This window comes from Nycticebus coucang, chromosome 12 (assembly GCF_027406575.1).
Source record: "Nycticebus coucang isolate mNycCou1 chromosome 12, mNycCou1.pri, whole genome shotgun sequence".
NCBI lineage: Eukaryota > Metazoa > Chordata > Mammalia > Primates > Lorisidae > Nycticebus > Nycticebus coucang.
This window is the reverse complement of record NC_069791.1, coordinates 89290353-89867068: the sequence shown is the minus strand read 5'-3', so window position 1 is coordinate 89867068 and position 576716 is coordinate 89290353. Positions and strand designations below refer to the sequence as shown.

Here is a 576716-nt window from a genome sequence, read left to right as displayed (position 1 = left end):
ATTTAAATTTTTTAATGGGGAGGAAATTCACATAACATAAGGTTAACTATTTTAAAGTGAACAAAGTCAGTGATATTTAGTACATTCACCGTGTACATTCACAATGTGCGATATTCATCTCTATCTAGTTGGCAAAATATTTTCACCATCCAGAAATAAATCCCTGATCCATGAAGGAAGTCACAGTCCACTTTTCCCTGTTCCATGACACTTACATGATTTCTTTTACTGTGGATTTACCTATCTTGATATTTCATAAAATACAGTCATATAATGACCATCTGTGTTTACTTCTTTTACTTAGCATAATGTTTTTGAGGTTTATCCATGTTGTGGCATGCATCAGTATTTACTTCATTCCTTTTTATTTCGATATTTCCTCTGTGTGTATACTTATATATTTATGTATATATATGTATACATACATAGCAATTCCTTTATCTTTTCTTTTTTTTTTTTTTTTTTTTTTTTTTTGTAGAGACAGAGTCTTACTTCATGGCCCTCGGTAGAGTGCCGTGGCGTCACACAGCTCACAGCAACCTCCAACTCCTGGGCTTAAGCGATTCTCTTGCCTCAGCCTCCCAAGTAGCTGGGACTACAGGCGCCCGCCACAACGCCCAGCTATTTTTTGGTTGCAGTATCAGCCGGGGCTGGGTTTGAACCCGCCACCCTCGGTATATGGGGCCGGCGCCTTAGGACTGAGCCACAGGCGCCGCCCTCCTTTATCTTTTCAATCATTGGTAGTGCTGCTATGAATATTTATATAGAAGTATTTGTTTGAATACCTATTTTCAATTCTTTTGAGTATATAGCTAGAAAAAGAACTGCTAGTTCATATAAGTCTATGTTTAATGTTTTGAAGAACTATCAAACAGTGGTCCACAGTGGCTGTATTATGTTAAACTCCTACAAGAAATTAGAATGCCCACGGTTATAAGTGCTCCACGTTTTTGCCAATGTTTGTTGTTTTCCTTTTTTCTTTTGTTTTAACCATTCTCATTGGTATTAAGTGATATTTCATTGTGGTTTTTATTTGCATTTCCTGATGACTGGTCAGGTTAAGACCATTTCATGGGCTTGTTGGCCTTTTGCTTATCTTATTTAGGGAAATGTCTATTCAAAACCTTTTGTGCCTGTTTTTTAAGTGAGTTGTTAGGATTTTTCTATAGCCTGGATACTTACTAGATATGTAATTTGCAAATATTCTCTCCCATTCTATGGGCAGTCTTTTCACTCTTTTGATAGTGTCTTTTGAAGCACAAAACTTTTAATTTTGGTGAAATCTAATTTGTCTGTTTTCTTTTGTTGCTTGTGCATATATGAGAAACTATCATCAAAGTCGCGGTCATCAAGATTTATCCCTTTTTATCTTCTAAAAGTTCAATAGCTTTAGCTGCTCTTGTTTTTAGATCATTAATCCATTTTAAGTTAATTCTTGTATATGGTGTGAGGTAGGGGTCTGACTTCACTTTCTCACATGTAGATGTCCTGTGTGTGGGCACTAATCTTTAAGAGACTGCTCTGTCCTCCAGTGAATGGTCTTTGACACCATTAATGAAAATCAAAGGACATGTATAGGTTTCTTTCTTTATACTCCATTTTATTATACTAGCCTAATGTCTATCTTTTTGCCAGTATAACATTATTTTGCTTACTATGCCTATGAAGTAAGTTTGGAAATTTGAAAGGATAAGTCATCCAACTTTGTTCTTTTTCAAGGTTGTTTTGGCTGTTAAGGGGCCCTTAAAGTTCCATATGAGTTTTAATATCATCTTTTCAATTTCTGCATAAATACCATTACAATTTTGTTAGGGATTGTATTGAATCTGTTGATTGTCTTAGGTAGTATTGCCATATTAAGTATTCCAATTTATGAATTTTCTATTTATTTAGGTCTTCTTTAAATTCTTTCAGGAAGATTTTATAGTTTTCAGTGTACAAATCTTCCACCTCCTTAGTTAACTTTATTCTTATTTATTTTATTGTTTTGAATATTATTGCAAATGGAATTTTTAATTTTCTTTTTGGATTATTCATTTTTGATGTATGGAAATTCACTGATTTTTGCATGCTAATTGTGTACCCCACCTCTTTACTGAATTTATTAGCTGCAGTAGTGTGTGGCAGGGGTGGAAATAGATTCTTTGGGATTTTCTATATGTGGGATCATATCATCTTTAAATAGTTTTACCACTTCCTTTCCAATTTGAGTACCTTGTATTTCTTTTTCTTGTCTCATTTCTCTGCAGAAAACTTCTAGTATAATGGTGAATAGCAGGGCTGAAAACTAGCGACCTGTTTCTGATTCTAGGGAGAAAACTTTCAATCTTTCATCATTGAATATGATATTGACTTTGGGGGAATTCCTCATAATGGCCCTTTATCATTTTAAACAAGCTTTCTTTCATTCCTAATTTTCTGAGTGTTTTATCATGAATCACTTTTGTCAAGGACTTTATTTGCCTCAAAGGAAATGATCATGCAGCTTTTTTCCCCTTTATTTATTAATATGGTATACATAATTTTTGTATATTAAACCATCTTTGTATTTCTAGGACAAAATACCACTTTCTCATGGTATATAATCCTTTTAATATTCTACTGGATTTAGTTTACTAGTATTTCATTGAAAAGATTTTAACATCTATATTCATAAGGAATCTTACAAATACCTTTTTGTAATGTCTTTCCTTATGATGTTTTGCATGGCTTTGGTATCAGGGTAATGCTGATCTAATAGAGCGAGTTAGAAAGTTTTCTTTCATAGTTTTGGAAGTTGAAGAAGTAGTCTTTGTTATTTCTTATTTAAATATTTGTTATAGCTCACCAGTAAAGCCATCTGGTTTTGTACTTTTCTTTGTAAGGATGTTTTGATTACTAGTTCAATTACATGTTATAAATCTGTTCAGATAGAGTGCTTCATTTCTTAATGCTTATTTTGGTGCTTTCTTTATAGTGCTCATACTGGTTTGGGAAACCAAGAATTAGAGAGGAAAAAGAAGATATCAAGAACAATAGCAGCATTCAAAGCAACTATTTTGAGGAAGAACCTACTAGTTTGGTGGCAGGTATCCAGATCAAACACTTGCACAAGGTATTGTTTCAAAGGTCTCTTTCCTGCAGGAAAGCCATATAATATAATGACTATTCCAAGAAAACAAATGTGATGCCTAATCAATATAGTTCTACTTTAAGAGACAGAGCTTGGGGTGGCGCCTGTAGCTCAGTAGGTAGGGTGTCAGCCACATACACCCAGGCTGGAGGGTTCGAACCTGGTCAGGGCCAGCTAAACAACAATGACAACTGCAACCACAACAACAAAAATAGCGGGGCATTGTGGCGGGTACCTGTAGTCCCAGCTACTTGGGAGGCTGAGGCAAGAGAATCAGGTGAGCCCAGGAGTTTGAGGTTGCTGCGAGCTGTGACACCACGTCATTCTACCAAGAGTGACATAGTGAGACTCTGTCTCAAAAAAAAAAAAGAGAGAGAGAGAGAGATAGAACTTCTCTGTCAGTATATATAATTTTTATGTATACATACACATATATATCTTTATAAATATTGTCTTATTAATATTTGTTCCATATACTATGCATTACTTTGAATTTCCTCTGGCTGGACAGCAATGATATTTGACTTAGTAATAATAATGTGTGAAGAAAATAAACTGGATAAAATTGTAGCATTTGGCTGTGGATGAGAAGCATAACACTACTGGTCTGAAGATGAACTTTTTCAGCTTTTCTATATCTACAGAAGTTATTATTTCATCTTCATTTCTGAAAACTATTTTTGCTGGTGTGCAATTTTAGGTTACAGATATTGCATTATACACATGCATTGTTTCTGATTAAAAATCTGGTGTAATTCTTATCCTTTTTTCTTATATATCTTTTTTTCTGACATCTTTTAAGACTTTTTTATCATTGGTTATATGAAATTTGATTATAATTTTCCTTAAGGGTTTTCTTTTTGTTTTTGTTTTGTTTTGTTTTGTTTTGTTTTTGTCCTTTGAGTCTGTTGAAGCTATACTTTTATCATTTTCATCAAATTTGGAAAATACTTATCCATAATTTGTTCAATTATTTTTTGTGTCTCACACCACTTCAAGGACTCCAGCTGCATCTTTATCATTCCATTAGAAGTTGTATTACAGCTGATGTTGCTTTGGTTTTTTTTGGTCACTTTCTGGATTTTGTTTTCTCTTGTTTCTGTTGTTTATGTATGCAAATTAACTACATTTTATTTAGCAATGTATAATCTGTCGTCAATCTTGTGCACAGTATTTTCATTTTAGAAATTAAAGTTTTATCTCAAAGTTTTTTAAAATATCTCTTAACTTTTTTGAAAATATGGCAAATACTTATAAGAATCAGTTTAATGTGTTTGTTCATTCTAGCATGTGCTTCAGTTGTAGGTTGATTTCAGTAGATTGATCTCCTTATTATGGGTCACATTTTCATGTTTCTTTGTCTTGCGAAGTTTTTTAAAATATCTCTTAACTTTTTTGAAAATATGGCAAATACTTATAAGAATCAGTTTAATGTGTTTGTTCATTCTAGCATTGGCTTCAGTTGTAGGTTGATTTCAGTAGATTGATTTCCTTATTATGGGTCACATTTTCATGTTTCTTTGTCTTGTGCCTAGTAATTTTATTAGATGTCAAGTCCTGACACTTTACTCTTTTTGGTAATGGACATTTTGTATTCCATTAAATATTTTTAATCTTTGTTTTTAGAAGCAGCTAGATTACTTAGGAATAGCTTGATTCTTCATATCTGTTTTGCTTAACCTACAGTTAATTATTCTCCATTATTGAGGCAAGACCCATTCTTTTATTTTTTTTTTTGAAGCCTGAGACATTCTACTTTTTATTTTTTTTTTTTAATTTTTTTATTAAATCATAACTGTATACAATGATATGATTATGGGGCATCATACACTCACTTCATAAACCATTTGACACATTTTTATCCCAGTGGTTAACATAGCCTTTCCGGCGTTATCTCAGTTACTGTGCCAAAACATTTATATTCTACATTTACCAAGTTTCGCAAATACCCCTGTAATATGCACCACAGGTGTGATCCCACCGATTCCCCTCCCTCTACCCACCCCCCCTTTCCCACTTCCCCCTATTGTTAAGTTGTAGCTGGGTTATAGCTTTCATGTGAGAGTCCCAAATTAGTTTCATAGTAGGGCTGTGTACATTGGGTATTTTTTCTTCCATTCTTGGGATACTTTACTAAGAAGAATATGTTCCAGCTCCATCCATGTAAACATGAAAGAGGTAAAGTCTCCATCTTTCTTTAAGGCTGCATAGTATTCCATGGTATACATATACCACAATTTATTAATCCATTCGTGGATCGATGTGCACTTCGGCTTTTTCCATGACTTAGCAATTATGAATTGGGCTGCAATAAACATTCTGGTACAAATATCTTTGTTATGTTGTGATTTTTGGTCTTCTGGGTATATGCCCAGTAGAGGAATTACAGGATTGAATGGCAGATCTATTTTTAGATCTCTGAGTGTTCTCCATATATCTTTCCAAAAGGAATGTATTAATTTGCATTCCCACCAGCAGTGCAGAAGTGTTCCCTTTTCTCCGCATCCACGCCAACATCTCTGGTCTTGAGATTTTGTGATATAGGCTAGTCTCATTGGAGTTAGATGATATCTCAAAGTAGTTTTGATTTGCATTTCTCTGATGATTAAAGATGATGAGCATTTTTTCATATGTCTGAAGGCCGTGCGCCTGTCTTCTTCAGAGAAGTTTCTCTTCAAATCCCTTGCCCAGCCTGCGATGGGATCCCTTGTTTTTTTCTTGCTGATGCGTTTGAGTTCTCTGTGGATTCTGGTTATTAAACCTTTGTCAGAGTTATACCCTGCAAATATCTTCTCCCATTCTGAGGGCTGTCTGCTTGCTCTGCTTACTGTGTTCTTAGCTGTGCAGAAGCTTTTTAGTTTGATCAAGTCCCAGTAGTGTATTTTTGAAGCTGCTTCAATTGCCCAGGGGGTTCTCCTCATGAAATACTCACCCAGACCAATTTCTTCAAGGGTTTTCCCTGCATTCTCCTCTAGTATTTTTATAGTTTCATGTCTTAAGTTTAAATCTTTAATCCAATGAGAGTCTATCTTAGTTAATGGTGAAAGGTGTGGGTCCAATTTCAGTCTTCTGCAGGTTGCCAGCCAGTTCACCCAGCACCATTTGTTAAATAGGGAATCTTTTCCCCACTGAATGTTTTTAATTGGCTTGTCAAAAATCAAATAGCGGTAAGTAGCTGGATTCATCTCTTGGTTCTCTATTCTATTCCAGATATCTACTTCTCTGTTTTTGTGCCAATACCATGCTGTTTTGATCACTATCGATTTGTAGTAAAGTCTGAGGTCTGGTAGTGTGATTCCTCCTGTTTTGTTTTTATTTCTGAGTAATGTCTTGGCTATTTGAGGTTTTTTCTGATTCCATATAAAACGAAGTAATGTTTTTTCAAGATCTTTAAAATATGACAGTGGAGCTTTAATAGGGAGTGCGTTGAAATTATATATTGCTTTGGGTAGTATGGACATTTTGATAATGTTGATTCTTCCTAGCCATGAGCATGGTATGTTTTTCCATTTGTTAACATTTTCAGCTATTTCTTTTCTTAGAGTTTCATAGTTCTCTTTATAGAGATCTTTCACGTCTTTTGTTAGGTAAATTCCCAAATATTTCATCTTCTTTGGCACTACTGTGAATGGGATAGAGTCCTTAACTGCTTTTTCAATTTGACTGTTGTTGGTGTATATAAAGGCTACCGATTTATGAATGTTGATTTTGTAACCTGAGACGCTGCTGTATTCCTTGATCACTTCTAGGAGTTTTGTAGTAGAGTCCCTAGTGTTTTCCAGATACACAATCATATCATCTGTGAAGAGCTAGAGTTTGATCTCTTCTGACCCTATATGGATACCCTTGATCGCCTTTTCTTCCCTAATTGCGGTGGCTAAAACTTCCATTACAATGTTGAAAAGCAATGGAGACAATGGGCAGCCTTGTCTGGTTCCTGATCTGAGTGGAAATGATTCCAATTTAACTCCATTCAATATGATATTGGCTGTGGGTTTGCTGTAGATAGCCTCTATCAGTTTAAGAAAAGTCCCTTCTAGACCAATTTTCTTGAGTGTTTTGATCATGAAGGGATGCTGGATATTATCAAAAGCTTTTTCTGCATCAATTGAAAGAATCATATGGTCTTTGTTTTTTAATTTGTTTATGTGCTGAATTACATTTATAGATTTACGTATATTGAACCAGCCTTGAGACCCTGGGATAAAACCAACTTGGTCATGATGTATAATTTGTTTGATGTGTTGCTGGATTCTGTTTGTTAGGATCTTGTTGAATATTTTTGCATCTATATTCATTAGTGATATTGGTCTATAATTTTCTTTTCTTGTTGGGTCTTTTCCTGGTTTGGGGATCAGGGTGATATTTGCTTCATAGAACGTGTTGGGTAGTCTTCCTTCTTTTTCTACATTTTGGAACAGGTTGAGTAATATAGGTACTAATTCCTCTTTAAAGGTTTGGTAGAATTCTGACGTGAAACCATCTGGTCCCGGGCTTTTCTTTTTAGGGAGGTTTTGTATAGTTGATGCTATTTCTGAACTTGATATGGGTCTGTTCAACATTTCCACTTGATTCTGGTTAAGTCTTGGAAGGTGGCGTGCTTCCAAGTATCGGTCTATTTCCTTCAGATTTTCATATTTCTGAGAATAAAGTTTCTTGTAATATTCATTAAGGATTTTTTGGATTTCTGATGAGTCTGTGGTTATTTTGTCTTTGTTGTTTCTGATTGATGATATTAGAGATTTTACTCTTTTTTTCCTGATTAGGTTGGCCAGAGGTTTATCTATTTTATTGACCTTTTCAAAAAACCAGCTTTTTGATTTATTGATCTGTTGTATTATTCTTTTGTTTTCAATTTCATTTAATTCTGCTCTAATTTTGGTTATTTCTTTTCTTCTACTGGGTTTGGGGTTGGAATGTTCTTCCTTTTCCAGTTGCGTGAGATGTCCCATTAAGTTGTTAACTTCCTCTCTTTCCGTTCTCTTGAGGAAGGCTTGCAGTGCTATAAATTTCCCTCTTAGAACTGCCTTTGCAGTGTCCCAGAGGTTCTGATAGCTTGTGTCTTCATTGTCATTTTGTTCCAAAAAATTGGTGATTTCTTTCTTAATCTCATCTCTGACCCAGCTATCATTCAGCATAAGGTTATTTAACTTCCATGTTTTTGTATGGGTATGCAGATTCCTGTTGTTACTCAATTCAAGTTTTATTCCATGATGGTCCGAGAAGATGCATGGAATAATTTCTATTCCTTTAAATTTACTGAGGTTAGACTTGTGACCTAAAATGTGATCAATTTTGGAGTAAGTTCCGTGGGCTGATGAGAAGTATGTGTATTCAGTTTTGTTGGGATGAAATGTTCTGTAGATGTCTGCTAAATCTAAATATTGGATGGTTAGGTTTAAATCTAAGATTTCTTTGCTCAGCTTCTTTCTGGAGGATCGATCCAACACTGCCAAGGGAGTGTTGAAATCTCCAACGATTATGGAGCTGGAGGAAATCAAGTTACTCATGTCTGTTAGAGTTTCTCTTATAAATTGAGGTGCATTCTGGTTGGGTGCATAGATATTAATAATTGAGATTTCGTCATATTGAGTATTATCCTTAACAAATATGAAGTGACCATTCTTGTCCTTCCTTACTTTTGATGGTTTAAAGCCTACTGTATCTGCAAATAAAATTGCAACACCTGCTTTTTTCTGATTACCATTTGCCTGAAATATGGATGACCATCCTTTCACCCTGAGTCTGTATTTGTCTTTTAAGTTGAGATGTGACTCTTGTATGCAACAAATATCTGGCTTGAGTTTTTGTATCCAGTCAGCTAACCTATGCCTCTTTAGAGGACAGTTTAAGCCATTCACATTGATGGAGAGTAAGGATAAGTCTGGTGGAATTTTGGGTATCGAGTTTTTCAAAGGTCCAGTGGACATTTTTAATCCTTTCGCCAGTGTGGAAGTTGGAGTTTGATCCGAAGTTTCTGAGTGAGTTTACTTTTGTGGTATAGGATTGGGTTGGTCATTGTGGAGGATAGGTCTGAGAACATCCTGAAGAGCTGGTTTACTTATGGCAAATTTTTTCAACATATGAATGTCATTGAAGTATTTAATTTCTCCATCATAGATGAAACTCAGTTTAGCTGGATACAAGATCCTGGGTTGAAAGTTTTTTTGCTTTAGGAGATTAAAAGTTGATGACCAGCCTCTTCTTGCTTGAAAAGTTTCAGCAGAGAGATCTGCAGTTATTCTAATATTCTTACCTTTGTACGTTATAGTTTTCTTTCGCCGGGCTGCTTTGAGAATCTTCTCTTTCATGTTAACTTTAGTGAAGCTAATTATGATATGTCTGGGAGATGGCTTATTGGGGTTGAATCGTGCTGGGGTTCTGAAGCTGTCTGCTATCTGAATTTCAGATTCTCTAGGCATGTCTGGAAAATTTTCTTTCATAATTTCATGTAGAAGGGCCTCTGTGCCCTTGGCTGCCACGTCATCAGTCTCCGAAATTCCTATAACCCTTATGTTATTTTTTTCGAATTATCTGAGAGCTCTCTGAGTGAGTGATCCGTTTTTGCTCTCCATTTCTCTTCCTCTTTGAGAGATTGGGAGCGTTCGAAGACTTTATCTTCAATGTCAGAAATCCTTTCTTCTGCTTGCTCCATTCTGTTACTGAGGGATTCTACTGTATTTTTCATATCTTTGAGGGCTGTAAGTTCTTGTTTCAGTGTGTCTAAGTCTTTGGTGGTTTTGTCTTTAAATTCGTTAAATTCTTGAGACAGTTTTTGAATTTCTCCTCGAATTCCTAATTCCATTTTATTAATCTTGTCTGCAAACCAAATTCTGAATTCGACTTCTGACATCTCAGCCAGTTGTTTATGAATGGGATCTTCAATCACATCTGCCGTATCTTTTCTTGGGGGGGTTGATCTATTCTGGTTATTCATGTTACCAGAGTTTTTCCGCTGATTCCGCCCCATGGTTTACTCCCTTTGGTTTTTCCCCTGGGGTTTTATCGAGGGCCCGTACAGTGTTGTGGCCTGAGAAACTGGGGCCCTGTCTGGTGTGGTGGAGCAAAGTGGTTCTGTCTTGTTTTCAGCTGGTTTCTGTTCGATCCTATTGCAACTTCTACTCTGGCTTGAAGTCTCAGCTGTGTGGAAAAATCAGCAATTAAGTCACCCCGCCTGCCCACCTCTGGCCCCAGTTGGAAAAGGAGAATCAAACCTTCCTACAATCGCACACCCAGGGCACCACCTGAAAAGTCCTCAGTCTATTAGCCCAGTTCAAAAGGTCCGAATCAACTGTCTCAATCGGCACTTGTCTCAGGTGGAAGGGTTCAAGAGGTCTCTGGGAACTGGATCACAGGGGCCTGGTGACTCCTCTGAGACAGCTCACCCCAGTGCAGCGTGGAGTCAGGAGGAGCCACCCCGCAAACAGAGCAGTCTGGGAAGGTTGACGTCTCCTTCCCCACTTTGCCCCTCCGTCGGACCCAGTCACTGGTATCTCTGCAGATGGCTAACCCAGTTGCCTGCAGTGAACAGACACTCCAGGGGTTTGCACCTGCCTGAATCGCGAGGAAGTCTGCCAGGCCCCCGCAGACTGCCGCTATCTAGCAGGAGGAGATGGGGCCTGACATCTTTGAGTGTTTGATGCAGGTGATGGGAAGGAGGTGTTCACTCAGGCTTAGCCCCGTCCCTGATGGATGCTGCTAACAGAACAGAACAGAACAGACAACTTTGTGAGGTTCTGTCTCTGTTCCTGTCGTCGCCTACAGGAGACGGGCTGTTTTGAGTTCAAACGTCTTTGCTGCTGGAGAATTGCGTCTGAACACCTCTCTGGGTCGGCCCCGCCCTGGAGGCTTCTGGGTTTGTGAGCCGTGTCACCGGTGACCTCCTCTGGTTGCCCAGGGAGACAGGGGGTGTGGCCTCAGAATATCCAGAAGTGAGCGTTCTGCCGTTAAAGAAAAAACGGCTGTTGATCTACCTCCAGGGAACTGCTGCTCTGGCGTGGGCACTCAGGCGACCCTTTTCTCCTCTGTCCCGCGCCCCAGAGTCAGCACTGAGCGGCCGCAGTTTGTGCTGGGTCCACACCCCTTAAGAGATCCCCCAAGAATCAGAACTCTTGGGGGATGGGCCCCCAGACCCGGATTGGGAGTGGGGCGGGGGGAAGCTAGAGTTTCATTCAGTTTCACGCAATACTACGGTCCAGGGAGGGCTCCTGCACTGCACCGCAGGGAAGTGCCGCCAAGGCTTGATTTCCCCTCAGCGGAGTGCCCTCTCCTCGCTCACGTGTCCCAGAGTCAGCGCTGACCTGACGCAGCTCAGGCACTGTGCACTCCCCTCGAGAAATCACCCAAGGAGCCGAACTCCTGGGGGATAGGCCCTCAGACCCCGAGTGAGAGTAGGGGTTCTCAGCTCTCAGCGGGGAGGCCAGAGTCTGATTCAGTCTTGGGCCCCCTATGCCCGGGGAGGGTTGGTGCACTGCACCGCAGGGAAGTGCCGCGAGGCGTGACTCCCCCTCAGCCCGGTGCCCTCTCCTCACTCGGCGCGCCTCAGAGTCAATGCTGACCAGTCGCAACTCGGGGACTGTCCACTCCCCTTGAGAAATCACCCAAGGATCCGAAGTCGTGGGGGACAGGCCTCCAGACCTCAGTGGGCGGGAGGGGAGCGCCGGGGATTCAGGGTTGCCGGCAAAGGATTCCCAAAGTTTTATTCAGCCCTATGTCCGGCAGGAGAACGCCACGGCACCCCAGTAGGGGAGGTAGGTCCAGTTTTTAGAAGGTCTCTCCCGTGGAGTGTAGTGGGAGGGGCTTTAATTTCTGCCCGCTTGTTCAATTGTGGGGCTCCAGAGCCGGTCTCATGGGGGAGGGGGACTCCCGTCCGCTTGGTGGTGGATTTTGTACCTTTTGTTTGCGTCCTTGTGATCACAACTTGCCTCAGCGGTGTTGATGTGCGTTCTTCAGCCTTCTCTCTTGGTGAGGCTCAAGTCCACCAGGATACTTACTAAATTCCTGTCCCTTAACTCTCCTTCTGGACGGGAGCCTTTGTTGAAAGCTGGCTTCAGTCCGCCATCTTGTCTCCCCCTCCGACATTCTACTTTTTAAAGCTTCCCATGAGATTCTAGTGAAGCCCACTGATAATACCTAAAAAGGATATTAAAACTTCCAGCCAAGACCCATTCTTTTAATCTACCCCATGCTCTCTTTTTTTTTTCCTTTTTTTTAATTATTAAATCATATCTGTGTACATTAATGCAATCATGGGGTACAACGTGCTGTTTTATATACAATTTGAAATATTTTTATCTAACTGGTTAACATAGCCTTCACAGTATTTTCTTAGTTATTGTGTTAAGACATTTATATTCTACATTTAGTAAATTTCACACATACGCTTGTAAGATGCACTGTAGGTGTGGTCCCACCAATTACCCTCCTCTCCCCTCCCTCAATGCTCTCTTAACATTGAAGATTTTTAGTCTGATGAGTGGGAACAAGCATGGTCCCTGGCCCTATGTGAGTACCAGAGACTGTAACCCTAATCCTTAAGTGCTTCTTTCTCCAACCTTAAGTAGTTTCCTCACAAACATATATTGATCAATTTTTATTTGACTATTTTAGAGGTATCCATTCTAGATCTCCAGAGTTCTCTCTGTATATAGCTATCTCCTCTTCAATATTCTGTCCTGTGAATTCTGTTTCCTTTGGCCTCACTGGACTCTCAGCTCCAACATCATTTTCTGAAGAAACTATCTTTGCCTCTTTATATATTCTTGATACTCTTGTCTAACATCAATTAACTGTATATGTATGTATGGATTTATTTCTGCCTTCTCTATTCTATTCCATTGGACTAAAGGTCTGCTTTTATGCTAGGAACACACTGTTTTTGGTGTGTTTTCTTTTGGTTTTAAGACTATTTTTTCTATTTCCGTAAAAAAATATCATTGGGATTTTGAAAGAGATTGCATTGAATGTGTAAAATGCTTTGGGTAGTATAACTATTTTAATAATATTCATCCTTCCAACCAGTGAACTCTGGATGTTTTCCCATGTATTTGTATTATTTGCTTTAATTTATTTCATCAGTGTTTTCTCACTGATATATGACTTTCACTTTCTTAGATTTATTCTTAAGTATTTAATGCTTTTTGGTGCTATTATAAATAGAACTGTTTTCTTTTTACATATATATTTTTTTAATTGTTGAGGATTCATTGACAGTAAAAGAAACCAGGTTATACTGATTGCATTTGTTAGGTAAAGTCCCTCTTACAATCGTGTCTTGCCCCCAAAAGGTATGGCACACACCAAGGCCCCACCCCACTCCCTCCTTCCCTCTCTCTGCTCTTCCTTTCCCCACCCTCCCTTCTTCTTTCTCTCTCTGCTCTCCCCTTCTCCCACCCCCACCATGTCCTTAATTGTCCGCATATCAAAATTGAGTGCATAAGATTCATGCTTCTCCATCCTTGTGATGCTTTACTAAGAATAATGTCTTCCACTTCTATCCAGGTTAATACAAAGGATGTAAAGTCTCCATTTTTTTAATAGCCGAATAGTATTCCATGGTGTACATATACCACAGCTTGTTAATCCATTTCTGAGTTGGTGAGCATTTAGGCTGTTTCCACATTTTGGTGATTGTAAATTGAGCTGCAATAAACAGTCTAGTGCAAGTGTCCTTATGATAAAAGGATTTTTTTCCTTCTGGGTAGAAGCCCTGTAATGGGATTGCAGGATCAAATGGGAGGTCTAGCTTGAGTTCTTCAAGGTTTCTCCATACATCCTTCCAAAAAGGTTGTATTAGTTTGCACTCCACCAGCAGTGTAAAAGTGTTCCCTTCTCTCCACATCCATGCCAGCATCTGAAGTTTTAAGATTTTGTGATGTGGGCCATTCTCACTGGGGTTAGCTGGTATCTCATAATTAGGGATGATGAGCATTTTTTCATGTTTGTTAGCCATTAGTCTGTCTTCTTTAGAGAAGGTTCTATTCATGTCTCTTGCCCATTGATATATGGGATTGTTGGCTTTTTTCATGCGGATTAATTTGAGTTCTCTATAGATCCTAGTTATCAAGCTTTTGTCTGATTCAAAATATGCAAATATCCTTTGCAATTGTGTAGGTTGTCTCTTTGCTTTGGTTGTTGTCTCCTTAGTTGTACAGAAGCTTTTCAGTTTAATTAAGTCCCATTTGTTTATTTTCTTTGATGCAATTGCCCTGGCAGTCTAGTCCTCTTTACGAAGTCTTTCCCCAGGCCAATATCTTCCAGTGTTTTTCCTATGCTTTCTTTGAGGATTTTTGTTGTTTCATGCCTTAAGTTTAAGTCCTTTATCCATCTTGAATCAATTTTTGTGAGTGGAGAAAGGTGTGGGTCCAGTTTCAGTCTTTTACATGTGGATATCCAGTTCTCCCAGTATCATTTATTGAATAGGGAGTCTTTCCCCAAGTGTATTTTCTTGTTTCATTTATTGAAGATTTGGTGGTTGTAAGATGTTAGTTTCATTTCCTGGTTTTCTATTCAATTCCAAATGTCTATGTCTCTATTTTTGTACCAGTATCATGCTGTCTTGACCAGTATGGCTTTGTAGTACAGCCTAAAACCTGATATGGTTATGCCCTCGGCTTTATTTTTATTACTAAGAACTGCCTTAGCTATAAGGGGGATTTTCTGGTTCCATACAAAACACAGAATCATTTTTTCCAAATCTTGAAAGTACAATGTTGGTATTTTAATAAGAATGGAATTAAATAGGTAGATTGCTTTGGGAAGTATAGACATTTTAACAGTGTTGATTCTTCCCAGCCATGAGCATTGTATGTTCTTCCATTTGTTAATATCCTCTGCTATTTCCTTTCTTAGGATTTCATAATTTTCTTTTTAGAGGTCCTTCACCTCCTTTTTTATGTATATTCCTCAGTATTTCATTTTCTTTGAAGCTATGGTGAAAGGAGTTGTGTCCTTAATTAGCCTCTCATCTTGACTGTTATTGGCGTATGCAAAGACAACTGATTTGTGGACATTGATTTTTATATCCTGAGACATTACTGTATTTTTTGATGACTTCCGGGAGTCTTGTGGTTGAGTCTTTGGGGTTCTCTAAGTATGAGATCATGTCATCAGCAAGGAGGGAGAGTTTGACCTCTCTGCTCCCATTTGGATTCCCTTTATTTCCTTGTCTTCCCTAATTATATTGGCTAGAACTTCTGGCACTATGTTGAAAAGTAATGGTGAGAGAGGACAACCTTGTCTGATTTCAGTTCTAAGAGGAAAAGCTTTCAGTTTCACTCCATTCAATAAAATATTAGCTTTGGGATTGTCATAGATAGTTTCAATCAGTTTCAGAAATGTGCCACATATGCCTATACTCTTCAGTGTTCTAATTAGAAAAGGATGCTGGAGTTTATCAAATGCTTTTTCTGCATCTATAGAGAGGATCATATGGTCTTTATTTTTGCTTCTGTTAATATGGTGGATAACGTTTATGGACTTGTGTATATTAAACCAGTCTTGCATCCCTGGGATGAAACCTACTTGATCATGATGTATGACTTTTTTGATGATAAGCTGTTATCTATTGGCTAGGATTTTGTTGAGAATTTTTGCATCTATCTTCATGAGTGAAATTGGTCTGAAATTCTCCTTTTTGGTTGGATCTTTCCCTGGTTTTGGTATCAGGGTGATGTTTGCTTCATAGTATATGTTGGGGAAGATTCCTTCTTCCTCAATTTTTTGGAATAATTTCTGTAGTACAGGAATAAGCTCTTCCTTGAAGGTTTGATAAAATTCTGGAGTGAAGCCATCTGGACCAGGGCATTTTTTGGTTGGAAGATTTTTTTATTGTTTCTTTATTCTCAGTGATCCAACCTTAAAAACCCCCATCCTCTGGATGTGCCAGGTTGGGTAGGTCCCTTGAGGTTAGCAACTCTTTGCTAGCCTATTCAGACATAGTACTCCACCTTCATCAAGTATAGAGGAAAAACAAAAATGCTATAAATCAACCAAAACAAGCAAACAGAAAACTTTACAGGACAAAATTAGGGGAAAACCCAAATAATACAGGTAGAAACACTAGCAAAAATGAAGTTCTAATTGTTTAAAAAGGCAACAATGGGAAATTATATTCAAACTAGAAAACTGAAGAAAGAAAAGAAAACAAAAAAAAAACAAGTGATCCCATCTCAGGCTGGGCAAGGGACTTGAAGAGAAACTTCTCTGAAGAAGACAGGTGCATGGCTTACAGACATATGAAAAAATGCTCATCATCCTTAATCATCAGAGAAATGCAAATCAAAACTATTTTGAGATATCATCTAATTCCAGTAAGATTAGCCCATATCACAAAATCCCAAAACCAGAGATGTTGGTGTGGATGTGGAGAAAAGGGAACACTTCTACACTGCTGGTGGGAATGCAAATTAATACATTCCTTTTGGAAATATGTTTGGAGAATGCTTAGAGATCTAAAAATAAACCTGCCATTTAATCCTATAATTCCTGTACTAGGTATATACACAGAAGACCAAAAATCACATTATAACAAAGATATTTGTACCAGAATGTTTATTGCAGCCCAATTCATAATTGCTAAGTCATGGGAAAAGCCCAAGTACCCATCGATCCATGAATGGATTAATAAATTGTAGTATACGTACACCATGGAATATTATGCAGTCTTAAAGAAAGATGGAGACTTTACCTCTTTCATGTTTACATGGATGGAGCTGGAACATAGTCTTCTTAGTAAAGTATCTCAAGAATAGAAGAAAAAGTATCCAATGTACTCAGCCCTACTATGAAACTAAATTATGGCTTTCATATAAAAGCTATAACTCAGTTATAACCTAAAAATATGGGGAAGGGAGAGAGGGAGGGGAAGGGAGGGGGGAGGATAGGTGGAGGGAGGTGATTGGTGGGATCACACCTATGGTGCATCTTACAAGGGTACATGTGAATCTTAGTAAATGTAGAATATAAATGTCTTAACACAATAACTAAGAAAATGCCAGGAAGGCTATGTTAACCAGTGTGATGAAAATATGTCAAATGGTATATAAAACCAGTGTATGGTGCCCCATGATTACATTAATGTACACAGCTATGATTTAATAATAAAAAAAAATTTAAAAGAAAAGAAAAATCCATAGGGAAAATGTTGAAATTAAAAAACAACAACAACGACACCCCCAAGGAAAAAAAAAAAAGAAAGAAAAACCCCAAATCAAAGCAAAAAAAAAAAATATATATATATATATATATATATACTGCAGTATATATCTTGCTGAATATTGTCTGGGCAATAGGTTATCTTCTGGGGTATGAGATGTCAATCACAATGTTGATACACCTGTACAAGATTGAGACTGGAGGCCTCTGCTGATTTCTCAAACCCCACATGGTGGAGAGCCTAAAGTGGACAGCCTAAATCTCTGTTCAGCCCACATAAAAGGCACTTTAAACTGCTTAACTTAGCTAAGCAGAAGCTTTCCCAGCAAGGTGCTTCTCACTGGGATCATTCCTGAAGTGGCTATCCACTTAACCAGTGTGTCAAACCCAGTCTTACTTATGCACCTGAGGGCTAAGGCTACAAGGTGTCTCAGTCCCCGCCTTTAGGCTGCTCAGTCGCTAGATTACTAGCTCCTGCCTGATCCTTGCTCTGCCCTGAGGGCGGAGCTTCCAGGGCAGTTTTCCCACAATGGCTCTGCGCAGCCCACAGCTGAACACTATTAGCTCCATCTGCCTCCACAGCTCAGTCTGGGCCCCTAGAGAAGGCTTAAAAGTCTTCCACACTCTTGCCCAAGTTCTCCAAGGTAGTTCAACTGAGTACCAAGTCCAAAAAAACCAAAGCACCTCATAGGTAAGGCCTTTCCAGGTTGCAATCTCACTGCTGCTGTACTTACAGCTGCCGGGGGATTAAACCTAATGAACACATGCAACCACTTGCCAGTTTTCCACTGCTTTTGTCCTCCTCCTGGGATCCAGAAGTCTCTCACTGACTCCCTGTGTCCTCAAAGAGATGTTTGTGGGCATATCCCACCAGCTAGAAATGCCTGGAGTCTTGTCTCCCCAGACTCACCATGCCCAGTTGCAAGGAAACTGTTACTCAGCCGCCATCTTGCTAAAACATCCAATAGAACTGTTGTCTTATTTTCCTTTCCAGATTGTTTGTTGTTACTATATGGAAACCCAGCCAATTCTTATATGTTGTTTTTGTACTAAATGTATTAGTTCAAACATTTTTTTCTGTGGAGTCTTAGGGCTTCCTACATATAAAACCTTGTCATCTGCAAACTGACAATTTTGCTTCTTTCCTTTGCTTTGGATGCTTTTATTTATTTTTCTTGTCAAATTGATCTGGCTAGGACTTTCAGTACTATGTTCAATAGAAGTGGCAAAAGTGAACATCCTTGACTTATTCTAAATCTTAGAGGGAAAGCTTTCAGTTTTTCACTATTGAGTATAATACCAGCTATTCATTATGAATATTTATAATGTCATAATATTTATGAATATTTATGAAAATCCTATGACATTCTAGGCTTTTCATAGATGGTCTTTATTGTGTTACATTCCCTCTTAACAAATCATGATAGGGTTTTAAGTTTTGTCACGTTTTTTCTGTCTGTTGAGATGATCATGTGACTTTTGTCCTTCATTCTATTAATGTAGTATATCACAGTGATTGGCTTGCATTAACATTCAACATAACTATCTTTGCATACCAGGGATAAATTCCACTTGGTCATAGTGTATGACTCTCTTAATGTGATGTTGTATTTTATTTCCTTTTATTTTGTTCATGATTATTGAATTCATTTTCATCAGGGATATTAAAAAGTAGCTTTCTCTACTTGTGGTATCTTTATTTTTGGTGTCAGAATAATGCTGTCCTCATAAAATGAGTTGGAAGAATTTCTTCTTTTTCTATTTTTTAAAAGGCTTTGGAAAGGATTAGTATTAATTTTTCTTTTAATTTTTTGGTAGAAGCCAAACACAGTGGCTCATGCCTGTAATCCTAGCACTCTGGGAGGCCAAGGTGGCTGGATTGCTTGAGCTAAAGAGTTCAAGACCCGCCTGAGCTGGAGAGACCTCATCTCTACAAATGTAGAAAAAGTAGCTGGACATTGTGGTGGGTTCCTGAATTCTTGGATACTTGGGAGAATGAGATAAGAGGATCGCTGAGCCCAAGACTTTGAGGTTGCTTTCTGGTATGAAACCTTGGCACTCTACCCAGGGTGACAGAGTGAGCCTCTGTCTCAAAAATAAATAAATAAGAAAGCTGAGCAAAATGTCAGACTAGAGACATCTCCTTACCAACCACTCACCACGAGACAGGGAAAAGAGGACTCCAGCCATCTCTGGCTAAGGTGTCCTGCGCAGAAACTTCACTCCAGGGCATAGTGAAACAGCAGGGGACTGTAGGAGCCAACAAGAAGGTTAAGAGCAGTGGAAGACTGGCACAGAAGGCGAATGCCTAGGTGCAGGCAGAGGCCAGTCGGCTGGCTCTCAGGAGGAGAGTTAGAGACAGTGAAGGCCTGTCCTGTGGGGGATTTTTTGGACTTGAGTGCTCTCCGGAGCTGCCTTAGAAGGACTCAAGCAAGCAAGTGAAAAGATTGAACCACCAAGTGTGGTGAACATTTCATCAGCTGAGCCACTAGCAGAGCACCACCATTATGGAAGACCACCTGGGAGGAATAGCCCACCAGGTCCTATGCATGCCCAGCTCTGGAATACCTGCTGAACCTGGGGCAGCCATACTTGGGTGAATTGAATGGTTCCTGCTCCCCAAGAAAAGCCACTTTATGTCCAAGGGGCACTGTATAGAAGGTTAAGGCATGTCTCCTAAGTAGTCTGGCAAGAGCTTCAAGCTCCCAACCCTGTGGGGATTGATTGCTAGTAAAGTGACCAAGCCACAATTGAGGGGAAATAAATGAGGAAGACAGAACCAGGTCTTCTCAGCAACTGGATAGTGGTTTATGGCTCCACCTTATGCAACAGAATCAGAATGCATGTTTTATGTCTCCTAATCCCACTCATCTCCTGGTATCCAGGCAATATATTGCCTTATATACCTTTTTTCTCTTTTTTCCTGTCTTTTTAGAGCACCAACTGGTATCTAGGCAATATATTGCCTTTTTTTTTTTTCAATTTTATTCTGTAGTTTTTTATTTGTTTTGCTTTTCTGTATTTTTATTTTTTCATTTTTACTTTCTTCAATAGTATGGACTCCGTTTTTCTTATGATTTCTCTGCCCTTTTTATTCTTTCTTTCTTTTCTATTCCTCTCCTTTTTTCTCTTTGGTAGAGATTTTTCTACTTTTGTCATCTTTCCCACGTAAATTTCTCAATCAACAAGTAAGATATCCCCCCCTTTGTTTTACATCTTAATTTTATTTTTAATTTCTGAATCTATTCTTATTTTTTTTCTTTTTTCTGTTCCATTTTATTCTATTTCATTCTGTGTTCTATTTATGGGACAGAGCCTCACTCTGAGGCCTGCACTGGGGTGCCACAGCTTTGGTCTGTTTTAGGGTGTCCTTCTGGCTTTGGCTTTTGGAAAGGCAGTATTGGTTGGTCCCCATTATGGCATACTGCTGATTCTTTCTATTTGGTGGAAGTGAGGTCTTGCTTTGCTCAGGCTGGCAAGGAACTCCTGACTTCGAGGGATTCACCCAGCCCGGCCCCCCAGAGTCCTGGAATTGCACTTATGAGTCAAAGCACCCTGCTGAACACCACTATTACTCTTGTCTCTTTTTCTGTCCTTCTTCTCTCCTTTTTTTTTTATTTTGTCCTTTCATCCTGCCTCTTATTTTTTCTTTCTTTACCTTTTTCTTTTCTCTCTTCTTGCTGTTTACTCTTATCTTCCTTTTGGCCAGCCCTATACCAAAAGGACACTTCAATACCTAAGCACAGAGACAAGGTAATTTAAAGTGAAGGAGAAAGTGAGAGGAAAAAGTAGGGGAAGGAAGTGAACAAGAAGAAAACACATGTGATGAAGAACCAACAGAAAAATTCTGGCTACCTCAGAGGATACCACCTATAAAGAAATAATGGAAATTACAAAAAGGGCATTTGAAATATTGATGGCAGAAGAGGCAGAGCAAAATGGTGGACTAGAAATATCTCCTTACTAGCCACTCTCAGCAACACAGGGGAAAGAAAGCCCCATCCACCTCTGCCTTGGAGAATCTACCCAGAGAGATCACTCTGGGTGCAGAGTGAAGTGATAGTAGACTATAGGAGCCAACAAGGAGGTCTGGAGCTGAGGAAAACCAGGACAAAAGACAAGGACTTGTGAATAGGCAGAGGCTGGCCAGCCAGCCTACCCACAAAGGACTGGGAACAGGAAAGGGCTGTCTTGCAGGTTTTTGATTTTGGGCTAAACTACTCACAGGTGCTGACTTGGAAGATTTAAATGAGTGAGTGGACTCAAACAATATCCAGAAGCCAGGATTACATAGCAGGTGGGGTGGATCTCCCATTAGCTTGTCTTCTAACTAGGCACTGCCATTGTAGGAAAGCCATTTGGGAGAAATGGTCCACAGGGTTCTAGTACACAACTGGCTCTGGTGTGCCTGCTGAGCTCAGGCATCCACCCTTGGGTGAGCTGAATAGCCTCTGCATGCTGAAGAAGGCCACTTTGTTGTCAGGGGGCACTGTGTGAGGAACTGATGAGAGCTTAAGGACCCCAATCCTGTAGGGACTGAAGGCCGATGAAGCAACCGGGCCCTGATTGAGGTTAACTAAGTCAGAAAGACTCCTCAATGACTAGAGCTGCTTCTGGCCCAAATTTTCCCAGCAAAATCAGTGTGTGTTCTTGGTCCCATAACGTGACAGTGCTGCCTGGTATCCATGCTATACACACACACACACACACACATATATATAATTGTATATATATGTGTATACACACACACACATACATATATATATTCACACATATATACATACACATATATATATATTCGTTCATTTTTAAGCCCCTTCTGAACTTTTTTCCTTAGATTTTTTTCTTCTTTTTCTTTATTATTGTGGTAGTTATGTTTTTTATTTGTTTTTTTGTTTGTTTGTTTGTTTTTTGGTTGGTTGGCTGTTTTTGTTTTGTTTTGTTTTGTTTTGTTCTTTTGCAGTTTCTGGCCAGGGCTGGGTTTGAACCTACCACCTCTGGCATATGGGGCTGGCGCCCCACTCCTTTGAGCCACAGGTGCCAGCCTGTATTTTTATTTTTTCCAGTTTTACTTTCTTCAATCGCAAGGGCTCCTCCATTTTTTGTTATGGTTTTCCAGCCCTTTTTATTCTCTCTTTTTTATTTCTCTCCTCTTTTCTCTCTTTTGGTAGAGACTTTTCTACTTTTCTCATATTTCCCACATAAACTTCTTATATAATGCTAAGATACACCTTTTTTTCTTTATATTAGATAATTGTATTTTTATTATTTTTCTTTTCTTTGAGTGCTAGGGGTGGCATGGCATTGGTCTGGTTCAAGGACATCACGAGCTCATGGTCTAGGGTGTCCACCTTTGAAAAGATAGTATTTGTAGGTCCCCACAGTTGATTTTTCTTTGTATGTCTGTATTTGGTGGAGGTGGAGTGTAGCTTTTGTCCAGGCTGGTAAAGAGCTCCTGACTTCGAGGGACTCACCCAGCCTGGCTACCTAGAGTCCTAGAGTTGTGAGTGTGGCCCTAGCCCCCCCCCCAGAACACCACCATTTCTTTTGTCATTCTCATTCTCTCTTTTTGTCCTTCTCTCCTTTTCTTCAATTCTTTTCTTTAATCCTCCTTCAATTTTTTTCTTTTTCTCTTCTTTCTCCCTTCTCACTCTTTACCTTTCTCTTCCTTTTGGCCTTATACCAACAGGCCACTTCAGCAACTAAGCTCTGACATGAGCTAATTTAGAGTGAAGGAGGTAGTGAGAAGGAAAAAGTATAGAAAGAAAGTGAACAAGAAGAAATCACACATAAAGAAAAACCAACAGAAAAATTCTGGCAACATGAAAAATCAAAACAGAGCAAACCCCCCACCCCACCACCAAGGCATGATGAGGTGGCTACCACAGAGGATTCTACCTATAAAGAATTAATGGAAACATTATTCTTTTTTTTTTTTTTGAGGACTTTTTTTTTTTTTTTTTTTATTGTTGGGGATTCATTGAGGGTACAATAAGCCAGGTTACACTGATTGCAATTGTTAGGTAAAGTCCCTCTTGTAATCATGTCTTGCCCCCATAAAGTGTGACACACACCAAGGCCCCACCCACCTCCCTCCGTCCCTCTTTCTGCTTCCCCCCCATAACCTTAATTGTCATTAATTGTCCTCATATCAAAATTGAGTACATAGGATTCATGCTTCTCCATTCTTGTGATGCTTTACTAAGAATAATGTCTTCCACTTCCATCCAGGTTAATACGAAGGATGTAAAGTCTCATGTATGGAACTGGAAAAAACCCCATATAGCTAAGGCAGTTCTTTGTAACAAAAATAAAGCTGGGGGCATCAGCATACCATATTTTAGTCTGTACTACAAAGCCATAGTGCTCAAGACAGCATGGTACTGGCACAAAAACAGAGACATAAACACTTGGAATCGAATTGAAAACCAAGAAATGAAACTAACATCTTACAACCACCTAATCTTCGATAAACCAAACAAGAACATACCTTGGGGGAAAGACTCCCTATTCAATAAATGGTGTTGGGAGAACTGGATATCTACATGTAAAAGACTGAAACTGGACCCACACCTTTCCCCACTCACAAAAATTGATTCAAGATGGATAAAGGACTTAAATTTAAGGCAAAAACAATAAAAATCCTCCAAGAAAGCATAGGAAAAACACTGGAAGATATTGGCCTGGGGAAAGACTTCATGAAGAAGACTGCCATGGCAATTGCAACAACAACAAAAATAAACAAATGGGACTTCATTGAACTGAAAAGCTTCTGTACAGCTAAGAAGACAATAACCAAAGCAAAGAGACAACCTACACAATGGGAAAGGATATTTGCATATTTTCAATCAGACAAAAGCTTGATAACTAGGATCTATAGAGAACTCAAATTAATCCACATGGACACATTATTCTTAGTAAAGCATCACAAGAATGGAGAAGCATGAATCCTATGTACTCAATTTTGATATGAGGACCTAGTGTATGGTAGGGGGTGGAGGAAGGGGAGAGCAGAGAAAGAGAGGAGTGAGGGGAATGTGAGAAAAAAGAGCAGAGAGAAGGAAGGAGGAAGGGGTGGGAGAAGGAAGAGCAGAGAGAGGGAAGGAGGGGGGGGTTCAGTGTGTGACACACCTTTTGGGGGCAAGACATAATTATAAGAGGGACTTTACCTAACAAATGCAATCAGTGTTACCTAGTTTCCTGTACCCTCAATGAATCCCAAACAATTAAAAAGAAAATTTTTTAAAAACAACAAAAATAATTAATGGAAATGACAGAAAGGGAATTTAAAATATAGGTGGCAAAGGCAATAAAGAGAATTGATGAGAAAGTGGAAACAGAAACAAAAAACTGATGAAAGCTATCAAAAAAATGATGAAAGATAACAAAATATAGTGAAATTTAAGGAATTGAAGGAGTTGATGAAAAAAATGTGAAGCTGCAATAGAAAATCTCAATAAAAGATTAGACCATAGGGAAGAAAGAATCTCAGAGGACAAAGCTCTTGAGCTAACTTGGGTTTAGTTAAAGAGCAGAAAAGAAGAGACAGATTAAAGATTTAAACTTAAGACATGAAACTATAAAAATACTAGAAGAGAGTGCAGGGAAAACTCTTGAAGAAATTGGTCTGGGCAAATATTTTATTAAGAGGACCCCCTGGGCAATTGAAGCAGCCTCAAAAATACACTACTGGCACCTGATCAAACTAAAAAGCTTCTGCACAGCCAAGAACACAGTAAGTAAAGCAAGCAGACAGCCCTCAGAATGGGAGAAGATATTTGCAGGTTATGTCTCCAACAAAGGTTTGATAACCAGAATCCACAGAGAACTCAAATGTATAAGCAAGAAAACAACAAGTGATCCCATTACAGGCTGGGCAAGGGACTTAAAGAGAAACTTCTATGAAGAAGACAGGTGCACAGCCTACAGACATATGAAAAAATGCTCATCATCCTAAATCATCAGAGAAATGCAAATCAAAACTACTTTGAGATATCATCTAACTCCAGTAAGATTAGCCCATATCACAAAATCCCAAGACCAGAGATGTTGGCGTGGATGTGGAGAAAAGGGAACACTTCTACACTGCTGGTGGGAATGCAAATTAATACATCCCTTTTGGAAATATGTTTGGAGAACACTTAGAGATCTAAAAATAGACCTGCCATTCAATCCTATAATTCCTCTACTAGGTATATACCTAGAAGACCAAAAATCACATTATAACAAAGATATTTGTACCAGAATGTTTATTGCAGCCCAATTCATAGTTGCTAAGTCATGGAAAAAGCCCAAGTGCCCATCAATCCACAAATGGATTAATAAATTGTAGTATACGTACACCATGGAATATTATGCAGCCTTAAAGAAAGATGGAGACTTTACCTCTTTCATGTTTACATGGATGGAGCTGGAACATATTCTTCTTAGTAAAGTATCTCAAGAATAGAAGAAAAAGTATCCAATGTACTCAGCCCTACTATGAAACTAAATTATGGCTTTCATATGAAAGCTATAACACAGTTATAACCTAAGAATATGGGGAAGGGAGAAAAGGAGGGGAGGGGAAGGGAGGGGAGAGGGTGGGCAGAGGGAGGATGATTGGTGGGATCACACCTATGGTGCATCTTACAAGGATACATGTGAAACTTAGTAAATGTAGAATATAAATGTCTTAACACAATAACTAAGAAAGTGCCAGGAAGGCTATGTTAACCATTGTCATGAAAATATGTCAAATGGTCTATAAAACCAGTGTATGGTGCCCCATGATCACATTAATGTACACAGCTATGATTTAATAATAAAAAAAGAAAAGAAGAGAAGAGACATAAAGCACAGTGTTTGCTCAGAGAATTATGGGACTTCACAAAGCATTCAAGCATACAAATTATAGATAATCCTTGAAGGGGAAAAAGAACATGCCAAAGGAAGGGAGACCCTACTGAAGGATATTATTAATTAAAATTTCCTGAGTTTTACTAAAGATTCTGAAACACTCCCTATAGAGGGATAGCAAACCCTGGGTCATTTCAACACAAAGTATCTTCAAAACAAATTGTAATCAATCTGTCCAAGGTAAAGATGAAGGAGAAAAATCTACAAGCAGCCAGGAGTAAGCAACAATTGACCTACAGGGGCAGATCCATCAGGGTGACAGCGTACTTTTCAAATGAAACTTTCCAAGCCAGAAGAGAATGGTCATCTATCTTTAGCCTTCTTAAACAAAATAATTTTCAGCCCAGAATTCTGTATTCTGGTAAACTAAGCTTAAAATAGATTCATAATTCAAACATTTTACTGATATGCAAACATTGAGGAAATTCAACACAAGACCAGCTGTACAGAAAATACTTAGACCTATTCTACACACTAAGCATCATGATGGACCACCACCAAATTAAACACCCAGAAACTACCTAGCTTTCACAATGGTGCAAAGGATAAGACTAAGCAATGGACTTTCACAAAATAAGAAAGTGTTTCTACCACACTTATCAATTCTCTCAGTAAATATCAATAGCTTGAATTGCCCACTTAAAAGGCACAGGCTGGCTGATTGGATAAAAAAGCCATCCATCTATGTCTACAGGAAACACACCTGTAAACTTGAAGGACAAATCAAGACTCAGGGTAAATGGATGGAAAACAGTATTTCAGGCAAATGGAAATCAGAGAAAAGGAGGGGTCACAATCTTATTGTCAGATACAAGTGGATTTAAAGCAACTAAAGTTAAGGAAGACAAAGATGGTTATGACATACTGGTCAAGGGAACAGTACAACAAGAGGACATTTTTGTTCTAAATATTTGTGCACCCAACTAAAGTGCTCCCAGATTTATGAAACAGACCTTGATTGCTCTGAGCAATGTGATATCCCATAGCACCATAATAGCAAGGGATTTAAATACCCCTGTGGCAGAAATGGACAGATCCTATAATCAGAAATAAACAAAGATACAAGGGACTTAAATGTGACTCTACAACAAATAGGCTTAATACACATATATACAGAACACACCATCCCAAAGTTAGGAAATATACGTTCTTCTCATCAGCCTATGAAACATTCTCCATAAAAGATTACATCCTAGGATACCAATCAAACATCAACAAAGTTAAAAGAATTGAAATTATACTTCATATCTTCTTAGATCACAAGGCAATAAATGTGGAACTCAACTCCAACAAAAACTGTCATCCCCATGCAAAGGCATGGAAATTAAACAACCTTATGCTGGATGACAGGAGGATCAAGGAAGAGATAAAGGAGGAAATCATTAACTTCCTTGAACATAAAAACAATGACTACACAAGCTACCACAACCCATGGGGCAGTAAAAAAGCAGTCCTAAAAAGGAAATTTATTGGAATAGGTGCCCACATCTCAGAAATGGAAAGAAAGCATATCAACAACCGAATGAGTCATCTTAAAGAAATGGAAAAGGCAAGACATAATTGCAAGACGGACTTTACCTAACAAATGCAATCAGTGTAACCTGGCTTATTGTACCCTCAGTGAATTCCCAACAATAAAAAAATAAAATAAAATAAAAAATGTAAATAGGGAATAGTCATAAGAGAAAAAAAAAGAAATGGAAAAGGAAGAGTAATTGAATTTCAAACCTAGCAGAAGAAAAGAAATAATCAAAATTCAGTAAGAAATAAATTAAATTGAAAACAAAAGAATCATTCAAAAAATAATAATTAATAAAAGGAAAAACAATGAAATAAAAAGTTAGTTCTTGAAACAGATAAATAAAATCAATAAACTTTTGGCCAGATTAGTAACAGAAAAGTAAAATCTCTAATAACCTCAATGAGAAACAAGTAAGTGGCAATAACAACAGATATTACAGAGATATAAGAGATTAGCTCTGACTACTACAAGAAACTCTATGTTGCTCATGCCTATAATCCCAGCACTCTGAGAGGCCAAGGCAGGTGGATTGCCTGAGCTCATGAGTTCGAGACCAGCCTGAGCAAAAAGCAAGACCCTGTCTCTACTAAAAATAGAAAAACTGAAGCCAGAGGATCACTGGAGCCCAAGAGGTGGAGGTTGCTGTGAGCTATAATGCCAGAGCACTCTACCCAGGGCAAAAGCTTGAGACTCAAAAAAGAAAAACAAAAGAAAAGAAAAAAAAAGAAATTCTATGCCCAGAAATTTGAAAATGTGGAGGAAATAGACCAATACCTTGATTCAAACTACCTCCCTAGACTTAACTATGAAGAAATAGAGCTCTTGAACAGACCAATATCAAGCACTGAGATCAAAGGAACAATAAAAAATCTTCCAGCAGCCACCTTGGACTAGGCCTCAGAAGATGAAAGGGCAGGTTTGAGTCCCAGGTGATGTCAACCACCAGACTAGCCTCAAGACACTTAGGTGAAGGTGGTAAAGACCCTCAAGTTGCTCCTGGAATGTGGGGAGGGGCCTTCAAAGCACATGAAGCCAAAATGGAATGCTCAGGGCAAAGGAGGACAGGAGCATCCAGCCTCCTCTGTTGGCTGTAGTGACCCCTTCAGAAAGAGTCTTTCTGAGTCCGAAAGAGCCACTGGACAATAAAGGGCCATAGGAGGAAGAACAGCATAAGACCCAAGAGCCTGAGGGGCCAAGACGAGCACTGGGGTATGGTCTCTGCTGCCAAGAGGAAAGGAGGCAGAGGCCAGCTCAGGCCTTAGCACCACCCTCTTTAGGAACCTGCTCCCACTTGGGGGAGATTGCCTCACCATGACTGTAGAGACCCTGCCCCCAAGTCAGCACCACTAGGAGGGAAGAGGCTCCCAGTGTGACAGGCTGAACTTCAGTTCCCTCCCACATCTTCCCCTGCCAAGGGAAATCCAAGGTGATGGAAGAAGAGGCTTGCAAGCTGTCTCTTAAGGGCCACTAAGCAGTGACCCTGTTGGTATGACCTAAAGACCCTATATTAGAAAAGACATGCCACATATTTCAAATGAAAAACCTCAAAATTTAGTTTCTAAGGATGATTCTCTACTAAAAGGTGCTAGGGCTCCATGCAGAACTGGCTGATTCCCCATGTCTTGGCAGGAGAGGTAGGAGTGGTTAGACAACTTCTACCAGAAAGCGAGGTCACTTTTAAATATTAATGCTGTCACATTACAAGAACTTGGGACCTAGCTGGGCTCGGGTAATCCTGGCGCTCTGGGAGGCCAAGGTGGGTGGATTGCCTGAACTCAGAAGTTTGACACTGGCCTGAGCAAGAGCGAGACCTCATTTCTAAAACTAGCCAGGCATTGTGGCAGGCACCTGTAGTCTCAGCTATTTGGGAGGCTAAGGCAAGAGGATCACTTGAGCCCAAGAGTTTGAGGTTGCTGTGAGCTATGACATCATGGCCCTCTACCTAGGGCAACCAAGTGAGATTCTGTCCCCACCCCCACCCCCAAAAAATAAGAACATAGGAACTATAAGAACATAGAACTCAGCTTGAAAGGTCCTCACTGACCCTTTCAGTCTGAGCATCAAAAAGAATGATGACTGCAGTTAATTAGAATATTAAATTGCTAAAATCCTTGAGTCCATACTGATACTTAAATAATTAAAACTGGAAATTTGTCACCATTGAGGTGGCATTTAAATCAATTCCTTACTTTAAATATAGATCATTAAAGAGAAAGAATTAAGGCCAGATAATGGTGGCTCATACCTGTAATCCTAGCAATCTGGAAGGCTGGGGCAGGAGGACCCCTTGAACTCAGGAGTTCCAGACCAATCTGAGCAAAAGCAAGACCCCTGTCTGTACTAAAAATAGGTATTATTGTGGGTTCCTGTAGTCCCAGCTACTAGGGAGGTTGAGGCAGGAGGATCAATTGAACCCAAGATTGTCTCAAAAAATAAAAGAAAGAAAAAAGAGAGAAAGAATTAAGCATTTACCCTCTATATGCACTGTATTTCAGGGAAGAGAAACCCATGCTGGTCAGGGAAATGCTACAGAAAAAAAGATAGCTAATAGATATTAATGCAATAATAGAATTTAAAAGTCAACCTTTTTGTAATCATTAAATTGTTGATTTAGGCAAGGATCATCAATTGTCAAAAACTGTGTGGCAAACTACCATGGGGACTCTATCTAACAAATGCAAACATTGTAACCTAATTATTTGTACCCTCACATTGTTCCAAAATAAAAATAAAAAATAAAATATCATCTGACAAAAAAATAGCTCTGGATCAGATGATGGCTTCACACCAGAATTCTATCAAGCTTTCAAAGAAGATTTCATACCAATACCACAGAACCTATTCCAAAATGTTGAGATGAAAAGAACCTTTCCCAACACATTCTATGACGCAAACAGCACCCTAAAACCAAAACCAGGAAAGGGCACCCAACTAAAAAGGAGAACTACAAGCCAATTTCACTAATGAATATAGATGCAAATAAATTTAGCAATAGATTACAGCTACACATTAGAAAACAATACATCATGATCAAGTAGGCTTCATCTCAGGAATGCAAGGTTGGTTTCACACGTTCAAATACATAATTGTAATTCATATCAATAAAAGCAAAAACAAATACCATATGATCCTCTCAATGCAGAAAACAACACTTAACAAAATTCAAATCCTTTTCTAACAACACTTAAGAAAATAGGCATAGATGGCACATTTCTAAAACTGATTGAAGCTATCCACAACAAACCCACAGCCATATCATACTGAATAGAGTAATACTGAAAGCTTTTCCACTTAGAACTGCAACCAAACAAGGTTGTTAAGTATGGCCACTACTATTCAGCATGGTCCTGGAAGTTCTAGCCAATGCAATCAGGCAAGAAAAGGGTATAAGGGGCATCCAAAAGGGGGCAAAGGAGGTCAGACTCTCGCTTTTTGCTGCTGATATGATCTTATACTTAAAAAACCCCAGAAACTCAACCACAAGACTCCTGGAAGTGATCCAGAAATAGAGTAATATCTCAGTATATAAAATCAATGTCCACATATTATTAGTATCCTTTGTTTACACCAATAACAGCCAGGATGAGAGGCTAATTAAGGACACAATTCCTTTCACAGTACCTTCAAAGAAAATGAAATACCTAGGAATATATCTAACAAAAGAGGTGTATTCTACAAAAAGAAAAATGAAACCCTAAGAAAAGAAATAGCAGAAGACATTAACAAATGGAACGACATATCGTGCTCTTGGCTGAGAAGAATCAACATTGTTAAAATGTCTATTTTACCCAAAGCAATCTACATATTCAATGTAATGCCCTTGAAAATACCAACATCATACTTCAAAGAACTAGAAAAAAATAGTTCTTCATTTTGTATGGAATCGGAAAAAAAACCATATAGCCAAAGCAATTCTTAGTAATAGAAACAAAGCTGAAGACATTATCGTACCAGACTTCAGGTTATATGACAAGTCCACAGTTATCAAAGCAGCATCATATTGGCACAAAGGTAGATATATAGACATAAGGAACTGAATAGAAAACCAAGAGATGAAACCAGTCTCTCATCATCATCTGATCTTCAATAAACTGAAGAAAACCGTAAGCTGGGGAAAGGAATCCCTCTTCAATAAATGGTGCTGGGGCAACTGGATAACCACTTTTCACCACTTACAAAAATAAGACTCAAGATGGGGCTTGGCATCTGTGGCTCAAGCAGCTAAGGCACCAGCCACATACACTTGAGCTGGTGGATTCGAATCCAACCTGGGCCCGCCAAACAACAATGATGGCTGCAACCAGAAAATAGCCAGGCCTTGTGGCGGGCGCCTATAGTACCAACTCCTTGGGAGGCAGAGGCAGGAGAATTGCTTGAGTCCGGGAGTTGGAGGTTGCTGTGAGCTATGATGCTTGTGGTTGAGTTTCTGGGGTTTTTTAAGTATAAGATCATATCAGCAGCAAAAAGTGAGAGTCTGACCTCCTTTGCTTTTTTTGAGGCTCTGTCTCAAAAAAAAGACTCAAGATGGATAAAATATTTAAATCTAAGACATGAAATGACAAAAATCCTAGAAAAAAGTGTGGGAAAAACTATTAAGGATGTTGGACTGGGGAAAGATTTTATGAGGAAGACTTCAGTGGCAATTGCAACAACAATAAAAATAAACAAATGGGACTTAATTGAAGTGAAAAGCTTCTGCACATCTAAGGACACAACAATTAAAGCAAATAGACAACCTTCAGAATGGGAAAATATATTTGCACGTTACAAATGTTACAAAGGGTTGATAACTAGAATCTACGAAGAACTCAAATTAATCAACAACAAACATGCAAACAATCCCATCTATCACTTGGCAAGAGACATGAACCAAACCTTCTCTAAAGAAGACAGATGAATGGCTAACAAACATGAAATAGTGCTCATCATCTCTGATCATCAGAAAAATGCAAATCAAAACCACTCTGAGATATCACCTAATCGTAGTAAATTTAGCCCACAACACACAGTCCTAAAGTTGCAAATGCTGGCATAGATGTGGAGATAAGAGAACATTTTTACACTGTTAGTGTGATGGCAAATTAATACAGCTTCTTTGGAAAGAAGCATGGAGACTCTTCAAAGAACTCAAAATAGCTCTCCTATTTGATCCCAGAATTCCACTACTAGGCATCTACCCAGAAGAAAAAATCATTTTATTATAAGGACATTTGCACTAGATTGTTCATCACAGCTCAATTTATAATCACAAAAATGTGGAAACAACTTTAATGCCCATTGTATATGTATACTGTGGTATATGTATACTATGAAATACTTACTATTCAGGCATAAAAAGATGGAGACTTTGCATAGTTTGTATTAATGTGGATGGAGTTGAAACACATTCTTCTTAGTAAAGTATCACAAGAATGAAAAATACTCAGTACTAATATGAAGCCATTAGAGGATCTAATTATGCCCACAGAAGAGAAATACTGAATTCAGTTCAAGTTGGGGAGGGGACATGAGAGGGGGAAATAGGGGAGAAGGAGAAAGGATTGATGTGATCCCTCTTAATGGGCACAATGTAAGGGTATGTGGCATACCTTCTAGGGCAGGGCACAGCTACAACCAGAACTCTCCCTGACAAATGCAAACATTATAACCTAATTGTTTGTACCCACACATTAATCTGAAAATTTTTAGGAAGGTCAATAAGTAATAATAATAATAAATAAATAAATTTTTGGCAGAATTCAGCTGTGAAGCCATCTAGTCCTGGGCTTTTCCTTGTTGAGAGATTTTTAAATGAGTTAATCTCCTTACTTGTTAGTCTGTTTAGGCTTTCTGTTTCTTTCATTCAGTCTTTTTTTTTTTTTTTATTGTTGGGGATTCATTGAGGGTACAATAAGCCAGGTTACACTGATTGCATTTGTTAGGTAAAGTCCTCCTTGCAATCATGTCTTGCCTCCAGAAGGTGTGGCACACACCAAGGCCCCATCCCTTTCCCTCCCTATGTTTCTAGGAATTAATCCATTTATTCTAATGTTCAAGTTACGTCATGTAATCAATAATAATAGTCTCCTGTGATGTTGTTTATTTCTGTGGCATTAGTTGTTATATTTCCTCCATCATGCCAATTTCTGAATTTGTTTATTTGAATCTTTTTTTCTTGGTTAGTCTAGCGAAGAGTTAGTCAATTTTGTTTATTTTTACATCAACTCTTAGTTTTTTCTATTTGTCCATTTTTTTATTTTATTCTGCTCACATCTGTTCCCTTCTCCTAACTTTGAGCTCAATTTATTTATCTTTACTAGTTCCTTAAGATGTAGAATTAGGTTGTGCATTTGGAATCTTTCTACCTTTTTGATGTGGTATTTCTTGCTAGAAACATCCCTCTTATTTGCTTTTGCTGTACCAGATAGGTTTTGATATGTTCTTTTCATTTAATTTGTCTTAAGAAATTTTATAATTTCGGGCGGTGCCTGTGGCTCAGCGAGTAGGGCACCGGCCCCATATGCCGAGGGTGGCGGGTTCAAACCCAGACCCGGCCAAACTACAACAAAAAAATAGCTGGGTGCTGTGGCGGGCGCCTGTAGTCCCAGCTGTTTTGGGAGGCTGAGGCAAGAGAATCGCCTAAGCCCAGGAGTTGGAGGTTGCTGTGAGCTGTGTGATGCCATGGCACTCTACCGAGGGCCATAAAGTGAGACTCTGTCTCTACAAAAAAAAAAAAAGGAGGGCGGCGCCTGTGGCTCAGTCGGTAAGGCGCCAGCCCCATATACCGAGGGTGGCAGGTTCAAACCCGGCCCGGCCAAACTGCAACCAAAAAATAGCCGGGCATTGTGGCGGGCGCCTGTAGTCCCAGCTACTTGGGAGGCTGAGGCAAGAGAATCGCTTAAGCCCAGGAGTTGGAGGTTGCTGTGAGCTGTGTGAGGCCACGGTACTCTACTGAGGGCCATAAAGTGAGACTCTGTCTCTACAAAGGAAAAAAAAAAAAAAAGAAATTTTATAATTTCTCTATTTTTTTTTTTTTTTACCAGAGGTGGTTCAAAGTGGTTGTTTAATTTCCATGCATTCATAAGACTTATCAATTTCCTTTGATATTGAATTCTAATTCTATTCCATTGTGGTATAAAAGATAATTGGAATTATTTCAGTCTTCCTGAATTTGTTAATACTTGTTTTGTGTCTTCGCATGCCCTAGGGAATGTTCCATATGCACTTGAGAATATGCCTATTTGGTCTACAGTGTTGTTCTAGTTTGTTGTTTCTTTATTGGCTTTCCATCTTTCTGATCTATCAATTATTAAAAGTGGGGCATTAAAATCTCCTGATATTATTGTATTGCTATCTATTTCTTTCTTCAGATCAGTCACATACATAGGTTCTTTGATAGTGGGTGAATATACATAATTGTTATACGTTTGTGGTTGGCTTGAGCTTTTTATCATTGTAAAATGTCCTTCCTGGGTGGTGCCTGTGGCTCAAAGGAGTAGGGTGCCGGCCCCACATACCAGAGGTCATGGGTTCAAACCCAGCGCTGGCCAGAAACTGCAAAAAAAAAAAAAATCCTTATCTCTTATGACAGTTTTGACTTAAAGCCTATTTTGTCAAAGTATATTCACCACCGCTCTCTTTTGGTTACCATTTGCATGGAATATTTTTCTATCCCTTCACTTTCTGCCTTTGTGTATCCTGTGGTTGGGTGGTATTTTTTTTTTTTTTTATTGTTGGGGATTCATTGAGGGTACAATAAGCCAGGTTACACTGATTGCAATTATTAGGTAAAGTCCCTCTTGCAATCATGTCTTGCCCCCATAAAGTGTGACACACACCAAGGCCCCACCCACCTCCCTCCTTCCCTCTTTCTGTTTCCCCCCCCATAACCATAATTGTCATTAATTGTCCTCATATCAAAATTGAGTACATAGGATTCGTGCTTCTCCATTCTTGTGATGCTTTACTAAGAATAATGTCTTCCACGTCCATCCAGGTTAATACGAAGGATGTAAAGTCTCCATTTTTTTTAATGGCTGAAGAGTATTCCATGGTATACATATACCACAGCTTGTTAATCCATTCCTGGGTTGGTGGGCATTTAGGCTGTTTCCACATTTTGGCGATTGTAAATTGAGCTGCAATAAACAGTCTAGTACAAGTGTCCTTATGATAAAAGGATTTCTTTCCTTCTGGGTAGATGCCCAGTAATGGGATTGCAGGATCAAATGGGAGGTCTAGCTTGAGTGCTTTGAGGTTTCTCCATACTTCCTTCTCAATCAGCCTATCTTTACCTTTAATTGGTGAGTTAAATTCATTTACATTTAAAATAATTATTGGTAAGTAAGAACTTACTATTAACATCTTGTTATTCTTTCTGTTGTATAATTCTCTTATTCTAGTTTTCTTCTCTTGCTGTTTTTCTTTGTAGTTTAGTGATTTTTTAATAGTGGTGTGCTTGGATTATTTTTGTCTTTTGTGAATATTCTATGTTTTTCTGTGTGTTCACTGTGAGGCTTTCATTGAAACTTTATAGCAATCTGATTTAAGCTGATACAAATAATTTCAATTGTATACAAAAGCTCTACACTTTTACTCCCACTATGCACATTTTATGTTTGATGTAGAATTTATCTCTTTTGTTGCATGTCCATTAATAAGTTTCTGTGGTTTTAGTTATTCTTAATACATTAGTCTTTTTTTTCTTTTTTTTTTTAATTTCAACTTCCTTGTTCATTCTTCTTTGTTTGAAGTACTGTTTTTTATCTTCCTCTGGCGGGTTCTTGATGTTAGTAGAGACGGGGTCTTACTCTGGCTCACATGCTGTTACATAGAGGTCACGAACCTCTGAGCTCAGGCAATCCACCCACCTCGGCCTCCCACAGCGCTGGGACTACAGGCATGAGCCACCACGCCCGGCCAATACATTAGTCTTTTAACTTTTATGTTCAGATTAAAATTGATTTGTGTGCCATCACTACAATAATTTTGCTATTCTGTGTTTTTCTAGCTGGGAGGACCACCTAGAGGAAATCTAAAGCTGGGTGGAGCCGTTAAGTTGTGTCTGTGGTCTAATAGGGCCACTGTCTGGGTTCCACAGTCAGGTGGGGCCACTGACAGGGGCCACAAAGTTACCACAAAAATCAGTGATGTTAGTTCCTGAGAGCCCCCACTCTTTCCTTTGTTCTTAGCTATCCTGGTGGTCTAGCTAGGACTATTAACCCCCATCTCTTGATAAAGTTGAGTAAGGCAACAATTACTATTTTAAGCTTTTTATACATAGAATATAAAGAGGTTTCTGTTTTCCTCATCCAAAGTAGACAAATACACCAAATGATTGTTCTTCTGCATTTCTTTTTAACAACACACAACTTAATGCACCTAAAGATATGAATTTGATGATACATTTTTGTTTCTTTAGACAATGTAAATGTTTTATTTCATAAGTGATAGTGATATAAAGTTATTCTTTCTTATATCTCACAGGAATTTAGAAACAAAACATTAGTAGCCGATTTATCTTTGAATGTGTATGAGGGGCAAATCACTATTCTCCTGGGACATAATGGGGCAGGAAAGACAACAACTTTGTCTATTCTCACAGGTATGTATTTAGCTCTAACCAAAGCAAAGATCAGGTTCTTTCTAAGATGGGAAACCAATCACTGAGTTTTTATTGTGAATATGTTGTCATTTCAGTGATACCGAAAATTATAATTGTTATTAAAATTTCAGGTATTTACCACCAAGATTTTCTAGATGATTTAATAAATTTATTCATTTATTCAATCAAAATATTTACATTCATATATTTGTATAGGAATTGACAATGCAATAGTGATTATAAGGTCATTACACTTAATTTTATACTGTGGTGGCTATATAAGAAATTTGGAACTTACAACATAGCTTAAGAAGAGAGATGTTACATACAGAGTGCTAGTTAGCCAATAAAATTATACTAATCAAATTGGGATGAGGAAGAGGGAAGGGACATCAAATATGAAGAGAAAAGGAGTAATTAAGGGCTATGAAGGAAGAAAAAATAATATTGTAGAGATAAGCAAAGACTAAGAGGCTTGAAATCAGAGAACAACTGTATAACTACATCAAAGAAGAAATAAAAAATAATGGCAAATGATGAAACTGGATGAATAATGAAAAGAAGAAATAAAGTAATTTGGTGAAAGCTTACTGTGAAATTTATAATTTATGTTGAAAGCAATAGAAAGCTGTGGAAGTGTCTTTTATGCATTTTCCAGAAATGAAAAATGGCTAAGCAATAGCAGGGATCTGTGAAAAGTAAAGATAGTGAAACCAGTGTTGAATTTGAGGTCAGTGCAAGTCCTAGAACCTGGGACAAGGCCGAGCCTAGGAATTGAATTAATGCAGCCTCTCCTTTGAGGCAAAGAGTGATGTCAAAATTAAGGCAGGAGCAGTAAACACTACCATATTCTCAGCTATTTTTGTATTTGAACTAACTCTAAATTTCAGTTAAAATTCTTCTTAAAATAATTACTACTTTAACATGACAAGGTTATGGTTTAAATTATTATTACTTTCACAATAATATATGCATAATATATGTAGTTGACATATTTTACATAAGTTATCTTGCATCACAGTTCATGCTTTACATGTTATCACAGAACACACATTATTAACTTTCTCATCTGCCTGTCTTCATATCCTTTTCCTCATGGGGAATGCTTGAATCAACTCTCAACCTATTCATACACCAAGATCTAGCCCGAAAGCAAACCTCTGGAGCAAAATGGCAGAATAGGGAACTTTAAGCTTCAGTTTATACACAGAAAAACTGATAAATAAGCAAAACATGTTAGAACCACTTTGTCAACACTCTAGAAAGTAAACAAAGACTTACAACAAGCATGCAGTGCATAATAAATAAAACAGTAACTTAAAAATGGTAGGAGGTAAGTGTGATGTCAGCAAGATAGTAAAAAAGGAAGCTCCAGGTCCTCATTCCCCAACAGAGACCCTATTCAGCAACAATATTTGGACGAAAATATCTTCATGAGAACTTTAGAAATGCGTTGGGAAGCTGTAGCACCCAAGTAAGTCCATAGCCAGGAGTCTGTACTGAAAGGTATAAGAAGTGCATGGCATTTTTCTTACCATAGCCACTTACTCTACATGGCATAGAGCAATCAGGAGTAAATCTCCCAATTCAGACTTATTCTTTGGGACATAAAGAAAAGACAAAAATTTGTAACCAATATTCTGGCTTGTCTGAAAGCTTCCCAAGGAACTGATTTATTACTTGGAGCTCTGATAGGAGTAGTAGTGTCATTATAATGCTATATTGTCAGAGTCTGCAAAAAACAAAGGCAATCCTGTAGCCCTGTAGAACATCAGGGAGTTTGCAGTTCTGCCAGCAGATGCTGGTGTAGCAAGAGAGGATAGGCCAGAGAATACAATAAGAAATGAAGCCAAAAGCTATAAGCCTGTTAGGGACATTAAGATAGTTAAAAATAGCAATATAAATTATAATAAAAATAAACACACAACTCTAGAGAATGCATGCCCCTAGAAAATGTTTGAAATGTCTCAGAAAGTGTACCCAGGCTGTTTGGTGAAAGACTTTCCCTGTATGAAATAGTACATAAACACTGAGAAGAGGAAGCTGTCTTTGAAATACTCAAATCTTAATAAAATATCACAAGACATACAAAGAATCATGGCCCAGTCAAAGGAACAAAACAAATCCCTAGAAACTGACCAGGACAAAATTGCCTGAAAATAACTTAAAGTTCCTAGAGATGTTCAATGATTCAAAAAGAGAACACACACAATTAAGCAAAATGAATAAAATTATTCATAAACAAAATTAGAATACCAGGAAAGAGGTTGAAACTCTGAAAATGAGAAACATAATAAATAAATTTAATAATTTACTAGAGGGTTTGACAACAGATTTGATTAGGCAGAAAAAAATTAGTGATAATTTAAAATATTTGGTTCAAAAGATCAAAAATTAAAAACAATGAAGAAACAAATATAAACAGATAAGTTAAAGATATTAATGATGAAAACTGTAAAACACTAATGCAAAAATTGATAGGAGCAAAAATGAAAAATATCCCATGTTCATAGTCTGGAACAATTGACATTTTTTAAATGTTCACATGACACAAATCAATCCATAGGTTCCATGCAATCTGTATCAACATGTTAATGACATTCTTCACAGAAATAGAAAAAAAAATCCTAAAATTCGTCTGAAACATCAAGTGCACCAAATAGCCAAAGCAATCCTGAGCAAAAAGAACAAAGCTGTCACAGGATTGGTACCTATGACAAAAAAAAAAAGAAGAAGAAGAAAAAGGCTGGAGCCATCACACTATGTTTTGAAATCAGGTGTCATGCCTGACTATATTTGAAGGTATGACACCTGACTTCAAAATGTACTACCAAGATATAGTAACCAAAGCATAATTGTGCTGAACATGTAGACCAATGAAACGGAATAGGGAATCCATAAACAAATCCACATATTTATAAACAACTTGTTTTCAACCAAGTCACCAATAACATACATTGGAGAAAGGATAGTCTCTTCAATAAGTGATACTGATAAAACTGAATCTTAGTATGCAAAAGAATGAAACTAGACTCCTGTAATTCACCATATACGAAATCAAATCAAAATGAATTAAAGATTTAAATATAAGGCATGAACCTACTAAAAGAATTTATTGAGCAAATACTTCAGGATACTGATCTGGGCAAAGATATTTTTTAGCAAGACCTCAATAGCACAGGCAACTAAAACAAAAATAGCTAAAAAGAATTACATCAAATCAAAAAGCTTCTGCACAGCAAAGGAAATGATCAACAGAGTAAAGAGAAGACAGCCAAAGGAATGGAAGGAAAATTTGCAAACTTATCTATTCAACAGAGGATTAATAACCAAAATACATAAGGAATGAAAAAAACTCAATAACTAATAAATAAATAATCTAATTTTAAAAATGGGCAAATAATATAGATGTTTTTCAAAAGAAGATAACAAATTGCCAAAACATACAGGAGAAAATGCTCAACATCACTAATCATCAGAGAAATGCAAATAAAGTACACAATGAGAAATTATATTATCCTAGTTATAATGGCATTGTTAAAAAGATAAAAGATAACAGATGCTGGTGAGGATGTGGAAAAAGGAGTATGCTATTATGTTCTTGGTGGAAATGTAAATTATTAGAGCCACTACAGAAAAAAAGTATCAAGGGTCCTCAAAAAAAAAAAAAAACAGATCTACCATATTGTCTGGCCATCCCATTCTTGTATCAAAAATGAAGTCAGCATCTCAAAGAGATATCTGTATTCCCATGTTTATTGTAACACTATTCACAGTAACAAAGATATGGAATCATCCTACGTGCCTATCGACTGATGAATGAATGACCAAGATGTATGTGGACACAATGAAATATTATTCATCCATATGGAAACTAAATACTGTCATTCACAGCAACATGGTTGGACCTTATGAGACATTATGTTAAATGAAATAAGCCAGGCACAGAAAGACAAATATCACATGTTCTTATGCATATGTGGGAACTAGAAATGTAGAGAGTAGAATGATGGTTATCAGAGGCTGGGCAGGGTGGAAAAGGTTGAAGAGTTATTGGTTAATGGGTACAAAAATATAGTTAGGAGGAATAAGTACTAGTGTTTAATAGCATAGTAGGAGATTACAGTTTATAATATATTTCAAAATAGCTGGAAGATCTGGAATATTTCTTACACAAAAAAGATATATTTTTAAGTAGTAGATATTCTCATTACTCTTATTTGATCATTACACATTGTATGCTTGTATCAGAATATCACATGTACCCCATAGATGTATACTTATTATGTATCAATAAAAAAAAATGAAAAAGAAGATGATTTGAGACAACATGAACGGGAGAGTATGGAGATGTGTAGGGACATTTTTGTAAGCTACTAAAGTTGAGATGACATCATTTTAAACTAAATTGTAATAAATATAATATGTCAAATGTAATCCTTGTGGTAACCACGGACATATAAAAATACACACAGAGGATATGAAAAGGGAATCAAAATGGCTTACCAAGAAAAAAAATCAACTAACAAAAAATTAAGACAGTAAAAAAGTGACAGGGAATAAACAGTAAGTAAACAGCAAAATGATTAAAATAATTCCCTCTTTATCATTAATTACTTTAAATGTAAATAGACAAACTAGTACAAAGGCAGATACTGTAATAATGAATATTTTAAAAATTACCAAACTATTTGTTGCCTGCAAGATACGAATGGATTAAAAGTGTTTTTTTATTCACTTATTCTGTGTTGAGCCAGGAAGAAGGTCTCTGGTAACTATCTACCCAAAGTACCATCTCTATTCTCCCTGGCCCCCAGATGGCTGTAGGATGCACCATGAGACATTTAAAACAGAAGCAGTTCTTTGTACAACCCTTGGAAAAGATGCATGATCAAACTCCTTCCATTCCCAGGGAAAAGTTGAGAGTATTTTTCATTCACTCACTCTGCTTTTAGATGGAGAAAGGAGCTATGTTGACTGCCAGCCAACTATTGTCTTTTGCTCTGGGTAGCAAAAGTTTATCCATTTCCCTTTCAACATTTTTGAAATATCCCCTTCAGCTATCTACTTCCTCACCTTGAGAAGTTCCAAATTAGGTGAAACAATGGAAAGACTTTTACACAGTCCTTCAGCAATTTTCAGTCTGGTCTAAACAAACTAACACAGTTTATTTAAAGCAAGGTCTGCTATGCTTCTTCCAGAACCAGGAACCCTCACCTGCAACACAGAGTGCTGTCTTCAAGACAGAGACCAAGGCAGGGAGGGATGTGGGATGCAGGTAAGTAAAAATGCCATAAAATACATTCACCCCTGTCAGTGGAAGAGAACCAAAACTCTGTGCATTTATTTGAAGAGGTTTTATTCTGAGCTGAATATGTGCAGCCATGGCCCAGAGCGCCACACCCAAGAAGCCTTGAGTAAGTGGTCTCCTGCTGGTTGGATTACAGTTTGGTTTTATACATTTCAAGGAGGACAGGAATTCCATGTAAAGTCATAAATCAATACATTCAGGTGCGCATTTGTTTGGCCCCAAATGGCAGGACATCTCAAAGTGGGGAATTACAGGTTATAGACAGGATTAAAAATTCTTTGATTTGAAAATAGTTCAAGAAGTGGGGTTTGAGAATGTGTTACAATAAGGAAGTCTATTAATCAGAGACAAGCCACGGGACTCAACTGATCTATTAAATTGAAGACCTGCAGGTATGGTTTAAGCTTTCTCTTGCATAGCCTTAGGCCTATTATTGTACAAAGTCCATCACCAAGAAGGGAAGGGGGCATGAGGAGGCATGTCTGGTCTCCATTCTCTTGGCCAGCAATTCTGCCTTATGGTAATTCTGGGGTCCTCTTGGCCAAGAGTACATCCATTCAGTCAGCTAGAAGGCTTAAGATTTTATTTCAATTCACACACTCTTCCAGTCACATTTTCTTGATTAACTGTTTGCTTGGTTGCTATAAATCTTTGATTTTTTTCTAGAGTTCTGACACAGTTTTTGCCTTTTTGCTGTTGTTATTCTTTCTGTGGAAGAGCAGGTGCTTGGATTTCCTTGATCTGCCATAATTGCCCTTATTTAAAAATTTTTCAAATGCAAGAATTTGTATAGTGCTGTGTGAAAGAAAGAACCTAATGTAAACAAAAGTCTATATTCGCCACACCTTTTAAAGTCTCTTCTATTTTTGTAAATAGAAATAAACATTTGTTTATGACTATATGACAGTTTGGGTTCATCTGTGTTAGAATATAATTTCCTATTAAAATTTCTTTATGTTGATATGTTCTATATACTTATTTTCAGTGGCTATATGGCACTAGTTAGTATTCATTTTAATATCCATGTGGTTATACTAATCTTTTTTAATTTAAAAATATGAAAGAGGTACAAATGTTTTACATTACCAGTGTTGCTTTTGTAATGCTTCGGTCCCAGTTATAGGTGTGGATCACCCAAAGAGTGTTCATTGCATGCACTAGGCAGGTTTCTACTCTGGTCTTCCTGTCTCCTTCCCTGAAGTTGATTTCCACTGAATTTTACTTCCCTTTGTACACACATATGCTCATCAGTATGTTTCAATTTAATAAACATAGTGAAAATATGCGGTGTTTGTTTTTACATTCTTGAGACACTTAGGCAAACTGTCTCCAGTTCCATCCTGATTGTTGCAAAACATATTAATTCATCTTTTATGGCTGAGTAATACTCCTTTTATGACTGATAGTATATTTTATTAATCCACTCATTAATTGAGTTGATTCCACTTGAGTTGATTCCACATCTATGCAATTGTGAATTGTGCTGCAATAAACATTCATATGCAGGTGTCTTTATAATAAAATGACTTCTTTTCCTTTGGGTAAACACCCAGTAGAGTTTTGCTACATTAAATGGTAGGTGGACTTTTAGTTCTTTGAGGAATCTCCATACCATTTTCCAAGAGGTTGTATTAATTTGCAGTTCCACCAACAATGTATAAGCATTTCTTTCTCTCTCTCTCTGCTTTCACACCTACATCTATTGTTTTTTTTTGTTGTTGTTGTTTGTTTTTGTTTGTTTTGTTTTTGTTTTGCAGCTTTTAGCCAGAGCTGGGTTTGAACCTGCAACCTCCAGTATATGGGACCAGCGCCCTACTCCTTTGAGCCACAGGCGTCACCCACACCTACATCTATTGCATCTATTGTTTTAGGACTTTTCAATAAATAAAGCCATTCTAACTGGGATAATATGATATCTCATGGTCGTTTTAATTTGTATTTTCCTGATGATTAGTGTTGGTGAGCATTTTTTTCATATGTTGATGGCTCTGTCTTCCTTTGAAAACATTCTGTTCATGTCTTTTGCCAATTCTTAATGGTTTTTTTTTTTTCTCCTTGATGTTTGCTTGAGTTCTTTGTAAATTCTGGTGATAGCCCTTTATCACATGTACAGTTTACAAATATTTCCTCCCATTCCTTAGGTTATCTATTAGCTCTGTTGATTTTATTTTCTTATTTTCAGTTGTAAGAGAACCCCTCAACCAGGGGGTGTGCTATACATACTGGCTTTGTGCATATTAGGTGATATCCCACCAAATGCCCTCCCTCCTTCTGCCAATCATCTTCCCCCTTCCATTCCTCCCTTCCCCACTTCCCCACTCCTTTATTAAACTATATTTGTGTTTTATTGTTCACGTAAGCATATATTGTTTATATATTGGTTTCATATTAGTATTGAGTACATTGGATATTTATTTTTCCATTATTGAGACACTTTATTAAGAAGAATGTATTTTAGTTCCATCCAGGTAAACATAAAAGATATAAAGTCCCCATCTTTTTATGGCTGAATAGCATTCCACGGTATACATATACCACAGTTTGTTGATCCCTTAAATGAATTTTCCATTGCCATACATTCTATTCGATTTTTCTCTAACATGTTGCTCTCCATAATGAATTCTTCATTCATTTACTGAATTGTTTTTCTGGTGTCATTTTCTCTTGTATTTCATTGAGATTCCTTACAATCCATATTTAGATTTCTTTATCTGTCATTTTTGTATTTTCTTTTTTTATTAAGTCATATATACATAGATCATGAATACATTTATGCCTCTGTGTAATTCAATGAGTTGATTATTTGCACAAATTACAGCACTTACATCCTACTAATTAACATATCTTTCTCTCATTTACTTAATCACAGTGTTAAGACATTTGTGTTCAATACTTGATAGATTTGATTTGTACCATTGCAATATTTTGATTTTCGTTGTTGTCCACTGCTAGAGAGCTGGTGTTCCCTTCGGTGGGGGTATCCTTTCACTGTGGTAACTAATATCTCCAGAGTCTTTTGCTGATTTCTCTTATCTGGGGCAGCTGTCACTTCTTATTTTTGCCTTTTCTTTTGTTTCGATCAGGCTTACCCCCCTCACTCATAAAGGAAAATCTTGTATCATCTGTTGAATAAGAATTTTTGGTTTTGTTTGTGGATGCTTTGATTATAATCTAGATTCTGGATGGATGCCTTTAGTTATAGATATCCTTAGTGTGGTGGTTTTCACAGTTGCTATTTTTTTAGAGGCTGTAGCAGGGGTGAGCTATGTATGGGCAAATTCTTTATGTCTCTTTTAAAGGGGAGGATGGAGATCCTTTTAAACCTTTCTCTTTTTCCAGCTCTGGATTTGGTTTTTGTTTTTTGTTGTTGTTTTTTTCTGAGACAGAGCCTCAAGCTGTTGCCCTGGGTAGAGTGCTATGGCATCACAGCTCACAGTAACCTCCAACTCCTGGGCTTAAGCAATTCTCTTGCCTCAGCCTCCCAAGTAGCTGGGACTACAGGTACTCACCACAACGCCTGGCTATTTTTTGGTTGTAGTTGTCATTGTTTGGCAGGCCTGGGCTGGATTCAAACCCGCCAGTTCCAGTGTATGTGGCTGGCGCCTTAGCCGCTGGAGCTCCAACCCAGCTCTGGGGTCTTATTAACAAGTGTGAATTGTATTTTCATGCCCAGTTTAATTTCTGAGATATAGACAGCACTTATAGACAAGGATCAACCACACCCTATGTGATTGAGTCAGTATATGTTGTAAGGGGCTGAACAAATTGAACTCCCTGACAGTAGGTGATACTTGCCAGTACACCAGAACAAACAAGCTGAAATTTTATTCTGGGTACTGTGACTGGCTCTAGCCCCATGGGAATGTCCCAGGCTGTGGGTGGAGATCTGGAACTTCTGGGTGACTCCTTATTCTCTGCCATTACAGAGTCTGGTGGGGGAGTGAGGCTGGGCAGGGATGGCTTGAATGAGCTTACCCTCAAGCTTTACAAAAGCTGAGGTAACCGTTGCAGCAGGGGTCAAAGATCCACTCCCAGGATTCTGGGAAAGCCTCAGGGAGGGACTAAGCTGGCCACAACCAGTCAGAAAGCCTGCTTATAGAGGCGGGTCATCTGAAATTCACAATCAGGCTGTTTTGGACTGGATTTGCTCTTCTTCCTCCTCCTCAACTCTAGTCTCCCTCTAGAATCTGCCAGCAAGCAGGAGTTCAAACTAGCTGAGTTCCCTTAGAATGGTGCTAGAGCTTGGGAGCTTTACTGTCTAGGATCCCACCCTGGGTTGACATTGCAGCCCTCTCATAGAGGGAGGTTTGCTCTGTGAGTACACCACAGCTGAGACCCACACTACACTCTCCTCCCAGTCTTCCCACATGGACTGTGCTGAGATTAGTTCACAAATCTCCCTTCCATGTCCCTAAGCAACACAAAGGAGACCTGAGGTTATGGGATCTATCCTACAAGCCTGTCACTGAGTCTCTAAAGATCTATTCCTTAATCATTACAGGGAGAAGGGTCCTCATCCTGAGTTGCCTATAGGGTGCTCAAGCAGGTTTGATGTTCCTCTGCTATACCTTGCTCTGAGGGAGCAGCTAGGCAAGCAGCACCATGGAGGCCCAGTGAGCAGGCTGATCACTGTCCACACACCTCTTAGTCTTCCACAGGTCTTTAATATGAAAAGTTTGAGCCTCTCTCTCTGTGGAAGCCCAGCGTGGTATATGCACCAACAGAGAGAGCGGCAGCTCCTGAGAGCCCTGGCTCAAGTTTCTCTTTTAGCAGTAGCCAGTGAGGAAGGGGAAGTGGAGGAAAAGAGTCTATATGGAGAAAAGCTAATACTATAGTCATGTCTATCCCTTTCTCTGAAAGTCAGCCTGCCTAGAATGTCCAGGCTCTGAGGTCACACAAATCCCCTGGAGCCCACTAGCTCTTTGTGGCTCCTGTAGTCTTGGCCAGAGTGTGGAAATGTCTGTGTAGGAAAAAGCAGTATGAAACTGGGGGCTGAAGTCCTCTAAGGGGGAAAAAGGTGCACAGTGGGTGGAGGATCAGCACTTGCTCTTTCATCTGGAGTCTGTGGTGACAGGAAGCACCCCATTGGGGGCTGACAGGCTGGTGTTTTGTATTCAGGAAGACCTCCCAATGTTCTAGTAGCATTAGCTTTGGGGCTTGTGAGGAGTTCAGAGGCCAGAATACTGCTAGAGATGTTAGGAAAAGAGAAACAAACCACTCCACTTACCCTTTTTACTGGACACCAGTCCTCTCAGGGGTTGTCTTCTGCCTATATCTTGTTCCTCTTGGTCTGCTCCACAGTTTCTTCCTATCGAATCTCTCATAGGTTGTGGCACTTTTCTTGGAATTACACCCAATCTATGTTTGTTTTGTTTTTTCTTCTTTTTTCATGTAGAACTTTTCCTTCTTTCTGAGATGATCTGGCAGTTGATGTCTATGTCAACCATCTTGTGTCTTCCCTCTCCTTTTCTTTATCTGAAACTTCTTTCCCTCCCAGATGGTCCAGTAAGCAATGTCTCTAGTCAACCATCTTTTTACCTTATAATTATAATAGTCTTCTATATTAGTGTGCCGTGCTTAACTTAGTCATTTTCTTGTTAATCATTTTTCTTTTATCAAATTAAATAGTCTTATATGGGCATCTTTGAATACATTTTTCTACTATGAATAATATTTTTAAATATACTTTTTTGAAAACTTTTATAAGAGGGATTTTGCCTGATAAATGCTATTAGTGTAACCTGGTTCTTTGTACTCTCAGTGAATCCCCAACAATATAAATAAATAAATAACTTTTTAAGAATATTTATTTTTAAGTAGGATAAATGACCATTAGATTTAAGTGGTTTTATAGTTTCTTTTTCACATTATTTATAATATGTGAAAAAGCATATTTCCTGATAAAATCTGGACTTGTTACCACTAACAATACACAAATATTATATACTTTATATACTATTAGTGTTTGAATATCTTGAGGACAAAGAAACATACTCCAAATCTTTGTTTTTTGTAGTGCCTACACAGTAACTAATCTGGTTCACAAATACGTTAACTAGCTTATTGCAGTTGGTCTATAGCAATATGTTGGTCTGATATGTTGTTCCATAGCAAATTATTTAAATGTTTTTGTTCCCAATAGACACCATACACATTTTACAAGGTATATATAAGTGAAAAAGAAAAGAGAAAGTTTCAGATGGCACCTGTGGTTCAAAGGAGTAAAGCGCCGGCCCCATATGCCGGAGGTGACGGGTTCAAACCCAGCCCTAGCCAAAAAAATAAATAAATAAAATAAAAATAAATTTAAAAGAAAAGAGAAAGTTTAAAGATAACTAATTCCACCACCTTAATAGAACTACTGATATTTTTCTCTGTAGGAAGTAGTCTTTTGCCTTGTAGGAAGTAGTCACAAGCTGGCTATGAATTAGAGATACTAATTTGCAATATGTTATTATGTTTTCTTACCAAAGCTTAGTGTCTCTTTTATCTTTTGCTTATTCTAGGTTGTTATCCTGCTACCACAGGAAAGGCCCATATCAGTGGATATGACATTTCAAAGGACACAAGTGAGATTCGAAAAATCTTGGGCTACTGCCCACAGTATGACTTATTGTTTGACAACTTGACACTATCAGAACACCTTTTTTTCTACTCTGTGGTGAGTCATAAATATGTTTTATAAAATTATACAGTAAATTTGACCTTTTTTAATATACAGTTCTATGAATTTTAACACATTTAACCAACACCAAAATCAGCATACAGATCAGTTTCATCATTCCAAAATGCTCCTTACTGCTATTCCTTGGTTGTTATCCATCTTCTCCCTGCCCTGAAAATTACCTGTCTGTCTTTCATTTCTGTAAGTTTTGTCTATTTCAGAATGTCATATAGGAATCATATACTATGTAATGTTTTTAGATTGGTTTCTTTCACTGAGCAAATGACTTTGAAATTCATTCATGCTGCTGCATGTGTGGGTAGCTTGTCCCTTTTACTTGCTGAGTAGTATTTTATGTTTGGATGTACCACAGTACAGGAATTTAAGGACACTTGAGTTGTTTCTAGTTTCTGGTGATTATAAACAAACCTGCTCTGAACTTCTTGTGCAGTTTTTTTTTTTTATGTCAAACATAAGGTTTTATTGCTCTCAGAATAAAACTACTGGATCATGTGGTAAGTATTTATTTAATTTCATAAGAAACTGACAAACTGTTTTCTAGAGTAACTATTCCAATTAAGAATGCCAGTTAACTCTTGGTGATGATGGCGGACAGGACGGACGTGTAGCCCACCTCTCCCAAGTCATTAGGTGAGAGGAAGTGGGGTCTGGACCTTTTCCCCGCATGGATTATTGGTGTGGACAGACAGCTGGAGATGCGCAGCCAATTGGCAGATTGCTGTATATGAGGTATAATTTAAAACCACGGACTCTGTTGTAGAGATTTTCCCTGCTCGGCATGCTGGCCAGCTGGCCCCTCCCTCATGGATGATAGCAGTTTGCAATTCCTGGCAAAACCCAACTGATGAAAATTTATTCCTGAGCAGAGTTTGGCACCCGAAAGAGGAGCCACTCAGAATCACAAGGCACTAAGCAACCCAATGGAAAATTGAAAGGAAGGGATCCCGCCCGGGAAACAGACATTTTGAATTGTCTGAAATGGCAGGCACCTTCCCCCAGAACAACAGAAGTGATTAAATAGACTGGACCATTCCTGGTGGGGAATATTGGTGTGGGCTGGCAGTACAGGCTGTGCGGTGAACTGGCGGGTGGCTGGACTCAAAACTCCAGAGCCACAAAAACTGAGTATAAGGTTTCCGTGTGCTGCAGCCGCGGTGGCAGGGGGACTGGCAGCACCCGCGGGATGGGCAGCAGCCTTGGGAGCTGCCCACAGCTGCAGTAGCTGGCACAGGACCCTCCCCCACAGCCGATTCCAGTTGCCAGTTTGCAGGAGAATGCAGGAGCATAGTGGAAAGATTTGTGAAGCATGGACTCCTGCACTGAGTTGGGAGGTTGGATAGGAGTGCTGTCTGGAACAGAGCAGCTAAGGTTGCACAACAATTAGGTAAAAAAAACTTATACAGAAACTCCAAAATGGTGATCGGCCAGGTAGGGTGGTTACCGTGTTAACAGTATAAACTGTGAATCAGGTATAAGCCTAGGAACCACTCACAGCACCACCTGGTGTCCAGACAGCATATTGTATTATAAATATATTCCTACAAAAGTTGATCCCTATGTCATATATATAGATGTATATTTCTACATATATACAAGAATAATGTTATTGTGGTTGGTGCCTTTTTTTCTCATCATTTTCTTGGAGTAACTATCGTCAATTTTTATTACTTTTTTAGATTTTTTTATTTTTATTTTCTCTATTTTTAATTTTTTCTTTCTTCTTTTTTAACTTTTTTATGAACACCACTTTTTTTCTCCCTTCTATCTTCCTCTTCTTTCCTTCCTATAGTTTCTCAGAGTGATAACATCATATTTCTAGAGGGTTTTTTGTTTGTTTGTTCGTTTTGTTTGTATGTTTTTTAACCTTTTTTCTCAATTATTTTATGATTATCATTATTTTTATTGTAGTTGGGGTTTTTTTGCTTTTGTTGTTGTTGCCTGTATATCTGTATGTTTCTGATTATTTGTGCATCTGTGGGCTCATGTGTCTGGTAGTCTTTTTATCTGTTTATTTGCTCATTTGGTCTCAATGAGTTTGGTGTTTCAACCTGCAATTCTGAGCTCCCAGCACTCCCCTCCACTCTCACTCTGAGGTCTGGAGGCTGGTCCCCCAGGAGTCCAGATTCTTGGGTGATTTCTCCAGGCATGTGGACAGGGCCTGGAATGCAGGTGGTCAGTGCTGATTCTATGGCATGGGAGTGAGGACACGACAGTCGGCTGGAGAGGGAACCACACCGGAGTGGCAGTGCCTTGAGGTGCAGAGCACCAGCTGTTTTTAGCAACAATATGGTCCACCCCCAGATATTCTGAAGCCACAAGCCCTGTCTCCCTGGGCAACCAGATAAGGCTGGGCATCTTCTCAGAAGGCAACCACCATGGAACAGATCTATGACTGAAACACAGGCCTCGTGAGTAAAGGGTCTGCCTGTGGCAGGGTCGGCCTGGGTGGAGCGTGGGGACTACAAGATGCATGCGCAGAGCCGGGAAATTCCCAGGGTGGGGCTGACCCAGAGGATGACTTTACTGAGCCTAAGACACACCCAGCCCTCAGGGGATCATCAGCCTATAGACAAAGGAAGGCAAGAGGCTAGAGCCGATTGTGCTACAAATACAAACCTGCAAGACTAAATACAGGGCCTGAGGCACAGGTTCTGGGAACTCAAAACAGCTTCTCTTCTGCAGAGGAATATAGCAGGGACAGAAACAAATTCCCACAAAGTTGTTCTGTTCTGTCAGTAACATTGATCAGGGGCGGGGCTGGAACTGAGTGAACATCCCCCAGTCTCCATCAAGCGCCCAAAGTTGACAGGCTTCACCACCCCCTGCTGGACAGAGGTAGAGAGCAGTGGCCCGGCTGAGCAGATACAGATGTCCTTGCGATTCAGGCAGATGTAAAGCCCTGAAGAATCTGCTCACGGAAGGCAACTGAGTCACAGCCCTGCAGGGCTATCAGTGACTGGGTGTGACAAAGGTGCAAGGTGGGGAGGAGGCATAAACATTCCCAGACTACTCTATTTGCTGGGTGGGTCCTCCAGACTTCACAGAGCACCAGAGCAAGTCATATTTGAGTTGTCACCAAACCCCTGCGATCCAATTCCTAGAGACCTTTGAAACTTTCACACCTGAGACAGGTGCTGCCTGAGAAAATTGATTTGGGCCTTTTGAACTGAGTCAATCACCTGAGGACTATTCAAGTGGTGCCCTGGGTGGGTGGTTGTAGGAAGGTTTGATTTTCCAATTATTGCCTGTGAGGAGTGGTGTGACTTAATTGATGGTATTTCTCCACAGCTGAGACTTCAACCCAGAGTAACTGTTTCACTAGGGTCAAACAGAGACCAGCAGAAAAAAAGATAGAACCACTTGGCCCCACCACACCAAACAGGTCCCCAGTTTCTCAGGCCATAGAACTCTACGGGTCATCAAAAAAGCTCCAGGGGAAAAATCAAATGATGTAAAAGAATCATGGGGCAGAATCAGCGGAAAAACTCTGGTAACATGAATAACCACAATAGAACAACCCCCCCAAGGAAAGATATGGCCGATGTAACTGAAGATCCCATTCATAAACAGCTGGCTGAGATGTCAGAAATCAAATTCAGAATTTGGTTTGCAAACAAGATTAATAGAATGGAGGAAATTTTGGAATTAGAAATTCGAAGAGCAATTCAAAACTCAGAATTAGAAAATCAAGGAGAAATTCAAAAGTTGTCTCAAGAATTTAATGAATTTAAAGACAAAACCACCAAACATTTTGACACACTGAAGCAAGAATTTTCTTTTCCTGGTTTGGGGATCAGGGTGATGTTTACTTCATGGAATGTGTTGGGTAGTATTCCTTCTTTTTCTATATTTTGGAAAACATTCAGTAATATAGGTACTCATTCTTCTTTAAAGGCTTAGTAGAATTCTGAGGTGAAGCCATTTGGTCCCGGGCTTTTCTTTTTAGGGAGATTTTGTATGGTTGATGCTATTTCAGAACTTGATATAGGCCTATTCAACATTTCCACTTGATTCTGGCTAAGTCTTGGGAGGTGATGTGCTTCCAAGTATTGGTCAATTTCCTTCAGATTTTCATATTTCTGAGAATAAAAATTCTTGTAATATTCATTAAGGATTTTTTTAATTTATGAGGAGTCTATAGTTATTTCATCTTGTCATATCTGATTGGTGACATTAGAGATTTTACTCTTTTTTCCTGGTTTGGTTAGCCAAAGATTTATCTATTTTATTGACCTTTTCAAAAAAACACCTTTTTGATTTATTGATCTGTAGTGTAATTCTTTTGTTTTCAATTTCATTTAATTCTGCTCTAATTTTGGTTATTTCTTTTCTTCTACTGGGTTTGGGGTTGGAATGTTCTTCCTTTTCCAGTTGCTTGAGGTGTCCCATTAAGTTGTTAACTTCCTCTCTTTCCATTCTCTTGAGGAAGGCTTTCAGTACTATAAATTTCCCTCTTAGGACTGCCATTGCAGTATCCCAGAGGTTCTGATAATCCGTGTCTACATTGTCATTTTTTTCCAAAAATTTGGCAATTTCCTTCTTAATCTCATCTATGACCCAGTTATCATTCAGCATAAGGTTATTTAACTTCCATGTTTTTGTTTGAGTATGCAGATTCCTGTAGTTACTGAGTTCAACTTTTATTCCTTGGTGGTCCGAGAAGATGCAAGGAATAATTTCTATTCCTTTAAATTTACTAAGGTTAGACTTGTGACCTATGACGTGATTGATTTTAGAGTATGTACCGTGGGCTGATAAGAAGTATGTGTATTCAGTTTTGTTGGGATGAAATCTTCTGTAGATGTCTGCTAAATCCAAATGTTGGATGGTTAGGTTTAAATCTAAAATTTCTTTGCTCAGCTTCTTATTGGAGGATCTATCCAACACTGCCAAAGGAGTGTTAAAATCTCCGACTATTATGGAGCTGGAGGAAATCAACTTGTTCATGTCTGTTAGAGTTTCTCTTATAAATTGAGGTGCATTTTTGTTGGGTGCATAAATATTAATAATTGAAATCTCATAATATTGAGTATTACCCTTAACAAATATGAAGTGACCATTCTGATCCTTCCTTACTTTTGTTTGTTGAAAGCCTATTGTATCTACAAATTGAATTGCAACACCTGCTTTTTTCTGGCTACCATTTGCCTGAAATATAGATGACCATCCTTTCACCCTGAGTCTATATTTATCTTTTAAGGTAAGATGTGACTCTTGTATGCAGCAAATATCTGGCCTGAGTTTTTGTATCCAGTCAGCCAACCTATGCCTCTTTAGAGGACAGTTTAAGCCATTCACATTAATAGAGAATAGAGATAAGTCTGGTAAAATTTGGGGTATTGAGTTTTTCAAAAATCCCATGGACATTTTTAATCTTTTCGCCCCTGTGGAAGTTGAAGTTTGATCAAAAGTTTCTGAGTGAGTTTACTTTTGTGGTAGAGGATTGTGCGGGTCATTATGGAGGATAGGTCTGAGAATATCCTGGAATTGGTTTGGTTATGGCAAATTTCTTCAGCATGTGAATGTCATTAATGTATTTAATTTCTCCATCATAAATGAAACACAGTTTAGCTGGGTACAGGATCTGGGGTTGAAAGTTATTTTGTTTTAGGATATTAAAAGTCAATGACCACCCTCTTCTGGCTTGAAAAGTTTCAGCAGAGAGATCTGCAGTCATTCTAATATTCTTCCCTTTGTAAAGATTATGGTTTTCTTATGTCTGGCTTCTTTCAGAATTATCTCGGTCATATTAACTTTAGCGAAGTTAATTATGATGTGCCTGGGGGATGTCTTATTCAGGTTCAGTCATGCTGGCGTTCTGAAACTGTCTGTTATCTTAATTTCAGAATCTCTTGTCATGTCTGGAGAATTCTCTTTCATAATTTCATGCAGAAGGGCCTCTGTGCCTTGCGAAGCCACTTCATTGCTTTCGGGGATTCCAATGAGGCTAATATTAGCCTTCTTAGAATTATCCCAGAGCTCTCTGAGAGAATGATCCGTTTTTGCTCTCCATTTCTCTTCCTCTTTGAGAGTTTGGGAGCGTTCAAACACTTTGTCTTCAATGTCAGAGATTCTTTCTTCTGCTTACTCTACTCTGTTACTGAGGGATTCTACTGTATTTTTCAGATCTTTGAGAGCTGCAAATTCTTGCCTCAATGTGTCAAAATATTCGGTGATTTTGTCTTTAAATTCGTTGAATTCTTGAGACAACTTAAATTGCTCCTTGAATTTCTAATTCCAACTTTTCCTCCATTCTAGTAATCTTGTTTGCAATCCAAATTCTGAATTCGATTTCTGTCATCTTGGCCATCTGTTTATGAATGGGATCTTCAGTTACATCTGCCATATCTTTCCTTGGGGGTGTGATCTACGCTGGTTGTTCATGTTACCAGAGTTTTTTAACTGATTCTTCCCCATGATTATTTTCCACTGTTTGACTAGATGAGTGGATAAAGAAAAGTTGGGTTCAGGGCTTCAAGAGTAGTGATTAACCAGCCCTTTGCCTAAAAGCTGGGACAGGTGTCTATGCCTTTTCCCCTGAAGTTTTGCTGAGGACCCATAGAGTGCTATGGCCTGAGAAACTGGGGACCTGCTTGGCATGGTGGGGCTAAGTGGCTCTGTCTTGTTCTCAGCTGGTCTGTGTCAGACCCTAATGAATCAGTTACTCTGGGTTGAAGTCTCAGCTTTGGAGAAATACCAGCAATTAAGTCACACACACCCCCAAAAAAAGGGCAACAATTGAAAAAGGAAAATCAAACCTTCCTACAACCACACACCCAGGGTACCACTTGGATAGTCCTCAGGCGATTGGGCCAGTTCGAGGAGTCAAATCAATTTTCTCAGTTAGCACCTTTCTCATGTGGGAGAGTTTAAAAGGTCTCTGGCAACTAGATCACAAGGGTCTGCTGACAACTCAAATATGACTTGCTCCAGTACTCTGTGAGGTCAGGAGGACTCACCCAGCAAATAGATTAGTCTGGGAAGGTTGATGTCTCCTTCCCCACCTTGCACCTCTGTCACACCCAGTCACTGATAACCCCACAGGGCTGTGACCTAGTTGCCTCCAAGGAGCAGATACTCCAGCAGTTTGCACCTACCTGAATCACAGGGAGATCTATGTCTCCTCAGCCAGGCTGCTGCTCTCTGCCACTATCCAGCAGGAGGAGGTGAGGCCTGACAACCTCAGGTCCATAATGGAGGCTGGGGCTGTTCACTCAGTTCCAGCCCTGCCCCTGATTGATGCTACTGACAGAAAAGGACAACTTTGCAGAATTTGTTTCTGTCCCGGCTAAATTCCCCTGCAGAAGAGAACCTGTTTTGAGTTCACAGAACCTGCGCCTCAGGCCCTGTCTATGCTGTTCCCGGTCTCAGCTGTAGTTTGTATTCCAGCCTCTGCCTTCCCTCCTTTGTCTGGGCTAATGATCCCCTGAGGGCCAGGTGCATCCCAGGCTCAGTAAAGTGGTCCTCTGGGTCAGCCCCACCCTGGGAATCTGCTGGCTCTGCGTGTGCGTTTTCTAGTCACAGCACTCCACCCAGGCCAGTACCACCTCAGGCAAACTCTTTACTCACAGAGCCTGCTTTTCTGTCCCAGATCTGTTCTGCCAGTGGCTGCCACCCAAGAAAATACCCAGCCTCCTCTGGTTGCCCAGAGAGACAGGGGGTGTGACTCCAGAATATCCAGGGGTGAGCCCTATTGTTGCCAAAAATGGCTGCTGCTCTGTGCCTCGGGGCACCGCCATTCCTGTGTAGTTCCCTCTCAGCCAACCATCCTCCCCTCACTCCCATGCCACAGAATCAGGACTGACCAGCAGCAGTCCATGCCCTGTCCATACCTCTCGAGAAAATACCCAAGAATCTGGACTCCTAGGGGACAGGCTTCCAGACCTCAGAGTGAGAATGGAGGGGAGTGCTGGGAGCTCAGAATTGCAGGTTGAGAATATATACAGTTTTATATACTTTTATGCCTGGCAGAAGAGCACCATGGCACCCTAGTAGGGGAAGTAGGTCCAGTTTTTAGAGGGTCTCTCCCGTGGGATATAATGGAAGGACTTTTGAACTCTGCTCATTTGTTTATGGGGTACTCTGAGCCATTCTTATGGGGGAGGGGATTCCCCTCCACTTGGCGATGGATTTTGTACCTTTTGTTTGTATCCTTGGGTTCACAGCTTGCCTTAGCAGAGTTGATGTGCATTCTTCAACCTTCTCTTTTGGTGCAGCTCTAATATGCCAGGTTACTTGCTAAATTTCTGCCCTTTACCTCTCCTTCTGGACAGGAGCCTCTGTGGCAAGCCGGCTTCAGTCAGCCATCTTGCCTCCACCCCCTCTCCCTTTGAATTTTGGACTTTGCAGGCTTCCCATTCTTATTTATTCTTGCCACCATGCCACCACAGGACTTCTAAGAGCTGAAGCACAAGAGAACACTGAATAAAAGGGGATCCCCTGCCCCCCACACTCCTCAAGCCAGAACTGGAAGGATAGTCCTTAATCTCATTCTATTTAGACTACATAACTTACTTCCAGGCTTTGGATTGCTTTGAGTTCAAGCTAGGGGGGAAATGGGGAACTCACCATTGATTCAGTAATATTTTGAATTCTGGTGTTCTTCCTGATCCAACCACCAGTACGTACTTTTCATAGCTCTCCAGGATTAATAGCTAAGTCCAATGGGAGATATGTGTAAAGAGGGGTGTATGTTTATTCCATTTTACCTGGAAGCTAGGAGTTTTTCTTTTTCTCCTTCTGTTGATGAGTTTCAGATACCTTTATAAATTAAGAAAGAAAAGATTTCAGGAATTTTGCTCTACATATAAAGGGAGGCAGGGGAAAGAAAACATTATTTTCTTACTGCTGTAAGATAAAAACATATAAACTGTTTGCATATAATTGCAAGAAACTTCATATATCTAATAAGCTATATAAGAAAAATTCTAATCTAAAAACTTTTGGAGGATAAAGTTGGATGCACCATGTAAATTCTGGCTTTTCTTTCTAGATTAAAGGAATATCTCAAAAGATACATCCCATGGAAATTGAATATCTGCTGACTGTTTTTGACCTGATAGAGAAACGTGATACATTTTCACAGTCACTGAGTGCAGGAACGAAGCGCAAACTCTCCATCATTATAGCACTTCTAGGGGGCTCCAAGGTATTAAAAAAGAAAGAGAAAAATAAAGGGAGATAAAATGGAGAAAGAGGTGTATGAATACACAGAGTTAGAGATGAGGAAGGGACAAAATATGGGTCCCTAATGGTTGTCTAGAATACTGGCTGGCAAAAAATTAAGAATTGATATGAATCTAAAAGGAATATTGCCAATGATTATCAGAAGGGATTTGCATTACTGGCCCAACTATTACAATATGGTTTGGGAATTATTATTTCTAGACTTTTGTCTCTATTTTAGTCTGGATTCTGTATCTTAGCTTGAATTCATCCCCTCAAATAGTAGTTCCACAAGTAACATAGCATCAATTATCAATGGTCATATAATTATTCTTCTGGCTTTTAGGTAGTGATACTTGATGAGCCATCATCCTGTATGGACCCAGTCTCAAGGAGGGTCACCTGGGACCTCCTTCAGCGATATAAACACAATCGTACCATCTTGATGACCACCCACTACATGGATGAAGCTGACATCTTGGGTGACCGCATTGCCATCATGGTCAAGGGAAACCTGCAGTGCTGTGGCTCTTCGGTCTTCCTGAAACAAATATTCGGTCTCTCTCCCTTTGATCATCTATATACCCAAAACCTCAGTCTCCCCAAAACCCCATGCTATTAGTTAGGTCTTAACTATAATAATTCATTTTTAAGAATGCAATGTTGCTATTACCAGTATATACTTATCACGTGTTCTCCACCGCATACCTTCAGACTCAGGAAATACTTTTATTGACCTACAAAGGCCATGTTTATTTGTCCCATTGTGTACCTACCAACAGTTTTCTTTGTCCCTGGAATGCAGCTGTGCCTCCAAATAGATTATTTGATTGAGTAATTGATTGATTGATGAGGAGAGAAGCAAGATATCTCTGGTCCAAATTTGTCATTTGTCAAACCAGTGTAATGAGGTAACTCTGAAATGTGATGATTGGCAATAAGGATGTGGAGCAGAATGAGAGAATTGTATACATGGAATCAAACAGTCCTTGACTTGGATAAGTACATAGCTTAGATAGAATATAAAAATGGTATATTAAATAGTGAATTATTAAGGGCTAACATATAATAATAGTAATAGGATTTCAAAATTAGAAGATATAAATTTGAGTGATAGTAATGAAAGATAAATTGCTTTAGTCATTAATTTATTCCATATTTGAGTTTTGTTTTGTTTGTTTGTTTGTTTTGAGATAGAGTATCACTTTGTTGCCCTGGGTAGAGTGCTGTGGCATCATAGCTCACAGCAACCTCAAACTCTTGGGCTTAAGCAATTCTCTTGCCTCAGCCTCCCAAGAAGCTGGGACTACAGGCGCCTGCCACAATGCCTGGCTATTTTTTTGTTTTAATTGTCATTGTTATTTAGCAGGCCCAGGCCACTTTCAAACCCACCAGCCCCAATGGTGGCCAGCACCCTAACCACTGAGCTATGGATGCCAAGCCCATATTTCAGTTTATTGAACTCTCAATTGATTATCTCCTCTGTACTATCCACTTTCTCTATCTCATGTAAAATTCAAAACAACTTTATTTTATAGAATACAAAGCTGGGAATCAGATATACCAAAAACTTCTCTGAAGTCATATTTAAACATCCATTTTGAGTTTCTACAGTTGTTTTTTAGGGGTTCTATATCCAAAATTGGGTTTATGCTATCTGAATTGACTATGTCTGGATTAGGAGCCATATGATTTTTTTTTTTTTTTTTTTTTGTAGAGACAGAGTCTCACTTTATGGCCCTCAGTAGAGTGCCGTGGCATCACACAACTCACAGCAACCTCTAACTCCTGGGCTTAAGCGATTCTCTTGCCTCAGCCTCCCGAGTAGCTGGGACTACAGGCGCCCGCCACAATGCCCAGCTATTTTTTTGTTGCAGTTCAGCCGGGGCCGGGCTTGAACCCGCCACCCTCGGTATATGGGGCCGGCACCTTACCAACTGAGCCACAGGCGCCGCCTGCCATATGATTTAAATAGCTGTACTTTCAAAGGAATCATTTATAATAATTTTAAATAGCATATAGTAATTTAATTAATTCTTGGTAAAATAATCCAGAATATTTAACTAGATATTTTAAAAGGTAGAATACTTCAGGTCATTCAAACAGATGCCGAATTTTAAGTCTCTTTAAACTGCATTTCCTACATTTTAACCAAAAGCCTAGGATTTATGTTTACTTCTTTGATGGCATAGAAAACTCCATTTTGGTATCAGTATCCAGCTCTCACTAACTACGTTGTGTCTCTGCAAAGGGAGGCTTTTTCTAATGATCAGAGTCTTGAAAGGGTAAGACAATTGGGAAGTTTATTGTGTCATGATTCCAGAGAAATGAAAAACAATTTAGATATCAGTTTGTAAGCAAACCAAAAGCAGTTTTGGTTCCCCATAAGTAGTAAATAATGGACAGATCACTTTATTCTCTGATGTCAGGTACCTCATTTGTAAAGTAAAACAATAGTGTCTTCCTTAGTATAAGCCAGGTAAATAGACCAGCAAACACAGACCTATGCCTAAGACCTATTTTTTCACTTTTTTTAAATATTAATAAGAAACATAAGTGCAAATACAATGACTATTTGGAGTGCATATATATATATTGTTCGTTTTTCTTGAGACAGAGTCTCACTATGTCACCCTCAATAAAGTGCCTTGGCATCACAGCTCACAGCAACCTCAACCTCTTGGTCTTAAGTGATTCTTTTGCCTCAGTCTCCCAAGTAGCTGGGATTACAGGCCACAACACCCGCCAGCTATTTTTTTGTTGCAGTTATCATGGCTGTTTAGCAGGGCCGGTCCAGGTTCGAAACCGCCAGCCTTGGTGTATGTGGCCAGTGCCCTAACCACTGAGCTACAGGCACCGAGCCTGGAGTGCATATATTTAAAAGCAGTGTTTCCCTCCAATGCTGGAAAAGAATTTCTCTATACATCCAAATCTCTAAGTATAATGATTCTATGACTTCTTTAAGAACTTTAATCAAGAATCATCTCATTTAGGCTTTCCCTGGATCTCTAAAATTTAACAACCTTTCTTATCTCTCTTCTATGCTTTATTTTTTCTAACATACTGTTTTAATTTATTATTTTTTGATTATTATCTATCTCCTTTGACTAGAAAGTAAGCTGTCATGGGTGGCACCTGTGGCTCAGTGAGTAGGGCGCCAGCCCCATATACGGAGGGTGGTGGGTTCGAACCTGGCCCAGCCAAACTGCAACAACAACAACAAAAAAGAATAGCTAGGCGTTGTGGTGGGTGCCTGTAGTCCCAGCTACTCGGAAGGCTGAGGCAAGAGAATTGCCTAAGCCCAAGAGCTGGAGGTTGCTGTGAGCTGTGATGCCACAGCACTCTACCAAGGGCGACAAAGTAAAACTGTCTCTAAAAAAAGAGAGAAAGTAAGTTGTCATGACGGTATATATTTTCATCTGCTTTATTCAGAATATCTTCAGAGCATAGATTAGTCCCTAATGCATGGTGGACAACCAGTAATAATAGCTAAATGAATATGTATCAAGATTTCTGTCCCAGGCATGGTAGCTTACTCTTGTAATCCTAGCTCTATGGGAGGCTAAGACACTTGAGCCCAAGAGTTTTGAGCCAACCTGAGCAAGAACAAGACCACATCTCTACTAAAAATAGAAAAATTAGCTGGGCATCGTGGCAAGCACTTGTACTCCCAGCTACTCAAGGGGTTGATGCAGGAGGATCAATTTAGCCCAGGAGTTTGACGTTGCAGGGAGCTATGATGATGCCATTACACTTTAGTCTGGGTGACATGTTAAGACCTGTCTCAAAAAAAAAAAAAAACTTCTATTTCAAATATAAGTAGCCAGATACAGGGGCTTGTCATCATGAATCTGCTGTATCTGGTTATGTATACTAAATCATTATTGTTCATTAAGAAAATTACTGAAATTATAGAGGAAGCCTAAATGGAGCATCTTTGAAAGCTTTAGGTGTTTCTTAGGAGGCTCTTTGGTATCATAACCAAATGTTTTATCACGTACCACATCTTCTTCCTTGTGGACCTAAGTAACCTGAACCACAGAAAGCCATATTGATCTTACAAGGATATTATAAGTACTTCTTTATTTGATCATCTAAATGGTTTCTCTTAGGTGCTGGATATCACATAGTCATGGAAAGGGAACGAAATTGTGATGTTGAAAAAATATCTGCAATAATTCATTCTCATGTTCCAGATGCCACCTTGCAGAAGGATATTGAAACTAGATTATCATTTATCTTACCCAAAGAGTATACACAAAGGTATGGATTCAAGAGCTCTAGATGGATGATTTGGGGGTGAACAGAAATCATTTTTAGCCTCTCAAATTTGGCAACCTTAGTGAGAAGATTTTTCTAACAAACTATGTCTCCCGTTAAAGTTGTCATTTGCCAACTAGAATTGGGAAGCTCATACCTAAAGATTTCTTTTACTGAGCAGAGAATTGCCTTATTATTTAAGTTCATTCAAGGCTCATTTAATGTTTTTCTTTTTGTTTATTTGTCTGGAGGGAGGAGATTTTAAACTTGGTAGCTATTAATATGGGATACTAATTAAGATGTGCATAGTATACACATTTTCTGCATATTGGGTAGGATCCAGGGAAATATTAAGATGATGAAAGTAACAGCTTGAATGGCAGCTCTTGGAGCAGAAGTGACAAGGACACAGAGAAAACTGGGAGTTTGGACTTGGCAGAAACAGGGATAATTCTACCAGGGATTCTTTAGGGAGTGTGTCATTTTGTCTTTTTGCCCGAAGTTGTTACTCTCTAGATATCTCACAGATGTAAGATGTCTACCATATACAAGAAGAGATGAGAAGTGTGTGGGATATTGCTCTACATTTCCATCTGATGTAAAGTGCCTGGGTAGAATGAAGCAAATATTATACAAGGATCCAGGCCACCAGGATTCTAATAAGAGATAAGATATGAAAATAAATAGTTGTGGTTTGGAGCCCATAGCTCAGTGGTTAGGGGGCCAGCCACATGTACTGGAGCTGATGGGTTCTAACCCCGTCCAAGCCTACTAAAAACAAACAAATAGCCAGGGGCACTGTGGCAGGGGGCTGTAGTCCCAGATACTTGGGAGGCTGAGGCAAGAGAATTGCTTGAGCCCAAGAGTTTGAGGTTGTTGTGAGATGTGATGGTACTCTACCGAGGGTGACATGATGAGACTCTGTCTCAATAAATAAATAAATAAATAAACAAACAAACAGTTGTATCATAGAGGAATAAAAAGAAGAAATGCTCCATAGGAGTTATATTCATTCAGAGTAAATCTGAACCCTTTTGAGAACCATTCAACAGAATTGAGATTGCTGAAGTGAAGCTCAATCCTCATCATGAAGTAAAAGAATATGATACTAAGAGAGTAAGAGAAATGAAAGAAGCTACAACCGAAAATTCATGATATGAAGACTCATTCAGCAGTTAGAGGACATGTTTTGTTGGATACTTTGCAGAGTTTAATAATCATAAATCTGGAAGTGCAGAGTGATACTGAAAGAAACATGTAGACAGAGAACTAATCATAGCATCTGCCAGTCTCATATCATCTGTATACCAATTACATTATCAAAAGAGACTGGGAGTAATGAATGTATTGGTACTATTCAGCCTAAAGTGAGAAATGCAAGGATTTGGAAGGAAGTAATATTTTCATCATGTCGTGCTACTAATACTTGGGACATGAAAGAGAAGAAGAGGACAAAGGTCTGAAATATGAATAACTAATCACACAGATTGATGTAAACACTCTCGGTGTGGTTTATGGGCCCCATACCATGGATCTGGCACAGCATAAAATGCAAATCATGAATCTGGGAAAGATATGTTTGCTGAGAATAAAGTTTTCTTGAACAGGATAATTTTAAAGTTACTGTTTAAAGACAGAGAGAGAAAAAAACATCCAGAATAAAATATCTATAACCCATTTAGTTTATAGGATAGTTAATAGTAGGAAAAGAATAAAACACATATTTCTTGATTATTTCCAAGACTTCAATAGCTAAAATTAATCGTTCATTTGCTTTGTGTCAGACATGACCCCTAATAACATTACATATGTGTATTTACATGAGGAAGAAACTTAAAAACAGTATTGATAATCTCACGTACCCATATTCTAATCCATAGAATGTGGCTAGCAAAAGTAAATTTGAGACTTCTAAACAAGGTTGTAATCTTGTTTCCATTTTTGTCATTGCCTCCTATAATTTGAGAGCTCATTTATATTTGATGTAGAAACTGTATGTGAATAAAGTAACTCTTATGAAGCAGCTATAGTCCCTGACATATTAGAAAAATAAATTGATTATTTATCAGGAGAACAAAAAACTTATACCAAAGATCAAGTGATATTGGGAAGGTATTTACTAAGGTAAATCCCTCTTCTTTCCATTTCTTTCATGATAAGCGTTATAGTAAAGAAGAATCTACAAAACATTTTTCTCAATGATAACCATAACTTTTTATGGAGCAAAACAATATTGAAAATCTAGCAAAAACAAACAAATTCAAAAATGGTTTCCCCAAAGAAGATATACAAATGGCAAATAAACATAGATTCTCACTATCACCAGTCATTAGGGAAATGCAAGTCAAAATCACAAAAAATGGCAAGTATTGATGAGGATATGGAGAAATTGGAACCCTTGTCCATTGCTAGTGGAATATGCATCTGCTATGGAAAACAGTATGCACATTTCTTAAAAAATTAAATAGAATTACCATATGATCCAGCAATTCCACTTTCAGGTAGATACTCAAAAGAAGTGAAGGCAAGTACTTGAACGGGTTGTCTGTACACTAGTATTCACAGGAGCATTATTCACCATAGCCAAAATGTAGAAACAACTTAAATGTTGATGGATAAATGGATAAGCAGCATGTGGTATATCCATGCAAGGAATATATTCAGCCTTTAATGGAATGAAATTCTGATACAACGTACATGCTATGGATGAATAGAAATAATTACACAAAAAGGCCGAACACAAAAGGATAAATATTGCATCTATTTACATATATTGACATACATAGAATACACAAACTCATAAAGACTGAAAGCAGAGGTAATGTTGAGGTAGGAGGAAGAACTTTCAATGGGTATAGAATTTTAGTTTGGGACAGTGAAAAAATTCTAGATATGAATAGTGGTGATGGTTGTACAACATTGTGAATTGCTTAATGGTACTTGAATTGTATACCTGAAACATTTTTAAATGGTACATTTAGTTAGGTACATTTTGCCACATTAAAAAATTATTTTAAACAATAGGAAAGAATATAATGCAGAATAAAATTAATAGTAAATTGAATAGAAGTGTAAGTGCCCATATTTTTTAAAAATCTCATTTACTGGAAAATGAAATGAACTTTAAAAACAAAAATTTGTCTACATTAATGCTAGTTCTTTCTTTTCCTCTTCATCCTTTCCTTCCACTAGGTTTGAAGCTCTGTTTGATGATCTGGGAAGGAGGCAGAAAGAGTTGGGCATTGCCAACTTTGGTGCTTCAATCACTACCATGGATGAAGTCTTTTTTAAGTAATTATGACCTTAAAAATTTTTCATGTCTAAAATCCTACATCAGTTTGAGAGCAAAGCCCACTCTATTCGCAGTTAGAGTGATCAAAGTGCTATTGAATTCTGACATGTGTTACTATTTCATGCTGATATGTTTTCATATATTCAACTGAGAAATAAGTAAAGATTTTGAGTTTAGGCTCTGATGCAAAAGCTTGAGTCTTTTTTGTAGTAGAAGGTTTAGAGTTAGCCAAGGGGGGGTGAGGGGGGAAATTAACATCTATGTCACCATAGGAAAAGTTCTATTCTAATTTTGAGTAAATACTAGGAATGACTTTAAAATTTTCTTTCACCTAACCACCTAATTAAAATTTCTGTTTAATTTGTACATAGTTTGGTTTTTGCACTGTTTAAAAGTTCACAGTGCTAGTGCCCAGGGTATTTAGGCTGTCGTTCAGCAAGGTTAGTTGGTGAGCTGTCAAAAGGATTCACAAAATGTTTCTTTTGTTTGTATATTTGGTTTTTGTTTTTTGGTTTTTTGATAAGGTTATGATAGAGCTGGGTTTAGACTTTGTTCTCTCAGGCTCAGGGATTTAATATTATCAGTGTCACAAAGTTGACTTGAGGCAATTTATTCACCCAAATTAAGTTCACTAAAGACTGATGTTTATAAATTAGAAGATAACTTCATTAATTTGCAACAAGTATAATTTATGATAAGAAATGGCCTCTTAGTCATCCAATCAAATGTTCTCATCTCTCGCTCTAGACAAGCTTCGTAGGGAGCTCAATTATAATGAGAAAGTTACTTTATGAGAACTAGGAAGAAACTCTCTAAAGGCCGAGACATGTTTGTTTGGGTCACTGGTTATACTTGGGACTTCAAGCAGTGCCTGTCTCATACTAAATTAATGAATGAATATAATTGAAAGCCATTATCTCCACAGTAGAGACCCTGCTGGCAGTTGAGCATTTACAAATTAAAACCTGACATTCTTTCCCTTAGGGGTTATTGGCAATGTTTGCCTCAGAGTTTCGTTTTTCTACTTTCTCCTTAATGACTACACTTTTTTTTAATTTTGTTTGTAGATTCTACCAAATTTTAGTAAAGAAGCACTTTCTCTCTTTAATGTGACTGTTAATCTCTGTGCTAATCAATCACCTTATTTGTGTTTTAAGACACAGAGGAGACTCTTTTCCCTTAGAGGAACATCTCTAACATCTTGAATACTTAAACTACATGGTAATAAAATAGATTATACAGTATAATTAAACCAGGGGTCCTCAAACTGCAGCCCACGGGCCACATGAGGCAGTGTGATTGTATTTGTTCCCATTTTGTTTTTTTACTTCAAAATAAGATATGTGCAGTGTGCATAGGAATTTGTTCATAGTTTGTTGGCTTTTTTTAACTATAGTCCAGCCCTCCAATGGTCTGAGGGACAGTGAATTGGCCCCCCGTTTAAAAGTTTGAATTAAACTATCAAAAGCTAATAGAAAGAGAAGAGGCAGCAATGTCAAATAGACCTGGGCTCATGTGCTATGTTGATAGAAGCCATACCATACTCTGCAAAACAATTTAAAGAGGTTTATTCTGGACCAAATTTGAGGATCATGACCTGGAGCCACACCCAAGAAGCCTTGAGCAAGTGGACTTGCTGTGGTGGGGTTACAGTTTGGTTTTATACATTTCAAGGAGACAGGAATTATAGGCAAAATCATAAATCAATATATGGAAGGCATACATTGGTTTAGCCCAAAAATGTGGAACATCTCAAAGCAGGAGCTTACAGGTTACAGGTGGGTTTAAAGATTCTTTAGCTAACTGACAATTGGTTGGGATAGTTAGACTTTGTCTGATAGACTGAGAGTCAGTGGAAAAAAAGATGCTGGAGTTAAGATAAAGGGTCTATTAAAGTACAAGACACATGCCTAGACTCAAGTAGTTTGCTATGTACACTGAGGGCCTGAAGGTATATTTTCCTTAGGCCTATTAACAAGTCACAAGGGACATCTCTAAGAAGGCAAGGGGGCATGATGAGGCATGACTGATCTCCTTTCTCATGGCTAGCAACTCAGTTTTAGGGTATCTCCTTGACAGAGAGTGGCTTCTGGGGTAAGGGGAGCCTTAAGATTTTATTTTGGTTCACAGCTGATATTACATTTTAGCTGTGGCTTCAGATAAATTACATAACCTCTCTAAGTTTCAGCTAACCTCTCTAAAAAGAGCTAGTGCAAGGATGTGAGATAATTTGTTTGAAAGGCATTGTATGCTGTGTAGCTCCTTGTATGCATGCATGTGCTTAGTGAATGGTGGTTATAATTAGGATATTGATTCATGAGGTAGACTATGGAGCAGTTTAAGTGCTTACTATTTGCAAAGTACTATCCTAAGTATTGAATTTAAAGACATTTAAAGTATTAAATCCTTACAGTGAGTTATTATTATCACTACTTTTTCAGTGAGAAAACTAAACCCAGACACAATTTCCATAGCAACAAAGCTACTAAGTTGTCAGTGAAGAGAAACAGGAGAATGAAATTGGTTAGGCTGAAGTAGGAGTGGTTTAAAATTAAAGACTATATGACCCCCACCCCCATCACCTTGATTATGCATCCACCTGTGCCTAGATTTTTGAGGGTTTTTACCGTGGAAGGGGGATGGATTTTTATTGAATGCTTTTTCTCCATCTATTAAGATGATTATATAATGTTAGTTTTTGTTTCTGTTTTCTGTGAATCATCTTTACTGATTTACATATGTTGAACCATCCCTGCATCCCTGGAATAAAACCCACTTTGGTCAGAGTGAATTATCTTTTTATAGTGCTATTGAATTTTGTTTTCTCATATTTTGTTGAGGATTTTTGCATCTGTGTTCATAAGGGATATTTATCTGTAGTTTTCTGTTTTTGTGATGTCCTTTCCCGGCTTTGCAGAATGAGTTAGGAAGGATTCCTTCCTTCTTTATGTTATGGAATCATATCTGTGGAATAGGTACCAGTTCTTTATTATAAGCATGGTAGGATTCATTTGCGAATTCATCTGGTCTATGAGTTGTTTGGGGGAGAATATTTATTACTCCTTCAATCTCACAACTTGCTATTGGTCTCTTTGGGAGTTATATTTCTTCTTGATTCCAACTTGAGAGGTTGTGTTTCTCTATGAAGTTTACGTTTCCTCTATGTTTTCTAAGTTCTGTATGTAGAGGTTTTCATAGTGTTCACGGATAATATTTTGTATTTCTGTGGTCACATAATTCCTTTGAGACCCACTGCCCTCCTGTGGCCTCCACAGTAATTGGAAGTAATTGGGAAAAGTTGTCTAAGGCTATATAACAATGAAAATGAAGGGCTGATGCTCCCATCAGAGGACAAAGGCAAATGATTGCTAGAGAATCAGATGGTGCCCACTGCCTCAGCTTGGGTCTGTGATGAGGTGGAATGGCACCAACAGGGCTAGCAGCCTGGTACTTTGTTCTCAAGTAATTCCCTGTTCACTGTTTGAAGCAGCTTGGGGACTGTGAAAGTAGAGAAATCCTGAAGGAGCTCAGGTGCCTATTGTCTGACAGAGGTATGAGGGGAGGAGAATCAGAATCCATACCTACCCTTTTCATGGGGCTACAAGTTTCTCAAGATTTGACATCTACCAAAATCTTGCTCCTTGCTCTGCTCCACTTTTTTTTCCATGGAATCTCCATTAAATTCTGGTACTTTTCCCTCAGAATTACACCTGAGCTATGTTTTATTTCATCTGAAATTTTTCCTTCTTGAGATGTTCTGGTATACAATGACTCTAGTCAACCATCTTGTCCCACCCCCTCTAAAAGCCTAATGCATTTTTAATAGTGATTAGCTTATCTGGGAGAAGACACAATGTATAATATGTAATTTTGTGAAACAACTTTGAAAAGAGGCAGATACAGAGATATTAAAGGACTCAAGGAGAGATGGCAGAGGCAAGATGGCCGACTGGAGCCAGCTTTCCACAGAGGCTCCCGTCCAGAATGAGAGTTAAAGGACAGAAGTTTAGCAAGTAAGCTGATGGTTTGGAGCTGAGCCAAGAGAGAAGATTGAAGAATGCACATCAACCCTGCTGAGGTGAGCTGTGACCCCAAGGATACAAACAAAAGATACAAAATCCATCGCCAAGCAAATGGGAGTCCCCTCTCCCATGAGAATGGCTCGCAGTATACTTTATACAAACAAGCAAGCAGAGTTCAAACGTCCTCCCATTTATCCCACAGGAGAGACCCTCTAAAAATTTGACCTCCATCCCCTACTAGGGTGCCATGGCACTCTCCTGCCAGGCATAAAACTGTATATATTCTCTACCTGCAATTCTGAACTCCCAGCACTCCCCTCCACTCTCACCCTGAGGTCTGGAAGCCTATTCCCCATGGAATACAGATTCTTGGGTATTTTCTTGAGAGGTATGGACAGGACTTGGGCTGTTGCAGGTCTGTGCTGATTCTGTGACACAGGGATAAGGAGAAAACGGTGGACTGAAGGAACCATATGGGAAAGGGAGAGGTGGTGTCCCCTGGCACAGAGCAGCAGTGGCAGCAGCAGGAACAATATGGCTCACACCCTTGGGGATATTTTAGAAAGACACTCCCTATCTCTCTGGGCAACCAGAGAAATCCGGGCATCTTCTCCGATGGCAGACACTGACGGAATAGATCTGGAATGGTAACACAGGCCCTGTGAGCAAAGGGTATGCCTAAGGTGGTACCAACCTGGGCAGAGTGCAGTGGGACAGAGAATTAAAGATGTGTGCACAAAGATGGCATACTCCCAGGGTGGAGCTGAGCCAGAGGACTGATTTGTTGAGCACATACAGATGGCATAATCCCAGGGTGGGGCTGCACCAGGACTGCTTTAGTAAGCCTAAGAAATACCCGGCCCTCAGGGGATCATAGCTGAGACAAAGGCAGGCAGACAGAGGCTGAAACTGTGAGATGAGTGTGAGTTCTAAGCACACCTGCCACAACACAGACTGCAGGGGAGATAGAAATACCAGCTCCGGGCAGTGGCAGAGACAGGGGCTGAGTCACAGTTTCTGTGAACTCAAACAGTGCCTGCTCTGCAGGGGAATATACTCAGGACAGAATCACAAATTCTGCACAAATATAACTGTCAGCAACATCAATCAGGGGTGGGGCTGGAAGTGAGTGAACCGCTCCAGTTTCCATTAACCCAAAGTTGTCAGGCCTCATCTTCCCCTGCTGGATGGTGGCAGAGTGCAGGGACCTGGCCAAGGAGATATAACATCTCTCTGTGACTCAGGCAGGCTTAAAACCCTGGAGGTCTGCTCATTGATGGACCTGGGTCATAGCCCTGTGGGGTTACCAATGACTGGGTGTGACAGAGGTTCAAGGTGGGGAAGGAGGCGTCAACCTTCCCAGACTAATTCATTTGCTGGTGGGGGGGTCCTTCTGACTCCATGGAGCATGAGAACGAGTCACTCGAACTGCCAGACCCCTGCTATTTTGTTGCTAGACACTTTTTGAACTCCCTCACTTGAGACTGGGCACTAACTGGGACAAGTGATTTGGATCTCTCAGACTGGACCAATCACCCAAGGACTATCCAAAGTGATACCCTGGTAGTGTGGTTGTGGGAAGGTTTGATTTTCCTTTTCCAGTTGTTGCCCATGGGGGATGGGGTGACTTAATTGCTGGTATTTCTCCACAGCTAAAACTTCAACCCAGAGTAATTAATTCACTAGGGTAGGACAGAGACCAGCTGAAAACAAGACAGAGCCACTTATCCCCACCGCGCCAAGTAAGTCTCCAGTGTCTCAGGCCATAGCACAGAACAGGTCTTTTGCAAAGCTCTAAGGGAAAAGGTACAGACACCAGTCCCAACTCTTGGGCAAAAGACTGGTTAATCACTACTCCAGGAGCCCCCCAACCCAACTTCACCTTATCTGAACATCTAGTCAAATGATGTCAAATAATCATGGGTTGGAATCAGCAGAAAAACTCTGGTAACATTAATAACTAGAGTAGATCAACTCCCCCAAGGAACAATATGGTAGACACAACTGAAGATCCCATTCATAGACAAATGGCCGAGATGTCAAAAATTGAATTCAGAGTTTGGATTGCAAATAAGATTAATAGAATGGAGGTAAAATTGGAATTACAAATTCAAGGAGCATTTCAAAATCAACAAAGATTTTGACACATTGAGACAAGATCTGAGAAATACAGTAGAATCCCTCAGTAACAGAATGGAGTAGGCAGAAGAAAGGATTTCTGACATTGAAGACAAAGCTTTTGAATGCTCTAAAATGATCAAAGAGGAAGAAAAGTGGAGAGCATAAATGATCATTCTCTCAGAGAGCTCTAGGATTATTCAAATAAAACTAATATTTGCCTTATAGGGATTCCTGAAGGTGACAAAGTTGCTTCACAAAGCACAGAGGCCCTACTTCATGAGATTATGAAGGAGAACTTTTCAGACATACCAAGAGATTCTGAAATCCAGATAGCAGACAGTTTCAGAATCCCAGCATGACTCAACCAGAATAAGACAACCTGGAGACACATTGTAATTAACTTCACTGAAGTTAATATGAAGGAGAAAATTCTGAAAGCAGCCAGACATAAGAAAACTATCACCTACAAGGGAAGAATATTAGAATGACAGCAGAACTCTCTGCCAAAAGCTTTCAAGCCAGAAGAGGGTGGTCATCGACTTAATCTCCAAAAAAATAATTTTCAACCCAGGATCCTGTATCCAGCGAAACTGAGTTTCATTTATGATGGAGAAATTAAATGACTTTAATGACATTCACATGTTGAAGAAATTTGCCATAACTAAACCAGCTCTCCAGGATATTCTCAGACCTATCCTCCATAATGACCAGCACAATCCTCTATCACAAAAGTAAACTCACTCAGAAACTTTTGATCAAATTCCAACTTCCACAGTGGTGAAAGGATTAAAAATGTCCACTAGACTTTTAAAGAACTCAATACCCAAAATTCTACCAGGCTTATCAATATTCTCAATTAATGTGAATGGCTTAAATTGTCCTCTAAAGAGGCATAGGTTGGCTGACTGGATATAAAAACTCAGGCCAGATATCTGCTGCATACAAGAATCTCATCTTACCTTAAAAGATAAATGTAGACTCAAGGTGAGGGGATGGTCACCTATATTCCAGGCAAATAGAAATCAGAAAAAAGCAAGTGTTGCAATTTTATTTTCAGATATAATAGGCTTTCAACCAACAAAAGTAAGGAAAGATAAGGATGGTCCCTTCATATATGTTAAGGGTAACACTCAATATGATGATATTTCAATTTTTAACATTTGTGTACCCAACCAGAATGCACCTCAATTTATAAGAGAGACTCTAACAGACATGAGCAACATGATTTCCTCCAGCTCCGTAATAGTTGGAGATTTTAACACTCCTTTGGCAGTGCTGGACAGATCCTCCAATAAGAAGCTGAGCAGGCGTGTACACAGTCATAGCACAGGGGCAACGCAAGTTCCAGGCTCACAAACCGGCAAAGAGTAAGAATGCAGCGGCGGCTTCTGACCGGAACCAGGGCCCGAGGAAAGGCAGTCATGTTATCGCTCCCAAGAAGGTGCGCATCATGCAGCAGCAGAAGCTCAAAAAGAACTTGGAAATTGGGATCCAGAAGAAGATTGAACATGATGTGATGAAAGCCAGCAGCAGCCTGCCCAAGAAGCTGACCATATTGAAGGCCCCAGCCAAGAAGAAGGGGCCAGCTGCCTCCACTAAAACCTGAAGGTACCAGCCCCAGCAGAGGTCAACACTGCAGTCCCGCCTCCATGCTCCAACTTTGCAGGTAACCCTGCAGCTGTACCATGGGGAAGAGTACCCTGCCCCCAGCACTAGGCTGTACCTAGATCTTTGTAGGGGCCTGGCCCCTGACCAGGTGATCAGTAAATCCCAGGTTTCCAAGAACCTAGTGATAACCATAAACATGGTTACCACCTTCCTTAGTCCCATTGCCCCAATCCTGTCTCTTTCCTGGTTTAACCCTGAGCAATAAACCTGGTTTTATTCCTCAAAAAAAAAAAAAAAAAAAAGAAGCTGAGCAAAGAAATTTTAGATTTAAACTTAACCATTCAACATTTAGATTTAGCAGACATCTACAGAACATTTCATCCTAACAAAACATACACATTCTTCTCATCAGCCCATGAAACATACTCCAAAATCGATCACATCTTAGGTCACAAGTCTAACCTCGGCAAATTTAAAAGAATAGAAATTATTCCTTGCATCTTCTCGGACCACCATGGGATAAAAGTTGAACTCAGTAACAACAGGAATCTGCATACTCATACAAAAACGTGGAAGTTAAATAACCTTTTGCTGAATGATAGCTGGGTCATAGATGAGATTAACAAGGAAATTATAAAATTTTTGAAACAAAACAATAATGAAGACACAAATAATCAGAACCTCTGGGATACCACAGAGGCAGTCCTATCAGGGAAATTTATAGCACTGCAAGCCTTCCTCAAGAGAACGGAAAGCGAAGAAGTTGACAACTTAATTGGACATCTCAAGCAACTGGAAAAGGAAGAACATTCCAACCCCAAACCCAGTAGAAGAAAAGAAATAACCAAAATTAGAGCAGAATTAAATGAAATTGAAAACAAAAGAATTGTACTACAGATCAATCAATCAAAACGTTGGTTTTTTGAAAAGGTCAATAAAATAGGTAAACCTTTGGTGACCCTAACCAGGAAAAAAAGGGTAATATCTCTAATTTCATTAATCAGAAATAGTAATGATGAAATAACAGACACCTCAGAAATTAAAAAAATCCTTGATGAATATTATAAGAAACTTTATTCTCAGAAATATGAAAATCTGAAGGAAATTGACCAATACTTGGAAGCATGCCACCTTCCTAGACTTAGCCAGAATCAAGTGGAAATGTTGAACAGGCCTATATCAAGTTCTGAAATAGCATCAACTATACAAAATCACCCTAAAAAGAAAAGCCCAGGACCAAATGGCTTCACGTAAGAATTCTACCAAACCTTTAGAGAGGAACTAGTACCTATATTACTCAACCTTTTCCAAAATATAGAAAAAGAAGGAATACTACCCAACACATTCTATGAAGCAAACATCACCTTGATCCACAAACCAGGAAAAGACCCAACAAGAAAAGAAAATTATAGACCAATATCACTAATGAATATTGATGCAAAAATATTCAACAAGATTCTAACAGTATCCAGCAGCACATCAAACAAATTATACACCATGACCAAGAGGGTTTTATCCCAGGGTCTCAAGGCTGGTTCAATATACATAAATCTATAAATATAATTCATCACACAAGCAAATTAAAAAACAAAGACCATACAATTCTCTCAATTGATGCAGAAAAAGCTTTTGATGATATCCAGCATCCTTTCATGATCAGGACACTTAAGAAAATTGGTATAGAGCGGATATTTCTTAAACTGATAGAGGCCATCTACAGCAAACCCACAGCCAATATTGCTTTGAATGGAATTAAATTGAAATCATTTCCGCTCAGATCAGGAACCAGGCAAGGTTGCCCATTGTCTCCACTGCTTTTGTTTTTTTTAATTAACTGATAATTTACTCAATGAAAAACAGGAAATGGTGCTGATGAGACAGTCTTCCCGATTTTACATTGTTTTTATTGCATATGGGTTTGTGTTTTTTCAGTTAAAAGTGATAATGTTAGTACCCGTTGAAAGGTGTGAGGATTTGGCTGTAGTGGGGTGGTTTGGGTCTCTGGTGCCTGAGCACCATTCCTTCTATATTGGCTTGTGTCATATCTTCTGCAGGACCCTGGGCTTTCTCATTGAACCTCTGGTCTGGGAAATGTGGGAATGTGGGTGGATGTCCAGAGCTGTCTTAGCCAGCTGTTTGAGGGTAATAATGAATGAGAATATGCAGTGGAGCAGAGACCCCTCTGCCCAACGGAGCAGGCCACAGAGACGGGAAGGAGAAGCACCTAAGTTAAATGGAATCTGTGCAAAAGCTCCCGTGCTGCTGTGCAGGACACTGTATGTTGAGGACACAGAAAGAAGTTCCCACTCACTCTCATTCAAAAACAGCTTTTTGGCATGCTTTATGTCTTCTCTGCTCCTCAGGAAGGCCAGGTTTATATCTTCCACTGTGTGCATAACGCTATTGAAGGTGAGGCTGCTATTCTGGATGTCAAATGGAAAAGCATATGTCTCTAAAATAAACCACATACAGAGACCACCTGAATGGGCTTAGAATTCTTAATGGTCCCAGATGAGTTCACATAAACATAAGGAAGGTCGGGGGATCTTCCAGCATCTACAAACTCAATAATGATGATATCAGGGGCCCAGATGGCATTTAGAGGTAGGGAGATCTCTCTAATCTCATCAAACAGGCTGGAGTTCCAGGACAGAAACTCATCATTCCAAACCTCATGGTACCATATACTTGTCTTTAACATTTGATTCTCTGCATCCACGTCCAATACAGCATGGACAAATATATCCAGGTAGACAGTGGTGATCTCGGTCCAGTTGTGAACTGGTCTCACTTCCTTGTGATTTATTTTTTTTGTGTGTGTGGATTCAAAATCATATAATGATCTACGTGTTTAATTATAAAATATATGGTTATGAATAAATACATCAACAATAAACAACATATTCTGTATAAACTATAAGTTTCCTCATTATGATTGCGGTACTTTTTTTTTTAATTTTCACATATACATGTGTTCATTAGGCTTCCACTTTTTGCCTTCACAAAATTAAAAAGGCTTAAAATTTAACAACAATAATAATGTTTAAGATAGGGACCAGAAACAAAACCTCGCAAAGAATGAATGAAGACAAATACATTCAGAAAAGAAATCAGACAATTGCTGCAACAAAGTATTAAGCAATAATAATAATAGTAATGCAAAGAAAGTAACATTCACATTGCATTGTCAAATAAGAGTATGTCTATTATAGAATGCTTTGACTCTGAGGTTCAATATGGAGTCATCAATTAACTAATTATTATTATTATTTTTTCCCAAAGTATCAAAGAATAGACAACTAATATTTATAAATAAAAATAAAAGATAATTTCAAAAAAAAGATCTTGCCAAATCTTATAGACAATAGAAAAAGAAGAAATAGTTCAAAATTATTCTACTTAATCTGGATACACCTGATATTAAAATTGAAAAAAATATATTATTTTAAAGCGTAAATTACAAACATAATTCACCTATAAATGAAGATGCAGTATCCTGTATCCTAAACAACATATTAACAAGTTGAAGTAAAAATTAATGTTTAAGTAATGTACTTTAGTCAAAATCAAATCCAATGTGTGAGAATTAGTCACTATTTTCTTTCTTCTTTTTTTTCTTCTTTTTTCTCTTTTCTTTTTCTTCTTCTTATTTTTTCTTTTTTCTTTTCTTTTTTCTTTCTGTTCTTCTTTTTTCTTTTTTTCTTTTCCTTTTCTTTTTCTTTTTTTCTCTTTCTTCTTCTTTTTTCTTTTTTTTTCTTTTCCTTACCCTCACCCCGTTCTCCATTGCTTTTTAACATTGTAATGGAAGTCTTAGCCATTGCAATTAGGGAAGAAAAGCCAATCAAGGGTATCAATATAGGGTCAGAAGAGATCAAACTTTCACTCTTCACAGATGATATGATTGTATATCTGGAAAACACCAGGGATTCTACTACAAAACTCTTAAAACTGATCAAGGAATACAACAGCGTCTCAGGTTACAAAATCAACATTCATAAATCTGTAGCCTTTATATATACCAACAATAGCCAAACTGAAAAAACAGACCCTATTCCGTTCACAGTAGTGCCAAAGAAGATGAAATATTTGAGAGTTTACCTAACAAAGGATGTGAAAGATCTCTATAAAGAGAACTATGAAACTCTAAGAAAAGAAATAGCTGAAGATATTAACAAATGGAAAAATATATCATGCTCATGGCTGGGAAGAATCAACATTGTTAAAATGTCCATACTACCCAAAGCAATATACAATTTTAATGCAATCCCTATTAAAACTCCACTGTCATGCTTTAATGATCTCAAAAAAATAATACTTCATTTTATATGAAATCAGAAAAAGCCTTGAATAGCCAAGACATTACTCAGAAATAAAAACAAAGCAGGAGGAATCATGCTACCAGACCTCAGACTATACTGTAAATTGATAGTGATCAAAACAGCATGGTACTGGCACAAAAACAGAAAGGTAGATATATGTAATTGAATAGAGAACCAAGAGATGAACCCAGCTATTTACCATTATTTGATCTTTGACAAGCCAATTAAAAACATTCAGTGGGGAAAAGACTCCCTATTTAACAAATGGTGCTGGGTGAACTGGCTGGCGACCTGTAGGAGACTGAAACTAGACCCACACCTTTCACCATTAACTAAGATAGACTGTCACTGGATTAAAGACTTAAACATAAGACATGAAACTATAAAAATACTAGAAGAGAGTGCAGGGAAAACTGAAAGAAATCAGCCTGGGTGAACATTTTATGAGGAGGACCCCCCCGGGGAACTGAAGCAACTTCAAAAATACACTACTGGAACCTGATAAAACTAAAAAGCTTCGCACAGCCAAGAACACAGTAAGTAAAGCAAGCAAACAGCCCTCAGAATGGGAGAAGATATTTGCAGGTTATGTCTCCGACAAAGGTTTAATAACCAGAATCCACAGAGAACTCAAACATATTAGCAAAAAAAGAACAAGTGATCCCATCTTAGGGTGTGAAAGGGACTTGAAGAGAAACTTCTCTGAAGAAGACAGGCACACGGCCTACAGACATATGAAAAAATGCTCATCATCCTTAATCATCATAGAAATGCAAATCAAAACTACTTTGAGATATCATCTAACTCCAGTAAGATTAGCCCACATCACAAAATTCCAAAACCAGAGATGTTGGCTTGGATGTGAAGAAAAGGGAACACCTCTACATTGCTGTTGGGAATGCAAACTAATACGTTCCTTTTGGAAGGATGTTTGGAGAATACTTGGAGGTCTAAAAATAGACCTGCCATTCGATCCTACAATTCCTCTATTAGGTATATATTCAGAAGACCAATAATAACATATAACAAAGGTATATGTACCAGAATGTTTATTGCAGCCCAACTCATAATTGCTAAGTCGTGGAAGAAGCCCAAGTTCCCATCAACCCACAAATGGACCAATAAATTGTGGTATACGTACACCCTGGAATATTATGCAGCCTTAAAGAAAGATCGAGACTTTACCTCTTTTATGTTTACATGGATGGAGCTGGAACATATTCTTCTTAGCAAAGTGTCTCAAGAATGGAAGAAAAAGTATCCAATGTACTCAGTCTTACCATGAAACCAACTTATAGCTTTCTTATGAAAGCTATAACCCAATTATAGCCCAAGAAGAAGGGGAAACGGGAGAGGGAGGAGAAGGGAGGGTGAGGATGGGTGGAGGGAGAGTAATTGGTTGGACCACACCTATGGTGCATCTTACTAAGTGTAGAATATAAATGTTTTAACACAATAACTAAGAAAATGCCGTGAAGGCTGTTAGCCAGTTTGATGAAAACAGTTCAAATTGTATATAAAACCAACACATTGTACCCCATGGTTGCATTAATGTACACAGCTATAATTTAATTTTAAAAAATAATAAATAAAGAACTTGAGGCTCAGCACCCATAGCTCAGTGGTTAGGGCACTGGCCACATGCACTGGGGTTGGTGGGTTCAAACCCAGCCAGAGCCTACAATAATGACAACAATAAGAAAAAAAAAAAAACAGCCAGATGTTGTGGCAGGCACCTGTAGTCCCAGCTTCTAAGAGGCTGAGGCAAGAGAATCGCTTAAGCCCAAGAGTTTGAGGTTGCTGTGAGCTGTGATGCAACAGCACTCTACTGAAGGTGACATACCGAGACTCTGTTTCAAAAAACAAAGAAAGAAAGAGAGAGAGAGAGAGAGAGAAAAAATACAAGACTTGAGTTTTTGTACATGATTGATGTTAAACTGCTGTAAGTTCAAATTTAGAGTATAACATTAGGATGCTAAATATAGTCCCAATGGTAATCACAAAGAAAGTCGCAATAGAATATTTACAGAAGGAAATAATAAAGCAATTTAAACATTTCACTGCAAAAAATCAACTAAACATAAAAGAAAGCAGTAATGCAGTAAAATGAAGGACAGAAAAGCTATAAGGGAAATAGCAAAATGACCATTAAAAGTTCTTCATTATTACTTTAAATACAAAAGAATTAAGGTCTCAAATCAAAAGACAGAGATTGGCAGAATATATTTTTTAAAAAATACATGATCCAGCTATATGCTGTGTAGTAGAGACCCAAATAGATTGAAAGTGGAAGGGTAGAAAAAGATATTCCATGCAAATAGTAACAAAACAGAACAGGAATATCTATACTAATCACAAAAAAATAGACTTCAAATGAAAACAAGATACAAGAGACAAATAACAACATTACATATCAGAATAATATAAAATAGTGTTGGTATTTTAATGGATCTGTATATCACCTTGGTTAGTACAGACATTTTAACACTGTTGATTCTAGTAATCAATGAGCATGATGTATTTTTTCATATGTTTACATCCTCTGGTATTTCCTTCTTCATTGTTTTATAGTTCTCCCTGTAGAGGTTCATCTCCTTAGTTAAATATATTCCTAGGTATTTTATTTTCTTTGCTGCTATTGAGAAGGGTATTAAGTCTTTGGTTTGATTCTCAGCTTGACTGACTGTTGGTATATATGAATGCTATTGATTTGCATACATTGATTTTTGTAAGCAGAGACTCTGTTGATTTATTTAACACTTCCAGGAGTCTCTTGGCAGAATCTTTGGGGTTTCTAGCTTTTAAGATCATATCATCAGCAAAGGTTATAGTTCAACCTCTTCTTTCCCCTTTGGATACCCTTGATTTCCTTCTCTTATCTGATTGCTCTGACTAAGACTTTCAGCTCTGGGTTGAATAGACATGGTCACAGTGGTCAAGCCTGTCTGGTGCCATGTATAAGCCAGAATGCTTTCAGTTTTTCCCCATTCCAGGTGATATTGGCTGTGGATTTGTCATACATGGCTTTTGTATTTTGATATAAGTTCTATCTATCCTATTTCATTAGCATTCTTATCATAAAAGAATGATGAATTTTGTCAAATGCTTTTTCTGCCTATGTTGAGAGGCTCATCTCGTCTTTGTTTTTACTTCTATGTTATGTGGTGAATTAGATTTACAAATTTGTGTATGTTGAACCATCCCTGCGTCTCTGAGATAAAGTCCACTTGGCCATCGTGAATTATTGTTTTGATGTGCAGCTAAATTCGGTTTACTAGGATTTTATTGACAATTTTTGCATCTATATTTGTAAGTGACATTGGTTGTTGAATTTTTGTTGTTGTTGAGTCCTTTCCTGGCTTCAGTATCAAGGTTATATTGGCTTCAGACAATGTGTTGGAGAGGATTCCATCCTTCTCAATGTTGTGAAATAATTTCTGCAGTATAGGTACCAGTCCTTCTTTGTAGCTCTGGTAAAATTCAGGAGTGAAACTGTCTGTTCCAGGACATCTATCCTTGGAAAATTTTTTATTGCTGCTTCAATTATAGTACTTAATATTGGTCTGTTCAGGAATTCCATTTCTTCCTGATTGAGCCTAGGAAGACTATGTGTTTCTACGAATCTTTTCATTTCCTCCATGTTATGCTTATGTGCATTGAGATTTTTATAGTATTCAGAAGTGATATGAGATGATATTTCCTTTTTTTTTTAATTTCAGATTAATATGGGAGCACATATGATTAGGTTACATAGTTTGCTTTTGTAAGATTAAAGTGTGAGTTGTAGTTGTGTCCTGCACTCAGAAAGTGTATAATATATCCCTACAGTGTACCGACTGTGTAGGAATTTACCCAACCCCTCCCCCCCCACCCTCCTATTTGGATTTCACTGCATTTTTCTCTCGTGTGAGCATGCAGTTGTTAATCTGTTATGTTCATTGTAGTACTGAGTACATGTGATGCTTGTTTTTCCATTTGTGTGATACTTCACTTAGGAGAATGTTCTCCAATTCCATCCAGGTTGTTACAAAAGATGCAAAATCTCCATTTTATGGCTGTGTAATATTCCATGGGACGGGTGTGTGTGTGGTGTGTGTGTGTGTGTGTGTGTGTGTGTGTGTATCACAATGAATCCATTCATGTGTTGAATGGCACTTGGATTGTTTCCACATCTTTGTGATTGTTAATTGTGCTGCTATAAACATTTATGTGCAAATGTGATAAAATATCTTTTTTTCTTTTGGGGAAATACCTAGCAATATGTTTGCAGGATCAAATGCAGTCCCACCAACAGTGGTATTAGTGTTCCTTTCTTTCTACACCCATGCCTGTGTCTGCTGCTTTAAGCTTATGATGTAGGCTATTTTTACTGAGCTTGGGTGATATCTCAAAGTGATTTTGATTTGCATTTCTCTCATGATTCAGGACGATGAGCATTTTTTTATGTGTTTCTTGGTCATTAGTCTGTCCTCATAAGTTTCTGTTCACGTCTCTTAACTAGTTATTAATGGGGTTGTTTGATCTTTTCTTGTTGATTTGCTTGAATACTTTGTAGATTCTTGTTATTAGCCCTTTGTTGGATGTGTAGCATCCAAATAATCTTTCCCAATCTGTACGTTGTCTTTTTGTTGATTATGTCCTTAGACCTGTGCAAAAAAAATATTTGACTTGATCAGGTCCCATTTATTTATTTTTGTTGTTGCTGCAATTATCTTTGGAGTCTTTGTCATAAATTCTTTCCCTAGGCTGGTACTGCAACAAAAAAAATCTGGGCATTTTGGCGGGCGCCTGTAGTCCCAGCTGCTTGGGAGGCTGAGGCAAGAGAATCGCGTAAGCCCAAGAGTTAAGAGTTTGAGGTTGCTGTGAGCCATGTGACATCATGGCACGCTACCCGAGGGCGGTACAGTGAGACTCTGTCTCTACAAAAAAAAAAAAAGAGTTTTCCCCACATTAAGAAGTTTTTTTAGAGTTTTTATAGTTCTGTGCCTTAAGTCGAAATCTTTTACCCATCGTGAATTGATTTTTGTCAGTGGTGAGAGGTGCGGGTCCTGTTTCAGTCTTTTCCATGTGACTAACCAATTTTGCCAGGACCATTTGTTGAATAGGAATTCTTTTTCTGCCAGTGTACGCTTTTGTTTGCTTTATCAAAGACTAGATGGCAATATGAGGCCAGTTTCAGAGGTGATATTTTCTATTTCAAAAGTTTCGGTTAGACCATTGCATCAGAACAGAGAACCCATATACAAAGCCATACTCACACTGCCATCTGATATTTGAACAAAGCAGACAGAAATAAGCACTGGAGGAAGGAATTCAATAAATGGTGCTGGGAAAACTGTATAGCCAGATGTAAAAGACTGAAACAGGATCCACACCTCTCACTAGTGGATTCAACCTGGAGGGCAGGGGCAGAAGAGCCAAGCAGGGAGCACATATGTAAAGTCAGGCAGGCTGAGATGATCTCTGATAGTGAAGGGACTGGGGAGCTCTCCATGCTCCACTCAGGGCCTGACAAAGCTGACATTCAGAGCTTCTCAGGTCAGGGCCTGCTGTTTCCCGTGTGATAGCCTCTGAGCTGGGACTTGGGTCGAGCCAGAAGCAAAACCTCTGGGAAGGCCTCTGAACCAGAAGCCGGACTATGTAGATGGAAGACCAACCTGACCTGGAGTGTGGGGTCAAGCCCACACTATAGGCAAGCTATAGGCTGCTTTTGGGGCATAGGGGTCCCACAGATGCCTTGTCAGGTGTACAGAAGTCATAACTGTCCACACCCCTCCCAGACCCACTGGAAGCAGTTGCCTAAGTCCTCTCAGGCACCCTCCCATTGCAACCTGGCATGGGAGCCTCTGAGCCAGGACTGAGGTGGAGCTGGAAGCAAAGCCTCTGAGCAGAGCTCTTGACTTATTTATATTTTCCAATGTTTTTTAATGAAAAAACTATTACCAATGAATAAAATATGAAGGATATAAATTTGCAAAAATGATAATACATTCAGTAATCTTTTTTTTTTTTTGAGACAGAGTCTCACTTCGTCGATGTCAGTAGAGTGCCGTGACATCACACAACGCACAGCAACCTCCAATTCTTGGGCTTAGGTGATTCTCTTGCCTCAGCCTCCCAAGTAGCTGGGACTACAGGTGCCCACCACAACACCCGGCTATTTTTTGTTGCAGTTTGGTCAGGGCCAGGTTCGAACCCACCACCCTCAGTATATGGGGCCAGTACCCTACTCACTGAGCCACAGGCACTGCCCTATATTCCGTAATCTTTTAAAGCACAATATATTCTTTTTGTATCAAATAAACATGCCTCAGAGACATTTTAAAGTAGGTTTTTGAATTTGTATCTGATACATGGTTTTTAAAGGGTACCTAACTAATTGACGTACTCATTACTTGTGAAGTTCAGAGTTTATTAATGTTGTATTCTATACAAATATTAAAATGAAGGTATTGAAAATACTGTGCTGATTCTGTGGTTATAAAAATACCTTTTAGGCTGGGCATGGTGGCTCATGCCTGTAATCCTAGCACTCTGGAAGGCCAAAGCAGAAGGATCTCTTGGGGTCAGGAGTCCAGATCAGCATGTGCAAAGTAAGACCCCATCTCTATTGAAAATAGAAAAAATAAACCAGTTTATTTTTGGTACCTGCCTGTAATCCTAGCTATTCAGGTATGGTGGTGCATGCTCAGGAGTTCAGTATTCAGTAGGCTGAGACAGGAGGATCACTTGAGCCCAGGATTTTGAGGTTGATGTGAGATAGGCTATGGCCATGGCACTCTAGCCCAGGTGACAGAAAAAGACTCTGTCTCAAAATAAATAAATAAATAAATAAACCTCTTAAAATCATGTATTTCCTGCCAGTGTTCTATGATTTCTACTGGTATAATCTTTCCTGTCATTCAATGTAGTGTGATAACTTTTTTCTTCCATTATGCTACTTATTATTTTCTTCCTTAAATAATAATTACTTGTGTATCTCTCCTATTCTCCCCCAAGTATCCACATCCAAAGAAGCTTCAGACTTAGGCAATAATGGAAAATATAAGGGCTTCAAATAACAAAACTTACTCTTCAATGTCCCCATCATTTCATGAAATAGACAGCATTTTAACTGCCCAAGTAGAGATAATATCTTTGATTAAATATAACTTTAGTAAGTTCATCTTAATGATATACAACATGTTGTAGTTGGTTCTTTTTTTCATATTGCCTCAGAATGATGAAAACCTTAGCATCAAATGGTAGTAGTCCTCTGACCGGTTATTACGAAACACTGTTCTGCTGACTCTATACAGTGTTTCTGCCGGTCAGTGAGAAAGAGCAAAGAATCTTCCAAATTTGGAACTGTGTTTGACAGTCCTCAAATAAAATAGATTGAGAATATTGTTAAAATGAAATGCTTTGTGCTTTTTTCGTGTATGTGTGTAGAGTCAGTAAGCTTTCAGATTTCCATAGAAGTTCTCAGGCTATCCAGTCCCCTTCCTTCATGGACCAAAACCTAGGAGAAGACAAGAAGCAGAAGATTAATATGCTCATAAATTACGAGAAACCATCTTATTCCAGTTTGAAGGAACTTTCTACCATTAAATTCAATACTGGGGTAAGCATATTCACTAAGCATATAAACATTGTATGTTTCATTTGGGTAGATGTTCATGTTCAATATCTGAACATAAAAGATGTTTGGAGGTTAGCCATAGAAGACTCAGCAATATATGGACCAGTCTGTATTAGAATCCCACTAATTTTCTGGTGTAGGAAAAATGGGTTGTAGATAAAGGTCACACTACTACTGTCATCGTTGTTACTTTTTAGAGTGACTTTGAAAACCTTTTAACCCAAGAGTTATTACTATTTTATTCAAAAGGACAAAATTAAGGAAAATTTCTCATTATGAGCCAAAGTATGTGTACTAAAACCAGCCAAAAGATAATAGCTTTATAGAGGTGTTTCTCTTATATAATGGATAAAATAGAAAGATTATGGTGTAATAGTAAATAGAAGAGGCAAACAATTTTGATTTCTGATCAGAAACACTACAACACATTAGTAAAGAAAATCATTTTGTTGAAAATTTTAGTGTAGTTAGATCAGATCTTAATCCTTTCATTTAATATCTTATGCAAATAAGGGATCTTGTTTTCTTGGGTTCAATTCAAAGCATGCATTTCTATTATATGCACGTATGTTCTAACATAAAATTTTGAAGCATTTATATTAATGGATATCAACACGAATGTCCTACTTGAGACTTGGACAGTTATGGTACAAAATACTATAATGTTGTAATGTACATTACACAATGTAATCTATGTTTTTCTCTTCTTTTTAGTTTCCACTTTACTTCCAGCAATTTCGTTCCATGTTTATGAAAAGGGCATTATTTAGTTGGCGCAACTGGAAGTTGACATTGCTTCAAATAATAGTAATTTTGATTATTACTACATATGTCCGAAAAATTCTGAATGCATTAAATGATTATGAGCCTGCCAGGGAAATGGAATTGAGCCATTACGGCCAAACCATTGTGCCTTATTCAGTTTCAGGGAATTCAGATTTGGTTCTGACTCTCATAAAGAACCTTAAGATTTTTTTAAAATCTAAGAATCAAGAACTGCAGGAAATACAAGGTAAGATTGATAGAGGAGGGGAAAAGGTTTGTCTGTGTTTGTGTCACTTACAAACCAGGGACTTAACTGTAGTATTGAGCTGCCCATTTCTTACTATTACCCATTACCGGTATCATAAAGGCAGCTGAGTCAAAGGTGAAAAAGAATGTATACTTCCAGAAAACTTGATGCAAAAGTTAATAAATAATGGAGATATTTTGGCTGTAGATCTTCTTTCAGCTAAATGTATCACCTTTCAGAAATGAAAAAAGAACCAAAATACTATAATGTTGTAAAACTTACCATAGAATATTTATTCTGACCAGAATACAAATATATCTCTCTAAGTTCTCACAGAGTGGAATATTGGCTCCAAGCTCAGAAAGCTATTTTTTATTATATTGGCTACTCTAAAAACAAATAGCTAAAAACTTACTAGACTGACTCTTTGGAACTAATTTTTTAGAAGTAGTATAAATAAATACTTAATTTTTTCAATGTTTACCTTTAGTAACCACACTAAATACATTATCTACATTATTGTCTATGCGTTAATGCTAAAAACAACCCTTTATGTAGCTTTTTAGGTGTCTATTCCTGTGTAACAAATGACCCCCAATACCTAGAAGATGGAACATTTTAAATTTTTGTAAGGTAGAATTAACTCCTTCTCCCATAAAGATCAAGAAAAATGGTTACCAAACAATTTTTTTTAATTGAGCATTTTAGAACACTGGAGGTTGAGCAAAAGTACAGAACAAACTAAAAAGTTTCTAGTCAAGAAAAACTATTGACTCTCTCTATTAGAATAGAGTCCATGGCATTTAACTTGGTATTATTCCTATCAGCCTCCCTCCCAGCTCAGTGATATGTAGCCATGAAAAGCCGATAGCAGAAAAAAGTAAACTCTCTGGAGCTCAGTTTAAAGTTTCACATATATCTTTTTTCAGGGTTTCATAGTTCTCTTTGTAGAGATCTTTCATGTTCTTTGGCACTGCTGTAAAAGGAATAGAGTCCTTGACTGATTTTTAAGCTTGACTATTATTGGTATATATATAAAAGCTACTGATTTGTGAGTATTAATTTTGTATCCTGAGACACTGCTGTATCCCTTGATCACTTCAAAGAGTTTTGTAGTTGAGTCCCTGGGGGTTTCCAGGTATAAAAATCATATCATCTGCAAAGAGTGTAAGTTTGAACTCCTCTGACCCTATTTGGTTACCCTCAATTAGACAAGACATTATTCAGAAATAAAAGCAAATCAGGAGGAATCATGCTACCAGACTTCAGACTATACTATAAATCTATAGTGATCAAAACAGCATGGTACTGGCACAAAAACAGAGAGGTAGATGTATGGAACAGTATTGAGAACCAAGAGATGAACCCAACTACTTATTGTCATTTGATCTTTGATAAGTCAATTAAAACATTCAGTGGGGAAAAGACTCCCTATTTAACAAATAGTGCTGGGTGAACTAGCTGGCGACCTGTAGAATACTGAAATTGGACCTCCACCTTTCACCATTAACAAAAATTGTCTCTCACTGGATAAAAAAACTTAAACCTAAGACATCAAACTATAAAGATACTTGAAGAGGAAAAAAGATGGCGGCCGGGCACAGTGAGAGTGGTGAGAGAAGACTCCAGGCGTCTCTGGCCAGTGGGTTTTTCCCAGAGGCTTCCCTTTGGTGGCACAGGAAGCTGGTAAGAGACTTCTGGACCTCACAAGGAGGACAGAAGCAGTGGAAAACTGGCAAGTGGTAGGTGTTTTTGTTCGGTTGGAGGGTGCCTGTAGCTGTGCCCATAGCAACAGCAAAACTGCAAGCAGGAAAAGCCTTACCTATGGGTTGTTTTGGTTTTCTTGGACTTGGGCACTCGATTGAACTGCCTTGGGAGATCTTGGGTCGGTGTGTGCAGAAGACTTTGGGCATTCTCTGGGGCCCCAGTCTGAGCTGCTGAGCCAGAAAGGAGCTGATATCGTTCAGCTGAGGGCTGCCCACACAGCTGCTGTGGGAGAGCTGTCCCTGTGTGTTGCAGCACTTCAATCAGCCAGGAGACCTTGGGCGAGCATCTAGTGACTGAGCTGCCCAAAAGTGGGTACTGAGATGCTGGGGAAGTGCAGAGATCCAAGTGTGGCAGATTAACAGCCTTGGCCCTCAGGGTCTGGACTTGGCGCACTGGATAAGCAGGCAGCCACACCAGGAGAGATCCCAGGGTTAAGTGCTTTCCTTGGAAAGCTTCTGCTTGGCCAAGGTTCATAGTTTGGAGTGTCTTTAAAGTGGGCTGAGGAGACTTTTGGGCTCCCAAGCCTGCGGGGTCTGAGAGATCAGCAGAGGCCTCCACTCTCCATCTCGTACAGCTGTATCAACATTGTGATTAATATCTTATGCCTCAGAAGATCACCTGTTGCCCGCACAATATTCAACGAGATATATATACTGTTTGATTCTTTGGTTTGGGGGGTTTAGGGTTGGGGGGATTGTTTTTTGTTTCTTAATTTCAACATTTTTCCTTGACATTTTTCTTGGGGTTTTTTTCTGTTTTTCTTTTTTTTTTTTCACTATTCTAGCTTAAATACAATCTTTCATTTTTGCCTTCTTTAACAATTAGAATTTCATTTTTGCCAGTGTTTCTGCCCCTATTATTTGGTTTTCACACACACACACACCCAATATTATCCCATAAGGGTTCTTGTTTGTTTGTTTTGATTTGATTTATAGTATTTTTGGCTTTCCTCTCTACCTGGTGGGGGTGGGGGGGTACTGTGACTGATCTGGCTGGCAAAGAGCTGTTGACCTCAAGGGAATCAGCCAACCCAGAACTCTCAGAGGTTGGGGGGTCTTCAAGATTGGGTCATAGTACCCTACAATACACCTATATTATTCCTGTTTCTTTCTTTTGGTGCCTTTCTTCTTTTTGTCAATATTTCCTTTCACTCACCCCCTCTTCTTTCTCTTTGTTCTTTCTTTTTTAAATCTTTTTTTCCTTCTTGCTCTTCAATTTTCTCATCCTTCTGGTCCTGTACCAAAAGAACTCATTAACACTTTAAAGAGCAAGAAGAAATGAAAGGAGAATTAGGGTAAGAAAACAGATACAAGAAAGCACTCATGAAGAAGAATCAGCAGAAAAATCCTGGTAACATGAAATACCAGTCCTGAGTAAACCCTCCTAGGGGTTGCAAGGTAGCTACAAGAGGACTCCTCATATAAAGAAATGTTAGAAATAACAGAAGGGAAATTTAAAATACGGATGATGAAAACAATGAAGGAAATTGCTGAGAAAGTGGAAAACAATCAAAAAACAAAGAAGGAAATTGCTGAGAAAGTGTAAAATAACCAAAAGGAAATCCAAAAACAGAATCAAATAAGAGATGAACAATATGAAGAATAGAGAAAGGATATAACAGAGCTGAAGGAACCGAAGCAGTCAATTAGGGAACTTAGGATACATTAGGATACATTAGACAGTATCAACAACAGATTAGATCATGCAGAACAAAGAATCTCAGAGGTAGGGGATAAAGCTCTTGAGATAACTCAGATAGTTAAAGAGGCAGAAAAGAAGAGAGAAAAAGCATAATGTTCACTGACAGAATTATGGGACTATATGAAGCATTCAAACATACTAGCTATAGGTATCCCAGAAGGGGAAGAAGAATGCCCCAGAGGAATTGAAGCCATTCTAGAGAATATTATAAATGAAAATTTCCCAAATATCACCAAAGATTCTGACATGCTCCTTTCAGAGGGATATTGGTCCCCTGGTCACCTCAATTCAAATAGAGTTTCTCCAAGGCACACTGTGATGAATCTATCTAAAATCAAGACAAAAGTAAAGATTTTGCAAGCTGCCAGGAGTAAGCACCAACTGACCTACAGAGGCAAATCCATCAGGGTGACTGCAGACTTCTCTAATGAAACTTTTCAAGCCAGAGGACAATGGTCATCTGTCTTTAATCTACTTATACAGAACAACTTCCAGCCCAGAATTCTATATCCCGCTAAGTTAAGCTTCAAAATTGATGGAGAAATCAAATCTTTTATTGATATGCAAACATTGAGGAAATTTGCCACAACAAGACCAGCCTTACAGGAAATATTTCAACCTGTTCTATACACTTACCATCACAATGGACCTTCAGCAAAGTAAATACCCAGAAATTAAAGGACAGAACCTAGGTTCCACAATTATGCAAAAGAAAAAACTAAGCAATGGACTTTCACAAAATAAGACGAATAGAATGCTACCACACTAATCAATTATCTCAATAAATGCCAATGGCTTGAATTTCCCACTGAAGAGGCATAGATTGGCTGATTGGATTAAAAAACACTAGCCATCTATTTGCTGTCTGGAGGAAACACACCTCATGTCAAAAGACAAATTAAAACTTGGAGTTAAAGGTTAGAAGTCAATTTTTCAGGCAAACGGAATTCAGAAGAAAAGAGGGGTTACAATCTGGTTTTCAGATACATGTGGATTTCAAGCAACTAAAGTCAAAAAAGACAATGATGGTCACTTCATATTTGTCAAGGGAAAAATACAACAAGAAGACATTTCAATTCTAAATATTTACGCACCCAATTTAAATGCACCCAGATTCTTGAAGCAGACTTTGCTTAGTTTGAGCGATATGATATCCTATAACATCATAATAACAGGGGACTTCAACACCCCTCTCCCAGAGCTGGACAGATCCTCTAAACAGAAATTAAACAAAGATGTTAGAGATTTAAATGAGACCCTAGAACATCTGTGCTTGATAGACGTATATAGAATACTCCATCCCAAAGATAAAGAATATACATTCTTCTCATCGTCCCATGGAACTTTCTCCAAAATTGATCATATCCCAGGACATAAAACAAACCTCAACAGAATAAAAAAAAACTGAAATTCTACCTTGCAGCTTGTTAGGCCACAAGGCACTAAAAGTGGAACTCAACTCCAACAAAAATTTTCAACCTCACACAAAGGCATGGAAGTTAAACAACCTTATGCTGAATGACAGTTGAGTGCAGGAAGAAATAAAAAAGGAAATCATTAACTTCCTTGAATGTAACAACAATGAAGACACAAGTTACCAAAACCTATGGGATACAGCAAAAGCAGTCCTGAGAGGAAAATTTATGTCTTTAAAAGCCTATAATTGAAAAACACAAAGAGAGCACATCAACAAACTCACAAGCCATCTGATGGGATTGGAAAAAGAAGAACAATCTAAGCCTAAACCCAGCAGAAGAAAAGAAATATCCAAAATTAAATCAGAGATTAATGAAATTGAAAACTAAAGAATAATTCAGAAAATTAATGAAACAAGGAGTTGGTTTTTTGAAAAATTAAATAAAATAGATAAACTTTTGGCTAGACTAACTAGAAATAAAAAAGTAAAATCTCTAGTAACCTTAATCAAAAATGACTGAGGGATTGATCCCTATGAATCAAATAGTGACTAATTCTCACATTAATTGGATTTAATTTTGACCAAAATACATTATTTAAACATTAATTTTTAATTCAACTTGTTAATGTTATTTAGGATATTGCATCCTCATTTATATGTGACTTATGTTTGTAATTTTCCCTTTATAACAATATATTTTCTTCAATTTTTTTTTTTTTTTTAATTTGGCTGGGGCTGGGTTTGAACCCACCACCTCTGGCATATGGGACCGACGCCCTACCCGCTGAGCCACAGGCACCGCCCTCTTCAATTTTAATATCAGGTGACCAGATCAAGTAGAATAATTTTGAAGTATTTCTTCTTTTTCTATTGTCTATAAGATTTGGCATGATCTGTTTTTTGAAATTATCCATTACTTTTATCGATAAATATTAGTTGTCTATTTTTTGAGACTTAAAAAAATAAGAAGTTAACTGATGACTCCATACTGAACCACAGAATCAAAGCATTCTATAATAGACATACTCTTATTTGACAATGTGAATGTTACTTTCTTTGCATTATTATTACTATTATTGCTTAATATTTTGATGTAGCAATTGTCTAATTCCTTTTCTGAATGGATTTATGTTCATTCATTCTTTACAAGGTTTTTGTTTCTAGTCCTTATTTTAAACATTGTTATTGTTATTAAAATTTAAGCCTTTTTAATTTTGTGAAGGCAAAAAAATGGAAACCTAATAAACACATGTATATGTAAAAATAAAAAAATAAAATAAAGATACTTGAAGAGAGTGCAAAGGAAACTCTTGAAGAAATGGGCCTGGGAGAATACTTTATGAGGAGGACCCCTCAGGCAATTGAGGCAACACCAACAACACATTACCAGGATCTGATCAAATTAAAAAGCTTCTGCACAGCCAAGAACACAGTAAGTAAAGCAAGCAGACAGCCCTAAGAATGGGAGAAGAAATTTGCAGGTTATGTCTCTGACCAAGGTTTGATAACCAGAATCCACAGAGAACTCAAATGTATTAACAAAAAAAGAACAAGTGATCCCATTTCATTGTGGGCAAGAGATTTGAATAGAAACTTATCTGAAGAAGACAGGTGCATGACCTACAGACACATGAAAAATGCTCATTATCATTAATCGTCAGAGAAATGCAAATCAAAATCACTTTGAGATATCAGCTAACTCCAGTAAAAGTAGCCCACATAACAAAACCCCAAAACTATAAAGGTTGGATTTGGAGAAAAGGGAACACTTCTGCACTGCTGGTGGGAATGCAAACTAATAGTTACTTTTAGAAAGAAGTTTGGGGCGGTGCCTGTGGCTCAGTCGGTAAGGCGCCAGCCCCATATACCGAGGGTGGCGGGTTCAAACCCGTCCCTGGCCAAACTGCAACCAAAAAATAGCCAGGCGTTGTGGCGGGTGCCTGTAGTCCCAGCTACTCGGGAGGCTGAGGCAAGAGAATCGCTTAAGCCCAGGAGTTGGAGGTTGCTGTGAGCTGTGTGAGGCCACGGCACTCTACCAAGGGCCCTAAAGTGAGACTCTGTCTCTACAAAAAAAAAGAAAGAAGTTTGGAGATCACTTAGGGATCTAAAAATAGACCTGCCATTCAGTCCTTGAATTCCTCCACTAGGTATATATCCAGAAGACCAAAAATCACTTTATAACACAGATATTTGCACCAGAATGTTTATTGCAGCCAAATTCATAATTGCTAAGTCATGGAAGAAGCCCAAATGCCCATCAACCCACAAATGGATTAATAAATTGTGGTATATGTACACCATGGAATATTATGCAGCCTTAAAAAAGATGGAGACTACCTCTTTTATGTTTACAAGGACGGAGCTGGAACATATTCTTATTAGTAAAGTATCTCAAGAATGGAAGAAAAAGTATCCAATGTACTCAGCTCTACTATGAAACCAATATATAATCACCCACACTTCCATATGAAAGCTATAACCCAACTTCAGCCCAAGATGAAGGGGAAAGAGGAGGGGAAAGGGAGGGGAGGGAGAGTAATTTGTGGGACCACACCTATGATGCATTGTACAAGGGTACATGTCAAATATACTAAGTGTAGAGTATAAATGTCTTAACACAATGATTAAGAAAGTACAGTGAAGGCTATTTTAACCAGTTTGTTGTAAGTATTTCAAATTTTATATAAAATTAGCACATTGTACCCCATAAATGCATTAATGTACACAGCTATGATTTAATAAAAAATAATAATAAAATTTTAAAAAGAATGACTTACCCAAACGTTTATAAAAGGAAAATACTGAAAAAAATAAATAAATACAGTTTTACATATAAGCACTGTTACCTACCCTGTTTCCCTGAAAATAAGACATCCTCCAAAAATAAGACCTACTTACAGGAAAGATAAGACGTCCCCTGAAAATAAGACCTAGCGCATCTTTGGGAGCACACGTTAAAATAAGACACTATCTTATTTTGGGGGAAACAGGGTAGCCACTACCTGAAAAACGCCATTCCTAAGACATTATTACTACTAAATTTGAATCAGAGCTCAATTCTGAAAGGTCCTGTCTCCAAGGCATTACAAAAAATGGTAACAATCTTCTGGTAACCCCACCACAGCTAGTTTAACCTGTTACACCAATGGAGCCAAACAAGAGCCTGGCAACAAATTAAAAAGAAGTACCTGGAAAGCTAGATTACCACAGTGAACTTTGAAAAGTTCTGATATTTCTTGGGATCTGGAAGGTACAGAATGGTAGTAGGCATGACCACAAATTACCTAGGAAAGGAAAAGACTTCAGTCACTCACCTCTGGTTTATGTTGAGACCTATACAAGCAGGAAGTGAAAGTGGAAGCTGACTTGTATAAACTCCCTAAAGTTTGAAGGTGTGCCTTCATATAGATCCACGTGGCAAAGGATGGAAGACTTAACTGCCTCAAAGCATTTAAGGAAAACATTTTGCTGATTACTAAAATATATAGACCTAGGGCTGACCTCTAAAAGCCAGGCATAGAATTAAAAGCCATAATCAGATAAATCAGTGTGTGCACACTGTAGAAAGTGCATAATATACAGAATCAGTTCATGTAAATCACTAAACAAATGAGCAACAACAATTTAATAAAAGGACAAAAATAATAGTAATAACAAACTTGGAGGGCAGGGGAGTTTGAATACCAGAGTTGTTAAAATATTTATCATAAATGTTCAGATGTCAACAACAAAAAAGAGAGAAATTAAGGAGTTTTGAGATGAATTATATCTCCACCACCACCTCAAATTCATATGTTGAAGTACTAATTCCCAGTATCTCAGAATGTGACTGTATTTGAAGATAAAGTATTTTAAAAGTCAATTAAGTTAAAAATGAGGTCATTGGGTGGGCCCTAATCCAATGAGATTGATGTTCTTATAAGAAGAAATTAAGACATAGATATACATACAGACAGGGAAGACCACATGAAGATATCAGGGAATTATAAATGAAATTTACAGCTGACTTTTTACCAGAAACCATAGAGGTGAGTAGACAATGGTATAACACCAAAGAGCTAAAAGATAAATTTATCAACCAATAAGGAAAAAAAAGGCATTCCCAGATAAACAAAAACAGAATTCATCACCAGCAGACCTACCTACTCATAACAATACTAAAGGAATTTTTTGAGTCTGCAATAAAGGACACTAGTTATTAACTGATCCATGTGAAGAAGTTAGACCCCTGGCAAGGATAATCATAGAGATAAATAAAAAAGTAAGGATATACTTTAACTCTTTTCTTCTCCTAACTGAAAAAGATTACAATATAAAATAACTACAAATTTGTATTCATGGGGTGATGCCATATAGGATTATAATGTGTAACAAAACAGCATAAAAGAAGAGGGAAGGAAGGGAGCTACGTTGCAGCAAAGTTTTAGTGAACTTTTGGAAATAATTTGGTATTTATCTTAACTAAATTTTTTAAGTTAGGATTTATATTGTCCAGGATTTCCAACCATTTTTTTCCTGCATCACACATTGGAAGAATAAGAGTTGTCTAGGCCCACACATTAAATACACAGACATTAACATAAACTTATTAGCAAAAACGGCCCATGAATACTTTTTTGTAATATCCAACACCACAGATAAGCAAAGTCCTTACAAAATCAGCAAGTAGCCCATGGGCTGTACTTTGGACACCCCTACAGCAACCACTGAGAAAATAACTTTTAAAAATAAAATCAGGGGGCAGAGACAAGATGGCTGACTGAAGCCAGCTTTCCACAGAGGCTTCCATCCAGAAGGAGAGTTAAAGGACAGAAATTTAGCAAGTAACCTGGTGGATTAGAGTTGCACAAAGAGAGAAGGTTGAAGAATGCACATCAACCCCGCTGAGTCCAGCTGCAACCCCAAGGATACAAACAAAAGGTACAAAATGCATCACCAAGTGGACAGGAGTCCCCTCCCTCATGAGAATGGCTCGGAGTGCCCCACAAACAAATGACCAGAGTTCAAAGTTCCTCCCACTACATTCCACAGGAGAGACCCTCTAAAAGCTGGACCTACCTCCCCTACTAGAGTGCCATGGCATTCTCCTGCCAGACATAAAACTGTATATATTCTCTACCTGCAATTCTGAGCTCATAGCACTCCCCTCCACTCTCACTCTGAGATCTGGAGGCCTGTCCTGAGGAGTCCAGATTCTTGGGTGATTTCTTGAAGGGTGTGGACAGGGCCTAGACTGCAGCTGGTCAGTGCTGATTCTGTGGCACGGGAGTGAAGAGAGGACAGTTGGCTGAGAGGGACCCATACCAGAGCGGCAGTGCTATAAGGTGCAGAACAGCAGGCATTTTTGGCAAAAACAGGGCTTACTCCCAGATATTCCGAAGCCACACCCCCTGTCTCCCTGGGCAACCAGAGGAGGCCAGGCATCTTCTCAGGTGGCAAACACCATGGAACAGATCTGGGATGAAAATGCAGGCCCCGTGAGTAAAGGGTTTCCCTGAGGTGGTACCAGCCAGGGTGGAGCGCGAGGACTAGAAAACACATGCAAAGAGCCGAGAAATTCCCAGGGCGAGGCTGACTTAGAGGATCGCTTTACTGAGCCTAAGATGCACCTGGCCCTTGGGATCATCAGCCTATAAACAAAGGAAGGCAGGAAGCTAGAACTGACAGCTAACCAAATACAAACCTGCAAGAGCAAAGACAGGGCCTGAGGCGCAGTCTCTGGGAACTCAAAACAGCTTCTCTTCTGCAGGGAAATTTAAGGGTCAAAAACAAATTCCTGCAAAGTTGTTCTGTTCTATTCTGTTCTGTCAGTAACATCAATCAGGGGCGGGGCTGGAAATGAGTGAACATCCCCCAGCCTCCATCAAGCACCCAAGTTTGTCAGGCCTCACCTCCCCCTGCTGGATAGCGGCAGAGTGCAGTGGCCTGGCTGAGCAGACATAGATTTCCTTGTGATTCAGGCAGGTGAAAACCCCTGGAGTATCTGTTCACAACAGGCAACTGAGTCACAGACCTGCAGGGCTATCAATGACTGGGTGTGACAGAGGTGCAAGGTGGGGAAGGAGGCATCAACCTTATCAGACTAATCTATTTGCTGGGTGGGTCCTCCTGACTTCACAGAGCACCGGAGCAAGTCATATCTGAGTTGTCACCAAACCCCTGCAATCCAGTTGCCAGAGACCTTTTAAACCATCCCATCTGAGACAGGTGCTGACTGAGACAATTGATTTGAACCTGTTGAACTGACCCAATCACCCAAGGACTATACAAGTGTTGCCCTGGGTGTGTGGTTGTCGTAAGGTTTGATTTTCCTTTTCCAATTGTTGCCTGTGGGGGGCGGGGTGACTCAATTGCGGGTATTTCTCCACAGCTGAGACTCCAACCCAGAGTAACTGTTTCACTAGGGTCGAACAGAGACCAGCTGAAAACAAGACAGAACCACTTAGCCCCACCACACCAAACAGGTCCCCAGGTTCTCAGGCCATAACACTGTACAGGTCCTCGACAAAGCTCCAGAGGAAAAATCAAATGGTGTAAAATAATCAGGGGGCGGAATCAGTGGAAAAACTCTGGTAACATGAATAACCACAATAGATCAACCCCCCAAGGAAAGATATAGCAGATGTAACTGAAGATCCCATTCATAAACAGATGGCCAAGATGACAGAAATCGAATTCAGAATTTGGGCTGCAAACAAGATTAATAGAATGGAGGAAAATTAGAAATTAGAGGAGCAATTCAAAAGTTGGCTCAAGAATTTAACGACAAAACCACCAAAGATTTTGACACACTAAAGCAAGAATTTGCAGCCCTCAAAGATCTGAAAAATACAGTAGAATCCCTCAGTAACAGAGTGGAGCAAGCAGAAAACAGAATTTCTGACATTGAAGACAAAGCCTTTGAATGCTCCCAAACTCTCAAAGAGGAAGAGAAATGGAGAACAAAAACTGATCATTCTCTCAGAGAGCTCTGGGATAATTCAAAGAAGGCTAATATCCGCCTCATTGGAATCCCTGAAAGTGATGAAGTAGCCTCGCAAGGCACAGAGGCCCTTCTCCATGAAAATATGAAAGAGAATTTTCCAGACATGACTAGAGATTCTGAAATTCAGATAGCAGACAGTTTCAGAATCCCAGCACAACTCAATCCAAATAAGACATCCACAGGCATATCATAATTAACTTCACTAAAGTTAATATGAACGAGACAATTCTGAAAGCAGCCAGACTTAAGAAATCAATTACCTACAAAGGAAAGAATATTAGAATGACAGCAGAACTCTCTGCTGAAACTTTTCAAGCCAGAAGAGGGTGGTCATCGACTTTAAATCTCCTAAAGCAAAATAACTTTCAACCCCAGATCCTGTATCCAGCTAAACTGAGTTTCATTTATGATGGAGAAATTGAATACTTTAATGACATTCACATGTTGAAGAAATTTGCCATAACCAAACCAGCTCTTCAGGATATTCTCAGACCTATCCTCCATAATGACCAGCACAATCCTCTACCACAAAAGTAAACTCACTCAGAAACTTTTGATCAAACTCCAACTTCCACAGGGGGAAAGGATTAAAAATATCCACGGGATTTTTGAAAAACTCAATACCAAAAATTTTACCAGACTTATCAATATTCTCCATTAATGTGAACACCTTAAACTGTCCTCTAAAGAGGCACAGATTAGCTGACTGGATACAAAAACTCAGGCCAGATATTTGCTACATACAAGAGTCACATCTTACCTTAAAGATAAATATACACTGAGGGTGAAAGTATGGTCATCCATATATCAAGCAAATGGTAATCAGAAAAAAACAGGTGTTGCAATTCTATTTGCAGACATAATAGGCTTTTTTTGTTGTTGTTGTTGTTTTTTTTGGCCGGGGCTAGGTTTGAACCCGCCACCTCTGGCATATGGGACCAGTGCCCTACTCCTTGAGCCACAGGCGCTGCCCCACAGTAGGCTTTAAAGCAACAAAAGTAAGAAAGGATAAGAATGGTCACTTCATATTACTTAAGGGTAATACTCAATATGATGAGATTTCAATTATTAATATTTATGCACCCAACCAGAATGAACCTCAATTTATAAGAGAAACTCTAACAGACATGAGCAACTTGATTTCCTCCAGCTCCATAATAGTCAGAGATTTCAACACTCCTTTGGCAGTGTTGGATAGATCCTCCAATAAGAAGCTGAGCAAAGAAATTTTAGACTTAAACCTAACCATCCAACATTTGGATTTAGCAGACATCTACAGAACATTTCATCCCAACAAAACAGAATACACATACTTCTTATCAGCCCACAGTACATACTCCAAAATTGATCACATCTTAGGTCACAAGTCTAACCTCAGCAAATTTAAAGGAATAGAAATTATTCCTTGCATCTTCTTGGACCACCATGGAATAAAACTTGAGCTCAGTAACAATAGGAATCTGCATACTCATACAAAAACATGGAAGTTAAATAACCTTATGCTGAATGATAGCTGGGTCAGAGATGAGATTAAGAAGGAAATTACCTAATTTTTGGAACAAAACAACAATGAAGCATGAATTATCAGAACCTCTGGTATACCACAAAGGCAGTCCCAAGAGGAAAATTTATAGCACTGCAAGCCTTAAGAGAATGGAAAGAGAGGAAGTTAACAACTTAATGGGACATCTCAAGCAACTGGAAAATGAAGAACATTCCAACCCCAAACCCAGTAGAAGAAAAGAAATAACCAAAATTAGAGCAGAATTACATGAAATTGAAAACAAAAGAATTGTACTACAGATCAATCAATCAAAACGTTGGTTTTTTGAAAAGGTTAATAAAATAGATAAACCTTTGGCTAAACTAAACAGGAAAAAAAGAGTAAAATCTCTAATTTCATCAATCAGAAATGACAAAGACAAAATAACAACAGACTCCTCAGAAATTAAAAAAAAAAGATTAATTAATATTACAAGAAAATTTATTCTCAGAAATATGAAAATCTGAAGGAAATTGACCAATACTTGGAAGCACGACACCTTCCAAGACTTAGCCAGAATCAAGTGGAAATGTTGAACAGGCCAATATCAAGTTCTGAAATAGCATCAACCATACAAAAATCTCCCTAAAAAGAAAAGACTGGGACCAGAAGTCTTCACATCAGAATTCAACCAAACCTTTAAAGAGGAACTAGTACCTATGTTACTCAACCTGTTCCAAAAAGTAGAAAAAGAAGGAGGACTACCCAACACGTTCTATGAAGTAAACATCACCCTGATCCCCAAACCAGGATAAGACCCAACAAGAAAATTATAGACCAATATCACTAATAAATATAGATGAAAAAATATTCAACAAGATCCTAACAAACAGAATCCAGCAACATATCAAACAAATTATACATCATGACCAAGTCGGTTTTATCCCAGGGTATCAAGGCTGGTTCAATATACGTAAATCTATAAGTATAATTCAGCACATAAACAAATTAAAAAACAAAGACCTTATGATTCTCTCAATGGATACAGAAAAAGCTTTTGATAATATGCAGCATCACTTCATGATCAGAACACTTAAGAAAATTGATATAGAAGGGACATTTCTTAAACTGATAGAGGCCATCTACAGCAAACCCACATCCAATATCATATTGAATGGAATTAAATTGAAATCATTTTCACTCAGATCAGGATCCAGATAAGGATGCCCGTTGTCTCCACTGCTCTTTAACATTGTAATGGAAGTTTTAGCCATCGCAATTAGGGAAGAAAAGGCGATCAAGGGTATCCATATAGGGTCAGAAGAGATCAAAATTTCGCTCTTCGCAGATGATATGGTTGTATATCTGGAAAACACCAGGAATTCTACTACAAAACTCTTAGAAGTGATCAAGGAATACAACAGCGTATCAGGTTACAAAATCAACATTCATTAATCAGTAGCCTTTATATATACCAACAATGGTCAAGCTGAACATACAGTTAAGGGCTCTATTCCATTCACAGTAGTGCCAAAGAAGATGAAATATTTGGGAGTTTATCTAACAAAGGACATGAAAGATCTCTATAAAGAGAACTATGAAACTCTAAGAAAAGAAATAGCTGATAATGTTAACAAATGGAAAAACATATCATGCTCATGACTAGGAAAAATCAACATTGTTTAAATTTCCATACTACCCAAAGCAATATACAATTTTAATGCAATCCCTATTAAAACTGCACTGTCTTACTTTAAAGATCTTGAAAAACTAATACTTCGTTTTATATGGAATCAGAAAAAACCTCGAATAGCCAAGACATTACTCAGAAATAAATACAAAGCAGGAAGAATCATGCTACCAGACCTCAGACTATACTATAAATCGATAGTGATCAAAACAGCATGGTACTGGCACAAAGACAGAGAAGTAGATGTCTGGAACACAATAGAGAACCAAGAGATGAATCCAGCTACTTACCGTTATTTGATCTTTGACAAGCCAATTAAAAACTTTCAGTGGGGAAAAGATTCCCTATTTAACAAATGGTGCTGGGTGAACTGGCTGGCAACCTGTAGAAGACTGAAACTGGACTTATACCTGTCACCATTAACCAAGATAGACCCTCACTGGATTAAAGATTTAAACTTAAGACATGAAACTATAAAAATACTAGAAGGGAGTGCAGGGAAACTCCTTGAAGCAATCAGTCTGGGTGAGTATTTTATGAGGAGGACCCCTGGGCAATTGAAGCAGCTTCAAAAATACACTACGGGGACCTGATCAAACTAAAAAGCTTCTGCACAGCCAAGAACACAGTAAGTAAAGCAAGGAGACAGCCCTCAGAATGGGAGAAGATATTTGCAGATTATGTCTCCCACAAAGGTTTCATAACCAGAATCCACAGAGAACTCAAACGTATAAGCAAGAAAAGAACAAGTGATCCCATCGCAGGCTGGGCAAGGGACTTGAAGAGAAACTTCTCTGAAGAAGACAGGCGCATGGCCTATAGACATATGAAAAAATGCTCATCATCCTTAATCATCAGAGAAATGCAAATCAAAACTACTTTGAGATATGATATCATCTAATTCCAGTAAGATTAGCCCATATCACAAAATCCCAAAACCAGAGATGTTGGCATGAATGTGGAGAAAAGGGAACACTTCTACACTGCTGGTGGGAATGCAAATTAATACATTCCTTTTGGAAAGATTTTTGGAGAATACTTAGAGATCTAAAAATAGATCTGCCATTCAATCCTATAATTCCTTTACTGGGTATATACCCGGAAGACCAAAAATCACATTATAACAAAGATATTTGTACCAGAATGTTTATTGCAGCCCAATTCATAATTGCTAATTCATGGCCCAAGTGTCCATCGATCCACGAATGGATTAATAAATTGTGGTATATATACACCATGGAATATTATGCAGCCTTAAAGAAAGATGGAGACTTTTCCTCTTTCATGTTTACATGGATGGAGCTGGAACATATTCTTCTTAGTAAAGTATCTCAAGAATAGAAGAAAAAGTATGCAATGTACTCAGCCCTACTATGAAACTAATTTATGGCTTTCACATGAAAGCTATAACCCAGTTATAACCTAAGAATATGGGGAAGCGGGAAAGGGAAGTGAAAGGGGGGGCACTCAACCGGCAGAGATCTCATAGACCACCAAGGCTTGTACGAAAGGTCTTTATTGGTGAAGGGGGGGATATTGCAGGACAACACCCAGGAGGAGTGAGGAAAGAAAGAGAGAGAGGAAAGTGGGGGAGAGACAGAGCCTGAGAGAGACAGAGCGAGAGGGGAGAGAGAGAGAGAGCACACATGTGAGAGAGAGTTATATAAGTTGGGTTAGGGGAAGTCTTAGAATGGTGATGGGAGGGTAGAATAGCGAATAAGGAGTTACTGCCCTGGCCAGAAGAGGCGTTAGGGGCAGGGCATTGTTGATCTTGGTCTGTAGAAAGTAGGAGGGCCTTTTCTGGGGCAATTACCTAACAGGAGGGGAGGGTGGGGGAAGGGGGGCGGAGGGAGGGTGATTGGTGGGATTACACCTACGGTACATCTTACGAGAGTATATGTGAAACTTAGTAAATGTAGAATGTAAATGTCTTAACACGATAACTAAGAAAATGCCAGGAAGGCTATGTTAACCAGTGTGATGAAAATGTGTCAAACAGTCTATAAAACCAGTGTATGGTGCCCCATGATCGCATTAATGTACACTGCTATGATTTAATAATAAAAAAATGAAAATGTGTCAGACGGTCTATAAAACCAATGTTTGGTGCCCCATGATCACATTAATGTACACAGCTATGATTTAATAATAAAAAAAAACTAATAAATAAATAAAATAAAGTCAAACAACAACAAAAAAGGTTAATGGTACAATATGACATATGTATAACACAAAATGCAGTAGTCAAAAAACAGAAGAACACAAAGGGCATAGTACATATAGAAACAATAGCAAAACAGTAGATATAAATCCCAGCATATCAATAATTACATTAAATATAGAGTAAACAATCTGATCAAAAGAAAGGTTTTCAGACTGGATTTTTTTTTTTGGTTTTTGGCCGGGGCTGGGTTTGAACCCGCCACCTCTGGCATATGGGACCGGCGCCCTACTCCTTGAGCCACAGGCGCCACCCTTCAGACTGGATTTAAAAAACAAAATCCTACTCTGATGGAATTGACACATTCCTAGGGGAAAGAAAGCACAAATTCCCAAAACTTACAATGGTATCAAAAATAATTAAAAATCAGGAAAAAATTTAGGAAAAGAAGTGTAAAACTTGTTCACTAAAAATCACAAAATATTGTGAAGAGAAATTTTAGATACTTGGAGAGACATTCTATAAGTATGAATATCGTTAGGACAGCAATTCTTACAAAATTGATCTGTAGATTCAATACAATCCCTATCAAAATTCCAGCAGGCATTTTTGGAGAAATTGACAAACTGATCCTAAAGTTTATATGGAAATGCAAATGACCTAAGATGAACAAACTATGCTTGTGTTAGACAAGAAACGAGCAAAATTCTTAGTTTCACTGTGTTTTTCAGATTGTAGACTATGTAGCAAGATTACTGTAGGGATTAGCGATAGAATTCTTGAAGAGAAACGTAAATATTTGAAAGACGCATTGTAGGAAGTTGAAAGGGGAAATAGTAACTGGCGAGAAAGGAAAAGAACTTGATCCCTCCTCTCCATCATAAGCAGTAGGTGATATATTACATATTAACTCATTGACCTACTTCTTTCTTTATTCTAGGTAGTGTAACAGATTACATATTGGAAAGTAGAAAGTGTCATGACTTCTGCATTATTGCACTTTCCATTAAGGTTGAAAAAGACGAAACAGTAATTACTATATTGTTCAATAATGAGGCATACCATTCAGCTGCAACATCTCTGGCGGTGTTAGACAACATTCTTTTCATGTCACTTTCTGGTCCCAGTGCTTCCATTACAGTCTCCAACAAGCCTCAACCTCTCCCTGTTTATGGTTCTAACATAGTGTATGTATGATTTTCCTTTTATTAGAATTGAGCCTTAAGATAGCCCCTTGCTATTTAGCCATATATATTTGAAAATAGTTACTGAAATCGATATTTTCAACTTTTATTTCATCTTCTGTAGAACTACACATGGATTAGAAGTAGCATTAAGTTTGGCATTTACCCTGGCTTTTGTGGTTGGTGGCTTTTGTCTCCAGACAGCAATTGAAAGAATCAGTAAGGCAAAACACATCCAGTTTGTGAGTGGGGTCTATTTACTTGTTTACTGGCTCTCTGCTTTGTTGTACGATCTTACCTACTTCTTCATTTTCTGCTGCTTACTACTGGTAAGTGTTAGCTGAAATTTCACAAAGATTCATTTTCCTTATGTTGCACATGAGAAATTCCTATTCAACTAATTATTTGTTCTGTTACATTAGTGTGTCTATAAGGCACCATTTAATTGTGGTAGTTTTATACTACATTTAATTATTTTTATGGATTGACAGTTTTCAACTTCCTCATTAATCTGCAGAATATCCTGTTTATCTTGATATTTTGTTTGTTTATATATAAATATAAGAATCAGCTTATCACTTGCTCTTAGCCAAAAGGTCGAGAAGCGAGAAGAATCAGCTTATCTAATTTCAAAAAAAAATCCTGTAACGATTTTCATTTAGGTTAATAAATCTGGAAAAATTTACCTTTTTATCATGTTAAGTCATAAGCCCTATCTAACAACAGGATATGTCATTTTATTTATCCAAGTAGAGATTTAAATTTTGTTTGAAATAGGTTTTAATTTGGGACATTTCTAAACTGTATAAGCCTTGCAACAAAGGTACTTCTAGGTATCCACAATTTCTTTCTGATTGTATTTATTCTTTTAATTTCAGTCTTCCTAGTTAGAGTAGAAAGAACCAACTACAGTTTACACCTATTGGGGTCTTTCGCCTATGACTGCTCATTTTCTTTATGTACCTGCTTTAAACACTATGGTTTGAATGTAATCTATTTCCAATAAATTCATAGGCTTCTAGTAGAGACTATTCTTATTTTAACTCCTGCTTTCATTTATTAGTCATCTTGCTAAATAATTACATCATTGCTCAAAAGAGAGAATTTTGCTATCTCTGAATAAACTGTAATTACCAACCAATTACAAATTTTTGGGAAATTATCTTCTTTAATAGTTCTAGAAGCTCCCTTCTCACTAGTCTTGCCCACTCTAAATTTGTGCTTCCTGGTTTGATTCTCAAATGAAATACAGAATAATCAGACAAGGAAGGAGGAGAGTCAGGAGACAGTCTAAAAGTGGGAAGTGATGCATCAGCCATAAGGAAAATCTTTAAAGAAATAGTCTACTCCCTAGGTTACCTTTTTTCCTAGAGAATTCAAAGTTGGGCTTAATACAGACATAATTACTTTGACTTCAATCATGGGAGAAAAATTAAAAAATAAAACAGTTCAAAGAGAAAATATAGAAAAGGAAAAGAAACATTGGGACATTGCTTATAACAATGTCCTCTGCTGAGGAAAAAGTGGCTCACTTCAGGCTCATGAGCTAAGGGTTTTGTTTTGTTTTGTTTTTTTAAGGGGGATAAAATAATTTAAGTAGCAAATAATCTCATGCTGCAATTAAAGCTGTGCTTGATATTTTGAAGTGTTCTGGCTTAATTTCTTCTTGTACGGTGTCCTTTACCTTACTTTTACCTCTATACTCTGTGCCCTAGGGAGTATTCTTTTATTGTGGAGTGGATGCATTTGTTGTGGATTACCACTTTCTGGACACGATATTGATCTTTATGGTGTATGGATGGTGCACTGTTCCTTTCACCTATATTGGAAGCTTCCTGTTTTCTAGTAGTACTGCTGCCTACATCAAGCTCACTCTCTTTAACTACTTTACAACTGTCTTCAGTATTATCGTTCAATCCATAACAACATACTATGGTAAGGACCGCACCCAACTTTCCATTTCTCCAGGAAATCGATTAAATAAATGAAGATGAAAGAGCATGAGAATAAAAACATTAATTGCTAAACAATTTCCAGGACTCTGAAAACCTATGCTTTGAGCAATCAGCAAATAGTTATTAAGTGGGTATGCAAAAGATAGAGGTAAAGGGAGAGAGGAAAAGGGGAATAGTGGGTGAGGAAGAAGAAACAGATCCACACCTAGTAGGATGAGGACATATCCTAGAAAAACATTGTTAACCAAATCTCCTCTTGAACTCTATGATTGACAAATAGATGCTACAAGCTACCAAAACGAACAACTTTAGCAACTAATAACTAGTGTTTCCTCAAGAATCATCTGCTAGACTGGTAATTCTCTGAGCTTGATCTAATCATTTGGGGGAAGTTTGTCGTTTGAGGAAGATTCATCACTTATAATTGAAGCTAATCCATCATCTTTTAAATCACAGAGAAGGAGTTTCTTTTTTCCACCGGAACTTTCTTTGAACATTTATTAATGATACTTCCCAATTACAACTTTATAATGAGTGTCAGCATATTCTTTGAGGACTTTCAGTTGAAAAAACTCTGTGGCAAACAATTTCGGACCATCTACCTAAACTGCAGTAAACCATGTGAGTATCTGAGGCTCCCCAGTTCCCTAAAAACAAACTATTTCATTCCAGCCTTGCACATTTAAACTCAAATTGTGGAAGATAAATAAAACCAGTCCTCCCTCCACTTGAGGCGGTCAGCCTTGCTATTTTGCGTGTATATCTTTACCAGAATTATATTCACAGACCAGGGGGGAAAAAAAGCCTCAAAATAAAATCCAAGATAAATTTCATGTAAGTCACCACCAGATTTAAATTAGTTACTACTAGTCAGGTACCTATTGTGTACAAATAGCTTTATGTACATTATGTTGAATCCTCATAGCACCTCTATAAATTAGCTACTACTATCTTTACTTTATAAATAAGGAACCTTGAACTCCTAGCTTAAATGAAAGTTCAGGCCAAGAGTGGTGGCTTACGCCTATAATTCTAGCACTCTAGGAGGCTGAGGTGAGAGGATCACTTGAGCTCAGGAGTTTGATACCAACATGAACACAAATAAGACTTCATCTCTACTAAAAATAAGAAAAATTAGCCAAGCAATATGGTGGGTGCCTGTACAGTCCAAGCTATTTGGGAGGCAGAGGCATGAGAATTGCTTGAACCCAGGAGTTTGAGGTTGCTATGAGCTAGGCTAAGGCCATGGCAGTCTAGCCTGGGCAATAGACTGAGACGCTGTCTCAAAAAACAAAAAAGATTTAAGTCCTTTATTCATCTTGAATCAATTTTTGTGAGTAGAGAAAGGTGTGGGTCCAGTTTCAGTCTTTTACATGTGGATATCCAACTCTCCCAACACCCCATTTATTCAATAGGGAGTCTTTCCCCCAAGGTATGTTCTTGTTTGGTTTAAGATGTTAGTTTCATTTCCTGGTTTTCTATTTGATTCCAAATGTCTATGTCTCTATTGTTGTGCCAGTACCAGGGGGTCTTAACCACTCTGGCTTTGCAATACAGCCTAAAATCTGGTATGCTGATGCCCCAGCTTTATTTTTATTAGTAAGAACTGCCTTAGCCATACGGGGTTTTTTCTGGTTCCATACAAAACACAGAATCATCTTTTCCAAATCTTGAAAGTATGGTGTTGGTATTTTAATAGGAATGGCATTGAATAGGTAGATTGCTTTGGGAAGTATAGACATTTTAACAATGTTGATTCTTCCCAGCCATGAAAGAATGGCATTTTCTTCCATTTGTTAATATCCTCTGCTATTTCCTTTCTGAGGATTTAATAATTTTCTTTATAGAGGTCCTTCACCTCCTTCATTAGGTATATTCCTAGGTATTTCATTTCCTTTGAAACTATGGTGAAGGGAGTTGTGTCCTTACTTAACCTCTCATCTTGACTTTTATTGGTGTATACAAAGGCTACTGACTTGTGGACACTGATTTTATATCCTGAGACATTAGTGTATTTTTTTAATGACTTCTCAGGAATCTTGTGGTTGAGTCTTTGGGATTCTCTAAGTATAAGATCATATCATCAGCAAAGAGGGAGAGTTTGACCTCCTCTGCTCCCATTTGGATTCCCTTTATTTCCTTGTCTTGCCTAATTGTATTGGCTAGAACTTCCAATAGTAAAGGTGACAGGGGACAACCTTGTCTGATTTCAGTTCTAAGAGGAAAAGCTTTCAGTTTTACTCCATTCAGTAAAATATTAGCTGTGAGTTTGTCATAGATAGCTTCGATGAGTCTCAGAAATGTGCCACCTATGCCTATACTCTTCAGTGTTCTAATTAGAAAAAGATGCTAGATTTTATTAAATGCTTTTTTCTGCATCTATTGAGAGGATCATATGGTCTTTATTTTTGCTTCTGTTAATACGGTGAATAACGTTTATGGACTTGCATATGTTAAACCAGCCTTGCATCCCTGGGATGAAACCTACTTGATCATGACGTATGACTTTTTTTTCTTTTTGTAGAGATAGAGTCTCACTTTATGGCCCTCGGTAGAGTGCCATGGCATCACACAGCTCACAGCAACCTCCAACTCCTGGGCTTAAGCAATTCTCTTGCCTCAGCCTCTCTAGTAGCTGGGACTACAGGCGCTCGCCACAACGCCCAGCCACCCTCGGTATATGGGGCTGGTGCCTTACCGACTGAGCCACAGGCGCCACCCGACGACGTATGACTTTTTTGATGATAAGCTGTAATCTATTGGCTAGGATTTTCTTGAGAATTTTTGCATCTCTATTTATTAGTGAAATTGGTCTGAAATTCTCCTTTTTAGTTGGATCTTTTCCTGGTTTTGGTATCAGGGTGATGTTTGCTTCGTAGAACGTGTTGGGGAAGATTCCTTCCTCCTCAATTTTTTGGAATAATTTCTACAGTACAGGAATAAGCTCTTCTTACTAGAGATTTTACTTTTCTATTTCTAGTTAGTCTGGCCAAAGGTTTGTCTATTTTATTTATTTTTTCAAAAAAAAGATTAAGTTTAAAATAAAGATGAAATTACAATGAGGGAAAATAAAGGCATGCTACTAATTTTTCATACTTCAGGCTGATTTTATATTTTAGCTTTATCTAAAATTGAGAAAGAAGGAGCACATTGACTGTGTGTATACATGTGTGTGTCTAACTCTGATTTTTCTTGGAACCACATTATTTATGTAGAGAGCAAAATGTAATAATATTTTACTAAATAATGTTGAAATATAATTAGTAAGTTAAATGGATATTTTCATATAGCCCATGAATAACAAAAAAATCATGTTTTACCTTGCATATTTGAGCATAAGTTTCTCTCATTTAAAAAAACAACTGTGAGTCATTATTTATATATCATAGTCACTAATTTTAATTAATTTTATTTATCATTTTTAGTAAATTTGTTTTCTGCAATAATTACCATAGGCCAGTGTTAGAATATTTCCATTACATGCAAAAGATCTATCTGCCTGTTTACAGTTAACTTATTACCACCCCCAAGCCAGGCATCTACTAATATATCTACTGCCTCTATGGATTTTATATTTCTAGACATCTCATATAAGTAAAATCATTTTGTATATGGATTTTTTAATTTACAGTAATGTTTTTGAGATGCATCTGAATTGTAGCATATCTCAGTGTTTGGTCTTTTTGATTACTGAATTGCATCCCACTTTAGATAGATACTACATTTTATCTACCTATTCTTCATTTTATAAACACTTTTTTGAACAAAAGGTGTTAATGGCATCTTATTGGTGTCCCTTCAAGTATAAAGGTTGTGAATATTGGTGGATTTCAGTTTTTCAAATTTGTTTATTGTATGGATAGTGTTTTTTTGTCTCATATCTGAAAACTCTACTTAACCGAAAATCGTGAAGATTTTTTCTTTATGTTTAATGAAGTGTCTTCTAGTTTACTTTTTTACCTCTACATTTGCAACACTATTTGTCCTAGTACAATTTATTGAAAAGAGTATCATTGAACTACCTTTGCACATTTGTTAAAAAATGAATTGACCATAAGTATAAGAGTTTATTTCTGGAGTATAAATTCTGTTCCTTTGGTTGATATTTGTATCTTATGCCAGTACCACACTGTTTGATTACTTTAGCATTGTTGTAAGTTTTGAAATTGGAAAATATAAGTCCTCCATCTATGTCTTTTTGTAAAATTGTTTTGGCTATTCTGGATCTCTTGAATTTCCCTGTAAATTTTAGCATCAGCTTGTAATTTACTGAAAACAAAAAAGCCTATAGAATCTGGATAGGAAAAACAAAAAATAAAAAAGAATCTGGATAGAAATTGTATTAATACTATTGATCAATCTGGGAAGATAGACCATCTAGGAAATGTTATCATAAAATCCATGAATATGTAATGTCTCTCCATTTATTTAGACATTCTTTAATTTCCATCAATGATGTCTTATGGTTTCAGTATTGAAGTCTTGCATTTTTTTTGTTAAATATATTTCTAAAGTGTTTTGCTGCTATTATGAATGGAATTATTTTCTTAATTTTTTTTTCTACTGTTCCTTGCTAACATGGAAATATAAATACCTTTTTGTATATTGGTCTTATTTTCTATGAACACATTCAACTAATTTCTTAGTTCTAGCCGGTTTTTTGAACCCCTTAAGATTGTCTACATACTGGATGGACTATGCTGTTTTTGAGTACAGTTTTACTTCTTCCTTTCAAAATCAAAATTTATTTTATTTCTCTTTTATTTCATTTTGCTGGCTAGAACTTCCAGCACAATATTGAATACCAGTGGTGAGAACAGACATCCTTGCCTAATCCTAAACTTCATCTGGAATGAAAAAGGAGCCTGAATAGCCAAAGCAATCTTAAGCAAGAAGAACAACTAAGGAGGTATCACATTACCCTACTTCAAATTATACTACAAAGCCATAGTAAACCAAAGCAGCATGGTACTAGTATGAAAGTACAGACTTAGACTAATTGAACAGAATGGATAACTCAGAAATAAAACCATCTACTTACAAGCAACTGGTCTTCTACAAAGCAAACAATAACACACACTGGAGAAAGGAAGCCTTGTTCAATACGTGATCCTAGAAAAACTGGATACCCAAATACAGAAGAATGAAACAGCACCTCTATTTCTTGCCATATACAAAAGTTAATTCATGATAGATAAAATAATTATGTGACACCATAACAAATCTAGAAGAAAACATGGGGAAAACTCTTCTAGACATTGGCCTAGACAAAGAATAGATATATATAGTCCTCAAAGGCAATATTGCAACAACAAAAATAAATAAATGGGACATGATTAAATTGAAATATTTGTGCACAGAAAAGGAAATAATCAACAGAGTAAATAGCCTCCAGAGTGGAAGAAAATATTGGCAAATTATACATCTGATAAAGGGCTAATATCCCAAACCTACAAAGAAAAAACTCAAATCAGCAAGAAGAAAACAAACAACACCATTAAGAAGTGGGTAAAAGACGTAAGTGTAAGTTTTTCAAAAGATAGACAAATGGCCAAAAAACACAAAAAAGTGCTCCACTTTGCTAATTGCACACACACCAAGGAGTACTAAGCCATAAAAAGGAATGAAGTAATGTCTCCTGCAGCAATTTAGATGGAATTGGAGACCATTATCCTAAGTGAAGTATCTAAGGAATGAAAAAACAAACCCACATGTACTCAATGATAATGAAGAGCTAATCAGTGGTCACACAGGGGAACAACGAGATGCAAAGGTCTTCGAAAATCAAGAAGAGAGCCAAGGGGAGAGTAGGAGAGGTTGCCGCCACAGCACTCTATTGAGGGCACATACTGACACTCTGTCTCAAAAAAAAAAAAAAAAAAAAAAAACCTACCTGTTTTCACTGAACAATCAATGAACACTATTCAACTATCAATGAACACTATTCAAGTGATAGACACACTAAAAACCCCAATCAAAGCATCCTACAAGATATCCATGTAACAAAAACGTTATCCCCCTCTTAATATTTGGAATTTTAAAAATGAAGGAGAAACTAAGACTTCCCAGATAAACAAAAGTTGATAGTTTTATGCTAGGAGATCTATCTTACAAAAAGTTCAATGAATTTCATTTAGCTGAAATAAAATGCCCTTGGACAGTAAATTTAAACTTTATGAGGAAATAAATTGTTAAAGATAGCTACATAGCAAATATAAATGCCATTATTATTGCATTTTTTATAATTCCTTTTTTCATGATATCATTTAAAAGAAAATGCACATAATAAGTCTATGAGTTTTGAGTATACGTGCATAAAATTATAATTTGTGAAGATAACCTAAAGAATAAGATGTGAAGCTGTACTAAAGCAGAGATTTTGCATATTTCTGAAAGTAAGTTGGTATTAATTTAAACTAGTTTTTGAAAACAAATTTAAGACATCAAATGTCATTTCCATGGTAAGCATTTATAAAAATATACACTGAGAGAGAATGAGAAAGGAATTAAAATGATATGCAATAAAAAATCAGTTAACACAAAAATAGGCTGTAATGGAGAGTCTAAGGAACAAAAAATATATGACATAGAAAACAAAAGGCAAAATGGCAGAAATAAGTCTTTATCAGTAAATACTTCACATAAGATGAATTAAACTCTCCAAAAAGCATACATTGGCAGAATTTAATTTTGGAAATGATGCAAATATATACTGTTTTCAGGAGACTCACATTTAATCCAACAATACTCAAATAGTTTGAAATACGAAGAATAAAAAGACATCCATTTCAATAGTAACCAAAAGAGAGCTGGGTTTGGATATGCTATTATAATATCAGACAAAACAGATGTTAAATAAAAAATTTTTACAAAAGACAACAAAGAGACATTACATGTTGATAAAGTGTAAGAAGTTATAAATATTTAAGTCTGTTTGAACTTAATAGGAAAGCACCAAAATATATGAAGGAAAAATAGAATTGAAGGGAGAAATTAGTTCTATGACAATCGTTGGAGACCTCAATACATGGCTTTCAATAACAGAACAAGTAGATAGAAGGCCAATCAGGAAACAAAGGAAAAGAATAACACTCTAAACCAAACGGGCAAATAATTAAATAAATAAATAAACCAACTAGACCTTACAGATACTCACTCAACAGCAACAGAATGTCATATTTTGCCATGTACAATGTGCTCCCAAGTACAATGTGAACCTACATTTTTGGCCCAAACTTTAAGGAAACATTTTTTCATTTTAATTTTTAATTCCAAAATTTATTTTTGTATATTTTGGTACTTGCTTTTTGTATTATAAGGGAATTTTTTAAATATCAGTTAGGTTGATAGCTTTTGCCTAAAATGTATGAAGAGAAATATGTCACTCTTTGTTGATGCAAAATGTGAGTTCTCCATTTTACATATGGATATTGTTATTGCCTTCTAGAGTTATACTTTGAATACATAAGCATAAATAAAATATTGATAATTTAAAACATTTATGTAGTTATAGAATTAGTACTTCCCATGTGTAACATGCATCCTTATTTTCTCTCAGATATTTGGGCAAAAAGAAGTACATTATACCCCGCAAAATACAGCACATATTTTTCTCAAATATACATGGAACATTCTCCAGGATAGACAATTACATGGGCCACCAAAAAAAAAAAAAAAAAAAAAATCAACAAATTTTAAAGTATTAAATTCATACAGTCTATCTTCTCTGACAATAGAAAGAAATTAGCAAATGAAGAAAAATTTTAAATATGTAAATGTATGGACATTAACACATGCTTAAACAATCAGTGAGTCAAAGAAAGAACCAAAAGGGAATGCAGAAAATAGAGAGAAAAAAATAACAAAATTAATGGATGCAGTTAAAGAGTCCTAAAAGGGGAATTTATTGCTATAAATACATAAATTTAAAAAGAAAAAAAAATCTGAAAGAATAACCTAACTCCACACTGTAAAAAGAAAAAAATTCTCAAAGAATAACCTAACTTCACACTTGAACTAGTAAAAGGAAGGAAAAAACAAAGATTAGAGCTAAAATAAGCCAGGTAAAGAATTGAAAAAGAAAAAATTAAATTAATGAAACCAAAAGAAAAGATCGATAACATTGACAAAATCAAAAAAAAAAAAATTTGACAAAATCAGAGCTAAATTGTCTAAGAAAGGAGAAAGCATAAATTACTAACAACAGAATGAAAGTGGGAACCTTATGGAAATAAAAAGAATTATAACAGAATACTCTGAATAGGTGGGGCATGATGGCTCGTGCCTGTAATCCTAGCACTCTGGGAGGCCGAGGTGGGTGAATTGCCTGAGCACAGGAGTTTTAGACCAGCCTGAGCAAGAGTAAAAGCCCATCTCTAAAAACAGCTGGGTGCTGTGGTGGGCACCGATAGTCCCAGCTACTTGGGAGGCTGAGGCAAGAGAATTGCTTAAGCTCAGGAGTTTGAGGTTGCTGTGAGCTATGATGCCATAGATCTACCAAGGGTGACAAATGAATCTCTGCCTCAAAAAAAAAGAAAAAAACTCTGAATAATTATAAGCCAACAAATTAGACAATGACAATAAAATGAATACAGTTCTAGAAACATACAATCACCATAACTGACTGAAATGCAAATAGAATATTTTAATAGACAACTAAAAAATATTGAATCAGTAATCAAAGACTCTCAAAAAAGGAAAGGTATTAGGATCAACAGCTTCACTAGAAAATTCTACCATGTATTAAAGAATAATTAGTTCAAATTCTTTCCAATTTTTTCCATACAACAGAAAAGGAGGAAAGATATCTTAAATCAGTTGATAAGACCTTCATTACTCTGATAGCAAAGCCAGTTAAGAAAAGACTATAAAAGAAACCTCTAGACTAGTATCCATTATTAGTATAGATATGGAAATCTTTAACAAAATACTAGCAAATTGAATCCAGTGGCACATTAAAGAATTGTATTATACATCATGACAAAGTAGAATTTATCCCATGAATGCAAACGCAGTTTCACATATGAAAATAAATCATTGTCGTACACCACATTAATAGAATAAAGGCATAACACACAAATATGTTTATGGGTGCAGGAAAATTCTGTAGTAAAATCAACACTGTTTCATGCTAAAAACACTTAAGTTTGAAACAAAAGGTAAAATCAACTGAACTCAGTAGTTCATGCCTATAATCCTAGCACTTTGGGAGACCAAGCTGGAAGAATCACTTGAGACTAGGCATTTAAAACCAGCTTGAACAATACGACAAAACCCTGTCTCTTCCCCTCATATTAATTTGAAATAAAAAATAATTTTAAAAAATAGAAAAATTGGCCAGCTACTCAGGAAGTTGAAGCAAGAGGATCTCTTATGCATAGGAGTTTGAGATTACAGTGAGCTACAATGCCACTGCCCTCTAGGCCAAGCAACAGAGCAAGACCCTTGTCAAAAAAAAAAAAAAAATTGATCATTGTAATTAATTTATAAGAATTAATGTGAAATTATGGATTTGTGAAAAGCCACAGCTAATAACATACTCAATGAGTGAAAGACTGAAAGCATTCCCACTAATTTTAGGAACACAATAATAATGCCTACTTTTACCACTCCTTTATCATATTATAATGGAAGTTCTAAGCAGAGAAATTAGGCAAGAAAAAGAAATAAAAGGTATCCAATTTGGAAAGAAAGAAAAACCTCTATTTGCAAATGACATGACCTAATATATAGAAAAGTCCAAAGAATATACACAAAAAATATCTTTGAGCTAATGAAGGAATTCAGTGAAGTTGCAGGATATCAGATCAACACACAATAAACTGTTGTTATCTCTACACTAGTAATAAATGATCCAAAAAGAAAATAAAGCAATATACCAAATCATCGAAAATTAAAAATTTAGGAATAAATTTATTGAAAAAGGCAAAGATTACACTGAAACCTACAAAACATACTGAAAGAAATTAAAGAAGACAAATAAATGGAAAGGCAGCCCATGTTCATGGATTGGGAAACTTAATGTTATTAGATGCAGTGCTGCTCAAAGCAACCTACAGATTAAGTGCAATCTCTATCAAAACCAAAATGGCCTTTTTTGCAAAAATGGAAAAGCAGATCCTAAAGTACATATTAGCCAAAATAATATTTTTAAAAAAATAGAAGATTCACACTTCCTAATTTCACAACTTACTGCAAAGCTACCGTAACCAAAACAGTGTGGTAATGGCATAAGGATAAATGTATAGATTAATGGAATAGAATTGACGTTCCAGACATAAAACCATGGTCAATTAATTTTCAGCAAGAGTGCCAACACCATTCTATACAGAAAAGAATTGTCTCTTCAACAAGTAGTGCTGGAAAAACTGAATATCCACACACAAAAGAATCATCTTTGACCTTTAGCTCACACTAGACACAAAATTTAACTCAAAAGGAAACAAAGATCTAAAGATGTGAATTAAAACTATCTAAGTCTTCTAAGAAAATATAGGGATGACTCATGACCTAGGATATGGCAATGGTTTATTAAATATGACACTGAAAGCACATAAAAGAAATAGAAAAATATCCCTCACCAAAATTAAAAACTGTTATACTGTCGTAGCTCAGTGAGTAGAGCACTGGCCACATACAGCAAGGCTGGTGGGTTCAAATCGGGGCAGGGCCAGATAAAACAATGACAACTGCAACAACAAAAATAGCCAGGCATTGTGGAGGGTGCTACTTGGGAGGCTGAGGCAAGACAATCGCTTAAGTCCAAGAGTTTGAGGTTGCTATGAGCTGTAACCCATGGCACTCTACCGAGGACGACATAGTAAGACTCTGCCTCAAAAAAAAAAAAAAAAAAAATTGTTTCATCACAAAGGACACTATCAAAAAAGTGACAGAGGCTCGACACCTGTAGCTCAAAGGCTAGGGTGCCAGCCACATACACCAGTGCTGGTGGGTTTGAACCCAGCCCGGGCCTGCCAAACAACAATGACAACTACAACAAAAAAAATAGCCAGCCATTGTGGTGGGCACCTGTAGTCCCAGCTACTTGGGAGGCTGAAGCAAGAGAATCACTTAAGCCCAAGAGTTGGAGGTTGCTGTGAGCTGTGACAGCACAGCACTCTACTGAGGGCAACATAGTGAGACTCTGTCTCAAAAAATACAAAAGTGAAAGAGTTATGCATGGTAACATACAATAATCCAAATATTCAGGAAGCTGAAGCAGGAGGATCACCTGAGCCCAGGAGTTTGAGGCTACAGTGAGCTTTGATTGGTGCCACTACATTTCCACGTGGGCAACAGAGCAAGACCTTATCTGAAAAAGAAAAAAAAAATGTGAAAGGATAACCCACAGATAAGAGAAAATATTTGCAAATCATATCTTTAATAAGTGTCTAGCATCTAGAATGTACAAAGAATACTTACAACTCAACAACGAAAAGACAACCCAGTTTTAAAACAGGCTAAGAACTTCAATAAACATGTCTCCAAGGAAGACATACAAATGGTTTTTTTGAAATGCAACTCAAAATCACAAAGAGTTATCAATTAGCCTCATGTAGATAGCTATAAGCAAAATCAGAAATACCAATGGTTGATGAGGACATGGAAAAATTGGTACTTTTATACATTTGGCGAGAGGGATTTAAAATGTTGCCAATACTGTGGGAAACAGTTTGGAAGTTCCTCAAAAAGTTAAATTTAGAATTCCAAAAAATAAATAAATAAATGATTATTTCTTAAAACTAAAAAAAAAAAAGAATTCCAATATCACTCAGCATTTCCACTCCTGACTAATTTGTCTGAAAGAATTGAAAGGAAGTGTTCAAATAGATACTTGTAAACAACTTTTCATGGTAGCATTTTTCATAATAGCCAAAAAGTGGAAGCAATTTAAGTGTCCACAGATGAATGGATAAATTAGATGTATATTCATGAAGTATAATATTATTCAGCAATAAAAATAAATGAAATACTGATACATGGTACAATGTGGATAGCTTTGAAAACATCATGCCAGACACTGACGGCCACATATTGTGTGATTCCATTTATATAAAATGTCCCCAGTAGGCAAATCCATAAAAACAGAAAGTAGATTAGTGATTGCCAGGTGGAAAGAGACAATGGTGACTGCTTAATGAGTATTGGGTTTTCTTTTGAAGGGATGAAAATATTCTAGTGGGTATGTGTGCACAACATTGTGAATGTCACTAAGCGGTACACTTTTAAAAAGGCAAATTTTATGTTTTATACATTATAATGAAACATACATAAATTTCATTTCTGTATACAGGATAAATTAGTCAAAAATACAGTTCTTATAAAAAGAAAGTGAATGTATTATCTTCACATCTCAGAGATGCTTCCTTTTCTCATATACAGAATTCAGCTGTTGGTATTAGTTAATTTTCTCTGTAGCAAAATCAAAAACTATCAGCTTAGTTTCTATAGCCCATTTACATTTTAGACAATCTATTGTTTTCTTCCTTATAAGTATTACTTCTTCCTGTTTGTGGAACAAAAAATATTTTCCCTTTAAAAGTCCTTAAGGACATCTAACCCCAGTGAGAATGGCCCACATCACAAAATCTCAAAACTGCAGATGCTGGCGTGGATGTGGAGAGAAGGGAACACTTTTACACTGCTGGTGGGACTGCAAACTAGTACAACCTTTCTGGAAGGAAGTATGGAGAAACCTCAAAGCACTCAAGCTAGACCTCCCATTTGATCCTGCAATCCCATTACTGGGCATCTACCCAGAAGGAAAAAAATCCTTTTATCATAAGGACACTTGTACTAGACTGTTTATTGCAGCTCAATTTACAATCGCCAAAATGTGGAAACAGCCTAAATGCCCACCAACCCAGGAATGGATTAACAAGCTGTGGTATATGTATACCATGGAATACCATTCAGCCATTAAAAAAAATGGAGACTTTACATCCTTCGTATTAACCTGGATGGAAGTGGAAGACATTATTCTTAGTAAAGCATCACAAGAATGGAGAAGCATGAATCCTATGTACTCAATTTTGATATGAGGACAATTAATGACAATTAAGGTTATGGGGGGGAAGCAGAAAGAGGGACGGAGGGAGGGGGGTAGGGCCTTGGTGTGTGTCACACTTTATGGGGGCAAGACATGATTGCAAGAGGGACTTTACCTAACAATTGCAATCAGTGTAACCTGACTTATTGTACCCTCAATGAATCCCCAACAATTAAGAAAAAAAAAAGTCCTTAAGGATATTCTTCATGGTTTATAATAATGGCTGGATATATCATAAATACTTGTATTTTGTATGCTTTATTTAATTGCTAAGCATTGTGTTCACAGAGGCTCAGCCTTTGAAATTCATTGAATATGTAGTAAAATTATCTCCTACCAAAAATGATTATAAATTAAAGGGAAAATCACCTAAAAACTTTTATGATAACCATAAATAACCACAAATGTCAGGCAAGATCAAATAAGATATTGAGACAATTACTTATTTTCTATATTCTATCTTATAATTTGTTTTTGATTGTTTATTTCTTAATATTTGGCATCATCTTACACTTTGTATTAATTTTTAAGTAAAACTATCTCTCTTATCATTTTCAGTTATCCAGAACAATATCTATAGTTTTGGAGAACGTGGGATTGCAAAGTTTTTGATTGCATTGGCTACCATGGGTTTATTTTTTCTCCTCTTACTTTTGTGTCTGGAGTCTACATGCTGGAGCCTGAAAAATTTTGTCTTTCACAACATTATTTATAATTTCTATAAGAAATGCATAAAGTGGAAGGTGAGTGACTAACATAGTCTTTAGATACAACTCAAAAAAAGCTCAACATTAGACCAGAATGTATAAATTTACACCTAACTTGATAAAGAAAATATCATTCATTTATATCTAGACCTAGCTGGGACTCATCTGAATCATAATTTTCTTATCTTAGTCTGAGTTTCAAGGTCATAAACTTTAGAATCCTCTGACTGCAAGAAAGTAATCCATTTAAGTACAGTGGATTAACTATGATAGAAAACACCATCTTTGATAAGTATTTGTTGTAATTATGGAATTGACTTCTTTAAAACTGTATAGGATTATTGGCCCTCATGGCCTCTCCTTTCCTGCAGTGGGAGAGCAAAGAAAACTAAATACTAGAATGAGAGCCTCGTTTTCATGTTAAATGAGCTCTAAGAAAGTCCAGCTCTCAAGGCAGGTCTGCTATTCCAAGATTACAGCTCTTGTTGGAAAAGATTGGAACCCTGAAAGATGAGATGAAGATATTCAAGTTGATGACCCAAATATCGAAAATCCCTAGATTGTCCTAAACCCTCTGAGTCTCAGAGTGCCTCATTCCTCTCTGTTAAGAAATTTAGCACTCCCTCCTCAGATGGAGAAAATACAAAGGCCTCCCTTACAAAACAGCATGTGCCTATTCCCAACTGTTAATTACTCTCAGTAATTAGTAGACACAGTAAGGATCACATAAGGAAGGATATAAACTGTAAAACACCATCTTCCAACTATATCTAGTTGATATTCACAGAACATACAACTTAAAAGTAATAGTGCACATGAAACATCCACCAAAGAGAGACCATTCACAATTGTAAAAGAACTGAAATAATATACAGTATATTTTCTGGTGATAATGAAATTAAACTACAAATCAACAACAGAAACATAGCTGTAAAATCTCTAAATATTGGGATATTAACACACTTTTCTATAACCTATTTGTCAAAGAAGAAGTTGTATAGGAAATTAGAAAATATTTTGAACTGGAATGAAAATGAAAACACAACATTTCAAACTTTGTATGGTGTACCAAAGCAGTGTTTTGATGGGGAATTACAACCCTAAATGTTTATATTAGAAATTAAGAGTGAGGGCAGTACCTATGGCTCAGTAAGTAGGGCGCTGGCCCCATATACTGAGGGTGGCAGATTCAAACCCGGCCCCAGCCAACCTGCAACAAAAAATAGCCAGGCATTGTGGCGGGCGCCTGTAGTCCCAGCTACTTGGGAAGCTGAGGCAAGAGAATCACCTAAGGCCAAGAGTTGGAGGTTGCTGTGTGATGCCATGGAGAGCGACAAAGTGAGATTCTGTCTCTACAAAAAACAAAAAAGAAGAAGAAATTAAGAGTGAGGGGGAAATGGGCAGGGGCAAAACCCCACCTCATGGATACAAAGAGTGTATGGGCAAGTTTCAAGTGATGGGCATTTTAATAGCCCTGAGTTAAGCCTTGTATCAAAAACATTTGTACCTCCTTAATATTTTGAAATTTAAAATTATTATCAAGTCAATAATTGAAACTTCTACTCCAAATAAATTAGGAAAAGAAGAGCTAAATACATTCAGAGCAAGCATAAATAAATATATATATATATAAATAAGAGAAGAAATGATGGAAGATTCAAACAAAAAATCAATAGAGGAATGTTATTGTATGCAACCAAAACCTAATTGTTTGGAAAATGATTAGAATTGATAAACATCTAGCCAGGGTAAATATGAAATAAAGAGAGAAGACATGTTAATACCTAATATCAAGACAAATCAGATATTACTACAGATCTCACAGATACTAAAAGCCATTCTATGATCATAATTTGACACTTTTGATGAAATAGAACAATTCCTAGAAAGACAAAACTATGAAAACTCAAGTAGAAATAAAGACTGGAGAGACCTATTTCAATTAAAGAAATTTAATGCATAATTTAAAACCTTTCACAAAAGAAAACTGTAAGCCTGTGTAATTTCACTGGTGAATTCTGCCAAACGTTTAAAGAAAAAAAATAGCATCAGATATATGCACTCTCTTTCAGAAAGTAGGGGAGAAGGAAGAATTCCCCAACTTATTTTATAGAGCCATCATTACCTTGATATCAAAACTAGAGGGGAAAAAAAACTATGAGAAATCAATATCCGTAATGAACACAGATATAAAAGTCCTCAACAAAAGTTCCATGGATAGAATTTAAGAATATATAAAATGAATAATATACCTTGAACAAATGAGGTTTATTCCACAAATGTAAGAGTGGTTTAATCTTTGAAAATAAATCAGTGTAACTCACAATCTTATGGTCTCTTGAACATGTTTTCATAGTAACAAATCACACCAGACAATAATTAATAGTTAACAATGGGGCCTCTTTTTTCCATGAAGTGTCCATATTATTGGCAAGAACATTTTGGTTACTCATAGCTGTAAAAACTTGTTCCTGATAATAGTTTCCAAAACGAATCATATCAGTACAGGAATTTGGTAGGAAGGCTCTTAGAAATTAAGATTATACCCTCAGTTTAAACCAGATATCTAAAGACTATCCACCTCTGTGATCCTTGTCTTGAAAATATAGGCCCTAGTGTCAAACAAGGTAATCCAGGAATATGAGGATGAAGATATAGAAAATGAAAGGAAGAAAGTTCTGGAATTGTTTCAAACATTAGAGAATACCCCAGTGCTGCTTAAAGAACTTATAAAGGTAAAGTTGTTTAGTTACTAGTATTGCCCTGAGCTTTAACTCACCTTTCTTGCCAAGAATTTATTGGTGATACTCTAATACAGTGGTATTCTCTGTAAGATCTATCCACATTCTGGTTTTAAAAAAACCTGAAGGCTAAAAGAGGGAAAGGTCTGGTCCAACTGTTGACCGATAGCAATTCATAGGGGCTGAGGTTGTGATTGTGGTTGATCTATAATCAATACTTCAGTACATTGTGGGATTTTTTTTTAATTTTCTCAGGTTTATTTTAAGTGTCCAGTTGTAAAAGCTGTAAGAAACATCTCCCTTGTAGTCAATAATTCAGAGTGCTTTGGGTTACTTGGATTAAATGGAGCCGGAAAAACCACTACATTGAAAATGTTGGCTGGAGAGGAGACCACCACCTCTGGAGTTGTGTTAATTAACGGCATCAGCGTCACTGAAAATATCAGAAAGGTATTTTTCATCCTAGTCACTGAGTTGATGCTTTGAGGAAGGAGGTAACCAGGCAAGTAGATGAGGGACAAGGAAGAAAAGCTGAGGGAATTGAGGTATAAATATTCTTTTCTCAAAAATAACAGACTCCAGGAAGAGTAATACACATGATGGCATACTGTATTTGGGAAATGGCAAGCATTCTTTATGGATGAACCAAAGAATGAGTATCTGTATGTGAGTCAAACAAAAACAAGAAGAGCAGTAATTGCATTAACATGCTGTGACATAATTAGGGATTAATATAAAGCAGCCATTAGAAAAATCAGTTATAGAAGATAGTAAGAAAATGGAATTGATAGGATTTAGTTTTCATTTGGATGTAGGTTATAAAAAAAAATAAAAAGAGCCCAAGATATTGCCCACATTATCTACCTTGAGCTAGTGAATGAGTGAAAGTTCCATGGTAAGTACAGGAGATGAGTGTATTTAGAAGAGCATATTTTGAGCTTAAGGTGTCTGTTGCGTATCCAAACAGGAGAACAGCCAATAGACAGTTGGAATCCATGATAGTGAATTGATATAGAGATATAAATTTGAGATATATCAAAGTACACATAAAATTTGTGTGAAAACAGATGAAATAATGGACGAGGAGTATATATAAGAAGAAGAAAGACATGGGCTGAATCCTGAGGATTATTGACATTTCTAAGATATGGACAGGAAGAATAATGAGAGAGAGAATTTAAAAACGTTGATGAGTTATTTAAGAGGAAAATGTAGGTAAAGTTTATCAAGCCAAGTGAGCAATAATTCTCTTTTTTTTTTTTTTGTAGAGACAGAGTCTCACTGTACCGCCCTCGGGTAGAGTGCCGTGGCGTCACACGGCTCACAGCAACCTCTAACTCTTGGGCTTACGCGATTCTCTTGCCTCAGCCTCCAGAGCAGCTGGGACTACAGGCGCCCGCCACAACGCCCGGCTAGAGCAATAATTCTCAAGAAGTAATCCTAGCATTCTGGGAGGCCAAGGCGGGTGGATTGCTTGAGCTCAAGAGTTCAAGACCAGTCTGAGCAAGAGCAAGACCCCATCTCTACTAAAACTAGAAAAACTAACCAGGTGTTGTGGTGGGTGTCTGTAGTACCAGCTACTTAGGAGACTGAGGTAAGAGGATCTCTTAAGCCCAAGAGTTTGAGGTTTGCTATGAGCAATGACCCCATGGCACTCTACTCAGGGCAACAAAGTGAAACTTTCTCTCAAAAAAAAAAAAAAAAAAAGGAAATGAAATAGAGATCTCATGCATTAAAAAGCATTCACTAGATTTCACTGAAGCCTGGACTGTGGGGTGAAAAATAGATGAGGAAATAATGAGCATGCACTTCCTTTGAAGGAAGACAGGTATGAAACAAAGGAGGGATAAAATTATACCTGGAGTTTAAGTAGATGACAAGGATAGGCTTGTAATTTTCAGCAACTAGAGCATATTTGCATAGTGGAAAACGCAGTAAGCATGCAAAAAATATTAAATTATAGCAACAGGAGATATCTGAAAAAAGAATGCATTCATTCACATGGAACTTAAATAAAAACAATATTAAAAGGCATTCAAGTAAGGCATCTCATTTCTCTTCTACCTAACTTTGCCTCATTTCTTCTTATGCCCACACAAAAAGTATATTTATCACTCTATAGTTTTTTTATGCATATACAATCAAATATAAAGATCTATTTTCCATTTTATTATACAAAAGCTAGTATACTATATACAATCTTTTTTACCTTACCAAATTGCTTTATATGTGGTTATATGAATTTGCACTACCCTTAGTAATGTTTGAGAGTGTGTGTTTCTCTATACTGTTGACAAAAGACTATGCAATCTGTTGGATTTTTTGGATTTTTACTAGTCTGGTAGGTTTTTAAAATATATTTTATTTTTTATTTCACATATGTATATATTTGTGAGGTACATAATGGTGTTTTGATATATAATGTATAGTGATCAGATCAAGGTAATAAGCATATCCATCATATCAAATATTTATAACTTCTTTCTGTTGGTAACATTCGATATCCTCCTTCTAGCTATTTGAAACTACAGTAGAAGTTGACCACCCAAGAGACTCTTAACAAACTGGTCAACATACAGAGGTGGTCAGCATAAGGAGCTAGGCCTATTATACTGGTATGTTCACATGCTATATGTTTGGTCTATGAAAATTAGGTCAACTTAAGATAGTTAATGTAGAAAAATGGTCAACTATGGAGGTTCTACTGTATGTATTATTAACTATAGACATCCTAAAGTGGTATGGAATGTAGTCTTCCTATCTGGTTGTAATCTTGTAATCTTTAAATCTCCCTTCTCCCCTTCCCAGCCTCTGCTATTGTCTATTCTATGAGATCGAAATTTTTTTAGCTTCCATGTGAATGAGGACATGGAGTGTTTAACTTCGTTTGTTTTACTATAGTTTTGTTCTTCCTGTAAATGAAGTTACATAATTTTGTTAGATGATTAAAATTTATTTACATTTCCTTTCTTGTGAATAGTCTATTCCTACCCTTTATACATTTTTTAATTGTTGACATTTTTCTTTATTAATTCCTTAAAATTCTTCATATATGATTAACTTCTATAATACGAGTTACAAATATATTTTGTATTTGCCTCTTCTTTTCACTCATATTGTTTTTGCCCTGAAGATTCATTTACATAGATAAATATATCAATCTTCTCTTTTATGGCCACTTCATTCCAAGTCATAGCTACTGTGAAACTCACTAAACAGAGGTCACTGGAAACATTCCTATAGTGAAACGAAGTTAGGTTGATTTAGTTTGCTGCAGCACAGGAAGACGCATACCAGAGGGGAGTCTGGGAAAGAGAACAGGGACTTTTTATAGGATGTGGGCTTGTTCTAATCATTAGAAAGAAGTGAAGATTTGGGAAATTTGTTGATTATTGTGATTTTTAACCAGGAGGCAGACAGGTCACTGGAAAAATTCGCTGTTTTCTTGTTGCTATTGTTTGTTTGTTTTTGAGACATTGTAGTTCACAACAACCTCGAACTCCTGGGCTCAAGTGATCCTCTTCCCTCAGCCTCTAGAGTAGCAAGAACTATAGGCATATAGGCACCTGCCACAACACCTGGATAGTTTTTCTCTTTTTAGTAGAGGTGGGGTCTTGCTCTTGCTCAGGCTGGTCTCAAACTCCTGAGTTCAAGCAATCCACCAGTCTCAGCCTCCCAGAATGTTAGGATTATAGGCGTGAGCCACCAAACTTGGCCCTATCACTGAAAAAATAAAAGCAGCAGTCACTCAGGTCAGTCAGAAGAGAGGGCTGTCATTTTTTGTGATTGCAGAATGTCCTTTGTTTCAGCCATAGTCATAAAGAGGCCATATCTATCTTATTTCATTACAATCACTGAGTTGCCTTGCCTAATTATTATTGATAATCTGTGGCAATTATTTACGTTCTGCCTTGTATAATATGTTTCTGAGATAGATTCCTTGTTAGATAAATCATGTTAAGAAATTAGCTACTTATTTTCAATGGTTATAAATTTTGTCAAGTTTTTTCACTGTCTATGGAGAAGATTGTATATACATGCAGAAGCATGATAAAATGCTCAATATCACTAATCATCAGGAAAATGCAAATTAAAACTACAATAAGATGTCACCTCATTTCAAATACTGACCCATAATTTAAAAAGAAAAAAATAATCACTTCATACCTGTTAGACTGGTTATTATCAAAAAGGCAAAAGATAGGCTTGGGGCCCATCATTCAGTGAGTAGGGCGCTGGCCACATACATGGAGGCTGGCAGGTTTGAGCCTTGCCTGGGCCTGCTAATCAACAATGACAACTGCAACCAAAAAATACCAGGTGTTTTGGCGGGTGCGGGTGTCGGTAGTCCCAGCTACTCAGGAGGCTGAGGCAAGAGAATCACCTGAACCCAAGAGTTTGAGGTTGCTGTGAGCTGTGATGTCACAGCACTCTACTGAGGGCGAGGTAGTGAGACTCTGTCTCAAAAAATAATAATAATAACATAAGCTAGAAAACTTCAGGTTTTCAATTTCTTCCATGTGATGTGTTTGCTCAGTGGAATAGTTGGCGTGGGTCTAATGCTTATGATTACCCTCTTGATTCAGCTTAGGTCAAGAATTGGCTATTGTCCTCAGTCTGACTCTCTGATGACTCACATGACAGGACGGGAATTACTGAGCATGTATGCTAGGCTATGGGGGGTCCCTGAGCCAAGTATTCACGACTATGTGGAAGCTTTTTTGCATTTAGTATACCTGAAAACCCATGCTGATGAGTATGTCTACACATACGGGTAAGGCATTATGCTGCTGTAATTATTAAGCTACCTACTTATGTTTCTACTGTTTGGAATGAATGCCTGCAAACTCAACCCAAAACCCCGTCACACAGAGACAATTACTGTGAGATAAGCTAATGTCTTGTCAAGGTTCAGATATCTGGAATGGGGCAGATCCCACTTATGTGATGTTAACCTCTTGCAGAAATAGGCCATAGCATTTGCATTTCAAAAATAAAAGTACCTTCATCCCTATCTTCCTATGGCTTTTGTCTCCCCAAAACAAAAATACTTCTTGAATAATGATGCAGAAAAAAATGACCAAAAACAAAGACAATTACAGTGAAAATGAGTTGTTGTATACACTTGGACTTAAGTCTGCTACTTTGTTAGTCATATCAAGTCAGTATTCTGGTTGGATGAGCTAGTTTTGTTTCATGTATTAATGACATGTATATTCTTAGCTTTTTCTTCTGTCTCTTTTATGACCAAAAAGTGGAAAGCGTAAACGTAGACTGAATACAGCTATTGCTCTAATGGGAAACTCTTCAGTTGTCTTCTTGGATGAGCCATCAGCTGGCATGGACCCAGTCGCCCGGCACCTACTCTGGGACGCAGTTTCATGGATATGTAAAACTGGTAAAGTTATCATCATAACTTCCCACAGGTATGACCCAGTGAGAAGCTTGATTGGAAGTTATAAGGGATTACAGTGGGTATAGAATGGAATTATTTAGAGCCAGGAATAGGGGTCAGGGAATTTATCTAAGTATATGACTACAGAGGAGGAACTATAGGTAAAGGCTTAAACTTCTAAAGGAATTAGCCAACAATCCTCAGTTCTGGAATCAAAAAGTAAGAGAAGATAGGAAGTAAAGAAGCTGTTCCTTTTTTTTTTTTTTTGAGACAGTTTCACTTTGTTGCCCTTGGTAAAGTGCTATGGCATCATAGCTCACAGCAACCTCAAACTCTTGGGCTCAAGAGATTTTCTTGCCTCAGCCTCCCCAATAGCTGGGACTGCAGGTGCCCACCACAACACCCAGCTATTTTTAGAGGCAGTCTCGTTCTTGCTCAAGATGGTCTCAAACCTGTGAGCTCAGACAATCCACCCACCTCAGCCTCGCAGAGTGCTAGGATTACAGGCGAGAGCCACTACACCTAACCCAGGGAGCTGTTCCTATTGAGGATTTAGGCATCACCTACTTTGAATTTTAAAACAGCCTCTTTTCAAATATGACCTCAGTGGTAATCATCTGTAATAAAGGCTTTCAATTCCAAGCCTTATAATTCTGGCTGTGTTGGAAAGGCAGAATTTACACTCTGAAAGGAAGTCTCTCAGCTCTATCTCCTTTGTCCTTTTAGCATGGACGAATGTGAGGCCTTCTGCACTAGGCTAGCCATCATGGTGAAGGGGAAGTTCATGTGTCTAGGCAGCCCTCAGGAACTCAAGAACAAGTTCGGTAACATATACACTCTGGCTGCAAAGATTAAGATTAATACAGAGGAAAATAAAATAGAAGAATTCAAAGAATTCATCAAAGCTGCTTTCCCAGGTACTATATGTAGGCTTATTTGTGGCAACTGTGTTAAGTACTATTTGTTGTTCTGACAAATCCTCAATTTTTGTGGCAACTGTGTTAAGTACTATATGTTGTACTGCAAATCCTCAATTTTTTCAGTGAGGTACTAAGTGCTTTTTGAATAATTGAATAATTTTTCTATGAACTTATCCCTGATTATGCAAAGAAGCTTTCACAAAATAGCCTTGGCTCTTACCAATCTCTTGTGGAAGTCAACTAGCAAGATAAAATTGTTCACGTGTTCTCATCTAGAAAGAGATAAATTATGGAGGGTAAGTCTCTTTTTTATCCTTGATCATTCAGGTTTCCTTCTTTTAGAGGATGTATTCCCTGCCTTTTCCTGATTCCTGAATTAGACAATGCTTATAAAATACATATTAAAAACAGTAAACTTCCTATTCTCTTTTCAAGGAAATAATCTGGATGTGTAACAATAAAAATCAGTCATTTTGCTAAATGCCCCTCTGTGCACAATGTATGCTAGCAATAGCACAGTCATTTAAGCAAGCAATTATTTCTTTCTCTTCCCTGTACTTTATTCTAATATTAAACAGAGATACATAAAACTTTTTAACAATTTTGGCTTGATTGGTGTCCACCTTGTATGATCATCTTGTCAATAATGTGGTGGTCAGTGTCAAGGCTCAAGATGAAAACCACGGAGGCTATAGCAATGGTGAAGCAATAAGTGGTATTGGCCTATACTAAAGAAGTGACTGCAAAAATGGAAACAAGAAAACGGAGATCATAGATAGATAGAGGATAGATAGATAGATAAAAATGGGCAATGCAAGAGGAGAAACCACTATGTGGGAAAGATAATTCAGTATTATAATGGTTATAAAGTACCTATGAGATATTCAGATTAATATAGCCATTTGTTGAATATTCATTTAATAATATTTATGATATTTATGGAGCACTTACTGTATGCCTAAATTAATTATGTAAAGAATCATATATATTATGAGCAAATCTAATATCCTACTCAACCTAAAAGGGATGGTGGACACCAGAAAAACTGAGAACAGACTGGTCCTGAAGTAGGTGAATACAATAGCCTGGTTATGAAAGTATGGTCTCATACAGTATGTCTAAATATAAGGTTGCCAATTGACCACCCTTTCCTATCTTATCCTTAAGCAAATTAACTGTTTCAAATACAGTTTTCCCCATTTAAAGATTGCAGAAAAGAAAGGAAACAGCATGTGACCTATATGCAAAGATTATCCAGAAAAATAGGAAAGAAAAATATAACACATAAAAGGTAACTTCAGTTTAAGATTAGGAGCTGGAAAAAAATGTTAAATAACTACTTCTCTCACCTGTAATCCTAGCACTCTGGAAGGCCGAGGCGGGTGGCTTACTTTGAGCTCATGAGTTGGAAACTACCCTGAGCAAGAGCGAGACCCCGTCTCTGAAAAATAGCCAGGCATTGTTGTGGCTACTTGGGAAGCTGAAGCAAGAGGATAGCTTGAGCCCAAGTTTCAGGTTTCTGTACAGAATGAAACCCACTGCACTCTACCAGGGGCAAGAAAGTGAGACTCTGTCTTAAATAAGTAAATAAACAAATACTTCTCCCTAAAAACAAAGAATTTCAGTGAAAATACATTATTTTTTCAAGACCACAAAGAAAAGAGTTCCATTTTCTACAGCATGGCAAGTTGTATTCTCAGAAAGATGAGCCATTTTACAAATTCTGTAAGCTTTCATGTTTAAAAACTCTCAGAACTAGGAATAGAGGAAAAATTACTCAACATAATAAAGGGCATTTATGAAAACCCACATCTGACATAATTCACAATGGAGAAAGACTGAAAGCTTTCTCCATTAAGATCAGGGACAAGGGGAGAGCAGAGAGAGAAAGAAGGAGGGAGGTGTGGGGAAAGGAAGAACAGAGAGAGAGGAGGCGGGAGTGGGGTGGGGCCTTGGTGTGCCCCACACCTTTGGGGGGCAAGACACGATTGTAAGAGGGACTTTACCTAATAAATGCAATCAGTGTAACCTGGTTTCTTGTACCCTCAATGAATCCCCCACAATAAAAATAATAATAATAATAATTACCAAATAAAATAAAGTGAATGGGAAGCTAAAAAAAAAAAAAGATCAGGAACAAGAATACCTGCTTTCACAGATGCTATAACCTGAGACTTTGTTGAATTTATTTATGAATTTCACAAGTCTTCGATGGAGTCTTCAGGGTTTTCTAGATACAAGATCGTATCATCAGCAAGCAAGGATACTTTGATCTCTTCCCTGATCTTTTTTTCTTTCTATTTCCTGATTGCTTTTGCTAGGTTTTCAAATACATGTTAATTAGAAGAGGTGCCAATGAGCACCCTTGTTTTGCTCCAGTTCTTAGGGGGGAGGTTTTCAACTTTTCTCCATTCAGTATGATGTTGACTGCTTTGTCATACATGGCTTTTATAATTTTAAGGTATGTTCTTTCTATGCCTGGTTTGTGGAGGGTTTTTATCATGAAAAGGTGCTGGATTTTATCAAATGTTTTTTCTCCATCTATTAAGATGATCATATTTGTTTTTGTTTCTGTTTATGTGGTTAATCATGTTTATTGATTTGCATATTTTAACAATCTTTGCATCCCTGGGATGAAACCCTCTTCATCCTAATAAATTATCTTTATATTGTGCTGTTGAATTCGGTTTTCTAGTCTTTTGTTGAGGATTTTTGCATCTATGTTCATAAAAGAAATTGGTATGTAGTTTAACTTTTTGTTGTGTCTTTTTCTGGTTTTCATATTAGGGTAACACTGGCTTCATAGAATGAAATAGGCTTCATAGAATGATAAGATCGCCTCCTCTTGATATAGAATAGTTTCTATAAGGTAGGTACCGCCTCTTCTTTGTGGGGTCTGATAGAATTTGCCTATGAATACATCTGGTCCAGGGCTGTATTTTGTTGGGAGATTTTTTTTTTTTTTTTTGCTACTGCTTCAATCTCATTGCTCATTATTGATCTGTCAGTATTTCTGTTTCTTCCCGATTCAGGTTTGGGAGGTTATGTATTTACAGGGAATTGTCCTTTTCTTCTAGATTTTCTAGCTTGTTTGCATAGAGGTTTTCATAATTTTCACAGATGATATTTTGTATTTCTGCAGTATCAATAGTAACATCTCTTTTTTCATTTCTGGTTGAGCTTATTTGAGTTCTATCTCTTCTGTTTCTTGCAACTCTAGCTAGTGACCTATTCATTTTGTTTATCTTTTCAAAGAACCAACTTTTTGTTTTATTAATAATTTGGTGGGGTTTTGTTTGGTTGGTTTTGGTGTTTGTTTAGGGGGGAGGTTGTTTGTTTGTTTGTTTTGGTTTCCATTTTATTTAGCTCTTCTCTGAGCTTTATTATTTCTTTCTTTTGCTGGCTTTGGGTTTGGTTTCCCCTTCTTTTTCTAATTCCTTGACATGTGACATTAACTTATTAATTAGTGATCTTTGTCTTTTTGAGGTAGGCACTTAAGGTCCTATGGACTTTTCCCTTAGGACTGCTTTTACCATATCCCATAGGTTTTGAAAGCTATGTCTCCTTTGTCATTCAGTTCGAGCACTCTTGATTTTCATCTTACTTTCATCATTGACCCAAGGGTCCTTCAGTAGCAGGTTGTTTAATTTCCATGACTATGTGTAGATTTGAATGTTTCTCTTGAAATTTATTTGTACTTTATTCCACTGTGGTCTAAGAAGATATATGGTATGATTCTATTTTTTTTTATTTGCTAAGATTTGTTTTGTGTGTCCTAAAATATGATCAGTGTTGGAAAATGTCCTCATGCTGATGAAAAATATGTATATTCAGTGATTTGGGAGTAGAACGTTCTGAAAATGTCTTTAGGTCCATTTGTTCCAGAGTTCTATTTAAATCCATTGTTTACTTATTTATTTTCTGCTTCAATAATCTGTCTAGTTCTTTCAGTGGAGTATTGAAGTTCCCAGCCATAAAGATAGTACTGTTTAGCAAATTTGGTGAATTAGTGGAAGACAGTGTCTCAGGCTGAAAGGGGAAGTCTCCATATTTTTAATGGCTGAATAGTATTCCATGGTATACATATATCACAGCTTGTTAATCCATTCCTGAGTTGGTGGTCATTTAGGTTCTTTCCACATTTTGGTGATTAAAAATTGAACTGCAGGCTTGGCGCCTGTAGCTCAAGTGGCTAAGGCACCAGCCACATACACCTGAGCTGGTGGGTTTGAATCCAGCCTGGGGCCTGCCAAACAATAATGACAACTGTGACCAAAAAATAGCTGGGCATTGTGGCAGGCACCTGTAGTTCCCAGCTACTTGGGAGGCGGAGGCAGGAGAATCACTTGAGCCCAGGAGTTAGAGGTTGCTTCGAGCTGTGATGCCACGGCACTCTATCTGGGATGACAGCTTGAGGCTCTGTCTCAAAAAAAAAAAAAGAAATTGAACTGCAGGGGGAGGAGTAAGATGGCGGACAAGTAACAGCTTCCTTGCAACTGGGCACAGTGACACTGGAGTGAGAAGATGCTAGGCATCTCTGGCTAGTGGGATCTGTCTAGAAACATCCCTTTGGGGACACAGGGAGTCAGCAAGAGACTTCTGGACCCCATGAGAAGGACAAAAGCAGTGGAGAACTGGCAAGTGATTGCATGTATCCATTCATCTGATCCTGCCAGCAGCTGTAAGTACAGCAGCCAGTGAGATTGCAAACTGGAAAGGCCTTACTTGTGAGCTGTTTTTTGTTTGTTTGTTTGTTTGTTTTGTTTTGTTTTGTTTTTGGACTTAGCACTCAGTTCAATTACCTTGGGAGAACTTGGGCAAGAGTGCAGAGGACTTTAAGCATTGTCTAGGGCCCCAGACTGCCCTGCTGAGCCAGATGAAGCTAATAGTGTTCAGCTGTGGGCCAAGCACAGCCACTGTGGGAGAACTGCCCTGGCAAGCTCCACCCTCAGGGTTGCAGAGTGAGGATCCAGCAGGAGACCTTTGGCAAGTAAACTAGTGACTGAACAGTCTAAAAGTGGGGACTGAACCACCTTACAGCCTTGGCTCTCAGGGGCATAGAGTGAGACTGGTTTTGGCACACTGGGTAGCAGACAGCCACTTCAGGAGTGATCCCAGTGACAAGTGCTTTCCTGGGAAAGCTTCTGCTTAGCCAAGGTTAACAGTTTAAAGTGACTTTTAAGTTGTCATTTTTAAATCTCTCTATGGAGATTTAGGCTCTCCACCCTCTGGGGTTTGAGAAATCAGCACAGGCCTCCAGTCTCCAACTTGTATAGCTGTATCAGCATTATGATTAACATCCCATACCCCCAGAAGATCACCTGTTGCCCAGAAAACATTCAGCAAGATATATATACTGCTTTGTTTTCGGGGGGGGGGGTTAATTTCAACATTTTTCCCTCTAGAGTTTTCTTTTTTTTTCTTTCTTTTCTTTCTTCATTTTTCTAGTTTAAATATAATTTCCCATCGTTGCCTTCTTTAACAATTAGAACTTCATTTTTGCTAGTGTTTCTACCCCAGTTGTTTGGTTTTTTCCCCCAATTTTAACCCATAAAGTTTTCTGTTTGCTTGTTTTTGTCTGATTTATAGCATTTTTGTCTTTCCTCTCTACTTGGTGGAGGTGGGGTACTCTGTCTGAACAGGCTGGCAAAGAGCTGCTGACCTCAATGGCACCACCCAACCCAGCATCCCCAGAGATTGGGGGTTATTAAGTTTGAGTCAAAACACCTTACTGTACAGCTATATTGCTCCTGTCCCCCTCTTTCTGTGCTTCACTTCTTTTTGTCAATATTCCCTTTTACCCACCCCCTCTCCTTTCTCTTTTTTCTTTTCTTTTTTTTTTTTTTTTTTTGTTTTTTCCTTTTTTCCCTTCTTGCTCTTCAATCTTCTCATCCTTCTGGGCATGTACCAAAAGGATTCATCAAAACCCTAGTCCAGAGGCATGGTAACTAAAGAGCAAGAGGAAGTGAAAGGAAAATTAGGGCAAAGAAACAGGTAAAAGAAAACACTCATCAGGAAGAATCAGCAGAAAATCCTGGCAACATGAAAAACCAGTCCAGAGCAACCCCCATAAGGGACCATGAGGTAGCTACTGCAGAGGATTCCACCTATAAAGAAATGTTAGAAATGACAGAAATGGAATTTAGAATACAGATGATGAAACAATGAGGGAAACTTCTGATAAAGTGGAAAATAACCGAAAGGAAATCCAAACACAGAATCAAATAAGAGACGAACGATATGAAGAATATAGAAAGGATATAGCAGAGCTGAAGGAACTGAAGCAATTAGGGAACTTAAAGATGCAATAGAAAGTATCAACAACAAGCTGGGCGTTGTGGCGGGTGCCTGTAGTCCCAGCTACTTGGGAGGCCGAGGCAAGAGAATCGCTTAAGCCCAAGAGTTGGAGGTTGCTGTGAGCTGTGTGATGCCATGGCACTCTACTGAGGGCCATAAAGTGAGACTCTGTCTCTACAAAAAAAAATAAAAAGAAAAAAGAAAGTATCAACAACAGATTAGACCATGCAGAAGAAATAATTTCAGAGGTAGAGGACAAATCTGTTGTGATAACTCAGATAGTTAAAGAGGCAGGAAAGAAGAGAGAGAAAGAACATTCACTGACAGAATTATGGGACTTCATAAAGCATTCAAACATACGAGTTATAGGTATCCGAGAAGGGGAAGAAGAATGCCCCAGGGGAATGGAAGCCATATTAGAGAATATTATAAATGAAAATTTCCCAAATATCACCAAAGATTCTGACACACTCCTTTCAGAAGGATATCGGACCCCAGGTCACCTCAACTCTAACCGAGCTTATTAAGACACATTGTGATGAACCTGTCCAAAGTCAAGACAAAAGATTTTTCAAGCTGCCAGGAGTAAGTGCCAGTTGACCTACAGGGGCAAATCCATCTGGGTGACTGCAGACTTCTTTAATGAAACTTTTCAAGCCAGAAGACAATGGTCATCTACCTTTAATCTACTTACACAAAACAATTTCCAGCCCAGAATTTTATATCCTGCTAAGTTAAGCTTTAAAATTGACAAAGAAATCAAATCATTTACTGATATACGAATATTGAGGAAATTCGCCACAACAAGACCAGCTCTACAGAAAATATTTCAACCTGTGCTACACACTGACCATCACAATGGATCAAGAGCAAAGTAAGAACTCAGCGATTAAAGGACAGAACCTAACTTCCACACTGATGCAAAAGATAAAACTAAGCAATGGACTCTCACAAAATAAAATACACTACTACACTTAACAATTATCTCAATAAATGTTAATGGCTTGAATTCCCCACTGAAGAGGCATAGATTGGCTGACTGGATTAAAAAACACAAGCCATCCGTTTGCTGTCTGCAGGAAACACACCTCACATCAAAAGACAAATTAAAACTCAGAGTTAAAGGTTGGAAGTCAATTTTTTAGGCAAACGGAATTCAGAAGAAAAGTGGGGTTGCAATCTTATTTTCAGATACATATGGATTTAAAGCAACTAAAGTCAAAAAAGACAAAGATGGTCACTTTATATCAGTCAAGGGAAAAATACAACAAGAAGACATTTCAATTCTAAATATTTATGCACCCAACTTAAATGCTCCCAGATTCTTGAAACAGACCTTACTCAGTCTGAGCAATATGATATCCTATAACACATAATAACAGGGGACTTTAGCAGTCCTCTTACAGAGCTGGACAGATCCTCTAAACAGAAATTAAACTAAGAAATAAGGAACTTAAATGAGACCCTAGAACAACTGTGCTTGATAGATCCATATAGAACACTCCATCCCAAAGCTAAAGAATATACACTCTTCTCATGGGCCCATGGAACACTCTCCAAAATTGATCATATCCTAGGACACAAAACAAACCTCAAAAGAATCAACAGAACTGAAATTTTACCTTGTATCTTCTCAGACCACAAGGAACTAAAGATGGAACTCAACTCCAACAAAAACATTCAACAGAGATGAAGAGGAGGCGGAGGCAGTGACGGAAGAGGCAGAAGTGGGGGTAGGGATCCTGGAAACTTGAGCAGGGATGGTAGGTGGTTTGGACACCCTGGGCCAGTTGTTTCCAGAAAGGGTTTGACTGGAGGAACCTCTGGAGCAGCTGTTGGCTGGCTCCTCTGACTAATGGCATTTGAGATACATGGGCCAGTGGCAGTGAGGGCATCTGATCCAGAGGGAGCCACTCTAGAGGCCAGGCTACCAGCACCATGGGCCAGTGTGTTACAAGTGCAAGAATCCCTCATCAAACCTGTGGCAAGTCAGGTGGGGATATCCTCATCAATGGGACCAAGAAGGCGGAGGCTACCACTGAAGCCTGCCAGCTACCAACATCCTCGGGAGGTGCTGGGAGGGAGTCTTAAGTCCAATGCTGAGGAGTCTTTCTTACAGAGATTGGAAGAACTTAGGCGCTACAAGGATGAGTGGGAGAATACAATTTGGGGGGAAGGCATGGAGCGCTTTTGCAATGACTTGTGTGTCAACTCCACAGAATTTAGAGTGCTGCTCATAGCTTGAAAGTTCCAGGCTGCAACCATGTGCAAATTCACCAGGAAGGAGTTTTTGATGGCTGCAAAGCAATAAGTGCAGCCAGCATTGAAGGAATCTGTGCACGGTTCCCTAGCCTCTTAACAGAAGCCAAACAAGAGGATAAATTCAAGAATCTCTACCAGTTTACATTTCAGTTTGGCCTGGACTCTGAAGAAGGACAGTGGTCACTGCATCGGGAAATAGCCATTGCCCTGTGGAAAGTAGTCTTTACCCAGAACAATCCTCCAGTTTTGGACCAATGGCTAAAATTCCTAACAGAGAATCCCTCGGAAGTAAAAAATAGGAAAGTATATCTTAGTTGTTATTTGACAAATTTATGTGGGAAAGATAAGAAAAGTAGAAAGATCTTTAAAAAGAGAGAGAGAAAAGGAGAAAGGGAAAGGAAAGAAAGAATAACAGAGGTAGGAAAACTGTAGCAAAAATGAGCCCTTGTTATTGAAGAAAGTAAATATGGAAAAAATAAAAATACTATCAAATAACACAAAACAAGCAAAAATAATCTTGAGGGATAAAACTAGGGGGGAAAGAATAACAGGAGCAGGATAACTAACAAAATGGTGCCCTAGCTACTGAAGAAGGAAAAAATGAAAAATTGTAATTACAAAAAAAAAAGAAAGAAATCTAGGGGGAAATTTTTGAAAAAATAATTTTTAAAAAGGAACAAATACACACACACACACATATAGATATATATTACTTAGACAACAAGTGTTTTTCTGAGGCATGAGATGCTAATCACAACACTGATACAGCTGTATAAGATGGGGGCGAGAAGCCTCTATCTTGCCAAGGAGACCAAGTCCCATCTTCCTGATTTCTTTGCCCTCAATCTCCACAGGGTTGGGAGCCTGAAGCTCTCATCAAGCGGCTTAATAGACACACGTCAACCTTTCCAAACTGTATTCCTTGGCCACACAGTTGCTTTACCAGGAAAGCATGTGTCATTCAAGTCTCCCTATGGGCGGTTGCCCAACTTAGCAGGTGCACCAGAACAGGCCTTGCACTGGGACCTTGCGGGCTGATCCTGCAAGGCAGCTCTCCCACAATGCCTGCATCCAGACAGCAGCCAAACAACAAGCTCTCTACTGGGCCTGGTGGTCAGTCCCAGCCCCTGGGTACGCTTCAAGATCACTTGCTCATTTGTCCAAGCTCTCCCAAGGTAACTCCACCAAGGGCCCAGGTCCAAAAAAAAAAAGCCTGCAAGCAGGCCCTCTCTGTCCAAAAACTGCCAAACCTGCCAGCCTCTGCCAACATACAAGAACTTGCCCTTTATGTGATTCTCCACTGCTCCCAACATCCTCATCAGCTCTTAGAGTCTCCTGCTGCTTCCCTGTGTTCCCAATGTAATGTTTCTGAGCAGGGCCCACCAGTCAGGGATAGGTGGAGTCCCTTCTCCACAATTTCACCACTCTGTAGCTGCAAAGGAGCTGTCTCTAGTCACCATTTTTCTCTGCCCCTCTCCCTACCTTTTGAAATTTTTATAAACTAAGAAATAAGACCATATTTCACAAGGAAGTAAATCTATCGAAATATTTAGGTCACATGTACTAAAGATTACAGCCTTTGGGATTGTGTCAACATTTGTATTAACTGCGTATATTTTCACTTCCTTTGGTGTGGATAATTGGAATGGGAAATACTTGGTAATATTTTAAAACTCTATGAAATACTGGGCCCCTCTCATGTTACTCACCTGTGAAAATCTTTCCTTTTTTAGGTAGCATCTTAAACCAGGAGTATCAAGGGATTATTAGCTACTACATTCCCAGCCAGGAAATTTGCTGGGGAAAGGTGATTGCTTTAATCATACCTTTGTAACATCATATATTAATAGAGGACTTCTAGGAAGTTTTGGAATTCAAGCATGTGGAATAAGAACTGGACATTGGCAGATGGGCAGTAACGTTAAGTTACTTTCCAAAGACCTTTGTAATTTAGTTGATTGAGACTTCTGACCCTAAATTCTATTGGTATTTCATGCTCATCAAGAAAATGGGGATGGAGAACTGCCTCCTCTCCTCTATTTTTCAATCATTTTTTCCTTCTATTTTCTAACTTCTCCCTTTTGTATCTTTTTGTCACTAAGCATAAATTTGGCAGGAGTTGGGGTTAGTAGAATAAGGAAAAAATTCATCTGGAAATATACCAATGGTAGTAAATTCACCATTTTTTTTTTTCTGTTAAAGGTGTTTAATGTTTTGGAGGAAGCTAAAGTGCTGTTCAATTTAGAAGACTATTCCATCCATCAGATATCACTGGAACAAATCTTCCTGACCTTTGCTAATATAGATAAAAAGGAAAACATACAATGAGTAAATAAAGCTGTTATGTGAGATTCAACCAGTGACCCTTCTGTCCTTCTTAGATTGTTGGCTTTAAGTGGAGGCATAGAGGCATATTTCTTTCTTTTTTAAAATCCTCAAAAATTGATAATATCTAGAAACTAAAAGTGAATAGTCTCAAGAAAGAAAGCTTGGATTATGAGTAACTATTTTTTAATAGAAATACTGATCAAAATTACCCCACCTCCACCTTCCAAAAATGAACCTCATGAGTTTTAACTACCTTTAATGAATCCCTCTTATTCACAAATATTTCAGTTTTCAGACTTATTTTATAAGAGCATATAATGTTGATACTATAAAGGAAATAAATTTCTTCCTTGTCCTGTCAGGGTTGCCGGCTGGCCTTAACAAGTAAACAATGAACATAAGACAGATTAACAAAAAGAAAGCATACAAACTTTATTTAGTAATGTTTACACATACATGAGAGCCCTCACAAGCAAAATGAAGATCCATGAACCAATTAGAGCCAAATACATATATAAGGTTGGACAAAGAGTAGTAAATTTTGAAGATTTTAATTTTATTTTTAAGAGACAAGATCTCTGTCACCTATGATGGTGTGCAGAAGTGAGATCATAGATTACTGGCCTCAAACTCCTTAGCCCATCTCAGCATCTGTAGTAGCTAAGACTACAGGCATGAGCCACTGCGCCCACCTAAAGTAGTAAATTGTGAGAACATGACAAGACAAAGGAATTGGGGGGGGGGGATTATAGCAGTTAATTGTGAAAAAATGATTAGGAAACAGTTTAACAAAATTACACAAATTTTTCTCAGCTTAGATTCCCATCTCTGGTGATAAAAATGTCATTCAGCTGTTAAACTGTGAAAATATAAGTGTCAGCAACATCAATCGGGGCGGGGCTGGAACTGAGTGAACCGCCCCACCTTCCATTAAGCATGTGAGGTTGTCAGGCCTCAGCTTGATGATAGAGAGTGGCGGCCTGCCCGAGGAGACATAGATCTCCCTGTGACTCAGGAAGGCGCAAACCCCTGGAGCATCTGCTCATTAGAAGGAACTGGGTTACAGCCCTGCGGGGTTACCAGTGACTGGTGTGACAGAGGTGCAAAGTGGGGAAAATTCATTTGCTGGGTGGGTCCTTCTAACACCATGGAGCACCGGAGTGAGTCATATGGAAGTTGCCAGCAGACTCCTGCTATCTAGTTGCCAGAGACCTTTTGAACTCTCCCACCTGAGACCAGTGCTGACTGGGACAATTGATTTGCACTTCTTGAACTGGGCCAATAACCCAGGACTATCCAAAGTGGTACCCTAGGTGTGTGATTATGGGAAGGTTTGATTTTCCTTTTCTAGTTATTGCCCATGGGGGCCAGGGTGACTTAATTGCTGGTATTACTCCACAGCTGAGACTTTAATCCAGAGTAACTAATTCACTAGGGTAGGACAGAGACCAGCTGAAAACAAGACAGAGCCACTTAGCCCGCACCACACCAAGCAGGTCCCCAGTGTCTCAGGCCATAGCACTGTACAGGTCCCTTGCAAAGCTCTAGGGGAAAAGGTACAGACACCAGTCCCAGCTCTAGGGCAAAGGTCTCCCAGAGCCCCCAACCCAATTTCACCTTATCTGCTCATATAGCCAAATGGTGTAAAATAATCATGGGGCAGAATCAGCAGAAAAACTCCAGTAACATGAATAACCAGAGTAGATCAACACCCCCCACCCCCACCCCAAGAAACCATATGGTGGACACAACTGAAGATCCCATTCATAAACAGATGGCTGAGATGTCAGAAATCCAATTCAGAATTTGCATTGCAAATAAGATTAATAGAATGGAGGTAAAGTTGGAATGAGAAATTCAAGGAGCATTTCAAAAGTTCTCTCAAAATTCAATGAATTCAAAGACAAAATCACCAAAGATTTTGACACATTGAGATGAGAATTTGCAGCCCTCAAAGATCTGAGAAATACAATAGAATCCCTCAGTAGCAGAATGGAGTGGGGAAAAGAAAGGATTTCTGACACTGAAGACAAAGCTTTTGAACACTCCCAAATGCTCAATCCTCCACCACAAACTCACTCAGAAACTTTTGATCAAATTCCAACTTCCACAGTGGCAAGAGTATTAAAAATGTCCATTGGACCTTCAAAAAATTCTACTAGGCTTATCAATATTTACAATTAATGTGAATGGCTTAAATTGCCCTCAAAGAGACACAGGTTGGCTGACTGGATACAAAAACTCGGGCCAGATATCTGCTCCATACAAGAATCTCATCTTACCTTAAAAGATAAATATAGTCTCAGGGTGAAGGGATGGTCATCTATATTTATTTCAGGCAAATGGAAATCAGAAAAAAGCAGGTGTTACAATTTCATTTGCAGATACAATAGGCTTTAAATCAACAAAAGTAATAAAAGATAAGGATAGTTACTTCATATTTGTTAAAGGCAACACTCAACATAATGAGATTTCAATTGTTAACATTTATGCACCCAACCAGAATGCGCCTCAATTTATAAGAGAGACTCTAACAGACATGAGCAACTTGATTTCCTCCAGCATCATAATAGTCAGAAATTTTAACACTCCTTTCACAGTGTTGGATAGATTCTCCAGTAAGAAGCTAAGCAAAGAAATTTTAAACTTAAACTTAATGATTCAACAATTGGATTTATAGACAGCTACAGGACATTTCATCCTAACAAAAATGAATACACATTCTTCTCATCAGCCCATGGAACATCCTCCAAAATTGTCCACATTTTAGGTCACAAGTCTAACCTCAGCAAATTTAAAAGAATAGAAATTATTCTTTGCATCTTCTCAGATCACCATGGAATAAAAGTCGAACTCAGTAACAGGAATCTGCATACTCATACAAAAACATGAAGTTAAATAACCTTATGCTGAATGATAGCTGGGTCATAGATGAGATTAAGAAGGAAAGGGCCAAATTTTTGGAACAAAATGACAATGAAGACACGAATTATCAGAACCTCTCCGATACTGCAAAGATAGTCCTAAGAGGGAAATTTATAGCACTGTAAGCCTTCCTCAATAGAACAGAAAGACAAGAAGTTAAAAATTTAATGGGACATATCAAGCAACTGGAAAAGGAAGAACATTCCAACCCTAAACCCAGCAGAAGAAAAGAAATAACCAAAATTAGAGCAGAATTAAATGAAATTGAAAACAGATCAATAAATCAAAAAGTTGGTTTTTGAAAAGGTCAATAAAATAGATAAACCTTTGGCTAACCAAACCAGGAAAAAAAGAGTAAAATCTCTAATTTCATCAATCAGAAATGATAAAGACAAAATAAAAACTGACTCCTCAGAAATTAAAAAAATCCTTAATATTACAAGAAATTCTATTCTCAGAAATACAAAAATCTAAAGGAAATAGACCAATACTTCTAAGCATGCCACCTTCCTAGACTTAGCCAGAATGAAGTGAAAATGCTGAACACACCTATATCAAGTTCTTAAATAGCATCAACTATACAAAATCTCCCTAAAAAGAAAAGCCTGGGACCAGATGGCTTCACATCAGAATTCTACCAAACCTTTAAAGAGGAACTAGTACCTATATTACTCAACCTTTTCCAAAATATAGAAAAAGAAGGAATACTACCCAACACATTCTATGAAGCAAACATCACCTTGATCCACAAACCAGGAAAAGACCCAACAAGAAAAGAAAATTATAGACCAATATCACTAATGAATATTGATACAAAAATATTCAACAAGATCCTAGCAAACAGAATACAAAACACATCAAACAAATTATACACCATGACCAAGTGGGTTTTATCCTAGGGTCTCAAGGACATTTCAATATACATAAATCTATAAATATAATTCATCACATAAACAAATTAAAAAACAAAGACCATATGAGTCTCTCAATTGATGCAGAAAAAGCTTTCAATGATATCCAGCAACCTTTCATGATCAGAACACTTAAGAAAACTGGTATAGAAGGGACATTTTTTAAACTGATAGAGGTCATCTACAGCAAACCCACAGCCAATATCGTATTGAATGGAGTTAAATTGAAATAATTTCCACTCAGATCAGGAGACAGGCAAGGTTGTCCATTGTCTCCACTGCTTTTTAACCTTGTTATGGAAGTCTTAGCCATCACAATTAGGTGAGAAAAGGTGATCAAGGGTATCCATATAGGATCAGAAGAGATTAAACTTCCACTCTTCGCAGAAGATACGATTGTACATCTGGAAAACCAGGGATTCTACAACAAAACTCTTAAAAGTGATCAAGGAATACAGCAGCATCTCAGGTTACAAAATCAACACTCATAAATCTGTAGCCTTTAGACACACTCATAAATCTGTAGACAATAGTCATGCTGAAAAAACAGTCAAGAACTCTATTCCATTCACAGTAGTGCCAAAGAAGATGAAATATTTGGGAGTTTATCTAACAAAGGACGTGAAAGAGCTCTATAAAGAGAACTATGAAACTCTGAGAAAAGAAATAGCTGAAGATGTTAACAAATGGAAAAACATACCATGCTCATGGCTGGGAAGAATCAACATTGTTAAAATGTCCATACTACCCAAAGCAATATACAATTTTAATGCAATCCCTATTAAAGCTCCACTGTCATATTTTAAAGATCTTGAAAAAATAATACTTCATTTTATATGGAATCAGAAAAAACCTCGAATAGCCAAGACATTACTCAGAAATAAAAACAAAGCAGGAGGAATCATGCTACTGGACCTCAGACTATACTATAAATTGATAATAATCAAAACAGCATGGTACTGGCACAAAAACAGAGGTAGATGTATGGAACAAAATAGAGAACCAAGAGATGAACCCAGCTACTTACCGTTATTTGATCTTTGAAAAGCCAATTAAAAACATTCAGTGGGGAAAAGATTCCCTATTTAACAAATGGTGGGTGGTAGATGTATGGAACAAAATAGAGAACCAAGAGATGAACCCAGCTACTTACCGTTATTTGATCTTTGAAAAGCCAATTAAAAACATTCAGTGGGGAAAAGATTCCCTATTTAACAAATGGTGCTGGGTTAACTGGCTGACAACCCAGAAGACTGAAACTGGACCCACACCTTTCACCATTACCTAAGATAGACTCTCACTGGATTAAAGATTTAAACTTAAGATATGAAACTATAAAAATACTAGAAGAGAGCGCAGGGAAAACTCTTGAAGAAATCAGTCTGGATGAGTATTTTATAAGGAGGACCCCCCCCGGGCAATTGAAGCAGCTTCAAAAATACACTACTGGGACCTGATCAAACTAAAAAGCTTCTGCACAGTCAAGAACACAGTAAGTAAAGCAAGCAGACAGCCCTCAGAATGGGAGAAGATAATTGCAGGTTATGTCTCTGACAAAGGTTTCATAACCAGAATCCATGGAGAACTCAAACGTATAAGCAAGAAAAGAACAAGTGATCCCATCGCAGGCTGGGCAAGGGACTTGAAGAGAAACTTCTCTGAAGAAGACAGGCGCATGGCCTACAAACATATGAAAAAATACTCATCATCCTTAATCATCAGAGATATGCAAATCAAAACTAGTTTGAGATATCATCTAACTCCAGTAAGATTAGCCCATATCACAAAATCCCAAGACCAGACATGTTGGCATGGATGTGGAGAAAAGGGAACACTTCTATACTGCTGGTGGGAATGCAAATTAATAGATTCCTTTTGGAAAGATGTTTGGAGAACACTTAGAGATCTAAAAATAGATCTGCCATTCAATCCTATAATTCCTCTACTGGCTATATACCCAGAAAACCAAAAATCACATTATAACAAAGATATTTGTACCAGAATATTTATTTCAGCCCAATTCATAATTGCTAAGTCATGGAAAAAGCCCAAGTGCCCATCGATCCACAAATGGATTAATAAATTGTGGTATATGTACACCATGGAATATTATGCAGCCTTCAAGAAAGATGGAGACTTTACCTTTTTCATGTTTACATGGATGGAGCTGGAACATATTCTTCTTAGTAAAGTATCTCAAGAATGGAAGAAAAAGTATCCAATGTACTCACCCCTACTATGAAACTAATTTATGGCTTTCACATGAAAGCTACAACCCAGTTATAACCTAAGAATAGAGGGAAAGGGGAGAGGGAGAGGAAGGGAGGGGGAGGACAGGCAGCAGGAGGGTGATTGGTTTGATTACACCTGCAGTGCATCTTACAAGGGTACATGTGAAACTTAGTATATGTAAAATATAAATGTCTTAACACAATAACTAAGAAAATGCCAGAAAGGCTATGCTAACTAGTGTGATGAAAATGTGTCAAACTGTCTACAAAACCAGTGTATGGTGCCCCATTATCACATTAATGTACACAGCTATGATTTAATAATAAAAAAAATTAAATTAAAAATTAAATTAAAAAAAAGAATGGAAGAAAAAGTATCCAATGTACTCACGCTTACTATGAAACTAATTTATGGCTTGCATATGAAAACTATAACCCAGTTATAACCTAAGAATATGAGGAAGGGGGGACGTGAGGGGAGGGGGTGGAGGATGAGCGGAGGGAGTGTGATTGGTGGGATTACACCTACAGTGCATCTTACAAGGGTCCATATGAAACTTAGTAAATGTAGAATATAAATGTCTTAACACAATAACTAAGAAAATGCCAGGCAGGTTATGTTAACCAATGTGATGAAAATATATCAAATGGTCTATAAAACCAGTGTATGATGCCCCATGATCGATTAATGTACACAGCTATGATTTAATAATACAAAATAAATAAAAATTAAAAATAAAAAAGCCTTAGTGAACACATGATTAACACAGTTTTTCTTCCTTTATACCCTAAATTTACCAATGTCAAGAATTCTTTGCAGAAATAGCTCTCCCGACTTGAATCTTAAAATAGCCTTGTACTACACTCATATCTCCCCAGGTTAGTTACCAGCTGGGTAGATGGCGATGAACCATCTGTTGGTGCTCATGTGTTAGGGAGCTGTCTGAGAAAGATAAAGAGACACTTTGAGAGGGATAGGGAACAGGCCAGGCACAGTGGCTCACATCTGTAATCCTAACATGCTGGGAGGCCAAGGTAGGTGGATTGCATGAGCTCAAGAGTTTGAAACTAGCGGAGTCAGAGCAAGGCCCTGTCTCTAAAAATAGTCAGATGTTATGGCAACACCGGTAGTCCCAGATACTTGGGAGGCTGAGGCAAGAGAATCGCTTGAGCCCGAGAGTTTGAAGTGAGGTTTCTGTGACCTATGGTGCCACAGCACCCTACCAAGGGTGACAAAGTGAGACTCTGTCTCAAAAAAAAAAAAGAACAGCCTAACTTGTCTTAAAATTTTTTAGATTTTATGGGTATTATGAAGACTCACTGAACATCAAAAGAACTAGAGCACAGATATCTTCTAGACTTGGCTCCAAATGTTCATTCTGAATAAAATATTAATCCTGAAGTTCCTTTATTATTTTTGCAATTTTAGGACACAAATGATGTCACGTGGATTCTGCCCTTCATATCTGACATCAACCAAAGAAGTGCATATCAAACTTACCTAAGTACCCGGATTATCAGAAGGAATTACAATTTTCTTTTTTTTGAGACCGAGTCTCACTATGTCACCCTCAATAGAGTACTGTAGCATCACTGCTCACAGCAACCTCAAACTCCTGGGCTTAAGCGATTCTCTTGCCTCAGCCTCCCAAGTAGCTGAGACTACAGGCACCTGCCACAAGGCCTGGCTATTATTTTGTAGTAGTTGTCATTGTTGTTTTAGCAGGCCCAAGCTGGGTTCAAACTGCCAACCCCCATGTATGTGGCCAGTGGCCTAACCACTGAGTGACAAGCACCGAGCTTGCAATTTTTTTTTAGACAGAGTCTCAATTTGTCACCCTCAGTAGAGTGCCATGGCGTCACAGTTCCCAGCAACCTCAAACCCTTGGGCTCAGGGCATTCTTGTCTTAGTCTCCCAAGTAGTTGGGACTAAAGGCAAACACCACAATGCCCAGCTCTTTTTTTTATTTATTTTTTTATTTTAGAGTCACAGGTCTCACACTTGCTCAGGCTGGTCTCAGGCAATCCACCCGCCTCGGCCTCCCAGAGTGCAAGGATTACAGGCATGAGCCACCGCAACCGGCAGGAATTGCAATTTAACCAGCCAGCTTACACCCTCCACTGTATAAGGGCGTCCTTCCATAGTATAGCAAACCGAGCAGATGAGATGAAGAGGCTACGCACAATGATGTCTTTTCTCCTAAGAGGAGAAAACACACCAGCCATGGTGGTAGCTTCATAATAGTTTTCCCATCGAGCAAAAGAAAAATATAGCAGTCAAGCAGAAAAAGGGTCCAACTGAAGAGCTGTGGTTTTTGGCTCGGCACCTGTAGCTCAGGGGCTAGGGCACCAGCCACACACACCAGAGCTGACAGATTTGAATCCAGCCTGGGCCTGCCAAAAAACAATGACAACTACAACCAAAAAATATCTGGGCATTGTGGCGGGCACCTGTAGTTCCAGCTACCTGGGAGGCTAAGGTAGGAGAATTGCTTAAGCCCAAGAGTTTGAGGTTGCTGTGAGCTGTGACGCCACAGCACTCTACCCAGGGTGATATGGTGAGACTCTGTCTCAAGAAAAAAAACAAAAGAGCTGTGGTTTTCTGGACTATATTAACACAGGAGCCTTTTGTAAGTCTCACTTAATGGCAAGAAGTCTGCTATTTCTACAAGTCCCTGCTGTCTCTTGTTAAGTGAGATGTGAGATCAATAGTTGCTCTGCAATTCTTTGCCCATTTAAAAGTCTTTATTTTTTTCAAATGGTGTGTTTGTGTGTCCTACATACGAAGAAAAAAATGAAAGAGTTTCTAAAACAAAAGCTGTGTTTGTTTTAATCAGATAGGAAATGCACCAACTGAAGAGCAAATGGGGAAATAAACACTAATTGACTTCAGTTCTTGACCATGTTAAGTAAGGTGTCAAAAGTAACTGTGGACAGAGTGTGGTCCATATCTATAATCCCAGCACTTTGGGAGGCTGGGGCAGGAGGATCATTTGAGTCCAGAAGTTTGACACCAGCCTGGACAACAAAGTGAGATCCATCTCTACAAAAAATTAGCCAGGTGTGATGGCACATGACTATAGTCCTAGCAACTTGGGAGGCTGAGACAGGAGGATCACTGAAGCCCAGGAGTTTGAGGCTGCAGTCACCTATGATTATGCCTATGTGCCAGCCTGTACAAATAAAAAATAAATGAAAACTATGCTCCTTCACATATGATTGACACGATCTTAAACAGTAAACGAATCATACTTCTCTCCATCAAGGAGCTTAAAATCAAAGATAGGAAAAGTGTTGATTATGGTTGAAACCGTTTAACAGTTAGATGGGAGTTCATTATACTAACTTGTTGATGTCTGAAAAGACTAATAATTTTTTTCTTAAATCTAAGTAAGGGAGATAAAGTATAAACTCAAGGCAATACAAGGCACTACAGCTCACAGAAGGGAGAAAAAACTCCAGGCTTACGTGGCTAACGAAGATTTCATTAGAGATAATATTAATATTTGACTGGATGGGATTCTGAGAGGAATGAGAAAGGAAATGCCAACATCAAAATTATGTATTAGGTGGACTCATGATTAATGCCTCTGGCCCTAACAAGAGGGGGCAAGGTAATAAACTGGAACCACCTTCCTCTGGTCTTTTTTGCCCCCCACCATAGCCTCTTTCCCTTTTACATTCTCCCACTACAGCTCAGGGCAGGGAGTTGGGCTCCAGAGTCAAACTGGAACCCACATTAACAAAATTAACAATTAGAGCTTTCCAGCAATGCACTCATTTGGTCTTCTATCTGTACTCTGTATCTGCTTGTTTTCTCTCCCAGGGTTTTCAGTGCCTCCAGTGCAAAAAGCCATTTCAAGGACTCTATTTTCTTCTTCAATAAAATGCTAGAGTTATGGCAGAAATCTCCGCATGAGTAGCAGTCGTGTAGTTGCGTAGGCTATGGCATGTGAAAGTGGTGGATCTGTTCAGGAGATGGCACTCCTACTTTGTAGTTTAAAGCTTAATAGAAATTTTTGCAATGTTGCAGAACACTGGATAGACTCGGGATTTATGATTTATGTAACTGATGTCATGAATTACTATGTTCCAAATCCTACCACATTTCGAACCTAATTCCCCCCCTTTCTAATATTTTGGTCACAGTTATATTTTAAAGTGTGGAAGGGGATATTCTAAGCAGGGTCGTGGGGGGGAAGGATCCGTTTGCATTCAAGCGTGGCGAGTTGAATGACCCTCCCACCTGACTTGAACTCTTTGATGGTGAGGTTCCAATGAATGGACTCTCAAGGATGCCGCTAATTTGAGGGTGGTAATTAAAAAGTACTGGAGACAGAGCTCTGTATGTCATGTTAATGAATTTGAACTTAATCATGAAAAATGTGGGTAAGTCATGAAAATTTTTAAGCGGGCAGTTAACTTGATCAGAGCAGTGATTCCCAAATCTCACTTTCATGATTTTTGCTACATCTCCATATTACCAATAGTTATTTAACGTTTTTAAAGCACCTTTTATAAATGTATTTTATGAGAAACGAACTACTACCGTTGCTTGTCATAATCAAACAGATAAAATTTTAAAATAAAGTGTTTATTCAGTACCAATTTAAAACCTCATGTACAACTAGGGGTACGTCTGTCGCACAAGGGGAAACTCTACTGCAGGATAACAATTGGGGGTAGGGGACAGGAAGACAAAGAAATTGGGTTGACGCCCAGGTTCTTGACTGAGCCTTAAATGATAGAGGGTCAGAGTCAGGTGTATGCGCAGCGCAATTCAGACACAAGCCGAAGAGGACGTTAAGTTTGCCTATTACTAACAACGCTTACACCACCAGCACTTCTGAAACTTTAACGTGCTTACTAATCGCCTCAGGGTCCTATAAAAACACGCAGAAAGGCAGACAGCCAAGAACCTCCAAAAGCCACCTGATTCCTAGGAACCGGATCCAGGACCTACAGCGAAAACGTCAGCCGAAAACACTTGTGGAATCCGGAGAAAGGAACTGTTTCCTGAGCGGAAGAATCCAAAGTGGTGGGGGGAGCTATGATGGCTCTTGTGAAAGTAGTTAGAAAATGATTACAGAACAGATATTCGGGCTAATAAAATAACCTAAAAAGAATTAACCTGAATTGTCTTGTGTATATTTGCTTAGGAAATTATGCGTCTTCCTATTCTGCATCTTAGATGAATTGGACTGGTCCAACCTACCCCAGAGAGCAGTAGAGCGCGATCGGTATAGAGAGAGTCTTCCGGAAGGGGGCGTGCTCGCGGGGAAAGCTGGGAAACTCTCGTCCTCCGCCACCATCTTGCTTTCCTTTAATACGGTGGTGACCGCGGGTCGGAGCAATCTGTAACCATGAAGCTGCTAACCAGAGCCGGATCCTTTTCGGTGAGCGGAACTGCGGGCTTGGGGAAGAGCTGGGAGCAGTGTGTCATCAAGGTGATAAAAGCCGGAGGGACCTGGTTTGGCGTCCCGGGCCTCGGGCTTCGATCGCCCTTCAGCTGAACCCTGCCGGCAAAGTGAGCTGCAGACTGGGTCGGGCAGTAGAGGGTCAGCCGGTGCCGTAAGCAGGAGAGACCTAACGCCGGAAAACATAAAAGGAGGGAGGAGGAATTGAGAACAGAGTTGACACGCCTTGAAGACACTTCTGAAGGTCACTCCTGCACTTAACGTTCCGGAGTAGACTGAAATCCAGGGAGAGTGGAAGGGCGGCGTAGACCTAGCTCCCCACCTTTACCTTAGATGCGGCCTCTGCTCCTTGGTTTATCACAGAGCATCAGTGTCTCCAATGAATAAAAGTATAGGAAATGTGTTAATGCAGATATAAAGCTTATCACAGTGCCTGGAACGTCATTGTTAAATTATTACTGTTTCCTGGAAGTATAAGGTTTGCTTTTCTTGTCTTTTGTTAGAGTGTTCCTCCAAGATAGCCTGTCCTCTAAAGCTGCTTAATGCCCAAATTAAACGTAGCTTACTTTAAGAAAACTCTTTAAGCGTCAGTGTCACTATGGAGCAGTGATTATCTAGAGGAGATGTGGAGAACATTTTTAAATTTCAGCGAAGGAGGATATGCGCCCCAACCCCAGGAACCGTTAGCAATATCTTAGACCAGAGACATTTTTGGTTTTAACAGCTTTTGCAGAGGGTGTCACTGCCATTGGGGGAGGGGGTTAGGGGGATGTTGCTGAACAACCTACAGTGCACAAAAACAGCTACGTACAACAAAGAACTTTTTAGCCCAAAGTGCCTGTGGTTGAGGTAACCCTGCTGGAGGGAAATTGTCCAGACCTAGGAATGGGAATTTCCCTTTGTTTTGTTTAAGTAGCTGTAGCGTGGATTATATAAATCTAGGCTGTAATTGTGTCACCTTCACTTGCTTATACAAACCAATGATTGACAGCCCTTTGAGGGCAGCACAGACTAGCAGAAGGCCTCAAAATTTCCTCCATTCCATTTTCCAATAGAAAAAAAATAGCTCACAGATAACAATTGAAGGAGGCCAGATTAAACAAATTGCAGTAAACTTGTAAGCAATTATTTCTAATTTATTTTAAGTGTGAGTAAACATTAAAACAAAATAATTGAGTAATTGGCTCAGCACCTATAGCTCAGTGGCTAGGGCACCAGCCACATACACCTCGGCTGGGGGGTTGGAGCCCAGCCTGGGCCTGCTGAAACAACAATGACAACTACAAAAAAAAATAAAAAATAAAGAAAATAATCTGTCGTTGTGGTGAGTGCCTGCAGTCCCAGCTACTTGGGAGGCTGAGGCAAGAGAATTGCTTAAGCCCAAGAGTTTGAGGTTGCTGTGAGCTGTGATGCCCCAGCACTCTACCAAGGGTAATATAGTGAGACTCTATTTCAAAAAAAATAATTATTATTATTTAGTAATTGTATAGCAATTACTAGGATAATTGTTCGCTGACTTAAATGGGAGGGATAGATTATGATACAACCAAGTGTCAATGTTGAGACACATTTATGTGGAAAGCACCTAAGTATCAGTTGGTGGTGGAACTATGGATTATTTATATTCGAACTGCTATGCCAATTTATCATAAAATGCACTTTTTGTCTGAAATCACAAGTAGGGATAACTATACCATACCCAGCAAACTAAATTGATGATGATAAAGCAAAGCCAATTGTAATTCATAATTAACAAGTAATACTGAGAGCAAATGCTAACCAGCAGCCAACTTAGCACAGCACTGATGCTGAATGTACAACAAACAGCTTTCTGGACAGTGCAGAGCAGGGGCATTGCAGCCTCTAATGGGAGTCCTTGGGAAACTCCAGCAACTTTGGATCTGGGAGTTTTATTTCCTCCTAGATCATCTCCTCTAGTAACCTCCTGAACCTTAATCATAGTCAGAATGACTTTTATAGCTTGTATATCAGTTGCCAAAAAAGAACTGAAATGAGTGCGTTTTGGATCCATTATCTGGCATTTAAGAAGATCTTTTTACCCTACGAGTATCCCTGTACTGAGAATCTGCTATGGATGAAGCTGTTGTTAATCTCAAGATATAAAATTTTTTATTTAGTCAAAGAAGGTTAAAGACCTTGGTTGTGTGCTCTTAGTATAGCACACAAGAAGAGAGTGAGGACACAGTGGAAAATACTGGGGTATAGAAGAAGTTGGTATACTTTGTCCTTTTTAAAGGTTGTTAAAGTGATTAAGGAGATGAAATCATTTCAGTTGGGAAATAGACAAAGGGTGAGGCTCATGGGGCAAATATGGGAAGCAGTAGGACTAAAACCTACTGTAAGGCAGTCTGACACTTTCAAAAACTAAAAGCATTAGAGCTAAAAAAAGAACCACTTGAACTTTAATAAAATAGTTTTAAAAGAAATTTCAATGATTCTTTACATAGTAAACATAATGAACATAGGTACTTCAGTATTGTCTATAAATCAAATAAATTTTAAGAAAGACTTGGGTTGATTCGTAGGTTATAAATTCATTTTAAATTATACAGCTAAGTCCTCCCTGGAAGTGGTTATTTGCCTTTTTTACCCCTGAACACCTATTGCTTGTGTACACTAATATGCAATGCTTTATATAAAGCACTGTTCTTGTGAGAAGTGTATAACCTATTTTTTTGTGTGTTTAGAGATTTTATTCCCTCAAAGTTGCCCCCAAAGTTAAAGCCACAGCTGCCCCTGCAGGAGCACCTCCACATCCTCAGGACCTTGAGGTTAGTCCCACTGAATTGCTCGCTAAAACCTATACACGCCTTACTCTTCTTAGTCATATAAAGACATTAATTTTATCTCTGTTTGAAATACAGTTCACCAAATTACCGAATGGTTTAGTGATTGCTTCCTTGGAAAACTATGCTCCCGTATCAAAGATTGGTTTGTTCATTAAAGCAGGCAGTAGACATGAGGACTCTAACAATTTAGGAACTTCTCATTTGCTGCGTCTTGCATCCACCTTGGTAAGTATCTTTACTACTTCAGTGTTTGGAAATATTGTTATATGTTGGTCCTAGGAATAAGAACAATTAAAAGCGGTGGCGCCTGTGGCTCAGTGAGTAGGGCACCAGCCCCATATACCGAGGGTAGCGGGTTCAAACCCGGCCTCAGCCAAACTGCGACCAAAAAATAGCCAGGCGTTTGGTGGGCGCCTGTAGTCCCAGCTGCTCGGGAGGCTAAGACAAGAGAATCGCGTAAGCCCAAAAGGTGGAGGTTGCTGTGAGCCATGTGATGTCATGGCACTCTACCAAGGGCGGTAAAGTGAGACTCTGTCTCTACAAAAAAAAAAAAAAAGAAAAACTAAAAGCAATGTCTCTATATTCGTTTCCTTGAGCTGCCATACCAAATCACCATAATCCAGATGGCTTAAACAAAAAAAAGTTTATCCTCTCATAGTTCTAGAGGGTAGAGGTCAAAGTCAAGGTATCACAGGGCCTTGTCTCTTAAGGTCTGTAGAGAAGCAACTTCTTTGCCTATTCCTAGCTTTCGTTGGTTACCTGCAATCCTTCATGTTCCCTGGCTTGCAGCTGCATCACTCCAGTTTCTACCTTTGTTGTCACATGGCTCACCTGTCTGTGTCCAAATTTTCCTCTTATAAGGTCACCAGTCATATTGGATGTGGGGGCCAGGCAAAGACCTTATTTCCCACTAAAGTCACATTCACAGGTTCTGGCTAGGCTTAAATGGAGTTGGAGGAACACTATGATTCTGTCATGTAAAATGAGAAACCACAAGATATTTACCACAGAAAAGCATTATTATTTAAGTTAGTGACTTTCTGAATGTTGGTATTAGAGCATATGAAATCAGTTTTTAAAAACATTTAAGGAGACAGTGCCTGTGGCTCAAAGGAGTAGGGCGCAGGCCCCATATGCTGGAGGTGGCGAGTTCAAACCCAGCCCCAGCCAAAAACTGCCAGAAAAAAATTATTTTTTTTTTAAGGCTGGTAAAATGGCTCACGCCTATAATCCTAATACTCTGGGAGGCCAAGGCAGGTGGATTGCTTTAGCTCATAAGTTCGAGGCCAGCCTGAGCAAAAATGAGACACCGTCTCTACTAAAATAGGAAAACTGAGGCAAGAGGGTTACTTGAACCCAAGAGTTGGAGGTTGCTGTGAGCTATGACACCACGGCACTCTACGCAGGGCAATAGCTTGAGATTCTGTCTCAAAACAAAATTTAAGCACCAAAAATTGAAGGAAAATTGTTATTTCTTTTCATATGCAAGTCTTTCAGAATAGGCTAGAATCCAGTAAGCTTGTGTTTGACAGTGAAATTTTTACATACATGTGCTTTTTATAAAAATCTATACTTTTTTTGTTGAGCTTTGTTTTATAATTCTTAACTACAAAGGATCTGCTGTTAAGTAAAGTTCCTTTTGAATTACATAACAGGTTTTGATATAATGTGATGTTTGGCAAACTGGACATTGTAAAACTACTAAGAAAATCATTCTTTCTTTTTTAAGACTACAAAAGGAGCTTCGTCTTTCAAGATAACTCGTGGAATTGAAGCAGCTGGTGGTAAATTAAGGTTTGTTAAATAAGTAATGGGAAATAAGTCATGAAAATGCTAGAAAATATTCAATTATAAGGGAACTTTTCTCTGTTATTACGATGGATGAGGATTTCTTAGAGCACAGGCTAGGCACAGTGACTGACAGCTGTAATCCCAGCACTTTTGGGGTGGCCAAGTTAGGAGGATTACTTGATACCAAGAGTTTGAGACCAACTTGGGCAATATAGCGAGACTCGATTTCTACAAACAGTTGTTTAAAAATTAGCTAAGTGTAGTGGCTTATGCCTATTGTCTCACCTACTCAGGAGACTAAGGTAGGAAGATCGCTTGAGCCCAGTATTTGAGGTTACAGTGAGCTATGGTGACGCTACTGCACTCTAGCCTGGCAATAGAGCAAGACCTTGTCTCAAAAAAGCCCCAACCAGAGCCCTAGCAGAGAAAATAGACGAATGAATTTGACCATTTCAAAATGTAAAACATTTTTTTTTTTTTTTGTAGAGACAGAGTCTCACTGTACCGCCCTCGGGTAGAGTGCCGTGGCGTCACACGGCTCACAGCAACCTCTTAACTCTTGGGCTTACGCGATTCTCTTGCCTCAGCCTCCCGAGCAGCTGGGACTACAGGCGCCCGCCACAACGCCCGGCTATTTTTTGGTTGCAGTTTGGCCGGGGCTGGGTTTGAACCCGCCACCCTCGGCATATGGGGCTGGCGCCCTACTCACTGAGCCACAGGCGCCGCCCAAAATGTAAAACATTTTTATACTTTAAAGTAAAAATTTAAGTAACCGTCTAGGAGCAGATAATTTGCAGTGTACAGGCATCCTCAAAGATACTACATGTTCAGTTACAGACCATAGCAACGAAGTAAAATTTGCAATAAAAGGAGTCACATTAATTTTTGGGGTCCCTTCCAGTGCATGTAAAAAACACATTGTAGTCCAGGGGTCCTCAAACTACAGCCCACCCTTATGCAGCCCGCCGAGGACATTTATCCGGCCTGCCATGTTTTTGCCACTGCTGTCTGTCTGCTTAGCAGCAGACTGTTCCCGGGCCCGCAGTGCACATGTGTGGAATGTGCACCGCACTCTCCGACTCCCCTCCTTCTCTCTGTCTCTCAACTCCTCCTCTCAGTCTCGGGACTAACTGATGCACACTTGCCTCACTTGTTACGATTAGCAGTGGCAAATAGGGAACCGGACATTGACCATCTCAGCCAAAAGCAGGCCCGTAGTTCCCATTGAAATACTGATATGTTTGTTGATTTAACTTTACTTGTTCTTCATTTTAAATATTGTATTTGTTCCTGTTTTGTTTTTTTACTTCAAAATAAGATATGTGCAGTGTGCATAGAAATTTGTTCATAGTTGTTTTTTTTTAAACTACAGTCCGGCCCTCCAGCCGTCTGAGGGACAGTGAACTGGCCCTCTGTTCTAAACGTTTAAGGACCCCTGTTGTAGTCTGTTAAGTGTACAATAGCATCATGTCTTTTTTTTTTTTCTTTTTTGAGAGTCTCACTCTGTTGCCTAGACTAGGGTGCAGTGGTGTCGTCATACCTCACTGCAACCTCAGACTCCTGGATTCAAGTGATCCTCCTGGCTCAGCCTCACAAGTATCTGGGACTACAGACTCACTCTGCAAAGCCTAGCTAATTTTTCTATTTTTTTTTCTAAAGACAGGATCTTGCTATGTTGCTTCGGCTGCATACCTTAATTTAGAAATACTTTATTGCTTAAAAAAATTGTAACAGTCATCTAAGCATTCAAGTGAGTCAAAATACTTTTGTGGTTGGAGGGTCTTTCCTCAATGCTATTGATGGATCAGAGCAATGACTGCTGAAGTTTGGATTGGCCATGGCAGTTTCTCAAATAAGGCAATAATGAAATTTGCTGTGTTGATTAGCCTAGTTCACAAGATTTCTTTCTATAGGTTGAGATGCTATTTTTTAGCATATTACCTATAGTAAAACTTCTTTCAGAATTGGGAGTCAGTCCTCCCATACTTTGCCACCTCTTTTTCAACTAAGTTCTAAACATTCTAAATCCTTTCTTGTCATTTCAACAACATTCAACATTTCAACAGACTCTTGACCAGGAATAGATTCCATCTCAAGAAACCACTTCTTTGCTCATGCATAAGAAGCAGCTCCTTATCTCGTCAAGTTTTATCCTGAGAATGTAGCACTTCAGTCACATCTTCAGGCTTTACTTCTAATTCTAGTTTTCTTGCTATCTCCACCACCTCTGCCATTACATTTTCCACTGAAGGCTTTGTTTTGTTTCTGTTTTTTGTTTTTTTTGTTTTTTTTTAATAGAAACAGAGTCTTGCTCTTGCCCAGACTAGAGTGCCATGTGTCAGCCTAGCTCACTATAACCTCAAGCTCCTGACCTTAAGGGATCCTCCTGATTCAGTCTCCAGAGTAGCTAAGACTCAAGGCGTAAGCTACCACATCTGGCTGATTTTTTAAATTTTTTGTAGAGACAGTATCTCAATATTTTGCACAAGCAGAATAGATTTAGCATAATTTTAATGGCCCTAGGATTTTCAGAAGGTTAAATGAGCATTAGCTTTATTTTTTTATTTATTTATATTTTTTTGAGACAGTCTCACTTTGTCGCTCTTAGGTTTAAGCGAGTCTCTTGCACAGCCTCCCAAGTAGCTGGGACTACAGGCACCTGCCACAACACTCAGCTTTTTTGTGTTGCAGTTGCCAGTGCTATTTTAGCTGGCCGGGGCCGGGCTCGAGCCCACCACCCTTGGTATATGGGACCGGCGCCCTACCCACTGAGCCACAGGCACCACCCAGTATTAGCTTAAAGTCACCAGCTGCATTAGTCCATAACAAGAGAGTCATCATGTCCTTTTTTTTTTTTTTTTTTTTTTTTTTTATTGTTTGGGATTCATTGAGGGTACAATAAGCCAGTTACATCATGTCCTTTTAACCCAGGCTTTGACTTCTCTCTAGCTATAAAGTCTTAGATTACATCTTTCAACATAAGGCTGTTGCATTTACACTTAAAATCTATTGTTTAGTGGCGCTACCTTTATCAGTGATCATAGCTAGATCTTATGGATAACTTGCTTTATCTTCTACATCAGCACTTGCTGCTTCACCTTTCACTTTTATATTAAGGAGACAGGCACTTCTCTCCTTAAGCTTCATGAACTGGGCCAGGCAGGGTACCTCACCCTTATATCCCAGCACTCTGAGAGGCCGAGGTAGGCAGATCGCCTGAGCTCACAAGTCTGAGACCTGCCTGATCCAGAACAAGACCCTGTCTACTAAAAATATTCAGGCGTTGTGATGGGCACTTACAATCCAGCTACTCTGCAGGCTGAGACAAGAGAATCACTTGAGCCCAAGAGTCTGAGGTTGCTATGAGCTGTGACACCATGGTACTCTATAGGGGCAACAGGGTGAGACTCTGTGTCAAAAAAAAAAAAAAAACTCATGTACTAACACTTTCTAACTTCAGACTTTTCTTCTGCAGCTTCCTCACCTCTCAGCCTTCATAGATGTGAAGAGAGAGCCTTACTTGAGATTAGGCTTCAACTTAATGGAATGTGGTAGCTGGTTTGATCTTCCATCCAGACCTCTAAAATTTTCATCACATGCACAATAAGGTTATTTCATTCTCTAGCACAGCAGTTCACAACCTGTGAGTTGCAAACTGTATTAAAGGGCCACGGCATTAGGAAGGTTGAGAACCACTGTTCTAGCAGAAGGTGGAAGAGGTGGGGAAAAGTGTTTCACTTTCTTAATATTTGAGTATTCATTGGAGTGGTACTTTTAATTTCTAAAAGCTTTTTCTTCTTTTTTTTTTTTTTTTTTTGAGAAAGAGTCTCACCATGTCACCCTTGGTAGAATGCCATGGCATCACAGCTCACAGCAATCTCAAACTCTTGGGCTTAAGTGATTCTCTTGCCTCAGCCTCCCAATTAGCTAGTACTATAGGCGCCCACCACAACTCCTGGCTATTTTTTGGTTGCAGTTGTCGTCGTTTAGCTGGCCCAGACCGGGTTCGAACCCGCTAGCCTGGATGTATGTGGCTGGCGCCATAACCACTGTGCTACAGGCGCCAAGCCTCTAAAAGCTTTTTCATTGTATTCATAACTTGGGTAATTGCTTGGTATGAAGTTCTGGCTTTTAGGCTTTCCCAGCTTTCAGCATACCTTTCACACTATGTTTATAATCACTTCTAGCTTTTGATTTTAAAGTGAAAGATCTGTGACTTCTCCTTTCACTTGAATACTTAGAACCATTGTAGGGTTATTACTTAGCCTAATTTCAATATTGTTGTCTCTCAGGGAATAGGGAGGCCCAGGGAGAGGAGGAACAGCTGGGTGGTGGAGCAGTTGGAACACACACATTTATTGATTACCTTGGATGTCTTTATGTGGACATGGTTCATGGAGCCCCAAAACCGTTACAATAGTATCAAAGATATTTTTCATAGATCAATCACCACAACAGATGTAATGATCATGAAAATTTTGAAATACTGTGAGAATTATCAAAATGTTACAAAGAGGCTCGGCACCCATAACTCAGTGAGTAGGGCACCAGCCACATACCCCAAAGCTGGTGGGTTCAAGCCCGGCCCGGGCCTGCTAAACAACAATGACAACTGCAACCAAAAAATAGGCAGGCACCTGTAGTCCCAGCTACTTGGAAGGCTGAGGCAAGAGAATTGCTTAAGCCCAAGAGTTTCTGGTTGCTGTGAGCTGTGATGCCACGGCCCTGTACCAAGGGCGACATAATAAGACTCTATCTCAAAAAACAAAAAGGGTCGGCGCCTGTGGCTCAAGCAGCTAAGGCGCCAGCCATATACATCTGAGCTGACGGGTTCAAATCCAGCCCAGCTGGCCAAACAACAATGACCGCTGCAAAAAAAATAGCCGGGTATTGTGGCGGGTGCCTGTAGTCCCAGCTACTGGGGAGGCAAAGGCAGGAGAATCACTTAAGCCCAGGAGTTGGAGGTTGCTGTGAGCTGTGATGCCACGATATTCTACCCAGGGTGACAGCCTGAGGCTCTGTCTCAAAAAAAAACTTACAGAGATACAAAGTGAGCACATGCTATTGTAAAAATGACATCAATAGACTTGCTTGACACCAGATTGATAGCCACAAACCTTCAATTTGTAAAAAATATAGTATTTTTGAAGCATAATAAAGTGAAGCACAGTACAAAGAGGTAGGCCTGTATATAACATATAAAGGATTACTATTTGAAAAAAGAAAGTACTACAAATTAGGGGAAAAAACAACTGGAGAAAATGAATGGACAATAAGAACAGGCCGTTCCCAGAAGAGGAAGCCAGAAACACTAGTCTTTTCTTATAATCAATAGTGTAATACCATTTCACACCCATCAGATTTTTTTGTATATCATGTAATGGCAGTGGTAAGGATGATAAAGAATCTCTTATTCTGCTGGTAGGAGTAAAATTTGGTATAACCACTTAGAAACAGTGAATAGTAATATCGAAAAACCTAACAGTTTTTAATCCACACAAAGATATACTTTATAAAGACTGAAACTATATAAATGTCCATCGTTAGGGAAATGGGTAAATTATGGTATCTAAATCTATGTATTGACATAGCAGAACTTAACGAAATATTGTGCAAAAAAGCAAGTTTCAAGATTTCCTTAAAGTATAATACATTATAATTTTTTAAGTAAAATAATACTGTATGATACCTATAATTATGGTTGTTTCTAGAGTTGGAAAGAATAGGGAATTGGCCTGAGAAGGGTACAAAGGGATCTTCAACTTTATTTGCCATTTTTTTGACAATGGTAAAATATACTATGTAACTTAAAATTTACCATTTTTAAGTATGTAGTTAAGGGGCATTTAGCAATATCACCACTATTCCTCTCCAGAACTTTTTTACTTGCCACCTGAAATTCTCTACCCATTGAACAATGACTCCCCATTCTCCCTTTCCCCTCAGCCTCTGACAGCCTGCAAGCCTCCTTTCTGTCTTCTGTCTCTCTGAATTTGACTACTGAAGGTGCTTCATACAAGTGGAATCTTACAGTATTTGTCTTTTTGTGACAGGCTTATTTCACTTAGCATAATGTACTCACGGTGCATCTGTGTTGTAACATGATAGGATTTCATTCGTTTTTAAGGTTGAATTATTTATTTGCTACTTTAAAAAATATTTTTAAATTTTAGGGGCGGCGCCTGTGGCTCAAGGAGTGGGGCGCCGGTCCCATATGCCGGAGGTGGTGGGTTCAAACCCAGCCCTGGCCAAAAACCAAAAAAAAAAAATATTTTTAAATTTTAATTGATTAGTATGTGGGGATTTGTTATATTATTTGCACTGTTTTATACTTTTAAAATTTTCTCTCCAGGGCAGCGCCTGTGGCTCAGTGAGTAGGGCGCCGGCCCCATATGCCAACGGTGGCGGGTTTGGACCCAGCCCCAGCCAAACTGCAACAGAAAAATAGCCAGGCGTTGTGGCGGGCGCCTGTAGTCCCAGCTGCTCGGGAGGCTGAGGCAAGAGAATCGCGTAAGCCCAAGAGTTAGAGGTTGCTGTGAGCCGTGTGATGCCACGGCACTCTACCCAAGGGCGGTACAGTGAGACTCTGTTTCTACCAAAAAAAAAAAAAAAAAAATTTCTCTCCAAAGGAATTGGTTGAATTAATAAGAGCTTATTCTGATTGAGATAATTCATTATGATTTATTTCAGTGTGACTGCCACAAGGGAGAACATGGCTTACACTGTGGAATGCCTGAGGGGTGATGTGTAAGTAGGACATCTGCTTTTAAAGAACTACTATGTTACTCAGTTCTGATCTTTGTAATGTGTCCTTATGACCTCTGCCTTTTATTTTAGATTATAATACACAAACTATGCATACAAACATTGTTCTTACCCAAGGCTTAAACTTTAATATTGACAGCATTACAGTTATGTGGAATCTTGAATATTAGTTTTAAATCTTTGACACGTAATTCTTATCCTGATGTCTTTCTTCCATAGTGATATTCTAATGGAGTTCCTGCTCAATGTCACCACAGCACCAGAATTTCGTCGTTGGGAAGTAGCCGACCTTCAGTCTCAACTAAGGGTTGACAAAGCAATGGCTTTTCAGAATCCACAGGCTCGTAAGCACATTACTGAATACATTCGGTTGTTTCTAAGATACTGTGTTTTTGAGCATATGCGTTTGTAGAAGAAAAAGTTACTGTTGAAATTTTTTACTACTTAGGTTTGAAAATATCTTTTTCAAAGATTTGTTCAATTATTTAAATATTCTTTTCTTTTTAAACATTTACTTTTTGCTTATTTTTCATGTTTGATGGTAAATAAATTGGCTATAGAATCCTAGATACTTTAACTATTTCCCTCCTGTTGCTTTTTAGCAATTATTTTGCTTACAACAAATCCAACAGCAGTATATTGTTGCTGCCTCTGCTGTTGTTAATTGTTATATATTACTATTACTGTTCAGACAACTTCCCTTTATTGGGTCATTCCAAAGTAAGCAAGTGAATTTTTTTTAAATTACAGCTTTTTTATTCATATCTTACATTTATGTATTGTTTAATTAAGTACACTGCCAAAACAATTTTTTAAATAAGCACTGCTGACTCTTTGGAAGTCTTACAACTTCTGGTGGACCAGGAATAGGTGACCAGCAACATGAAACAGGCTTCCTTCAGAGTGCAGGTCTGGCAAGTATCTGAAACATAGTGAGAACTCGGTTCATGCTGATAACTTTGTGTCACAGATGAGTGTGATCTTTGTTACTCAGGAGTTCTACCAAAGAATGGCAAAATTGTAGAAAAATGTCTTACATGTCCGTAGTGGCTTCTTCCCCCACTGGGAGCAGTGAGGCTCCAGCCTTCATCTGGTCTCCCTGAACAGTTACTGTATAGTTTCCTGGCTGCTGTCTCTCCCTCAAAGTTTATACCTTCAGTCCATCTCCTCCCGCATTACCAATACAGTGATCTTTCTGATGTGAAAATCCTTTAAAAGTCTCCTTATCGTCAAAGGATAAAGTCTGAACTCTTCACCTTATTGCATATATGGCCTTTAATGATCTGATCCCAACCCACTTCTCTTGTTTCTTACTCTACTCTCTTCCCCTCCCTGCTGTGATTCCCCTTTGAATCAAACTGCTGCTGTGCTTTATGGTTTTTGTTTCATCTCTCTCCTCTGCCTGAAATGCTCTTCCCAAATCATTCATATTGCACTTTTATTACTCCATTCCAGTTCCTACTGCCTTTCTCTTGTACCCCTGCTGTACTTTTTGACATATGACTGACATTGTACCATAAAACTTTATTTCACAAGTTTTCCTCTTAATGCTTTGAGAGCAAGCATTTATTGTTTTATTGTATATTATTACTCGTCTCTGTATTTATAGCACTTAGCACAGTGCCTGCCATAAAGAGGTTGCCCAGATAATGAGCAAATCAAAGAAACATACCTCAAGCAAAGACTGAAGCTGGAAAGCAAAGCAGGGATAGCACCTGTAGGAGCACCTGAAACAAGAATAAGTTCAGTTTGGCAGCATTTTACTCTTGAAAGTAATATGGCCTAAGACTGATAGTTTCATATTGTCACTTATTCTGACCTCTCCCTTATTGCCTGGAAAGGAAACCTGAGAAATAAGCAAAATTCAGATTAAATGACTTGTCCAAAGACACATGGCAAATTGGTGGCAGAACCATAACTAGATTAGGGCTTCCCAAAACCAGTCCATTATACTTTCCAGGCGATACCAGGTAGATTAAAGTTAGAGAAAGGGTTTAGCAGATTTGTGGACTTGGGCATGTAGGAGCTACTGCCATATAATCTCATTTTTCTTAGCTCATTCTGACTAGAAGAATTTTTAAAGTTGCTATTGGTTAAGTCACAATAAATTTCAAGTCCTTTTAATTCTCGAATACCGAAAGATAACTAAATTTGTATAGGCTTATAGCTTTCTAGGTTTAAAAATGTTCTTATCTTTACTTAGTAAATTACATACCAGTAACTGTTTCTTTGCTTATCATACAGAAGTCATTGAAAATTTGCATGCTGCGGCTTACCGGAATGCCTTGGCTAATTCTTTGTATTGTCCTGACTATAGGATTGGAAAAGTGACATCAGAAGAGGTACCAATAAAATACATTTATTTAATTTTAAAACATGCTTGTTTTCACATTAAATTGAATATCTACCATAGGTTTGTTTGCTAATTTTTCTTTTTATCTTCAAATTTTTAGAAATTCAGCTTGCTTGCTTTTTTATCATTTTTTTCTTTTTATTATCCTCCAATCTAATTTCTTAGCTTATTAACAAAGACGTTTTTATGACAAAAGTGACATGATCATTACAGAAAAATCTGAAAATAAATGTTTAAATATCGTAATAAAGCCTTTAACTTTTAAAACTCTTTAATCCTTCTGAATACATAGATATGACTGAGCCTGCTTCCTTATCAGCCCCCTAGCTATTCACCTTTTCTAGCACACCAGACTCCCATGCTGGCACTATAGATTTGTCATATGTCACAGCCATATGTGTGTCTTAGAACTTTGTTTCCAAAACTGGAAGCACAGATTGTTAAATCTGCAAGTGTAGATATGTGCATATAATTTGAATTTCCTTCTCCTACCACCCTCCCCTCAAAATAAATTTATCAAAAGATTTTTAAGAGAAAAATTTGGAATTATCAACCCTTTAAAGTAAATTTCACTTAGAAATTTTATTCTCGTTTCGTTTCTGGTTACCTGCTATAGAAAATTAAGCTTATGTCCCTTGTTCTTTTCACCTATCAATCAGTAATTTAATGCCTGCCATTTGTGTAGCACTTTTTTTTTTTAGTAGAGACAGAGTCTCACTGTACCGCCCTCAGGTAGAGTGCTGTGGCGTCACATGGCTCACAGCAACCTCTAACTCTTGGGCTTACGCGATTCTCCTGCCTCAGCCTCCCAAGCAGCTGGGACTGTGGCGCCTGCCACAGTGCCCGGCTATTTTTTTGTTGCAGTTTGGCCGGGGCTGGGTTTGAACCCGCCACCCTTGGCATATGGGGCCAGCGCCCTACTCACTGAGCCACAGGTGCCGCCCTGTGTAGCACTTTTATTCAAAAATTCTAACTCATACCATCCAATTTGAATAGGAAATAATTTTCATAAGTCTAGCCTCTAGGGAGTTTTGAAATTTTTCAGAAATCAATTTCACCTTTGTAAAGATGTATAATCTTTATCAGAATCTGTTTGGGAGGCAGGATGTCTTCGAGGTAGCTGAAAGAGTGTACATAGGAGAACATTTATCTATTAGGATGTCTGTTGTAACACTTTTATAATTGTAAAAAATTAGAAACTAGTATCTGGTACTAATCAGGATTAGTTAATTTATTAAATACATATCAATATTGTCAAGTAAAGGCAATTTATAAATTAGAAAAATAAACAAAAAGGTATGTATGTATTATAAACACATATAAAGATGTTAACTAAAATAAAATAGGGCCGGACGTGGTGGCTCACACCTGTAATCCTAGCACTCTAGGAGGCCAAGGCAGGTGGAGTGCCTCAGCTCACAGGTTTGAGACCAGCCTGAGCAAGAACGTTACCCCATCTCTAAAAATGGCCAGGCATTGTAGCAGGTGCCTGTAGTCTCAGCTACTCTGGAGGCTGAAGCAAGAGGATCGCTTGATCCCAAGAGTTTGAGGTTGCTGTGAGCTACAACACCGTGGCATTCTACCAAAGGTGACAAAATGACCTTCTGACTCAAAAAAAAAAAAAACACGCATTTAAGTTTCTCTAGGCTAATAGAAATTCTAAAGAAATTGGTGCTAGAATACTTTGCACAATGGCAGCATCAGTAGAAAGACATTAATAGAGAAAGAAGAATGTGACCTTGCAAGTCACATTCAAGTTGACTCTATAAATGCAAACACCATTCATTTTAGGGCACAGTTTGATAAGTTGATGAAAAGTTTGGTTTCACTGTTTTAGTACAAGAAAGATTCTCAACTTTATCACCTTCCTTCCCAAAGGAGCCTCTCCAGCCATTTTTTTCTAAACTTCTCCAGTGAACTTTTTTTTGTGGGGGGGAGACAGAGTCTCACTTTGTCGCCCTCAGTAAAGTACTATGGCATTGTAGCTCACAGCAACCTCAAACTCTTGGGCTGTAGTCATTCTCTTGCCTCAATAGCTGGGACTATAGGTGCCCATCACAATGCCCGGTTATTTTTAGAGACTGTGTCTTGCTCTGGCTCAGACTGGTCTCAAACCTGTGAGCTCAGGCAATCTGCCTGCCATGGCCTCCCCAAGTGCTGGGATTATAGCTGTGAGCTACTGTACCTGGCTTCAAATGAACTTTTTTTTTTTTTTTTTTTTTGGTTTTTGGCCAGGGCTGGGTTTGAACTCCCCACCTCCGGCATATGGGACCGGCGCCCTACTCCTTGAGCCACAGGCGCCACCCCCCAAATGAACTTTTAATGCCACAGGTGCACTGTATGTCTGTTTACATACTGTGTGTGGTTTTTTTTTTTTTCTTTTTTTTTTGTAGAGACAGAGTCTCACTGTACCGCCCTCGGGTAGAGCGCCGTGGCATCACACGGCTCACAGCAACCTCTAACTCTTGGGCTTACGCGATTCTCTTGCCTCAGCCTCCCAAGCAGCTGGGACTACAGGCGCCCGCCACAACGCCCGGCTATTTTTTTGTTGCAGTTTAGCCGGGGCTGGGTTTGAACCCGCCACCCTCGGCATATGGGACCGGCGCCCCACTCACTGAGCCACAGGCACCGCCCCTGTGTGTGTTTCTTACCCCCAAGAATCAATTTTTGCCCATCTAGAGGTGATACCATTTCTTTTGAAAGTATGTGTTTTAGCCCTGCTTTTGTATATTAAGCCCAGGGTAATAGTATAAACCAGTGATTTCTACATCTCACTAATCCTCACATCACTGGTGGTTGATTGGATGGATAGGTAGTTGTTTGCTTTAAAGTAAAGATTCTAAGATTTCATGTTGAAATTGACTATACCAGTATGTAGGGTGAGTCCTAGGAAGTAGGGAATAGTGACAGTTTCTATGTTTTAAGCTTTCTACGTACTTCAGTGATATCTGGGTTGGAAACCCCAATATAGACAATGGTTCCATGGTAAGATAAGCTTTGTTGCTGCACAAGAGAAGTAAACTTAACAGAATTCTGTTGCCGGGCGGCGCCTGTGGCTCAGCGGGTAGGGCGCCGGTCCCATATGCCGGAGGTGGCGGGTTCAAACCCAGCCCCGGCCAAATAAAAAAAAAAAAAAAAAAAAAAAAAAAAAAAAAGAATTCTGTTGCCTATTACAGAACGTTAATAGCGCCTTACTACTTACCTGTATAAAGACAAAAGAAAATGATGTTCTCCTTAAATCACATCATAAAAATCATAAACTTAGTCCCATTTTTTTCAAGTTCAAGTCAGTGTGTTCTCTAATTTCTTTTTTAATAAGATGTGATTCACATAACTCACAATCCACCTCTTTAATTAAAGTGTACAATTCAGTGGTTTTTATTGTGTTCACAGGGTTGTACAACCATGACCACAGTCAAATTCTAGTTCTTTTAAGCAATGGTTTCTATAGTACAATTCCTGTGTAATTTTTGACACAGTCCCATAGTTCATTGTAGCAGTTTTTAAGCTGAGTATTTATTTTCTGCCAAACTGCACTTTTTATGTTTTTGTAGTTTTTTATATTTATATCATATAACCTAATATGTGTTCTTAATTTCCTCAGTTACATTACTATGTTCAGAATCATTTTACAAGTGCAAGAATGGCTTTGGTTGGACTTGGTAAGTTGGGTATTGCCTGCATGTCAGTTTGCTTCCTTAACATCAGCCCCTTAAACTGTAATTACGTAAACATAGGTTTGAACAAAATAGTTTTTTATTTATGTCAGGCAGTATATGATAGTATTTTAATTGCTAGTCATTTGGGGGGTTTTTTCGTTTGTCTGTTTTTGAGACAGTGTCTTACTATATCTCCTTCAGTAGAGTGCTGTGGCGCCACAGCTCTCAGAGCAACCTCAAAAAACTCTTGGGCTTACGCGATTCTCTTGCCTCAGCCTCCCAAGTAGCTGGGACTTCTGGTCCCCGCCACACACCTAGCTATTTTGTTGTTGTTGCAGTTGTCGTTGATGTTTAGCATCAACGTGTGCCGGGTTGAGACCTGCCTGCCTCAGTGTGTGTGGCCGTCACCCTAGCCACTGAGCTACAAGCGCCGAGCCTGTTTTGTTTTTTGAGACAGGGTCTCACTCTGTTGCCCCAGATTACCCAGATTAGAATGCCATGGCATCAGCATAGCTTACAGCAACCTCACACTCCTGGATTCTAGTGATCGTCCTGCTTCAGCTTCCTGAGTAGCTGGGACTCCAGGCACTGGTTGCAACACTTGACTAATTTTTCTGTTTTTAGTAAAGATGGGGTCCTGCTTTTGCGCAGGCTAGTCTTAAAATCTTAAATTCAAGGGATTCTCCCACCTTAGACTCCTGGATTACAGGCATAGGCCTCCACTCCTGGCCACTAGTCATTTGCTTTGATAAGCAGAATCCAGAATTTAAATTTGTAAACTGTTAATATTTGCTTTAAGTTCTTCACCATATTTACAAAACCTGTGACAAGGTGTATTCTTGATCTTAAGCAGTACAGCTTAAAAGGAAAATAGGCAAAGGGCATGAATAGACAATTCATGGGAGAAATATATGTGTGTATAAGGTTACTACAAAAGTTATGAAATACACAAAAATGTAAAATCTGTGTGGACAGAAACAAATGAAGCCCTCCCATTAACACTGATAAGCTGAGCGAGTTCAGAAAGGACAATGTCAGCTGTTTCTTGGAAGTGTCTCAAAACTTTCATAGTGACCCAAGTATATGTATTCAATTTTCTTTGTTTTTTACATTATTTTAAAAGATAGTCTGGCTCACTAATAATACAAAAATTTCAATCCATGAGATTGACAAAAATTTTGACACTGCCCCAAATTAAGAAGGGTTTAAAGAAACAGGTCCTCTCAAAATTTTTTGGTGGGAGTATAAAGTAGTACAACATTTTTAGAGGTCCATTTGGATATATCTGTTAAAATTCAAAATGTTTATACTCCCAGACCCAGCAATTTTAGTTTATAGAATTTGTTCTACAGAAACACTTTTATCAAGTTTGCAAAATAGTTTGCACAGAGAATTTTGTTTGCAGTATTTTTTGTTTGTTTTGTAAATAACAGCTTTTTGATTCAAGCAGCAGAGACAGAAAAAGAAAGAAAACAACAACAAAAAATACCAAAAAGGAAAGTAACAGCTTGAGGTATAATTTACATGCCATAAAATTCATCCATTCGAAGTATACAGTTCTGTGTTTTTTAATGTATTCAGAGAGTTGTACTGCTATTACTACTATCTAATTTCATAGCATTTTCATCATCCCCAAAGACAACCCATAGCCATTATCAATCAGTCCTCATTCTCACCGGCCCCTTGCTTCCAGCATCCACTAATGTACTTTCTGTCTGTATGGATTTGACTGTTCTGGACTTTTCATATAAATGGAGTCATGCAATATGTGGCCTTTGGAACTGGCTTCTTTTACTTAGCATAGTATTTTCAAGGTGCAAGGCCCATCCATTATCACAGCATGTATTATTATTTCATTTCCTTTTGTGGCTGAGAAATATTCTATACTACATTCTGTTTGTGTCCATTCATTGACATTTGTATAAACATTCATGTGTAAGTTTTTCTCAGAATACCAGTTTTCAGGTTTTTTGGTTTATATACCTAGGAGTAAAGGTGCTAGGACATAATGGTAACTGTCTGTTTAACCATTTGAGGAACTGCCAGACTGTTTTCCAAAGTAGTTTTGCCATTTTACATTTCCACCAGCAATGCCCAAAGGTTTCAGTTTCTTCACATCCTTACCAGCAATTATCAATCTTTCTAATTGGCATCTTGGAGGGTATAACATGGTCACTGTTTTTTTTATTTGTATTTCCCTAATGACAAAATGGCATTGAACGTGTTTTCATGTGCTTTTAGGGCATTTGTATAACTTCTTTGGAGTAATGTCTATTCAAGTCCTTAGCCCATTTTTCAATTGTTTTATTTGGTGTTGAGTTGTATGGGTTCTCTATATATTTTGGATACCAAGCTCTTCTCAGATGTACAACCTGCAAATATTTTTCTTCCATTTCATGGGTTGTCTTTGCACCCTCTTAATTGTGTCTTTTGATACACAATGCAATGTTCTTTTAATAGTCAAGTATTAAAAACATGCTAATGTCCATGAAGAAGGGATTGATTAAACAAATGAATGAGACTCAGTAGAATGGGACTCTATAACCATTAAGTATTTGATGAAAATTATAAAAGACAATTTAAGTTGGCTCCTGTGGCTCAAGGAGTAGGGCACCGGTCCCATATGCCGGAGGTGGAGGGTTCAAACCCCGCCCCGGCCAAAAACCACAAAAAAAAAAAAAAAAGACAGAAACAGTGCCTATAGAATGATACCATTTTAAAAATAAAAAGAGGTCAGGCACAGTGGCTCATGCTTTAATCATAGCACTCTGGGAGGCCAAGGTGGGAGAATTACTGGAGGTCAAGAGTTCCAAACCAGCCTGAGCAAGAGTGAGACTTTATCTCTACAAAAAAAATAGAAAAATTAGCCAGGTGAGATGATGTATGTCCCAGCTACTTGGGAGGCTAAGGCAGGAGAATCACTTGACCCCAGGAATGGGAGGTTGCAGTGGTGAGCTATGATCACATCACTGCACTCTATGCCAGGGAACTGAGTGAGACCCTGTCTCTGAAAAATAAATAAGTGAATAAAAACAAAGAAGATGAGGATAATATTAACTGCACAGAAAAAAATTCTACGTTAATAGTAAATAGTATGCAATAAATAGTAAACTGTAAGGGGATGTCTCGGGGAGAATAGCATTATGGTGGAAAGACTTGTATTCTTTACTGTTCATTTCTGTAATGTTTGAATTTTATAATCATGCATTTTTAAATCAAGGGGGAAAAGCAGATATTTTACAATGGTGTTTTAGAAATTCTGGTTCTAGCTTTTTGTTTCTTTTGAAACAGGCGTGAGTCATCCTGTTCTTAAGCAAATTGCTGAACAGTTTCTCAACATGAGGGGAGGGCTTGGTTTAACTGGTGCTAAGGCCAGATACCGCGGAGGTAAGTATTATTTTTTTCTGTTAGGTTTGATTCAACAGAAAGAAGTCCCACCACACACACCAGAATAGCATATTGGGGTATAATAGGTGGTTATTTACTACCAAACAGTCTTAGTTACAATCGGATGGCTTGGGAGTTATACAGTAAGCATACGTTTGACTTTGTGTATGTGTTAGGTAGGATGGTATGGGAAAGCAGAAGGCCACAGAAAAGCTTAGTCTTGGGCGGCACCTGTGGCTCAAGGAGTAGGGTGCTGGTCTCATATGCTGGAGGTGGCGGGTTCAAACCCACCCCCGGCCAAAAACCACAAAAAAAAAAAGAAAAAAGAAAAGCTTAGTCTTACTGAGTTAATACTGTGGCGTAGGAAATACTGAAGAATGAAACCAGGAGTAAGCCATTTTCTTCTTCAACCTGTTCCTACATAACCCCAGGTGAAATTCGAGAACAAAATGGAAACAGTCTTGTCCACACTGCTCTTGTAGCAGAAAGTGCTGCCACAGGAAGTGCAGAAGCAAATGCATTTAGTCTTCTTCAGCATGTGCTTGGTGCTGGACCACATGTCAAGAGGGGCAGCAATGCTACCAGCCTTCTATACCAGGCTGTTGCCAAGGGAGTTCACCAGCCATTTGATGTGAGTCTAAGGAGTTGATATCTCTCCTTTTGTTTTCAAAGCCTCAGTATTTGTAATAAATTCTGATAATTTGCTCTTAAACGTTATTCTGTTCTTAAAATTTAAGGCCAACACACAGAAAACTTTTGTACAATTAAAGTGATATCCAGGCTTGATTTTAGTACCTTAGTGAGTCTATCAAAAACTTAATGTCAGGGCCAGGCACGGTGGCTCACATCAGTAATACCAGCACTTGGGAGGCCAACTCAGATGGATTGCCTGAGCTAACAAGTTGGAGACCAGCCTGAGCCAGAGCGAGACCTCATCTGTAAAAAGCCAGGCGTTGTGGCAGGTGTCTGTAATCCTACTTACTTGGGAAGCTGAGGCAAGAGAATCGCTTAAGCCCAGCAAGTTGAGGTTGCTGTGAGGTATGATGCCACGGCACTGTACCAAGAATGACAAAGTAAGACTGTCTCCAAAAAAAAAAATTACTGTCTTTTCAGTTATTCTAATGTAGAAAAAAGAATCGATTGCTTAGAAATAAAAGAAATTCATACTTTAATTCCCATTGTAATACAGCTTTAGATAATAATTTCCTTGTATTCTGGGCGGCACCTGTGGCTCAGTGAATAGGGCACCAGCCTATATACCAGGTTCAAACCTGGCCCCAGCCAAACTGTAACAAAAAAATAGCTGGGCCTTGGGCGGGTGCCTGTAGTCCCAGCTACTCAGGAGGCTGAGGCAAGAGAATTGCCTAAGCCCAAGAGCTGGAGGTTGCTGTGAGCTGTAAAGCCATGGCACTCTACTGAGGGCAACAAAATGAGACTGTCTCTAAAAAATAAAAAATAAAAAAATAAATTTCCTTGTATTCTAACTAAGTCTTTTTTCCATCCCTTTCTGTTCCTGTGGCTACTTCTTCAATTTCACTGCTCTTTATGTTTCCAACCAAGTGGACAAGATATATACCAAGAAATGTTTACAGACCTGTTGCATTAACTTGAGATTAAATTTAAAAAGAAAAATAATGGCACTTAATCATAACAAAAAGTTGATATTACTTTAGAAGACACCTTTTTATGACAGTGAGGAAGGTTCTAATGCTTTCAAAATGATGATATTCAAATCAGCAAAATGTAAACTGTCAGCCAAAAAAGCATCATATAGTAAGTGAGCATTGTTTGCCCAATGTAGTATTTTACATGACCTCAACAGTATGCTTTATTTTTTTTTTAATTGAGACAGACTCTCATTATGTCACCCTTGGTAGAGTGCTGTGGCATCATAGTTCACAGCAACCTCAAACTCTTGGGCTCAAGCAATTCTCTTGCCTAAGCCTCCCTAATAGCTGGGACTACAGGCGCCCACCACAACGCCCAGCAGTTTTTGTTTGTTTGTTTGTTTGTTTAGCAGGCCTGGGCTGGCTTCAAACCCACTACCAGAGCATGTGGCTGGCACCCTAACCACTGAGGTATGGGTGTCCAGCCAACAGTATACTTTTAAAAGGCAACAAATTTACTAAATTCTAGGATGAGTGTTGTTCATAATTTCAGCTATAGGACATGGCAAATGTAGGTTTATGCTTTAGTTAAGTTTTTGGCCATTTGACACTCAACAGTGAAAATTAAAATCAACTTTATTCTGTTTTGTTTTTTTTTTAATACGTGCATATGTATTGTCTTATTTTTACATATACATGTATTTATTAGGTTTCCATTTTTTGGCCTTCACAAAATTAAAAAGGCTTAAAATTTAGTAACAGTAACAATGTTTCAGATAAGAAACAAACATTTTTTTCAGAAACAAAAACCTCCATAAAGAACGAAGGAACATAATAAATACAATCAGAAAAGGAATCAGATAATTGCTATTTACTACTTAAGAGGTAGTTCTTATTTTTTTTTTTAAACAGAGGAATCTTTTTTTAACCATGTAATTTCCCAACTACAATGCACAACACAGAAGTTTGACTTTTACAGGAATTTTATGAAGGCTTTTGGCTCTGAAACCCTTTGAATCTTCTGTACAGAATCTTAGGGTTCCCTAGATGACTGTTTTAAAGCAATTAGTCCTAATTGCTTTTCTTTCTTTCTGGATTCATTGTTAACTCTGTTTTCTTTTTTTGCATGCTTTACTTTTTTTTTGAAACAGAGTCTCAAGCTGTTGCCCTGGGTAGAGAGCTGTGGCCTCACAGCTCACAGCAACCTCAAACTCTTGGGCTTAAGCGATCCTCTTGCCTCAGCCTCCCAAGTAGTTGGGACTGCAGGCGCCTGCCACAATGCCCGGCTATTTTTTGGTTGTAGTTGTCATTGTTTGGCCAGCCTGGGCTGGAGTCAAACCTCCCAGCTCCAGAGTATGTGGCTGGCACCCTAGCCACTTGAACTATAGGCTTTACTTTTCATCATTGAATGCTGCTGATGATTTTGTGTGGCTGGAATTTAATCCTAATCCAATGAAATAATGTAATAGAAATTCCTAGTTGAGAAATTTAGAATATGAAAATGGGATAGCCTCAGAAGTAAACTTCAAGCAATTTAAATGCATTTCTTCTTAGGTTTTATATTGACTGAACCAATGGTTCTCACATTAGACTTCTGGAACACGTGGTTTTATAGCAGCCTCCCTGACTGCATTTACATGGATCTAAGTCAGTATATCTATTGAAGGAATACCAAAGTCCATATTTTTAATAACAACTTAAGTGATTTTTATGTAAATGGTCCACATAAACACTGCAACACACTGTAGTAGGCAATCAGGTTCACCATCTATATAATAATGTTTGTAAATGAATGTTTTCATTATCAAAGGTTAATCATTAAAAGAAGGTTAGAAAATACCTGGCAAAATGAAAGTGAGCAGTCATTTTAGAAAGATTGAAATGAAAAGAACAAAACTGTTATAGTTCTGAAGGAGGTAACCTTTATACAGAACTGTTTAAATGAAATATGAATTAATCTATTTCACTTACACTGACTAAGAAGGTATTAAGTTTTGGTTTAGGTAACCTTAGGAAAGTTATATCCTGTTCTCCTGGGTGGAATATCATATAATGACATTTCCCTGTATTTCAGGTTTCTGCTTTTAATGCTAGTTACTCAGATTCTGGACTTTTCGGGATTTACACTATCTCACAGGCTGCAGCTGCTGGAGATGTAAGTTGCAAACCAACCAACTCTCACAAGCAAGTTTTTTTCCCAACAATTAACATATCTTTAGTTGAAATATGGAATGTTTGAATGCCATGATTTATCAGAACTCTGTATAGTAAGTATATCACTGAAGTGTATCTGCTATGGGGAAGCTTCCAAGAAAGAAGAAAGTGCCTCCTTGGTATTTTGGTTCTATTTGGATAAATGGCATTGAGTTGGCTCTGAGACATCTAAATTGAGAACTCAGGAGAGGTCAAGACCAAGATGTATATTTGCAAGTCCTTAATAAAGAGATTGTGCTAAAGTTATAATGCGTGAAAGATTGTAGGAGAAGAAAACTGAAGCCTGAATTCTGGGAAACACCATTTAAGGAGCAAATGACTGACGCAGATGACCAGAAAACAGAAAAAGAATAGAAACTGCATGTGGGTCAGGAATACAGTCAGTGTCCAGGTTATGAATGAGATAGTAGGTTTGTTGTTCTTTTTGAGGGGAGTAGAGGGAGACAGAGTCTTACTTTGTCGCCCTCGGTAGAGTGCCGTGGTGTCTTAGCTCATAGCAATCTCAAATTCTTGGGCTCAAGTGATTCTTTTGCCTCAGCCTCCCAAGTAGTTGGAACTACAGGCACCCACCACAACACCCAGCTATTTTTAGAGACAAGGTCTCAGTGTGGCTCAGGCTGGTCTTAAACCTGTGAGTTCAGACAGTCCACATGCCTTGGCCTTCCATAGTGCTAGGATTACAGGCGTGAGTCACCATGCCTGGTAGTAGGTTTGTTTTTGTATGTAAGTTGGAACCGGTAGATTTACCTATTACCTGTAATAGCCTCCATTTGTAAGTGCATGTTGTACATTAATTGGGTATTTGTAACTCGAAGACTTATTTTTAATAGCCTCCATAGGCATAAGTTGTATATAAGTCAAATAAGTTTGTTCTTAAGTTGAATTTGTGTGTAAGTTGGAACAGGTACATTTACCTATTACCTGTAATAGCCTTCATTCATAAGTGCAAGTCACATGTTAGTTGGGGGTTTGTAACTCAGGGACTTGTTTTAAGTCTCTATTCATAGGTGTGGGTTGTATGTAAGTCAAATGTTTGTAACTTGGGGACTGCCTTTATAAGAAAATAGCAAAGGAATAAGGAGTTCCAGCAAGAATGACTGAAGGGACAGACAGTTCATAGATTTAGGATAGGTAGAGAAATAAAGCAAGAGGGCCTGAGAGATTGAAAGAAAGTGGGCGGATCAAGGAGTGAGAGATGTTGATGAAGTGGAACAATAAGGATAGCATTAGAGACTGACGTTACGGCTCTTGGAATTGAGGGTTCAGAGGTAAGGCAAGTAAGTCAAGGTCATGTCCAGGCCTAGAGTGTAGCTATGGACATGAACAGGTAAAATGAAGGGGAAACCAAGATTATAGAATTTAAATGATGGGGGAACAATAAGTAACAGACCCAGAATGGTACCAGGGTTGGGATGGAGAAAATTGTGGGTCAGGTTTATAAATGTATTTATTCAAGGCTGGGCACAGTGACTCACGCCTGTAATTCTAGCACTCTGGGAGGCCAAGGTGAGTGGATTGCTTGAGCTCAGGAGTTCATGACCAGCCTGAGCAACAGCAAGACCCCATCTATACTAAAAAATAGAAAAACTGAGCCAAGAGGATTGCTTGAGCCCAAGAGTTGGAGATTGCTGTGCTATGGTGATGTCATGGCACTCTTCCCAGGGCAACAGCTTGAGACTTTGTCTAAAAATAAAAAAATTATTTATTCAGCAAATACTTATCCAGTGCCCAATCATTGAAACTTGATTTCTTCTTGACTCTGGTATTGCAGATGTGGCCAAGCTTTGCAAATTGACAGAATATGGATTACTCCTTCCTTAGTAAATAGTAAGAGATAGCAGTATTAATTGCATGATGCTGTGCAAGTCTGGGAAAATTTTAGAGATGCTTATTCTTTATAGGTGATTAGAGATCCACGTGTTTGCTCTCCCTAAAAGAAGAACCATCCTATTCAGCCATCCTCTGCCATCTGCCACTTTACTTTTGTATAACTTACGCTTGGAAACTGTAAGTTATACAAACAGCTGCTTTGTGAAACATAGGAAGAATAAGGAACATACAGTGACCACAGAATATCAAAGCGATACTCCTGTGTCTCTGGAACTAACCATCTAGTGTTTTGCCTTAGTAAAGGAGCACTTGATTATTCAGGAGACTGGCACTGACCAAAGATGACCAACTTTTACTTATTTATCCTAGGTTATCAAGGCTGCCTATAACCAGATAAAATCAATTGCTCAAGGAAGCCTTTCCAATGCAGATGTCCAAGCTGCCAGGTAAGTTTCATTATTAATATGTATTTCATAATTTAGTTATTTGAAAGTTGTATTTTTTCTAATTATAACAATATTGTAATGTATGCTTATGAGGATTGAGAAGTACAGAAAAGTATTAAAAGGGAAAGGGGAATATAGCCATATCCTACCACCTACAGATATAATTGATAACATTTTGCTTATTTTCTTGACCATGAATTTTTAAACATAATTGTTAATAATGAATATACAGATGCTTCAATTCACAATGGGATTACATCCCAACAGACTCATCATAAGTCAAAAATATACTGAGCAGCGCCCGTACCTCAGTGGGTAGGGCGCCAGCCATGTACACTGAGGCTGGTGGGTTCGGACCCAGCCCGGGCCAGCTAAAACAACAATGACAACTGCAACAAAAAAAATAGCTGGGCATTGTGGCAGGTACCTATAGTCCCAGCTACTTAGGAGGGTAAGGCAAGAGAATCCCTTAAGCCCAAGAGTTTGAGGTTGCTGTGAGCTGTGACACCATGACACTCTACCCTGGGCGACGGCTTGAGACTGTCTCAAAAAAAAATCTAAGTAGAAAGTACATATAATATCTCAGTAAAACCACTGTAAAGGCCAGGCGTGGTGGCTCACGCCTGTAGTCCCAGCGCTGTGGGAGGCCGAGGCGGGTGGATTACCTGAGCTCAGAGGTTCAAAACCCATATGAGCAGCAGTTAGCCAGAGTAAGACCCCGTCTCTACAAACAACATCAAAAACAGCCAGCACTGCAGGAGAAAGAAGAAAATCAACAAAAAAGGAGTACTTAGAACAAAGAAGAATGAACAAGCACACTGAAATTAAAAATAAAAAAAAAATAAATTTAAAAAAAACACTGTAAAGTCAAAAAAAAAATCATAAAATGAGTCATCTTTTTTTTGTGTGTGTGGTTTTTGGCCAGGGCTGGGTTTGAACCCACCACCTCCGGCATATAGGACCGGCACCCTACTCCTTGAGCCACAGGCGCCGCCCAAAATGAGTCATCTTTGAAGTCCAGTGCTCCTTGACTCATACTGTGGGGTTGTGTCCCAATAACCCCATTTGTTAAATTGAAAGATTATAAGTCGGGAACTGACTGTATACTTTTATATATAGAAATTTGAAAATTACAAATGAAAAGACAAAAATGATCTGATTTCGTACCAATTATTCCTCTTTTTTAAACATAATGTTTCCTTTTATTCAGATTACTAAAACTTGTCTAAATAGTATTTATTGGCGTGTCAAATTTATACATTTCCTGCATTTGGAAAGTATAAACTATACAGGATATCTTTGGGCTTAAAAGAGTTTTGGTGCTTGCAGCTCATATACTAAAACTAGAACAACACAAAAAAGATTAGCATGGCCCCTATATAAGAATAATACAAATTCATGAAGAATTCTATATAAATAAGAAAAATATTGTGTATTTAATATCATAGTACTTTCTTGGTGTAGATTCCCAAATGAATCAAAAGTCACATATGAAAAGGTTATACCAGTTTACAATCACACTGCTAGTATATGAGAATGCCTATTCCACAATAACCATTCTTTTTTCCTTCCTTTAGGCCAGTGGTTCTCAACCTTCCTAATGCCTCTTATGGTTGTGGTGACTCCCAACCATAAAATTATTTTCATTGCTACTTCATAACTGTAATTTTGCTACTGTTATGAATCATAATATAAATATCTGATATACAGGATATATTTTCATTGTTACAAAGGGGTTGTGACCCACAGGTTGAGAACCGCTGCTTTAGGCTGATTTATACCCCCCAAAAAATCTTTTTACCTGATTTTCTTTTGGGGATTTTGTTTTTTTTGTTTTTTGTTTTTTTTTGTAGAGACAGAGTCTCACTTTATCGCTCTCGGTAGAGTGCCATGGCATCACACAGCTCACAGCAACCTCCAACTCCTGGGCTGAAGCGAATTCTCGGGCATTTTGTTTTGTTTTGTTTTGTTTCTTTTTGAGATAGAATCTTACTCAATTGCCCCAGGCTAGAGTGCCATGTCATCAGCCTAATTCACAGCTACTTTAAACTCCTGGGTTCAGGTGATCCTCCTGCTTCAGCCTCCCAAGTAGTAGGACTATGAGCCACCACCACAATGCCCAGATAACTTTATCTCAAAAAAAAAAAAGTCTCACTTTCTCACTCTCAGTAGAGTGCTATGATGTCATAGCTCACAGGAATCTCAAACTCTTGGGCTCAAACAATTCTCTTGCCTCAGCCTCCCAAGTAGCTGGGACTACAGGTGCCCATCACTATACCCGGCTATTTAAAAATAGATGAGGTCTCACTCTGGCTCAGGCAGTCCACCTGCCTTGGCCTCCTAGAGTGCTAGGATTACAGGCATGAGCCACTGTGCCCAGCTGACTTTTCTATTTTTAGTATAGAGGGTCTCACTCTTGCTCAGGTTGGTGTCAAACTCCTGAGCTCAAGGGATCCTCCTGCCCCGGCCTCCCAGAGTGCTAGGATTATAGGCATGAGCCACTGCACCTGGCCTTCTATTCTTTTTATAAGACAAACTAAAATACTTGCCTGCTATTTGGTGATTTTTAAATTCCCACTATCCAAGTTAGAAGTGCTAACAACAAAACCCCTAATTCATTAGTAGTTTTGGAAATTTCTCTAATTAAAAGAGACTTTGGACAAAGTCGGAAATCATCCTGCATTTTCATTCAGCACTTGAAGATATTTAGGTTTGACTCCATCTACTTAGCACAATTCAAAATGTGGATCCTGCAACTCAGATAGCCTTTGTGATCATTTGGTATTGCCCTTAGGGTAAGTAAGACAGGGTGAATTGCAACCCAGGATGGAATAAATTTTTAGTCAGTTCTGTTCCCATTAATTGTTAGTTTTGTTAGTATTGTTAATTTTGTTGTACTGAACACTATAAAATTGCATCTATTGTGTTATTGCAACACAATTTATTAAATATTGTATACATGGTACCGAGGATTGAGAGAATGCAGTTCTGCTTGCTTGTACCAGAAACAAGAAATGATGAGAAGAAATTGAAACACTAGATTTACTTAAGAAAAATCTTAAGTTTCAAATCTAATTTAGGAAAATTTATTTTCTTAATAAGTGTAACAGTTCTTATAAGGTAGGGCAATATGTAGAAAATGAAATTTTGGTTACTAATGTCAAGATGTGTTTGTTTTCTGCCATATTGATGGAGTTGATACTTTTTCTCGTAAGATTCTTAGTCTTACTATATAGTGAAAGAGGAAAAAAAATCAAAAAGCAGTCTGTTGAATGTCATTGGTGAAGAGACAAACTAGTAACCACTTGGTAAAGTTTATTGCAGGTAAAATCCATTTTTAATTAAGTTCACGATGTGGTAAAATTGCTACATTAAGTGGTAATTTTGTTTAAATGGAAATCTTGCAATGTAGAATGCCAAGAGATGATAGTTTATTTGGGGTTTAAATAACCAAAGTGATTTTATCAAACACCATGTTTATAAGGAATAACAGTTTCTTTCTGAGAGAATTATGAATTTGGTTTTGTTTTATTTCAAATTGATGTTTTTGTACCCATATTTAAGCTACTAGGGCTTAACAAGACTTGTGCTGTCCTTCCCCACCATTCCCTGCCCTCACTGAGAAAAATCCCAGCATGGAAATAGTGTTTGGGGGTTGGGGGCGGACAGTGTGTGTATGTGTGTGTTCTGCTAAGTGACAGTACCTTAAGAACCCATGTAGGTGTTTTTCGTTAATAGAAATGCCTGAAATTATCACAAAAGCATCAGAAGCCAGGAATTAATTCGCTAATCAAAACTTCACATTATAGGCTGGGCATGGTGGGTCACGCCTGTAATTCTAGAACTCTGAGAAGCTGAGGTGGGCGGATTGCCTGAGCTCAGGAATTTGACGCCAGCCTGAGCAAGAGGGAGACCTCCATTTCTTAAAAAAATAGCTGAGCATTGTGGTGGGCATCTATAGTCCCAGCTACTCGGGAGGCTGAGACAAGAGGATCACTACAGCCCAAGAATTTGAGGTTGCTGTGAGTTATGATGCCACAGCACTATACCCAGGGTGACTGAGACTCTGTCTCAAAAAACCCCCAAAACCTCTAATTAAAAATATGTTGGGCAAGGTGGATCATGCCTATAATCCTAGCACTTTGGGAGGAGTATCATTTGAGCCCAGGAGTTCAAGACCAGCCTGGATAATGTAGCAACACCCTGGCTCTATAAACAGTTTTTTTAAGATTAGGCCACATGTAGTCCTAGCTACTCTGGAGGGTAATGCAAAAAGATTGCTTGAGCCCAGGAATTCAGGCTGCAGTGAGCTAAGATCATGCCACAGCATTCCAGCCTATGCAACAGAGTGAGACCCTGTCTCTAAAAAAGCAGTCTGTTGAGGTTTTTTGTTTGTTTGTTTGTTTGTTTTTTGAGACATAGTCTCACTTTGTCACCCTCAGTAGAGTGCCATGGTATCATAGATCGCAGCAATCTCAAACTCTTTGAGCTCAAGCAAGTCTCTTGCCTCAACCTCCCAAGTAGCTGGAACTACAGGCTCCTGTCACAATACCCAGCTATTTTTTTTTTTTTTTTTTTTGAGACAGCATCTTGCTCTTGTTCAAGTTGGTCTTGAACTCGTGAGCTCAGGCAATCCATCCACCTTAGCCTCCCAGAGTGTCGGGAATACAGGCGTGAGCCACCATGCCCACCTGTTGAGGTTTTAGTATCATTTTATATTGACAATTTTCCAAATGCTAATATAAGTAATAAAATAGTCAATTAAGTGAAGAAATAGGATGGAGGACTTTAGCACTTCAAGCTTGTTAGTTCGCCTGTTCACCAAAAACATGTTGAAGAACGTACTTTAAAAATGTCTTGTTTCACTGCCCAAGATTGACTACTTTGCCCTTGGAGGAAACCAACAGGCTCTAGAAGAGGCAGCAATGGCTGACCTATAGATATCACAGAAATAAACCAACAGCAGAAGTATTCAGACATCCCTGAAATCTGCCAAAGCACAAAAGGCAAATATATGTGTATGAAATGATAGTTGAAGAAAATAAACTTAAAAATCTTAAAACAGCAAGCATCAAAAGGAGACACTTTTTCTCTAAGAGAACCCAATTCAGACAAAAAAAAAAAAAAGCAAAAGCAAAAAGGTCAAGACTTTATAACATTGTTACCTCAGCTGTTGACTATTTAGAATTGTTATGGCGAAACCATCTCCAGTCTTGACACCCAGGTTTGACATAGGAGTCTTTAAGACCCGTGGCCTGTGGCCTCTAGGAGCCAGAGTAAATTTACAATACATTTAGTTCCCAGCTTACCATGGTTCAAATTAATATCTTTTCAACTTTACAGTTGTGTGAAACTGTCATAATTATGACGTGTTGTCATGCCTCATAACAACAAAGATATATTCTGAGAAGTGCATCAGAACCCAAACCTAGATGGTATAGCCTTCTACAGTCCTAGGCTATGTGGTATAGCCTATTGCTCCTAGGCAAATCTGTATAGCATGTTACTGTTACTTTATAGCTGAAGGCAAGTATGATATATTGGTAAGTATTTATGTATCTAAACATAGAAGAAGTACAGTAAAAATAATAGTATAAAAGGTATTTCAAATGGTACACCTATATAGGGGCTTCCCATAAATGGAGCTTGCAGGATTGGAAGTTGCTCTGAGTAAGTTAGTGGTGGATGAATGTGAAGATCTGGGACATTATTGTACACTGGTGTGGATTAGAAACATTGTACATTTGAATTACACTAAATTTATTTTTAAAAAATAACAGTTGGCCTATGATGTTACATTGTCACCAGGCAATAGGAATTTTTCAGTTGCATTATAATCCTGTGGGCTCGCTGTTGTATATATCGTCCATTATTGACCAAATTGTCATTCTGTAGCACATGACTGTACTTTGAATTTTGGTCTTTTTCTAGGCCAACAATACATGTGATATTCAACATTTTATTGTAAAATAGGCTTCATGTTAGATGGTTTTGCCCAACTATAGGCTAATGTAAGTATCCTGAGTACATTTAAGGTAGACCAGGCCAAACTGATGTTCAGGGGTTAGGTATATTAAATGCATTTTTGCTTAAAGTATTTTCACTTTACCATGGGTCTATAAGGACATAACCCCACCATAAGTTGAGGAGCATCTGTATGTCAGTGAATGGCAGTTTTCTCACTGACAGCAAAGAGATCTTCCTCACTGGCCAGGTATGGTGGTGGCTTATGCCTGTAATCCTAACACTATGGAAGACTGAGGTGAGTGGATTGCTTAGCTCAGGAGTTCAAGACAAGCCTGAGCAAGAGCGAGACCCCCATCTCTACTATATATTATACATAAAAAAATAAAAAATAGAGCTCTTCCTCACTGTGTCAGGGGGCAGCAGAAAGAACATGGTATTTCTAGCCAGTGACTTGGAGAGGATCCATATTGTACAACTTGGGAAACATTAAGAAGTTCTAGCTGTCTTGCCCAAATGTACAGCAGCATACAGACCTACAGATGAGAAGCCGAACTTGATGGGCTAGGCCTTCACTGGGCACTTCTGGAACCCTGTAGAGCTTTCTTCCCTTCAGGTTGTTACATTCCAGAGCAAGGAACGGGGTTATTCTTGCGGAATTCGGGAAGGGGGAAGACATGCTATTCTCATCAGTTAAATAAAGTTTTTTTGTCATCCCACACACACAGACCGAAAAACAATTGTCTGGCTCTATAAAACTGACTCCTGTCCTTTATTGAACAGAAACAAGTTGAAAGCTGGATACCTAATGTCTGTGGAGTCTTCTGAGGGTTTCCTGGATGAAGTTGGATCCCAGGCGCTAGTTGCTGGTTCTTATGTACCACCATCCACAGTTCTTCAGGAGATTGATTCAGTGGCTTATGATGATGTCATAAATGTAAGCAAATGACAACTTAGGATTTTAGCATCAGAGAACCTTAATGATCCAATTGCAGAAAGAATCCATAAGTGTCCTGGGGCTGTGTATGTTACTCTTGTGTTTGGTTCCTGTCTACCTAGTTTAGAGGCAGGAGAGCGCCTCACCATCAGTTCTTTCTTAAAAAATCAAGAGTGTTTGGGGTTTGTATCTTCCTCATTCAAATAAATTAGCATTAGGTTAAGGCATTTTAAATTCTTTGAGGTCAAGAAGAGTTGGATATTGGCAGTTTCAAAGGATTCTAAGCTAATTATTAAAATTTGCCATTTTTCCTCTTCACCCTCAAGGTATAAACTCTGTCCTACCATATACTTCACCATCCAACACCTCAAGATTTTCTTTACTTTTTTCAGCCCAAGGCATTCTCCTACCCTTGCTGCTTTCTTTTTTTTTGTTGTTGTTGTTTATTTGTTTGTTTTTCGCATGTATATTATTGTTCCTTACAAGATTGAGTTGTTTTGAGGGCAAGGACTATGTCTTACACTTCTTGTTCCCTGCTTTGCCTACCAAGCATATAAACTACAGAATCAACTCTTAAGTCAGTGGATTTTCCCAGTCCTTTCTACATTAAAAATACCAATTCACCTTCCATCACAGAAGTCTCAACCATCTTCTCACCAGTAGGTCTTCCTGTGTACGGACAATAGGGATAGAAAAAACAAGTATTTCAAGATCACAACCCTGACTGGGTTTTCATTGGTCCCTAAATTCATTATTACAATACTATTCCAGTCACTACCTCTCTTTTTTTTTTTTTTTTTTTTTTTTGAGATAGAGCCTTAAGCTATCATCCTGGGTAGAGTGCTGTGGCATCATAGCTCACAGCAACCTCCAACTCCTGGGCTTAAGCCATTCTCTTGCCTCAGCCTCCTAAGAAGCTGGGACTACAGGCACTGGCACAATGCCCGGCTATCTTTGGGTTGCAGCTGTCATTGTTTGGCGGGCCCAGGGATGGATTCAAACCCACCAGCTCAGGTGTATGTGGCTGGCGCCTTAGCCGCTTGAGCCACAGGCACCGAGCCTACCTCTCATGTTATATACCATCATTATGGAAGTCCCATCCAGCTGCCTCCAACACCATGTGTTCTCTATTTTATAAAATGTTGGCCTGAGATAACGTGGAGGCTGCTGGTCTAACAAGACCTGACTCATGGTATTACACTAAACCTAAACAACTAGGCTTTGAACTTGATATAGTGGCACAAAGAATACTAGGCTGTAAAGTTTGGCTATTAAGTTAATAGTCAGTGTATTTTTATTGATCCAGATAGTTTGGCTTTGTAATACAGAAATGGGAAAGTACAGCCCTGCTGCCCTATTTGGCAATGTCAGTGTATTTTCTTCATTCCCCTTTTAACACTGCCGCCCACTTATCTAGAGCACTGCCCTGGCTTAGTTATATATATGGTGGAACCTTCAGAAGAGCAACAGAGTTTTCCCTCTGCATTGTCACATATTGAAGTAAAGTATCAGCCATCTCATACTTAATTTTCACAAGAGACTGTTACAGAATTGCTTGTTTAAAATGTCCTATCCGTAAACTCTTGAAATGACGAAATAAGTTCCTCAACTTGACCACATTTATTGTTATTTCTGTTAACTTTGCCTGTTTGTCTTGTTTAAAGGCTGCAAAGAAGTTTGTTTCTGGCCGGAAGTCAATGGCAGCAAGTGGAAATTTGGGACATACACCTTTTGTTGATGAGTTGTAATACTGAAGCACATATTACAGGAGAGAGCTGAAAGCCTACTATATTTACCTTTTTTTCCAATAAGGTAAAATACTTTAAAGTATAAATTATTTCCAGCTGGCCGAAAGTCAATAAAGCATTCTGCTTAAATGTTGCCTTGCATTTTCCCTAATCATTTAATCAAATATTTATTATATAATATAGATGTTATAAAAGATACAGGAATCTAATTGAGTACAAAAGCATCAGAAACTATTAAATTAAGGTCAAGTGGCTATCAGGATAAATAGTTCCAGATAATTATTGGTGGCTTTTTAAGATAAAAGCAAGTTTAAACTGGGCACAGTGGTTGATGCCTGTAATTCCAGCACTCTGGGAGGCTGAGGCAGGTGGATCACCTGAGCTCACAGGTTCCAGATCAGCCTGAGGAAAAGTGAGACCCCCATCTCTAAAAATAGACAGGCGTTGTGGCAGTTGCCTGTAGTCCAAGCTACTCCAGAGGCCAAGGCAAGAGAATGGCTTGAGCCCAAGTGTTTGAGGTTGCTGTGAGCTATAAGGCCACATCACTCTACCAAGGACAGCAAAATGAGACTCTGTCTCATTAAAAAAAAAAAAAAAAGGCAAGTTCAAAATCTGTCATTTGGGATACAATGTTAAATAGTCTGGTTTTTACCTGCTTTTGCCTTCTTTGTAATAGAATTATTTGTGGAAAACAAACTTCCTATCATATCCCATATTCCCATTCCTTCATTTTATATGTCTGATTTATCTTCATTGGCAGAATTTTATTTTTCTCTCATCTCCTGTCTCTCCCTTATCTGTTTCTATCCTGTCTTTTTCAATTAATTAACTCTCAATACAACATTCAAAGTAAAAGTAGGGCTGAAAGGGGGGAGGAAACATTTGAACAGCTAGCCACAGAATGTATCCCTTTTATTTAAGTAGGGCACTTGAAGTTGAGGAGCAGGGTAGTGTTGATTAGATCTCAAGACATAAAGAAAGTGCCTCAACATTAGAGTATAAAGGAATAAGAAAAAGAAAAAAGAGAAAAACTAAATATCTAAAGAATAAAATGTGATATTTACCTTAAGTGAAGTTCTCTGCTACGTTCAGACATTGTGATACTAGGTTCTGCTACTGCATTTCTAAAAGATGAGAAATTCTTCACAGAAAAGACAATCTTCGGTGATCTGAATGGTGTTGCTATCTTGAGAATAAGACTTGTGAGGCCTACAAGACTCCAGGGAATTCTAATCACTTTAAAGGTCTGTGAAGGCTTTACAGTGTATGTATTCCTATAAGTATAGCAAGCTTACATATAGTAATGAACAAAAATTGTGTGATTTCAAGATAAGTGCTTGTATGATCACAGATCAAACCACTGCCTAACCAATCTTTGATACTGGTTGAGCTTTGCCCTTTTCACCTTGGGCATAGTCTTCCAGCCAGAAGGCATCTGAGATAGAGGAAGCCGAGGAGGAGGAGCTTACGTTGCCACGCTTTGCCATTGTCCAGTATGGAGAAGGAGCTCTCACTTCTGTCTTTTGATCTCTGTGAATTGTCACATCAGAGTTAATGTCTTTTCCTACACTAATAGTACGGTTCTTCTTTTTATATCTGTGCCAGTCACTGGAGATGGATATTGGTCTCCCTGCAGGGAGATGCCCAGTTGACCGTGGATATCTATAATATTTAAGTCTTTTATCTAAAACTACATCTTCATTATCATCACTGCTTGTAAGAGCTTCATCTTTTTCCTTCCCAGTTTTTGTTGGTGTGCTGAAATGAAACAAAGAGTGAATGAAGGATTCTTAATGCCTGAACATTTATGATCACCAAACAAGAGGTCTACTTTGACTAATAAAATATAAGACCCAAGTTAGCTTTAGCATACCTTTTTGTGTTCTTGAAGTCTTTGTATTTTTAAAAAGTACTTTTAATTTTTTTTTCCATTTCTAAAGAGAAATCAAATTCTCCCCTAAATTATTCCACACTACTTTAAAAAGCTTTGCATAGGCTTATGCCAAATTACTGACCAGACTAAGACTACTGCCAAACTACCAAATATAGGAGGCAATAATGGGTGGGTTGATTTCACTGCAGCTAGAGTGACAGGTTCAACCTGACCACCTCCTCCTGAGAACTCTGTTCTCATGGGTCACATAATAATAACAGAGAAAATTACTAATTTTCAGAGGAGTCAAGAAAGAGGGCCTCAGGGATGTTCAACATGCTAGCCATTCATAAGTCTTTCATTCTTTTATTCTCCTAATGCTGCTACACACAGCATCATTCTTTGCCTTTCTTTTAGGTTTACAGGTGTGAATTTGAAGAGCACCTTTATACTCACATGCCTCTTGTTATTCACTATTCCAGCTCTTTTTCTTTTCTAGAAAAGCATTAGAGGCTTTTTTATTACTTCCCCAACTATTGGCTTTCTCAGTTGTAGAAAGTTAGGTGATGCTTGCCTGCCAGTAACTACAGACCTCTGAACTTTGCTAATGCCTGCAGTACCTGTGCTTGCTATTACTGTCCAGAACAAATGTGACCTGCTTGCCCTCATCCCAGCGCTATTGCCCAGTAGAACCCAAAACAGATCTTTGTGATTACAAGCCTCTAGTACATTCTCATTCCCTGACCTGTCAGAATTGTGTTACCACTAATACTCTTAGCAGTCTGCGTGTTTTATTTGCTTCCAAGAATTTGAACAGCTTTCCCTAAAGTTTGTCTCTTCTAAGCCAGGGATGATGACTCATACCTGTAATCCTAGCACTCTGCGAGGCAGAAGCAAGTAGATTGCTTGAGCTCAAGAGTTCGAGACCAGCCTGAGCAAGAGCGAGACCCCATCTCTACCAAAAACAGAAAAATGACCCGGGCATTGTGGGTGCCTGTAGTTCCATCTACTTGGGAGGCTGAAGCAAGAGGATCTCTTTAGCCTAAGAGTTTGAGGTTGCTGTGAGCTATAATGTCAGAGCACTCTACCTAGGGCTACAGAGACTCTGTCTAAAAAAAAATGAAAGGAAGAAAAGTACCTAGGGACTTGACTAAAGACTAGAATAAATAATGCTCTGTATTAAATTACTTTTCAGCTCCCACAGAATTTTAAGAACCCAGAAGAGTAGTCACTCAGAACAAGGAGGATAAACAGGCATTAACGGGGGCCAGTAACTTTTTTTTTTTTTTTTTGAGACAGTCTCACTTTGTCACCCCCAGTAGAGTGCTCTGGTGTCATAGCTCACAGCAACCTCTAATTCAGTGGTTCTCAACCTTCATAATGCAGTGGCCTTTTAATACAGTTCCTGTGGGTCGCGACCCATAGGTTGATGAGAACCTTTGCTCTAACTCTTAGACTTAAGCGATTATCTTGCCTCCGACTCCCATGTAACTGGGAATACAGGTGCCCGCCACAACACCTGGCTGTTTTTAAAGACAGGTTCTCAACTCTTAGGCTTGTCTTAAACCCGTGAGCTCAGGGCAGTCCACCCACTTCAGCTTCCCAGAGTGCCACGATTACAGGTGTGAACCACTGTGCCTGGCCTTAAAGCCTGAACTCCTAACCATTTGATTATAGAATAACTATGTTCTAAGCATTTTCATTAGGAGTTTGAGATTCAGAATATTAAAAACTAAGGATGGCAAACTGAACATTTAAAAAGCAAAAAGAAGGCTCAACACCCATACCTCAGTGTTCAGGGTGCTGGCCACATGCCTGCCACAATGCCCAGCTATTTTTTTGTTGCAGTTCGGCTGGGGCCGGGTCTGAACCCGCCACCCTTGGTATATGGGACCGGCCCCCTACCCACTAAGCCACAGATGCTGCCTTTTTTTTTTTTTTTTTTTTTAGAAAGAGTCTCTGTTGCCCTCTTGGGCTAAAGAGATCCTCTTGCCTAAGCCTCCCAAGTGGCTGGGACTATAGGCACCCGCCACAGTACTGGGCTAGTTTTTTATTTTTAGTAGAGATGGGTATCACTTTTGCTCAGGCTGGTCTTGAACTCCTGAGCTCAAGCAGTCCACCTGCCTCTGCCTCCCAGATTACTAGGCTACAAGCATGTGTCATTGCACCCAGTCCCTTGATATTTCTTTGAGTGCATCTCAGTAAGCAAAGGTGCACAGCTACAACAGTAGTGCTCAGAAATTTTGACAGAAGGGCCATACGTGGTGACTCATACCTGTAATCCCAGCACTTGGGAGGCTGAAGGGGTGGATTGCCTGAGCTCACAGGTTCAAGACCAGCCTGAGCAAGAGTGAGATCCTGTCTAAAAAACAGCCAGGCATTGGCTTGGCAGCCATAGCTCAGTGAGTAAGGCGCCAGCCACATACACTGAGGCTGGTGGGTTTGAGCCCAGCCTGGGCCAGCTAAACAGTAATGACAACTGCAACCAAAAAATAGCCAGCATTGTGGCGGGCGCCTGTAGTCCCAGCTACTCAGGAGGCTCAAGGCTAGAGAATTGCTTAAACCCAACAGTTTGTGCCGCACCTGTGGCTCAGTGGGTAGGGCGCCAGCCCCATATACCAAGGGTGGCGGGTTCAAACCCGGCCTCGGCCAGCTAAAACAGCAGTGGCGGGCGGCGCCTGTGGCTCAAGGAGTAGGGCGCCGGTCCCATATGCCGGAGGTGGTGGGTTCAAACCCAGCCCTGGCCAAAAAAGAAAAAAAAAAATAAATAAAAAAAAAAAATAAAACAGCAGTGGCTACTGTAACAAAAAATAGCCAGGCGGGCGGCGCCTGTGGCTCAGTGAGTAGGGCGCCGGCCCCATATGCCGACGGTGGCGGGGTCAAACCCAGCCCCAGCCAAATTGCAACAAAAAATAGCCGGGCATTGTGGCGGGCGCCTGTAGTCCCAGCTGCTCGGGAGGCTGAGGCAACAGAATCGCGTAAGCCCAGGAGTTGGAGGTTGCTGTGAGCCGTGTGACGCCACGGCACTCTACCCGAGGGTGGTACAGTGAGACTCTGTCTCTACAAAAAAAAAAAGAAAAAAAAAAAAAAATAGCCAGGCATTGGGGCGAGCACCTATAGTCTCAGCTACTCAGGAGGCTGAGGCAAGAGAATCGCTTAAGCCCAAGAGTTGGCGGTTACTGTGAGCTGTGACACTACAGCACTCTACGGAGAGCAACAAAGTGAGACTCCGTCTCGAAAAAAAAAAAGAAATCCTGACAGAATTATTAAGAACCATTCTTGCATCAGAGCACTGAATTTGTCACTGTAAGAAAGAGTCTCAAATTCTATATTTCCTTAGGTTCTACAGAACACTTCCACATATAACTGATCCTCAGAAGAGTCCTTGTTATTCCAGTATTATATATAAAGAAATAACCTCTCAGATAAATAGTTGGTTTGTCTGAGATCCAAAGCTGCATTTCAATTCATTTTTCTTTTTGAGACAGTGTCTTGCCGTGTTGCCCTAGCTGGAGTGTAGTGGTGTCAGCCTAGCTCACAGTGACCTCAGACTCCTGGGCTCAGCCTCACAAGTAGTTGGGACTACAGGCACCCATCACCCTACCTGGCTGACCAAGGAAGGAGGAGGATCCTTGAGCCCAGTAGTTTAAGGTTATGATGAGCTGTGATGGCACCACTGCCCTCCAACCTGTCTGAGACAGCAAGACCCTGTCTCTAAAAAAAAAAGTACATGTTTGGAGATAATACAACTTGAAAGTGATTAGTGTATGGATAGCATATAGATACCATAGGCATCAAGGAGATTAAGAGAAGAGACCTGAGGAGTAAACTTTGAGGAACCCCAAAGTGTGGTAAAAAGAGATCAAGAGGAAGTGACTAGAGGTAGCAAGAGCATCGGGGAAGTGGCACCACAGAAGTCTGGGAAGGTGGTATTTCAAGAAGACTGGGGGTGGGGAGTTGTGAAGTATCTAATGCTCTTCAGAAGCCAAGTAAAACAAGACTCAAGAGTCCCCTGGGGTCAGCAGTGTGAAGGCTTGTGAATGGCCATGGAAAAGGCTGTTGATGGAGGGGTGAAAACAAAGCCCAGATTGAGCTGGGCTGAGGAATGTCTGGGGAACGCTGAATTGAGCTAGGCTGAGGAATGTCTGGGGAACACTGACGTGACCTGAGGAAATGGAGATGCCTAATACAGCTCAATACTTTCAACAAGCTGGGAGGGAGGTGAAGGACAGGGCAGTGTCTGGATCCAGGGGACAAGGAGACAGGATGGAGTTAAGGGAGGGTTTGCTAAGATTGAGAGAGGCTTTTAAAGGTATAAATGTTACTGGGAAAGACCCAGAAAGAAAAAAGTTAAATACACAAAAAAGAGAAAACAGTATTCACAACTAACATTTTAAGGGCTTAGGAAGGGGGCAAAATGCAAGTAAGTGTGGGGATTTGTTTGTTCTAATGCCAAGTTGCGTTAGTTGCACTACCACATATTAGGTACTATAGATTGTCCTTTCCAAAAAACAATAAATTATTTTGGCAGTGTCCCCAACCCCTCCCACCATGCTCCTTACTATTGGATAATTCTCACATTAAACCGGGACCCTGCGCCACATAAACACTGGGGTTATGTATTATAACAAAGAATTCCTAAAATGAACTACTTACTGTGATACTGGGAATTTGGTCTCAGGGATTAAATCATGTATTTCTTGCCATTCTTGGGGTATGTCAATAAAATCTCGGTAAACCTTGATTTGTAGCACTGTTCCTATGGTGATTTGATGCAAAAGCTTTAAAAATTCTCGAAGAGTATATCCTAACACATTGGCATGACCAACGCTAATCAGAACATCACCTGAAGAGGGGGAAAAAAGTTGTCAGTAGAACTAAGATAATAGCTTAAAAAGGCCATATCGACCTTTGGCTTTACTGTGATGTATTTTATGGGTTCATGTTGTTGGTTAATTTTGAATCAAAACCAAGCATCAGCCCTTATTGAATAAAGATGTTTATCTCCATAACATGAGTGCCCTTTGCATAATGAAGAATCCATGCAAGATGTTTCTTAATAGCAATATGATGGTAGACATTATATCATGTTTTTGAGACATTTCCAAAATTCTTGGTGTGAGAGGCTAAAACCACTTATAATCTGAACCATCTTTTAGGTTTCTAAAAATCTATTGATTTCAAATCAAATGAGTGGCTACTACTAGGGAAGAAAACCCACTTACACTAAGTGAGAAATAAATGACCCGCTTTCTATTATACCTGGGTGGCAATTTCCAGTGCCTGCCACCATTAATAGGTCATATTAAACATAAAGCCTTTCATTTTATTAACAATTTTCTGCCCAAATCAAGTATTAGTTGAGCAAATAGTTCTATATGTAGCATTGAGCAATTAGGCATGCTTTGATTAGGCTTAAGATATGTAAGCAGTTAGTATGTGGGTTCACATAAATTTGATAGATAGGTCCTCTAGGGCAGTGGTTCTTGACCTTCCTAGTACCTCAAACCTTCAATATACTTCCTGTGGGTCTTGACCCACTGGTTGGGAACTGCTGGTCTAGGGCAATTCAGGACAAGGAGGAATGCATGATGATTAACCATGGAGCTTCTGAGGCCTCAGCAAGGGGAAGGAGGACTACTTCTTGGCAACAAATCCCCAGATTTCCAAATTGAAGGAAACTTAAAAGAGCAATTATTCACTTGCACCAACTTCCTTACATCCCTACCCCCAGCAGCCAAAGCATGGACCAGTGAACTAGACCCAGCCACCGGGCACTCCCACCTAGGTCATTGAACCTGGAGTAGGAAATGCAGAGGAGTGACAGGAGAATCACCATGGTTTCCAGGGGTAATTATACGTGACCCTTTGTTGTCTCACCATTTTCCATGCCTGGTTCTCCAGGCTTTTTGGCGATTTTGTCACACACAATACCCTAAATGCAGTGCCTTAACAGAACTGTTTTCTGTTGCTTGTAGTGAAGAATCTTGATTGCTAGAAAGGCATTCACAGGCGGCGCCTGTGGCTCAGTCAGTAGGGCGCCGGCCCCATATACCGAGGGTGGCGGGTTCAAACCCAGCCCCGGCCAAAACTGCAACCAAAAAAAATAGCCGGGCGTTGTGGCAGGCGCCTGTAGTCCCAGCTACTCGGGAGGCTGAGGCAAGAGAATCGCTTAAGCCCAGGAGTTGGAGGTTGCTGTGAGCTGTGTGAGGCCATGGCACTCTACCGAGGGCCAGAAAGTGAGACTCTGTCTCTACAAAAAAAAAAAAAAAAAAAAAGAAAGGCATTCACCTAGACTTGAGGAATACAAAGAATTTACTTTCTCAGGACAGCCTCACATTGGGCAAAATCTTAGTCTTCAGGGCTTAGTACTGATATCCTGCCAAATGGTAAAATGGGAACTTTATAGGTGACATTGGATGATATGACCTGATGACCTTCCAAAGGATGTTTATCTTTCTGTGATTGGGAAGCTAAGGACCCTCCATCATTTGAAGATAGCTAAAGCCCAGCCTCGGAGGGAAAAAGGGTCAAGAAGAAGCACCTTCTCTGATGGAACACCCACCAGGCTTAAACCAAGAATTGTACTGCTCTAAGAAGCTTCCAAGGGGCCAGGCATGGTGGCACACGCTTGTATTCCAGCACTCCGGGAGACTGAGGCAGGAGGACTGCTTGAGCTCAAGAGTTTGAGACCAGCCTGAGCAACAGCGAGACCTTGTCTCTACTAAAAATAGAAAAACTAGCCAGGTAGTGTGGTGGGCATCTGTTAGTCCCAGCTACTCAGAAGGCTGTAGCAAGAGCATTGCTCAAGCCCAAAAGTTTGAAGTTGTTGTGAGCTATGATGGCACAGCACTCTACCAAAGGTGACAAATTAAGACTGTCTCAAAAAAAAGAAATAATAAAATAAAATAAAAATAGAAAAAGTAGTGGCGGCGCCTGTGGCTCAAGGAGTAGGGCACCAGCCCCATATGCCGAGGCTGGTGCGTTCAAACCCAGCCCTGGCCAGAAAAAAAAAAAAAAAAATAGAAAAAGTAGCTGATCGGGCGGCGCCTGTGGCTCAGTTGGTGGGGCGCCGGCCACATATACCGAGGGTGACGGGTTCAAGCCCGGCCCCGGCCAAACTGCAACCAAAAAATAGCCGGGCATTGTGGCGGGTGCCTGTAATCCCAGCTACTTGAGAGGCTGAGGCAAGAGAATCGCTTAAACCCAGGAGTTGGAGGTTGCTGTGAGCTGTCTGAGGCCACAGCACTCTACTGAGGGCCATAAAGTGAGACTCTATCTCTACAAAAAAAAAAAAGAAAGAAAAAGTAGCTGATCGTTGTGGTGGGCTCCTGTAGTCTCAGTTACTCAGGAGTCTGCAGCAAGAGGATTGCTTAAGCCCGAGTTTGAGGTTGTTATGAGCTGGACACCATAGCACTCTAACCAGGGTGACAGAGTGAGACTGTCACAAAAAAAAAAAACTTCCAAGGATGTCAAGGCAAATTTTCATAGTTCCAAATCCTATCAGAAACAAAAGTTCCTAGAATTCAAGAAAATGAATACTTAAAAGGGTGGGGGAAAACCCTTCTACTTTAGTCTTAAAAAGTAGCTGGGGGTAAAAAATCAACCAAGTATCTGAAGCGAACTTCAGAATGAAACAAGGCTACCTGCAGATTGTACAGCATGAAACAGCTGCTCATCCTACGGAGGTTAATTACAACGGCAAAAAATAACCCTAGCTGGATGAGCTTACTTGCCTTCTGTTTAAAAGGAATGTTTATAGCTGAAAGCTATGGCTTGGCATTCAGCTTAATTATGTTGTAATAGGGTGACTTTTATCAAGAGGGCAGAAAATAAACAGCTTAATTCCCTGACCATTTTGGCTATAACCCAAACGTGTCAGTGTATGAATGTGATTACTCTGGCAATAGATATTAACATTGCCCTTCATAGAGAAACACCAACCTCATTACACATTTTTTTCTACTTTAACAGGCTGTAGGAATGACATTATATAAACTTTGTCTTGATCACATATATTAAATCAACTTTACAGCAGCCAAGCCACTGCTGAATAATAGATTTTATTTATTTTTCTTCCTCTCTCCCAATTAGGTTGTAAGATCCATGCTGGCAGGGCCCATATCTGTCTGGCTTGCACCCTTCTAGATAATGCTGATTAAATGCATGCAGCCTGGTAAGGACAATAGCCAGTACTTGACCGCTATTTACTGTCAAAGCCACATTCATTTCTTTTCTTTCTTTTTTTTTTTTTTTTTGGTGTGTGTGTGTGTGTGTGTGTGGTTTTTGGTTAGGGCTAGTTTTGAACCCACCACCCCTGGCATATGGGACCAGCGCCCTACCCCTTTGAGCCTCAGGCGCCGCTCATCCACATTCATTTCTTAAGACTTTTGGGCTATTAGAATCTGTTAAAGCTACCCTTGTGAAAAGGAATTTAAAGTTTAGCAAGAATAAACTAATACTAAACTAAATTAGAAAATCAAGATGAGGGGCAGCGCCTGTGGCTCAAGGACTAGGGCGCCGGTCCCATATGCTGGAGGTGGTGGGTTCAAACCCAGCCCCGGCCAAAACAAAAAAAAAGAAAATCAAGATGAAAACCTAGAAGGGAAACACCAAAGGAGAGAAATTCGAAGCACATGGATGATAAATAATGGGGCTGAGAAGCAATGGAGTCAAAGAAATAGCAAGTTTTTAATGATTATCACCTCCCAAAATCTCCGAATCACTGTCGAAAATGTCTGAATTACAGAGACCTTGAAGAGAATTGGTGGACTTGTCACAAATAGATTTGGGGCTCTGGACTTCCTTTATATTAAAATCTTTTTTCGGCTCGGCGCCTTTGGCTCAAGCAGCTAAGGCGCCAGCCACATATGCTTGAGCTGGCAGGTTCGAATCCAGCCCCAGCCTGCCAATCAACAATGATGGCTGCAACCAAAAAATAGCTGGGCGTTGTGGCAGGCACCTGTACTCCCAGCTACTTGGGAGGCAGAGGCAGGAGAATCGCTTGAGCCCAAGAGTTGGAGGTTGCTGTGAGCTGTGATACCACAGCGCTCTACCCAGGGAGACAGCTTGAGGCTCTGTCTCAAAAAAATATATATATTTTTTTTCTAGTTATTAAGACTATTGGCTAGAGAGGTATGGGCTTTCTAAGCAGAACAGGTTTCAAATTCTAGCTCTGACCACAGACTTAACTGTGACAAGTTACCTCATCTATATTTTATTATCTGTATTTCTGGAGTGTTGCAAACATTAAATTAGGTAATAGATGTGAAAACACCTTACACAATGCCTGGGACAAATACTCACTTGTTATTCATTTATTAAGCACAGACATAATAAACGTACCAATACTATAGGTAAGCCCTGGATTTTTCGTCTTTTCGTGTCAGGGTCTCCTTTCTCACCTGGGCTAAAGTACAGTGGTGTCATCATAGCTCACCATGAACTCAAACTCCCAGGCCAAAGTGATCCTCCTGCCTCAGTCTCCCAAGTAGCTGAGACTATAGGTACACTCCACCACTCCTGGCTAATTTTTTCTATTTTCGTAGAGATGGGGGTCTCACTTTTGCTCAAACTTGCTCAAACTACAGGTCTCAGAACCCATGACCTGAAGCAATCCTCCCACTTCAGCTTCCCAAAGTGCTAGGATTACAGTTGTGAGTCACCATGTCTGGGCTTAAAAGATGAATTTAAGACTGCCTCTGGTCTCAAAGAGCCCACTAACTGGGCTCCATCATGATATTCTATGTAACAGGCATAAAAGCATTCTCCTTAAGCACCCCAGAGCGTGAACCTGGATCATCCACAAACATCACTTGACCCTAGAGAAGCTGAGAAGCAGCAGCAGAAAAGCCCATGGAACCTGTCTTGACGTTCTTTTGGTCTGTGAATTCCAGAACTCTCCCTGTGGTGATTCGTTTGCCAGCACCAAGTAGTAACAAGTTGAAGAAACACTTTGAATTTTAAGGTAAGGTTAACCGTTTTATAAAAACATGATTTACCTACTCTCTTCTTTAATCCATTGCTTCCAACCCTAGCTGCAAATTAGAATCACATAAGGAGCTTTTAAAATGTAAACTGCCCTATCCCAACCCCAGAACAATTGAATCAGAACCTGTGGGAAGATGGGGCCCAGTTGTCGTAGTTTCAAAAGCTCCCCAGCAAACCCGTGCAACAGTCCACTGGGGTTCTTACCACTGAGAGGTATAGGAATAGAATCCTGCCAGAGTCCGAAGGAGAGGAGGTCAGTCCAGGGATTAAGGATAGGCTTTATTGTGCGGCGCCTGTGGCTCAGTGAGCAGGCCACCAGCCCCATGTACTGAGGGTGGCGGGTTCAAACCCAGCCCCGGCCAAACTGCAACAACAAAAAAAAAGTAGCTGGGCATTGTGGTGGGCGCCTGTAGTCCCAGCTACTCGGGAGGCTGAGGCAGGAGAATCGCCTAAGCCCAGGAGTTGGAGATTGCTGTGAGCTGTGTGACGCCACGGCACTCTACCGAGGGCAATAAAGTGAAACTCTGTCGCTACAAAAAAAAAAAAAAAAAAGGATAGGCTTTATTTTAAAGAAGCAGAATGGAGTCTGGCTAGAAGATAGCTCAGCTCACACAGTTTCAAGAGATTTTATGAGTGTAGTTGGAATGTGGGAGGGGGTCATAAGAGGTGAGGGAAGCCTATCTTTTCTGTAAAGGGAAAGATGCTGTGTCTGAGACTGATTTTAGAATTACCACCTTCCACAAAAGGTGTTAATCTTGCACAAAGGCCTTATCTCTAGTGCCACCCAGGACCAGGGTAGGAGATCCTGATGCTTCCCAGGAACACTAGCCCTAAAGCATTTTAGGAGGGTGGGTAGGGGACTGCTGTGACTATGCCATTTGGTCTCTGACCTGCTTTCTATCATGAGCTGTCCTCCCAGGATGGCTATACTCTTGTCAGAGTCATGAGGATGTATAGGAGTATGGGAAGGGGGTTGCTGTAATCAAGCAATTTGGCCTGCTTTCTTTCTCTACCTATCTCCCAAATAGCTGTACTTTTGTCAGAGTCCTGAGGATTTCTTCCCCACAATCACAATCATCTTTTATTAAGAAAAAAGAAAAAATTCCAGGTGCGGTGGCTCACGCCTGTAATCCTAATACTCTAGGAGGCCAGATTGCTTGAGCTCAGGAGTTCCACACCAGCCTAAGCAAGAATGAGACCCTGTCTCTACTAACAAAAAATAGAAAAACTGAGGCAAGGGGATCTCTTAATCATAAGGCCGAGTGCAGGGACACAGAAATAAGTGCACAAGTCCAACCCAGAAAGGAATGAGTGCATCAGTCCCTACCCGCAAACCCTTATATTCCCACCCCATCTTAACCCACATGCTGACTTCTTTTTTGAATTCAGCCCACTCACACTCAAGTAAATAAAGGCCACATTGCCTACACAGAACCTGGACTGCGTTTTCTTTTGTTCATGTCTCAGAATAACTTCTCACTTAAACCCAAGAGTTTGGGTTTGCTGTGAGCTGTGATGATGCCACGGCACTCTACACAGTAAGACAGACTGAGACTCTGTCTCAAAAAAAAAAGCAAAAAAAGACAATAGTATAGAGAATCTCTAATAATAGCCTAAGAGAAATTACCACAAATATTTCTATAGCTTTTTAAACTTTAGTTTTAAAAGCACTTTCGTAAATATTATTTCATCAAATCCTAGCAACATCTGACAAAGATAGGATTGTCCCAAATCGTAGTTGAGATGACTAAGACCTGAAAGGTTAAGTGACTTTGCCCAAGGTCATAGAACTAGAAAGTGGCAGAGTATAGGTTTGAATTCAGGGCAGCTAACATAAAATGGTTTTTGTTTCTTACCACTTCACCATCCCATTAGGCCTTACACACTAAAAACACAGCACTAGGCCCAGGCCAGGAACTGGAAGAATACATTTTGAACTGGATGGAAAATTCACTCACAAAGAAAAGCAGGGTGGTGACAGAGAAATCCCAGTCCTCAGTGTGACCGTGCGCTAGATACTAAATATGTGATTCCTTGTCTGTAAGATGGTTTAATGCAGAGGTTATGAGAGTGAAATGAGATCATGTATCTAAATGTCAGTAATAAAAGAAAAAAATCTATATGCACAGACAGCATAAGCTCTGTACTAACTATGCCTGTATTTGTATCCCATTCACAAGATGCAAGTGAACCTGGACGTGGAACTCAATCTCCATAAGCTTCAGTTTGCTCATCAGTAAAAGTGAGCTGATAATAACAATTATTACAGGATTTAAGTGAATTAAGACAACCAATAGTGACAGTTATGTAAGTGATAACAATTGGCTGGCCCACAGGTTCTCAGCCAATGTCACCATGTCCTTATGGTTACACTGAAACCTCATGACTCCAGTCTCCCTGAAGGCAGGTGAGAAGGAGGGAGGGAGATGCGTGGTTGGGAGGCCTGGGGAGACCAAATCACCTGGCTGGAGTTTCCCGTCCTGAGCTGCAGCCCCTCTCTTAATGAGGTGAGTGATCTGGAGGTAGGGCCCATGCTGAATGAGGATCAAGCCTATTCCCAGGCTGCTCACAGTGAGTTTGGTCTGCAGAGTTTTGCTCAAGTTGTGTACAGATGACTTGACCTTGCGGCTGACACGTCTGTCTGATATAAAGAGGAGAACTTGTTTCAGTCCTTCACCAAGAGAGCAGCATGGCAATATTCAATGGGGTTCTGAAGCCAATCCCTGTGACAATTATTTAACCTCCCCATTTCTCAGTTTCCTTGTCAGTAAAATGAGGATAATAAGTGTCCACATTGAAGAGCTGTTCTGGGAGTTAAGTAGAACCATTAAAGGGATATTGCACAGAGATATCATAAGTGCTTCATAAATAATAGTTGTTACTATTGATTTGTTGCTATTCACTTAACAAATATTTATTGATGCAGGCAGTGTGCTAGAGTTTATTGCAGTGAGCCAAACAGATGTGTTTCTTGCCCTCAGTGATCTTACAGCATAGTGGAGGAGACCTATGAAGTCATAATTACGTTGCTGAACTCATCCCAGAAAAAGTGCTACCGTAGGCTGGGTGCAGTTGCTCATTCCTGTCACTCTGGGAGGCTGAGCAGGTGGATTGCTTGAGTTTAGGAGTTTGAGACCAGCCTGAGCAAGAGCAACGAACACCCCATGTCTACTAAGAAAAACTAGCTGGGCATAGTGGCACACACTTACAGTCCCAGCTACTTGGGAGACTGAGGCAAGAGGATCGCTCAAGCACAAGAGTTTGAGGTTGCTGTGAGCTATGTATTGCACTTTACCAAGAGCAATACAGTGAGATTGTCTCAAAAAAAAGGAAGAAAGAAACAGAAAAAAGAAAAGAAATAAAAGAAAAACATGGGGAAAGTGCTACATACCTCATTGCTGACTATCACTATGGACAACTTCAAAGTACTCCCCTTGGGAAGCTATATGCTGATCTCAGCACTCAGTCCACCCTTCAAAGCAATTTTGGAACTCTTTTTCTGGAATGACCATCAGAGCTGTCATTGTACAAGGCCTGACAATTAAGTTCTTGAACTTGCCACTGTGCGCTTATGTTGGTAGCACAATAACCTTGGTGTCTCACAGCTGTGTTTGTGTTGATGTGTGGCAGTGTCTTGCTAAATGGCATTCATCAGTGCTGTTGTGGGTCTTTGCATGCTCATGATATCATATACTAGGAAGCTCAGTTCCAAAAGTCACCAAGGTTAAGTAAAAGAAGCCAGACTCAAAAGCCTCCTTACTGTATGAATCCATTCTCAAAACATTCTCCATATAAAAGGCAAAACTATAAAAACAGATGTGTGTGAGTGTGAGCGTGTGTGTGTGGGTGTGTGTGTGTAGAACTGAGGTGGGGGAAATGTTGGCTGTGAAGGGGCAGTGGCAAGGTAATTCAGAGAGTGGTGAAACTGTCCCTTATCTTGATTGTGGTGGTCCTTCAACGTGGGTATACGCTTGTCAGACTCGTATTGCTGTGCTTTAAAAGGGTGTGTGGGGGTCTTACTGTATGGAAATTATACCTTAATAAAAGGGCAATAGCGAGAGATCATCTCCCAGACCAACAGTGTGATGGTGCCATTTTACAGAGGAGGAAAAGTGAGGAAGGCTTTATCCCCAGGACACCACCCACCTCCCAGTTACCTTTTTTGGATTTGCGGGTGGCCCTCTTCATAGCCCCTGGAGGGCGGGAGCCTCCGGAGGGCCCCCCAGGAGCCGAGGCTCGAATTGGTCCAACTACCAACAGTTTGGAACCCTGGAGGCTCCGAAGCCAGAGGGAACAAGCAGCAATGAGGGAGTCGTGAGCTGCGCGCCTCGGGACGGGCACCAGGGGGCGCTGCGCTGCCGCTGCCCAGAGCCGGGCAACAGCGAGGTCGCCGCAGGGCCTCAGAGGATCCTGGGAACCCCGGGATGGGGTTTGCACTTCAGTGTAGTGTGTGAAAACATGGGCGAGGAACAGAACTTCCGCGGAGACGGGCACAGTGCCCGACTCACAGTGGCTTCTTCATTCATTCATTCCTTCTTGATGAATCATTGAAATGGGGAGGAGGAGAAAGAGAAAAGCCTTCTGAAAGACGTGAGGTGGTGGGTCTGCAGAGGAAAGATCACAGCCGGAAGATCATAGGAGATCGTGGAATACCTAGAAGACCGGGAGAATCCCCTGCCGTGCTCTTTAATAATGCTATTTTTAAATATTGTTACATCAATAGTTCCAGCTGCTTGGGAACTGCACTTTTTTCATGAATGTTTTGAATGAAAAAAGGCTCAAGGGTGGCCTGAAAAAAATGAGTCATTATTAGGAGAGGCACTATTAATGCTTCCTTCTTTTCTCCAAAGTAATCTTTCCTCCCACACACATTCACTCATACAACAATTATTTACAGGAAAATTCTCTGTGGTTTGTGCTGATGCCATTGACAGGGAAATAGACAAGACAAATAAGGGCTCCATTCTTTTAGAACTTATATTTAAAAAACAGATGAAGTGGATGATTTTAGGAAAATATAAATTATCAAAATTAAATTCTAGAAGAAAGAGAAAATATTGAGAGGCTAAGCACCTGGGAGGGCAGTGCTGCCTTCAAAAAGTAGAAACCAACTATAACCTCGATTTAAAATATACGAAAGCATACTATGTAGCCATAATGTGTGTACCCCCATAATATTCTGAAATACATAAACAAGTAGAAACAAAGCATTATTAGTTGTCAGGTGCTGTGCAAAGATTTCCGTGGTGAACCTGGGTAGGTCCCAGCTTATTCTTCTGTTTCTGTGGCTCTGTTCAGACAATGAAACAGAGCAGATTGCTCACTGGATAAATTCTGTGTCACAGAGGCTAATACAAAGGGCTACTCTCAACTTCAAGGAGTCTCCTGCCAGTGGTTTCTTGTGACAGATCACCTGTTCCCTCTTCCAAACAGTCCAGCAAGGATCTACCCAGATGCTAACCTAATTCTATCACAAACACATTCCTTTCTCCCATCCTCCTATCAGTAGGGGAAGGGGAATAAAGCCCATCAACATTGAAGGTTCTATGATAGAAGCATATCAGTGCCTGGCATGCGGAGAGTCCCTCCATTCCAGGCTGAAAAGCTTCTTTAAAGCAGATGCCAAGGTCATGCTGATTGGTAGAACTGCAGGATATAAACCATCATGAGTGTTGTGTTATGCTTCCCAGAACCCCTTCAGAGCTGAATGACCTACATCTCCCACCCACAACCCTTTCCCTTGCTGCTGGCTGAAAAGAGCCCCTTGCCCAAGGTCACATCTTCCCTGGGCGGCTAGCATCCAATGACTGGTCCATGCAGAGTCATTCCAGCTTCAGAGTTCCCCACAGGGGAACTGAATCCCTGTCATGGATGTACTTTGGCCTAACTTTGCCCTCTGCCCTATCCTGCTTTCTTCCCCTAATAAACTCCCTGTAGTTCAGATTCTGCTTCCTAGAAAACCCAACCCGTGACAGCTAGTGTCAATGATTTGAAAGAGCAGATGCTAAGATGGGATTCTGGAGCTAGATCACCCAATGCCCAGGTAATAACAAGAACCCCATCCCTGATAGAGGAAGAGCAAAGTAACCTTGGGCAGAGGCTGAATATTTTCAGTAGTAAATGGGATGCTATACCAGGGGAAGGAAGGAAGCAAGAGAAATCACCAGGAAGGAAGCTGGCTACAAATATATGCAGGGGCAGGGATGAATGTTTGGCACCCTTGTGATCCATTTGGTGTCTCTTATTATTTCCTTGCCCCATTTTTACAGTAAGTTGACAAATACAACTTCTTAGGCTATCTCACAGCATGGCAACCAGAGGCTCAAACTTTTCAGGGATGCAGGGCTGAGCCATTCCACTACATAAGCCACCTAGGCCATCAGAGGTGCTGGCAGAGGGTGAGAGGAATCTAGAATTTATAGGAGTAGAGAGAAAAAATGAGCATGTTGGTTATGCCTCAAGATGAGATGCTGCAGCAGCTGGCGCTGTGGTTTGTCTAACTAACCTTCCTCAGTAAGTTTCACACAGGGAAAATATGCCCCCCAGCTTCCTGAAAGTGTCACTCTCAGAACTTAAAAGGTGCAAATGATCTGCACAACACCATAGGGGCATGCTATAAACGCTGCACTGTGTTCCCTAGGTTCTTCTTTGGGACTGAAGAACTATTCCCCAGTTACTAGAGTGTTGTAGGTTGGCAGATCTCAGCCCTCTTGAGGAACTGCCTTTGGCTGAAAAGAGCTGCCTTTCCCAAGGTCATGCCTCATTCCTGAGGTAGGTAGCATCCAACTACTGGCCAGTATACGGATATAAAGACTTGGCCCCTTGGGCGGCGCCTGTGGCTCAGCGGGTAGGGCGCCGGTCCCATATGCCAGAGGTGGCAGGTTCAAACCCAGCCCCGGCCAAATTAAAAAAAAAAAAAAAGACTTGGCCCCTTTACCCTAACTTAGAGCAACCCAGAGTGGTCATGCCAGTTTCAGAGTTTCCCGTGAGGTCTGCCAAAGCCTTCTGTGACTGTACCCCAGCCTGACTTCTCCCTCTGCCCAATTCTGCTTCCTTCCCTTCCACCACAGTAGTTGATCCCGAGAGGCTCTCTAATAAATTTCCTGCACACTAATCAATAGTCTCTTGTCTTAGAGTCAGCTCAAAGGGAACTGATCTGTGATACAAACTAGATTTAAGCCCTGGCCACAAATGGCTAACCTTTGAATTTAGCTCTTTCGTCTTCTGTAACCCCAGCAACCCCAGGTACACACGTGATGAATCCACCACACTCTTCGCCCATGTGGTAAACTTAACCCCCAGGGAGGTAGTGTGTTCTTTATCCTGTCAGGCCAAAGACACTCCTTAAAAAGATGAACGATCATACAGTCCTTTCCACAGCCTTCCCTGAGGTCCGATCTGGATTTTTCTCTTCTACCACAGCCTACCATCCATCACAATAAAGCATACCATGTTCACGGTCCTTTAACAGCTGCTGTATGGCTATTTATGACTTTAGGCTGCCAGCATGGTTCCTTCCTGGGACCCTTCTATGTCCTTCTGAGTCCCCAAGGACTTTATGCCATAAGGAGCCTTGTGGCTCATCTCTGGAAAGTCCCAGCTGCTATGCTTAGGGATGGGTGAGAGGATGGGATGTTTCTATTACTGAGACAGAGTGACTCTAGGAGTTTGTTAGGTCACATGCCGGAAAGAGGCCCAGAAAAGTCACATGACTTTCCCAAGGTCAAGTCAGTAGCAGGGCAGGTACTAGAACATTATTCTGTGTTCTTTTTGCTCTAGCACACCACCTCTCCCAAATCCTGAGGATTTGCTTATACTGAAATCTATACTGAGATATACAGGAAAAGGAATTATCTGAGACTGGGAACTCTGAAACACCAAGTAAGTTGGAAGGCAAGAATAAGACGTGGAGCTAAAAACAAGGATTAATGAACCTGGTTCTTTGTAACCTCAGTGAATCCCCAACAATAAAAAAAAGGGGGGGGAGGTGGGAATCTGCAAATAGTGTATTTGGCTCCTGCCAACCTCACCCCTATCCTGGTTGGTAGGAAGGGATGGGATAGGTGATTACTATGTGTAGTGACGTGCAGCCATTAATCTAATAAAATTGTTTTAAATTCCTTTAACTCAAAACTTTAATCTCAGATCCAGAACCATCTGTGGAGGAACAGGCACAGGAAGGTCTGGGAAGAATTGTCTGGGGAAAAGGAATTTATGTGTGTATTTTTATCTTTTTTTTTTTTTTTTGTAGAGACAGAGTCTCACTTTACTGCCCTCGGTAGAGTGCCGTGGCGTCACACGGCTCACAGCAACCTCCAACTCCTGGGCTTAAGCGATTCTCTTGCCTCAGCCTCCCGAGCAGCTGGGACTACAGGCGCCTGCCACAATGCCAGGCTATATGTGTGTATTTTTAAAACACAAGAATCAAATCACCATCATTCCACTGAGGTAGAGTTAGAATAGGTGCAAACTATCCTAACATTTGACCTTAGGATTCTCATCAGTTGGCCAATAGTGAACATCAGTGGATATTATTGGGGAATTTAGCCCCGTGTAGTTAGGGTTTCTTCTATAAGTGAACAATGGAAACAGCAGACAAGAAGCCAAGAATATTACTTCATTAAATTTCTCTAGTGCTTATTTAAAAAAGAAAGTGAAGTCCTCTTGCAGTAATGTGATATGCGTTCTACCTGGATCCTTATTATCTTGTGTCAGTTTCTGTGACAGAGGAAAAAGAAATTGTATAATTAGAAAAAGAATCTGCCCCTCAAGAGATCAATGTTTGGAAAGAAAAGTCCATAGATTAGCAATCAAATCCTCCTTCCCCAATCTGTGTAATGACATTGATACTCTCTGCTCATTTCTGCAAGGCTGCTGGATTTGGTGGAATTTGAAACTTGCTGAATTTTGTGGACATGTAGGCATTCCAAAAATAGAGACAGATGTCACTTTTCTAGGTCTTTCTAGAGATGACCTATGTGGCATTTAAGGGAAAAGTGTCTAATCTCCGTTTGCTTCATGGAATACTATCTGGAAAAGAGAGAAAACGAAGAAAAATTGCAGATGGATAGGTCATCAGTATTGCTAACAAATTATGCAAATGCCTTATATATGTTGTTTCCTCTTTATCAATCCAATCTAAGATTCTCCTCACACTTCAACTCATTAAACAGAATCACTAATTATCTGGTTGCTCAGGCCAGAAACTTAGGAATCATTTCTGACTTCTCTTTCAACTACTCCCTCTATCAGCGAGTCCTTCCCTCTATCTACAAAACATCCAATCTGTCAATTTTTCTCTGTCTTCACTTCTCTCAGTCTAGCCAAAGCTACAGCTCTTTCCCCTGGACTAGTTGGCCTCTTAACTAGTGAACCTGCTTTCATTTTCACCCCTCTCCCTTACAAGCTACACTATCAATCTTTACAGATTAAGTAAGATAAGATCATGGGGCTCTCCTGCTGAAAACCCTTCAGTGCCTGCCTACTGCTGTTGAAAAAAAAGCCAAACTTTTTGTCATGTCTCCCAAAGCCCCACTCTTGGCCTCTGTCCATGTCTTCTCATACTACTCTCCTGCCCCACAGGCCACTGTATGGTTCCTTGAACAGGCCAATCTCTTCCCAACCCCTGCTCCCCAATGATCTTTGCCCCCGCTGTTTGTCTGTTAGGTCTTGCAACCAGATCTTCAAAGGGCAGGTCATTAAGATAGAGGAGGTCCCAGCAGTGTTGTATCTTTCCCACCATAACTATCACCACCCTCATCACGCCGACCCCCATTTAATTAATGGATCAGCGCTTGAAATTATCTTTAAAGTTTTTAATGTATTTCTGTCACTTCCCCACCTGAATGTATGCTTCACTGAGCAGGGACCTTGTCTCTGTGAGCTCCGGGAGTCCCAGCACCTATAGTGCCTGACGCAGAGCTATTTCCTACTGGGGCAATGCTCAAAGCTGCCGGCCACGGAACAGACAATGATAACGCAAGGTGACTGGGGCCACGCGAGCCTGGAGCCACTCAGCGGGACTTGGGGCCAGTCTCCTGCTGGAAGACAGATGGTTTCCGCTCTCCCTCATTCCTGTCTCGCTTTCGAAAGGCTAAGAGAGGGGTAGTTAAGTTTGTGTCCAAACAATCGTCAACAACCACGACAATATTATTATTACTGAGAAGAAAGTCAGAGACGGCGTAGGCTGCTGGAAGAGCCCAGGGGCTGGGGCTGGGAGCGGAGCCAGACGGTCGGATCCGGGTCCAGGACAGCGAGGCGGGCTTGGGATCCAGCCCCGAGGTCCATGCCGCGCGCGAGCAGCTGAAACAAGAAGACTAGAGCCGGGCCCAGCCAGCAGACAGCTGGGGCCGCCTCGCCTGCGCCGCGGCTTCGCTTCCGGGTGAGGGGCGGGCGGCCCGAGCAGTTCCGGGGCGAGTGGCGGTTCCGGCTGTGCGGGCCGCGCCGCGGCTGCTGGTCCGGGCGCGCGGAGGGCGCGAGCAGCGCGCGAGGGCTGAGGGGGCGCGAGGCGGCGGCGCGGGGACTCCGGGCCCCCGCGGCGGCCCATGGGGCGGGAGGCGTGAGGCCGCGGCCTGCCCGGGGCTCGGGGGGTGGGGGGAGCGGGGCAAGGAGATGGATAAACTGACCATCATCTCAGGATGTCTCTTTCTGGCCGCCGATATCTTCGCCATCGCCAGCATCGCCAACCCGGACTGGATCAACACCGGGGAGTCAGCGGGTGAGCGGTGGGCGCGCGGGGCGGGGCGGGGATTGGCTGAGGGTGAAGGGAGGGAGGTGAGCCTCTGGCGAGGAGAAACCGAGGCTGGAGGAGGGGGTCCTTCGGCGGGGGCTGGCCTGAGGAGAAAGGGGGCGGAGAGGAAACCCGGGACAGGGAGACCAGCAGCCAACGAGGAGACCGGCCCCGGGGCTGAGGGGGAAAGGGGTTGGAAGAGGAAGTGGCTGGTCGCTAGCGGGACCCCCAGGCAGAGGGGACGGGCGCCCCAGGCAGAGTGAAAAGTAGCCAAGGAGACGTGGGCTGGGCTGGTGGGTTCCAGACGGGAGACAGAGGGACAGCCCCTGACTTGAGGGACAGCGGAGGAACCAGCTACGATCTGTATTTAAAAAAAAAAAAAAAAAGTAAAGGTAGGAAACGGAAGGAAACTGAGGTTCCTGTGAGGGAATAGCAATCCGGCGGAGAGGCTGGGGCTGGGAGTGAGGCAGCCTGTAGGGCAGTGCCAGAACCACCCAGAGAGCTGGTGGGCGAGGAGAGGCTGAGAGGGGTCAGGTCCGACTCCAGACCCCCCCAACCTCAGAGTAAGCTGCGCCGGGTGAGAGGTGCCGAGCTGCTAGTGCTGACCCCCTGAGGCAGGGTTAAGAGTTGATGCTGGGAGAGCTGGTAAGTTTGGCCTAGGGGACGAGGGGGGTGGAGGTGTCAGATCCGAGCTCCCCCACCCCCCCACCTCCGCCCCTGCCCATTCCCTGCCTGCTAGGCAGTGTTTGAGACGCTGTGGCTTCGAATTTTCCCCTTGAAGTGTATGTGGTTATAATTTTGCTTTATTTTAGGCCCGGGAGCTATAATAATAATAATAATAATAAACCTCATTTTATGAAGCATCTTTCATTCCAGTGCATCGCAAAAACGCGGTAGAGATCTTAATAGTAGTTACAAAATTAAATAACACAGAGTTGCAGGCAGCCCAGCAGTGGCAGTGCCTGCTGTAACACACTGGGCGGTAGGCAGGAGAGATAAGGTGGTGCCCTCAGGACAGAAGCTGGCATCCTTCTGAAGGGTATTCCAGATTACTGTGCTTGCAAGATTTTTCTCTGCTTGAGCCACTTCTCTCCCCTCTCCCTCGTCCTCTCAGACCTGTGAGACCAAACCTTTAATTAATGTAAACAGCTGTCAGGAGAGCTGCTCTGAATTAAGAAATGGCCTTTTTTTTTTTTTTTTTTTTGACAGCTTGTTCAGTGCAGGTGAAAGGACTGGGAATGTCAAACTTCCTCAGAGAAAATTTTGTTACAAAAATGTATCACTATGCAGTCAAAACTTCTTAAGTATTTCTTATGGTTCTGTATTTATCCTGCAATATTTTTAGCTCTAAAAAAAAACGGTAGCTGAGACATTTGTTGCTTCCTTCTCCCTCCCTTCTCCTCCCCAATCTAGACCTAGTAACACAAAATCATGCTGTCAGATTTACTGGTTATTAAAATAACACTCTAAAGAATTCTGCTACTTTTCTCACCTATGGAGTTTTAGCAGAGCTCTTAATGTAAAACATGTAAGATAGTATCAGGATGGCTCAGAATTTGGTGATCCTATATATATAACTATGTAGTTATAACATCCAGTTCATGACCTGTAGTTTTATCCTATTTATATGTATAGTGATTCCCTTTATGAGACTTTATTTGGGACTTTAGGTACTTAAGGGCAAAGGTATTTCACAGTTCTAGCAGAAAGACCCTTTTTGCAAAGAAGTTTTAGGTGGAATCCTAATAGACTAAGTAAGTATACATGATAAAGATGGAATAGTGGGGAGAGGAAATTGTTATATAAGAGAAAAAAAGATTAGTAGCATAGCATTCATAAGGAGATGGAAAAGGGCAAGCTTCTCTTATTCCTGGTATTTAAAAGAATGCAAGGATAGGATGAGTGCAGCTTCTTCCAATTTGGAGGCAAAGTCATAGACTATGAGTTGCCACAGAGATGAGAAAGACAGAAGTCTAAGGTTTAAGGAGGCAAAAAAAGTTTGGGAAAAGTAAGTAGTTGCACAGGAAGTATGCCAACCAGTGGTATAATAGCTCTGAAGCCTCATTGAAGCTGGTGGTCGTGAGCATATACTGTGATAACTATATCTGCCCTGTTGACCTTCCTTAGTAGGTCAGCTACTTTGGTACTGGTGTAGCTGAAGTAGGTGAATTTTCCATATGTTTCTGAAAATCAGGAACCATCAGAAATAGTATGAATGCCAGTAGAAGGCTCTATTCAGGGTTGAGGTTTGCCCAATGCATGGCAACATAATGACAGAGCAGCCAAAGTGTTTAGGGTATTGGCTCAAGTATTGTAATGATGGCTCTCCAGATATCTGTGGGATAAAGTGAAAGTGAATCAATGAAGGAGTGAATGGATTGGTCAGTTGAATAACAGATGGAATACAGTCAGTGAAATAATAGGCCAGATAAAGCTGAAGACCAGTCAAAATGAGAGTGATTGGTACAGCAAAGTGGAATGGCAGGGGATTATGGGCCTAAGAGCCAGGGTGTAAAAGTGAGGCTGTGTAGCTGAAGAGGGATGGAAGGAATGTTGTTTTTCTTAACAGTTTCCTTTGTTGTCATAGAATAACCTTTATTTAGTTAAATGTTCTGTGCTTAAAAAGAGAAATAATAGGAGATAGTAGGAAGAGGGGGAATTTTTCAAAATCCTATCTAACTCATATTTTTTACCTTGACTATGTCAAGCAATTAAACCTCTGAAAACTTGGGATGAAAAGGATAATTTTTTCTTTTGTTCTTATCATGCTCTTGTTTTGTGGTAAGATGCATCTGAACTTTGCCTGGTCTTTGCTTCCGCTTGTATGGTCACTGTACAGTTTTACTTGCTCAGACACATGTAGTCTTGAATTTAAAAAATAAAAACAGTGTAGAATTACACCTACCAAATCAATGGAACATTTATAAGAAGTTCATCTAAGATCCAAGAGGTGACAGGACTAGTTTTATTGCAAGGTCTAAAAGTGATTTAGCCTGGCAGTTTAAAGTTAATGTGTTAGTTCCCTTTGGTATATTGCATTTGGTCTATAAAAGTTTTGATTATGATGTTTTTATTACATTTTTTTAATGGATAAAATATAGTTTGGAAGGAGAACTTGTGGAGCTGTAGGGTTCTGAAGAATATAGTTGGAAAAACACTAAAGGGAAAGTTTCAAGATTCAAATGCAAACTTTTTTTTTTTTTTCTTTGAAGCAGAATCTCACTTTGTGGCCCTTGGTTGAGTACAGTGGGGTCATCATAGTTCACTGCAATTTCCAACTCCTGGGTTCAAGCAATCCTCTTGTGTTAGCTTCCCAAGTAGCTGGAATTATAGGCACACAGTGTCTCACCCAGCTCATTTTCTAATTTTTGTAGAGATGGAGTCTCATTCTTGCTCAGGCTGGTCTGGAACTCCTGAGTTCAAGTCATCTTCCTCCCTGCACTTCCCAGAGTATTAGGATTAGCAGGGGTGGCACCTGTGGCTCAAGGAGTAGGGTGCCGGTCCCATATGCTGGAGGTGGCGGGTTCAAACCCAGCCCCAGCCCCGGCCAAAAACCACAAAAAAAAAAAAAAAAAAAGGATTAGCAGAAGTGCCAGGCTTTCAAATGCAAACTTGATCACTTACTAGCTCTGTGACTTTAGGTCAAGTTCCTTAGCCTCTCTGCACTCTTTCCTCTTATATGAAAATGAAATAGTAATAGTACCCATTCGTTGCATTTATTTATTTATTTTTTTTTTTTTTTTTGTAGAGACAGAGTCTCACTTTATGGCCCTCGGTAGAGTGCCATGGCCTCACACAGCTCACAGCAACCTCCAACTCCTGGACTTAAGCGATTCTCTTGCCTCAGCCTCCCCAGTAGCTGGGACTACAGGCGCCCGCCACAACGCCCGGCTATTTTTTGGTTGCAGTTTGGCCGGGGCCGGGTTTGAACCCGCCACCCTCAGTATATGGGGCCGGCGCCTTACCAACTGAGCCACAGGCGCCGCCCCATTCATTGCATTTAGAATATAGCAGGTACTCAGTAAAAGTAAGATGTTATTGTTATATTGTTGTGCTAGTTTTTTTGTTTTTTGTTTTTTTGTGAGACAGAGCCTCAAGCTGTCACCCTGGGTAGAGTGCCATGGCATCACAGCTCACAGAAACCTCCAACTCCTGGGCTCAAGCGATTCTCCTGCCTCTACCTCCCAAGTAGGTGGGATTACAGGTGCCTGCCACAACGCCTGGCTATTTTTTTGGTTGCAGCTATCGTGGTTGTTTGGCTGGCCCGGACTGGATTCAAACCCGCCAGCTCAGGTGTATGTGGCTGGTGCCTTAGCCACTTGAGCCACAGGCTTGGAGCCTGTTATGCTAGTTTGTAAGAACAAACGCCCATAGCTCAGTGTTTATGGCACCAGCCACATACTCCGGGGCTGGTGGGTTCAATGTGGGCCCGGGCTTGCTAAACAAACAAACAAAAAAATAGCTGGGTGTTGTGGTGGGCACCTGTAGTCCCAGCTACTAGGCTGATGCAAGAGAATCACTTGAGCCCAAGAGTTTGAGGTTGCTGTGAGCTGTGATGCCATGGCACTGTACCAAGGATGACAAAGTGAGACTCTATTAAAGAAAAAAAAAAACAAGTGTCAGCATCCCAGTTTTGAAATTAAAGCCCAGAATTTGTGAGAAATGACACAGTTGGCTTAGGACAGGTTAAATAAATGTCTTCCCCCTTGGATTTGGACTTTTTCTCATCTTCCAATATTTTATCTCCATAATCTCTGTCTTTCTCAGCCTCTACTTGAACTACCACAGAAAGAAATGAAAGAACAACAAAAAACTGGAATAGAATAACTTTCCAAAATTCCTTTGATAAACTATATCACTATTAGTCCTCTATTTGGACTGGCAGAATTTTTAGTTTGTTTTTATTATATTGATCCAAATACAGAGAAAACATATTCTTTTTATTATGTTCAGTAACTTCATGCACTTGTTCTAATGGCTAATGGAGTATGCACAACTTGTGAAGATATGATGAAACAAATAGATTTTATATGCATGCGGAAAGTACATTGGGGAAGCACTCTAATAAGGATCCTTAGCAGTTTCTGTTAGTGTAATCAATAATAGTAAATGCTATAGATGAATATAATGGCAAAATTATATAATTCTCTTATACTGAGGTCAGATTTCTGCTGGTTACTGGAACTCAACATGAATAGCAGTATCTTTCATTTTCTATAGTGCCTTATAATTTTTGAAGCACTTAGATATCCATTATTTAATCTGATTTCTTAGGCTTTTTATATTTGGCTGATATAAAATAGTCATTTCCGCATTTTTTCCCATGTGTCAATGCTTTGCATATGAGATTTGTTTCAGTGTTGCAGAGACTTCCTTTAAGAAAACTCTGCATTGATGTACTACCTATATTCAAGGCATTTTTTTTTTGCGGTTTTTGGCTGGGGCTGGGTTTGAACCCGCCACCTCCGGCATATGGGGCCAGTGCCCTACCCCTTTGAGCCACAGGCACTGCCCTCAAGGCATATTTTTAAATTTATCTTATGTGAGATTCAAATTCTTTAGTGACTAGGATTTTTGTCCAGGAAAAGGAGATTGGGGTTTCAGTCTTAAAGTCTCTATTTTTTTTTTTTTTTTTTTTTTTGAGACAGAGTCTCACTCATTTGTCCAGCGTAGAGTACTATGGCATCATAACTCACAGCAACATCAAACTCCTGGGCTCAAACAATTCTCCTGCCTCAGCCTTCTGAATAGCTGGGACTACAGCTGCCTGCCACAACCCCTGGCTAGTTTTTTTGTTGTTTGGGGTTTTTTTTCCCTCTATGTTTAGTAGACATAGGGTCTTGATCTCGCTCAAGCTCTTAAGTTCAAGCAATCCACCTGCCTTGGCCTCCCAGAGTGGTCTTAAAGTCTCTTAACCTCACTGTCATTCCTTTCTCACTCCTAAGAAACAAACTTTGTGGGGGAAAAAAAATTTAGTGTTAGTTAATTTTAACAAGATCAACAGTTAAGCAAAGCTGCTTTTTGATAAATGTAAATTATGTACAGAAGCTTTTATTGACATATCATCCCAAGGATCAAGCAAGGATTTCAGTGACCATTTAGGATTACACTATTCTAATTATCTTAATAGATTTGCCTGTATGTGTATTTTTTTGTTGTTGAGTGAAGTATCACCATCATAGCTCATTGCATCCTTAAATTCTTAGGCTCAAGCAGTGCTCCAAGCCTTAGTCTCCCAAGTAGCTAGGACTATAAGCATGTACCATCATGGCTAATTTTTCTGTTTTTTGAAGAGATGGTTCTCACTGTTGCCCAGGCTGGTTTTGAACTCCTGGCTTTGGCCTGCCAGAGTGCTAGGATTCTAGGTGTGAGACACCGCACCTGGCCAACTTGTGTTCTTTATGAAGATTTCCATATGTTTCCCAAAAGTTTCTTACAAGTGCATGAAGGAATTTCTCCCTATGTCCAGTCAAAATTTCTCTACAGTGGTTATTACATTCACATTCTAGTCTGTCCTAACTTAAGGTTAGTGAATTCTTTCTTGAAAATATTTTCATTCATGTTGTCTTTAAAATTGTTGAGATGGGTTATTTGTAGTTAGGGGTCTCAAAAACTAATACCCTCTTCTTTGCTTGTATTCTGAACTAGGTAAGGGGGGGAAATAAAGTATTTGGGGGTTAAAATATTGTTTTATTAATAAAGAGGATATTGGAGAATATCATTTATATTTGTGGACAGTTTCCTATTCCGAATTGAACAAGCTTAACTATTCATTTCCAGACATAATTGGGAGACCTGCTCCTATAAGACTTTGGCAGGATGAAACAAAGGAAATAAGTGCTCCCAAAGGCAAACACCACTTGTGCCCAATTTTTTCTCCTAAACTTCAAGTCAAATGAAGTCCCTTTTCCTAATCTGGGAAGGACTGAGTGAAGAAGCACAACTAAGCTAAGACTATTATGCTGATAGGATTCTTTCCTTTCCCAGTTGTCCCCATCCCTCATATGGAAAACTCAGGAATAGAGAGAAAACCTTACTATTTAAAATGCAGGAAATATCTGAGAGTTTGAAGGAAGAGCTTTCCTTTTCAAGTCTAAAGATTGACAGACACTTGGAAAACTGAAAGACTTGGGGTGGAGGTGTCATCTCCTAGTCTTCTGCCTACTGTTATACCACAGGAAATCCTGGTAAACCTTAGATAATGGGTTGTGGTGTTTGACATCTGTCTCATAAGGGTTTAAGAGCTACAGGCAGATCCTAGCCTACAGATTGGGATCCCTGGTTTGTAACATTAAAAATATCATTTGTATAGTCCCAGCTACTGGAGAGGCTGAGACAAGTGGATCGCTTGAGGAGTTTGAGGTTGCTGTGAGCTATGATGCCATGGCACTCTACCCAGGAGACAAAGTGAGACTCTGTCTCCAAAAAAAAATTGTCATTTGGGCGGCGCCTGTGGCTCAGCGGGTAGGGCGCCGGTCCCATATGCCGGAGGTGGCGGGTTCAAACCCAGCCCCGGCCAAAAAAAAAAAAAAAAAAATTGTCATTTATACAAGGTACCCAAGCAGACCTATTTACTAAATATTAGAAAATTATTTTTTAAATTGTTTGTTTGTTTGGTTTTTGTTGTTGTTTTTTGTAGAGACAGAGTCTCACTTTATGGCCCTCGGTAGAGTGCCGTGGCGTCACACGGCTCACAGCAACCTCCAACTCCTGGGCTTAAGCGATTCTCTTGCCTCAGCCTCCCGAGTAGCTGGGACTACCGGCGCCCGCCACAACGCCTGGCTATTTTTTTGTTGCAGTTCAGCTGGGGCCGGGTTTGAACCCGCCACCCTCGGTATATGGGGCCGGCGCCTTACCAACTGAGCCACAGGCGCCGCCCTTTAAATTCTTTTTTAATACTAGAAGATTATTAAGTAATAGCTCTTTTCTTTGAACTGTGACAACTTGAATGATCACAAAGATGCTTTGGCATGGAGGAGCCCTGTAACATGAGTTGATATACAAACCTATCTAGAATTTGTTTTTGTTTTTGTTTTTTTGGTTTTTTTTCTTTGTAGAGACAGAGTCTCACTTTATGGCCCTCGGTAGAGTGCCATGGCATCACACAGCTCACAGCAACCTCCAACTCCTGGGCTTAAGCGATTTTCTTGCCTCAGCCTTCCAAGTAGCTGGGACTACAGGCACCCGCCACAACGCCCAGCTATTTTTTGGTTGCAGTTCAGCCGGGCCGCCACCCTCGGTATATGGGGCCGGTGCCTTACCAACTGAGCCACAGGCGCCGCCCTAGAATTTGTTTTGTTAATGACTTTGGACATGCCTTATAAAGAAAGAGAGTTTGGTTACTTCAGGGCATAGATTTTGAGATTAATGTTCTCCTTTAATTAAAAAAAATCATTAATACAATTTCTTTATTGGCCTTTTGAGTTTTATTTCCAGTAAATATCTTTTAAGTAGCTTTATTAAGTTATAATTCACATGATTTATAATTATAAAGTTCATCAATGTAAAGCATATAATTCAGTTTTAGTGCCACCATCACCACAATCAGTTTTACCACTACTCCAAAAAGAAACCACATACCTTTTAGCCATCACCCCCAACCTCCTATCCCTAGGCAACCCCTAGTCTACTTTCTGTAGATTTTCCTATTCTGGACATTTTATATCATGAGAATCTATGTGGTCATTTATAACTGGCTTCTTTCATTTAATGTGTTCAAAGTTTATCCACATTATAGCATATATTTCTTTCTTTTTTAATTTATAATAAAAAGAAATTTACTTTTTTTTTTTTTTTTGTAGAGACAGAGTCTCACTGTACCCCCCTCGGGTAGAGTGCCGTGGCGTCACACGGCTCACAGCAACCTCTAACTCTTGGGCTTACGCGATTCTCTTGCCTCAGCCTCCCGAGCAGCTGGGACTACAGGCGAAGAAATTTACTTTTTTACTCCAGAAAGATCTGGAGGCTGGAAAGTCCAATGTCAAGGTGCCTACATTTGGCAAGGCCTCCTTGCTATGTTATCCCATAATGGAACGCTAAAGGGCAAGACAGAGGAGGAGGAGGAAGAAAGAGAAAGAAAAGAGGGAGAGAGTATAGCATGTATTTCTTTTCTTTCTTTTTTTTTTGTAGAGACAGAGTCTCACTGTACTGCCCTCAGGTAGAGTGCCATGGCGTCATACGGCTCACAGCAACTTCTAACTCTTGGGCTTACACGATTCTCTTGCCTCAGCCTCCTGAGCAGCTGGGACTACAGGCGCCCACCACAATGCCCGGCTATTTTATTTTTTTTTGCAGTTTGGCCAGGGCTGGGTTTGAACCCGCCACCCTCGGCATATGGGCCTGGCGCCCTACTCACTGAGCCACAGGCGCCGCCCTTTCTTTTTTTTTTTTTTTTAAGTGACAAGAGTCTTACTGTGTTGCCTAGGCTGGACTCAAACTTCTAGCTTCAGGCAATCCTCCTACCTTAGCCTCTTGAGTAGCAGGCTACACATGTACACCACCAAGACAGGCTTTGTTTTTCTTTTTATTACCAAATATTCCATTATGTGGACAGACCACATTTTATTTATCCATTCAGCAGTTGGTGGACATTTGGACCATTCAGTTTCTTCTACTTCCAAGAATAAAATTTAATAATGGTAAAGTGGTACAAAGACTTTTTAAATTTGTTTTTTTGTTGTTGTTGTTTTTGAGACAGAGTTTCACTCTGTTGCCCTCGGTAGAGTGCTGTGGCATCACAGCTCACAGCAACCTCAAACTCTTGGGCTTAAGCAATTCTCTTGCCTCAGCCTCCCAAATAGTTGGACTACAAGCACCCATCACCCCTGGCTATTTTTAGAGATGGGGTCTTGCTGTGGCTTAGGCTGGTCTCGAATTTGTAAGCTCAGGCAATCCACCGGCCTGGGCCTCAATTTGGTTTTTTGTTTGTTTGTTTTTCAGCTTATTCATTTACTAATTTATAATGAAGAGGTTCAGATATTACTTTTCCAGAGCCTAGAATTCCCAGGCTTCCTATCCAGGTGATCTTTCCGATGACAGTGTGTTTAGTAAAGGAAGCTGGCTTAGAAGGCTCTTTGGTGAACACAAAATCAGAACAGAGGCACAGAATAGTACAGGGCAAGTCTACCTAGAGGAACACTGCCTCTGCATAAGAGGGAAGCTCTTTCTTGTCATCTGATCACTCTAATTCCTCACACACTGGGCCTGTCTTTCATATACAGTGTGGCAAACATGCTGACTTTGGTTTCTCTGGACTCCCAAGTTTTAGTCCAGATTCTTCCCCCATTTCACTGACACGTATTTTTCTTTGTGGTAATTTAATTAGTCAAGTTTTTTTAATTTTATTTATTTATTATTATTTTTTTTTGAGACAAGAGTCTTCACTTTGTCACCCTTGGTAGAATGCCATGGCATTCCAGTTCACAGCAACCTCAAACTTTTGTTTTTTTTTTTTTTTTTCTCCCCCCCCCCAAACTTTTGAACTTAAGTGATCTTCTTGCCTCAGCCTCCCAGGTAGCTGGAACTATAGGCGCTCACCGCAATGAGCGCTATTTTTTTAGAGACAAGGTCTTGCTCTGGCTTAGGCTAGTCTTGAACTCCAGAGCTCAGGCAGCCCACCCACCTCGGCCTTCCAAAGTGCTAGGATTACAGGCATGAGCCACCACACCCAGCCTAATTAGTCAAGTTCTCACCATGCAAGAAACTGTACAATCACGATCTTTAAGAATTTAGAACACCAGGGGCGGCGCCTGTGGCTCAGTGAGTAGGGTGCCAGCCCCATATGCCGCCGGTGGCGGGTTCAAACCCAGCCCCGGCCAAACTGCAACAAAAAAATAGCCGAGCGTTGTGGTGGGCGCCTGTAGTCCCAGCTGCTCGGGAGGCTGAGGCAAGAGAATCGCGTAAGCCCAAGAGTTAGAGGTTGCTGTGAGCCGTGTGACGCCACGGCACTCTACCCAAGGGCGGTACAGTGAGACTGTCTCTACAAAAAAAAAAAAAAAAAAGAATTTAGAACACCAAATAAGAAAGATCAATTCGGGCTCAGCGCCCATAGCACAGTGGTTACAGTGCCAGCCACACACATCAAGGCTGGTGGGTTCAAACCTGGCCCGGGCCAGCTAAACAAAAATGACAGCTGCCGGGCGTTGTGGCAGGCAGCTGTAATCCAGCTACTTGTGAGGCTAAGGTAAGAGAATCACTTAACCAGTGGTTCTCAACCTTCCTAATGCTGGGAACCTTTAATATAGTTCCTGTGGGTCACAACCTACAGGTTGAGAACTTCTGGCTTAAGCCCAAGAGTTTGAGGTTTCTATGAGTTGTGACGTCATGATACTCTTCCCAGGGTGACATAATGAGACACTGTCTCAAAAAAAAGAAAAAAGAAAAAAAGTAAGATCAATTCTAGGAACCTATATTGGAAATGTTTCAAAGAATAAAGTTAATTAAGTTGCTGTAGGGTCAATTCTTGAAAATAAGTGCAAAGACAACAGTTGAAGAAATTTCAACTCTTCAAAGGGTAGGCCAGATTTTGTAGTACTGATTAGATGTTTCTCCTCAGACTACAGAGAGGTGGCAGGATGCTTCGAATCTCACACAAAGAAGCAGGGGGTAGTCTACCCTTCTTCTTGGCCTGAATTTTAGCTCTCAGTCTTATCTGATCCATTTGTACAGGAATATACAGCCTTCAAAGAAAAGTTAAAGTACCACCCCACCCACCATCTTAAGAAAGAACCGCTAAAGGTTGGTAATCCTTTCAGATTCCAGAAGCATGAAGATCTACTGCCTAACATGGCTGTCACCTTGGCATTTGCATCTCATTCCTTTCATTGCTGTTGTCTTTACAGGAAAATGCTTATTTGGCACAATTTGTGCAATTTAAATATGCAGTTGATGGTACTTCTTTTGGAAAAGAGCGCTTTCCCCGTAGAGTTGTTATGGTTAACAAGCCTTGGTCAAGTCTGGCAAAATGAAATGTTCTTTATTCTGAAATTCCTCAGTTGTGTCACATCCTTTATCTTGCCTTGTTAAAATGGAAGGAATTGCTCCCTATGTGTGTATCCCATTCTACCACAATCTATCCCATTATCAGAATTGGGATAGATTGTGCCTTTCTACTCGATTTGGACAATGAAATGAGTTTCATTTTTGTTCATGGCCTTCATAAATCTTTTTCACTTGCTGTTTTTCATGCCCCAGTTCCATGCTGTTGTGTTGGGATTTCCCAGTCTGACATATTTTTTTTATGTGATGTTAACAGTATTGTTTATTTCAGCATACAATTAATAAGAACTTTCAATGAAAATTCAAAAACCAGTCTTTTTACAGTAGTCATAGAACATTCTTAAAGCTTGAAATCATTTATGACAATGTGAATTTCACAGTGTAGGCCAGATTTTCCAGTATGAGATTAGATTTCCTGGACAAACAAGCATTAGTACTTCCTTGACAATCTTAGTTCCCAAAGTCATCTCTTTTTGCCTCTACCAACAGAAATAATCAGGATGAAGGGTATAAGATAGGTCTAAAGGATTTGAAGAAGAGGAATTTAGGACTAAGAATATAAGCAGGTGGCATAAATAAATAGAAATCATTAAAAGAAGGAAATTCAGAAAAAGAAATTATGGAGTGATGACTTCTGATGTATTCTTTAGACTGGCCATAATTGAATCCTTCCATATGGCTGTCAGAGTCTCTTTTAGAACTGGCATACTAATAGTCATATATGTCAGTCCTCCATTCTTCAGTTAAGTGTGACTGAAAACAATGTCATTGTAATCTCTTTTCTGGTAAATACTGGGTTTGTATTGGAATTGCAGTATGTAGTTTTGTGGAATTTGGAGTCAGACATGCCTAGATTTGATTCTCAGATTCTCTTTTTATTAGATTTATGATTTGGGGCATTTAACTTGATTTCTAAGCTACAAAATGGAGATATATTCACCTCAAAGGATAGTTGTGAGGAAAAATGGTATATAAAGGATTAGCATGTTGTCTGATTCATAGTAAATGCTTAAATGTTAGTCATAATTATTATTTATTATGTTAAAGATCAAAACATTTGAATTTTTTAGTGATCCCCTTTTCTATTACCAGCCTTATTTATTTACTTATACACTGCCTTGTTCCAAAAAGAGATTTAAGGCAACATGGTGTGTCTGTATTTGAATATTCCTGCAACCCAGCTGGGTCCAATCTGGGAAGAGAGATAGCTTAGTCAGTTGTAGTGGTAATATAAACTTAATGGGACACATGTAAGTACCAAAACCAGAGTGTATCGAGTTCATGTCTTTCTGGAACAGCCTGAAGAGATTTTCTAAGTGAAAGACAGCCTAGCATAGTGGGAAGGGCACATAGGTTTTAGTGCCAACCAACATGTAGTCAAGTCCATGTCACTATTTACTAGCGACATAATTGATCTTAAACAAGTTGCTTTGAGGGTTTGTTAATTAATAAAAATTTTATCACTCAGACCCGAGTAAGACCTCTTTTAGCACTTCAATAGTTAGGCAGTTTCAGACCCCAATTTTTTGTTCTATAGGTTAGAATATTAACCACAGTGGATTGTGAAAATCATGAAAAGTTTTTACAGGAATATACATAATAGCTGATAGTCTATAATGTTGGGGTATCAAATTAATATGTCTCACTTCAAAGTCGGAAAATAAGTTTGAAACATTAGATAGCTGTTTTTTTATAGAAACCCAACAAATAGTATAACTGAATATTTTAGTTTATAGAATCAATTTTTTTCTAGTTACCTTTAGCTTTTATAATGCAACTATGGGTTTGTTTTTCCATATCCCATTTCAATGCATACTTATGTAGTGGGCCATCTTGCTTAATCTTACAGGAGAAATTATGTAGACATGTAATGAAGTGCTGCTGTTTATGGAATTGGTGTTGTTGCAATATAAGAGCTTATTGGAATAGCCTGAATGCTCCACTATATATTTATATAATGACCTTATTTGCTATTTCTTATAAGTAAACCCAGGAGATGAGGTTATACAGTGACAACAGTGGCATTATATAAGTATAAATTTCATATTTACAGCTTTATCTGTTACATTTCATGTAAACATGACATTCATATACTTTTGCTTATCGGAATGTTTTATTTTCAAGTTCTGCACATTTTGTTCCATATGCTTTCTAATTCCTTTTTTTTTTTCTTGAGACAGAGCCTCAAGCTGTTCCTCTGGGTAGAGTGCTGTGGCATCACAGCTCACAGCAACCTCCAGCTCCTGGGCTTAAGTGATTTTCCTGCCTCCACTGCCCAAGTAGCTGGGACTACAGGCACCCACCACAATGCCCTGCTATTTTTTGGTTGCAGCCATCGTTGTTTGGCAGGCCTGGGCTGGATTTGAACCCGCCAGCTCAGGTGTATGTGGCTAACAGCTTAGCTGCTTGAGCCACAGGCACCGAGCCACTTTCTGATTCCTTACCCAACTAAGTAGCTAGCTACTAAAAAGTTTAATAGGGCTGGGCACAGTGACTCACACCTATAATGCTAGCACTCTGGGAGGCTGAGAAGGGTGGATTGCTTTAGCTCATGAGTTCAAGACCAGCCTGAGCAAAAGCAAGAACCCATCTCTACTAAAAATAGAAAACCGAGGCAAGAGGATCACTTGGGGCCTCAACCCAGGGCAACAGCTTGAGATGTTATCTAAAAAAATAATAAATAAATATAAAAAGTTTAATAGTTACACAACTGTTGGTAACAACAGATTGGAAATAGTGGTTACTTCATCCTTTATCCACTATAGTTTAATGAAAAAGGAATGTTTGGGAAAGCAATTGTAGAAACACTAAAAGGGTTAGTTAAGAGCCATGAGGATACTTAAAGATCTTTGAATATCAAAGTACCTAAAAATAAGTACCTGGATCAAAATCACTTTCTAATAATACACCTTTACTATTTAATTTATTTTTATATTCTGTATATGTCAACTTAACTGTGTATTCTCTTGTAAACTGTAAATAGCAAACGAATCCTCCCTATCAGTGATACTTACATATATTTGTATGTGCCAAGCAACATGTAGTTTGGTTATGTGAAGTTTCAGTGTATGACTCCAATTCAGTTTTAAAACAAGCTGACGTTTCTTTGAATTGCTGCTTTTTTTTTTAATTAGGAAAAAGCTATACTTTTTTTTGTATCTCGTGATAACTAGTTTTGCTATAAATAAAATGTCACATTTGGCATTTTGACACTTGCCATTGTATATATTCAGTAAAAAGGCAGCTGTTGACTTTTAATATAGATCCATTCAAGTAGGGACCATATATTACTATAGTTAGAGATAAAGCAGGAGTAAAGAAAAATGCAGTTGGGTGGGTCAAGTAAGAAAAGGGAAAAACAAAATTTCACTGGTCTCCCCATTTGCAATATATGTACATTAAGTTGTTTACCTGGAAAATTATTTGGTCTACTTTTAACTACAATATTAGAGATTCTTTTCAAAAATAGTTTAGATCAGTTCTGCTACTAGTTCACTAATTTCCAAAGGAAAAATCCCTAAGGCCTCTTAGCCTATCAAAAATGTGACCATTTCATTTATAAAATACCATTAGTTTAATAAAATAAATCTTTAATTTACTATGAATATTCCCTAAATCTTCCCAATAAGTATTTGCTGTTCCACTGGACTTGATTCTAGCCTGTCTCACAACAAATGCTATTGAAGTATGTATGGTTTGTAAGTTACCTCTACTGAATTTTCAGAGGGATATTTAAACATCAAAAGAAACATTTTATCCTTGAGGTACATATATTCTGGGAAGATAAATTAAAATTATATACATATGACCAGGTAGTCATAGAAGAGGTGGAATTTGAGCTTAATACATGATAGATTTATAATGAGGACTTAAATAATGAGGAAAACTTGGGCATACTTGTCCTTGAAAATGGAATAGCATGAGTAAAGGTACAGAGAAGGCAGGGAAATTTCCATTCTAGTTCTTATTTCTATACATTGCTGCTAAACTTACCTTTCTAAAGGACAAATATTGTTCTAAAGTAACAATAGTAAATACTCATATAACATTTACTTAGTGACATTCTTTTCTAGGCATTTTTTTTTTTTTTTTATTGTTGGGGATTCATTGAGGGTACAATAAGCCAGGTTACACTGATTGCAATTGTTAGGTAAAGTCCCTCTTGCAATCATGTCTTGCCCCCATAAAGTGTGACACACACCAAGGCCCCACCCCCCTCCCTCTGTCCCTCTTTCTGCTTCCCCCCCATAACCTTAATTGTCATTAATTGTCCTCATATCAAAATTGAGTACATAGGATTCAAGCTTCTCCATTTTTGTGATGCTTTACTAAGAATAATGTCTTCCACTTCCATCCAGGTTAATACGAAGGATGTAAAGTCTCCATTTTTTTTAATAGCTGAATAGTATTCCATGGTATACATATACCACAGCTTGTTAATCCATTCCTGGGTTGGTGGGCATTTAGGCTGTTTCCACATTTTGGCGATTGTAAATTGAGCTGCAATAAACAGTCTAGTACAAGTGTCCTTATGATAAAAGGACTTTTTTCCTTCTGGGTAGATGCCCAGTAATGGGATTGCAGGATCAAATGGGAGGTCTAGCTTGAGTGCTTTGAGGTTTCTCCATACTTCCTTCCAGAAAGGTTGTATTAGTTTGCAGTCCCACCAGCAGTGTAAAAGTGTTCCCTTCTCTCCACATCCACGCCAGCATCTGCAGTTTTGAGATGTTGTGATGTGGGCCATTCTCACTGGGGTTAGATGATATCTCAGGGTTGTTTTGATTTGCATTTCTCTACTATATAGAGATGATGAACATTTTTTCATGTGTTTGTTAGCCATTCGTCTGTCATCTTTAGAGAAGGTTCTATTCATGTCTCTTGCCCATTGATATATGGGATTGTTGGCTTTTTTCATGTGGATTAATTTGAGTTCTCTATAGATCCTAGTTATCAAGCTTTTCTCTGATTGAAAACGTGCAAATATCCTTTCCCATTGTGTAGGTTGTCTCTTTGCTTTGGTTATTGTCTCCTTAGCTGTACAGAAGCTTTTCAGTTTAATGAAGTCCCATTTGTTTATTTTTGTTGTTGTTGCAATTGCCATGGCAGTCTTCTTCATGAAGTCTTTCCCCAGGCCAATATCTTCCAGTGTTTTTCCTATGCTTTCTTGGAGGATTTTTATTGTTTCATGCCTTAAATTTAAGTCCTTTATCCATCTTGAATCAATTTTTGTGAGTGGGGAAAGGTGTGGGTCCAGTTTCAGTCTTCTACATGTGGATATCCAGTTCTCCCAACACCATTTATTGAATAGGGAGTCTTTCCCCCAGAGTATGTTCTTGTTTGGTTTATCGAAGATTAGGTGGTTGTAAGATGTTAGTTTCATTTCTTGGTTTTCAATTCGATTCCAAGTGTCTATGTCTCTGTTTTTGTGCCAGTACCATGCTGTCTTGACCACTATGGCTTTGTAGTACAGACTAAAATCTGGTATGCTGATGTCCCCAGCTTTATTTTTGTTACTAAGAACTGCCTTAGCTATACAGGGTTTTTTTCTGGTTCCATACAAAATGCAGAATCATTTTTTCCAAATCTTGAAAGTACGATGTTGGTATTTTGATAGGAATGGCATTGAATAGGTAGATTGCTTTGGGAAGTATAGACATTTTAACAATGTTGATTCTTCCCATCCATGAGCATGTTATGTTCTTCCATTTGTTAATATCCTCTGCTATTTCCTTTCTGAGGATTTCATAGTTTTCTTTATACAGGTCCTTCACCTCCTTCGTTAGGTATATTCCTAGGTATTTCATTTTCTTTGAAACTATGGTGAAGGGGGTTGTGTCCTTAATTAGCTTCTCATCTTGACTGTTATTGGTGTATACAAAGGACATTGATTTTATATCCTGAAACATTACTGTATTTTTTGATGACTTCTAGGAGTCTTGTGGTTGAGTCTTTGGGGTTCTCTAAGTATAAGATCATGTTGTCAGCAAAGAGGGAGAATTTGACCTCCTCTGCTCCCATTTGGATTCCCTTGATTTCCTTGTCTTGCCTAATTATATTGGCTAGAACTTCCAGCACTGTGTTGAATAGTAAAGGTGACAGAGGACAACCTTGTCTTGTTCCAGTTCTAAGAGGAAAAGCTTTCAGTTTTACTCCATTCAGTAAAATATTGGCTGTGGGTTTGTCATAGATAGCTTCAATCAGTTTTAGAAATGTGCCACCTATGCCTATACTCTTCAGTGTTCTAATTAGAAAAGGATGCTGGATTTTATCAAATGCTTTTTCTGCGTCTATTGAGAGGATCATGTGATCTTTATTTTTGCCTCTGTTAATATGGTGGATAACGTTTATGGACTTGCATATATTAAACCAGCCTTGCATCCCTGGGATGAAGCCTACTTGATCATGATGAATGACTTTTTTGAAGATAAGCTGTAATCTATTGGCTAGGATTTTGTTGAGAATTTTTGCATCTATATTCATGAGTGAGATTGGTCTGAAATTCTCCTTTTTGTTTGGGTCTTTTCCTGGTTTTGGTATCAGGGTGATGTTTGCTTCATAGAATGTGTTGGGGAAGATTCCTTCTTCCTCAATTTTTTGGAATAATTTCTGCAGTACAGGAATAAGCTCTTCCTTGAAGGTTTGATAGAATTCTGGAGTGAAGCCATCTGGACCAGGGCATTTTTTGGTTGGAAGATTTTTTATTGTTTCTTTGATCTCAGTGCTTGAAATTGGTCTGTTCAGGAGCTCTATTTCTTCCTGGCTGAGTCTAGGGAGAGGGTGTTTTTCTAGGTATTTGACATATGTTAATTTAATGCCTACAATATCCCATATAAGTGCTGTGGTTAGCCCCACAGAGTTAAAGAGAAGTTAAGTAACTTGCCCAAGGTCACCCAGCTGATCCTGGCTCTTAACCACTGTGTGTGCTTGTACCAGAAACCATTAGTGACTTTTCATCTTCCAGAAAAAGAGGCACTCAAAGATTTTTGCAGGGTGGCTCCAACTTACCTTTCCAACCTTATAGTCATTCTGTCTTTTTCTTTGCATGGATCTACATTCTAGCCTCTCTGTATTACTTTCTATTTCCTAAATTTGTATTCTCTCTAAGTCTTTGCTTGTTTTGTTTATTCTCAACCTGAAATGCCCTCTCACTTATCCTAGTTTCTGTTTTATCAGTACCCTATCCATCTTCTAACCATATTTTCTTTCTTGTGTGTGTGTTGAGAGAGAGAGGCATTCAGACAAAGTCTCGCTGTTACCCAAGATAGAGTGCCCTTGCATCAGCCTAGCTCACAACAACCTCAAACTCCTGAGGGTTCAAGAGATCTTCCTTTCTCAACCTACGGAGTAGCTAGGGCTGCAGGCACCAGCCACAATGCCCAGCTAATTTTTCTATTTTTAGTAAAGATGGGGTTTTGCTCTTGCTTAGGCTGGTCTCTTGCTCAGGCTGGTCTCAAACTCCTGAGCTCAAGAGATCCTCCTGCCTCGACCTCCCAGACTGCTAGGATTACAGGCATAAGCCACCATGCCCAGGCCTTCTAAGCATATTTTCCATATTTTTGCCATTTTTATGAACACCTTTTTTGATCCCTTGCCTAAAGTGATTTTTCCCCTTAGTAACACCTTGCACATTTCATAGTAGAATATCTGTATCATAGTAATTTGTGTAGTAGCATTTTCTAATATAATTTTTTTCTATAATAGATTTTTTAAGTTCCTTGAGAACAGGAGATATGATTTATTGATCTTTGCACCTTAGGTAGCATTTAGTCTAAGCTTGCACGTGGTGGGGGAAAAAAGTGATGTTATGATTGACACTGAGATTTTGAACTTGGCCAAGGGAATAGAATTTGGAATTTTGAGAGTGACGTGATTGTAAAAACAAGGAGTTTGGTTTAGTTCTGTTTGAGGTGAAAGCATGATGTTCAAGTGAAAGGGAATAGAGCTCAGGAGACAGAAATATATGCCATTCTCAGTCTTCATATCTCATTTTCACAAGTATGATACATTGTCATATATACCAAATTATTGTTCAGTAGCTCCATATCCTCTGAATTTGTCTTAATTTTTTTGAATTTGGAAAATGAGAGCCAACTACTATATAGCCATTCCCAACTTTAATATTATAAGATGAGAGTTAATTTGTAGGTTGGTCAGTTGATTCTTTGGATCATTACCAAAATTAGGTTTCTAGTCTAGCACATAAAACTATGTTGTAGCTGAAATATTTACTTCCACAACAACAAGAGAAAAGAAAGTAATATGGTTGCTTTACTAATAGCATTTTTTTTTAAAGATTTAAAGGAATGAGAAGGTAGGTTATTTCTGATCTGTTGTTTGACTTCAAAGCTTGTAGTATAAGCGGCAGAATGTGGGGTGTCCAAACTTCATGCTGATGTTGTTTTTGTTTTGAGACAGTGAGTCTCACTTTGTCACCCTGAGTGGAGTGCTGTGGCGTCACGGCTCACAGCAACCTCAAACTCTTGAGCTTTAAGCAATTTTCTTGCCTCAGCCTCCCAAGTAGCTGGGGCTACAGGTGACCGCCACAGCGCCCAGCTATTGTTTTGGTTGTAGTTGTCATTGTTGTTTGGCAGGCCCAGGCTGGGTTTGAACCTGCCTGCTCCAGTGTATGTAGCTGGCACCCAAGCTGCTGAGCTGCAGGTGCCGAGCCTGCATGCTGATTTTGTGAGGACTGTTTTTGCTTATCTGTGGTGTCACATATCACAAAAAGTATGCATGGACTTTTTATTGCTAATCAACTTTTGTTAGTTTTTGTATATTTAATGTATGACCTAAGACAACTCTTATTCTTTCAATGTGCAACCGAGAAAAAAAAAAAGATTGGACACCCCTGGCTTATATTGTTCCTCCAGTGTGATAATAGGTGCTTCACTGAGACTCTTAAATTTGTCAACAATATTTTGGGGTTTATTTGTTTGTTTTTACTTACAAATTGCTCTATCAACAAAAGAAAGGAATTTTTTTTTTTTTGGTTAGAGTCTTATTCTATCATCCTGAGTAGTGTGGTGGCCTTAAAACTCACATCAACCTCAAACCCTTGGGCTCAAGAGATCCTCTAGCCTCAGCCTCCCAAGTAGCTGGGATGCCACAATACCCAGCTAGTTTTTCTATTTTTAGTAGAGATGGAGAGTCTCACTCTTGTTCAAGCTGGTCTCAAATTCCTGAGCTCCAAGCAATCCACCTGCCTCAGCCTCCCAAAGTGCTAGGATTATAGGCGTGAGCCACCATGCTTATCTTAAGAAAGGAATTATATAGAATGTATGTTTTAAGAGATTTCCTGGAGTAAAGTAACCTGAGGTAGATTTAACTCAGTGGAAATGAGCCAGATATGTATGAGTGCATGTATGTGCCTGTGATATGTATAGTGCGTTACGGTGGGGGATGCGCCTGGGGGAGATGAGGAACTGATACTGCATTGAGGAAGCAAGGTAATACAGAAGAGGCTGGGTCCACTGTTTTTCCTTTGAGCCTCTGGGAGGGAACATTTTTTTTTTTTTTTTTTTTTTTTTTTGTAGAGACAGAGTCTCACTTTATGGCCCTCTGTAGAGTGCCGTGGCCTCACACAGCTCACAGCAACCTCCAACTCCTAGGCTTAAGCGATTCTCCTGCCTCAGCCTCCCGAGCAGCTGGGACTACAGGCGCCCGCCACAACCCCCGGCTATTTTTTGGTTGCAGTTTGGCCGGGGCTGGGTTTGAACCCGCCACCCTCGGTATATGGGGCCGGCGCCTTACGGACTGAGCCACAGGCGCCGCCCACTGGGAGGGAACATTAATGTGGGCTAAAATGATTGCTATTTGTTGAGGGGGCCCCTCTGACTGGATGGAGTGAGGAGAAAAACACATACCATTTTGGGTGTAATACAGTACAAATTGCATATTTTTAATTTGAAGACTACTTATACTGATCTGATTTCTAATTCTGGCTTTGCCGTATGTGTTTTCTTTATGCTTAAAAAATTATCTAATGCTTATTCTTTATTCTCCCCCAATTGAAAATAGTTCCTGTCCCCCCTTCATCTTCATGAATCCTATCTCTTAGTTTAAAATAAAAGTGAGTATATAAGATATGTTGAATTCTTAGGAAATTATTTTATTCAGAATGTTATAGTTTAAAGAGGATGGGGTTGAAATCAGAACTCAGTTCAAATTCTGGTTCTGCCATTTACCAGCTGTATGGCTTTGGGCCAGTTACTTGGCCTCATTGAGCTTTAGTTTTTTTTAAATCTGTAAATAGGGATAATACCTCTTGCCTTAAAGGATGGTTGTAAGAATTAAAGTTAATATACCTGAAATACCTACCACAATACAGGCACATATGGTAGCTGTTGGTATTGTTGTTAAGCAATTAAATGGATTAATCTCTTATCACATTTGATGCATAGAATATAAATATTGCAATTAATTTTTCTACCTTATAGTCAATGAAGCAATTGGCTGTTTTTAGATTAGGATATATCAGTTGTGTTATACTTGGCTATCCATACTTCTTCTTTTTAAAGAGGCAGGGTCTCACACTGTCACCTAAGCAGGAGTGCAATGACATTATCATAGCCTATTTTAGCCTCAAATTGCTGGGCTCAAGAAATCCTCCTCCCTCAGCCTCCTCCCAGCCTGACTAGCTGGGACTATAGGTGCTACCACGCTTGGCTAATTTTTTTTGTTTTTTGTAGAGACAAGGTCTTGCTGTGTTGTCTATGCTGGTCTCGAACTCCTGGACTCAAGGGATCCTCCCACCTTGGCCTCCTGAAGTGCTGGGATTACAAACATGAGCCATTATCCCTGGCCACATTATTTTTTCCATATGCACATAAGCATCCCCCTGATACTTGGATCTTCCACCTTAGTGCACTAGGAGAAAAGATCTTGTACCAGGTGGTGTATCCAAATGTTTATTTGCAAGTGCTTTTCTACATATCAAAGGTAATATGTATTTGGGGATTTTCCAGTATTGATGAAGCCCCTGTGTTAGCATTTTGTCAACCTTCTTATGCCATCTGATATTGGTGAATGGATTACAAATGTAATTTATGGTCCTAGGGTATATTTCCTCCAACTAGCTAAGTATGTAAACTGTTACCCTAACATCATTCATTGAACTTAGTAACTATTAATGGACTGAATGTTTGTGGTCTCTCCTTTCAAATTTATGTTCCAGTCCTAATCCCCCAAAGGGATGGCATAAAGTGGTAGCACCTTTGGGAGGTTATTAGAAAGAGGTCAATACCTCTTTCTGCCATGTAAGGATATAGAAAGAAATCATCAGTCTGCATCCTAGAAGAGGGCCCTCACCAGAATTCGACCATGCTCCCACTCTGATCTTGGACTTTCAGGCTCCGGAGCTATAAGAAATGAATTTTTATTGCTAATAAACCACCTGGTCATCTACGTTATTACAGCAGCCCAAATAGAATAAGATAGTAACCAAGTATAGATAAAGGGTTCTGAAAGTTAAGGATACTTGATAATCACAGGTAGCCTGTAAGATAATTTAGGATAAAGTTTATTAATTTTCTAATTATGAAACATAAAATATGAAACTCTAAGGATTGCCTAAGCTTAAGAGTTTAAAGTTGTGAACTATAATGATGCCACAGCACTTTACCCTGGGTGACCAAGTGAGACTCTCAAAAGCATGAAGTGTCCGATTTCCTTAAGTAATAAGCTTAACAGTTGATATCTCTGACATTTCACTTTGACTGTCTTTGGGGGTTTTTTGTTTATTGTGAAGGTACATCTTCCTTCATTCAAACACGTATTTTGGCTTGTGGTTATCTTGCAATTTTTTTTTTTTTTTTGGCCGGAGCTGGGTTTGAACCCGCTACCTCTGATATATCGGGCCGGCACCTTAATCCTTTGAGCCACAGGCGCTGCCCCCATGTTGCAATTTTTTTTTATAGCAACTTTTGCGAAACCATGGATTAGTCAAAAATTTGTGTTATTTTTGAATCATGGAACTAGTGCAATACTGGCAGCTCAAAATATCAACAAAGTGTTTGGGAAGGATGAACGTATCAATGGTTTGAGAAGTTCTGTTTTGGTGATTTTAATTTTGAAAATGAGCCAGAAGGGCGTCCTGAGACCCAGGTGAATAATGATGAGTTGAAAGCTATAGTGGAAGTGAATCACATTTCAGCAATAAGTTTTGATATTACTATTCCAACAGCATTAAACCATTTATAACAAATCAGCAAGGTAAAGAAGCTGGATAGAAGAGTTCTGTGTGAATTAAATGAACATTGGAATAGAAATTGTCTTGAAGCTTGCCTTTCTTTATTATCACGGCAAAAAGGTGAACAAACCATTTCTATACCATATTATTGTGTGTGATGAAAAATGGATTCTTTGTGACAATTGCAAGGATTCAGCACAATGGTTAGGTAAAGATGAAGTGCTGAAACACAGTCCAAACTGAATATTCATCAAAAAATTGCCAAATGCGTCTGTTTGATGGCCCAGCACTGGTATTGTTCACTGTAGCTTCATGAAACTTTGCTAATTGATGATAGTGGATGTCTACTGCAACCAAATGGATAACGTGATGAGGATACTTGTAATTAAGCAGCTGAGACTAGTCAATAGAGACAGGCCAATCCTCTTGCAAGACAATGCTATTGCACAAAGAATACTGCTCAAACTATCGAAGCTGGACTTGGAAACTCCCTGTCATCCATTGTATTCACCAGACCTTGTACCAACTGACTACTTCTTCCAGACTTTGGATCATTTCTTTCAAGGAAAAATACTCCATTCTCAACAAACTGGAAAATGCCTTTTGCGATTTCATCACCACTCATGTTCCACGCTTCTTCACTGTGGCATACCCAAGCTACCATTAAGGTGGCAAAACTGTCAATGCAGGGTGTCTTAAAAGTCACCATACATTGGGAAAATGGGAAATTATAGGTAAATGCACCTTTATTTACAAAATATTTGTTACAAAATATTCTCTATTTGTTGGCCACTTCTTTCTACACACATAAAGTCTTCTCTCTTACTCATGGAAAATACATCCCAACATATCTATTGTTATAATTTTTCCTATGTGTGGTGACTTGGGACACCCTATAATTTAGGTGCATGCTTTGATTAGTTGTACTGTTTCTTGTTTGAGGTATGTGTTTAATAAACTAAACCTTTGATTAAAAATCGGATATTTCAGGTTTAATGACTTAATATAAAAGCATATTAAAAGTGCTTTAGAGGCCAGGCCTCATACCTGTAATCCTAGCACCCTGTGAGGCTGAGGTGGGAGGTTCACTTGAGGCTGACCAGCCCAAACAAGAGCGAGATCCATAGCCAGACGTTGTGGTAGGAGCCTGTAGTCCCAGCTACTCAGGAGGCTGAGGCGAGAGAATCGCCTAAGCCCAAGAGCTGGATATGACGGCACTCTACAGAGGACGATAAAGTGAGACTGTCTCTAAAAAAACAAAAACAGGAGTGAAATCCTGGCTGGGTGACGTGGCTCACACCTGTAATCCTAGCACTCTGGGAGGCCCAAGGCAAGTGGATTGCTTGAGCTCATGAGTTCGAGACCAGCCTGAGTAAAAGCAAGACCCCATTTCTACTAAAAATAGAAAAACTGAGGCAAGAGGATTGCTTGAGCCCAAGAATTGGAGGTTGCTGTGAGCTATGATGTCACATACTCTACCCAGGGCAACAGCTTGAGACTCTTGTCTCAAAAAAAAAAAAAACCCCAAATAGAAAAATCAGCTGGAGTTTATGGTGATCTGGAAGTGGAAGCAGGAGGATTGCTTAAGCCCAGGAGTTTGAGGCTGTAGTGAGCTATTATAACACTACTATACTCTACACTAGGAAATAGACTGTGGTTAGGGTGCCAGCCACATACACTGAGGCTTGTGGGTTCAAACCCAGTCCGAGCCTGCTAAACAGCAATGACAACTGCAACAAAAAATTAGCCAGGCGTTGTGGTGGACACTTATAGTCCCAGCTACTTGAGGAAAGAGAATCACTTAAGCCCAAGAGTTGGAGGTTGCTGTGAGCTGTGATGCTACAGGACTCTATTGAGAGCGACATAGTGACACTCTTAACTCAGAAAAAAAAAGTGTTTAGGCTCGGTGCCTGTAGCTCAGGCGGCTAAGGCGCCAGCCACATACACCAGAGCTGGCTGATTCAAATCCAGCCTGGGCCTGCAAAACAACAACAACTACAACCAAAAAATAGCCAAGCGTTGAGGTGGGCGCTTATATTCCCAGCTACTTGGGAGGCTGAGGCAAGAGAATTGCTTAAGCCCAGGAGTTGGAGGTTGCTGTGAGCTGTGATGCTACAGCACTCTACCTAGGGCAACAGCTTGAGGCTCTGTCTCCAAAAAAATATATAAATCTTTTCAATAACCATAAACAAATATCTCAAAATTGATCATAAGTACTATGCAGTTTTCAACTGTAGATGTGTTAACCATACTGTAATATAGAGTCAAGTCCATAGATAACAGGCCAAAATTTACCTTATGTGAAGAATAGTATGATGTGGGAAGATTAGTCTTTACCTGAACTATATATAGTCAAAAAAATTAAATTAAAAATACAAACTAAAAAAAAAAACCACAAACTAAATTCTAATGTGGAATACAAATTGAAATCAGTGGGTCTAACTATATATCAAATTGATAATGTAGCTATCAAAGAAAATAAGAATTAACTCAAATAACTTTGAACTTAGAACTCTTCCTTTGCGCCCTTAATGGGATATAGCCTAAGGACAGAAAGAACTGCAAAGAAATGTTGGACTTAGTAGGTAGAAAACCCCCTACAACAGTTCTGCATAGCATATGTTGTCCCCATTTTGCTAAGGAAGAAGCAGGTTCTGTGAGGAGAATGTTTACCTGGCATTAAATGATACTGGATTCATTATCCCACACTGCTTTTTTTAATATTTCAGTTGAGTCCTGTGCTATCATTATCATCCTTGTTTGTTTAGTACCTCCCTTTTACTGACATCATCTGAAATTAGAACCACATTTTCAGTATCTTCCTAACCTCTTGAATCTTCTTTCTTTCAAAAATTTCATCCCATGCAATCATGCCAAGGTTTTTTGAAACATGCCTTCCTAAAGGGTATGTGAGTCTTTTCTTTACAAGACTGTAAGATGACCTGATGGCCTTTTTTCCTAATTCTCATTCCTTTAACTTTACCATTAAATATTTCCTGAATTTTAGCTACTGTCTAAGTCACAGTTACTTATGGATATAGTCTGTATTAATAACTAAGCCTGGAAGTTTTACATGAGAGAGCTGCATTTTTAAACACATTAATCTGTTTGTGATCTAGGCAGTCTTACAGTGATTTGGTGGTGAGACATATAGGGGGAGAATAATAAAGAATGAAATTGTTGGACCTGGATTTTTTTACATGAAATAGTAGAAACAATTTATAAACTATGATTTTTTTTTTTTTTTGAGACAGAGCCTCAAGCTGTCGCCCTGGGTAGAGTGCTGTGGCATCACAGCTCACAGCAACCTCCAACTCCTGGGCTCAAGCGAGTCTCCTGCCTCTGCTTCCCAAGTAGCTGGGACTACAGGCGCCCACCACAACACCCGGCTATTTTTTGGTTGCAGCCATTATTGTTGTTTGGTGGGCCCAGGCTGGATTTGAACCCGCCTGCTCAGGTGTATGTGGCTGACGCTTGAGCCACAGGCGCTAAGCCTAAACTATGATTTTTTTTAAATAATTCATTCATTAAAGACAGCAAATAAATATAGTGATGAAACTAGGACATAATAACTGGTTGCTAAATGAACTGTATGTCCTTTGAAAAATGGGTGATTAAAGAAGAAAATATGTAAATAACTTAGGTATGCAAGCTGCTATTTGACATTTTGCTGAGTAAAAATGATGGGAGAAATTAAACTCTTCAGGAATTTAGCTGATCTTGTTTAAAGTACTTTGTGTAGTAAACCTCCAAACATTTTTTTAAATTAACAGCATTTGAAGACTTTATTCTTCTTGAATTAGTTCAATCAAAATGGATTTCAATTTTTTTTTTTTTTAGACAGTCTCATTATGTTGCCCTCAATAGAGTGCTATGGCATCATAGCTCACAGCAACCTCCACTCTTGGGCTTAAGTGATTCTCTTGCCTCAGCCTACCAAGTAGCTGGGACTATAGGCACCTGACACAACGCCCAGATAGTTTTTGGTTGTAGTTGTCACTGTTGTTTGGCAGGCCCGGGCTGGATTTGAACCCTCTAGCTCTGGTGTATATAGCTGGCATCCTGGCTGCTAAGCTATGGGCGCTGAGCCTGTTTTCTTTTTCTTTTTCTTTTTTTTTTTTTACAGTCTCACTCTGTTGCCCTCAGTAGAGTGCAGTGGCATCACAGTTCACAGCAACCTCCAGCTCTTTGGCTTAGGCAATTATCTTGCCTCAGCCTCCCAAGTAGCTGGGACTACAGGCCCCCACCACAACACTCGGCTATTTTTTTTGCAGTTTGGCCGGGGCTGAATTCGAACCCGCCACCCTCCGTATATGGGGCTGGCTCCCTACTCACTGAGCCACAGGTGCCGCCCACCTGTTTTCTTTTTTAATTGAACTTTTACTAAGCCTTTTAGGAATCACAATGTACTCAATCATATTTCCTTTATTTTTCTTTTTCTAAAAGTTACTTTTACATGGTGGTAGAAATTACATATTTTATGTTCTCCTACATTTACACCCCACTTAGCTTTCGCTCACTCTATATACTTGAAGGAGTGCGTACCTTCAGAGCATTGTTTCCTTTACCATTTCTGTTATGTTCATATTTTAAAAGTCCTAAAAGGCAGTACATTTTTGACATTTTAAATACGTCCAATTTTGAAAGCATTCTTTATCTGGGCTGTTAGATACATGTGTGATTCATAAAATGAAATAAGGCTTCCTATAGTTATTTCTTGAGTTGGCATTTACAGTCTTCTGGCCTTGTCATGTGTCTCAGGAAAAAAATCCAGCAAACCTGACTGTCATACATATTATTGTAGATATTATGGTTTGAGGAAATTCTCTTTCCTTTTCTTCAGAACTCTTTTTCCTGTTTAAAGCTTTTAATTTAGCAGTCACTGACCTGGAACTTTTATTTATTTTATTTTTTTTTTTTTTGGCTGCAGTTGTGTTTTTTTTTTTTTTTTTTTTTTTGAGACAGAGCCTCAAGCTGTTGCCCTGGGTAGAGTACTATTGCATCACAGCTCACAGCAACCTCCAACTCCTGGGCTTAAACGATTCTCTCGCGTCAGCCTCCCAAGAAGCTGGGACTACAGGCGCCCACCACAATGCCCAAGTATTTTTTGGTTGTGGTTGTCATTGTTGTTTGGCAGGACCGGGCTGGATTCAAACCCACCAGCTCTAGTGTATGTGGCTGTTGCCTTAGCCGCTTGAGCTACAGGCACTGAGCCTGCAGTTGTAATTGTTTAGCTGGCCTGGGTCAGGTTCGAACCCGCCACCCTTGGTGTATGTGGCTGGCGCTACAACCACTGTGCTACACATGCTGAGCCTGACCTGGAACTTTAAATAAATGCTTGAATGTGCTGTTGCATTCTTCAGTGCTTTTAAGCAGTTATTTTGACCTCTTGTGAAAATTTCTAAATTTTCAGGTTTCTAAATAACTTCACACAAAAATTAATAGTAATCCGAAAGGACTGTTTTCTCAGATTCTTCCTACCCTAAATCTATGCTTCCCTACCCCACCCCCCAAATTCTGATAATTTCCTAGCAAAATTGTTTATGTAGCCCATTCTTAAGAACTCTATAAAGGATGTCACCATTTTATTATTTTAGACTTTAGATGGCATCTGCGCTATCTATTCTACCTTTACCCTGATTTAGAATCAATACAAATCCACTAAGCCCTATTGCTCTTTTGGGTCTGATTCTGCACACTTTCCTGTAGATAGATGTTCACTGGGATCCAGAGCCTATCATGGACCACTGCAAGAAAAGATTAAAACACAAAGTATTTGAAAATCAAAGGTATACAGGGTGTCCTGCATAGTTCAAGTGCAATTAAATTTTTTTATTGTTGTTGCACACGAATTTTATGGACACCCTGTTTTCCAAACATCAAATTAAACATGTCTGCATAAAGTTTAACTAGATACGACAGTAATCATTATTTTTCCACTTGAAAACTTGCTTAGAGTGTCTTTGTGCATATTTCTAGGCAGATTATACATTGGTGCTTTTCTCTATACAAATTAAATATTTGCAATAGAACTCTTTTTTTTTTAAGTATTCTTTTGAACCAAAAGATGATCACAAAAATGATTGATTTATGGTTAGTTTGTCACATTTTTTGAAGAGTATTTTTTTGCTTTCTGTAAGCCAAGATGCAATAAATAATAACCAGATTTAATGAGAGATACAATTAAACAGTTAATTGGAATTCAGTGAGAAGAATGCTAAAATTGTAGTAGGTGCTTACTAGATGTGCTTACTGTATGTGTAGTAGGTGTTAATAGATGTGCTGCTAACTCAGGCTAAAAGGTTAGAAATGGTACATGGAAGAATGATACCTAAGCATAGATGTAAACAACAAATAAGAACTGGCCAAAGAAGAAAAGGATGTAAGAATGTTCCAGGTCAAAGGAAAAGCAAGTTTAAATCCTCAGAGATTTAAAGAAAAAAAATTATATATAGGGGACCTGGAAGCTCCATGTGCCCGTAAGTAGTAGTGTTTGAAGGAAAGAATGGCATCATATGACACTGGGTGGGGAAATGTACTACATCTTGAAGAGCTTATTTTTCCAGTCTCTCTTTAAGAAAAAACATTGAGATATAATTCACATGAAATGTATAATTCACTGCATTTTAGTTTATTCAGAGTTGTGCCCCCATCAATCATGGTCAATTTTAGAACATTTTTATCACTTCATAAAGAAACCATATGCCTTTAGCTGTTAGTTCCTCAACTACCCCAGCAACTACCTACCAATTTGCTGTCTGTCTCTATGTAATTTACATATTCTGGGTATTTTATATAAACAAAATCATATAATATGTGGTCTTTTGTGACTGGCTTTTACTTAGCATAATAATTTCAAGATTCATTTATATTGTAGCAAGTGTCGGTATTTCATTTTTAGCACCAGATATTTTATTGTGTGGATATGCCACATTTTATTTATCCATTCATCAGTAAATGGACATTTGAGATGTTTCTACCTTTTGTGGCTGTTATGAATAATGCTATGAACATTCATGTACACACTTTTGTGTGGACATTTGTTTTCATCTTTCTTGCATATACAGAGTATCCATTAATTTTGTGTACTATTTACAATGTAAAACTATTTTAAACTGCACAGGAACTTTATCAACAACCCATGTACCTAACAGTGAAATTGCTGAGTCATATGGTAATTCTATGTTTAACTTTTTGAGGAACTGCCAGACTGTTTCCAAAGTGGTTGTACCATTTTACATCCCATTAACAGAATATGAGGGTTCTACTTTTTCCATATCCACACTAACACTTATTTGTGTTCTTTATTATAGCCATTTTATTTGGTATGAAGTAGTTTCTCTTTGTGGTTTTAATGTGCATTTCCTGATTACTAAGGATGTAGAGCATCTTTTCATGTGCTTATTGGCCATTTTCTGTATCTTTTGGAGAACTGTATATTCACATCTTCTACCCATTTTTAATTGGATTGTCTTCATTATCAAATTTTAAGAGTTCTTTATATGTTCTGAATACAAGTCATTGTGAGACATATGAGTAAATGAAATAAAACCCTTAACACATAGTTTAGTACATTATAAATGTTAAGAGTAGCTTTATTGTTATTTGTATGACCCAGTTATGTCACTTATTAACTGATGACCTTAGGCAAGTTTCTTTTCCTTTTTATTTATAAAAAGGATATTATAATATTGGGTAGAAATACTCAGTGAGGTATCTTCTGGGGGAAAAATGCCAAGCACTATTCCTGACACATCTAGTAAATGTTAGTTGAAGCAGAATCAATAGGGAAAATTTAGAAAACTAGGTATGGAATTTTGGCCTTTGTCATATAATTAGTAGGGTGCTTTTATTTTATTTTATTTATCTATTTATTTATTTATTTATTTTTTGTGTTTTTTTTGGCCTGGGCTGGGTTTGAACCCGCCACCTCCGGCATATGGGACCGGCGCCCTATTCCTTGAGCCACAGGCGCCACCTAAGGGTGCTTTTAAAAGTTCATGAACAGGGAGATAACATAAAATTGGTGTTTGGGGGTAGCACCTGTGGCTCAAAGGAGTAGGGCGCCGGCTCCATATGCTGGAATTGGTGGGTTCAAACCCAGCCCTGGCCAAAAACTGCAAAAAAAAAAAAAAAAAAAATGGTTTCTGGCAATATTATTAGCAGTGTGAAAGGATTTGTGATTCAGCTGTACATATCACCTCTTCAGAGAGATCTTTCATTAAACACCCAGAGAATCTAAGACAGTGCTCCCCTCCCTCATTAATGCCTTACTTTCTTTTTTTTTTTTTTTTTTTTTTTTTTTGCCTTCCTTCACTAGAACATAAGCTTCATGAGAAAAGGGTTGTTGTCTGTCTTTCTACTGAATCCTAACACCTAGAATAGGGCCTAGCACATGGGAAGACATTTAGTATATATGTTGAATGAATGAAATATGATAAGGAGGGGATTGGAAGGAGTTAAAAAATTATTAGGAAAATTTCAACATTAGGATATAAAGAGCTGGACTAGAATGATGGTAGTAGAAATGGAAAGAAGGAACAAATAAAAATTACAAAGAAAGATTTTTTTTTTTTTTTTTTGCAGTTTTAGCTGGGGCTGGGTTTGAACCCACCACCTCCGGTATATGGGGCTGGCACCCCACTCCTTTGAGCCACAAGTGCTGCCCGAAAGATAATTTTTGACAAGTTAGAGGAGATTATATGAGGCAAGCAATAGGAATTATTTCCATGATTTTCAAACTGGCTGACTGAAGCAGTGATGGTATCATTATTGCAAGTACCTGCCTTCATCTCCTTTTGTAACTTTTTATGTCTTGTCTGAGACTATTTTATTTTATTTGTTTTTATTTGTTTGTTTGTTTGTTTTGAGACAGTCTCTCTTTGTTGCTCTGGGCAGAGTGCCATGGCATTATAGCTCACAGTAACCTCAAAATCCTGGGCTCAAAAGACTCTCTTAGCTCAGCCTCCCAAGTACCTAGGATTATAGGCACCCGCCGCAACACCCAACTAGTTTTTCTGTTTTGTTTTATTTTTATTTATTTATTTATTTATTTATTTTTAGTAGAGATAGGGTCTCGCTCTTGCTTAGGCTGGTCTCCAACTCCTGAGCTCAGGCCATCCACCTGCCTGGCCTCTTAAGGTTTATTTTTTAAGCCCAACCTTCAAGAGGGAGCTGGGACAGGGGCACGGGTGGGTTATGCCCAAGACCTTAAACAATACCTCCATATACTGATGGGCAGTATGTATAGTCGAATGAATAAAAAATAGAGGCAATCAGAAGATTACATCTTTTTTTTTTTTTTTTTTTTTGAGACAGTTTTATTATGTCGCCCTCGGTAGAGTGCTCTGGCGTCACAGGTCACAGCAACCTCAAATTATTGGGCTTAAGTGATTCACTTGCCTCAGCCTCCCAAGTACCTGGGACTACAGGCACCCGCCACAAAGCCCGGCTATTTTTTGTTGCAGTTATCATTGTTGTTTAATTGGCCCAGGCTGGGTTGAACTCACGCACCAGCCTCGGTATATGTGGCTGGAGCCATAACCACTGTGCTTTGAGCACAGAAGGTTACATCTTAAATGCATTGTTTAATATTACTATAGCAGTTAAGGAAAGAATACAGGGCCTTGGAATTTACAACATTTAGGGAGGAAAGAACCAACTAAACAGAAGAGACAATCTCTGGGATAGGAGACAATCTAGGGATAGGAGAATTGTAAGAATTTCCTTTCAAGATCAATTAAGCAAAGACAGAGCTAGTTCCAGGAAGGAGAAGATAGCTACCAATGTTATATGCTTCAGAAAGTTGAAGAAAATTAGAATTAGAAAAGGGTGTGAAGAATGGGTAGACAATGAGGATAAATTTCACCCACAAAGCTAAAGAGAAAAGAGTGAATCTAAACTAGAGCCATTTGAGGGATGTGTAGCTTGCCTGGTTTTATTTTCTGTAAACACAGAAGCATATTTTGTAGAGAAAAATCCATAATCAAAGACAACTGTCAGATTTTAGTATACACAAGAATAACATGTATTTTGTTTAAAATAAATTTTGTTAGCACCACTTAGAGAAAATTTTATTCAGTAAATCTGGAGACCAAGACATTCTTAAAACAAATAACACTTCACCACCCTAGTCTCCAACCCACACCCAGGAGATTCTGACATAGTTAAACCCTATGACCATATACTAAGACTAACACTAGTTCAGGGAGTAATTGAAGTTAATAGAAATGGGCAGAAAGGGAATTAGATTAGATTTTTTAAAAAACCAAAATGTAGGGCGGCACCTGTGGCTCAGTCGGTGGGGTGCCGGCCCCATATACCGAGGGTGGCGGGTTCGCCCAGGCCCGGGCCCAGCCGAACTGCAACAAAAAAATAGCCGGGTGTTGTGGTGGGCGCCTGTAGTCCCAGCTACTCGAGAGGCTGAGGCAAGAGAATCGCTTAAGCCCAGGAGTTGGAGGTTGCTGTGAGCTGTGTGATGCCAGGGCACTCTACCGAGGGCCATAAAGTGAAACTCTGTCTCTACAAAAAAAAAAATAAAAACAAAGTGTAAGGGTTAAGCTTTGGGAAGGAGGAGTTCACTTTCATTTTATTTTATTTATTTAATATTTGAGACAGAGTCTCACTATGTCTCCCTAAACTCTTGGGGTTAAACAATTCTCTTGCCTCAGCCTCCTAAGTAGCTGGGACTACAGGCACCAGCTGCAACTCCTGGCTATTGTTGTTGTCATTGTTGTTAGCAAGCCCAGGCTGGGTTCGAACCCACCAGCCCAGGTGTATGTGGCTGGCACTCTAACCACTGAACTATGGGCGCCGAGCCTAGGAGTTCATCTTTAAAACAAACAGATAGAGATGGTACAAGAGAAATTTTGAGTGATGAACTGAGAGTTTCAGAGAGGTTTTCAGGTGGAGAGGAAGGCAAATGAGGTTGCTTCATTTGCATAACCTTGATTTTTTTTTCCCCCTTTAAGTGGGAAGAAAGGTTATCTACTCTGGCAGATAAAGAGAGAATTTGGAGAGTCTGAAAAGATTTGGAGCAGCTGCTGTGGGGGATGTAGCAGAGTCAGCAGGGGAGGAACATAAGCATCACTGAGCAGTGTTAGGGTTCTGTTATGTAGGTGGCATGAGTTTATAGTGGACCTCGTCAGCAGTATTTAATATTTTTCTAAGTGAGAAATAGTCCTGAAAACTTGTGTCTTCTGGTTGCATCATCTATAGTTTACTTAAACCTTTTCTGATGTTTTTAGCCTATGCCACTTCATAGAATAACAGACTTCATTATTTTTACTGTATAAAGTATCTAACAGTTACCTTTCTTTTTTTTGAGACAGAGTCATTTTGTCACCCCTGGTAGAGTGCTGTAGCATCGTAGCTCACAGCAACATCAGACTCTTAAGCTCAAGCGATTCTCTTGCCTCAGCCTCCCAAGTAGCTAGGATTACAAGTGCCCACCACAACACCCATCTATTTTTTTTAGAGACAGGGTCTCTCTCTAACTCAGGCTGGTCTCAAACTCGTGAGCTCAGGCAATCTGCCTGCCTCAGCCTCCCAGAGCACTGGAATTACAGGCATGAGCCACCTCACCTGGCCTAATATTTACCTTTCAACTCAAAAGATACTTTCTGTGATTTGCTATGACATATTTACATTCATTCTCTTCATACTCTGAGGGTTTACGGATTTTGATGACAAGTCAGATTGGTGTGTCTAAGGCCAGCACTTGTGAGGGTATTTTTTTTGACCTGGGCACCAGAAGTTACCACCCAGTGCTCCATTACTATAGTTGCTACCAAGTGAAGGCAATGCCTTAGGTTGGGGCAAAGCACGTAGGCATGGTGCCATTAATCCTACTCTCTTAATCTTTCAAGAAGTCTGTGAGAGGGGCGGTGCCTAGGGCTCAAAAGAGTAGGGCGCCGGCTCCATATTACCGGGGGTGGAGGGTTCAAACCCAGTCCCCGTCAAAAACTGCAAAAAAAAAAAGTCTGTGAGATAGATAATAGAATCCCTTTCTTTACAATGGGTAAACTGAGGCTCAGATGCCTGGATTGCCTAAAATTATAGAGCAAAGAAGCTAGAAGTCAAATCTACATTTATCTTATTCCACATCCTATACTCCTTTTTATGCTATGCTGCGTTGGGTAGAATACAGTCCAGGCACTTATTTTTTTTATACATAAGATAAAATAAACAATAGGGCTATTGATTAAATAATTTCTAATGGAAACAACTCAGTATAGATCAATAATTAAAGACATGCAGCATTAGAAATTTAATAAATGGACACTTTTTCATCTGTTTCTTTGATTTTCTGACTCCATGAGGCCTTTCAGGTTGCTAGCATGGCAAATAGAACTGCATATTTTTCATGAGGACAAATAGCAGTTATGAGTGGTAGGAATTTTAAAGTTTTCTGTTTTGTTTTTATTAAACTCTGAGGGTACCCAACATTTTAATCTTTTAGCCACAATAATATATTCTCATTTCTGGCATAACTATAATCTTACATATATAGGGATTCTTTTTCTTTTTCTTTTTTTTTTTGAGACAGTCTTACTACATCGCCCTGGGTAGAGTGCTGTGGTATCACAGCTCACAGCAACCTCCAGCTCTTGGGCTTAAGCTATTCTCTTGCCTCAGCTTCACAAGTAGCTGGCCTCAGGCACCTGCCACAATGCCCGGTTACTTTTTGGTTGTAGTTGTCATTGTTGTTTGGCAGGCCCGGGCTGGATTCGAACCTGCCAGCTCCAGTGCATGTGGCTGGTGCTCAGCCTCTGATGTACAGACCCTGAGCCAAGGGGATTATTTTTCTTAAATGTATATCTTCACATTGCTCACTTGGATGCTTATCTCTTCTCAGACCATTCACGTATTCTTATCTCATCTTTATATATTTTATCAATATATTTAATGAGCACCTCTCTTATTTTAGCCTTTTGGCTAGGTATCTCAGAGAAAGCCTAATATTTTCTGAAAATTGGAACTTACTACTTAAAAAAATTAAACAGAACCAACATACCTTCATGGTCACCACTATAGTATAGTTAATAATAACACCAATTCTAGAGACAAACTCTCTGGGTCCAACACCTTTGTGTACAATGTTATTCAACATCTATGTGCTTTGTTTCTTCATCTATAAAAGACAGAAATAATAATATCTGTCTTGGGAGAGGTAGAAATGAGAGGAGAAATGAACCAGTATATCTAAAGGACTTAGGATGTTAACTGGGAAATGGTAACATTGCATAAGGGTTAACTTATGTTGCTGCTGCTATTACTGTTATTACAAATTGTTCTGCCAAGAGGCTGTTCCATTTTTTCCCCACCCTTCCAAAAATTGTATAAAAGTATATTCAATTTTCCATCCCTTTTCCAGTACTGGATAGTATAAATCTTTTTAGCTTTTGCCAATTTGGTAGCTCTAAAAATGGCATTTCATCTTAATTTGCATTTCTTTATTATGAGGTACAACATATTTTATATTATTAGCCACTTAAATTTCATCTTCATTTATATACTTGAGGCTTTTTACTTTTTTCTTATTTATATTTGGTACCTATTATATTCCAGATATTAAATTGTTACATAGTTACAAATATTTTCTCCTAGTTTCACATTGTTTTTCAAATTTATTTTACAACATTGTTCATGATTTCTTTAGAGATAAAGATGTTCATAATTTTGTGGATTAATTTTTTCCCTTATGGATTCAGGCTTTTGTGTCTTGAAAGGACTTTCCTACTCCAAATTTATCGTTACCTTTTTTACATCTAGCTCTGTGAAGCATCTTGAATTTATCCTTGTCCATAATTTGAAATAAGTATCTGGTTTTATTTTTTTCCTAACTATGGCCAGTTGCCCCCTGTGTTCTTCATTATACCCCTTCTTTCCTCATATTTTAAAATACCATCTGTACCATATTCTAAATTTCTATGAATATTGGGTGGGAGAATGTTAACATTTCAATATGTTTTGCCAAATAGTTCTCATAAATACTTATAAAAAAATTTTGTTTCTACTGAAGAATGTTTTCCTGCACTCCCCAACCTGTTTTTTATTTGTTTGTCTGTTCCAGTTTGTGCCAAGTTAATAGTGAAAATACAGAAATGTTTTGGTCTACATTTCTTTGTCTGTTAAAGACTGAACTTTAAAAATAAATACATAATTTTGTTGTTCTGTTTGCCATTTAATATATGAATTGCTTGTTCAGATTCTTTGTCCAGTTTTCAATTTTGGTATTTGATTTCATAATGATTTGAAAAGATTCTTTATATGTAAAGGATATTACCGCTTCCTTCATTGGTATTGTATAGAAGTTATTGTTTACCTTTAAATTATAATTATGATTATTTTCTTTAATAGAGTTTGATTTTTGTATTTACCCAGGTACATGAAAAAGTCTTCTCAATTCCTAAGACAACACAGTCAACTAGAATATTTTCCTTATCACTTCAGGTTTCTTTTTTTAAGACAAGAGTTTTGTTTTGTCATCCTCGGTAGAGTGCTATGGCGTCATAGCTCACAGCAACCTCAAACTCTTAGACTCAAATTATTCTCATGCTTCAGCCTCCTAAGTAGCTGAGACTACAGACGCCTGCCACAATGCCCAGCTATTTTTGTGTGTGTGTGTGTGTGTGTGTGTGTGTGTGTGTGTGTGTGTGTGTGTGTGATTTTTTTTTTGGCCAGGGCTGGGTTTGAACCCGCCACCTCTGGCATATGGGACCGGCGCCCTACTCCTTGAGCCACAGGCGCCGCCCAATGCCCAGCTATTTTTTTTTTTTTTTTTGTAGAGACAGAGTCTCACTTTATGGCCCTCGGTAGAGTGCCGTGGCCTCACACAGCTCACAGCAACCTCCAACTCCTGGGCTTAAGCGATTCTCTTGCCTCAGCCTCCTGAGTAGCTGGGACTACAGGCGCCCTCCACAATGCCCGGTTATTTTTTTTTTGGTTGCAGTTTGGCCGGGGCCGGGTTTGAACCCGGCCCCTATATGGGGCTGGCGCCCTATGGACTGAGCCACAGGGGCCGCCCTGCCCAGCTATTTTTTTAGAGACAGGTCTCGCTCTTGCTCAGGCTGGTCTCGAACCTGTGAGCTCAGGCAATCCACCTGCCTCAGCCTCCCAGAGTGCTAGGATTACAGATGTGAGCCACCGCACCCAGCTATGACTTTATTTTTGTATTAATTCATCTACCATCTAATTTTATTGCATGGTATTGAGTAGGAATCTATCTTAATACTTTTATAAATGGTAAGCCAATTAAACAAAACAGTATACTGACTAATTCATTCTTTCTATTGATTTGTAATGCTACCTTACATATACTTGCCTTGTTGGAATGTTTGATTCTATATTGTTTACTGACGTAATATACTGTTTATCTATTCCCGCACTCTCTTCGTTACCACACTCTCTTCATTATTGTACCTATTATATTCTTTTTGTGGCTTGAGAGTTCACCTTGAAAAGTAAACCCACTAGTGGCAGCGCCTGTGGCTCAGTGAGTAGGGCGCCGGCCCCATATGCCGAGGGTGGCGGGTTCAAACCCAGCCCCGGCCAAACTGCAACAAAAAAAAAAAAAAAGAAAAGTAAACCCACTGAAGAATCATTTCTAAACACCAATTTGAATTTTGGAGGTTAAAATGCAAACCCCTCTTAAGAAAGAGTAAGTAAAATTGAATTTAATTGGATTCTGCTTGGGTGTCCGTGTCAACATTCTGCTTTATGGTCTTTAAATTGCATACTTTATTAGTTCCATTGAACATAGGTAATGGTTGCTCTTAAGCTATTTCATTTGCTCTTAAGCTAAAGCTGGAGCTAGAACTGTACAAAGGAATTATCAACACCACATTCTTTACTTAGTAATTTTAAATATTGAACACTAAAAGAAAATAGTTTCAATGGTTAAGAAACACTTTTCTGGTTAAATGTAATTGGATGTTACTCTTTAGGTCTGATCACTTCTGTGATTAGAAGGAAATATTGAAAGTGAACCTTATCTCTAGAGCAGAAATTCTCAACCAGGCATGATTTCGGCTGTCCCATCTCCCTGGGATTTTTGGCAAATTCTCAAGACATTTTTTTTCTTTTTTTTTTTTTTTGTTTCAAATTAATAAGAGGGTACATATGTTTAGGTTACATTGTTTTTAATTCAAAGGTAAAGTTCACGTTGTAGTTGAACCCTTCATCCAGGAGGGTATGCTAAACACCACATTATGCACATTAAGTGAGATCCAACCTATCACTCTTCTTCCTTCACACTCCTTTCTCCTCCTTCTTGCTAGACTATATTTGTGTTTTATCTTTCGTGTGAACTTGTAGTTGTTTATATATTGGTTTTATATTAGTATTGATTACACTGGAATTTTTTTTTTCTCTTCTTGAGATACTTTACTGAGAAGAATGTGTTTCAATTCCATCCAAGTAAACACAAAAGATTTAGTCTCCATCTTTTCTTATGACTGAATAGTAAATACTCCATGGTATACATATACCACAGTTTGTTAATCCATTCATGGTTGATAGGCATTTGGGTTGCTTCTACAACTTGGCAATTATGAATTGAGCTGCAGTAAACATTCTGGTGCAAGTGTCTTTGTGGTAAAATGATTTTTGTTCTCTTTTACCCCTCCCTACTGGGCCTGCAAGTTTGTATGGGGCCGCGGACGCGGGTCTCTATTCTGCAGGATGGGGTTTGTTAAAGTTGTCAAGAATAAGGCCTACTTTAAGAGATACCAAGTGAAATTTAGAAGACGACAAGAGGGTAAAACTGATTACTATGCTCGGAAACGCTTGGTGATACAGGATAAAAATAAGTACAACACACCCAAATACAGAATGATAGTTCGAGTGACTAACAGAGACATCATTTGTCAGATTGCTTATACCCGTATAGAAGGGGATATGATAGTCTGTGCAGCTTATGCATATAAACTACCAAAATACGGTGCGAAGGTTAGCCTGACAAATTATGCTGCAGCGTACTGTACTGGCCTACTGCTGGCCCGCAGGCTTCTCAATAGGTTTGGCATGGACAAGATCTATGAAGGCCAAGTGGAGGTGACTGGCGATGAATACAATGTGGAAAGCATCGATGGCCAGCCTGGTGCTTTTACATGCTATTTGGATGCAGGCCTTGCCAGGACTATCACTGGCAATAAAGTTTTTGGAGCCCTGAAGGGAGCTGTGGATGGAGGCTTGTCTATCCCGCACAGTACCAAACGATTCCCTGGTTATGATTCTGAAAGCAAGGAATTTAATGCTGAAGTACATCGGAAGCATATCATGGGACAGAATGTTGCGGATTATATGCGTTACCTAATGGAAGAAGATGAAGATGCTTTCAAAAAACAGTTCTCTCAATACATAAAGAATAACGTCACTCCAGACATGATAGAGGAGATGTATAAGAAAGCTCATGGTTATCAAGAGATAACCCAGTCTATGAGAAGAAGCCCAAGAGAGAAGTTAAAAAGAAGAGATGGAGCGGCGCCTGTGGCTCAGTCGGTAAGGCGCCAGCCCCATATACTGAGGGTGGCGGGTTCAAACCCGGCCCCAGCCAAACTGCAACCAAAAATAGCCGGGCGTTGTGGCGGGTGCCTGTAGTCCCAGCTACTCAGGAGGCTGAGGCAAGAGAATCGCTTAAGCCCAGGAGTTGGAGGTTGCTGTGAGCTGTGTGAGGCCACTGCACTCTACTGAGTGCTATAAAGTGAGACTCTGTGTCTACAAAAAAAAAAAAAAGAAGAAGAGATGGCTGTAGTCCCAGCTGCTCGGGAGGCTGAGGCAAGAGAATCGCGTAAGCCCTAGAGCTGGAGGTTGCTGTGAGCCGTGTGATGCCACGGCACTCTACCGAGGGCAGTAAAGTGAGACTCTGTCTCTACAAAAAAAAAAAAAAAGAAGAGATGGAACCGTCCCAAAATGTCCCTTGCCCAGAAGAAAGATCGGGTAGCTCAAAAGAAGGCAAGCTTCCTTAGAACTCAGGAGCGAGCAGCTGAAAGCTAAACCAGACACCAATTTTATATATTTCCTGATTTAAAAGAATAAACTTATTCATAAAGCAAAAAAAAAAAAAAAAAAAAGAATGATTTTTGTTCTTCTGAGTAGATACTTAATAATGGAATTGTGGGATCAAATGGAAAGTTGACTTTTAGTTCTTTAAGAATTCTTTTGTATTGCTTTGCAATCCCACCAGCAGTGTAAAAGTGTTCCCTTTTGTGCACATCTACTCCAGTGTCTCCAGATGGGGGACGTCGGGATGTGGGCTAATTTCTTTGGAGTTAGGTGTTACCTCAGAGTGATTTTGATTTGTATTTTTCTAATGATTAGAGACCAGCATTTTTCTCATGTGTTTGTTGGCCGTTTGTCTGTCATCTTCAGAGACATTTCTGTTCAGATGTCTTCCAGCAACACCAAAAATAAATAAATGGGATTTGATCAAGACATTTTTGATCATCACAACTGTTGCTTTCTAGTATGTAGAGATCAGGGATGCTGCTTACCATCCTACAATGCCCAGGACAGCCCCAGCAACAAAGAATTATTTGATCTGAAATTTTAGTAGTGCTGAGGTTGAGAAATCCTACTATAGAGAAAACTCAAACCAAAAACTCATTTTCTTAGTGCAAGCCAGTCTGATAAGTGCTATGTTTAATAAATACACACAAGAAAACACAGGTAATTTAATATTGGAGTGGGAGGAGACCTTTCTAAAAGTATGTATGTTACAAAACCTAGAAGTAGCTGGGCGCCTGTAGCTCAAGCAGCTAAGGCGCCAGCCACATACACCTGGAGCTGGTGGGTTCGAATCCAGCATGAACCCACCAATAAACAACAATGACAACTACAACCAAAAAAGAGCTGGGCATTGTGGCGGGCACCTGTAATCCCAGCTACTTGGGAAGCTGAGGCAAAAGAATCACTTAAGCCCAAGAGTTGGAGGTTGCTGTGAGCTATGATGCCGTAACACTCTACCCAGGGTGACAACTTGAGACTCTGTCTCAAAAAAAAAAAACCTAGAAGCTATACAGGTATGATTGTTAAATTTAATTTTTCTACATAAAAAATAAAATTTCTACACACCAAAAGAAAAATCTACTGTAAACAAAAGAGAAATGACAAACTAAGATAAAATATCTATAGCTCAAATCACAGACAAATGGCAAATTTCTTTTTTTTTTTTTTTTATCTTGGCGTCATAGCTCACAGCAACCTGTAACTCTTGGGCTCAAGAGATTCTCTTGTCTCAGTTTTTCTAATTTTAGTAGAGAAGGAGTCTTGCTTTTTGCTCAAGCTGATCTCAAACCCGTGAGCTCAAGCAATCCACCCATCTCTGTGTGAGCCATCTCGCCCAGCCAGCAAATTTCTTTACTATTTAAAGAGCAACTGTATTTCAATAAGGAAAATGCCAACAACTCAATTAAAAAAGCGAGGGTTGCTCAGTGACTTGGGACATAGGAAAAAGAAAAGCAAAGAATATGCACAAATGGTTATAGTAAAGTTTCTACAAGTGACATTTAAAGTGTTTCAGCCTTTCTGGTAAGAGAAATACAAATTAAAACTAAAATAGGGTACTGTTTTTTACAAATCTTATTGGCAGAGATCAAAAAGTTTGGTAAATGTTATACTGGAGTGGGTATGGTAAAATAGGAATTAATTGCTGGTCAAGGGTAAATTGATACAATGTCCATGAAGAATAATTTGGCAATATCTACCAAAATTTTAAATGTACACATTCTTTTTTTTGCAGTTTTTGGCCGGGGCTGGGTTTGAACCCGCCACCTCTGGCATGTGGGGCTGGTGCCTTACTCCTTTGAGCCACAGGTGCCACCCTAAATGCACACATTCTTTAACCTAGAAATTTTATTTCCAAGAATTTATTCTACAGATACAGTGTTATGTGTAAAATGAATTTTGTAGCAGATATGTAAGGCTGTCTGTTACACTATTGTTTGAAATAACAAGACTGAAAATAATAAAAGGAAACACTAGATTGTTGCTGCAATAGAAAACTATAATGAAGTCATTAAAAGTGTGAGGCAGCCCTATATGTACTAATTTTATGTACCTTAAAAATATTATATATTATTAAATATATATTATATATTATTAAATATTATAATATATTATTAATTAAAACGGCACGGTGCAGATGGTATCAGGTGTTGGCAAAAATATAGAGCAACTAGAACACTTATGTATTTCTAGCAGAAAAGTGACTTGGTATAATGCCTTTGGATAACAATTTGGTATTATTTAGTGAATTTAATAATGTACATGTACCTTATATAACCTAGCAGTTTTACTTATTAGTAAAGGAATTCTTGCTCTTTTTTCTCAGGGGATAGAAATGCTCATAGTGCCATTTAGCAGTCATGTTCAACAAGAAAAGCAAGTTGCATAAAAATACATATAATAGGGCAGTGCCTTAGCTCAAGGAGTAGGGTGCCGGCCCCATTACTGTGGGTGGTGGGTTCAAACCTGATCCCAGCCAAAAAAAAAAGAAGAAAAAATACATATAATAAAATTCCATTTTATGAAATTCAGAAACAAGTTGTTTAGGGAAAAAACAGTAAAACTGCAAGCAAGGAAATTAATAAGCACAAAATCAAGGAGAATGATTACCTCAGGGAAGAGAGAAAAGGACTAGAGAGTGTCCTTTAGTGGGATTCAAAAACTAATATTTTTCTTAAACTGTCATGTGGGTGCATAGGTGTTCATTATATCATGGACTTTTTAAATTTTATAAATGTTCTTTATATTTACTAATTATTTAAATAGTATCTTTTGGAAAGCAACGTGTAGAATATTATGTATGCTACCCTGACTGTGTGGGTCATGTTAAAAATGAAGGATGCACACACGTTTGTGTATGTGCATGTATTATTCCTCCTGTAAAAATACACAAGAAACTGATGACAGAAGTGAATAGTTGTAAGCCAGTTATTGAAAAGATATTTATAATACCTATCTCTGTGGTCTACCCTGTACCCTTCTAAAGTTTTTGAACTTTTGTAGCAAATGTATATAGTATATACCCAAATTTTAGTTTAAAAAATAATGCATAGTAAAAAGGAAAGAAAATCATTAGATGTTTGTGAGACATTGCTGGAGAAATTCCAATGTCGTTTCTAACTTCAGTGATTTTGCAGGTTTTGCCAACTTTATATGAAATGAAAAGATGACATATCAACTGGGTTCTTAATCTCTCATTGCCAATTTTTCCTTGAAGGTTAAATTCCATAAAATATGTATTCATCACAGATAAATGATCTTCTACTCTTAGTTCTTAGCCAAAGCCTAACCAACTTTACTTCTCTTTATATTGCCTACTGAGGAATATCTGAAGTTTTGTTGTTGTTGTTGTTCAAATGTTTTTAACATCTTTTTAAGAAAAAAAGGTCCTTTCTTAATTCTCTTTACATCTGTACTCTGAGTAAACAGTATTTACACTCAGAGCAATGATGTGCAATCTGAAATGTATATGTACTTTACCAGAACATTTATTTAGGCTCTGTCTGTGACAGGAAACAAAAGTTAGCAGTTGTACCTGCTACCTTGAATATTTAGAAAGAGAATATGCTAATTGAACACCTTTTTCTCAAGACTGTTCACAAATATTAGGTCCTTAAATATGAAATGTACAATTTCAAATAAAAATATTTAATTTATTATATCTCAAACAAGAAGCATTACAGTTAATCAAAATATGTGCCTAAACTGTCAACACAGTTTTGCCATCTTAACCGTAGCTTGTTCATGCCAGCAGCAAAGAAGCCTGAAGCAACCCAAATCATGATGAAATCGCGAAAAGCATATTTTACAGCTTGTTGAGAATTGAATATTTTTCCTTGCAAAAGCCTTTCCTGTCCAAAGCCTGGGAGAAGTGGTAGTCAGTTGGTGTAGGGTCTGGTGAATATGATAGATGACAGAAAGTTTCCAAGTCCAGCCTCTGTAGTTAGTTTGAGAAGCACTCTGTATGAGCATTGTGTGTGCAACATATGATTGAGTGTTGTTTCATAAGTGGATTGACCTATCTCTGTTGATCAAGCATCCTCATTATTCCTCCCATTGGGTGCAGTATACTTCCAGTGTAATCATTTGACCAGGTTTTATGAAGCTGTAGCTGATAATACCAATGCAGGATCACTGGACACCATTAGCTTTTTGTGATGAATATTCAGTTTGGGGCTATGTTTTGGCACTTCATCTTTATCCCACCATTGTGCCAAATGCTTGGCGATTGTCAAAAAGTCTCATTTTTCATCACAGATAACAATACGATGTAGAAATTGTTCACTTTTACATCGTGACAGCAAAGAAAGTCGTTTCAAGCCAATTTCTATTCTTTTTTTGGTGGGGGGACAGAGTTTCACTATGTTCTCCTCGGTAGAGTGCTATGGCGTCACAGCTCACAGCAATCTCAAATTCTTGGGCTTAAGTGATTCTCTTGCCTCAGCCTCCTAAGTAGCTGGGACTACAGGAACCCAGCACAAAGCCCAGCTATTTTGTTGTTGTTACTGTTGTTATTGTTGTTGTCATTGCTGTTTAGCAGGCCCAGGCCAGGTTTGAACCCTCCAGCCTCTGTGCATGTGGCCAGCGCCATAACCACTGTGCTATGAGTGCCGAGCCCCAATCTCTATTCTGATGCTCACTTAATTCATGCAGAACCTATCTATCCAGTTTGTTTTCCTTAATGGTTCAATATTGGTGGAATAGTGATGTTAAACCTTGCTATTAATTCACACAGAGGTTGAGATGGATTTGCTTCCACCACAGCTTTTCAGCTCATCATTATCCACATTGGTGTCAGGTTGCTCACATGGCTCATTTTCAAGATTAAAATCACCAGAATGGAACTTTTCAAATCATCAACATACTATGTATTCATTAACCACATTCTTCTCAAACACTTTGCTGATATTTTGAGCTGTCTGCACTGCATTGGTTCTACAATAGAACTCATATTTGAAAATAACATGAATTTTTTACTCATCCATGATTTCACAAAAATTGCTCTAAAAATAAATTTGGAAGATAAGCACAAGCCAAATCATGCATTTGAAAGAATGAGCATGCACTTTCACAATAAAAGTAAAACAAGAAGTGTCAAAGTGAAATGTCATATACCAACTGTCAAACATAGTAGTACTTCAGGAAATCAAACATTTCATACTTGGAAGTAATTTTTTTTTTTGGCTCGGTGCCCATAGCTCAGTGATTAGGGTGCTGGCCACATACACAGGGGCTGGCAAGTTTGAACCCTGCCCCGGCCTGCTGAACAACAATGACAACAACCAAGAAAAAACAGCCCAGAGTTGTGACAGGCACCTGTAGTCCTAGCTGCTTGGAAGGCTGAAGCAAGAGAATCGCTTAAGCCGAAGAGTTTGAGGTTGCTGTGAGCTAGGACACCATGGCACTCTACTGAGGGGGACATAGTGAGACTGTGTCCCCAAAAATAAATAAATGAATGAATAATTTTTTCCCACATTTTCTTTTTAGGGGTGTAATGTGAGTCTTATTACTTAAAGCCATTACTTAATAATTTTATTAATAAATATTTTTATTTAATGTTTAAACATGTCAAGGATATTTATCAAAGATAAATGTTGTTCAATCTACCCTCTTTCATAAAGATAGGACTTTTTCCTTTACATTTATTATATCTGGTGTAAGTGATTAAAATTTTATAAATGTAACCTGTTATTTAGCTGACTCTTGAATTCTCTTACTAAAACAGCACTCCAGCCTCCTGAAAAGTCCTACATGTCTCTCTGTTTTGAGGGAGAACAACTCTTGCCAGCCTTTGTGTAACTTCGTACACAAAGAGATGGTTTCTCGCTCTTGCACAGGCTGGTGTTGAACTCGAGCTCAGGCAATCCACCTGCTACAGCCTCCCAAAGTGCTAGGATTATAGGTGTGAGCCACCACTCCCAGCCCCAACCTTCATTGTTTTACCTGTGACTTTCTGTTGTGATACTTAACCCTCTCTATCTTAACAGATACATTAACCCTCTCTCTCCACATATGTATTTGTCTTCTCTTTATTTTTCTAAATAATCTCTTTATTCAAATACTGAATAGACTTTGCAATTGAATAATGATCTGCTCAAAAGTAATACAATTGCTATTTTCTTTCTCTCTCTCTCTCTCTTTTTTTTTTTTTTTTTGTAGAGACAGTCTCATTTTATTGCCCTTGGTAGAGTGCTGGGGCATCACAGCTCACAGCAACCTCCAACTCTTGGGCTAAGGCAGTTCTCTTGCCTCAGCCTCCCAAGAAGCTGGGACTACAGGCGACAATTACTATTTTCTAAGCATTTGGGTTAGGCACTGAGTTTTGTCTAGATAAAAAATGAAGAACTACGGTGCATCTTACAAGGGTACATGTGAAACTTAGTAAATGTAGAATATAAATGTCTTAACACAATAACTAAGAAAATGCCAGGAAGGCTATGTTAACCAGTGTGATGAAAATGTGTCAAACAGTCTAAAACCAGTGTATGGTGCCCCATGATCGCATTAATGTACATAGCTATGATTTAATAAAAAAAAAGGAAAAAAATGAAGAACTATTCTTACTATACTTCTGTACTACAAATAGTTGAGATAATATTATGTGTAGCTGTCTTCTCAGGTGTAATAAGGAAGTTTGAATACTCGTCAGTAGTCTTCTTCTATGAGCCATTGGGCATAGACAGCTTTAGAAATAATGTTTACATGTATGGAACTTAAAAACATATTGTTAAGTGACTGAAAAGTCATTATACTATATAATTCCAACTATATGCCATTCTTTTGAAGGTCAAAACCATGGTGACAGGTAAAAAGAACAGCAGGGAATAGGGAAGCAGAGAGAGAGGTAAGGAATGAGTAAATAGATCACATGGGATTTTTAGGACAGTGAAACTATTCTGTATATGTGTGTAATAGTGTTATGGTAGATACACATCTTTGTACATTTGTCAAATACCATAGAGTGTACAATACAAAAAGTGAAGCTTAATGTAAACAATGTACTTTAGCTAATAAAGTATCAATATTGGCTAATCAGTTGTAACAAATGTACCTCACTATTGAAGATGTTAATAAGAGAAACTGGTGGACAGTGCAGTGGTATATGGAAAATATTTCACTTTCTGCCTGTTTTTATGTAAAGCTAAAACTGCTCTAAAAATAAAATCTGTGCCCAACAACGAAAAATAAATAAATAAAAATAAAGTAAAAAAAAATAGAAATAATGTTTATTGTTCTGGAGTCTTCTCTAATGTCATCTGTGATTGCCTAAAGTCAGTCTGGTTTAAGGTAGAGGGGTCTGCTTTTTTGTTATTAAGTAACCACAGAAGGCAGGATAAGAAATTGATAAATTGGGCTCTGTCAAAATTTAAAACATTTATTTATGAAGCTGAGGTGGGAGGATCACTTAAGCCCTAGAATTTGAGGCTGCAGTGAACTATGGTCCTGCCACTGTACTCCAGCCTAGGTGGCAGAATAAGACCCTGACTCTTAAAAAAAAAAGGTCTTTAAAAGACTTTGTTGGCTTGGCGCCTGTAGCTCAAGCAGCTAAGGCGCCAGTCACATACACCAGAGCTGGCGGATTCAAATGCAACCTGGGCCTGCCAAACAACAATGACAACTACAATCAAAAAATAGCTGAGCATTGTGGTGGGCGCCTGTAATCCCAGCTACTTGGGAGGCTGAGGCAAGAGAATTGCTTAAGCCCAAGAGTTGGAGGTTGCTGTGAGCAGTGATGCCATGGCACTCTACCCAGGACAACAGCTTGAGTCTCTGTCTCAAAAAGAAAAAAAAAAAATCCAAAAATAAAATAAAAGCCATTGTTAAGGGGCAGGTGTGGTGACTCATGTCTGTAATTCTAGCACTTTGGGAGGCTGAGTCTGGTGGGTTGCCTGAGCTCAGGCGTTTGAGACCAGCCTGAGCAAGAATGAGACCTCCCATCTATAAAAAAAATAGATGGATGTTGTAGCAGGTACTATAGTCCGGGCTACTTAAGAGGCTGAGGCAAGAGGATTGCTTGAGCCCAGGAGTTTGAGGTTGCTGTGAGCTATGATGGCATGGCACTCTTCTGAGCGTGACAAAGTGAAACTCTATTTCTAAAAAAAAAGAAAAGCCATTGTTAAGAAAATTTAGAGACAAAACTGTGGGGGAAATCTTTGTAAAACACATGTCTCACATGATGGACTTGCATTTAACATGTACAAAGAACTCTGAAATTCAATAAGACAACTTGAATATTTTTTTTTTTTTTTTGTAGAGACAGAGTCTCACTTTATGGCCCTTGGTAGAGTGCTGTGGCCTCACACAGCTCACAGCAACCTCCAACTCCTGGGCTTAAGCGATTCTCTTGCCTCAGCCTCCCGAGCAGCTGGGACTACAGGCGCCCGCCACAACGCCCGGCTATTTTTTGGTTGCAGTTTGGCCGGGCCGGGTTTGAACCCGCCACCCTCGGCATATGGGGCTGGCGCCTTACCGACTGAGCCACAGGCGCCACCCTGAATATTTTTTTTTTTTTTTTTTTTTTTTTTGTGGTTTTTGGCCAGGGCTGGGTTTGAACCCGCCACCTCCGGCATATGGGACCAGCGCCCTCCCCCTTTGAGCCACAGGCGCTGCCCTGAATATTTTTTTTTAATTGGCAAAAGATTTAAGTAGACCAACACAGGGCAAGGTGGCTACTGCTGTAATCCCAGCACTCAGGGAGGCCGAGGCAGGCAGATTGCTTGAGCTCAGGAGTTGGAGACCAGCCTGAACAAGAATAAGACTCCATTTCTACTTTAAAACAACAACAAAAAATCTAGGCATTGTGGCAGGTGCCTATAGTCCCAACTTCCTCAAACCTAGGATTTTGACCTTGAGCTATGATAGCCATGGCATTCTACCTAAGGTGACAGAGGGAGACTCTATCTCAAAAATTAAAAAAAAAAAAAAAAAGATTTAAGTAGATCAAGGATGGTGATCTTCCTGGCTCAGGTAACTCAGGAGGCTGAGGCAAGAAGATCCTTTTGTCTCAGCCTCCCAAGTAGCTGGGACTACATACAGGTGCCTGCCACAATGCCCAGCTAAAAACAAATCCTTTTAATGAAGGAGTTTTTTTCTATGAAGTTTGCATTCGATTAGGGGGCCATACTTGGTGATAGAAAACAGACCTATCTTAGGAGCTTAGCTTGAGGAAGAGGATAATACAGCTGGGGAGCTGTATTATGGTGATGCACATATTTTATATCAAGATTGAGATGGCTGCATACAATTGTCAGAAATCATAGAACTGTACATTTTTAAATGGTGAATTTTATTATATCTAAATTATACGTCAGTAAAGCTAATTTAAATAATTATGAAGGGTTATCAGGAAACTTTTAAGAAACGCTTTGTTTATAAAATGACACAGTAGACCTAAAGAAGTGAAGTTTTTTGTTCAAAATTACATGAATAGGCCAGGCGCAGTGGCTCACGCCTGCAATCCAACACTCTGGGAGGCTAAGGCATGTGGATTGCTTGAGCTCATGAGTTCAGGACCACCCTCAGCAAGTGTGAGACCCCATCTCTAAAAATAAGCAGGAGTTGTGGTAGACCCCTATAGTCCCAGCTATTTGAGAGGCTGAGGCAAGAGGATTGCTTGAGCCCAAGAGTTTAAGGTTGCTGTGAGCTATAATGCCATAGCACTCAACCCCAGGATGACTGAGCAAGACTCTGTCTAAAAAAAAAAAAAATTACATGAATAGTGTGCCTGTGGATAGAGTGCTTATCTCCAGATTCCTTGTCCCACAAGGTCACACAATTCTTGAAATATAGGAATCGTGTCTACTGTATATTCTTCATACATCCCACAGTATTATACAGATTATAGGCTCAGTGAGTATTTGCCAAATGAATGAAAGTTTGATGTAGCTCATGGTGCTTGCCACACTTGGACAGAAAAGTCAGACATCTCATGGCATGTTGCCAGGCTTCTCAATTTCATCAGAGACCTTCTGTAATGTATGGTTGGTTGCCCAGACCACTATCTCTTTGCTTAGGAGATCACAGCTATCGCTGAGGCAGGAGAATCGCTTAAGCCCAGGAGTTGGAGGTTGCCGTGAGCTGTGTGAGGCCACAGCACTCTACCAATGGCCATAAAGTGAGACTATGTCTCTACAAAAAAAAAAAAGGAGATCACAGCTATCACAAATTAATTAATGAGGGATTGATTTTTAAATATTTCTGCAAAAGCTTTGGTGGTATTTTCTTTTTCTTTTTCTTTTTTTTTTTTTGAGACAGAGCCTCAAACTGTTGCCCTGGGTAGAGGGCTATGGCATCACAGCTCACAGCAACCTCCGACTCCTGGGCTCAAGCGAGTCTCCTGTCTCCACCTCCCAAGTGGCTGGGACTACAGGCGCCCGCCACAATGCCTGGCTATTTTTTGGTTGCAGCCGTCATTGTTGTTTGACGGGCCCGGGCTGGATTCAGCTCAGGTGTATGTGGCTGGCGCCTTAGCCGCTTGAGCCACAGGCGCCGAGCCTTTGGTGGTATTTTCTAATGCTGAAAATTGAAAGAGTTATCATCTTACATTTTTAATCGGAAGCCAAAGTTAACTACATTGAGAACACAGAGCTCCTCTTAAAGATTAAATGAAAGAACAGCTGTCAGAATCATAACTTTTGTCTTTCTCCAAAGCTCTCCACTCTTAAATACATCCTCTTTGTAATTAAGGGACCATACTAATGGCACAGAATAAACACTTGTCTCAGTGTTAAACTTATTTTCCTCATACTTGTTAGGCTCTAAACTTTTATAATTCTAATTCACTTAAAAATAATTAGATCTATATAAATTGAACACAAATTATGATTTTTTTTCACTTAAGTCCAAGTCAGTATAGACCTCAAAGGTGCTATGAGAGAATAGTAAAGAGGAAGATGGAATCTTTTAGATTATTTTTCCCTTTTCCTTCCTTTCCCTCTCTCCTTCCTTTTTCTCTCTCTCTTCCTATCTCCCTTCCCTCCCCTCTCCTCCCCTCCCCTGACCTCCCCTCTCCTCCCCGCTCTTTCCTTTCTTTTTCCCTCCTTTAAGAGATAGGGTTTCACTCTGTTGCCCAGGTTGGCCTTGAACTCCTGAGCACAAATGATTACGCATCCCTCCTCCGAAGTAGCTGGGACTGTAGACACATTACCACTATGCTAACCATGCGGCTCAATGTTTGTTTCCTTAGCTTAAAGTAAAAGTGCATCTATTGAAATAGCAATATATCATTAATAATATGTGACATTTATCAGATTCTTACTCTGTGTCAGACATTTGTCCTAAGTGCTTTATATAACATTCTCTCTCTAAATCCACATAATTCTATGAGGCCATTCTTCATTTACAGAGGAAACTGAGGTACACGGAGATTAATTAACTGGCCCATAATCTCACTGCCAGTAAGGGGAGGGCCTGGATTTGAGTGTTCATACAGAACTTCAGCTCTAAGTGCTGATACACTCCCTCTGTTAAAACAACAGATGTGTGACTGAAGAGTTTAGAATTTGATTTAGTATCAGAAAATTCCTGAACTTATGTAAATTGTTCAGGGAGTACAGTCTATTAGAGAAATGATTTAAAGTTGTTTAGTATTGGGATATGAACTCGGTGAAAAAGAACAGCTATTTTGACAGACCTGGAGATCATAAAATGGAATTTTTGCGATACCCTCAGGGAATTTATTTATTGTGACTAATTCTAAACATCTCATCTGATTCTCAGATTCCTTTCTGAGAAGGTGGTAGCATTTTCTGGACTGTGCAAATAAGAGTAAGACAAATACAAGTCCTTATTTTGATGTCTGAGAGTAGTTGAGTTTCCTTGGAGATAGGTTAAGAGCCTGAAGTTGTGGATGCAGGGAATCCTCTTGTTCTTGAAACAAAGAAATTAGAATGTTTCTTTACGGAGAATGAGCCCAAAGTGGGGTACTCCTTGAACATTTATGAGAGGAATGGCTAGTGTGGGAGGGCATTAGTTTTATGGTGAACATTTTCGTAGTGTGTAATATAAGTGCAGTTAGTACATTTTACTTAAATGTAATGTTTCAGTGATTTACAGAATCATAGGACAAATTCTAGTAGCATGTTGTATTTATCAATAAAGCAAATTTTAAAATAGAGATTCACTGCTGGTTTGTATTTAATGTTTTTATGAGATTAGACCCATGGTTGGTTTAGGGAGCAAGAGCTGAGAGAATAAGCTATAATGAGAGGGCAATGCTGGGTATGATTTAATCGTCTGTAAAATGAGATATGGCTTCTATACTGCAGTCCTGCTTACAAACAGCTGGTAATACTTTTCTTTTAAATAGGGATAGAGGCTCCACGCCTGTGGCTCAAGCAGCTAAGGCGCCAGCCACATACACCTGAGCTAGCGGGTTCAAATCCAGCCCAGGCCCGCCAAACAGCAATGATGGCTGCAACCAAAAAATAGCTGGGCATTGTGGTGGGCGCCTGAAGTCCCAGCTACTTGGGAGGTGGAGGCAGGAGAATCACTTGAGCCCAGGAGTTGGAGGTTGCTGTAAGCTGTGATGTCACGGCACTCTACCCAGGGTGACAGCTTGAGGCTCTGTCTCAAAATAAATAAATAAATAAATAAGGATAGAGGGAGCAGCCAATAGGATGTAAGAGAAAATTAAATTTAAAGGTTAATGATCCTTTTTTTCACTTGTTATACATATAATAAAATGTTTTGTGATTTCATTATATTAGTAAAGCACTCTCAGTTCCAAGGTTCCCAGCATTGCTATTCCTACAACATCCTTCCCCTGAATTTTATTTCAGCAAATGTGAACTTGCCTTGTGTGTAGTCTTTAGCCTGAATGATGTACTAAAGCAATTAAACAGGGAAGTAATTCCTGAGCACTTTTTATGACTAATAGCCTTAGCAGAAATTGAAGAATGTGAATTTCTTGAATAAACTACTGTATTAAATTAGTATGTCTTCTGTCCTGTGTACATTTTTTTTTTAATGAAAATAGTATCTAATTTCCTGTCCTGAAAACATTTAATGAAAACAGTATCTAATTTCCTGTCCTGAAAACATGTAATTGGTTTTTGTGTGTTTGTTTTTAAACATGTAATTGTTATTTAGGGCTTATCGTTCCAGTTGATTTCCAGGTATTATTTCATTGTCTTATTTAATTATTTAATTATTACGATCTAAATTATGGGTGGTATTATTTTTCTGCTTAAGCAAGCTTATAACGATTAAATGACTTGCCCAAGTTAGTGGCAAAACTGAGATTGAAATTGTGACCTACTGAGTTTAACTTCTGAAATGTCAAAGTAAGGACCCCCAAAAATGTGCTCCTCCATAAAAGCAACAAGAACACTGGCAAAAAATATCAAATCAACTTTTTCAGAATGCTGGAAATTAACTAAAGCTTGCAACAATTCAAGGAACATTTATTCAAGAAAATTGCCTGAATTTTGGTAAGAATAGCAAAGTTTATGGCAGTTTAAAATCCATCCCCCTACCCCTGGCAGCCTGGAAAGCTAGTAACCTCACAACTCTGTTAATACTGAAAAACAGCACACTAACAATCAATTGAGAGGGCTGAGGTTTGGTACTGTGGTACATCTTAAAGCTTTACGCCCAGAAAATTGTTACTATTTGAGCTGTCTGGCAGCTCTCTGAAAAAAAATTTTCATTTTCAGGGCTTATTTTGACCATATTGAGAGATTGCTCTGTTCTATCCCCAGGATATTTTTAAAAACAGCAATTGTTTAAAAACTGCAGGGAACAAAAGGCTGATTAAAAAAAAAAAACATAAAAGAAAACCTAGGGAAGGGAATATCCATAGGAGTCTTTGAAAAGCTTCAACATATTTCTTGGAATGTAGAAGACCACACATGTTCTGGGCTGTCCAGGTGCCCAGAGAAAGAACTGTGAAAATCTTTTTTTTTTTTTTTTGTCATAGCTTACAGCAACCTCAAACTCTTGGACAGAAGCAATCCTCTTGTCTCAGTTATTCATTTTTAGTAGAGATGAGATCTCACTCTTGCTTGGGTTGGTCTGAAACTCCTAAGCTCAAGCGTTCCACCCACCTCGGCCTCTTAGAGCACTACTCTACTACCTAGAGCCGGCTAACTATGAAGTTCTTAATCTTTCACTTCTAGGTGATTTTAGAGCTCTCTGCAATCAGGAAGTGGGAGCCAAGGCAGAGTTGTAAAGTGCCTGCTGGAGCATTGATGATATTTGTCAATACACACAGAAATCCCCTCAGCAAAGGCTGAGCAGCTTATTGATTCAAGACCTTTAATGAAATCATGTTCCAACCATTAGCTGACTACTAAAATAATTTAACAGAAACTTCCAAGGCCACACACAGCAAAGGATACAGACTTTACAGAACTATTTTAGGAAAGTTAATGAACAGTACCTAGGCTTAGCAAGCCTGTGGCTCAAGGGTCTAAGGTGCCAGCCACATACACCTGAACTGGCGGGTTCTAATCCAGCCCGGGCCCACCAAACAACAATGACGGCTGCAACCAAAAAATAGTCGGGCGTTGTGGCAGGCACCTGTAGTCCCAGCTACTTGGGAGGTGGAGGCAGGAGAATCGCTTGAGCCCAGGAGTTGGAGGTTGCTGTGAGCCGTGATGGCACGGTACTCTACCCAGGGTGACAGCTTGAGGTTCTGTCTCATAAATAAATAAATAATAAAAATTAAAAAAAAATAAACAGTACCTATACAAATCCTGGGAAAGAGAGGAATCTGATTTCCATAGTTAAAACAGGGAAGCATGGCTGTACACAGGAAAAATAAGAGCAGTAAATAGAAAATGTCCCTGAACAAGTCCAGACATTAGACTTAATAGAGAAAGAGCTGAAATGAGCTATTATAAATATGTTATAAAAAATAAAGGAGCCTGGCTTGGCGCCTGTAGCTCAGTGAGGGCTCTGGCCACATGCACTAAGGCTGGTAGATTCAAACCTGGCCTGGGCCTGCTAAACAACAATGACAACTACAAACAAAAAATAGCTGGGCATTGTGGTGGGCGCATGTAGTCCCAACTACTTGGGAGGCTGAGGCAAGAGAATTGCTTAAACCCAAGAGTTGGAGGTTGCTGTGAGCTGTGACACCACGGCACTGTACCAAGGGTGACATAGTGAGACTCTGTCTCAAAAAAAAAGGAGCCATGTGTGAAGAATTAAAGGGAAAACAGCTGGGCACAGTGGCTCATGAGGCAGGTGGATTGCTTGAGCTAACGAATTTGAGACCAGCCTGATCAAGTGCAAGACCCTGTCTCTAAAAAAAGAAAAAATAGGCTATGGTGGGTGCCTGTAGTCCCAGCTACTCAGGAGGCTGAAGCAGGGGAATCACTTGAGCCCAAGAGTTTGAGGTTGCTATGAGCTGTGATATCACTGCACTCTCCTGAGGGCAAGAAAGTGAGACTCTCTCTCAAAAAATAATAATAAATAAAATAAAGTCACCATTTAAAAAAAAAAAGAAAGGGCAGCGCCTATGGCTCAGTGAGTAGGGAGCCAGCCCCATATCCTGAGGGCGATGGGTTCAAACCCGGCCCCAGCCAAAATGCAACAACAAAAAAAAACAATAGGCGTTGTGGTGGACGCCTGTAGTCCCAGCTACTTGGGAGGCTGAGGCAAGAGAATCACCTAAGCCTAAGAGCTGGAGGTTTCTGTGAGCTGTGATGCAACAGCACTCTCCTGAGGGTGACAAAGTTGAGACTCTGTCTCTAAATAAATAAATAAGAAAGAAAGAAAATATATATATAAAACAGTATTTCACCACATAGAGAACATTAATAAAGAGATAGAAATTATTTTTTAAATAGAAATTCAGATGTTGAAAGTTTAATAACTGAAATGGAAAGAATCAGCAAGCTTGAAGACACATCAATTGAGGTTACCGTATCTGAGGAATAAAAACCAATAATAATGAAAAATGAAGAGAGCTAAGAGACATGTGGGACATTATCAAGTATACCACCTGATGGGAGTTCCAGAAAGAGAAGAGAGAAAGAAGCAGAAAGAATATTTCAAGAAATAATGGCCTGAAACTCCCCAAATTTGATTAAAAAAAAAAAACTTTTATTTGCACATTGAAGAATCTCAACAAACTCCAGGTAGGATAGATTCAAAGTAATAAACACCTAAACACATCATTGTCAAACAGTTGAAAGCCAGAGACAAAAAGAGATCTTAATAGCAGCAGGAAAACAACAGATACTATTAAGAACTGACTTATCATCAAAAACCATGAGGCTGAGATGACATGCTTAAAGATGCTATAAGAAAGACTGTCAACCAAGAATTCTACATCCAGCAAAACTGTCCTTCAAAAATGAAGGAGAAATTTAGGCATTCCAAAATCAACAAAAACTGAGAAAATTGAGTGGGCCTATTCTATAAGAAATACTAAAGAAGGTTGGGTCTGGTGACTCACACCTGTAATCCTAGCATTCTGTGAGGCTAAGGCAGATGGATTGCTTAAGCTTAGGAGTTCAAGACCAACCTGAGCAAGAGTGAGACCTCATCTTTACTAAAAATAGGAAAATTAGCCAGACATCAGAGCATGCACCTATAGTCCCATCTACTGAGGAGGCTGAGGCAGGAGGCTCACTTGAACCCAGGAGTTTGAGGTTGCAGTGAGCTACAATGACACCATAGCACTCTATTGTCTTCAGATAACTGTTAGAGGACATTAATAATTTGAATCCATACAAAGAAATAGCACCAATAAAGGTAACTGGATAGGTAAATATAAAAGTCAGTATAATACTTTTTATTTGTAACTCTTTTCTTATAAATAAAATCAATTAAAAAACTGCATTGATGGGTTTATAATGTATGAAGCTATAATTTGCATGAGAATCCTACAAAGGCAAGGGAGAATAGAGCTATACTGGAGCAACATTTTTAGTATACTTCTGACTTTACATTGGTGTTGATGTAAACTAGATTGCTGGATTTCTTTTGATATGAAATTCACCATATTAAACTGTACACTTTTTAAGCCCAGCACAGAAGCTTACACATGTGATTCTAGCACTTTGAGAGGCCAAGGGAAGAGCATCACTGGAAGCCAGGAATTCTAGAATAGCCTGAGCAACATAGTGAGACCCTATCTCTACAAAAAAATTAAGAAGTTAGCTGGGCATAATGGTGCACACCTGTAGTGCCAGCTACTTGGGAGGCGGAGGCAGGAGGATCCTTTGAGCCCAGGAGTTTGACGTTGCAGTGACCTATGATCACACCACTGCACTCTAGACAATAATAGAAGGGACCCTGTATCCCAAAAATAAAGAAAATAAAGTATATAATTTAGTAACTTTTAAGATGACCTAATACATGGCGGGGGATAGGGGAATGAGAGAGTGGGGAGAGGTAAGGGGATAGTGGTGTATGGCACACCTCTTAGGGGTAGGTCACAAATATAAGAGGGACTTTACCTAACAAATGCAATCAATGTAACCTAATTCTTTGTACCCTCAGTGAATCCAAACAATAAAAAATAAATAATTTCATGGCTTTTAGTATATTAACAGTATTGTGCAATTATCACCAGTATCTAATTCCAAAATATTTATGTCTCCCCACGCCCCACCCCCACCCCCGAGAAAGAACTACATACTTCTTAATTCCTCCTTCCCTGTCTCCAGCAACCACTAATCTACTTTCTACCTTTTTGGACTTGCCTATTTTGGACGTTTCATGTAAATGGAGTCATACAACATATGGTATGTGGTGTCTGACTTTCTTTCACTAAGCATTGTGTTTTTAAGGTTTATCTGTGTTGTAACATGTCTTAGCACTTTGTTTTTTTAATTGCTAAAAAATAATCTATTGTATACCTCATTTTGATTTTGTTTTTCCATTCATCAATTAATGAACATTTCGGTTATTTCTACTTTTGGTGATCATGAATAATGCTGCTATAAATATTTGTGTACAAATTTTTTTTTTTTTGTAGAGACAGAGTCTCACTTTCTGGCCCTTGGTAGAGTGCCATGGCATCACACAGCTCACAGCAACCTCCAACTCCTGGGCTTAAGCAATTCTCTTGCCTCAGCCTCCTGAGTAGCCGGGACTACAGGCTTCCGCCACAACGCCCAGCTATTTTTTGGTTGCAGTTCGGCCGAGGCCGGGTTTGAACCTGCCACCCTCGGTATATGGGGCCGGCGCCTTACCGACTGAGCCACAGGCGCCGCCCTTGTGTACAAATTTTTGTGTAAAGATGATATATTTTTTTGAACACTGATTGTGCTGCCATGTAATTCAGTTCCTACACTAATCACCTGAAGTTAGTATAGTCCTCACAAGGACACAGTCCTTCCAAAAACTGCCCCCAATTCAGCTGCTGCAACAAATTCTGAGAATCCCTACTCTATCTGACTGTAAATTCAGGGGATCCCATGACCCCCTTCGGTTCAGTACACTGTTTTGATAGGAGCTGTGGAAGCTCCTAGTACAAGCCCTCAACCCAGAATAGGGGTGTGAGTTTGTCAAGGAAGATGTTCCAGGAGTAACTTCTAAACTGCATCTGGAATTTTGAGTTGTAAGTAATAGGCAGGAAAAGAAGTTTGTAAGAGTATTTAGGCAAAGAGAACAGCATATGCGAAGGCCTGGTGTGTATGTATATGGATGTATGTGTGTATATGTGATATATAGAGAGAAAGATATATAAGATTTAAGAATTTAAGCATCATGGCTTGGCGCCTGTAGCACAGTGGTTACAGCGCCAGGCACATACACCAAAGTTGGTGGGTTCAAACCCAGCCCAGGCCAGCTAAAACAACAATAACAGCTGCAACAAAAAAATAGTTAGGCATTGTGCCGGGTGCCTGTAGTCCCAGCTACTTGGGAGGCTGAGGCAAGAGAATCGCTTAAGCCCAAAAGTTTGAGGTTGCTATGAGTTGTGACACCACGGCACTCTACCAAGGGCAATATACTGGAACTCTGTTTCAAAATAAATAAATAAATAAATAAATAAAATAATAATTTAAGCATCAAGTATGAAAAGTAATTAAAAATCATATTGAAGAAAAATTAGAAGCAGCATCATCGAGACTTTTGTAAGCCATTTTAAAGAGTTTGGACTTAGAGCAGAACATGTAGAAGCAGCAGCAGATTCAAGAAAGATTGCTACGAACAAATTTTAATGAATGGCACAGAAAAAGTGTGTATGAAAAAAAGTAGAGAAGGCAAAACTAAGGAGGCAGGAAGAAAACCAGTAGAATATGGAGGGAGTCACAAAACTAAAGGAAATGTGTTTGAAGAAGCTATATCAAATGCTGCTAAAATGTTAAGACAAAGACTAAGGAGCATCCGTTAGAGTTGGCAATATGGAGAAGTGAGTTTGGCAGCAGCTATTTCAAAGATATGGTTGGGGCAAAAGCCAAGCTGCATTAGGTTAAAGAGACTCAGAGAAGTGGAGGCAAGAAATCTTGAAAGGGCTGGGGACAGAGGGAGGTTAGGCAGAGCAAGGCAGAAACAGAAAGCTTGACACCACTGGAGGATGACTTGCCATAGTGGGATAGTTTTGTTTTATGTAGCGGAAACTTAAGCACATTAACAAACTTTGGAGATCTAGAGAGGATAGATGAAAGAAGAGAGAAAATCAGTGGGGCAATATCCTACAGAAAGTGAGAGGATCAGTAGGATGAAGAGTGAATGTATATGGATAACTTCATATAAGTTTCACAGTTGGCAGTTGAGATACAGTCTGATGGCCTCTTTTTTCTGAAAAATAGTATAGATTGGTACCTACTGAATGCAAGAAAGGTCTGATATTTAACCCCTTGACTGCAGAACACTCAGAAACAAAACATCCTTCACACCAAATGAACATCTTGTTTGAACACCTATAGGAGTTGTTTGACTCCAGAGGTTAAAGAGACTTAGAATAGCCACAGCAAAAAAATGGAGAAATGGGGCAGCACCCGTGGCTCAAAGGAATAGGGCACACCCCATATGCTGGAGGTGGCAGGTTCAAACCCAGCCCTGGCCAAAAACTGCAAAAAAAAGAATGGAGAAGTGCAGAATTGAGGACCTAATTAGTTTCTGGACAGATGTGATGGCCCTGAGGTTGAAATGTAGAACTTTATAGTGGCACCCCACTGCTCTGAAATAATATTTTCTTCATCAGCATTCATCAGCCTGGAGATAAGTGCAGAAGGGAGAAATTTTTATTCAATCAGGGCTATGGTTTTGCCAGGTAGATGCAGTGAAAAGATAAAATTTAGGTGGTAATATGATGGATCAAGGACTCAGTGCTGGATAGGGAAAAAAATGATGATAGGAAAGTGAGAGATGAGAAGGTCTGGGGTCAGTGACTTGAAATGCCAGAGAGGTGTAAAGATGGGTGAGGATAATAGGAGAAAATGCTGTTACTCAAGGGGACGTGAGACATGAGTACTTAACCTCAACTTATTTTCTTGAGGTTTTCAGACACTACCCATGTGTGATCCATTAAGGTTCTTTGTTTTACTGTTTACTCTTTTTGGTCAGTTCACTACTTACATGCACCTACATCCTAACTTAGAACCCCAAAATCATGGCAGATAAAAATCATCATTACTAGTTATGCTTCTGTAGGAAAAAAAATAAGTATGTAAAGTTTTTAAGTTACCTATATGCTATTCTTTTCTGTGCTTGTGCATCTACTCATTTAAAGCTGTGGTCCCCAACCCAGCCCATGGGCAAGTAGCAGTCTGTGGCATGTTAGGAACTGGACCACACAGCAGGAGGTGAGCAGCAGAGCAAGTGAAGCTTCATCTTTATTTTCAGCTGCTCCCCTTCATCTGTATTTTTCAGCTGCTCACCTTCATCTATATTTTCAGCCACTCCCCTTCATTTGTGTTTTCAGCCACTCCCCATCATTTGCATCACAACCTGAGTTTCACCTCCTGTCAGATCCCCGCCACCTACCCAGATCTGTGGAAAATTTGTCTTCCATGAAACCAGTGCCTGGTGCCAAAAGGGGTGGGGACCACTGATTGAAAGGATGAGCTTCCGGAGTGTGACTTAACCGGGGAAGTGTGTACGAGGGGATTCCTAATTCCCTCCTCTCCTCATCTGCCCTTCAGTTCTCCTAAATTTCTTCAGCCAGCCTATTGCTAAAACACAAAACTCTGTAATTTTAGTTCAATTGGAATACTGTCCCTTGCTTAAATACAAATGCTCTTGGGAGGGGCAATATGTTAAGCCTTTATCAGTCACTAAGATAGACGGCTGTGGTAAAGTGTTTGGTCTCTGTAACCAATGAGATAGCTTGTCAAGCACAGATTTTTATATCCCCATGAAGAAAGCAGAGCTAGAGATCTACATCAGCCACAGGGATTAGCCAGGCCAGGTCACAACACCTAAAACTGACATGAGAGCCCTGAGGGGAAGAGAACATTGTGAATTGGAGGAAAACATGAAGGGGACATAGGAGAAAGCAATAGCAAAGTTTACCTTCACCATTTTTTCCCAGGTCTAACCCTGCATGGGAAAACCTTCTCTCTGGTAGCTGTGTGCTTCTCTGCTTTACTACTCCTGTGTTAAAGATTTTCTGTGACACTGCTTTCACATGTAGTGATGATATGCCTTATAGTCATCCTCCTCGTGGCAATAGACCTGCTCAGACTGGCTGTGTTAAATTTTTTCAGCAGTGTCTGGATCTATAGGTGATTGTGTCAAAAACTTCTTTAGTTAAGTTACTCCTACTAGATGGGGTAAAACTCATTATGACTTTTACTTTTATATATTATGATGCACAGGTGAGACACTGAGAGGCCTATGGGATCTATAGTTTCTAGTTTGGTGTCCTTTTTCCTATTGTGTGTCTTTTATTTGGCTGGGTTGGTTACCTCGGAAACAGCCACAGGGTGGAGATGGATTGGCTGTTTGGGGAATGGAATTACAGGCCCCTTCAAGAGGCAAAGACCTGTTAAAAAACAAAAATCAGTGAATGGCTGAGCTTGTGTTTAATAAGTGTGCTGTAGGAAACCACACTGAGTAAGCCGACTCTGCAGGAGAACCTATTTAATGCAGTGTGATTTTAAATTTAGCTTGTTTTAAATTCTTTTAAGCTCACCAAATGCCTATTAATTTCACTGCTAGTTTGGGGTTTCCAGTGAAGTAGAAGATGCAGTTCTCGCCCTGAAAAGCTCATGTCCCATTTGGGATAAAAAGAAGCTACCTAAAAATGAAATACATGATTGTGTAATATAGGCTAAATTTGTTAAGGGGATTTAAAGGTAGTAAAAGATCTTGACTATCAATGTGAGTGATGGATTTGAATCTACAGGCAGAAGATAATTCATCAAAGTAAAATATGAAATTTAAAGATCTGTTGAAAGTTTGGCAACAAACAGTACCTGAATTTATAACATTTAATAGTAGCAGCGCAGTTATCCTTGTGCAGATTTCTCCAATTAGCTTATGGGAAATATGTGATCGTGATATAAATTTTGTTGATTTCAGTCTTACACAAAAGAATGAATTTTAACAATAGCATTGACCAATCACTATTTACACTATCTCTTGTCCAATATATTTAAGGAAAGTCTTTCCCCGAATATGTGACAAAGTATTAGCTTTAGAATCTCTTAACTGCAGAGGCTGGGCATGGTGGTTCACACCTGTAATCCTAGCACTCTGGGAGGCTGAGACACGTGGATCAGTTGAGCTCAAGAGTTCAAGACCAGCCTGAGCAAGAGTGAGACGCCATCTCTACTAAAAAAATAGATAAATTAGCTGAGCATTATAGCAGGTAACTGTAGTCCCACCCACTCGGAACTGAGGCAGGAGAATCACTTGAGCCCAGGAGTTTGAGGTTGTTGTGAGCTATGATAAGACTCTCTAACTGCTTCAACAATGTAGAGCACATGGAATACTCAATAAAATATTGTGTGTTGATTTTCTTATATATAAAGTATTCCTTCTGGTTGTCAGCAGTAGCTTTTGTTTCTTCTAGAATAGAGCTGCTTAAAATTTGGTCTTGATTTGCCTTGATTTGCTCTGATACATAATTTTATAAATACAGGAGCAGTGGCCGAGCATGGTGGCTCACTCCTGTAGTCCCAGCACTTTGGGGAGCCAAAGTGGGAGGATGGCTGAGGCCTGGAGTTTGAGACCAGCCTGGGCAACAGAGACCTTTGCCTCTATAAAAAGTAAAAAACAAATACAGGAATATAGCTCTTCTTTTAAAACTGAACATCTGTCAGGTCATTTCCAGTTGGCTTATAGAAAGTATTGCTATAATTTCCATTTTCTTGTTTTGTTTTTATGGTATGGTATGCTACACAGGAGAGTAGGGAAAAAGCAATCCAACCCATAAAGTTTAACAATCTATAGGCATAGAAGGTAAAAGTTAAATTTCATCCCTAATGTGAAAGGAGGATAAGAGAGGCAACATAATGATACTCAGAAATACACTAGAATCCCCATAGTTGACCATCTCTTTACGTTGACCACCTCTTTAAGTTGACCTAAATTTTGTAGACCAGACATGCGCCACATGTATGTATCAGCACAGTAAACCTACTTACTTATGTTGACCGCCTCTGTATGTTGAACAGTTCGTGACAGTCCCTTGGGTGGTGAACTTACAGAGATGCTACTGTATTATTATTATTATTTTTTTTTTGAGACAGTCTCACTATGTCTCCCCCCAGTAGAGTGCGGTGGTATCACAGCTCACAGCAACCTCAAACTCTGGGGCTCAAGTAATCCTCTTGCCTCAGCCTCCAAGTAGCTGGGACTACAGGCACCCACCACAGCACCTGGCTATGTTTTTGTTGTTGTCGTCATTGTTATTTAGCAGGCCTAGGCCAGGTTCAAACCCGCAAGTCCCACTGTATGTGAAAGGCGCCCTAACAAGTGAGCTATGGTCGCCAAGCCAGTGGTACTGTATTTTGAAGGAGAGATATTTTAGTTATGATTTACTGAATCTACAATTTGTAATATTTACCAACAAAAAATTCTCAAGTGTAAATCCAAGTTTACTAAATATGTAGAATAACCAATGAAACTTTCTTTGTATGTTAAGTTGTGAGGAAAGTTGCTGCTATAATAAGAATCTGTAATACTGTATTTTGTCAGAGGATCTTTCATTGCCTGTAGTTCTTTCTTACAGCAGTGACAGCTTTTATAAATATGGAATAGCGACTATAAGAGAGTAATTTGTTTAGCAGTCTTTTGCTGAACGATCTGAAGTAGTTTCCTGTTAGGAGTCCTTGGGCACTGCTGTGAATGCTTTCTTTATTTCCGAAATTACAATAAAATGTTTTATCATAATAAGACACTCCCTTCTCCACAATTTTTCTATTCAAGGACTTTTTAATGTTTTAATTTAAGAACAGTTAAGCAACTCCTTGGTGCCATTTCACCCCTAAGCTGCTACAAAACTTTAAAGGAATCAGTGTCAAAAAATTTTTACTGATTTCTGTTTGGCCTAAGAAGTCTCTCAGCTCAGAGGAAGTATAGCATGTGACTTTATTTGGAAGATTGGTCACTTTCTGTTTCCTATCTGCATTGGTCCTACCTCTGAAAACCCCATAATTACAATGCTGTTTGCTTTTATGCATGGATCACCAGATGGGCCTAATTATTAGGTAATTTGGAAGGAAAAAAATATAGCTTGTTTATTTATTTTCTTTTGCTTCTCTATTTAGTCAGAGTTAGCATTAGAGGGGGGAGTCTATTTATGGTCAGATAGAGTTAGCATTAGAGGGGGGAAAAAGATTCCAACTCAGGTTTGAGAGCAGAACTGACTTGTTGTTTCATTTCCTTTCAACATGTTGCTTCATTTCTAAAGATGTATCTTTGGCAAAAGGCAATTAAGTTTGAGGAAACCACCCACCCCCACCCTCACCCCCCACCCCCGCCAACTCTCTCCCCAACATCCCCGCCTACCCATTCCCTCCCTTGCTCAAATGAATCCATACACAGATCCTGCCCTGATGTGTCTTCTTCCACCATCAAAGCTTCCTAAAATGCCTCTGGGAATTTTGTTGACTGTTCTCATAGAAGGTGTTTGTTCATGGCAAATGCTATTATTTTGAGGTCATTTATTTTTTTATTTTTGATTTGTAGTATATTTGAAAAAATAACACAGACCCCCAAAAAATCTACTATATTTTCTTTTTTTTTTTTTTTTTTTTTGGCTGGGGCTGGGCTTGAACCCGCCACCTCCGGCATATGGGACCGGCGCCCTACCCGTTGAGCCACAGGCGCCGCCCAATCTACTATATTTTCGATGGCTCCTGAAATTTCTGTTCTTGTATTTTTGCTGTTTCCCCATTTACAGTTGCTCTTGTAAGAGAAAACAAGTAGTTTTTATCAGAAGCAACATTTTAATCATTCTTAGTGGGGAAGAAGAGAAATAATTACTCTTTTCTTTTTCTAATCTAAGTTTTCATAAGTTAATTCTCCCAAAATTTGATAAAAGAGGTATCCTTGGTTTGATAGAATACATTTATGGAAAAATAGTGCTTAACACTTCACAAAAATCACTTTTATATTATTCAAATGGGGGACACTTTAAAAATTACTTTCGTAACCCTCAATGAATCCCCAACAATAAAAAAAAAAATTACTTTCATAATTTGTTTTTGTGCTTTTCTATTGAAGCATGCCAGTAATAGTTGGGCACTGTGAACACTGTACAAAAATGGTGAGCTTACCAAATGGAGGGGGGGTCCTACTAGTTTTTTCTCCTCAGCCAAAATAAAGTAAATGTACAATGAGTCTTCAATTTGGAAGTAGAAAAGAAATCCAATTCTTTCCACTAGTGTCCAGGTTCAGCAAGGGCAGGAACCTCTTTTTTTTTTTTTTTTTAAGAAACAGAGTCTTACTTTGTCACCCTCAGTAGAGTGCTGTGGCATCACAGCTCGTAGCAACCTCCAGCTCTTGAGCTTTGGTGATTCTCTTGTCTCAGCCTCCCTAGTAGCTAGTACTATAGGCACCTGGCTATGTTGTTTTTTTTTTTTTGCAGTTTGGCCAGGGCTGGGTTCAAACCCACCATCCTCAGTATATGGGGCCGGTGCCCTACTCACTGAGCCACAGATGCTGCCCAAGAACCTCATTTTGGTCGCTATTATTGCCCTGGAGGCTAGAATGAGGCCTGACTAAAGTACTCAGAAAAACACTTGTTTAATGAATTGCCTTTTGTGGCTTTTGTGAGATTGGGTTTTTTATTAAGTTCACTTTATACGTTAAGCCAAGTATCACTAGATTATGAACTTCAGGAGAATGTTGAAGAGTAGGATTTAATCCTAGGGGAATTAAGTGCTAGAATGATCCACTAAGAGACAAATAGGATTAAGGACTAAAGGGGTGGTTATAGGGAATATTCCTGGGTTTCTCAACCCCATTAAAGTTTTCCCATCTTTTGCATCTCCCCAGGAGCACTCACTGTTGGCCTTGTGAGACAGTGTCAAACAATCCATGGACGAGACCGGACATGCATCCCTCCCCGGCTTCCCCCAGAATGGGTCACCACACTGTTTTTTATCATCATGGGAATCATTTCATTGACTGTTACATGTGGTTTGCTGGTGGCTTCCCACTGGCGAAGAGAAGCTACAAAATATGCTCGATGGATAGCATTCACTGGAAGTAAGTAACCTGCTCTTACTAAGTTTATCTAGAAGGCACACACACTAGTATTTTTATGAAGATAATCAAGAACCAGTAATAAGGACTCCATAATCATCAAAGAACACCACTGGCATATGGCTATAGACTCTACACAGTCCCATTAGTTCTTCAAAACTCTTACTACAAGACCAGGACATCCACAATTTAATTGCTTTGTATGAAATGCTATTTTAATGAATTTGATTTTTGTTCATATTTTGAAATAAGCATTCCAGGTTTGTGACTCAGACGTACCACTAGCCTGAGTCTTTCCCTCTACTTAAAGGTTTTGATATCTGCTATCAAAATAAAGAGAAATCTAGAAAAAGATGCATAAAAAATATCAATTAGATGAAGGTAGGGAAATAATTTTTAATATTGATTTTGAGTTTCTGCTGTATATTGTTGTGCAACCTTAAAAAAATCAATCAATACATTTACATATTTAATAATTATCAACACTTATTACTCTATTGAGCTATGCCCAAGGGTGTGATGTGATAAATTGATATATTACGCATTCTCTTGTACTTTGCAAAATTGTTTTAATTTCAGAACACCTTACAGAATTACCTCAAGTTAAAAGAAAAAAATGCACTAAGAAAAGATATTTCTATAATTCTGCTTTCTACTTCTTTTTCTCTAATCAGTTTTATACCCTAGGGGACATTTGATAATATCTGAAAACTTTTTTTTCTCTTTCTTCCCCCCTTTCCCTCCTCTCTCCTCCCCACGCCTTCCCTCCCGTCTGCGAGCTTGCGTGCTCTTTCTCTCTTTCTCTCTCCTTCTTTCGTTCTCTCATTCTGTCTGTCCACCCCAGTCTAGAGTACAGTAGTGTGATAATAGCTCACTGCAACCTCACACTCCTGGGCTCAAGCAATTCTGCCTCAGCCTCCTGAGTAGCTGGGACTATAGGCCCATACCATCACACCTGGCTGATTTTTCTGTTTTTTTGTAGAGACAGGATCTCGCTCTTGCTCAGGCTGGTCTTAAGCAGTCCTTCTGCCTCAGCCTCCCAGAATGCTGGGATTATAGGCATGGGCCACTGCACCCTACCTGAAAACATTTTTGATAGTCACAATTAGGGGGATGCTACTGGTTACTAGTGCATAGAGGCCAGGGCTGCTACTAAACATCCTAAAAATTCACAGTATAGCCCCTTGCAACAAAGAACCATCTGGTAAAAAGTGGCAATAGTGCACTGTTAAAAAACCTTGCTGTAAAGAAACAGTATATTAACATATACACAAAATACTATATAAGACTTAATTTTTAATTCAGTACATTAAAATGATTTCAGGTTTATATGTTTTTAAAAAATGAGTATGATAAAAAAAATGAGTATGATAACCCAGCTCACTAACCCAGTATGGGTGGAGTAAGGGATAACCCTATATATCCTAAAATTCAAACTCAGTTTATCCTTAAAGGCTGTAGGATACTAGTATTCCTTCATGAGTCTCTAGTTTCTCCCTGTCTCTCTGTGAAGCTTTTCTTTAATAATGTGTATGTTTCTGGCTCTGTTTATTTTTGCCTCTATATTACCCTTAATTTTTAAATTTAGATCAAGTTACCTTTGAGAGAAAAACAAAAAGTGTCTCCATCCTTGTTACACAGTGTGGAAAAAGTTGATGATCTTTTACTGCCAAACAGGCCTTCAGAGACAGTTCTTTTCTGGAGAGTAGGGTCCAGAAGCAATTGCAGAGACAGTGCTGCTAAATTTAAGCATATTGATGAGGAATTTAAAGAGAATCTGATTCTTAAATTCTTTCTTACAGATTCAGTCACTTTAGCCAGATAGAATTCACTCTTCAAGGAGCAAAATAATATCAAAGAAGGATTTAGTTTCTAGATTTAGTTGAAATTTGAGAACGCATATGCTCTTAATACCAAGAATCTAAAACATAACTAAGTAGAATGACTAAAAGAAAGCATTAAGATGCTCAAATGATAAGCAGGCTCTAATTTAGAACTAAAAAAATAAAAATAAAAAAAAAAAGATGCTCAAATGAACTATTGGTTCTTATGACCCAATAAAAGGAAAGAACTAGGATTATCTTTGTTTTTCATTCCTTTTCAATAGAGAATATTTTTATTATTGCCCCCAAATGTAATGTATTTTTCCTTTATTTTTAGTTAAATAATTTAACTTTTTGAAATAATATGTGCATATGATATATAAGTAAAAGCCTATAAAAGGGTAACCAAGTAAAAAGGCTCATGCATGATTGTGTCACCTGCTCAGGTTAACCTCTTTCTTGGAGGCAAACATTATTAGGAGTTTCTGGAGTTGCCTTCTAGAGGTGTTCTATGCATAGAAACATATGTATGTGTGTGTGTTCTATAAATACTTATATAAAAATATTTTTGCTATATGGTTTGTTAACTTAATATATCTTGGAGTTAATTTCATTTAAGTAAACACAGAGCTACCTTACTCTTCTTAGCTTCCTTAATATATTATTTTTGTACCGGAGCTATTCTGGTTGGGTGGCAGTTCTTAGAGGAATTGGGCTCCCCCTACTGTTTCCATTCAGGCCTTGAAAATGTACTTTATTGTATACCTGGGTTATTACAAAAGTTTTGAGATAACGCAAAAATCAAAAAACACAAAATCCGCATAGACAGAAACAAATGAGATCCTCCTAGCAACACCAGTAAGCCAAGCAGGTTGAAACTTGCACGGGTGTACCAGAAAGGACCTCATCAGCTGTTTCTTGGAAGTGAAATAATGGACCATAACACAGTTTCTCTCAAAACTTTCATAGTGACATACATACATTTTCCTATTCCAGTTATGAAAACTTTCGTAATAATGTGAAGGTAACATTTTCTGATGGCTGTGCACAGTGAGGAAGTATGTCCCAGAGGAGAGTCTTCCATGATGGGACTTGCCTATGGGAGCAGGAGAAACAAAAATGAGTCATCTTCAAGTCTGATCCTTCTTTTTTCCTGTGCCACTTTTGATTTACAACTTTGTCTGTCAATATGCCTGATACCTGACTCTCACCACCAGGAAATCTGTGCCATGGAAGATATAAAATTATGGCATTACAAACTTATGTAGAACCCAGAATTTAATCTTCCATTGTTGGTAGATATTATCAGCATTAATAATATTTTAAGATCTAAAATAATTTCATACTCCATAGTATCTTAAAGGAAAAATTCATCTACCTACATTAAATTTGCTTCCCAGAAAGTATAAAGAACTTAATTCCTTAGATTTAAAACCTAGGTTAGGCTGGGCAAGGTAACTCATGCCTGTAATCCTAGCACTCTGGGAGGCCAGGTGGGTGGATCACTTGAGCTCAAGAGTTTGAGACCAGCCTGAGCAAGAGCAAAACCTCATCTCTAAAAAATAGCCTCGTGTTGTAGTAGGCACCTATAGTCCCAGCTACTTGGGAGGCTGAAGCAAGAGGATGACTTGAGCCCAAGAGTTAGAAGTTGCTGTGAGCTCTGATGCTACAACACTCTACCAGGGGCAAGAAAGTGAGACTCAGTCTCAAAAAAACAAACAAAAGGCAGCACCTGTAGCTCAGTGGGTAGGGCGCTGGCCACATATGCCAAGGCTAGTGGGTTCAAACCCGGCCCAGGCCAGCTAAAACAACAATGACAACTGCAACAAAAAAATAGCTGTAGTCCCAGCTACTTGGGAGGCTGAGACAAGAAAATTGCTTGAGCCCAAGAGTTTGAGGTTGCTATGAGCTGTGACGCCACAGCACTCAACCCAGGGTTGAGATTATGTTGAGATTGAGATTATGTTTCCAAAAAAAAAGAAAAAACCTAAGGTAGGTTGAAGAGGACTTCATTGCTCCCTTAAAATTTGATTAAGCTTTTTCTAACCAATTTGTAAAATATGTAACTCTTAAAAATATTATATTCTAACTATACTCACTAAAAGCTTACTTCATTATGAAAGATAGGTTTTTATTTTACAGTGGAAAATAGGAAATAATAGGAGTAAAGTTGGCACATCAGTTAACAAAATGTACAAATTTAATATCTGCACATCTTTAAAGCACTCGTATTGTAAATTATTTGTTTCTTGAGATTAGTCAATATTAAGAGAAAAATTCTGGGCCAGGCGCAGTGGCTCACACCTGTAATCCTAGCCCTCTGGGAGCCAAGGTGCGTATATTGCCTGAGCTCACAGGTTCGAGACCTGTCTAAGCCTGTGCAAGACCCCCTTCTCTAAAAATAGCCAGACATTGTCTCTGGTGCCTGTAGTCCCAGCTACTGGGAACACTGAGGCAAGAGAATCACTTGAGCTAAGAGTTTGAGGTTACTGTGAGCTGTGACACCACAGCACTTTACCAAGGGGGACAAGTGACACTGTATCTCAAAAACCAAACAAACAAAGACTCTCATATTAGATTTTGTTAATCAACAACAACAACAAAAAGTAAAAATAAGGGGCCAGGCATGGTGGCTAACACCTGTAATCCTAGCATTCTGGGAGGCCAAGGCAAGTGGATCACCTGAGCTCACAGTTTCAAGACCACCTGAGCCAGTGATCCCCCTGTCTCTAAAAACAGTGGGGCGTTGTGACAGCACCTGTAGCCCCAGCTACTCGGGAGACTGAGGCAAGAAAATCTCTTGAGTGCTGTGAGCTGTGATGGCACAGCACTCTACCAGGGGTGACAAAGTGAGATTCTGTCTCAAAAAAAAAAAAGTAAAGATAAGTGTCATTTGATATATTTATCCAGGGCTCTATATCAGTATTCCTGAGCATAGGTTTAACTTGGAAGAGGTTTCTCATTCAGTGAGAAACATTTCTGCACTGTAAGGTGAGGACAGTTCATAAAGGAAAGGTTCAACTCTTCTTGTATAGTGCCTAGTTATCTGTCTTCACCTTACAGTGCAGAAATGTTTCTGCCTCCAAAGAAATTTAAAGGATTATGAACATTTGGCTAATATGCTTTCAAAAACCAAAAATATTTTCTTAAAAAAGCTACCCTATCTGTAGGTAATTTTTATTCATTAAAAAGAACATTTCTTTGGTAGCATGGGGAGCACACCGCAAAAACATTGGTCTGTGGAATTACTTTTTTTTTTTCTTTTTTTTGAGACAGAGTCTTACTCTGTCACCCTGGGTAGAATACCATGGCATCATATCTCACAGCAACCTCTAACTCCTGGGTTTGAGTACTCCTCTTGGCTCAGCTTCCTGAGTAGCTGGGACTACAGGCATATGCCACAATGCCTGGCTACTTTTTCTGTTTTTAGTAGAGACGGGATCTCACTCTTGCTCAGGCTGGTCTTGAACTCCTGAGCTCAAGCCATCCTCCTGCCTCAGACTCCTAGAGTGCTAGGATTATAGGCATGAGCCATTGCCTGTGAAATTACTTTTAACCAGACACTCGGTTATCTCTGTTTTTCTTTTTTTTTTTTTTTTGAGAGAGAGAGAGAGACAAAGCCTCAAGCTGTTGCCCTGGGTAGAGTGCTGTGGCATCACAGCTCACAGCAACCTCCAACTCCTGGGCTCAAGCGACTCTCCTGCCTCCACCTCCCAAGTAGCTGGGACTACAGGCACCTGCCACAATTTTTTGGTTGCAGCCGTCATTGTTGTTTGCGGGCCAGGCTGGAGTCGAACCCGCCAGCTCAGGTGTATGTGGCTGGCACCTTAGCCACTTGAGCCACAGGCGCCGAGCCTTCTCTTTCTTTTTAGAAACATTTGAACAAATGATATATTTCATTGCGTATATATACAAAACTCAAAGAAGGTTTCCTATTCTTCCCCACTTTAACCTCTCAGTGTATTCAGAAACCTGACAGATTTTTTTTAATATTCTCCATGATAACCACTCTGACAATTTACCAATCATCCTAAAGATTTGAGGTTCTTTCTTCTAGCTGATTTTCAATCAAAGTAAGATAAATGGTATTTATTTGTCTGTACCTTGTCTCCAATTCCTTCTAACTAATATGGAGAGGAATAAAGAAGTGGCGGAATAATAACTATAATGATAATAGTATGCAACACTTATTCACCACTTAACTGTTAACTGTCACTGTGTCAGAGACTTGATCTTACTTTACTTATCCTTCCAGTATTTCCCCATTTTCTGAAGGGAAACAGGCCTAAGATTACACAGCTAGTAAGTAGTAGAGCCAAAAGTTAGCCCCTGTCTGACTCTGGCCATTGCACTAATTACTATTCTAAATGATTAGGAATAGTATATGTGAGAACTTAGTACATTTGGAAAAGATATTTCTTAATCCTGATATTCAAAATTGGTCCTAAAATTTTTATAAAAGGCTAACTTGGCTTTTACTGTATTTAATGTTGGACGATAAGGATATTATGTGACCTATAATATAAGCAAATCTTTTGACAAGTAGTCCATATTTTAACAGGTTTGACCATGGTATCTATCCACAGCCCTTCTTATAAACTTGCATTGTGGCAAATTTTCATTGTTTTTTAATCACCAAACCATGTTACTAATGTTGTGTTTTGGTTTGTTTTACAGTGATCCTTTTCTGTATGGCTGCCCTAATATTTCCAATAGGATTTTACATCAATGAAGTCGGAGGTCAACCTTATAAATTACCCAACAACACAGTAGTTGGGTCATCATATGTACTTTTTGTCTTATCAATTTTCTTTACAATAGTAGGACTTCTATTTGCTGGCAAAGTTTGTTTACCAGGCTGACGAATATTTAAATTGCTTGACTCTCTTATTATTTTTTATTTTATTTTATTTTTTTATTTTTGGAGGGTGAGGAGGATAAAGGCAAGGTATCTGAGCAGTCTTCTCATAGGAAGATGCTTAGATGAAACTGATGCTGAAAAGGAAAAAAAAATTGCTTTGATTTGTTCTCACTATGCACTTTGGATTTTAAAAAAAAAAAAGGTGAGCCTTTTCCATAACCAAATATAGACAATATTGACTAAATCTCCTGAGCATATTCAGGCAGTCAGGTCTGCACTGTGATAGCAACCTAGTGAAGGAGAATGCTTTATACTGAAAAGCATGTGGCCCTTTGTGACTCTGTTGTTCCATTTTTAATGTCACTCTAATGATTCATTTGAGAGGAAAAATAAGTCTAAGTATTTATGAATCATGGTGGACCAGAGGGATGCAAGAGAAGTTCATGTGGGGCTGGCCTCACCTCCTAAGAAATTAAGTGTTCACAACTTCCTTGTAACGGTGTGAGCCTTTGGCACCAGAATGGATTGCCGTTGGATTATTGCACCAAGAAGCCAATAGATCAAAACTTGTTTGCTAAAATGTATGTAAAAATTCTGAAATTCCCTATTCTCTGTGTATAAAAAACAAAAAAAGAAACACTAAGAGACATGTTTGGGGTGGGTGGGTGGGGGAAATCTTCCTTATATTTATATAAATATATATAATATATATATTTTGCTGATGCAGTATACAGTGTGTATATATGTGTGTGTGTGTGTATGTGTGTGTAAATTTATATATGCACACATGCAAACAGTTCCTGGAAGAGAATTCTGAATGCTTTGCTAGCAAAACACTGTGGTGTGCAAACCTAGAACTCAATAGAAAAAAAGCCATTTATCTGAAGGCTGCATAGTGGAGAGAGTCTTCAGTTTACCTCATTCTTTGTAGCAGCCCTTGATTTTAACAGGTTTTTGTAATAGGCACAAATAATCCCATACCTTTCTAGGTGCAATTTTAAGTTAAGCTAAAAAGTCTTTGTAGGATTAATTTATTTGTATATGATAGGAGAAGGTAAGATTATGTCAAACCTTATAATTGGGGAATCTGACACTATTTAAATTATTGGCAACTATCGTCTATTGTACAAAGACTCCTTTTCTACTGGCTTGGTCTGTTACATTAATAATGCATTTTATATGTTCAAACACACAACTTTGCATAAATACAAATTCACTAGTAGGCGGCACCTGTGGCTCAGTGAGTAGGGCGCCGGCCCCATATGCCGAGGGTGGCGGGTTCAGACCCAGCCCCGGCCAAACTGCAACAGAAAAATAGCCGGGCGTTGTGGCTCGCGCCTGTAGTCCCAGCTGCTCGGGAGGCTGAGGCAAGAGAATCGCGTAAGCCCAAGAGTTAGAGGTTGCTGTGAGCCGTGTGATGCCGCGGCACTCTACCTGAGGGCAGTACAGGGAGACTCTGTCTCTACAAAAAAAAAAAAAAGAAATTCACTGGTAAATCTGGCTATTTACAACACTAATTTCACTCTGCCATAAAAATTAAATTTGTTTTTCATCCGTAAGCATTACTGACATATCTTTACCAAAAACCTGAGCAATACAATATTTTTTTTACATGCTATATGCCTCTGTTTGCTAACATTTTGGAGTTATTTTAAAGGGCTGTACTAAACCCACAGCTTTAAGTTTTTTCCTAAAATAAGCATTGCAGCTAACCCTTGAACTCACAATTTTAAAAATATGGTATTTCTCTTCTCCATATTTCCATGCCTTCGCATCAGTGCTTAATTGTTTTTCCTGGCAAACACTATAGATGATCTCCTGTTTGAAATGTGGGACAGGAGTGTGTTTCATGGCAGTGGAGCTGAGTTTTTCCTCTTTATAGTGAAATAGTGACCCAAATGTCCCTGTCAGTAGAGTTAGAGGCTTCACACAAGCAGAAATAAATGCACTGTTTTTTAAAAGCTAGATTGTAAATTGTAAAATGATTACTTCAGAGATGGGGCTACCTCTGCAAATATTCAAAGTATAAAATGGAGGAGCTTGATGTGTTTCACACTGGCTTGTTTGACATTCTTATATCTTACTGTTAATTCAGTAGTATTTTATTGTGAAAGAAAACCCAGTGTTTCAGCTCTCTCAACAGTCAGGGGAAGAGGTGGACCACCACTGTGGTACATTCCTTGAGTATTCTGTGGGAATGTCATACTTTTCCTTCCCAGGGTAAAAGAAACCAGTAGGAAATCCTAAAGGAGACTATTTTTCCCCAAGTATTATGATGCGTAGGTGATTCTAAGAATACCACTGGACATGTTCTATGGACATTTGGGATTGCGGTTCCCATTGTGATTTGATTGGTCCTCAGATGGATCACTTTGAAGGAAGGCTTTGGTTGTCACAATTATACCACTGAGATAAAGTGTTAGCAAAGTATGTTCAAATTAATTTATAATATGACCAAGAGCTTTTCTCTTCCAAAAGATGGATTGTATTGTAAATAGTTTCTCAAAATATTTTTAACTGGATCATGAGCATGGGGAGAGAAAGTTTCTCAGCTGCTAAGAATTTCCCCACTGTTTACTTCTTTCACTTACAGTGGTATTACGTTTAAGGTTACAAAACTTAAGGTTTTATTTGTATCTATTACCCAAACAATTAAATTGTCTTTAATGTCATCTTTATACTGGGGGCCAGTACATTAAAGAGCTGCACTGGGGAAAACTTCCTCCAGCCAGTCGGCACTCTAACCCAGGATTAAAACCCATCAAATAGTATGTGAAGTCAAGTCTTTGTACGCTTCCAGACCAAACATTTGAAATGGACTCATTCATATAAATTTCTATAAATCCTGTAAGTGAAAAGATAGACAACTGTCAGCAGTTGCTTTTTAAAAGGTCACTATAATAAGTACTATTATAGTACAGTATTAATTTATAGCAGGAAATCATATCTTATAAACTGTATATAAAACACTGTTATGGTGCAATCATTTGTCAAACTTCTGTCTGTTACATTGTTTTTAGAGTGTGTGCATTCTTCTCATACCTAAGAATATCACTGTAAAATCTGCTGAATACTATTTTTAAGTTTTATTTGCACAAGACTGAATTAGTTTCAAATTTTTGGAAGCTCCTATTGAACATACCTAAATATCTGTAAACATAAAAAATCTTTAATTCATTAAAAGCAAACATTTTAGTATGATTCTTTCCAAAGGTAATCCATGTTCTATGTTGTTAATGTATGTATGTAATTTTTCTGACTCTTCCAACTCTTATAAACATATTTTCTGTTTCATTTGTTTTGTTTTGAAGGATGGCTTTTTCTTTTTAATGTTCTAGATGACCAAAACACTTTATTGGTTTTTACCCTTTTGCTAAAGCTTTGATATCCCCTGTGATGTTCTCTAAATTCACTGTTTAATCTATTAGGTGAAATAATAAATAGTGTTTGATGACAAACAATCTGTTGATTTAGAGAAAAAGCCCTGAAAAAGTATTAGAAACTAACTTTGGACACACCATTAGCTATAATTTTGCATCATGAACTTCATGAGAAGAACATGTTGCATTTATTTTGTCCTTATTAAAAGACTACTAGCCACAAGTTACTCTGGTTGTAGTAACTGTTTTATCAACCCACTTGATCTTCTTTAAAAAATTAAATTTACATCCAGAATTCAAAATAGTAAACTGTCTTTAGAAAATTTTTGAAGGATAAAAATATGTGAAGGAAAAAAGTGACCTTTGTAGGTAAGATTCCCTACTTAGGACTTTTAGTTGTATCACCCCTCCAGAGATTTTGAAGTTTGTGATCAAGGTCTGTATATTATCCCAAACTTTATTAAGAATTGTTTTCTAATTGGTTATAACATTTTTCAATTAATAATTTCAAAACAAATTGTTAATACAACTGTATAAAATGAACATAATTTTCTTCACTTGTATTTTTGTTATTGAGCAAGTTTATCAAAATAAATTGTCTACTAAAGAAACTAAAAAGGCTTCTATTACTTTGAAATAAGCTTCACTTTAAAAAGTGATTTCTTATAGAGGTTTCACACATTCACACAGTGACACTTCCATGTCTCTTGGATTGGTTTTATTGTTAGCATTTGGGGGAAGGGGTAGTCCTCCCTTATCGTCTTCCATTCCCACTCCTAGCCTACCCCTAGGGAAGAGATTCCATTAAAATTCCAGGACATGGATTGGGCCATGTTTACCAATAAGAAGACTCACTCAGAAATAGGTCACATATATGTGGCTCTCTTTCTCATGTTTCCATGAGAAACCGAGCCAAAGCCCCCAAGGCCAACCATCTTTCCCTTCTTTCTTCCTTGCATGTAAACCTAAGTTCATATTTGCTTCAGTCCTCTGTTTCTACTTTACTGCAGGCCCCCAAATCTTAACTTTTAAGATGTTAAAATGTGAGCAATACAGCAGCCCTTGGCCTTTAGACTATTCCACCTGCCCCTTTACAGCTTGACTATAGCTCTTCTGGGGGTGTCAGTGTTAGTCCAGCCTAATAATAACTAATAAAAAATAGTCACCCTTTGATGCTGTTGCTTCTTTGTATGGTTTTTTGGGGAGTTGGAGAATTAAAATATGGTAGGATTTGGGTGTTCCTGGGTTCTAGGACTTAAGAGCATCTTCCTGGTCTGCCTGAGACTGAGAGTTTTCCCAGGACATGGGACTTTTAGTGCTATTACTGAGAAAGTTTCAGGCACACTAGAAGGAGTTAGTCCCCATCTAAATCTTATCCTGATTTATAACATAGGTTAGAGATATTTGAAGGGTTATTTTTTATAAATTATCACTAAATAGGTCAGTTGGAAATTGTAAATGGTAGACATATACTAAACTTCCAAGAGTGGGTGATAACATTTTTTCCTTCTCTTTGGTAATACCTTAGGAAAAGGTAAGAGAGAGACTTTAAAAAACAATAACATGGGTTCAAAACTACCTTTTTGACTTAGTCTTCTATTAGCTCTCTTTTAGCCACTATAAGAAGATTATAGGAAAAATACCAAGACTAGATGACTGTGGGTTCCTTTTTTGCAAAGTCAACTCTTCTGGGTCACAGTTACCCAGCAACAAAAATAAAGGTAGTTATTTATAAATGATATTAAAGATAGCAACCATAATGTATTATCTGGGGGGAGGGTCTTTTCCCAGGATAAGAAAACACTGTGGGATGGTATTTTGAAGCACATTCAAAGTTTTTACAAATCATTCCTGATTTCAGAGATAAACTAAGACGACCCAAGATTAAATTTCAGGAACAGATTTTCATGAGACTCACAAAATTTTAGAGCTGGGTGAAATGAAAAGAGTATTTCCTGTGTTTTCATTTTTCAGATGAATGGTCTCTGAAAGGATAATTCACTATCCCAAAGTCACACAACTAGCTCTCATCAGAACACTCAACATAGGAAGCAATGTCTTTGACAAACAGGCCTTGGACCTAGGACAGATGTTGTTGTTTTTTTTTTGTTTTGAGACAGAGCCTCAAGCTGTCGCCCTGGGTAGAGTGCCATGGCATCACAGCTCACACAACCTCCAATTCCTGGGCTTAAGTGAGTCTCCTGCCTCCGCCTCCCAAGTAGCTGGGACTACAGGTGCCCGCCACAACACCCAGCTATTTTTTTATTGCAGCCATCGTTGTTTGGCGGGCCCTGGGCTGGATTCGAACCTGCCAGCTCAGGTGTATATGATTGGCACCTTAGCCGCTGAGCCACAGGCGCTGAGCCTAGTTCGTATTTTGTAGCCATTGAACCAGTCTTCCTGTAACTGATCCCATTTACTTCATTCAAATCAATTCTGCCAAAATAGTTTTACCACAAAAGAAAGCATATAATTCCCTTATTCACATTTCTGTTATTCTCACTGCCTATGAAATGAAGGCCAAACACCTTTAGCATGGCTCTGAAAACCGTTCATGATCTAGCTTCTGACTATCTTTTCAGTCTTACTTCCCACCACTCTCTCTCTTCACCTTTTACTGGCAACCAGCCTATCCTCCATTCTCTCACCATGCCTACTCCCAGCCTTTGTTGTGTCTTTACTACCTCCTCCTGATTTTTTCCTAGTGCCTCCCATATTTGAAATGTAGCTAATCTTTTGTGCTTTATATCTCTGCTTATACCTCTGTAAGAGAACTTACTAGAGAAGAGTAGACTGCCTGGATTCAAATCTCAAATTTCATAGTTCTGTATGACCCATAGTAAATCTGTGAACCTTGTATTTTTCATCTGTAGAAGAGGGCCAATAATAGTACCTACCTTATAGGGTTATTGTTGATGTAAACGAGATAAAGTATCTAGCTCAGAGTAGCATTCAAATGTTAGTTGCTGCTATTATCATTATTAAATGCTTCTCTATAACTAGATTATAAACTTTTGAACGTAAGGAATATAGCTTTTTCGTATTGTATTCCTTAGAGACCTGGCACAATGCTTTTACACATTGAATTGAATTACCAAAATTAAATCTGGGGCTAGGTTAAAAAAGAAAATTATGAAACCATTTATCATGGAGATTTGAAAGACCCAGTCATGTATCTACCAGAATTAAGCCAGTAGAATTGTTCCTGAAGGCAGAGGCTTACCTAAATCATCCTTTATAAGTATGGTTACTTTCTTGGTAAGTATTTGACTATATAATATGCCAGTTTCATTGACCTCCTTAGGATTTCCCTGTGGACCCAAGATCCTTTACTACTGAACTCAACAGTGCTCTAACATTGATGCTTACACAAGGAGGACCAGGATGATGCAAGCACAGTGTTGATCCTGAGAGAATTCCCTGGAGGTTGCTTCAAGCTTGTGGGTTCTCTGCTATCTTGAAGCCATACATTTGGTATGTTTTGCAAAGACTTGGCCTTGCCAAGATAGTTTTAATTATTTCTACTAACAGGAATGTACTCAAGAATTTGCTGTCATTTTAGATGTGGTTATCCCTAATTAGCTGTTTTATGGCACTTTAGGATAAATATTGCCAATGTATTTGGTTGCTATCAAATCAATCCCCATTCATTATCTGTCAGGGCAAATCAGTGAAATAAATACTGTGTTCTTACTCTGGCAGTCTTTCTCATGTTGTTTAAATATTTTAATATTAGTTGTTGAAGAAAATTCAGTTATTTTCTTAAATAAAAAAATGAAAACTCTCATTGTTTTACATTGCTTTGTTCTCTATGGCAAATGCAAAATCAGCTGAAGAACTAAAGAAAATAATTTCCCTGATCCATAATAAATTATTTTAGGGTGCGGCGGTGCCTGTGGCTCAGTGAGCAGGGCACCGGCGGGTTCAAACCTAGCCCCGGCAAACTGCAACAAAAAAATAGCCGGGCGTTGTGGCGGGTGCCTGTAGTCCCAGCTACTCGGGAGGCTGAGGCAGGAGAATCGCCTAAGCCCAGGAGTTGGAGGTTGCTGTGAGCTGTGTGACACCACGGGACTCTACCAAGGGCAATAAAGTGAAACTCTGTCTCTACAAAAAAAAAAAAAAAAAAATGTGAGACTCAGTCTCTACCAAAAAAAAAAAAATTATTTTAGGGTGAAAAAAAATTCATCCACAAAGAAAGCTTTTGGCCACCTCATGCCCTACATATTTTACCAATGTAGTTAAGGAATAGTAAACAGACTCATTTGTTGCAATGCCACCCTCATACACACCACTCTAGTGCTTTACCTCATTTCTGCTTTCAAGGTCATCGATACCATTTTCTTTCCTTAAGTGCTATTATGGAGAAGGAAGTTATGACTCTAAACTGGGACAAAAGAATTTTCTTTTTACAATAACATATATCTGTAAAAATTTTAAACACAACAAAATAAGAATATAGAAAATGTAAAGTTCTCTTCTCCATAATCCACTTTCCAGATATAACCATTGTTAACAGTTTATTGTGTGACGGCTCGGTGTCTGTAGCTCAAGCGGCTAAGGTGCCAGCCACATACACCTGAGCTGGCAGGTTCAAATCCAGCCCAGGCCTACCAAACAGCAATGAAACTACAACCAAAAAGTAGCCAGATGTTGTGGTGGGCACCTGTAGTCCCAGCTACTTGGGAGGCTGAGGCAGGAGAATCACTTGAGCCTAGGAGTTGAAGGTTGCTGTGAGCTGTGATGACACAGCACTCTACCCAGGGTGACAGCTTGAGACTCTGTCTCAAAAAAATAAAAAAGAAAAGAAAACAGTTTATTGGGTTTCCTATCAGACATTTCAATGTTTTTCAGTTTTACAAAAATAAGATCATATATTTGCCACTACTTTTCAATTTAATTTGTGATGGAAATCTTTCTGTGTCAGTAAATATAGAGCTTCCTTATTTTAATGGCTGCATAGTATTCCATTTGATACCATGTCAAATATATATACTGAGGATACTAAAAAATGTATACACATTTTAAGAAAGGAAAAATTGTATTAAATTTGTAATACTAAAGTCACATTTGAGTTATGCAATTACAGGAAGTATTCAGCATGACTTGTATTCATCTTTTGTTGTTGGTCTGTATTGAAAATTATAATTTCAATAGTTTTTTTCCTTTCTTCAAATGTATATGCATTTTCTACCAGTCTCTGAGTTTATCTTCCCATTTTGATGTACATTTAGAGTGCTTCCAGATTTTTGCCATTAGAGACAAAAACTTCCCAAATATCATGATAACCTGGCATTCAAATTGAAGTATATCAACTATTAAAGCAATTTTTCTTCTTCTTTTTTTTTCTTTTCTATTTTTAGTAGAGGCAGGGGTCCCACTCTTGCTCAGGCTCTTCTTGAACTCCTGAGCTCAGGCGATCTACTTGTCTTGGTCTCTCAGAGTGCTAGGATTATAGGTGTGAGCCACCTCACCTGACCACAATTTATTTTTTCAAAAGTACTGTGGTTAAATGGCATTCAGTATGTTTAGAGAAAGAAACCAACATTAAATTCATGGCCATATGCTTTTCCGATAAATCATCTTAATCCTCTCCCTGTGAAATAAGAAGTCTATTTTATAGATCAGAAAACTAAGGATCAAAGGGATGAACAACTGACTCAAGGTCCTATAACTAGTCATTGGTGAGTCCGGGTTTCAGACCTTGGCTCCTTCACTACAGATCTAGGACTCCTTCTCCTGTCCCACCTTGCCAGTTTGGCTAGTCTAAAGGAAATAAAAATAGCTTGTCCCAGATGCATGATTCCTTGGCTCAAACATGAGCAGCTAAATCTATGGTTTGCTTCTTCTGGATGTGGAATGCAAACAACCATAAAAGGTAATCTCTAGGAACAACTTGGGACTATTACTTACTTTGTTGAAAAGAAAAAGATATATGTAAGAAAAGCCTCCTACTTAAGTTGTTTGTGTCTAATCTTCCGTCATTCCCTCCTCATTGTCAAGCTTTCTCCTTAAAATGCTAACTTTCTTGATAAGTGAAGCTAGGAGAGGGCACCTATTGATTTTATTTGGGCCCTTTTAGGATTTCAGTACCCAGGGAAATTTTCTCAAACAGGCTACACCCCACTACATTCCCACAGCACTTAGAAATAAATCAACTAAATCCCTTCTGCCATATTGGTGGGAAATTTATTTGTTATTAGGATACCCTAGATTGTGCAAAGGTCCATGGCTCAAACATTAGGAAGGCCTCTCCAGGGAATTGTCATCTGTTGAAGACATCAACTGTACCATGCTAGATAGTGCAGTAGTTTTTCTGTGTCCATCTCATGCTTAGAACATGATAAACTTTGATGAGCTAGGAACTCCTGTGCCTGTGCACTCTCCCTGAGTGCAGCAAGACCCATTTTCTCTTAGGTCTTACCATCTAAATAAAGCATTGCCACCAAACACTAAGCATCTCCATTCCCTCTGATTTTCAGATATCTGGTTTTGAGGTGTTTTTTTTTTATTTCTTTATCTCTGGAAGAATATTCTCTTTCCTTTGGCTTCCCACAGAAGCATGTTGCCTAATACTTGAGTCCCATTCTTTGGTTAAAAAGAAAAAATAGGCAGGGCATGGTGGTAGCTCATGCCTGTAATCCTCGCACTCTTGGAGGCCGGATTACTTGAGCTCCATAGACCAGCCTGAACAAGAGCAATCCCATCTCAACTAAAATTCTAAAAAACTACCCAGGTGTTGTAGTGGGTTCCTTTAGTCTCAGCAACATAGGAGGCTGAGGCAAGAGGACTACTTGAGCCCAAGAGTTTGAGGTTGCTATGAGCTATGTGACACCACAGCAGTCTATCCAGGGTGACAGAGTGAGACTCTGTCTCAAAAAAAAAAGAGCCTTTTTTTTTTTTTTGAGAGTTTCAAGCTGTCGCCCTGGGTAGAGTGCTGTGGCATTTTAGTGTTGTACCCATCGCGGCTTGTAAAAAAAACTTGGACCCCACTTCAGGTATGAATCAGATGGTGATTTATTACACCTGCGCAGGGGACCGCTACCTTCAAGAAGTAGGCGGCCCCCAAGTGAGGAGCAGGCTGATTTTTTATACTCTTTTTGTGTTGCGTGGCAAGCAAGCAAATGCAGAAGCAGAACGTGGCAGTTAGCTCAGGTTGGGGTTACAGTGTGGTGGTTGGTTCAGGAGGTTACAGCATGGCGGTTGGCACAGGGGCAGCTTGGGAAACTCAGTTTGGTAGCTTGGGAAACTCAGCTTGAGTAAGTTTTCCACCATTGTTTAGCCATTGCTAGGGGGTTAAGGGAACTCAGAGAACTTCCTTATTCTATTCTGAGACCTGTTCTTGGGCTTTGCCCTGGGTGTGAGGGTAGAGACGCTAGGGGACTAAGGCTGAGACAGACTCAGGTCTTTTGGGAGGCTGTTGGTCTATTACATTAGCTCACAGCAACCTCCAACTCAGGCTCAAGTGATCCACTTGCCCTAGTTTTTCCATGTTTAGTAGAGACGGGGGTATGACTTTTGTTCAGGCTGGTCTCGAACTTGTGAGCTCAAGCAATCCACCCACTTCAGCCTCCCAGAGGGCTAGGATTACAGCAAGGCCTTACACTGCAAGGCTCTTTTTTCTATTGGAAGAAAAAAGCTGGACACAGAAGCCAAGCTTGGCCAATTAAGTGCTTGGTTCATAAATGAGTGTGGCATATGACCAGCTTGGGACTTTTCTGGAACTGCTGAGGAAGAGGTGTTCTCCTAGCCCTAGGGTTCCTAAGTTGTAGGGGGATAAGATTGGTACTGCTGGGGGAAGGGAGGGGGGAGGTTTTGATGGAAGGAGGGTAATGGGTGGGGCCACATCTACGGTGCATCTTAATGTACACAGCTATGATTTAACAATAAAAATTAAAAAAAAAAAAAAAAAGATTGATACTGCTGGCAGCCACCCATGAAGAGACTAAGAATCAAGCTATCACAGAAGAAAGGAAGATGAGAACTGGAGACAGAGTTCTGTTAACATCATTTTAGCCTTTGGATCAAGCTATGCCTGAAGCCATAACTATCCCTGGATTCTTTTCGTTATTTGAGCAAATAAATCCCTTTTTTCGGCTTGGCACCTGTAGCACAGTGGTTATGGCGTCGGCCACAAACACCCAGGCTGGCACATTCAAACCCAGCCTGGTTCAGCTAAACAACAATGACAATTGCAACAAAAAAATAGCCAGGCATTGTGGCTGGCGCCTGTAGTCTCAGCTACTTGGGAGGCTGAGGCAAGAGAATTGCTTGAGCCCGAGTTTGAGGTTGTTGTAAGCTGTGACACCACGGCACTCTACCAAGGACAACATAGTGAGACTCTGTCTCAAAAATAAGTAAATAAATAGAGAAATCCAACAATAACAAAAAAATTCCTTTTTTCCTCAATCTAGTTTAAGTTGGGTTTCTGCCTCTTTTTATTGAAAAAATCTTGACACTCCCACTTTCCTCTTGACGTTAAACACATTCCTCACTTTCCCTGTTTTGGCATGTCACTTTAATCTTGTAGTTAACTTAGGCTTTTACAAAAGACAGAAAAAAATGTTGACTTCAGGATGCTTCTTATCAACCCAACAATAAGCAGTTGCTACTGGTTTGAAATGGAGGAAGCAAAGCAAAACACAAATTAATATCTAAAAAACATATCTCACCATACTCCAGGTTAGAGCTCCTAAATAAAAGACCAGAGGTGAGTTGTTGACCCTTATCAGTTTCCAAGAACCTAAAGTAAGAGAAATTCCTGTCATGCTCTGATGTTTTACACAGGGCCAGTCCTGATCTACATCCTGAGAGGAGCTAAGAAAGATGGTTACCCACACAGCTTTCCTCTGGACTGGCCAAAAGCCTGAAAGTCTTACTCTGCTTTATCCATCTGTCACAAATATATTTAGAATGTGTCTGTCATTTAAAGTCAAGCAGAAGAAAGAAGAAACAGAGGGTATGCAGTGTTGGATTTTATTTCTTATGCCATGTTGAAAACCTACATATCCAGGGGAAAAAGAGTTGTGAGGGTGGTAGACTACCTGTCTGGGGCTCCCATGTCCCCCAAAATGGTGTCTCAAAGCTAGCCAGCCCCTTCCACCCAGACTTTACCTGAAGGTGGGCGCAAGAGCCCTCACCTCTTGTTCACAGACTAGCCATTGGTGACTCACATCCTCTTGTGACTTACAACTCTCTGATCTTCCTCCTTTTCCACTTTGTTGGTGTTGGCCAAATGACAAATGCCTTTACATGCTGCTGGTAAAATGGATTAACATGGTGCTGCCCTCAGGCCAGGACTGTTCTACCCAGAGTAACTGGTGGTTGATAAGCAGTTCCTATTTTGAGGAGTTGAGCTATTTCTGACCTGTCCTGCTAGGGTCAACATCTGAAGTTTCTCTACTGTAGAATGACGACCAAAAGTAGCACATGTTCTAACTTATAAAACTATAGGTTCAGAAAAATAGTGAAGGTGATTTAGGCACTTTCAAGCTAGTTGACATTGGGAACACCACTTTGTCTCTCTTGTCTTCTCCAAAAGAAGGGTTGGAGAGGTCCCCAAGGACTTAGTTACATCATAATCACCTGGGGCCACTGTTAAAAATGAATGTTTCCACACTTAAGCACAGTTCTGAATTAATCTCCTGAGTGGGAATGTTTGCTCAGCAAACAACCCAGGTGATTCTAATGGGCACCTGGGTTAGGAACCACTTGTGGGAGGTGGTCTCTTCTGAGGCTAAGACCCCCTGAGCTTGCTGCACTAGACAGGTTTGGGTGGGCCGGACAGGGTGGGGTTTTAGAGGGCTGTCAGACCTCTCCTAGGGAATCTGAAGTGCAAAAGATGCTTATCACCTTCACTATACATAACAGGTTCTCTGGTATTTTTCCTCAGTTCTTGCCACCGGAAGGCTGCAGACACCAGGGCTCTACTGGTCTAAACCATGGTTCTCTGCTGATTGAGAGGTTCTGAAAATAGAAAAGACCTCTGAATACTGCTTCCAGGTTTTCGTGAGGGTGGAGAAAAGCTGAGTGACCTGGGAGAGGTGGTTATCAACAACAAAGTGGTAACTTCTTCCTGGGATGAGGAAGGTTTGCCCTTTCCCTACCCCAAGCTTCAGTGGTGCAGTCTGTTACCTTGGAGACAAACTAACACTTCCCGCAGGACAAGCTTCACTGTTGAGTTGCTTGGAGAAAACTAGAAGTGAGAACTGGGAGAAGCAAGGGTGTGGGGTGGCGAGGCCCTTTTCCCACAGATGGAGAAATAAATGAAGAAATATGAGCAAGGGTGAGTGCCACTAGGGTTCACAGGGGTGGCAAGAGAGAGGGCAGGGGAGGCCCAGACGCTAAGCTCTGAGAAGAAGCTCTGAGGGAGCCTGGAGTCTAAAGCATCTGCTCTCTACATATTACAAGCATTGTAATAGGAGCTGGGGGTACCACAGCAGACTTGGAAGTAGTGGAGCTGATGGGGAGACAGAGGGGGCAGCAACATGGGTACTAACATGCAAGGGACTGGCTTTCTCCCTGAGGGTGTGGGGACACTGAATGGGGTTCAAGAAAGACTTCTGAGTTTTCTTGTCAGACTAAAGAGGTAAAACCTGAGTAAGAGGGGGGGTGTGAAAAAGTAAGGTGGTGGGGCGGCGCCTGTGGCTCAACGTGTAGGGCGCCGGTCCCATATGCCGGAGGTGGCGGGTTCAAGCCCAGCCCCGGCCAAAAAAAAAAAAAAAAGAAAAAGAAAAAGTAAGGTGGTGTAAAGTGGGAGTTGCCAGGGAACAGAAAAGGTGAGACTTGGAGTGGAAAGAATGAGAAGGCTTGATCCACCTCGATAATTCTACGCCACTGCAGAGTCACAGCAGGATTTTCTGACCAGGTAGAAATAAGAACGAATTGTCATACCGGAAAAATTCTGGCAGCACAGATTGGAATGGAGTGGATGGGGTCAAGAATAGAGGTAATTTTGTAGTTAAAAGTATAAATCCTGGCTCGGCGCCTGTGGCTCAAGCAGCTAAGGCCCTAGCCACATACATCTGAGCTGCGGGGTTCGAATCCAGCCTGGGCCCACCAAACAACAATGACAGCTGCAACCAAAAAATAGCTGGCTGTTGTGGCGGGCGCCTGTAGTCCTAGATACTTGGGAGGCAGAGGCAGGAGAATCGCTTGAGCCCAGGAGTTGGAGGTTACTGTGAGTTGTGATGCCACGGCACTCTACCCAGGGCAACAGCTTGAGGCTCTGTCTCAAAAAAAAAAAAGTATAAACCCTGGGGATGGCCTTATTCTGGATGAATATTTAAGAGAATCCTAGATCTAACTGTTAACAAATGAGAAAATTAGCTGAAAGTTTTCTTTTATCCAGTAATTAAGGCTCCCTCTTTCCTTTTGACTAAAGGGCTGTCTGCCATGGACTGGTTTGCTGTTCTTCCCTCCTCTAACTACTAACCCCACGGTGACGTGGCCCACCTTTGCCCAAACTCTGGACCTGCCCGTAGTGCATTTATTTCAACAAATGTTTGAGTAGCTACTATGTTGTAGGCACTGTTTTATGCAAAAGTGTTCTAGCAGTGACCATTACTAAGTCCCTGCCCTCATAGATCTTCTAGTGTGTTTCTGTGTCCCCCTCAACAGTAAATAAGTAAATATATAAAACATCAGATGGTGACACGTGTTGTGGATCAAAAGGAGGCAAGGTGGAAGGGGTACTAATTGACTCATGCTATTCAAAGAAGCCCTCTCTAACAAAGTTTCATCTGAACCAAGGCTAAAGGGTAAGGACGGTGCCCTGTCCTCTCTCTCCAGGACCAGCTCTCTCTAACACTCTTTAAATGTTCCTGAAACAAATGATGGCTTCCGTGTCATATGCTGAAGTGCTTGAAGATGCAGCACACTTTTCATGGTATTGTACATTTTTATAGTATTTTGTATTTTACAAAGCACTTTTACATTCTCAATTCCATTTGATCCTCTTGACCATGAAGTTCAAGTAGGCAAAGAAGTTAGTTTTATCCCCATTCTATTCTGCAGATGATGAAACCAAAGACCCAGAGCTTTTTCTAGCATAGCACATTGTTTTGTAAGTTTTATGCAAGCCAACCCCTCCTTTATCTGCCCACACAGGTTACCCCAGAATCCAGTCCTGCAGGCCTCCGAATTCATTAAGACCTGTTAATCACTCACTGAAAAGAGAGAACCAAGGCACTACGGGGTGTCCAGTGTTCATGTGGCATTTCTACTTCAATAATCCCTGCTTTAGAGTCTCCCATGAAAGCTAACGAAGAAAAGCCAGTTTTGTTTTTTTTTAAGACATTACCACACTATACTGCTGCTTCCCAGAAGACAAAACATTCTCTGAATAAAAGATTAAAAACCTGAACAAGAAAAGCAAGTTGCTAAACCATTATTAGGCTATTTAATTTAATGATTTCACAAGCACACATACCCTAGTATTTAAGCTACAACTTTATTCAGAGTTTCTTACTTGTTATGTATTTTTGTTTTGTTTGTTTTTTAGAGTCTCACTCTCTTGCCTCAGACTAAGGAGCCAGGGTATCAGCCTAGTTTACAGCAACCTCAAACTCTTGGCTCAAGTGATCCTCCTGCCTCAGCCTCCTAAGTAGCTAGAATGACAGGCATCTGTGCCAATGCCCTGCTATGTTCTCTATTTTTTTTTTTTTTTTAAAGTAGAGACAAGGTCTTGCTCCTCCTCAGGCTGGTCTCTAACTCTTGAGCTCAAGAAATCTGCTTGCCTCAGCCTCCCAGAGTGTCCATCCTTACTTGTGTCTTATACTGGTATTTTTTTGGTTGCAAGTAACAGAAACCTAAATGAGCTAGCTTAAGCAAAAAGGTAGGGAACTATAAGGAATGGGGTATCTCATGGAACACAAAGGCAGAAAGTGAAGTCAGTTCTCACTGGGATGAATATTTAGAAATTCAAGAATCAAGGTGCTTTTTCAACCTCCTTTCTCTTCACTTCCCCTCCTCAAAATATGTGTTGAGTGCCTGCCAATCTCTGTGCTCATGTAATTTATGGTGAAATGGGAGACACACACATTTTTTAAAATCACACTATGAATGTCTCATTCCAAATTAACATAAGTGCTCTAAAGAAAGGAGCACAGTTCTGTGAAAGTCTATATAAAACAAAAAAACCTGAAATAAAATGGGATGCTGGAGATGATTTCGTGGGTGAAGTGACATTTGAGCTGAAATGTCAAGGATAAGTATGGGGGGAGAAAGAGAGACAAATGTTTCACAGCAAAGACAGCAGCACATAGAAATGCCCTGTGGTCAAGAGAATGATATAACATTTCAGGATCTGAAAAAGGGAGGCTTTGTGGAACACAGGAGGGGAGAGCAAGGGTGTCGTGGGAGCTCTAGAGAGGTAAGTGGGCAGTAGCCAGACCTTGTAGAGCCTCAGATGCCATCAGAAGGATCTTGGTCTTCACCCTAGAAATAAAGAGAAGACTGATTTTAAGCAGGAGGGAGAAGAACAGGGTGCAACATTGCATTTGTGTTTTGAAAAGATCACTCTGGCTTCATGAGAACACATTGGATAGAAAGACTGATGGGTTGTAGAGAAGCCAGTTGGAGTCTACACTGGTCATCTATGGCAGACATGACAGTGGCCTGGGCTACAGATACGTCAGCAGAGACAGATGAGTAGAGTGATTGAAGGGAAGTAAAATTAATGACATTAGGTGATGGATTAGATATGGGGAGTAAATCTGGAGTCGAAGTTTGATGACAACTGGGAGTCATCAAAGGATAGATGTTAGTTGAGGCCATGAATTAGGGGTGAGATCTGCTAGGAAGAGTGGAGAAAGTGAGAAGAATGTGTACTATTTAGCCTCACAGAATACCAACTTACAATGCTCATGAAGAGGGAGGATGAGCCTTCCAAGGAGACAGAGGAGGAGCAAGCAGAGAGAGAGGAGGAAGCTGGGAGAGAGTAGCCACCTCCTTTTTATCCTTCAAGAAAATCTAAGCTCCTGGCTTGGCACCCATAGCACAGTGGTTATGGCGCCAGCCACATGCTCCTACGCTGGCAGGTTTGAGCCCGGCCCAGGCCAGCTAAACAACTGCAACCAAAAAATAGCCAGGCAAGAGAATCACTTAAACCCAAGAGTTTGAGTTTGCTGAGAGCTATGACACCGTGGTACTCTCTCTACTGAGGGTGACAGTGAGACTCTGTCTCGAAAAAAAAAAAAAAGAAAGAAAGAAAAAAGCAAATCTAAGCTCCTATGACCCCTCCCTATCCCCCTTATTTACCTATGCAAAGTAGATTCCTTTCCTGACTGCTTTCTATCATGTGCACTTCCTTCACAGCATTTTCTACAATTTGTAATTACTTCATTTAATTTTTTTAATATCAGATTCTACCCTAAACAATGTAAGCCCTATAAGGATAATGACAATTTCTATCTTAGTGGTTCTCAATTTTACACCCCTAACCCCAGGAGATATTCAGCAATGCCTAAAGACATTTCTGCTTGTCACACTGGGGCAGGGTGGGGAGGGATGCTGCTGGCATCTAATAGGTAGAGGCCAGGGATGCTGTTTAGCATTCTGCAATGCACAAGGCAGCCCCCACAACACAGAATCATCTGGTCCAAGAGTCAAAGGTGCCCAGGTTGAGAAAGCCTATTGTCTTTTTCACATATCCTCAGCACCAAGCACAATGTCTGATATCTAGTAGGTGTCCAGTAAATATTTATTGAATGAATTAATGAAAGAAGAATTGATTTGAACATAAACACGCCCCAAAACTCTTGTCTGGATGCAGCATTTCATCTTTTTTTCTGGGATTGTCTTCCTCCTTAGAAACGTTACGTGTTTGGTGTTTTTGTAATGGCTACACAAACTAGTCATGTCTTCCATGCTCAAGATAATACATCCCTGGAAAATCGTTGGTAAGCAAATTTTTTTCAAATGAAAACAGCAGCAACATTTTGCTCTCGGGAGATAAGGGGGAAATCATCTGCCTTGAAGTGAGACTGAGTAAATGGTCATTGCATCATTTTTTAATCTACCTGAGGGTTTTAGTTATCTAATTACCAGAACAATATAATAAAATATCTCATGAATCTGAAGTCCACATTTTATAGGGTTCTGCAGGAACCCTTCTCAGTTACAGCATAGAAAAATGTTTCTGGAAGCCCTTTAGGGGAAAGAGAGGAAGAACGTGGAGCCAGTGTCCTGACTGGGGCATTGATCATACCACTTTATGTTTTGTAGCATGAGGAGAAACACTGACAGAAATCCCAAGAAGCAACTGAACCAGAAGGATATGAATGGACTTGGTCAAAATTCAGACAATGGATTACTGGTTACACATGTTAACCAAACACAGGACCTACTGGTAAAAACCATAGTGCTTTAACTGGGTAGTGATGCTTAAAAATCATAGCCAGGGAATACAGAATGTCTTCAACTCTGGGTACATTTTCCTCACATAGGACTCTAAGACTGAGAAAAAGATCAATCAAATATTCACCTGTAATCTCCTGCCTTTAGAAATGACTGAAGAATCTCTATGCCATTTATAGAAATTTTATAGCCTATTCGGCCACATCACTAAATAATCAGGAGCATGTGAAGACTCTGATTATGATATCGAAGCCTGAAGTCAAGGCATTTAATTTTAATATTCTCCTTCCTGAGATTTGTTTTTCTTTGGGATTTTCTAAAATCTAGGCCTAGAAATCCATTTTAGGATGTGCTATTGGAGCAAAAGGGTTACAACAGGAGAATTAGCCTCAGGAACAACAGTTCTCAATCTGTAGGTTTAGGCTGACTCTCAATGTGTCAGTGAGCTGCCTTCCCAAGAGAGCAAGTGGATTGTCTAGAACTCAGACTTCATCAGTTGTCAAGCACAAGGTGAGCACACAACCAGCTACCTAATCTACCCTAGAGTTTAAATATGGCACCTTTGAAATGATAATCAGTCAAAAACAATACAGTTTTGTTGTTATTATTGTTGTTGAGACAGAGTCTCACTTTGTTGCCCTCAGTGGAGTACTGTGGTGTCATAGCTCATAGCAATCTCAAACTCTTGGGCTCAAGCAATTCTCTTGCCTCAGCCTCCCTAGTAGCTGAGACTACAGGTGCCCGCCACGACACCGGCTGTTTTTTTTTGTTGTTGTTGTTGTTGTTGTTTAGCAGGCTGGGTTCAAACCCACCAGCCCCAGAGCATGTGGCCAGCGCCCTAACCATTGGGCTACAGGTGGGCCAGCAATACAGTTATAATGCTGGCAATTTAACAATCAGAAAAATACTCAGGTTTTACTTTTCTCAAGTTTTGTCACTTACAGGAAAGCAAGTTTAATTAAAGGGAAATGAGAAAAGGTCGATAGAGTCTTGAGATTCTGAAGAAATCTCTCAAGGACTTCAGATGATGATGACATGGGTCTTTATTTCATCTAATTTTATACCACAATGTGTGACTTTACAGGTGTATAAAGGACCATCTCACATTTAGCAGCCACAGCTGGGGCCCCCTTGCCTCACAAATGAAAACCCATGGGAAAGAGGGAAAGTCTCCAACCGACATGAAAATCATACCATTCTCTGTGCAAAGGGGCTACTTTAATACATAATCAGCATGGCCTGCGACACACTCTATAAGGTGTTTATTAGTGGATTTTCAAGGACCAGTAATACAAAACCCATGTCCTAAATCGTGATAGATCATTTCAAATTCAAGGAAGATGGAAGTTAGATAAATAATAAAATCTATCACGCTCTGTGTTACCAACCAGGGAGGGAGCTAGTTGAGTCCTAAAAAATGAGAAGAGTGACATCTAGTGTTCATGTGATGTGGAGTGGCATTTCCCTGAGTATGTAACAAGGGACTATGGATTTTAAGACGTGCTGTTCAAGGGCAGAACATTCATTAGCACAGAATACATAATGAGAAAGTAATCCCATCAGTCTGTTCTCTTTGAATCCTTCATGGAGAAAGTCACAGTTTGGTGCTAGTTTAGAGAGCAATCTAGTCTCATGGTTAAGAAAAGTGACTTGGGTTTTCATCCCAGCTGCACTACTTACTAGCTGGACGACTCTGAGCTAATTGCTTAAATTCTCTGTGCCTCAGTTTTCTTGTTGGCAAAATGGGGTTATAAGGATGGATCCTGTGCCTTGTAGAGCTTAATCTACAGAAAGTGATTTGAGAGTTATAAGTGCTATGTAAGTGTTTGCTGTAATTAGGAGTGTGTTTTTCACACTTACTTAAAACTTGCTAATTTTCTATTGAAATAGAGGGTGGAGAAGGCCTCAGGCACAGAACCTAAGGCATGAAATAGTATCTAGCTGGAATATAATAGTAGCATTTTACATTCATTGTATTTGTTTTATGGTGACCTTCTATTTATGACCAAACATGAGGGGGAAAGAAGGGTCATTCTTTATGTAGAAACATTCAAGACCATGTTCTATACCACAGCTTTAGGTGTGACAAGGCTAGTAAGGGGAGAACCCCAGTGCCCTGTACTCCTTTCTTCTGTCTTGCTCTTTCTCCATCCTATTTTCTTTCCTGTTCCTCCTCCATGTCCTCTGTCCTATCCAACATAGCTCATTCAGCTACAGCAGTTTTCAACCCATGTTCATCCCCTCACCTGTGAAAATGACAGACACAACCCTAAACAAAACCCACTTAGGGCTCAAGCAGGTACCCAGGAGACATCTTTGAATCCAGACTTGGGTTCATTAGATTAAACAGTGGTTGGGCCCATTTCATAGCCATGGAGTTGTCTCTCACAGTAGGATAAAGCTGATTTCCCCTTATTATTATTGAACCAAACTTGGGTCCACTAACCTGATGCAGCAAAGCCAAACACTGAGAGTGAAATTTGTGGTGAGAAGTAGAAAGGCATTTATCACAGGGCACCAGGTAAGAACAGGCAGCTAATCCTTAAGACCTAAACTCCCGGGTGGCGCCTGTGGCTCAAGGAGTAGGGCACCAGTCCCATATGCCGGAGGTGGCAGGTTCATACCCAGCCCCAGCCAAAAACCACAAAAAAAAAAAAAAAGACCTAAACTCCCCAGTGGCTCACAAGTAAGGGTTTTTAAAAGCAGGGGTACATTTCAGGAAAGTTAAAGTTATAGGCAAAACTATAAATAAATTCATGGGGCCAGATGCAGTGGCTTATGCCCATAGACCCAGCACTTTGGGAGGCCTAGGCAAGAGGATTTCTTGAGCCCAGGAGTTCAAGACCAGCCTGGGCAACTCAGCAATACCCTGTCTCTACAAAAAAAAAAAAAAAAAAAATGTTAAGTTATCTAGGCATGGTGGCACATACTTGTACTCCAAGCTATGCAGGAAGGTGAGGCAGAAGGATTACTTGAGCCCAAGAATTTGACAGAGTGGGGCCTTGTCTCTTAACAAAAAAAAAAATTTTTAATGGAGGTTATACATTTGTTTGTCAAAAAAAGGAAAAAGGGCAGGATATCTTGAAGCAGACGCTTATAGGTCATAGGTGAATTCAGAGATTCTTTGATCAGCAATTGGTTGAGGAAGGAGGGCTTTGTCTAAAAACTTGGGGTCAGCAGAAAGGAAGGTTAAGGTTTGGCCTTAACATAAGTTGGTTCAGATAAGGAAACCTGTTAATCATCATTGTGTGCCAGAGTCATGTCGCAAGAGCAAGCCATAACAAAGTTTAGTAAGTTTAGTAAGACTGATGGTCCATACGCATGACTCTCTCTAGGCCCCTCAGGAAGAAATTTAGAACAAAGAATGGTGGTCAGAGATCAGTCCCCACTTCCCTCTCATCTGAGTCCATATAACAGTAGTTGGCGGTTTCCATCTGGTAGAAATCTGGTTTTCTGAAAAATGACTCAAGAACATATGTTAAGATGTTATCTTTTAGTTTCTATGGGGAACCAAAACAGCTTGTGACTCAACTTGCTTGGGAGACTATTGTTGTTTGAGTTATTACTATCCTCTTGCTTGTTGAGTTGCTCATTTACTTTTTAAGGCTAGCTAAGTGCCTGGAATTTCCCTTGAAGGGACTCAAGATTTTTTCTTTACTTCCTGCTGACTATGGTGGCTCAGGCCTGTAAGCCTAGCACTCTGAGAGGCTGAGGCCAAGGTGGGGTGGATTACTTGAGCTCAGGAGATCCAGGCTAGCCAGAGGAAGAGCGAGACCCCATCTTTCCTAAAAATAGAAAAACTAGCCAGGTATTGTAGGAGGCACCTGTAGTCCCAGCTACTTGGGAGGCTGAGACAAGAGGCTTTCGAGCTCAAGAGCATGAGGTTGCTGTGAGCTATGATGCCACAGTACTATACCCAGGGTGACTGAGTGAGACTCTGTCTAAAAAACAAAACAAAACAACAACAACAACAACAACAAAGATTTTTCTTGTTTTTCATGCTTGGTAGGGAGACCAAAAGACCCCTACAAGGTGTCCCAGCTCTATCTCGTTATGATGCCCTTGCACACCCTAAGAGAGTCAAGGCCAACTGGGGCAACATCTGAAACCCATCTATTCCACATGAACAGCAGCTGTACTGGAAATTCTGGCAGAATTTCTGCCTGATCCAGAAATTCTTATTCTCTTCTTATGTCATGCTACCCCATATTCACTATAATCCAGCCACATCCCTTTCAATACTCCCACCCTTCCCTCTATGCCCCTGTCCACACACCTGCCTGGAACATGTTCCCTATAGAGGCACAGGGCTGGGTTCTCATCCTTCAGGTCTCAGCTCACATAGGCCTTCTCTGACTCTCCTCATCTCTCCACACTAGTAATTTATTATCACACTTCCCTGCTTTTTGTTTGTTTGTTCTTTTTTGGTTTGAGACAGATTTTGTTTTGTTTTGTTTTGTCTTTTCACCTTGTTCTATTTTCTTTTCTTTTTTTTTTTTTTTTTTGAGACAGAGTCTCACTTTGTCACCCCCAGTAGAGTGTGCCGTGGTGTCACAGCTCACAACAACCTCAAACTCTCGGGCTTAAGTGATTCTCTTGCCTCAGCCTCCCAAGTAGCTGGGACTACAGGCACCTGCCACAACACACAGCTATTTTTTTGGTTGTAGTTGTCATTGTTTGGCAGGCTCAAGCTGGATTCAAACCTGCCAGCTCCTGTGTATATGGCTGGCATCCTAGCCGCTGAGCTACAGGCACCGAGTCCTGTTCTATTTTCTTAATAGAACTGTTCCTTTCAGAAATTGTTATATATGTTGATTTCATTTCCTATTCACTATCCATCTATCCACACTAGAATATAAGCTCCAAGAAGGAAAGAACATAGAGTAGCCTAGCACCAGAAACAGTACCTAGTTAATAGCCAAGGGTTCAGAAATACCTGCTGGAAACAGAAGAAATGCCAAACTCCAGGAGAGGTGAACAAGGCAAAGCAGATTCCGAGCTTCCAATCAGGCTTCCAGAGTGCTCCACTTCTGGCTTCCAGTAAACATCGCCGGTGTTGAATACTTGCCATGAACAATGTGAGCTCTACCACTAAGCCCACATCCTGAGCTTAGAACCATGTAGGTGACACAGATGTCACTTGGTACAAGCAAAAGAATATAGTTCATTTCACAGCCAGACTCCTGTGATGGCTGGGAAATTCTTTCTCTATAATGTCCACCTAATGCTCCCAGTTCTGACCTCTAGAATGGACAGAATATATTCATTCCCTCTTCCACCAGTTAGTCAACAAACATTTGTTGAGGACCCCTTAGAGAGACTTAGCTTGACAAAAGGCAGAACTCACGTACTCAAAAAGATTCAGAGAACACTAGTATAGAAATAACAGAACACCTAAATGAGAACAAACAATTTATTCAGAGCTTGTTCTTGCAAGGGAGTCAGCCACTGTCCCTTGTGTTTGACAGAGCCACAGAGGCATGCAAGGGAGTGGGAAAGTTGTGTCATGAAAAAAATACAAAGCTTCAGGCACACCCTGGTTGGAAGTCATTGGCACATGGAGACTGCAGGCAGGTTCATTAGAAGTGGGGCATCTGATGTGATTGAATTGGGCATATTCAGCTTCCACCAGTTAGTTCTGAATTGGAAGTAGGAACAGAACATAGAGAAGCTGGCAGTCATTTATGCTGGCCATTCTGGGCCAATTGCTGCAGCAGTTGTGGGTCAGAGCTCTGTTATTATGTTGTCTGGCCATTGTATGTTTGTATATTCAGTTTTACCAGGCAGGAATGGTAAGTGATCCTTGAATTGTCTAGCCACATCTTGGGGATGAGGTGAGAGGTCAAGAATGGTGAGGGGAGACTGGCCCGGACCACAGGCCTACGCATTCACCTGTTCCCTCAGCAAGGCAAGCTGTTAGACTGCTTTAAGACAGATCAATCAGTTCTGTTTGCCTCTGGCTTTTGTCTTATAGAGGCTGCTGACGATTGAAACCCCATCTTCAGCATGGGAGGACTCTGAAGATTGGCTTTCAACTCACAGTTTAAAGTTTGAGAAACTCACCTTGGCTGACCTGATAAGTCAGGGCACAGTGGTACCGTAAGTCCCAAGCCATTCCCCTTGCTGCCCCCACCTTTAGCCTGCAGTGACACATTCAGCCCACTGGGCCTCAGCAACCCCCTCTTACATTAGGCTCTGCTTCTTCAGGGAGGAGGGCACCAATGTCGTACAGCAAATGCATTTCTCCACCCAGATCATCCACCACTTTGAATCAAAGCTTTTGGAGTAAGTATGTTTATCAAAGTCCTCCTAACATCCCTCCCCGTCAGCTCAAGAACGATCTCATTTCAGCAGCCTGAAAGTAACTCTGTTGGGACAGCAATCTCTATAAAGACCTTGGACAGGTCTCTTTCCACTTCTAACCCCAGTTTCCTCTTTTCTCAAATAAAAAGGTTAGATCAGGCTCGGTGCCTGTGGCTCAAGCAGCTAAGGCGCCAGCCACATATACCTGAGCTGGCGGGTTCGAATCCAGCCCGGCCCGCCAAACAAAAATGATGGCTGCAACCAAAAAAAAAAAAAAAAAATAGCTGGGCATTGTGGCAGGTGCCTGTAGTCCCAGCTACTTGGAAGGCAGAGAATTGCTTGAGCCCAGGAGTTGGAGGTTGCTTTGAGCTGTGACGCTACACCACTCTACCCAGAGCAACAGCTTGAGGGTCTGTCTAAAAAAAAAAAGGTTGGATCAAGGTGGAGCATGGTGTGTCATGCCTATAATCCTAGATCTGTGAGACGCGAAGGTAGGTGAATTGCTTGAGCTCACAAGTTTGAGACCAGCCTAAGCAAAAGCAAGACCTCATCTCTACTAAAAATAGAAAAACTGAGGCAAGAGGATCACTTGAGCCCAATTTGGAGGTTGCTGTGAGTGAGCTATGATGCCACGGCACTCTATCCAGGGTAATAGCTTGAGACTGTCTCAAAAAAAAAAAAAAAAAAGGTTCTATCAGATCAGTGTCTACAGCCTTTAGAAATCCGTGGCCCCTTTGGATGAATACCTAACACCCAGCTTCATCTGATGTTTGATGGTTAAGAATGACTGCTTCCAATGTCAAATTGGTAATTGGTTGGGTTCATTCCTTTGTATGTCAAAATATGCATGCACTCCTAAAACCGATTTTAGTAGCACACGTATACATGCAAATATGTACACACATACACACCAACACATCTATTGATTGATAAACAGGATAGTTCTTAAAATGTCATCCTAGCTATAATCTATGATTCATGATTACTATCATGATCTATGATTCTTGAAAAGTTGTAATAATAATACCTCGCACTTAATAATATGTCAGAAATTCCGCTAAGGGCTGGATGCATTGGTTTTTTAAATCCTTATAACAACTCAAAACATTGCATTACTCTCAAGCCCATTAACCCAAAGTCAATTGCTAAATGGCCATTCACAGAATGACTCATTTGCCAAATTTGTCAAAACCTTTTAACTATAAATTTTATAGTAATTCTTATTAGGTTGGAAAATTAAACAGGTCTTAAAGAATTCTGTAATATTTTGGTTGATTAGTTTTAATTGCAAATCCAGCATTTTAGGGAAGTCTATTTAGCTAATTGGTCATTTGGCAAATTGATTTTTCAGGGAACTGGCTTTCAGTAAATTGACTTTTGGCAAATTGACATGGACAGAGTCCTATTATTATCTTCGTGTTGGAGATGCTGAAACTGGGGTTCAGAGAGGTTACCACCCCCACCACCCAAGCCACACCACTAATAAACGACAGAGTGGATCTTGAACACAAGCATATCTCAGCATAAAATTATTCTTAGTTCTGTTTGTACTCACGTATCTTTTCTGACTCTACCCACCACCCACTGCCTCATGATTTCTTATCCACAGGCCTTCCTTCCCCTTCTTTAGGCCCCCAAATCCCACCTGTCCTCGGCGAAGGCCCTTCAATGAAATTCAAGTGACTGAGTCCTTATTTTACATACCTGGTAGGTGTTGGTCTCCAACCAGTCATTAGAATGGTTTGCAATAAGGGAAGGTCAGAAAGTTCCCCTGGCTACTTTACAGAACTTAACTTTTTGTTGTTGTTGTTAATTAATCCGGCAAGAAACTGCTGCTAAACTGCACGTTGTGTCCTTATGGTTAGTCTGCAGGAGACCAGGAAGAGTTTGATCTGAGTAGACACAGATTTGAGCAAGCACAAGGGCAGGGTTTTCTTCCACCTTCCTCAGGAGAACACGCTTCCCCATCCTCCAGACCCACCCCACATGGCAACTCACCTCTGGTTCTGCCAAATACTGGTTATTTATAATGTGCACTGCATCACCAACAGAGCAGCATCTATACATTCAACCCCTTTCAAGATTCCCTGGGTGTTTTACCTGGTGCCTTGGCAATCTAATGTCTTCAGTTTTGTCTTTGCCTTATATTCCCCAAGACCATAGACACATTAAAATAAACAAACAAAAAAACAAAAACCATTCCTACCTTCCTTCTATGTGTGGATGTTGCTCAGTGATGAAGCTGACCTTGGGTGATGAGTCTTTTTGTTTTTTGAGACAGAGCCTCAAGCTGTCACCCTGAGTAGAGAGCTGTGGCATCACAGCTCACAGCAACCTCCAAGTCCTAGGCTTAAGCAATTCTCTTGCCTCAGCCTCCCAAGTACCTGGGACTATAGGTGCCCGCCACAACGCCTGGTTATTTATTTATTTTTTTTTTTAGTTGTAGTTGTCATTGTTGTTTGGCAGGCCTGGGCTGGATTCGAACCCGCCAGCTCTGGTGTATGTGGCTGGCGCCTTAGCCACTTGAACTACAGACGCTGAGCCTTGGGTGATGAGTCTTTCTGGTGTTTTGACAGAGCTATTGAACAATATCAACAGAGAATTCAGTGGCTCACAGAAAACAGCAAGAAGGTAATAGACATCGATTTTCTTCTTTGCTCTGCTTGCAGTCCTTCTGGTACTTGGTAGAATTTTTTCAGTTACAAATCATAAGCCTTCAACTTAAATTATGCAAATCAGCTTAAGGTAAAAAAGAAATTTCTTAACCTGCATAAATGTAAAACCCAGACACAGCTGCATCCAGGTGCTCAAATAATGGCATCTCTTTGTTCCTGGGATCTGCTTTCCTCTGGGTTGGTTTTATTCTTGGATCTACATGGGAAGATGTTACCAACAGCTCTGAGTTTACGTGTCACCAGCTAGACAACTCAAGTCAAAAGGGACCTCATCTCCCATTCTCTGTACATTCTCTCACTTCCTGAGATTGACTCCCATGTAGTAATTTATATCCATCACCACAGCCAAGGGAATGAAATATACTAACTGTCTGGGCCAGGAATTACTGCTTACTCCTGGGAGAAAGCAGGGGGTGGGGGAAGTGGGCGTGATTGGCTAAGTCCCCCCCAAAACCTCACGGACTAAGAAAAGGAGACAAGTGTTTGCACATGGAAAGCCAGAGTGTCATTACCCAGAGCAGGGTGTGGAGGGATGGGGGCACGCGGATCCTGGGCAGGTGAGAACCAGACCATTGACCCTTAGACCTGTAACAAGATTTATAATGTTAAGGCTGATTATCTGGATATAACTTTTTTATTTTAAATTGATTAAATGTTTTCCTCAGACCCCAAGGGTAGAAGAATGATAAGTGTAATGATAAGATGATAAGTGTATCATCCTTCGCTTCATGTTCTTATTTGTTTTAGCTTAATTTCCTCCAACTGATACTTTTCTGGCTTCCCATTTGCGTACACTCTTAGGCACACATCCTCAACTCTTTTTTTTTTTTTTTTTTTTTAGAGACAGAGTCTCACTTTATTGCCCTCGGTAGAGTGATGTAGCATCACAGCTCACAGCAACCTCTAACTCCTGGGCTTAGGCGATTCTCTTGCCTCAGCCTCCTGAGTAGCTGGGACTACAGGCACCCGTCACAACACCCAGCTATTTTTTGTTGCAGTTTGGCCAGGGCTGAGTTCGAACCTGCCACCCTCAGTATATGGGGCTGGTGCCCTACCCACTGAGCCACAGGTACCACCCTCAACTCTTGTTTTAAACAAGGGTTCAGGCAGATGCTGAAATTTGTGCTCCCCAACTTCCACCCTCACCCAGGTCTAGTAGGTGACAACATAGTGCTAAGGCTGCCTGTCCCCTGTCCCTGCCAATTCCAGACCTCCTTCATGGGTTTGGACTAGTCAGCCAATGCATGTCTCCAGTTCTGGTGCACCCCCTCTGGTTGCCCATGGTAACAGGCTGAGAAGACCTGCGGGTGGAATCCTCACTTGCTCCAAACACATACATTCAGGGAATGTTGCTAATCACCTACCCACTTCCATCCCCGATCACGCCTGTCCTGGCTCCTTCAGCACAGTGGGCAGGGATCAACAGGCCTTTCTCTCCCCTCCCCCTTTCCGATGGCGCTATAGAGAAACCAGAAAAGGGCCCACACTGGATCCCAGGGAAATAATTACCTGTAAAGCAACTCACAAAGCTGCTGGATGCTGAGGCAGCTTGGGGTAATGGATAGACTGTGACTGGTCCCCATTCCCCTCTGCTCTGTCAGGAATGCCAAGGGCAAGCGGCCTCACTTCTCTGGGTCTGTACCTGTGGAGGACAAGCCCAAGGATTATAAACCAGTGGGACATAGGAGAATCTGGCCCACAGCCATTTATTTCTGAGCCTCATAGTTTTAAATATTTTTCAGTTTCATGGCCAAGATTTTAAAATCTTGGTTTTTTGTGTTTTGTTTTTTTTTTAATTCTTTAAAGGTGAAAATCTCTGGTATCCCTGAGCTCCGACTCCCTCTTATGTACCTGTTTCGTTATTTCTATGGAATAAATGTCTACACTTTCAATGGCTAGGTTTATGGAATCCACATTTTCACAATTACAAAAGCGCCAAACCTCTAATGGCAGCTGTTTTCAATTTTAAAAGGAAAAGAACTGGCTCTAAATTTTAACTTTCAGCCTGAGCAAGAGTGAGACCCTGGGCTTGGCGCCTGTGGCTCAAGCAGCTAAAGGCTCCAGCCACATACACCTGAGCTGATGGGTTCGAATCTAGCCCAGGCTGCCAAACAACAATGACGGCTGCAACGAAAAAAACAGCTGGGCATTGTGGTGGGCGCCTGTAGTCCCAGCTACTTGGGAGGCAGAGGCAGGAGACTTGCTTGGGCCCAGAAGTTAGAGGTTGCTGTGAGCTGTGATGCCACAGCACTCTACCCAGGGTGACAGCTTGAGGCCCTGTCCCAAAAAAATAAGTGAGACCCTGTCTCTACTAAATAATAATAATACATAGAAAAATTAGCCAGGCATAATGTTGTAATCAAAGTTCAAGAAAATTGAGGATTTGGGCTTTGGCCATTGGGCTTGGCAAGAGGGAGGTCATTAGTCACTTTGATGAATATGGCTTCAGAGGAGTGGGGACATAAGAGCCTAATTTGAGTGAGTCACAGAGAAATGGGAGTGAAGATGTGTGGCTAAAATGGAAAGTAGAAAAATAAAGCAGCAGCAGGAGACAGAGGTGGGTTCCTGAGACGTTTCTTTCTTTTTTAATAGGGGCCCTATGATAGTCCATACTTATGGTGATGGAGATTATACAACAGGCAGGGAAAAATCTGATGATCCAGGGGAAGGGAAGGTTACAGGAGATAAAAGAGGATCCAGGGGCGGCACCTGTGGCTCAAAGGAGTAGGGTGCCAGCGCCATATACCCAAGGCGGGTGGGTTCAAACCCACCCTGGCCAACAACTGCAAAAACTGCAAAAAAAAAAAAAGAGGATCCAGTGATGCAAGTGAAAGAGTCAGCCTCAGGGTGTTGCTGATTGCCTAAGATGTGTTATAACTGGGAAAAGTGAAGTGTGTGGGCATAGAGGCGGGTAGGGTGGTAGATTCTGCATGGAAAATTTTTTTTTAATTCTCCCCAGTTTCTGTTTTCTTAGTGAAATTGGAGGCAAAATCATTTGATGGGAGAGTGAGGAAAGGGAATGTTGGAGATGTGAGATGTAAAATACTCATCTCTGAGAGCAGAAGAGCGAATTGAACAGGAAAATGAGGTATCCAATAAAGTAGGATTTTAAGGTAAGAGGTGCCAGAGGGAATCAAGTTCATGTGAATGGAAGTTTCAGTTCACAATGCAGCTGTAAGAGGAGGAATGCTTATGTGCAGAATCAAACAGCATCGACATGTACACAGATGGTCCCTGACTTAGGATGGTTCAACTTAAGATTTTTCAACTGTAGGACATGTTTGTCAGGGTATCAAATGGGTTTTTGACTTAAAATATTTTCAACCTGCTGTGGGTTTATCAGGACATAACCCAGTCATAAGTGGAAGAGCATCTGTAAAGTGATAGCTGTTAAAAAAATAACCGGAAAGTCACAGAAATACCACTGCAGTTAGTGATCTTAACACATCTGCCTTTGATTGGTAGGGAGGGCAAAAAATAAGTAAGGGTATATAGGAATAAGATAAACTGATGTAATTAGCTATCAAACTTGGTATCTTCAAATAACGGGTACTTCCTTTATAGTGTCCAGATTTTCTAAAATAAATATGTCTCACTTTATAAAATTGGACAGTGGGGCGGCCCCTGTAGCTCAGTGGGTAAAGCACCAACCCCGTATACTGAGGGTGGCGGGTTCGAACCCGACCCCAGCTAAAACAGCAGTGGCATCTGCAATAAAAATAGCCAGGCATTATGGTGGGCACCTGTAGTCCCAGCTACTCGGGAGGCTGAGGCAAGAGAATTGCCTAAGCCCAAGAGCTGGAGGTTGCTGTGAGCTGTGACAGCACAGCACTCTACTGAGGGTGACAAATGAGACTCTGTCTCAAAAAAAAAAAAAAGTGAACAGTGATTATTGAGGAAAAAATTACAAAGGAACAGACTGCTTCAAAGTAGGAGCATGAGGCCAGGACACTGGGTTTCGCTTTTTCCCCTACAAATGGGGATCCCATCAGCTTCTTGTTGCAACAGGCTTAGGTGAAATACGGCGTTGTGCTGGTTGTTCCCAAATGCCCTCCTTGGTTTTAGGCATTTGGCCTCATCAAGGGGACCAGAGTTGGCATCCTCATTGATGTATCAGCAGTCAGCAGTGGCCCTCAGAAAGAGGAGTTCCAGAACGACTTCATGGTAAGTCTGTGGCACAGAAAAGCAGTGGATCCACCCCATCCTTCCTTTCCTTAGCCTGCTAACCTGCAAAACAGGGTGTTTTGTAAAGAACAGTTCACACTTAATTAGTGCTTCTGTTTAAAGAAATGTGTTGAGTTCTTAGAAAACCAACCACAGAGTCCTTTTCTGTGACAGTGTGAACTTCTAGTATTCTCACCTTAGCTGTACCTCCCAACCAGATAATTTCCCTCAAGAGCCCACCATTCCCTGGAGGGAGGCTGACTTTGGCACAGTGGAGCAGAAGCAAAGGGCTTCTGGCCTTTTCTGGATGGAACAGCTGTTCTGGTTTCTTCAGAGTTCAGGTTCCTATTGGATACTCATCAACTACAGCTCTAGAGCATTGACCAAGCTGACATCAAGCTCATTGCTCCATCCCTGACTCACTTGCCTTGGAGAGAAACCACTGCCCCTGACCTCTGTCCTCCCTCCCTGAGTGCCACAGTTAAGCACCAAGGATCTTGACTAGTCCCTCTCAGCCATAGCACATGCTGAGAAGAGCAGCCAAGATGCTCATCCCCTCACACAGGAGGCCCAGCGGGCAGGAAGCTGATGTCAGTTCAGGGCCTCTAAGCTGAGCCTCAAGCAGCCCTATTTCAGCACAGCTCATAACCCAGCCCATAACCCAGTTCTAGGGGCCAGCAAGGCTCTAGAACTGAAGCCAGGCTCCACGTGCCTCTGGCTTTGTGATGGAGCTAGTGATGTCCTTTGTCCAACAGAGCCTCATTGATGAGCAGCTGAGCCACAAGGAGAAGCTGTTTGTCCTGTCCTTTGGCATCACAACCCAGTCCCTCTGGCCGGACCCAGTGGAAGTCAACACCTCCACGTGAGTGGCTACCCAGCCTCCACTGGGGTATATCAGTGTTGTAATTAAATAATTAAGGTGAAAACCCCAAGACCTCAAGAGCAAAGTGAGTACAAAGAGACAATTTACCTAAACAGAAACACAGTGGCCAACAACTTTTGGAAAGATGTTCACCCTCCTGAGCAGTCTACAAAAGGAAAACTAAGACACACAGAAGACATCATTTTTAGCCAGCAAACTAGCAAAAATCGTTTCATTATTGTGAAAATAACACACATACTTAAAAAAAAAAAATCCCAGGGCCAGGGGCAGTGGCTCATGCCTGTAATCCTAGCACTCTGGGAGGCCAACATGGGTGGATTGCTTGAGCTCAGGAGTTTAAGAGCAGCCTGAGCAAGAGTGAGACCCCCATCACTAAAAAAAAGAAAAATAGCTGGGTGTTGTGGTAGGCACCTATAGTCCCAGCCACTTGGGAGGTTGAGGCAAGAAGATCACATGAGCCCAAGAGTTTGAGGTTGCTGTGAGCGATGATGCCATGGCACTCTACCAAGGGTGACAAAGTAAGACTCTGTCTCAAGAAAAAACAAAAAACCAACAGTATAAAAGAATAAGTAATAGGGTGGCACCTATAGCCCAGTGGGTAGGGCACTGGCCCCATATACTGAGGGTATCCGGGTTTGAACCCAGCCCCGGCCAAACTGCAATAAACAATAGCCGGGCGTTGTGGCGGGCACCTGTGGTCCCAGCTGCTCAGGAGGCTGAGGCAAGAGAATCACCTAAGCCCAGGAGTTGGAGGTTGCTGTGAACTGTGACACCACAGCACTCTACCGAGGACGATAAAGTGAGACTCTGTATCTAAAAAAAAAAAAAAGAAAGAATAAGTAGTAACAAACAAGTCTCCCTGTCACTCCAGACCTCTTTTCATCTCCAGTAGCAGTTTTTTGTATACTGCCACAGGCAGTCTTTGCACACACATTCATCCACCTGTTTACTCTCTTATTAAACAACTGGAAGTTCTTAACATGGGTCTGCACCCTGGCTTTTCACCTAACCTTAAATATCCTCCTATGGTAGTGCATATAGTGTAAAGTTGTATTTGTTTTAAGGTTTAATCATTTGTTTTATTGTTTAAGCATTTGTTTCAGTGGCTACATTGTATTCCACAGCATAAATGTCCTTTATTTGAGGGGTTCTATTATAGTGTGGGGGGGTTTTGCGGGATGGAAGAAACATGTTTAAGAATTTCTACTTCCTGGGCGGCACCTGTAGCTCAGTGAGTAGGGCGCCGGCCCCATATGCCGAGGGTGGCGGGTTCAAACCCAGCCCCGGCCAAACGGCAACAAAAAAATAGCCAGGCGTTGTGGCGGGCGCCTGTAGTCCCAGCTGCTCGGGAGGCTGAGGCAAGAGAATCGCGTAAGCCCAAGAGTTAGAGGTTGCTGTGAGCCGTGTGACGCCACGGCACTCTACCTGAGGGCAGTACAGTGAGACTCTGTCTCTACAAAAAAAAAAAAAAAAAAAAGAATTTCTACTTCCTTATGCCAGTAAGTAAAATTTCTTTCAGCAAAGGGGATACCCTTGATCACTTACCATGTGTCAGGTTCCGTGTCAGACACTTCACATGTATGATTATATTTAATATTTATAGCCACCCCATGGAATAGGCTCATTCTTTTCACTTTGCAGATGATGAAACTCCCGTTAGGGAAAATGCCCAAAGTGGCAGAGCCAGGATTGGATTCCAGATCCCAGGAAGAACCACATGCTTAGATTCCTGGGAGGGAGGCTTCAGCCCAATACTAGATGTAAAGCAGCCACTTCTAGGTAGAGAAATGCCTCGTTTCTGGCCTCTCCGGCTTTGAATCCGAGCTCTGACAGTACCTGGTGATCTTGACTAGTCCTTTCACTCTCATTTGCAGAACAAATGAGTGGTAGGATTGCTTGAGCTCAGGAGTTCGAGACCAGCCTGAGCAAGAGCAAGACTTCATTTCTACTAAAAATAGGAAAAAATAGGCAGGTATTGTGGCAGGCACCAGTACTGCCAGCTACTCAGGAGGCTGAGACAAGAGGATCACTTGAACCCAGGAATTTGAAGTTGCTGTGAGCTATAATGATGCCACAGCACTTTAGCCCAGATGACAGAGTGAGACTGTCTCAAAAAAAAAAAAAAAAGAATTCCATCCTGAAATCTATTGGCTAGAGAAGGCTGGGACTTGTTCTCTCTGTTTAGAAAGGAGATTTATGATAAGAAAAGACAGACTTAACAACACTAAGCTGCAACTTTCTTTTTGAAATAGAAAGAGCAGAACTCTTTCACTAGTGCCATGAGATCTATTAACCAAAAAACTACCAGGTTAAGTCCTTTCCCATGTTACAGTGGTATGTGTCCCCACCCACGTGGGCCATGGCCACACAGCCATGGTGCCCTCTCTGAGAGTCCTCTTAGGGTTGGGGGATTACCTCTGGCCTTATGCTGAGGCCTGGCTTCCAGGAGAGTTGGGTGTGCTGTGAGGGGAGGAAAGACCTTAGCCCCAGAACCTCACATAGCAGTTGCTTAACTCTGAGCCTCAATGTCCTCATCTACAAAGTGGAATAAAACTACCACCTCAACATGTTCTTGTTAGGCTTAAATGAGCTAATATTTGTCCTGGGCCTAGCACCCAATAAGAGCAAATTGTCATCTCCCCCTCTCCCAGACTCCAGGAACTCGAGTTCTGGGTAAAGTCATTGCAATCTGATGGAGGCAGCAATTTGTTGCAAGCCCTGAAGAAAATCTTCATTCTAAAGGAGCTGAATTCCCTGGTGGCCATAATGGGACGCTGGTAGGTCTCCTTTCCTAAGCAGGGTGTCAAAAAACCCAACCACTGTTTGAGAAATAGATGTTCCTGGAGTGTGATTCTTTCCACGTGCTTGAGAGAAGGATGGTGTTCACAGGCTGCCCACCCACAGGTAGGGCAGGGTGGCCAAGGCTGGCCAGGCCTGTGTCCCCAAGCCAGCCCTGCATCCCACATAGGTGACTGGGGACACAGGCGGTCAGTTAAGAATGGGTAGAGGGCCGGGCGCGGTGGCTCACGCCTGTAATCCCAGCACTGTGGGAGGCTGAGGAGGGAGAATCGCTTGAGCTCAGGAGTTCGAGACTCGCCTGAGCGACAGTGAGACCCCGACTCGTGAAAAAAATGGAAAAACCCAGCCGGGCGCCGCGGCGAGCGCCTGTAATCCCAGCGGCTTCCAGAGGCTGAGGCAGCGGGGTGCCCGCAGCCCGAGTCTGAGGTTGTGGTGAGCTACCACGCCCACTGCACTCTGCTCAGGGGCATAGGGTGGGACCCTGTCTCAACAAAAAACAAAAAAAAGTGAAGAAATAAAAAATAAGCAACGAAATAAAATAAAAAAGCCAAAAAATAAAAAAATAAAAAAATAAGAATGGGTAGAGGTTCCCTGGGAACTACATTTTGCTCTGGAATGTTCTCAGAATGATTTGACCTGGGGGCCCCCATTTGTCTTCTGTCTTCTCCCCAGCCCAGATCAGCCTTCTGAAATGCTGTGTGACTACATCCAGCAGGCTAGCTTGGGAAGGGAACTCATCACCCACATCATCACCTACAAATGCAGTGATCAGTTACCCCCTGTAAGTACCTGAGATCCTCCCAAGATTCCCTGGAATTGACAGCAGTGAGCTGGGACGGCCTGTAAGACTCACTGCCTGGACAGACCCTCCCCACCCCATCCCCACCCAGCCATGGACCAGCACAGGCCTTCCCTTGGGCTTAGTTCTCCCTTTGGTAAAATGGGAAGCATTGTATAGTTAGGAGGTTCAGTCAAAGAGGCAGCTTGTTAGAGTGCTGGCGTTTCCCTCGGGGGGCTGACCCTGCCACCGTGCCCACAGGCTGTCCTGAAGAACCTTGCAGATGCCATCGGGGGCTACTATCACTGCTACAGCCCAGGGGCACAGGTAAGCCCTTCTGCCAGCACACTGCCCTCCTTCTCCACCTGCTTGTCTCCAGCTATGCCAGGGCATCTGGGCCAGGCCCATATTATGTACTTGTTTCCTTCTTCCCCTACCCAATTCATATTCAATAGGTTCATTCAATGGGTAAAGTCAGGTTAAAATGAATATATGGGAAGAGCTAGGACAATCTGAAGTCACAAGAGATCCTTTGGTCAGCATTTGCAATGAATTGATGACATGCCTGGGAACCTAGAGGCCTTTTAAAGCCCGACTGGCAGAATCCTCAGTCACTGTCCTGTTGCCTTTAATAGAGGCCCCAGCCTACCTCTGCTCCCACCAAAGCCCTGAGTCTGAAACAACTGCCTCAATTCTCTCTCCTACATAGACCCCTCCTACCATAAGTGACCCACCGCAGGGCAGAACAAGCAATTGATTCTATACCAGTCCATCCCTTAGGGTCCTTGTCCCTGTGAATAACTACATCCCAAGGTGTTAACAATTAGCAAACAATTACACAATGGAGATAGCAATTAGCAAACTTAGGTGCAGATCCATTTGGCAGATTCAGAATCCAATCATCTGATCAGTTAATGGGTTGTGGCCTGCCTAACCATAAGTGAGTGTGTCTCACAAGTGTATTCAAGCATCACAAAGTCTAACATTTCCTGCTAGGAAACTAACACCCCATCAGCACCGCATTTTGACAATTCATTTGCCCAGACTCTATTTATAGGTGACTCAGACCACAGAGGCTAGAAGGTAAAGTAAATAAATGAAACCAACTGAGATAAGAAATATTTTACCTTAAAACCTGGGGTCCTCTTGGCTTATTTATTGTTTCCCACTCTAGATGGAGAGATGTCCTTCTTTAATATAAGCAAAGCAAACAGTGCAAAGATGACAAAAATTACAAGTGATTTTCTGATGGGGAGCAACAGAGAGTGGTGGAGACTGCAGCAAACTGTATCTCACACAGACCTATCTAAAAGGTGGCCTCTTCAGCCCCAGCAGACAGTTGCTCTGTAGGAACGTGCTTCTAGAATTCCAGGTCTTCTGATTTTTCAAGAAGAGGCAAATCTCTAGATTATCTGTGTGTGTGATTTCCTTACATTAAAAAAAATAATAACAAAACAGGTGGCATCTGTGGCTTAGTGGGTAGAGTGCTTGCCCCATATACTGAAGTGGTGGGTTTGAACTTGGCCCCAGCCAAACTGCAACAAAAAAATAGCTGGGCATTGTGACAGGCACCTGTAGTCCCAGCTACTCAGGAGGCTGAGGCAAGAGAATCACCTAAGCCCAGGAGTTGGAGGTTGCTGTGAGCTGTGACGCCATGGTACTCTAGCGAGGGCGATAAAGTAAGACTCTCTAAAAAAAAATAAAATAAAATAACAGAACATAAAATTAACCTCTTTAAAGAGAACGATGTAGTGGTTTTTTGAATATATTCACAGTATTGTGTAAACACTACCTCTATCTCATTCTAAAGCATTTCCCTGACCCCTAAAGAAGCCCTGTACCCACTGAGCAGTAGCTTTCCATCTCCCTCCCCCAGGTCCTGGCAATCACAATCTGCTTTCTGTTTCTATGAATTTACCTATTCTGGGCATTTCATACAAATGGAATCATACACCTTTTGTGTCGTCTTCCTTCCATTAGCATAATTTTTAACAGTCCCAAAGGCTATGCATTCATTCATTTCTAAATGCTATATAATTTCATTTTCAGGACAATTAAATATGTATTTGCATTAATGAATATATACTGTCGTGTGATGTGTACAAGCCAGAGAAACTGCGGAGGTTTGTAGACAAAGGACTTGATTCTGAAGTCAGATCAAATACACCTCTTGAAAGACACTCATGGTTTTCTAAATCTTTTATAAATTTGCTATTTGCTATTAATTAGGATATTAATGAGGTATTTTTCTTGTTTTTCTTTTTTCTTTTATTTTTTTTCTTTGTTGCCCTTGGTAGAGTGCCCATGGTGTCATAGCTCTCAGCAACCTCAAACCCTTGGGCTCAAGCGATCCTCTTGCCTCAGCCTCCTAAGTAGCTGGGACTACAGGTGCCCACCACAACGCCCGGCTATTTTTTTTTTTTTTAGAGTCGGGGTCTTGCTCTTGCTCAGGCTGGTTTCAAACGTGTAAGTTCAAGCAATCCACCTGCCTCAGCCTCCCAGAGTGCTAGGATTACAGGTGTGAGCCACCATGCCAGGCCTTTTTTCTTGTTTCTTTTTTAAATTTCAGATTAATATAAGGGCACATACTATTCAGTTACATTGTTTGCCTTTGTTAGAAAAAGTCTGAGTTATAGTTGAGTCCTTCACCCAGGAGGTGTGCTGTCTACCCCTATATTGTATTGGGTGGGAACTCACTGAGCCCTCTCTCCCTTTTTGAGTTTGTTTTCCTCTCATGTGGGCCTGTAGTTCTTCATCTGCTAGTTTCAAGTTAATATTGAGCACATAGGATGTTTGTTTTTTCATTCTTGAGATACTTTACTAAGGAGAATGTTCTTCAGCTCCGCCCAGGTTAATACAAAAGATGTAAACTCTCCATCTTTTCTTACGGATAAATAGTATTCTACGGTATACATATACCACAGTTTTTAAATCCATTCTTACTTTGATAGGCACTTGGGTTGTTTCTGTATTTTTGTGATTATGAATTGAGCTATAACAAACATTCGAGAGCAAAGGTCCTTTTGGTATAATGACTTTTTGTTTTCTTCTGGGTAGATAGTAATGGGATTGCAGGATCAAACAGAAGGTCTACTTTTATCTCTTTGGGGATTCTGCATGCTTCTTTCCAAAAAGGCTGTATTAGTTTGCAATCCCACCAACAGTGTTTAAGCGTTCCCTTCTCTCTGCAACCCCACCAGCAGCTACAGCTTTGGGACTTTGTGATGTGGGCTATTCTCATTGGGGTAAGGTGATATCTCAAAGTGGTTTTGATCAATGTTTTCAAAGGTCATCTATGCTGTAGCATATATCAAAACTTCATTCTTCTTTATGGTGGAATAATATTCTACTGTCTGTATGTACCACATTTTGTGTATTCATTTACCTATTGATGAACATTTGGGTTGTTTCCACCTTTTGGCTATTGTGAATAGTGCTGCTATCCCTGCTTTCAGTTATTTTGGGTAGGTAACTAAAGTAGAATTGCTGGCTCAGAGGGTAATTCTGTGTTTAATTTTTTGAGGATGTTCCATACACTCTCCATAGCAGCTATATCATTTTACCTTCCCACCAGGGTTCCAGTTTCCCACACCCTTGCCAGCACATTATTTTTCTATTTTTTAAAATGAGCATTATGCTTACCCATCAAGGGAGATACCATGATCATAAAATTATCATTATTATTATAGCATCCTAGTGGGTGTAAAGTATTTCTTTATACTTTTAAAGTTAGAAAACCCTTCAGTTGTTCAAAAGCAATGCAGACCAAACAAATGGAACAAAATGCGTTTGTAGGCTCTGCCTGACACACATCTGGTTTAAACAAACACTCTGCCACTCAGCTTTGGGTGTTCACTTGATGGCTTACCCTTTCCTGCTACGGCTGCTGCTGGTAGCCAGGTGATTTCTGCATGGCTGACTTCTCCCACCATCCTCAGCTCTTTGGCAGCCAGGACGTGGATGAGCTCCTGGCAGAAATCCAGAAGGCCCAGAGCCTCCTCGGCCATATCCAAGCCCTGTATCACAGCTCCAGCAACCCCTACGAGGAGCTGACCTGCATGATGAAAGAGGTAGGTAGTATGAGCTTCGAGCACCTATCCTGGCCTTCTCCCAGAGGCACTCAGCCGGCCTCACTCCCTCGCCCTTTCTCGCCCTCCCTGTGTCTCCCGGAGGCACAGGTGCCTGGGCCCTCACTTTCTGACAGTGAAGCAGAGCAAGGCCCACCCTCATTTGTACCCCATAGCTCTGTCTGGGCTGAGTTGGGTGGGTCTACCGTGGTGCCACAAGAACCCTGGTAGATTTTGCAACTGAAAAATTTCCTTCAGAGAAGGACCTTCGGGCTCTTGCCACCTCCTCCATTCTGCCACTGTCCTTGCAAAATAATGAAAACCTCAACCACACAAAATAGTCTGTCCTAAAGAAAGTCATTTCCACTCCAAGCACCTCATTTCAGGCAAACATCTCTATTTCTTTCTTTTCTTTTCTTTTCTTTTCTTTTTTGGAGACAAGGCCCAACACCATCAACCAGACTAGAATCAGTGGCATGATCAAAGCTCACTGTATTCTCAAACTCCTGGCTTCAAGTGGTCCTCCTACCTGAGCTTCCTGAGTAGCTGGGACCAAGGGCACACACCACCATGCAGCTAATTCTTAAATCTTTTGTAGAGATGGGGTCTTACTAGCCAGGCTGGTCTCAAAATTCCGGCCTCAAGTGGTCCTCCTACCTCAGCTTCCTGAGTAGCTGGGACCAAGGGCACACACCACCATGCAGCTAATTCTTAAATCTTTTGTAGAGATGGGGTCTTACTAGCCAGGCTGGTCTCAAAATTCCGGCCTCAAGTGATCCTCCCTCCTCAGTCTCCCAAAGTGCTGGGATTATTGGTGTGAGCCACCACACCTGGCTGAGTTGGTTCATTTAACACTAGCAGAATAACTCAGCCAGCATAACTCAGCTTAGCTTATATGCCTCCCTAAAAGCTAATGCTGTTTATACCACACAGAAAACTTTGCTTTATATAGAAAAAAACTGAGAGTAAACTTAAATAGCTTCATTGAATGAAGGTATGGATGTGAAGTACCAAGCATTTTGACCTGGCTGGATGTAGTGAAAGCAGCATAGCACTGAGAGAATAGGACCTTAAATTTTAATTTCAACTCTTTTGCAGATTATCTATAAATAATAATTGTTAGTAGTACTGTAATTACAGATTTCATTTACTGCATGTTCATTATAAAGAAGGCACAATATTTAATTCTTTAAATCCATTTATTTTATCTTCACAACTATCTGAGGTTAGTGTATTATTACTTTTTGCAGAGTAGAAAACTGAAGTTAAGCAGTTATATAACTTTCCCAGGATCACAGAGATAGAAATAGATTGAATTTGGATTCAACCCAGGTTTGCTGCCAAAACTTTGCCAGGAGTTTCCCAAAATGAAGTGATTGTACTACTTGTCGTTTCCCAGATGATTTTAGACGGTACATAGATTATCTTTTTTGATATTATCTATTTAAAGCTAGCTCATTGTGGTTATAATAGAGCTTTCTAAAATTAAGTACGAAAGGGAGTGAATTTTAAAAATTAAATAAAATTGGGCCAGCATGGTAGCTCATGCCTGTCATCCCAACACTTTGGGAAGCTGAAGTGGGAGGATCATTTGAGATCAGTTCAAGACCCACCTAGGCAATATAGCGAGACACCCCCACTCTGAATCTCTATAAAACAAAAATGATATATGGGCATGGTTGCCGCACCCCCGGCATCAAGCCGTGGTGAGGTGGCGCTGTCCGCATTATAAAATGCGTGAGTAGGTGGTATGTGCTCCCCGGAGCGAAACCCCCAGCACCCCTGGTTTGCGACAGCAGCGCATAAGTTGCCTAGCATGCCTTTGTTTGAACGTAATGACTCACGAGGTGCGGCATAAAAGCCTAAGAAACCTTTGCTCTGAAACCTGTTTGTCGAGTTGAATGCCTGCTTGTTTTGTGAAACTAAGAATAAACATAATGACTTACTGATCCACAATTAAACACAGCAAGAATGGCTGTGCCGAACTCAGTGGCTCCAAGAGAGCCTGCACAACAGCACGTCCCTACCATAAATGTCAGTGACTTGAGACAATGCAGGCACGGCAAACAAGATGTTTCAACATAACATACACTATCACCGCCTGCAGAAAAACGTTTTACTTCACTAATTTTAATATGTAACACAAATCAATAGAGTAGTTTAATGTTTAACAAACAATTAACTATGAATCAAAATATAGTTACTAATAAGAGTAAAAATACATAGAAAATATATATAGAAGTAGTCAAGCATTATACATAAAAGAATATGTTCAGCTGTTTTTAAAAGAGATCATAAGAAACTGAGAACAATTACAGAACTAAGAGAAGTCACAAACCTTGACATTCCTAGATAAGGGGAAGTAACCAGGTGTTACTGATAAAACCACCTCCCTAGAGCAAAAACCTTGAAAACATGTAATGCATGATAAACCACATATGCAGACACAAAGATAATTTACAAGCATAAGCAAAATAACGATTACATTGTTTGAACCTTGGAAAGAAAATGTATAAATACCAACTTCTGAACTCAATAAAATTTACAGCTGCATGCTTCACCAAGTGCTGTGTGCAGTTTGTCATTTCATCCTGCGTCGACCTTTTCAACCAACCTGTACCGTTCACCCTGAGCACCCTCGGACTGAGGCCCATCGACCGGCGGTCCGTGACACATGGTGGTGTATACCCATAGTCCCAGCTACTCGGAAAGCTGAGGTGAGAGGATCGCTTGAGCCCAGGAGTTCAAGGTTGCAGTGAGCTGTAATTATATCACTGCACTCTAGCTTGGGCAACAAAGCAAGACTCAGTCTCAAAAAAAAAAAAAAAAAAAAAAAGATTAGATTAATAACTAAAAAGCTTTAACACTATGTGATTAATTTTTTAAATATTAATAATACATTGGTACTCAGATTTAGCAAAATTCATGAAGGTGGAGCTCAAATGTCTGAAGTTTAGGACTTGCTGTTCTTAGTTTTGCTTATACACTAGCTATCTAATTTAACCTCTCAGAACCTCCGTTTTTCACTTTGCAAATGTGGGCTAGGGGCAGCTGGACCACATGAGATCTCCGTAAATGAGTTGGTATAGGAGTTATTTTTTAGTTCACTGAAGCCTAGTGTTTTAAGCCCATGGAGGGATGATCTGTCCTCTTGGTGCGTATGGTGCTGGTCTTAATGGATGGGGAAGGAGCAAGGAAGATGGGCAAGTGAAAGAAGCAAGGGAACATCTCCTCCTTCCCCTGGAAATTCCAGAAATTCCCAGAGAAGGGGATGGAGACAATGAGAGAGAAAGGCAGAACTGCCTTTAATCTACCAGGTAATGTTTTAAGACAATCCACTTGGGGAGACTGGCGGGTAGCAGAGGTTGAGGACTTTCCAGCTGTAAAATACCGTTATGTAATGAGGGTTTTCTAACTTATTGTAGATTTCTGCAGAGATTGCAAAAGGGGCACTTATGGGTCTCTTGCCTAAACCCCCAAAGCATGAAGCTCCTCTCACAATTGAATTTCCAAACTTGGACAAGACTTCTGCAGAATGGCTGAAGGTCAATGGTCTGAAAGGTAAACCCCTAAAGAGGGCAGAATCTGGGTAACGGGTGACGACTAAAAGGTTAAAGCCTTTGGTGCTCTCTGGGAAGTGCCTTAACCCCCCTTCATCCCCACTATTTATTTTTCAGCCAAGAAATTAAGCCTTTACCAGGTTCTGGCCCCTAATGCATTCTCTCCTGTGGAGGAATTTGTGCCTATTCTCCAGAAAACCGTCTCATCAACTATCCACGAGGTAATTCAAATTCAGTTCAGAGTTCTTGCCAGTCCTCTGCAGGGGAGCTTTTTTGTGGCTTTTCCTGTTTTCCTGAAAATTCTTGGCAACAAAAGTCCACAAGTGGGTCTGGAGGAGGGCGGGCCTGGGAGTTGGATGCAAGCCTTTCCCCCAGGACTCAGGCATACTCATCAAATCTACTGTCACTGCTGTTTCTCAAAGATCTGAAATGAAAACTTGGGAGATAGGGAAAAGGAAGTATATAGACACCACAGTCACCTCCTTTGTGAAGGTTTCCTTCCTCCCCACTCAGGACAGATTTGTTCCCTTATGTCCTCACTGTTCCTTATGCAGACTTACCCTTGCTCCGATAATGTGCTAATGCATGTATTGGTTACAAGTCTAAATCTCTATCAGTCACCTACAGCTTTGGTCCCTGAATAAAGAAAAAAAATAAATCTCTATCAAGTATGAAGTATCTAAAGAAAATACTGTCTTCTCCAGCTCCCTATTAACAAAAAATGATTGTTTGTTTTTTATTTTTTGTCTTTGAAATCTTTTAAAAATATGGAACACTTCACAAATTTGCATGTCATCCTTGAGCAGGAGCCATGCTAATCTTCTCCGTATTGTTCCAATTTTGGTGTATGTGCTACCAAAGCGAGCACAACCCAATAATTATTTTAAGTCAGCAGTCAATGAATGGCTCAGTGCGTGGGTAGTTGGAAGGATGGAGAGGAGGAAAAGAATGATGAACAGGTGTATGGATGAAAATGTGAATGGATGGATGGAAATGTAAGCAGATGGAAGGGTGGGAGGGAAAAAATGCAAGGATGAGTGACATAATGGAATACTGGGCATGCAGAAGGATGACAGTAAAAATTAAAGTAAGGATGGAAGAATGGAGTAGTGAAAGGATAGAGAAACGGAAGGAAGAAATAAGAAATGAAGAGAAGGTGGCGCCTGTGGCTCAGTGAGTAGGGCACCGGCCCCATATACTGAGGGTGGTGGGTTCAAACCCAGCCCCGGCTGAACTGCAATTCAAAAAATAGCCGGGCGTTGTGGCGGGCGCCTGTAGTCCCAGCTGCTCGGGAGGCTGAGGCAGGAGAATCGCGGAAGCTCAAGAGCTGGAGGTTGCTGTGAGTCCTGTGACATCATGGCACTCTACCGAAGGCAGTAAAGTGAGACTCTGCCTCTACAAAAATAAATAAATAAATAAAAAGAAATGAAGAGAAAAATAATGTGGAAATGGAAGACTGAAAGGAAAGAAAGAGGAGTGAGGGATGTGTAGTTCTGGCTGTGGGTAGGTGGATAGATGACGAGGTAGATAGCAGGATATGAGTTGGTGGAGGGTGAAAGAATGGGATGAACAAATTGAATTTTCAAAGTGTCTGTGAAGGCCCCTCTGGGTTCCCAAATCTAAGAAATCATGACAGTATGTTTTAAGGTCTCCTCCTCTGTTCTCTACCACCAAAGCCCTCCAACTGTATTGTAATGACTCTGATGTTCAGAATTGCCTCCCAGGACAGCAGCCTGGCTGCTGCCAGGCAAGGCTCAAGCAGGGCCCTCTGTTTGCCAGCTCCAGACAGGCAATGACCTGGCTGTGGTAGTGGAGGTGGTGAGACAATGTATGTGGGGAGATGGGCAGTGAGTAGAGGCAAATAATCTGGCCCTGGCTATGTTCAGAGCCCATTTTCCTCTTGTGCATCTGATATGGAGAGCCCTGTGCCCAAATTAAACTGAGAATCCTTTCTCACACATGCTTCTGGTCTCCCACTGCCTGTCCTGCCCTTGTCTGAGCACAGAAGGCAATGGTACAATTTGAATGGCATGACGGGACAGTGAAGAATATTCACGTGGACCCGCCCTTCCTCTATGAGTACCAGGTCAGTGATGGGTCCAATCAGTCAGAACCTGTTTCTTTCTGAGGTAAGTAAAGGGGAATGGGAGGAAAGTGTAAGGAGAGACCTGGAATTTTCTCTACCTGCCTCCCCAAGCAGGGACCTTGATGCCACAAAGTCTCTAGTCCTCTGGGACAAGATCTACCTTCTCTCCATTTGACACAATGAAATACTTTGACTGTCCTTCCTGGTCTTTGGCAGATTTGTTCATGAGTTAGTAGACGGGCCACACTGCCTGGCTACCCAAGGACTTAACATGCCATTCCCAGAAGCCAGCTGGGGTACACCCACTTCCTCCAGACCCTTCAGGCCTACCTATTGCCCAGGCCCTTACCGTGGCCCATACTTTTGCAGAAACAGCTCAGCAGAGCTATGAGGATGTACGAGTGGCGGATCGAGTGGCTCTCTCTGGCCAGCCGAAGAATCTGGGGCACTGTCTGTGAAAAAAGGTACCTTTCCCCACACAGTGCTCTTGTTCATCATTTACCCAACTCCTCAGTTCCCTGGTGGTAGCATCAGAAGCCGTCACTCAGATTAGGGTTGAGAAATCTCTCAGCAGGGCGGCACCTGTGGCTTAGTCGGTAAGGCGCCGGCCCCATATACCGAGGGTGGCGGGTTCAAACCCGGCCCTGGCTGAACTGCAACCAAAAAATAGCCGGGCGTTGTGGCAGGCGTCTGTAGTCCCAGCTACTCGGGAGGCTGAGGCAAGAGAATCACTGAAGCCCAGGAGTTGGAGGTTGCTGTGAGCTGTGTGATGCCATGGCACTCTACCGAGGGCCATAAAGTGAGACTCTGTCTCTACAAAAAAAAAAAGAAAGAAAGAAATCTCTCAGCATAACTCTTGGAGGGAGAAAAATCCTCACCACCATCATGAACATTGGTTAACAGGATCTTTGTGTCACTCAAGATTCTTGCAGTTAAAAAGCAACAGGAACTAAATGCAAATTGGCTTAAACAAGGCAAAGTCTGATTAAGGTTACTGAAAATTCTAGAATAGATTTGATGTCTGTCTTCAGGCCTGGCAGCATTCAGTGATTTGTTCATGTCAGGTGGCAAGATAGCAGCTTCCAAACTTAACTTTCTTTCTGCCTGCTCAGCACTCCCAGGGCTTTGGGCCATGAGCCACTCGCTCTGGCCAGGGAGGTGTGATGATCTAATTATTTAGGTTCAAACGCCTACCCTAGAAGCTTGGGGTGGGGTCACCATCACTCAACTCAAATGGGTTGATGGAGGCAGAGGTGTTTCTTTACCAAATTAAAAATCGGGATACTGTTGCCAGATGAGGTAATGGATGCTGAATAGGGAGAAACAATAGGTATCCATTACAGCTGTTATAATCACTCTTTACTTCATTTGATGTGTTACTATTGACAAAATATTATACTTTGTAATATTATACATCTATTATGTAATTTAATTCTCAAAGCAACCTTATGAAAGTCTAATTACAAATAGTTCATAGTTAAATACATCACAGATCAGAGAGGTTTTGAGATTTGCCTAAAGCCACACAGCAGTAGGAAGTGGAATTTGAACCAAGGTCTCCTGACTTTAAAGCCAGTGGATTTTCTTTTGCTGTCCTCAGCTGTCTCAAAATGAGAATGGGGGAGGAGGTGGGAACATAAGATTTGTGGTAGTAAAAGGAGAGGAAAACCAAATGAAGCTAAAGATCTTAAAACAGGAGAGAATAAACAAAAAGATAAAAACATTTCCCAAGAGGCCCAGATATGTGTAGTTCCTTATCTTACTTGCTCCCCTGGCTTCTGTTTTCCTACAAAGACCCCCCTAACCTAGAAAAATATTCTATGCTAGTTCTTGAAAACAAAGAATTTACGGAGATTATTTTATGAAGCCCCTGCCCCTTAAAACATCTCCTGAGACTTTATTCCATTATAGAACCTCTTGGAAGAGAAGGTTCCATGACTCCCTTAGTCTACCGTTGTAACCCCATCTCGGTTGCCCTCAAACTGTGGAGCATATTTTGGCCAGCTATGAGTTTGGCAAGCAGAATCCCCCTGGAAAAAACTTTAAATAGTAAAATGGAACAAAATAAACATTATCTGAGAGATTCAATGCTCCTCGTAAAGCTTGTGTTTCTTTGTAGGGTGGTTATACTGCTCGATATCTCTGTGACCAATTCCATGTACATTATTCATATCCAGCACTCCCTGCGGCTGCTGCTGGAGGAGCAACTGTCCAACAAGGACTGCTTCAACCTCATCGCGTATGTTTCTCAAGAGTTTCTGGTAGCAAGGGCGGGTCGGTGTGTTTGGATCCCAGCGATGGGCTGAAGCTTTGGGACATAGCTGTATGACAGATACTGATATTACAGGCACCCACCATCCTAGGATGGTCACTGGTTTATCTGATTTGGATGATCTTCTTTAGGGCATTGAATAATTAAATGGTTGCAGGACTGTCCCACTGGGGCAAAGGTGGTAAGTGGCCCCAAAACACATGGCTTGATCTGTCAGGATAAAGTAACTCAGCCCGTTGCCCCATTTGGCTTTCAAAGTTTTGAACACAAAAGAGAAAAGGCAGGGCCCCAGCTATATCTTCATCTTAGCCCTCTGCTTGGTTCTAGCAAGCCACACTATTTCAAACATTTAGGCTTTTAATTCTAAGTTTAAATAAAAACTTTGTGTCTAAGTTTGAGTTTTATATATGTATAAATAGCAGATAATTTTTAAAATCAATATATAGTTTTAAAATTATTATATATAATTATATTAGTTTTTTCTTTCTTTTCTTTTCTTTTTTTTTTTTTTTTTTTTTTGAGACAGAGTCTCACTTCGTTGCCCTCAGTAAAGTGCTGTGGCATCACAGCTCACAGCAACCTCCAGCTCTTAGGCTTAGGCAATTCTCTTGCCTCAGCCTCCTGAGTAGCTGGGATTACAGGTGGCCGCCACAACATCCAGCTATTTTTTGTTAATGTTGTTGTTACAGTTTGGCCAGAGCTGGGTTTGAACCCGCCACGCTCGGTATATGGGGCTCACGCCCTACTCACTGAGCCACAGGCACACCTTTTTTTTTTTTTTGAGTCTTATTCTGTCCCCCAGGCTAGAGTGCAGAGGCATCATCATAGTTTACTGCAATCTCAAGCTTCTAGGCTCAAGCAGTCCTCCTGCCTCAGCTTCCCAAGTGGCTGGGACTTGTACCACCATGCTTAATTTTTCTATTTTGTTTTTGTAGAGACACGGCTCTCACTCTTACTCAGGCTGGTCTCAAACTGCTGACTTCAGCTGATGCTCCTACCTTAGCCTCCCAAAGTGGTAGGATTATGGGCATGAGCCACCGTACCAGGCTGTATTTTTTAAATTTATAAACTAAAAATTATATATCATTTTAACTAATTAGGGAAGACACTAAGAAGTATACATTTTTAGACAACCTTACACCAAATAGGGAGTATTCTAAATCTATTATGTCAGCAGTTAATATTAGTCTATACCAGACCTTAATCTTACTCTAACAAATTCTACCAAAAAAAGGCTTAGAGAAATGTTTTAGACAATAGTTCATTTATCTATACATTCAACAAAGTGTATGTATATATTTATTTTAGAAACAGGGTCTTGCTCTGTCACCCAGGCTGCAGTGCAGTGGGACACTCATAGCTCACTGCAATCCCGAACTCCTGGCCTAAAGAAATCCTCCCACCTCGGCCTCCAAAAGTGCTAAGATTACAGGCAGGAGCCATCATACCCAGCTTCAACAAGCTTTATTGAAAACCTGCCAATGACTGCCATGTGCCAGTCATTCCACTGAGGATGTGGAAACAAACACACACAATGCCTGTTCATGAGGAAATTACGGCCTGGTTGTAGGAGACAGGCATGTCAATAAATAAATGCTATTAAGAATTTTCTTTTCTGGGCGACGCCTGTGGCTCAGTCGGTAAGGCGCCGGCCCCATATACCAAGGATGGCGGGTTCAAACCTGGCCCCGGCCAAACTGCAACCAAAAAATAGCCGGGCGTTGTGACAGGCGCCTGTAGTCCCAGCTACTCGGGAGGCTGAGGCAAGAGAATCGCTTAAGCCCAGGAGTTGGAGGTTGCTGTGAGCTGTGCGAGGCCACGGCACTCTACCGAGGGCCATAAAGTGAGACTCTGTCTCTACAAAAAAAAAAAAAGAATTTTCTTTTCTTTCTTTTTTTTTTTTTTTTAAGACAGAGTCTCCCTATGTCGCCTTTACAGCTCACGGCAACCTCAACTCTTGGGCTTAACCAGTGGCTCTCAACTTTCCTAATGTCGTGATCCTTTAATACAGTTCCTGTGGGTCATGACTCACAGGTTGAGAACCACCGGCTTAAGCGATTCTCTTGCCTTAGCAAGAGAATCTGGGGTTAGGTGATATCTCAGGGTAGTTTTGATTTGCATTTCTCTGCTGATTAGGGCTTAAGACCCCGAGTTTGAAGTTGCTGTGAGTTGTGACACCACAGCACTCTACCAAGGGTGACATAGTGAGACTGTCTCAAAAAAAAAGAAAGAAAGAAAGAAAAAAGAATGAAGGAGATTGATTTGAGTGTGTATAGCAAAATGTCCGCAGTAAGTCCAAAGGACTGGAAGCAAACAGGTTATAAATAGTGCATATTATGTAGTTCTATTTCTTTTTTTTTTTTCCCTGAGATAGAGTCATACTCTGTTCCTCCAGGCTAAGGTACCCTGGAGTTAGGGTAGCTCACAGCAATCTCAAACTCCTGGGCTCAAGTGATCCTCCTGGCGCAGCCTCCTGAGTAGCTGGGACTACAGGCACCAACCACAACACCTGGCTAATTTTTCTCTTTTTAGTAGAGATGGGGGTCTTGCTCTTGTTCAGGCTGGTCTTGAACTCCTGAGCTCAAGGGATCCTCCTGCCTCAGCCTCCCAGAGTGCTAGAATTATAAGTGTGAAGCTCTGTGCCTGGGCTATAATTCCATTTCTATAAAATATATATTTACCTATAAATTTTAACTCCAAAGGACCATAGAACCATAAAGGAAACAGAAATTGGAGAAAGGAGCAATAAAATTGGAGGAATTTCCATATTCTGTACACTGCTGGAATTTTTGTCCAACTTGAAGAGAAGATTTAAAATCTGACTATAATAGAGATATTTCCTCTGGGAAGTCAGTGTTAATATTTGCTAGGGCGCCTCAGTGGGGAGGCTTAACTACAGAGGGCAAAGGAGATGAAGAGGGGCTGGTACACTATTTTTCCAGGGAGTACGTCCATATAGGGAAAAGAGGAAGGAGAGAGAAGTTGCTCAAAGAGTACCTTCCAGGGGAAGGAGGGAATTTTTAAGTATGGGGAGGCTTAAACATGCAGAAAAGCAACCGGGGAGAAAGAAGCGAAGGAAAGCTGGGTATGTGTGTATGTGAGGGGGTAACTGTGGGGTATTCTCAGAAGAGAGTATCAGTGGTGAGGTCTGGAGTTCCCATGGAGGAATTACTCTTGGATTAGAGACGGGACCGCTTTTCCTTGATAAAGGGGATAAATCCTCTTCTCAAAGGTCTTACATTCTGTCTTATATAGTTGGGCGTGGTGGCTCGCACCTGTAATCCTAGTACTCTGGGAGGCCGAGATTGGTGGATTGCCTCAGATCAGGAGTTCAAGACCAGCCTGAGCAAGAGTGAGACTCTTTCTCTAAAAAATAGCCAGGTGTTGTGGAAGGCACCTGTAGTCCCAGCCTCCAGGGAGGCAGAGACAAGAGAATTGCTTTAAGCTCAAGAGTTTGAGGTTGCTGTGAGTTATTATACCTCAGCACTCTACCAAGGGTGAAAAAGTGAGACTCTGTCTCAAAACAAAAAATTCTGTCTTATAAGGAAAATTAGGTGATGTACATTTTTTAAAAAAGGAATTATAGTGTGAATGGAGAGGTAACATGCTATTAAATATGAGGGGAGGTTAGAAGGGAGACACAGGTGGAGCTCAACGCATGTGCTGGGACATGTCATGACCAGCAAGGAAGGTTCATGGCTGGCCCAATAACATTTTAGGGAAGTCATCAGAATTTTGCACCCCTAAAGCCTGCAGAATCCACAGAGCTGGGCTGCAGCCTGCACAAGGCCCCTGCCTTAAACAAGCCCTCTTTGCTTCTTCAAAGGTTCGGAAGCACAGTCAAAAGCTGGAGGCCTGAGATGGTTCCTGTAAGCCACGACAATTTACAGAGTGCCTGGCGGTAGGTGACGGGTGGAGATACTGCTGCCGTGTCCAAAGGCAGCCTGGAGGGTGTTGTGTTCTCCATTCCCCTCTCCAGCACCAACCAGCTTTCTAGCATCCCTGTCCTCACACAGCCATGGGCAGATATTGGAAAACAGCTGCCATCTGCCCACTGCTCCCCTTCTGGCTCATGGGGTCCTCCAGGACACCTGTCCTTGCCTCCCCAGGTGGGCCCTGAGCCTACAGTGTTGGGGCAGCAGGAACATCCTGGGAGCCCTGCGGAAGGCTGTGGAAGTGGACTTCAAGGACAAAGACAAGCACCAATCGCAGGGCATCTACCTCTTCACAGGGGGCATCCCTGACCAGGACATGGTGGGTAGACCATATCCTGGGTGTCTGTTATCATTTGTGACCAGTCCATCTTCCCTTGGCAGGGACACCAATAGTTTGTCAAGCATGGTTTTCTATACCAGCTCTACCCAAACTTTAAAGTACAGACAAGCATCTGGGGATAATTGTGAAAATGTAGACCCTGGTCCGGTAGGTCTGGGGTGGGGCCTGAGAATCTGCATTTCTAATAGGCTCTCAGGGGGTGCTTTCAGGTCCAGCTCCCCCGCCACACCCCATCAAGCTGTTTATGTCCTCTTGGTGCCAAAGTGCAAGCAACTATAGACCCTCAGAAAATACGATTAGGCTGGACCCAGAAACTTCATGGCCCTCAGCTGTGAGCCCCTGGCCTTCTCTCCCCGCACAGCCCACACTCAGCTCCTACGTGGCCGAGGTCTGTGGGGGCTGCGACCTCCGGCTGAATGTATGTCTCTTCTACGTGGGTGAGCCACCGATGGACACCATGCCCCCAGCCTGCTATGCCAGCCGCACTGACACAGCTGCTGCCTACAGGGAGGTCACCCGGGCTGCTGGTGGTCGCTTCCACTGGTTTGGAGAAACAGGTGTGTGAGTGGCCCCTTTGCCCTTCTCTTTCCAGATAGTTGTCTTAGCACCAGCAGAGCTCCCTTATACCAGGGAGGCATTCCAGAGAAGTGAAAATTACATTTAAATGTAAAATTACTGGCTCGGCACCCATAGCTCAGTGAGTAGGGCGCCGGCCACATACACCAAAGCTGGCGGGTTCGAGCCTAGATTGGGCCTGCTAAACAACAATGACAACTGCAACCAAAAAACTAGCTCAGCGTTGTAGTGGGTGCTTGTAGTCCCTGCTACTCCGGAGGCTGAGGTAAGAGAATCACTTAAGCCCAAGAGTTTGAGGTTGCTGTGAGCTGTGAGCTGTGACACTCTGGCACTCTACTGCACTCTACTGAGGGTGACATAGTGAGACTCTGTCTCAAAAAAAAGTAAAATTACTGTCCTAGAGATGGACAGTCAAAATGGTTGTTCAACAATGTGAATATACTTAATGCCATTGAACTGAATATTTTAAAATGATTAAAATGGTAAATTTTATATCATATATATGTTGCCATATTTTTTTAAAATTTAAATAAAGTAAAACTTTGAAAGTATGTTATGGTAGGTACAGTGGCTCATGCCTGTAATCCTAGCATTCTGGGAGGCCGAGGGAGGAGGATCCCTTGTGCTTAGGAGTTTGAGACCAGCCTGAGCAAGAGCAAAATCCTGTGTCTAATAAAAATAGAAAAACTAGCTGGGCATTGTGGTAGGTACCTGTAGTCCCAGCTACTCTAGAGACTGATGCAGTGGGGGATCATTTGAGCTCAGGAGTTTGAGGTCAGGGATGCCCCCTGTGAAGAGGTAGATGCCCTGTGATTGGTTGCTTGAGGTTGCTGTGAGTTAAGTTGATGCCAGAGCACTCTAGCCTGGGGCAACAGAGTGAGAGTCTGTCTCAAAAAGCAAACAAACAAACAGCCTGAGGAAGAGTGAGACCCCATCTCTACAAAAAATACAAAAATTAGCTGGGTATGAGCCTGTTTTCCTAGCTACTCAGGAGGCTGAGGCAGGAGGATTGGCTGAGCCCAAGAATTTGAGCTCAGCCATGAGCTATAATCTCACCACTGCATCTAGCCAGGGTGACAGAGTATGACCCTGTCTCAAAAAAAAAAAAAGGTATTTTAGAATGTCAGAACTAGAAGGTACCCTGAAGATCCCTTAGATTAATGTTTCCCAAAGGGTAGTATGTTCACAACAGGTGGCTGGCAAGATAGCTGTCAATGGTAGATGAAGCAACATTTTTTTATTATGACAGTTATATGCTTATTTTATCATTCCTAGAAAAATACTGGCAGTGGCATCAATCTGCTTTAAATACACAGTCATGCATCACACAATGATATTTTAGTCAATGATGGACTGAATATACATACAATAGTCCTTTAAGATTATAATATCATATTTTTACTGTACCTTTTCTATGTTTAGATTCGCTTCACTACACAACTAGTTAGCATTGTGTTACAATGACCTACAGTATTCAGCACGGTAACAGGCTGTGCTGTTTTGCCGGGAGCACTAGGCTATACCATACAGCTTCAGTACATAGTACGCTAGGCGCTAGGCCTTCTAAGTTTGTGTAAGTGTGCTCCATGATGTTCACACAATGAAATCACTAACGATGCATTTCTCAGACCACGTCTCCATCATTAATCAGGGCATGATTTTGCTTGTAAGTAAACACGAAGTGAGTGGATTAAAATACACATTTGAAATAAATAAAGGTTTAAAGGGTATACAGACAAGACATAAACCATAACAGTGATATGGGAGTGATTGGGAACCTGCATCCTTAACACTACATTTGGCCTTCTAGGTCGTTAAGTGTGGCCTTTTGCCCAATAAAAGGCTTACAGAACAAGCCTTTTATTACAAAGGGGTGCAGCAGAGAAAAATGAAGCTTTTTTTGCTTCCTTTGGTGCTTAAAAAGGAACAATCTTGAAATCAGAAGGTTCCCCACCCTGTCTAGTGCATTCCAGCCTCTCTGATTGATAAATGGAGTAATTCCCAGGGATGCAATGTGCCTGTGGTTGAACTCTGGGCCCTGTTTCCCAGCTCTTTCTTTCCTCAAAAGTGCTGGATGTGTACATTTAAATTATTGGTAATTGTCACTAATAATAGCACAGAACAGCTATTACGGGCCAGACACAGTTCTAAGCATTTCACAGATACAGGTTGGATATTCCTTACCCTACTTGCTTGGGACCAGAAGTGTTTTAGATTGCTGATTTTTTCAGATTTTGGAATACTTAACAGGTTGAGCGTCCCAAATCTGAAAATCTAAAATATAAAATGCTCTAGCAAGCATTTCCTTTGAAGCATCGTGTTGGTGCTCAGAAAGTTTCAGATTTTGGAGCATTTCAGATTTTAGATTTTCGAGTTTGGGGTGTCAACCTGTATTATGATTTGTTCCTCACAATAACCCTCTGATGTAGGTGATTATTATCCCCATTTGACTGATAGAGAAGCTGGGACACAGAGCTCAAAAGAACACAGATAGTTAAGTGTTGGAAATGGGAGTTGAATCCAGGCAGCCCAGCCTTACAGTCTGTCTTTAGCCATTATACTCCAGCCCCTCTCAAATGAGACATCAGTGTTCTCTGCAGACATTACCTACTATAAAAATTCCAAACTAGGTCCTTTTATTCACTTGAGTGGCAAGACCTTTGCACCTGACCTGCTTTACTTGTGGCCCTGTGTTGCAAGGCCAGCCTCACTGTAGGTGACCACACCATACCTGCCCATCCCCTTCACCACTGGATAAGGGGGCAAGCCAGCTCAGTCCCTTAAGGCCCCACCCTGTCCCTCGAGCTCCAGTCACCTCCAAAGGTGCATCCAGATGTGGACAGTTGCCAGGATCCACACTCCCTTCCCATGCTTACAATATGCTTTGCTTCCAGGCATTTATGAGAGTGATGACATCAATGCCATCATGTCTGAGATGGAGAAGGCTTTCAACTACTCCCAAAAGGTATGCCTTGGGCACGGACCAAAGGACAACCCTGGCTCCTGTATTCATTTCCTGTGGTTGCTTAAAGTAGACATTTTTTCTCTCATATTTCTGGAGGCTAGAAGTCTAGAATCAAGGTATCAGCAGGGCCATACTACCTCTGAAGGGCCTAGGGAGAATCCTTCCTTCTGGTGGTGGCTGGTGTTTGTTTGTTTGTTTTGGTGGGGGGGGTGTTTGTTTTGTTAAATGGCACTGGATGCTCATTTAAAATGGCAAGGAAGACTTTATTTAAGACTATTGCAATAGGGGAGAGACATTGAACTCAACTCTGATAATAGCAAAGGTAAATGAGGATTGATAGCCAATGAGCAGAGTCAGTGGATGGAAAATTACTAAGAGGAACTTGATTAGCTATCATAGGTAGGGGATTCATGCTACAGGCTGGCCAAGGATTTAGGTATCAAGGTGGGAGATGAAGAATTTGGTCAGATATCAAGGGTAAGGAGGGGCTCACTAAACTGACTTAGCTTAGGATTCTTTGCTAAGTATCTACAATCGGGTTCAACAGGTCAAGGTCTTTTTGAAAAGGAGGCACAGCGGCGGTGCCTGTGGCTCAGTGAGTAGGGCGCTGGCCCCATATGCTGAGGGTGGCGGGTTCAAACCCAGCCCCGGCCAAACTGCAACAAAAAAATAGCCGGACATTGTGGCGGGCGCCTGTAGTCCCAACTACTCAGGAGGCTGAGGCAGGAAAATCACGTAAGCCCAAAAGTTAGAGGTTGCTGTGAGCCGTGTGACACCACGTCACTCTACCCGAGGGCGGTACACTGAGACTCTGTCTCTACAAAAAAAAAAGACTCCCTCCTTGACCAAATTTATAGGCTTCTTCAAACCTCCTTTTCTTTTTTTTTGGTAGAGACAGAGTCTCACTGTACCGCCCTCCGGTAGAAGTGCCGTGGTGTCACACGGCTCACAGCAACCTCAAACTCTTGGGCTTATGCAATTCTCTTGCCTCAGCCTCCCGAGCAGCTGGAACTACAGGCGCCCACCACAACGCCCGGCTATTTTTTTATTTTTTTATTGCAGTTCGGCCCGGGCTGGGTTTGAACCCGCCACCCTCGGCATATGGGGCTGGCGCTCTACTCACTGAGCCACAGGCGCCGCCCCAAGGAGGGAGTCTTTGTCATCAACAATGCTTGAATGTTCCTTGGTTTGTGGCAGAATAATTCCTGTCTGTGCCTTTGTCTTCACATGATTATCTTCCTTCTGTGTGTGTCTGTATCTCTTCTCTTACAAGGAAACTAGTCATATCATAGTAAGGGCTCATTTTACTCCAATATGTCCTCATCTTAATTTACATCTTAATTATACCTGCAAAGATCCTATTTCCAAGTAAGGTCACATTTATGGGTCCTAGGGCTTCAGATTTTAGCCTATCTTTTGAACAGACACAACTCATCCCATCTCAACTTTGCTCTTTGTGGCCTGATCCACTGCCACCCAAGGCTTCAGGTCAATCATGAGTGTTTCCTATAAGTCATTGATGGCATATAGTGAAGGTCTAGATACTGTACCATCTGGCCTCCTTTGAGTTCCTTGAACACATCAAGCTCATTCCTAAACTCCGGGTCTTCACATCCTCTGTTTCCTCTGCCTACCATCCCCCACCCCAGATCTTCTGTGGCTTGCTGCTTATTATTCAAGATGATGGGGGTTAGGTCCAAACAAGCTTTATTTGTCAGAAGGCCAGCGATTCTGGAGAACAGAGAGAGTAGTCTCTCAATTCTATTCTGCCTCAGTTATAATTCTAATAACTTTTATAATGAAATACAAGGATACCGACCTGAAAATTTTAACTTTATCTGATAGGAAATAATACGTTAGTCTCCAGTCTAACAATGTAAAATGTATAAACAACAGAAAGGCGATTTTCATTTTTAAAACTTTTATAAGGGAATAATAAGAGAAAATACCCTGTCATTAAAGTAACCTTTACTCTCCAACATCATAACATCTATCATCTATGTGTGACTACCTCCTCAGAGTCTCCTGAGATAAACATCCTCCCAGTCATGGAGAAATCTTAACTACATAATTCTGGGAGCTGAGCAGACTGGGTCAGCTGTACTGCTTCAGCTCAGCTTCTCAGACTCCATCTTGCAGACCACTTTTCTGGCTTCACTAACATGTCACTTCCTCAAAGAGGGAGCTGAGCAGTACAAGTTGTAGTTAGAGAGGTAGGAAGGAGTTGGATCATGTTAGAAGCAATGAGAATGGGAGTAAGGGAACAGACATGAGAACACTTACGAAAGAATTGACCAAACTTGTAACTGACTGCGTAGAGTGAGGAAAAAGAAGAAATCCAGAGTAATGACCATGTTCCTTATGGGAGGACCCGGCAGGCAGTGGTGCCATAGGTCCCAGGTGTGGAGAAGAGTCCCAAACAGGAGAAGAGCCCATGGGGAGTTCAGGGCAGGTGGGCTTGGGACAAAGGTGAGTTTGTGGGGCTTTGAAATACTAAGTGAAAGTATCCTACAATAGATAGGATGCAGATAGAGATTTAGGGCAGTTTAAACCATGGTGGTAGACAGTATGTTGGGGCCATGGCCCAGGCAAGGGAGGCGTCATGAAGGACTCTTCTCTGATTCACCATTTGCAGAGGGACTCGCCTCCTTGACTGGACTGTGGCAAGGCCACATGTCCATGTTCTTTTCCTCTGTGGCCATTGGATGGGCAGATTTATGGCTCCCCTGGCCCTACCTGAGCTGTCTTCCTGACACCAGGGCCCTTTGATGCTATTTATTTATTTATTTATTTGAGACAGAGTCTTACTATGTTGCCCTCGGTAGAGTGCCATGGCATCACAGCTCACAGTGACCTCAAACTCTTGGGCTTAAGTGATTCTCTTGCTTCAGCCTCCCAAGTAGCTGGGATATAGGCACCCACCACATCACCCGGCTATTTTTTTTTTGTTGTTGTTGTTGGTTGTTGTTGCAGTTGTTTTGCTGGCCCAGGCTGGGTTTGAACCCGCCACCCTCAGTGTATGTGGCTGGTGCCTTAACCACTGTGTTACGGGCACTAAGCCCATTTGATGCTTTTTAAAATCTCTCTTTTCAGGTGCATGTCAATCCCATTCCCTGGTCTTAACAACTCATTTATAAGGTGTTAATGGGCAGTAATGGCTTAATCCACCCTTTCTTAGGATGCTTCTTTGCTTTTGAGTAACACCATCCAGAGCTTTCCCTTAGAATAATTACTGGAGGAGGACCTTGCAGGCAATTGAGAAATTTGTAGGCGAAAGGAACCCAGTATTACGACACCATTATTGCACCCACATCTGGAGTCTGCCATGGCATACAGTGAGCTGACCAGCACACATGCAGGCTACAGTGTCTTACAACAGCAGGAGTGCTGGCTTTGAACCAGCCCCACCTGGGTTTGAATTAAAGCCTCTTTACATGCTAGTAGTATTACCTTGGACAAGAACCTTAAGCTCACAGACCTTTGGTTTCCTCATCTGTAAAATGGGAGTAAGGGGCTCAGCGCCCATAGCACAGTGATTATGGCACCAGCCACTTACACCCGGGGTGGTGGGTTCGAACCCAGCCTGAGCCAGCTAAACAACAATGACAACTGCAACAAAAAATAGCCAGGCGTGGACGGCACCTGTGGCTCAAAGGAGTAGGGCACCGGCCCCATATGCTGGAGGTGGCAGGTTCAAACCCGGCCCTGGCCAAAAACTGCAAAAAAAAAAAAAAATAAATAATAATAATAATAATAAATAGCCAGGTGTTGTGGCAGGTGCCTACAGTCCCAGCTACTTGGGAGGCTAAGGCAGGAGAATTGCTTGAGCCCAGGAGTTTAAGGTTGCTGTGAGCTATGACACCATATCACTATACTGAGGGCAACAGAGTGAGATTCTGTCTCAAAAAGAAAAAAAAAAATGGGGGTAAGGTAGCACCACCTCTACCAGCCAAGCTGGAATGTTCTTATTGGCATGATATTAACTAGCCCTGTGCCTGGTGTTTCCCAAGACCTCCACACCTGGGGTTTACAGTTAGTAGGACTGATCCACAGCATTGTCACCCCAGATGGTGTTCTAGGGACAACAAGAAAAGCCTAGGAGTGCCATGGGTTCCAATAGACCCAGGCACTCCTGCCATGTAGGTATGTGCGTGTCTGTCCATCTGTCTACTGTGGCGAGGGTGCTGCTAACCCTCTAATCCCATTGCAGTGTGCCTTACTAGTGGCCTCCCTGAAGAACCAATCAGGAAGAAAACAGGGAAGTGCAGCCCTCCAGAAAGAAAAGCCAAGGATGCTCCTGCAGAGAAGCCAGCCCAAGAAACTCTGTTCTACCAAGCCCGCGACCCCCTCGGTGGCCAGAATGGTTTGACTCCCCTCCCAAATAACACACAAAGTGTTTGGTTTCCACTTTGGCTCCTGGTCGTTCCTGGGTCTTAAGATGTCTGGGCCAGGCCCCCAAGCCCAGGGCCAGTGGGGATAGGACTATTTTCTGTGGTGAGTGTCCCCTAGATGCCCTTCACCTAGCCCCCAGGAGGAGAAACTCCCCTAAGGGACCTGCTTTTCTGCTCTGGGAGCTCCTATGGATGTCCCTCCTCGCATTTGGCTCTACCTGCCTATCCTAGCATCATTCCCAACCTAATACCAAGGACTGTGGAATTGACAGCCACTGTCATATCTGTTACCTCATCATAGACAGTCTCTCAGGGAAAAGGAATTAAGGTCTCTAATAGATTCTTGCTGCTGCTGTCCAGGGCTTAGTGGGGGCCTGACTGGAACCTGAGAGTGACCTTTGCCTACTGGGGCTTGGCCCCATCCAGGGCCTGGCAAATCTGTCCTGCATGCAATACCCATCTCACCTCAGTGGTCAGTGAGGCCTCCAGAGGAAGGACATGGGCACAGCTGTGCTTGTGGGTTGAAGGGGCACTGAAACCTGCGAGCTCCTCAGCATTTCACTGTATGATAGGCCCTTGTGAACACAACACATTTTCAAAATGAGGAAACCTATCCCAGCCAGGATGTAGCTTATCCCTAGCCAAAGGGCTGCATTTCCAGGTGATCCTGTGCATACCAGCACTGCCCCCATTCAAAGAACTCCATATTTGGGGAGCCACCCCATGCCCATCACCCTCTCTTGCCTTCTCAATCTCAGGGTCTGACTCTTATGCTGAGCTGACCCATTATGAGGAGGCTTAGGCTATTCCAGGCAGGGCCTCTCATGGGCCCTCCTGTTACCAGGCTGGGGGTTCTGAGCATGCCAGTTCTGGGTCTCTTATTATGGCAGCTCACCCAGAGATCTCCTTAGCCAGTGCAGGATCCTGTGTGCCTTTGACTGTTACCATATTCCAGTTATGCCCAGAAATAAAGGAACCTCTCCCTCAAAACTGAGGTGCCCAACAGGGCACAGAAGTTACCTGAATTGTTGGACATGATGGAAGCCCTGACATGCCAAACCAGTAGGAAGAGGGTCAGACAGCTGGTGCAGGAAGTTCTGGCAACCCCCACAGCTCTCCTAGTTCTCTCTTACTCTCTCTCATGCTATGCACACCCATATACACGTTCATGCACATGTGTGTACACTTTTCACCTCAAAACCCAGAGTCCCCTCTGAACCTGCTGCAAGATGGGCCACACATGTCTGAGGAGTCCTCTCCCTTAGGCTCCTCCCTACATAAGTTCTTAATTGACAAAGTGAGGTTGGGATGAGTGGGGTACTGCCTGCCACAGAGAGCAGGGCTCTGATGACAAAGATGGCCTGTTTTCTAGAACATTAAAGATGACTCCAACAGAGAGAAGAGTCCCCCCTCAAAGGCTCTGAAATGGCATCTACTTGGTGGCAAAGCGGGCACTTCACCAGGTAAGGCATAGTCATAGTCAGGCAGGGTGAAGGGGTGGCATGGGCACAGCTGAGGCACGGAAGCATAGTTACAGCATTGAGAACTATCCATGATTGTGTGCCAGCCTATCTATAAGACTATGCCATGTAAAGCCTATAACAATCAGTCCTGTGTAGCAGAGCTCAATCAGCTTCCCTTCTCACTAATAAAGGCTTGGGGAGGTGCCATATGGATAATGTTGTCACAGGCCATCAAACTTTTTTTTTTTTTTTTTTTTTTTTTGCAGTTTTGGCTGGGGCCAGGTTCGAACCCACCACCCCCAGTATATGGGGCCGGCACCCTACTCCTTGAGCCACAGGCGCTGCCCTACGATTTTTTTTTTTTTTTTTTTTTAGACAGAGTCTCACTTAGTCACCCTTGGTAGAGTGCTGTGGCTTCTTATCCCACAGCAACCTCAAACTCTTGGGTTCAAGTGATCGCCTTGCTTTAGCCTCCCAAGTAGCTGGGACTACAGGCTCCTGCCACAATGCCTGGCTATTTTTAGAGATGGGGTCTTGCTCTGGCTCAGGCTGGCCTCAAACCTATGAACTCAAGCAATCCACCTGCCACAACCTAATCCCACCTGCTGGGATTATAGGCATGAGCCACTATAATTTTTATGAAAGTACTCAGCTATAGGCCCAGGTGGGAGGATAACTTGAAATCAGGAGCTGGGCAATGTATCAAGACCCCATCTCTACTAAAAATAGAAAAATTTGCTAGATGTGGTGGCATGTGCCTGTAGTTCTAGCTACTTGGGAGGCTGAGGCAAGAGGATTAATTAAGCCAAGAGTTTGAGGCTGCCGTGAGCTATGATGATACCACTAAACTCTAGCCTCAGTGACAAGGCTAGACTCTGTCAGAAAGAGTAGAGAAGGAAAAAGGAGGAAGGAAGGAAGGAAGGAAATGAGGGAGGGAAAGTAGGACCTAACACCATATATCCTATTTCTAATGTCAAAGATATGACAGAGTGGCTCAGAGCTGAGTTCTGCAGTCAGCAAGACTGGGGTGGGATTGAAGGATCAATGCTCTGGTTCTGACCATCTCTGAGTTCTGCTTCCCTCATCTGCAATGTGGGAGGTGGGGGGAATGAAACAGGATGGAGTAGCCAAGACTTAGCACCATACCTGGTAAACATCTGGCCTTGGTACATGGAAGCTTTGGCTCTGGCTGATCAGGCCAGAGGACCTAGGATGGGGGAAAGGGTTGCCTCAAACCCGTCTTGGAGCCCCAACTTCCTAGCTGAAGTTGAGAAGTCTCTAAGCCAGGCTGGGCAGCTTAATCACAGAAACTAACTGGGCTGCTCCAGCCAACAAGCCCAACGTCCTCTAGCTGCAGCCCAGCCAGTGAAAGACGTAACAGAAGAGAGAAAGAAGACCAAGTTCCGGGAAGCAGAGACAGCTCTATCGCTGTTCTACACAGACACAGGGAACAAAGTGGGTAAGCTGGAGGCCATGCAAGTGCTCTTTTTCCTGTGGGAACTGTTTAGGAGCAGCGTGCCCCTGGGATTGGAACCCCTCCTGCTGTCCCAGGACACGGGCAGCAGGGCCTCGGCAGCAAGGCTGTCCTCACACAGCTCAGTTCTCCCAGCCCAAGGAAATGGACACACGCAGTCTTGGAGCTAGCCAGAGAATGAGGAAAGTCAATTTTGAAGATGAAACCTCTGTGATCCTGGGAACTCTGACTATATCCACCAGGGACAGTTTCCTTAGTTTGAGGCAGATTGGGAAGAGGGTGGAGATAACTCCCCAAAGCCAGCCTGACTGACTGCTGGTAAAGGACAGAGATCCCTGAAACAATTCAAGGCTAGGTAGCAGTTTCAAAGCACCTAACAGCCTCCCTTTTTACCTCTCAGCAAGTGGGCCCTAAGGAATTTTACATCTGACTTGATTGACAGAGAAATTGATGTGTGGAATGGAGTAGCTAGGGAGGGGAGAAAGGGGCACTAGATCTTGGTCTGTTTGCAGTGGCTGCAAAGGAATACCTGAGTCTGGGTAATTTTTTAAAGAAAAGAGATTTATTTGGCTTACAATTGTGCTGGCTAAAAGACTGGCATCTGGTGAAAGCCTTGGGCTGCTTCTACTCATAGTGGAAGACAGGGGAGCTGGTGTGTACAGAGATCACATGGTGAGAGAGGAAGCAAGAAAAGGAGTGGGCAGGTGCCAGGCTCTTTTTAACAACTAGCTGTCCTGGAAACTAATAGAACACACTCACTCCCACACCTACAACCACGAAGCAAGGCATTAATCTATTCATGAGGGATCTGCCCCACAACTTAACCAAACACCTCCAACTAGGCCCCACCTCTAACACTGGAGATCAAATTCCAACATGAGGTTTTGGAGGGTTAAACATCCGAACTATAGCAGTGACCTCAGTCTGTTTCTCCTAGGATCAGTGTACAAGAAGTACCCTCAAGGAGGGGCCTTGAGAAGGACTAGTTCTTCCATTGAGTTGCCCAGAAAGGATACAGCCTGCTCAAGCCAAGAGGTACTAAGCAGTCAGTACTGGCACATGTCCCTTAAGCAATACAGTAATTCCTTTCACCAACCATTACTCCCAGGAAGGTGGGTATGCTTGGAAATGAGGACAAACCTGAAAAGAATGCTTACTGTGGCAGATGGGGTAAGATTTAATGGACCTAAATTCAAAATCTGGGTCTGATGCTTCCTAACTGCATCAGGGCAAGCTGCTTCCTAGGGCAAGTCACTTAGCTACCCTCAATGTCTTTGTTTCTAAAATGAAGACAATTGTATCTACTAATGAGACTGAGGTAAAGATTAAAGTGTATTTTGTGTTAAGTGCTTAGTGGTATTAGATCTTCCTGGTTGCAAGCAACAGAAATCTCCCTTCTTGTTCCTATAGAGATCGAGTATCTGTCTTCCTATAACTACTTAAGGAAAGCTTGAGCCTGGCTCTGATTGTGCCAATCCTGGATGCCATGCTCTGATTTCTCTGAACCTGCTTAGCTCAGCCTCCCAAGTAGCTAGGACAACCATGCCCAGCTAGTTCTTTAAATTTTTATAGAGATTGGATCTCACTGTTGTCCAGGCTGGTCTTGAACTTCTGGCCAAATATTTTAATAAATAATCCAGGCCAGGTATTGTGGCTCACACCTATAATCCCAGCACTTTGGGAGGCTGAGATGGGAAGGTCACTTGAGCCCAGGAGCTTGAGGCTGTAGTGAACTATGATGACGCCTGCACAGCAGCCTAAGCCGCAGAGAAAGACACTACCTTGGGGGGAAAAAAAGTCAGTCATTCAATTAAGCCTGAATTACTTAAGATAACAGTTATTTCCTTTGTTCCAAAGTGGGTAGCAAATTATGGGCTAAGGAAACTGAAGCTAGAAATCTCCAGGTGCCTCGGCCCCATCTGTGCTCATCAAAAGTCAGCATCTCCCAAGTACTGCAGTGTCTTCCCCAGCATAGAAATCAATGTAAGTCACAGTCGTCGTCCTTCTCCCCCAACTCCTGCCTCTTCTCAGCCACAAGTGGCAAAGAGCAGTGCACTTTCAGAATCCTGTTAGAGGAAAAGCCAACCCCCTAGAGGCCTGAGATCATATTCCAGGATTAGATTGGTTCCTGGAGGGAGAATTAGAAACAATTGCTGAGCATATACGGCAGTGGCTTTGCATTCACCCCTAAGAAGGCTGTACCAGTCTGTACCGGTACTAGGATGGCAGCAAATGGGTAATATGGTAGGAAGTGAGGTGGTTCTCCTCTCTACTCTCCAATTTGGGGGTAATTTCTTTTTATAATTTTTTAGAGACAGAGTCTCACTTTATCACCCTCAGTAGAGTACGGTGACATCACAGCTCACAGCAACTCCAACTCCTGGGCTTAGGCAATTGTCTTGCCTCAGCCTCCCGAGTAGCTGGGACTACAGGCACCCGCCACAATGCCCGGCTATTTTTTGTTGTTGTTGTTGCAGTTTGGCCAGGACCAGGTTTGAACCCACCACCCTTGGTATATGGGGCCAGCGCCCTATCCTCTGAGCCACAGGTGCTGCCCTGGGGGTAATATTTTTTTCATTGTTTTGACACTGGAACAAGTGATTTTAGTACAAAATGAAAATCTAATCATTTGTGTCTTTGCCTTTTTCACACTGTGTTATCAAGATTAGGGGAAACTAAAAATAGCCATGAAGGCCAGGCACAGTGACTTACGCCTGTAATCCCAGCACTTGGTAGGCTGAAGCGGGTGGATTGTGTGAGCTAACAGGTTCCAGACTAGCCTGAGCCAGAGCAAGACCCTGTCTCTAAAAATAGCTGGGTGTTGTGGTGGGCACCTGTAGTCACAGTTACTTGGGAAGCTGAGGCAAGGGGATCACTTGAACCCAAGAGTTTGATGTTGCTGTGAGCTATAATGCCACAGCATTCTATCAAGGGTGACAAAGTGAAACTCTGTTTCCAATAAATAAATAAATTGCCATGAAATTTAAAATGATCCACTAAAAGAACTTATGGTCATTCTTGCATGCTGCTCCCTCTCCATCTGAAGTCATCTTTTGGTTTGAAGTTTATGGACTTCTCACCCCACCACTCAGGCTCCCTACTTTACAGTTTTGGGGGGTTTTTTGCAGTTTTTGGCCAGGGCCGGGTTTGAACCCACCACCTCCAGTATATGGGGCCGGTGCCCTACTCATGCTATGTTTTCATATTACTACAGTGACTGCCTTTGCCACAAAACCATCCTCATGCCTCTATTCCTTTGCAAAACCATAAATCTACTCGTTCAATAAAAGAAAAAAAGGCTTTTAAATAAACAAAAACATGTGCTTAACAGATGTTTTGGGAATTGTGAGCCACATGGAATAAACAGTCTTAAGACGTGATGGGGATATGGGGAGACAGCTGGTGGGGTGTATTTGCCTTCATTTGCCTCACTCCAGGGGGTGGTGAGACACATTCAGTGGACGCCCAGGGACATGGAGGTGTACATCACATGCATGGAGAAGGTGATGAGGTGCTATGTGCAGAGGCTGCAGTGGCTGCTGTCTGGTGAGCCTGCCCACTGTCCTGGAGGGTGGCAGGGCAGGAGGAAGTAGAAGGTCCACCCCAGGGGCCCAGGGACAGGCCAGGCCCTTGTGGACTGTCAGGTCAGGGGATTAAGCCAGGAACATCATCTGGGTACAATATGGCTACTGGGTTCAGAGGTCAGCAGGGGCTGAATGACAGGGCGAAAGGTCCAAAGGGCCCCTCAGAGGATGCATGCCTGGCAAGGCCTCTCGGCAAGGCCACATCCATACCTTGTCTTTTTGCATGTGACAAGGTTCTCACCTTTGAGAAGCTTCGCTTAGCACTGACCTGGCCTCACAAAACCAGCCCATGGCAGTAGAGACAGGAAGGTCCTGACAGAGAAGAAGCCTCCTTTCTTCTTTACAAAGAGCACTGAGGCCTTCTGGGAGAGGCAAAGGGATAGTGCTGGGTGAGGAGAGCCAGAGTCAAAGCCGGGGACATAGAAACAGTCTGAAGCATCAAATCCAAGAGGCTGGGCAGACATCTAGATCCAAATAAGAGGGATTTGGAAGCTTTAGGGCCTGGAAGTTTCCTGGGGCAATAGAAAGTAGGCAAGAGGGAGTCATAAAAGATCCTGCAGGTGTCCTTGTGTGCGCCACACAGGACCTGTGCAAATGCATTAGGTCCAATCCTCTGCAGTAGGGCCTGGTATAAACAGTCCATGGGTACTGAAGTGATGACAGTAGAGTCCAAAGTCTCCGGCAGGGGCTGCATGTGCAGTCGCAGGTCAGAGGGCAAAGTGGGTCTGAGCCTCTCCCCATTCCCAGGTCACACTCAGCCCTGGAAAGGGTGTGAAGACCAGAGATCTGGCTACTTCTATCATAGTAGGGGTCCCATGCCTCGCATACAGGGGCATACCTGAACACTATCTAGTACTCCAGAACTTACCCCAGGGATGCTTCATCCATTCATTCGTTCCTTATTCAGTGAGGGTGTTGTTCTTCTGCTAGGTGCTGGGAAAAGGGTGGAAGGAAAACCCAACATGGCCCCTGAGCTTGTGGAGCATACTGTCTCCCAAGAGTCATGAACTGTGACAAGTGCAGGAAGAAGGGGGCATGGTGCTGGAAAGCCTAGACAAGAAGGTCAGAGAAGGCTTCCCCAAGGAGGTGATGTTTGAGTTGAGATCTAAAGAATAAAGAGATTTTCACTAGGCAACAGGCAGGGCAGGTGTGGGCTGAAGTGTCCTTGAGCAAGGAGGGAGATGCTGAGTCCCAAGACTGATGGGGGCCAGCATGGCTGAGAGTGAGGGAGAGTGAAGCCATTCTGAAAAGACAAGGCCATGAAACAGATTTTGCTATTGATTAGGAACAGTGGGAAACACTAACTACTTTAAAGAAGGGGAGAGTGATCAAGGTAGCATCTGCACTAAACCCTTGGATTGCTGCTTGGAAAATAAGTTGTTGAAGGCACAGAGTGGAATCAGGGTGACCAAATCTTGCCCAGGTAAAAGACTAAGAGAGCTGAGAAAGGGCATCAATGACGGAGTTACATGAAGTAGGCAGAATCAGAGAGATTTGGGAGATAAAAATGAAATGGATTTGGTGGCTTGCAATGTTTCCACTGTCTGATTCCGAAGGTGGACCCCAGACCATTTGTGATGAGAGGTCCCCTAGCCGACTGACCAGCTAGCTAGACATGCCCATGGAGCCCCTCTACTTCAGGAAGCCTCCCCTCTTATTCTCCTTTTGGCACAAGCACTGCCAGAGAACAGCCCAGGTGAGTCCCAGAGGCTCCCTGGTGGCAGGTCCAGCCAACTCAATCCACCTTTTCCTGGAGAGCTGCTGATCCATTTTGCAGCAGTTTGTCAGGGTTTTTCTACTGTTTCTAGAACATTGAACACACCTCCCTCTGCTTGTCTGGCTTTACCCTGTCTTAGCTCTGTTTAGGGCCAGGCCAGCAGCTGCCCGACTGAAGTGTGGGTCAGAGCAGTAGGTACTGATTTTGCCTCTCCAAGCCCATGTGATCCTGCCAAGTACCCATCCCTCTGGGTTTCCCTGGGGCTGAGCCCAAGTCCTTTAACAGCTTGTCCAGCTTCATCCCTTGCCCCTCTCTATATGAGTTTCTCCAGTCCCAGCTTGTTGCTTCCCCACATGGGCTTTTCTCTGCCCCCCAACATGCCATGCTCTCGTCCCCATCCTTAGGGCCTTTCCCTCTGTCTGGCTGCCTTGGCTGACTGCTGCTCATCCTCCCTTGGCTTCCCAATCCTCCCCATATTCATCTAACTTCACTTCTCCTCATTTACTTCCATAACACTCCTTTGTCCTAACCGTGGGCAGACCTGTAATTATTTAACATCTATCTTCCTTGCCAGACAGTAAGCTTCATGAGGCCAGGGACCCTTTCTTGTTCACCATAGTACTTTGCATGGTGCTAGGCACATAGCAAATGCTCAGTTAACCTCTGAGGACCAGTTGGTTCCATGCTCTCTCACATCTTTTCCAGCCCCAAACAACTTTGTAACACTATTTAGTCCAATCCCTTAATTTTGCTTTTTTGTTTTGTTTTGTTTTTTTTATTAAATCATAGCTGTGTGCATTGATATAATCATGGGCATCACCAATCCCTTAATTTTGGGGGTGAAGAAATTCAAGCGCAGGGAGGTTATAATCACTTGTGCAAATCATCACAGGCAAAGCCAGAGGTCCAAACAATTAGCTGGCTCTGCCCTTGGACAGTTGACCTTGCCACAACACCTCAAAGGCCATCTCCCAGTGGGGTGATGTCTGCTCGGCTATAAGGCAGGCAACAGGTGTTTTGAGATTTTGTCTACATAAGACAGATGCGGTGAGGAAGACCACCCAGCAGGAGGACCCTTCACTGCATCATGCCTCTGCCCCCTCCTGTTTTGGAGCAGGGAGCCGCCAGCTGTTTGGCGCCATCCTGGAGAGCAAAGTGTGCATCCTACTGGACATGTCAGGGTCCATGGGCCCCTATCTGCAGCAGGTGAAGATAGGACTGATTCTGCTCATCTGGGAACAGCTGCGGAAGCAGTGCGACAGGTAGGAGGCTGGGACAGGGCTCCAGAAGACCCAAGGGGAGCTCCTGGGGGTTCCCTGGCTGAACCCCTTCTCACCTCTCAGTTCCATTGGGCCTGGAGGTCTCTAAAATGCTCTTCCAAGTAGCTTATTTGAGCAGGGAAGAATATTGTATTCTGCTCTACAGCAGAAAGAGAACAATTTTTAGAAATCCGTCTCAGGCCCAGGAATAATCTCAAGCCAACAATGGAGCCACCACATGGCCTAAATCATAGCTTTCAGCTGAATTTGATTACAGGCAATCCCCAAGTTACAAATATCCATTTTATGTATCACTTGCACTTACAAATGGAAACTATTATAGGTAATAGGTAAATGTAACTGTTCAAACTTACAAATTCAACTTAAGAGCAAACCTACAGAATTTATCTCATTCATAACCTAGGGACTGACTATATTTTACTTATTTATTTAATTAATTTTTGTGCACTTGTTTTTTAAGTAGGGGTAATTGTTTTTCTTCTCTATCCAGAAGGAAGGACCCTGAGAGGATAGCAGGGTTCTCTGGTCCCAGGTTGGGACTGATTCTTGTCTTAATACGAATAAACATTTATTGAGCACTTTCTGTGTGCCAAATGCTTTATGTGCATGATTTCATCAATCTTCATAGCATATCAGATTTTTCCATTATTATCCCTGATTTTTTCAGTAAAAGGAAGCTAGGGGTTAGAGAGGTTAAATAATTTGCCCAAGATCCCATAAGCAGACAGTAGCTAAACTAGCATTTTTATTTTATTTTATTTTTATTTTTTTTGCAGTGTTTGGCCGGGGCTGGGCTTGAACCCGCCACCTCCGGCATATGAGGCCGGCATCCTACTCCTTTGAACCATAGGCGCCTTCCTTTATTTTTTATTTTATTTATTTATTTATTTATTTATTGGAGACAGAGTCTCAAGCTGTCACCCTAGGTAGAATGTCGTGGTATCACAGCTCACAGCAACCTCAAACTCATGGGCTTAAGCAATTCTCTCACCTCAGCCTCCCAAGTAGCTGAAACTACAGGCGCCCGCCACAATGCCCAACTATTTTTGTTGTTGTTGTTGCAATTGTCATTGTTGTTTAGCCTGGCCAGGCCAGGTTCGAACCTGCCAGCCTCAGTGTATGTGGCTGGTGCCCATAACCACTGTACTACAGGCGCTGAGCCCTAAGCTAGCATTTAAATCCATTTCTGTCTTCACTGAGTTTTGCACAGTGTGCTTCTCTAATCCTCAAGCAGCCCACAGCCTTCTCCCTAAGGGGCCACAAGGCTCGTAGTAGGGGTTTTCAATGACAGGTGCCAATAGTCCTGATGAAGGTAACTTCCCCTGAATTCAGTCTAGACCGGCCTGCTCTAACCAATCTCCTCCCTTTCTCTGCCCCTTGCCTCTTCTTTCCTCCTCCCTAGATTTAACCTGCTCAGCTTTGCAGAGGGCCTTCAGCCTTGGCGGGACACTCTCGTGGAGACCACAGATGCAGCGTGTCATGAGGCTATGCAATGGGTGACCCACCTGAATGCTCAGGGGAGCACCTCAATCTTGCAAGCATTGTTGGCAAGTTCCACCACTGAGCCTGACCCCGAAGCAAAGCAAATACTATCACTCCCTACACAGATATCACATGATGTTTAGGATTTACAAAGTGTGACTTCATATCGTCTTCCCAACAACCCAGTAAGGAAGGGATTCTGGTTGTTCTCACTTTATAGATGAAGAGAGAGCTCAGAGAGGTTAAGTGACTTGCTTGAGGTTAACTAGCTAGGAAGTGGGCCATGTTTTTCCTCCTAAACCTCAGCAGCTTCCCTGGTCTGTCTTAGGCTGAAGGGGGTGTCTCTCAGTCTTGCTGGACAACAGATCAGTGACATCCCTTGGGGACAGCAGGCACCACCTTTAGGCAATTGGTTTTTGTCCTTGTGGGTGAGCCCTTCCCCCCATGCCTGACAATGTGACAACCTTCCTGTCCCCTTTCAGAAAGCTTTTAGCTTTCATGACCTGGAAGGAATATACCTCCTGACTGATGGGAAGCCAGACACAAGCTGCAGCCTTGTTCTAAGTGAAGTCCAAAGACTCAGGGAAAAGAGAGATGTGAAAGTGCACACCATTTCCTTGAACTGCTCAGACAGGTGGGTAATAAGGAATCAGTTCTCAGTTGTATTCTCTTCCCATAGAGTCTCAGCTCCTCAACTAACTGAGGGACTCACTCACTCACTGGTCTCTCCTGGGCCCTAGTCCCGTAAGTCGGAGTCTTGTAAGTAGGAAAAGCATTGTTTCCTAGCGGGCCCAGGCAGGCAGGGTGAAAGCCCTTCTCCCTCCTCACTTTCCCCACCAAAGGGCTGCTTGTCTGACTTTCTCTAGCCTGGAAACACATTTGTACCAGTTCACACAGTCACATCATATCCTCCCTCCTGATCTTTCTTGGGAACACATTTCTGAATATTTAGGGGGAAAAGCTAGAGGGGAGAACATAACAGATTAACATGTCATCATTATAGTTATTTTTACAGATGAAGACACAGAAGAACATTTTGGTCAGGTGTGGTGGCTCACGCCTGTAATCCTAGCACTCTGGGAGGCTGAGGCTGGTGGATTACTTGAGCTCAGGAGTTCGAGACCAGCCTATGCAAGATTGAGACACTGTACTAAAAATATCCAGGCACTGTAGTGGGTGCCTGTAGTTCCAGTTACTTGGGAGGCTGAGGCAAGAGGAACTCTTGAGCTCAAGAGTTGAGGTTGCTGTAAGCTATGACACCACAGGCGTCTACACAGGGTACAGAGTGAGCCTGTCTCAAAAAAAAAAAAAAAAGAAGAAAAAGAACATGTTTAGACCATAGTGGCTCGGCTCCTTCAGAAAAAAATAATTATATTAGCAAAATGGGTTACATATGTGTGTATTTTATCTCTCTATCTAAACCATGAGCACTGTAAAGGTCACACTGGGTTCCTTATAAGCCTAACACATAGTAAGCACCAGATAGACATCCGGCGAAGGGACAGGGCTGAGTGTGCTGGCCAGGTGCTTTGAGGGAGTCTGGGCAACATGACAACACAGAATCTCCTCCCCTCAAGCAGCAGCAGAATGTGCTGTCTGAGGAAGGGTACTTCGTGATGCAGTGTTCTTTCCATGGCACAAGCAAAGGCCCACTGCTGGGCCATTTGTCTTAAGCCCCGCAAACTTAAATTCCCCATGGGACTGGGGGCTCATGGGAAACTTGCTTGGTAGCCACCCCACACAGCCTTCTGTTCCTTCCCCAGAGCTGAGGTTGAGTTCCTAAAGAAGCTAGCTTACCTCACCGGGGGCCGCTATCACTGCCCTGTAGGTGAGGACATGCTTGTCACCATTCGCGGCCTGCTGACCAAAGGCTTCATCGAGGAAAAGGTAGGTTGTAGATCTACAAGGTCTGTTGACTGCCTTTTTAGTCCTTCTGAATAAAAAGATCTCTGTTTCTCTTGTGAGACAAAGTAGGGACTAAAAATGTGGGATTTCCTTCCTGCAGGAAACAGGAAAATCCTCAAGGCAGGGAAACAGGCAGTACCCGTTGAGCACTTATGTTGCTTGATATAGATTATCTCTTTTTTGTTGTTGTTTGGTTTGTTTGTTTGTTTTGGTTTTTGGCCAGGGCTAGGTTTGAACCCACCACCTCCGGCATATGGGACTGGGGCCCTACTCCTTGAGCCACAGGCGCCGCCAGTTTTTTTTTTTTTTTTTTTTGTAGAGACAGAGTCTCACTTTATGGCCCTTGGTAGAGTGCCATGGCATCACACAGCTCACAGCAACCTCCAACTCCTGGGCTTAAGCGATTCTCTTGCCTCAGCCTCCCGAGTAGCTGGGACTACAGGCACCCACCACAACACCCGGCTATTTTTTTTTTTTTTAATTTCAGCTTCCTTGTTCATTCTTCTTTGTTTGAAGTACTCTTTTTTGTTGTTCATTTTCTTCCTCCTCTGGTGATGTTTTTGATGTTAGTAGACATGGGGTCTTACTCTGGTTCACTGCTGTTCATACTGGTCTCGAACCTCTGAGCTCAGGCAATCCACCCGCCTCGGCCTCCCACAGTGCTGGGACTACAGGCATGAGCCACCACGCCTGGCCGTTGTTTTTTCCGAGACAGAATCTCAAGCTATCACCCTGGGTAGAGTGCCATGGTGTCATAGCTCATAGCAGCCTCCATTTCTTGGGCTCAAGTGATCCTCTTGCCTCAGTTTTTCTATTTTTAGTAGAGAGGGGTCTTGGTTTTGCTCAGATTGGTCTTGAACTTGTGAGCTCAAGCAATCCACCCACCACAGCCTCCCAAAATGCTAGGATTATAGGTGTGAGCCACCATGCCCGGCTGATATAGATTATCTCTTTTAATTATTGTACCCATTTAACAGACGCACAAATAGGCTCAGGGAGGTTTTTAGGAATTCACCTAACATCAGAGGAGCTGGTAAATCCCAAGACACCCATGATCTTAACCTCTATGCTTTCATTCCTGTGTATTTCATTTATTCCCATTCAATTCATTAAAACACAAATGTTCCAATTTTCTGTTAAGTAACAGAAGTCTAGTGAGTCATCGGTTATCTATTAACTAATAAATCTATAAAGTCACAGGTTCTGATGATCCTCTTTTGATTTGATAGAAAAATTTTGCACACATTTGTACCTTTTAGGAATGTAGGGTTGTCAGTGATAACATTTCCAGGGCTCCAGGGCAACAATTATGAAGTTAAGACAATTGACCAGAATTCCAGATTTCTTTTTGGATATTAAAGGCTACTTTCACACAACAGGCCATCATTTCTGAAGTCTGGGTGACTTTACATGACTTCTTTGTTCAAGTAGCTCTTGTAGGGACAAATATTCCAAATTATACAGGGAGCAGAACAAGTTGGTAAAAATAATAAATCGTCACCCGAGAGTCCTTATGATAATATCGTGAAAGTTCTCAGTTTGGTACCTTATCGAGTCAGGTTCCTTGAGTAGTTTTTGCTTGCAGAATGGAATTGCTGCTGCTACTTACTGCCAGGGAAAAGGGACAGCGTCATCTCTTGAAACTTAATTGTGAGATGTGTGTTTTTAGAGGAAGGCTTTTCAATTTTATTAGTTAGCACACACACAAAAAGCATGCCTGTGAATCTTTGTTTTACTAGAAGAAACTGATAAAGGGCTAAAGAGATTTTACCAAATAGCAGAGAGATAAGGAGAATATACCATTTCAGTTCCCTGGCCTGAAGAAGTGCCAATTTCACTCAGCTTCAGAGACCAGCTTGCTTGGCCACAGCCCCATCCCTATGCTACCTCTCAGACATCTTATTTCAAACTGTAGCACTGGCAGAATGACTGCCTCGCATTATAGGAAGTGAGTGTCCCATCCCTGGAGACATACAAGCTGAGGCCCACAAGATTTCCTGCATCAGGCAGCAAGCTGAATTTAATTATATCTAAAATTCTTCTTCTGAGATTTTGGATTTTCGTGTTCCATCCAATTATTTAATAAATTGAACTTCACACTCATTTCTCCTTTCAAAGGATCCCACATTGCCACCATTTGAAGGAGATGATTTAAAGACACTGGCTAGGGAGATCACCAAGGCCCGAAGCTTCCTCTGGCAGGCCCAATTCTTCAGGTATGCCCTTCAAGCAGCCCCTCCCACCTACCACAAGGCTGTGGCCCACCCAGACTCTGGGCCCCATCAAAAAAGGCCTTCTAGTCACGACACCCCTGCTCCAAGTGCTCTGCCATGCCTCTTCCCAGCAGCCCAAAAGTCTGGGCTCCAGGGAGTCCATCTTTCTTCATCTCCTGCCCACCAGATCCCAGATCCAGAAGAAAAACAATGTGAAACCAAAGGTTGCTGTTACTTAGAGAAGTATTCTCAGGTAAGGAGAGGGGGTAAACGCTGCACCTGCTGAATGCCCAAGGCCCAGGCAGCATGCTTTATTTTGTGGACAGTAGTAACTAGGGGCGGGGCATGGGGCAGAAATAATGACCTTTCTAAGCAGAAAGGCCATCCTACAGAGGACCACCTGTTGAAAACACAGCTTTCACCTTCAGGGTGGGATGTCACAGAAAGCAGTGGCCCACAGGTAGTCCACAGAAAACGTGGTTCCAGGCACCAGGATTTCCTGGAAGTGGAGAAAGGAAAGTCTCAGTTCTTCGGGTGCGGGGTCATCCCTGCATCTCTCCTAACTCTGCTGCCCTGTGCCCCAACACACCTATACTCCAGCCACAAGATGTCACTCTCTGGGAAGCCCTACACCAAGCCTCCTTTCTGGAACATGCTTCCTACTACCCTCTGTTTGGTGACTCCTGCTTGTCCACCAAGGCACAGCTCAAATGATATCACTTTTTTACTGTGAAGATGTCTCTGGGATTCATCTAGAGAGAGGGACCTTCAGGCGGAGCTGGGTGCCTCTAGCCTTCCTCTTGTGGCATCATGACCAGCCGTACCCCTTTACTGCACTTAATGCTCACATTGTGACTCTTTGCTAACTTATCCAACTCTTCTCCTTGACTGTGAGCTCTCTCAGGATGAGACTGGTGTCCTAATCATCTGTAGGTCCACGGAACCTGCCACCGGGCAGGCACATAATACACAGTGAGCATCCAGCTGAGCTGTGGGAGCTCAGCTCTGGAAAACAGTCAAATGAGGTTGGTTCTACCCCAGCCCTCGGTGTGCTTCCACCACCCTGGCCCACGGGGACCAAGGCAGACTCACCATCAGCCCATCCTCTCCATGCCACCCCCCACACCTGCTCAACCAAAGTGAACTGAAGGCTGTTCTGGAACCCAGTCCAGAGCAAATGTTCTGCTTAAGTGTGTGAAAATCAGGCTGGGTCTTCTGGGCCCAGCCCCTCTGTATACATATGAAATGAATGTGTCACATATTGTGTCATTTTCTAAAATTAAAAAATTGCTTTATTTCATTAAAAGGCTCAAAATGACTTAAACTGTTTGAAGTGACCATTGGGGATGTGTGTATGTGTGTATGGAAATTTTTGATGAGATAAAGCTTTATTAAAAGACTCATATCCCAGCTCGGCACCCGTAGCTCAGTGAGTAGGGCACCAGCCACATACACCAAAGGTGGTGGGTTCAAGCCCAGTCCGGGCCTGCTAAACAACAATGACAACTGCAACAACAACAAAAAATAGCCAGGCATTGTGGCGGGTGCCTGTAGACTCAGCTACTCGGGAGGCTGAGGCAAAAGAATTGCTTAAGCCCAGGAGTTAGAGGTTGCTGTGAGCTGTGATGCCAACAGCACTCTAGTGAGGGCGACATAGTAAGACTCTGTCTCAAAAAAAAAGAAAAAAAAAAAGACTCATATCCAGGATATATAAAGGACTTCAATAAGTAAAAAACAGGCTTGGTGCCCATAGCACAATGGTTATGGCACCAGCCACGTAGACCAAAGGTGGTGGGTTTGAACCCGGCCCGGGCCAGCTAAACAACGACAACTGCAACAACAGAAAAAAATAGCTGAGTGTTATGGTGGGTGCCTGTAGTTCCAGCTACTTGGGAAGCTAAGGCAAGAGAATCGCTTAAACCCAGAAGTTTAAGCCCAACACTCTACCAAGGGTGACATAGTGAGACTCTGTCTCAAAGTAAAAAACAAACATATCAATTTCGTTTTAAATGGAAAGAGGACTCAAACAAGCACAAACAGACAACAGATACATGAAAAAGTGCCCAACCACCTTACCTATCAGGGAAATGCAAATTAAGGCTCGGTACCTGGGGCTCAAGTGGCTAAGGTGCCAGCCACATACACCTGAGCTGGCGGGTTCGAATCCAGCCCCAACTGCCAAACAACAATGACGGCTGCAACAAAAAAAAATAGCTGGGCATTATGGTGGGCACCTATAGTCCCAGCTACTTGGAAGGTGGAGGCAGGAGACTTGCTTGAGCCCAGGAGTTGGAGGTTGCTGTGAGCTGTGATGCCATAGCACTCTACCCAGGGCGATAGCTTGAGGCTCTGTCTCAAAAAAAAAAAAAAAAAAAAACATACGAGAATGTTTATTGCAGTTTTATTCCTAAGAGCCCATTACTGGAAACTACCCAATGTCATCAATGGTAAAATGGGCCAATGAGGCTCGGCGCCTGTAGCACAGTGGTTACAAGCATTGGCTACATACATCGAGGCTGGCGAGTTTGAACCCAGCCCAGGCCAGCTAAACAACAATGGCAACTGAAACAACAACAACAACAAAAAAAAAAATAGGCGTGTGCTGGGTGCCTGTAGTCCCAGCTACTGGGAGGCTGAGGCAAGAGAATTGCTTAAGCCCAAGAGTTGGAGGTTGCTGTGAGCTGTGACGGTACAGCACTCTGCTGAGGGCAGCATAGTAAGACTCTATCTCAAAAAAAAAAAAAAAAAGGTGGGTGGGGCTTGGCGCCTGTGGCTCAAGCAGCTAAGGTGCCAGCCACATACACCTGACCTAGCAGGTTCAGATCCAGCCCAGCCCGCCAAACAACAATGATGGCCACAACTAAAAAATAGCTGGGAGTTGTGGCGGGTGCCTATAGTTCCAGCTACTTGGGAGGCGGAGGCAGGAGACTCACTTGAGCCCAGGAGTTGGAGATGGCTGTGAGCTGTGACGCCATAGCACTCTACCGAGGGCAACATAGTGAGACTCTGTCTCAAAAATAAAAAAAAGAAGAATAGGCAAATGAATTGTGATACATTTGTACAGTGGAATACTACCCATTAATTTCAAACAAATGAATTACAGCTATATTCAACAAGATGTATTAATCTCATAAACAACATCGGGCAAAAGAAAGCATACACAAAAGAGTACATACTATATAATGCCATTTACATGAAGTTCGAGATCAGGCTAAACTAATTATTGTAAATTAGAATAATGGTTACCCCAGTCAGGGGATGCCCACAAAAGAGGATAGCTGAGGTGCTAGAAATATTGTGTGTCTTGATCTAGGTGATAGTTTCATTGGGGTAAAAATTCATCAAGTTGTTTAAAAATAGTTACTAAGACTTGACAAGCCCAGCTCTGGGCCAGGCTCCGTGCTGGCCCACAGTCCCCACCATGGTGAATCTCAGTCTGGTTCATCTTGGACAGCTGCCATTGTGGGTCACTTCTATAAACAGAGAAAATGGCCTGCAGTGGTCGTATTAATTTTCTGGGCTGTCATAACAAAGTACCATAAACTTGAGTGACTGGAACAACAGAAATTTATTGTCTCACAGTTCTGGGGGCTTATTAGTCTGAGATTAAGGTCCCAGCAGGGCCACATGATGAAAAAGAAACATGACAAAAAAGTGGAAAGTCAAGATTTAATCCAGGCTTCTCTCCTCACTTCTAGTAGCTCCTTGGCTGGTGGCAAATCTACCTATGTACCTATCTGTGTCCAAATCCCCTCCCTTTTATAAGAACATTAGTCATACTGGAGTGGAGGCCCAGCCTACTCCATTATGACCTTAACCAATCGAGTCTGCAATGATTTTATTTCCAGAGTTAGGTTTAGGTGCTAAGGGGTGAGATGTCCACATATGAATTTTGCAAGGGACATAGTTCAACCTATTGCAGCTGTGTTGTAAGCTATACTTCTCCTACAGTTCTCTAGCCCCGCTGGTGAAAGAGAAAGTGGCTTCTGGTGAATAGAAGGACAGATCAGAGACATGGCTCATAAAGTGGTGAAGTGCAGGACTAGGTTTGAATCTCAGCTTCTCACATAATGATAACAGCTAACCATTGGCTAAGCACTGATCAAGCAGGCGCCACACTCAGCATTTTACATATACCATGTTATCCATAAGCCTCGCAACATCACAACAGTGAAGCACACACCATCTCCAGTTTATGGATGAGGAAACTGAGCCTTGTAGCTTCCCAAAGAAACATGACCCAAAAAGTGGCAAAGTCAAGATTTAATCCCTGGGCTGGCTGGACACATGCCTGTGTCCCCAGCACTTTGGGAGTCCAAGGTAGGAGAATCACTTGAGGCCAGGAATTAAAAACCAGCCTGTGCAACATAGTGAAACTCTCATGTCTAAAACAAAATCAAACAAAATAGAAAACAGGGCTGACCCTATAGCCTTTTTGCTATAGGGGTACTCTGAGTCCCATTTCTGAACCTGTTTTCCTGGGTCTAAAATTGCACTAGAACAGAGTTGTTAGGGTTAAACAAGATACCTGACCATTTGGCACATGGTGTGTTCAGGCTAAGATTTTGTTTTTCTCTTCTCTGCACCTGTGCCCACAACAGGGTGTCATGTGAGTGGAGCCTTTCCAGTCACCTCAGTGCCTGTAGATCCATTATAGCAGCTGTGTGAGCTGTTGGGCAGGTGCCTGCCCCTCTGCTGCTGCCACTTGAATGCTTTTTCCTGGGATAGTGTGATTCATCTGGGTTTCCAGAGCAGGGGAACGGCCAGTAGTGAAGAAGTGCCCATTAAATGTGGAATGATGGGGTTGGTGAATGGATCAACATAGAGATGGGTGGAGGAGGAAGGCAAGAAAGGAAGGGTAAGTAGATGGTTGAAAGAAAGACATATGGAATGAACTGGATGAATGGAAGATTGGATAGATAGGCAGAAGGATGGATGTGGAGAGATGAAAGGGTGGAATCGTGGCTTGATGAACAGACGGACTAATAAATGGGTGACGTTTGAATGACAGATGGAGAGGATGGAACGATGGGCAGATGGATGAATGGACAAAGATTAGTAAACAATGAGTGGGAGGACAGACGAATGGACAAATGGAAGATTAAGCGGGATGATGGATAAACCAAAGAGCAGAAGGAGAAAGCAAGGCAGGTTGAGCAAAAAGGAACGTGCAGGAGAAAGAATGGGGTGGGTAGGGAAAGCATCACTACTGTGGTTTTAGGATGGTGTACGGGCAAGAAAGAGCCCAGCACGCAGGGCTTTTGCGTCCTTTCTTCACCAGAAGCTCGGCGCTTTACGCCCCATTCCTCCCTACTGTCGGGTGAGAGAGCCTGCGGGAGCTCCAGCGCCCGGAGTAGACCCGGGCTGAGGAAAAAGTGCGCAGCTAGATTCGGGCGGCGGCAGCCCCCGGCCTCACCCCGATAAGCCCCGCCCATGCTCGCTCAAACCCCGCCCCTCCCCGTCCCACCCCCAGGAGGCGGTGGCCCTGCGGAGCGCGGCTAGACTAGGAGACCCACACAGCTCCGGGAGCTCGCATCCCCGCGGGAGCCCAGGCCAGGTGAGTGCAGCCCGGGCGCGGGCTGGGGACGCGAGTGTGGGCGGGAGAGGAAGAGCGAGGGGATTATAGTGGGTGGAGACCTACCCGCCAGCTGTCCACCGCGCGGGAGTCGCACTCTCTCCTCCGACGCACCTGGGAGTCGTCCGCGACTGGATCCCGCGTCGACCTGGATTTGGGCCGAAGCCATTTCCAGTGACTCCTTCTAAGGTCCCCAAAGTTGTGTGAGCCTGTGCTTGCACCTCCCGCTGATGGGAGGCGTGGCCTCTGCTTCCCTAGCCGGCCCGCAGAATGAAATGCGGCGTTTCTGGGGCCCGCCGGCCATTGGAGTAGTGGCACTGCCGGATCCCGAACAGGCCCGAGAGGTTTTTTGCATCCAGCAGCCATTTACTGATGGCCTGCTTTGTGCCTGGCACTGTCGTAGGTGAACAAAACCCTCATGGAGCATGAGAACTAGGTTTGCAAAACTCTTGGGCATTGTACAGGTGGAGGAGCAGCCAGGGTTATCTGGGTCCTTCTCAGAGCTGCGCACACTGAGGTGCAGTGAGGTTTTAAGGATCTTGCGCAAGGGCATACCCCAGGAAGGGGTACCCTGAGGCCAGCTCCCAGCCCTAGCCACAAAAGTCATCCCCTTGGGAAAGAAAGACAGTGCTGGTCCCACAGACCTTTTCCCAGAGAGAGTTCTCTGGGTCTGGCTAGAAGAGAGCTCCACTCTGGGTGGCATTCTCTTCCTCCCCTGGAGGAATTAGGTCTATCCTCTATGATGACTCTGATTTGACCCTCCACTAAACCCGTAAATGTTAGTGCTTATGTAGGACATGACTGTATCCCTCACCCAGACTTTGGTCAGGAAAAATTTAAAATTTAAATTCAGCCCCAATTGCTGTCAGAATCCCTGCCCTATGATCACAGCCAGCAACAGCCATGGGACTTATCAGTTTATCAGTCACTCAACAAACACCTGTTCTGACATGCAGCCAGTATGTGCCATACAGGGCTGAGACACATCGCTCTGCATTGGTAGGGCCTGGTGCATAGCAGGCCCCTAGAACACACTTGCTGTTATGACGATGACAATAACCGGCCACTGTTCCAGCCACATGCATCCTTATGTAGAGTGGGAGGTCCGGGGGGTGGTGGTGACAGTGACAGCCTGGCTCACTTTAAGTCTACAGTGAGGATGACAAGATCTTCAGTGCTGTCACTCTAGGCCCATAGACCTGACCCTGAAGCTTGTAGGGAGCTTGAACACACCCTGTGGTGTCAGCCACCTGCACTACTGAGGGACCTGGGAGAACCAGGTGACAGGGCAGGGACACCTGTGTGGATCCTATGTGGGTTTTTCTCCCACCCCCACCCTCCTCCTCCTCATCTTCTCTCCCTCTTCTGGGACTTCCCCATCTTCTCAGTCAGAAAGCAGTCACCTCCCAGTCTGGTGAGATTCCCTTTGGTATAATGTGCTCTGTCTTCCTCTGGTACTACATGAGAACTGGGGTTTTAAGGTAGAAAAGTCTTACTCATGCAGTGTGACTTTGGGCCTCAGTTTACCCCAGCTATAAAATCCAAGGCTTGGCTGCCTTGTCTCTAACTCTGTACAAGAGGCAAAGCCACCCTGGAGGTTCTTGAGATTCTGAAAGGTACAGGTTCACTGGGAATTCAAAGGATCCCTAATTTCCACCTGGAGTTCCTCTCAGTCCTAGGGGTCTGATAATCTACATGACTTGAGAAAACTCTAATAAACATTCTTTATTCTGTTTTTCCCTACAGGTGAAGAGGGTTTCTGGGTCCACATGGCTTCCTAGAGGATGAAGCCCAACCCCACAGGCTCCTCCCCAGAGGCCTGCAAAGCTGCAGGCCAGGGCGAGAAGAGCTGTCCTGTCTGCCAGGCCTGTGGAAGCGTCTCAGGCCCAGGGTCTGGTGTAGGGTTGGGGTCTGGGCCTGGACCAGGGCCTGGTGCTATTCCAGGGTCTGGACTAGGGCCTCATGCTATTCCAGGACGTGGATCAGGGCCTGGTATTGTTTCGCTGGGGCCTGGGTCAGGACCTGGTGATGTTCCAGGACATAGATCAGGGCCTAGTGCTGTTCTGGAGCCCAGGCTGGGACCTCGTGCTGTTTTAGGGCCTGGACCAGGGCCTAATGTTCCAGGACGAGGGGAAGGATCTGGTGCTGTTCCGGAGCCTGGGACAGGACCTGGCACTGTTCCGGGTCCTGGACCAGGTCTGGGTCCTGGGCCAGGACCTGGGTCACTACCTGGGGCAGAGTCAGTGCCATGGCTTAGACGGGGATCTGGAACTGGTCTCAAAGGCAGTGAGTCAATGACAGCCCCAACACCAGCACTACAGCAGAAGACTCAAGCTGGACCTGCAGAGGCCCCTCAGCAGAAGGTTCTGGTGACTGGAGGAGGAGGCTACCTGGGCTTCAGCCTGGGTTCCAGCCTGGCCAGGCGTGGCACACCCGTCATTCTGCTCGACCTCCGCAGACCCCAGTGGGCACTGCCCACAGGGACTGAGTTCATCCAGGTGCCCTGGCCGGGAACCGGTGGTAGTTGTTAGGGACAGTGTCTGACTTGAAAGTAATGATATGCAGTATAAGAGCACAGGCTCTGGGGCCAGACCATGAGCTCTAACTCTAGCTGCAATATTTCCCAACTGGGTAGCTGTGGTTCACATCTCTTAGCCTCACTAACCTCATCCACAGACAGTAATAATATCTGCTTCACAAGGTCTCACAGGGAGTTGGCAGGGTGGTGCACATAAAACACTCCACACAGCCCCTGTGACCTAGAGTGCATGATAGGTCAGCTGGTGGTGCTGCTGTTGCCCTGCAGAATCGTCTAATACATCCTGCCCCACCAGCCTTTCCTGCAGAGGCCTGGCCTGGGCTGGGGGAGCAAATCAGGGACCAGGGAAGGTGCAGAGTTGTTAACTCTGTTGGCCTTGGACTTGACACCGTGCCCCCATCTTTTTCTTCTCTGTTTCAGGCTGATGTCCGAGATGAAACAGCCCTGTACCGTGCCTTTGAAGGGGTGGACTGTGTCTTCCACGTGGCCTCCTATGGAATGTCTGGTGCTGAGAAGGTGAGCCCCTCACATACAATGCTCAGAGTTGGGCAGAGTGGGGTTCATGTGCTGGCTATGCCCACCATGCCCCCCACCTCTGTATCACTCTTCACCTCCACCTGGAAGGATTTGGGCTCCTCCCAGCCTCTATCCTGCATCCATGAGACCAAATACAAGTTCTGCCACTTTCTAGCCGTGTGACCTAGGGCAAGTTAACTTAACTTCTCTGAGCCTCTCTTTCCTCATCTAGAATGCGAGAACATTCCTACTACTTGTATCACAACCTCTTCAGAAAGCAATGTGATAGTAGCTATCAAAACATACACTTTGACTCAGAAAGGGCACTTATTTGTGTATTTGCAGCATTGTTTTTAATAACAAAACACCAAAAGTAACCTAAATGCCCATCATTTGGGGACTGTTTAAATGTATTGTGTTGTACCCACACAATGAAATGAAATTCTCTGTAGCCATTCAAAACAGTGAGGTGACTCACCATGTGCTGATAATAGAACCATTTCCAAGGTGCAAATCAATATTCATATCCTTGTGTTTGTGTAAAACAAAAAGTTAGGGTAGATGTTTGTTTCTATACCCACACCTGTATATGTCCTGATATTATCTCTAGATTATCTCTAGAAACACACAGAACTGTTAACAGTAGTTGCCTCTGGGGAAGGAAAAGGAAGACTTTGAATCAGAAGTGGGAAGGAGGGTGGGGCCTTGGTGTGTGCCACACCTTCTGGGGGCAAGACATGATTGCAAGAGGGACTTTACCTAACAAATGCAATCAGTGTAACCTGGCTTATTGTACCCTCAATGAATCCCCAACAATAAAAAAAAAAGTGGGAAGGAAATTTCCTTTTCACTGTCTACCCTTTTTACTGTTTGAATTATTTTTAATCCTGTGATTATATTATCTATTAAACAAAAAACACTGCAAGAAAATTAAATATAGCTTAAAAATAAGAAGAGAACTCACCTCTTGGTGTTATAAGGATTAAACGAGATCAGAGATCAGGAAGCTGTCACCCTGTTCCTAGTTCACAGAGGCCTCTCCATGGCCCAGTCATTTTGGGTTTTCACAGCCCCCTCACTAGGGCACAGCCAGCATCACCATGTCCATCTCATATCATGGACAGGGAAACTGAGGCTTTGAGCACAGAAAAATAATCCAGCTGGTCTGAGTTCCTCTTCTGTGCCAAGCACTGTACCAGGTCCTTCCAAGGATCTTATTTAATCCTGTGACCACCCAGAGGCTCAGCCCTCAGTGACAGATGAGGGAACTGAGGGCCAGATAGGGGACAGAGCCTTCACTGACCACCCAGGGAGATGATGGCACAGCTGGGCACACTCACTGCCTGTGGCCTCTCAGGACCCCTGCCTCTGAGCTGGACACTCTGCTACCCTGGCCCTGCCTAATTCTAAGCCCAGCCCTCCAGCCTCAGCGATGAAGCACGACTTTACCACTTCCGTCTTGTCTTTTAGCTACAAAAAGAGCAAATTGAGTCTATAAATGTCGGAGGCACCAAACTAGTGATCAATGGTAGGCGCTTAGAGCCACGTGTGAACTGTTGTGTGCTTCCTCCTTCTCTCCCCTCTCCTGCTGCAGGCCCAGCTCCTGGGGACAGGGTTGGGGGACAGAGGTGGGACCCTCCTGACTACTCCTGCAGAGGGCCCTGCATAGGGTGTGACAGTAAGGCCTCAATGTGTCTGGGAACACAGGGTGCAGAGTGGGCACTCAGGGTTTAGGGGCTGGGAAGAAGAAAAGTTACCAAAGCAGCAAAATAGAAGGCCTATGCCTGGGCTCTCTGGGTATGTCCTGTCTTGTTCTGCACCCCATTTTTCTCTCTGGTTCTAGAGTGTCTTTTTTCTATGTCCTTCTCGAGTGAGACCTTCTTCTGACCTGTCCCTAGTGAGGTAGAGCAGAGGCTAAAGCCTCACTAAGAAAGAATAAGGAGCAGGCCCGGTGGTCAGGGCCTCAGTAAGCAGGAATTTGTCCTACAGCCCAAGTTAAGGGCAGGAGGCCCTTCTCTCCCAAGCAGCTCTGGATTTGGGTAGGGTCCAGGGGCCATGATGTGTGAAGATGGGGTAGAGATCTGTGGGTTCACCCAAGAGGTCCCTGTGGGCACCTCACCAGCCAACTCCCTTCTCACACTCAGCCCCATGTGTGTCTTTTTGCATGTGTGTGTGTGTTTGTGTGTGTGTTACTATTTGCACCTGTCTCTGCAGTCTGTGTTCGCCGGCGGGTTCCAAGGCTCATCTACACCAGCACTGTCAATGTTGTATTCAGTGGGAAGCCCATAGAGCAGGGCGATGAGGACTCTGTGCCATATTTCCCGTTGGACAAGGTACTTGGCTTCCAGGAGAGGTGGGTGGGGCCAATGGGCCTGGACCCACAGCCCAAAGGGCAGGGATGGATGAAGTCAGAGTCTACTTCACAACTTTGTGTGAGTCCCAAGAGGAAGGGGACCCTCTCAAACCTGGGTGGCACAAGCCTGCTCCTGTTTCAGCTAGCCATGCCCACGGGGGTTTTGAAATCAGACAAGCCTGCCTTGAGTTCTCACCTGGCCACTTTCTACCCATGTTACCCTAAGCACGTCACTGAGGTCTCTGAGCTACTGTTTCTTCATTGGGACATATCACTATTGCCTTGGGGTTGTGAATAGCAGGAGATGAGATGATGCATAAGCAGTAAAGGGTGACATAAGTCATTCACCCAGTGCACATCCAGCCTTGGTGTCACAGGCAGGCATTTGGGGCTGGCAGGAGCCTCCCCGAGTCAAGGAGCCCTGGTCCTTGTTGCTCTCTGAGCCTAGTGCTCCTGTGAGCCTGCGAGGAGACATACCCTCCTCCCACCCACAGGGAGAGGAGGGGCAGTAGGGCAGGCCCAGGGCTTCCATATCCCAGTGGGAATCCCCAGAGTCTAGTCCCTGTGTGGTCTGAGGGCAAGTGCAGCCCTGAGGACCAGGTCAGGTGAGTGTTGCCAGCAGTATTACTGACTCCTGTCTGGTGGCTCTGTTCTGCTTGTCCTCTGGCAGCACATGGACCACTACTCCCGAACCAAAGCCATTGCTGACCAGTTGACCCTCTTGGCCAATGGGACACCTCTCCCAGGCAAGTATCATTTGGTTCTGTTCACCCAAATGCACCTGAACTGCTGCTGGCCCCATGGTATTTGTGTGATTCCAGCATTTGGCTGACGTGTGTCAGACCCCGCCTTACTGCCTTCCAGAGGACCAGTCCAGGGCTGTGGCCATTCAGCATTCAGCAGGTTCTGAGCACCTGTCATGTACCAGTGCCCTGCCAGGGATACACACTGAAAAAGACCCAGTGACTGACCTCATGTCGCCCACAGTCTCTGTGCTAGGCTAACCCTCTAGGCTAGCTAACTCTCTAGGCTAACCCAAGTCTAGCTGTCTCTGTGGTGCACAGGAGTGAATGCAGATTTAGGGGTCCTCTTTAGATAAAAGAGTACAAAGTTATGAATATGGATGAGATATAATGGTTTGAAAGGGCTGTGTAAGGGCTCTTCAATAACTTTCCAGAAAAATCTCCCAGCTGCCTTATAATAAGGCAATATGTTGCCTCTTCTGGTTATAGGGAATAATAGAATACGGACAGTCCATATTTATTGAGTGCTTACTATGATACATGCCAGGCCCTATTTTGCATGCTAATTTTATGTGCAAAATTATCATGAACTCTTCACAGTATCTCTATTAGGTAAGAAACTTAGGCATCTCTTGTTTTCCAAACTTAAGAGCCAAATCTATTTAGATAAATTCCTTGCTATCCAGGGCGGCGCCTGTGGCTCAGTCCGTAGGGCGCCGGCCCCATATACCGAGGGTGGTGGGTTCAAACCCAGCCTCGGCCAAACTGCAACCAAAAAATAGCCGGGCGTTGTGGTGGGCACCTGTAGTCCCAGCTACTTGGGAGGCTGAGGCAAGAGAATCGCTTAAGCCCAGGAGTTGGAGGTTGCTGTAAGCTGTGTGAGGCCATGGCACTCTACCGAGGGCCATAAAGTGAGACTCTGTCTCTACAAAAAAAAAAAAAAATTCCTTGCTATCCAAATTAATACTATTTGTTTTCTGAAATTCAGAAACTAAAAAAAATCAGATAACTTGGTTTCCCTTCACTATCAAAATCATCTAAACTTGAGAGCCAGGTGGATTTGGGAAGCAAAGGATGCTTAAAATTAGAATCCCTGACTTACAGGGAGAAAAATAATACTGATGAACTGACTTAGCTCAAGATCACACAGCTGTTAGATGGTAGAGGTAGAGCTGTTAGGTGTTAGGATTTGAACTCTATGAGAGCACCCAAGGTCTAACCACTGTGCCACTCTACAGTCCCAGCTGAGCAGGTGCTTGAGTGTGGGATCTTTTCCCTAAAATCTTCCCCAGTTTCTCATCACTTTAGGCTAATCAGGCCTGGTCCCCTGATACCAGTGGGAATGTCCAGCTGAGTTTTCTCAGGGTTTGAGCCTGGATAGTTGAATTCTCTTCTCTAACTGGGGCCTTCCCCAGCTGGACCAGCAGCCTGTGTGCTAGACACCTAATCCTCTGACCAAGAATTATTTATGTGAGCACCCCCACTTTCCATAGTTGGGAGAGTCATGGATACCCTGGGCCCAACCCCTCTGTGAAGTGGCTGCCCAGTGCCCCACCTGCTAATGTCAGCTGCAATCTGACCATCCCTCACTGTGCCCAGGTGACCCAGAGTTTAAAATTAGGTGCAGGCTGAAAACTTCACCAGATACCTGCTTTCCAGGAGTCCAGCCATGATCACCCTGGTGATTGCCACTCCTTACTACCCCAGCTGGTCCCAGAGACTGTCCTAATTCAGGGATTCTAATTTGAAGCATCCGTCACTTCCTAGAAGGGCCCTGGTCCAGGCAGGGAAATGATGTCATTTTCTTTTTTACAAGGACTCTGTTGGTTGCTGGAGGTAGGAAAGGGGCTGTAGAGAGACTTGTTTGCTCAGTGCTTTTCACATTACAAATCAAGATTTATTAGTGAGAAGAAATCAGCTTAGGGAGGTGGGCGCGGTGGCTCACACTTGTGATCCCAGCATTTGGGATGCTGAGGCGAATGGATTGTCTGAGCTCACAGGTTGGAGACCAACCTGAGCAAGAGCAAGACCCTGTCTCTAAAAATAGCTGGGCTCTGTGGCAGGCACCTGTAGTCTGAGCTGCTTGGGCAGCTGAGGCAAGAGAATCGCTTTAGTCCAAGAGTTTAAGGTCGCTGTGAGCTAAGACACCACAGCACTCTACCAAGAGTGACCAAGTGAGACTCCATCTCAAAAAAGAAAGAAAAGAAATCAGCTTTTTAGGGCAATTTTGACTAACATTTTTATTTGGAATAAACAGAAAACACTGCTGCATCACATATAATAGGGACAGTTATGGTTATGTGAGACTTTATATTGATTACAGAATTGTACATATGTTCTGAGTCTTTTTTTTTCTTTTGAAACAGAGTCTCACTATGTCACTCTCAGTAGAGTGCTGTGGCATCACAACTCACAACAACCTTAAACACTTGCGTTAAGCGATTCTCTTGCCTCAGCCTCCCAAGTAGCTGGGACTACAGGCACCCACCACAACACCTAGTTATTTTTTTGTTGTTGTCATTGTTGTTTGGCAGGCCCAGGCCAGGTTCCAACCTGGCAGCTCTGGTGTATGTGGCTGACGCCCTAGCCGCTGAGCTACAGGTGCCGAGCCTGTTCTGGGTTATTTATATGATGTTAATTTCTTACTGTGGATCTTAGGCTGAAAAGTTTGAAGGCCACTGAGTTGAATTATGTTGGCTGGGAGGATGAAGGGATGCCCTTTGCATTAACCCAGTCAGGTGTCCTCTGCAGAGGGAGGCACTCTGGTTATCCAGCTGAGAGGGCACCTCATCTTCCCTGATTCCAGTGGCTGGACAGAGGTCAGCAGGCCACAGCAATAACTGAGAGTGATTGCATCTTGGGAACCTCCCAGTTTTTAATGTTCTCAAAGCAAAGAAAATGACAAACGTTTGAGGTGATAGATACGCTAATTACCCTGATTTGGTCATTACACATTATATACATGTATACATGTATCACTCTATATCCCATAAATAAGTACAACTTTTACATGGCAACTAAAAATAATAAAAGAAAAAAGTCTTAAATGAATTATGGGAATAAACTGGAAATTTTGTCAGCATTCTTAAGACTTAAAAGAGACAGCCCCTCAGTCTGGACTCTTAGACATCCACGGGAGACATGTGCACCCCCTTCCACCCTTGAAGAGAATTGGGAAGCCCTGGACCAGGCTCTGTTGTGGTCTGGGCAGCTCTGTGGGACAGAGTAGTGAGAGGGGAGCAGACTCGCAGGCTGTGTGTGATGGCTGTAGTCTCTTCCTTCCAACCTTCATTGTTGGGAAAGTGTAACTAACAGCTGCCACCACTTCTGAGGCATTCATTTTCCAGGTGAGAAAACCAAGAAAGCTGAAAAACAGGGTTTATTGTTAGTCTTTCCCCATGATTAGTGGAAAAGGCTTGGGCTTCCAGACCTCATCTCAGGTCCCCCATGCTAAACTGTGTGGCTGGAAGCAAATCATATCCCTTCTCTGAGCCTTTGTTTGTTCATCTGTAAAACAGGCTAATAACAGCTCCCCCCTCACAGGGTTGCCTTGAGGGGGAAAAAACAATCCCAGCTTCCCAGAGTGTCAGGAACATAGTAGGACCTCTCTGACAGTCCTTATCTATTAAGTATCTATAGATAGTTCTTACCTATTAGATTAAGACGTCTCCTGGTCCTTATCTAACTGAGGATTAGTAAAGGGAAAGCCCAAGCTATGGTGTGAGGGAGTGTGGATCTGGGTGCATCTGTATAATGGGCACAGTGGGACTTTTGGGGAGTGGAAGGAGATCACAGTAATGTACTTGGGTCTTACCTCTGCTATTGGCCTGTGGGTACTGTGAAGACGGACCGTTTCTTGGTCATTCTTAGATTCTTAGCAGTAGGGTGGGGGCAGGGGGCGAGTGGGGCTCTGAATAGCGTTGAATGATTGACTGACTGAAAGGAACAACTAACTGAATTCAGAGACCCCAGAGCTGGTCTCCTCTAACCTGTCTGGGTAAGGAATGGGAGATGTGGGCAGCCTGTCTCTCCCTCTTCTGGCTGAGCTGCTCTTGCCCTTGCCCAGGCTCCTGACTGCCCTCCTCTGTGTCCTAGGAGGAGGCACTCTTCGGACATGTGTGCTCCGGCCCCCAGGGATCTATGGCCCTGAAGAGCAGAGGCACCTGCCCCGTGTGGCGGTATGTCGCCCCACCCTCCCAGAACACAGGCACTGCGTCAGTCTCAAAGCAGAACATCCTGCGCTTGGGGCCCTCAGTTCTGGGAGATGCCCCTTCCAGGAACAGAGCTCTCAGTATGTGCCAGCCAGGCCCAGGTAGAGGAGACATGGAACTGTGACCTGAAAGAGACAGAAGGGAGCCTGTTGCCACCACTCGCATGTGGGGACCCTGCAGGCTGGATGGTTCACTCATGCTGGCAGCACAAGAGTCATACAGAAAACCTTGCGCTAGAGAAACCAGTGCCAGGAGTCTAGTGCTCTAGGCTCTGTCCTCAGATTTCTCATGGTTGGTCAGAGAAACAGGGCAACAGATGCCACAGTCACAGCCTCGGTGAGGTAAGTGCTGTGTAGAAGGGAAATAAAGAAGATGGGCCTGGAAGGAGAGCTTCCAGGTGGACTTCCTGGAGGTGGAGAAGCCTGTGCTGTGTGGAAAGAGAAGGAATCAAGGAAACTGGGTTGTAGAGAGAAGGTAGGACAAACAGAGGAGGCAGTGTGGTCACAAACCTGGAAGTGAGAAAGATTGTGATCATTTTAGGAAGCAGAGCTGATCTGGGAGTGCGTGGTCCTGGGGGCCATAGAGAGTGATTAGGGAGTAGAACTCCGGTCTGCAGTGTCAAAACACTCTTTTGTTGGAGCTGCCTTTTTTGTTTGTTTGTTTGTTTAATTAACTGGATTCTCAAAGGATGTGGCATCAACCCAGTGACTCTCTCCTTTATTTATTTATTTATTGTTTCAACAAATACTTACTATGTGCCTGGCACTGTTCTAGGTTTAGGGACAGATCAGTGAACACAACAGATACTTCCTAACTTTCTGGGGCCTGTCTTCTCACATGGGACTAGATAATAAATAGTAACCATGTTAAGTTATAAGGTGTGTTCAAAGGTGCCACACACCATGGAGAAGAGGGAAAAGTAGAGTCGGGTGAGGGTATTGGGCTTGCTGCACAGTCAGGGGAGGTGACATTTGAGCATCTCCTGGACAGAAGTGATAGAGTGCATCACGCAGGTGTTTCCAGGGGCAACAGCTCGCTCAAAGCCCTGAGATGGGAACCTGCTCACATTCAGGAGAGGCATGCAGTCAGGAGGAGGTAATGTTGCAGAGTAGCTGAGGCCAGGTCAGGAGAGGTCTGTAGGCCGGTGTCAGGACTATAGCTGCCAGCGTGGCAGGATGGGTGCCCTGGTAGGCTCTGAGCCAGGAGGAGGCATGACCTTACTTAGCATTTAAAAGGAAGCCCCTGGGCCAGACATAGTGGCTAGTGCCTATAATCCCAGCATTTTAGGGAGCTGAGGCAGGAGGATCACTTGAGGCCAGGAATTTGAGGCCAACCTGGGCAACATAGCAAGACTCCATCTCTATAAAAAATTCATGCCCAGTAATGGTCTGAAAAAAATAATTTTTTTAAAGGATACTCCTGGCTGTGCAGAGAATAGGCCCCAGGGCTGAGAGTGAGAGAGGGAGACCAGTTAAGAAGCTACTGTGGGGTCTAAGAGCAGGATGAAGGTAGCAGTCAGGGTGGTAAGGAGTGGACAGATTCTGGACATTTTTGTTTGTTTTTTTAGAGACAGAGTCTCTTTATCACCCTGGGTAGAGTGCCGTGGCGTCACAGCTCACAGCAACCTCCAACTCCTGGGCTTAAGCGATTCTCTTGCCTCAGCCTCCCAAGTAGCTGGGACTACAGGGGCCCGCCAGAACTCCTGGCTATTTTTTTGCTACAGTTTGGCCAGGGCCGGGTTCAAACCTGCCACTCTCGGTATATGGGGCCGGCGCTGTACCCACTGAGCCACAGGTGCCGCCCAATTCTGGACATATTTTAATAGTTGAGCCACCTAGATTAGCAGGTAGGTTGGATGCAGGATGTGAGAGAAACGAAGGTTGAAGGCAGCTCCAGGGTGTTGACCCGAGTAGTAGAATGAACTCAGCAGTGAGCTGGGAAGGAGGGAGGAATGGATGCTCCCTGGTAAATTGAGTTGTCTATTAGACACCAGGTGTTGATGTCAGGAAGGCAGCCAGGGACCCATGAGTCTGGGGCTGGGGGTCCTGGCCTGGAGCTAGAAGTCTGGGAGCCATCAGCCAATAGATGGACCGTGAAGTCACTCCAGGCTTGACCAAGACTATGTTGATCACCTTTTCCCCTCCACCAGAGCCACATCAAGAGGAGGCTGTTCATGTTCCGATTTGGGGACCGCAGGACACGGATGAACTGGGTTCACGTGAGCAATCTGGTGCAGGCACACATGCTGGCAGCTGAGGCCCTCACTGTGGCCAAGGGCTATGTGGCTGTGAGTCTCTTGAGATGCACCTCTTACCCCAGGGCTGCAGCAGTCAGTGGGTCCATCCCCATCCCAAGAACATCACTGGCCCACTCAAGATTTCCCCCAAGTGGAAGCTGTCTGGCAGGGCCGGTGGCCAAGGGAAGCTTGGGGGAGGGGTCCTTTATAGAGCATCTTTAGTTCTGCACAGAGACTCTGTGAGGTAGGTGTTAGTGATCCCAGAATAATAGTCACCAAATGCTAAGCAAATGTCCCGTTTATCTTCACAACAGCCCAAAAGGGAGATTCCCTAATTGTCCTCTGTTTCTCAGATAAAGGAATGGAAGTACCGGGAAGTTAGCAATATGTTGAGATCACACAGCTAGTTAGTGTAGTGGCCCCAGGATTCACAGGGAATGGCCCAGCTCTGTCCCCAGGCTGCTCAGGAGGACCAGGGCTTGATCCACTGCCTGGAGCCACCTGAGGGGTGGAGCAGGACCGGTGAGCAGGTGCCTGACTGACCCCTCCTGTGTGTCCCCTTCAGAGTGGGCAGGCGTACTACATCAATGACGGGGAAAGCGTCAACCTCTTTGAGTGGATGGCCCCGCTGGTAGGTGCCCCACCCACCCGCTGTCACCCTGAATGGGAATTCTAGAATCCCGGTGTTCTCTTCCTGTCATCCTTTCCAACTTCCAAAAATTAAGTTTTCACAATGAAAATCAGCTCCAGCTACATTGGAACTAGGTGATGGAGCTGGAGCTGCCCATTGGGGAACCACATGACCCCCTACTTTGCCACCACTCCCTTCCAGTCTCTTCCCAACTTGTGCTGGTGTCCAGCCCTGAGGACTGTTTGCTGTGACCCACCACACTATGTGTCAGGCTCCCAGGAGGTTCATGAAAGGAAGGTGGACCCAGGGAGGTGTTTGGCCCTGGGGAGTTCTGCACTACAGCCCCTCCCAGAAAACCCCCTCCTCTCTGAGCAGTCAGCCATCTTTACCTTCACCTTCTGGGAGCCAGGCCTGCCTGAAAGGGGCAGACCTGAAAGCCCCAGCTGGAGCACATGTCCTCACTGCTCAGCTAAAAGCCCCAGCTGGAGCACATGTCCTCATTGCTCAGCTCAGAGCTGCTCTATAGGCCAATGATTTTTTCTTTTTTTTTTTTTTTTTTTTTTTTTGAGACAGAGTCTCACTATGTTGCCCTGGGCAGAGTGGTGTGGTGTTACATCTCACAGCAACCTCAAACTCTTGGGCTTAAGCGATTCTCTTGCCTCACCCTCCCAAGTAACTGGGACTACAGGCGCCTGCCACAATGCCCAGCCATTTTTTTGTTGCAGTTGTCACTGTTGGTTAGCTGGCCCGAGCTGTGGTGTATGTGGCCGGCGAATCCACCAGCCTGGGTGTATGTGGCTGGCGCCATAACCACTGTGCTACAGGCAACGAGCCTAGGCCAGTGATTTTCTACAGTGTGCCATGAGAGGATCTTAGGTATGCCACAAAAATTTTTAAAGATCATTAATTTACTTTCAAATGAAATTCAAAGTACAGTAAGTATATTCTTTTTTCACTCTTTTTTTTTTTCTTTGATCAACATAATATAAGTGTGCCATGGAAGTTTAATTGTAGGTTCAAGTGTGCTATGAGATAAAAATGGTTGAAAAACACTGCTCTAAACTGTGGCCCAGACCCAACCTGACTCAAGCCCACCAGGTGTTGTCTTTTCTTTTTTTTTTTTTTATTTTTGAGACAGAATCTCACTATGTCACCCTTGGTAAAGTGCTGTGGCATCACAGCTCACAGCAAACTCCACCTCTTGGGCTTAACCGATTCTCTTGCCTCAGCCTCCCAGATTGCTGGGACTACAGATGTCCATCACAACACCCAGCTATTTTTAGAGACGGGGTCTTGCTCTTGCTCAGGCTGGTCTCAAACCCGTGAGCTCAGGTAATCCACCCACCTCGGCCTCCTGGAGTGCTAGGATTACAGGCATGAGCCACTGCACCCGGCAAGGTGTTGCCTTTACCTCTCAGCTCTTGCAACCACAGAGGTTTGGTTTTGTTTAAATAACAGCCTTATTGAAACATAATTCACATACGTTACAGTTCACTTGCTTAAAGCATACAATTCAGTGGGTTGTCAGTATAGTCACAGAGTTGCACAGCTGTCACCATAATTGATTTTAGAACATTGCATCCTCAAAAAAAAACAAAACAAACAAAAACCTGCAGCTTTTACTAATTCCTGCCCTTTACCCCAACACCCTCCTCATCCCCAGCAACACTAATCTACTTCTTTCTCAGCTTTGCCTCTTCTGGACATTTCCTATCAGTGGAATCAGACAATACAAGGCATTTTGTTCAGTTTCTTTCACTTAGTTTTCAAAGTTCATCCACGCTGTAGCATGTATCATATCAGTACTCTATTCCTTTTTATTGCCCAAGCAATGCCGTATTCTATTCTATGGATATACCACATTTTGTTTTATCCATTCATCAGTTGATAGAAATCTGGGTTTTCCCATTTTGTGGCTATTATGAATAGGGCTGCCATGAACACTCATGTACCTGTCTGTGAACATGTGTTTTCCTTTCTCTAGATATGTAATAGGAGTGGAATTGCAGGGCTATATAGTAACTCTGGGTTTAACCTTTTGAGAAACTGCCAGTTTCTAAAGTTTTCTAAAGTGGCTGCATTATTTCACTTGTTATCACCAGTGTCAGGGGGTTTCAAAACATTTCTCCACATCCTGCTTCCCCTTATAACTGTCTGTCTTTTTGACCTGGAGAGTTTTTATATAAGTGAAGAGCTCGGTTTATCCTGTGCTGGCCCATCTCTGCATGCATCTGCTACCACCCTCCACTCACATGCTGAGGTGTTGTGTTTTTTTTTTTTTTTTTTTTTTGGAGACAGTCTTACTATGTCGCCCTTGGTAGAGTGTTATGGTGTCACAACTCCCAGCAACCTCCAACTCTTGGACTTAAGTGATTCTCTTGCCTCAGCCTCCCAAGTAGCCGGGACTATAGGTGCTTGCCACATGCCTGGCTATATTTTTTGTTGCAGTTGTCATTGTTTGAATCCCTGGGCTTGATTCAAACCCACCAGCCTGGGTGTATGTGGCCAGCGCCCTACCCACTGAGCTACGGGCACTGCCTGTTGCATTGTTCTTGAATAGCACAAAAGTTAATTCTTGAAAAATCAGATTCTACATAAGTGCCTTGGAGTGTCGCTAGGTATAGGCAGATGTTAAGTATAACTTAATAATGTGAATGAGCCCAAGTTCAATTCCTACTTGAGTTGTCTGGGCTAAGGTATGGATTTCATTTCAAGACCAGCACAGGCCTGGGCCTAGCCGTAGGTCTGCCCCCTTGAGGCAGGAGGTATCTCTGTTGGTCCTGGGCTAGAAGGAGCCTATGGCTTTTTACAGCAGCCCTTGAATGACCTGTTGTCATCTCAGGGCATGTTTCCTTGCAGTTTGAGAAGCTGGGGTACAGCCAGCCCTGGATCCAGGTGCCTACTTCCTGTGTTTACCTGGCAGGTAAGGAAAGGAGCATGTGTATTAAAGCACTCCCTGTGCCAAGTGTCACCCAGGATAGGGACTAGGATGAGGTCTATGAGGCACAAAGGGCACAAAATTTCAAGAGGCCGTGCAGGTGTCCCAGCCTGATCCTGAATTTGCAAGGTCCCAGGAGAAAGTGTCTCCTTAAATCTCATGCCTTAGCCACGTCATTCCCTCCTCCCTGTCCCAACCCTATCCCACTTGCAAGGCAGTATGATTGGACCCCTTTTAAAGGGGTGACTGAGGAATGGCCAACTCCCCGTGGCCTTGCTGGAAGGCACCATACCTCAAGAGAAGTCCTGGTCACCCTAAGGTCACCCTGAAGTTAAGGCTGCTTTTGGATATGTGGAGGCTCCATTTTGACACTAGATTCTCCTCTAGGCCCTGAAGGCCAGTCTCTGACCTCTTCTCCCACCCTCAGTACTCTGCTGCTGGCCTCCTCCCACTGGAGTGCAGAGCAGGCATCAGGCATGACATGACCATTCTGTAGCAACAGGTGCACCTCAATGACAAATTGTTGTGTTTCTGGAACTCTTTCGCTAGATCTTCTACATTTTAAATGCATTGAGATGCTTGCCATCAAAAGCAGGGGCTTGCAAACATGTGCTCCCAGTCCTGGATGATGGCACTTGTGAAAGGTTGTATATGCTTCTCTGTTCTCAGTGTGCTCACTGCAACTCAGAGCTTCTCAGCCCAGGCTGCACACTAGAATTAATTGGGAACTTTTTTTTTTTTTTTTTTTTGTAGAGACAAGAGTCTCACTTTATGGCCCTCGGTAGAGAGCCGTGGCCTCACACAGCTCACAGCAACCTCCAACTCCTGGACTTAAGCGATTCTCTTGCCTCAGCCTCCCGAGTAGCTGGGACTACAGGCGCCCGCCACAACGCCCGGCTATTTTTTGGTTGCAATTTGGCTGGGGCCGGGTTCGAACCCGCCACCCTCGGTATATGGGGCCGACGCCTTACTGACTGAGCCACAGGCGCCGCCCTAATTGGGAACTTTTCAAATGGAGAAATGCCTCCATCAGGATCCCCGAGAAATGCGGGGAGTGTATGGGAGGGAAGCATCAATATTTTCTTTTTTTTTTTTTTGTAGAGACAGAGTCTCACTTTATGGCCCTCGGTAGAGTGCTGTGGCCTCATACAGCTCACAGCAACCTCCAACTCCTGGGCTTAAGCGATTCTCCTGCCTCAGCCTCCCAAGCAGCTGGGACTACAGGCGCCCGCCACAACGCCCGGCTATTTTTTGGTTGCAGTTTGGCCGGGGCTGGGTTTGAACCCACCACCCTCGGTATATGGGGCTGGCGCCTTACTGACTGAGCCACAGGCGCCACCCCATCAATATTTTCTAAAGTGGTCCAGTGTGCAGCCCAGGTAGAGAACTGTTGCTCCAACCTCTTCTCTTACTCAACAGAGAACACTGGAATAGAAGTGAAAGAAATTTTTATAATAACTTTGAATCTGCTCAGACTTATTTAAAAACTTGTCCTTTACTATTAATAACAAGTTACTTATTCACAGCTAAGCAACGCACTCCAGCCTGAGGTGCTGATTTAATCCATTGGCTTTTGCAAAGTGACCCCTAGAAGAGCAAATAAATGCCCCAATTGATTTGTCCCCGAGGGTTTCCCTGCTTCCCTGCATTTTGCTGAAGTGAAGCCCCTGGTCACAGCCCCTCCTTCTCGCAGCCGCAGTGATGGAGCATCTGCATCTGGCCCTGAGACCCATCTGCAGTGTCCCTCCGCTGCTCACCCGGAGTGAGGTAAGTGGGCCATTGCCACAAGAAACCCCACACTCTACCATGCTGCCCCTTCTTTACCCCTCCCCCACCCACTCCCACTACTCCTTACCCCTTTGACACCATGATTAGGTGCTTGTCTGAGGTCTCAGAACTTTCCATGTGGGCCCAAAGCTGGTGCAACTTCCATTATAATCACCCTAATCTCTGGGCTTTTGCTGAGGCTGTGCCCTCTTGGTCTGAAATGTGACAGTGCTGAGCCCATCTCTCATCCCTGTTATTTCATTCATAAGCAGCTTATCTTTCCAGCCAGACTGGAGGCTGTCAAAGGCGAGTTCATGACATTCACGTTTTTGAATGCCATCAATACCACTAACTCTCAACACACATACACACAGAGCCTGCTGGTCCTAAGCTTAGGTCATGCTTACTGAATAAGTACATGTTAAGTGCCTACTGTATACAGAACACTATTCTCATAATAATAATGATGCACGTATTTGCTTAGTTAAAAGAGAAGACTTTTGAATTGCAGATTGTAAATAGTAAGACAACAGGTGGCATTTGTTTTTATTTCAAAATTGTTCCAGTGCACTGACCCATTTGATGTTCTCTGACACCCTGCTGAGTTAGGATGGGATGAAAGATTATGATCTCCATTTCATGATGAGAAACTGAGGATTAGAGAAGTTAGTGATTTGCCCAAGGTCACACCATATTGGAATGGGCTTCAGACTCCAAGTCCAGTCCTCTCTAACCCAGGGAATGGCAGGGAGAGGGAGGGTTGTAGAATTGTAGAATGGGCCCCCAGGAAGCAGTTACCTATGGTTTCTCCTTTGAGCCACCAAGACTATTAGAGAAGAGAGAATAATGACAATAGTGACTATCTATTGATATGTCAGGTACTGTGCTTTATGTCCGTTAACCTTCATTACTACTCTCAGTTGTAGATTCTATTATCATCTCCCTTTTCAGAGGAGGAAATTAGATAGTGAAATAACCTGCCTGTGATCACTCACTTAAGTGGTAGAGCTGGGATTCAAACCTAGACCTAAATGATTTCTAGCTTAACCACTAGCTTGTAAAATGCATCAGGAATCACATCCCTATGAAATAGCTGCCCAGGTGCTGCTAAGCTGTGGTCAGGGACTTGGCTCCCCTCAGTCTTGTCTAAATTCTGGGTTTCCTTGTTCAGCTCAGGAGCAAAGAACCTTTAGCTGCGGAAGTTTCTCCGCTATGGCTCAGGCATCCTCTGCTGGTCAGTCTGACACATCAGCCAGCCCTCTAGTTTTGACTCTATTATTATATAGCCTGTCATTCATTTAACCTTTTTTGAGCACCTACTGTGTACCAGCTACTGTGCAGAGCAGCAGAGACAAAAAGACTAAGTCCTGAGATGTAACAGTCCAAATGGGAAGACATCTCTTTCACCAGGCAACTCAAAACATTGTAATAAGAGCTATACTAGGGAAATTTCAAGGAACTTTGGAGCACACAGAAGGGGCACTTACGTCAACTCTGAAGTCAGGGAGGCTTCCCAAAGGAGGTGACAGCCTGAGATCTGAGAACCCTGTGCCCAGGGACCCTGTTTATCTTATCTTGGGCCCTAACTTATCTCGGCTGGAGTAAACCTACAGGTACCCTCCTCAAAGCCCTGCATTTACTGGCTGAGGCAAACAAGACAAACTAGCTTCTCTCCTTACTCCCGCAAGCATCCATGACCAGGGGTTGGTCCTCAAGGACTGTTTCAGTGCCTTGGCAGAATCAAGCCACTGGTTTACTCATCCCCAGGGTCTGCCTGAGGAACAAGAGAAGAAAGGAGGGTACAGGCTCCAGCATAACAGGGAAGAAATTTAAGCTAGACTCTGGCTCCCCTGTGTGATCCTGGGCAAGCCACTCAACTCTGACCTTCATCCAAATATGCAAGGAGGGGATTGTCCTAGTACCACCTCAGAAGAGTAAGTAAGGTATAGAAAGGATTTAACCCTGGACCAAATGCAGAGTGTGTGCAATTGATAGCTGTCATTATTACCGGTGGACCCCAGGCCATCTGGCAACTCTGCATATGGCAAACCCAGCCCAGACCCTGGGGAGTAATCAGCTCGGCAAAAATGAATTCCTCTCTTAGGGAAGCTTAATTACCGAGTGTTAAGGCTGTGCCTGAGGCCGCCTGACCACAGTTGGTCTGGGGCTGAGGGCAGAAAGCCAAGCCAGTTTCCTGGAGACATTTTTCTGGTGGGTGTTGGTCTTCTCCAGTGGATAACCAAGAATTTACCACCGGCCTCCTAGCAGGCCGGAAAGAGAAGTGCAGAGGTGGGACCTTTGTTTCCTGGAGACGGAGGTGTCAATTGAGTGCGAGTTCAACTGAAAGGGGGAGGCATCCTGGAGGACACACGCTCCATGAAAATGGACACGGAAGACAGAAGGGAAATCCTCCCTGATAAGGGCATCAAGGAGTTTCACTTCGCTGTGCGATGGAGGGAGTACTTACCTTTTGTTTTTGTTTTTTAATGTAGAGACAGATTCTCATTTTATCGCCATCGGTAGAGTGCCGTGGCGTCACACAGCTCACAGCAACCTCTAACTCCTGGGCTTAGGCCATTCTCTTGCCTCAGCCTCCCGGGTAGCTGGGACCACAGGCGCCCACCACAACGTCCGGCTACTTTTTTGTTGCAGTTTGGCCGGGGTCGGGTTCAAACCCACCACCCTCGGTATATGGGGCCAACGCCCTACCCACTGAGCAACAGGCGCCACCCTCTGCCTTCTTTCCCCTTTGGGGAACACCCACATGCAGGAGCGCCCCTCCCGCTAGCCCCGCCTCTCCCCGCAGGTGCTCAACGTGGCAGTGACTCACACCTTCCAGATCGCGAAGGCCCGCGCTCAGCTGGGCTACGCGCCGGCCAAGTTCAGCTTCGCCGAGGCCGTGGAGCGGTACGTGCAGTCCACCGCCCGGCGGCCCCGCGGCTCTACGACGCGGGCGCTCCTGCGGCTGCTGTTTGGGCTGCTGCTCCTTGGCCTGCTCGCCCTGGCCCTGTACTTCCTGGTTCTGCAACCTCTGCAGGCCACCGTTGACCGCCTCTGACCGTGGGGAGGGCCCGCTTCACCCTCACCCCGCCCCCGGGTCCCGCCTCTGAGTCTGGTCACGCCTTCCCCGGCGTGGAGAGCGGGGCCGAAGACCAACTTAGACCTATCTCCGCCTCTGCGTCCTGGCCCTTCCCGGGTTCCTTCTGGCTTGGCTCGGTTAGTGACAAAGCCTTATCCTCAGAGCCCGCTCTGCCTTCCAGACCTGCCCAATCCCGCCACGGCCCAGATTCGCCCCCTGCTCTGCTCCACTTTCTTCTAGCCCCACCTTTGTCCTTGGGTCCACCCCTTGGTTTCTTATTTCGGAATTGGCCTGACCCCTCTGGTCGGATCCTACCCTTCTCGCTTGTAAGTCGTTCCTGTCTCCGCCCGCTCCCTCTCTGGCTCCACTCCTCCCTGGCCCCGCCTCCTCGGTGGGTTCTGCCTGGGGCTGGGCTGCCGAGTGTCAGTGGACTGGCGCTGGCTGGATTCGCGTTTGTAGTTTGCGCTTTCTGCTGCCGCTTCTAGGGAAAGTGTAGCCTCCTCACTGTCCGAGCTTCTCTGGGCTTGTCCTGAGATCGTGTCGGAATCTTAGATTAGAACCATTCTAATAACATTGTATTTGATTCGCCCTGACCCACAAGTTCCTGGGTTCGCTCATTCATACAGATATCCCTGTGTGTTGATAGACAGGGCTTGGAGGGATATCCGAGACCCAGGCTTCTGCTCAGCCCAATTTGGCCTTTGGGGTTTTGGCCTACGACTCTGGGGATGACAGCATAGTAAACACAGGCTTCAGTACCAGAGAGAGCATCATAAAAGAAAAAACCTTTTTAAAGAATTGGATGTCTTGAGGAAATACCAATATAGTATAATCGGGAAAAATAAAGCTAAGTTGGTTGTATTTTATGATTTAGTATTGTTTCTACTAATGAAGGGTAGTAGTGATCACCATAATCTTTAAAGTTTAATCCAGGCCAGTTCTCCAGGCAAACTGGCCGTCCTTATCACCTTGGTAGCAGCTGTTAATACCAAGATATCAGTGTGTAAACACATCCATGTATATATTATAATATACACACATGGAACTGGCTGAGCAAACTGTGTATCCTGGCAGAGAAGAAAACCATCGCAAGCCTGTGGTGGAGGGGAATGAATGCGCTAATCAGAACCAGCATGACCATCACAGGTGTGTCCCAATCTGCTGGACAGAAAGGACGTTTGTGAAGGAGCTAAAAAGTGTTAAGTTCCTCACTGATACGTGTGTATAAAATTTTTTTTTTTTTTTGGCCGGGGCTGGGTTTGAACCTGCCACCTCTGGCATATGGGACTGGCGCCCTACTCCTTGAGCCACAGGCACCACTCTGTGTGTATAGAATTTTTTGAAGAATAATAACCCTTTATGTCTGTCCAATGCTTGGAAATCCAAAAGGGCTTTTATCTCTATGATCTTATTTAATTCTTAGGCCATCCTGTCAATAGGGTTTATTATTCCCATTTTATAGATGAAGAGACTAGGAATTTGTCTAACTTCAAAGAGCAGAGGAAGGTGGGAGTTACTGCTCTGAAGCTGGAGGAATTTGGAGGCACTGCCCAAGGTCCCCTGGCCTCAACATGACAAACAGTTTTACTCTCCACACCCTGGCCATGCCAGGTTTGGGGGTTGAGTTCTGGGATCTACTTTCAGATCCACACACCTTGGGCCTTTTGTGGCTGGCAGTCCTTAGGTTCCCTTTCTTTCTTCTTCTTCTTCTTTTTTTTTTTTTTGAGACAGAATCTCACTATGTGGCCCTAGAGTGCCTGGCATCACAGCTCACAGCAACCTCCAACTCTTGGGCTTAAGCAATTATCTTGTCTCAGCCTCCCAAGTAGCTAGGACTACAGGCGCCTGCCACAACAGGCGGCTATTTTTTTTGTTGGAGTTGTCATTGTTGTTTAGCTGGCCCAGGGCAGGTTTGAACCTGCCACTCTCAGTGTACGTGGCCGGAGCCATAACCACTGTGCTACTGGCACTAAGCGGGTTCCCTTTCTTCACAGTAACATATTTGTATTTAAACTCACCTGCATCCTCTCTGCCTTTCCTTTCTCTAACAATCCTGAGAAATCTGGTCTTAGGTTAGAGCAGGAAAATCAGATTCACACCATTCACATTATCTTCTAGATTTTTTGTCTACTGCCAAACCAAAGTTTTTGAAACCCCAAAGCCAAGAGTCAAATTTTTGTTCTCTGGATTTCTCCAAGTCATCTCTTACCTGAGGCTCTGAACCCTGGACACAGTGTCCACAGAGTCACTATGTTGGGAAAGCTTTCTTCCTTTCAAGTGTCTGTACCCAGGGGGAAAGGAGGTAGTCCTTCCACCCAACAGGCAAACTGAATCACAGTATTCAGAAGGATTTTAGAAGCTGTCCAGAAAATCAGCCTCCATGAGGCTCTGAGAAGGCAAGTAGAAAAAAGTCCGAGCTTACTTGGAGATACTATGGAGAAGCATCATGAATGCAGAAAACAGCTATCACAATGGACAACCCAAGATGACATAGTCGATTAGGAAGGACCATCAGAACAAACTCATAAACTTTCCATTGTGTGTATTGAAGCTGTTCCCAATTGTAGACCCAATGTCTGGCATCTAAAACATCCTCAGTCCTCTCTCATCTTAGAAACATCATCCCTTGACTCCCCATTTTTGCTCCCACCACTGCTCCCATTGCTTCTCTCTCCTCAAAATCAGAATTTATGATGGTTTGTCCATAATTATGTTTCCATTTTTTCTCTTCAACCCATTCCAAAATGGCTTGAATCAAGTCTTCACTGACCTGTCTATAAAGCATAAACACAATGGATATTTGTCAGTCTTCATCTTTCCAAGCCTCTTAGCACCATTCAACTTGGTTGGCTCCTTCCTTTTTGTGGAAACACCTTTCTTGATCTTGGTGAAACCACACCTGCTTTGCATATTTGTCTCTGGCCAGTCCTTCCCTGTCTCCCTCACTGGCTCCTCTTCCACTGCCCTCCCTTTAGAATGATGTACCTCAGGAGTCTGTGTTGGCCTCTTTTCTCCCTGTCTGGGCTCTCTCTGAGTGAATTTATCCCTATCCTTTTCTGTGGCCTAAGTCTCCATTGCCTTCCAAATCCACGTATTTGCTCAGAGTGTTCTCTTCACCTGCACACCTCTATGGTCAAACTTCTACTCAAGCCCATGTCCGACAAGCATCTCTAGCTCAGTGAGGATCAAACTGAACTCCTTGTCTTCCCCACAAAACTGCTTGGGTCCTCCATCCTGTGCTCCCTCCCAGGGAGAGGAGGTAAACTTCAAGCCACATAATGACCCAAACCCAGGGCGTCACTGTTGACACTGTCCTCTTCTTCACTGTATCCTCATTAGTGAGTTCTGTCAGTCCCTTTCTGTCCTCCACAGACCACCACTATACACACCACTGTCCTTTCTCTTAGACAACTGTAGTAGACTTTAAACAGGACTTCCTGTCCTTGCTGCCAGAGGGAACTTTCTAAATCCCATATTGGAACGTGACACTCACCAGCTTAAAGCCCTTCAGTAGTTTCCCACTACCCTCAGGATCAAGTTCAAAGCCTTTCCCTGCTATTCAGGGCCCTCTTTGCCTATCTCTTCAGCCCCATCTCTTCTTACCAATGTCTACTTTCACTCTCTGTCCAGCCACCCCTAATTGCCTTCACAGCATCTGGGACTCACCAGGTTTTCAGTCCCTTCTTGGATTTCTTTCTTCTTGGAAATCCTCTCTGCAACTTCACTCGCCAGTCTCTTAATTTCAGGAACCAGCTAAATTTCACTTCTCCTGGATCAGGTTGGCATGCTGCACAAGTGTAATTAGTTAAATTACAATGTCTATAAATTATACGGGTTTGAAAACGTCTAACTTGTGCACTACTGTAGACTCAGGACAGACTGGGTACCTGGCACATAATAGGCCCTTAGTAAATAGTTGTTAAATGGAGAAGTAAGGATTCCCCTAAGCCAAGCCTGAAGACCAAGTAGCAGGTGAATCAAGGAAGCAGAGATCCTCAGAGGTGTCTCAGTCTGTTACTCCCAAGTGAATGCTGACCTCTGCTGCCCCAGCCCCTCCACAGCATTACCTGATACCTCTTAGACCTCTTCTACCAACAGAGGTTATGAGGTCAGCCAAAGCCCTCCGAAGCCGGGCGAAAGAGACCCTTCCTAACTCAGGTCATGATTACAATCACTCCCACCTAACCTTTTCCTTAGGCTATAAAGAGGCCCATCTCGTTGCCTCAGGCCTGGAAGCGTTAAAGTCTCAGGCAGCCTGTGGGGAACTTTTGCAGGTAAACCAGACGCTTTCCCCTGGAACTAGGGAGCGGATTTTTTTGTTTTGTTTTGCTTTGAGAGGGTTGGATTGGTGGGTGAGAGGTTTGAGTACTGAACTACACAGTGAGAGAGCCTAAGATGCAAAGTTTCTTCAATTTCTCCTCTCTTCCTCCTTCCATTAAATGTCAAGAAAGAAGAAAACGGGAACAGGGAGTGGGAAACAATGACATAAAAATGTTGAAAGACTTGGAAAACGAGACCACCTCGGTATGGCAGCGGTGGGATTCGAACCCACGCCATCGAAATGACTGGAGCCTAAATCCAGCGCCTTAGACCACTCGGCCACGCTACCTCCCGCTCGGAAGCGTTTCCTCTCAGCTATATTAGGTTGATGACGTGGCGGCTCGCCCTTTGAGAGCCCGCCCCCATAGATTTGCGTGTGCTCAATATGGCACCAGCTGTTTCCACGCCTGTCACTGTACATCAAGCCCTTAAGAGCTTCGGAGCCAAAGTTCTCTAGTGATCGACAGCAATAAATACAATAGAAAAGCACCATTAAAAAGGAGTTAATTGTACAACGTTAACATTCACTCTTCACTTGTGTGTTTGGATTTTTGCGGGGTTTTTTTCCCCATGGGCGTGATGCTGTCTATAGCCACCTGAGGGCGCTGCCTCCCTGCCGCTTCCTCCGGGTGGTCTGGGGTCCCGCGAGGTACCCCAGTTGCCCTGTACCCATCTGAGTCCCGGTTCTGAGGACTCTTCTACTCCCACGTAAAGCCGCCTCTGCAACGATGGGTAGCCTCATGGTCTGGCCCTCCTTCCCCTTGAGATACAGGAATCACAGGTCCAGAGGAAAATCATTGAACATTGTGACAGATCTTTTGCACGCGTGAGCTCCCTCAATCTCCAGCTTACACAGGATGAAACACCGCAGCTAAGCAACTGTGCAAGCGCCCCAAACCCAGCCCTCATCCCCACCCTTCCCCTTATTCTTTGCAGACTATTTCAGTGCTTTTTAGAAAAAATTCAGTAAATACAGTGTGCAGCATAGCAAACTTCTATTTCCTTCCATTCGGAATTAATTATTAATATTTTGCATATTTGCTTCAAATCTTTTAAAATAAAAAATAAAATGAACACTGTAGAGATAATTCAACTCTCCTTTGCTATCCCAAGTTCTGTTCTCCTCCCTTCTTCCTAAGGAGTTTCACATCTTTTCAGTCCGCATTTTCCTAATTTTGCATTCACAAGGTAATTCGTTTCCTTGAATGTTTAAGGAGTATAGCTAACAAAAATCCAGGGTTGTAAAGACAGTCAGGTAAGTAAGCGTGGTAGGCTGAATAAAGACCCCCCACCCCACCCAAAGACATCCACATCCAAATCCTCAGAATTTGTAAATATGTTACCTTATGTGGCAAAAGAGAATTTGTGCACATGATGTATTAAGGATCTTCAGATGAGGAGAGTTTCCTGGACCATCCAGGTGGATTCCAGTGTAATCAGAAGGGTCCTTGTAAGAAAGAGGGAGGATTTAGAGGAGATACAATTAAGGAACAAGTCAGTCTGAGAAATACAGACACTAGCCAAGAAATTTCAGCAGTCCCTAGAAGCTGGAAAAGGTAAAGAAACAGATGCTCCGTTAGGGCCTCCAAAAAGGAATACAAGGTGTCTGACACCTTGATTTTAGGATTTCTGACCTCCAGAATAGTAACACTATAAATTTGTGTTGTTTTAAGCCACTAAATCCATGATAATTTGTTACAGCAGCAATGGGAAACTCAGTGGGTACATCCATGGGCTTGGGAATCACACAGCCTGAGGTCAAAGTAGCTGTGTGACCTTGGGAAAGTTATTTCTCGGGGCCGCGCCTGTGACTCAGTCGGTAAGGCGCTGGCCCCATATACCGAGGGTGACGGGTTCAAACCTGGCCCCATATACCGAGGGTGACAGGTTCAAACCTGGCCCCTGCCAAACTGCAACAAAAAAATAGCCGGGCGTTGTGGCAGGTACCTGTAGTCCCAGCTGCTTGGGAGGCTGAGGCAAGAGAATCGCTTAAGCCCAGGAGTTGGAGGTTGCTGTGAGCTGTGTGAGGCCACGGCACTCTACCGAGGGCCATAAAGTGAGACTCTGTCTCTACAAAAAAAAAGAAAGTTACTTCTCTCTGGGTCCTAGTTGCTTATCCCTGTGGTGGAGTGATAACTATAGTACCCATCTCACTGGATTTGCTGTGAGAATTAAATTTGTATGCATTAAATTTTGTGTGCATCCACCAGCCATGGCCATTCCTGGGCACATGCTACCTACTAGGCTAAATTTGATGGAAGAAAAGACCCTGGAGACCAAACCTGTATCCAGAGAAGAGATGGCCCAGGAAAAGAAGCTCTTCAAGTCTCCACAGAGTTGCTAGACCCAGGAAGGAAACTACTCTCAGTCTCCATGGAGCTTCTGATCAAGGGAACATACGTAGAAAACACATCACAGCACATCCACAATCAATCAACAGTTATCAAGTACCTGCCTCCTGGAAAATGAGTGCCAAAAGGCTGCTCTTGGCAGAGCATGAACTCCAAGTTCAAGGAAGGCACATCTATCTACCTCGTGCCTTGAGAAAATATTTCTTGAGCACCTACAATGTACCAGTATCAGCCACTGTTCTGGTCACATCACAGAATAAAGAAGACACAGGTTAAACATGGTAACGTACCAAGCATTTAGATCATCTCTGGCACTTTATGAGGGGAGGTAATGGTGGTGACTCCAGAGACCTAAATTCTCCACTGAGTATCTCAAGGCACTCACCACAAGAGTGCTTATAGGGTCACTGGTCAGTTGGTGGTATTTCACATACACCTCCCACACACACTGCTGCAAGTTGGTATTTATAAGTCTCTCCCAGGGTGATACTGGGCCTTGATAGGAGGTCAACTCCAGGAGGTCAGGAAGTGGTATCTTAGTCACCTACTGGTATACCCTTGTTACCTAGAACAGTGTTAACATTAAGAATTTTCCTTGGGAAAAATGGTTTTGCACTCCTGCCACATGAACTCTGAGCTAGAGGCAAATGCTTCTGGCTAGAGCTGCCAACGTAAGAGCTCACAGAACTTTTGTCTGGATGTGGCCAGACTGTGACCTGCTCATGTAGATGCTCATCTCCTGCACCCCCTAGAGGAAAGCAGAGTTCTCTTTAGGAAATTCCCCCACAATTATTCAAAGCATTCTCTACTAGTTGAAACATTTGCTAGCAGCACTGTTCACCCTATCCCACCCCACCCCCGCCCAAATCTCTTTCTCTTCTGATAACTTCAGGCAAGTCAACATTTATTTTGTACCTACCAGACCTAATAAAGCAAAAAACAAGTCTTGGGGTAGTAGAGAGAGCTGTTTTTGGAGCTGCTTAGAGACCTGTGCCAGAGCTGCTTCTCTAACAGAACAAAAATCCAGTGAAGGTAAGGCCCACAGTTCATCTGCTCCACCCAGCATTTCTCCAGGGGGCCAGGCTCCCTGCTGGCCTCCCAGTCCTGCTGACAAGGCATCTCTGGTGATTTATGCCTTTAAGGGTGAGGCTGCAAGGGCAGCTCATATGCAAAGCCCAGCCACAGCCAGGCAAGGCAAGGGTGGGGAGGCCACAGAAACCAGAGCAATTAGGATCTGTTTAGTTCTCTTTTTGTGTTTGTATGTGTGTGTGTGTGTGTGTGTGTGTGTTTTGATGTAACACTTAAAAATAATTTACAGCCGGCTCAGCACCTGTAGCTCAGCAGCTAGGGTGCTAGACACATACACGAGGCTGGCGGGTTTGAACCCGACCTGGGCCTGCTAAACAACAATGACAACAACAACAATGACAAAATAGCCAGGCATTGTGGTGGATGCCTGTAGTCCCAGCTACTTGGGAGGCTGAGGCAAGAGAATCACTTAAGCCCAAGAATTTGAGGTTGCTGTGAGCTGTGATGCTATGGCACTCTACCAAGGGTGACATAGTGAGACTCTGTCTCAAAAAGATAAATAAATAAATAAAAATAACTTACAGAAGTAATACATGTTTCTTGTTGAAACTTAAGCAAAGAAAGAAAAGCATAAATCAGAAAATAAAATCACATTTCATTTCTCTACCTAAATTTTGTCTGTGTTTTGGTAAAGGAAGCTGTTTGTCTTTTTAAATTTGAAATGTAATGTATGCTCATTGTAATTCTTTTTGTTTGTTTGTTTGTTTTTGCAGTTTTTGGCCGGGGCTGGGTTTGAACCCACCATCTCCGGCATATGAGGCCGGCACCCTACACCTTTGAGCCACAGGCACCACCCATCCATTGTAATTTTTTTTTTGTTTTGAGACAGTCTCATTCCCTTGCCCCAGGCTAGAGTGCTATGGTGTTATAGCTCACAGCAACCTCAAACTCCTAGTTCAAGTGATCCTCTTGCCTCAACCTCTTAAGTAGCTGGGACTACAGGCACTAGCCACAGTTCCAGGCTAATCTATTTTTTTAGTAGAGACAGCGATCTCACTCTTGTTCAGGCCAGTCTATAACTCCTGAGTTCAATCCACCCACCTTGGCCTCCTAGAGTGCTAGGATTACAAGTGCAAGCCACAATGCTTGGCCTGTAAATTTTTTAAAATGTCGAATCTAGCTGGGTGCAGTGTAATTCTAGAACTCTGGGAGGTGAAGGTGTGTGGATTGCCTTAGCTCAGGAGTTCAAGACCAGCCTAAGCCCCAGCGAGATCTCGTCTAGAAAAATAGCTGGTTGTAGTCACAGCTACTAGGAAGGCTGAGGCAAAGGAATCGCCTAAGCCCAGGAGTTGGAGGCTGCTGTGAGCTGTGTGGCACCACGGCACTCTACTGTGGGCAATAAAGTGAAACTCTACAAAAAAAAAAAAATATATATATATAATATATTTACAATATATATTTTATATATATTTACAATATTTATAAATAAATAGATAGATAGATATAGAAAAACTAGCTGGCTATGGTGGTGCATGCCTATAGTCCCAGCTACTGAAGAAGTTGAGGCAGAATTACTTGATCCCAGAAGCTTGGGGTTGCAGTGAGCTGTGGTGAAGCCACTACACTCTAGGCTTGGCAACAAAATGAGACCTTGTTTCAAAAAAATTAAATTGCAGGTATAAAGTTAAAAGGGAAAATTCTATCCCTTACCATGGTCTTCCGTTTCCATCCAAATCCCACAGCTCAAAAGTAACCACTGAAAAATAGTTTGCCATGCAACCTTCCAGATCTTTTTTTGTTTGTTTGAGTCAGAGTCTCACTATATTGCCCTTGGTAGAGTGCTGTGGCATCACAGCTTACAGCAATCTCCAACTCTTGGACTTAAGAGATTCTCTTGCCTTGGCCTCTCAAGTAGCTGGGACCACAGGCCCCCACCACAATGCCCAGCTGTTCGTTGGTTGCAGTTGTCCTTGTTGTTTAGCAGGCACGGTCCAGGATCGAACTCACCAGTTTCTGTGTATGTGGCCAGCACCCTACTCACTGAGCTATGGGTGAGGCTAACCTTCCACATCTTTTCCTGCGGAAATACTAGGCAGACAGACCTTGAGATTCAAACATGCCCCACCCTCATCCTGGGATTGGCCCTGGACAGGGCAAGGGTGGAATATACCATCTAAAAGACATAAGAGGGGTGATCTCATAGCTTCTGCAAGGTTTTCTGTGGGTCTCCTGGGTTCCCTCCCCTCCCCTCCCCTCCCCCTTCCCTTCCCTTTCTTTTCTTTTTTTTTTTTTTTTGCTACAGACTCTTACTCAGTTGCCCCCGGTCAGAGTGTCCTGGCCTCAGCCTAGTTCACAGCAACCTCAGACTCTTAGGCTCAAGTGATCCCCCTGCCTCAGCCTTCCAAGTAGCTGGGACTATAGGCACTCCCACAACACCCAGCTATTTTTTTTTCTATTTTTAGTAGAGATGGGTCTCACTCTTGCTCAAGCTAAACTTTGGCCTCCCAGAGTATGTGCTGGGCATTTCTCATGCACAGTAAGCCCAGGACTTTCTATGCCAAGAAGGTGAACTATGGAGGACTGTCAGGCTGCTGCTTAAAAACATACAGCCCAGGGTGGCGCCTGTGTATCATTGAGTAGGGCGCTGGCCCATATACCGAGGGTAGCCGGTTCAAACCCGGCCCTGGCCAAACTGCAACAAAAAATAACTGGGTGTTGCGGAGGGCGCCTGTAGTCCTAGCTACGTGGGAGGCTGAGACAAGAGAATGGCCTAAGCCCAAGAGCTGGAGGTTACTGTGAGCTATGATGCTATAGCACTCTACCAAGGGCGACAATGTGAGATTCTGTTTCTAAAAAAACAAACAAACAAACAAAAAACATACAGCCCAGCTGGCATGGTGGCTCAGCCTGTTCCTAGCACTTTAGGAGGCAAAGGCTGGTGGATCACCTGAGCTCAGAAGTTCAGATCAGCCTGAGCAAGAGTGAGATCCTGTCTCTAAACAAACAAACAAACAAAAAACTAGCCAGGCATTGTAGTGTGTGTCTGTAGTCCAGCTACTTGGAAGGATGAAGCAAGAGGATCGCTTGAACATGGGAGTATGAGGTTGCTGTGAGCTATGACAACATGACACTCTACCAGGGCAACAGAGTGAGACTCTGTCTCAAAGAAAAACCAAACCATATCCAAAAACTAAAAATCATACAGCCCAAGCCCACTGTGGACAGGAAATCTGCCCAGTTAACATTTTAGAAACTAGATCCCTCCTATGATTCCTGTGGCCAGTGCAGTTCTCCAACACCCCCGTACTCCCAGCCCCAGCCAATGGAAGGAATGAACTCTCCTCTTTGCAGTTGGAAAGAGTCTGTGATAGCAGGTGCACTGTTTCCTGTGATCTCTTCTGCTGCTGCTCTGTGATGAGGTAGAGACACCATGAACTTTATTACAATATAATTCATATATTGTACAATTTACCCATTGAAAATATATAATTCAGTGGCTTTTAGTATATTTACAGAGTGGTACAACCACCACCACTACAATCAATTTTACACTTTCATCACCCCAAGGAAGAAACTCTATTCCTCTTAGTAGTTACTCTTTTTCCAGCCTCTGGCAACCACTAACCTACTTCTATCTTTACAAATTGTCCTAATCATTTATATAAATGAAATCATATGTTTTTTGTGTCTCATTTCTTTCATGTAGCTTTCTTTCTTTTTTTTTGTAGCATGTTTTCAAAGTTCATCCATGATGGAGCATGTATCTGTACTTCATTCCTTTTTATCACCAAATAATATTCCCTTGTATGGATATACCACATTTTCATTATCCATTTGTTAGCTGATGGCCATTTGGTTTGTTTCATCTTTTGACTATTGTAAATAATGCTACAATAAACATGTGTTTTCAAGTTTTTGTTTTTTTGTTTTTTGAGACAAAGGTTCAAGCTATCACCCTGGGTAGAGTGCCATGGCATCCCAGCTCATAGCAACCTCCAACTCCTGGGCTTAAGTGATTCTCTTGCCTCAGCCTCCCGAGTAGCTGGGACTACAGGCACCTGCCACAATGCCCGGATATTTTTTGGTTGCAGTTTGGCCAGGGCCGGGTTTGAACCCGCCACCCTCGGTATATGGGGCTGGCGCCTTACTGACTGAGCCACAGGCGCCGCTCTATGTTTAGCTTTTTGAAGAACTGCCAAATTGCTCTCCATTTACCATTCCTTTCAGCAATGTATGAGAGTTCCAGTTTCTCTATGTGCTTCCTAACATTTGGTATTATCTGAGTTTTCATTTATGGCCATTCTAGTGGGTGAGGTTTTGATTTGTACTTTCTAAGTGGTTAATACTACTCAGCATCTTTTCATATCTTTATTTGACATTTGGATATTTTCTTTGGAGAAATATCTATTTTTGTTTGTTTGTTATTTTTTTAGCAGGCCCGGGCCGGGTTCAAACCCACCAGCCCTGGTCCATGTGGCTGGTGCCCTAACCACTGAGCTACAGGCGCCCAGTCAGAAATATCTATTTTTAATAGAGTTATTTATCTTTTTATGATTGAGTTGTAAGAGTTCTTTATATATTCTAGCTGCAAATCTCTCAGATATATGATTTGCAAATATTTTCTCCCATTCTCTGAGTTGTCTTTTCGTTTTCTTTCTTTTTTATTTTTGAGACAGAGTCTCCAGTTGTCACCATGGGTAGAGTGCCGTGGCATCATAGCTCAGAGCAACCTCCAGCTCTTGGGCTCAAGTGATCCTCTTACCTCAGTTTTTTTTTTTCTATTTTTAGTAGTGACGGGATCTTACTTTTGCTCAGGCTGGTCTCGAACTTGTGAGCTCAAGCAATCCTCTTGCCTTGGCCTTCCAGAGTGCTAGGATTACAGGCTTGAGCCACTGCAGCCGGCCATGTCTTTTCACTTTCTTGATGGGTTGAGTTCCTGTGGGTCGACTCTCACAGAGGTGAGGATTTTGCTCCTCAAAACTTGAAGAGATCTGGGTGGTGCCTGTGGCTCAAGGAGTAGGGCACCGGCCCCATATGCTGGAGGTGGCGGGTTCAAACCTGTCCCTGGCCAAAAAACCTGCAAATAAATAAATAAATAAAGCATGAGATTAAAAAAAAAAACTTGAAGAGATCTTTGTCCATGTTAGAGGAGAGGCAGATTTGGGAAGGGGAGCACACCTTGGAATTGGAGTGCCAACTAAGGGTCCCCTGAGAAGGGTTAACTGTTATTCCTGTTGGATACAGTAATTTTGAGGTATAGTTCAACTTTTTTCCTCCATATTTAATTCCCTTTTGTTACCCCAAACTCTTCAATAAAGGCTGAACAACATTGTATGATGGTGAAGGAGGCAATTAAGAAGACCAAGCAGGGTGGTACCTGTGGCTCAAAGGGGTAGGACGCCGACCCCATATGCCAGAGGTGGTGGGTTCAAACTCAGGCCCAGCCAAAAAAACTGCAAAAAAAAAAAAAAAAAAGAAGACCAAGCAAAATCTCAGTGTGATGCAAGCTGAATCTCCTTGTTGTAGCTGCTGAAGACACCTGTTTTCTTAAAGTTACTGGAAATGACGCCTATTCCTCCTTCGGAGATGAACTCAAATGTCATTCCTTCAGAGAATTTTCCTGACCCACCAAGTTCACCTTTAAAATCTCTCATTACTCCTACACTTTCACTCATAGCAGCCTTGCAGTTTATAATGGTTTGAAACAATGACTATTTGAGTAATTTTATTATTTATTTATGTATTTTTTTTTTTTTTTGAGACAGAGTCTCACTTTGTCACCCCTGGTAGAGTGCCGTGGTGTCACAGGTTACTGCAACCTCAGACTTCTGGGCTGAAGCAATTCTCTTGCCTCAGCCTCTCGAGTAGCTGGGATTACAGGCACCTGCCACAAGGCCTGGCTATTTTTTTTTTTTTTGTAGAGACAGAGTCTCACTGTACCGCCCTCGGGTAGAGTGCCGTGGTGTCACACGGCTCACAGCAACCTCTAACTCTTGGGCTTACGCGATTCTCTTGCCTCAGCCTCCTGAGCAGCTGGGACTACAGGCGCCCGCCACAACGCCCGGCTATTTTTTTGTTGCAGTTTGGCCCGGGCCGGGTTTGAACCCGCCACCCTCGGCATATGGGGCCGGCGCCCTACTCGCGGAGCCACAGGCGCTACCAAGGCCTGGCTATTTTTAGAGCTGGGTCTCGCTTTAGCTCAGGCTGGTCTCGAACTTGTGAGCTCAGGTGATCTACCCACTTCATCCTCCCAGAGTGCTAGGATTACAGGCGTGAGCCACAGCACCTGGCCCTTTGAGTAATTTTAGTTTCTCTTTTCCTATCTCACTAGACAGTTCCCCAAAGGTAGCTTCCCCAATTCCTAGTATGGTATTTGGTACACAGTTGGAGCTTAATGAATATTTGCCATAAGAATGAACACTCAGGTTGGGCGCCTACGGCTCAAGTGGCTAAGGCGCCAGCCACATACACCTGAGCTGGCAGGTTCAAATCCAGCCCAGGCCCACCAAACAACGACGGCTGCAACCAAAAAAAAAAAAAAAATAGCAAAAAAATACCCTGGTGTTGTGGCAGGCTCCTGTAGTCCCAGCTACTTGGGAGGCTAAGGCAGGAGACTCGCTTGAGCCCAGGAGTTGGAGGTTGCTATGAGCTGTGATGCTGCAGCACTCTACCCAGGGCGACAGCTTGAGGCTCTGTCTCCAAAAAAAAAAAAAAAAAGAATGAACACTCAGAAATGCTAAGCTTATCTACCATCTGTTTAACAATTTCCTGGAGAGATTCTCTTTGTGGTTACTGTGAAAGACCCAGAGTGGTACCTCATTGGTCTGATTGGTTCAAATGATCATGTAACCTATCAGTGGAGCTAAAGGGATAGAATATGCTGATTGGCCAGGGCAGTCGTGAGTTCACTTTTTTTTATTTTTTAATCGCACTTGGTAGAGTGCCATGGCATCACATAGCTCACAGCAACTTCCAACTCCTGGGCTTAGGCAATTCTTTTGCCTCAGCCTCCCCAGCAGCTGGGACCACAGGCACCCGCCACAACACCTGACCATCTTCTTGTCGCAATTTGGCTGGGGCCGCGTTGGAACCGCCACTAGGGTCCTGCGCCCCACCCACCAAGCCACAGACACCACCTGTGTGTTCACTTTTGGAGGCTGGGGAGTAGAGAGGGCTGTTTTCCTGAATTGAGAATAGACTGAGCTGATTCCCTGAAGACAAGTCAAGATTCAAGCAAAGAAAGGGCATTTCTGCTGGGCAGATAAAATTACAAAGACTCCAAAATTAGATATTTGTCTAAAGCCACAGAGCTTTAAGTAGTAGAGGTCTTTGGTGGTGGTGGTTGTTTATTATTCTTATTTTTTTTATTTTTGAGACAGAGTCTTACTCTGTCGCCCTGGGTAGAGTGCCATGGCTTCATCTCAGCTCACAACAACCTCAATCTCTTCAGCTCAATTAATCCACTTGCCTCAACCTCCTGAGTAGCTGGGACTATAGGTGCCTGCCACAATGCCTGGCTAATTTTTTGCATTTTTAGTAGGGATGATGTCTGGCTCTTGCTCAGGCTGGTCTTGAGTTCTTTTTTTTTTTTTTTGAGACAGAGTCTCACTTTCTCACCCTTGGTAGAGTGCTGTGAGGTCATAGCTCACAGCAACCTCAAACTCCTGGGCTTCAGTAATTCTCTTGCCTCAGCCTCCCAAGTAGCTGGGACTACAGGCAACTGTCACAATGCCTGGCTATTTTTAGAGACAAGTTGTCTTCTGGCTCAGGCTGACTGGTCTCCAACTCCTGAGCTCAGGCAATCCACCCACCTTGGCCTCCCAAGTGCTGGGATTACAGGTATGAGATACCATGCCCGACCTTTAGTAGGGTTCTTGCTCTTGCTCAGGTTGGTCTAGAATTCCTGAGCTCAAGCAACCCACCTGCCTTAGCCTCTCAGAGTGCTAGGATTACAGGGCCTGGCCTTTTCCTTTATTTTTTAACAATCTTGCTTTGGGCTTGGACAGACTAATTTATTTTCTTATTTTATTTAATTTTTTTTGCAGTTTTTGGCCGGGGCTCGGGCTTGAACCCACCGCCTCTGGCATATGGGGCTAGTGCCCCACTCCTTTGAGCGACAGGCGCCGCCCTGGACAGACTAATTTAACCTCTTTGATCTCCTCTTCCTGCTTGACTTCCCTGGGGTCAGAATTTCAGGTACAATTTTGTCTTTTGCCAAAAGCTATTTTTCTCTTTTGGGGGTTGTAAATGCAGGGGGGAAAAGGTGTGTGTGTTACTCTGAAAGCCTAAACTTTGAAATCAGAAGTCTGGATTTAGTGCTGACTCTGTCCTTTTTTGGCTGGGTCACCTTGGTCAAGCTATTTTTTTTTTTTTTTGTGGTTTTGGGACGGGGCTTGAACCCGCCACCTCTGGCATATAGGACCGGCGCCCTACTCCTTGAACCACAGGTGCTGCCCTTTGGTCAAGCTATTATCTCAGTTTTATGATCTGTAAAACAGGACTAATGTTACCTACTTACCTCATAGAGTTGGTGTGAAGAAGGAATAACATAAATCTTTCAATAAATGTCACTGTCACCATTTTCATATCTAAAATGGAATTTTGTGAAATTTCTAAACTTTCATTAGAATGGCCAGGTGTTGTGGCGGGGGCCTGTAGTCCCAGCTACCCGGAGGCTGAGGCAAGAGAATCTCCTGAGCCCAGGAGTTGGAGGTTGCTGTGAGCTATGATGTCACAGTACTCTACCCAGGGTGATAAAGTGAGACTCTGTCTCAAAATAAAATAAAATTTCATTAGAAATGTATCTGAAAGGGTATAATAGCAAACTGTATGCAGTAGTTAGTTTTATTTCCTTTTCTTCTTTATACCTTTCCATATTAACCAATTTCTCCACTCATTCCACAGGTATGTATTAAACACCTACTATGTGCCAGGCCCTGTGTCAGGAATAGTTAAGAATAAAGCGATGTACAAAACAGGTAAGGTTAGCCAGGTTGTGGCTGGCACCTGTAGTCCCAGCTACCTGGGAGGGCTGAGACAAGAGAATCGCTTGAGCCCAAGGGTTTGAGGTTTCTGTGTGCTGCGACGCCACAGCACTCTACCCAGGGCGACACAGTGAGACTCTGTCTCAAAACAACAACAACAAAATAAATAAAAGGGTAAGGAATGATGAGGGGGATGTTAACATAAAAAAATTCACAAGTAATTGTAATTGTCATAAGTGCCTCCGTTTTTGGAAAGTAGTAATTGGGAAACACCAAAGCATTTGCAACAAAAATGTTTTAAGATTATTTATAGAGATTTATACAAACAAGCGATGGGATCAAATTACTAGTGATTTTGGAAAGGACAGGAGCTATATGAGTGGCTGAGAAAGGATGGGGGAAGCGCTGAGGTAGGGAGAGGACTGGCGGTCCTTTCCGGAATGGCCCTTTCGTGGCTGGGTGTTAGGCCCACCCTAAGCACTGTGTGTTCAGAAGGCCCAGGGGCCGCAGCTTAGCGCCAGTCATTGTTCCCGGGGCTCAGAGCCAGCTCCAGAGCCGGGAACTCGGAGCGACAGTTGCCGGAGAGGTGGCGGCGGAAAGGGTGGGGGAAAGCGGCCACGTGAGCGCCACGCCGTGCGCCAGCCCGCAGCTGCTCCGCCCTAGTCGGCTGCAGCTGCCCAGCCCAGCCCCAGCCTCGGTTACAGCCTCAGCTCGGCTCCTGCCCTGATCCAACGCTCACTGGCCCGGTACTGCAGCTGCCTCTGCCCGGCTCGCTGTAGTCTGCACTCGCGTTCCTGGCAAGCCCCCACTCAGCGTTTCAAGGTCGTCCCAGCTGCTCCGAGCGCCCCTGGTGCCCTGGGAACGATCTATCCACTCCGTGCGGCTCCCGCTGCGTTTCCGGAGCGCCGGCCTGTGCGCCCGCTCGCTGCTCCCCGGTACTGTCGGGGGGCCCGCCCGCCTGCACCCTGGAGCGCCGGACCGCGAGCCTCTGCCAAATCCTCTGGATTCTCGCTGCTGTGGGCAGCGGCTGCAGCGCCTGTCCGCCCGAGGGAGGTAGGTGTGGCTGGCGCGCTTCGGGAGGGGGCCCGGATCCGGCGCTGCAGGCCTGCCTGCCCGGGTGCCTGGGGCGCAGTGGGTCTGGGTTGGGAAGTGGGGCCCGAGGTGGAAAGGAAGAAGGGTGGGGGGAAGGGGAGCGCTTCTTTGGCTGTTAACTCTCCGGGGCTCAGTGTTTGCTTCTGTAAAATGGGGGAACCGTGCAGATTAATGGCGATGTAGATGGGGAAAACTACTGGTAAACGATGGGCTGCGTTCTGGCTGTGAGAGACGGTTCTGGGGGCTTCTCCGGGGGCCCGCAGAAGGTGGGCGCACTCCTGCCTTCCTGTCTTCTATAGGTCCCTAGGCCGCATTCGGTCCCCTGAATGAGAGGTCTGGGTCAGCCCGAAGTCCCGGAGCCTCGGGTACTGTGTAGACGAACTCTTGCAGCATTGCTGGCTGCAAGAGTTAGGTTGTTGGCACGCTCCACTGACGTGTGAGCCAAGGGGACTGGCATTAACTGGGAAGCAGCGCAGGGGCGGGGCCCTCCTGGCGAAGATCAGCCTGCGCCCCACAGGCAGTATTTCCGAACCACCCAGCAGCGCCCGCGCCTCGAGTGGGACCGATGGACTTCCTGGGAGTATGGGGGACGCCCCTGGGAGTCCAACCTCCCAGTCTTTGGGGGTTGCCTCGGAGCAACTCAGCCAGGCAAGCAGGATCAAATACCTATGGGCAGGAAAAAGCGGTGCTGGAGTACCGAGTTCAAATTCTGGCTTAGTTTCAGGCAGTATGACCTTGAACAAGTTTCTTAACCTCTCTGGCCCTCAGTTTCCTCATCAGTAAAATGGGTACAATATTAGCATTGACCTCTTAATGTTTTTGGAAGGATTAGATTAGTAAATATGTCAGGTTCTTAGAACAGTATCTGGCCCATAGTGAGTGTGGTACTAGGAAGCATCTGATGGCAAAGAGCCCTGGACAGGCTTCTGGGAATTAAATAACATAATCTAACCCCTTGATTTTACAGAGGAGGAAACCGAGGTTCCCAGAAGCTCCCTGAGTGGGAGCCAGTCACATAAACAGACCCTAATAAGCAAAGTGAACTAAGAGCGGGAATATAGAGCAAGCTGATATTAATAATGCCCATAACATGTGTGGTGGGGAGGAGGGTTATCGAAGAAGGCTTCCTGCAGGAGCTCATGTTTGAGCTGAGCTAGAAAAGATGCCAGTGGAAGGAGGTGGGGTTTAGAGGAGGTGTGTGCGGGTGTCTTCCTTCTCTGTGTGGCCTCTACAGCTCCTGACATTCTTTCCTTCAGTTATTCAAAAGGTACAGTAGGCTGGGCGCCTGTGGCTCCATCGGCTAAGGTGCCAGCCACGTACACCTGAACTAGCAGGTTCTAATCCAGCCCGGGCCACCAAACAACAATGACAGCTGCAACCAAAAAATAACCGGGCGTTGTGGCGGGCACCTGTAGTCCCAGCTACTTGGGAAGTGGAGGCAGGAGAATCTCTTGAGCCCAGGAGTTTAAGGTTGCTGTGAGCTGTGATGCTATGGCACTCTACCCAGGGCAACAGCTTGAGGCTCTGTCCCAAACAAACAAACAAACAAACAAACAAAAAAAAGGTACAGTAAAGCCTCTTGATTACATGAATTCCAGTGTGACATGGTTGGAGTTGGCATCCATCCTTCTCTCAGGCCCCTTCTCAAAGTAGCAGGGGTGAGCTGCTTACCTTTTGCACGAGATGATGGAGGCACAAGCCAGGGCCTGATAATCACTTGGGATGGTCTCAGTTTACATATGATCACTGGTGTATATTCTAAGATTTATGATGTTTTTCTCATGTGATTTTTTGGACAGAACAGTGCTTTTTGACTGATTAAGGATATATCACTGATTTGATTTTAAAGCATTTTAATGTGTTACATGGCAGAGGCAGCTATGGATCGCCAACATCATGTTCTCTTCTTCCCAGGGTGTTCCTTGGATGAATTTTCCCAGGCTCTCAAACCATTTGGTGGGGTCACATGACTGAATTTTGGCCAATGGGATGTGAGCAGAGATGACTTGTGCCCCTCTCAAACCTAGACCCTAAAAACCTCCCACTGTTTCCTAATTTACTGGACAAGTAGAGAAGACAAGCTGGAAGGAGTCTGACTTCCTGAATGACTGTGACACAGACCCCCTCCTTTATTCCTCCTCTGGTGGTCCTTGGCTGTTTGTTGAAAGGAATGGGGTTCCAGGCGGCGCCTGTGGCTCAGTAGGTTGGGTGGCGCCCCCATATACCAAGGGTGGCGGGTTCAAACCCAGGCCCGGCCAAACTGCAACAAAAAAATAGCCGGGCGTTATGGCGGGCGCCTGTAGTCCCAGCTACTCAGGAGGCTGAGGCAGGAGAATCGCCTAAGCCCAGGAGTTGGAGGTTGCTGTGAGCTGTGTGATGCCACGGCACTCTACTTTGGGTGATAAAGTGAGACTCTGTCTCCGCAAAAAAAAAAAAAAAAAGAAAGGAATGGGGTTCCAATATGCTCTATGAATGGTTTGTGGGTTTGACTTGTTGGGTGTGCCTTTCCATTGGGGTGATCTGGCCAGGCTGTCCCACTAGGGAAAGGTGCCTCTACGCTTCTTGTCTTGCACTTGTGAAATTCCCCAAGGAACTCTTACCTGGTCTTTGGCAGTGTTGGCATCTGGTTGCCAGGACTCCAACAGCTGTGTAGAAAAAGCTGGGGTAAACAGTGAAAACTTGGATATGTTCAAGTGCATTCTCTAAGATTTTCTATTTCTGTTCCAATTCTTCCACTTGAAGCAGAAAAATTGAATGATCAGGAATATAGTCAAAGTGACAGCATTTAGCTGAAATGATTAAAAATTCAAAGTTTTTGTGTTGAGGGAGACTGGTTCTGTTAACCAAGAAGCTGCAGACTGTTAGCCTGGTGAACTGAGAGTACTCCTAGAAGAAAGTGGTTAGTGTGACAACTAATGTCTACACCTGGGATGAAAGTGGCTTGGGACTTAAAGTACTGTTGGATCAAATTCTTACAGCCAGGGCTGATGAGCACAGCAACAAGGCTTCAAATAAAGGAAGGAGTGAATCATCAATATGCAGATGATAAATCAGAAGATGACGGTTCCTAACTCTCCAAGTCCTAGGGCTGTGGAAATCCCAGAGAAGCATTTGCAAATGGCTAGAGAGTCAGAGGGCGGATGATGTTCCATTCTCCATCTGTGACACTGTCTAGACCTTACCAGGACTAGCAAGTCACAGGAGTGCCTGAAAAACAGGTGGCTGAACTGCAGAGAATTTCTCATTGGTTCTCAAGCTTCAGGGCATATCACCATCTCCTGGAGTGTTTGTTTAAACTGGGTTGCTGGGCCCACTTCCAGAGTTTAATTTAGCAGGTGTGGGGTGCGGCTTGACAATTTGCAGTTCCAAAAAGTTTCCAGGTGAGGCTGCTTTGCAGCCTGCGACCAGAATTTTAGGAAAACTGGTTAAAGAAGCCATAAATGCACTGAAAGCCCTGGGTTCAGCCTGCGTCATCTTTCAACTCAAATTCTCCACTTTCTAGCCATGTGATTTGGGGTAAGTTATTTAACCTCTTTGTTCCTCAGTTTTCCCATCTGTAGAATGAAATTAATGGTGCCTACCTCCACGGGTTCAAGAGAGGCTTCCTGGAGGAAGTGACATGTTTTTGCTATTTCTTTCTTTCTTTTTTTTTTTTTGAGACAGAATCTCACTCTTTTACCCTGGATAGAGTGCTGTGGCATCATAGGTCACAGCAACCTCAAACTCTTCAGTTCAAGTGATTTCTTTGCTTCAGCCTCCTGAATAGCTAGGACTATAGGCACCTGCCAAAATGCCTGGCTAGATTTTTTATTTTTAGTAGAGATGGGGTCTCACTTCTGCACAGCCTAGTATTAAACTCCTGAGCTTAAGCAATCCACCTGCCTCAGACTCCCAATATTTTTTCTTTTAAAAAATTTTTGTTGTTGTTTTGTTTTGTTTTTAGAAACAGAGTTTCACTTTATCGCCCTTGGTAGAGTGCTGTGGCATCACAGCTAACAGCAACATCCAACTCCTGGGCTTATGTGATTCTCTTGCCTCAGCCTCCTGAGTAGCTGGAACTACAGGCACCCGCCAGAATGCCCAGCTATTTTTTTTATTGCAGTTTGGCCTGGGCCGGGTTCGAACCCGCACCCTTGGTATATGGGGCCAGCACCCTACCCACTGAACCACAGGCACCACCCTATTTTTCTTTGTTTAAAGATAGGGTCCTGGCTGAGCGCCTGTAACTCACTGGTTAGGGTGCTGGCCACATGCTCTAGGGCTGGTGGGTTCAAAGCCAGCCTGGGCCTGCTAAACAACAACAGCAAAAAAAAATAGCTAGGTGTTGTGGCAGGTGCCACTAGTCCCAGCTACTTGGGAGGCTAAGGCAAGAGAATCGCTTGAGCCCAAGAGTTTGAGGTTGCTGTGAGCTATCACACTATGGTACTCTACAGAGGACAACAAAGTAAGACTCTGTCTCAATTAAAAAAAAAAAAATAGAGTCCTGCTACCTTGCCCAGCCTGATCTCAAACTCTCAAACTTCTGGGCGCAAGTGATCCTCCTGCCTCAGGCTCCTGAGCAGTTGGAATTATAGGAGCACACCACTGTGACCTGCTAAGGTGATATCTAAGCTGAGACCTAAGGAATAAGCAGATGTATTGGCCAGGGAATGAGTAGGGAGGGCAGGCTGGGGCATGTGCCAGATAGAAGGCATGACCTGTTCCTTGGGTTCTCTGGGGAGCTCAGAGGAGTTACATAGCAAGTCCTTTGTAAGTGATACCTACAAGCTATCAGTTTATTTGGGCAGAGGAGTAGAATGGAGGCCCACAAGGGTGTAGAAAATAGGCTGCTGGGATGGGCCTAGAAGTGGTGTAAGTTGTTTCTGACCACATTTCATTGGCCCAAATATAGTCATAGGGCCCTGCCTAGATGCAGGAGATGCTGGGAAATGTAGTTCCAGCCAGGCAGGTGAGCATGAATTCCTGGTGGAAAGCCAACTGTCTATGGTACAGTGGCTTTTTCTGGCCCCTCACCATATCTCTCATCTCTTTTCCACCTAACTCAGCTCTACTCCATGCCACTCTATTGGATGCCTGAATTTTACAGGTACATAAGTTGAGGCACAGAGAGGTTAAGTAATTTACCCAATATTGCTCAGCTGGTAGTGCCAGGGCAAAAGTTTTGTTTGCCAGATTCTGCTCTTGGTGCTTTTCAGGTCTTCCATGATCCAGGCTTTCCCACTCAGGGTCTTAGTCATGTCATCAGGCTAACTAACCTCTCGTAATTACTACACAGTCATCCTTCTGCTCCTCTATGTCCGAAGTGCCCATTATATCAGCAGGATAGTGCCAGCTTTTCCCCAGTTACTCGTCCATTCATGCAACATGCACTTATGCATTTATGGTGTTTACCAGACATTGTGCTCTGGGCTGGGGAGCTGGAGAGAAATAAGACAGGATCTCTTTTGTTCAAGACGTTCACATGGTCTGGCCACTGAGAGGGTTCTGTAAACACAGAGCTTATGCGAGAAGTGAGACATGCTGTATCTTTGGTCGGACCTGCCAGGAGTACAGAGTGTACTAGGGACATAAGAAGGGTGCCCAGCAGATGACTAAACACTAAAATTCAAGCTCTTTTGTGCATTTTGCTAATCGAAGGTGCAACTACAATATTTTTTGCTTCATATTCTAAAATGCATTTTTCTAAAACAATAAAATAGTGCTTGCACAATGACAGTCTTATTTGAACAGGCATGCTGTACTGCAGTGATATTTTTATGTGCCATTAACAGAGCGAATGTTGACTTATCAGTTTGATCTCTGTGGCAGGTTGCTGTTCTCATCAGTAAGTAAGCTAATTCCCCAGTCTCTTTATGGTATTCATGGAGATTTGTTTTTAAAGGGATGGGGGGAGAAGTTTGGGGAGGGCTCCTTGAGATCCCACCAGAATCATTCTAGAGCTGGGTTTCTCAGCCCCAACACTGTTGACAGTTTGGTCAAATAATTCTTCATTGTAGGAGGCCTTCCTGTGCCTTATACGATGTTTGGCATTGTGCCTGTGCTCTACCCACTAGTTACTAGTTACACCCTCAGAGTTGTAACAACCAAATGTCTCCAGACATTGCCAAGTGTCAACTCGGGGGAGCATATCAACCCAGGTTGAAAGGCATTGTTCAAGCCTGTATTTATTTCCTATTGCTGCTCTAACAAATTATCATAATTACATTGTGGCTTAAAACAGCAAATTTTATTACCATACAATTCCTGGGAGTCAGAAGTTTCTTTCTTTCTTATTTATTTATTTTGAGACTCATGTCCCCCTCGGTAGAGTGCTGTGGCATCACAGCTGTGGCATCACAGCTCACAGCAATCTCAAACTCTTGTCATTGTTGTTTAGCTGGCCCTGGCTGGGTTTGAACCTGCCAGCCTCAGTGTATGTGGCCAGCACCATAACCATTGTGCTATGGGTACCAAGCCTCTTTCTTTCTTTATTATTTTTTTTCCTTTTTGAGACAGAGTCTTGCCTTGTCACCCTGGCTAGAGTGTAGTAGCATCATCATAGCTCATTGCAAACTCTAACTCCTGGGCTCAAGCAACGTTGCTGCCTCAGCCTCCCGAGTGAGTGGCTGGGACTACAGGTACCTGCCACCACACCCAGTTAATTTTCTGTATTTTTAGTAGAGATGATGTCTCCCTCTTGCTGAGGCTGATCTTGAACTCCTGGCTTCAAGCAATCCTCCCGCTTTGGCCTCTTAGAGTATTTGGATTGGAGGTGTGAGCCACCGGGCCAGGCCCAGAAGTTCTAAAATCAAGATATCTGCAGGCTTGTGCTTCTTTGGGAGGCCCCAGGGGAAAATCTACTTCCTTGCCTTTTCCAGCTTCTAGAGGCCAACTGTGTTCCTGGGCTCAATACTCTTTCCTCAATGTTCAAAACTAGAAGCAGCTTCACATCTTCAAGTCTTTCTCTTTGTCTAAGTTCACATCTCTTCCTCTAACTCTGATCCTCCTGTCTCCTCCTTATAAGGACCCTGTGATTATACTGGGCTCACAGGATAATCCAGCTCTGTCTCTCTGTCTCAAGATCCTTAACGTAATCACATCTATGAAGTCCCTTTTGTCATGTAAGTTAACATATTCATAGGGCGGCGCCTGTGGCTCAAGGAGTAGGGTGCTGGCCCCATATGCTGGAGGTTGGCGGGTTCAAACCCAGCCCTGGCCAAAAACTGCAACAAAAAGAAAAAAAAGTTAACATATTCATAGATTCCAGGAATTAGGATATAGACATCATTTAAAAAATTTTTTTTAAAACAGCATCTCTGCTGGGCATGGTGGCTCATGCCTATAATTGTAGCACTCTGGGAAGCCAAAGTGGTTGGATCCCCTGAGCTCCAGAGTTCAAGACCAGCCTGAGCACGACCTAGACACCATCTCCACTACAAGTACAAAAAATTAGCTGGCGTGGCAGGCACCTGTAGTCCTATCCTAGTTACTCAGGAGGCTGAGGCAGGAGGATTACGTGATCCCAGTTGTCTGAGGTTTCCGTGAGCTAGGCTGAGGTCGTAGCACTCTAGCCTGGGCAATAGAGTGACACTCTGTACTTTTTCAGGGGCGGGGGACAGAATCTCACTATGTCACCCTTGGTAGAGTGCTGTGGTGTCACAGCTCACAGCAACTTCCAACTCTTGGGTTTAAGTGATTCTCTTGCCTCAGCCTCCTAAGTAGTTGGGACTACAGGCGGCCGCCACAACGCCCGGCTATTTTTGTTGTTGTTGTTTTAGCTGCCCCGGGCCGGCACCCTACCCACTGAGCCACAGGCACCGCCCCCCAGACACTCTGTGTTTTATTAATATTATTATTAATTAATTTATTTATTTTTTCCATGTGCCAGTGATTGGGCTGTGGAGGCTGCTGAGGAGAAACAGCCCCCATGCATAAATCACAGGATTGCTATGGCCCATTGTATCTACTGGATAGCTGTGCCTGCACAACAGCATCCAGCAACCACAGGGCCCAGACACTCTGTATTATTTTATTTTATTTTATTTTTTCGTAGAGACAGAGTTTCACTTTATGGCCCTTGGTAGAGTGCCGTGGCCTCACACAGCTCACAGCAACCTCCAACTCCTGGGCTTAAGCGATTCTCTTGCCTCAGCCTCCCGAGTAGCTGGGACTACGGGCGCCCGCCACAACGCCCGGCTATTTTTTGGTTGCAGTTCAGCTGGGCCGGATTTGAACCCGCCACTCTCGGTATATGGGGCCGGCGCCTTACCGACTGAGCCACAGGCGCTGCCCGACACTCTGTATTATTAAAGAAAAAAGACAGGGTCTTGCTCCGTCACCTGTGCTAGAGCAGCTATGGCATGATCATAGCTCATTGCAAACTCCTGGGCTCAAGTGATCCTTCTGTTCTCACCTCCCAAGTAGCTGAGACTATAAGTGTACACCCACACCCAGCTAATTTTTCTGTATAGTATATATACATCTATACACACACACGCATTATATATATACATATACAGATTGGCCTCTGGGTATAAGGAAGTGTTGCAGTTCAGCCGGGGTCGGGTTTGAACCTGCCACCCTCGGTGTATATGGGGCTCGTGCCTTACCAACTGAGCCACAGGCGCCGCCCTATAAGGAAGTGTTTATGTAGGGTTGGGGAGGAGGGAAGTGACTTAGGGGATGGAGGAGTAGGGTATGGTCAGGGCATAATTAGCAGCTAGTGCTTTTGAGCACCAGTTCTATGCCAGGTGCCATCTACCTGATCTCACTGAATCCTCAAAACCATCCCTGAGGAAGGTAGTTTTAGCTGCCCCCAGTTTTATAAAGGAGGAAACTACCCAGGGAAAGCTTTCTGAAGGAGGTCAGAATGTGAGCTGGATCTCAAGGAGAACCAAGGGATTTTCCAGCAAGTAGGAAAGGCATCCCAGGCAGAGAGACCCCTGGGCGCAGAGAGGTGAGGAGAACTTGGACTTACAGAGTGACTGATTCCTTGGGCATGGAAAGTTGGGGGAGGGTGAGATGGCAGGGATGGACGTCAATAAATCAGACCTTTCATTCTGACATGAAGTGTTCTTTTTCTCTCAATAGTCTAAATAAATGTTTATTCATGAGCACTTACTGCATGCTGGGAGTACAGACATTTTTACTAAGACACTGATGTGAGCTCATAGCTTGATGCTTGACTTTGTCACTTCTTTTTTTTTTTGTGATTTTTGGCCGGGGCTGGGTTTGAACCCGCCACCTCCGGCATATGGGACCGGCACCCTACTCCTTGAGCCACAGGTGCCACCCGACTTTGTCACTTCTAATGCTGCATCCCTGGTAAATAAAACGCAGAACCGAAAGGTCATTAGTAACACTGAGCTTGTGCTTAGCGGAGGCAGTCACTAAATGGGATGCAGGCTTGAGGAAGTCAAGCCCACCCCACAGAGTCTACTGTTCAGGGAAGGGTCCCATGTCCAAATGACAGAGCTGGGATTCAAACCTTTCCTATATACTGGGCTTTGGTTTTTGTTTCTTGTTTGAAGGAAAGTGAAGACTCAAGCTGGGGATATCCCAGGAAGAAGCCAGATGCAGCCCAGAGCAGCCCAGAAAGCTCACTTTCCCCACCTAGGGTGGCCTTTTTGAAGGTAGGCAGTCACTTCTCCTGGGCCCAGCAGCTCCTGTTACTGTCAAGTGAAAGAGTCCATGGCAGGTGGTTAGTGTGGCAGGTGGCATGCCGTAAGCCTTTCACATGTGTTATTTGTCTTATTTCAGTAAAAGTTATGCCTATTTAAGGTCCATAAGAGCAAATCTCTCTTGTTCTCTTGTTTTCTTTCTTTTTTCTTTTTTTAGACAGAGTCTCACTATGTCGCCCTTGGTAGAGTGCTGTGGTGTCACAGCTCACAGCAACCTCAGACTCTTGGGCTTAAGTGATTCTCTTGCCTCAGCCTCCCAAGTAGCTGGGACTACAGGCGGCCGCCACAACGTCCGGCTATAAAGTTATCTTGTTTTCTTATCACAAAGCTGTATCGTCCCTTTCTGTCATGGTGAGATGAATTCACATTGAACTGTGAGAAACACTTAGCTTTTTCTAGTTGGTGGAATAAGACAGAATTCTTGGCATGGTGTCTAAAGGAACCAGGAGAAGACCTATCAGTGTGGGGTGGGGAAGGGAAGTGATAAGGGGAAGCAAAGTTAAAGTCTCATTTATCACACCTGGAAATCAGAAGCTAGACCCAAAGAAATAGTAGAGAAAACATGTTATTCAGAAATAGGGAGATATCTACCAGAGATAACCCTGAGGAGAGTTCGAAGTAATTGCCTCTAGGGCTCAGAAGTAGGTAGGGTTGCCCTTATACGCTTGCAAAGGTTGTTCACTAGAGCTGAGCAGTACCCAAACTTTGTGGTCACATATGGTGGCTCTAGTAAGAAAGGGCTGCTATTTTTAGCCATGTGCTAAAAATATTTGAAATATTTTTTAAATAATAGAAGTATTTTAAATATATATATAAAATAATAGACAGTGGTTCAAGTCCTGACTGGGTTTCAGATTTGTTATATTGCAGGTGTCAGAAAACCTATCTGTAACCAGCTAAATGATCTTTCCTATTCCCCCAAAGGGTAGAGTTGATTGTGTTGTATAATTTAGAAGTCCAAGGAGGGCTGAGTAGTTTGGTTTTAGGTAGGTTTGGATACTGGGTCCCAAACGATGTCATCACAGTTCGTTTTTCTCTTTATCTCTGGTTCTGCTTTCCACTAAACATCAGCTTTGTTCTGTGGTGGCCTCATCTCTGGTCTTAGATTCATATCTAGCAGGAAAAGGACATAGGACTTCTTCCAGCTGCACAAGCAAAAGCTTCAGACTTGTCTGCTGTGGGCTCCAGTGGCTGGGCTTCAGTCACAAGACCACCTCTGAGCCAATCACTGTGGCAGGGCGCCCCAATGCTGTGGTTAGTTTAGGCTTGGGTCACATGATACATCCCAGCCACGTGACCTGAGGGTGAGGGAGAGACAGATGCCCACACAGATGCAGGTCCGTAACAGGAGGTGGCTGATAAGTGACCCAAGTCCCTTGTGGTTGCAGTCGAGTATTTGCAGGTTCTGCCGTGCTAGGCATATGCTGGCTCGGGGTGGGCCACCTTGGTCCTTGAGGGCCAGGGCGAGCCCCGAGGAGAACCAGCAGCTACTGTGGTTTGACTGGCAGACCATGGCCTGGGCATTGCAAGCATAATTTCCTGCCACTTCCTCCTCCTGTGACAGCCACAGCAGCTGTTTATAGCAAGACTCAGTGAGGATAGTGGTTCCCCAGGTCAGAGCCTAAAATCGTTTGTTCCCTGAAGACCCCTGAGGGAGCTTGGCTGTAACCCCTAGCCAAACGTCCAGGTCCCTACCCTGGCTAAGACCTAAGCAAACCTCAACTCCGTTTATTTATGATAATAAAAATGATTGTTATATGCAAATTGTCCATAGGGTTGACCAAAAAATGATAGTTATAATGGTTGTTGAGTTAATGGGGTGGGCACAATTATGCGCCTACTTTATAAGTGAGAAAATTGAAGCTCAAGAAGTGAAATTGCAAAATTGCACAGCTTGTTAGTGAGAGAGCTGGGGCTTGAACTCTGGTGTTTCTGACTCAGATTTCAGCCAGCTGTCTTTCCATAGAAATAGGACCTGCAAGGGGAAGATGTGGATACCTGAGCAAGGGCAGAAGAAAGCTTCTACGCTCAGCAATCTTTTTTTTTTTTTCCTTTGAGACAGAGGCTCACTCTGTTGCCCCAGGCTAGAGTGCCATGGAGTCATAGCTCACAGCAACCTCAAACTCCTGGGCTGAAGCAATCCTTTTGCCCTAGCCTTAGAGTAGCTGGGATTACAGGCATGCACCATCATGCCTGGCTAGTTTTTTTTTTTTTAATACAGAGTCTTACCCTGTCACCCTGGATAGAGTGGTGTGTTGTCATAGCTCACAACAGCCTCAAACTCCTAGGCTCAATTGATCCTCTTGTCTCAGCCTCCTGAGTAGCCTGGACTACAGGTGCCCATCAAAAGGCTTGGATAGGGACGGCGCCTGTGGCTCAAAGGAGTAGGGTGCCAGCCCCATATGCCAGAGGTGGTGAGTTCGAACCCAGCCCTGGCCAAAAACTGCAGAAAAAAAAAAAAAAGGCTTGGATAGTTTTTCCATTTTTTTTTTTTTTTTGTAGAGACAGAGTCTCACTGTACCGCCCTCCGGTAGAGTGCCAGGGCGTCACACGGCTCACAGCAACCTCTAACTCTTGGGCTTACGCGATTCTCTTGCCTCAGCCTCCTGAGCAGCTGGGACTACAGGCGCCCACCACAACGCCAGGCTATTTTTTTTTGTTGTTGTTGCAGTTTGGCCGGGGCTGGGTTTGAACCCGCCACCCTCGGCATATGGGGCCAGCGCCCTACTCACTGAGCCACAGGCGCCGCCCTGGTTTTTCCATTTTTAGTAGAGATGGTCTCACTCTTGCTTAGGCTGGTCTCCGACTCCTGAGCTCAAGGGATCTACCTGCCTCAGCCTCCCAGAGTGCTAGAATTACAGGCATGAGCAGCTCTTCAGGCACCGGCCCAGCATCTCTAGAGAATCTTCATGTGTTGGGAACTGAGGTCCTGATGTTAGGCTCTCTGCTCATAGAAGCAGGCTCCTTTTGGGGGCTGATGAAGTCCAGGTTAGATGGAGATTCCTAGAAGACAGGGTCCCTTGGCTGCTGGTATGGAGCTGACTTAGGGGCTGAGGAGAGTTCTTGCTTCCCTGGGGGATCCACTTGCCCCTCTAACAGACGCCCAGTGCCCAGCCCTCATGTAGGAGCATCTTCCAATGTATGACTCTGGGTTGAGGCCACAGTTTTCTCAGGCTGACCTTGCCTGGGAATCACCTTGTCATACAGAATGGGATGTGTGTGTGTGTGAGAGAGAGAGAGAGACATTGCCATAGTATCAGCCTAGCTCACAGTAACCTCAGACTCCTGGGTTCAATCAATCCTCCTGCCTCAGCCACCCAGGTAGCTGGGACTACAGGCACCCACCACAACCCTAAGTTTTTATTTTCGGTAGAGGTAGATCTCACTCTTGCTCAATGTGAGAAGAGCTCCTGAGCTCAGGCAGTCCTCCCACCTTGGCCCCCAGAATACTATGATTATAGGCATGACCCTCAGCACCTGGCCTTTTTTGTTTGTTTTGTTTTGTTTTGTTTTTTTAGAGACAGAGTCTCACTTTGTCACCCTCAGTAGAGTGTCATGGCATCACAGCTCACAGCAACCTCTAACTCTTGGGCTTAGGTGATTCTCTTGCCTTGCCTCCAGAGTAGCGGGGACTACAGTCACCTGCCACAATGCCCAGCTATTTTTTTTTGTTGTTGCAGTTTGGCCGGGGCAGGTTCGAACCCGGCACTTTTGGTATACGGGGCTGGCACCGTACTCCCTGAGCCACAGGCGCTGCCCTGTTTTGTTTTTTTGAGATAGGGTCTTGCTCTCTCACCAAGGTTGGAATGCAGTGAGTGGTAGGATCATAGCTAACTATAACCTGGAACTCCTGGGCTTGAGTGATAACTCCTATCTCAGCCTCCTCATAGGACTACAGATATGCACTACCACACCCTGCAAATTTTTCTATTTTTTGAGATATGGGGTCTTGGTATGTTGCCCACACTGATCTCAAACCCCTGGCCTCAAATTCCTGCCGCAGCCTCCCAAAGTGCTAGGATTACAGGTGTGAGCCACCACGTTAAGCCTAGGATATGGCTTTTTATAATATGGGAGATAAGGGGTTAATAGACCTGATAAGATTAGCCAGTAGTAAGGATAAAATAAAATTACAATGGGCGGTGCCTGTGGCTCAAGGAGTAGGGCCCCGGTCCCATATGCGGAGGTGGCGGGTTCAAACCCAGCCCCCGCCAAAAAAAAATAAAATAAAATAAAATTACAATAGATTATACAAGTTCGTGGAGATTGTGAGTTCAGAACTGTTGCACTGTTCCATGATGTAAAAGAGCCATGCTCTACTTGTGTCACGGCTCTGCCGACAGCATAGTAGTCTGATGTAATTGCTTGAGCTCCAGCAATCACACCTGCATTCCAGCTAGCAGGAAGGAGGGAGAGCAGGCAGGCACGCTCCCATTCCTTTAAGAACCCTCCCCTTAAGTTGCACACACCCCTGAACCTCATCACATGGTCTCACCTAACTGCCAAGAAGTCTGGGACATGTAGACCTTATTCATGTGCTTAGCCAAAAACCAGTGGTTCTGTTATTAAAGAAGAAAGAGTGAACCGGTTTTGGGGAACAGTTAGTAGGCACTGCCACAGCTGCCTTAAGAGCAAATTTTTTTTTTTTTTTGGCCAGGGCTGGGTTTGAACCCGCAACCTCCGGCATATGGGGCTGGCACCCTACCCTTTGAGCCACAGGCACCGCCCCAAGAGCAAATTTTTGACAACTTAAAAGCCATATAAAACAGATTACAGTCTCTCGGTTCTGGAATGCATAACAAGTGCCTGCTGTTTATAAGGCACTGTGCCAGGAGGGTCACAGCTGCTTGTGTGCAGCTGCTTTGTTTCCCAGGGCTGAGGAGAGCTTCAGGTCTGTGGTGGGACGTGGCCAAGGGCTGTGGTTCTGATTCTAATTCCTCTGTGATCTAGCTGTGGAACCCCATTAAGGCCACATTCCCACTCAGCTTCCCCCACTATAAAATGGTGAAGTTGGTGAGACAAATTAATTTGGCAAGGTTCCTAACAGCAGAGCCAGGGTGTGGACTCCCAGCCCCTCAGCTGCCAAGGAGGGTCTCGCTTTGTTGCCTGGTTATGAGGGCAGTGGGATAATCATAGTTCACTGCAGCCTCAAACTCTTGGGCTCAAGTGACCCTCCTGCCTCAGCCTCCCGAGCAGCTGAGGGTATAGGTATGAACCACAGCACCCGTAAGATTTTTCCTTTTTTTGTAGAGTCAGAGTCTCATGATGTTGCTCAGATTAGTCTTAAACTTCTGGCCTCAAGCAGTCTTCCTGCCCCAGCATTTGAAAGTGCTAGAATTGCAGGCATGAGCCATCACATCTGGATGGAATCTGAGCTTTTAACCACAGGGCTACACTGCCTGGAAGTCTGTAGGCTGAGGCTGTGGTTCTGTCCCTTTCTCTGGCAACATTCTGGCCTCCCCAAAGGCCACTGACTTGGCTAGACTTGCTGGCACTTCCAGCCACCACACCGTCCTGGTTAGCAGGGATTCTGGCCAAGAACTGAGCAGAGCAGCTGAGAGTGGGGAGAAGCAGGGCTGGGGCCCAGGGAAGATTTAGGTAACAAGCAGGATCCAGTGGTTCTAGCATTGATCCAGGCCTGTGACTGTGTCTTACCCAGAGGATAAGAGACAAACTTGGCAGCGGACACATTTTCAAACTCTCAGTGCAGAAATCAGTGTATGGGTGTTGTATAAAGGATAATAATAAACAAAAAACCCCAAAAGACGTAAGAATAGAAAATAGCAAGAGTTTTGCATTGTATAAAGTAAGGCTAAGTAGAGTTTCCTGAAAAAAATTTTTTTTGTTTTTTAGCAGGTTTTGGCCAGGGATGGGTTTGAACCTGCTACCTCCAGCATATGGGGCCGGTGCCCTACTCTGTTGAGCCACAGGTGCCACCCGAGTTTCCTGAAATTTTCATGTCCATTATATATGTGTGTACTGGGTTAAGACATAAATATATTTTCTTAGTCAGGCGTTGTGGCGGGCGCCTATAGTCCCAGCTACTTGGAAGGCGGAGGCAAGAAAATTGCTTAAGCCCAAGAGTTTGAGGTTGCTGTGAGCTGTCAAGCCACAACACTCTACCAAAGGCAACATGATGAGATTCTGTCTCAAAAAAAAAAAAAAAAGACATATATTTCTGCTTTGATAGTTGCCAAAAAAGTGCTAAAGCCTAAGATCTAGGAGACAGTGTGCCTGATGGAACATCGGTTGAGAATAATTGGAATTACTGGCTTGATCTAAATATATATATACATTTTTTTTTTTTTGAGACAAAGTCTCAAGCTGTCACCCTGGGTACAGTGTGTGGCATCACAGCTCATAGCAACCTCAAACTCTTGGGCTTGAGCAATTCTCTTGCTTCAGCCTCCCAAGAAGCTGGGACTACAGCTCCCTGCCACAACGCCTGGCTATTTTTTGTTGTTGTTGCAGTTATCATTGTTGTTTTAGCTGGCCTGCGCTGGGTTCGAACCAGCCACCCTCAGTGTATGTGAGGCACTGCCCGCTCTAACAATATTTTTTACTAATTAATTTATTGTTTATTTATTTGAGATAGTTTCACTTTGTTGCCTTTGGTAGAGTGCTGTGGTGTTATAGCTCACAGCAACCTCAAACTCTTGGGCTCAAGTGATCCTTTTGACTCAGTTTTTCATTTTTAGTAGAGATGGGGAAGGTCTCATTCTTGCTCTGGCTGGTCTCGAGCTCATGAGCTCAAGCGATGCACCCTCCTTGGCCACCCAGAGCGCTAGGATTACAGGCGTTAAGCCATGATGCCCAGCCTACTAATTAACTTATTATTTTGTGTTGAGAACATTCCCACTTTGTAAAAAGTTTAAATAGAAGTGTACAAAATCTTATATCACATTTTGTTTATCCATTTGCTGATTGATGGATGATTGGGTTGTTTTTCCTTTGGCTATTATGAATAATGCTGCTACGAGCATTTGTGTACAAGTATTCATGTGGGGATATGTTTTTGTTTCTCATGAGTAAATATGAGGAGTGGAATTGCTGGATCATATGGTAACTCCTTGTTTAGCTTTTTGAGAAATTGCTAGGCTGTTTTCTACTGTTTTTACTTTTAAACATTACTGGGGTCTAAGCATCCTACAACTTTGACAATGCATTCTTTCACAATTTCTAATCACTGAATGGCTTCCCTATTTCTCAAGTGTGCAAGCTACTTTATAAGTTGCTTCAAAGGCATTATTTCCAGGTCTTATTTCTGCTTGAAAGAATTGTCTTTGCTTTTGCTTTTCATCTCTTCATTTCTGCAATACAATCTTTTGCACCTCTCCCTCTAATTTAAAACATTTGTGGTACTGATGAGCATTGAATTTCTTTAATGTTGATAATGCAATATCACAAAACAAGCAAATCATCTCATCTTTAGCAGAAATAAGATAATACTGCAATTCCCAATCCTCATTAAAAAATCTGTTTTCAAAAAAAAAAAAGAAATGTTTTCTTCATTGTTCTCTTGTTCTTTGAAACGACAGGCTATTAAGCAGGCAGAATTATAAAATACTCTCAAGCTGTGCAGCTATTTGCAAATTCCACTTCAAACAGAAGCATCATGCACTGGTTTGTCAAAAGCTGATAACAAACTGGTGTTCTTGACCTAAAACCTCTCCAAGCAGCCTCCTGTGGTGGTGGTGGCACTAGTCGTGCAGCCAGAGTTAGAATCAAATCATGAGCAGCCATCAGTTTAGCTCCTCTGGCTTACTAATGTTTTTTTCTTATTATAATTTTTTTTTTTTTTTTTTGAGACAGAGTCTCAAGCTATCGCCCTGCATAGAGTGATATGGCATCACAGCTCACAGCAACCTCAAACTCTTGGGCTCAAGTGATTCTCTTGCCTCAGTCTCCCAAGTAGCTGAGACTACAGGAGCCCACCACAACACCTGGCTATTATTTATTTTAGCAGGCCCGGGCCCGGGTTCCAACTCTCAGGCCTTGGTGCATGTGGCCAGCGCCCTACCCACTGAGCTATAGGAGCTGCCTGGCTTACTAATGTTCTAATTGTGTGTGTTAATTTGGAAGGATAATTTCATTACAACTTATTTTATTCTTTGGTATTTTAAATATGTTATTTAAAAAATAATATAAAAGATGAACAAAAATGGATTAATAAAATAAAAGGATTTGTTGTGTAAAATTTAGATTCAGTCAGAAGGCTATGCTTAAGGGCCTAGAAGGCCACCTGGGGCCTTAAGTGTTGGGGAGTGACTGGATAAGTGTATGGGTGTTCTTTGACTCGGAGAGTCAGGGTAGATTTCTGTAGACAAGTGAGTTGGAATCTAAATTACAAGAAAGAACATATTGTAGGAAGGTTCTTTCAGGCATAAGGAACAACAAGTACAAAGGCCCTGAGGTGGGAATGAATTTGATGTGTTTGCAGAATAGAAACCCTGTATGCTGGGAGAGCAGCAAAGGCCACAGGAGAAGCAGGCGGGAGGCCAGATGAACGCAGCCCTCATAGCTGTAACAAGGTGTTTGGATTTTATTATAAATATGAAGGGAAGTGTTGGGGAGGTGTTAAGCAGAGGAGAGACTTGATCTAATTCTTGTTCTAAAAGGAGCACTCTGGTTGCTTAAGAAGCAGTTCTTTTCCCTACCATGTTCCAACATTTCCAAGCACTGAGTTCTTAGAAGTAGAATTACTGGGTCGTTGGGTTTGGATATTTAAAATGTACCTGGATGGCGCCGGTCCCATATGCCGGAGGTGGTGGGTTCAAACCCAGCCCCGGCCAAAAAAAAAAAAACTTTGCTAAAATATACCTGGATGCTGCCAACTACCTCTCCAAAAGATAGTTCTAGGTTTTACTGAGTGCCAGCTCTTGCTGTGGCCAGTGGCATTCGGGGTGAGGTGCCCAGGGAGCTCTCACCATCTGGACCACAGCACTCATTCTCTGGCTTTTGTTTCCCTTGCAGGACCTTTGCCACTGCATTTGCCCTGTAACTCTGGCTGTACTATATACCCGTTGGGTAGAACGGGCACCCCAGGAACATGGCAGACGAAGACCTCATCTTCCGCCTGGAAGGCGTTGATGGCGGCCAGTCCTCCCGGGCTGGCCATGTTGGTGATTCTGACATGGACAGCGATGATGACGAGGGTTACTTCATCTGCCCCATCACTGACGACCCCAGGTCAAACCAGAATGTCAATTCCAAGGTTAATAACTACAATAGCAACCTAACAAAAACTGAGCAGTATGGCTCTAGTGGGTCTCCAGCAAGCTCCTTCCACTTCAAGGTGAGTGAACCAAGCACTTGTTTCAACTGCCACAAGTGACAGTCTGTCACTGGTTGGGGTCTTCCTTGTGTTTCCAAACCCTGGCCATTGCTCTGAATTCTACATCTGAGAATCTATTAAGGTGGGAGGATTTTGTTGGTTTGAAGCAAGTTTTACTACCTTAGAGCAGTGTTTCTTTTTTTTTTTTTTTTGGCCGGGGCTGGGTTTGAACCCACCACCTCCAGCATATGGGACCGGCGCCCTACTCCTTGAGCCACAGGCACCGCCCAGAGCAGTGTTTCTTAAATAGCTTCTGTGTTGTGAAAACCTTTTAGTATGTTTTATCCAACTTTTTCGTTTGTTTGTTTGAGATAGAGTCTCACTATGTCACCCTTGGTGGAGTGCCGGGGCGTCACAGCTCACAGTAACCTCAAACTCTCAGGCTTAATCAATTCTCTTGCCTCAGCCTCCCAAGTACCTGGGACTACAGGGACAGCCACAACGCTTGGCTATTTTTTGTTGTAGCTGCCATTGTTATTTAGTAGGCCTGGGCCAGGTTCGAACTCGCCACCCTTGGTGTATGTGGCTGGTACCCATACCACTGTGCTACAGGCGCTGAGCCAATTAATGATTTTTTTTTTTTTTTTTTGTAGAGACAGAGTCTCACTTTATGGCCCTCTGTAGAGTGCCGTGGCATCACACAGCTCACAGCAACCTCCAACTCCTGGGCTGAAGCGATTCTCTTGCCTCAGCCTCCCGAGTAGCTGGGACTACAGGCGCCCGCCACAACACCCGGCTATTTTTTGGTTGCAGTTCAGCTGGGGCCGGGTTTGAACCCGCCACCCTCGGTATGTGGGGCCGGCGCCTTACTGGCTGAGCCACAGGCGCCGCCCCCAATTAATGATTTTTAAAACCTTTACATGTATTAACCACCTTTTCCCAAATTTGTGTACTGGTGAAAATTCACTAGAAGGTTTCCATGTATCTTTTACCTTTGTTCCATTTTATGTCAAATATTTTGATATCACCCCTGCATGCGTGTGTAGGTGGGTACAGGGAGATGGTACAAATGGTGCTTCTGCATGTTGGTTGTGATCACAAAAGCCACTGTTTTGGATTGGATATCCTTCTCTCGACTGAGGAAAGTGTACTTATTTTGACTTATTTTGTTGGGGACTTGTGTTCATACCATGGCAAAGCTGGTATTAAGGAGGGAGGAGAAATGAACATTACTGAACTTTGCATAATAACTGGTAGAGAAAAAAATGCTATCCTCTTATTTTTATTTTATTTAGTCTTCACAAATGGTAAGTATCTGTTAGTACTATAAGATAAATTCCAAGGCTGAATGTGGTGGCTCATGCCTGTAATCCTAACACTCTGGGAAGCTAAGGTGAGTGGATTGTTTGAGCTCAGAAGCTGGAGACCAGACTGAGCAAGACCAAGACCCCATCACTACTAAAAGTAGAAAAATTGGGCAGGGCCTGTGGCTTAGTTGGTAGGGTGCCGGCCCCATATAACGAGGGTGGTGGGTTCAAACCCGGCTGCAACCAAACTGCAACAAAAAAATAGCTGGGCGTTGTGGCAGGCGCCTGTAGTCCCAGCTACTTGGGAGGCTGAGGCAAGCCTAGGCCCAGGAGTTGGAGGTTGCTGTGAGCTGTGACGCCATAGCACTCTACTGAGGGCGACAAAGTGAGAATCTGTCTCTACAAAAAAAAAGAATAATAATAATAAATAAAATAAAATAAAAGTAGAAAAATTCCATGATGTGCATATACTACAATTTGTTAATCCATTTATGAGTTGATGAGCATTTGGATTGCTCTGTGAAATATTATTCAGCCATAAAAAAGATGGAGATTTTAATCTTTTATGTTTACCTGGATGGAGTTGGAACACTTTTTTTTAGTAAAATATCTCAAAAATAGTAAAAAAAAAAAAGAAAATATCTAATGTACTCAGTTCTAACATGAAACCAATATATAAACACTTACACATTTATATGAATGATAAAACACAAATAACTAGCAAGGAGGAGGGTGAGGAGGGAAGAGAAGGGGAGAGGAGGATGGGAGGGATGTGGGAGGGCATTTGGTAGGATCTCACCTAATGTCCAGAATTCAACATTGTAGTTCTCCTACAACTTGAAATTTACCTTGGAATATGAGAACAAAAAACCTAAAAGTTTTTTCTCTCATATTGAAATAAACAAAACAAAATGAAAAAAAGTAGAAAAATTAGCCGGGGTTAGTGGCACACGCCTGTAGTCCCAGCTACTACAGAGGCTGAGGCCCAAGAGTTTGAGGTTGCTGTGAGTTATAACGCCACAGCACTCTACCCAGGGCGACAGAGTGAGACTCTGTCTCAAAAAAATAAATAAATAAAAATAAAACACATAAATAAAAAGATAAATGCCTATCATCACTTTTGGATTTGAAATTAAAACCATCCTTCTCTACTTCTCTAACTTCTGAATTAATTTTTTTTTTTTTTGAGACAGAGTTTCACTATGTCACCCTTGGCAGAGTGCTGTGGCATCATAGCTCACAGCAACCTCAAACTCTTGGGCTTAAGCTAGTCTCTTGCCTCAGCCTCCCAAGTAGCTGGGACTACGGGCGCCCATCAAAACGCCTGACTATTTTTGTTTCAATTGTCATTTCTGGTTAGCTGGCCTGGGCTGGGTTCGATCCCGCCAACTATGGTGTATGTGGCTGGCGCTGTAACCACTGTGCTACAGGCATCCAGCCTGAATTAATTTGTTTTTAGGAAACTATTAATTTTAATTCTTGGAGACAGTTGGGTCATTTTTTCCTTTCAGGGCCAGAGTTCCTGTTGAAGTCACTCTGGGGCAGGCAGCTCTAGAAATAGCCCTGTGGGTCTCCTCTGGGGTTGGGGGCCCTGAAGAGGTAGGCTTCACTTACCACATTTCCTGTCCTGAAGTAGCTTTGAAATGTACATCCGGGCCAGGGAGGGCAGCTCAAGTGTCACTGTCTATATAAATATAGATCATAAAAACAAAAATGTTAGCAATTTTTTATATGTCACTAAGTAAAAGGCAAAAAGACAGTATAATATGATCCCCTTTTTTTTAATGTACATACTTTTATCATTATTTATGTAGCAAAAACTATTTGAAGGAGGAATTTTTTTTTTATTGTTTGGGATTCATTGAGGGTGCAAAGAATTAGGTTATACTGATTGCATTTGCTAGATAAAATCCCTCTTATAATTGTGCACCACCCCTAAGAGCTATTCCGTACACTATGCCCCCCTCATCCCCTTCCTACCTCCCCCCTTCCCCACCCATCCCCCCTTGTATTAGCTCATCTACTGCCTTCGTATTAGAATTGAGTACACTGGATTCTTGCTTCTCCATTCTTGTGATGCTTTACTAAGAAGAATGTGTTCCACCTCCAGCCAGGTTAATACAAAAGATGTCAAGTCTCCATCTTTTTTAGTAGCTGAATAGTATTCCATGGTATACATATACGACAGCTTGTTAACGCATTCCTGGATTGGGGTCATTTAGGCCATTTCCACATTTTAGCAATTATAAATTGAGCTGTGATAAACAGTCTAGTGCAAATGTCCTGATGATGAAAGGATTTTTTTCTTCTGGGTAGATGCCTAGTAATGGGATTGCAGGATCAACTGGGAGGTCTAATTTGAGTGCTTTTGAGGTTTCTCCATACTTCCTTCCAAAAAGGTTGTATTAGTTTGCAGTCCCACCAGCAGTGTAAAAGTGTTCCCTTCTCTCCACATCCACGCCAGCATCTGCAGCTTTGAGACTTTGTGATGTGGACCATTCTCACTGGGGTTAGGTGGTATCTCAGGGTGGTTTCGATTTCTCTGATGGTTAGGGATAATGAGCATTTTTTCGTGGGTTTGTTAGCCATTCATCTGTCTTCTTTAGAGAAGGTTCTATTCATGTATCTTGCCCAGTGCTATATGGGATTGTTGGGTCTTTTTTGTTGATTAATTGGAGTTCTCTATAGATCCTAGTTATCAAGTTTTTGTCCAATTCATAATATGCAAATACCTTTTTTTTGTACTTTTTTTTATTTTTTATTTTTTTGCAGTTTTTGGCCGGGGCTGGGTTTGAACCCACCACCTCTGGCATATGGGGCTGGCGCCCTACCCTTTTGAGCCACAGGCGCCGCCCCGTATGGAAATATATTATTCCATTCTGAATGTTGTCTGTTTGCTTTGATTGTTTCCTTAGCTGTACAGATTGAAGGAGGAATTTAATGGTGATTTTCTCTGGGGAGGGTGTGGAGGGTGCTATTAGAGGCACTTTGATTATCTATATTATATAGGGGTAAACATTTAAAATTTTTTAAGCTAGGGCGGCGCCTGTGGCTCAGTGAGTAGGGCACCGGCCCCATATGCCGAGGGTGGCAGGTTCAAACCCAGCCCCGGCCAAACTGCAACAACAAAAAAAAAATAGCTGGGTGTTGTGGCGGGCGCCTGTAGTCCCAGCTGCTCGGGAGACTGAGGCAAGAGAATCGCGTAAGCCTAAGAGTTAGAGGTTGCTGTGAGCCGTGTGACGCCACGGCTCTCTACCCGAGGGTGGTACAGTGAGACTCTGTCTCTACAAAAAAAAAAATAATAATAAATAAAATTAAATTAAAAAAAAATTTTTTTTAAAGCTACATATAGGTGCATTAGTTGAGTGCATACATGGAAAAAAAGAAGTGTGGGCTCGGTGCTTATTCTCAGTGGTTAGGGCTCTGGCCACATACACCAGGGCTGGAGTGTTCGAACCCAGCCCCGGCCTGCTAAACAACAATGACAATGGCAACAACAAACAAAAATAGCCAGGCATTATGGTGGGCGCCTGCAGTCCCAGCCACTTGGGAGGCTGAGGCAAGAGAATTGCTTAAGCCCAAGAGTTTGAGGTGGCTGTGAGCTATGACACCATGTGAGACTCTGTCTCCAAAAAAAAAAAGGGTGGAAAAAAAGAAGTTTTTAAGAGTAGGATGGAAAATGCAAAATAACCAAGCAATGTTCCCTCCCCAAAACAAATTGATAAATAGCTCCCTCCCTCCTCAAAACACAACCTCTTTCAGCTGATGTCTAATCTGTTATAGCGGCACTCTACTGAGGGTGACCATAGTGAGACTCTGTCTCAAAAAATAAATAAATAAATAAATAAATAAAATAAGTCTGTTAAAATTACAGTCCTGGCTCCTTTAGGACCCATATTTGAGACAACCTTTCCTGATTCTTTACTCTGCATTCCCTGAGGCACTTAGCAGATTTTTTTTTTTTTTGTAGAGACAGAGTCTCACTTTACCGCCGGTAGAGTGCCATGGCGTCACACGGCTCACAGCAACCTGCAGCTCTTGGGCTTACATGATTCTCTTGCCTCAGCCTCCCGAGTAGCTGGGACTCACTTAGCAGATTTTTATGAGCATGTGTCATTCTCCAGTGTCAGTCTGGAGTCAGGGCCTGACTGCAAGGCTCAGTCTGTGTCTGATGGCACCTCCCTTCCCTTGGCTTGTGCGTGGTGGGCACTTGGCAAAGTGTTTGACTATATATGGGCAGGATTTAGCTCTTTATTTCCCCGCATTTTGAGCTCTGTTGGGTTACTGTTGCCAGGGGTGATTTCAGATAGAGAATTTGGCTCAGTGTTCCAAACCTCATTCCCAGCAGCACTCCACAAAGCTAAGTGTTTTTTTTTTGTTTTGTTTTGTTTTTTTTTATTTACTGGCAACCTGGCTGTTGAACCAAAATGGCCCCCTGGACTTCCTCCAGGGAACATGCCTGGCAGGTTCTGGGTGTGGATGTAAAAGGTCAGGCTCTGTCACAGCCAACGCCCAGCCTTTGCACAAGTTCCCCTGAAATGAGGCCAAAGCAGTCAAGGGTCTGGCCTTCCAGAAGAATATCGGGCAGCCAAACAAAGGATGTTTATAGAGTTTATCACAATGTGGGAAAGTGCCTCTGCTCCAGAATTAAATTTAAAAAGAGTATAGATCCTGGGTGCCTGTGCTCAGTGGTTAGGACGCTGGACACATGCACCACATGCACATGCTAAACAAACAAACAACAAAAAAAATAGCCTAAACTAGCTGAGCTACTGGGAGGCTGAGGCAAGAGAATTTGCTTGAGCCCAAAAGTTTGAGGTTGCTGTAAGCTATGACATAACAGCACTCTACAGAGGGTGACAAATTTAAAAAAAAATTTTAAAAAGAGTATAGAGTATAAAAAAGAAAAAGAGTATAAAGTATGCTTTTAGCTCTGTGAAGCCTGTATGTGAGCCAGAGCCTGGGAGGAAGCTCGTCAACATGCCATCAGGGGTTGTCTTGGGATAGATCAGAGTGACTATTCCTTTTCTCCTTCTCTGTCATTTCTCCATTTTTTTTTTTTTAGAGACAGAGTCTTACTTTGTCACCCTCAGTAGAGTGCCATGGCATCACAGCTCACAGCAACCCCAGCTCTTGGACTTAGCCTATCCTTTTGCCTCAACCTCCTGAGTAGCTGGGACTACAGGCGCCTGCCACAACGCCCGGCTATTTTTTGGTTGCAGTTTGGCTGGGGCAGGGTTTGAACCTGCCACCCTCCATACGTGGGGCTGGCGCCCTACTCACAAGCCACAGGTGCCTCCCCATTTCTCCATTTCCTAGAATAAGCATATATGGCATATATATTTTTAATTTTTTAATAAGGAGAGAAATTCTATTTTTATTTATCTATTTATTTTAGAGACAGGGTCTTGGCTGGGTGTGGTGGCTCACGCCTCTAATCCTAGCACTCTGGGAGACCAAGGAGGGTGGATAGCTTGAGTTCACGGGTTTGAGACCAGCCCGAGCAAAAAAAGCCACCCCTGTTTCTACTAAAATTAGAAAAACTGAGGCAAGAGGATCACTTGAGCCTGATTTGGAGGTTGCTATGAACTATGACACCACAGCACTCTACCCAGGGCAACAACTTGAGACCATGTCTCAAAAAAAAAAAAAAAAAAAAAAGACAGGGTCTTGTTCTGTCACCCTCGCTAGAGTGCGGTGGCATCATTGCTCACTACAACCTCAAACTCCTGGGCTCAAGTGAGCCTCGTCTCTCAGCCTTCTGAGTACCTAAGACTAAAAGCAGGTGTCACCACACCCAGCTAATTAAAAAAAATTTTTTTGTAGAGATAGGATTTTGCTCTGTTGTCCATGATGAACTCTTGAACTCTTGACCTCAAGCCATCCTCCCAAAGGAGGCATAAGCCACTGTTGTGCCTGTCCAAGACGTTTTATTTTCTTTTTTTTTTTGTAGAGACAGGGTCTCACTTTATGGCCCTCGGTAGAGTACCGTGGCCTCACACAGCTCACAGCAACCTCCAACTCCTGGGCTTAAGCGATTCTCTTGCCTCAGCCTCCCGACAAGACGTTTTATTTTCTAAAAATTGTTTTTCTAGTCTGGGAATATCTTAACTATCATTCTGTATCAGTGGATATAGATCACCCCCTTTTAAAAAGTATGCATTGTATTTCCTATTGTATACTTTATCTCAAGAAAGGACATTTGAGTTGTTTCTTTCTTTTCCTATTATTTAGTGCTATATTAAATATCTTCATATGTATATCAAAGTAAACTTTTATTTTTTATTTATTTATTTATTTAATTTTATTTTTTTGCTCTTCAACTTGTGTATTTATTTATTTATTATTATTTTTTTATTGTTGGGGATTCATTGAGGGTACAATAAGCCAGGTTACACTGATTGCAATTGTTAGGTAAAGTCCCTCTTGCAATCATGTCTTGCCCCCATAAAATCAAAGTAAACTTTTAAAATACACATATATTATTAATTCCAGCTACTTGAGAGGCTGAGGTGGGAGGATGAATAGAGCCCATAAGTTCGAGATCAGCCTAGGCAACAAAGTGAGACCCTGTTTCCAAAAATATCCTCCCCCCCCTTTAAAACCACATACCACATATTTTATAATATGTAACTAACAAATGCCCAAGATAAAATGAATTCAAATCACATAAGTATTAAACAGTGACAGCAAGAAGCAGGTTCCCACCTCTGAGCCCTGTTTCTCTGGGCAATGTCCTTGGAGAATGTTCTTCCAGTATATAAGCGTATGTATGCATGTGACTCGCCTCTTTTTCTTTTTCACAGAAAGGTCACAAACCTGTTCTGAGCCCTTGTGGCCGGCTTCTGCATTGGCCCACTGCACTGCCATGAGCTAGAACTTGCGTAACACACACTATAGCCTGGTTGGGTCTTATCAACTCAACTCTGCACAGCAATCATGTGACGATGGGCATTTTGCCTATAGTAAACCCAAGCTCGGAGAGACCATAAGTCACCTGCTCAGGTAAATAGAGGGGCCATGTTTGAACACAGGCGATTTTGTTCCAGAGTTGATGCTCTTAATCACTGCAGTATGTTGTCTCTCTTATTTTGTTGGGTTTTTTTTTGCGGGGAGGGGTGGGGGTTGTTGTTAGTTTGTTTTGAGACTCTCACTCTGTTGCCCTGGGCAGAGTGACTTGGCATCACAGCTCACAGCAACCTCAAACTCCTGGGCTCAAGTGATCCTTTTGCCTCAGCCTTTGGAATAGCTGGAATTACAGGCACCTGCCACAATGCCTAGCTAATTTTTCTAGTTTTAATAAAGATGGGGGCTTTGCTCTGGTCAGGCTGATCTCGAACTCTCAAGCTCAGGTGATCCACTTTCCTTGGCCTCCCCGGTGTGAGCCACTGGCCTGTTCATAGTTTTTCATGACTTAATATCATTTCATTGTTGGAAACATCATAATAAATTTATCCATTCCCTCATTGAAGGGTATGCAATATAGGTTGTTCCAGTCTTATCCTGACACAAATAGCATTTCCTTGTGCGTGTGTCTTTGTACCCATGCAGGGGTGTGACTGCCTGAGGACTCCCCAGAGGTGGACTAGCTGGGCCAAAACATTTCTGTGTTTAAACTTGGCCGGGCAATTGCTTTTCAAAGAGGTTACACTGGGCGGAGCCTGTGGCTCTGAGTATGGCGCCAGCCCCATATACCGAGGGTGGCAGGTTCAAACCCAGCTCCGGCCGAGCCGCAACAAAAAAATAGCCGGGCACTGTGCCAGGTGCCTGTAGTCCCAGCTACTTTGGAGGCTGAGGCAAGAGAATTGCCTAAGCCCAAGAGCTGGAGGTTGCTGTGAGCTGTGATGCCACTGTATTCTACCAAGGATGGCAAAGTTTTTTTTTTAAAAAACAAACAAACAAAGAGGTTACACCAACTGATGTGCCCCCACAATGTGTGGACTCACCTGCTTCTCTGTCCTTGTTGGCCAACTTTGATTACACTCTTGCTTGTAACCCACCAAGGGTGTTTCTGATAGAGGCAAATAACAGCAGTCACTCCAGAATGAGTCAAAGAAGCCAGTGTCTGATGACTCACTGCCTTGGGTCTCGGATGCACTGAACACACTCAGAAGAGATTAGTATTTTTTTGTGCTCTAGGAATGCAGTATCAGAAAGTGTCTAGAATACAGTATCAAAATGATTAGGCAGACTGGGTCAAAAAAGCTTTAGACTTCCAGCAAGATAAGAGCCTGCTGGGCAGATGCTGTCATGGGGCAAGAAGCCACCCAATAACCTGGTGTCTGGACCACATGAGGAGGCTAAGGAGGCTTGAGCCCATCTGTAGAGAATCTTCTTTCTAAAGGAATGTGCATGTGCTAAAATCCTTTGTGGAAATTTGCTGGGGGAGTATTTATTAACAGGGCTTCCCTCTTCTTTTATTTCAAAAAAATTTCAAGCACATATATTAAAATTTAATTCCCATACCATGCAATTTACCTATTTTAAATGTATAATCTAATAGCTTTCAGTATATTTATAAAATTATGCTTCCATCACCACAACCAAGTTTTTTTACTTATTTATTTATTTGTTTATTTATTTTTGTAGAGACAGAGTCTCACTTTATGGCCCTCGGTAGAGTGCCGTGGCATCACACAGCTCACAGCAACCTCCAACTCCTGGGCTTAAGCGATTCTCTTGCCTCAGCCTCCCGAGTAGCTGGGACTACAGGCGCCCGCCACAACGCCCGGCTAATTACTTATTTATTTTTGAGTTGGAGTCTCACATGATGCCCATTCTGAACTCAAACTCCTGGGCTCAAGTGATACTCCTACCTCAGCCTCCTCAGTAGTCAGGGATGAGCCATTGAGCTGTACAACTTATTTTATTTTATTATTATTATGATTATGATTATTATTATTAGACAAGAGTCTCACTCCGGTGCCCTGACTAGAATGCTATGGCTTTATAGCTCACAGCAACCTCAACTTCTTGGGCTCAAGTGATCCTCTTGCTTCAGTTTTTTCTATTTTTAGTAGAGATGGGGTCTCACTATTGCTCAGGCTGGCCTCAGCCTCCCAAGTTCAAGCTATCCACTTGCTTTGGCTTCCTGGAGTGCTAGAATTACAGGCATGAGCCACTGTGCCCTCTACAACCAATTTTAGAACATTTTCATTACCCCTGAAAGAAACGCTACGTCCTTTAGCCATCCGCCACTAATATATACATCCCCTCCAACTCCAGACAACCACCAGTCTACTTTTCTCTCTATCTGGAACGTTTCATATGAACAGAATCATACTATGTACAATATGTAGCCTTTTGCGTCCGGCTTCTTTCACTTAGCATAACATTTTCAAGGTTCATCCACATTGTGGCATGTATTAGTACTTTAGTCCTTTTGGTTTTTTTTGAGACATAGTCTCACTATGTCACCCTCAGTAGAATGCCAAGTGCTGTGGTGTCACAGCTCACAGAAACCTCAAACTCTTGGGCTTAAGCGATTCTCTTGCCTCAGCTTCCCAAGTAGCTGGGACTACAGGCGCCCACCACAATGCCTGGCTATTTTTTGGTTGCAGTTGTCTTGTTTAGCTGGCCCAGGCCAGGTTCGAACCCACCAACTTCGGTGTATGTGGCTGGCACCATAACCACTGTGCTACGGGTGCCAAGCCATATTTTAGTCCTTTTTATTGCTGAATAATACTTGAGTATATAGATTAGACCAGCTTTTAAAAATCTATTCATGATGGACATTTGGGCTGTTTCCACCTTTGGGCTATTCTGAATAATGCTGCTATTATGTGCATATTTGTTTTCATTTCTTTTGGGTAGATATTCAAGGAATGGAAATGCTGGATAGTATGATAACACAACGTTTAGTCTCTCTTTCTTATAAAAGAACAAGCAACTGGATTTGACAGGCTTGGGTTTGAGTCCTGGGTCTGTGGTTTCCTGTATCCTGCCTATCAGGGGTGATAAGTTGCAACTACTTTTTACAACACAAAGAGATTTCTTTTTTTTTTTTTTTGCAGTTTTTGGCCGGGGGCTGGGCTCGAACCTGCCACCTCTGGCACATGGGGCCAGCGCCCCACTCCTTTGAGCCACAGGCGCTGCCCCAGAAAGAGATTTCTTTAAGATTTTTCGTTTCTTTTACCAATTGTTTTATTGATCTTAGAGATATTCCATGTTCCTTGCAGAAAACATTTAAAGTGTAGTATCCTTGCTATTAAGGCTTTACTGTGTGTATTTCAGACTTCTCCGTATTTCAATATAAATACAGTTACAAGTAAATAAATATGGAATTTTTATTACCGTTGTAGGATGATGCTTTATATGCTCTTCAGTAACCAGTTTTTAATAGATCATTATATTTTTCAACATCTTTAAATGTGGATCTAGTCCAAAATTTTTTTAGTCGCTTGTCATTGCCACTAAAATGTTTCTTTAGGCATTGCTCTTATGAGATACTTAGGGAGTTTCCAAATTTTTTGCTATGATATTCAATGCCAGGTTCCATTAATAATTGTACCAAACCTCTAAGGGCCTGTAGCGCAGAGTTGGGCAGCCTCATAGCCCCGTTGGCTTTTTCCTATCCTGGCGCCTGGCTCTGTTTCTCCACTTATTCCTGCTTCTTTAATTTGTCCTTGGATTTGGTTCAAGAACTTTACTGTCCTCTAGGAGGGGAGATAAGTCAGGCTGTCTCAGAGGTATGTTTTAAAGTCTACAGAATTGATGACAGAAAATCAAACATTTTGTATAACCTCCACTTTATGAACAGAGCAGTTGATGTTTCAGGGATGCCTCAGTGAGTCACTGGAGGTGCGGAGGCCTTGATTGCTATGGTAGCGCTAATAATAATAAGTATAATAATAACATAAAATGGCAACAACAGCAGTATCATCCTTTGTGCCAAAGAAGTTGCAAACATATTACCTGCATATCTGGCCTCACTCCTGGCGTATTCCAGGAAATATATTATTACTATTATTCAACTTTTATTTATTTTTATTTTGTTCCCTCTGGCTTTGAAGAAGCTATGCTTCATATTCTCTAGCCAGACTTATATTTTTCTTCCTGTTCTATGTAAGATTAATTAGCCCATTCAACAGCTGAGTTCTAGAATCTTTAGAATTAGAAAATATTAGAGCTAGCTTGACCTTAAGAATCATCTCAGTGATTTTTTTTGTTGTTGTTTATTAACTTTGATTTATACATGCAACACCTAAATGCATTTCATTGAAAAAAAATGCAAGCCAGGCACAGTGGTTCACACCTGTAATCTTAGCACTCTGGGAGGCTGAGGCGGGTGGATAGCTTGAGCTCACGAGTTCAAGACCAGCTTGAACAAAAAGCAAGACCCTATGCAACCAAAAAATAGCCGGGCGTTGTGGCGGGTGCCTGTAGTCCCAGCTACTTGGGAGGCTGAGGCAAGAGAATCGCTTAAGCCCAGGAGTTGGAGGTTGCTGTGAGCTGTGTGAGGCCACGGCACTCTACCGAGGGCCATAAAGTGAGACTCCGTCTCTACAAAAAAACAAACAAACAAACAAAAAAAAAAAATAGAAAAATTGAGGCAAGAGGATTGCTTGAGCCCAAGAGCTGTGAGTGATGATGCCATAGCACTGTACCCAGGGTAACAGCTTGAGATTCTTTCTCAAAAAAAAAGAAAAATAAAAAAGAAAGAAAGAAAAGAAAAAAACTGCAGTGGGGTTAAAACTGAAGTCACTCTGATCAACTTCTTATCCCCTCTATTCTCAGAGATAACCCTTATATTTGGTGTAGATACTTTCTCAGACCTCTTTTTATGTATTTACATGTTAAGTATACATTTGCATATATATTTAGACCCACCCTTAGAAAATCCATGGGGTTTCTACACCAGTAAACCGTGTCATAGTGTTTCTATTATTCTGCAACTTACTTTTTTCTTCCCAAATAAGTCTGAGAAATCGTCCATGTGGGCAGCTTGTTCTTTTTGAGTATGGCAAGTGCAGGTTATCATTCCACTGTAGGCAGCCAGGTTATTTGCACTGCTGGACAATTATAACATTATAGCACTGACAGACCTGGGTCAGTTTACCTGGGCACACCCCGGGTAGGTGATAGGAATGGCTGGGTCACAAGTCAGTGCAGAACAAGGTACGTAGCCCCTGCTAGATCACTCTCAAAGGTGGCAGTACCTGCTTTCATTTCCCTAGAGATGTCTGGACTATCCACTTCCCATTAGCATCTTTTTCCTGACCCCCTGTTCCTGGGGAGAGTGTATCTACCCTGGGTGCCAGGGCTATGGAAAATGTTGACCACTAGTTGCCAAAACCTTCTTCATCCTCATTTATAAACCAAGAGATGGAAGTTCCTACAGTTTGTGGTGGGCTGGAAGCAAGGTTAAGGTCCTCAATTGTCAGTATAAGATTTTTTTTTTTTTTTTTTTTTGTGGAGACAGTTTCATTTTATTGCCCTCGGTAGAGTGCCGTGGCATCACACAGCTCACAGCAACCTCCAACTCCTGGGCTTAGGCGATTCTCGTGCCTCAGCCTCCCAAGCAGCTGGGACTACAGGCGCCTGCCACAACGCCCGGCTATTTTTTTTTGTTGTTGCAGTTTGGCCGAGGCTGGGTTTGAACCGGCCACCCTCAGCATATGGGGCCGGCGCCCTGCTCACTGAGCCACAGGCGCCGCCTGTCAGTATAAGATTTTTTATATTGTGCTTGAAAAACAAAAGTCAGTTGCATCAAACCCACCTGTTGCCAATAAGGTATGGTGTGAATCTTTTCTGGGTTTGGGAAAAAAGGTAATTTTGACTCTGTGAAATACTATGCTGTCTAATTCTGAAATGCTTTGTTCCTCGGTCGGTTTCGTGGCTGGTGCCATGGCATCCAGCCAGGAGGTAATTTCTGTTGTTAATTCTCATTGAATGGTGGGAAGTGGCAGAGTCATTGAGAGAGGTGCAGTCTGAGAGCAAGGACCTGTATAGACACGGTCAGAAGGGCGGCCTGCTGACTTCTCAGAGAGCTGCCTACTCACTGACAAGTGAAGGTCAGAGGCTGTCCCTGCCGCTCTCAGCAGTTAGAATGTGAGAGGACCCTGCAGCACTTTAAAGAACGGGATCAAAATTTAGAAAATGTTTTAGATGTACATGTCTGCTCTGGGGTTATTTATAACAAGCAGAAATAAGGGACAAGCTCTAAGTTTAACAATGGAGGTCAACAGGTCAATTGATAATGACACTAAACTTACATGGTAGAATTTTTACACACTGTTAAAGCAGGGTGCAACTAACTTGTTAATTTTACAGTTGCTCAATATAATGTTTGTGTTAAAAAAAAATTAAGTGACTTGTTTCCTGCTTCTTGGAGTATACTCACTCAGGAGAACCTTTTTTGGAGAACTTGGTAATTTCTAGATTTTAAATGTGATCCAGCAATTTGCATTTCCAAAAAATATGTCCTACCAGAGATCTTGCACTTGTGCACAAAGTTTTGGCTATAAGAGAATGATCACTTCAGCAATGTTTGTAGTAGGAAGTGCTGGAGGGAATCAAAATATCCATGAACTTGAGGTTAGACAAATACCTTATTAAGGTACATTTATACAATCATATATTTGGCAGCCGTGGGAAAGAAATGAGGTCACCTAGCCAGTCTGTACATATGACGTGGAACAATGTCCAAGATCTTGCACTGAGAGGAGGAAAATACGATGGAGAACAGAACACACAGGGTGGGCGCATTGTGTAAACTAAGGCATATGAAAAACTTGCATAATGTCTATATTAACCATTAGCCGTGGTTTTCAGAGGAAGCAGATTAGGAAGGACTTCCATTTTCCAGTCCAGAATTTGATAGTGTGTGTGGTGTTACATGAAGCGGACCGTTACATGAATCAGGAAAACAAATCGATCACTAACTAAAGTACGAAGAACCATTGACCCATTCTCCTGAAAGGATAGAAATTCTATTTATTTACAGTGTGATTCCAATTATATTTAAAAAATGCACCTAAGAGTTCTGGTTAAGGACTAATCTGAGGCATTGACTGTTGCTCTACTGGATGGCTTAGGGTGCATTGGATTTTTCTTTGTCTCCTGTCTTTTTCAAGTTTTTTCATTAAGCCTAAATTAGCTTCCAAATTGGGAGAAAAGAATTATGGACTTTGTTTTTTGGACTTGAAAGCCCCAGTGAGAGGGCCTGGACTGTGCGTGTCTGGGAAGCTCTAGTTCCTTGGCTGAGCCGCTTCTATTTTGAGCAGGATTCCAGCAAGGGAGCCTGGGCCTGGGATATAGGTGAAGTACAGCTCTATTTCAATTGAGTTGCTGAGAAGCTGAACTCCTGCAAAGGCTGTCTGGGGTGGCTGAGGGATGCCAGTGGCGGTGTGGCGAGGCCTGGAATACTGTCCCTGTTTTTTATTTATTTATTTTATTTTTTAATTTTTAAAGTATTTATTTATTTATTTATTTTATTTTATTTTTGTAGAGACAGAGTCTCATCCTGTGGCCCTCGGTAGAGTGCCGTGGCCTCACACAGCTCACAGCAACCTCCAACTCCTGGGCTTAAGCGATTCCCTTGCCTCAGCCTCCCGAGTAGCTGGGACTACAGGCGCCCGCCACAACGCCCGGCTATTTTTTGGTTGCATGCAGTCTGGCCGGGGCTGGGCTTGAACCCGCCACTCTCGGTATATGGGGCCGGCGCCATACGGACTGAGCCACAGGCGCCGCCCTAATTTTTAAAGTATTTAAAATTGGCTTGGCGCCTGTAGCTCAGCGGCTACAGTGCCAGCCACATACACTGGAGCTGGTAGGTTTGAATCCAGCCCTGGCCTGCCAAACAACAATGACAACTCCAACCAAAAAATAGCTGGGCGTTCTGACGGGCGCCTGTAGTCCCAGCTACCTGGGAGGCTGAGGCAGGAGAATAGCTTAAGCACAAGAGTTTGAGTTTGCTGTGAGCTGTGATGTCACAGCACTCTACCAAGGGTGACATAGACTGTGTCTCAATAAATAAATAAATAAATAAATAAATAAGGGCCGGGTGTGGTGGCTCACACCTGTAATCCCAGCACTTGGGAGGCCAAGGTGGGTGGATTGCCTGAGCTCACAGGTTCAAGACCAGCTTGAGTCAGAGCAAGACCTCATCTCTAAAAATAGCCGGGTGTTGTGGCGGGTGCCTGTAGTCTCAGCTACTTGGGAGGCTGAGGCGTGAGAATCACTTAAGCCCAAGAGGTTGAGGTTGCTGTGAGCTGTGATGCTGTGGCACTCTACTGAGGGCTACAAAGCAAGACTCTGTCTCAAAAAAATAAATAAATAAGGCTTGGGTTCGAATCCAGCCCAGGCCTGCCAAATAACAATGACAACTACAACCAAAAAGTAGCCAGGTGTTGTGGCGGGTGCCTGTAGTCCCAGCTACTCGGGAGGCTGAGGCAAGAGAATCTCTTAAGCCCAAGAGTTTGAGGTTGCTATGAGCTGTGATGCCACCGCACTCTACTGAGGGCAACAAAGTGAGACTCTGTCTCAAAAAAATAAATAAAATATTTAAATTATTTATTGTTATTATTTTTAATTTTTTGAGACAGAGTCTGACTCTGGATAGGGTGCTGTGGCATCATAACTCATAGCAACCTCAAACTCTTGGGCTCACGACGTTCTCTTGCCTCAACCTCCCAAGTAGCTGGGACTACAGGCACCACCACAATCCCCAGCTAGTTTTAGAGATGGGATCTCACTCTTGCACAGGCTGGTCTCAAACTCCTAAGCTCAAGCAATCCAAAGCCTCGCCTCACAGAGTGCTAAGACTACAGGCATGAGCCACTGCACCTGGCCCTTTATTTATTTATTTTAGAGTTGGGGTCTTGCTATGTTTCCCAGATTAGACTCAAACTGCTGGGCTTATAAAATGGGCTTTTAAAAGCAAAGATGGAATGCCAGGCATGGTGGCTCTTGACTAATCCTAGCACTCTGGGAGGCCAAGGCAGGTGGATTGCCTGAGCTCACAGGTTCGAGACCAGCCTGAGCCAGAGCGAGACCTCATCTCTAAAAATAGCTGGGTGTTGTGGCAGGCACCTGTAGTCCCACGTACTTGGGAGGCCAAGGCAAGAGAATTGCTTGAGCCCAAGAGTCTAAGGTTGCAGCCAGCTATGATGCCACGGCACTATACTGAGGGTGATAAAGTGAGACTGTCTCAAAAAAAAAGAAAAAGCAAAGATGGAGCCAGGCATAGTGGGGTCACACCTGTAATCCTAGCACTTTGGAAGGCCAAGGCCAGCTGATCCCTTGAGCTCAGGAGTTGGAGACCAGCCTGAGCAAGAGTGAGACCATCTCTACTAAAAGTAGAAAAATTAGCCTGTAGTCCCAGCCACTAAGGAGGCTGAAGCAAGAGGATTGCTTGTGCCCAAGAGTTTGAGGTGGTTATGAGCTATGATGCCACGGCATTCTACCCAGAGCAGCAGAATGAGATTCTGTCTAAAAAAAAGAAAAAAGGGATTGTTCCATAATACTGTTTAGCAGTTTGTTCTCTTTTCATAATGTGTTGTGGACATCTTTCCCAATTAATACCCAAAAAGTTCTAGTTCTCAATAGGTCTTGAAAGTTTGGGGGGGTAATTTTAGCCATCACAATGATGGGGGCACTGCTGTACAAGGGAGGGGGGCCAGGGATGCTGGCAGCCCTGAGACAGGCAGGGCAGTTCTGCATGACGGATTTTCCTGCATCTCAGAGGACCTTAGAATATAGCACAGGAATCCATTCATAATTGTCTGAGTCCAGAGCTTAATGCTGTGTTCCAGGTAAGGCAACATATTTTTGGCATGGTTCTGATATACTCTGAGCTGAGGAACATTATGTTTGCTATTTGTAGATTTTGTGTAGGGCAATAAAATGAGGTGTTTTGCAATAATTTATTATAAAAAGGGGGCACTGTGTCTGACATGGTCAAGAATCCTCACTCTGCCACAAATGCAGCCTTTTGGAAGGGCTGCTTAACCTTTTAAATGGATGTCATTATAATGTGTTTAACCAGTCCCCACCAGTGAACCTTTGGGATGAATTCAGTTCTGCACAATCACAATGAGACTTCTTATAAATGCATGCTTGCACACTCGTATTCATTTTTCTGTAAGATCAATCCCTGTATGTAAAATTGGGTCTACATCTACCAGGCCAAAATTAAGGAATATATCTTTTTTTCCACGTGACTATATTGCCAGATTGCCTTTTAGAAAAGGTTCATACTCAATTATAATAGGTGAGGATATTCATTTCCCCACTTCCTGACCAGTACTCACTAAAACATTTGTCAGTCTGAGTGGGGGAATGCTATCTTATTTTCATTCTCAACTTTTTGATTTCACATGAGATGGTGTGAAGTTAAGATGCATCAGTTCCACTCACAGGAAGATTGTGCCCACGAGAGCAAATAGGGTCTTTAGGACGTATGTGATTGTGTTCCTGAAAGAATACTATGTGGGAGTCTCTCTTACGGGTGATGTCTGTCTCCCAGAAGAAACAGCAGGGTGGGAGGAGGCTGGGTTATGCTGTTCCTGAGGCCCCTGGTCTGGGCCTAATGCTGCCATTTGCCTTCTGCAGGAAGCCTGGAAACATGCCATTGAGAAGGCCAAGCACATGCCCGACCCCTGGGCTGAGTTCCACCTTGAAGACATTGCCACAGAGTGTGCTACTCGGCACAGGTCAGCATCTCATCTAGGGACCTCAAGGAGTCCTGGGGATGGTGGTGGGTGGGTCCTGCTTTTGCTCACAATCAGGCCAAAGTACCCTTGGGAACCTGGAGAAGGGAACGCTAATACCAACAGCCACTATTGGAGGACTATATGGGGAAGGCTTCATTCATTGTCTCACTGAAGCCTTCTCTGGCTCCTCGAAGGTGCCTATTAAATAGTCTGGGCTGAGCTATGTTGCAGCAACAAATACCCCGTATTTCTCACGTATATGAAGTTGAGTGAGAGGTGATCAGCTCTTCAGGGCAGCTGGAGATCCAGGTTACTTCCACTTCGTGGGTCTCTCATCACAATATGTGACCCTACCATCACTACCAAAAGGGAGCCTGGAGTGTGGAGATAGCACGCCAGCTGTTCAATGCCTTGGCCAGGAAATGGTGTCACTGTTGCATGTCCATTGGTAAGATCTAGTTACACAGTCTCGCCTAGCGGCAGGGGGGCTGTGAAGGGTACGCTGCCCTCTCCACCCCTCTGCAATATGTTTTTGATCCCACCCTTTGAGAAGATGGCTTCAGAGTCCCTCTCCACGGCTGGAGGCCCCCTCTTAGGAGAATTTATGGTCTGTACCTGGCAGCTGAGGTCAGCATCATGGGTAGGATGTGTGCTTGGTTCCTTTCCACCAATGAGAGCACAGTAGATCTCAGACAAGGCCAAACTATGTTTATTTCCTAATCAAAGTGCCTAACTTTACATGCCCTGGCTGGCAGTGGTAAGAGGCCAAGTGTATCAGCTAGAATCTCCTGGGAGTTGTTTTTTTTGTTTTTTTTTTTTTGTTGAGGCAAGAGTCTCATTGTCTCAATCTGTCACCATGGGTATAGTGCTGTGGTGTCAGCTCATAGCAACCTCAAACTCCTGGGTTTAAGCCATCCTCTTGCCTCAGCCTCCTGAGTAGCTGAGACTATAGGTGCCTGCCACAACACTTGGCTAGTTTTTTTGTTTTTAGTAGAAATGGTGTCTCGTTCTTCTTGGCTGGTCTTGAACTCCTGAGCTGAGGTGATCCACTTGCCTCAGCCTCCCAGAGTGCTAGGATTATAGGCATGAGCCACCATGCACGGCTTCCTGACATTTTTAAATTGGAAGTTTTCTTCTCCATCTCTGAGTTTATAAGAACCTTGGTGTAAGACAGATTTCCTATTCAGGGCAGCTAAGAGCAAGGTTCTGGTTCAAACCAATTTGCATTTAAATCCTGGCTTTTGGGTAGGTTACTTCACTTCTCTGGGCTATAGAGCGTCCCCATATGGAAAATAAGCACAATAATTATAGCAATTGCATTGGTCTCCCGAGAAGGTTGAATGAAGCAATCCCTTCAAGCACCCAGGGTAGAGTGAGTGCTCAGTGAACTTTGAGTAGCTCTTAGCTCTGTGATGTTAGAGGTTGTGAGTGACAAATAAGACTCTTCCAATGTCATATTATTACTCCCTACCCCAGATTCCAGGTGCCTCTGAGATTGTGGTCTCTTGGAGATGAGAGACCTTTATTTCCTTCACTTTAGTCTGCCTTAATCTCTGCATAGTAATAACAATAATAATTTTTGCTATTATTTATTAAGCACAGTACAGTTGACCCTTGATCAATACGGAGGTCAGGGGTACTGACCTCTCATGCAATCAAAAATCTGTCTCTAGCTTTTGATTTCCCCAAAATTTAACCAATAGTTTACTGTGGGCCATAACATACATACAATTGGAACATGCAGGAATGTACCAATTACATACAGTTGATTACAATATAAATCAACTAGTATCTACATATATTTTATGTATTTGTGACATACCTAGCCTTAAGGTTCATCTGTCAGTTGTTTTTTTTTTTTTTGTAGAGACAGAGTCTCACTTTATGGCCCTCGGGTAAAGTGTCATGGCATCACACAGCTCACAGCAACCTCCAACTCCTGGGCTTAAGCGATTCTCTTGCCTCAGCCTCCCGAATAGCTGGGACTACAGGCGCCCGCCACAATGCCCGGCTATTTTTTGGTTGCAGTTCAGCTGGGGCCGGGTTTGAACCCGCCACCCTCGGTATATGGGGCCGGCGCCTTACCAACTGAGCCACAGGTGCCGCCCTGTCAGTTTTTTTAAGTTGTTGTAAATCTCAAAAAAAAATTTTCTAATACATTTATTGGAAAAAAATCTGTTTATAAGGTGAATCACATTCATCAAACCCATGTTGCCTGAGGGACAGATGTTCTTTCTTTTTTTTTTTTCTTGAGACAGAGCCTCAAGCTGTCGCCCTGGATAGAGTGCTGTGGCATCACAGCTCACAGCAACCTCCAACTCCTGGGCTCAAGCGATTCTCCTGCCTCCGCCTCCCCAGTAGCTGGGACCACAGGCGCCTGCCACAACGGCGGCTATTTTTTTTTTTTTTTGGTTGCAGCTGTCATTGTTGTTTGGCAGGCCCCGGCTGGATTCAGACCCGCTAGCTCAGATGTATGTGGCTGGCACCTTAGCTGCTTGAGCCACAGGCGCCGAGCCCCAAGGGACAGATGTTCTTACACAGGCTGGTGCCAGCAAGTTTGCAACTCTGAGATCCTCTCTTCCCTCTTCCCTGCAAAGCCTCTGCTTGTTTTTCAGGCTCTGGGAAACCTGTTCTCACCGAGGCTGGGAGTGTTCTGGAGTCTGCCCTGGCTGAGGGGTGAGCCAGGGGAGGCCTCCAAGTAGAGCTAAGAACACCTCAGCTGGGAGAGGGAGGTTTTAGACTTTAGGGATTGCTTGAGATGAGATTTATACTAAGCAAACCTGTTTGAGGTACAGCCAGGCCCAGAGGCTGATTTGCTCTGGGAAAGAAGACATGAAAATGTTCTGGAACTTTCTTCAGCTCTCTCTTTGCCTTGGGCATGCACCTATCTGTGGAGGAAAAAAACTCAGTTGCTTTTACCACATGCTCATGACACAGAATGCTTCTGTGACCCCAAAACCTGTGGAGATTTCTCCCCACTAGCAAACAAAGCAATTAGCTCTGCAGCAGATGCCAGCTGGGCATCCTCTAACTCAGTTCACTTCTGACACCATCTACCTGGAAGTAGTGTCTCATCCCATGAGCCTGCCCCATGTCCAGTGCCAGTCTCAAGCTCCAGGTTGTTCTGTCTGTGTTTGTGACTAATCAGCTGTAAATCGGGGTTCCCATAGTCCCCTCCCTGGGTTCAGTTAATATGCTGAAGTGGCTCACAGAACTCAGAGAAACACTCACTTAGGTTTACTGGTTGGTTTTTATTTTATTTTATATTTTATTTTTTGAGACAGAGTTTCTCTATGTTAAACTCGGTAGAGTGCTGAGTGCCGTGGCATCACAACTCACAGCTACCTCAAACTCTTGGGCTTAAGTGATTCTCTTGCCTCAAGAGCTGGGACTACAGGCACTCCCAAGCAGCTGGGACTACAGGCACGCACCACAACACCCGAGTATTTTTTGTTGCAGTTGTCATTGTTGTTTAGCTGGCCTGGGCCGGGTTTGAACCCACCAGCCTCGGTGTATGTGGCTGGCACCTTAATCACTGTGCTACAGGTACCAAGTCAGGTTTACTGGTTTTTTACAAGAGATACAGATGCATGGGGTGAGGCATGTGGGAAAGGGCACAGAGATTCTGTGTCCTCTCCAGGCATGCCACCTTCCAAATGCTACCCTGTGTTCGGCTACCTGGAAGCGCTCTGAGCCCAGTCCTTTATGGATGCTTCATTGTGTAGATGTGATTGACTAAACTATTGGCTATTGGTGATCAATTCAACCTCAGCCCCTTTCCCACCCTGGGGCTTGAGGATGGGGCTGAAAGTCCAGCCCTCTAATCCTTGCATAGGTCTTTCTGGTGACCAGTCCCCTTCCTGAAGCTACCCAGGGCTTATAGCCATCAGTCATCTCATTAGCATATACACAAAGACCCCACTGTGAAGATTCTCAGGATTTTAGGAGTTGCATGCTAAAAAACAGGATCCAAGACCAAATATGTATTTTATAACATCACAACCCTGTATTGGGGCTTAGAAAATGATACCCAGGCTCAGTGCCTGTGGCTCAGCAGCTAGAGCGCCAGCCACATACATCGAAGGTGGTGGGTTCGAATCCAGCCCGGGCCTGCCAAACAGTGACAACACCAACCAAAAAATAGCCGGGTGTTGTGGCAGGCACCTATAGTCCCAGCTACTTGGGAGGCTGAGGCAAGAGAATCGCCTAAGCCCGAGAGTTGGAGGTTACTGTGAGCTGTGATTCCACGGCACTCTACCGAGGGTGACAAAGTAAGACTATCTCAAAAAAAAAAAAAAAAGAGAGAAAAACGATATCCAAAGTGAAGACTTCAGAAGCAGCATCAGAAGCAAAGGCTTCTCCCACCTTCCTGTTTCTCAGCCTTCATTCTCCTCCAAGGCAGGCATAGAAACTAGAATCCCTCTTCCCCAAGGTAGATCATAGAAACCTGAACCCTGTTTCCCCAAAGCCAGCCACAAAATCTAAAAATATTACTGTAGCCTTCCCCTACTTTTCTGTGTAATAGCTGGCCTTAAGGCAATTAAGATGCAGAGGGTTCCCACTCCATTCCCTGGAGGAAGAAATGCTGAAACAGGGAAGCCAAGAAGAGTCTGGACAGACAGGCCTTGCTGGGTTTCCCCACTCAGTCTGTTACCATCAGGTCATGCCCTTTTTGTCTAATCCAGTGGTTATCAACCTTCCTAATGCCTCAACCCTTTCATACAGTTCCTGTGGGTCGCGACCCACAGGTTGAGAACTGCTGGTCTAATCACTTGTCTCCATGGCTGTTCCTCCGCCACTGAACCTAGGCATAAAATCAAATAGCTTCCCCTGTATCTTTGGGTCTTTGTTCTCAAGACTCCCACGTGATATAAAACTATGGTCAAATAGATTGGTCATGCTTTTGTCTTGGGTTAACCTGTCTCATCTGTGACCCTTGTGATGGCAGGAAAAGGATCATTACCTGCCTGCCCTTATACCAGCAGCCCCTTTCCTGGCTGGAGTCAACTCCCCCACCTCTGCCTGCCCGGGGCAGTTGTTTCTTCTTGGGAAATGTTCCCAGCTTCCTGGATTGAAGATTGAGGGCACAGCCATCTCCTTCTCTGGGACATCCATTTGTTACACAGATCAACTGTAATCCCAATGTTTATTTATTCAACCATTTATCCAACATGGTTTTATTTATTAAGCATTCACACACATACTAGGCACTGGATGAGCAAGACAGATGGAGGTCTGCTTTGGTGGAGTTACAGTCCAGTGGGGGAGTGCAGTGCAGAACAAGCCAGCAAACAGCACTGTAGTGAGTGCTGGGGAGACAGGGATGGGAGGGGGAGGGGGAACACGATGTTTGAGGAGAGGGAAGATGGCCAGTGTAGGGTTGTCCACAACCCAATCCAGGAACTGGGCTGTGCCTGTGGCCCATGGTGAAGATTGGGCTGGATCCAGAAAGGTCCCTTGCCTTTACCCACTGGGGGACAGACAGGATCAGATTATGGATGCTGTGCTCTAGGAGGGTTCTGGTTTCTGCAGGTACAATGCTGTCACTGGGGAATGGCTACAAGATGACGTTCTGATCAAGATGGCGTCTCAGGTGAGCTGAGCTCTGAGCCCTGTGAGGAGGGCGAAAGAGATGAGTGAGGACTTCCTCCAGCCGAATTCAGTCTGTGCATCTTCCCTCCACAACCTACTTTATTTAAACTCTGGATATTCTTCATGTTATTGTTTATTAGATTTTTTGTAACAGCTTTAGTGAGGTACAACCAACATACCATACAGTTAACCTATTTAAAGTGTACAAGTTCAATATTTATTTATTTTTATATTTTTTGAGACGGTCTCAAGCTGTTGCCCTGGGTAGAGTGCCGTGGCCACAACTCACAGCAACCTCAAACTCTTGGGCTTAAGTGATTCTCTTGCCTCAGCCTCCCAAGTAGCTGGGACTACAGGCGCCCGCCACAATGCCTGGCTTTTTTTTTGTTGCAGTTATCGTTGTTTTCAGCTGGCTCAGGCCCATTTTGAACCCGCCAGCCTTGGTGTTTGTGGCTGGCACCCTACCCACTGAACTACGGGTGCCACCATCAGTGTTTAGTAGATTCACAGAGTTGTATGGCCATCACCACATTCAATTCCAGAACATTCTCCCTCTCCTCAGATGAAATCCCATGCCTATTAGCCGTCACTCCCCATTCCCTCCTCTTCCCCTGACCCTGGCAACCACTGTTCTGCTTTCTGTCTCTATAGATTTGCCTATTCTGGATATTTCATATACCAAGATACCACACATCAAAAAGAGTATCTCTTGAAAAATCAATTCACCATAAATGTATATATCAATTTTTTTTTTTAAATCGTGGGTCACCAGCTATTATTGAGTTGTTAAATAAATTCAGCAGCTTGCCACCAACCTTTGGGGGAAAAAAAGAGAAAGAAAAAGACTAGAAAATAGCGTCTTGGTGCATAGGGAGGGTAAGAGTTATTTTGTGAAACTTTTTTAGTGTAACATACACACAGAAAAGTGTACAGCTTGATGAGTTTTCACAAAGTGAATACCAGCACCCAGGTCAATAAACAGAACATAACCAGTAGCACCCCTCAGTGTCTACTCCCCTGCCTCCTAGGGTAAGCACCACTCTGAATTCTAACACCCTGATTAGTTTTGCTCGGGTGTATACTTCCTCTAAGTTTAGAGGAGCCTGGAGCCACATGGCAGCTGAGTTCTCGTGAGCATGGCTTCTGCTGCACGGTATTTTGTGTTCAGTCTCAGTGCTGGATAGTATTTCCTTGAATGAATAGAGCTGTTGATTTCTCCAGAGTATTGTTGATGGACGCTTAGGTTGTTTTCCACTTTTTTCTGTTACAGATAGGGCTGCACTGTCCCTCCCCCATGGGTTCCTCCTCTCAGCTGGGGTGGAGGGTTGGGGTGGTCCTTGTCATCCCAAATGCCTCTGGGCTGGAAGGCTTTTTGGGCTTTGGTGCTCAGGTGCAGGAGGGGAGGGCGCTGGGATTTCTCAGGCTCCCAATTGGAGGGTGACATCTCCTGGCTCAGGGCTGCTTCTAGGTGGGGCATGGGGGGCTGATAACTCTCCATGTGGTATCTTTCAGCCCTTCGGCAGAGGAGCCATGAGGGAGTGCTTCAGGACGTAAGTGACTCAGGCTGGTGCTCAAGTCCCTTGCCCAGACTCCCAGAGGCCCCTAAGAGCTGGGGCACTGGGTCATTTTTGGCCAAGGAACAGAGACAGTGACCTCTGCCCTCTTGTGTCCTGAGTTTTTCTCCTTCTGGTCCCCCTCGGCCTGGCTATTGGGGTGGCTCAAGAAGAACAGGGAGTATCCTACCCATCTCTGCTCTTAGAGGTCAAAGCACACAGAATAGGAGACCATTAACAATGACCCTTATCCCCCACTTCCCAGCTCTTTGAAAGACACAAAGGGGCAGGAAGGTCTGTCCACCAGCCAGACAGGGTGTCACTGTCCTGAGGACCCAGACCTGTGACCCCAGAGTGCCCAGGCAGGCCCCTTGCTGCCTCCCCCCTTCCCAGGAAGAAGCTGTCCAACTTCCTGCATGCCCAGCAGTGGAAGGGAGCCTCCAACTACGTTGCAAAGCGCTACATCGAGCCCGTGGGCAGGGATGTGTACTTTGAGGATGTGCGTCTACAGATGGAGGCCAAACTCTGGGGGGAGGAATATAATCGGCACAAGCCCCCCAAGCAGGTATGTACCCCCTACCTGCCTGCTCCCCATGGCAGGGCAGCTGGGCACAATGTCTGGGGAGGAGGGTAGGGCTGGTCACAGGGTAAACAGTGGCTAATAACAGCCACCAGTTTTTAGAACATGATGGACCAAGTACTCTATATGCAGAGAATACTATTCACAGACATGGAATTCTGAGATTAGAATATTTTTATCCTCATTTATATGTGGGTATTAAGATTTTAGTTTGTAAATGACAGAAACCCACTCAAATTGGCTTACTCTGAAAAGGGAATTCACTGCCTCATGTAACTGGAAAATAGAGCCAGCCACAGGCATGGCTGAATCTAGAACTAAACTGAAGTTGTCAGAAATCCTCCCTCTTCAGACAGGGTGTTATTTTGTGTTGGTGTCACTCTTGGGCAGCCTTTCCCCTTGCAGTGGCACATTGGCCCCCAGCAGTGACGGGCTTGTGTTGTCTTCTCAACAACCTTGTTATTGGTAGAATGATGGCACCTATTTTCCCAGAAGTTCTGATAAATGTCTTAGAACCAGGTTTCATTGACTTTGATAAGGTCAGGTGGCTATCACTGAGGGGAGAGACAGATTGGGCAGGCCTGAGCCTTGTGCCCATTATAGCCAGGAATATGAGTATTCCACCCAGACCACCTAGGCTGAGATTAGGGAAGGGGTGGCTCCCAAGAAAAAATGGAAGAAAGAGAAAACAGATTATCACATCTGCTCTCCAAGGAACCCAGGACTTGGAGAGGTTAAATAACTTGCCACCAGGCAGAGATGGACCCAGGGCTAATCCAGGCTTTTCCATCCCACTGCCAGCTTGGCTCCTTCACTGGAGCTCTTAGGGTGCTGGAGGACTATGGTCACGTCCAAATTCCTGTTGCCTGTGGGCATTTAGGAAAAGTTGCACCAAGCCTCTGCCCTGCCAAAATTCACTGTCTGCTAGATGCAAGGTCCCCTGGGTGCCTCAGGAGAGCCACACTTCTTAGGCAATCAGCAGAATTTATGGAGCACCTCCTGTTTCCTGGGCCCATGATTTAAGCCCACTTGGGTTGTGCACAAAAGTCATAGTCCCCACTCTGGAGGCTGTGACTTCCTTAGCTATTCACTATGCTCCAGCCCAGCCACCGTGAGTGTGTCCCTGTCTCAGACCTTTGCCCTGGCCATGTCTCCAGTCTACATCACTTGTCTCCATGATGCTTGCCTGGCTGGCTCTCCTCATGATTCAGGTTTTAGCTAGGCCGGCTCAGAGCACCCTAAGCGGAGCAGCCCCTCCACCTAGTTGCCTCTGCCATAGCATTCTGGTTTGTTTGTTTTTCTTTTCTTTTTTCTTTCTTTTTTTTTTTTTTTTGAGAAAGAGTCTCACTATGTCACCCTTGGTAGAGTGCCGTGGCGTCACAGCTCACAGCAACCTCATGCTTCTGGGCTTACGCAATTCTCTTGCCTCAGCCTCCCAAGTATCTGGAACTACAGGCACCCACCACAATGCCCTGCTATTTTTTGTTGCAGTTGTCATTGTACAGCTGGCCTGAGCCAGGTTCGAACCCACCACCCTTGATGCATGTGGCTGGTGCCGTAACCACTGTGCTATGGGCGCCAAGCCTGATTTTCTTTTCTTTGGAAAAGTTAGTGCTGAGAGAGCTTTATACATTTCATCCATATATTAGTTGCTTCTGTCCCTGAGGGCAGAGGTTTAACTGTTCTCTGCTGTCTCCCAGGATCTAGGTGTCCTGTAAGTAATGATGGTTAAATGAAGGAAGGGAGAGGGATGTGGTTATTCAAGGAGGTCCTGGCTGTCCACGTGGAGCCCTCTGGCTGAGCAGGTACCCCTGCGGCAGGTTTTCTGGTAGGGAATAGAGCCAGCTTGTAGGGTGCAACCCTCTGAGAATTACCCCACTCCTTCCCTTCAGGCTGATTCTCAGAACTGAGCTGGCATTTGGGGGAAAGTCTCAGCTCTCAGTTCAGGGTCCCTTTGGCTTCTGCAGCTATTGTCTGGTTGCTTGGTGATTCACCGTCCTGGGAAACCCAGCGCTGGCTCCTTCCTTCGTGTGGGTGACACTGAGGGGTTGGGTGCTGTAATGAGACCTTATATAACAGGGTAGGAGATCTATATTAGAGTCACAGGTCTTTCCTACCCCACTTTACAGACCGTACACAGTATTTATACATTTTCATATGTGTACAAAATTAAACTTATACTTTGTTAAAAAAAAAAAAAAGCAGCAAAAAATGTCAGGGTTTCGCATAATTCCCCAGTGTAGGAGAGAACCACTGTTTATGGGTTGGTATACTTGTATATTACCCTAAAATTGTGTCTACTGATTATAATAACAAAAGCAAAGGTTGCCTGTCTCCTTTGTGCTTGATAAATGTAATGCACTTGCTAAGTCTGAAATCGCCATTCCTCAAATGAGTAAACTGAGACACAAGAGAGGTGTAATAATTACCCAAATTCACAGAATTTGTGTAAGACACAGGCTAAGTTGCCACAGATATGTGCTGACAGGAAAGAGTTTCTTTCTTGCTCTTGTAAAGGTCCAGTTGATGGGTGCCTCAGGGTGGGCTGGCACCTTGCTTTCTTGAAGCCATCCAGCGACCTGGTTCCTTCTGTCTTATTGCTCTGCCATGCCCTGGGACCACGTGGTCACTCTGGCTCACAGAAGAATCCACCTTACAATGCAGGCTGGAGTGCTGTCATTGCAGCTGCTCCCTTCCCATTGGCCAGGTGTGGTCACATGGCCACACCTACCTGCAAGGGAAGCTCAGCAATGTCCATCATTCTAGCTGACAGCTATATATTCTGTTAAAATTCAGGGATAGGTGAATTTTCATTCTAAAATTCCTTTTCATTCTAAAAGGGAAAGGGGAGGATGGATTCTGGGGACAAAGTGATAAGTGATGGAGCTGGGATCTGTGCCCAGGTGGCTGACTGCTTCAGCCCCTCCCTGGCCTTTCCACCTCCCACCAGGTGGACATCATGCAGATGTGCATTATCGAGCTGAAGGACAGGCCGGACAAACCCCTCTTCCACCTGGAGCACTACATTGAGGGCAAGTACATCAAGTACAACTCCAACTCAGGCTTTGTTCGTGATGAGAACATCCGCTTGACGCCGCAGGTGAGGCTCCAGACTCACCCTGCCTGCACCTCCACCCTCTGCCCACCCCAGCCCTTTGGGGTGGGCAGAGTTCAGCCTCTTGAGAGGAGAGTCCTTATGCATATGGGGTCTCACACCCCCAGAGGACCCTCAAAGCCCCTTGGAGTATTCTGTAGGAGACTCTGTACTGGTATGCCCATTGTCCCATGTTGGCTTCTGTTAGCTGTCAGCAGGCCTCAGGTAGTCACTGCTCAGCCACCCTAAGGTCCCTGTTAATCGAACAGGCCACCTTCCTTTGTCTTTTCCTTTATACACTTCCTTGTGGAGAAGGTCCCCCAACGTGGGCTGAGCTGGGGCATTTCAGCCCAGGCCTAGAGGCTCACCAGTGTCAGCACAGCCCACAGCCTGGTCTCTTGCAACCACCTTTTTATTCTGTCCTCCACAGGCCTTCAGCCACTTCACATTTGAACGTTCTGGCCATCAGCTGATAGTAGTAGACATCCAGGGAGTGGGCGACCTTTACACTGACCCACAGATCCACACCGAAACAGGCACTGACTTTGGAGACGGCAACCTAGGTAGGTGAGGAAAGCCAACCTGTTTCCATGGATACCAAGCTGCTCACTGAAATCTCCCAGCTCCTTGTCCACCTGAGGAAACTGGCTAAGATGGTGTCTTCCCTAAGGTCATTGAGATGGGAGGCTGGGATGTCTGATTTCTCTAAGCTCAGCATATTTTATACTTGCTCCAGCCACATTTATGGGGCTGGCACTACCTCTCCCCTGCCACAAAGCAAAGCACCCCAGACACCCCCGCTCTGTCCACAGGTGTCCGAGGAATGGCACTCTTCTTCCACTCCCATGCCTGTAACCGGATTTGCACAAGCATGGGGCTTGCTCCCTTCGACCTCTCGCCACGGGAGAGAGACACAGTGAATCAGAACACCAAGCTGCTGGTGGGTCCTCAGCATGAACCTGCTTGGCTGGCAGGCCCTTCTGTTACCTAGACAGCAAACCCTGCCTCCTTATGTGGTGACAGAAAGGCCTGGCCATGCTTAATTAAAGAAGACCAGGGCAGGAAGGATCTGTCCCATCTATACCCCAACCCGTCTCCCCCAACTCAGTACACAAAGCCCTCCCGAGTGTCCCTATAGCACAGTGGCTGTCATCTGCTTGAGTTAGGTCTGCTTTTGACAAGAGTGAGGGGAAAGTCACATAGAGACAGTGAAAAGGTATGTGCGTGGTGTGGGTGTGTGTGTGGGTGTATTGACAGGTGACTGGACTTAGGCTCTCTGGGCACCTCGGTGTGTCCAAGATAGGCTCCCTTCCCGCCATCTTGCCACATAGATCAGATACAAATGAATGGTGGCAAAGATGAGCTTGGGATTCTAAACACAGAGTAGGATACATTCTCCAGTTTAGAGCTGTAAAGTGTGGTCAACCCTTTAGGGGATGGCAAATGCTTTAAGCTCCTGTTCTAGATGCCCTCTTGGAGGTCTTAGGGTTAATCTCTACTGACTTCTTATAAATTTTCTATTAGCTATGGCTGTAAGGGTTTAGAGTTAGGAGGAACAACAGGAAGAGCCCTTCATTCCCTAGAAGGTGCCTGCGTGACATGAGTATCCCTGTTAATGTCCCCAGCAATCAGCCAAGACCATCTTGAGGGGGACAGAGGAAAAGTGTGGAAGTCCCCGAGTAAGGACCCTCTCTGGCAGCCGGCCCCCTCTGCTCCTTCGCCTTTCAGAAAACTCTGGAGATGAGAACATGAGCGACGTGACCTTTGACTCTCTCCCTTCCTCCCCGTCTTCAGCCACACCACACAGCCAGAAGCTGGACCAGCTCCGTGAGTGATGGCTTGGTCCTTGGTGATTGTGGTTAAAAGAGATAGATAATAGGTAGGGAAGAGCTAAACTGGCTTCCATTTAGGTTAGAAAAATCAGACATGCTAATTATAAGATTCATGGCCCTGATGGTTTTACAGGTGAGTTCTGTGAATGAACTCCCAGGACATAGGTCATCTAAATGCCATAAAAACAACTTCTGTTGTAGAAAACAAGGTAACATTTTTCGGTGTGTTTATGGAACTAGCAAAACGCTTTTTAACAAGATTTGACAAAACACCAAAAAAGAAAACTGTATCCCAACAATACACATCCACACACACACACACATAACACAAACATCCTAAATAAGGCATTAACAACTGAACACTAGGGCGGCACCTGTGGCTCAGTGAGTAGGGCGCCGGCCCCATATGCTGAGGGTGGCGGGTTCAAGCCCAGCCCCGGCCAAACTGCAACAAAAAAATAGCTGGGCGTTGTGGCGGGCGCCTGTAGTCCCAGCTGCTCGGGAGGCTGAGGCAGGAGAATCGCGTAAGCCCAAGAGTTAGAGGTTGCTGTGAGCCGTGTAACGCCATGGCACTCTACCCGAGGGCAGTACAGTGAGACTCTGTCTCTACAAAAAAAAAAAAAAAAAACAACTGAACACTAGCAGTATCTTGAAGGAATAGTCTGTTGAATAGGGTTTCACAGGAATCTGAGGATGGGCCAACATTAGGAAATCTATTAATGCGACATTAATAAGTCAGAGGGGGAAAGCAGAATCATTATTTCTGAAGTTGTAGTGATAGTTTGTTGAGGGATGAGGCTTTTCAGGAAAGAGAATAGTCAAAGCCAACTTTAGGACTTGGGTCTAAAGAACTGAAAGGACAGTGTGGTCATTTATTCAGAGAAAGTCTGTAGGGAAGGAGGCTCAGAGCAGGAAAGGAAGATTTCAGTGTTGAAATATTTTTTTTTTTTTTTTTTGTAGAGACAGAGTCTCACTGTACCGCCCTCGGGTAGAGTGCCATGGCGTCACACGGCTCACAGCAACCTCTAACTCTTGGGCTTACGCGATTCTCTTGGCTCAGCCTCCCGAGCAGCCCGCCACAACGCCCGGCTATTTTTTTTTTGTTGTTGTTGCAGTTTGGCCATGGCTGGGTTTGAACCCGCCACCCTCGGCATATGAGGCCGGCGCCCTACTCACTGAGCCACAGATGCCGCCCTCAGTGTTGAAATATTAAAAGAGCCTTTTAGCTGTCTGCACTGGGAGGTGTTTGGGATGGATAGTCTGGAGTAGGGGTCAACAGATTTTCCTTTAAAAAGCCAGAGAGTAAACATTTTAAGTTTTGCAGGTCATTCAATCACTGTATTTCTGCATTTCCAGTAGGAAGGTAGCCATAGAAAACAATATGCAGCTTATTGTACCCTCAATGAATCCCCAACAATTAAAAAAAATAAATTAACCAAATAAAAAAATAGAAAAATATAAAATTCAAAAAAAAAGAAAGAAAGAAAACAATATGCAAATGAATGGGTGTGGCTATGTTCCAGTAAGACTATTTGTGGACACTGAATTTTTTTTTTTTTTTTTGAGGCAGTCTCACTTTGGTACCCTGGGTAGAGTCCCAAGGTGTCACAACTCACAGCAACCTCTAACTCTTGAGCTTAAGTGATTCTCTTGTCTCAGCCTCCCAAGTAGCTGGGTATAAGCATCCTCCACAACACCTGGCTATTTTTTGGTTATGGTTGTCGTTGTTTGGTAGGCATGGGCTGGATTCAAACCCACCAGCTCCGGTGTATGTGGCTGGCACCCTAGCCACTGAACTACAGGTGCCAAGCTGTGAACACTGAAATTTAAATTTCATATAATTTTCACATCACAAAATATTCTTCTTGGCCAGGCATGGTGGCTAACACCTGTAATCCCAGCACTCTGGGAGGCCCAGGTGGGCAGATTACCTGAGCTCAGAGGTTCAAGACCAGCCTGAGCTAGAGTGAGAGAAACCCTGTCTCTAAAAGTAGATGAATATTATGGCAGATGCCTGTAGTCCCAGTTCCTTGGGAGGCTGAGGCAAGAGACTCTCTTGAGCCCAAGAGTTTGAGGTTGCTGTGAGCTGTGACAACATGGCACTCTACCAGGGGTGACAAAGTGAGACTCTGTCTCAAAAAACAAAAACAAGAGTTTGCTGTGAGCTGTGTGAGACCACGGCACTCTACCGAGGGCCATAAAGTGAGACTCTGTCTCTACAAAAAAAAAAAAAAATTCTTCTTTTGATTTTTGTCAACCATTAAAAAATGAAAAATAAGGCGCCGCCTGTGGCTCAGTCAGTAGGGCGCTAGCCCCATGTACCGAGGGTGGTGGGTTCAAACCCGGCCCCGGCCAAATGGTAACAAAAAATAGCCAGGCGTTGTGGTGGGCACCTGTAGTCCCAGCTACTTGGGAGGCTGAGGCAGGGGAATTGCCTAAGCCCAAGAGCTGAAGGTTGCTGTGAGCTGTGACACCCCACACTCTACCCAGGCTGATACAGTGAGACTCTGTCTCAAAATTAAAAAAAAAAAAAGAAAAAAAGAAAAATCATTTTTGAAATTTGCATAAAAATAGGTAGCCAGACAGATTTGGCTCTGGAATGCTCAGGGCAGGAGATAGAGATGGGGAGCCACCAGGAGATGGTTGGCTTTGAAGCTATCTGAGGCCATCTTCTTGGACCTGAAATGTAAATAGGGCTTTTCTTACTTCAAAACTGCCATTTACTAGGAGCCAACTGTGGGCCAGGTGCATGTGCTGATAAATGTATTCCAAGTGTAATGGCATTTCTTATGACAGTCCTGGGGAGGCTTGGAGGTGAAGCTGCTTGCTCAGGATCATTCACCTTGCAAGTAGCAGACTTACAGCAAGTTCTTGAGGAAGAACTATAGCCCCCTGGTGCTGACAACATTCTTCTCCCTTTTTTTGCCTTTCTTTAAAATTAAAAAAATAATAATAATAAAAACTTGGTGTTAGGTGTGGTCTGCTTTGGGCTGTAGTTTGGTCTTGTGCATATTCCAGTGGTAAACACGTTATCTCTGTCTCTCCCTGCCCAGATTGGCCAGTGTTCAGTGATCTTGATAACATGGCACACAGAGACCATGACCATCTGGACAACCACCGGGTGAGCATGGAGGGAGAGGGGTTGCAGGCTCTAGTACCCTTGTGGTGGGAGGGTTAGACTTTCTCCCAGTGGGGATTGAGGGTGAATCTTCGATTTCAGAGGTGGGCAGCTGAGCCCAGGTCTGCCCCAGGAAGGCAGGGGTGGAGACAGCAGGAGGATGCAGATGAACTCCAGCGTCCTTCCAAGACACAGCTTTCCTCGTGGAAGAGCTGGGTCCATTGCAGTTCCCGGAGATGGTTAGGGAAGAGGGGTTCCATCAGTGGCAATGCGACCGGCTGGTAAATGCCAGGTTCAGCTCCAAGTTTGGTTTAGCCATGTGTGTGGACAATTATCTCATTGGTGCCCTATACTGGTCTCAGATCTGTAATTGTAATCAGTGAGCCATGATGGATAAACAGAATGTTTCCTGTAGCTTCAGGTTGACTCAGTGGTAAGAAACTGCAGACATCATATCTGCCTTCATATAAACATATATTATGGTGTCAAATTAAAATTTCTTACAAATTCTGTAAATAAACAGGCTTTACAGAAATATCACACTTGCATAGGCCACAGGCACAATTGAAGCTGTGCTCTCAAATTGTTCCAAAGGTTCAAGTTCACTATTGGCTGCTTTTCAGAGTTCTTTTTTTTTTTCTTTTTTTTTTTTTGTAGAGACAGAGTCTCACTTTATGGCCCTTGGTAGAGTGCTGTGGCATCACACAGCTCACAGCAACCTCCAACTCCTGGGCTTAAGCGATTCTCTTGCCTCAGCCTCCCAAGTAGCTGGGACTACAGGTGCCCGCCACAACGCCCGGCTATTTTTTGGTTGCAGTTTGGCCGGGGCCAGGTTTGAACCTGCCACCCTCAGTATATGGGGCCGGCGCCTTACCGACTGAGCCACAGGTGCCGCCCCTTTTCAGAGTTCTTGAGTGGAAGAAAAAAATAATCATAGCTGATACGTCTGGAATTGTCACTATGAGCTTGGTAGATGGTCTCATTTCATCCTCATTATAAGATATTTATTTTTTATTTCTTCTAGAATAGGTTTTGTTCTAGAATTAGAATAAATGTTAGGATTTTAGAATAGGTAACAAATACACCCTCAGGTGTTAAAAGGAAAAGGCATGAAGGATTAGTATGGTGACTGGTTTCCCCTGCACCCTGTCCTCTGCTGCTGCTGCTTGTCCCCAGTGTTAGCAGCTGCTCCGGCAGTTCTCTCATTATCTCTGGTTTAGAAAAGAGGAAACTGAGGCACAAGAGAGCTAAGTTGCTTGCTCATGGTCACCCAGGGAAGGTGTTCATGTCATTTCTCAGATGAGGAAACTGAGGCTTAGAGAGGTTGGCTATCTTGTCAGGATTTCAGAGCTAGGGGGTAGCACATGGACTGCCACACTAGAAAAAAATTTTTTTTCCCTTGGGGCCATGGTGTTTTGTTAGGTCAAGATAGGTCAAGAGGATGGTGCTCGTACGCAACTCAGTGGGTAGGGTGCTGGCCATATACACCGAGGCTGGTAGGTTGGAACCCAGCCCAGGCCAGCTAAAACAATGACAACTGCAATAACAACAACAACTACAAATAGCCAGGCATTGTGGCAGGCGCTTGTAGTCCCAGCTACTTGGGAGGCTGAGGCAAGAGAATTGCTGAAGGCAGTGGTTCTCAACCTTCCTAATGCTGCGGCCCTTTAATACAGTTCCTGCTGGCTTAAGCCCAAGAATTTGAGGTTTCTGTGAGCTGTGACACCATGGCACTCTACCCAAGGTGACAGCTTGAGACTCTTGTCTCAAAAAACAAAAAAAAGGTCAAAAGACATGAGTTATTTATGCTTCGTGGTACCCTGACCTCAAAACTAGTCTCTTTGTCTTATAGCTTGGGAGTGACCCTGGAGGGTAGGACAAGGTGCCAAAGTTGTAGAACTCCTAGGTAGGGCTTGTGATCCATTTTCAAAAACAGCCTTTCACAGCCTCGTGCAGTGGCGTGCACCTGTTGTCCCAGCTACTCAGGAGGCTGAGTCAGGAGGGTCACCTGAGCCCCACCCCCAAAAAACAGCCTTTGTCTTAGCAAACGAACACTTTAATTTTGTTATACATAAATTATACCTCAATTAAAAAAGCTGAAATTAGCCAGGCATGTTGGCTCATGCCTGTAATCCCAGCACTCTGCGAGGCTGACACGGGCAGATCACCTGAGCTCACAAGTTGGAAACCAGCCTGAGCTAGAGCGAGACTCTGCCTCTAAAAATAGCTGGGCATTGTGGAGGGTACCTGTAGTCCCAGGTACTCAGGAGGCTGCGGAGGCAGAGGCAAGATAATCAGTTGGGCCCAAGAGTCTAAGGTTGCTGTGAGCTATGAAGCCATAGCACTCGAGGATGACAAAGTGAGACTCTGTCTAAAAAAAAAGCTGAAATGTTTTTTAAAACACCCATCAGCCTTTTAGTCCACAGAAGACAAAGTCTCTAGAATTGTTTATAGAGACAAAGGCAGGACCCTTTGAGGATAGCATAGCTCCTTGGACTAGAGTGGATCCCTGGCCAGACCAGAGACCTAGGATTTCGTTGTATGCGTTTGGATGGCTCCTGGCTATCTACGAGAATGATCCAGGTTTTATGTTTATGCTGGTGACACCAAGTTGCTTTAAAAGATATATGCAGGGCAGTGCCTGTGGCTCAGTGAGTAGGGTACCGGCCCCATATACCAAGGGTGGCGGGTTCAAACCCAGCCCCGGCCAAACTGCAACAAAAAAATAGCCGGCGTTGTGGCGGGCGCCTGTAGTCCCAGCTGCTCGGGAGGCTGAGGCAAGAGAATCGCGTAAGCCCAAGAGTTAGAGGTTGCTGTGAGCCGTAGTGACGCCACTCTGTCTCTACAAAAAAAATAAATAAATAAAAGATATATGCAGGGGTCCTCAAACTACGTCCCGCGGGCCACATGCGGCAGTGTGATTGTATTTGCTCCCGTTTTGTTTTTTACTTCAAAATAAGATATGTGCAGTGTGCATAGGAATTTGTTCATAGTTTTTTTTTTAAAGTATAGTCCAGCCCTCCAGTGGTCTGAGGGAACTGGCCCCCTGTTTTAAAAGTTTGAAGACCCCTGTTAAGTAACATAGGGTGGTGCCTGTGGCTCAAAGGAGTAGGGCGCTGGCCCCATGTTCCAGAGATGGCGTGTTCAAGCCCAGCTCCGGCCAAAAACTGCAAAAAAAAAATATATATATATGTATATATGTATGTGTGTGTGTGTATATATATATATATATATATATTTAAGTAACATACAATGAAATCGAGAAGCTCGAATTCACAAAAGTGGGTTTTTTTTTGAGACAGAGCCTCAAGCTGTTGCCCTGGGTAGAGTGCTGTGGCATCATGGCTCACAGCAACCTCCACCTCCTGGGCTCAAGCGATTCTCCTGCCTCAGCCTCCCAAGTAGCTGGGACTACAGGCGCCTGCCACAATGCCTGCCTATTATTTTTCTTTTTTTTGCTGCAGCTGTCATTGTTGCTCAGTGAGCCTGGGCTGGATTCGAACCCACTAGTTCAGGTGTATGTGGCTGGCGCCTTAGCTGCTTGAGCCACAGTTGCTGAGCCCACAAGAGTGGTTTTATCTTGAATAAAAAGAGAATGGTATGAGAAGGAACCTACGGAGGTCCAAATTTTAGTTCCTTTTAAAAATAAAAAATCTCAAATAACTAAGGCATAGTGTTATGAGTTGACAGAGTTGGGTGGTAGGTGCATTAGAGTTCGTTTTAGAATCTTTGAGGCTTATGTGTCTGAAATGCTTCTTACTAGAACAGTGCCTCGAGGCATGGGATCCTGGCAGTCTCTGGGGAGGGCTGCAGTAACAAATGGGGCAGGTAATGTGTAGGAAGTAATGGAACTCAGGGTTGGTAGGCACATGACTGATGCTTTAGAGATTCCAAATTATACCAGACTCCCTTTCAGACTAGAACGCAGATCTGGAATATAGGAGATACGCCCAGGTGACTTGTGCCGTTTTAGTTGAGGGCTTTCTAGTAGTAAATATTGTTCCCAAGGCTGTATTTTTGTCCATGGGTCATAGACCTGAAACCAGCCTTTGTTTTTCTACCTGAGAAGTAGGTGAGTCACCCTGAGTAAAGCATTTACTGAGATTCACATTTTCAGAGCGCAACACCTTGTTTCATCCCCGTAGCCAGCCCTTTGATGTAGGTGCTATAATGCGTCCCCATTGCTGAGGACACTGAAGTTCAGAGAGGGTAACCAACTGTCCAAAGCTTGGAGCTGGGAAGTACCAGAGCTAGAATTCCAGCCCAGGCAGTCTGGCTCCAGAGCCCAAGGTCTTCACCGTCACTTTTTACTGCTCCCTTGTCACCCAACCAGTAAGGGGCAAGTAGGAAGAGGATGCTAAGTGAGGGGATGGACAAAGGAGCGAAAGCCAATGATTAGAATGTTCAGATGTCCCCACCAGGTACTCGGAGGACCACTGGGACCCTAAGGCTGACTTCTCTCCACAGGACTCTGAGACTAGTGGGGACAGTGGATACCCCAGTGAGAAGCGGGGTGAGCTGGATGACCCCGAGCTCCGAGAACATGTAAGGAACCCACAAGAGATGAGATCAGAGTCCCGCCTCCTTTATACTCCAGGGGGATAAAAACTTCCTTCCTGAAGGGGGAATATGAGTGAGTCCTGAGAAGACAAGAAAAAATTAAATTAATAAACAAGATTGCTTCAGATAAAGATAAATGCAAGGGAAAAGATAAAACAGGATCATGTAGATCAGTCAGGGGGCAAATGAGGAAGCTTAGATAGAAGGTTGAAAATGGCCGACAAATCTTATAGTGCAGCAGGAAAAGAGAGGATGCCGGGTAACAGGCTGGACCAGCACCGGCAGGGGTGAAGAGGGCCTGGCCTCGAGGCACGGGGTCAGTTTCTTCAGGCCCCCTACCCACAGCATCCTAGGAGTGTCAGCCATTTAAAGCTGTACTTACTATGTGCCCAAATTGAGCCTGCACCGCAGGGCAGTCTTGCTTGGAGGTGTCTGGTCTCAGCTTTATGATTATGAATATAAAACATGCAGTAAGAGCTTTGTCTAAATGAAGGACTTGGCACCATTTTCCCAGTGGCTTTGTAGTGGGATCTGGTTCCACCTGTCCACAAAGGGAGAGGGACCACGAGGCTGTGGCTGCCCCAGCACACCGTTCCTGCCTGTGATCCAGCATCCACTCTGTTGGACAGACCTGGGAGGGTGGAGCTGGTTGTTAGGAGGAGGTTCTTGGGATGAAGACCTGCTGCCCTTTGCCTCACTGTCATCTCTGCCTCCATTCAGGGCCACTCAAACAGCAGTCGGCGGTATGAATCTGATGAAGACAGCCTGGGCAGCTTTGGAAGGGTAATGCGCCTCGCGGCATCCTGGGCATCCCTAGCTGCCCACCTCCTCCGGGCTCTGTTGCTGTTTCTCCTTCTTCGTGTTGCTGCTGCCTGCCGGTCTGCCTACATGTCCTAAAGGAAAATTTTGCAAAGGAACACATCCCCTGGGCAAATACTTTTTGAGCCTGTGCTCTGAACAGGATGCCGGGGGATTTGTGGGGTGGATTAGGGCGGGTAAAGACATCACAACAGCTATGGCCCACATTGTAAAGTGCCTGCCTGCTTGCCTTAGAGGCACCTTGCAGCATTAAATCAGTTTACTTCTTACAACCCACCCATATGTTATTAATCCCCATACTATGGATGAGAGAACTAGGGTCTCATGCTCCTATGTCCAACAAGAATCTTAGGTAATGGTCATCATTGGGCCAGTCTGGGAGAGACCTGCCCACTGTTCTAGCTGATTCCCTGACATGCTTTGAACCTCTCACCTCCAAGCCTTTGCTAAGGGGAATCTCACTCCCCTGCAAGGTCCTTCCTCCTCCTCTGGTCATTACTCCTCGAATCCTACCTGCTCTCCAAGCCTGGATCCTGGTGGCTTCCCCTCCTAGAGTCTCCACTGCCCACCCTGCAGGCTTGATTCTTGTTCCTCCCAGAACACTGATTATTGGTAACACAGGATTTTTTTTTCTGTGGGGTTGAGGTCTCCTCTGCTCTGTGTGGACCAGAGTTGCTCAACTGTGGCACTTTTGGCCTTCTGAGCTGGTCATTCTTTGCTCTGGGGGCCGCCCTGTGCATTGTAGCACACATACGGGCACCCATACAGCTGCCTGGTTTTATCCTATGAGAACCTCTGGACAGGGTGTCTTTGGCTGAGAGAAATGATGCGTTTTCTAAACCCATTCTCTGAATCTCCCTGTGGATGCTGTCCATAGCATTATGGTGATTTTGCAAAGGAAAGCAAAGTGGATTAGCTGGAGGGTCTGAAAACAGACTCTTCTGGTGCCCTATATGGGGAGCTAGCAAACTTCCTTTCCAAGAGTTGCTAGATTGATAAATGAGAGGGAAATGTTTCCTTGTTTGGCTAGCTCTGAGTCCTGTTTCTGGTGGAATTTGAACTATTAAAATTGGAAATGTAGGCTTGGTGACTGTGGCTCAAGTGGCTAAATCACCAGCCACATACACCTTAGCTAGTGGGTTTGAATCCAGCCTGGGCCCACAAACAACAATGACAGCTGCGGGCAGCACCTGTGGTTCAGTTGGTAAGGCGCCCGCCCCATATACTGAGGGTGACGGGTTTAAACCCAGCCCCAGCCAAACTGCAACCAAAAAATAGCTGGGTGTTGTGGTGGGCGCCTGTAGTCCCAGCTACTTGGGAGGCCGAGGCAAGAGAATCGCTTAAGCCCAGGAGTTGGAGGTTGCTGTGAGCTGTGTGAGGCCACGGCACTCTACCGAGGGCAATAAAGTGAGACTCTGTCTCTACAAAAAAAAAAATAAAAATAAATAATGACAGCTGCAACCAAAAAATAGCTGGGTGTTCTGACGGGTGCCTATAATTCCAGCTACCTGGGAGGCGGGCAGGAGAATCGCTTGAGCCCAGGAGTTGGAGGTTGCTGTGAGCTCTGATGCCATGGCACTCTACCCAGGGCTACAGCTTAAGGCTCTGTCTCAAAAAAAAAAAAAATTGGAGATGTAGGCTCAGTGCCTGTGGCTCAGTGGTTAGGGTGCCAGCCACGTACACCAAGGCTGGTGGCTTCAAACCCGGCCTAGACCTGCTAAACAATGATAACTGCAACAACAACATAAAAATAGCCAGGCATTTGGTGGGGCCTATAGTCCCAGCTACTTGGGAGGCTGAGGCAAGAGAATTGTGAGACACCACGGCACTCTACCGAGAGCAATATAATGAGACTCTATCTAAAAAAAAAAAAAAAAAATTGGAGATGTATTTGTCCAATAAAATTTTGATACCATGAGGTTCACTCTCTACCCCTCTTGGCAGCCAGGCTCCTGTGTAGTGGGGGCTGCCGACAGGTGTAATGACGGGCCCATCCCAGTCCCACACTTCTCTGGCTGGTTCTCTCCTTTTAGGTTTGTGTGGAGAAGTGGCATCTCCTCAACTGCTCTCGCCTCCACCTGCCAAGGGCTTCAGCTGTGGCTTTGGAAGTACAAAGGCTTAATGCTCTGGACCTTGAAAAGAAAATTGGGAAGTCAATTCTGGGGAAGGTATTGGTGATGCCCATTTCCAGAGTCCTCTCTGCGCTAACCCAGAGGTCCCTGGCTCACACCTCTCCTCTACTAATGCTTCCTCCCCAGGCTGGCTGGGTGGCCCTGGGGTGCAGCTCCTGCCTCTTAGACTGCAGGGCCAACACCAAAGTCTGTGCGACAGGTTCATCTGGCCATGACACGCTACCATGAGAGCAGGCGCTTCTGCGAGAAGGATGAGGAGTGGGACCGTGAGTCAGCAGTCTTCCATCTGGAGCACGCAGCTGACCTGGGCGAGCTGGAGGCCATCGTGGGCCTGGGGCTCATGTACTCACAGCTGCCCCACCACATCCTGGCCGACGTCTCCATGGAGGTGAGGGGGGAGGGGAGAGTCTGGTTACCCCACCACTTGCCTGCTTCCCTTCCAGGAGATCATTCATTCATCTGCCTCCTGTGCTGGAGGTTTATGCATGGCACAGAAATGTTCTGGCCACTGGTCTCAGGGCAAGCCCTTCAAAGTTAGTTGAAACTGGCCAGGTAGGGTGGCTCATACTTGTAATTCCAGCAATTTGGGGGAGCTGAGAGCAGGAGCATTGCTTGAAGCCAGAAGTTTGAGACCATTATGGGCAACATAGCCAGACCTCATTTCTATACAAAATTAAAAAATTAGCCAGGCACGGTGGTGCACACCTGTATTCCAGCTACTCTGAAGGCTGAGGCAAGAGGATCACTTGAGCCTGGGAGTTTAAGGTTTCAGTGCACCACTGCACTTTAGCCTCGGCAACAGAGCAAAACCCTACCTCTTAAAAAACACAAAGTTGAAACTGGTAGAATTGATCTGTCTTTGGAGAGTGAGTAGAAAGTGACAGTCACATTTCCAGGTAATGGGTGATGGTGTGATGGGAGAAGCAGAAGACACTGTTGAAGACACATGAGGAAGGGGTCAGTGCAGGCTTTCTGTGCATCAGTTCCTGGTTCCAGAGCACAGCCTGGTACTCAGTAGGTGCTCATAAATGATGGGTGAAGGGATATCTGTGTTAGACCTAAAGGCCCAGTGGCAGTGAGCCAGGTATGATGGGGGTGTGAGGAGTTCAGGTAGAGGGAATAGCGTGTGCTGGGGCTGGAGGTGGAAACAAGGTGGTGAGTCAGAGGCCAGGAGGCAGATCAGTTCAGCTGGGGCAGGGGCAGGGGCAGGAATTGACACAGGAGAGTGGGCCAGGCCCAGATCTAAAGCAGCAGGATGTACACAGGTAGGGAAATCATATAGGGGGTCAGTTCCTTCTTCCTTCTCTGCTCCCAGGGCACAGGGACAACTGGGTGAGTGAATGGGATTTGGTAAGACCCAGGGAAAATGATCTTTTCCTAGAAGTTAAGAGGCCCTGGAGGGAAATGTGATCCCAGTATATCTACTCCCATCCTCCCCATCATGTGGGCCAAGGCTGTGGATGGACATGTGGTGGCAGGCATGTGTAGCTGTTCAAGACGCTAAGGTGGGAAGATGGCCTGAGCCCAGAAGTTCGAGGTTGCTGTGAGCTGTGATGGGGCCACTGCAGTCCAGCCTAGGCGACAGAGAGGAAACCTGTCTCAAAAAGCAAACAAACAAAAAAGGGCAGTGCCTGTGGCTCAAAGGAGTAGGGTGCCAGCCCCATATGCTGGAGGTGGTGGGTTCAAACCCAGCCCCAGCCAAAAGCTCAAAAAAAAAAAAAGAAACCAAACTCTCCTTCCTTTCCCCCACCTTCTCATTTTCTGAATGACATAACCATTATGATTACTCATATACTCATGTAATTTCAGAGTATATTAGTTTCCTAAGACTACCTTTTTTTTTTTTTTTTGAGACAGAGTCTCAAGCTGTCGCCCTGGGTAGAGTGTCATGGCATCAAAGTTCACAGCAACCTCAAACTCTTGGGCTTAAGCGATTCTCTTGCATCAGCCTCCCAAGTAGCTGGGACTACAGGTGCCTGCCACAATGCCTGGCTATTTTTTTGTTGCAGTTGTCATTGTTGTTTAGCTGTCCCAGGCTGGTTCGAACCCGCCAGCCTTGGTGTATGTAGCTGGCGCCCTACTTAGTGAGCTACAGGCGCCGCCCTCCTAAGACTACTTTAACAAATTAGCACAAACTGGGTGTGGCTTATAACAACAGAAATGTTTCTTCCAGAGTTCTGGAGGTTAGAAGTCTAAAATCCAGGGCGGCACCTGTGGCTCAGTGAGTAGGGCGCCGGCCCCATATGCCGAGGGTGGTGGGTTCAAACTCAGCCCCGGCCAAACTGCAACAAAAAAATAGCCGGGTGCTGTGGAGGGTGCCTGTAGTCCCAGCTACTCAGGAGGCTGAGGCAAGAGAATCGCTTAAGCCCAGGAGCTGGAGGTTGCTGTGAGCTGTGTGAGGCCACGGCACTCTACCGAGGGCCATAAAGTGAGACTTTGTCTCTACAAAAAAAAAAGTCTAAAATCCAGGTGTCGGCAGGGCCATGTCTGAGGGCTTGGGGTGAGGGGTCCTTCCTTGTTTCTTGTAGCTGCTGGGGGTTACCGAGGGCTTGGGATGTGGGGTCCTTCCTTGTTTCTTGTAGCTGCTGGGGGTTGCCAGCAGTCTTCCTTGGATTGGATCATTCCAGTTTCTGTCTTGGTTTCCACGTGGCCTTCTCCCTGTGTGTCTCTGTCACTTCTGCTCTTGTAAAGGTATTAGTTATGTGGGATTTAGGGCCCACCTAAAATCTAGCATGACTTCATCTTAATGAAGCCAATTTCATCTTCCCAGGCCCTGTTTTCAGGTCAGATCACATTCTGAGGTTGTGGGTGGATACAAATAACTGGAGAGAAACTGTTCAGCCCAGTACACATTTTTCTACATGCAAATATGAAATGGATTCTTATTTTCACCCTCCATTTTTTCCTCCAAAGTTGACAGGCATACTACAGTGCTCCTGGACTTTGCTTTTTTTAACTTGACAGTGTCTTGGGGACATTTTTCCTCAGCGGTATAGAGATGTTTCCTGTTTCTTTTTGATAGCTATGTAATGTTCCATTATATGGGTAGGACATCCTTTATTTAACTTGTGCCCTATTGATGGGCACTTGGGTTGGTTCCATTCTTTTGATATCACAAACAATTGCTACAGTAACTAGCCTTGTACATATTAGGTTGAACCTTGTAAAACTGCTATTTTTATAGGTCACAGACGGTAGAATATTGGTAGTTTCCTATGGTTCAGTTCAATGTATCATTTGGAATTTGGGCAAGGGATAATCCAGAGGTGTTTTTATTTCTTGTTTAAGGTCAGTGGTTCTCAACCTTTCTAATGCCACAGCCCTTTATACAGTTCCTGTAGGTCACGACCCACAGGTTGAGAACCGCTGCTATTTTAGATGATGACGAGGAGCCTTGGTTGGTAGAGGAGAACTTTCATTTGTCTTTTTATGCTCCTTGAGGGCAGAACTGAGTACTTCTCATTCACTGTTAAATGGTAAACATTTAACAGTCAGCTTTCAGGGGTGAGGAGGGAATGTGCACATATATGTGTATGTAAATATATTATAAATTTTGCTGAAATAAAGAATATATAGATAGGTCAGATGTGGTGGCTCATGCCTACAATCCTAGCACTTTAGGAGGCTGAGACAGGAGTATCACTTGAGGCCAGGAGTTCGAGACCAGCCTGAGCTACAGTGAGACCCATCTCTAAAAATAGCCAGGCGTTGTAGTGGGTGCCTGTAGTCCCAGCTACCTGGGAGGCTAAGGCAAGAGAATTGCTTAAGCCCAAGAGTTTGAGGTTGCTATGAGCTATGATGCCACAGTACTCTACTGAGGGTGACATAGTGAGACTCTGTCTCAAAAGAAAAAATTAAAAAAAAGAAGTAGAACTTTTTTGCCACTGATGTGAGCAACTTCTTAATTCAGATCCAGTTTTAAGTGCTGGAAGAATATTTCTTTTTTTTCTTTCAGATTAATATAAGGGTACTTATGATTAAGTAACCTTGTTTGTGTTTATTAGGTAAAGTCCCAGTTGTTGTTCAGCCCTTCACCCGAGAGGTGTGCCATATACCCCTACATTGTGCTGTTAGGTGAGAGCACACCAGTCCCCTCCTAGGTAGAATACTTCTTGATTTCCTGTGCTACTCATAATAGAATGGCCACAGACATGACCCACTTTTAAGTTTAACCTGCAGATTAATGTTTTCCATCCTTTCATAAGTTTAGATAACTGAAAAACCAATATATAAAACCTTGTTTTGCGGCATTATCTGTTTTCTGTGGGGTAAGTGCTCCTACAATGGCTAATTTCATGTTATCAGGATGATATCACTGAAAGAGCTGGAAAGAATGGACGGTAATGCATCATTGTACAGTGTTTCCATCATACACATGCGGTAACTACTAATTCTCAACCAGAAGTTCTTTCTTTTTTAAGAGACAGAGTCTCACGTTACTGCCCTCAGTGGAGTGCCATGGCATCACAGCTCACAGCAACCTCCAACTCCTGGGCTTAGGCGATTCTCTTGCCTCAGCCTCCTGGTTAGCTGGGACCACAGGCGCCTGCCACAACGCCCGGCTATTTTTTGGTTGCAGTTTGGCCATGGCCGGGTTCGAACCCGCCACCCTCGGCATATGGGGCAGGCCCCCTACCCACTGAGCCCCAGGTACCACCCAAGCTCTGCAGACATTTAATTGTCATAACTAATGAGGTGCTACTGGCATCTGGTGGGTAGAGAGTGGGGATTTTGTTAAACATCATGTAAAACTCAGGACAGCCCCCCTACAATGAAGGATTTATCTGGTTCAAAATGTCTATAATGCCAAGATTGAGAAACCCTGCAACAGATAGAAATAACTTCAAGAATATGGACTATAGTAAGACATAGTAAAGATAATTAGGAAGTGATGAGTTTTGAATATTTATTTCCTTGGTTTTTAATATAATAATTCATCTCATTGAAAATTTATGTGATTTAGGGCTGGGTATGGTGGCTCACGCCTGTAATCCCATCACTCTGGGAGGCCAAGGTGGGGGGATTGCTTGAGCTCACAGGTTCGAGACCAGCCTGAGCCAAAGCAAGACCTCACCTTTAAAAATAGCCAGGTGTTGTTGCAGGCACCTCTACTTCCAGCTACTCGGGAAGCTGAGGGCAAGAGAATTGCTTGAGCCCAAGAGTTGGAGGTTGCTATGAGCTATGATAAAACAGTACTCTACAGAGAGTGACAAAGTGAGACTCTGTCTCAAAAAAAAAAAATTTATTTGATTTAATTTGTAACAATGGCTGTGTTTTACAGCTGGCTTGCCAGATTCCTAAAAATTTACGTCTGTTACGAACCTGGCTTGAACCACAAGCTGGTTCCAGCACGCTGCTTTATTTATCCTGTTCTAGCATCACCTCAGAGCCGGGGACAGAGGACACTCAGAAGTGTCTGAGGACAGAATGAAGGAATGCTGGGGCCTAGGAGGGGTGCTGGGGGCCAGGACCAAGAGTGAACCCATCTTTCTTGAGACTATCTAACTCTTCTTGAAATCCCAGGCTATTTACACCAGCTGCATCCCAGAAACTTTATAAAGGGATTAAGAAGCAAGTTCAGCTTCCTCATCTGTAGGTGTCCCCAGGGCCTTTCTCTAGGGGACAGACTCTGGCAGCTTCCCCTAGTGGGAATTGGGTTGTGTAGAGTGGTATGGTCAGATGAGGCAGACAGGAAGGACATGAGCTGTGTTTGGGCCAAACTATGGCTTAGCAAGGAACGTGATCACCACGTGCCCTGAGAGGCCACTGTGCACTCTAGAAGCCCTTCTCCCACCTCTTCCAGCATCCTCACTCTTATGGCCTTTTTCTGTTGTCTTGCTAAGACATTCATTTATTCAAGTGCTATATTTTGAGCATCTCATATATTCTGGCCACTGCCTTAGGTTCTTCTTTACAGCAGTGGGAAAGATAGACAAGGTCCTTGCTTTCACAGAGCAATTTTTTCAGATGGGTTAGGATGTAATACAGGTAATAATTAACAAATAAAAATATTTCCGGCTTGGTGCCTGTGGCTCAAGTGGCTAAGGCACCAGCCACATACACCTGATTTGGCAGGTTCGAATCCATTGTGGGCCCGCCAAACAATGATGGCTGCCACCAAAAAATAGCCAGGCATTGTGGCAGGCACCTGTAATCCCAGCTACTTGGGAGGCGGAGGCAGGAGAATCGCTTGAGCCCAGGAGTTGGAGGTTGCTGTGAGCTGTGATGCCACAGCATTCTACCCAGGGTGTCAGCTAGGCTCTGTCTCAAAAAAAAAATTTTTTTTTTCCAATAGAATTAAAAGTAGATAACCTCTAGTGAGCATTTCTTGTGCCAAGCATTGTTCTAAAGTGCCAGGGAAGAGAGAGAAGATATGACAAGGAAAGTAATCAAGGGTGGCCGGGTACGGCAGCTCACACCTATAATCCTAGCACACTGGGAGGCTGAGGTGGGTGGATCACCTGAACTCAGGATTTTGAGACCAGCTCTGAACATGAGCAGGACCCCTTCTCTAAAAATAGCCAGGCTGGGCGGCGCCTGTGGCTCAGTGAGCAGGGCGCCGGCCCCATATACCGAGGGTGGCGGGTTCAAACCCAGCCCCGGCCAAACTGCAACAAAAACAAAAAAAAAAAATAGCCGGGCGTTGTGGTGGGCGCCTGTAGTCCCAGCTACCTGGGAGGCTGAGGCAGGAGAATTGCCTAAGCCCAGGAATTGGAGGTTGCTGTGAGCTGTGTGACGCCATGGCACTCTACCGAGGGCAATAAAGTGAAACTCTGTCTCTACAAAAAAAAAAAAAAAAAAATAGCCAGGCTTTGTGGCAGGCACCTGTAGACCCAGCTACTTGGGAGGCAAGAGGATCACTTGAGCTCAAGAGTTTTAGGTTGCTGTGAGCTATTATGCGACTGCATTCTACCCAGGGTGACAAAGTGAGACTCTGTCTAAAAAAAAAAAAAGAGTGACGGGCTAGGCCTCTTGTATTAGGATACCAGCTCTGGCTGCAAGGGACCCTGGAAAATGTAGTCATGCAGTCATTAGCTGTGCCCAGCAAAAACATGGCAGAGAAGAAAGAGAGTGGGTATGGGAGCAAATGGTAGTCACTGCCATATTTCCAAAAGCTTGAAGATTGAGAAGAGCATCATAGGCTAATATGAAAGTTTTAGATTTGTCTCTGAGTGAGATAAGAAGCTATGGACCAGCTCTGAGGGAGCAAAGTGAACTTGACTTAGGTTTTAAAAGTATCTCTCTGGCTAGTTGTGGTGGCTCATGCCAGCAATCCCAGTACTTTGGGAGGTCAAGACAGGAGGATCGTTTGAGACCGGCCTGGGCAATGTAGTGACACCTGTTTCTACTTAAAAAAAAGAAAAAAAAAAATTAGCCAGGCACACACCTATAGTCCCAGCTACTTGAGAGGCTGACATGGAAAGATTGATTGAATCCAGGCTACAAAGAGCTATGCCTGCACCACAGCATTCCAGCCTGTGTGACAGAAAATAAAATGAAGTAAAGGTATCTCTCTAGCTGCTGTGGGATGGGCTGTAGGTCAGGAGAATGGAAGCAAGAACTCTCCTACACTGCTGGTGGGGAAGTGCAAAGGTTCAACCACTGTGGAAGACAAGTGGGCAGCTCTTCAAAAGGCTACACACAGAGATACATGTGACCCAGCAATTCCATTTGTAGCTATATACCGAAAAGAATAAAAACTTACATTCACACTCAGACTTGTACATGAATGTTATAGCAGCATTACGCATAATAACCAAAAGCTGGAAACAACCCAAATATCCAGCAGTGGATGAATGGATAAACAAAAGGTGAGATATCCATACAAAGGACTCGTTTGATCATAACAAGAAATGTAGTACTATAGAGGCAACCAGGCTAGGAGCCAAAGAGCTGCAGCCTTGGGATCTCCAGGACCTCCACTGGAAGTGTCCAAGTCAAGGTGACTTTTAAAGAAGTACGGATTAGGGGTGTGACTTCACTCCCAGATCCTGTTAAAGACCCAATTGGGCTCGGCTCCCATAAGGAGAAGCTTTGGCCCCAGAAAACACATTATCTGGAAGTCTACAGACAACTACACCCTGATATTGAGGATCAGATTGTGTATTGAAGATTTCTAAGAACTCCCAAGAAGTACATAAAGCATCATTTCAGCTCAGATGCCTACCAAGGAGTGACCCCCGGCAACCATGGCCAAAAGTCTGTATGCAGAGGCAACCTGCTTAGTTTGTCTGGATTTGTTCAAAAATCCCATCTCCTTGTGGGCACATCTTCTGTTTGGATTGCATCCAAACTTGGGCATCAGAAAGGGTGGGTTTGAAAATGAACTGCCCCATGTGCCGAAGATTGATAGACGAACCTCCCAAGTTAGAATGGCAGATGAGAAGGCTGACCTTTCTCCTCAAGCAGCATGGGGCCCTCCTGCAGCATACGCTGCATGTAAGCAGTGAGCTCCAGCGGTTCCAGGAAGATATGAACCTGGATGTGGCCACCAACAGCTCCCTTCTTGCCATCTCTGAGGACCTAAGGAGCGTCCAGCATGCAAAGAGCCAGCAGGACATGCTGGAAGATCCCAGGAGATTCACCCACCTGCCCTGTGTCCTGGGTGCACTCAGCTTCTCCACTGGCCGACATTACTGGGAGGTGGATGTGGGAGAGGTGAAGGAGTGGTCTCTGGGTGTCTGCAAGGAGTGGGTTGACAGAAAGCAGAGCAATTTATCCTCTGAGCATGACTTCTGGATCATCAGCATAAAGGCAGGAGCAATCTGTGTCAACTTCATCCCAGAAAGTAGGATTCCTGCAAGCCCTGGACTTGAGTGTGTGGGAATTTTCCTGGATGTTGAGATGGAAGAAATCCAGTTTTTCAGTGTTGGAAATGATGCCCTCATTTATATATACAGTCCTGTCTCCTTGCTGGGGCCTTTTCGTCCATTTTTCCTTCTTGAGCTGCCAGGAGAAGATGACAGTGTTGTCCTGAGAATCTGCCCATGAGAATTTGAGCCCTTCCTAAAAGCTTTTTAAAGAAGTCAAAGAGATCTTTGGCCTGAAAAAGGTCAGAATGATTGAGGAACAGACAATATGCTACAGTGCAAAGATTTGTTCAATATTGTCAAGTGCATTTTTTAGCCTCTGTAACAACAATGATACAGATTTGTTTGTGGTAATATTTTAGGCTTGTAGGTAAATAACTATGAGATATTTGTGAATGTTATGAAGCACAAGAAGGCTCGGTTTTCTAGGCTGTAAATTGGGATAATTGTATCTCTCAGTCAAATAGCTGTCATGATTAGAGACATCTCTGTAGTAACATTTTTTTTTTTTTTTTTTTTTGAGACAGAGCCTCAAGCTGTTGCCCTGAGTAGAGTGCTGTGGCATCACAGCTCACAGTAACCTCCAACTCCTGGGGCTGAAGTGATTCTCATGCCTCCGCCTCCCAAGTAGCTGGGACTACAGGCACCCACCACAACTCCTGGCCATCATTGTTGTTTGGCAGGCCCGGGCTGGATTCAAACCCACCAGCTCAGGTGTATGTGGCTGGCACCTTAGCCGCTTGAGCCACAGGCGCCAAGCCTGTAGTAACATTTTTAGCAAATAATGAATTGAGAATAGTAGGTTGTGAGTTAAATAGATACTAGATTTTGTGGATAGAAACTGTCTTTTTTATCTTATGCCTTTTTTTGTGAAATTTCTGATGATAGTCATCTGTGGACAAAAATCAGATAGAACCAATGTGAGATGCTTTGAGAAGGCATCAAATTTCAGAGAAGAGAGAAATAAGTACTGGGGAAAACTAAGTTTCTCATTTTTATTTTCTCTGAAACACATTTTCTTAAGAGACAAAGAACTTTGACCAAGGCATATTGTGAGTGGTGATTCATATTGTAATGGGTATTATGCTTTGCCTATTTCAACAATTGACCTGTTGTGTAGTTGTCAGTATATGAGGGTATATAAAAGGCATGAAGATGCCAATAGGTTTTAATGAGATAATGTCAAGTTTATAAAATCACAAAAGATTGAAAAAGTTCTGTAATCAATTATATAAAGGACGAAATGACTGTGCCAAAGACTGGATCCCTGAAGATCTGCCCAGCAAATCCAGGTTCACTTCAAAACCCAGTGCATTTTCTGAGATGAAAAGCCATCTCTCAGCCAGCCCAAACCTCAGACCAGTGTTGCTGATTTTTGATCTATAAGAATTATCAACCATGTTAACTCATTAATGTGTATTCATCATAAGTTTCTTTTTAAGGTTGTTTTTGGATTTATTATTAGTAGAGTTTGCATTTTCTTGCAAATAAATTTATAAAATGTCAAAAAAAAAAAAGAAAAGAAAAGAAATGAAGTACTGATTGTGCTACAATATAGATGGAAGAATCAGGCTAAGCAAAAGAAACCACTCACAAAGGATCACGTATGATTCCATTTATAGGAAATTTCCAGAACAGGCAATTCACAGAGGCAGGAAATAGGCTAGTCATTGCCTAGGTCTGGGGCAGAATGGGGAGTTTGATAGTGAAAGGGTATGGAATTTCTTTGTGGATTGATAAAAGCATTCTGAAGTTGACTGTGGTGGCTGCACAATTCTGTGAATATACTAAAAACAACTGACATATACTTCTACAGCAGCCCAGCCCAGAGCTCTCAAAATAATTCAAGAAATAGGGAGGAGATTGATTAGTGAGATCTTGGCAGCCACCTCTAATGCAAGCCTCGTTTGCTTCTCTCCCTCTTTGGTTTGTATTGACAGGACACGGAACAGAATAAAACAAAAGGATTTGATTACTTACTAAAGGCAGCTGAAGCTGGTGACAGACAGTCCATGATCCTCGTGGCACGAGCTTTTGACATTGGGCAAAACCTCAGCCCAGACAGGTACTGGGGCTGTTGATCAGGTAGAGCTGGTGGGCCCCAGGGCTGTGGGTGGACGCGCTCCTCCAGTGTCAGGACAGACCTCGATTCCACACTCGATTTCCCATTACCAATCCAGCATGGTGAGCAAGTTATTTTCCCCCTGTTGTGGGAGGGTTGAATGAGATGTTGCTTGTGACCCTCACAGTGTCTGGCATATAAAGTATGTGATACATGGCAGCTGTTCTAGCCAGTAAATGCAAGCTTTTGCCTAAGAAAAATCCAGAATGGTATGTGGCATCAAGGTCAGAGTGGTTTTCCTGTAAGGTTAGGATTATGAGTAATTTTAATTGGCTTTTCCTACTTTAATTTGTATTTGTATTTTTTTTTTTTTTTTACTTCCAAGAGGGGAGGGAAAGAGGCAAGCTCCACAGTGAGTTTTCCTGAATGGCTTTGGGATCCCGAAGGCTGTGGCTCTGTAGGTGTCAACCCTTTTCATTTATCCTTCAGGCTGAGATGTCAGGACTGGTTTTCTGTGTTTTTCAGGTCCTTGGTTTGTCCAGTAGGAGGTCCTAGAAGTGTATGGGCAAAGATTGCTTAGGGGAATTGAACTTGTCATTGGACCCTTTGCTCACCCTCTGTGGCTCCCATTGGAACTTAGCTACCCCCACTCCATCCTTAGGAGCCTCCCATGGCTTTCTAGAAAGGAGTGGGGTGAGCACCTTTATTGTCTAAACCTCCAGGGTTGGAGCAGTGTGGCAGTTCCCTCCTGTCTGTTGCTAAGGTCACAACTCCCTTGGTTTTTATTTATTTATTTATTTGAAGACATTCTCACTCACTCACCCCAGGTTTGAGTGCCATGGCATCAACCTCAAACTCTTGGGCTCAAGCCATCCTCTTGTCTCACCCTCCCAAGTAGCTGGGACTACAGGTGTGCACCGACAGCACGGGTAGTTTTTCTTTTTTGAGATAGAGTCTGTCACCGTGGGTAGAGTGCCGTGGTGTCATAGTTCACTGCAACCTCAAATTCTTGGGTTCAAGTGATCCTCTTGCCTCAGCCTCTCGAGTAGCTGGGACTACAGGCACCTGCCACAGTGCCTGGCTATTTTTTCTATTTTTAGTAGGGTCAGGGTCTTAACTCTTGCTCAGGCTGGTCTTGAACTCCTAAGCTCAAGGGATCCCCTACCTCAGCCTCCCAGAGTGCTAGGATTATAGGCGTGAGCCACTGCACTCTGCCCGATTTCCATTTCTTTTTGTTGTTGTTGTTGTTGCAGTTTGGCCGGGGCCAGGTTCGAACCTGCCACCTCAGTATATGGGGCCAGTGCCCTACTCACTGAGCCACAGGTACCGCCCTGATTTCCATTTCTTTCTTTCTTTTTTTTTTTTTTATAACTTAGGTGAGGTGTTTATTTATTTATTTATTTATTTATTGCAGTTTTTGGCTGGGGCTGGTTTTGAACCTGCCACCTCTGGCATATGGGGCCAGTGCCCTACTCTTTTGAGCCACAGGAGCTGCCCTGATTTCCATTTTTTAATAAGATAAAATGGAGTCACGGTTATCTCCTGAACACCATCCCAGCCAGCCACCAGTTTACATTTATTCATTCAGCAGGTAGTTGAGCCTGTGCTGTTTGTCAGGCCCTGAAATTCAGCAGTAAACAAAGCAGATCAACGTCCCTGGCTTCTTGGGGCTCATGTGCTAGTCAGGGGAGATCATGTTAAACAAGTGAACAAGGAGAATTGAAGATTGCAATAATTGTTGTAAGAAACTGGGTATTTGGGGGTGAAAGTGTCTGAAGAGGTGCTCTGTGGGCTGAGAGTAGAGGGGTGAGGAGAGTCGTAGTTTGTCTTGTCCTGCTATAAAACAGTATCTGAGACTAGGTAATTTATCATAAATGGGAATTTATTAGCTCCCGTTTCTGGAGGCTGGGAAGTCCAAAATCAAGACTCTGGCATCTGGTGAGGGCCTTCTTGCTGTGTCATCATGTGGCAGGAGGTGAGAGGGGTGAGAAGGAGGGAAAGAGAGAGAAGCCCTAGGGAGTCAAGGTCACCCTTTGATAATGGACTCACTCTCCCCAGAGCAGCATGAGCCCTCACAGCCCAATCAGCTCTCAAAGGTCCCACCCACCTCCTAATACAGTCATTGGCAATCAAATTTCAACATGAGGTTTGGAAGGAGCACACATTCAAGCAATAGCAAGGAGCCAGGTGTGAACAAAGTTAGGAGAACAGTGTTCCAAAGTGAGGGATTAGCAGTTGGAAAGGCCAAGGAGCAGGCAGGAGCTGATGTGTCTGGGGAATAGGAGGCAGCCTTACAGCCTGGCACAGAGGGTGGTTAATAGGACAGGGTCAGATAGACCTCAGAGGAGGTGGTTGCTACTGGGGAAAGCAACCAGTCATTAGCTGTTGCTTATGGAATGTTTCATGAGAACCATAGACCTTATCTGAGTCTCTCTCTTTGCACTCACCTGGTACACCATAAATAGTTACTCATATGGGTTACACCCATAGAAAAAGAGCCCACGCCCTATTTGCCCTATATTCTGTGTTGTATGGTTTGGCTGGAACCTGTGTATTTCCTTGATGTGCACCAGTGGGAGAGGGATGAGGTAAAGGGGCAGAGCTGGAATGGAAGGTATCAGCTATTCCAGGGTAAGCTCTATGTTGCGCCTCAGGAAAGCCAGAGCTGGCCAGCACAAGCAGGGCATAAAAGGGGGCTGGATGATTGCTGTTACCTCAGATGGCCCCGGAGGCCTCTGCTAAGGCTGTCCTATTCTCCCCTTCTCTACCTCTCTACCTGAGTGAGACAGCAGCTTAGCTAGGACACTGCTGATACTAGTTCATAGGTGCTTTTGTGCAAACTAGAAAAATGGCTCTGTTCCTCCAGGGACCCTACTCCCTTCCATCGGTTGGGTGATTGTTGTGATATATTGATTTTGTTAAGGAAAGCTACTTGACTGCTCTCTTAATAAATCGATCAATCTACAATGTGAAGGTGCCCTTTCAATGCAATGGCCTTGATTAGGGTGAGTGGTGAGGCATAGGTGGTAGGATCCAGAATTGCCCCTCCTGCACGGCCCTCCCCCTTGGTAACCTTCCTTTCTCTTATCTCCTGGCAAGGTCCCAAGACTGGGTGGAGGCCCTGCACTGGTACAATGCTGCCCTGGAGAGGACCGACTGCGATGAGGGTGGTGAGTACGATGGGATGCAAGACGAACCCCGGTACATGCTGCTGGCTAGGGAGGCCGAGATGCTGTTCATGGGTGGCTGCGGTCTGGAGAAGGACCCACAGAGATCAGGTAAGTCCTGGCAGACCTGTCCCTGGAGTCAGTGTCTTTCCTAGAAGGGGGCTTTATGAAACTAGTATGAAAGTGAAGATTTTTATTTTAATGGTTATATATTGGGCGGTGCCTGTGGCTCACTGGGTAGGGCACTGGCCCTATATACTGAGGGTGGTGGGTTTGAACCCAGCCCTGGCCAAACTGCAATAAAAAAATAGCCGACCATTGTGGCAGGTACCTGTAGTCCCAGCTACTAGGGAGGCTAAGGCAAGAGTATCGCCTAAGCCCAGGAGTTGGAGGGAGGTTGCTGAACTGTGATGCCACGTACCGAGGGCAATAAAGTGAGACTCTGTCTCTAAAAATTAGCATATTGTAGGTTATTTTGCAATTTTAAAAATTGAGTTGAGATTTTCTTTTCTTTCTTTCTTTCTTTCTTTTTTTTTTTAAAGGCAGAGTCTCACTCTGTCTCCTGTAGTTGTCATTGTTGTTTGGCAGGCCTGGACTGGATTCAAACCCACCAGCTCCCGTGTATGTGGCTGGCACCCTACCTGCTTGAGCTATAGGTGCCAAGCCTACTTATTTATTTTTTAATTAATCAATTAATTAATTTTCTTGAGACAGAGTCTCACTTTGCTGCCCTCAGTAGAGTGTGGGCCATAGCTCACAGCAACTTCAAACTCTTAGGCTCAAGCCATTCTCTTGCCTCAGCCTCCCAAGTAGCTGGGACTATAAGGCACCTGCCACAATGCTCCTGCTATTATTTTTTTTGTTAAGAGAGGAGGTCTCAGTCTGGCTCAGGCTGGTCTCCAACTGGTGAGCTCAGGCAATCCACCTGAGCTCGGCCTCCCAGAGTGCTAGGATTACAGGCATGAGCCACCACAGCCGGCCTTGAAAGTTTTTTTAAAGTTGTATTAAAAAATTAGCAAAAAGCCTGGGTGCCTGTAGCTCAGCAGCTAGGGTGCCAGCCACATACACCCGAGCTGGCCTGTTGGAACCCAGCCCAGGCCTGCCAAACAACAATGACAGCTACAACCAAAAACTAGCTGGGTGTTGTGGTGGGCGCCTGTATTCCCAAGCTACTTGGGAGGCTGAGAAAAGAGAATGGCTTGAGCCTAAGAGTTTGAGGTTGCTGTGAGCTGTGACACCATACTCTACTGAAGGTGACAAAGTGAGACTCTGTCTCAAATAAATAAATAGCAAACAATAATGCAAATCTATAATCTCGTATTTAAAGTTTCTAAATCTATAAAGCTCTGAGAACCAATAGTAGTTTTGTAACTTTTACATAAGTTCACTTGATAGCAAAATCTGTCCTGAGCTGGCATGAAGCTGTTTATAATCTCTTTGGTCCCCAATTAGTTGTACAGAAGTCTTTATCCTGATTCTCATTGGCTTAAATTGAATCAGCTGCTCACCCCTAAACCAATCACTGTAATTGTTGACATGACTTCCTGTGATTGGCCATGCTTAAGACTGGCCCAATCCCTGCGGCCTGGAGGAGAATGAGGAGAGTGTTTTGATTGGTCAGACCTTAGCCTACCACCTACAATGCCTGGAGGTAGAGGGCAAAAGGGGTGGTTTGGATTCCAAAGGTAGCCCCAGGGTGTGCTCCTGGGAGGGGTGGGGGATACTGGGCTGGCACGAAGAACAGATGGATCACCTCTTTGTGCCTCACTTTGCTGTCTTCCAGGGGACTTGTACACCCAGGCGGCAGAAGCAGCCATGGAAGCCATGAAGGGCCGGCTAGCCAACTTGTACTACCAGAAGGCAGAAGAGGCTTGGGCTCAGATGGAGGAATGACCTACAGGAGGATCCCTGTCAGCTAGTCCCAAGCCAACAGGCTAGGAGGACACACACACAAAGATTTATTTACTTTGGAGAAGGAAAGCATTTCTCGTGTGTTGTAAATCAACTTTTGTATTTCATTTTTTAATTCTTCCAAATGTCTTGGCTACTAGCAGAGACATTATAGCTGTCCCCTGGGGCAGTAGTTTGGGGGGAGTGAGGATGAAAAAAGCAGCCTAATGAACCAACATATCTTTTCTAGATTCTATTTTTATTTCCTTCTTTTGTCATGAAATGTAAGAAAGTGCTCTTTGCCTTGGATGGACAATATTAGGGCTCTGCTTTTCAGGCTGGACTGAAATCTCAGGCCCACAGAGCCCTGTGTTTTGTAAATCAGGAAGGGGAATCTAGAGGGGCGCAGTAACTTTCTGGGGGATGCATATTGTTATAACTTAGTGTAAAGTCTTCTTCCTCGAGGCATTTGGAAGTGTGCATGGCATTTTTCAGTGGATGTGAAATTGTACAATACCCAGACCCCCTACTGCTTCAGGGATGGGCTCACCTACTGGCTATTTTCTAACCCTTTAATTCAACTTCCTCCCACATGCTACTGATTTTCTGGCCTATAGCCAAATGCTGTTTTTTAAGCATGCTTTCTACAGTGGGCTTTACAAAACAGTTTTGATTTTTGTACGCGCACATTTACTACCTCTAACTCCTATATCAGCTAGTGTGGAAGAGGGTGCACCTCAAAGCTTTTACATGTAAGGACAGTGGCTTGGAATATTGGAACCCTTCCTCCCAAGCTGACATGTACTGTGCATCTCAGTGGCAGCATCCACAACGTGACTAAAGTGTTCCTTGTCCAGTATTCCTCAACATTTTCTTAGCATCCAATGTTATGTAGAATCTGTTCCCCAATCCCTGTTTGGGGGATTTTCTGCTTGAAGCTGTGTTGATTTTTTTTGGTAATTTGCAGCAGGATGCTTTCAGCAGCAGCCCACTGAGATTTAATCTAAGATGTCTGAGAATGAAAGGGCAAGAACTATAAACACTCATTAATTCAAGTAGTTCCCTAGGGCCAGGCTATGGTTATCTTTATTTAACAAGCTTTTCCTTTAAATGGAGTTTTGATTTCATGTGAGGGTGATTTCATTTGGTGTTTCAAAATAGCAAACAGAATGCTTTAATCAACTCCAAATACTAAAGCAGCCTCTCTTTCTTTCTTTAAAAATCAAAACATAGAAAAGCAGAGTATGACATATAAACCTTTTTTTTTTTTTTTTGAGACAGGGTGTCACTATGTTGCCCAGCCTAGAGACCAGTGGCATGATCATAGCTCATCGCAGCCTCAAATTCCTGGGCTTAAGTGATTCTCCTGCCTTCCGCTTTCTGAGTAGCTCACACCACCATACCTGGCTAATTTTTAAAATTTTTGTAGAGACCAGATTTCTCTAGGTTGCCCAGACTGGTCTCAACCTCCTGGCCTCAAGCGATCCTTCTGCCTCAGCTTCCCAAAATGCTGGGATTACAGGCATAAGCCACTGCTTCCGGTCAGCTATTCTTATTTGTTTATTAAAACAGGTTTTCCAGCACTTTAGTGTTGAGTGCTGTGGAGTCATGAACCTGTGCAGGGATTAGGTTCCAAAGTCTAGAGTGTACCATTAAAGGAACAATCAAGTGGCATCTAAATTACCCTTCAGATTGCTTAGACCAACCATAAGTGACAGTGTCCCTGGTTTTTTTATATGGATTCATCATGACCAGATTTCCTTAGAAGTTGAAATTGATCAGCCCTTTGTTATCTGTACCAGATCAGTAGTTTGTAAAGGTATCTGAATGTGTCCGTGTTAAACCAGTGCATTATAGTTAAATTGCGTATAAATGTAAGAAGCTACTTTATTGTGACTTATTTCTTCAAAGTAGTCAAACCTCATATTATTCATGCTTTTTGTTAATTCATCCAGCCTCCTCTCTGAGATATTGTTATGCAAATAACTTGTATTCCCAACTAATTTCTTAGTTATATGTCATCTCTTCTTTAGTAGGAATTGGCAAACATTTTTGTAAAGGACTAGATAGGTTTTACAGGCCAAAGGCCTCTGTTGGAACTATTCAACCTGGCTGTGCAGTGTAAATCAGCCATGGACAATATGTGAACAAATGAGTGTGGCTGGTGTTCCAGTTAAACTTTATTTGCAAAAACAGTTGGCTTCCCTGGGCTGTAGTTTGTCAGCCCTGCTCTAACTATTGACTGAGGGCTACTTTATTAAGGCCTGGGGGCTGGAGCTATCTCAACTTTCTGGCCTTCAGTGCTCCAAAAAACAGTGCTTTGACACAGAGTAGTTACTCAACAAATGTATGAACAAATGGAAAGTCAGTCCTAGTCACTGCACTTACTTTTTGAGGCTATAGTTCCTCCAAGCAATGAATGATTATTTGTCTGCACTGGCTTGAACCCTCAGCCCCATCATCCCATTCCCCACCCACCCAGCTACCCACATGACCTTAATGTGTCAGTAGTTGGTCTCCTCCTCTGGGAGGCTGTGGTGGGCTGAATGTGGAGTTAAGCAAATACTTCTTTAAGGATCCTTGAGAATAAAAAAGTACTTTGTAAGATACTGTATCATTCTAAGCCAGCAGATGAACTTAACTCCACTTTCAAAACCTTGTTTTGTGGGCAGCGCCTACTCAAAGGAGTAGGGTGCTGGCCCCATATGCCAGAGGTGGCAGGTTCAAACCCAGCCCTGGCCAAAAACTACAAAAACAAACAAACAAAATACTTGTTTTGTGCCTTCTAAAGTTGTCTAGGCCATCATCATTTTCCAAAAATTCTGAGCATGCCCCCCACACACAAAAGCACATCCAGGATATTCCAGCCCAGCTGGGACAACATCAGAAACTATCTTCAAGTGCAAGAAGTCCAGGAGATTAGCAAAGCAGATATGTAATTATCATCTGGTACTTTCATTTAACTAACAGAAACCAGGGTTATTCCAGGCAGATTATTTCATAGTTGACACTGGTAGGTAGGGAATAAGCTAAAGCTAGTGTTTGAGAGCTGCTGTTACTTAGAGGCTCCTGGGAATGTAATTTAAAGTTAAACCAGAGTTTAATGACCCTTTTAGTTTTGCTATAGGGAACAGAAAAAGAACATAAACAAAGAAATAAATAAATGCCAGGCTGTCCAGATATAAGTAAGAAGAGAAAAAACAACCAAACCCCAGTGCTTCTGAATATTCCTGTTCTCCCCCTCACCTGAGGCACTGTGGGAATGTATCAGATGCAATCTTGATGCACAAAACCAGGGAAACTACTGTTGTTGCTGTTGTAGTGATTTTATTTCTTTTAATCCCAGCACATTTACCTGCAGTACAAGACATGTTTTACAAATCAACTAATGTTTACACAGAATATACAGCTTATTGGGGGGAAGGAGACAAAATATGCATATTCTCTGCTTGGATTTTTGCCTCTGTGTTTCTAGTCTCTGAGGTAACCATTGGACCTACTCCAGGTGATAATCAGTGGGACCCAGAGAAGTGGCCTGTTACAGATTTATTTTGGCATATGTACTGAGTTCTATTTTGACTTTCCAAATAAAGTGGTTTCTTTCTTTCCTGTCTCCAGTGTCTCCTGGTAAGAAATGAAGTAAAGTCTCTGGCTGGAGGGTGAGGTGACCCAGAGGGCTCATACCCCATTTGAAAGGGGCAGCCAAAATTCAACTATTGATTGTTGCTGTGGGAAGTGTGGGCCAATGTTACTCCAGTTTTGTTTTGTTTTTTTAGAGACAGAGTCTCACATTATCCCCTTGGTAGAATGCCATGGCGTCACAGCTCATAGCAACCTCCACCTGTTGGACTTAGGTGATTCTCATGCCTCAGCCTCCTGAATAGCTGGGGCTACAGGCACCTGCCACAACGCCCAGCTATTTTTTGTTGCAGTTGTCATTGTTTAGCAGGCCTGGACCATGTTCGAACCTGCCAGCCCCTAGCCGCTGAGCTACAGGCGCCAAGCCCAATGTTGCTCCATTTTCCAATTTTTCAAGAGCTGTAGAAAATTGTTTTTTTTGTTTGTTTTGTTTTTTAGAGACAGAGTCTCACTTTGTCACCCTCAGTAGAGTGCCGTGGTGTCACAGCAACCTGCAGCTCTTGGGCTTAGGTGATACTCTTGCCTCAGCCTCCCGAGAAGCTAGGACTACAGGCACCCACCACAACAAAATTTTTTTTGTTGCGGTTTGGCCGGGGACGGGTTTGAACCCTCCACCCTCGGTATATGGGACAAGTGCCCTAGTCACTGAGCCACAGGCGCCGCCCCCCAAATTGGTTTTTTTAAATGCAAGGTCTTCTAATTTTTAACATTTATAATAAATTCTAATAATTTTTAAAGGCTTTCCAGATTTGGCCCTATGCTGTCAATTTGCTTCAGATAAAGTATGTGAACCTTCCATTTTTTGATTTGTTTGCCTGTAAAAGATAAAGAGTAATCTTAACCATTACAGTGTTGATACCTGTGTCAGAGAAGACAGGACATGTGAAAGTACTGATACAAAGCTTAAGAAATTCTTAATTAATTGAGGGTGGCGCCTGTGGCTCAGTTGGTAAGGCGCCGGCCCCATATACTGAGGGTGGCGGGTTCAAACCTGGCCCCGGCTAAACGGCAACCAAAAAATAGCTGGGCATTGTGGCAGGCGTCTGTAGTCCCAGCTACTCGGGAGGCTGAGGCAAGAGAATCGCTTAAGCCCAGGAGTTGGAGGTTGCTGTGAGCTGTGTGATGCCACGGCACTCTACCGAGGGCCATAAAGTGAGACTCTGTCTCTACAAAAAAAAAAGAAATTCTTGATTACAAGTATGACCCTTTGCTTTCAAGATAATAGTTTTGTAATTTTAAGACATTGAACATTAGCATAACTATGCACATGTGCACAGTAGATTGAACACATATATTTAGCTCCACTTCCTCCCAGATCCCCAGTACAATAAAGGAAGGGGATTTTTTTCATGGTGTAAGCCCAGGAGGATGAAAAGAGAGAGGAGTTGACAGCAATAAAGTTTTGGATACTGGAAAACAGATGGACATCAACTGAGTTAATGGACCCAAGAAGCCTGGATCCTAAGTCAGCAGTAGGGAAACCTGAGAAACAACCCAACTTTCATTGTCAAAGAACCCCAATAAGGCTGAGGAATGGTAGAAGGAACTTCAGGAAGAGGCAATGAAATGGGTCTAAAAATGGAGGGTGACTTGACAGCTAAAGCATCAGACTGCTACACCTTGTCTTTAGACTAATTGTAGCCAATCCGCTGCCTCTCTGTTCCCCTGCAGAAGCCTGGGATGCCAGGCACATTGGAGGGATAAGTGGAAGTTTCTACATTGAATGTAGAGGCCCTGCCAGCCTTTCCCCTCTGGGCTTTCAGCCCTGGCAGCCTGATTTGGACCCTCCTGGCACAAGGCAGACAATGGGAGAAATCCCTAGGGGATCCGACTAGCTTGAGAGAAAAGACTTAAAGGTACTGACCTTTAATGAAATAGGGCTCAGCCACTAGGCCCACCCATTGCCACAGGACTTCCCAGACAACTTATGTAGAGCTCCATTGGTAAACTTGAGCAGACAAATCACCATGCAAAGAAAAGCATTTAGTATGAAAAACATTAAAACAGGCTGGGGCAATGGCTCGCACCTGTAATCCTAATACTTTGGGAGGCTGAGGTGGATGGATCGCTTGAGCTCAGGAATTTGAGACCACCCTGAGCAAAAGTGATACCTTCATTTCTACTAAAAATTGAAAAATTAGCCAGGTGTTGTGGTGGGTGCCTGTAGTCCCAGCTACTCGGGAGGCTGAGGCAGGAGGATTGCTTGAGCCCAGGAGTTTCAGTTTGCTGTGAGCTAGGCTGACACCATGGCACTATAACTTGGGCAACAGAGTGGGACTCTGTTTCAAATAAAACAGACATTAAAACAAACCAACAGGGGCGGCGCCTGTGGCTCAGTGAGTGGGGCGCCGGCCCCATATGCCGAGGGTGGCGGGTTCAAACCCAGCCCCGGCCAAACTATAACAAAAAAATAGCCGGGCGTTGTGGCTGGCACCTGTAGTCCCAGCTGCTCGGGAGGCTGAGGCAAGAGAATCGCGTAAGCCCAAGAGTTAGAGGTTGCTGTGAGCCATGTGACGCCACGGCACTCTACCGAGGGCGGTACAATGAGACTCTGTCTCTACAAAAAAAATAAAAATAAAAAAAAAACCAACAGAAGAAAGTACCTAACTGGAAACAATATGCAGGCAGAAGAAAACTTAAAAAACAAAAAATAACAACAACAAAATGCTGTCATGAATATCCTTGATAAAATATTGCTTCTGTGGGGCAGCACCTATAGCTCAGGGAGTAGGGCGCCAGCCACATACACCAAGGCTGGTGGATTCAAACCCAGCCCGGGCCTGCTAAAACAACAATAATAACTGCAACAAAAAATAGCTGGGCGTTGTGGTGGGCACCTGTAGTCCCAGCTACTTGGGAGGCTGAGACAAAGGAATCGCTTAAGCCCAAGCATTTGAGGTTACTGTGAGCTGTGACTTCACAGAACTCTACCCACTCTACCTGACAGCTTGAGACTGTTTCAAAAAATATATATATATATTGCTTCTATGAAAAGACAACTAGATGCAATTCTAAAATTCACACAACAAAAGAGGTCTTGGGAAAACTAAAACTGGAGACCTCAGATAGCTGATAAAAGGAAAAAACAATTCAGGGCTGAGTTTTACTTCTTTATATTTATTTATTTTATTTATTTTTGAGACAGAGTCTCAAGCTGTTGCCCTGAGTGTGCTGTGGTATCACAGCTCACAGCAATCTCAAACTCTTGGGCTTAAGAGATTCTCTTGCTACAGCCTCCCAAGTAACTGGGACTACAGGCACCCACCACAAAGCCCGGCTATTTTTTTGTTGCAGTTGTTTTAGCTAGCCTGGACCGGGTTTGAACCCGGCGGCTCTGGTGTATATGGCTGGCGCCCTACCCACTGAGGTATGGGTGCCGCCCACTTCTTTATATTTAATATTGGCAAAATTGGGGCGGCGCCTGTGGCTCAAGGAGTAGGGTGCCGGTCCCATATGCCGGAGGTGGCGGGTTCAAACCCAGCCCCAGCCAAAAAAAAAAAAAAAAAATTGGTAAAATTTATTCCAGTGTGCAAATCATTTAGCAGTAAGCAAATACTTTTACTGTAATACAATGAGGGGTCCTAAAGGGTTTGGTTTCTTTCTTTCTACCTTAACATACCTACCAGTCTTTTAGATCACCAAAAGGAACTCATGTCCATTAGGACTGGTTTATTTTTTTATAAGCCATTTGAAGTGTCTACTTGTCTTCCTTTGTTTATAAGTATATTTCTTTCTTGCTTCATATATGTTTCTAGTTTTCCCAATTAGAAACTAAATTAATTCCAAAGAATTAGAGCTCTTAACTATAAAGCAGTATTTATTGGAAAATAGAAGTATAATAGTTATGATTAAACAAACAATCCTCATTTTAAAAAATAGGTTAAGGAGCCTAACTTAGACACCTGAGAAGGAGAAAATAGAAAGAAAATAGTTTAAAAAAATTTTTTTCTCATAACTGAAGGAGATGTATTTCCAGAACAACAGGGCCCACCAAGTACTCAGCACGTTGGATAAAATTAGACCTACAATCAGATTCATCTTCATGAAGTTTCAGAACATTGAGGACAAAGAGAAAGCCAGAGGAAAAGAATGAACATCATACAAAGAATTGGAAGTCAGAATGGCATCAGACTTTTCATCAGCAGCTGGAAGATGGTGCCTTCTAAACTGTGGGGAAAATGGTTTTCAACTGAGAACCCTATGCCCAAACTATTAATCAAGTACAGCTGTAAAATGAAGACATGTTCAGACACATAAATTCTCAAAGAAGTAATCTCTTACATACCTTCTCTCCAGAAGCAACAGGAGGATGCTCTCCATCAAAAAGGTAGGCCTAGGGGACTAAGGAGAAATGCAGGGATCCACCAAGAGCATTAGGTGAAGTCCCAGACTTGTGTGAACCCACAGCACAGCCACCCTCGCCAAGAGAAAGGCCTTCAGAAAGCTGAAGTGTAATGGGCGTGGTGGAGCCACCTGTAATCCCAGCCACTTGAGGGGCTGAAGTGGGAGGCTCCCTAGAGCCCAGGAGTTCAGAGTCTAGCTGGGGCAACATAGCAAGATCCCATTTCTAAAATTGTAAAAGTGGCTCAGTGCCTGTAGCTCAAGTGGCTAGGGCACCAGTCACATATACCAGAGCTGGCAGGTTTGAATCCAGCCCGGGCCTGCCAAACAACAATGACAACTACAACCAAAAACAAACAAAGAAACAAAATAGCCAGGCTTTGTGGCAAGCACCTGTAGTCCCAGCTACTTCGGAGGCTGAGGCAAGAGAATCTCTTAAGCCCAAGAGTTTGAGGTTGCTGTGAGCTGTGATGCCACAGCACTCTGCCCAGGGCGACATAGTGAAACTCTGTCTCAAACAAACAAATAAAAAATAAGTAAAAGTGGAAAGAAAAGGTGAAATGATAAAATGTCCCATGTGTCTATATTGCAAGGATGGACAGTTTGAAGCTGAGTTAAAGATGAATTCATAGAAACAAGGTAAATTTTTAAAACGGCAATTGTTAACTATAGAGCAAACAATACTTTTCCAGGAAAGAAAAGATAATCATAGTTGAGTGCATGGCCAAGTTGAGTGGTGGAGGGGGAAGAGGACACATTCCAGTTTGCCAGGGAGATTACCAGGTCACGCCTGTGTACTGTTCTCTCTCCAAGGAAGCATTTGTTCCAGACAAAAGGGTGACTTGCCGAGGTAATGGTTCTTCAATGGACTCTTCTGCAAGAGTAAGATTCATTTTTGGAAAGCCTGGGTGATTGTGTGGGTTTCTTAGTTGCAGGGAACGAAAATCAATACTGGCTGAGTTTAGCAAGAAGCAATTTTTTGGAAGGAAGTAGCTTACAGAATGGAAGGTAAAACGGAGTTTAGAACGGAAGGTATCAGAGCATGAAGTGGAGATGTAGGCAGCAGAATAGCTCTGCTATTTGAGCTAAATGATTAGTATTTGGTGTCCAGATTTGCCATCCCAGGAGAAAACATCTGATTAGCCTAAGCTGTCTTGTGCCCACCTCCTTAGTGTTAATTGACAGTTCCTCCAAAACCACAGAGGAGTGTTTCCTCTAAAAGAAAATCCGTGTTGGAACCAGACTTAATGGGGGAATGGATATTAAAAAGATAAGAACACAGATTTCCACCCAGAGAAGGTGTTCTCACTGGGGAGGAAGAGATGGGCCTAAAGATTAGAGAGAAGTGTTAAAGAAAACTTTTCAGATGGTTTTGTTACAAGCATACTTCGAAATTTTATTATAGTCATGCCACAAGTATAAAAATGGTGGGAGTTTAATTCAGGGATGTGTACTTGGTAGGGGCATTTTCAAAAAATTTATCTTTATTACAGTATCACCTATGTAAATTGCACATTCTTAAGCATACAGCTAGATGAATTTTTACTTATGTACACATCCATGTATTAACAACCCAATTGAAGATATAGAACATTTCCAGCACTGCAGAAAGCTCCGTCAGGTCCCCTCCAGGCAACACACACCATTCCATCCAAACAAGAGTGACTACTCCCTGACCTCTATCTTCGTAGATACAGTTTATAGGAGAAGAGAATGATCAGATAACCCTTGTTAGGCAAGATAGAAAAGAATGATTCATGAAAGCTCACCACACTCTTCACTGACAAATGACAGTTAACTGGGTGGGTAGAAAACTAGTTTCCCAATACAAATCTCAATGCCATTCAGTTTTATAGAAAAATGCATAAGCATTTTATCAGGAATGCTAATTTATTGTCAGAAGGAGGTTCATGAGGAAACATTTGGTCTTAGAGCAGGTTCGAGAGCATTTTCCTTTAAGGAGGAGAAGGGAGTGAAGAATCTAAGGGATCCAGACCTGAGCCCCGACCCTCCTTCCCACTTCCCACAACCTGGGGTTTAGGGTATGGAGACAGACACTCTCCACCCACAGCCTGTACATTGGGAGTGGGAGGCAAGTGGCAATGTTTGATCTGTAGTACTTGATCTGAGTTCTGATGCAACATTGTGCAACTCCTGCTTGATAATTTCACATCTGATTGTCACAGGACTATTGTGGGCTGCACAGGACTACTATGGGACAATAAAAGATTCCCAAAAGGCAGCCTTGGGCTGTGCCTTCCAGGATCAGTATGCAGGCTTTGTTATATAAGCATCCTGGTCAATATGTGTTGGTAGGGACAGACTTTAATTGCTCCAGAATGTTCTGGCAGAAATATCTCTGGTTTCATCTGAGCCCTTGCCATGATAAGGGGAAGAGGAGGTTATTGGTTGTAATTGACAGCTACTAGTTAGCACTAACTTTAGCAGAAAAGTAGAATTTATTGCAATGATATAGAGACGTGTCCAAGAATGGGCATCCCCCTGGGCCTTGGGAAGGGTGTTAAGCTGGGAGCCAGAAAACCATCAGGATTTATGTATGACTCTGCTTTTCTTTACTCATTCTCTCTTTTTCTATGCATTGGCTTTCTCCGCCTCCCCAGGTCATCTTACAGAATAAGGCCATCCAAATCCCCCTTTCTCCCAAGTTCCAGACAGTCTCTGAGACTAATTCCAATACAACACAGTTAAATTAAAAAATCGATAACTCGGGGCGGCGCCTGTGGCTCAGTGAGTGGGGCGCCGGCCCCATATGCCGAGGGTGGCGGGTTCAAGCCCAGCCCCTGCCAAACTGCAACAAAAAAATGGCCGGGCGTTGTGGCGGGCGCCTGTAGTCCCAGCTGCTTGGGAGGCTGAGGCAAGAGAATCGCGTAAGCCCAAGAGTTGGAGGTTGCTGTGAGCCGTGTGACGCCACGGCACTCTACCCGAGGGCGGTACAGTGAGACTCTGTCTCTACAAAAAAAAAAAAAAAAAAAAATCGATAACTCGGGTGGCGCCTGTGGCTCAGTCGGTAAGGCGCCGGCCCCATATACCGAGGGTGGCGGGTTCAAACCCGGCCCCGGCTGAATTGCAACCAAAAAAATAGCCGGGCGTTGTGGTGGGCGCCTGTAGTCCCAGCTACTCGGGAAACTGAGACAAGAGAATCACTTAAGCCCAGGAGTTGGAGGTTGCTGTGAGCTGTGTGGGGCCACGGCACTCTACCGAGGGCCATAAAGTGAGACTCTGTCTCTACAAAAAAAAAAAAAAATCGATAACTCACTGTGTCTCAGTTCAAATTCTCGAGAAAGAATCTGAATCTTATGTCCACCATAGAACCCACTTGCCAGGGCTGTGCAGTAGAAGCACATAGCACAAAAGTGGCTGCCAGGGACTGGGTCTCTGGGCTGCTCAGACAATTCCTAGAAGGATGGGACTGGGTAGAGATGCCAGTAATTATCCTTCACTCTGGGAATATTTCCTTTTGGAAAACCCAGTACACAACTCAAACAAATCAAATCTGTCCTGGTACTAAAATACCATGATTAGATCAATGTTCCCATTGATATCAAGGGCTATTCCTCATTTAGCTTTGAACTCCCCACAATGCCTGGTCTGTGTCCTCCATAGATGGCTGCTTCTGTATTTAAAAAAATTCCTGTGAAAGCAACAAACTCTTCTAGCAATGAAATCTTTGCATATCATTACTTATATTGAAGGTGGATGGAGGAAAAAAAATGGACTAAAAAGGGATTGAAGATAGGGAGAGACATGGTATGTCCAAATGTTAGGGGTGTGTACCAACTGGATATTAACCATAAACTTGAATCTTATTCCAGAAATGTTTAATACAAATGAACTCAAAACCAGGATTCTATTTACAAAAGCATGATTTATGTGGCTTGCTAGAGACATGTCCAGAGTATCACCAGCATTAGTGGAGTTGCTGATTACTTCTCCTGGCGAGTTGACTCAGCAGCTTGTGTTGAGCTGAACTAATGGAGAAAGAAAGATGTGCAAATGGTAGAGGGAAAGAGAAATGGCAGAGAATGATAAAGGGAACAAAACCTCAGATATGAGAGACAGTTGAGATTTTTTACACCAAAAAATATGAAAAATCAAGTGAAATGCTTTGTTTCTCAGAAAACTATAGCTCACTAAATTTGACTCAGGAAAAAGTAGAAAACCTAAGAAGAAATAGAAAAAAAAGTCATTAAAGTCATATAATTTGGTAATATTTAATAAAATGGAAAATGTACAGATGGTTTAGCAATTCCATTTTTTTTTTTTTTGAGATAGAGTCTCACTAAGCTGCCCTGGGTAGAGTACCGTGGCGTCACAGCTCACAGCAACCTCCAACCCTTGGGTTTAAGGAATTCTCTTGCCTCAGCCTCCCTAGTAGCTGGGACTACAGGTGCCCACCACAATGCCAAGCTATTTTTTGTTGTTGTTGTTGCAGTTGTCATTGTTCACCTGGCCCGGGGTCAGGTTCAAACCCACTAGCCTCAGTGTATGTGGCTGGTGCTGTAACCACTGTGCTACAGGTGCCGAGCCAGCAATTCCACTTTTGATTTGTACTCTAGAGAAATATTCATAGACATGCATAAGGAATCATGTACAAGGATATTTTCTGATATATGTGTATAATGACAAAAATTCAGAAACAAATGTTCTTAGCTTGGAAAGAATTAGATGTATAGACATTGTAATAGACCTCAGAAACATAATGTTGGAGTGAGAATAGAAGATTTAGAATAATATTGGTACCATGTGGTAACATTTACATAAAAGGAAAATAAACAGAAAATCATACTATATACTATTCATAGATATATGTAGAAGTATAAGAAATTACTGGAAGGATTGACATCAAATTCATGATAGTAGCAATAAGCAGGCTTTACTTTTATTTGCAATACTCTAATAATTTTTATTTGTAATAGTGGAATATATATATATTTTTTTTTTTGTGAGACAGAGTCTCACTATGTCGCCCTTGGTAAAGTGCTGTGGTGTCACAGCTCACAGCAACTTCAAACTCCTTGGTTTCACTGATTCTCTTGCCTTAGCCTTCCAAGTACTGGGACTACAGGCACCCACCACAATACCTGGCTATTTTTTGTTGCAGCTGTCATTGTTGGTTAGTTGGCCCCGGCTGGGTTTGAACCTGTCAACTTCGGTATATGTGGCTGGAGCCATAACCACTGTACTACCTGCACCCAGACAATAGTGGAATATATTTTAAGATGAATTTTTAGAAGTAAAACATATTCTTATCATGTCCTGTATAATTTTTAATAAAAACAAATAAATAAGAAAAGAACTGGAAGCAAAAAGTCCACAATATTAGCAATAATTAATTCCAGATCATGGGACTGTGGATGATTATTTTTTCTTTGTACTTTTCTTGTATTTTAAAATACCTATTAATAAATACAACATGAATAGATATTACAATATATATAATCTGGTGGGGGGAAAATAGCCAATTGCAGATCTATACTAATAGTAAGAAAATATTTCTGTTAAAACCAATACACAATAAACAAATACACAATATACAAAATTATTTTCTGTGGATATATATCTCTATCTGAATCTATCCATACAAATTCACAGCAAAAGATCTGGAAGGAAATACACTGTTTTAGTCCGTTTTCTGTTGTTTATAACGGAATACCTGAAACTGGATCATTTATAAAAAAAAAATAATTTATTTTTTACAGTTATGGAGGTCCAAGGTCAAGGGGGTGCTTTTGGTGAGAGGTTTCTTAGTGTGGGGGGACCCTCTGCAGAGTCCCCAGATAGAGCTGGGTACCTTATGGTGAGGGGGCTGAGCGTGCTAATACAAGCTCAGATTTCTCTGCTCTTGCAAAGTGTCCAGTTTCACTCACAGGACAACCCATGAATCCATTAATCTACTAATCCATGAATGGAGTAAATCCATTCAAGAGCCTTCCTGATCTCCAATCACCACTTACAGGCCACACCTTTCAATAAAGCCACACTAGGAATTGAGTTTCCAACACATAAAATTTGGGGGGCACATGTAAACCACAGCATACACTAAGGTGATAATAATGATTACCTCTGAGGAGGGGACTAGGATGGGAGTCAAAGGTCAAAGAGCATTTATTTGTATCTAAAAAGTTTAATATTTGGAGATAATTCACGTGTTATTTGTGTAAATAAAAACTTAAACACATAATGTGTCACAGAAAACTGCCCAGGCCAGCTCCCCTGATTTGGCAGTCAGAGTCCAAGGCGCCGCGTTACTGCCCAGGTCAACCTGTCCTGTAAGACACCTAATTCGTGTCGTGTTAAGGATTAACATGCAGGTTAACCAGGAGTGTCTCTGGGTTAACCACTCGATTCTGAGTATAGATTCTTAAACTGCTTTTCACTTTTCCAAGAAGCTTGGGTATAAATATTGTATTTCAAACACACGGCATATTCTAAATAAGTCTATTGGCATCAAATGAAAGCATATATTCAACGAAGAAACGCCGACAAAAACACAAACCAATTTAAAAAAAGAAAAAAAACCGTAAAACGCCATTAAGTAGTTTTCTAGAAAGAGTTCCACGCGTCAGGGTAGCGTGGCCGAGCGGTCTAAGGCGCTGGATTAAGGCTCCAGTCTCTTCGGGGGCGTGGGTTCGAATCCCACCGCTGCCAAGGTTTTCCGTTTTGTCCCTTCAACGTTCACGCCGAGCTGTTTTGTGCGGTCATCAGCGCCCCCTGCCGCAGAGCGGGGATCACGTCCTTGCATGAATGGCGCAGCCGAGAGGCGGGGCTGCGCGCGCCGGGGCGGGGCATTGTGGGTAAAAGGAAGCGCTAAGGTAGGCCCCGCTCCCCCCACGTGTCCGCCGGAGTTTCTCTACGAGCAACATGGCCGCCGCCTGAGAGGAGAGCCGGGCCATTGCCACCTCTGCAGCCCGCGGTAGCTGGGCAGTTGCTGCCGCCCACGTGCGGCCCCAGCGGAGAGGTGAGTCCGGGTATGCAGCCCCGAGGCTCAGGCTACCGCCGGACCGCACTCACGAGGTGGGCTTCAGCTAAAGGCTTCAAAGTAGGCCGGGGAGGCCCACGCCGCGCCGTGCGGAGAGGCTGGCGGCCTCCCGGGACTCGGATGCTTACTACTGGCAGCTCGCCCTAGTAAACCCGGGCCGCCCGCGGACTCTGACCTGCATATTCGGCATAGGAGTCAGAGGCCTCGGTCGAGGCTGGGCGCGGTGACTCAGGGTCCAGCCGTTCTGCCGCGCCCGGACTGGGCCGGCCTCCTACGGGAGAAACACCTGTCCGGGGGGCAGCCCGTGTCCCGCCTGCGTGGCGGCGACTGTGTTGTGGGCGTGAGAAGGGGGCCTGACCACCACTAGGGAGGCGAAACCCATTGGATAGTGTGGCTCGGGTCTGGCGGCCCGCCCCATGGGCAGGGGTGGGTACCTAAGTCTACCGTGCCCTTTCTTCGCAGCGGAATTGGGTTACTCTGCGGGGCGAGGCCAGGAATTCTTTATTCATTTTATTCAGGCAAAACTACTCTGTGTGCTGGAGATGTGGGTCTGACTATTGGGTCAAAGGAGATGTCAGTAAACTAACAAGGTCGTTCTGTTTGTTTAGGTTTAGGCTCATTGGGCTTGGGGGTGGAAGGAAGAAATCTCAGCAATTGGCACTTTGTCATCTGTGAAATGGGAATGATAGATACTCCTACCTCATAGGGTTGTGGTGAGGGCTCAATATGATAAGATGAGCGACGCTCCTGCTCGCAGTGCTTGATTTGTGGCTAAGTCTCTTACCTTCTTGAAAGAAAAACATGTTGCCAGGTTTCCCATAGGTTACATATATTACCTTACTCCTCCTCCCCCGGCAGTCCTCTGGGGTCTGATACATTATTCTCGTGTTAGGGATGAAAATAGGAAAGGTTAGGAGACCAAGCGTAGGTACCTCAGGGTGGAGCCCCATATGGTAAGCAGTAGTGGTGGGACTTGAACCTGTGTAGTTCTGCTTGGCAGTCCAGATGCTTACCCACTAAACCATACTGCCTTTTCTGAAGGAGGTGTGCAGTGTAGTGGTTAAGGCTCTTTAACATCAGCTAAACCTAGGTTTCTGTACTGATTCCACCTTCGTTTACCTCTCTGAACCTCAATTTCCTCATTTCTAAATAAATCTTGATTTATAGGACTAATGAGAAAATTAAATGTAAATTAGTCTTTGTACTACATTGAGTGTCTAATTCAATGCCAGGCACTATTGTTGCTGTTGGAAGAATGGGACTAGATTAAAAAAAAGAAGAGAGAGATCCCTCTTATTATCTAATTAGTATAATTATTATTTCCATTTTCTGGTTAAGGAAACTGAAGAACTGAGAGGCCTTCATGGAACTTACATCCTACCACAGAAGACAGACAATACCTAAGCAGGTAGACCAGGTAGTTTCAGATTATGATAAAAACCAACAAGGGAAGAAAACAAGGAGATGTGGTAGGGCCTGGAAAGGGGGAGGCTCTTTAAGATAGAGTGGTCAGGAACCATTCTCCTCTTGGGGGGCAAGGAGGTGCTATCTAATGAAAAGGAGCCAAGCTTGAAAAGTCCTGGGGAAATAGATAATGTGCAATGGCCCCGAGGCAGCTGGAGCTTGGCCTGTTGGAAGGCCAGCAAGTGGCCACCCAGCCAAGTGGGTGGTGAGGGGAAGGCAGGGGCAGATCATGAGGCCCTTGGGGGGCCATGGAAAGAATTTGAACTTTATTTTATGTGACAGTTGAAGGATTTTAAACAAGGAAATGATGTCATTTACTTTTTTACAAGGACTCGTTGCTGGAGGTAGGAAAGGGGCTGTAAAGAGACTTGTTGGCTCAGTGCTTTTCACAGTACAAATCAAGATTTATTAGGGAGATTATAACCAACATTTTTATTTGGAATGAACAGAAAAATGCTGCTGCATCATATATAGTAGGGACAATTACAGTTAGGTAAAACCTTTTTTTGGTTATGTAATTATACATATTTCTGGGTCATGTATATGAAAAAAAATTTTTTTTAAATTAATTTCTTACTGTGAGTCTTAGGCTGAAAAGTTTGAAGGCCACTGAGTTGAATTATGTTGGTTGGGAGGATGAAGAGAGGGATGCCCTTTGCATTAACCCAGTCAGGTGTCCTCTCCAGAGGGAGGCACTCTAGCTCTCCAGTTGAGAGGGCACCTCATCTTCCCTGATCCCAGTGGCTGGACAGAGGCCAGTAGGCCACAAGAATAACTGGGAGTGCTTGCATCTTGAGAACCTTCCAGGCAACACCCTCTTAATGCATGTGATCCCTTCCCTTGAACACCTGGAAGTCCCTCTTAGTTGTCCACAGAGGCAGCTGCAGAGAAAGTAAGTACTTGACATGTGTCTGTGGCACTTGGCAGCCTGGGCAAGTAGGGTGGGGGCTTGGCCTCTTCCTCCACACTGCCCTGTGTCTTTATAGTATCAGGCACTTAAAACTTGATTTTTGGCTTCTGATTTATATCCAGTTCACCACCTCCTATACTTTAATGAGAGCCTGTTTCTTTGCAGTCTCTCTGTGTACACCCTCCAGATCTTCCTTTGCTCAAAATCCTTACATAGTTCCCTATTAAATAGCATTCCTGTGCTTCATTTATTCAGGCAACAAACACTCATGAAGTTCCTGCTTGGTGGGTGGGTGGGATACCACAAATGACAAAATAGATGAAAATCTGCCTTCACATAGCTTATGGCTTACTAGCAGTGGGGGTGCAGACAGATTCAGAGCTGTAAACTGTCACATGGTGGAATGTGCCATGGAGAAAACCAAAGCAGAGGAGGGAGTTGGTAGTGGGGGGGGGTGGAGTTTACAATTTTGAGTTGGACTGGGAAGGTCTTAGAGATATGGTGACATTTTAGCAAAAACCTGAAAAAAGGTGAAAGAGGAACCCACAAGGTTATTGGGGGCAAAGCAGCCACAGAGACGCAGAGAGGAGATGGGGGAAAAGGGTAGGGGAGGAGGCCTGTGGGAGATGAGGTCTGAGAGATCAAGAAGCAGGGGTTGTTCAGGGCCTACATCAGGCAATAAAGAATTTGGCTTTTATTCTGCGTGAGAGGGGAAGGAAGGGTTTTTTTTGTTGTTTGTTTTTTAATTGCAGTTTTTGGCCAGGGCTGGGTTTGAACCCGCCACCTCTGGCATATGGGGCCGGCGCCCTACTCCTTGAGCCACAGGTGCTGCCTTGGAAGGAAGGGTTTTATGTGGAATGACATGTCTAATTGGCTGTAGGGACAGGCAGAGATTACAGGGGATAGGTTGGAAGCAGGGAGACCAGGAGGTGGCTACTGTGAGCGGGCAGTAGATCCGGCAAGTGATCAGGAGCTGGCTAGGCTGGGGTGGTGGTGGTGGTTGGGGGGCAGATTCTGGCTGTACTTTAAGGATAGAACTAATAGGATTTGCTGATGTGGGATGAAAGGAAGAGCAGGGATCATGCCAGCACTTTGGCCTGAGCAATCTCAAGTTCAGAATGTGTACCTGTAATAACTGAGATGGCTTCAGGGGGTGGGTGGGAGGGGGCTTACATGACATGGAATCCCACGGTGAAGGCAATATGCCCTTTTAGGTGGTTCAGGTGTTAAGCAGATAAGATAAAAATCGGCTGGTCTTATCCAAAAGCTGGCAACTGCTTAGGTATGTGGGTTCCCAGGTGACTTCCTAATTGATACTTCCTCTTTGGGTTTAGGAAGCGTCCTCCCAGCTGAATTACTCATCCCTTTACCTGGAGACCCATAGCCTTTCCTCCAGGTACTGGGGAGGTGCTTCCAGGAATTCTTCTCCCATCTGTTGTCACCCTTGTACAAATCCTTCTGTCCTTGAGGGCACAGCCCACACGACACCCCCCCCCCCGCCCCCCAGCAGGAAGACCCTGGCTTATTCTGAGCTCCCTCACCTACACCTGTCACCTGAAGTCAGAGGGCCTGGATTTGAAGTCTAGTCTTTCCTCTTGCTTGCTGTGTGACTTTGGCTAAAGACATGTAAAGTGTCTCCAAGTTTCATTTTGTCTCTTCATTATAAAATGGGGATACTCCAGCCACCTCACAGGGTTGTGTTGAATGCTTGAGAGAGAAGTATGTGAAGAGGGTCATTTTTAGACCAGAAACACAGAAAGAAGAGTCATCTCACTGGGGATTAAACAGCTTGAAAATCAAATATCAGAGACAGCCTTTGGATATCATTCTTCCTGTTTGGTGTCTGGCTATTTAAAGCATCCCTGTGGCCCTCAGTTCCCCTGCTTTAATCATGGCTATAGCCTAGCCAGCCTCTGTCCTCCTGCCTGGTGGCAAAATCCTTTTTTTTTTTTTTTTTCTTTTGGAGACAGAGCCTCAAGCTATCGCCCTGGGTAGAGTGCTGTGGCATCACAGCTCATAGCAACGTCCAACTCCTGGGCTCAAGCGATTCTCCTGCTTCCGCCTCCCAAATAGCTGGGACTACAGGTGCCTGCCACAACGCGCGTGGCTATTTTTTTGGTTGTAGCCATCATTGTTGTTTAGTGGGCCCAGGCTGGATTTGAACCCACCAGCTCAGGTGTATGTGGCTGGTGCCTTAGCTGCTTGAGCCAGGCGCTCAGCTGGCAAATTCTTTTTGAGTGGTGAAGAATTCCTTAAAAGCAGTTGTTTATTTTCCCCTGTTGACACATGTCCATGGGTCTACTTGTTTACTCTCATTACTGGGTTGTTTTTCTCTTTTTCTTTATTTTTTTGGCTGATGGGGTAGATAGTTGGCAGTCCACTGTTTACTTCATGGTAGATGTAAAAAGGTCGGTTTGGACTCAGAGCCCGTAGCTCAGTGAGTAGGGCACCAGCCACATACAGCGAGGTTGGCAGGTTCAAATCTGGCCCAGGTCTGCTAAACATTAATGACAACTGCAACCAAAAAAATAGCCGGCGTTGTGGCAGGCACCTGTAGTCCCAGCTACTGGGGGGCTGAGGCAAGAGAATCCCTTAAACCCAAGAATTTGAGGTTGCTGTGAGCTGTGCTGCCACGGCACTCTACCGAGGGTGACATAGTGAGACTGTCTTGGGGAAAAAAAAAAAAAAGTCGGTTTGTCTCAGGCTTCCTCCTTACCAGTGTAGGGTCTTTTGCAGAAAAGTTACCCCAGAAATGCTCTGTCGTGTGACTGATTATTCAGGTCTCTTGTTCTCCTTTGCAGATCAAGAACTACGCAGCTGGCTCTCCCCTAGTATGGCCAATGAAGAGGATGACCCAGTCGTACAGGAGGTGACTCCGCTGTCTACCCACTGCCGTGTAGGGCTGCGGAACTGGGTTCCTTCTATGCATCCTCAGGCCACTTTGGGACCTTTTGGTGTCCTGGGGACCTCTAATCCTTGTTGTTCTCTGTCTGGATCCCTTATCCCTCCCCCCCCCCCATACCTGTATGGCTGACACCCCCCATTACTTAGGTCTCTGATCCAGCATCACCTGTCAGAGGCTTCCCTGTTACCCTCACTCCTGCAGTAACACTCCCTGTTACCTTTCCTCCTACACAGCCCCCTGCATCTCTCCCTTGCTCTTACCTTGGCTGTACCTCCTGCTGGCCGTAGCGCTTGCTAGCCCTAAGATACCAGTCCGTTTGCTTTCTATTCAGTTTACCACTATGTCTGCAAAGCTGAGCACATTGCCTGGCACGTAATCCATACTCAGTGACTATTGCTTGAATGAATGAGTAGGCTATGCAGCTCCCCCTCCTTCCCAGGCTTACCCAGATTCAGGCATTCTACAGTTGCTTGCTGGATTCACTGTGTGCCAGGGACTGTGACACAGCAGCGAGCAGGGCAATGTCCTTGTCCCCCTGGAGACTTATAGGTCATAGGTGACACTGACCAGGAAGGAGTCTCAGGGTGTGATGGGGAGGGGAAGGCAGTTCCAGAGGTGGCATAAAAAGAGGCAGTTGTTTATGCTTCAGAATCCTTTCAACCCAGGACTTAGGTCATTTGAAGTCAAAAGGCAAAAAGTAACTGCCTTTCCCTTCAGCCTCCCTATATGTAGAGCCTAACCTCCAGTGGGAGGCGCAAGGCAAGGAGAAGGTTTCTGGGGATGAGTAGAGGTGCTTTGGAGCTGTTGCTGAGCTTTTGGATTTGGGTTTTTAAATCCATCGAAGCCATGATTATGCTGTGATAGCAGGAGTTATAATAGGGTTTGTTTGTGATGGTCTAGGGGAGCCCAAGGGACTCCGGGACAGAGGCAGCACCCCCTGCAGCCCGGGGCCTGGAATGCTCCCTGTTCATTTGGTGACTCAGCCGAGTCACTAAGATGGGGGCACAGTGAAGGCTGGTGAGGCACATGGCAAGAACGCTCTAGGTGGAGGGAAGACTGTGTGCAAAGTGCCACATGATTCATAGGAAAAGCCAGGAAGCAAGAAAAGAAACTGCTGTGTGGTGGGGGAGGGGTAGTTAGTGCCAAGAAGAAAGAAAATGGGGCCAGGCAGTCCAGAAGAGCCTTGCAGACCACTTGATTGAGGATAGAGGGGCCGGCACAGAGAGGCAGCTCATGTGCAGTGTGAGCCCTCACCTGCCCAGCCGCTCAGAAAAGCACTTATCCTGATCAGGCTATATGGACGAGGATGTGTTCTTAGGGGTTTTAGCCAAGTGGGTACAGGCCAGGCAACTCTTGTCTTGGTTCCCTAGGAGCTGCTGGGAGGGATTCCTGGGTACGTGCAGTTTGAAAACTTGGTTTCTCTTCCCCAAAACCACCTCTCTGACCCCCTAGTCCTTGTTTGAAGTATGAGGGGCATGCATACCCAGGGCAGGTGGGTACCGTGCTCAGCCTGCTAATTAAATCTTCCCTTGTTCCCAGATCGATGTGTACTTGGCCAAGAGTCTGGCAGAGAAGCTCTATTTGTTTCAGGTAATTATGGGACTTGAAGGTAAAGGGGAAAAGCAAGTGTTGGTGGGTGGGGAGAAGCTGGGTAAGAAATGATGGGAAACCTCAGCCTTGGGAGTTCTAGTGTGTTCTAGTATGATGTGTGATAAGATGGTTGTCTTAGCTTTTGTGGGTGTGTTAATGTTAGTTTCTCATTTCAAAGATGAGAACACCAGAGGCAATGCAGGAGAGGCAGAACTGTGCAGTGGTTAGAGCTTGGGCTGTGGGGTCAGACTGTCTGGACTGAGAGATCCAAGTCCATGAAGACTTAGCTTTGAGCCCTTGGGCAAGTTTCTTAATCATTCTGTGCCTAAGTTTTGTTATTTGCACAGTGGTGATAGTAATGATGCCTCCCTCATAGGGTCCCTTGAGGATGGAATATGTCTACATTAAAGTGCTTAGAACTTCTTGGCGTGTAGTTAGCACCAACTTTAAGGTGGAGAACATGAGTCCTCAGTCCTGCCAGCTGTCGGTGTGCCCAGGTTATCATCCCATTTCCCAGCCTTTGCTGCTAGTACACTAGATTATCACAGTTGCTAACGTATTGAGCGTTGACTGAATACAGGCATTATTTAAAATACTTTACTAAAGTTAACTCATTTGATCCCATGATAACCTTGTGGTGGTTAATCATTATGTGTGTGTGTGTGTGTGTATATGTTTTTTTTAAGACAGTCTGTTTTTATTTTTTTTCTTTGAGACAGAATCTCACTATGTTGCCCTCGGTAGAGTGCTGTGGTGTCATAGCTTACAGCAACCTCAAACTCTTGGGCTTAAGCGATTCTCTTGCCTCAGCCTCCCAAGTAGCTGGGATTACAGGCACCCGCCACAATACCCCACTAGCTTTTAGAGATGAGTCTTGCTTTTGCTCAGGCTAGTCTCAAACCCCTGAGCTCAAGTGATCTATATGCCTTGGCCTCCCAGAGTGCTAGGATTATAGGGGTGAGCCACTGCACCCGGCCTTAATCATTATATTTTTGTAACAATTGCATTGAGATACAAATCACATATCATATTATTTCCCCATGTAAGTGTACATGAAGTAGATTGCAGTCTATTTAAGGGTTTGTGCAACTAACATCACATCTATTTTAGGACATTTTTGTGCCCCCAAGAGAAACCTCAAACCTATTAGCATTCAATACTCATGTGCTCCATACCTCATTCCCACCTCTAGCCCAGGTGACCTTTCACCTTTCTGTCTGTGGATTGCCCATTCTGGACATTTGTGTAGTTAGAATCATGCTATATGATTCTTTTTTGCAGCTGCCTCCTTTCACTTAGCCTGACATTTTCAGGATTTACCCATGTTGTAGTACGTAGTATTTCCTTTTTTGTTTGTGGATAATACTCTAAAGTATGGATGTACCACAGTTTGCATATCCATTCATCAGCTGATGGGTATTTGGGTTGTTTCCACCTTTTGGCTATTAAATAATTAATGCCACTGTGAACATTTCACAAACAAGGTTTTTTTTTTTTTTTTTTTTTGAGACAGAGTCTCACTTTGCAACAGAGTGCTGTGGCGTCATAGGTCTCAGCAACCTCTAATTCTTGGGTTCAAGTAATTCTCTTGCCTCAGCCTCCCAAGTAGGACTATGGGTGCCCGCCACGATGCCCAGTTATTTTTAGAGGCAGGGTCTTGCTCTGGCTCATGCTGATCTCAAACCTGTGAGTTCAGGCAATCCACCTGCCTCAGCCTCCCAGAGTGCTGGGATTACAGGCATGAGCCACTGGGCCACACCCAAGGTTGTTTATTTTTTATTTTTATTTTTAAGGAAATTGGGTCTTATTCTCTTGCCCAGGCTAGAAAGCAGTGGCAAGATCATAGCTCACTATGTCCTCAAACTCTGGGGCTCAAGTGATCCTCTTGCTGCAACCTTCTGAGTAGCTAGGACTACAGGTGTGTGCCAGCATGCCTGGTTAATTTTTTTTTTTTTTGAGACAGTTTCATTATGTCACCTTTGGTAGAGTGCTGTGGCATCACAGCTCATAGCAACCTCAAACTTTAAGCAATTCTCTTGCCTCAGCTTCCCAAGTAGCTGGAGCTACAGGCACCCGCCACAACACCCGGCTATTTTTTTGTTGTTGTTTTTGCAGTTGTTTAGCTGGCCCGGGCCAGGTTCGAACCCACCACCCTTGGTGTATGTGGCTGGCACGGTAACCACTGTGCCATAGGTGCCCAGCCTGCCTGGTTAATTTTTAAATTTTTTTTGTAGAGATGGGTCTTGCTATGATGCCCAGGCTGGGCTTAAATTCCTGGGTTCAAACAGTCTTCCTGCCTTGGCCTCCCAAAGTGTTGGCATTATACATGTGAGCCACCACAGCAGGCCCACACACAAGTTTTTGTGTGGACATAAGTTCTCATTTCTCTTGGGTGTATACCTATGAGTGGAATTGCTAGAGCATATGGTAGCTTCATGTTCGGCCTTTTGAGGTGCTGCTGGCTATTTTGCATCGCTTTACATTCTCATGAAAGGTTAAGTATTTTTGTCTCCATGTTGCACATGAGAAAGTGAGGCAGGCCCTAACTTGCACAAGGGTCTCCCTTTACAGCCTTGGGTGTGGGGGCCTGTCCTTGGCTGACTCATAGTGATGGTGGTACTGATGGTGACCCCTGAGTGTATCCACAGTGTGCTAGACTCTATGTGAGCCTCAGCTTCCTTTGCACCTACATACAACACAGTGGCCCTGAGAGGTGAGGGGCTTGCTCAGACACACAGCAAGTGCCAAAATGAGGGCCAGAAACCAGGCCTGTCTGATTCTAGAACCTGTGCTCCACAGCTTTGCAGCTCTAGGGCAGGTGATCTCAGAACTACTATTTAAGTGAGCTTTTAAGAAGTGACTGTTTCCTTAGGTTAGAACATAACTGATCTGAAATGGTCCCCAGAAGTAGAGCCTGTTTTCTGCACTGCCATGCCTCTACCAGGTTCATTCCAGAGGCTGTCCTGCAACCAGGCAGTGATGGGCAGAACTGAGGATGTATCTACCACCCAAAGCATGCTGCGGGAGAGAAAGGAAGGGAAGGCATCCTGTGTGTTCAGAGTGAAGAAACAGGTTTCAGAGCAGAGTGTTATAGCCTGAGCCATTTACAGAAATAACTTTACACGAGAGCATGAGTGGCTCCTGAGAGGGCTGTGCCGAGCTCCCTTTACTCTGCAACCTTTTGTTCACATAACTATGAAAGGAGAGAGAATGGGAGTTCCCATGTCCGTCTTCCAGCGTTGATGGTGAGCAGCACTTGTCTGGTCTTGCTTTCCCTCTTGCTTTCTTTTGGTCTCATTTTGCTCAGCCTTACTGGTGTTTAGGCCGTAGACCCTCACTCTTTACTCCCACAGCTGTGCTCTGTGAGTTACTGGAGCCGCAGGGCACCTATTTGAGTTTCTGGTGCTTAGGCATATCCCTCAGGAGTCAAAGACATCCTAAAATTGCCCTGTGGAAGGAGACCAGTGAGGGGCCTGTGGTATGGTCTGTCGGGCCTGGGTCCCTAGCCTCTGTACAGGGTGGAATCAGAGGCCCTGGTGCCCAGCCTATGGGCATTGTGTCCTGATGGCTCCCTTTCCCTCCCCAGTACCCTGTACGTCCAGCCTCAATGACCTATGATGACATCCCACATCTCTCAGCCAAGATCAAGCCCAAGCAGCAGAAGGTGGGGTTTCTCTCTGACAGCATCGTGTATGTTGGCGGGTGGGGGCTGCTAGAGGCAAGGTTATGAAGCCTCTGGGAAGCCTAGAGAAAGAGCAAATGGAGAATTAGGAGAACCAGCAGCTCATGAGGCCTTGAAGAGGTGAGGAAAGGAAGAATTTACAGAAAGAACAGGTAGGCAGCTGCATAGAGGCCAGGGTCGAATGAGGTTCAGGGTGATCTGAAGAGTGGGGTTGTGGATAAATTCAGGTTTCTGGAATGAGGTGGGCCTTATAGGAGGATGGTCTAGTGCAGGGGTCCTCAAACTACAGCCCACGGGCCACATGCGGCAGTGTGATTATATTTGTTCCCGTTTTGTTTTTTTACTTCAAAATAAGATATGTGCAGTGTGCATAGGAATTTGTTCACAGTTTTTTTTTTTTTAATTTAAAAATTTATTTTTTTATTTTTTTTTATTTTTAATTTCAGTGTGCTTGTTCATTCTTTGTTCTAAGTACTCCTTTTTTGTTGATTTTCTTCTTTCTCCTGCGGTGCTGGCTGTTTTTGATGTTGTTGGTAGAGACGGGGTCTTACTCTGGCTGACTGCTGCTCATATGGGTTTTGAACCTCTGAGCTCAGGCAATCCACCCGTCTCGGCCTCCCACAGCGCTGGGACTACAGGCATGAGCCACCACGCCCGGTCCGGCCCTCCAGTGGTCTGAGGGACAGTGAACTGGTCCCCTGTTTAAAAAGTTTGAGGACCCCTGGTCTAGTGCTTAGATGGGGTGGAGTACCAGGGGGCAAGGACAATTAGTGGTACACTGCCCCTGGTGGATGGGGCAGCTGTTAGTCTAGCCCCTTGCAGCTGCATGGAAGTGCTGTTCCAAGATTGTCAGTTCTGCTGACATTTCAAGAGAAGTTGGAAATAAGCGTTTTTATCAGAAATATTTTGATCTTTGGGAATAGAGTAGGGAACAAACAAGATTGCATGGACATTTCTGTTGGAACCTCAAGTATGGCTGGAAGCCAAGGGTTACTTGTGGAAGGACATGATTAGTCTTGCTTCTGGGCAGAGACCATCTTAGGAGGTGGCCAGAGTCGGGCCATGTGTGACCGTGGGGAGCTGTGCCTTGGGGGTCCTCATAGCTTGGCGGGGGTGCCTTATGCCTCCAGGTAGAGCTTGAAATGGCCATCGACACCCTGAATCCCAACTATTGTCGCAGCAAAGGGGAGCAGATTGCACTGAATGTGGATGGGGCCTGTGCCGATGAGACTAGCACGTACTCCTCGTGAGTCCCTGACCTCCCCTATGCTCACTTAGGATCCCTCCTGCTCTATTACTGGGCTCCACACCAGTGTCCCAGCTTTTGGGGGGCTGAGCTTGTCCTAGGCTGTTCCCTGGAGCTCCCATATACCCCTTGTTTCTTGGTCCACAAACAGTACTGTGGATTTTCTTATACCCTGGCTCCCCTCCTGACGTAGACACAGGCTGCCCTGTGGCCTTGGTCTCTGGCTGTCACATTTCAGGAGGTGTCTCGGTGGCATGGGCTGTGCCAGCCAGCCCTGGCTCTGGAATTTTCTTCCCCTAACGTCGGTTCTGCCTGTGCTCCCAGGAAGCTGATGGACAAGCAGACCTTCTGCTCTTCCCAGACTACCAGTAACACATCCCGGTACGCGGCTGCGCTCTACAGGCAAGGTACCCGGGGCTGGGCATTGTTGGGGACGATAGGATGGGGATAGGGGCAGAGAGACCCTGGGTCCAGCTCCCACCTCCTTTAAATGCTAGACACATGTGGGGTCCAGGCATGTGTGGAAATGACAGAAGTTATAGATTGTCAGGGGACTGGAAGTGGCCACTTCTGGGGACTTTTGGCTGGGCACTGCCCAACCCAGTAGGGGTGGGGCTTTAAAACCATGATATCTTTCTGGGACACAGAAACATAACACACAGCACAACATACTTTCAGGAGAGAATTTTGTTTTTAAACACAAGCTCCTTATGACCCAGCAATTCCATTCCTAGGCATCCTCTATCCAAGAAAAATTAAAACACGTATCCACACAAACATTTGTATACGGATGTTCATAATAGCATTTAGAAAAGCAATAACAACCCAAATGTCCATCAATGGATTCATGGTTAAACAAAATGTGGCACGTCTATGCAATGAAATATTTGGCCAGATAAAGGAATGAAGCACTGATACATCATACCATGTGGATAAGCCTTGAAAACTTTGTTAAGCTACAAGTCACAGGATTCCATTTACAGTGATGTCCTGCATGATGACATTTCAGTTGATGATGGACTGCATGTACAACAGTGATCCCACATGGTTACAATGCTGCTGAAAAATTCTTTTTTTTTTTTTTTTTTTTTTTTTTTTGAGATGAAGTCTTATTATGTCACCCTCGATAGAGTACCATTGCATCACAGCTCATAGCAACCTCCAACTCTTAGGCTTAAGTCAGAGGTTCTCAATCTGTGGGTCAGGACCCCTCTGAGGTCGAACAATCCTTTCACAGGGGTCACCTAAATACATCCTGTATATTAGATATTTACATTACAATTCATAACAGTAGTAAAATTACAGTCATGAAGTAGCAACGAAAATAATTTTATGGTTGGGGGTCACCACAACATGAGGAACTGTATTAAAAAAGGATTGTGGCATTAGGAAGGTTGAGAACCACTGGCTTAAGTGATCCTCTTGCCTCAGCCTCCCAAGTAGCTGGGACTACAGGTGCCCACCACAATGCCTGGCTATTTTTTTTGCAGTTGTCATTGTAGTTTTAGCTGGTCCGGGCTGTGTTTGGATCAGCCAGCCTCGGTGTATGTGGCTGGAGCCGTAACCACTGTGCTACGGGCACCAATCCAGTGTAAAAGGTAATTAAAAAAAAAAAAGTTTTTAGGTTTGGCGCCCATAGTACAGTGGTTTTTACACAGGCTCTCAGGCCTGCTAAACGACGATGACAACAATAACAACAACAACAAAATAGTCAGGCGTTGTGGCCAGTGCATGTAGTCTAGTCCCAGCTACTTAGGAGGCTGAGGCAAGAGGATCGCTTAAGCCTAAGAGTTTGAGGTTGCTGTGAGCTGTGATGCCACAGTACTCTACTGAGGGTGACATAGTGAGACTCTGTCTCAAAAAAAAAAAAAAAGCTTTTTTTTTTGCAGTTTTTTGGCCAGGGCTGGGTTTGAACCCACTACCTCTGGCATATGGGGCCGGTGCCCTATTCCTTTGAGCCACAGGCACCGCCCCCCAAAAAATTTTTTAAATAGGAAAAGCTTATAGAATAGGATATAAAGAAAGAACATTTTTGCATAGCTATTTTGTTTTTGTTTGAAGCTAAGTGTTATCACAAGAATCTAAAATTTTTAAAAATTAAAAACTTTATAAAGTAAAAAAAAATCATAGTAAGCTTAGGCCTACTATAGTAAACTAAGGCAATTTATTATTGAACAAAGAAGACCACTTGTTATAAATTTAATGTATCCTAAGTATAAGTGTTTATAAAGTCTGCAGTAGTAGACAGTGATGTTCTAGTTCCTCACATTCACTTACCACGCAGAACAACTTCCAGTCCTGTGAGATCCATTCATGGTTAGCGCCTTATACTTTTTTTTTATCTTTTATACCATAATTTTACCAGACCTTTTCAACATTTAGATACATAGATACACACATACTATAGTTATCTACAGTATTTTTGTTTGTTTGTTTGTTCGTTTTTTTGTAGAGACAGAGTCTCACTGTGCCACCCTTGGGTAGAGTGCCGTGGCGTCACACGGCTCACAGCAACCTCTAACTCTTGGGCTTACGCGATTCTCTTGCCTCAGCCTCCCGAGCAGCTGGGACTACAGGCGCCCACCACAACGCCCGGCTATTTTTTTGTTGCAGTTTGGCCGGGGCTGGGTTTGAACCCGCCACCCTCGGCATATGGGGCTGGCGCCCTACTCACTGAGCCACAGGCGCCGCCTCTTGTTTGTTTGTTTTTGAGACAAGAGTCTCACTCATTCACCCTGGGATTGAGGACTGTGGTGTCATAGCTCATAGTAACCTCAAACTCTTGGGCTCAAGCAGTCTTCTGTCTCAGCCTCCCAGGTAGCTAGGACTTCAGGCGCTCACCACAATACCCCAAAGACAGGGTCTCACTCTTGGTCTCAAACTCCTCAGCTCAGGTGATCCACCCACCTCGGCCTTCCAGAGTACTAGGATTACAGGAGTAAGCCACTATGCCCGGCCTGCTTACAGTATTTAGCACAGGAACATGCTGTGCTGGTTTGTAGCCTAGCAGCCATAGACTACACCATTCCATTAGCCTAGGTGTGTAGAGGGCTAGACCATCTAGGTTTGTGTAAGTACATTCAGTGAATTTCTCATGATGACAGAATTGCCTAAAGACTCATTTCTTAGAACATACCTGTGTTACAAAGTGATGCATAATTATATATGAAATGTCTAGAATAGGCACATCCATAGAGACAGAAGTAGAGTAATGGTTACCAGGGGAGGAGTAGGGCAGAGATGACCTTTTCTTTTTGGGGGGATGAAAAAGTTCTAAAACTGATGTGGTGGTAAGGTATGGTGGCCCATGCCTGTTATCCTAGCACTCTGAGAGGCTGAGGTAGGTGGATTACCTGAGCTCAGGAGTTCAGGACCAGCCTGAGCAAGAGTGAGATCCCATCTCTACTAAACATAGAAAAACTAGCTGGATATTGTGGCAGGAGCCTCTGGTCCTCAGCTACACAGGAGGCTGAGGCAGGAGGAATTCTTGAACCCAGGAGTTTGAGGTTGCTGTGAGCTATGATGATGCTATGGCATTGATCACGGAGTGACAGAGTAAGACTCTGCCTCAAAAAAAAACAAACAAAAACCCCCCAAACATATAAATAAATAAATAAAATAAAATTGGTTGCGCAACTCTGAATATATTAAAATGCACTGAATTATATGTTTCTAATGAGCGAGTTGCATATGTCATATCACAAAGCTGGCAAAAAGTACAAAGTGCTTATGTATTTAGTTTCTAAAACAATAAATATATTATTTGAGGTTCGGTGCCCATAGCATAGTGGTTGCAGTGCTGGCCACATACACTAAGGCAGGCGGGTTTGAACCCTGCCTGAGCCAGCTGGGTAACGATGACAACTGCAACAACAAAAAGAAAAATAGCCAGGTATTGTGGTGGGCACCTGTAATCCCAGCTACTTGGGAGGTTGAGGCAAGAGAATTGCTGAAGGCCAAGAGTTTGAGGTTGCTGTGAGCTGTGACACTATGGCACTCTACCCAGGGCGACATAGTGAGACTCTCCAAAAAAAAAAAAAAATTATATATACATATATTAATTTGAACACAGGAACCAGAATAGAATCAAAAGTAGTTATGTCAGTAACTGGTCTTCTGTTTTGACGTAGTATCTCAAAAGTGTAATCTTTAAAGCTGCATCCCTTGCAGCCAAGACTGTAAGGAAAAGTCAGAATCTTTAGAGACCATGTAGACAGTCCACTCACCTGAGGCAGGGCTGCTTCTCTAGCTGCATTGGCAGTAGCAGACTCCTTAATAAGATGGGTGGGGTTTTGACAGGAAGAGGTGGAAGATAAGAAGAGGAAGTGCAGGTGGAGAGGCAGGGGGTGGTAAAGATAGTCTGGCAGAGGACTGGAAGGGAAAGAGCAAGGCATGTTTGGCAAGGATATGCCAGTGTTGGCAAGCAGGTGGGGAAGTGGCCCCGAGGGAAGTGGCTTTGAGCAGAAGAGTCCAGGCTGATGTCTGGCTTGGGTACCTGCTGTGTCCAGCAGAACCAGGGGAAGTTGGGATGGGGCCACAGCCTGGTGGTCCCAGGGCTGTAGATGGAGGACTGGGGCAGGGGTAGGGGGAAGAGAGTGATTTGGCAGTGTCTGGGCCTTCATGGGACTTGGTGACCCCCTTGAACTAAGCTTGGTGGGTCATTGATCTTTAGTTTCTAGAGTCAGGTCCAAGCCTTTCTTCCTCCTCCAGGGGAGCTTCACCTGACACCTTTGCACGGCATCCTGCAGCTACGGCCCAGCTTCTCCTACCTCGATAAGGCAGATGCCAAGCACCGTGAGAGGGAGGTGGCCAATGAGGGTGAGCCCTGCATCATAGCCCTGCTGTCTGCCTACATCTTGGTGGGGTGGCTTGGTTATGGTAAAGTATTGGAGGGATGGGATTTTAGGGTGCTTAGCAGCATCTCTGGTGTCTACTCACTACATGCCCTTAGAACCCACCCTCACAGTTGTGACAACCAAAAATATCCTCATACATTGCCAAATGTCCCCTGGAGGGCAAAACTACCCCCAGTCGAGAACCACTGACTTATGCAACTGCCTCTTTCTGTAGGAAGATACACAGGTACCCTGCCTGAGGCCTCCTTGGTGGGTGAGTTTGAGACAGGGAGTTGGGGATCCACTAGAGACTGCAAGCGGTGGTTCTTTCTGTTGCAGCTGGGGATTCTTCGCAGGACGAGGCGGAAGATGATGTTAAGCAGATCACGGTGAGCTCTGGCCCTGGAAGAGGAGAGGGTGCGGTGTCAGTAGCAGCAGGACACTTTTATTTATTTATTTATTTTTATTGTTGGGGATTCATTGAGGGTACAATAAGCCAGGTTATACTGATTGCAATTGTTAGGTAAAGTCCCTCAGCAGGACACTTTTGTAGCTCAGCTTCCCAGAGATACAGGCACCAGGAGAGTCTGTCCGGAAAGGGGCTAGAGCACATAACAGTGTCCATCCTTTTTGAGCCTTCTTGCTGGACCATCTGGAAGGAACAGCCTGAGTTGTCACAGCTGTACACAAGACAAAAGCCCTGGCTGTGTGTGATGTGTGGCTCTTGGTGCCTGTTGCAGCCACCCAGAATAGGAAGCCAGGGCCAGGGAACCCTACGTGATCTGCAGACACAGTATGTGCCTGGGAACCGTGTTGTAACAGAGCCAAAGTCCCGTGTCAATTATTAAGATTCTGTCCTTTCCATGGTGCACAGATGAACAGTTTCCATTTTAGTAGTTATTCCTGAACTTTAAAAATTATTTGAAGAATATTAACTTTCCATTTATGGTTTACAAGATTTTCTCTATTAAGCATATTTAGATCGAAATGAGTAGTGTTTAACAACTGGTGCCTAGATGATAAGGCAAGTAGTGCAGGGGCATGACTAGAACTGTGATGAGTGCTCGTGTGGCCCCGAGGCCTGGGGAGTGCCTGCACTGCTGATGTGGGCATGGAGTTCATAGCAGCTTCCATGTGTGTTGCCTTTTGGCTTTGGCACCCTCAGATTCTATAATCCAGTTAAAGCAGGCAAAAGCAAGGAAAAACTGCTCCCTGGCTTAGGTAGGCAATTCACAGAGAGGGACGTGGTTGGAATTGAAAAATAAAAAATGGTGTGTGTGTGTGTGTGTGTGTGCGTGTATGTACACACACATATACAAAAATACATATGTTTTTTCTGCTGAGACAGTGCCTTGATCTGTTACCTAGGCTAGCATGCAGTGGAGTGATCATAGCTCACTGCAACCTAGAATTCCCGGGCTCAAGCCATCCTCCTGCCTCACACCTAGCTAATATTTTTATTTTATGTAGAGACAAGAGTCTCACTGTATTGCCTAGGTCAGTGGTTCTCAACCTTCTTAATGCCGCAGCCCTTTAATACAGTTCCTGAGGGTTGCGACCCACAGGTTGAGAACCGCTGGCCTAGGTGATCTTGAACTCCTGGCCTCAAGCAATCCTCTTGCCTCAGCTTCCCAAAGTGCTGGAATTGCAGGCATTGGTTACTGCACCCAGCCTATGGAACTGAATTTAAATGATCCTTTTCAGGAAAAGAAGAGAGAGTGGAAAACCTCAATGTGCAGTTCTCTGGTTTCCTGGCAGTACCTGAGATAGCAGCCCAAAGAAGGGTCAAGGCCTGAGGGTATGACTCTCCCCTCTCATCCTGCCCCAGGTACGGTTTTCCCGGCCGGAGTCGGAGCAGGCTCGTCAACGCCGAGTGCAGTCCTATGAGTTTCTGCAGAAGAAGCATGCTGAGGAGCCCTGGGTCCATCTGCACTACTACGGCCTCAAGGTGAGCTGGGCCTGATGGTGTGCTGGGGAAAAACCCCATTGCCCAGAAGTATTAGGGTGTGGACGCCTGTTCTCATCTCATGTCAGATTCCTTTGTAGCCACTCAGTAATAGTACAGAGAGAGGACTAAGTGTCATGAGCAGTCTGTTCTTCACTTTAGCCATACCACTGAGCCAGCATGTGCCCAGAGAGGCAAGACTACCCTTCTCCTGGTTGGGGTTTTGGCCCCTTGAAATCCCCTTGAGTGTGGGCATTTTGCTGGGCTTGTTGTGGGGCTAGTATTTGGTTACATTTTCATGCACTATTGGCCTAGACCACAGGCCACACACTACCTGATGCTGGAGGATCAGCCATCTGTCAGATGCCCTAAAGTTGTCATACTTGGTTTTCATCTTGTACATTGATTTTCGAACCTAATCCTTGAAACTTGTGTATTGAGTGAGGGAAGCAATTGAATATTAACTCCCATAGACACCATGGCCTAGGGCTCCTTGGTGTTTTTTTTTTTTTGGGGGGGGGGGTGGGGGGGTTGGTGTTTTCTTCCCCTGGAAGAAATCAGCAACTTCTGATTTCTCTGGGACTTTTCTGGAAGAGATTTGTGTTGGCAGGGTCAGGCTTCCAGACACTCTACTGTTTCCTGCTGTGTAACCTTGGGCAAGTTACCTAACCTCTCTTTCCTTATCTATAAAATGAGAGGAATAATAATAGTACCTACCTTGCCGAGTTATTTTAAGGATGAGATATATATAGTCATTGGAACAGAGTGTGGCACTTCCTAGGTACACATCGATGAATGGGAGTTGCTCTTTTAATCATTGCTGGTAGTGTTCCTGCATTATAGACTGGCACTGAGGCGCTGGTGCTGGGATGGGCAGGTCATAAAGCCTGGAAGATAGGTAGTTGCGACCAGATCAGAGGCTGGGGTGCTGTGCTCAGGAGGTTGGACATGGTCCTGTGGCTGGCCTTGGCACTCAGCAGTGGATGGCAAGAGTGAAAGGTGGAGGAGGCCTTGGGGATGGCCGAGGCTCTTGCCCACACCCTTCTTACCCCACAACAGGACAGCCGCTCTGAGCATGAGCGCCAGTACCTGCTGTGCCCGGGCTCAAGTGGTGTGGAGAACACGGAGCTCATCAAGTCACCCAGGTGGGCTGGGCTGGGCCAGGAGCCCCAGGAGAGGGTCCCTCGAGGATAGGTCCTTCCTTGGGACTGTGGGCCTTTCTCTAGCATGGGGGAGGTACAGGGACCCCATTGTCCTCTGGAAAGGGCCTGAAGGAGTACTCATCTTGTGATCTCGGGGCTTCTGAGGCCTCAGTCTGTGACCTTCCCCAGACCCTCATCAGGTGCTGCTGCTGAGGAGGCTCAGCCTCTGTGCAGCCCTGGGCCTCTGACCTTTGCCCTCTCCTTGCAGTGAGTACCTCATGATGCTGATGCCACCCAGCCAGGAGGAAGAAAAGTGAGTAAGTTGGGCTGGACTCCCCTTCCTCCCCTGGGCCGGCCTCCTCTAACCTATCACCTTCTCTTTCAATAGAGATAAGCCCGTGGCCCCCAGCAATGTCCTGTCCATGGCCCAGCTACGCACTCTGCCTCTGGCTGATCAGATCAAGATTCTGATGAAGAATGGTGGGTAGCCACCCTCTGGCCTCTGGGGGTCCCCAGCCCTGCTGATGCCTAGGGAAATGGAATCTGTGGGATAGTCTGAGGACCAAGGGTGAGGCCAGAGGCCCCTATGCCCAGAGTCTGCCCCACTTTGTAGGTCTGTCACTGGAAATATAGCATAACACAACAAAGCAGTGCAGTGGGCTCCCGTTAGGGGGTTCCCATCCTGCCTTCACCATTGCCTGCTATGAACTTAGGCATAGCATTAAGGCAGGTTACTAACCTTTCTGAATTTTAGTTTATTAATATATAAAAAGAGACTAATGATTGTTCCTAGGGACTGATGTGAAGAATCAGAGATGAGGCTTCTAACGAGTTTAGTGTGTATATAAACGTGAATTAGGATCATTTTTTTTTTTTTTTTTTTTTTTTGAGATAGTGTCTTACTGTGTTGCCACTTCATAGTTCTGAACCATCCCTGGGCCTGAGTAGTGATGGACTCTTCCCTCTTGAGGCTCAGTATTCCTCATAGGATCGTCAAAAGGATTCAGCGAGGCGCATAGTGCCTGGCACATAGTGAGCAGCCAGTGAATGTCAGCCATCCCTCTTACAGATATTGTTATACTTTGTGGCGTAGCTGGGAGGGCCAGGCCACCTTCCTTTGCCTGATGACTCACTCTTGTGTCCTCCTCAGTGAAGGTCATGCCTTTTGCCAACTTGATGAGCCTCCTGGGCCCATCTGTGGACTCTGTGGCTGTTCTGCGCGGCATCCAGAAGGTGGCGATGTTAGTTCAAGGAAACTGGGTGGTGAAGAGGTATGTTCTTGTAGTCTGAATGGGGGCACTTGGTCCATTTCAATTTAATGTGGTTTCTGATGTTTTGGGTTAAATCTACAGTACTTTCTGTTTGTTCTGCCTGCTGTGTTTCCATATTTTTCCTACTATCTTGAAAGTTATTCTCTCTTGGCTCATAAATTGGTTATTCTACAGTGTTTAGCTAGCTTCCATGCTAATCCTAGCTTAATATTAATTGCCACTTTTTATCCTTTTCCAAGAGAGTTCAAAAATCTTAGAATATATTTTTCCTCCTTCCAAGTCAGTGGTTCTCAACCTTCCTAATACTAGGCATCCTCAAACTTTTTAAACAGGGGGCCAATTCACTTACCCTCAGACCATTGGAGGGCCGGACTATAGTTTAAAAAAAAAAATTATGAACAAATTCCTCTGCACACTGCACATATCTTATTTTGAAGTAAAAAAACAAAATGGCAACAAATACAATCACATCGCCTCATGTGGCCCACGGGCTGCAGTTTGAGGACCCCTTCTAATACCGTGACCCTTTAATACGGGTCATGTTGTGGTGACCCCCTACCATAAAATTATTTTCGTTGCTGCTTCACAACTGTAATTTTGCTACTGTTATGAATCGTAATGTAAATATCTGATATGCAGGATGGTCTTAGGCAACCCCTGTGAAAGGGCCGTTCAACCCTCAAAGGGGTTGTGACCCACAGGTTGAGAACCGCTGTTCTAAGTCATATGTTGCTGTATTTGTATACAATTGTATTTGTATACAATATTTCTTTTTTTGAGACAGAGTCTCACTTTGTCACCCTTGGTAGAGTGACATGGCGTCACAGCTCACAGCAACCTCAGACTCGTGGGAGTGATCCTCTTGCCTCAGCCTCCCCAGTAGCTGGGACTATAAGTACCCACTACAATGCCTGGCTATTTTTAGAGACAGAGTCTTGCTCTTGTTCAGGCTGGTCTTGAACCTGTGAGCTCAGGCAGTCTACCTGCCTCTACCTCCTACAGTGCTGGGATTATAGGCATGAGCCACCACGCCCAGCCAATAGTATTTTAAACCCCACAAGACATTGCTGTATCCAGTCAGTCAATATTCTTTCAATCTACTCACATGCTTACCTTTTTAATTCATTTGTCATTCCTTTCTGTATCTCTGAATTTCTAGCTGGGATAATTTCCTTCTGACTAATAATACTATAGTATTTCTTTTAACGCAAGTCTGCTAGTGATGAATTTTCCTTGGTTTTTGTTTATCTGGGAGTGTCTATTTCACCTTTTTGTTTGTTTGTTTGAGACAGTCTCACTATGTTGTCCTTGGTAGAGTGCCGTGGCATCACAGTTCACAGTGTCCTCAAACTCTTGGGCTTAAATGATTCTCTTGCCTCAGCCTCCCAAGTAGCTGGGACTACAGGCACCTGCCACAATGCCCAGCTATTTTTGGCTGCAGTTGTTATTGTTGTTTAGCTTGCCTAGACTGGGTTCAAGCCGCCAGCCTTGGTGCATGTAGCTGACGCTGTAACCACTGTGCTACAAGCACCAAGCCTCACCTTTGTTCTTGAAGGATATTATTATCGAGGTTAGAACTCTAGGTTGGTGGCTATTTTTCTTTCCACACTGGTATAATTTCACTGTATTCTGACTTCATTTCTGTTGACAAGTACACTGTCAGTTTAATTCTTACTCTTTGGAAACTCACTCTTTGTTTCCCTTTGGCTGCTCTTAAGAATTTCTCTTTGTGACTCTACCCAGGACGACAGCTTGAGGCTCTTCTTAAAAAAAAAAAAAAAAAAATTCTCTTTGTGGCTCAAGCAGCTAAGGCACCAGCCACATACACCTGAGTTGGCAGGTTCGAATCGGGCCCCGCCAAACAACAATGACAGCTGCAACCAAAAAATTAGCTGGATGTTGTGGTGGGCACCTGTAGTTCCAGCTACTTGGGAGGCGGAGGCAGAAGACTTACTTGAGCCCCAGGAGTTGGAGGTTGCTGTGAGCTATGATGCCACAGCACTCTACCCAGGACAACAGGTTGAGGCTCTGTCTACAAAAAAAAAGAATTTCTTTGTTTCGGTTTTTCACAGTTTCATTATGATGTCTTTTAGTGTGAATTTCTTTTTCTTTTTTTTTTTTTTTTGTAGAGACAGTCTCACTTTATGGCCCTTGGTAGAGTGCCGTGGCCTCACACAGCTCATAGCAACCTCCAACTCCTGGGCTTAAGTGATTCTCTTGCCTCAGCCTCCCGAGTAGCTGGGACTACAGGTGCCCGCCACAACGCCCGGCTATTTTTTTTTGGTTGCAGTTTGGCCGGAGCCGGGTTTGAACCCTCCACCCTCGGTATATGGGGCCGGTACCCTACCAACTGAGCCACAGGCGCTGCCTGTGAATTTCTTCTTCAGTGTCGCACTGGAGTTCCTAGGCCTTAAATGTGTGACTATGCCTGCTGGTGGTAGTTCTGCTCCTGTGATTTCTTGCTAGATAATTTTCGAGGGAGTAGAGACTGTTTGTACTTTCTCTTGTATCTCTAGTTCCCCATATAATGCCCGGCACACAGTAAATACTGTGTGTCTCCATTTTCTGTATCTTGAATTATGTTAATTTTAAATGATGTTATATAAAATACATTATTAAGATATTTTTTTTTTGAGACAGAGCCTCACTATGTCACCCTCGGTAGAGTGCCACAGCATCACAGCTCACAGCAACCTCAAACTCTTGGGCTTAAGCGATTCTCTTGCCTCAGCCTCCCAAGTAGCTGGGACCACAGGCACCCGCCACAATGCCTGACTATTTTTTTGTTTTAATTGTTCAGCAGGTGAGGGCCAGGTTTGACCCTCCCAGCCCCCGTGTATGTGGCCAACCCTAACCCTAACCCTAACAGACCTGCCCCACAGAGCTTAGGTGCCAAGCCTAAGACTCATTTTTTAAGTAGCGTAGTGTAGTGTAAACTGAACAATATGACAAAATGAATTGCTCCAAATTTTTAAAAAAGTAATTCTTTGGAAAAAGCTTAGCATTTCAGCTGGTTGGCCAAATAAATCACAGAGTGTATTCATATACTGCCACATGGTGGCACTCATTCACTGGTAAATATGACTGTCAGTACCTTGCAGCTGTTTCCTGTTTTACACCAGTTTTTCTTTTTTTTTTTTTTTTTTTCTTTTTTTAAATTTTTTTTGTAGTTTTTGGTCAGGGCTGGGTTTGAACCCGCCACCTCCGGCATATGGGGCCGGCACCCTACTCCTTTGAGGCACAGGTGCCGCCCTACACCAGATTTTCAATACAGAAGCCTTTTGCAATAGCAGGTCACTTGTTAAATGGGACCAGGTCCTGTATGTGTTTATTCCATGAATAAATGAAAGCCTGGAGAGGCCTTCCCATCACTCATCTGAGGATACTGGCCCAGAGAGACAAAGAGACATGCCAGAAGGCAGCAAGGCAGCTACCAGCTGGGTTTAGAGCTGAGCTCCATGACTCCACTCTGGTCTCTGTGCCTAGCATTGCATGTGCCACCCTTATAGTTATGACCTAGCCCAGGACTTGAAGGTAGGGCCTCTAGGGCCTTGGCTGTTCTGCTAGTCCCACTCTGATCTGCCATGCTAGGCTTTGGCCTGTGAGTGATGGTCCTTCCATATGCCCTCAGCCTTTAGGTCGGGGAGGAGATAACATAAAATTCATGTCTTCATTCAGAAATATGTCTTGACTGCTTGTTCTGTGCTGTGCACAGAGCTCTCATTCAGACACTGTTCCTGTCCTAAAGACACTGTGTGTGGGGGGATTAGGGTAGGGGCCACTGCAGTTGAGCACACTGACTGTAGACCACAGCATGGACCAGATTTATTCAGTCAGCACACACTTAATGGATACCTTCTCTGTGGGGCAGCTGAGAGCACCACAAGCACAGACCTGCCCCACAGAGCTCAACCTTGAAGGCTGAGGTGCCAGGTAGGAATCAGCAAGGGAGAGGGGAGGGCCTTGACATGGAGGGAACTGGTCAGTGAGAGTCCAGGTGGCCTGTGTGGCATTTGATGTTGCTGGGTCTATGGCTGGAGTTGGGTGAGGATTACCCTGTGGAGACTTGGGTGCCTTAGCACCCACCCTGCTCACTCAGCCCTGAGCTTTTCCTGAAGTCCTCCAAGCCATGAGTACTGGTCCTTTGTTCTTGAGCCTAATGTGCCACTTGTGTTCCAGGACCTGACCAGACTCCAGCCCAGTGCCAATCCTGTTACCTCAGCTCACACACCCACTTGTTCCTTTCAGCAGGTGGAGAGGCCTTGTTGATTGCTTTATCACCTTCTCTTGGTGTCACTTCACAGATGAGACTTCATGGCTTCCAAAAAGTCCTGGGCTGTACCCTTGTCTGTCTCTGAGACCCTAACCTCTCACTGAATGTGTAGGGGGCTGAGCCAGTGTGTGGATGGTGGGTTGAGAAGGGTTAAGAAGAACTCTTAGGTGCATGGGGAGGGCCCGCTTCTTTCCACAGGGAACTCAGGCCTATACTGTCTGTGCTGGAAAGAGGCAGGACCTAAGCTATGCTTCAGCTTAGAGCCTGGACGGCAGGCACTGAGAGGGCTCCTTAGCCTGACCTGCTATCCCTACCTTTGTTGGCAGTGACATCCTGTATCCCAAGGACTCATCTAGCCCTCACAGTGGTGTGCCTGCTGAGGTGCTCTGCAGGGGCCGGGACTTTGTTGTAAGTACGGGGCTGAGGTGGGGTCCCTCTGGGGTCACTGGGTGGAGACTGGGGGTGTTGGAAGAGAACGGGGGGGTGGGACAGGGTTTCCATTCAGAGGACCTTGGCACAGTGGTTGGCAGCAGTGTTCCAGCTGAGGCAGGTGTGTCTGAGAAGGCCGTGCTACAGGTGGCCCAGGACTCTTGTCTTTCCCCTCCTTTTCTTAGAGTCCTGGGGTCTAAGGCTCAGACTTTTGAGTTCTCGTAGCTGGTGGGTTGCAGAAGGGCTGTATTCTGATCAAGGCTTTAGTGGTGTTTTAAAAATAATGCCTTGGTTGGCAATTTTCACAAATCAAAATCTTGATACAAATCATATTTTTGGTTGTTGTGGATAACGGGACAGTGGCACTGTGGGAGCCACATTCCCACATGGCACTGAGCTTGGATGGGGCTGATGGGCCCTAGTTTACTGCAATCCCAGGCGCCTCTGCCTCCTACAACAAGCTGTTTTCCCTTTCAGATGTGGAAGTTTACACAGAGCCGCTGGGTGGTCAGGAAAGAGGTGGCAATGGTGACCAAAGTAAGTGTGTCCTTATGGTCTGAGGCAGGCCTGCTGCCAGAGGGGAAGAGGGCTCTGCCTCATCTTGGCTGTCCTCTTCCCTCCCCCTCAGCTCTGCACCGAGGACGTGAAGGACTTTCTGGAGCACATGGCTATAGTGAGAATCAACAAAGGCTGGGAGTTCATACTGCCTTATGATGGCGAGTTCATCAAGAAGCATCCAGATGTGGTGCAGCGGCAGCACATGTTATGGACAGGCATCCAGGCCAAGTAAGGGCCTGCTGAGCAGGACAAGAGGCAGCCTTACTTCTCAGGGGAGCAGTGGGGATGGGGAGTCTGGCTGGCAAGGGTCAGTTGGGGCCTGCACCATGCAACTCCTCCATGCAGACAGACATTGCTAGCTGGTCCCAGAGTCCTTTGAACACAATGCTGAGCCTAGCTGCTCCCTGCTCATCAGGACTACTGTATTCTGGAGGTTGGTGGGGTTAGGGAGAGATCAGGTGTAAAGGAGGGAGGGAAGCACTCAGGAGTAGGAGACTGGTGGAGGGCAGCTGGTTGTGGAGCCCACAGGGAAAGAAGGACCCAGTGGGGCTGGCCACACTAGATATTCAGGGAATGCATGTGCTAGGGATTGGGGCATGTTTCTATCATGAGGCAGATGACAGGAGACATGGTTTGAAGTTGAGAGAGTTTACTCTTCTTTTCAGATTGGAGAAAGTTTATAATCTTCTAAAGGAATCCATGCCAAAGAAGCCAGATGGACAGTCAGGTGTGTGAGGGGCTTTGGACACTATCCCAGAAGGGCTGCTGTTCCAGGGCAGGGCTCAGGCTGGACCAGGGGACATATGGTTCTCACTGTTCACTGCCATTTTGGGGGCCTCCTCCCCTTCCCTGCTGCCCACTGTCCAGCAGCAGGGCCTTAGGGGTTCCAGCCCTGAGACCTAGCTCTATTGGGTGAACAGAAGGTAGGGGCACAGGAGCAGCAGCTGGTGGGAAGGTGAAATAGCCTATCGCTTGACTTGGGGACATGGGAATTTGATCATTTCCTTAGTTTTCTTTTTTCTTCGTTATTGGGATAACTAAATTCCCTGAGTAAAGCGGGATGAAAGGGGTGGGCCACTTTGTTCCATCTCTGCCAAACCCTGCTGGGCCTTTATTTATGGGGGATCCTGTGCCCTTCTGAGCAGTGCGGCCTCCCTTCTCACAGGGCCTGCCCGGCTGGTCTCTGGAGACCAGCGGGTCCAAGTAGCCAAAACCAAGGCCCAGCAGAACCACATATTGCTGGAGCGGGAGCTAGAGCGGCAGAAGGAACAGATCCGGGCATCCTCCGTTCTGTCTGGAGTGCGGATCAAGGAGGAACCTATGAGTGAGGAGGGGGAGGAAGAGGAAGAGCAGGAAGCAGAGGAGGAGGAGCCCATGGACACATCACCCAGTGGTGGCTGCAATAGCTGGCTGGCCAATGGGCTGCCTGCCCGGCGGGCAGCAGGCATGGACAGCTTCAATGGGCACCCACCCCCTGGCTGTGCCAGCAGCCCCGTGGCTCGGGAACTGAGAGCTTTTGTGGAGGCCACCTTTCATAGACAGTTTGTGCTCACCCTGAGTGAACTCAAGCGCCTCTTCAACCTGCACTTGGCCAGCCTGCCCCCTGGCCACACCCTCTTCAGTGGCATCTCAGACCGCATGCTTCAGGACACTGTGCTGGCCGCTGGTTGCAAGCAGATACTGGTGCCTGTAAGTAGAGCCTGCATTTGCTAGGACAGGCAGACAAAATGAAGCCACCATCAGCCCCATAGGAGGGTACCCAGGCAGGCAGAACCTTTCCTGGCAGAAAGGAGCTGTGGGAAGTCTGCTCACTTTAGGAGGGGCCTGTGGAAGCCAGGTGTTGGCAAGCTGCATGGGACACAGAGGGCCATTCTTAGTGTGAATCTTTGTTCTTATGTGGTGACCGTGTATAACGTGGGGCACATTAGCCTCTCTGAGACTCTATGCCCTCATCTGAAGTAGGTTAATGTTGGTTTTTGTATCATAAGACTTTGGTAAGGGCTAAATAAGATGTCTGAGGGCCCTAACCTACTGATGGGAATATGGCAGGGTTCTTCTTGGTTTCCAGCCCCCAGCCTTGATGGCATTGTTAGGGATGATTCCATTTCTCTTACCATTTGATCCTTTTCATAGTCTGCCGATGAAGAAACTGAGGTTCTAAGAAGTGAAATGAACTTGTTCAAAGGTCACACCTGGGAAATGGCAGAGCTGGAATTTGAACCTCAGTGTAGTGGCTCCATTTCTTGAATCTGTTCTGCTTAACTTAGATGAGCTGAGCGCTTCCCGGGTGTCCTCAGCTTGTGCCTCGATCCTGCTCTGGCGGCACACCACTTTTGGTGCCAGGGGTCTTGGGCTATTTTTCTGTCCTGGGAGGGGCCATGATGTGGAAGAGGGAGGAGTGGAAGGTGTTAGAGCCTGTTTCCCTCCCCTTAGGATGAGCCAGCAAGGCTCTGCCCAGACCTGGGCTGAGGTGGGGCTGTGGCTGTCTCTGACGTTTTCCGTGCCAAGATCAGAAGCACCTGCAGCTTTGAGTGATGTCCTGAGGCCCAGGCCCATCCCTGTGTATGTAAAGAACAGAAACTAGATAAAAGGCCCTATGGATCATAGGCTGGCTGGGCTTAGGGTCAGCCCTGCTGGTTGGGAACCTCCTTGGTGAGGTCCCCTATAGTAGCTACTGGGATCTGGGGTCCTGCCTACCTTTCTCTATGAGCTGTGCCAGATAAGAGAGGGTGCCTACCTGGTGTTAGTGAGGTCATCCTAGGTCACTAGAGTGGACAGAGGTAGACAGTGTGATGTGGCCCCTCTGAAACCCCACTCCTTCCCCAGGACCTGCTCTCGCTATGCTTCTTCCTCTTGTTAGGGTCAGAGGCTGTAGGACATCCCATTGGCCCTATCTGGAGCTCTCTTCTGGGGACTGTATCAGAGTTGTATCCGATGGCTGTCACCTCACATCTGTCAAGGCTTCTGTTTTTTTTTTGAGACAGAGCCTCAAGCTGTCACCCTGGGTAGAGTGCTATGCATCACAACTCACAGCAACCTCCCAACTCATGTGCTCAAGCAATTGTCCTGCCTCCACCTCCCAAGTAGCTGGGATTACAGGCGCCTGCCACAACACCCAGCTATTTATTTATTTTTTTGGTTGCAGCTGCCATTGTTGTTTGGCAGGCCCGGCCTAGATTCGAACCCGCCATCTCAGGTGTATGTGGCTGGCGCCTTAGCCACTTGAGCCACAGGCACCGAGCCATCAAGGCTCCTGTTTTTTATACAGGGGAACTAAGGCCTAGAGCGAGCAAGTCACAAGACCATAACTCCTGGCTGTGTTACTTACTGTGACTGTACAGTGAATAAGCCTCTCCGAGCCTACTTTTCCTTATGAAGGGTAGGGGTTTGATACCTTCTACTTCTCCCATTTCTCCTGATTAAGTGAGATTGTTGTATTTAAAATTCTTCTTAGTGCTTTACATGGTAGTAACCATCATTGTTACTTGTGTTATGGAACCAGGATAGGAACCCACTGTTCTAGGTGCCTCCTCCTTTTTATCCCCATTCTCTATAGATACCCAGGCCTGTGCCACCCTTTTCCTGGTTCCCCTTTGGACAAAGTGGCATGGATTACCTAGGAGTTGGGCTGTGTCTCATGTTGACACAGTCCTTGTGGGAAGCCACTGAAAGGAACCCCTAGGGGTACCCCTAAGGAATTATGGATAAGGGGGCACTTCAAAAACAAGAAGGTTGACATGTTAGGGTGTGAGGACATTGAATGTTAAAGCAAAGAGCTGAGTTTGTGCCAGGCTAATGGGGAAAATAGAAGAACTCGGTTTCTCTAACTATACCAAACACAGCTGAGGGCTTGCTTTTTTTTTTTTTTTTTTTTTTGTAGAGACAGAGTCTTTTTCTATCACCCTCGGTAGAGTGCCGTGGTGTCACACAGCTCACAGCAACCTCCAACTCCTAGGCTTAGGCGATTGTCTTGCCTCAGCCTCCCGAGTAGCTGGTACTACAGGCACCTGTCACAATGCCCGGCTATTTTTTTGTTGTTGCAGTTTGGCCGGGGCCAGCTTTGAACCTGCCACCCTCAGTATATGGGGCCGGTGCCCTACACATTGAGCCACAGGTGCCACCCACAGCTGAGGACTTTAAGTTGGGCAGTTCACTAGGCATGTCACACTCCTCGTCCCAGAGCGCTGGGGATATTGGCTGCCTCCTTGTGGTGAGGAAACAGACACAGATTTTGCTGCTGCCTATGGCCCTTATAGCTAGTGGTAGGAATGGAACCTGTGTTCTTAGAACTGGGCTGGTGTAGGTTGGGAGGGGTGAAGCAGGCAGGTAGACCCATGTGGTAAAGACAAATGACCAGCTCATGCCTGGGCCGTGCTCAGTTTCCCCCACAGACTGCTGCTTCGCCGGATGAGCAGAAAGTGTTTGCCCTCTGGGAGTCTGGAGACATGAGTGATCAGGTGAGATGATATTTGCTGCTGTTGTCCCCTGACTGGGGTGGGGATTCCGGGAAGGCTGATGCTTTGGGAGAGATATGTATCCAAAGTACACTCATACATACATTTTAGATTTTCCAGTGACTCCTGATTTTAAATATTGTCCCTGTCTTTGTATGCTTGACACAATAGGCTGAATGTGCTAATAGTCTGAGCCTAAGCGAGTGGTTCCAAAATGCCAGTCTGGGCTGGTTCTGTCAGAATCCTTTAAAAAACAGATGCTTCACTTTGTACAGAATCTGTTGGGGGGAGAAAATGTCTATTTATATGCATATATATACACACACACACACACACAAACACATATACATACACACATATATACATACGTATATATTTATACACATGCAATTCAGTTCCCTTCAATAGGTATGGGGTAGTGTCCTAGGTCATTTTGACACCAGCTGGGCTTTCGGACCTTTGATGCACCCCATTTCTCAGGTAGCCTCTGATAGCAGGAGTCAAAAGGAGTCCTTATCAGATCTCAGGTCCCAGGTTTTTAGGTTGGCAAAATCGGTCATTTTGCCTCTTGTCACAACTTGGCAGGGAGGATTATAGGTGTCCAGTGAATGACTAGTAGTGCTCTTTGTTTAGTTCAGTGTCATGGACCCTAAGCTCCAGAGGGTTTCCTTAAATCATGAACTCGCCTAAACTTTAAAGATCAAGATTGGAGTGTTTTTTTGTTTTTTTTGAGACAGTGTCTCATTATGTCGCCCTCGATAGAGTGCTGTGGCGTCACAGCTCACAGCAACCTCAAACTCTTGGGCTTAAGCAATTCTTTTGCCTCAGCCTCCCAAATAGCTGGGACTACAGGTGCCTGCCATACCACCTGGCTATTTTTGGTTGCAGTTGTCATTGTTGTTTAGCAGGACCAGGCCAGGCTCAAACCCACCAGCTTTGTTGTATGTGGCCTGCGCCCTACTCACTGAGCTATGGGTGCTGAGCTGTGTTTTTTTTTTTTTTTTTTTGAGAGTCTCACTTTGTTGCCCTCCGTAGAGTTCTATGGCATCATAGCTCACAGCAACCTCTCAAACTCTTGGGCTTAAGCAATCTTCTTGCCTCAGTTTTTCATTTTTAGTAGAGATGGGGTCTCAGCTCTTGCCCGGGTTGGTCGCGAATTCCTGAGCTCAAACAATCCACCTGCCTCGGCCTCCCAGAGTGCTAGGATTACAGGTGTGAGCCCCCAGGACTCCATGCAGTTTAGATGTGGCTTCTTCCTCTGCCTGCTAAATCTGTTATGAACTCCTGTTTTATCATCCTCGATGTCTCTTCACCAGCTCTTTTTTTTTTGTAGAGACAGAGTCTCACTTTACTGCCCTCGGTAGAGTGCCGTGGCGTCACACGGCTCACAGCAACCTCCAGCTCTTGGGCTTATGTGATTCTCTTGCCTCAGCCTCCCGAGCAGCTGGGACTACAGGCGCCCACCACAACGCCCGGCTATTTTTTTGTTGTTGCAGTTCGGCCGGGGCTGGGTTTGAACCCACCACCCTCGGTATATGGGGCCGGTGCCCTACTCACTGAGCCACAGGCGCTGCCCATTCACCAGCTCTTTTTGTGCATACTTTCATTTTTATACATCAGTTGGACAAATTTTACTCATCTTTAAAGAGATGGGGTCGCACTTTGTCACCCAGGCTAGAGGGTAGCAGTGCGGTCATAGCTCACCACAGCCTGGCAATCCTTCTGTGGACAAAAGATTTTTATTAGCCTGCAGTGTGGGGTTAGGTCCATGGCTTTTGGTATCTTATTTAGGGATGTTTCTCTTCCAGATTACTGTTTTCCATAATAACATGTTTTTGCTACTAAAGCATCGACAGGTTTTGCTTGAAATTTTTTCTAAAAATTACCGGGTACGCCGAAACATGATCCAGTCTCGGTTAACTCAAGAATGTGGAGAAGATCTGAGTAAACAGGAAGTGGATAAAGTGCTAAAGGTACATCTGTTTTGTACATGACTATACCCAAAGGCTTTGGGCTTAGGAGTGAGAGTGTCCATGACTAGCTAATCCCTTTGTTTTAAGAAGGGGGCTGACAGTGTGTAGTAAGAATTCAAGCTTGGTATCTTTCTTTTCCCCTCTGTAATAAACCCAGCTTCTTTCTCAGTCTTGTCTTTAGCAACTGATAATGATTGGCATTGGTGTGGGGGCATATGTGAATACTAACCTGTTGGAACACTAGTCTTCATGGGTCACAGGCATAGGTCAGAGTCCTGATCCTACTCCCCTTTGGGTTTTGGACTGCCCTTGCCACATACTATAACATTTAACCTAAAAGTACTTAAGTGTATAACTTACAATGCTTTGCTTTTTTTTTTTGAGACAGAGTCTTACTTTATGTCGCTAGAGTAGTAGTGACAGAGTAGAGTCCCATGGCGTCACAGCTCACAGCCACCTTAAACTGTTGGGCTCAAGTGATTCTCTTGCCTTGGCCTCCCGAGTAGCTGGGACCACAGGCGCCCGTCACAATGCCCGGCTTTTTGTTGTAGTTGTTGTTTGGCATGCCCTGGCCAGGTTCGAACCCGCTCCAGCGTATGTGGCCGGCACCCAGCCAGTGCTTTGCTTTTCTTACTGCACAGATGTAAATACCACATTTGTAGAAACATTGGAACACAGAAGGCTGCTAAGATCTTACTATCTTAAACATACAATGATATGGTTATTAAGCATCTTTGCTCTGACCAACTTATCAATAGTATTTGTGTCTTGTGTTTATAAAGCACATTAATTTTATAGTCCCTCATTCTTAAAATATACATGAAGATAAGGCTGAGGCAAGAGAATCGCTTAAGCCCAAGAGTTGAAGGTTGCTGTGAGCTGTGACGCCATGGCACTCTACCCGGGGCGACACGGTGAGACTCCATCTCAAAAAAAAAAAGGGGGGGGAGTAACTGGTAGTTATGACACTAGTATTGTTAGGTAGTTCTTGATTTTCTATTTGTATTTTACTAATACATTTTTTACTAAAACAATACTATTTTTACTGATCAAATTAAGTATTGATATTTTAGACAGAATGTAATGGCTAGTTTAACTTTTCTCTCCATAGGACTGCTGTGTAAGCTATGGTGGCATGTGGTATCTTAAAGGGACAGTACAGTCTTGACAGTAGTGGCAAACCACTAACCCAAGGAATCCAAGCCCAAGGAAGAAGGACAGAGCTGGAAGTAGAGTCTCTACTTGCTTCAGAAGACGCGGAGCGAGAACTGACTTGACCATCTCATGGCCTATGGCGCTGCATGGTCCAGTGGATGGAAGAGACCATACTCAGCCAGTGGCAGGGTCAGTTTAAGTTAGATCACTCCCAAGAGAGACCAGCTGGGACCTTCTTTGCAGTACATTTTAAAAATGCTGATGTACTTTGTTTATTTGGTTTCATTCTCATAATAAAGTGAGTGTGTACTGACACAGGCAGGATGACAAAAATCATGGTTTAATATTTTCCATTTAAACTTAATGCCAACAAGGTCTAAGTTATGTTTACAAGATATGGAACCTCAAGGTTTTTAATATTTAAAATACCTAGAAGACAATATTTAGTCTTAGATTATCTGATTATCTATCTGCTAAGACCTCTGCCAATTTCATTAAACAAACCAATTGAATTGTTTTACTGTTGGGTTTCTGTAGCCACTTTACCTTTTGCAACAACCTACTTTGTGTAGCTGTCTGAACTGTTTACATGAACCATAGCAAAAAAAAAATTAGAATCAAATCCATCTATTCTTAATGTTTGCATAAATAAAGATGCAAGAAAACCAGGTAAGTATGGAACAATGTGTAAGTGAGGTTATCATTTTGATGTAAAAATTTCTATTTTGTGTATTTTTAAAATAAATACTAACACTAAAACGGTTTCCTGGTGTTGCTGTCATTTCAGAAGATAGTGTTTTCTGTGCTCGCACCTAGCAGGAAGGGAGAGAAACTTAGAGCAGTATTGTCCAATAGAAACTTGAGAGTCGCATCTAGAAAGTTTTTAGCGGCCACATTAAAATAGTAAAAAAAGAAGTTTTAGTATTTATTTAGCCCAAAATATCTAAAACATATTAAAAGTAGTATAAAAAAGTAAAATATTAGTAAGTATTCAAAATCTGGCATTTTATACAACACAATTTGGACTAGCTACAATTTAAGTGCTCACTTGCCCTGTGGCTAGTGGCAACTGCATTAGATAGCATGTCCTAAAAGAAGATGGAAAAAAATAAGACTAGAATGGGTTGGGTGAGATGTAAATTTTGATACCTAATTAAGGCTTTTGCCATCATCTCTCTTGTACACTATTGCCACTGAAGATTTAAATGATGGTCTATGCTGCTTCTCTACTGCCACCAAAACAAGGCGTTGGTCAGGAACATACTTGGTAAATAAGTATTTGGTGACACAGGTTATCAGATTGATTATATGTTATATATATAATTGTTAACATGCATAAACCTGAAAAATCACCCAGATTTGGAACATGTCTCAGCTATTACATACTAATGTCTCTCTCCCTTTGAAAGAGAAAACCTTCATGTAGCCTGGCACAGAGTATTAGCATTGCCATGTAGCAGAACTTCATGGGCCTCAGTGGGAGAAGTTGGAGTCTTATTAAACAAAAAGGAATCAGTTAAACACTGAATTTTTTTTTTTTTTTTTTTTTTTTTTGAGACAGTTTTACTATGTCGCCCTTGGTAGAGTGTGTGGCTTTATGGCTCACAGCAACCTCAAACTCTTGAGTTTAAGCGATTGTCTTACCTCAGCCTCCCAAGTAGCTGGGACTACAGGTGCATGCCACAACACCTGGCTATTTTTTGGTTGTAGTTGTCATTGTTTGGTAGGCCCAGGCTGGATTTGAACCCGCCAGCTCCGGTGTATGTGGCTGGCGCCCCAACTGCTGAGCTACAGGCACCGAGCCTAAACACTGAATTCTAATAGCAGGGAAAACAATGTAGGCCGAAATAACTGTTAAACAAATTGAGGGGGAACTTGGAATACTCACAAGATGATGGAAGAGGACTTTCCAGGGCTTGTCCTCCTGTAGATATATGCATTTGAACAAGTATCCATGCACAAAAATACCTTCAAAAGAGCTAAGGACACACAAGAAATGGAAGCCCCTGGGTGTGGCACAGAAGGTGCATTGAAGAAGGTAGGAAAAACTGCCTTGTTACTCGCATCAGCCCTTCCCTGTCCAAGGTACCACACTGGGGAGAGATACCCTCTGTATTGAGAGAGGAGGAAGAAGTATCAGATACCAAAACAGTGCCAACCCAAGTTAAACAGCCCCAGGCTTCAGACTCACTCCACAATCCAATCTAGCCCAGACCAGGTTGGCCTACCCAAGTTTCAGGCTCTAGGGCTGCTCTAGCCCTAGGTCAGCACCCCTAGCCTTAGGCTGTATGCATACCCAAATGCCAGGCCTGCTCCATACTGCAGACTCAGTGCTGGGCTGGTCCCCATAGACCCAGGATACAAGACTGCCTTGGGGGAATCTAGGTTTCAGGCAGGCCAGGCCTCGTGGACCTAGTCTCAAGTCCAGTACCTGCACATTTAGCTTCCAGGTTTCCCCCTGCAGACCTAGCCTCCAGACTGTTTATATGGCTCCAGGCCAGCACCATGATCTCAGGCTCTAGAATGACCAATGGACCCAAGCTCCAACACCTGCCTTAGGACCAAACTAGCCATAGGCTCTAGGACTATTCCAGCAGACTCAAGGTCCATGTCTGCCCCAGTAGATCCCAATGCCAGTAGGTCCTACCAGGTTGAGGCTCCAGGACAGTTCCTGTGACGTAGGTACACTCCCATAGATTCAGGCTACAGGCTGTGGATGGACCTCAGCTTCAGGTCAGCCCCTGAACCCAGGCTCCCGTCACACCCCCCAGACCCAATCCACTGGTCCATTCCAGTGAATCTAGGTTCCAGGATTACCTGAGTGCTGATCAGCCTGAGTTCAGCAGCAATCCCAAGGACTCTTCTGTTTAAAATGGGACAAAAAAATCACTATCAAATCCTTCTAGTGATACCTGTTGGAAGAAAAACCTAGCTGACAGTTGTAACATCAAAATGGTTTACACTTAAGAGGCACTAGATCCATTTGTTCATTTTCATATGTAGCTTTATTGGACTTAGAAAAATACATACGGTTGGGCGGCCCCTGTGGTTCAGTGAGCAGGACGCCGGCCCCATATACCGAGGGTGGCGGGTTCAAACCCAGCCCCGGCCAAACTGCAACAAAAAAATAGCCGGGCGTTGTGGCAGGCGCCTGTAGTCCCAGCTACTCGGGAGGCTGAGGCAAGAGAATCGCCTAAGCCCAGGAGTTGGAGGTTGCTGTGAGCTGTGTGACGCCACGGCACTCTACCGAGGGCAATAAAGTGAAACTCTGTCTCTACAAAAAAAAAAAAAAAGAAAAGAAAAATACATACGGTAATCAGAACCATAGTTCTTAAATAGTTTTAAATTAAAAGTATGCAAGTGAGAGTATATTTCCACAGTCAGAACATCAATACTACTTAATATAGTAGTAGACAGCAATTTCTGCAGCAAGTCAAAAACATTTACAGGAATGGTAAGAAATGAGCAAGAGCAGCTTGTGCCTGGCAAGTTAGCCAGCTCAGACATGTAGGAGAGGAAGGGGTTTGAATTTGAGAAAGGGATTAAAGATTTACATATTTACCTATCCTAAAAGCTACAGATTTGAGTAAAAATATTTGAATGTGGGGATGGAGACAGACCCTCTAAGGTATATGCTAACAAGCTAACTTTGATCAAACCAAAGATTGCCAGTTCAATTTATTCAGCTGGATTTAGATATATTGGATTATCTGTCAGTCACAGTTCAAATGGTAGCAAATAGTTACAACAAAACTCAAGAGCTTGGAGTATTTGCTAATGACATTTTGGATTAGACCCCTGCTTTCTCCTGAACATTCTTCTTAATGAATTCACAGTATCCAGTAGTGTTTGCAAAAGAGATTTTACTTTGGCAGCCCTCTGACAGTATATAGTTTTGAGAAGCTGTGTTTAAGGATCAGGTTTGTTCCACTTCTGCCCTCTCCCCCCATACTTAGAACTAACTCCAGGCCTACTTCTTTAGAAGTATAGATCTTCCTTCCACTGGTTCTTTGCCAGGAATTGCAGTTTAATCAGTACAACAGCCAGAGGCCAGTCTGTCATGGGATTTCCTGGGGACCATACAGACATCAGTAGCCACCTCCAATCCTTACTGCATGCCTTTGCTAAACACCCAAAGCAATGAGGCAGATGTCATGAGCAACATCAGGCTTTAGAGTCGAGAAACACTTGTATGAATGGGAAAGAGAGATGATAGGAAATAGGCAAATGACAGCAGAGCTAGAGGTTCATTTAGGAATGAGAGGAGAGTGATCGGTATTTTGTTCTCTGTTCATCTATTTCCTGCTTAGTTTTCTTGATGCAACTGAAGATCTCCTTGAAGAGCGCTTTGTATTCTGGAGGTGGTGTGGTGGTGGGGGAACCAATGGGTTCTGGGGTGATAGAGGCCAGTTCCCAGCCATCAGTGATGGGCTCCAGCTGGGCATTGCCTCCAGTCAGGTCCTTGGTTGGCACCCTGGAGGTCTGCACAGCCTTGTGGGACAGAGAGTCCTGCTCCTGCTGGCACTTCTTCAGTAGCTCCTCATACTTTACCTTCAAGGCACTATACTGAGTGTCCACTTCATGCAGAAGGGAGATACCCCTCTGCTTCACAGCCTTGGCCCTCCTGATGCAGGTCTCCTCATGGCCTTTCACGATGTCGCCCCCAGCCAGGCTGCTTAGGATTGTCTCACTGCTACTGCGCTTGAGAGGCTTTCTCTGTGCTTCCGGAATAGTCAGGAACATCTCTTCCAACAGGCTCTGGTTGGGCTCTTTGAAAGGAACAAAGAGAGAGTCTGGCACCAGCTTTTCAACCCCATTCGCAAATGGGTGCTCTGACTGCAACATCTGCCGTATCTCTGCCACCTCAGCCTCCAGCTCCAGTGCCCGGGCACGGTAGGCGTCCGTGGCCCCCAGCTGCTGCTCCAGTTCACTGTTCTCCTTCAGCACCAGCCTGTATTCCTCCTCCATAGTCACCCGCTTCTGCCGCTCTAAACTCAGCTGGGCCTGCAGCATTGTCACTGTTTTTTTCAAGTGCTCATTTTCTTCTTCATCAGGGCTTCTCTGACTTTGCAAGGATGTGATCTTCTCCGCAAACACATGATCATACACAAAGTGTCTATGGGAAAGAATGTTGAAATAATATAGGTCACCTGACAACGAAATGAGGAAGACTATTGATTCTTTTCAACTAAATATTTCAGAGGAGCTGTGAGAGTGACTGGTTTTTTTTAGCTACTTGAGAGGAGTAGCTAAGATGAGGTTGGTAAATAAACACATGAAAGCAAACTTAATTTTTGTGACTAATCTTTTTTTTAACATTAAAAGTACAATACAACATCTATTTCCTTACAGCTACTTTACAGAAAGAGAATGGTCCTCAACCTTCAACTGCAGACCAGAATCACTATGTAGCCTTAAAAAATACCTATGTATGGGCGGTGCCTGTGGCTCAAAGAAGTAGGGCGCCGGCCCCATATGCCAGAGATGGTGGGTTCAAACCCAGCCCCGGCCAAAAACTGCCAAAAAAAAAAAAAAGAAAAAACTCCAAAAACAAAAAACAGCAACAACAAAAACCTATGTCTAGGTCCAATCCTATAGATTTCAACCTCACTGGTTTGCTACCTGGATTTGGGGATTTTTCTCCAAGTGATTCATAACACACAGCCAAGATTGAGAACCAATGCAGTAGCAATTTTTAACCAAGGATGCACATCCCGGGCAGCTTTTTACACACATCTAGAAATTTATTTGTGCCTGAGGAAATGCGTTGGTATTTTGTTTTTTTTTAAACAGTTTTTTGACCGGAGCCAGGTTTGAACCCGCCACCTCTAGTATATGGGGCCGGCGCCCTACTCCTTGAGCCACAGGCGCCACCCAGTATTTGTGTTGTTTGTTTGTTTTTTGAGAGAGTCTCGCTTTGTCGCCCCTGGTAGAATTTCATGGTGTTGCAGCTCACAGCAACCTCAGACTCTTGGTCTCAAGTAATTCTCTTGCTTTAGCCTACCAAGTAGCTGAGACTACAGGTGCTGGGCAAAATGCCTGGCTACTTTTAGAGACAGGGTCTCCTTCTAGCTCAGGCTGGTCTCAAACTCGTGAGTTCAGGTGATCCACCCACCTCAGCCTCCCAGAGTGCTGGGATTACAGGCATGAGCCACCAGTATTCGTGTTTTGAAAAACACCACAGGTGATCTGATGGACAGCTGAGGCTGAGAACAACAAAATGGATCAGCTGGTCTCTCCTGTTAAGTCATAGGCAACCTGTAACTGTGTGTTTTCTTTTTTCTTTTTTTGGAGTCTCACTATGTCACCCTCAGAGTGCTGTGGCGTCACAGCTCACAGCAACCTCTAACTCTTGGGCTTAAGCAATTCTCTTGCCTCAGCCTCCCAAGTAGCTGGGACTACAGGCACCCGCCACAATGTCCAGCTATTTTTATTGTTGTTGTTGCAGTTGTCATTGTTGTTCAGCTGGCCTGGGCTGGGTTTGACCCCGTGAGCCTCAGTGTATGTGGCTGGCGCCGTGATCACTGTGCTACGGGCACCAAGCCCGTATTTATGTTTTCTTTGCTTGCCTGCCTCTCCATTAGACTGAAGGTTCATGAAGGCAAGAGTCTTCATTGATGAGCCTTGACCATCATTTCTTAACACTGGCAGAGTTTGCTATATGGTAAGTGTTCAATAAATAGTTCTTACATATTCAAACTCATAAAGGCATTTCTTTAGGTTAAAAAAACTAGTGCTTTCCTGGATTTTTGTTTTACTGAAGTTTCCATTTTTCCCCCTCACACTAAGGTAAAATAACCCCCAAACCTGTAATCTATAGGAAGTAATTCATCTTAATTTAAACTACGATTTAACACATTAAAAATCACTGAAATAAATGCTCTGAAGACTTTTGAAAAGAATTTTTCACAGAATAACTAATACCCAAGAACTCTATAATTTGCATGTTTAAGTTAAGTGGTTTTGTTCAAATCACCGGTAGTTTAATAGCTAAGGGTTGTTTCTTTTTTTTTTTTTGTAGAGACAGAGTTTCACTTTATGGCCCTTGGTAGAGTGCCGTGGCCTCACACAGCTCACAGCAACCTCCAACTCCTGGGCTTAAGCGATTCTCTTGCCTCAGCCTCCCGAGTAGCTGGGACTACAGGCGCCCGCCACAACGCCCGGCTATTTTTTGGTTGCAGTTTGGCGGGGCCGGGTTTGAACCTGCCACCCTCAGTATATGGGGCCGGCGCCTTACCGACTGAGCCACAGGCACCGCCCTAAGGGTTGTTTCTTAAAATGGTAGTTTTAATTTACTGGAATCCAGAATGTGTCAATGACATGAGACAGTCCCTGCTTGTAAATCCACAGAAAGGCAGACTCTTACTGGCGGAGGTCATACAGCTCTTTAAGACAGGAGAAACTAGGTGCTGATTTCTTCTGGTCACACTTCCCCAGGCTCCTTTTCCCTTGGCTAGATGACTTCAGTTCCTCCACTTGGCTCTGGAGGTGGTCAATGTTGGTTTGCAGGCATTCAATTGTTTCAGTCAAGCTGTGAAGAATAGACAGAAGCCAATTGCTGCTTGTCATGTTAGATTAAGGACAAAAGAGGTGAGATGAGATTAAGTGCAAGCCACTCAAACTGGGCTTTCTTAATTGGAAAGGACTTCTGGTTAATCTCCACTCTCAAAAAGAATTAAGTTAAACTTTACCCCATGTTGACCCAAACTCACAGCAGCCACATTCTATTAATAGTTTATAATAAATAACTCCCCCTGGGGCTTCCTCCATAAATTCTAGAAAATTTACCTCAGAATCTTTTGCTGTGAGGCTTTGCTGTCAGCAACTAGCTTTTGATTTGTTTCTTCCAGTTCTCTTGCTGTGACATCTAATTGCTCATAAACCTTTGCATGCTGTTCATTCATTTGCCGCAGAAGATCCACCTGCTTGGTCAGATACTGTAAGAGAAGATGATTGGGACAGGGTGACAGAAACAGATGATGAGACACCTGCAATGTTCCAACACCAATTCTCTGATTCTCCAACACAAACTAGTGTGAGGATAGAGGCTAGCATAACGCTTGCAGCTCTGGGCTCACGAGCCTCCCAGCAAGTCCATTTGTTCACCAATCCAGAAGCTCCCTGAGCCCCATTTCAGAGTTTCATGAATGCTTTATTACACATGCATTATTGGTGAACATATCTAGCTTCAGTCCCTCTCCACTCTCCAAGATTGGGGGATGGGATCAATAATTCCAATGCTCCAACCACATGGTTAGCTCCTCTGGGGACAAAGTCCCCATCCTATCAAGAAATTCCAAGGGTTAAAAAAAAAAAAAAAAAAAGAAATTCCAAGGGTTTAGGAGCTCTATGCCAGGAACCAGAGACAATGACCAAATAATTTTTATTAAACCATAATACCACAGGCTTATTTTATGAAAAGGACTTTAAATCCCAATGCCTCTCTCAATAGGAAACATGCACAGGCTATCCTTTAATGCTTAGTTCCCCTAATTCTTGCCAATATCTCTGTGTATCATGAGGCTGGTCTAATTTTACAAAACACATAACATACATAAAACTAACATTCAACGAAAAATCTAGTGAGACATGATAATTCCTCTAGAGAAAAAAAAGGATGGAACAAAAAAAGCATGACCAAACTTTAAACAAAAATACAGGTTTAACAGAAATAAAGCTTAAAGAAGATGACATCAGGTGATTTTCACTTAGCATACAATTGTTTTCTGAGTGTGGCATTCTAGATATAAAGTAGTGAAAAGTACATTGATTTAACCAGAAAGAAATATTTTAGCTTACTATTCTTCACAGATCGCTATTTTCTTAGTTCTATGAGAATGTTACATCACTATTATCCTCTTTATTTGTAACAAATTTTACTCTAGTAAATTAGATTATTTACTAGAGTATATAATACTGGTTTGTAAATAGCCAAGGATAAAGAGGAATAATCACAATTTTTGTTTTTTTTTTTTTTGAGACAGAGCTTTAAACTGTCGCCCTCGGTAGAGTGCCATAGCATCACAGCTCACAGCAACCTCCAACTCCTGGGCTCAAGTGATTCTCCTGCCTCCGCCTCCCAAGTAGCTGGGACTATAGGCTTCTGCCACAACGCCCGGCTATTTTTTGGTTGTAGCTGTCATTGTTGTTTGGCGGGCCCAGGCTTGTTAGCCGCTTAAGCCACAGGCGCCGAGCCAATAATCACAATCTTTTTATTTTTTTAAATTTTTTTTTTTTTTTGGCCGGGGCTGGGCTTGAACCCGCCACCTCCGGCATATGGGACCGGCGTCCTACACGTTGAGCCACAGGCGCCGCCCAGAGCAGTTTTTTTTTTTTTTTGTGGTTTTTGGCCGGGGCTGGGTTTGAACCGGCCACCTCCGGCATATGGGACCAGCGCCCTACTCCTTGAGCCACAGGGGCCGCCCTTAAATTTTTTTAATAATCACAATCTTAATGCTGCAGTGTCGTCAACTTGATCCCCCCACTCAACTCTACCCAAAGATGCTAAAACAGAGGTATTCCAAATGAATTATTCATATTTCCATGGACATGATCAGAAAGAGGAAAAAAGAGGTTTGAGGTATTACTGATGATGAAGTGATAATAGACTGAGGACTTGACTTTGAAAGCATTCTTCTTATTTTTTTGAGACAGAGTCTCACTATGTCACCCTCAGTGAAGTGCCATACTGTCACAGCTCATAGCAACTTCAATCTCTCGGGCTTAAGGGATTCTTTTGCCTCAGCCTCCCAAGTAGCACCCACCACAATGCCCAGCTATTTTTTGTTGTTGTCATTGTTGTTTAGCAGGCCCAGGTGGTGTTCAAACCCGCCAGCCCTGGTATATGTGGCTGGTGCTGTAACCATTGATCTATGGGTATTAAGCCAGAAAATACTCTTCTTGAGGTTTCTTATGACTATACAAGTATTTGCAAGGCCAAATGACAAATTTTTCAAAGAATGAGCTACATGATATTCAAAGGCCTCTTATGTAAAGAATTAAAACATAACTCAGCAGCAATGTGTTAAGTGAACATTTAATGTCTTTACCTTCAACTTTCTTATCTGAAACTCCTGGGGCCAAAAGTGTTTTGGAAAATTCCTTGAATTTTAGAAAGACAACATGGCACTTGTAGCTTACATATACCTTATACTTTGTAATATCAACTGTGAGGTTTGGGCATCACAGTAATCAAGCATTAATATGCCTACATCAAAAGTATGAACAAAGATTATAAACAGCCTCACATCAATTCAAGTCAGAATTTGCTTCCAAATGCAAATTCTGCAAACTTAAAAAAATCTTGGCTTACAGAGCTTTCGGGGTTAGGAATTGATAAGTGATTGTTAGTATCTACTGTATAGAAGTGACAGGATTAAATGAGGTAAGTGAGCACACAGCAGGGACCTGTAAAAGCCTGTTTATTTTTCACTGCCTCAATCCTGCCCAGCTTCTCTTGGTCCCTTGAAAATCAATCACTAATGTTCATGGGCAAAGTTTTTTCAACTACAGAAGTAGGCCCTTAATCCCGCTCTCTGGCTAGCAATACTAGTACCTGTCATTGATGGGAATGTGCAATTTCTCAGGAATATCACAGTGGCAATAAGGTTTAGAATCACAGGAATATATATATATCTTAGCTGCAGAATTTGTGCATGCTATTTTATAAAGTACAGGCTTCAAGTATTCTTCTGGACTGATTCAGAACAACCTTAAAAAAGGTTAATGCATAAACCAGACACCTAAATAATTTACAATAGGAGCTATTCCTGCCCTAGTGACTGCAATATTCACACCCTCTACATAGGACACATCTGCCCCACAAAGGGCATGTATAAGGCCAATACATGAATGGACATCTTTCTGTGGTTGGCACAACATCAAAGAATCCGATGGGAGGCAGTGGTACAGTAGCTAAGAGGGGCTTTGGAGTCAGAATTTGAAGTCCTGCTTTACATTTATAACTGGGTGACCTTTAGCAAGTAATTTAATTTTTCTAAAGTGAGTGAGGTTTCCTTATCAATTACCTTATAAGGCTACAAAGATTAATGTATGCATGGGAGAGACTAGGACATGTCACTTCAAAATATGCTTTTTTGGCACAAAGACAAAAGGTATCCTGCCGTCTCCCTCTCTGTCAGAGAGAACAAAGGTTAACCACTGATGACACTTCAGGCCCTTATGGGCCAGAAGATAGCACGAAAGGAATCCACATTAAGAAGCTTTGCTAGTTTCCTTTACCTACCATTTATTTGCCTTCCCGTAAGCTGCTGCCCCTAGACACACTTTTCCTTCGTCTTGTTACTTCCCTAAAAATTTACCATTCTTTGTTGAAAATGCTTTACAAACTGGAAATCATATTGTTTTGAAAATTATTTATTCACTGGGTATCTCTCATGTGTATATATGAAATATACATGTCAATAAACTTCTGTTTCTCTCTGGTTAATCTGCCTTTTGTTACAGGGGTCTGTTCTAATTAAGAACTCATGAGAGTTGAAAAAACTTCTTTTTCTTCCCCTATATATGCAGATTATTAATATATATAAAGCTAATATATGTAAAGAGTACAGCATGGTATCTGGCATATAAAATTGCTCCATAGGAAGTAGCTATTGTCATCTTTTATCTGTAATTTTCACAACCTTACATGTGCTAAAATTCACTAGGAAGGTTTATTAACGTATAGGAACCTGGGTTCCTTTCCCTCCACAATGCTAACTCGGTGAAACAGGGGTAGAACCAAGATTCTGCATTTTTAGCAAATAACCTAGTGCTATTAGTGTGAGTAGTTCATGGATCACATTTAGTAGAGAAATGTTGATCTTGGACATGCAGAATCCCAGAAGTCCCCTCCTCTGACCCTATGTCTCTCTCTTGGGTCTATGAAACAAGCATTCACTGGGATAAATGATCACTCTTAAACTTAATGCTACATTTTCCCTTCTTAGGACTTAGCTTATGCAGTTATTTACTAAGATTAGGTTAGTGAATTTTAACTGTATCACAGCATTCTTTGCCATGTTATATTTTGACGGGGGGTGGTTGAGACAGTGCCTCATTCTTTCTCCCAGGCTAGAGTGCAGTGGTGTCATCATAGCTCACAGCAACCTCAAATTCTTGGGTTCAAGGGATTCTCCTGCCTTAGCCTACTGAGTGGCTGGGACTACAGGTACCTCCCATCACACCCAACTAATTTTTCTGGGATTTTTTAGAGATGGGGTCTTGCTCTTGTTCAGGCTGGTCTCAAACTCCCGACTTCAAGTGTTCCTCCTACCTCAACCTCCCAAAGTGCTACAGGTGTGAGCCACCATGCCTGACTATTTTGATGCTCTTACAATCATTAATTCTTTGAAATTACAAACTAATTACTTTAACCTTCAGTCCTCCTTGCTAACTTCTCAATCCGCGCAAATACTAACTTTCTACACGTGGCTAATTTCCTCTGCCACATTTTAAAACTTTCTATTGTGGGTAATCATCCAGTTTCAACAATTATTAACACAAAGCCAACCTTACTTCTCTATTCTCATCAGCAATCACTTCAAAGCAAATCCAAGTAATCTTAATTCAAGTATACATCTTTCTTCTTCTAAGAGATAAGACTTTTTCATTTTAACATAACCACAATTCCTTATAGAAAAAACCTCCAATAATTCCTTAACATCTACTACGTTTTAGCATTATTATTTTCCCAATTGTTTCTTAAATGATTTTTCTACCTTCATTTGTTATTGATTTTTTTCTTACTTCACAGCCAAATTTTAGAGTTGTCCCAGACTAAGTCCAGCTCCTCCCTCCTTTAGGGTCTTTTTTTCCTACTATTTCCTATGCCCAAAGATGCAATTCTCCTGGCTGGCTCCATCTAATCCAGTAATTCATTTTGCTATCCTTTTATTGGAGACAGGGCCTTGCTCTGTTGCCTAGGGTATAGTGCAGTAGCATGCTTGAAGCTCACTGCAACCTCAAACTCCTGAATCCAAGCAATCCTCCTGCCTCAAGTCTCTCAAGGATCTGGAACCACAGGCATACACTAGCATGCCTGGCTAATTCTTCTTCTTCTTTTTTTTTTTTTTTTTGTAGAGAAAGGGCCTTCTATGCTACTCAGCCTGGTCTTGAACTTCTGGCTTCAAGTGATCCTCCCACCTCAGCTTCTAAAAGTGCTAGGATTACAGGAATAAGCTGCTGTGCTGGACTCATTTTTGCTTACTTCTAATTGAAATTATGAATGGAGGTATTAAATAAAATTCATAGAAAGCCATTGGTTTGGATTGAGCTCCAGTACTAGGCCCAACAAATTAAACCAAAATGGAGTCACTCACGGTGAAGTTCCATGTCACTAAACTGAAACTAAGTTGTTTACTTGACCTGAGAATTTGGGCTGACAGATAATAACCAAATGCCAGTTTTAGCCAGCATGATAAGAAAATCCCCTCTACTTTAACCTTTATATATATATATATATATATATATATATATAGTTTGTTTGTTTGTTTTGCAGTTTTTAGCCAGGGCTGGGTTTGAATCCGCCACGTCTGGCATATGGGGGGGTGCCCTACTCCTTTGAGCCACAGGTACCACCCACTTTTATATATTTATTTTATTTTATTTTTGCAGCTGTTGGCCGGGGCTGAGTTTGAACCCACCACCTCTGGTATATAGGGCTGGCGCCCTACTCCTTTGAGCCACAGGCGCCGCCCTGCTTTAACCTTTATAGGGAAATTAACTTTGGAACAACCAATGTTCTATTGACTATTTCTGCTTTCTTCAGCCCTTTTCTGTCTATAAAACCAATCTCCTCTGCTTGGCTCATTTGAGTATTCTTTTTTTTTTTTTTGCAGTTTTTGGCCGGGGCTGGGTTTGAACCTGCTACCTCCGGCATATGGGGCTGGCACCCTACTCCTTTGAGCCACAGGCGCTGCCTTTCTTTCTTTCTTTTTTTGAGACAGAGTTTCACTTTGTCACACCCCCCCTTTTTTTTTTTTTGAGACAGAGTTTCACTTTGAGTACTATAGCATCATAGCTCACAGCAACATCAAACTCTTGGGCTCAAGTGATTCTCTTGCCTCGGCCTCCTGAATAGCTGCTATAGGCGCCAGCCACAATGCCCTGCTGGGCTCAACTGAATATTCATTCTATTTTATTCTACTTTACAGAATAAGGTATTCCCCAATTCTAGAATTGAAAATAAAAGCCAATTGAGATCCTTACACTAAATTTATTAGTTTTTGCTTCATTTTGGTTTTTAGAGACAAGGTTTACTCTGTCACCCAGGCTAAAAAGCAGTGGCATGATCTTAGCTCACTGTAGCCTCAAACTCCTGGGCTCAAGCCATCATTCTGCCTCAGCCTCCTAAGTAGCTGGAACTACAGGTCCATGCCACCATGGCCCAGGTATGTAATTTTATCTTTTGACAGAGACAATAAATCACCCGTAGTACTAGAAGTAAACTGACTTCATTGCCAACAAATATCACACTACGAATATGAAATAAGAAAATAGCACATTATAGCAGTTACAGAAATCTTGATTTATTGCTTATATTCATCTATTTGAAATTACAGTCGTTTCTGGATCTTGGCATTTAATGTGTTAATAGCTACATTACTATATTACAGATGTATTTTTTTCAATATTTGGTAGGTATTTCAATGTAACAGATTTCCATTATAATAATTCAAATTCAGGCTAGAGCACAATGGAATGATCTCATCCTCTTGAGCTCAAGCGATCCTTCTGCCTCAGCCTCCCAAATGAAGACTACAGGCAAATACTTCCATACCGGGACAATTTTTTAATTTTTTTGATGAGACAGGGTCTGATTATGCTGTCCAAGCTGGTCTCGAACTCCTCTGTTCTCAAACAATCCTTCCACTTCAGCCTCCCAAACTGCTGAGATTACAGGTGTGAGCCACCATGCCCAGCCTTCTATGTATTTTAAGAGGATCATCATAGCTCTCCATTGGACAGCCAAAGGGATCCAGCCAAAGGGATCCATGGCAAAAAAAAAGATTACAAATTCTGGTCATCCTTCAGACCTCATTTCAAATAACCTTTCAGGGAGCCTTTTCTTTTTTCCTTTTTTTTTTATTAGTGTAGTTTTTTTTTTTTTTTTTTTGCTCATATGCCATGAAAAGACCAGAAAAGTAACATGAATTGCTTTTATAAAACACTTCTAATATTGCTAAGAAGCAGGCCCATTAATAGACAAATAGAAAAGAACATGCCAACATTATTGTCTATTTGTAGAATAATAAATAGGCAATTACTTTAACATACTCATATCAGCATTGAGTTTTGGAAAACAGCTGCTTTGTGGTAAATGGTCCAAGAATGCATTTCAAAACACCTAGTTTAAAGCAACACTCTTTCCAAGGTACCCCGGTAATTTCTCTTAAAATGTAACACAGTAAAAATCAACTAAATTGTTTGTTATTGTCATCCTCTTTCTAAGAAGGGAAGGCTCTTGTATATCTAGTCCATTTCTTATACACAGTAGGAACTAGAAAATCTTTGGCTAACTGGCAATTTCTAGATCTTTATTCACAACAGCTTATTGTGCTCAGCCTCAGAACTCAGACTGCCAAATGAGATTTAATTGAAAGGTTTTGAGAAGGGTTTTCGTAACAGTGCTCTTGAGAAAAGAGCCTTCTCTCTCCCTTCTCTGTATTTATTCCCGTGGCACCAATACCCCCCACTAATCTGAAGGGAAGACATTTACAATTCCTACCAGCTACTATATGGATCCCAAGTTATTGCTCCCTTTTAAAGGTATAAGGTTCAAATTATGGTTGTGGCCAAGATATAGAGAACAAGTCAATATGTAAACAAAGTATAAAGAGGTCAAATTTTTTTTGTAGTTTTTGGCAGGGGCTGGGTTTGAACCTGCCACCTCTGGCATATGGGGTCGGCGCCCTACTCCTTTGAGCCACAGGTGTCACCCCAAAGAGGTCATTTTTTTAAACAAAAGAAAGTTCCTCTTGTTTAATATACAAAAACCTGTGATAGAAAACACAGTGAAACCATTTAAGAACTTGTGATATTTTGGCCTTAGAATACCTGGCTTTAAGGATGATCTAAACAATGGCAGAGAGCCTATTTTCAAATGGTAAGAGTTGGGCGGCGCCTGTGGCTCAGTCGGTAGGGCACCAGCCCCATATACCGAGGGTGGTGGGTTCAAACCCGGCCCCGGCCAAACTGCAACCAAAAAATAGCTGGGCATTGTGGCGGGCGCCTGTAGTCCCAGCTACTCGGGAGGCTGAGGCAAGAGAATCGCTTAAGCCCAGGAGTTGGAGGTTACTGTGAGCTGGGTGAGGCCACGGCACTCTACCGAGGGCCATAAAGTGAGACTCTGTCTCTACAAAAAGCAAAACAAAACAAAAAAAAAACAAATGGTAAGAGTTTAATCTTATTATATTAAATCAAAACTAATCAGAAAAACCATTCACTTCTCTAAGAATTGGTTACAGGATTCCTATGAAGAAGTCTGATTAAATTGATCAGGAACTTAAAAGAAAAATTATTACATCTCTAAGCAAGTGCTAACATAAGGCAAGACATATATCTCTGTGTAGTCAGATACTGTGCATTAAGGCTTGGTCTCTAAAACTTCTAGTGTTTTTCTTTTTCTTTTTTTCCCTGAATCTAGAAGGAAAGTGGTTGGCTAATTTCCTACCATTCATCTCAAGGTATAGGTATGATTCTGATGGTTCTCTGGTTTTCTCTTTGATACACAGCCTCAAACGAATCTGACTGCTATATTAAACAGCAGAAAGAGAAGGGAAACATAGGGTGACAGAAATGTGGGCAAAAATGTCAATTTATAGCAAAAGTATCTAAGTTGAAATGTCTAGGAATATATACGTAGAATGTCACCTCAACTGTGAGTACAAGGTTCAGGTTTTACACAAAAACTATAAACAGGCCACCCAGAAACTGAAGCAAATCTTTAGAAAACAAAGGCTAGCAGATCATATTAACACCTATTTCCAACTGGAATGCAGGAAAAGACATACAACCCAATCTAAAAACACATAAGAAATTAAATGGAAATTTGGCTGTTAAGCAGTGTTGGGATTATCCTCAAATTAAGGATTATAGCCTAAATCCTCTGAATTTAGTTCATCAAAATGAACTTCCACAGTAGTGAAGAAATATTTCCTATTACCTTTGAAAAAATCTTTCTCCTGATTAAAGTAATATATTTCTGCTGCAGGAAATTTAGAGGAGGAAAAAAGCATGATTATGAAAAAAAGACCTATAATCCCACTATTAAATGCTTAGATTGTTTTTAAGATCTACTTTCCAGTAATCCAAGAGGATTTTTTTCCAGAATTAAGATTTTTTTCATGACTGTAGTTAACAATAATTTATTGTATATTTCAAAATAACTAGGAAAGAAGATTAGGAATGTTTCCACCATAGAGAAATGGTAAATGTTTGAGGGTGATAGATATCCCAGTTACCCAGATTTGATCATTATACATTGTCATGCGTGCATCAAAATTTCACATCACTTTTATGCACATAAATACATACAATGGTTATGTATCCATAAAATTTTAAAGATTCTTTCATTATTAAAATTTTTAAAACATGGGTATACATCCATAATCTCATCTCTTCAGAACAGCCCTGTACCAAAGTAGTACAAGCACTCATCACCATTCTCTAGAGGAGCAAACAGGATTTGAGGGGTAATTTACATGCCTAAATTCTCTAGCTATTTGCAAATAAAATTGAGGGCTTAAACTGGAATCTCCTAACACAAAGGTAAGAGTGCTTTTTACCTTCTTTAAAAATCTCCAGAGAGGGAAACACATAGTTTAGGAATTCCTGGGAGAGCTTTGTGAAGTGCTTATGCTCTTTTAGAAACTGATTTTAACAAGTATTTACCAATTACCTACTATTTGCAGAAGACCACAAACACAGGAATAATCTTCAAGTTGCAACAGGAAATGAGAGGAAAGTAGAATAAAACAAATCAAGAAATAAGTATAATACATTATAGAGTACTGAGAAATGTAGTAAGAGCAGCAAAAATGTTTTAAAACTTCCAGAAGGCACAGACTCTGGAAAGAAAAGATGCCTTGAGCAGTCGGCACAACTGGGGGGATAGTGCAAGTGTCTAAGCACAGGCGTAACAAACACACAAGGCTGCAGGCTGATTACATGATCGTAGGAAAGTGTAAGTGAATCCAATTGTGTCTGATGGTGTCAGATCTCATTACTCTCCGCACCTTTTCTCCCCTTCTCCTTTCCCTCATCAAGGAGAGGAAAAACTTACTCCAGAGTGACTCTTAAAAAATTAGGAGTTCAAATTAGCACTGATAAGAAGTAAGGCTACAGGCTTCTCTGAAGCCAACAGAAGCATTACTTTCAATAGCTTATTTAATCTTTTTTTAACCTTAAAAACAATGTTTACCAAAAATATTGATTAATATTTATGAGGAGTATTTGAAACCCACTAACATTCTTTGAAAGAACACCTGTGGTTCTACTTGCAAAATACCCTTTGGTAGTGTCCTAGTTGTCTGTTTTCATAATAAGTCAGAGTTAAATTTCTCTGGGTGGTAAGAGTTGATTTTTTGATTTTCAACTCTTTATATTTTTCTAAATTAAAAAAGTGATTATGTATTACTTTCCTAGTCAGGAAAACTCCCCAATAAGTGCTGTAAAGAGTTAGTTTAAAACTTTTACAAGTGATTGACAACTGCAACAAAAAAATAGTCGGCGTTGTGGCGGGCACCTGTAGTCCCAGCTACTTGGGAGGCTGAGGCAAGAGAATAGCTTGAGCCCAAAGAGTTTGAGATTGCTGTGAGCCGTGATGCCACTGCACTCTACCCAGGGTGACAGCTTGAGACTGTCTCCAAAAACATAAATAAATAAATTAAATAAAAAAGACAGGGTCTCCCTGTGCTACCCAGGTTGGTCTTTTTTTTTTTTCTTTTGAGACAGAGTCTCAAGCTGTCACCCTGGGTAGAGTGCTACAATGTCACAGCTCACAGCAACCTCAAACTCTTGGGCTTAAGCAATTCTCTTGCCTGAGCCTCAGAAGTAGCTGGGACTACAGGCACCAGCCACAACACCCAGCTATTTTGTTGTTGTTGTTGCAGTTGTCATTGTTGTTTTTAGCAGGCCCAGGCTGGGTTCCAACCCGCCAACCCTAGTGTATGTGGCCAGCACCCTAGCCACTGAGCTAAGGGCACCACCCCAGGTTGGTCTTGAACTCCTTGACTCAAGCAATCCTTCTACCTTACCCTCCAAAGTAGCTGGGATTACAGGTACATGCCACTATGCCCAGGTCCTAAAAGTTACAATTTGTATAAGCATGATTGGGTCTAAGGCAAGGACTATTTAATTCTACTTGTTTGAATTCCCAGCACCTGTTTCAGTAAATAATCAGAGCTTAGGAAGTACTGATTATGATAAACTGCTTCACTGGTCTAGGGTCTTTTACATTTTTCTATGCGTAGACATGAGTCTTTGGTCTACTATATCAATCTGAGGGGCAAGGATTTCTAATTTTTTTTTTTTTTTTTGAGATAGAGTCTCACTTTTTTGCCCAGGTAGAGTGCCCTAGTGTCATAGCTCACAGCAACCTCAAACTTTTAGGCTCAAATGATCGTCTTGCCTCAGCCTCCCAAATAGCTGGGATTACAGGCGCCTGCTATAATGCCTGTCTATTTTTTAGAGATGGGGTCTTGGTCTTTCTCTTGCTCAGGCTGGTGGATCCCTGAGCTCAAGCGATCCACCCATTTTGGCCTCCCAGAGTGGTAGGATTAAAGGCATAAGCAACCACGCCCAGTCAAAATTTCTAATTTAAAATGCAAAGCTTTTTTGTGGGAGGGGGATTGGGCATGGAGATAGGTGTTCTGGAGGGATGGACAACCAGTTAATATCCACAATTATCTTCTTTATAGTTAAGTGGTCTACACATAACTGGACTATTTGAGTGGGACAATGAATAAAAGAGCAGTATCTTCCATTTTAAAGTCTTTGGCATTTTTCATTTTAGTTTGTTACACTAGGCAAAAAGTAATATTTTAAGGAAAAATATCCACCAAAAATATAAATAAATCAAGCTTGTAGAGGGAGAAATAAACATGTATTTTATAATTAATTCTTTGAATGGTGCAAAAAAGTTTAAACACATTATCAAATCAGGTATTATGTATTTTAACTTTTTATCTAAACCCAAGTTTAGGATGGCATTTGGTAATGGGAGGAAAAGAGAAACCATCAAGGAAGGTATAGAGAAGAAACTTCAACATGTGGGAGTTTTCTATCCTAAGCTGGGTAGTGGGTACTTGGGTGTTCATTGTATTATTCTTTTATACTTTTCTGTATATCTTAAATACTACATATTTAAAAAAAAAAAAGACTTATGGCCAGGTGTGGTGGCTCATGCCTATAACCCTAGCACTTCGGGAGGCCAAGGCAGGAGTATTACTTGAAGTCAGGAGATGAAAAAAAAAAAAAACTCCAGAAAAACTCAATGTGATACAGCTTCATTTTGCTTCATGTAATGGCAAATACTGGGCCATTTACTTCTACTACACTCCACCAGGGTGAAGAAAGCAATCTCGTTCATCATAGTAGACTTAAAATGTTGGGAAAGCAGAAACCAACCTCCCCATTTCACTGATGGTTCTTGTTCTCAAAGTCTGTTAGAAATTAAATGCTGCTTCTAACTGCAAGTGTTACTTTAGCAGTATATGACTAGTGTTAACAACAGCAACATGTCACGTCTCAAAATCTAACTCTCCTATTGATTACCTCAATTTCCTGTAACTGCTCCTGATTGGTTGTATACATCTGCTGAAGAGATTCCTCCAATTCTGTATTCCGATCCAGTAATGTCTTTCCAAGCTCAGCAGCAAGTTGGAGATCTAGCACAACAAATGAATCTTAGAATAACAAATGATTTCACTTCAATATTTTATATAACCCAGTCCCTCAAATAAATCCCAATATACATGAATAATTTAAGTCAGATGCCAGTGGAAGGTAGAATGGCACAGAAGAAAACCCGAGTTCTTCATAAAATTCAGTTACACTGGGGCCTTCTAAAGCAGGTATCCTCTTAGGAACTCATAGGATATAAAAAATAGTAATCTTCCTTATGGAGATGTAGTCATTAGTTCAGGAATGGTCATTCAGCATGTTGACTTCTTAAATCATAACTATTTGCTAATGGAATGAACATACACATATCCTGACAGTCTACTTTTTCTGATGGACTCTTAGGCCAAAGTACAGACAAATATTTTAATAATTTCTAAAGTTTCCATGAAGGTGGCTGCTGAGAATACAGCTGACAAAGCAAAGTTTATTGTTACATATCCTGGATTCCTAAGGGTACTAAAATGACTAAACTCACAGAAGAAAAATATATCAGCATCAAGAACATTGCCCCAGGTCTTTTTTCTACATCTCTCATGTCCTTTCGCAAGATGAACAAACCAGAAAAGCAAAGCAGCAATGTGGTTTCTGAGGTAATTACATGTCAGCAGCTCATATTTCCACTTAGCACAGAACCATATTTTGTTTTAAACCTCATTTTCAACTTTCTCTTCGTAGGCATATACACACATAAGATAGGATCTGTTTATATTGTCCTCAATCCAAGAAATGAAAATTTAGTAACAATACAAAAAAGGACACTAGTTGTAACATAGGTATTGAAATCGCACAGTAAATTCTGTACTCTGACCAGGAAGGTCTAAGGTCCAGTTCTGACTACCATTTACCAGAACACTTTCAATATGGTGACTTTAAAAGTCCCCACACTTAGTATGCTTGGTTAGAGAGATGACTGTCCTGTTACTATAAGACTGAAAGTCAAATGAAATAATACACAAACTAAGCCACAATCCACAGGTAAAGTATTACTAGCATTGAATGAGTGTTTTTGTTGCTAGGGACTATGCTAAGCTTTGGCTATAGAATAGTGAATGAAATGGACAAAGTTTCCAGATTGAGGAAGGCAGGCAGCAAGTGAGTAAATTTATAAACTGTGATAAACACCATTCACTCACACATGTACACATTCAATAAAATCAGACACCATTCTATGTACTGGAATGGTGCCTAGGAACCATAAAGAACTTAGATAAGAAAAATTCCTGCCTTCACAGAGCTTATATTTGTGAGACACTATTAAAATTTTGAGACTGTTATGGTCCGTTATTTCACTTCCAAGAAACACAGTCAACAGTGTCCTTTCTGATTTACCCATGCAAGTTTCAACATGGGAGGGTTTCATTTCTTTCCATCCTCATAGATTTTATGTTTCTTGATTTTTATGTATGTGGAAACTTTCATAATGACCCACGTATTCTATAGGGACAGATACTATGACGGAGTGAGACCTTGTCTATTAAAAAAAGCAATAAATATGGAAGAGAAAAAATAAAGCAAGGGAGAGGTATAAGGCAAGTGTGGATGTAGGAGGTTGAAATTTAAGAACATGTGACAAGGGCACCCTTAGCATCAAGATGTGAAGGAACTAAGTGACCCATGTAGATCTTACCTAGGGAAATAGCATTCCAGACAGAAACAAAGCAAGTGCAAAGACCCCAGGAGGACGCATGACTGGAGATGTGTGTGTGTGTGTTGGGGGGATAGTGAAGGGAGTGGGGGCAAGAGTCAAATCAGAGGGATGCCAAGGTTGGCCAACTTGCTCAGGGCCTAAGGAGGTCAAGAGTTTGCTTTTACCCTGAAAGAGAGGGCACCCAGTACACTAGGCTTTAACAGGATTACTCTGACTACTTATGTAAACAGACTGAATGAAACAAAGGTAGAAGCAGAGTGACAAACTTAACTACAATCATCTGGGTGAGAGATGATGGTGGCTTGGAATAGGGTAGCAGATGAATTAGAGGAGAAAGAATTCTGACATGTTTTTAATGTAAAGGATTTGTTGATCACTTTGATACAAAGTATAAGAGAGAAAAGGGGGAAAAACCCTGGATTTGGTGATAATGAACAAAGGGCCCAATTTAGAAAGGGTGGTCACCAGGAAGTTCTAAGGCAACAGTTTAGCTAGACCATGAAGAATAAGGAACTCACTGTGTAAGGGCCAGGAAAGAATCCGGAATATTCTCTACAAATTTACAAGCAGCCAGAATGACAGAAGCATGGGGAGCGAGTGGGAGACATGAAGTGGGAGAAGCAGGTAGGGATCAGACCATATAGGATTTTATAGGCCACAGCAGAGAAATCTAGAATCTTATTCTTTCTAGATACAATGGAAAGCAATTTTAGTTAATAATAAAAATATTTATTATGAAACAGGGAACCTCACTACGTATGATTTTTAAACTTAATTTTTACAGACTGACAAATTTTAATGTCTATTGACAGTAAAACAATCTAGAGTAAGTGGCAACAACTTTTGTTACCTGGTAACCTCCGTTCAAAGTGCATAATTAGTATTTTACTAGATTAGTAGAAACAAAGCAGCAAACCTTATTACACACCACTGCAGATCATTTAAAAGCATTTATACTTATTTTAAAGCTAACACGTTCACTGTATAGATAAGTGCTAAAATACATTTTCTCCAGTGACCTTCTCTCCACCTTGTCTGTTTTTTCCTTGTCTCTTATGGTCTTGTCTGATGTGATTTTGAGATTAACAATACCTATCACTAGCATAACATTAAGAATTTAGTTAACAAGTCTATGAAAAAACATCGTGTGTTCACAAAACACAGAACCTTTACAAAGAGCTCAAAGCATCCAGAAGACATTAGTCTTTATATCTTTGCAGGATATTTAGCCCAGTTTTTCAGATGAGGACAACCTGAAGCACAATGCTGTACACTAACTGGTTCAAATCTACAAGGTGAGTCACAGATAAGACAGAAACTACTAGGTCAACAGGTTCTAACTCTTAATTTCATCACTATTCTTTATTATCTTCATCTGCACAGTATTAACGCTAATGAAAGGGGTATCCACATATTTCTTTGTTTGAGGGAGAGAATACAAATTTTTCCCTAGTTGCAATTACTTAATCTTTTCTACCTATTTTCATAGATGCAATAAGAAACTAACATTCAACTGTTTGGGTTTTTATTGTCACCTCTGCCAGTGAAAGCACATACAACCACTGGCAAGTTCATGTCTTGTTTTCGCCAAATGAAAAAGGAATCATGTATGGCTAAAGATGTGCCAGAAAAAAATTATTTTGTACTCACAGGGTGTATAATGTGTATACAGAGACCCACACAGAAGCCAACACAATGTATTAAAGATAAAGCATAAAAATATTACCTAGATATGACTTAAGTCTCTCTTTCTTAAGGCATAAGGTAGTAATTCCTGACTGAGAAGGATGAGACTCACCAACGTTCTTTTTTTTTTTTTTGGCCGGGGCTGGGTTTGAACCCACCACCTCCGGCATATGGGACCGGCGCCCTACTCCTTGAGCCACAGGCGCCACCCTTCACCAACGTTCTTAACTAGCAAGCAAAGCCTGAGCCAAAACCTCTCCCAGAATCAACAGTGACTTGAGACCATCATCAACCACTCTCATTCGGTAATGAAACTACCTACACTACTTCACAGCAGCCAGGAACGTCTCTCTCGCTCCTACACAAAGAGATGCTGAGCTTAGCACTCTCTAGTAAATAGCAACCAACCAAATAAGAATTTGAGACTTGTCCTTATCTGTCCTTATTTCCAATTAAACAAGGTCCCAATCTGGCTCAGTAACCTGAAGTCTCAGTCTCCTAAATATTTCATAGAATGTTTAGGATACAATTTTAGCAAGTCAAGTCTCAAATAGAAGAAAGTTTCTGTGAAGTCACACTGTAAAATAGGATATTACTTCATCTGTTAGCTTAAAGACACTGGACTTTTTTTGGTCTTAAAAAAAATTTGTTTCCTGTTTTATAGCATCTGGCTTCCATAACCAAAAAGAGCCAAAGGCTGGCAGTAAGCCCAAGAAGGTTTTCTAAATAATTAGTGAAGGTAATAGGAGAATATTGAATGTTCTTTATATTTTTAATTAAGGCACAAAGAAGAGGAAATAATATACTTTTGAAGCCTTGCACACCTGTTCATCTCTACAAGGATAATAATAAGGGTTTTTCATTAAGAGCTTGTCTTTTCTAAATCCTATTGAACTGGCCTGTCTCAGACAGCCGCTAAAAATACCATAGATTTCCTACAGGCTTGAAAATTGCAACATATCAATATCTTCATATGTTTAATTCTTCCACTAATGAATCTTTACAGGTAATAATATTCTATACATATACATATATATATATTTTGAGACAGAGCCTCAAGCTGTCCCCCTGGGTAAAGTGCTGTGGTGTTATAGTTCACAGCAACTTCCAACTCCTGGGCTCAAGCGATTCTCCTGCCTCCACCTCTCAAGTAGCTGGGACTACAGGCGCCCGCCACAACCAACGCCCGGCTATTTTTTGTTGCAGCCATCATTGTTGTTTGGTGGGACTGGGCTGGATTCAAACCCGCCAGCTCAGGTGTATGCGGCTGGTGCCTTAGCCGCTTAAGCCACAGGCGCCAAGCCAATAATATTCTATTTTTAATGTAACTTTTAACTTTAAACAGATACTGGGCAGCGCCTGTGGCTCAAGGAGTAGGGTGCTGGCCCCATGTACCGGAGGTGGCAGGTTCAAACCCGGCCCTAGCCCCGCAAAAAAAAAAAAACAAACAAAGAACCCCCAGATATTCACTCAGCTCTACTCCTTAAGCAAAAAATAGGCAGTAGGAGCTGAGCGACCTTTTTAAAAGGATCTCCTTCCAGAATTTACAAACCATTAAATCCCACTGCTACATGTATTCTATTTTTCCTATTTTACTTCAGTTAAAAAAACAAAACAAAACACAAGGACTTCGTATTCCCATGTTATTATAACTGCAGTCTAGCAGTAATTCAGTAACATCAAGGCTGAAAGCTTTTCCTATTACAAAGTCAAAAGTGTCATTTGGTGACGCTTCTGTTTAAGTCCTGTTGCCAACGTTACTATGATTGGGAAAGCAAAAATCCTGAATATAAACATCAAGAAAAATGATGGTACCAGTTTTAATAGTGCTCTAACCAGTGATTCAGCAAATTAGCTCCATCAAGGAAGATATAATCATCTTGAAAAGAAATGTTAGGACTCTTTAAACTAAGGGTTCTTTGCAGACCTGAATCCTTCTTCTAAGTTTGTACAGCTCACCAAAGGACAATTATAATAGCAGCTGGCCTGAAAGAAAATCCAGTCTCTGAAGTCTTTCCACCTTGTTCACAGGGGCACATTTCAAAGCAAGCCCCATCATTACCTGCACTGAAGGCTCCTGCTGTCCCAGAAAAGATCTTACCCACAGAGATTATTGTCAGTTTTTCTACCATGCCAACCCAGCCCTCTGACAAAGACAGTCTCTTCATCAAAGTGTTTTGTGAAAGCAAAGGGTTTTTCTCCTCCTGCTTACACGCAGCTTTACATGTTTCTAACAAGGTATGAATAGTAGACCAGAGTCTACTAAGGTTAGAATTTTCCAGCAATTTTAATTTTAAAAAGAATGCCCTAGCTAACCTTGACACAAAGATTCAATCTATTTTAATAATGGCTTCCACTGGCAAAGGAAAACTTTTTGTAGTTGTAAGATTTTGAGAACACGATCTTCGAAGTTGTTTTCAACAGCTCTCCTCAACCTTTGCTCTGTAAGTTAATAGCGAGGATGTTTAAAAACGAACAGATGTCTATACATGATAAAATCCCACTGGACTTGCTTAAGCAATCTGTTTAACAGGATGGACCTGCTCCCAAACCAAACATCTGCTAAGGGCCTACAGTGTGTCAGGCACTGTAATGGGCACATACCATGAGGTAGCATTTCCAGGCTTCTCTAATGAACATATTCCTATCAACTCCACGAGAAGAGGAAACCTGCCTATCCTATCATGTGGATAGGCACTGTGGCTCCAGTACCCAGAATACTGACTTAGAGCAGATAGTAAATTCTTGAGAAATGAACATGTTTTAAAATTTGTTAGACATTTAATAGTTCTTTAACATAATTTAGCAAAATTGTCAGAAAGATACCCTTTTATTTACATGGTAGCCTTTGTTCTTTTCCAGGCTATATTCACAATTGTTAGAATTTCGAATATTCTATTCCTATTTCACAGTTGGTTATAACAGAGTTATGTCAAAGTCCACTGCAGTAATGGATGTAAAAGCTCTTTGAAGATCACAAATTTGAAATGCACATTGACAGTAAAGAGGTTCAGACCTGATTTTTTTTTTTTTTTTGAGACAGTGTCAAGCTGTTGCCTTGGGTAAGAGTGCAGTGACGTCATAGCTCACAGCAACCACAAACTCCTGGGCTCAAGCGATCCTCTTGCCTCATTTTTTTAATTTTTAGTAGAGACAGGTTCTTGCTTTTGCTCAGGCTGGTCTCAAACTCGTGAGCTCAAGCAATCCACCTGCCTCGGCCTCCCAGAGTGCTAGGATTATAAGCGTGAGCCACCGCACCTGACCCAGACCTGTTTTTTTAATATTTGTTAATCCTCAACATATGACAACTTCATTGTCATCAGAGGTTAAAGAGAATTCCATGTGCAACCCAGATGACCTCCATTTGCTTCTCAGTAGATTGAAATGTTACAACTGGTTGTTCCTTGGTGCAGTGTGGACTAAGGGTCCCCACAGAAGAGAGCCATGAAAACAGTAATCCCGTGTGAGTACTTCAGTTCAACAGATATATACATTTTTGAGACAGAGTCTTAAGCTGTTGCCCTGGGTAGAATACCATGGCATTATCATTGTTCATAGCAACCTCCAACTCTAGGACTCAAGCAATCCTCTTGCCTCAGTTTTTCTACCCCGTTTCCCTGAAAATAAGACATCTTCCAAAAATAAGACCTACTTACAGGAAAGATAAGACATCCCCTGAAAATAAGACCTAGCGCATCTTTGGGAGCAAACCTTAATATACGACACTGTCTTATTTTCGGGGAAACAGGGTATTTTTAGTACAGACGGAGTCTCGCTATTTCTCAGGCTGGTCTTTAACTCGTGAGCTCAAGCAATAAACCTGTCTCGGCCTCCCAGAGTGCTAGGATTACAGGTGTGAGCCACCGTGCCCAGCTCAATTCAATAAATATTCAAGTCAAGCCTTTAATATGTTCTAAGTTTTATGCTACATGCTGGTAATACAAACAAAGGGCTTGCTCTCTGTCCGTAAAGAGTTCTACCTCTTGGAGGTGCCTGTGGCTCAAAGGAGTAAGTGCCAGCCCCATATGCCAGAGGTGATGGGTTCAAACCCAGCCCCGGCCAAAAACTGCAAAAAAAAAAAAAAAAAAAAAAAAAAAAAGTTATACCTCTTAAATAGAGGAAAGAAAAATACTTAGCTTTGATTATACAAATTGCTTAAATCTTAGGGAAATGTTGCAATTGCAACAGTGGTTGCTTAATAAATCCTGGAGAAAGTATCAAACTAGGCCATCAATCCTTATGGGGAAATCCAAAAACAGGTCTTTTAATACTTCAATGCAGCCGCTAAATAGCTTGCACCATACAAATGTTAATGGTGAACTACCTTTAAGAAGTCACCTTCTTCCCCAAACAAGTGCTTGTTTTATTTTCCTTTTCTACATTTGAGTCATTCAACTTATTCTTTTTTTCCTCAAGCTCAATGTTTAGCATGAACAAGAATCACAATCATTTAATGTTCAACTAAAAAAGAGATGTTAATTTTCATTACAAGTTTAGAGATAAAAGAATTGACTTGCACAAAATTGCAGAAACTGAAGATATCTGGAAAAATTACTGAGCATTATTCAGTGTTCGGTATGGTAGTTTTCGAAAAGGTCTGCTCTAGAGTTTGACGTGGAACCCTAGCTCACCCGACAGTATCCACTTCTACCTCTATAGTTATTGGATTAAATGCGCAACTGTGTGAAGGGCCTACCAAGTTATAAAAGTGTTGCCCAGTTGCACTCCAAACCGAGGGCTGCACTATGGCACTTTACCATTATCCTCTGGAGACATCATCAGCAAGAAACCCAAAGCAGGCCTGTTTTTTATTTATTTATTTATTTTTATTGTTGGGGATTCATTGAGGGTACAATAAGCCAGGTTACACTGATTGCAATTGTTAGGTAAAGTCCCTCTTGCAATCATGCCTTGCCCCCATAAAGTGTGACACACACCAAGGCCCCACCCCCAGCAGGCCTGTTTTTAAAGGAAAGTTAAAGTGGTAGAGGTGCAAGCACCCTCATATCAGTTCATCTGGCATCTAGTGAACTAACGCCCCCCCAGCCCCCACCCCCAAAAAAGCTGTGAACTGGGATGGTAAGGAAGAGATAGGCTTTGGGCAGTGACGACTACTCCTCCCGCTCTGTAGGTTCAAAAACACTTGCTCCCCCACCTAGTTTTGGGCAAGCGGCTTTATCGGTTTAGCCTCTGCTTTCCTCTTCTGGGAAATGGGATAATAAAAGTTACTCTTGTCAGGGGTCTCTGAGACCCTCGAACTGTCCAGTCGGCCAACTCTCTCATATACACTTATGGTGCGGATCGAATTGGAGCAGGTATGCAAGGCGCTTGGTACGGTTCCTGCCACATAGCAAAACCACTACCACCTGCAGCAGCTCACCCTCGGCGCTGGCCATTAAAGGCGCTGTTATGACTCGCCGAGAGACAGCGGGTCAGCTAAGCTGAGCGGCGGCTTTCTCGGCCCTGCCACTTACAGCGGGGCATGCCGATTCGCCCTCTCTGCCTCGGCAGAATGCGCTGAGGATTAAATCAGTTAATCCACAGAAGGCGCTTAAAACGGTCCCAGCCGCGCAGTTAGCACTCAACGTGCGTTAGGGATTATTCCCCGCGCTGCGCATTAGCAGGGCCGCGGGCCCCGCTCACCGGTTTCCTGCGGGCAGGAGGGGCTGGCAGTCCAGCCCCGCCGCCAGGTGAGCCCGACACCTTCCCTGCACCTGCCTGGGAAGAAGCCTCGAGCAAAAGCAACTTTTTTCACTTTCGCACCAGAGGCCTCCTCGGCCGGGCTGCCCGCCTCCCCAGAGAGCGACCTCGCCCTCACCTTGCTGGAGGTCCTGGTGGTCGTACCACGGCTCGTCCTCCTTCATCTCAAACTCTTCCACTAGGTTTTCCGCCAGCATCTCGGCCGGGTCTTCCGGGGGCAGCGGCCCCCGCCGCCGCCTTCCCGCCTCAGCCGCTGCCCCAGGCTCTCCCCCGACCCCTCCGCCCTCAGCCAGAGCCGCCCTGGGGCGGGACGCGCCGCCGCCCAGGCTCCGCCGCGCCGCCTCAGAACAGCACCCGCCGGCCGCCGCGGGAAGCGCGGCCTCCCGACGGCTTGCCGACGGGCCTCGCGCAGCCCAACGGCCTAAACGACCGGTGCCCCGGTAAGCGCCCTAAGCCGGCTCCCAACACAGCAGCCGGGCCCAACGTGGCACTTAGGCAGCACCCTCCCCGATCCGGACTGCGATTCAAACCCCCGGCGGCATCTCGACCAATCGCGAGCGGGCCGCCAGACGAGCGGCAGCCACCTTGTCCAATCGCATCTCTTCTAAGGTCCGCGGCTCGCAGGCAAGCAGCCAATGGAGGTTCCGGAAGAAACAAAGAAGGAGGGGAAAAAACGAAGGGGTGCGGCCGAAGGCCCCGCCCCCTCGCCCGGCTAGGGAATCTTCCAGGAGTGCGTCTGGGGTTCCGGGGTGTGGAGGCGGCGGTGGCTAGTGTGGTGGGTGTCTGTCCAGGCTTTCAGACTGTGGACAGTCACTGCGCGAGCCGGAGGGGCGAGGACTCCTCCAATTAGCAGTAGGCAGTTGTCTTGGGGAGTGCCTGGTGCCGGCGGGAGGCGCGAAGGGTGTCGGAAGCCCGAGGTCGGCTGTCCGGTTGGCTCTTCTCGCATCTTGACTCTCAGATTTGCTCTCGGCGGTGCTGGGAGACTCAGGGCGGATCTGGAGTCTAGGTCTGAGAAAACGCCCCCTGAGTCTTAGCTCCTTTCCTCTTGACAGCTGAGCAATCCGAGCCGCTGGGAATTGTGCTCACGCCCCCTAAAACGGTGGGCGTCAGACCCTTTTGAGAATCTGGGGTGGGGCGGGGCTCAGGAAGCTGACTGCTTCGGGGAAAAATGTGCAAGCTATTCTGGATAAGTTAAACATCTGAGAACATGACGTAGCGCCTGGAGAGGGGAAGCTGCAGCCCTGGCACCTGATGGCCGGCAGGGCAGGGCGCGCCGTCCTCCACAGACAGACAGTACAGTAAATAAGCGCCGTTTAAGCTTCTAGCGCCTTCCTGCAGACAAAGCACGGAAACTCTTAAATAGGGCGACGAACCTGAAGGTCAATGTTCTCAACTTTGACGTAAAGGTAAAAGGCACAGCTGAGAGGAGAAGATAACGTGCCAAGGTCTGTCCAAGGCTGATACAACAAAATAAAGAGGTTTAAGTATATTATTGAAAGAATTTCTGGAACATATGGTAATAAATTACAGAAATTCAGAGAGAGAAGGGGAGTAATATTTAGCCTTGATCTATCTTAGTAGTGAGTCGACAGATAATATACCTTAAATTGATAATTCAATAAATCAATTCCACACCTGTGGAAAGAGCTGCCAGAATTAAATAGGGGAAGTGGTTAACAGTTATCCTGAGGGGAGGGGTGAGTTGGGGCTGTGGACTTGGCTTTTTATTATAAATCCTTCTGTGATCTTATTTTTAAGCCACTTTAACACATTACTGTGATTAAAAAATAAGGGAAATTTTAGGGAAGGCGTTATAGATTCTCAAACTACTTTTGTCTCTCTAAAGACTTGGGTAATTTAGAAGAGGGAAAAAACCTCACATAATTCTTGTGGGTAGTAATGGTAATCTCACAAATCCTTTTCTTCTGAATCCAAGTATGCTAAGGCAAAATGTTACTGATCTACTTTTTATCGCTAGGTTAAAAAGAAGAAATCTAGGTCTCCTATAAATCCTCCACAGCACTAGTTATTAATATTGAGGTAGACATATTAGTCCAGAGTCAAAATAAAATCATTTAAAACCAACTATCTTAATCACTACAAATAGAGCCCTTTGGAAAGAGAGAAAATTGGGCTTAGGGTTTGCTAATGGTGATTTGTGAAAGCTGAAGGGCTAGAATCATGTCCTTGACCATACCACTTATCTGGAAGTTTGAAAATGCTGGCTGTTTGCTCCATGGCAAACAGAAGCTCATTTTAGTTCCAAATAGGAAAAGTGTATTAGAATGTTCTTACTATAGAAAGAGAGAGGGGAAGGAAAGAAAGAAAAAAAGGAAAGAAAGATTGATCTGGAGAATTAAAGTTATTGATAGTTAAAATATCAGCAAAACAAAACACCCCACAAGTTAGTGGGGTGTGTTAGTGGGTTCTTCTTAAGGACACTAAGGAAGTTCTTTTGTCTGGAAAAATTATGAACAAAAATTGCAATGAAAAGGGGGTGTTTTCAGAACTAAATTTGTAGGGTTCTCCATTATTCTTTTAGTCTATTTAATCATAGCTAAAAAGCAATCATAAGTAGCCTCTTTAGCAATATCAATATTTGATTTAGTAGTAGGTTAGTAAATACCTACGTTGACTCTAAAAGGAGGATTGCAGTGTTTGTTTAATAATTCACTGCTATTTTATGCACTCGCCCAGCCTAATGATTACGTTATTTTGCTATTTCTAAAGTCTTCAGCAGAAAACATTTTTTTTTTTTATTCAATCATAGCTGGGTACATTAATGCAATTATGGGGTACCATGCACTGTGCAGAAAACATTTTGAGGTAAAGAAGATAAAGCTTCAGAGATTCTTTTCCTTTTGTTGGAAAGACCTAATGCACTTGTTCTTTTGTGTTTTGTTGCTATGGTAAAAGCATGAAGGAGAGTTTTAGATACTAGTGGTAGTTTTAAAAAAATTTTAAGTGGTGATTTTCAGTATGATACTTACAAAAAAGTATTTACTATGATGAAAGTAATCTAAAGCAAAATATCGATGGGTCCTTTTGCAGAAGGAAGTAAGGAAGATTTTTACTTTGTCCTCAATATATAAAAACAAAAGAGTTCAGACTATAGGTTTTCATAATGCTCTTAAAACCTTATATTAAGTGTAGACAGGCTGAGTACTAAACTCATTCATATTCTTTGAAAAATTTTTGAATTCAACTTGGGGAGCTTATGACCCTTTGCAGAATTCTGAGTATAAATATCTGCCTTCTGACTTAATGATAAGTTTAGAAAGGTGTGGCACACTTCTTGTTTTAGGATCCTGAAATAAAACTAAGGAAAAAAAATGCCTAGATTTTGGTAGGTTAAATTTGTATCTTGGCATTGGCTCTAGTGTCGCCCTTGTTTTTGACTCTCTTAATAACAAAGTGACCTCTAGCCTTAGTCTTTGGTCTCACTTAAGCCAAAAGAAACTCCCTAGAGTGAAGTTTTTTGTTTTTGAGACAGTCTTACTATGTTGTCCTTGGTGGAGTGTCATGGCGTCACAGCTCACAGCAACCTCAAACTCTTGGGCTGAAGTGATTCTCTTACCTTAGCCTCCCAAGTAGCTGGGACTACAGGCACCCGCCACAACACCCGGCTATTTTTTTGTTGCAGTTGTTTAGCTGGCTCAGACCAGGTTCGAAACCACCACCCTCGGTGTGTATGTGGTCGGGGCCGCAACCACCCACAGCGAAGTTTTTACTAGTAGTTCCTAGCTTTTTCAAATCTGAGAGTTACCTTTTAAAGACAAAAATGTTGGCTGACCTCCATGGAATAGTACTTGTGCTGTTCAAGTGCATAATGATGAAAAAATCAGATTTGCATATTATTGCGGCAGAATCTAAAAACATTTTGACATATGTAGGCAAAAATATGCTTTTATTTTTAAGACAATGCTTGCTGTACGTATTAGTTACATAACCCTTTTTGGTGATTTTAGGGCCCTACCAGAAGATTATATTATATTAAATAATCTGATAATTTGAGCCAAATGCCTACTTCCCCCTCTGACTTACCCTCTCTTTCCGTAAGAAGAAATTTGGCAGTATACACCGAAATGTCTGTTTATTTCTGTTCCTGAATCCCCATAGTTAAAGCAGAGGCCCAAGAATCATCCAAGGAAACATCCCTCAAGTTATTGAAATATTTGTGTTTTCTGATTAAGAATGTGGAGACGTGGTCAAATATTCAGTAAGCCAGGGATAAAACAGAAATACCATTGTGTTCTCTTAAAACTATAATCAAGATTTAAAGGAGGATAACTCTATGCCTACGTCTTGCTTGGTTAGCCTTTTTCTGTTTTCTAGTTGTGTAAATCAAAAGGTAAAACAATAGGTTAGCTTTAGGAGGGCCTGTGCATCAGAGCAAGGATCAGAATGTGTTATTTCTATACCCATTTTACATATGTCCTTTGAGTCAAAGCTACATTACCTATCAGAAGAAGATCATGAATCTTTAAATGCAAGCTTATACTACTGAATGGACAAGTTTATAATAAGATGAAGGGCTCGCTTCTGTATCTTCTCTCTGACTTTAGCAAAAGGCTGTCACTTCCTTGTTTTTCTATGGCACCCTCCCAAGTAGGGAGGATAAGAATGCTACAAACATATTTCCCTGGCCACTACTTAAGCATGTCCAAACTTTTGGGTAAATCCCACTTTGTAAGTTAGAAGATACAATAAAAATATAAGTGGATTTGCACTCCATGCAAATTAAGGTTCCTGGCAATATCTCAAAAATTACTGAGTGAGGCTGGGTGGGGCGGCTCACACCTGTAATCCCAGCACTTGGGAGGCTGAAGCAGGTGGATTGCCTGAGCTCACAGGTTCAAGACCAGTCTAAGCAAGAGTGAGATCCCCATCTCTAAAAAAATAGCTGGGCATTGTGGCAGGTGCCTGTAATCCCAGCTACTTGGGAGGTGTAGGCAAGAGGATCACTTGAATCCAAGAGTTTGAGGTTGCTGTGAGCTAAGACAGCACAGCACTCTACTGAAGGTGACCAAGTAAGACTCTGTTTCAAAAAAAAAAAAAAATACTGAATGGATCTAGTCACAGCTAGTAGTTTTGGACTCTTAATAAACTATAATTAACTAATGTCCCCCAGAATTTTGCCACCCATTACTAATTGTATGCTAACAGCGAATTTAACCTTATTTATTTATTTTTTTTCTAAACAAAGGAAAGAAGAGTTCCTCTGCTTGGAAAATGACACTTTTAAATATCAAACCCATTGCTTGGGCATACTCTATGATAACATTAGGGACTGAAATGCTAAATTCTGTCTTCAGTTTCTACTATGTAAAACTTTTTCTACATCTGTACAAGATTTCAGAAATGGCCTTTTATCAAGCCCAGGTAAGATGGAATGTTTACTAGCTTTTCACGTAGGACAGATCTTCTCCTTCTTCATATCTGTGTGTAATTGTAATTTGCCAAAGAGCTGATTCTTCCAAGATAGTTGTCAAGAAAGGTTACTCATGTCAAAGTTTCTCTATTTGGGGGCCATTTGAGATGTTTAAAAGATTGCCACTTAAGGGTGGTGCCTGTGGCTCAAAGGAGTAGGGTGCCAGCCCCATATGCAGGAGGTGGTGGGTTCAAACCCAGCCCTGGCCAAAAACTGGGGAAAAAAAAAAAAAAAAGATTGCCACTTAAAAGATAAAGGTTTTAGAGTTTAAAGTGTAAGCTTTGGTTATCTGGAAAGTTAACTATGTGCAACAATCAGTATTATTACTAAGATATTTATTGTCTTGAAAATGCCCATTATGTTTACAAATTGTTATAGTAACTTGTGACCAATTAGGTCAGGTTGGATAGAGCTCATGGTTTTAAAACCCTTATATTTAATGTTAGCCATTTATTACTGCCAATAACATACTTATTAGATCTGTTTTGAGTTGATAAACATTGATATTTTAACTTTTCCTATGAAATTATGTAAAACGATGCCGTTGTGTAAACAGGCTGTCTCTCTGCAAAGACATGGCCCTGTGTACCATTGTTAAGAGGCAGATATTCTAGCATAACAATTGAAAGCACAGACTCTGCCATAAGTGTATACTGGTTAGTAGTCTGCAATATGAAAGCACAGACTCTGGAGTCATAGGCCTTGCTTCAGACTCTGGTTGTATTGTTTATCAGCTAGCAAGTTGCTCTCTGGCTCTGTTTTCTCATCTGTAAAGTCAGGAGTGATAATAGTTATTTACGATAATACCTGTCTTGTAGGATTGTTTTTAATATTTGATAAAATAAGCTGGGCGTTGTGGCAGGTACCTGTAGTCCCAGCTACTCGGAAGGCTGAGGCAAAAGATCTCCTGAACCCACGAGTTTGAGGTTGCTGTGAGCTATGATGCCAGGGCACTCTACCAGGGGCAAAAAAGTGATACTCTGTCTCTTAAAAAAAGGACAAGATAAAATAATGCATGGAAAGCACTTATACAATGTCCAAACACAGTATGAATGCACACTGGCTTTTGAGTAGAATTACCTGTTATTAGTATTTCAGGTACTTCAGAAAACAATGAGCTTTTTTACTCATTAGCATTGGTTACTTCACATAAGCGAAAAAAAAATTCAGGGGTCATTTTTATTTTGTAATTCTGTGTGTTTTTTCTCCCTAGATAATTTTAATGATCTGGAATATTCTTGATGACCTGACTGCGTATTTTCATGACAACTCTAAGGCTGAATGCTGTTCAAATCGTCATGCTTCTATCTTGTATGGTGCCCCTTTATATGCAATGTCCTTCCTGCTTCCTTGGTTCCCTTGGAAATACTATCAAGAAGGTGACTGGCTTAGTGAACTTCACCTGGTGGTATCATTGTGTGCTTTTGATAGCACACTTACCTGAGTTCAGCAAGCCCAGTGTACATTGTTTGCAGAGATTTTCACTAGACATGAAAGTAGGCTTCAGCTTATTAAAATTAACCAAGTGGCATCACTGGTAGCATCCACCAGTATCCTTTTCTGTGGCCTCATCTCTAAAAACATGGAAATTTTGCCCCATTTTCAGGCTGTTGCTATTGTCATTGCCTTTCTTGCTGCTGTCAGCCTTTACACTGGCATGTACCATATGCGACATTTTGAACTTAAAAGAAGCCCTGAGGAAAACCTCTTGGAGAGTAAAGACGATCTTGCATGGACCTCTATCATGTTGTCTGTAAGACAAATCTTGTCCCAAAAAAACTTTTACCTCTTTTTGATAATGAATTTCTTCCAAGTCTTTCATTTAACCTTCCTCAACAACTTCATGATGATCTTTGTGGATGATCTCATTTCCAGGGATGTGCTTTCTTCTTCCCTGGGGAGCATCATGTATGGGGCAGGTTTTATTTGCCCACGGGTATGTGATAATTCTTCATGTATTTTCTTGCAGGGATTAGAGATTTAACTCTTACCTGGGAGAGGAAATTAGAAAATTTATTTGATTGATGGTTGGAAAAAATGACACACGTGTTTTAAGAGACCCAAATACACAGAGGTCCAGATACTATATAAAATTCAGCAGAAACATAATGGAAAAAAACAGATGAAAGAAAAAAGAAAAGAGAACCTAATGAAAGCCAAGCAACCTGATATGTTAAACATTTCTACTTTCGGATCTTGTTCCCTTGAGTTTTTTCATTTAAACCTCAGCAGAGCTGTGGAACAAAATAAATGGCTTCCTATAACCATGTAGTTTTGCTTTGTTCAGGTATTTAAGATTTCGGTTACTGTTATATAGATCAAAGAAAGTTACTTGATCAAGAATTCTATTTTTTTTTTTTTTGAGAAAAGAGTCTTACTTTGCTGCCCTCAGTAGAGTGCTGTGGCGTCACAGCTCACAGCAACCTTCAACCCCTAGGCTTTAGGCAATTCTCTTACCTCAGCCTCCCGAGTAGCTGTGACTACAGGCGTCCACCACAACGCCCAGCTATTTTTGGTTGCAGTTTGGCTGGGGCCATTTCGAATCCACCACCTCTGTATATGGGGCTGGCGCCTACCCACTGAGCCACAGGCGCCACCCTTGATCAAGAATTCTTAGAGCCAGGTTTCAAAACACTTGGCAAAAAGCTGGAGTCCTGGAATTCCAGAGCATTATTAAAATTCCATGGTCATGACCATTACTGTAGAGGGCATGTCCTTTAAAAAAATATATTGGCCCACTGTTTATTATATAATTTGGAGAGCTGGCATATTTTCCTACTTAACCTAAACATACCCCCTAAAAATATGACTTGAGTAGGGCATAGTAGCACACACCTGGAGTCCCAGCTATTCAAGAGGCTGAGGCAAGAGGCTTATTAGAGTTCAGGACTTTGAGTCTAGTCTGGGCAACATAGTAGGACCCTGTCTCTAAAAAAAATAAAAATAAAAATGTGACTTACCTAGCCTATAATATAGATTTCTCCCATTTTCATAATTAAATGATAAGTAAAACATAGTACCTCTACATTTATTCTTGGTGGAATAAATTATTCAATATAGACTAGTTTTTACTATTTACCAACTTCCAAAAATATTTAAAATATTCAAAAATATTTAAACCACTTAAACTAGAAATGGTTCTAAAATGTTTTAAGTGTTGCCAGTTTCTTAAGCAAAATATGTAGGATAGAATTTGTCTTTCTATAAATCTATCTTAGGGTCTCTATGGTTACTGTATATACCATAATAAAAACTCAGAAGTTATTGAGTGCTTACCATGCTATGGACTATTGCCAAGGGCATTGCACACATTGTCTTGTGTAATCCTCATAACAACCTGTTGTGGGAGAGATTCTTATCCTTATAGATGAAGAAAGGGAGGTGCAGAGGCATTTGCCTTTAGAACCATGTTTAAGATTCTCTCTCTAAAATGTACTGTATTTACATCATTTATTTAGCAGAGTATATCAAATGAAATTTCAGTTTGGTTTATCAATATAGTCCCAGCTGTGTGCATGATAAAACAATGCTTCCCTTTCAGAGCCATTTGAGGTTCATCAAGCCATTTGCTCCTAGGTTCAACCCCCAGAATGGGAAGCTGTGCGTGTTTCTGTCTCTGCTTTTTATTTGCTGTCAGATATTAGGCTCTATATACAGGCAGTCCCCAGGTTATGAATGAGATAGGTTCTGTAGGTTTGTTCTTACATTGAATTTGTTTGTAAGTTGGAACAGGTTCATTTACCTATTACCTATAATAGCCTCCATTTGCAAGTGTGAGTCATTTGTCAGTCATATGTTTGTAACTTGGGGATTTACTGTAATACCCTCTGTTCATTAAGTGTGAGTTTTATGTAAGGTGGATGTTTGCATCTCAGAGACTGCCTGTACCTTCTTACTTTAAATTGCAGGGGTCCTCAAACTTTTTAAACAGGGGGCCAGTTCACTGTCCCTCAGACTGTTGGAGGCCCGGACTACAGTTAAAAAAAAAACAAAACTATGAACAAATTCCTATGCACACTGCACATATCTTATTTTGAAGTAAAAAAACAAAACAGGAACAAATACAATCACACCACTGCATGTGGCTTGCAGGCCGTAATTTGAGGACCCCTGCTTTAAATTGTCAGTGTACAGTACTTGCCTATAGTTTCTCCTCCTCACCAAATAAAGCTTGTTAAACTCTTATGTAAAAAAGAGTAGGTAGATTTTTAAAAATAGCTTTGTTGGCTCGGTGCCCATAACACAGTGATTACAGCACTGGCCACATGCACCAGGGCTGGCAGGTTCAAACCCAGCCTGGGCCAGCTAAGCAACAATGACAACTGCAACAAAAAAATAGCCACTTAAGCCCAAGAGTTTGAGGTTGCTGTGAGCTGTGACACCATGGAATTCTACCCAGGGCAACATAGACTCTGTCTCAAAAAAAATAAATAAATAAATAGCTTTGTTGAGATATGATACATACACCATACAATTCAATCATTTAAAGTATACAATCCAGTGTATTTTAATATATTCACAGGGTCATGCAACCAGCATCATTATCCATTTTAGAACATTTTCATTATCCCCACAAAAAATCAGTCCCCACTCCATTCTCCATTCAGCCCCTGGTAACCACTTAATCTATTTTCTGTTTCTATGGATTTACTTACGCTGGACTTTCATACAAATGGAATCAGATAATATATGGTCTTTTGTGACTGGCTTCTTTCACCTAGCATGTTTTTTTTAGCATATGCAGTTTGATTTACATTTGGCACCTTTTTAAAGTTTATCCGTGTTGTAGCAAGTATGAGTACTTCATTTCATTTGATGACCTAATAAGGTTCCATTGAATGGTTCTACCACATTTTGTTTATCTGTTCATCAGTTGATGGATGTTTGGGTTGTCTCCACTTTTTGGCTATAAATGACTAATGATATTATGAACATTAATGTACAAGTTTTTGCACAGACATATATTTTCTTTTCATTTTCATTGTACATCTGTGAGTAGAATAGCTGTGTCATATGGCGACTCTGTGCTTCACAATTTGAGATACAGGTACCAAAACAGCAGCACCATTTCACATCCCTACCAATAGTGTAGGGTGGTTCCAGTTTTTCCAAATCTACACCAACATTTATTATCTGTCTTTTTGATTATAGCCATCCTAGCATATGTGAATGACATCTCCTTGTGGTTAGATTTGCATTTCCCTGTTAGTTTATAATGTTGATCATGCTTTTACATGCTATTGACCATTTGTGTATGTTCTTTGGAGAAATGTCCATTCAGCTTATTTGCCCAGTTTTTTTTAATTGCAGCGGTTTCTCTTTTCATCATTCAATTGTAATAATTATTCATATATTTTTGATTCAACCTATTATCAGCTCTATTGTTTGCAACATTGTTCTCTTATTTTATGGGTTGTCTTTTTACTTTCTTGATGAAATTGGGAACTGTGAGTACTCCTATATTGTTCTTCTTTGTAAAGATTACTTTGGCTATTCTCTTGAAAATCCATATAAATTTTAAAATCAGCTTGTCCATTTCTACAAAGAAGTCAGTGGGGATACTAATAGACATTGCATTAAATCTCAGATCTGTTGGGTAATATTGCCATCTTAATGATAAATCTCATGATCCATGAACATAGGATATTTTTTCCATCTACTTATATTTTCAAAAATTTCTTTTAACAATGTTTTGTAGTTAACCCCTTCTTTTGTTAAAAATTTATTCCTAAGTATTTAGATAGACATTCAGTGAAGACCTGATGGGCTTTGCCGAGTAAAGTACCTAAGCTTTACTAAATACATACATGCAGTGATCTTATTTTGGTGGTTTACAAAGATATCTTTTGTTTCTTTTCAGTTTTAAGCCACATTCTGAGCAGAGATCACCAGATAGTCATATTCTGATGAAGAAGCTGCTATGTTTCTGAACGAATCATAACTTCCTTTTTAAAAAAGTTTTATTGCAAAAATAATATTGATTATTGCAAAATTCCATATACTACTACATCACTTCTAATCAAAACTACTACTTACTTCTTATCCTCTTTGTATTTCACTTACTGAGGTTTTAAAATGTAACTATATGTAATTAATTACTCAACCTCTTAGTGCCTCAGTTTCCTCATCTATAAAACAAGAACCAAAATATTATCTACCAAATGGAGTTATTATGAAGATTAAATGAATTGAAACATCCAAAGTAGGCTGGGCACTCTGGGAAGCAGAGGCCGGTGGATTGCCTGAGATCACAGGTTCAAGACAAGCCTGAGCCAGAGTGAGACCTTGGCTCTAAAAATAGCCGGGCATTGTGGTAGCCGCCTGTAGTCCCAGCGACAAGGGAGATTGAGGCAACAGAATTACTTGAGCCCAAGAGTTTGAGGTTGCTGTGAGCTATAATGCCACAGCACCCTACCGAGGGCAACAAAGTGAGACCCTTAAAAAAAATGCAAAGTACTTAAAGCATTTCCTGGCACCAAATAAATACTCTAGAAATGTTAGATCTTATTACATACAACCAATTCAATACAGCAAATGTTTATTAGACTTTCACTGCAAGCATAGCATTGCCTTTGTCTTTCTGTTTTGATTTAGGCTCCTTTGGTGTTGGTTTGCCAACACTTACGTTGGGGACTCTGTTGAATGGGGAGTCCAAGTCCTCAGTTTTAATGTTGAGGCTTTATTTTAGTAAAAGAGAAAGCAATCTTTTCCTTTGTTTCATGATTTTGTAATGCTATTCATCATTGGCTTCTGTCTTATTATATATTGAGGGAGGAATAATAGCTTACAATTATCAGTACCCTATGTGTTGAGGATGGTGCTAGATAAGTAAAAGAAAGAGGTAGGGAGAGAAAGAGAGTTAATAGGTGGGGGAAATACTTCTTAGGTAAAGTAATTTGTCTGTGAACACATAGTTGATAAAAGTGGCAAAGCTTGAATTCAAACGTAGGGAGTAGAGACATTCGATTTCAAAATCTTGCCCTTTCCACTCTGCTTCACATTTCTTATATTATTAACTTCTTTTATTTTATATATTTATGTATTAGAGATCGAGAAGAAGCAGCTTCATTTCAATATGTAGAAATGTGTTACTTTATAATATTATATTTCAGAATACAATTATACTTGCTAGAATGTTTTATCTATGTTTATTTATGTATTTATTTATTTTAGAGATAGGATCTACTTCTGTCACCCAGGCTGGAATGCAGTGGCCCAATCATAGCTTACTGCAGCCCTGAACTCTTAAATTCAAGCAGTTCTCCCACTTCAGTTTCCCAAGAAACTGAGACTATAGGTGCATGTCACCACTCAGATAATTTTTGAAAAAAAGAATTTTTTTTCCCATTTTTATTTTTTTATTGTTGAGGGTACAATAAGCCAGGTTACACTGATTGCATTTGTTAGGTAAAGTCCCTCTGGCAATCCTGTCTTGCCCCCAGAGGGTGTGGCACACACCAAGGCCCCACCCCCTCCCTCCTTCCCTCTCTCTGCTCTTCCTTTCCCCATCCCTCCCTCCTTCTTTCTCTCTCTGCTCTCCCTTTCCCCCACCCCCCCATAACCTTAATTGTCATTACTTGTCCTCATATCAAAATTGAGTACATAGGATTCATGCTTCTCCATTCTTGTGATGCTTTACTAAGAATAATGTCTTCCACTTCCATCCAGGTTAATACGAAGGATGTAAAGTCTCCATTTTTTTAAATAGCTGAATAGTATTCCATGGTATACATATACCATAGCTTGTTAATCCATTCCTGGGTTGGTGGGCATTTAGGCTGTTTCCACATTTTGGCGATTGTAAATTGAGCTGCAATAAACAGTCTAGTACAAGTGTCCTTATGATAAAAGGACTTTTTTCCTTCTGGGTAGATGCCCAGTAATGGGATTGCAGGATCAAACGGGAGGTCTAGCTTGAGTGCTTTATCCATACTTCCTTTCAGAAAGGTTGTACTAGTTTGCAGTCCCACCAGCAGTGTAAAAGTGTTCCCTTCTCTCCACATCCACGCCAGCATCTGCAGTTTTGAGATTTTGTGATGTGGGCCATTCTCACTGGGGTTAGATGGTATCTCAGCGTGGTTTTGATTTGCATTTCTCTAATAGATAGGGATGATGAACATTTTTTCATATGTTTGTTAGCCATTCATCTGTCTTCTTCAGAGAAGGTTCTATTCATGTCTCTTGCCCATTGATATATGGGATTGTTGCTTTTTTCATGTGAATTAATTTGAGTTCCCTATAGATCCTAGTTATCAAGCTTTTGTCTGATTGAAAATATGCAAATATCCTTTCCCATTGTGTAGGTTGTCTCTTTGGTTGTTGTCTCCTTGGCTGTACAGAAGCTTTTTAGTTTAATGAAGTCCCATTTGTTTATTTTTGTTGTTGTTGCGATTGCCATGGCAGTCTTCTTCATGAAGTCTTTCCCCAGGCCAATATCTTCCAGTGTTTTTCCTATGCTTTCTTTGAGGATTTTTATTGTTTCATGCCTTAAATTTAAGTTCTTTATCCATCTTGAATCAATTTTTGTGAGTGGGGAAAGGTATGGGTCCAGTTTCAGTCTTTTACATGTGGATATCCAGTTCTCCCAACACCATTTATTGAATAGGGAGTCTTTCCCCCAAGGTATGTTCTTGTTTGGTTTATCGAAGATTAGGTGGTTATAAGATGTTAGTTTCATTTCTTGGTTTTCTATTCGATTCCAAGTGTCTATGTCTCTATTTTTGTGCCAGTACCATGCTTGACCACTATGGCTTTGTAGTACATAATAAAATCTGGTATGCTGATGCCCCCAGCTTTATTTTTATTACTAAGAACTGCCTTAGCTATACAGGTTTTTTTCTGGTTCCATACAAAACGCAGAATCATATTTTCCAAATCTTGAAAGTACGATGTTGGTATTTTGATAGGAATGGCATTGAATAGGTCGATTGCTTTGGAAAGTATAGACATTTTAACAATGTTGATTCTGCCCATCCATGAGCATGGTGTGTTCTTACATTTGTTAAAATCCTCTGCTATTTCCTTTCTGAGGATTTCATAATTTTCTTTATAGAGGTCCTTCACCTCCTTCGTTAGGTATATTCCTAGGTATTTTATTTTCTTTGAAACTATGGTGAAGGGAGTTATGTCCTTAATTAGCTTCTCATCTTGACTGTTATTGGTGTATACAAAGGCTATTGACTTGTGGACATTGATTTTATATCCTGAGACATTACTCTATTTTTTTGATGACTTCTAGGAGTCTTGTGGTTGAGTCTTTGGGGTTCTCTAAGTATAAGATCATGTCATCAGCAAAGAGGGAGAGTTTGACCTCCTCTGCTCCCATTTGGATTCCCTTTATTTCCTTGTCTTGCCTAATTGTATTGGCTAGAACTTCCAGCACTATGTTGAATAGTAAAGGTGACAGAGGACAACCTTGTCTGGTTCCAGTTCTAAGAGGAAAAGCTTTCAGTTTTACTCCATTTAGTAAAATATTAGCTGTGGGTTTGTCATAGATAGCTTCAATCAGTTTTAGAAATATGCCAGCTATGCCTATACTCTTCAGTGTTCTAATTAGAAAAGGATGCTGGATTTTTTTTTCATTTTTCAGTTTTATTTATTTATTTTATTGAATCATAGCTGTGTACATTGATATGATCATGGGGCATCATTCACTAGCTTCACAGACCAT

At 42.1% G+C, this 576716-nt stretch overlaps 8 protein-coding genes, 5 non-coding genes and 3 pseudogenes across 22 annotated transcripts; 10 read left to right on the top strand and 6 right to left on the bottom strand.

Moving 5' to 3' along the window:
* Positions 1-75772: 75772 nt before the first annotated feature.
* Positions 75773-83546, bottom strand: LOC128562023 (5-hydroxytryptamine receptor 3B-like; annotated as a pseudogene).
* Positions 83547-138074: 54528 nt separating this feature from the next.
* Positions 138075-152154, top strand: LOC128562022 (DCN1-like protein 3; annotated as a pseudogene).
* On the top strand, positions 152040-187862 carry LOC128561406 (cytochrome b-c1 complex subunit 2, mitochondrial). Its single transcript, XM_053555564.1, has 14 exons — positions 152040-152189; positions 154919-155002; positions 155096-155245; positions 156750-156814; positions 163502-163558; positions 163796-163920; positions 165821-165918; positions 169534-169591; positions 172880-172975; positions 173407-173606; positions 176657-176737; positions 178996-179072; positions 185820-185973; positions 187638-187862. The coding sequence occupies exons 1-14, from the start codon at positions 152157-152159 to the stop codon at positions 187719-187721; spliced, it is 1362 nt and encodes a 453-aa protein (XP_053411539.1). The 5' UTR covers positions 152040-152156; the 3' UTR covers positions 187722-187862.
* Positions 180384-180490, top strand: LOC128562932 (U6 spliceosomal RNA). The gene has a single exon (XR_008373627.1). It is a non-coding gene; the product is annotated as a U6 spliceosomal RNA (small nuclear RNA).
* Positions 187863-188017: 155 nt separating the features above from the next.
* PDZD9 (PDZ domain containing 9) lies at positions 188018-203842 on the bottom strand. Of its 2 annotated transcripts, XM_053555565.1 has the most exons (4): positions 203742-203842; positions 202046-202225; positions 194251-194440; positions 188018-189479 (listed from the first exon to the last, which is right to left on the bottom strand). In XM_053555565.1, the coding sequence occupies exons 1-4, from the start codon at positions 203770-203772 to the stop codon at positions 189086-189088; spliced, it is 795 nt and encodes a 264-aa protein (XP_053411540.1). In that variant the 5' UTR covers positions 203773-203842; the 3' UTR covers positions 188018-189085. The 2 variants fall into 2 exon arrangements, with proteins under 2 accessions (XP_053411540.1, XP_053411541.1); XM_053555566.1 differs by lacking the exon at positions 202046-202225 and having other exon boundaries at positions 203742-203772.
* A 6193-nt stretch (positions 203843-210035) lies between these two features.
* On the top strand, positions 210036-285937 carry MOSMO (modulator of smoothened). Its single transcript, XM_053556287.1, has 3 exons — positions 210036-210301; positions 278856-279068; positions 285566-285937. Exons 1-3 carry the CDS (start codon positions 210196-210198, stop codon positions 285748-285750), a joined length of 504 nt encoding a protein of 167 aa, XP_053412262.1. The 5' UTR covers positions 210036-210195; the 3' UTR covers positions 285751-285937.
* LOC128561728 (60S ribosomal protein L5-like) lies at positions 251133-252554 on the top strand (annotated as a pseudogene). The gene is made up of 2 exons (XR_008373322.1): positions 251133-251995; positions 252393-252554. The product of XR_008373322.1 is annotated as a 60S ribosomal protein L5-like (transcript).
* Positions 285938-299294: 13357 nt separating the features above from the next.
* On the top strand, positions 299295-362696 carry VWA3A (von Willebrand factor A domain containing 3A). Its single transcript, XM_053556893.1, has 35 exons — positions 299295-299411; positions 300917-301013; positions 303938-304026; positions 304352-304475; positions 310458-310582; positions 310691-310768; positions 313363-313417; positions 317527-317625; positions 318381-318487; positions 321160-321285; positions 321980-322088; positions 322347-322412; positions 326024-326155; positions 329578-329713; positions 329830-329933; positions 331718-331798; positions 332168-332262; positions 333918-334037; positions 337897-337971; positions 338180-338324; positions 338707-338902; positions 341816-341886; positions 346097-346249; positions 347650-347740; positions 349092-349199; positions 350152-350249; positions 351072-351197; positions 352652-352760; positions 355633-355777; positions 357198-357342; positions 357760-357911; positions 359041-359164; positions 361301-361398; positions 361583-361648; positions 361824-362696. The coding sequence occupies exons 2-34, from the start codon at positions 301011-301013 to the stop codon at positions 361632-361634; spliced, it is 3537 nt and encodes a 1178-aa protein (XP_053412868.1). The 5' UTR covers positions 299295-299411; positions 300917-301010; the 3' UTR covers positions 361635-361648; positions 361824-362696.
* Positions 330474-330580, bottom strand: LOC128562864 (U6 spliceosomal RNA). The gene has a single exon (XR_008373563.1). It is a non-coding gene; the product is annotated as a U6 spliceosomal RNA (small nuclear RNA).
* Positions 362697-366203: 3507 nt separating the features above from the next.
* On the top strand, positions 366204-388120 carry SDR42E2 (short chain dehydrogenase/reductase family 42E, member 2). Of its 2 annotated transcripts, XM_053556897.1 has the most exons (13): positions 366204-366253; positions 366869-366952; positions 368717-369468; positions 369930-370025; positions 371496-371553; positions 372240-372358; positions 373049-373124; positions 377217-377299; positions 379482-379619; positions 380134-380199; positions 383059-383122; positions 384831-384904; positions 387711-388021. In XM_053556897.1, exons 3-13 carry the CDS (start codon positions 368755-368757, stop codon positions 387960-387962), a joined length of 1740 nt encoding a protein of 579 aa, XP_053412872.1. In that variant the 5' UTR covers positions 366204-366253; positions 366869-366952; positions 368717-368754; the 3' UTR covers positions 387963-388021. The 2 variants fall into 2 exon arrangements, with proteins under 2 accessions (XP_053412872.1, XP_053412869.1); XM_053556894.1 differs by lacking the exons at positions 371496-371553; positions 372240-372358 and having other exon boundaries at positions 387711-388120.
* Positions 388121-392510: 4390 nt separating this feature from the next.
* On the bottom strand, positions 392511-392592 carry TRNAL-UAG (transfer RNA leucine (anticodon UAG)). Its single transcript has one exon. It is a non-coding gene; the product is annotated as a tRNA-Leu (tRNA).
* Positions 392593-405063: 12471 nt separating this feature from the next.
* EEF2K (eukaryotic elongation factor 2 kinase) lies at positions 405064-486469 on the top strand. 4 transcript variants are annotated; one of them, XM_053556680.1, is made up of 19 exons: positions 405065-405720; positions 423859-423949; positions 424392-424713; positions 443553-443653; positions 449186-449246; positions 450758-450795; positions 451192-451363; positions 454329-454478; positions 454903-455035; positions 455285-455412; positions 456098-456299; positions 459358-459425; positions 463890-463967; positions 464703-464765; positions 466835-466969; positions 467133-467321; positions 477684-477808; positions 480905-481083; positions 482756-486469. In XM_053556680.1, the coding sequence occupies exons 3-19, from the start codon at positions 424468-424470 to the stop codon at positions 482863-482865; spliced, it is 2178 nt and encodes a 725-aa protein (XP_053412655.1). In that variant the 5' UTR covers positions 405065-405720; positions 423859-423949; positions 424392-424467; the 3' UTR covers positions 482866-486469. The 4 variants fall into 4 exon arrangements, with proteins under 4 accessions (XP_053412656.1, XP_053412655.1, XP_053412654.1 ...); XM_053556681.1 differs by lacking the exon at positions 423859-423949 and having other exon boundaries at positions 405064-405720; positions 480905-480975; XM_053556679.1 differs by lacking the exon at positions 423859-423949.
* LOC128563063 (small nucleolar RNA SNORA84) lies at positions 413616-413748 on the bottom strand. Its single transcript, XR_008373724.1, has one exon. It is a non-coding gene; the product is annotated as a small nucleolar RNA SNORA84 (small nucleolar RNA).
* Positions 486470-497429: 10960 nt separating the features above from the next.
* TRNAL-AAG (transfer RNA leucine (anticodon AAG)) lies at positions 497430-497511 on the top strand. The gene has a single exon. It is a non-coding gene; the product is annotated as a tRNA-Leu (tRNA).
* A 143-nt stretch (positions 497512-497654) lies between these two features.
* Positions 497655-532432, top strand: POLR3E (RNA polymerase III subunit E). Of its 4 annotated transcripts, none has more exons than XM_053555803.1 (21): positions 497655-497821; positions 503018-503085; positions 504661-504711; positions 508298-508375; positions 509524-509639; positions 509964-510046; positions 514350-514457; positions 514814-514863; positions 516303-516422; positions 517479-517564; positions 517830-517874; positions 517950-518041; positions 518712-518832; positions 523432-523513; positions 524012-524071; positions 524163-524320; positions 524758-524819; positions 525258-525781; positions 528472-528549; positions 530394-530519; positions 531631-532432. In XM_053555803.1, exons 2-21 carry the CDS (start codon positions 503050-503052, stop codon positions 531685-531687), a joined length of 2133 nt encoding a protein of 710 aa, XP_053411778.1. In that variant the 5' UTR covers positions 497655-497821; positions 503018-503049; the 3' UTR covers positions 531688-532432. The 4 variants fall into 4 exon arrangements, with proteins under 4 accessions (XP_053411778.1, XP_053411779.1, XP_053411780.1 ...); XM_053555804.1 differs by having other exon boundaries at positions 497655-497877; XM_053555805.1 differs by lacking the exons at positions 497655-497821; positions 503018-503085 and having other exon boundaries at positions 504678-504711; positions 509528-509639.
* Positions 532433-534977: 2545 nt separating this feature from the next.
* On the bottom strand, positions 534978-562585 carry CDR2 (cerebellar degeneration related protein 2). Its single transcript, XM_053557638.1, has 5 exons — positions 561734-562585; positions 552453-552565; positions 539463-539611; positions 539041-539205; positions 534978-536790 (listed from the first exon to the last, which is right to left on the bottom strand). Exons 1-5 carry the CDS (start codon positions 561810-561812, stop codon positions 535926-535928), a joined length of 1371 nt encoding a protein of 456 aa, XP_053413613.1. The 5' UTR covers positions 561813-562585; the 3' UTR covers positions 534978-535925.
* Positions 562586-576716: the final 14131 nt, after the last annotated feature.

Bases quoted from the DNA above. Each gene is read 5' to 3' on its own strand.
- LOC128561406 (XM_053555564.1), top strand. From the start codon at position 152,157: ATGAAGCTGCTAACCAGAGCCGGATCCTTTTCG. The intron at 169,592-172,879 runs GTAAGTTGGGTA...CTTTTGAAACAG, and splicing joins AATGGCTTTGGTTGGACTTG to GCGTGAGTCATCCTGTTCTT. The intron at 185,974-187,637 runs GTAAGCAAATGA...TCTTGTTTAAAG, and splicing joins CTTATGATGATGTCATAAAT to GCTGCAAAGAAGTTTGTTTC.
- PDZD9 (XM_053555565.1), bottom strand. From the start codon at position 203,772: ATGAAGAGGGCCACCCGCAAATCCAAAAAAG. The intron at 202,226-203,741 runs GTAACTGGGAGG...TCTTTATATCAG, and splicing joins CACCCGCAAATCCAAAAAAG to ACAGACGTGTCAGCCGCAAG. The intron at 194,441-202,045 runs GTGATTTGGTCT...CCCCCTCTTCAG, and splicing joins GGACGGGAAACTCCAGCCAG to GTGATGTTCTGATTAGCGTT.
- MOSMO (XM_053556287.1), top strand. From the start codon at position 210,196: ATGGATAAACTGACCATCATCTCAGGATGTCTCTTTCTGGCCGCCGAT. The intron at 210,302-278,855 runs GTGAGCGGTGGG...GCATCTCCCCAG, and splicing joins CAACACCGGGGAGTCAGCGG to GAGCACTCACTGTTGGCCTT. The intron at 279,069-285,565 runs GTAAGTAACCTG...TTTGTTTTACAG, and splicing joins ATGGATAGCATTCACTGGAA to TGATCCTTTTCTGTATGGCT.
- VWA3A (XM_053556893.1), top strand. The intron at 317,626-318,380 runs GTAAGTCTGTGG...TTTGTCCAACAG, and splicing joins AGTTCCAGAACGACTTCATG to AGCCTCATTGATGAGCAGCT. The intron at 346,250-347,649 runs GTTTGACTCCCC...CCTGTTTTCTAG, and splicing joins CCCCCTCGGTGGCCAGAATG to AACATTAAAGATGACTCCAA.
- SDR42E2 (XM_053556897.1), top strand. From the start codon at position 368,755: ATGAAGCCCAACCCCACAGGCTCCTCCCCAGAGGCCTGCAAAGCTGCA. The intron at 370,026-371,495 runs GTGAGCCCCTCA...CTTGTCTTTTAG, and splicing joins GAATGTCTGGTGCTGAGAAG to CTACAAAAAGAGCAAATTGA. The intron at 384,905-387,710 runs GTAAGTGGGCCA...CTCTCCCCGCAG, and splicing joins CGCTGCTCACCCGGAGTGAG to GTGCTCAACGTGGCAGTGAC.
- EEF2K (XM_053556679.1), top strand. From the start codon at position 424,468: ATGGCAGACGAAGACCTCATCTTCCGCCTGGAAGGCGTTGATGGCGGC. The intron at 450,796-451,191 runs GTAAGTGACTCA...CCCCCTTCCCAG, and splicing joins ATGAGGGAGTGCTTCAGGAC to GAAGAAGCTGTCCAACTTCC. The intron at 451,364-454,328 runs GTATGTACCCCC...ACCTCCCACCAG, and splicing joins GGCACAAGCCCCCCAAGCAG to GTGGACATCATGCAGATGTG.
- POLR3E (XM_053555803.1), top strand. From the start codon at position 503,050: ATGGCCAATGAAGAGGATGACCCAGTCGTACAGGAG. The intron at 509,640-509,963 runs GTGAGTCCCTGA...CTGTGCTCCCAG, and splicing joins GAGACTAGCACGTACTCCTC to GAAGCTGATGGACAAGCAGA. The intron at 518,042-518,711 runs GTGGGTAGCCAC...TGTCCTCCTCAG, and splicing joins CAAGATTCTGATGAAGAATG to TGAAGGTCATGCCTTTTGCC.
- CDR2 (XM_053557638.1), bottom strand. From the start codon at position 561,812: ATGCTGGCGGAAAACCTAGTGGAAGAGTTTGAGATGAAGGAGGACGAG. The intron at 539,612-552,452 runs GTAATCAATAGG...CTTCTCTTACAG, and splicing joins AGCAGTTACAGGAAATTGAG to TATCTGACCAAGCAGGTGGA. The intron at 539,206-539,462 runs GTAAATTTTCTA...TATTCTTCACAG, and splicing joins TCACAGCAAAAGATTCTGAG to CTTGACTGAAACAATTGAAT.